Source organism: Brugia malayi (genome assembly GCF_000002995.4).
Source record: "Brugia malayi strain FR3 genome assembly, contig: Bm_v4_Chr4_scaffold_001, whole genome shotgun sequence".
Lineage (NCBI taxonomy): Eukaryota > Metazoa > Nematoda > Chromadorea > Rhabditida > Onchocercidae > Brugia > Brugia malayi.
The window spans coordinates 2,743,798-3,193,500 of NW_025062478.1; the positions used below are offsets into that span (position 1 = coordinate 2,743,798).

The window sequence follows — 449,703 nt, forward strand, 5'->3', positions numbered from 1 at the left end:
TTTATATTTTCTGTTTACGATATACACGTATAATTGAAGTATTCTATTAAGTATAAAATATATTACGGACGTCTAATTTATTTATGTTCAATTACACATATACACGTGGAATAAAGTATTAAGTTAGAAAACTTCACACTTAATTTCTACGTATATACGTACGTATATGTATAAATGTAATTAGGAATGAAATGTTAAGATGAAAATTAAATATTTAGTATACATATAAACGTAATATGTAATGTAAAATGGAATATTCAACAAAAAGATCTACCTGTATTGTATACTTACGTATACATATTACGTACGTTAACATATAATATGTAAAGTGTAAAAAAAAAAAAAAAAAAAACATAAAATTTTCAACAAATTTTTTCAATTTTTGTACGTGAAAGATAAATTAGAATCCAATTGCTTATTTTTCATTCTTATATATTTGCATTTAGCATTTAGTTTTTCCTTTTTCCTTTCATTCCTTTTTTTTTTTTTCTTTTTTTTAAAAAAAAAAACTGAAAAAAATTTAAAGTAGAAAAGCTATTAAAAGTCAATGTATTGATTCGATAAAATTATGCAAAATTACGACCACATGGGAATGATTTGTCAACGTTTTATAATTTGTCACAGACAAAAAAGTTAGTATTTGCTTTTGATGTAAAAATTTTTCTTTTTTTTTTTTTTTTTTGATTGTTTTTTCATTCATTTTTTTTTTTTGCTTTTACTTTTTTCTTTTGTTCGAAATAATTATTTCAATTTTGTTTCATTTTTGAAAATTTAATTCATCAAATTGTTCATTTTTCGTTTCTTTTTTTTTTTTTTTTTGCATTGAATGTATTATTCTGTTGAATACTTCCTAATAAGAACAGAACAAAAATATTGAATTAATTATTTTGAAGTTAAATTATTTGTTTACTGATCATATTTGATTATGTTTTCAAATTTTAAATAATTTTCATTACTTAAGTAATATATTATGTTGCATTTTTCAAGGTAAATTTCAGTATGCTTAACGGATGTAATTAAATGTGGAATACTTTTAATTAGTATCTGTTAAAATCTGCTATCTAATATAGTTAAAATTTGTATTCGTTTAATTTTTTAAGTATAGTTCATTTTAAATTCAACTACTAATAGGTAAAATGAAGCATGTTGAAATGCTAATTTTGAACTATACCACCTGAAATTGTTCATTTTAAATATACAAAAATGTGTTATCTGATATTTTTAAATTTAGAAATATTGGCCAATAAAATTAAATTCAAGTGTGCTACCCAATATAATTTCATTTTAAGTATATTTAAGCATTTTAAGTATTTGAGTATTTAGTGTTACATTTAATTTAATCAAATTTAACTACAATATTCGGTAAAATTTTAACTTTCAGCTGAATACGATATTCGATATAATTTTAATATAGGTCATTCGATGCAATCAATATTTGAATTTTTTCGTTCAACAAAATCTTTACAAAATTATTTCGTAAATTTATTAAAAAAGTTTTTTGTTTCCTTTTTATACGCATCAATGCTTTGATTTTAAATTTGTTGAATTAAATTTACAAACGATATTTCAATTTCAATTCTCAAAAGGAGAAAAAGGTAAAAGAGAGAAAGAGAAAAAGAAAGAGGAAGAAAGGTTGAAAAGATGCGCATATCTAAGCTAATTTTAAATGTTAATTAAAATTATGTAGTAAAAACTAATTTCATGCATAATTCATTTTAACAAAAAAATGTGACATTTCTTTTTCTACTTTCTAAACATTTTATCAATTTCATTTCATTGCTGCATTATTTCAAATACAAAAAAAAAAAAAAAAAAAAAAGAGAAAGAAAAGAAAAAAAGAAACAAAAAAAGATTGCATAAAAATTTATTTTAAATATTTTTTTTTTTTTTCATTCTTCCTAATAAAAAAAGAAAAAAATGATAAAAAGCAAAAATATAATTCAAATGCAATTTTCAACTGTGAATTTGAATTTCATCTAAAATTTAAAAAATTTTGCATAAAAAAGAGCTTTTGAAGTAGAAAAGAAAAATGCGAATATTTATTAGCAATTGAAATCGAATTAATTTGAAACTATTAATTAAAATGAATTAATGAAGCGATAACAGGAATGTTTCATGCACTAATTTATTCCTTGCATAATTAATTAATTGATCAGGTATTCCGGATAGAAATATAAAAAATGTTTCAAATGATTGCAAATGATCATTGCAAGTAATTAATATTATTTTTCTCTATATCTGTTGCATATCAATTTAAAAGATTAATTAAAATTAATGATTAAAATATATTGAAATCGCATATACATTCACAAACATCAATCGAACATTTATTGCAATTCTTTTTTCCAAAATGAAAATAAAAACAACAAAAATGTTGCAAAAAATCATTGAGTAAAACAAGCTAAATCAGCAAATTATAAAAACAAAGAATTAAATACTTAATAAATGAATAACCACAATTACTTATTTCAATTTTCAAAAAGAAACAGTTTATAAAAAATGATAGTATATGATCGTTGCAATTTGCAAGCATTGAACTCATTTTTTTTTTTTTAAATAAAATGAATGGAAAACTTTCTTTATATTTAATAATAAAGATTAATTTTAGTAATTTAGGAGAGTTTATTATTATTAAGTATAAAGTATAAAATTGAGTATAAATTAAGTATAAAATTATTTACTGTCAATATTTAAAAGATTAAGTTAACCTTAAAAATTATAATTGAGATTATTACAATTAGACTTACTTACTTTATCACTTACTAAAAATAACTTATGTAAAACATACTTATCTATATTGTTGAAATATACATTATTTTATACTTAACTGTTTTTCTTGCTTTAATATTTCAAATAAATGATTAATTAGCTGAAATTTTTTTTTTTTTTTAAAATAAATCATAGTATTTTTAATATAACTTTTATTGATTAAAACGAATAAACTAAGAAATACAAAAAAGTATTTTATAAATTGCACAAAAGAACGAAGAAGCAAAAAAAAAAAAAAAAAAAAAAATTGTTAGTAATTGCAAAAGAAAAGTTAAAATAAATTTTTACAAAATTAACAATTATTTTCATCATTTTTTGCTTGGAAATAAAACATTTTTAAAAAAGTTAAATTGCCAAATTTTTCTATTAAAAAAATTTTATAAAATTTAAAAAAAAAATGTAAAATTTTGCAATTACTAACTTTTTCATTTATTTGTTACATACAAAATTATGCATCAAAGCATATAAAAGCATTTGTCAATAATGCATTTATAATGCAAACTACTGAAATAACCGCGCAGTATGAATTACAAATGCCAGAAAATAAAAGTTTTTAAATCAATTGGAATCGATTATAAATTAATTGGTTTAAAAAATTTAAATTTTAAATTTTCCTCAAAAAATCATATTTAAGCAGTAAAACTATTTCTTTTTTTTTTGTTTTTTGCACCATAGATTAAATCTTTTTTATGCATTGATTATTCTTTTAAACTTTAACTTTCCATAAAATTTTAGCTTATGAAAAAGAAGTAACTTTTTTTTATAAGTTTAAAATTTCCTCTCAGATGCTAATTTGCATACCAGAAATCAATTTAGAATTTTGGAGAAGAGAAACAAATTTAAATTTAAGAATAAATAGTTGAATTAAACAGAAAAGTGAAAAAATTATGTTATCAAATTGCCAAATTTTTAAAAATTTTACAATTCCAAAATTTCATGCAAATATATATTCCATATGTATTCAATGAGATAAAACACTTATATAATAATTTGAAAATCAAACTTTATTCAATCAATAAAAACAGTAAATCTAATTAACGAAAAAAAAAATCACACAAAATTAATATTTCGTTTTTCTTCTTTAATTCATTTCTATATTATAATTCAATTCATTTTCAACGATTCAATTCCAGTACACTAATATATTAGCAAAATAAAAATTGCATTAAATTAAAAAAAAAAAAAACAGTACCAAAAATTAAAAAGTTAGAATTTTAATTCGTTTCATAAAATAATTTTAGAAAAAATGAATACTACTAGTGAAAAAAAAAATTGAATTAAATTTTAAATTTTAATTAAATTAAATAGAATAAATAAGACGATTAAATTTTTACGAAAATTTCATACCTTACAGTGAGAATGGTTAGTGTCATTTGCTTTTTTTTTTTTTCATTTTCGCTTCGATAATGCAAAATTTTTTATCTGAAAAAAAATGTATATAATATTTGAATAATTTGTTTAAACCTTATAAAACTTAATTAATTTGTATAAGAAAAAAAATAAAATAGAATCTTTTAAATAATTTAAAGTTTTTTTTTTCTTTTTTAGGAGAAAACCATTTTATTCAATTGTTATTGTTATTCGAATTTTAACATTTCCTATCAGAATTCAATTAAATTTTCTATTATTTATTCCTAATTAATGAGAGAAAAACAAAAAAGAAGAATTGCAATTTTTAATTTAACAATCCTAAAATTATAGTCATTACCTAATTAAAGCCAACAAAAAAATTTAAAATTAAATTCGATTTAATAAAGAAATTATTTAATGTATATTTAAATTAATAGAATAAGTACCTGAATAACTAATCATATTACAGAAAGCAATTTCATCGTCTAAATCAAATCTAACCACATTAAATCATCCTAAAATTTTTGTTAAATTATTCACATCAATAATTACATTAATCAATAATTAATTTTTGATTATTTTATTATCAAAAAAAAATAAAAAATTAATTTTTCATTTGCATCGTTTTTTTTTTTTTTTTCACTTTTTCAAAATTTTTTTCATTTATTTTTTCGCTTTTTTTTTTTGATGAAAGATTGGAAAAATTTTTACAAAAGCAAAATTTGCATTATATGTGATCAAATGAATAAAATATATGAGATTATTCCTTTTGTAGATGCTTTTTTCAATAGCTTTTTTAGTGCTATGTTTACTTCAAGTAAAATTTAAAAAAAAAAAAAAAAAAAAATGGAAAACAGTAAAGAGATCAGAGATGAAGAAGAAATAATTTGAAAAAGGAAAAAAGTAGACGAAGAAATGTATTCAATAAAATGCTTACAATTGTATAAATCATTGTTTATTCTTATAAAATGATGGAAAATTTTCCTCGTTACAATTCTAATTCGAAACTATTAAATTAATTTAACATGCAAATATATAATTTAATTGATTGAAATTGAAATTTGCATAAATGAATGATACGATACAGTTATGAAAATGGAACTCTGATATAAATACATTTCAAATAATTAAAAATGCTTTATAAATTTATAAATTTATAAAAAATTTTAAAAATTATAATTAATTTGTGATAAAAGTAATGCAATAGGATTGATCAATTTTTTCTTCTTATATCTTTTAGTTAAATAAATGATATTAGAGATATTATCAAAGCAAAGCAAAGATAAAATAAATCTATTAGATGGTTTTAAATCATTAATTAATTAATGAAGCAAAAAGTAAACCGGCTGACTTTTCAAATATCCGGTTTATGATGTAGAAATTTTTAAAACTATTTATTATTGATAAAAATTAACACAAAGATAGCATAACTCATTTATATTATGTTAACCTATCAACTGATAATGAAAATTGTTTGCGGAAAAAAAAATTCTGTAAACAATTCCCGTTTAATCATTGAATTCACTCAATCAACTATTTAAAAGTTATTATAAGAGATAGACAATTGAGAAATTAAAAGTTAGTGAAACAAAAGATTATTTTTTAATTTGAAAAAAAAAGTTCAAATATTTTTATTTTTTTCATAATTGAAAAATATTTAATGGTATACGGTAAAAGGCAGAGATTAAATAATTCTTGCTAAAAATATTTTCTTCAAATATTTCATTACAAATTCTCTAAAACTGTTAAAAAAAAAGTCCAATGAATGAGTGAATGTAGTAAAGATAATAAAATTAGAAAAATATAATTTTAGAAAAATAATTAGAAAAATAAAAAACTTATATAATTATTCAGAAAAGCAAAAGTTAAAAAAATTGCATAAATATGTGATAGTAATTAATTAATTAATTTTTTTTAAATAATAATTATTGAAGAAAAAAAAAAATTTAAAAAAAAATAAACCAAAGCAAATGAACAATGGAAATATATTATTGGAATATGAAAATAACAAATATTGGACATATAGTTTTATCATTCAATTCATAAACAAATAATTTTTGTTTTCTCTTTTTTTTTTTTTTTGTTGTAACCATAAAATTTGTATTTTTCCCAAAAAGTTTCATAACAATCCTTTCGTTTTTTGATTTCTATCATTAAATTTATCAATAGAATAACAAAAAAAAAAAAAAAAAAAAAAAAAAAAAAAAAGAGAGGGAAAAAGAAAGAGAGAAAGAGAGAGAGAGAAGTAGGAAAGTGAAGAAAGATGAACAAAAAAAAAAAAAAAGCTTTCTTTTCCTTTTTTCAAAACTGAATTGATTTTTGTACTTTGATAAATGATCCTAAAATATTGCAGTATGTTTATGATTACTATATGTAAATGTTACAGTATCAAAAATTATTTGCCAAAGAAAATAAAAATATAAAAAGATAGTTTTATAACAAACAATGAAAAACAAAAAAACAAAAATATTATATTAACTTTAAAAAAAAAAAAAAATAATAATGACGGAAAGACAAGGAAAAATGGACGTATTTTTTCTTTTTTGTTGTTTTTCTTTTCTGAAATTTTATTATTTTTTGTGCAACAAAAATATCATTATTATTGTTACTTTTTTTTTTTTTTTTTAAATTTGATTACATTATTACTGTTTATTAAAAAATAACTAAGAAATTAACTTATTCTATTAAATGTATTATTTACCACTACTGATATTACAGTACAACAGAAAAGAGGAAATTTTATGGTATATGAAAGTTTTCTAGTTGATAGAATATAACATTTAATAGTAAAATACAATATTTAATAATAAAATATAATATTTAATAATATGTTATAGTCACAGACAATTTTTTTTTTCCTCAAATTTAAATAAAAAATCATTCTTATTTCGTTAAAATGTGCATAATTTGAATGAAATGGAATTGCTTTTATGAAAGGACGAAATGATTAAATTGAGATGGAATAAGGTGTTGCATTCAGTGTCCGGCAAAGATGCAAAGACCGCATTTTTTTTGTTTTTGGACGCGTGGAATTAGTCGTTGTTGAGATTTGTGGGGATTTTTTTCTGGTAATTGAAGCTTTGAAGTATTATTTTTTTAAGTTGAAATGACATTTCCATTCCTGAAATGCGGACGACGTTTCTAGACCTAAAACTGAAGCACTAATTCGACAAATAAAGGTTAAAAAATATTTGAACTGAAACAACTTCTTAGCTAGAAATCTTTTAGCTAATGTGACATAAAAATGTTGTATGTAATACAAACGTATGGAAGTGTTATATGATTTGGTAATGATAAATGATCTCATGGTGATATATTTATCAGTATGCTCTTTAGGGGGTGATTAGTCGTTGTGTTTATGAGATATAAATAATTAAATTCTTCTGGAAACTTAATTTCTTAGTCAGTGTTCTTTTTTTTTTTTCTTTTTTAATTCAAAAAGAGGGAAATAAGAAGGGAATTCTCGAAGATTTTTGTTTTTTTTTTTTTGAAATTTAATTTTATTTTGTCCGTAAGCAAAACGCAGCTGGAGCTTAATTTTAATTTATAGTCAGAAATCTTCTGGCGCCTGACCTGACACAAGCGTATGGAAGCGTCAAATGGTTATAATGATAATGATCTCATAATGATACAATATGTTATTAGCATCCTTTTAACGGATCGTTTCTTAACCTATATCATGGTTATACAGTTCATTATGTTTTACAAATTTTTAGGCCAGTTGTACAATGACAGATCCAAGTTGGGGTTGGAATGATGATAGCAATTATAATACCGGCTACAATGCTAATCAGCATTGGCAGCAAAGGCAACAACCATGGAGTAATCAGGGAACTTACAGGTTTTATTTATACTTGGCTCCTTATTAAGCTGAGTTAGAAGTTTAAAATTCGTTGCTAATTCACTTTTCTATTTGTTTATTTTTAATGAGTTAATTTTTCCAATTTGTGGTTCATTTTTCTGGTATTTTGGGATCAATAATTTTGTGAGATAAAATTTTTACTTTATGTATAATATTTATATAATATTGTAGGGCAATAGAATGTGTCTTTAATCTTTCTTTTTATGTATTTATTTTTTCAAGGCAACCGAGCTGGATATGCTTGTTTGAATTTTCTTGGAAATGGAATTCAATATTTAGAGTTTTTCAAATTTTTTTCTGCAGTATCAACATTTTTAGCAGTCGGCCTACAGGAGCAATGCCATCTGATAAAGTCTATAATAACTATTATAACCAACAAGCAACCATTCCTTCAGTACCAATGACAGCTAATTATTCCCAAACAAATCAAATGCAGTCATTCGGAATGCCATCGCAGAGTTAGCCCTCGTTATAATTGTTTATCTTATCCGTCGAATTTCAAATGAATAATTTGAAATTAAATTATTTATTTCGAGACTTGAATGATTTGCATCTTTCTATTTTCCTTTTCATTTCCAAATTAGAAATAATGATTTGATATGAATTTTGGAGTATTAGACGTTTTAATATTTACTACATGTGCAAATATTCTCCAGCTTTTATATGCTAAATATGTTTTCAGATTCGTATGGTGTTGGAAATTTGTCATCATTTTCTGATCAATTTATGTCAGAGCCAATGCTAAATGCTGCAAAACAAATTGGTGGTCAGTTCGCTGTACAACAGAAAGAAAAGGTATGTTTTTTATTAATCCAATAACCCAATACATATATATATATAACCTACAGTAATTAATCTCGGACAAATATTTTTGTTGGAGCAATAAATATTTATACTTAACATTATTATACCTGAAATCAAAGTGGAATAGACTTCAAAAAAAGTTTTTAGGAAAAAGTTTTCTGGCCGAAGCTAACTATTTTACAACTAATTTCAGTTGACTAAATATTTGTCTGCATTCCATCTGAAATATTATTTTGCTGTGGACAATACATATGTTGGCAAGAAATTGGGTCTTATGCTGTTCCCTTTTTTACATCGAGTAAGTTTCTGCATTTCGGGGTAAGTTAAATCTACTTTCTTTTAATATGCTGTAAAATTTAGCTTATAATTTTAGGAATGGACTGCCAAGTATGATTCTTCGGATTCACCACTACCACCGCGATTGGATGTCAATGCACCCGACTTATATATTCCGCTAATGGCTTTCGTAACTTATATTCTTATCTCTGGATTTGTACTAGGAATACAAAAAAGGCAAATCAAATTAATTAATTAATTAATTGCAATGTTTATTTTGGTCTAAAAGCATCTGTTTAATACTTTCTTTTTTTAAGATTTACACCCGAGCAGTTGGGCATCATCACAACAAATGCATTAGCATATCTTATTTTCGAAAATTTGATAATAATTATAACGAGGTATATAATGAACATATCGGAATCGCTCACCTTCTGGCACTCACTTGCATATAGTAGCTATAAATTTGTTGGGTAAGATTTTTGAAAATTTATAACGAGATGGATAAACTATTAGTCTATTAAATATACTACTAAATCAAGTAATTGAACTAATCAAATCTGATTGATTTATCAAACCTATTGCTCTTTAGAATTGCGGTATTTATTTAAAACCATAATTATCGCTAAATTTTCATACCTGCTGATATTATATTTTTTTTAGGATGAATGTATGCTTACTGGTCTTTGTATTAGGTGGTAAATCATTCTATTATTGGGTTTTAGCCTATATATCCTTTTCAATTGTTTTCTTTTTGGTATGTTTCATGTATTTATTGTTATGAATGGAATTTGTTCCCCTTTCCGGTTTAAAATGCTTAATACCCTATTATTAGTCTCCTTCATGTGCAGTTTTTTAATGCAAAAATGTGAATAATTATTTGTTGCTCCATTTTTTTATGCTTTTATTTATCACAGTTTTTATTTGAAAATGATGTGTGATAGAAACCAGCTCAGTGAAAAGATCATTTCAATTCATTCAAATCAAGAATAAGCTTAAATAAGAGTGAGAGTAGTTTTTAAAATGATTACTTAGATTCTTATTAGGATTGTCAAGCTTCTTTCTTTTTTGGATTTTCTGTTTTTTTTTTTTTTTTTTACACTTTTTTTAGATTTATTTTTATTTAAGCTACGAACAGTGAAGACATTTTTAATGGATGTACAAAATACATATAATGAATACGGTGGAAAAAAGCGTAAAATATATTTAATGCTATTTATAGCATTCACACAACCATTTCTGATATGGTGGTTGACCAGGTTTGTTTCATCTTTTTTCAATAAAATTTTATTAGTTTTTTAATCATAAAGCTATTTTTTATCATAAAATTTTATTATAAGACTGATGAATAAATAAATATTCGTAGTTTTTTAAGTTCTTTTTACCTTAAATGGAAGAAAGCGTAACATACATTTGATTGAATACATTTGACTTTCAATAAACTTCTTAATGTTGTTACAGTTCTGTAACCAGCTACACACCTGGCAAAATGGATTTAGCTCAGTATGCTTTGTCGGGTATAGGATTCAGTGAAGCAGTAAATAAAGGACAGTTACCTATGTTGCCAAGTGGTGAAGTGGATTACGAAGCTTTATTGAAAATGCCTTAGTCTTTTTTTTTTTTTTTTTTTTTTTTTTCATGTACGAGTTATCGAATTTGTTGATTTTTTGGTGAGAGCGAAGCAGTTTTAAAAATCATATTAAATTATATGTTTTTGCAATAGCATTGATCATGAGACGCTGTTGTTTGAAAGTATTTAGCAAGATTTTATGCAAAATTTTCGATTCTTCGAAAATATCAAAATTCATTGTTGCAGTAAATTTTTAATTACTTTGCTTTCGATCATATTTCTAGAATGCATTTCTTTCGTTCGTTGGTTCATTAGTTCCAATGTATTTTTTATGCTTTCTAAATGCTTTTAAAACTTAGTTATTATTATGATTAAATAGAGAGTAGAGTTGTGTTTAATATGATTTTTCAATGTTATGATTTGTTTGTAGTAATAGCAAATGTCTTCCTGTCTTCTGAATTAGTTGATGTTTTTAATTTTGTGGTAGTGATAGTTTATTCTACAATTAAACTGTGCATTTTTTCTTATTTTTTATTTTTATTATAATTAAGGTTTTGATACTACAAGTTGGAATTTTGGCTATAAGAAAAAATAAATTATTCATGAATGAGAAAAGGATGATTGAAAACAAAGTTCAAGTTTTAAACCTTCAGAAAGCTAACTGTTTTTAGCTTTTTAGTATGTTTTAGTTAAAACCAACTTACTACTTGGACACTAAAGAGATTGAAGTTCAATATTTCATTAAAAATTTAGGAATAAAATGTGGAACTTTCTCGCTATTTTATTAAATGATAAGTACACTGTATTCCATCGGAAACTGCTTGACTTTATTTTCATCAATAAATTATTGCTGTAATTTATTTTTCTTTTTCACTTCTTTTGTTCCTAATGAGTATACATTTTTGTTTTTATAAAATGAGTAACACAATAAGGTGACATATATGTACATTATTATATTCATTAATAACATTCTTTTGTTAATTCTTTCATTATTTTAAATAAAATTTGTAAGTACAGTTATGTCTTCTTATCACACAGTGGAAAGTGGTTCAAGTAGCAAAGACTATTATATCTAATTTTTGAAACTCCTTCACTCAATATTTACTGCTATTCAGAGCAATTGCAGAATGCTGAAGACTTAATAACTAACTTTTAAAATTAAATGAATTCACTGATACACTATCAAATGGATAGATTTAGTCGAATCAGTTAATTCATTATTTGATTACATTGATTTGCTGGATTTTCTGACCTTTTACACTGATTTTCTGAATTTCTTGGCTCTTTTTTCCTTTAATAAAAATAAATTTATCACTACTTTTTCATAAATTATCTACTGTATATACTGTGGTTTTTTTTTTTTTTTTCGGTCAAGCTAACAATGATTTCTCTCTTTAATAATAATACATTATTTTCATTTCAATGGAGAGAATTTGTCATCATACATGACATTATCCAAAGTGTAACTATTCATGATAAATTAAATTTTTTTTTAAAAATTTTTCCGATAATTTGATTTATTACTTTTATTAACTTTCAGGTTACTTTATCTTTCTTTATTTATATTTTGTTGCATTTGGAAAAAGAAAAAAGTGGATTATCAGATTATCAATGAAAGAGCTAGAATCTTCTGCATCGTGTATCATCTGTCAACTATTAACTATTCTGTCAGTGTTTGCTATTTTGTTATATCTTTTATCACTAAATTTGAAATGTCTATATTTTATTAAAGTGGTTGGTATTTATTGTGCCATATTGCTTAATGCTGTGATCGTTTGTTTTGCCTGGCCGTTATACTTCTTTGGTGATGTAAGTGTATTTTTCTAAAAAAAAAAAATTTTTTTCTTTTTGAAAAAATCTCTCTCGCTTTTAAAGAAGATGAATATTTAAAGTTGGCGTATTTACGCTTATTAAATAATATTCCAAAATTTTGTTTTTAACATATTTTAGGATTTTTTAAATCTATTTATAGGTGCCAAAATTTGTTTTTGATTCTTTTAACGTTCTGTCAAGGTGGACAAATATCAAAGTTATCGTACGAAATGGTGAAATCTTACAGAAACCAGGACCATTTATATTTGTATGTAATCATCAGGTACTTTTATTTATGATATTTCGTTAGTTAATTATTACAAAATGCTCTAGTAATAGCTTCTATTCTATTATTTGCGAATATTGCTTAATAGAATGATATACTGATAGAGATGATAAGTGTCATTCATATCGCTATACTGCATTATGACATTTTCTATTGCTTTCTTTTTCTTTTTTCCTTTGCAAAGAATGAGTAAGACGTTAAAAAGAAGCGCTTTTATTGGAAAACTCAGTTGGCAACAATATTCGTCAAATTTTAATGGTAGATATTTTATTTTATGGGACATTTGTTTACATAGTGTTAGTCTCGTATGCTTGTACGTTTGTTTTATGTTGCATGCACAATTAATTCTTGTTTTTAATCAGTCTGTATTTATAAAAGCTCTATTTTTTTTCTAATTTTTTTCCTTTTTATAAACTATATTTATGAAAGCTAATCTAGCTTTTATCCTCAATTTCTGTTGTATAAAAGAAAAAAGAGGAAATCAAATACAAACAAAGAAAGAAAATAAGCAAACTCTATGAAAGAAAGAGAAAATAAGCAAACAAACATTTAGAGCATATGCGTTTATATGATGTAACTTTCAGATATTATGCAGAAATTTCATCCCAACAATTTTAGAGGTAATTTTATATGTATATGAATATTTATTAATAATCAAATATAATTTCCAGAGTTCGGTCGATATTGTTGTGCTATCGCATTTTTGGCCATCAAAATGTACAGTGATGATGAAAAAGTCATTGAAATACGTACCATTTTTCAATTTTGCATCATTACTCGTAAGTTGCTAATGAAAAATTAAGAGAAATATAAACAGTAATGATTATTATAAGGTTATTATGTATTTATGATTATTTCTGTTCTGATTTAATTGATGACTTTTTAAAGATTCATCTTAAAAGTGACTTGAAAAAAAAATAATTTGTGAATGATATGATTGCACTGATATGATTTGGTTTTGATTATGGGTAAATAAATAATTGTTTTGTGTAGTTGTTTATTTATTTATTTATTCTTTTTTTCAATTTTGTTTTTAAGGAAAGTATAATGTTCAAATGTAGTGCATAAAAAAAAAAAGAAAAAAAATTAAGAGCCGAGCAGTATTTGTGGATCGGTTCAATCGAGAAAGAGCCGTTCAATCGTTGGAAGAATGCTCAAAGAAGATTACTGAGCAGAAGCTAAGTGTTTTCATCTTTCCAGAAGGCACTAGAAATCATGGTGATGGAATGATTGAATTCAAAAAAGGCGCTTTTAATTTAGCAGTTTTTGTAAGTTTTTCATTTGTGTGTAAAAGAAATCATTGAAGTCTTCGATAATTCATAAAACATATCAGTGTTTAACTATTTATGTTGTTTAATTACATTATTAGTTGAAATAACACGTATTTATATTTTAAATGATCTATATATTGATTGCTTGTTGCTATGAATTAAAGATTTGTTCGTGTTAGATTGTAATTCTCTATGACATATTCTCAATAGCTTATGCTGCAATAGTAAGATTAGCTTTTTTTTGATATAAGCAAATGATTATTTTATAATTATGAGGTAAAAGTTATCAGACTTTATAAATTAATTTATTGACTTTTCAGGCTCAAATACCAATTATTCCGATAGTTATATCTTCTTACAAGCAGTTCTATAATAAGAATATGCGATATTTCGCAGATTCAGGCTACGTTATTGTGGAAATTATGGATCCGATACAGACTACCGGTGTATGTTGTAGATTTTTTGTATTTGTATGAAATAGAAATGATTATATTATATATATGTTTTTAAGATCATAATTATATTTATATATGCATAATTATAATTTATTCATATTTTAGATGACAATTCAGGATGTCCCTGCATTGACAGATACAGTTCGTGCTAAAATGATGGATAAATTTGCAAAAATTAGTGAAGAAGCAGGAGAAGAATTTAAGAATCGACAAAGACAAATTAATGAGACAAAAAAAGATTATTAAAATGATTGATGTTTGTTTGCAAGGAAAATCATTAATATCTACTTTGCATTATTTTCATTATCTTATATTAGTCTACTTAACTTCTTTTTCTCCTTCTTTTTTCACTACTAAATTTGGGCTTTTGTGTCTTTTTTTTTTTCTTTTTTTTTCTTGTATGTCTTATATCAGTTCTATTTCTCTTAAGCACGAATTTGTGATATTATGATATAAAGGTTTGTAAGCATTTAGTTTATGAATAGTCCTGCAAATGTTTATATCTTTATTTTTATTTTTTTCGAATTGAACTCGACTGATTGCTTAAAATGCTTGGAATCTCTTAACTCCATTATTGATTATTTTTATTCAAAACTGATATCAATCTTTTGTAATCAAATAATGCAGGTTTGAGAATTCACTTAAGTATTCCTATTTTTTATATGATCTATATAATTCATGGTATTCAGTATCATTCTTAACGTATGTGCCGTAATATTTTTATTAATTTTGAAATTTATCTCACTTTTACACACTTTTCTCCTAAAATATCATTTTGTTAATTTGCATTTAAATACTGGTAAAATATAAATTCCATTTCAGTTTGAATACCTCAGATGACATCATTTTTGCACTTAAAGCATTAATTAGTGTTGCTTATTTTATTCTGTTTCTCTTATTTTTTATTACAAAAAAAGGAATATTTTCATTTTATTATTTATTCCTAAATTACAATTGTTTCAGTTACAGATTAGATAATTTATTTGTGCTAAAATCTTTATCTTCTATATTCCCGTATGCTCTTTACTTAACCTTATTTAAATTTACTTAAATCACTTAAGTAAATTGCATGCATGTTTCACATGTCACTGAGAAAGCATGATTTTTTGCAACATAATTCCAATTGTTCAGATATTAATTTACTAATCATTTTCGAACTTGTCCAGTAGGAAAGTGTTAGCAGTTATTTTCCAAAAAAAAAGAAAAAAAAAACATAATTAATTACCGCAGCGACAATCTAAAATGAGTATTTCCGGAATTCAAAATAGTATGAGAATCATTTGTGCAATTATGTTATCAATTGAATTTTGATAATTTGGAAGGTGTCAACTCACAAAAATCAAGTTGTTCAAATTGTCAAAAATTAAATTATAAGTTTAAAATTCAATTTGTTGCGAATAGCATTCAGTTGCTAATTTTAATTGTCAAAGATTAAATCATAAATTCAAGCTGTCACCATGACTGATAAAAAGTGAGAAGAGGCACTTTATAATTATTTTCATTCTTTTCTTACCTATAATATCAATTCCTGTAATTGATATTCATATCATAGATCAAAAATCGATGTTATATTTGATAGAATCTTGCTGGCATATTTTTTAATAAATCGATAATTTAATAAAGCAAAGAATTAACTTTTCTCATTTCCATCCTATCAAGTTAATTTAATATAAAAAATTATTTCTATTTTGTAAAAAAAAAAAAAAAAAAAAAAAACGAAAATTATAACTGTTTTATTTTATTCCATTTGACATTTCATTTATTTTTGAATTAATTAATTTAAACCAAAAAAAATATATCACACATATTTTTATATGATGCATATATTTTTTTTTTTTTTTTTTAAGTATATTTTGCATTATTATGTAATACATAAAAATTTACATATTAATAAGGCAGTAATTAGATGAGATACAAAAATTTATACTATTAATATGCTAATTAGATGTTTAACTTTTTTCATTCACTTTTTTTCTTCTTCTTAAAAGTACTTATTTACTTTTAATTGTTAATAAAAAATGACAGTGATAATTAATGAAAATAAATGTGAATTACTATAGAATAAACAGCGAAATATTAAAAATTACTCTTAAATTTTAGTATAATTTAATTTTAACAACTTAATGACAAAAGTTTTTCGACTCTTTGTCGAAGTAAACATTAAATAATTCTTCCATTAATTTTCTTTTTTCCTTTTTTTTCAAAAAAAAAACAATTATTTAAAAAATGTTAAGAATAATAAATAAAAATGTACCTATATTCAAAAACATATTATTAAATTACAAACATTTAGTTTCAATATAATTCAATTTACCAATCCAACAATTTGATTGCAAATATTTTATTTTGTATGATTAAATTTTATCAAATTTTTTTTAATTTTTTTATTTAATTTTTAATTTTATTTAATTTTTCTTTCATAACTTATTAAATTTAAGTGTAATTTAAATTTAAACAAATGAGATCGAAATAACGAGAAGCATAGATGAAATGAATAAATTATTCGCAAAAATGACACACTTTGCGACATCTCAGTCTCATGCGTCGTGATATGCGACAAAATGCTCGTCGTCGCATGCATAATTCGAATGGATCAAAATCGATGCAAACTAAAAACAATAAATTAATTAATTTTATGATCAAATTTTCAAAATCAAAAAAAAAAAAAAGAAATCAGAAACTGATTACATTATCAAATATAATTTAATTAACTATATTAAATAATTAATTATATTAATAAATGATATAATTATGTATCATCCATTAATGTATTATAAATTAAAATGTAAACTATGATAAAGGTAGCATAAATTATTCGAAAATCATATGAAAAAAAAAGGAAAATCAATTCTTATTTTCATTTTTAAGTGATTTCTTAATCAGATTAATTTATTGATTATAGCAGTTCAAATAAATAATATTATATTGTAATCAGAAAAGCTGCTTTAATTTAATTTTAATTTAATAACTTACAAAAAGTTTCAAGATATTGTTAAGTAGAAAATTTTTTACAATAATATTATATTAATCTGAAGTGATATGTGATAAATAGCTGATAAATGATTACTGATATATGCAGTGATAACTGCTTGATAATAATTAAAAAATAATTTACCATTTGTTGTCATTGAAATGCCTTCTGATTTAATCAAATTTCTGGAGATATTTCGTTGAAAATTTATTGCTTGTCGCAGTGATGGAAATTGTTGTTGTTGTTGTTGTTGTGATATTGGTACTTTCCTAAAATTATTTTTGATAACCATAAATTTATTATTTACTTATCATACATATTTAATTAAATAATTAAATAAAAAATAGTAGTGATAAAAAAATATAAAGTGAATAAAATATACCGATGAGAATTTTGATTATTTGATAAAAGTTGAATAATTCGTCGCTGTTGAGCTATGCCTCTTTGATCTGCTTGTGATAATTTTGATGACTGAATTAAGAAGAAGGTCAAAAATACTGTCAAAAAAATTTTTGGTATATATCATTAATTAAAAAAAAAAAGTGTATTTTATTAATTATTATTAATCATAATTTTTAGTATATATTATTAATTACAAACAAAAAAAAAAAAGAAAATTATTAATTAAATAATAATCATTGCTAATTGTTTGCTATCACACAGAAATATTTTACAAATTTACCAGGAAAATTGTCATTTGATCATTAATAAATTAACACTTTTCTTATCTATTATTGAACAATATCAACGAGTAATCTTATCAGAAGTGTAGTACTTTAAAAATTTTATTAAGGGAATTTTGATAAACTTAACTGATAAATTCGCATTTCTCATTTATTACCAGTAATATCAAGCATTACTCACAATGATTTAAAAATTTATCAAGAAATTCTTGCTTAATTATTGATAAGCTAACATTTGTACTTCTATTATCAGTGATATCAAATGAATAAATAATTAATTTTTTATGGAAAATCTTACAATCGAATTTGACAATAGCAATTGTTGTCGTTGTGATAATGTTTGTTGTGCAATTTGTGATTGTAATTTTGATTGCAACATTGTTGACAAATTTTGCATTATTGCAGGATGAATTTGTGATATATCAGATTCAACTGCAACTTTTCCGGTTGAAGAAATTAAGGATGGCGGTAATTTCGTATTCAATTGATTTGATATTTGCATAACCTAAAAATTTTTAATAAATTATTCTTTTACATAAATACTTAAAATAATAATGAAAATTAATAAAGAATTTTAATTTAATTAAATTTTAATTAATTATGCATACATATTATAAATGATCAAATATTCATCTGATTTTATGCAATAAAAAATTGTAATAATTTGAAATAGTATTACCGAAAGTAAATTTATCAGAAAATTGTGAACAAATTTAAATATATAATTGAATTAAAAAAATTACTATTAATATTTTTTTTTGTCTTATTACATCAATGTAGAATTTAAAAAAAAAATCTTAAGTAATACTGTTAAAAATTTAAGAAAATTATAACTGATACATTTAAATTTTGAAAAATTTTAACTGAATTCACAAAAATTGAATTAACTAAGTCAATAAAAATCTTAATTAAATTAACAATTTTAATTAAATTTAACAAATTTTTATTAATTAAATTAATAATTTAATTTATTTCGCATAATTCATGCATACCTTAAGAAAATCTTGAAATCTTTGTGGTTTTGGTGTATGATCAGCATCGTTTGGAATTGCTGCTAATAAATTTTCTTGTAAATTCTTATCCAATGCATCAAATAATCGAAATGTATCCAATTTGAATTGATTTGCCTGAAATTGTTAACCTTTTATATGTATGACCTTTAACCCTAAAATTTTTTTGTATTAATTTTTGTATTAATGTTAAGAATGCGTTGAAAAATTAGAATTTCATTGTGGCAATTTTTTTAAAAAAAACAAAAGTAATAAAAATGTTTTAAAATTTTTGAATATTGATTAATTTTCATTACACATATATATGATTGTATGTATGTGTGTGTGTATGTGTATCTGTTTATTAATTGTGTGCGCATTTGTCGCATGTGTATTTATTGTAGCTGCATTTATTATATGTACACTTATTTGCTTGTTTATGTAACCATCAAACATCAAACAATTGAATCAAATATTTATTTGACACATTTGAAATACAACAATTCAATCATAACAATAATTTTTAATTTTTACAGTAATAATAAAATAATTTTCATGTAATGAATTCAATAATTTAATTGTTGCAGAACTATTTTATTTGATTAAGATGCATTTGCTAATAATAATACTATTTAAGTTTCTAATTAATTATCACTTGCTAATAATAATACTATTTAAGTTTCTAATTAATTATCACTTGCTAATAATAATACTATTTAAGTTTCTAATTAATTATCACTTGCTAATAATAATACTATTTAAGTTTCTAATTAATTATCACTTGCTAATAATAATACTATTTAAGTTTCTAATTAATTATCACTTGCTAATCATTAATGGAACAGAAAAAAAATAAATTGATGTGATTTCGTAAAAAAGTCCGTTGGATTTTTTAAACTTTTCAAACAATCATATTTAGTTATTTTCGAATAATTTAACTTTAATTAAATATTTAAAAAGAGAAAAAATTTGTTAAGAAATCAAATTAAAAAAGTGATATGAAATTTGTACAATTTTATATGCTAAAATAAATCACTACAAAATACTAATATACTTTTCTTTTTTTTATATCTTTTTTTAATTAATTAATTACGTTTTTGTTTTTTTTTATCTCTAATCATTATCAATTATCAATATCACATATTTTGTGCTATAATTTGCAAAAGTATTATTTTTATGAAAATTTAATTACTCCAATAATTAATGATATTGCATTAGAAAAAATAAGACAAAGAATTTTTTTACTTTTACAAATTAATTAAATTAATAGCATATTTCTAAAATATTTTTATTACTTCTCTTTCTTCTCATTTTCCTATTCTCACTCTCTCTCTCTCTTTCTCTCTTTCCCCTTCTCTCTCCCTCTCTCTTCCCTTGACATAATTTTTGTTACATAAAATTTTTTCAGTTGACAATTTGATGACAGCTATTTGTTAGATTCAGTTTACTTACTTATTTGTTGAATATTTTTATAGTATTTTTGATGAAAATAAACCTGCAATTTGTTGATAATTCCATCGAAACCTGTTTAGATTCTACCTGTTTTGTTATAAATTATTATTAATGTTATTGTTATTGTTATTGTAGCAATTGTTGTTGTTGTTGTTGTTGTTATTGTCGTTGTTATGTTGTTGATTTGATGAGAATTATTTGATGAAAGGAGACAGAGAGTGAGAGAGAGAAAGAGAAAGAGAGGAAGAAAAAGAAAAAAAATTATAAAATTAAACATTTTTGAATTTTGAAAGACACAAAAATTTTAAATTATTATAAAATTTTTTTGCAGCTTAACTTATTTCTTTTTTTTTGCTTTGATCTAATGTATAATTAAATGTAAAAATTTATGATTTCAAAGAAATTAATAAAAACTTATGGGTAACTAATCCTAATCATTTCAGTTTGTTTCACGTATTCAACGTGAAATTGCAAATTTTGCTTCCTGTTTATTTTTAGAATTTCAGTGAATACATGATTTTCTTAAATTTTAAATTTAAGTCCTGCAAGTTTTGTTGAGTCAATAATTTTAATTGTAGTGCATCAAATGAATAATAAGAAAATAATTAAAATATGCAAATTAATGATCAAATTAATAAAATAATAAGCTTGAAAAAGCAATTAATATGTATGATAGCTTAAATTTCTTTATTACGAAGTAATTTCATTATGCAAAATTACGATGAAATTTTCAGTCTAATATTCTTACCCATTCCTCATAATAACAATAATAATAATAATAATAATAATAATAATAATAATAATAATAATAATAATAATAATAATAATAATAATAATAATAATATCATTTGAATCAGTTGCATGTGCTAATTAATTAATTAATTAATTGCTTTCAGAATTAAAACGTGTTCATTATTTGTATTTTTTTTTTCTGAAACAATAAACATTCATTCTGTTTTTTGTTACAAATTAAGTTGGCATATAAAACAAAATTAAAAATAACCTTAGCAAGTTTTTTTGCCTTTTCGAAAAAATGCTTTTGCATTTTATTTGATCATAACCGTTCGTTATAATTAAAATGAATTAAATAATTCAAAAATTAGACTAATTGAAAATTTTATATAATTAGTGCTAATAAAATAATTTATCACTTTTTGTTTGAAAGTGGAAAAAGAGAAAATTTAAAATTATGGTGAAACATTAAGCAAACAAATTGTTTATTTAAGCATATAATAGTAAATATGCATAAATTTTGTGTTTCTTTTTTAAACCTTTTAAACAGCAAATTCTCGCACAAAATGACGAACCGGTGGTGGTGGTGTTATCGGATCCGGTACGTAATCCTGAACGCCATTCTTTTCGATACGACACGGTGGTATCGGTATTGACTTAACTGATTTCACCCAAAATTCTTTCTGTGCCTTAACTACGGTTGCCCTAAAAAATGATAATAAAGTTAATATTAATATAAATAACATTTTTATTAATTTCTTTCAATTTTTTACATTTGATAGAGTAATTTGAATGAAAAAGAAGAATTAATAAAATGAAAGAAAGTTTGGCAAAATGATAAAAATAATTAAAAAACACTGATAAAATGATAACAAAAAACATCATTGATAAAGCAAAAAAAGAATAATAAGAAGGTAATGTTAAAATTTTGATAAAATTTTGATTAAAAAAGTAATAAGATAACAAAAGAAAAAGAAATGAAGAAAACAAAAAAAAAAAATAATAAAATAATTAAAATTGCTAATAAAATTAACATTATCGTTTTACCTTTCTTTTAAAAGAATTATTAATTATTATTTAAATTGAATTTAATTTACACATTTGTCAAAATACTAAAACCAAATTAAATTAAATATTACACATAAAATTGATTAATTAATGCACTTAGTGTCTAATCAGTCAATTAACAAGCGATTAAGCATTCAATTAAACAATTCAGTCAAATTAATTGATTAATTAATATCTACTAATATTAACAATTAGAAGTAAATATGACTAAATTAAAATTATCCAAATTTAGTTTCAAAAAAAAAAAAAAAATCTTTTAATATTATTTAATTAAATGAAAATAATTTTGCTAACACGAATTGTACGTAATCATCATCGTTTAATTCATTTTTCCACCACAATTTAATTTGCTTCTTTTTTTCGTCATGCGAATGTGTCACCGAATTTTTGAATCGAAAACATTGCTGTTGCCAGGATCCATTATCGTCTAGTCGTAAAAATTGTCCAATTCTTTAAAATTAAAACGATAAATGAATAAAAATCATTTTGAATGGTTTTTTAAAAGAATGAAAATTAATTCTGAAAATAACAAAGAAAAAATTTTTTTAATTCTTTAAATTTTAAATACTACTGAGCGACAATTTTTAGTTTTCAGCAATAATTTACTATAGTTATTATTATTATTATTATTGTTAATAGCATTAATGACTATTGTCCTTACTGCTCTTATTGTTTCATATCACAATTTTATGGTTGCTTTTATTGCTATTGTCATTCCTTATCAAATATCATATACTAATTATTGTTAATTATTATTACAATCATTTATTAATTACTATTGTTATAAATAATCATCCTTGTTATTATTGTTAACAATACTAATAATTTTTACTTAAAAAAAGCATTTTGAATTTAATTGTAAAAACGAAATAATTGTCTTATCATATCTGAACTTAAAATATATATTTAAACTTAAAATGTTGCTGAATTTTTCAAAAACAATTATTTCGATCAAATCAATTATCTGACACAATTGTCTATGCAACGAAATAAAATTAATGTCACACTTAAAAAAAAAGATTTTTTTTTTTGTGTTATTTACCTTTTACCTCGATTTGGTCCTCTGTAAGAAATTGGTTGAATAGCAAAACCACGAAAGCGATCTGTGCTTGCATTTCCTTTCAGATTTACTGCAATTATTTATTGTCATTATCGTCATCATTATCATCATGATTATCATGGTCGTTATGGTTTTCACCAAAATAAATAATTACCATTATTATTATTTATCTCTTTTGTTGAATATTATTATCATTAATATTATTATATTTATGATATACCATTATTATTATTGTCTTATTATTATTAATAATTTTTTTCATTGCCATTGTTATCATTGTTATTATTATTGATCACCAATTGCTGTTATTATTATTGTTATTATTATTACTATTATTATTGATTACTGTAGTACTATTACTATTTATTATTATTATTATTCCCATTATTAATTTTTTGCATTATTATCATAAATTGAAAATTTTATGTCTAATCAAAATTATTGTTCCAGTACAATTTTTTTTTTTTTTTTTTTAAGATTAAAACAAACAAAACTTTTGATTTGTCAAATTTCTATTTTGCTATGTAATTTATTATTGTCACAAATTAAATAGAAAATTAATGAGACATACATTCAACAGGTTGATTTACCCAGTAGCACTTTTGACGAACTTCAATGTGATATGGTGGAACAGTGAGCTTAAAAGAAAAGAAATTAAATTAAAAATTAATAACTTTTATGTAATATTTCGAATTTTTCAAGCTAAAATAACAAAAATCAAAATTATTAAATGAAATTTTAAAAATTCCAATTATTTAAATTTTGTTTAATTTATAATTATCATTGTAAATTTAATTTGTTGTAATTTGAAACCACCTGTAAACCACCGTAGTGCTCTACTGCTTCAAGTGGATTCATTGAATCAAACACAGCATGTGTACATGGTGCACCATCTGGCCAACTTATCACCACTGTTATCAGTGATAACACACTAAGTAACACTTGTAAACAACACATTGCTTTTTGCATGTAAAATCTATTTCTAAAATAAGTGATAAAAAAAGAAAAATTAAGACGTATGGCTAAATTAAGATTGTCATATTCGTAGAAGTAATCAATCATTCACGTACGAAATATTTACGCAATATTTCGCTTACGTAAATTACAAAGATTATATCACAGTCACATTCTAATTGTTACGTAACAAATATGTGTAGATGAAAGATGTTTTTTTTAATATGTGATTGATAAGAGTGAATTTAAATTATAATTAAAATTTAATAAATCATTATCAGACCTAAAATATTTCTATCATAAAATCACACATAAAATTTTAACATTTCTAAATTATTGAAAAATAATATTATCAGTTATTATCTTAAATCAATTAAATTAGAGTATGATATATTGCTAATTATTAATTAATTAGCTAACATTTTCTTTTTTTTTTTTGAAATTATTTCTTTTTTTTTTTTAAATTTTTTTTTTTTTTTTTTTTTTTTTTTGAAATTATTTCTCTTTTTTTTTTTGAAATTATAAAATTTAATAGAGAATAATATTGAAGAATGAAATTAAATGAATTTCTACAAAAATAAATAAATAAAATCGAATGATATCAATGAAAAATTGATGTATGTGTAAAATGTGAAATTTTTTTTTAACAATTGAATTAAGACAAAAAAAAAAAAATATTTCAGCCGGTTTTATGGGTAAATGTTGATTGAAAGATACCTGGTTGATTGGTTGGGTAACCGATAATAGTTTGTTTCATGCAGCACCACCCATTTCTTTTGGGTACAATATTATTACACTTATTGCTATTAGAATGAATAAAATGTTTTCTTTTTTTTTTTTTTTTTTTAATTTTAAACTTTTAAAACTTTATAAAAAAAAAAACGAATGTTTAAGCAAATTAATCATAAATATATAAACTTTATGTTAATTTATTCATTATTTAATTGACATAAATTTGTCAACAATGAAAAAAAAAATGAAGAATTAATTAGCGTAGAAATTATTAATTATAATTAAAACATTAATTAGTCCACAAATAAATAAGAACTATTATTTATATTAATAAATATTTGATGTAATTTTGTTATCAAAATTTTAAATTTAATTAGAATAACAAAAAAAAGATGGAATTTTTTTTTTTTTTTGATGCGACGAATTTGATTTCAAACAAATATTTACACAATTAGTGAAAAAAAATTCTGCTATTGATCATTGCCAGAAGTGCTAAGAAATTTTCGAAAAAATTTTTTCTAATTTAAAAGAAAAAAAAAATTCTTTCTTTTCTATGTCTTTTTTTTTTGATATCAATGCAATAATAATTACTTTTGAATCATCAAAAAATCTTAATAAAAAGGAAGGAGGAAATTTTATTATTAATTTATCATTTATATTACGCATTAAGATTAGTAAATATTTATTAATTTATTAATTAAGTTAGATAAATATTATTATTTTATTAATTAAATTACATAAATATTATTAATTTATTAATTACATTGCATAAATATTATTAATTTATTAATTAAATCACATAAATATTATTAATTTATTAATTACATTGCATAAATATTAATAATTTATTAATTAAATTACATAAATATTATTAATTTATTAATTACATTGCATAAATATTATTAATTTATAATTTAAATTACATAAATATTATTAATTTATTAATAATATTATACATTTAAACTATTAATTGTTGTCAGTGATATGATTACTACATTAGAAGAAATTTTTTACAAAAAAAGACTGATAATTTATTATTTCTTTTCGATTTCAAACTAATTTAAATGATTATTTGAAATGCTTTACTTCTGATTTAAAGTAATAATACATAGAAATATGTGAACAATTAATTAGGAAAAAATAAATGTTAGTAAATAATAAGCAATCATTCATTACATCTATTTTGTTATTGTCGTTTTTGCTGTTGTCATTGTTGTTGTTGTTGTTGTTGTTGTTGTTGTTGTTGTTGTTGTTGTTGTTGTTATTGTTGTTGCTCTCGCTATTATTGATTGTTGTTGTTATCATAAAATAAACGAGTTATCATAAATTTAAAATTTCTCATTTTAAAACTAAATTTTGATACCCTAATCTACATTACAGAAATAATTAAATCTGAAATAGAAGACTGATTGCTAATCTAATATTTAAAAAAAAAAAAACAATCAATTATATAGTACTATGCTTTTTTTTTTTTTTTTTTTAATTTATATTATGTGGCAACAAAGAAAATTCAATCACTGAAATATTTGAAACAAAAAATTGTGAAAATTTATTTTAATTTAATATCCTTAACAAATAATAAACAAAATTTTACAATGAAATAAAGTGTTTGATAGAAAATAATTCATTAAATAATTTGCATTTGTTATTAATTTTCAGTACTTAATTAAATAAAATGATAGTGATAATGATGATTTTACTATTACTATTATCAATAATAGCAGTAATAATCGTCCATCCAAAAAATCATATTTTAATTATTTAAAAGTTCAATTTTTTGCTAAGCAAAAAAGATTATTTCGATTTTAAATCCAATTAATAAATTTTAATTTTTCACTAATTCATCTATCTATAACACAATTCAATAGCTTTGAAAGATTTTTGAAAATGAAATCACAATTGAATAAAATCAACTTCAGCTAATTTAATCAATAATTTTTTAAATTATATATGACATTGCACATGAATTAATTACCAAAAATTGATTTATAGAATAATAAAGAAAATAAATTAGATCAAATTTTAATAGATCAAATTTTAATGGATCAAATCCGAATTCTTATTATTAAATTAGGCATTTGTGTACCGTAAATTAAACACTATTTGTTTACTATTTTAATTTAATATTTTAAATTTTATATTATCAATCAAAAATTTAACCAAGGTAGTTTCTTAGCACATTAAATGAATTAAAACATAAATTAAAATGAATCAAGTATTATCAGTATTGTAAAATATTTTACTTTAATATCAGCTAAATGTTTTAAATTTTATACTACAAAAAAAAAGTTAAATTTAAATTTTGATAAGATTAAAAATTGTTAATTTGTCTTTTTTTGAGAAAATTTTTGATTTTGTTCGTTTCATTCATTTAAAAATGTTTGTTATATTGTCGTAAAACAGTTTCAGAAGTAGGAAACTTTGAAAGTTAATAAATAAATAAATAAATTTATGTTTAATTGGAAATAAAAATTTTTACAATGATAGAACTGGAAAATAAAAATGAAAAACTCACAAAAATTAACGAAAAGTTTTAAATTAAAGTTTTAATAAAATGAAAGAAAATATGGAAAGGAATGAGTTGAAAAAGAAAGAAAAAATTTCAATAGAATTTAAAAACAGGTTGAAATATTATTTATAGTAAAAAATTTTTACTTCACATTTGAAGTGGAAATTAAATTATTGAATGATTTTTTAAGTTATATTAAAAACGAATGAATAAAGTATGAAAAAAATATCTTTGTGCCTTAATTTGAATAAATATTAAAAAATTTGATAACAAAGAATTAAAATTGATTGAGCTTTTGCTAAATTTTGTGTTAGTTAATAAGAAATTAAAATGAAAAATAATTGGAAAATAATTAATAATTTATTCAATTCTCCTCTTATCAAATATCAATTATATTTTGAATTTATTTACCTAATAATTATTTAACAGTAAGAATTATTTGAAAAGCAATTTAATTTGTGTCTTTTGACGTTAAATTCATCCTAATTTTAATAATTTTGTTAAAAAGACTTTTTGAAACAAAATTTTTTTTTTTAAATTATGTGACGATAGCAAATTAAAATTTAATTTTTCAATAATTACGGAAAAGAACTTTTTCTTCGAGAATTTAAAAAAAAAAAAACGGATTTTATAAAAAGGTTAATTTATTCTTTACCTTGTTGGCATTTAAATATTCCATTTTATTTTTTGTTTAAATGAATAATATATTAAATAAATTGTATATATGCAAAAGCTTTACAAATTACCTTTGACAATTAATTAATTAATTAATTGTCAAAGGTAATTTGTGAAAATTAATTAATTGAAAATAATATTCTTCACTTATTGCATATTTTAATATTATTAATTATTAATCAATTTTAATATTAATCAATCATTTTATGCGTATTACTATTAAAATCAGCAAAAATACTTAAATCGTATTGAATACTTTTTTTTTCCTCAAATATAATTTATTAAAATTAACTTTTGCTTGGCTAATAGAAAATTTATTTATAAGCAAATTTCTGTATGAAATTTAATTAATCACATAATTTGTTCTAAATCAATCACCGAAGTGTTAAACTATTTTCGAAATTTCAAAATTGAAATACAAAATTATCAAGCACTCTTTGGTTTTACATTTTCATAAAAATATATATCAAAAATAAATTACCTAAAGAATTACTTAAAGTTAAAAGTTTTTGTCTAAAATTTAAAAGTTAAAATTGAAAATTTATACGGCAAATATATGATTATAAAAGAGGAAGTAGAAAGAAAAAAGAAAATTTAAATGATAAAAAAAAAAAAGGAATCAAATCAAATAAAATGCGATTCAAAAGAAAAAAAAAAAATGAAAATAAGTTTGCTTTTAAAGGAATATTTTTTTTTAAAAAAAAAATAATTGAAAATTTGCTTATTCATTTATATTAATTGAAAAAAAAAAAAAAAAAGAAATTGCTTTTCAAATTAAATCTCTAATTGAAATTGTTTGACGAAGTGTAACATTTTCAAACTTGTTTTTCTATTTCTTTTTTAAAATTTTTTTTTTTATTTACTTTTTTTTTTGATATTTTACAACGAAACAAACAAAATATTATTTAGCACTTTTTTTCTTTTTTTTTTTTCATCAAATGTTCCATTAACAAAAAGCAAAAAAAAGAACAAAAATCTAAGAAAAGCAAAACGCAGAATTTATGAAAAAGAAAAAAACAAATTTTTTTTTTTTTTTTGTCACATTAATTTTTCAATTATTACTTAAAATTTTTATTTAAATAATAAAACAAATATGATTGGAATTCTTTTTTTGCTTTTATTTTTCAATAAATATTAGTAATTATATTGACAATAATTTACAAATTGATATATGAACAAGTTTTTTTTTTTGGTTTTGATAAAAATTTTCAAAATGTAATTAAAATATTATTTCATTAAGTGTATGTTTATAAGAAGTTTTTAAGTATTTCTATAATAAAATCTTACTTTTTTCCAATTTTGCTTCAACAATTATTTCTATCATTTCATAAAAGCCATTTATAAAAAAAATTTTTTAAAAGAAAAATAAGAAAATATTTAATAGATGAATAAAAGTATCATTCAAACTAAAATAAATCACACTTAAAAGCTTAAGTAGTATATTTAAAATTTAATATTAAAAAAAAATTTTCCCAACAATTAGAAATTTAATTGTGCTGTATAATTGAGAATTATCTATGAATTGAACAGAACAATCATTAGATTTGATAGAAATGAAACAATTTTACAATTGCTCTTTAACCTTTAACCTTTTAAGCAGTGAAATGACCAATTGACTTGTTACTTCTTGACCTTATAAGGTGCTACTATTAGTGATTACTTTATAGCATGAAAATGAAAACAGTTTAAGTAATTTCTCTTGGTCATTTGATAAACTTTTATCTTATTGTTTCTGAAAAATATTTTCAAACTGTTTTGAAATTATTTAATTCTTAATTTTATTGTTTCTGAAAAATATTTTCAAACTGTTTTGAAATTATTTAATTTTTAATTCAATTATTATTCATTCTGCACAAGCTAATTATGCTGATTAGACTAATTAAAAAACAATATCAGCTCCAAATCTATCATTTCATATTTTTCCCCCCCTCCCCAAATATAGCATTTTAAATAAATTTTGTAAGCTTAGCATTTCAAGCTTACAACAGCTTTGAAACTGTTTAAATTTTGAAATGCTTAATTTTTGAAAAAAATTTGTTTCTAAGTAAAATTTGATTTTCACTGATACTTTAAAAAGAAATAAAAGCAACAATTGAATTATAAATAAAATTATTTGAAAAAAAAAGTCGCATTAGATGAGAATTTAGTGCTATTAAAGAATTAAAAAACAATTTCAAAATGGTTTAGAATATGCAGCAAATAAAACTGAAAAAGTTTTTCAGAAGAAATGAATGAAATAATTTCATAAAATTACTACTCAAATAAAAAATTGTTTACTGCTATAAAAATAATTTTTCGGTCATATACGATTCATTGTAAAATTAATAAATTATGATAAAAATTGTTAAAAAATTTAAAAAATAAATAATATATACTTTAGCAAAAAATTATATATGTAAAGAAAAGTATTTATTCCAAAAAAGTTTATTTATTGTAAACAAAGAGAGTTTTTGATTTAACTTTTTAAATATTTTAATTTTATCTGTTTAGATTGGAAAAGTTTTTAAATTTTTTTAAATGAAAGACCAATAATGACTCAAAAGAAAAAAAGAAAATAATGAATTGTCAAAGTCAGATCTAACTTATTTATTTTAAATTAATGAATGATAAGTGACATAAAATGTAAACAAAGAAAATGAAATTACATATTTGTTATGCTTATAATATTTAAACACAAAAAATACTTTCATATAATTTTAGTATTATCAATTTTTAAACAAAATAATTCCTGAAACTAATTTTTTATTACTATTAATGATTAATATATAATTGGTATATGCTACTTAATTTGATATAGTAATTTTCTAATTCAAAAAATTTTAATTGTTCATTTGTTAAAGTTATATAATTTTGATAAATGTTACTATCAAATATCTAATTATAAGTAAAATATCTCTTTTTAATTATTATTAAAATGGTTGAAAAAAAAAAATTATTTTAATTTTTCATTTATATAAAAATATTTGGTAATAAACAATTACAGGAAAGTTTTATATATTTATTCTTCTTATCAAATTACATTTTTTATCAATTTCTCAAATTTTTATCAATTTTCCAGCATTAATTCTTAAAATAAATTAATATTATTATTTATAAATTAAAATTAATGCAACAAAAATTTGAAATGACAATAATCAAAATTGAAACATTCAATAAAATTTGATTAGTTTATATCAAAATATTCATTGAGGAATAGAATAATTCAATGAAAATAGCAGCCATTGAAGGACTTGTTTAAATGTATTATATGAATTTAATTAAATTAATTTGAATGATTTATGTTCAAATAAAACTTGTTAGGATAATATTTGATATGATTATATCAACGGATCATATAAATATAATAAGTAGGATAAATTTATATTTGAAAATTAATTAAAAATAGATATGATAAGATATATTGCATAAGTGTTTTAAGATTATATCATTAATTTATTGCTTATTAAATTGCTATGACCTTTGAACCCCTTATTTTTTAATCTTATAATTTTTTTAAGTTTTTAAGTTTATAAATTTTTTTGTTACTTTTTCCATAATTTATCATCTATTATAATATTTTTTAATTGCTGTAATAAAGTTAATACTTTGATGAATTCTTTTTCTTCATTTTTTGATACTTGACCTTTTTTAATTGCTTAACCTTTCTCAGGTAAGCACTTATTACCTATTCCTCATAAATTCACACTCACAATTATGACAATAATTCATATTTAAATGATAACTAAATTGTCTTTTGGTAGTCTTTTCTGTTAGTTATAATTTTATTTCATTTATATATGAAAATTTTTTAGGTAAAAGTTTTTTAATTAGAATTTATATAAAATTATTATTGTTAATTAAATTTCGTTTCGTTCAATAATAATTTTTTAATGCTAAGAAATCTAAATAACATAATTATATTTTAAGACATACATTTGCTTAATTATTATGCTATCAGTGGTGGAGAATTAAACAAACATTTTTAGCTAATCTCTAAACTAAACAAATGTGAAATATAAACTTTAAGATCATAGATTAATAGAAATTAAATTTCATTTAAGGAAACGAGCAGCATTTCATATAAGTTACGTGATCATAGATCTATTCAAAAAATCATATGAAAATAAAACGTTTACTTATATAACGTTAGACGTTCAGACTTACGTGATTTCAATTCATATCTTTTATCTCTTTTTTTTTTTCTCCCTATTATTTTACACTTTTATCAAATGTTAACAAAAACTTTTAAAATTTTCCATCATAATATAAAAAATTGTAAAGTTAATATTTAACTGTTAGAATTAAGCGTAATGATTGTCCTAGAAATATATATATGCATGATTTACGTACGTCAAAACTACCATGCATGTGACAATATTTATCTCTTTGACGATGTTTCTGATAAAAAAGCACTTATCATTTATCTTATAAATTATATTTATAAATCTAACACTTTATTATAACATATTTCAACCGCTGAAATTGATATTAATGAAATGAAAGTTACGAACGATTAATTTGCATATTATAACCATCATACTTAATATTTTAATTTGCATATGCATTCCACACAAACGTGATGAGTGAATATGCAAATTAATTGCAGTGTGATTTTAAGTTCATTGTGTTATATATAAATTCATAAGATTGTTCTTACTCATTTCCACGTGTATAGCAATGTGCGTCACAAGCATTTTAAAAGTTATTTTTTTATTATCTAAGTTTGTTTATTTTATGTATAACAAAATTCATAATATATCGACGTATTACGTGCATACCAACATATTTTGCTTCTTTATATTTGTTGCATATATAATGATATCACGTTTTTTTCACGCATTATGCTTCAATAATTATTGGTTCCTTGTATATGTATACTTAATTAAAGTACTATCAAATACTTTAGAATGACAGATGCACCTTTTTGCCAATATTTTTTGCGCAAAATGACAAAACGAAAGAGCTATGTAATGAGAAAACAGGATGATAAATTTACTTAGAAATTTTGGAAACAATAAAATTTTAATGTAAATTTATTAAAAGATCCAATTTCTGCTTTTTCTTTATTATTAAAGGTCTTTTTCTTTCCAACTTGGCTTTTTTAAAAAATTATACAGAAATTTTAACAGTATACATCGTAAAATGAGCAATTTCATAATATTCACGTGAAGTTGAAAAAATTTTGCATTAATAAACTTTGGGTAATATTTCAGCGTAGCGCACGTTGAAGCAACAGATCAGTACGTGATGGATGAAGCACAGGATGATAAACATTGTTCTGTCATTTCAATGATAAAGAAAGCATGTGAAATTCTCAAACAATTCGTTATCAAAAAACCGATACAAGCAGATAATGATAACCTGGCTACATCTGATGGTAATATTCTTGATATAGATGATGATGATGATTATGATTAATATTGACTGATAATGATGATGATTGGTAATGGTAATGACGATAATGATAGATGATGGTGGTTGATGATGATGACTGATAATGATATGACGATTGATAGTGATGATGATTATGATTAATGATGACTGATAATGATGATGATTGGTAATGGTAATGACGATAATGATAGATGATGATGGTTGATGATGATGACTGATAATGATATGACGATTGATAGTGATGATGATGATGATGATAGATGATGACAGCAGTGATGATGATGATGATGATAGATGATGACAGCAGTGATGATGATGATGATGATGGATGATGACAGTAGTGATGATGATGGTTGATGATAATGATAGGTGATAACAATGATTAGTGATGATGGGTGATGTTGATAATAGATGAATATGATTGGTGATAATGGCTGATAATAGTAGTCGATATGAAGATTGATGCTGATGTAGTTGCTAATTTTAATTTAATAGTTGTCTTTAAATCTATGATAAATCAAATGATAATACTATGAATGCATTATTCACTTCTGATAATTAACAATATAAATTCAGTTAGAGGTAATGATTTACTAATTAACTTATTTACTGCTTTGATTATACAGCATATGTTATTATTATACATTTTATTGTTCAGTATCCAATTTTAACTTTAGAAAAAAGCTTAATTTTATGATTTGGTATATTAAATGGATCAAAATATAATTAAATTTATTAAATGCGTAAATATAATTGAACAGATCACTTTTTAATCATTTGAAATGTCAATCATGCTGTCAATTTTTCGTTTTATGCTAAAAATAGATTGTTTTGTTTAGAATTGCATTTCATGAAGAATGTTGATTCACAGTTGGATTTTATATTCGATATTCGATCGCCACGAACAAATTTCTCATCACAAAGTATCAATTATATTGATAATCAAGATGATGATGAGCTGATAATGACACCAGATATGGAAACAGGTTTGATTGGTTAAAATATTGCAATAATTCTGTAAATTATGCATTTAATTGCTAATGCACCGATTTAGAAGATCTAAGAATATGCGAAATGTTTGGATGGAATAGTATATGACAGATCATTATATTTTATTATCACCAAATTTACACTGAGATGATAACAAGAATAAAGGAATTGAAGTAATAATATTAACAACCGAAATGATAATAATACTGATAATAATGATAGTGGTAATGATAAATAAAAAGGACGGTAATGATTGCAATGAAGATAAGAATCGTCATTATCAAATGAGGTAGGTCTATCAAAAAAATATACGCAGACAGCGAAAGTATCTGAAAGGTTGAATTGAGGTCAATTGATACAAATAGAGATTATCATAAGATCGGACAAGATAAAAGTGGCAGGTGATAATTGATCAAGTGTGATGGAATTAGTGTAAATGATATGATTAATTAATAAATTAGAACGAAATTTTGATGGCAAAGATGAAACTGATAATTAATGATTGATAAAGTAAAGTGAAATTATATGTAGATGATAAAATGATAAAGTAATGTGAAATTAATATCACTTCTGATAAATACGACGTAATCACCATATAATTTTTATGTTAATAATGAATTAATAATGTCTATCAATTTCACAAATAATTAGTAAACAAAATTTTTTTCGATGTTCATTTCATTTATATTATATTATCACTTAAATAATTCAAATCGCCAAGCGTTCTTTTATATAATTTCATTTTTTAAAAATACTTTCATTACTTTCTTTAAACCAAATTTAAATATTTCAAAATAAATAAAAACTTATTTTTAGCTCAGTTTTTTATTAAAGTCAAAAAAAAATTTCTATATTCACTTAGCTACTTCTATTCTTTTTTTCATAAATTTTATTTCATTTTTTAACCAGTTGGAAGCTACATCTGATCGCTGCAAATCATTTTTCGTTCTTTCTTTTTTCCGGATTTCCGCATTTGCATTCTTTTCCTTCTTTTTTCTCATCCACCCCATTTCTCTTCCTTTTTCTTTTCTCACTCTTTCATGCTGTCAAATTTTTTTTTGATGTTTTCTTCCGTTAATTTTTTTCCGTACGATGGCGAAAAAGAATAAATATTAGCATATATAAATTGGCTAATTCTATTGTTAAATTAATGCTTTTTTCTTTAAATTTAATTTCGTTTGTTTTTTTTTTTTTTTTTTAAAAAAAAATCAAATGCATAGCATTTGATTTCTTTTAACTAATAAAATTTAATCTTTTTCGTTGCGAACATTTAAAAATTATAAAATGATATAGCATTTTGATAAAAAATGTAATTTAATCATAAATTTAGAAATGATTAATTAAACATTTGATCATTTCTAATTAATCAATTAGCCATTCGATATGATAAAAACGAGAGATTTAATATCGAATTATGATTTAAAATTAAAAAAACAATTTTTAAAATCAAATTGTCATAATGACAATGAAATCTTGAAAATGATAACGAGATAAGATTAAGATTATTATTAGGAAATGATGCATAATGAATTATATGCAAATAGGAGAAACTAACAAAAGTGATTTAAAACCAAAACTTAATAATGATATTAATAATAAGTGCTACTAAAAAATTAATATTAGTATTAATTATAATGATAACGATCTTTTCACCATAATTTCTTCATACAACAATCATTGTTATTGTTAACACTGCTATTACTTATCATACTTATCATCGTTCTTTCTTATCATTTCGTTTTTTTTTCTCATTATCAATCATATAGCTTCTTGTAACATAAGAATATGTTTTCAATGTAGGAAACAAAAGATAAAAACAATATAGGAAACAAAAGTTTTGTATCGTTTTACTTTAATGTCCTTAAATTGTACTAATTAATTACTATAACATATGACAACTGCGCTCAACAAAACACAACTTTTCTTTAAACATTTTGCAATCAGTGAATTAAGATGAAACGATTGTATGAGAATTAAATATGTACATATGTAAATATATTTTTTAATGCTATAAATGACATTCGCTTTTTATTTGCCTTTTTTTTTTCTCGAATTACTAATCACTTGGAAGCGGTAGGAAGAAAAAATCGCGGAATAAATTAATTCCATCTCGTCGTTTTACTATTTTTAACATCTATCTTCTCTTTGCTTATTAATTTCATTGATAATTTCTTCGTATTATTTTACCGTATTTTTAAATTTTAAAATAAATGATTTTTTATTTACATTATATAATATTAGTTTTCTTTAAAATTTTTTTTTTTTTACAATAATGGAATACACAGTAAGTCTACAGTTTTTTTTTTTTTATTTAATGTGTCATTAATTTGTCTTATTTTACTCATCGTTTTAAGGTTATACGGTAAATCACTTACCGTATCATTTTTTCATCAGGTTATACGGTATATATTATATCATTCAATCGTTAGCTTTTTAGTTACTGCAATAACTTATACGGTAAATCATTAATGCCTAATCTCTCGAGGCATATTTTATCATAAATTTTTTTCCTTGGCCATATTTTTCATCCATCCAAAGTTTTGTAATTACGGTATTATGTTTTACCGTAAATAATTTTTCTTGTTGTACCATTTAAAGTACTACAAAAAGCAATGAGAGAAAGAAATACATAAGAATGTTCAATTTTTTTCTACTTTTTAAATTTTTCTTTTTTACGATTTATTTTTTGATTTCTATTTAAAATTTTATTAAGTCTTCTTTTCTTTTATTTAGTACTATAAATTTCTATTAAATGTTTTTATTAGATGTTGTCAAGAGGTACTTCAGTACTTTCATATAATGATAAGAAGTACTTAAATTAATCCTAATAGAATGATAATCCATTAAAGTGGTATTCATCTCTTTTATCTTCTTCCTTTTTCTTTTAATTATTTCATTCTACCACTTTTATTCTTTGCATAATTCAACAAATCTCAGCATTCAAAGTAACAGCAAAAAATTGTATATGAAAAATTGTTTTTAAGAAAAGCAAAAAAAAACTTTTAAACTGCCTAAAAATCAATCGATGGATCAATTTAGAATGAACCTGATAAATTGATCACTTTTTATTTTTGTTCCTTTAAAAAAAAAAAAAAAAAAAGAAACACCAAATAGAAAAAATTTTTTCTCATTTAGCCCTCTTTTTCATTTATTTCAAACTTGACCTTTTTTCTTTCTTGATGTTTGAGTGTTTTAAAATTTTAAATTCACTTTTTTTTTTTTTTGAAAATCAGTATGAATAATTATGTTATCCATTTAAAATATATTATAAACAAATGTTTTTCTCATTTAAAATTATAACTCTTATTTACTTTGTTTGTTTATTTCTTTTACTTAAACTCATTTTATATTGTCCTTTGATGTTAATATATTATGTTGCATTATTGATAAGTTATTTCAAATTTTAAATATCGTTTGCCATGGACTATTTTTAAGTTCTATAATTAAAAATGGAGGAATAATATTCGCATAATTTCAAACAAATTTTATATTTGCATAAATTTAGAGTAATTCTGGACTATAAATATGTAATTGAATAATTTTCGTTTCATTTTTCTGCCTCAAAATTCAGGATAGCTTTTCTCCAAAAGAAAAGATGTAAAGATTTTTAATTATTTCGAAAATTAACAACTTAAATGTCCAATTAATCAAAAATACTGTGATAAAAATAATGCAATTAAATTGGATATTTTGTTTGCAAAATGAAAGACATACCAAGTTTTTGCTTTTTTTTTTTTGCTTTTGACTTTCTAATTAGTAAAACTTATACGATGGTTTTATCTATAATTTGGAATAATTTCTTCCATTTCATCCTTTCCGTGGATTTTTATTTCTTAGTAAAAATTTTATTAAGATAACAAATCTGAAAGTAAACTAAAAATTTCAAATTCATTTCTTTCCATTTCCCCTTTTCCTCTAAATTGCGTACGTCTTTCGCCTTTTTTCTTCTCTGTCTCTTTGATATTAATTTCAATGAAAAGTGTAAAATTGTTCCTTTGTCAAATTAGTTTAAAAAATTTGCACAATTTATTATTTAATTGAAAATTGGACGTATGCTTTAATTAAATGCTATGCGTTAATTTCATTTGAAGTTATTTATTTATTTGTTAACTTTTTACAAATTAAGAAAGAAAAAGTTATATTTTTTCAGTTTTATTTTTTTCTAAATTAAATTTAGAATGAAAATTTTTTTAAGCACTTACTTTACTATACTATTATAGTAACATTGAAAGAAAAACGCCCAGTATATTTTTACTATGTTTTTTTTAAAAAAAAAAACAATTCTGATAATATACGGTTATGAAGAATTAATGTGAATCAATTTTATATTTATGCACCTATGCGCAAATATATAACAATTAGTAGGATGTTTTCAAGAAGGCATTTAAAAAATCCTAAACAAAAACAGCAACAAAAACAACGTCAACATCAACAACAACAACAGGAGCGCCAACAACAGCAATCAACACGAGAACGAACAGAGCGTCAACAAAAACAACTAGAATATCAACAACAGCGACAAGAGCGCCAACAACAGAAACAACAACAACAGCAATCAACACGAGAACGAACAGAGCGTCAACAAAAACAACTAGAATATCAACAACAGCGACAAGAGCGCCAACAACAGAAACAACAAGAACAGCAATCAACACGAGAACGAACAGAGCGTCAACAAAAACAACTAGAATATCAACAACAGCGACAAGAGCGCCAACAACAGAAACAACAACAACAGCAATCAACACGAGAACGAACAGAGCGTCAACAAAAACAACTAGAATATCAACAACAGCGACAAGAGCGCCAACAACAGAAACAACAAGAACAGCAATCAACACGAGAACGAACAGAGCGTCAACAAAAACAACTAGAATATCAACAACGACAAGAGCGCCAACAACAAAAGCAACGATTACAATATCAACAGGAAAAATGTCAATCTCAACACTTGGAGCAACTGAAAACGACGAAAACGAAGAAGGATGAAATTAATACCAGTTCAGGACGAATAAGTGAACGTCTAATAATACGTACGTCTACGCCTACAGGTCAACGATTACGCTACGTTGTCACTCGACCATTTCTATCAGCTGAACCACGGCGACCATCATATCATTCAAAATGTTATCATAAATGTCACTGTAATGATCCTTCTACTTCTACAAATTTCAACAAAAATTGCTCAACAGCAGCTGATATTTTAACTAATCAGAAACCTTATCAATTATCATCATCCATCAATGATAACTCATATAATTTATTTAATCAAAACAATTACAAAATATTTATGGAAACATTATCACCAAAGAATACAAACACAAATAATGATAAAAGTAAAAGCGATGTAGAATTAATTACTTCAAATTATCATAATCAAAGAACTGATAAAAATAGCAAGAAAAATACAACTTTTTGCTCATTTGCGCGACAATTTCGTGAAACGCAATCGATGAATTATGATAATTCAAAATTAATATTTCAATCTCATTTAACCACTATTCTACCACAAATATCAACAATTAATTCTAAAATAACAACTACAAATTGTTTAAATAATATTGACAAAAGTTCATTGCCAGTAATCAACAAATCTCGACAAAAAGTTAAAAAGTGTGGCGTTTTCTACGAACAAACGCAATCGTTATCACCATTATCTGTAAGTGATAAAGGTATGTTTACTGATAACACTGTGCTTGTAAACTTGTAGAAATAATGAGAAAAAATTTTTTTGATCGCTTTTTTATTGATTATTACTTATTTGTCAGTAGTTTTATCAATGAAATATTATATTCTATTATAAGCGAATGCAAATTCATTTACTAAATTTAACAATTATTTCTCTTAAAATTCAAACTATAACATTTTAAATAATTTTTTTCAATTTTTTTTTTTTTTTTTTTTTACTTTTTATATTTGATCAATTCAATTGATCTTGCTATTATTTGAATTTGATTTAAAATTTGAGCAGATTTTTTTTCTTAATTCTTTTAATTCCTCAATGATTATATGTTTAAAGTTTGTTATCAGCTGGATCATTACTTTTTTTAATTTTCTTTTTTGCCAATTTAAATAGTTGAAAAATTTATTAATTACTAACTTATTAATTAACATAGTAATAATAGCTATACCTTTCCATCACCAGGTATTTATTTATTTTGAACTTTTTTTAACAAAAAAATTAACAATAATAATTACAGCAATAAATTTAATTCTTTGATCTATTCTATCTAATTTTTAATTTGCTCAATTTATTAAATCAACAGATGTTGGCATATTTTAAACATTGATTAATTAGCTATTGTTTAATTAACTTATTCATATTCCAAATCATCAAATTCATTAATTAATCTTTTCAGTTTATTCAAATTTTTAATTTAATTTTTATGACAAAGTAGATTGTCTATGAAGTGAATTTCATGTTTTTTCACTTTTATTTTCTCTCAACTTCAAATAAAACATAGATTTGTTGAATTATTTAAATTAATAAATAGTATATAAAATAGGAATTAAACTTAAATTCATATCAAAATATTGGAGCATTTTCTATTCAAATTATATTATTCATATTTGTCATTCATTTTTTTTTTTTTTTTTCATAATGTTCGCAATAATTATAATATCAAAATTATTTCAACAAATACGCAATTTTTTTTTTTTTTTTTAAATTTGAAAGGAATTTTAAAAAATGAATAAATTATGATAATAAATAGCTGCAATTCATGACAAATTTACCATTTTTAAGTTCATATATTTAAATTCATATAAAATTATTTTATTAATTTATTACATTACTTGAAAAATCATTTAATTTTGACCTAGCCATTAATTTTAACATTAATTAGTTACATTTTAATAATATTTCGAGTAAATTAAATCCTATTAATTAATTGTAGGTCAAATGATAGATGGCTAGAAATTATTATTTTTAGTATATAAAATGAAATTAATAGATAAATAATTTCATTTGTGCTTGAAATGAAAATTTCGAGGCACTTGAATATTCTTTATTTAATTAATTAATTAATTAACCGTATTAGTTTAAATTAAAGTAAAAGTTGTAAATTAAGTGTTGCTTTAAATTGTCATTTGTCAAACAACATTTCATTTCTTGTAACATTTGGAGGGATAAAATATTTTAATGTGTTAAATTGAAGAAAGATAGAGTAATGCATAATTAGTTTAAATTAGACCCATTAGAAAATTGTTGTAATTAAAATGCTGAAAATTCATTTCAAAACATTTTCATATTGCTTAATTAATTGACTAATTAGAATGATGCAAATTAGATAATATAATAAATTTCAATTCATCAATTATTGTTTCATTAGCAATTATAAAATATAATTAACTTTTCCCTTCATTGAAATATTAGTTAAATTATTCATAAAATGCATTTATTTTCCGTTTTTATTTCTTCTAAAAAATTAATTAAAGATTTAATAATTTTAAAAATAAAAAATAATTGAAAAGATTAACTTTTTTAGGTAAATTTAATTAATCAATTAATGTGAATATTGAAAGATAATACTAATTAAATAATAATAAAACACAATGCTAAAAAAAAAATCACATATTTTTTTAAATAATTATTTATTCTTTTAATTTCTATACTTTAATTTATAAAATTTTTATGATAATGAATTACATTATTTATTGCTATTAAAGTACTTAAAATTTATGATAAACAACTAATTGTTAATACTAAACTGAAACTGTTGTAATTGAATTAATGCATTAATTATTTGTACTCAATTCGTATATATAATTTATTTATATGTTTGCATATTTATTTAATTTAATGAATGGAAAAAAAAATGATAAATAGAAATGAAAAATAATTTTACAATTAAAAAATGAAATAAATTTATGCAAATTTTAGATAGAAAAAGTTCAGAATAAAATATTTTCGTCTGAAATATCAATCATTCATTTATTTTCTTTGTTCTTTTTGTTTGGAAAAAAATAAAAATTTTTTCTGTTTAGCACTGCAAAATAAAAGGAAAATAAAATTAACATTAATTTTTCTTCTTTTTTTTACTTTGAAACATAACTTACATTTATTTCATTTTTATTTTCAAGAATAGTTTGCTAATTTTTTAAAACTATTTTCATTATTAAATTAGCAGTATGTTTCTTATCATTAATAGTTTTTTAATTTAAAAAAAAAATAAATGATAAATCGTAAATGCATTAGTATTCAATTTTATCTTGCAATAGGTAAAAAAAGAAATTAAAAATTAAATTTATTTTATTTCAACAAAAGAATTGGTCGAAATATGAATGATATAAAATTGGCAGAAGAAGGATAACTTAATATTTATATGAGATATTAAGTAATTGAGTAATTGTTGAGTAAGATTGTTAGCATTGAATGACAATAATATTGGCAATGACAACAAATAAATACATTTACTTCAGGAAAAAGAAATGAAATCGATTGATACTGAAAATATAAGTTAAAAGATACCAACAATAAAAGTTAAATAGGAAATTTTTTAAAATAAATATATCCAATATTTTATAATTTAAATATCGATCGAAAAATCTAAAAATCGAAATGATTATTAAATTTTTGAAAAAATTTTTGCGCATGAAAAAGTTAAAAATTTTAGGAAAAAATTACTAAATATGCAAATTCTGCTAATTTGTTTTTTTTTCTAATAGTATTATTTATAAATAATATAGGAAGGAAATATAAATAATGTGGAAAAATTTTTCAAAATTTCTATTGAATTTTTTTTATATACATTTTTATATTTTTTTTATATAAAATTTTCAAAATTAATTATTTTATTATAAATAAAATTATCCTATTTTTTTTAAAATATTTTGAGCGCAAAAAATAATAAATAAAAGATAAAAAGGAGGAAAGAAATATTAAATCTTTTAAAATTTTATTTCCTTTTTTCACTTCTTTCTCATTCTCACATTATAATGTGGAAGAATTTTTTTAAAGAAAAAATTTATTGAAATAAATATTTTAAAATTAATACTAATTAACTCTTCACGAAATGATAATGACGAAAAGTGAATCAATTAGAAAACAAATTCAGTGATTTTAATTTTTTTTTTAAATGAATAATTTGAACGAACAAATTTGGATAATTTTTTTTTCTCATAAATTATTCAGAAGAAAAAAAAAATAATTTTCTTTAATTTTCTATTTTCCAATGGATTTTATTTTTTTATCGTTTGTTTTTTTTTATTATGCAATTAAATTAAATTAGGAAGTGAATAAATATTTTTCTCAAAAATTTCCAAAATTGGTAATTTTTTTCATTTCATTCAAATTTTTATGATATTTCGAAATATTTTAAAATGTATTATTTATTTTAAAAAATTCTTCGAAAATATCATTTTTCAGAAATTAGTTAAAATTGAAAACAAAAATGATGATAAAATATCACTGTAAAAATATATCTTTGAAAACAATTTTTTTAAATATTTTTTTTATAAATAATAAATTTTCTGCAGAATTCATTTTAAAATAATTTATTTTTCGTTTCATTTTTTTTTTTTTTTGTATAAAAAAAGAAAAGAAAAATTGTAAATACTTTAACAATTTTAACAAATAATCTAAAATTTATTTTTTTTTCTTATTTTACTGTTATATAATTTTTCTTATTATTAATAATTTCTCTCGAATATATCAGAAATAATATTTTTTTTTTTAATATAAAAATTAAAATGCTAAATGAAGATTTGAAATGAGATTAAAATAAATATTTTAGCAATGTGATCGTAATATGAATTTTGATTAGTTGCACAGATTTTTAAACTTAAAAATTAATTTTTGTGATAAAATAATTAAGTAATCGAGTAAATCGTTTCTTTTTTATTAAGAAACGATGTTATTTCTATTAAAAATTTGAAAATGCAATTATAAAATTTGTTTAAAACATTGGCCACTTATATTATTTTTATTATATAATATTTTTATTTAACAAACATTTATTTTATTCATAAAATTCCTGAAAAGCTTTTTTTTTTATTTATTGAAGTCTTTTTTCAATTTTTTATTACTTTTTTTTTGATTTCAAAAATTAATTGCTTTTTTATTTTAAAATTTATTACCAAAAAACAAAAAATTATTTTATGTGGAAAAATAAAATCAACAAATTAAAGTGAACAGTTTATTCATTTTATTATCGACAATTCAAACAAAACAATTTTATTGTTTGCTTTTTATTGAAAACCACAAGAAAACAAATTGGAATTACTGAAAATAGCAATTGTCATTGTAATAATATGTGGAAAAGAATTATATTATTATTCAATTTTAATTTTAATTTGATAATTAATTAACAATTAATTGTTAATTACACAATTAATAATGTTGAAATGAAAATAATGAATGAATGTTTATAATAATCATAATAAAATAATGAAAATAATTTCCTCATCATTATTATCATTTACATTAAGAATAATATTATCAATGATTTATCATTATTTTATTTCAAATATTCAGGGACTAAATATTTTTCTTTTTTAGTTGTCTCTTTTTTTTTTTTTTTTTTTTTTTAAATCAAAGTTTTTTTAAATTTAAGCTGTCTCTTCTCATTTTACGATTATTTTTGATGTAGAGATCATTTATCATCATCATTATCACTATTATTATCATTATAATGATAACATTAGGAGAATTTGGAGCATTTTGATGATTTGAAATTTAAATTGAATTCATCATAGATGCATTTCAGGTAATTTTTCCAAATAGATAACAAATTTTGTTCTTTTTCTTTTTTTTTTTTCATTTTTGTTTTTTTCATTGAATGATTTTTATACGAAAACATTTAAAATAATTATGCCATTGCATCAATTACAGGTAAATAAGCGTAATAATAATTTAGTAATTAAAAAATTGAATAATTAATTTCAAATTTCAGATATATCAGTAAATTAATTTTAATTGAATTATTACTTATCACATCATCCACATTCAAACTATTCACCATTATTTAATGGTATAATTATGCTATTATGATTAAATCAAATTGAGCTTAATCAGATTACATTTAAAGTATTATTCAAAATGCATTTTGATATGTTTGAAATAATCTCAATTAAGTATAATTAAATTATTTTTTTTTTAAATTTGAATAGTCGGAAATAATTATATGTGAGCAATTGTACGCGATCGATTTACTTTTAAATGAATTTAAAATATAATTGAATATGTTTAAATTTAATTTTACTTTAATATAGTTATGAGATTAGTTTAATTTTAATGCATAAGAATTAATTACCTACTGAATAATTTTGCTGGAATAATATTACTTAATTAACTTGAATATAATATAATGTCTTTGCAATTAATTTCATTTAAATATAAATGAATTGATTTAATTTAAAACTAATTAAATTAGAATAAATTGAATTCGTCGTGGCATATATCGAAATATATGTACATATTAATTAGGATAATAGTAGTAAAAATGCAAGCAAATCATGATGATTCATCATCATTTTATTAGTTTTATTTAAATTTCAATTTTATTCCTGCAAAATGCAAAAGTGAAAAACATTACTGATATTGAATTGCTGTAATGAGTTTGACCTAAATTTGAATTTCTAATTTAAAATGTATTAATTATTTAATTAGTTGGTATGAGAATTTTGTCAAACTTTTAAACTACCTAAAAATTTCAAATTAATTCAAATTTCTAATATTATTGTCAGAAAGAAGAAAACAAAATATTTTTTAACATTACTTTCTTAATAAATAATGCATATACTTTGTGGATAATTTGAAAATAATCAATAAATGAAATAGATTAATCAAATAATTAATCGATAACTGAATAACATTTTTTTCTTGATACTATCCTTAATTCTAAAATAAATAAAATTTATCAATCTACTTACTTAATAATTCAATTACATTCAAATTATGATACGTTAACTTTTATAAAATGTTCGATCGAAATAATTCATTTTTTCTTGTAAGTTTCAAATGATACTTTTCTTAAGCGATTATAGCATAAAATTTTTAGTTCTTATTATTTGCTATTTCTTTTTTACAGAAAATAAATAATATTACCTATAATTAATTGTTCACTTTATATTTCTATAATAATGATAATAATAATAATAAAATAATAATAAGTAATATTAATAATAACAAACAAAAATATAATAATAATATACAAATAATAATAATAATTAATCCCAGTAATTAAATAATTAAGCTGCTAACAACGAATAAATTAAATTTGAGTAAATTTTCTTATTTTCAATAGTTAAATAATTCAACTGAAAAAATTAAACGAAAGAAATAAAATATTTTGAATAGCAAATAATTAAATAGAAAAAAAATAAAAAAAATTAGTTCATAACAATATATATATATATATATATTAATAATTAATAACAAATAAAAAAAAGTAATAATTGATAATTGATGGTAATGTGCTCTATTTTGCCGCTTCAATAATACCTATGACAATTATGTAATCGTTATAACTATGATAAATATACGATTAAATCATTAATTAATCAATATTATTTATTTATTATTATTACTATTATTGCTATTTATTATTATTTTATTATTACTAATTCCTAATTATTATTATTAATCATTATTACCATTCTATTATTATTATTATTATTATTATTATTATTATTATTATTATTATTATTATTATTATTATTATTATTATTATTATTATTATTATTATTATTATTATTATTATTATTATTATTATTATTATTATTATTATTTATTATTATTATTATTATTGTTATTATTATTATTATTATCATTATTATTACTATTTTATTATTATTATTATTATGAATATTATTATCATTAGCATAATTATTAATTCTTTTCCAATTCCTATTTAATTTTCTTTCGTTTTGTTTTCCTCTATTCTCATCATTTCAAAACATATTTTATTCCTCCGTCTCTTCTTTTTCATCATTCCTCTTCACTTTTTATTATCTTTTCTATTTTTTCATCCCATTCGATCATCATCAATTCCGAACTCTTTTCATTAGTTTTATCTCCTCTTCCTCTTCATTTACTCGTCTATCTTTCTCATTTTGACACTCTCTCTGCTGTCTCATATCATTGACATGCTATTTTCATAATTTTTATTTTTGTAAAATGCGAAATGATCGAAAATTTTTGTAGTAATGAAATGTTTAACCTCGTTTATTCACTTTCATCACTTTCCTATTACTTTGTCTTTTTTTCTTTTTCTCTTTACTTATTCACATTTGTGCACTCTCTTTACTCGTTCTAGAAAAGAGAGGGAGAGAGAGAGAGAGAGAGAGAGGTAGGAAGAGAGAAAATAGGAGGGAAAGGATTGTTTAGTTTGAAATATACTGTTTACATAAAATGGACAGACGACATTTGGTGACATTTATTTGATAAGTTCAACTGTTACTGTTATTACTGTTTATTATTACTATTATTATAGTAATATAATATACGAAATATGGATTTATTCATATATTATTTAAGTACATTTAAAAATCTATAGAAATAATTTATTGTTTAAATATATGCATATGTTTAAATTAATGAAATGAATAATTTAAAAAATTTCGAAAATGTTTAAAATATATATTTAAAAGATATGAAATTTGAGAAGATAAATGAAATCGATCCAATCCATTCATCGTTTCGCCATCCCATTCATACTCATTCATAAAGCAAAGCAATTTGAAACATCTGCGCTGATTTCATTTCATTCATCTTCGTCTCATCTTCACTTGTTGCTCTTTCGCTCTTCTTTATATCAAAAATAAAAAAAAAATATATATATATAAAAATAATTTATTTATTTACTTTTTTTTTTTATTGCTCTGTTTTTATTCTCAGTGAATGCTGTGCTCATCTTGGCTTAGTGCCGCATTAAATAATGGTAAATTTAAATTTTTATTTCTATCTTTATTTTATTTTATTTTTTTTACATCAAAAATTTATTTTAATTATTTGAAAAAATAAAGAACTATGATAAAGCGATAAAAAAATATAAATAACAAAGTAGTTTAATATTATGAATGCTTAATTAAGATTTATTAATTATAATTTTGTTAATGTGAAATGACAAATGTAAATTATTTGCAACAATTTAATATTAAGAATGGTTAACATTAAAAAAAAAAAAAAAATTTAATTACTAATTTGCAGCATGTGATAAGCATTTAGTGATAAATGTTGAAAAATTTTTATATTTAATTGCTTAATGAGATGTAGGGAAGATTTCATATTAATTTAATTACTCTATAAGTGTTTCACTATTATTCACTTATTATTCTACTTACTATTTTAATGATCCTGAATAAATGGTATATGAATGTGATAATTATATTAATATATGTTTTGTTAATTTTTTCATTTATAAATCCTTTAATGAGGCAAATTGATTTAATTTTATTTCTTAATGAAATAGATACTAGTTAATGGCTCATTAACTATCTTAATTGGTCGATATAAAAAATTTGATTACGATAGGATTAGTTAACGACAGATTAATAAAATAATCCAATTAATTTATAGCAGTTTCATTCAATCAAGCAAGGTAAAACTTGAACCGGTTTAGTATCAGAATAACGTATCACTTCTCATTCTAATTTAATTTGTAATGATGAAAGAAATTAGATAGTATAGTTGACATTTCAAATTGTTTCTTCCTCTTTTTTTTTTCCTTTTTCTTTTTTTTTATCTTTCTCATCATATAGACGAATTAGTTAAAAATTTGTTAATTCTTTTATTTTAACAAAGAAAAAAAAAAAAAAAGAAGTTGAAAAGGTTAATTCATTATTTTAATAAAAAAAAAAAAGAAAAAGTTTCAGTTAAAACTAACAAAAATTTGCTCATTTGATTAATTTCATTACTCTCTTTTCTTCTATGCTATATTTTCATACTAAATTCAGTGATAATTATAGAAATGCACGAAATTTTATTATATTTGATTATAAATAAATTAAAATCTAAAATTAATAGTAATTGTTTAGAAATTTAGTGTTCGAGTTCTGCAATAGTAAACAAAAGTAGCAAAGAAACGCAAAAACATTGTATTTTGAAAAATTGGATAAAAATTCATTGTAATAAATACTATTAAATGAAATTTCAAGAATGTAATGAATTTTAATTATTGATTAATTGTTAGCATAAACAAAAAAATTGCAATTATCATCATATGAAGAGGGAATAAATTAATTGCAGTAAAGTTGTTTATTAAATAAAACATTAAAACTGAAATCAGTTTAAATCTTTGGTTAATTTTGATTTTTTTTTTTCAAACTTTTTCATTTTTTAACCCTTTTTATTTTAAGTAATTTTCATTTCAAGTACGATTTCGTCGACGTGAAAGTGAAAATAACAACAAAGAATTGAAATTTGGGATGCCATCACGATGTCTTTCCACTCCTCAATCATTAAATCGAAGCATTCCATCTACTTACGACAGTAATCAGCTTACTGCTACACGTTCCACGTCATATATTGATGGTTTACCTGAGCCTACATTATCCAGTAAGTAATTTTATATTTATTTCTTTTCTTTCTCCCTCTCTCTCCTCCACTCTCTCTCTCTCTCTCTCTCTCGTAGTATCTTTCTCAAAAAATTCAAGTAATTCATTGTAAGTGATTTATTGTAGTTTTAAAAAAACAATATCATTTTAATAGTTATGATATCAATATATTTATAAATTATTACGGCAGTAAATAACCTTTCCTGATAACCTTTTAACTTTAAATTATTGTTTATATTTATTAGGAAATCAATTCCATATTCTTTTATATCATTATTATTTTGTTATCTTATCTCAATTGTTAATTCGCTTATCATTTTTCACTTTGCAAATTATAAATTTGAATTGTTTTATGAATTTGTACAATTTATACATTATACTTTTGAGATGAGAATGGCTATAAATTTCTGTATTTTAGATAATATTTGAACTTAAATATTTTTTAGTTTTTTACCGATTATTTTCTAAATCTTCTTCTTCCATCATAGATAATAGTTTAACTTTATTTATAACAGTTCAACTTTTGTCTTGTTTTTTTTTTTTTTACAATTTTTCGAAATTATTGAATTAATAATTTCATTGTAAAAATGTTGTAAACAATAAATTAATTTCTTTCTTTAACGTTTAGGTGGTAGTCGAACAGCTATCGTTGGTCCTAATACAGTACATCGAAGTCGAGAAGGATCAGAATATGATTATGGTATAACTGATGAAAGAGGTTTTAATTTTTCTTTTTTCTTTAAAATTAAAATTTTTTGTCTTTTTCATTAAACGAAATTTAATTGCCAAAAAGTGATTTTTTTCACAAAAAGCATTCTTTGGTAGTCAATGAATGCTTAATTATTTTAAATATTAATCTTTTTTAAAGTCGAACAAAAAAGGAAAATATTTTTAGAGCTTTAATGATCTCTCAATGATTTGTATTGTAAAAAAGAAGTTTTAAAAGTAACTTATGTTTATTAAAAAAATGAAAAAAAAAAGGACAAAAACCTGATTTGTATTATTTTACTGTGAATTGTAATTTCTGTTATATTAATGTGATGTGTAATTTTTGTCATTTTCATATTGGATATAAACACTAAATGAATTTTATGGAAAAAAAAAAAAAATACATGAAATTAAAAAGAAAATACATTAACATTTAAGTGATTGAAAACGTTTAAATACCTTTCTCATTCTGAAGAAATATATTTGGTAAAACAAAAAAATTAAAAAAAGTTGATGAAGGGACTTTTTGAAGGGACTTGAAATTTAAGAATTATAATTTAATATATTTCGAGAATATTTCAACAGAATGAAATGTTATGAATTAAAAATAACAGTGGGAAATAAAAAATACTAATGGCTTTGAATATAAAAATGAAATATACAAGAAATAAATATAAAAAACTATTATCAAATAATATAATTCCTAACTGTATTTACTGCTTATAAAATAAAAAGAAAGAATATTTCATATAAATGATAAGGTGATATTCCTGTATTGTTCCATTTTCTTTTTCTTTTTTTATCTTCCAAATGTTTTAATTACGATTAACTTATTTATGTCAATTTTAATTGCTTTCATTTTGAAATCAAAAATTTAATGATTTGAATTTACGCTTCAATTGATGTAAATTTACTTTTATTTATTTTTTATTGTATTTATTGATGCTCAAAAATTCTCAGCTGAATATATACATATATAATATATCAATTATTTAAATATCATTTCAAAAAAACTAAAATGCAATAAACTAATAAAAAATAATAAAAGCTAAGTTATTAATTACTTCATGTAGTCCATAATTATTTCCTGTTATTAAATAACAATGGATATTAATACTAAAAAGCTAGATATCTCTTTAGTATTTATCTTTTTGCTTCTTCATTATACTTTTTAAATGTTTGAATTTAAATATTAATTTAATTTATTTATTCCAATTATTGTTATTTCTTTTTTAAATAATCAGTTTACTATATCCATTTATATTTTTCCCCTACATTCATATATTTATATATGTAATATTGTTCTTGATTGTTTAGATATTATTACATATTATGCATGTTTCTTTTCAAAATTTTTCAATTACAAAATATTTTATTTATTATTTATAATTGTTTAACTAGTTTTTTAAGCGAAAAAAAATTTTTGAAATCTGAAAATAAAAATTTATGCATTTTTAAAAGAGAATACAGAAATAAAAAAGAAAAAAAAAGTAATAAATCACAGGAAAAAAATAAAAAAATATATATAATTTTCAGAAGACTAACATTTATGCTATAATTTTCAATCAGACTTAATTATAGTGAAATTTTTAAATTTTTAAAAGAAGAAATTTTAGGTGATATACGAGCTTACTATAGCAGTGATATTACTCGAGCATATACATCACCTTCAACACCTCTCTCTCGATATGATTGTGGTGATCCGCCACCATATTATTGTCATAGGCGAAATACTCAACCAGAAGATGGTATTATATTCATTTCATTATATTTTTTTAAATTGAAATTAAACTTTCAAATTTGATTTTCTTCTTTCTCTATTTTAATTGTCTTTTGATTTAATATTATTCTTTTATACATTTTTTTTAAATTTACAATTGGTTAAACATCACTCATTTTGGCTAACGTAACATTATGTGAGATTTAATCATTGATTTTAATGCATAAGAAATGAATAATTTCCATTCTTAAACAAAATACGATTTATTACTCTTGAAATTTTTCAAGGAATTTGATTGAAAAAAAAAATTAAAGATGATGGGCTAATGATTGCTATTTTCTTGTAGTACTCTTTGATTCTTTCTTTTTAAATTTCATTTTTCCTTTTTTCTTTTTCTCATTATTTTTTTTTTATTTCATAAGTACTTTTTGGTTCTTTTTCAATACTTAAGTATATCTTGAAGTTTTATTCACCTTGTTACTAAAGTTTATTATGAAAGAATTTTTAAAAATTCCCATTTTATGCGTAAATTAAGTTTTACAAATATTAAAAGAAAGAAAAGGAATTCAGTGTGCAAATTATAAAATGTTGGTTAATTTAAAATTTATCGAAATTTAATTGCATTGTCAATTTACCAAATTTTATATTATCAAATTTCTCTTCATTCTTTTTAAAGAAGAAAAATCACCGATATATGAGGAAGAATTTCACATTATTAAATATCAAAGTAGAAGGTAAAAAGTATTAAAAGTTGAAATCAAAATTATTTCTTGACAATGTAATTTTTTTATCAAAAAAAAAAAAAAAAAAAATGGAGCTTTTATCATTCTTTCTTCTTTCATATTAATTCTAAAACATTTTTTAAGATAAACATTCGTAACATTTTCTTCTCTCCTTGTTCCTTTCTATCGCATTCTTCCCTTTTTTTTTTTTTTAAATAATTTAATATTTCCAATTTCAGCAGCTTTTTTTGCTCTTTTTTCAGTGATATGTATTATATTTTTAAATACATTTTTCAAATGATTTTCCAAAGAACTAAAATCATTTCATAGCAAATTTTCTTTAGTTATGAATCATTTATTCAATAAATAATTTTTCACATTTATAAAAAAAATAATCGAAATAAGATGAAATGAATTAGAGTAGAAGAAAAAAAGAGGAAAATTTTCTTTTTTAGTACTGCTCAATATCTCATATTTCTTTTCCTTCTCTCCCTCCCTCTCTCTCTCTCTCTCTCTTTAAACTGTTTACTATTCATTTTAATTGGTGAAAATTATTCGTTTGAAAAAAAGAAAAAAAAAAGAAGAAATAACATTGCTGAAAAGGAAAACAAAAAATGAATAAATAAATAAATAAATAAAACATAAAACATAAAGCATAATGATATTGAATGTAATTAGATTTAATCCAAATTAGATTAGCAGGAAATGATTTATTGTATAATAATATTAGGATTAATTTTAACACAATTATTTAATCCATGAGTAATTGAATTTGAGATTATTTTAAAATTTAGCGGAAAAAATAGGTTATTGTGCTTGGAAGATGTAATTTAATTTGTTTATAGTGAAATAACTTTTATATTTTTGACCTTTTTTTTTTCCTTCATTTGCATTTCTGACTTTTCTTTTTGTTGTTTTATTTGTTATTGTTTTCTTTTTTTTATTAAATTATAACCATAATTAACATTAGTTCTTATATTTCAATGAATACATAATTTTAAATGTATTGTATAATTCGTTATTATTTCGTCTACAAATCATTAGAAATTATTTTTATCTCATGCTAATAATCGATAAACGTATAGCCAGAATTGTCATCATTTTAAGCAAGATATATTATTGATTAAATTAAATGTCATTATATTTAAGGGGAAATATATGAAGAATATTTTACTTTAATTTTTAATTTAACTGTTTCTAATGGTTTTATCACACTATTTTCATTCAATGATTCACTTATCAATGTTAATGATTTCATTAATTTTTCAAATTTTTATCCCATTCAATTTATGTGAAAGAATTTTTATATTTCTGTTTTATTTTTTAAGAAACGATATCATCAAAGAAAATAATATAATTTAAGTGAAATTAAAAAATCTAATAAAATTTAAGTAATTTATCAAATATGTAACAATTGTACGCAGTTGTTCACATAATATTGTAGCTTGAATTCAAATAATGATAATAGCAGCAGAAACAACAATAAGACAGCGTTTATTGTAGTAGTAATTAAACTTAATGAATAAAAATAATAATTTCAGCAAGCTAAACTTATGATAATGATAATGATAGTGATAACAAGTGGAATAATAATGAATGAAGATAGTATTATAAGTTGAAGGATGAGATGTTTAGAAATAGTAATAGATAAAATAGTATGAAATGAATGTCAATTTTACAATATTGATATTAATAATTGATAACAGCAATTGTTATCAACTAATCATAGTTGATATCACTTATATGTATCAGTGTTATGATACTGATTTATGTGGTTAGCTGTATATCGAAGCAGTGATTTGACATTGTTCCAATTGATAAGAATATGATTATATATTTCAAGCGGTGTCTTAAATGAATAATGTGAACTTAGCTTTGATTTGAACAAAATTTCAACAAATTACATTCCATGGGGAAAGATGATTTTAAATTCGTGATATTTTGTTCAAAACTTTTTTTTTTTTATTCTCAATTTATCATATTTTGTATGGAATTTAGCATAGTTTATTTTGAGTTACATTGTTTATTTTGAATTAACTATATTTCTATTTTAAATTTATCACATTTTCTAATTTATTGTATTTCATTCTGAATTTATCATATTTTATTTTGAAATTTATTAGAAAAAAAAAAATAAAATTAAATTGTATGCTTTCATTTTTAATTCGATTTTTGTTTTGTTTTTTTTATTTTTACTTTATTATGCTAATTAAAATTGATAGCAGCTAACAGAACATCATTTAAATGTGCGAATACTTTTACATTGTCTACGTTTTTTAATTTTATTGTATACAACAAGCAAGTATAATATTGGATATATTATTCAATTTAAAATTTCAAATATATTCAATTTTTTTTTTTTTTAATTTATTTATTTACTATTAATCAAAATAGTTCTTGCTGTCTTTATGATTGATTTTTTTTTTTGTTATAATTGAAATGAATGTTGAAATATTAACGATTAGCTTTTATAAGAAGTAAAGGACCAAATAAGATTGTGTAGAGGAAGAACTGGAAGATGAGGACATGAAATTTCATTATCTTCTAGGCTTCTTTTTCATTTTGTTCTTCTTCCACTCTCTTATCGATCCTTTTAATTTCCTCAACTCAACTCATATATAAATAGACAACTCATCTCATCTATTTTTCCATCCTTTTCCATTGCAAATGATTGTTGATGACAACTGCTTCAATAAAACAGAGGGAGAGAGAGAGAGAGAGAGAGAGGGAAAGTGATTTGAATTATTGTTGAAAATCAGGCGAAAAATGCATTTTGATGAATGGTTAGTGATAGCTATAACATCTACCCTACCAAATTCCAACCCCAATAAGGCTCAGTTGCCTAATTTGTGCTCATATTTGATGAATTTTAATTCTTCTTTCTATTTACGCGCATATATTTCCTTTTCTCCTTTGCTTATTTGTTGCAATCATAAACCTTATTCATTGTTATTATCAATTTGTACGCCATTGTTGTTGCTATTATTGTTATTATTTATTGGCTTATATATGGCGCACATCTCTTCTTAGTACTAAACATTTGATGAATTTAATTGTTGTATATTTATATTCTATTCGTATTATAATTATTATTATTAATTATTGTTGTTAATTATTATTAATCACTTCATTAACTACTATTGTTATTAATTAATTATTATTACTATTGTTGAATTTATTAAATATTTAGTTCATATTAATCGTTAATCTAGTTTTTTTTTTTTTTTGGAACTATTAATTTAGTTTATCAAATGTTTTCATTTTTCTTTTCTTCACTATTTGTCATTGTTGCACAATCATTTTTCATGATTTGAATTTTAACATTTTAATTTTATATTTGGTGAATTAATTTTTGCAATTTAGAAATTTAATTGATCATTATCAATAATACTAATATGCATTATTTGATTACATTTTTTTCTTTTTTTTTAAGGTCTGGTATATCCACTCTGTTCAACACCATTATCTCGTAGTCCACGTTGTGAATTTTCACAAATAACTTCAACAATTGATGGTTCAATGTTACCTCGTACTAATCGACCACGTGAATTACGAATTACGCCATCGTCATCGTTAGTGATGCGTACAAATGATAGTAGTGGTAATGGTAGTAATACTGCAACATCGAAACAAACTGCTACTATGTATTCGACGTAAGTTTAATTTACTCAGTTCTTTTTTTCTTTTTTTGAATTCTCAAAAAAAGAAAGATGAAAACTTCATTCTATAGTTTGTCTTCATGAAAAAATTTATGATTTTTTTTTTTTTTTTAATTTTAATTATAAAATAAATCATCCTTCTTTTTTTTTTCGAATATGAACCTTTTTTTTTTTCAATAAAGCATTACTTTTTCTCCCAAATAATTTGACTTAATATCATACTGAATACTTATTTTATAATTATTGAATATTTTAAATTGTATTAAATAATAACTTTATAGTTAAAAAAAAATTAATTGCTTCTTTCTTCATTTATATTCCATCAATAATTTTCTTTTTCTTTTTTTTTTTTTGGTTTATTAATTTTTTTTTTTTTTTTTTTGCAAAATTGTTAACAATGTAAGTAAAAGGTGTAAAAAGAAAAAAGAATGATTCTTTTTAAAATACTTTATCAATCATTGCTTGTTTTCGTTTCTTTTTTTTTCTCTCTCCCTCTCTCTCCCTCCCTCTTCTTGCCTCTGTTACTCCCACTTCTTTTTTTTTTCAACTTATTTGAAAGCAATTGCTTTTTTGAATTTTTACTTTTTTTTTTCTTTTTCCCCTTCATATTAATCACTTTCTTTTTTTTTAGTTTAGTTTGGAAACAAAATAATATGTTTGTTCATTTCAATTCTTTCTTTGAGTTGTTTTTTTTTTTTTTTTTTTTTTAATTTTTAAAACTTTTTTATTAGTTTTTTCTTTTTCTCACATTTTTTCAATCTTTTCTTTCCTTTTATTTTGTATATTTGAAAAATATTTTTTTTTTTTTTAAAAAAAAAAAGGATAAATAAAATAGCATAAAATATAAAAACAGTTAATATAAAAAATATTTCCATTCTTATTTGTTTCCTTACAATAAATAAAAATGATTCATTGTTAAATAAAATGTTATTTGCAAACATATTTTTACACTGTAAGAAATAATGAAAAGCTTTTTTTCTCAAAAAAAAAAAGGAAGAAATGCCAAAAAAATTTTTTTTTTCTTTTTTGCTTAATTTTTAGTTTTTTTTTTTTTTTTTTTTTTTTTTTTGCTTTTATAATTTTTTAATTTTCTATGAAAATTTTAACTATTAATCTTATTGATTCAAAGTTTACAATAATTTATTGTTAGCTACTGATTAGCTTATATGATTGATCGTATTTCCATTCTTTTCTTCTTACACTTTATTATTGTTTAGCAGATTATTAAACTGACCATTAGCTATACCATTAGTACGTCACTAATGACCACTACTACTGACCGTTTGGTTTTTATCCTTCCTCACTTGACCTTTTTTTTTTTTTTGCAGATGACCCTTTTATTATTATTAACTTATTTCTCTCTTTTCCCTACTTTTGTTTATCCTATCTCATGTTAACTTAATATAAATTGTAATGTTTTTAAAATATTTTTTTTCCTAAAATTATCAGTGTTTTAAAATAGATTTATTAATTCAATTTTTAGATTGTTAGTTTGGGTTTTTTTTTTTTTTAATTTTATTAAAACGATTAGCTTACAGAGGAGTACGATATTTTTTCATAATAATTTAAATTCTAAAAAATTTTTTAAATTTAATTCAACTAATTTTTTTTTTTTAAAATTTTATAGCTCATTTCGTTCGCACGGTGCATCAGGAAATACAACGCCTGCTAGCAGTGGTGCAAGTACATCAGCTGTAGTTGATGAAATAGTACCAATGAATTCGACAACAAATTCTCGAAAGGTTAAGTAAATTCTTTTTAACATATTATCACATCATTGAATTATTATTATTGTTTGAAATATTCTAAGGAATGCATCAAAAATACATTTTAAAACAAAAAAAAGGAATTGTTTTCATTCATTCCAATTTGATTAATTCATCAATTTCTAATTTTTCTGATCTGAAATTTCTAATCTGAAATATTTAAAATTCAGCTATTGATAAAATTGTGATTGATGATTGATCAATTTTGGGTTAATGTAAATGATAACGTTTTGATGACAATAATTTGGAGTTCTTTTTCTTATTTAAGATAAAATATAACTTTGATACCTTATCGATAAGATATCATTGATCTTACCATCTTGTATCTTTTTTTAATTTTTCTTTTTTATTATGCTTTTTATCTGGAAAGACGTTCTATTGAGAGTTGAAAAGCTTACTTTAACAACTTTTCTACAATTTACATTTATTTTTATTTTAATTTGATCATTCATCATTTTAAACAAATGTTCAAGAAAATATTGTGCTGTCTCTCTTCCCCTCTTTCTTTCGCTCTGTCTTTCTCATATTTTAGATATTTCTTTAAGATTTTAGTTTGGAATATTTTTAATGAAACTATGCTTAAAGTGCATTATATATTTTAATAAATGTTCTTTTTTTTACATATATATTCATGCAGTGATAAATAAAATTAATGAATTTTTTTTATCTGAAGAAAAGTTTATAAAGTTTGCAAGTATTACTAAATTAAATTATATCATTAATTTTACTAATTTTGTAAACTTTTTAGTTAACGTTCATAAATTTTCGGACTTTATGCTATTACCTATCCATATTTATTTGCAACAGTTTATAGTGTTTTACTTCTCTTCATATTAATCATTGATATTTAGGTTAAAGTTAAAATTTTGTCATTGCAAAAAAAATGAGATCACTTTATCAATAATTATATCAATGTGTCATATTAATATCAATAAAGTTGTTTATTTTATTTTAATTTTTCTATCCTTTTTTCTTTTTTATAAATAAGATTAGATAATAGGGACTTATTGGGTAAATAATTTATATTTTTTTTTTTAAAATTTGCAATATGCTTTTAGTTTTATGTTATGTCTAACAACTTAATAACTAGAACTAATATCAAGGTTTATAATTTATAATGAAACATGCTAACCAAAACTTTTATCATCCAGAATATTCTTACTTCAAATTCAAATTGCAATGATTATTTTTTATTTATGTTGCTTATTTGATATGTGAAGTATCATTTTATATTTCAGATGATGGTAGCTCCACAACCACAGAATTCATATCATCGAGAGCGTGGTGATTCCAATCATAAAAGTTCACTTCATACGTAATCCTTTATTCACCAATTTTCTTTAAAAAAAAAAAAAAAATTAATTAATCAAGAAGTTCAAAAATGAAACAAAATTATTATTTTGTCAGTATTAATATTCAATATTTTGCATTTTATAAATTTACGGAAATGTTTTCTTTTTTGTTTCCATTTCTAAGTTTGCAGCTTAAATTTAATTCGGAATATAAATTGTAGCTTTATTTATTTTAGCCAACAGCGACGACAAAGTGGGGGTGCATTAATACCCGCATATCATATTTCATCGTTTGCTGATAATTGGCGATCTCGAGATCGTGATAATTCATCAGCTGATCAACAAATAATTGGCAAGTATTTCAACTCTTCATAAATAGAAGCAGTGAAGCAAATTTCATTCCAAATTAAATAGAAGCAATTTTATTCCAAGTCATTTCGTTATCTTTTTTTTTTTTTTTTTTTTTTTTTTTGAATTCATCATATTTGAATTAATCCATTAAATTTAATTTAGTACTCATATATTTTATTGTATGTATTACATTTTTCAACATTTCTTCCGGTTCTCATTTACCGATTGTAATATATTTATTTCGTAAAACAATTCAGTTTTCAAATTTAAATTTAACTTTCATATTCAGTTGATGATCGTCGTACAAAAAATAATAACGATATGCGGGTAGCAGTCTTAGAGCAACGTGTACGAGAATTAGAAGCTGCGGTTATTCCTGGTCAAGCACCATCAACATCATTATCTGCTACTTCCTTTATCATTCCTGTCGTAAATTCCAAAAGTAAGTTTTTTTTTTTTTTTTTTTTTTTTATAATGAGTACCAATTAATTTAATTAAATTAATTTTTTTTTTTTTTTGAATGGTATTTGGAAATGTTTAATTTTCGTATTAAATTAATGTTTTTCTTTTCTTTTACTTATATTTGAATAAAAATAATATTGTTTTTGCAATTCATTCTCAAATATTTTCTGTTTTTTTTTTTTTTATATGTACCATAAAGTACCATAGAAGGAGCACAATGAAATAAATCAATTTTATTCATAATTTTCTTACAGATTCATCACGTATTCTTCGTTCTGCTTCGGGTCAGTTCGTAGTTTCAGCTGCAACAACACCAGTAACTCAACAACTTATGGCACAAGAGGTGGTCGATAAAGAAATTGAAGTTGAAAGGTATGAAGATAAAATTTTAAACTTTAAAAAAAAAAAAAAGACATTTATTTTGAAGTTTTTTTTTTTGTCTTTGAAAAAAATCTTTGAAATTGAATCAGTTCTCAAGTTTTTCATTAAATTATGTTTTCAGTAAATTTATTTTTCATTACTTTATTGGTTCAGATTAATTAATTAATTATTTCATTGTTTTGTTTCATTAATATTCAATATTTAAGGCTACAATCACAGTTGCGCAAATGTTATTCACGAATGGAATTACGCCAAGTACAATACGATGAAGAAGTTTTTCTTTATCTTCCTTTTTTTTTTTTTTTTTATTATTTTTATAGCATTAGTAAATATAGCTTTTTTAACCTCTTGAAAAATTCTTTTGTGCTCTGATCTTTGATCCCATAACTTGTTTTCATATATTATCTTTTGTGCAGAAGCAAAAATGTTTATTTTTACTTTTGCTATTGTTTGTCACATTTACTGTCATCTTCGTAGACTTCTTCTTATAAATTTTAGCTGCTTTTTTCTTCTTTAGTTATACTCAATTTTATTCTTGCAATTAAAATAAAATTGACAGAATTATAACTTAATTTATCTGTATTTGTTAATTTTTAAAGGTAAATACATTTCGTCGTGAATCTGAAGAAGCTAAATTGCAATTAACAAAAGTGAAAGCTCGATTAGCTGAATTGGAAAAAGAATGTGTTGCATATCGTGAAAAAGCAATGGCTGTTGATGCTAATCGTAACAGTGCTGTTGCATCATCATTAGAAAAAATCTCTACACAGGTACCTCTTTTTTTACTGATAATTAGAAAATTATCAGTGAAAAAATAAGTTTGTTACAATGACGTTGGTAATAATTGATAAAATAAAAAAATAACGGTGATAATGATAATGACAATAGTTGTAATACTACTTTCATTCATGAAAAATTAATTGTGTTCAAATTTTTCATAAATTATCACTGGCAATAAAGTATTCATTTCAAGTTTTAGCGTGTTATTTTACATTAAAAGGATTTGATAAATTTGATAAAAATTGCTGCCATTTTATCATTTTAATAATTTGATGTATTGCTATTGAAAAAAATGAAGAAACAAATTGAAATGAAATGAAATGTATTTGTACTATTTTATTTAAAGCTTCTCATAACTTATTTTATTGTAGGAGCGAGAAATTGCAATGTTAAGGAGTGATTTGGAGCGACATATGCAATTAGTGAAAAATTTGGAACGAATTAAGAAGGAATATGAATTTTTGGAATTACAGAATGAAGCATTGAATGCAAAACTTGATTCGAAGGAAGCAACCATTCGAGATCTCGAGGATAGCATTCATGTTAGTTTTACTTTTTTTGGTACTTTGATTTTTCTTTCTATTTAGGTACTGGAAAATTTAAAAATAGCTAAATAAATAAATAAATAGTAAAGAATTAAATGGAATAATGAAATTAATGAAAATTTATATATCCTTGTTGATAATTTTGGTTTTAGAGTTTTTTTTTCTCGCTTTTGTTTTGTTTGATATTATAGGAAAATTTGTTTTGATCAAATGATTTTCCTTCCTAATTGCACTTTAGTAGTTCAATTTTGCTTCAAAAAATTCCACGATACTTTGAATTTTTGCAAAGAAAAAAATTAAAAAGAACAGTTGATGAGTTAGAAAAACCGATTCAAATACTAAAATAATATGAATTTGTGGCAAGATAGTAATTATGAGAAAATATACTTCGAAAATTTTTGATTCAAATTTTGAACCAAAAATTCAATAAAAATTTTCGATATTTTTTATAGACGATGAAAATGGATGCATCTCGTAAAATGGAAAGTGGTTCGGTGACACCAAAAGCAGATGCTTTCTCTGTATTTGATATTGAACCAACGAAATTTCTAAGCAATTCAAAGGATTCAAATACGGTATCTTTCTAATGTATTTTCATCGTAGCATATATCTTATCAATATTATTTGATAGAAAAAAGTTATATGATTTTGGTGATTTAATTTCAGCGAATTGTGAAATATAATTTAAAGCATAGAAAACTTTTCGTTTTCTTTTTCGTGCTTAAAAAAGAACATATAGAAATAATTTATTAACAATTTGAAAAAACTAACTTTGGAATAAAACGAGTAATTTAGTGAAGTCTTTTTCTCTTCTTAGTGAAAAAGTTAAGATATCAATGATATAATTAAATGTATGTTATCATTTATTATTGTTACTATTATTATTATTGTTATTAACATTAGTTATTATTATTATTTATTACTTACCATTTATTATTTTTTTTTCTTAACTCACTGCTATTTCCATCCTGTATTTTCTGAATTATTATTCCTTTTTGTTTATTATTACTTTTTTTTTTCAATAATTTTTTTTTCAAATATTTTTTGAATAATCTAAATATTTTTGGTCATGATTTCGAAAAATCTATTGCTTCATTTGCTAATTTTTGAAATTAATTATATATTTTTTGTTAAAAATGTTATTTCCCACTTAACTTTCTATATTACTAGACTTATTTTGATTGAATTATAATTATTCTTATATTAAATGATTATCATTATAGAAAAGCGATCGATCCTTGCATCCATCATCACCATCCGGTTTAGAATCATCAAAACGAGTGGACAAATCATCATCTGTAATATTATCTGATTCGGAAAATGATGACAAAATTCAACTTTCTGCATCAACGTCAAAATTACTTCGAATTCAGTTGAATAAAATATTGGAATGTCGATTACTGGCTAAATGTTTAAAGGATGTAGCTGCAAAAGCAATTAGCGGTGATGCACCAAGTGTTAATCGTTTACTAGGATGTCGAAGTAAGTTGTACTTTATAATAATAGTAATTTAATTACTTAAATAATAAATAATATAGTGTGATTAATTTCGTTGTAGAGTTAAATGTCAATTTTTTTTTTCTCTGATATCACTTGGTTATATGTTACTTAGATGATTTATGCTATATAATAGAGTAATGTTGCTCAACTTAATTACATAAATATTTAATGTGATTAATTATGGATAAAATAAAAGTATAAGCAAACTGTATTTTGTTATATTTGATGTGTTAGGGTTAAATAAAGTAAGCTAGTAAAAGAATATAAGATTTGATAATATGGAGATAAAAATTTATTGCGAGTTAATAATAGAATAATTTAAAACTTAATAACTTACAAGATAAATATTTATTTATGTTATTTATAAAGATTTTAGTAAATTTTTATGGCATATTTGTTATTTTCCACAAGTTATTAAACGAATCACATGCATGCAAATCATATTCCTTTTTTTTTTTTTTTTTTTTCTTTTCTTTTTGTTTATTTTTTTTAATTTCTAGGTGATTCGATGTCAGAATCAGAATCAGAACCAGTACTGAATGATGGAAATGTAATGTCATCAAATTGTGCTGAACGACATATTAGAAAGATTACGGATGATTTGGAGCGAATTGAGAAAGATTTAAATTCATTACGTGAATGTTTCGTGGAATATTATCAGAAGAAAATTGCAGATGAATTGAAAGAGGATGAATCATGTCGTATTCAATAATTGATTTTTATTTATGTAAGTATTTGTTAATTTGATTCAAGTGCAAATATCAGGAATAATCTCAATTTTATCATTTGATAATATATTATGCAATGAAATTGAAAATAAATGGAAAAGTTATTATTGTCCTTCTTTTTGTTTTAACTTTATCATTTATAATAATAAAATATTTCAAATCTGAACAAGAAAAAAGTTTTACTGTATCATCCTTTATTCATTTCTTTTTATCAAACGTCGTAGCATTTAATGTTCCATTATTAGGTTAAAAAGTTAAATATGAATTGTTTATTTAAAAAAAAAAATCAAAAAATTTAAAATACAAATTTATATTTGGAGTGAATATTTTACAGTGAGAAGCAAAAGATTATATATGTATGAGTTATTTTAAAGAGAAATTTGAAAATTAAGAAATTTTAATAAAATATGAAGTAAATTTGTTGCTAATTTGTGAATTATATGATGGATTTTAATATGAATCTACTTCTACATTTTTTTTTTCTTTTTCATTAATTTCGTTAGTCTTTTTTCTTTTTTGTTTTTTCGTTTTTTTTTTTTAAATTTATGGTCTTAAAATATTGCAATTTCGTTGTTTCGTTTAATTGAATATTGTGGTATCATAAAGGTCTCAATTAAAACAAAATTTATTTTCTTTACGATCAAATTTTATATATAAAATTTAAAAGTTAGCTTAATTCACATCGAGTTTTTCTTTTTTGACCGCATGTTTGTTCATTTGTTTAATTTTTAATTAATTAATTATTTCTAAATACTTAATGTGCTCAGAATATTTTCTTCCTTTTTTTTTTTTCCTCGGGTATATGTATTTTTTACCCGTTTAATATTTTTGGTTTAATTGGAAAAAAAAAATCCATAAATATGAAAAGAATTTTTGTGAAATTTCTAATGTTTTTATTTCCATTGATCATATATCACAAGAAAAAAGTACACATTTTATGCAAAATTAAAGTAATTTTTTTTTTTTGACAAATTTTTAAAAAGTAAAATTTCATATATAATGCAAAATCACTTTTACAAAGTTCAATACGGTTGTTAAACATATGCTCTTCCATTTTTTTTTTTTTTCTTTTTTTAATTTAAAAAAAATGTCTTTCTTTGCTTAAATTTTTTTTCTCGAATATTTGATGTTTATTGTGATGAATGATTACTGTCGTTTTGACCATTACTATTATTATTATTATTGTCGTTATCATTATCACTTATTCTATTTGATAAATATTTTCACTTATTTCTTTTCTGTTACAGATCTTAATATGAAGCCAAGCTATGCAGTAAAATTGGAAATTATAGTTGTAAAATTTAAATTTAATTATGTGGTTTTTATTTTAATGATTACTTTTTCCTTATTTAGTGGTAAATAATATATTTATATTACCTAATAACTCTATATGGAATATTTGAGTTTGAATTCTTTTTTTTTTTCTATTCTTAATTTAACAATTTAATATGCTGATGAAAACTGATGATGTGGGATGTAGGAAATATCATAATTAAAATTTTTCATTTTAAAATTGATTTAAAAACTTATAATTTGATTGATAATATGCAATTTATGAGCAACTGATACAAATATGCAAACGCAGTTCTTCATTCGTTCGTGAATTTCTTTAATCAGCAATTAATGAATTGAATTTTAATGAAATTGATGGATTTTAATTAATGAACGTTTTGATTAATTTCTGTCTTTGCAGCAGATACAGTGAGATAATTAATATATAATCGTAATTTATTTAGCATTTTATGATTAAAGTATTTTGTAAAAATGTTTTTAATGTAATTCCTTGCTTATTAATCAATAACTTGACATTATAAAGGAAATATTAGTTCATTAATTAAAATGATTAAAAAGTGATAATTTTGAAAATTAGTGAATAATTTTAATTCTGAAATATGAAATATGTTTTTGTTTATTCGATGGATATTAAATCACATTTAAAAAAGGAATATCATAATTAAATTTTATTTATATTTGCAGTACTATTTTAATTTAATTGATAACGGATAACATTTCGTGTATGATTATTTCAAAAATTTTTCTCATCACTTTTTGCTATTTAATTTTATCAAAATTGTCCTGTTTTTTTGTGTTTTAGCTTCTTGTCTCTTTTTATTTCAAACTTTCACACAGCCATAAATAAATTTTTATTATGAATGGTCATTAACTGATGGTTAACTTTTCTTCTTTTTAAATTTTTAAACTTTTTTTTTTAGCTCAACATTCAACTGCAATCTAATAAATTTAATCATTATTAAATTACAAAATTCGAAATAAATAATTTATTATTTTGAAAAAAAGAAAACAATGAAAATGTTTAAGAATAATCCATATGTTTCATGAATTTTAATAATGATTCGCAACAATCTTTCGTTGCTTTTTTTTAGATGTTAATTTATTAAATTAATGAAATAAAAAAGATTGTAATTTCGAATTTGCAATTTAAAGATATAACAATGATTTTCACTTTTTTGTAGCAATAGTAAAAAATATTTTATTTTCCTAAATTCTTTATTTTCTATGTTTATATTATTATTATTTATTATTGTTATTAATATTATTTATTGCTACTATCATTATTATTTAGTATTTATTTATTTATTATTATTATTATTATTACCATTATTAATATTATTATCATTATTATTATTATTATTATTATTATCATTATTATCATTATCATTACTATTATTATTACCATTATTAATTATCATTATTATTATTATGGTTATCATTATTATTATTATTAGTAGTGGTAGTATTATTAATTTATCATTTATTTTCTGAGTAATAAACAATTTTTCCAGATGCAGTAAAAATAAAACGAAAATTGGAAAAATTTATTTCGCATACAGAAGTGTTTATGCAATCATAAAATAATCATATATATGTATAAGATACTATGATTACAACTTCTGATGAAAATAATAATAATAACTTTTCATATGTTTACTTTCTTTCACGAAATCTCGTATAGTTTACAAGAAGAGAAAAAAAGAAAAGTAATTATTGTTGTTGTGTGACATCATCACCCAATAATAGATCATCGGTGACAATTTGTTTTGAATGATTGTCATCGTTGTTACCATTTCCATTGCAGCCAATTTTACCTTCACCAGGTTGTACTTTTGTAATTTCTTTTAGTACTGGTACTGGACCACTGCAATTTGTGAAATTTAATCGAAGGATTAAAATTTAATTTAAAAAAAGAAATTTTTTTTTTTTTTGAAACTAAGAAATAATTTTAGCAAAAGTATTATTTAATATATTTACATTCATTTCAAACTTTTTAATAGAAATGTTTGCTTATTTTTATACTTTAATAATAGTTTTCATTCTTCTTTTTTTAATTTCCTATAAATTTTATTCATTGTTTTAATAGTTTTATAAACTTTGAAGAACATATAGCATTATGAAATATTATTTGCTAATAAAAATAAATTCGAATAAAATTTTGAATGAAAAAAGGAATGAAAGATTTGTGATAAATTTCCAAACAAAAAAATTAAAAAAAAATTTTTTTTTTTAAAATTTCCATGAAAATTCATGAAAATCAAATTTTAAAAATTTCCATGGAAATTTTTCAATAAAAAAATGTAAAATTATTCGCAGAAAAAAAAAAAAAATTTTATAAGAAACATACGAATCAGATGTGATTTTTTCACGTTTATCATTGATATTATTGTTTATTTGACGATTCATTTCATTTTTACCGGAATTTGCCGGATAAAGACGAATCGGTGGCTCATTTGGTGTGCTATCTTCACTCATAAATGCTGCTAAATGTTTACTCTTGAATGAACCTACCAATGTTGGTGTTAGCAAACTTAATGCAAGCATTACAGCACCGGTAGCAAACGTACATAAACCTGAAATTTAATTAAGAAAATTTTTTTTCTTTTTTTAAGTATACATATTCTTAATTATTTTATGTTTATTTTTTGGTGAAATGAAACTTTTAAACTGAAATAAAATTTTTTTGGTAAAATTAAAATTTTGATATTAACATTTGAAATGTTATTTAAATCAGATTACTAAAATTAAACTAAAAGTAAGAAAAAAAAGTGACAACTTCTCTTATTAGAATTGAAAATTTTTTCCCACTGAAATTTGAAAGTTAGTTAAATCAGTGTTACTTTATGAAAGCAACAAAGCACAGATAAATTAAATTAATTTTAATTTTATATTAAAGTGTTATTTCAAGAAGAGCCTGAAAGTGACATGCATTATTTCCAGAACATTTTAAATTTTACTCTAATTTGTTATGAAAATAATAAAAAATGAATTTTAATTAAATTTTCCTTAAATATTTAAAGAATGAATAAAGAAATTAGATTTAACTATAATCAATTTTTAAACATTTCAATAAATGAACAATACATATTTGTTATTTTTGTGTAAATTATTCATATAGTAATATGTTTTAAATTTAATTAATGAATTTATTACGCTTTTAAAACTATATATTTATTCATTTTTCACTATTTTCTCAATTTTAAATGTAATTTTGAATTTATTGAAATGGATTTTTTTTTAGTTTTAGTCTAAATATTTCATTAAAAATTAGAATAAAATGTAATACATAAAATAATTTTTATTTATAAAAGCAACGATATTTTTCTATTTTTTAAAAAAAATTTTTTTTCATTAAAGTTAAAATTTAGTTTGTCAGAAAAAGGAAACGGATTTTTCATTTATTTTTAAAATATCATACCAAACATCTTCCAACGACGCATTGGATCTTTTAATATTTCGGCAAGTTTTTCCGGTGGAACATAAAAGCTTCCATCTTCATCCTTTAAATTTTCAAAAAAAAAAAAAATTCATAAACAATTATTAAATGACAAAAAATTATAAATTATTATTTGAAAAGAATGATGAAAAAATTAAAATAATTATATTATACTGAAAAAGCCAAAAATTAGGTAATTAGGTTATTCGTAACAATTAATCATTTTCAGGTGAAAGTTAAAAACAATCGTAACCAAGTGCTCTTATTATGTAAAGGTGACACTATCATCCTTTGGTGACATTATTATTCTTAGGTGACACTAACATTTTTAGGTGACACTATCACTGTTAGGTGACACTATCATTGTTAGGCTACACTATCATCCTTAGGTGACATTATTATTCTCAGGTGACACTATCATCCTTGGGTGACACTATTATAAGATAATATAATTATCATTAAATTATGCTATATTTATCGAATGGTGTTACTACCATCAGATAACAATATTCATAAATAGCTGATATGTTAAGCAGTTATCAGATATCATTATAAAACTGTCCAGTTACATTATCATTAACAAACGATATTATCAGTCTGTTATGATACTGCGACTGTTAAACAATGTTTTAACTATTCAAATTACAATATCATTATCAAATGATACTATTATTACTTCATTATCTTCATTACACTACAAAGTGATAAGATGATGAGGGCGTTATCAGTTTATCATTGTCAAATTGCATAATCTATCATTCAGTTGGTTTTAACATCAATGAATGATAATATTTCATTAATATAAATGATGAGAATAAATAAATGAAATTTTAATATTAAATGAAATGTAAACATTTTCTTTTTTTGTAAAACTATTGGCCATTTATAATTAAAATTTTTTCCATATTCATACTTTAGAATAAATTCAAAATTTTTTTTGAGATAAAAAAAAATTTTTTGTTGAATTATTTAGAAAAAAAATTTTGTTACTTGATAGATAGCAATTCGAGCAATCGATTCTTCAACTCCTTCATGAGGCCAAGTGTATCCAACAATAATAGCAACTGCTCCACCAATTAATAGAATTAAGCCAAGAACGGTTAGCATACGACAGAGCCAAAGTCCTGTTCGTTGTGCTGGTGGCGGTGGTAAAAGATACCTTAAATTAATTTTTTTTTTTTTTTTTTTTAAAAAGAATTAATTAAACTTTCTCAAAAATTTACTTTTATTTTTAATATTTCACTCCTAATAATAATTTGACTTTTTCTTTTTTTTTAATGAATCATTTTTATACATTCAAACAAAATAGGAATTAATATCTAAAAATTGCCACATTATTCTTCAAAGTTTAAAAGAATATTACTATATTTTTCTAATAAATCTTAGTGGAAAATCATTTTTCCGTTTTTTTTTTTTTTTATTTGTATATTTTTTTTACAAACTTTGATACTCAAGTAATAATTTAGTTTAAAGTTAAATTACATTTGTCTAAAAAATATTCATTTCATTCTTTTATGAAAAATATATTAGCCAATATTTTCACATTTATACAATTTGAACTTTTAAAATTAAAAATTATTTAAAAGAAAAAAAAAAGTTTTATTTTATAAAAAATCAAAGCTTAGAAATTTTTCCTTCTATCATACAATTAATTCCTAATAACTAATATAATTTCATATATAATGAATAAATAAATAATTGAACGATTATGTTGTCTAATAATTTTTTTATCATTAATTTTTGGTTTTTTTTTTAAAGTTATAAATTTATTTTTGAAATTTTTATTAATTGAATGTAAAAATTTGATCTATTAATTCTAACAATAATTGTTAGCAAAAAAAAAGGACAGTTTTTATTTATTATAATAAAATTTTACTTATTATGTTTATTGCAGGATGAATTTGATGGTTTTATATAAATGTTCAAGCTAATACTATGACAATAACTGGTCATTTATTTTATATAAATGTTGAAGCTATTACTATGACAATAGCTAGTTGTTGGTTCTATATAAATGTTCAAGCTAATACTATGACAATAACTGGTCATTTATTTTATATAAATGTTGAAGCTATTACTATGACAATAGCTAGTTGTTGGTTCTATATAAATGTTCAAGCTAATACTAGAACAATAACTAGTTATTGATTTTATATAAATGTTGAAGCTATTGCTACTACAATAAGTGATTATTTGTTCTATAAAAATGTTGAACGACTGGATTACATATACCAGGCTCCAGCAGATTCGATGTCCTCAACAGCTGGTGATTGATAAAATTGATGAAGGTATGAACGAATTCCAAAACCTGGTGCTGGTGTTGTCACCCCGTCGAGTAGTGCTGTAGGCTTTGAATTGCCTAAAATACAATTTTATTAAAATAATTTTAATCATTCAAAATTGTTGTTTTTTTTTTTTTTCAAATCATTTTTCTAAAAAAAAAAAAGAAAAGATTTCCGAACAATTTATTAAAGGTAATTTAATTTATTATTATTATTAACTGCATAATATTTTCTTATCATTTTTAAAAATTATTCATGAATTTTCATTTTATTTTTCAATCATTTTTATAAAATAATTTTTTTTAAAAAAAAAAAAAAAAAGGGAGGAAAAATTGTTAATTTATAAAGTTACCATTATCAATTGTATTATCCTTTTTGGAGGTTGACCCATGACCAAATATGGTCATTGCTGGCTGCTTTTATTGACTTCAGCCAACGTCAATTTGTGGGCCTACAACAATTATCAATTATTTGCTATTCTAAGGCTAAAAAATTTAGGCGAAAAAAAAAAAGAGCAACGATTAATTGAAGTGAAGCATCGTTGATTATTGTATGAAATATTTTCATTTAAAAATTAAAATATAGTAAATTAAAATTTTCATTCCAATAATAACACTGATGTGACTCTAATTAGTATTATATCTAATTAAATTATGGTTCATTTAAGAAATGTGCAACAATTGCATAAAAATTTAAATAATAATTAATTGTTTTTTACATCAAAATATTCATATTATTTTTGATCTAATTTTTTCTCTCTTCTTTTGCTGATTATATAATTCTATTGTATTTGTTATAATTTTAAATTTCGCATTTTATATTTGAAATTTCTTTTCATTTAATGATTACTTCAAATTTTTGAACAAAATTTTGCTATTATACGACAAATAATATATATACATTTAGCACTTAATCTTTTTATAAGACATTAAGTGCTAAAAATATGATCCAAATATTGCATTTGAAAAGTTAAACATTTCAAAAAATTAACTTAAATATTCATTTTTGTTAAAATTAATTACAACGGAATAATGCAAAAAAAGACGACAATAATTTTTCATTTTAATCAATTTCAAAAAAACAAATGAAGAAAATGCACAAAAGAAAGCAAAGATCAAAAAAATTATAGCAAAATAAAAATAAAAAAAAGATCTAATAAATGACAAATAAAATGATGTCATATAAATGAAATAATATAACATTATATCATATCTTTTATTAATACTAACATTTCAAATGTGAATTTATTTTGAGCTTTTCCATTAATTTAAATTTACAAACAAAATATTTATTATTTCTAATAGCAAATGAAGTACAAAAAATTGAAATGTGAAATTTTAAGAAAAATTAAATTATAATAAAATTGAAAATGTTTGTGATAAAATAGTTATTCGTAAATAACATATAGTAAGGAAATGCTAAGATAATAAATAATGGCTAACTTTTCTCATTTTGAAATGAAAAATGCTTAGGCGAGAAGAGTTAGGCACTTTAACATATCATTTATATCCAACTGACAAATGCGCATTTGCACAGCTATTGATTCCTTCCCATGAGGAAGACCTTTGGGACAAGTGAGTCTTTTGCTAGGCTCAATAATCTCACACACACATACACACACACACACATACACACACACACACATACACACACACACATACACACACACACACATACACACACACACACATACACACACACACACATACATACACCTACACACACATGCATACATACATATATACATATATAGCATCATTGAATGTTATTGAAATGTGTGTGGATTCTAAGGTATCCATCAAGGAATAAGCTATTTAATGCAATGTTAATTTTATAAACCAAAATATATTTAAATTAAAGAAAAAAAAAAAAAAAAAAAACTAAAAATAATTTATAACAAATTAAATTTTAAAAATATTTCATTTTTTCTTGTAAAATATTTCAAAAAATTTATTAAATATGAGAATTTTTTTTCAGCTTTTTTCATAAAATATTTGTGAAAAATTGTTAACTTCTTCACAAATATTTTAAAAAAATTCCAACTTTCGGCTTTTTTCAAATGTTACTTTTTCCTTTTGCTATAAATAATTTTACCATTCTTATGAATTATAAAATTATTTGTAAGTAAACAGAAATAGATAACAGAATAGATTTAAATATGAAATAATAAAATTTTGAAAATGAATTATTCGAGTATGTATGTTATGCAATGCTTAATGCATGTAACATACACATACACAAATTATTCCAGAAATAAACTAATTGAAATGTCATCAAATAGTAAAATCAATTGTTTTCCATTTCATATCATCTAAAACAATTTTTTATGAAATATTATTATTTTCAAATTTTTATCCAAATTCTTGTAAGACATTTGCATTTCTTTCTCTTTCCATTTCTAATCATAATAATTCATTAGATGAAATAATAACCAAAAAAAGATTTGCTGCATATTTAGTAGGACATTAATTGTTCTTCCACTTTATTTTGACTTAAAAAATAATTTAAAAAAAATTAACTATTAGACTCTTCACAGAGATTATCTGTACGTTATGAATGATAGTATTTCCTCGAGCTTCTTCATTTATAAATTTTTCTTTGCTAATATTCAAAGTTTATTTTGATATGATGATGACAATATGATTAATATTTATTGCAGTTGAAACTTAGCTAATAGTAAATTCTTTTTTTTTTTCTCGAGAGAAAATAATGGAGGGATAAGTAGAAATATACATATATAATAGATAAAGTTAGGCCTAGCACATTTATATGCACATATAACTTGTTAAGAATGTAATGTATAATTATAAATAGAAGTAATGATGGATGTAAGTAATGGGTAAATAAAGATATTTTCTAGCTATAAATAATTGCAATAAAACATTTCTAAGTTGCAATAAATGTTAAAGTTTAGAAAATTATGCAATAGCTGAATATATCAAAAGATCAAAGGATAAATTCAATAATAATCTCAAGTTATTACAGAAATATGTAAAATATTACTGTACTAGAACAATGTATTAAATTTTACCTTCGATAATCTATTAAATTTTACCTTCGATAATGCTTCGATAATGTATTAAATTTTACCGTAGTAAACAAACATTCTAAATAAAAAAAATATTCCCTAAAAAAGTAACAACAACAGAAATTTATTGTACTGGTATTACAGTATTACAGTATAATTTTAGCTGTAGTAAGCAAGTGTTACACATAAAAGTATTACTACAGTAGGAGAATACTACCATAATACACTGAGCGCCGCTCTAAAGGTGGAACAATTTTATAATAGATAAACACAGCTAGCAAAAATTTATAATAACATGAAAAAATGTTACTGTAGCGGTATATATTACGGTAATACTCAAAACGTTACCGTAGGAAGCGAATATTGCAATAAGAAAATTGGATGGAAATAAATTAAAATATATGGATTGTTAAATTGAATATAAGGGCAAATTCTCGAATAAACATACTAAGATGCATTTATTACATTATTTAAAGCTAATAGCGATGAAATGAAAATGTATGAAAGCAGGTAAATGCATAATCAATACTTACTTAATGATGCAGTGGAAGTCATGTGACGCACGTAATTAATTTTATAAGTGCGTATGCGTGCGGGGGTGTAGAAGAGTGTGTCCACGTACATTTGCGTATAAATGCTTGTATAGGAACTTTGGCTTTTTGATTTAATTTGGTTAATGAAGATAATAATTTTTTATTGATCATAGAATTATCAAGCATATGTGACATTTTCTTGTCTATTATTCGATTATGCTGAGCATTTGCTAGCTAATTAATTTATCAGATAATTATTATAATATGTCTTGATTAAATATGAAACACAGGAAGTATTGTACGTAGCAAAATTAGTTAATAATAATACAGCAATGAATAATACAAAAAAAAAAAAAATATCAAAAATTAAAACGAATAGAAGATTTTGCTTCATTTAATTTTAATTCACATTTGAAAACTTGAAAATAAGTTTGAATAAACATATAAGAGTCATCCTAAGAAAAGAAATTTAAGGAAAGACGAAAAACGGAAAAGCGCAAATGCTAATCGAAAAAAATGAAAAAAAACTATGCCATCGTTTTTCGTTTTTCTTTTTTTTTACTCATAAAGTGTAAGACTTAAAAAAAAAGATGCTGAGATTTTCAAAAAGCTGTCATGTCAAATTTTTAAATACAGACGAAGATTTCCTATCAAATATTAAGACGAAAATAGATGAGAAGAATAAAAGCTAGGAAAATAAAATGATACTGAGATAAAATAAAAAATATTATCATTTAAAATTTTAAAAAATCAAACTTATTTTATGAAATTCATTTCTCTCATTTCACTGAAAAAGTAATATTATTAGTCAACAAAAAAAAAAAAAAAAAAAAATGAAAGAAAATTTCGAAAAAAAAAGTTTTTTGAAAAATTTGAGAAATAAATTGCAGAATTCAGATTGTTCGGTTTTCTTCATAAATAAATACTTTTTGAGTTATTCTATCAAAATGCAAGATTAGTTTGTTTGGATGGATGATAAAAGTTAAAAATTTTAAATAAAATTTGATGGTCAGATTTTCAAAAGTTCAAAAATTGACCAAAAGATTTATTTTTTTCTTTGTCAATTTTCTTTTTTTATAAAAACAATTTTTTTTAATTGAAACTTTTTTTTTTTTGATCTAAAAAATTTTTTAATCTAAAATATAAAAAATTTTTGATTACTTTTTAATAAGTAAAGTTAATTATCTTAGCAATTATAAATTAATCACGTAGAGCATTTAATTGAATAAGTTGCATTATTCTATTAATGATTCGAAATTTTTCAAAATAAATTATCGTATCAAATTATTGACACGACAATAAATGGAATATAAATTAGATTTAAAAAATTTCGTAAACTATTGGAAAATTTTTACAACAAATACTCTTTGCTTTTATTACAAAATGAATGCCAACATATGCATGTAAAAGAAAAAATCTCATCAAACAACAATTTCAATTTGATATTTACAAAGACTTAATTATTTCCGAAAAAAAAAATTTTTTTTAAGCCTACGGTTTTCGAAACAAAAAAAAAAAATTTAATTTAAAGTTAATGAGTTTGTTGATAACAGGTGCTTTTTTTTTCAAATCCTTCTTAGTATATCATAAGTTAACTTAATATAAAATCTAATATATTATATGTCTAAGAAAAAAAAATAAAAATTAACTTTAACTCGCTGAAGACTTAAATAGGAAAATATAAAAGAAATTCAATCATTCCTTTCTTATCTCTTCCTTCAGCATAATGTTGTATTAAATTAAAAGTTTAAATTAAATTAAAAAGTTTAAGTACTTTTTTTTTTTTCAACTGCAAAACTTGGCTAAACATTATAGTAAATGATGATTTTTTTATTTTTTTTATAAAAGAAATTGAGACATTATTACTTCTTACCTTCTTGTTTTAATATATTTTACATTGAATTAAAATAATATTTTTTCTGATACATTTTCCAGTTTCTAGCAGTAACACATTACTAAATATAACATTAAATACAATGTACTATTATTCTTCTATTTATGTATTATATTTTGAATACTAATTTAAATGAAAATAAATTAAATTTTCAAGTTCTTCAAAGTTAATTAAAGAAAAAAAAAACCGACTTCAATTAATGTGAATTTCTGCATATAACGTATCTAAAACTACCAAATTTATTCGTAAAAGATCTTCAATGAATAATCTAATCTATACTATCTCATAGCATATAAAGTTAATGGTATAATGGATTTGCATTGCGATGCCCATGAGCTTATATCACAATGTATAGCAAATTGCACCAATTAAATGTTATTTGCTATTCTGCCCGGTGTATGGGGTGTCCGAGGTTGCGTTTACTGTCCCCCGTGGTGTCGCGGTCTTAGGGTAGTTTAGTTTGGTATAGTTCTCTTTCATATTAAATTAATTATATTTATTTGGACTAGTTATGCTAACTTACTTTCTTTTTTATTAGATGAAGATAATATGTGAAGGTAAGATCAAGCTAAACTTTTATTTAAATGGATTGTTGCAATATGAGAAGGTCATAGCTAGATGGGAATCTTTTCTCTTATGGCATTTCAATGTACTCAGCTAAGGATATTAGCCTGAATATGTTCAAATTGTAGTCTTCATGTTCAAGTAGGTTGTGCTAAGTAAAATTTTGAACTTTATTCTTGAATAATAAATAAGTTGCTTCTGATTGTAATAGTAACATCGATTATTGTCATTATAAGTATTGCGAAATTGGTTGTGCAAATGCGACAAGATTATTTTATTTGTAAAGTGGAAACTCATGAAATAATTGAGTGTGATTTAATGTGGAATATTTTAAGAATTTTCAAGAATTACTCGTTTTATTAATAAGGAATATTTCAGTACAAAGCCAATGTGGTATGAGCAAATTTATTCGAGTGTAATAACAGTTGCATGTGTAGTAATAACAATGCATATTATGTTACCGGTCAATTTGATCGAGACAGGTCATGTACATCGTCGAAATATGCATGGTTACATGTATGTATTTTGACCTTTTTTTCGAGAAATATTTCTACTGCTACCATTGCATACATATAATTAATTTCTCAACTTTGTAGCTAAGAATATGTGGAAGTAAGGAAGAAAGAATGAAGTCATTTTTATACTGGCTTATTGAATAATGCATACTCATCTATAGTAAATTGTAAGAAACTGGAAAAGAAAACAGTCTAATTAACGACTAATACTAGGAAGGTAATGCTGTAGTTTTGATATTGTGGTTTTCTTTCTTTAAGTAGTATCATTGCAGTGGGTTGCTACATGTAATATGGGCATATTAGGAAACACTCATACATAGATAAAGTAGTGAAATAGTGAAGATAGTCGTATTTGAGATTCGTTCAAGCTTCACTCATGACACTGTGCTATGGAAATTTTCACTAGATTTTTTATTAATTTATGTATCAAAATGAACATTGAATCTTTTAACTTGTGCAACGTATAAATATTTTGCTCCTTTCAATTTATGATTCGTGAAATTTGAGCGACAATTAATGTTTTCTGTTTCTTTTTTCTAAAAAACCTTATTATATGTTGTCTATTTTTTTCCGTTCTCAATGTGTTTATAAGAAGGCAAGATTTTTATGAAGTTTTATTTTCATGATCATTCGGCATATTTCGAGATTTGGTAGAGTGTTGCGTAAGGTGGTTGTTAGCGTTTATTATTAATAATTAGAGAATAAGTTATCAGGATAGCGAATAATAATTAGCGGATAAACTTTTTTTTTTTTTTAAGGATTTTCCAGAACAAACGAGATTGGAACTTAACAGGCAACATGTACAAAGTCCAAGGACTTGAATCGATTCCATCCGAATCATCGTCGTCATAGATTCTTTTTGACGATTATATTCTTTTTGAGTTTGTCTACCTATGCATTCTCTATGGTTCACCAATTCATAATGTATTTTGATTATTCTAGCGTAGAAATGTAATAAAGTTGGATTAGTATTGCTTCTTTGCAACACGTTGTTTTTCTCGAACAAATGTATTACTAAAGAAAATGTAACATAAACACATGCATTATTTAAAAAAATGTAAAATAAAAAATAAAGTGTAGTTTAAAAAATGCGAAAAAAAAACTTGAAACATCTTGAACTTACGGTATAATTCAGTAAACTTTTTTTATTTTTCGAGTAGTAGCTTCGTTTCAACTTATGCATCGAATAACGGGTGTAATTTATTAAATGTTTGTTTCTTCAGACTCAAATGTTGAAGTGAGCAAGGGATTTTTTGAAAGTTTTGGTATAAGTGTAAAAATTTTGGAATAATGTTTAATGTTCCATAAAAGACAGCCATTGTACGAACCATGAAAATTAAGACGAAGTAATATTTGTCTACTTAAAATTTATTATTACTGAGCATTTTGCAAGCGAATAGGTGGGAATTATTCATTTAAAAATAGCCTGGTATCTTGGTGACTGCATAATTCAGTTTTGTAGGACTCAATTTCTGGGATATTTCATATGATTTTTACGTCACATATTAACTTCATCTTTTTCGGGAGCGTTTGTTACTTCATTTTTGATTTTATGATTGACCGATAAAAAAATACAATGTTGCGTTGTTGTCACCTTTTACATTGTTTGCTTTATGCTAATGGTTATACTTAATTTTTTTAGTTAAAAATTTTTTATGTGCTATTAATTTGCATTAATTAAGGAAATTGTTTATAAATTCTCTCAGCATTACATCATGAAATTCATTGTTTCTTTATTAAAAAAAGAAAGAAGGAATTTATTGATATAAATTTTAGATTACTGATGGAATTATATGCTGCTGTGCGCTCAAAAATTGAATACTTAGAACCATTTGTAATATCTGAATGTATTAATGATTGGAAGGCTATGGGATGGACATATCAACGATTGGCGGAAATTGTAAAACCTACCGAAAATAACGGATCTTTGAGAATACGATTAGGACCGAAGGAGCACTTAAGAGGAAAAGTTGGTTTTTTTTTAGATTGTTTTATTCTATTTTAGATGTGGTAGTGATAAATTATCTAGATACTTATCAATTGAAATTAACATATCTGTTGCGTACTTGATGATTTCAGTAATAGTATGTTTAAGATATTATGTTTAGTGCTGAAAATAGAAGCTCATTTTTGGTATTCATATAAACTAAGTAAGATTGATTGGTTAAATTAGTATGGTTAGAACAATAGCAGTAAAGACGCAACGTATGACAGAAGTTTTAAAAAAAGTGAGGAATTTTAAAGAAACAGTAAGTAGGGTAATCCTATTAATGCAGATTATATTCGAAAATGAATCAAAAATGGCATACATCTCCAGTTTGGAACACTTCTTTAAATGGTTCAGTGGTGAAGCGACAATGATGGCAAATGATCAGAGGATAATAGATAGAGGAAATCATTGGGGATATTTCGATTATAATTATGTCTTTGATATTATGAATCCCGAAAACATTGCTGATATCGATTGGCGACATCTTGGTTTGGATGCTGATCCCGTTGATTCAACCATTTGGATTGGTATACTTTTGTGTTTAATTAATTTAAATAAATTGCACTGATTACAGGTTTATCACTTTGTTTTCGTTAATATGGAACAACTAAGAATCTTCAATAGATTATTGACATTAAGAATGATTATGATTTAAAATTTAATTACTTAATCAATCTTATTATAATTTTAATTAGTTTGAATATTTCTTAGTTTATTTATACAAATAGAGATTATGGATTAGATGTGAAATTTTATATTTTAGGAACACCAGGAGCATATACACCGTGTCATTATGATTCATATGGTTATAATGTGCATGCGCAACTTTCTGGATCAAAACGATGGATTCTGTTTGAGCCAAACGAAAATATGAAGCCGATTCGAATTCCATACGAAGAATCAACTGTTTTCAGGTTTGTAATTCTTCGTTTCCAATTTTCTTTCTTATTTTCATCTTGATAACATATAAAAAATCAGTCTAAATGAAATATGTTAGAAACTTTATTTTGGATTGAAATGAATAAAAACTATATTAATTCATCGATGGCCTACAGTGATAATATCATTTCAGTAGTTTGGATGTGGTTGGTGCTGATAATTCATTGCAAGGTAAAAAGATAAGAATGGTTACCTTAAGAAAGGGTGATGTGATATTTGTCCCTCCTGGATGGTGGCATTGTGTTCAATGCGTTAGTGTTAATAATAATGAAAATGATTTGAATAATATCAGTGTTTCGGTAAATACATGGATATCACTCGTTGACTACGACCGAATTTCTCGTTTACAAGAAGCTGCTGCATCTACTATGGTAATTTTATTATCTTTCTTTAAATACTAATTAAAATTTGTAGAATTTGACATTTTTAATTTACAGTTACGAAATGAATTTTTGTATTACTTATATATATATGTATATATTTGTGAATATTTAGGTAGCTATTCTTATTCGGTCCGGTTTAATAACTTCGAAGCAAATTTGTTTGTCAGAATCAATGACATGCTATGATGATGCATTGTGTGATTTTGAGAAATTATTGAACGAAGCAAAAAATGAGGTTAATATATCTTTTCTTCGAATGAGTATTGTATCAGTAAGTTGAAGATTAAGACTGTTTTATTTATTTGTTTTTTTCAAAATAACTCCCCTCTTATCAGTTCTATTTAACTTACCAATGTAACATTGTTAAAATTGTGAGCTTTAAAAAGTTTGACAATTGTGTGAAAGCCATAGAACACAGTTAAGTCCTGAAATGGATTGTTGACACTGTCATATGACAGTATTCTCAATTATATACAAATTTGGTCATTTCAGATGACAACTGATGGAAGTTTACATCGTTTGATGGATTTTATAGAAAAGCAGAAGAAAAATATGACAGTTTTACCCACTGTTTTGTTCGCTGATTTCCGTGCTGAAATAGAAAAAGGGCCTTTGAAAATTGTAGATTCATCAGTTGATCCGATGTATTGTACCAATTTGACTACTTCATCATCAAGTATTACCACGTTTCAAAAACGTTTCATCGATTCTCTGCTATCGGAAAAAGTTCTGACAACACTAATAATGCAACTGCAAGAATGGACTTAAAACAGTTACCTTTGATAGAAATACCTCATCGTTTTATTTAATAGTTTATTTAATTAATTGATAAATAGTATTTTCCATAAGATCCATCAAGTTTCTATTTTATTGCTTTGGTAACATTATCAGCATAATCATGATAAATTGTTACAGTTTAGGAAACCGTATTTTGGCCGTGAGAAATAGAAGACAAATCGGTATACTTTTTATTTTTGAATTTAATAATGTATTTACTATTCCTTTTTGTTTATCATTTACGCTGATCATATCAGTCGTATGAATAGTTGCAAGTTTTTTCCTGATATGTTAGGATTTAAAATTATTTTATATTTTAAAACGCGCATGTTTATATCTTAATTTTTGAATATATTTTTGCAGCCTTATTCTTTGTGATTATATTTTTTCATGTCTAACATTTTATTAATTAGCTGTCTCAATGCAATATTAGATTAGCGATTATTTGTTCACTTTTTATTTATTTACCTCTATCTGTATCCTTGAGCCTCACTTCTAATGCTCATTTAACTATAACATCAATTTTGGTTTGAATTATAAGCAACGGCCTCTAATTTTTTAACATTATATTTGTTGTGGAGAAATTTTAAAGTGAAATATTGGCCCCATTACTTTTACTTTTCCGCTATATTTTATTATAATTTACAGATATTTATTCTTTGGTATTTGATATAATAATTCAGTATATATTTTTATTTTTTTGGTATTATTTAAAAAGAAAATCCTTACATTCTAAAAATTTCTGTACAATTTTAATCTCATCCTTTTTATTCTTTATTCTTTATAATATACTTCTGACATTTTTTATACTTTTTATTAATTTATATCGTATAATTAAAGCTCAAACTATAAAGGGAGGTGGTCGACTCATAAGTCATGTATCCAGTAAGGATGGTGAACTAACTTCTATAAAATGTGCAAAGACTCTTTAGAAGCAAACTGTAAAGATTTGATTACTATTGCAGGTGGTGGTAAATATCTTAAATATTATTTTTATAGTATCTCTTAAAAAACCATTTGTAACAAAAAGCAATGATATATCTTATAAAGATTATGATTATATGAATTGTTGCTTTATCAATTAGACTATTGGATTATTTGTTTGAAACTAAAGAATTGATAAGAATGAATTCATCAAGGGTTTATTTGATAACAGTTTGTAAGAATTGAAGTATTTGTCTTCTTTTTGTATTCTTTTTTAATTCTGAACGAATAGTTTAGAAGTGTCTAGGATAGTACTAAATAATAAGTTGAGATACTTTTTGATAGTATTTATAGATAATATTATTAAAACTGTTATATTTATTATTAAAATTGCATGTGTCATTTATTTATATGGGATTATTTATTACTACCTGAGTAAATATTGATATCATTTTAGTTTTACTTGTTAATATTAAAACTTACATATGTATTGATTGATAAACTGTTCATTCCTTGTATATATTTGTCTTCATCTCTTTATTTTAGGTGGAAATTCTTCAAAATTGATAGAGGAATATTTATTAGCGATTTATTATGTATTAAAATAAATTGTACTTCAATTTATTAAAGCAATTGTACTAATTTGAGTGTAATCTTTCTTCACTCATGTTGATATACACATTTATTTTTATCTTTATTGAAATATCTCAAATATTTATTGGAAATGTTTTACAACATTTCGTAATTATTATTTGCTTTTCCTAAAATATTGCAATGCTTTCAGCAATTTCTGAGGAATTTCATTAACAATCAAATTTTGAGTTTTAAATGATAGCATTAACATTTAATAGTGCTCTATCTTAATTTGTGAAAGTAATGTACAATAGTATACAGTTGGTGATGTACTTATAGTAAATTTGAAATTTGTTTATTTCAGGAATGAAATCTATAAATACTTAATGAATACGATTTGGATATAACTGTGTTTTTCTTACTCTATCATAAATAATCATCATGTGGCTAAATAAATTATTGATTTGGCCACAAAGAAGTTTTATTACCTGTCAATTTCTACCTACCATTAGTCAGTTAGCCAGTAATATCAATGCTATACATAAATTTAACATTCATACGACACAATGCTTTAGTCGTGAGGAAATTTTACAGGTAATATATTTAAATTATTCCATATTTAGTTTTTTTTTTTTTTTTTTTTTTAAATTTATTTTTTATTATTTTTATTAATTGCCAGTTAGTTTTAATTCATGATTATCATTAAATTGTTATTCTTATGTTATTATATATCATATTTAATGAAATATCTCAAATATTTGTTTTTTCTTTTTTTTTTTTTTTAAAGATATATGAAATTGAGAATTTTTGAAGATATGTAAAAATATTTTAAGAAATAAGTTAATATCTATTCGATATATTCTAAATATTTCTTTGATTTTTGGGGTTTTTTTTTTTTAAGTCGTATATGTTAAATATTGATATTTAGAAGATCAAATTATGGAAATGTTTTTTTTTTTTTTTTTTGTTATAGCGTATGCACAGGATGGATGGACCACCTGAACGTCGTAGTCGTAGCAGAGATCATACAGCAATTCGTGGTTTCAATCATTTCAAAGGAATTGTTTTAAAAAGTATTTTTTTTTTTTATTGATTTTAAAATGAATTAGTTCATTTTCAAAATGGATAATAATTTATGCTTCCCTTATTTTACTAATATTTATATGTTTATATATGCTTATCGTTTTTCAAAATTGTTTATTAATATAATGTTTTATTTAAATTGATTGATAACTTTTTAAGATATTTGAAGGAAATGAATTAAACAAACTGTCAAATAATTGTTGTTTACAGCTTTAATAAGGCATCCGAAAAAACCAAATTCGGGAAATCGTAAGTGTGCATTGGTACGTTTAAGTAATGGTAAGGAAGTATGTGCTTATATCCCAGGTGTTGGTCATAATTTACAAGAACACTCACAGGTTTTTAATTTTTTTTTTTTTTGCTTTTGGAAAATTAATATTGTAATCAACGAATGGTTATGTTATCATTGTATTATTCTATTTCAAAGTTAGTTCAATTCTTACTGATATTTTAACATGATATGATACATTAGTAGAGATGAATTTTACTCTATTAAATTTTGAATCACTGACCATTAAACTGACAAAAGTAGATATAAATTTGGAGTTTAAAAATCTGAGGAAAATGGGAATGCTACTTTAATATTAACAATATTCCTATACATGAAGATTTTTTTGTCTTTTTTAATTCTACCTTATTTTGATTTTGAATTATGTTGCATGAAATATTTACAAAAAGTAAATTAACAAAATCGTTTTTATACGAAAAGTGCTTAATAAATATTCGTTACAGTGTGAAAATTAACTTCTTTTTGCTCACATTAAAGTTTTTTTACTCATTTATTCAACTTTTGTGAGATAAGTGCTCGGACAAATTTATTTTGAGATTGTAAAATTTCGTCTTTGAAAAGATTACAGGTGATGGTACGTGGCGGACGTCGGCGTGATCTTCAAGGTGTACGAGCCGAAATAATACGTGGTAAGCTTGATTGTGCTCCGTTACCGAAGAAAGCAAAGAAAGCAGCAATGAAATAAGCGGGAAATTTTGCCAGTTTTTCATCATTTAATACTTTTTTTTTCGAAATAATTCTTGATCTTCTTTTGCAATATTTTATCCATTATTTGTTGAGTAATTTAGAAATTATTATTATTACCAAAGTTATTTCATCCTCATTAATGTACATGTAATTATTGAATATTATCTGTTCTTCACCAATAATAATGTTACTGATTCATTTAATAATCATATCTTTATATTTGAGTTGTTATTAAAGTCAAATCAATCTGGCAGTTTCTGATATGTTGTTAATGTAAGCAAACAAATGCTAAAAGATGAGCAGATCAGAACTTCGGAAATAAAATAATTGAATTAAGTTTCAAATTTAATTTTCTTCTACGAATGTGCCATGAACTGACTGCATATAATATGATATCATTAATGACTGTCACTTTATTTCTACACTATCAAATAGAAGATTCATTAATGTTTAACAGGGCAGTACTATTTAAAGTTCTGCATTTCATGGCTATAATGACAACGAACATCACATACCGACATTGACGCCAATAACAATGGATATTAAAACTTCCAAATGTTTGCTCAAAGACTACAAGATAAAAGTTTAAATTATGAACGATTTTTTTCGTAACAGTTTTCACTATGCTATATTATGAGTGATAATACTACAACTTCCTCAATGTTTCACAGCAAAAATTTTTCGGAATTATTTCAATGCCCAAAACAAAAACTTTTAATACGTTAGTTGTAAATAAATTATAGTAAAAGTGGAAGAGATATAAATCATTTTGTTTTGGATGGTTTTTATCAAGAGTGAAATTCAATTCATTAATCTGAATAGTTTTCAAATAGATGTCTTATGTCAAAACGTCACCTTTCTCAAAAAACTGTCGAGTGAATGGTCCTAATTCAGCAATTAAAAAAAAATAGGAAGATGTCACAATACTAAATTATTTTCTTGCACATTTAGATAGAAAGTAAAGAAAATTCCTGAAAAAGAAAAAGTGGAGAGACTAAGCTTCTGAAATTATTGACATGACTGAAAAGATATTAATATTAAGCAACATTAAAGCTATTACGCTTTATATCTCCATTCGATAATTCCGAACTTCGTAGTTTATTCATGAATTCCGGTCGTATTGCTAACTTTTTCGATTTCTCCCAAGCAAACAGTGATTTACCAAAATGTCCATTACGTGCTGTCTCCTTGTAAATAGGCTTTAACAAATCCAGCTCACTAAAATATGCTTTTGGTAGTGATAAGTTATTTCCAAATTATATGGAATAATTAATTGTGGTATAATATTAATTACTGAATAATGAAACTGTCTTTTCCTTCCCCTACCCATAATTATTGCTCAAATCACAAATCAAATTTCAAACATCGAGCAAAGTTCATCCGCTTTTATAGCTTAACATCAAATTCTCTTAAAAAAAAAAAAGAAGAAAGATGGAAGTTTAATTACGATACCGAATGATGACACCCGGTCGAAGATCAAAATTATCATTCACTATAGTTAACAATTCATCTTCCGTTAAATTACTTGTTCCATAGTCGACAACTGTTATTGAAAGTGGTTCAGCGATGCCAATGGCATACGACACCTGGAAAAATTATTATTACCACTTTACCACCCCCTGATACAGAAATGATAAGAGTTGAATTCTGAATTTAAAATTGCTCAAAAAAAAAAAAAAAAAAAAAACTTCCTTATTTTTTCATTTTCACAATAAATAAACAGTACCTGAATTAAGCATCGTTTACAAATACCAGCATCTACAAGCGATTTGGCGACCCATCGAGCGCCGTAAGCTGCTGAACGATCCACCTAAACATTTGAAAATCAGCATAAAATGATAAACTTATATCTGAATTATTATAAAAAATATTGAAATAACTTATGCACATTAAATTTTTCGAAAGACTATTTACAATTAATTAAGGATTTAATGCAATAAATAGTCTAATATACCTTGCTTGGATCTTTACCAGAAAATGCGCCACCACCATGAGCACCCCAACCACCATATGTGTCCACAATTATTTTACGACCAGTCAGACCAGCATCACTTCTTGGTCCACCAACTGTAAAGTTACCACATGGATTCAAATAGAACTTCGTAGCTGTATCCATGAAATGTTGTGGAACCACTTCCTGAAAATTTAAATTTCCATGAAATTTAAAGACAAATAAAAAAAAATCACTGAACAAATAAACAAAATTACATTATTGGAAGGTATTGGTTTCACATAATTCACAGCAAAAAAGTAGCTAATATCAACAAATTTTCTCAAATAAAGTTGAAATTTAACAGTTACTAAATAATTACCGAGAAATTTAGCCAATCTATAATTTGGATAATCTCATAAAAGACATAAAATCTAAAATCCACATTCTCATATAATGATGGAAATTTTTCACCAATTTAAATGTAACAAAAAAAGGCTTACATTTATTACATGCTTGATTAGATCACCTCGAATTTTTTCCAGCGAAGCTGTAGGTTTATGCTGTGCCGATATGACAACTGTATGAACACGGACTGGTATACATGCACCATATTCAAATTTGTACTCCACTGTTACCTGAAATATGGTAGATTTAAAAAAAAAAAAATTATTTCAATTACAGATGAAGCATTAGTATATGAATAATTTCTTCTCAAGCATAACAAGCATTAGTGATCGTATGTTGATAAGTTAATGATCTTAGTCATCGAACCAGGAATTTATTAATCCTTAAATTCACTTCAGAAAAGTTTAAACTACAAGAACATTATTTATTTATACAACCCTTAGTCCTCCAAATTATTTCTAACGAACTGTATTTGGTTATATCATTTTTCAAGAATTTTTTTCTCACTTATTTTCAGCTATTTTTACTTCATTTCTTACATTAAAAAAAAAAGGAATTTGATAATGATATAAATACCTGAGACTTTGAGTCGGGTAAAGCCCATTCAAGAGTACCATTTCTCCGCAATTCATGAAGTCGTGCAAGCAGTTTATGAGCCAGTAACAAAGATAATGGCATGCGCTCTTCTGTTTCATCCGTTGCATAACCGAACATTAATCCCTGGAAAAAATAACCAAAAATTATTTTATTTAAATTAATCAAAAGTTGGAGATGAAAGACCATTTTACAATTAATTGTTAATTGGCAATAAAGTTAACTTGAGGTATAGAATAATCATTATGAATTCCAAAACAAAAAATTTTTCAACATATTTCATTTTTCATTTAACAAGAAATGAAAGTAAACAAAATGTCTTAATTACTCGTGATTTATGCCGATAATAATTTTGAGCAAAAAATGAAAATGATAAATGCTAACAAAACATAATTTATTTTTGCAAACTTTTAAATCTTGGCTCCAAGTTGTGGAAGAGATAATCTAATTAAGATTTGGTATCCCTTGCAGCTACCGCTTTATCTTGGATAACGAAAGGAACAATCCTTATTTCAAAAAAAAAAAAAAAAATTAGGAAAAAGAAAAAAATACCAACCTGATCACCAGCACCAATTTCTTCCATTTTTCGATTCAGATGTACTCCAGCTGCTATTTCAGGTGCTTGCTGTTCTAATGCAATTATCACATTACATGTTTTATAATCAAAACCTATAAAGGCAAGAAATTCTAAAACATACGACTAAAATATTTTTCAAAATTAATCTTTTTAAATGGAATACTATCCTTAATATAATGTGATTATCATCATAATGGTTATACGAATTAATAAAAGACAGTATAACCACATGTTGATGAAAACTATACCAAATCCCCTATAAATTTTCTAATAATAGACCCTTGGAGGAATCGTCGAATCCTATCTGTTGTACTGTATCCCTAACGATCTGATAATAATCAACATTTGCACTAGATGTAATTTCCCCACACAGCATTAACATGTCCGTTTTGGCTACCGTTTCTGTAAGAAAGTAACAACTTTAAACGGACGTTAGTTTTAGCTGTTTTGAGGAAATTAATTTAATGTGCGAAGTGAGTTTGCAAAACCGATCTGAAATAATAACTGTAATAAACAAAGAAAAATGCCACTTGAAAAATTACTATAAACTCATTCCTTGTTTAAGCCAGTAAATAATTTATAATCTATTTTTTTTCTTGTTCAATAGTTAACCTTTTGGTTGCCTTTCAAAATTAGCATAAAATTAGTCAGTAATTTTTTTTTAAATAATGTTTGAATAGTTTTTTTTTTTTTAGAAAAGAAAATGTATTTCGATTGCTCAGATACCGCAAGCAACTTTTGCATTTGGATCCTGAGCAAGATGAGCATCCAGAACAGCATCCGATATCATATCACACATTTTGTCCGGATGACCTTCGCTTACCGACTCCGAAGTAAACAGAAATCTCTGATTACGAAACAATTCTGAAAATATATACAACTCCAAAAATATCAAATTGAAATCAATTTCCAGTAAAAAAGATAAAAGTCAGATTATCTATATGTAAAATTATGATAATAAATTTCAGAATTATAACAATAAATGTTATAATAAAAATTCCACGAAAATGTTGCGGACAAAAAAATCGCAATGATCTTTTCTTTCATTTAAAGAAATTCGATAACCCGTTTTGCTATTTTTAGTAATATATATAAAATATTTGAACATGAAGCCATTCATTATTTTCTATCGTTATAATTATCATATCGTACAATACTAAATTAAATTCAAAGTTTATTTCTCCAACTAACCAGAACTATTTCGATGCATTCCAAATCCGTCATGTGCCATTTCTTCAAAATGTCTTTCTTTTGTTTTGTTTGTAGGAAAAAAAAGGAGAAAAGAACTTGATACAATGAAACAATTGACACAATGTCAGTTGATAGCCAAATCTGCCCTAAAAATTCAATGATAAATTGAAAAAAAAAAAACCTTGAAAAATCGGTGGAAAAAAAAAACACACAAATCTTCTTCATACTACATATGTGTTAGATAACAAATGGTAACACATTTAATAAAACCAAATGTCCTTTCATATCAATCAAAATCCATGTATTACGTATTGAGATGTATTTCATTCTTATATCTAACATTACTTCTTATCCCATCTATAATATTTATACTTTTTTTTTTTCTTTTGCATTCATATGTAAAATTGTTTCTTCCTATTCCATATTTTATACCAAAATTTGCTTCCCTCTTGTCCCATTTTCTACACATATTTCTACTTTTCTATTCATTTCAGTCACATCTTTTATACCAAACTTACTTCATCTTCTTGTCCCACCTCTTTCTACCTTCACCAATAAAATTTTCTTCCCTAAACACTTCTCTCCACCCTCTTCTCATTTCTTTTATTTTGAACGGAAATTTCTATCACTTATAACGGCATTTTTACAACCCTTATAATTACTTCCATAAAAATTTATTGGTTACGGTATATTTGCAAACTTCCAACAATATTCCCACTTTTCTATCTTTTACTATCAAAGTAAACATTTCACAAAATGCATCTGTTACCATCTGAAATATACACATAAGCTATACATCTCATAAAGCATATTTGAAACTTAATCAAAAAATCTGTAAATATAGCTAATTTATTAGAATGAAAAAGAGGTACAATATAAAAATATTGAAAGACAATGTTAAAAAAGGATAAAAATATAGAAATATGCTATAATTTTTTACAATATTATGTAAGAGAAGAAAAGAAGAAAAAATTTTTTAAATTATATTAGAAATTATAAAGAAAATCAAAAACAGATAAAGCAATAAATACTTAATTTAGATAATTATATATTGCATCAGAATTATTGAACGAACACAAAAATTAAACTTGTTGAAAAAAAAAAAAAAAAATAAGAAAGCTGAAAATTTTATAGTGCTCGCTATATAGATCGGATGAATCAGTGAACCAATGAAGCAACTGTTAATGAAAAACAGATCGATTACTATTGAATGATTGAAGTAAACCTCTTTAACGTAAAATGATTCAAATATACAAGAAAAAAAGAGGAGAGGAAAAAGAAATAACATAACAAAGATAAAATTAAAATAATAATTGTTAGAATAACATACAAGAAACAGTTGACACAGATCTAAAAGAAAATGTAATAATATAAATATCATAAAAATGTTAATTTAAATAATGATAAGAAATGCAAAGGTGACAAGAAATATAATAAACATAAATATAAATCGGAACATATACATTAAATATAAATATTAACAATTATATGACAGAACAGTAGTATAATAAACTGGGCATTACATGTAAAACTCAATTAAAAATTTAAAAAACGACAGAAAAAAATGTGAAAAAAACGAATTTGAAAAATAAGAAAGATCCTCCTGCATTCTCAGTGACACCTAATTATCTTCTTTAATAATCCTATTATTAATAATTAAGAAAAATCAAAGCTTCACTTTTACTTTAAATTCCAAACTACGGTTTAGTGACAGATTTTAATGATAAGTTGATTTTTCGACTCTAAAATATGTATATTACAAATCCTCCCTCCCTCTTCTCTGAAATGCAAAAATCAGCACTCTTAGAAGCATCAAACCTACAGACTAATTAGTGCAGTGTTTTGATGATAACAAATTATAAGTGCAAAATAAAACAATCAATAATGTCATCATTTTTATGTTATTACAAGAGAAACTGCATAATTTTAATTGTATATATTTCCGGATTTTTGCGACAAAAATGTCGATTGGAACCAAAAAGAATGGAACTGATGACGAAAAATGAAGTCAATTTCTCAAACAAATGTAACATTTAAAATTTTCAAACAAAAAAAAAAAGCAAAAGCTTAAAGTTATGAAGAATAACACGCTAAATATTAAATTAAGAGAACAAACGAACAAATCTTACCGAAGAAACTGATCAAACTGAAAACAGAAATTTGAAGATAATTAAAATGAATAAGAAAGAAAAAATATACCTCAATAATTGGTAGAATTTAAGCCTTCCTCAGAAATTAGAGAAAAAAGGAATAAAGATTAAGTGAAGAGAAACAATTACAATGAATAGTGTATTATTGAAAATAACATTTCACTATTTTTGACCACTGTAAAACGAATGTAAAATTCCGGTTCATAACGTTCAGTAAGTAGTAAAGAAAAAAAAAGGAACCATTTAATTATGAGAAAATGAGATAGTGATGAGCAAAAATTCGGAAAACAGAGGAATACAGATGTTTACGAACAGAAAAGAAATAAGATAGAACTCACACAGAATAATATTGAGGAAAAATTACACAAAACTGGAAGAACAGATAATGAGAAAAGAGGAAGAGAAAAGTACTAAAAATAAAAATCGAAGTGGATCCGGAAACTGGAGAAACCAGAGATATAATAACAATGCGAAGAAAACCGGATGGCACAGCAATTGCTTACTTTGTCGTTTCCTTTTCGTTCAACCCTAAAACTGAAGGTTTAGTGACAACTTGCGAATCCTGAAACAAAATTGGTTTCGAGAATAAATGTTAGTATATGAAAGAGTTAAAAAATAAATCGCATCATTTCCGGAAATGTCTAATGAAAACGAATGCCAAGGAATATCAATGATAAAAAATTAGAAAATATCAAATACCACTCATATAACGAAATTTTCAAGAAATATCAGTGATATATGAATTTAAAAGGAAAAGAATTAAAATCCATAATGATTATTCCGTTTATCGTTAATTGTGACAGAAATACAACGATTTGTTTCTTTTTATTTCCATAAATATGCGACACAACGGACTAATTTTTTCTTTTATTTATTTATAATAAATCAATCATTATATGATAAACTATACAATCATTATATTGATAAACTCTTATTATGATAAGTGATAATAATATGGTGGAGTGCATAATCTTTTGCATAATATCAACTGTTTGTAAAAAGAGTGAAGAACATAAAAGGAAAAGAATTACAGCACCTGCAATTTTATCATTTAATGATAAATGAAAATTTTTGAGGATTACATGATACTTATAGCAAAGATATGAATAACTAAGCATTCATATCATATTAAGTGATATGTTAGTATGATTATTCAAGTAAGCATTAAATGTAGATTTAAAGCGATCAAATATATATTTCAGACTAATTAAAATTGGACTTTTTAAGTTATAACAGATATTAGCAAATTTATAAGCAACATTCTGACTAATTAGACATTGCTAAATATATAAATATTAAAATCTATAGTCATATCACTAAATACTGAAGCCATTTAAATAATCAAGCTGCATTTGGAAGCTATCAAATGCATAGGTGACTGAGAATTTAAACTTATCAAGTGCACCAGTATTCAAGTTATTAAATAATTCAACTAATTAATTTTTATGTGATTAATTTAAGTTATTAGATGAATATGCATTTGAGTTAAAATTTCAAAAAAGTAATTGTATATTCAAGTTTTTAAATATGTAAATATTTCGGTAACTGAACTATCAAACATTTGCAATATTTGCGTTGTTAAATGCATAAGTGTTTAGGTATTTGTGTTATTACATATATAGTTGATTAGCTGTTTGAGTTATTAAATACATAAGTAATTAATACAGTATTAGCGAGTAAATAAATAAATAATGTGACAAACACCAAAAATCAACAAACACCTGCACAAAAGGATAAAATGACACAAAGTGACGAATATTGCTTTCGCAATTCATCTCCCAACCGATCGTTATAAATAGCAGCGCATTATTTCGGGTAGGTTGAGGGACGGATTAGTCGTTGACGACGGGCAGGGAAGAAATACGGGGAAGGATAGGTAGAGGAAAGTTAAGTTATGACTTCATCATATTATTATTCAATTCTTTCCCTTCTTGGATTGAGAATTTAACTTGTTAAATAACTAGCTGTTTGGATTATTAAATAAATAACATTTTTTTTTTTTCTATTTTCATATTTATATCATTCCATGCATAATTATTAGTCTCCAATTTAACTTCTACTTTTCATTTTTTCTTTTCAGTGTACTTCTCAAACTTGTTAAAATTTGTTGCAGTTTTAATTGTTTACTCAAAAATCTATGAATAATGAATAGCTAATCATAATATTTTTCGTTTATGTCTTTCGAAAATTAAAGTAATACTGACAGAAAAAATGTTTCAGATATATTATACAAATTATGGATGAAATAACTGAGGAATATATATCATCAGTTGAAAAAGAAGCTGTTGAAAATACGACAACATCAGAACGATTATGTGATATGTGTCATAATGAATCATGGAAATATCGTTGCCCACGATGCTCATTTCGTACTTGTTCATTACCATGCTCTAAAGAACATAAAGTAAAATATGATGTAAGTTTTTAAGTCTTAACTTTATTTCAGACTTGAGTTTTTTTTTTTTTTTTGGTATTGGTTGAAAGGAAGAATTTTATTTGTTTCAAATTTTAATATCATTTAGTAAGGAAAAAATCTTATTCTTTTTAAAATACTTCCTGTTCATATTACCAATTGATAATGTTTTTTATTGTTATCAATTGATAATGAATATCTTAATTTGTGTGAAATTATGCATGAATTGTTTTCATATTTTAGTGTTCTGGTGAACGTCAGAAATCATTTGATGTTATCAAAAGGCTTGTTGATTATTCATCATCGGTAGCTGTTGATGATGAAAAATTTCTCAATTCCGTTACAACATCACTGAACAGTGCTGCGAATCATTTGGCTCATATAAATACTCCTGATTCTACACAACAATCAAAAGAAAATGAAAGTAAGCTTGAAGTTCTTGCTGATATTGCAACAGAAGAGATTACTGAGACTCATCATGATGAACACTGCGCAAATGAATCAGATGATAATGGCGGTAGAAGTGTATTGGGTGGAACCAATGATGAGAAAGAAATGTCACCATCACAAGTACTTTTTTTTACACGATTTGGTGCATTGTATTGTAATTAAGGATTATTTAGTAATGATTTATATATTTGAAGTGGTCATTTCCAGTGTTTTCCTTACTGACTCAGTTGAAAGACTTTTTTAATTAACTTTTCTGTTCACCTTTTCTTCCTTTGCATTCCTTCTCCATATTAGAAAAAGAAAATGACAAAGAGAGTAATTATTATAAGGTATTTATTATAATTTTATTGTTTTTTAATTATAGTTGGATGGTGGGACTGAGTTAACAGTAGAGCATTTAGAACGGAAAGCTATGGCTATGAAACGTTACTTACTCAATAATGCTCATCGAAGGCGCATTTGGCTTACTGTCACTCCTGACAAAGGTTTCTTTTCATTTCTTTATTCCATTAACTTTTCTTTTTTCTCTTAATTTGTATTATTTTATACATTAGTTCTTTCTAAGTTCTTTGTTATATGTTTGATGGAAATGTTTTTTATTTTTCAATTTCTTTAAAAATTTTATGCAAAATTGTTTTGTGAAAAATTATGCTTGGTGAAATTTGAGAGGGTAACAGTTCTCGCCACGAGCAATTTTCGGATACTATATTCTGGACTATAAGGATAATTTTTCGTCGGGAAGAGCAGATTCAGGATGTAAAACAAATTATTGAGAATGAATACACAGTGAATAATATTCCGGAAAGTATATCCGTGACAACACTTGTGCGACAATTCATCAAACCCAAATTGGTTTCTTTTTAAGATATGATTTCTACAACATTTAGCTCTAAGTCTCTTCAATGAATTTTTATTTTATGATGAATTTAGATTGTTTTATTCTTTCAATCTTCTCAACTGAAAATTTTTTTCAGTCTTTGATTTATTCTTAACTATATTTAAAAGAGAGAGATTTGTTGAAGCTTATTAAAAGTAATGTCATTGTACTAAAATTTTGGTGTGTTAAATTGATTTTGCAGGTTGGACCAGTTGTTAGTAAGTCAGATCTTGATACCGAGAAGATGGCACCTTTTCAGGAAGCTGGTATGGATAAGCTGATGATTTATATGCCTGTGCCTATTGAGGGAAAAAAACGGTATATTATATTATGTAAGAAAAGATGATCTAACTCTAGTAATAACTTATGAAATGATATGAAATCATAATGATATGAACAGCTAATTATCGGGTGACTTAAGTTTTTTTACTGCATCACTGTATTATGCTAGCTTTTGTGTGATAAAAACTTCAGGATAATAAGTTGCATTTAAAATGAATTTTTATTTTAGGGGAAGTAAATTTTTTCGGTTTATTTTTATCAAGCAAAATGATGAATAAATTTGTGTTTTTCAGTTTTTATGTAATAGACATGTCAAAAACAATTCTGGATAATACACGAAATCGTTTTATTTTGGAGTATCCAACTTTCATCGTTACATTAGATAATCAATTTAATGATTATGTCATGCTCAGCGAGCAAGAAGCACGAGAACTTCGAGAATTACAAAGGCAAAAAAATCGCGAGGAAAATCAAAATAATGTACTTTTTTTTTTCTTTTGTTATTTGAACGTAAGCTTTTCTGTAACGGAAGAAAAAAATCGTTCATTTGACACGTCGTATTAAATAGTATTCGTTCTTTTTTCTGATAAAATGTATCAGTTTTTAAGTGATTGTATTTTGATATTTAGTTCCGCGGAAGAGGTCGCTTTGATAATGGGAGATTTATGTCTCGTGGCCGAGATATAAATCGAGGTGGACGAGGTGGCGGTAGACGGGGAGGATTTAAAAGGTCATATAATTCACCGGATAGTAGGGGTGGTCGAGGATCAGGAAGACCATGGAAGTGTGGTCGACCATTTCGAGGTGGCTATCATCAGAACCGTGATTTCCATGAAAGGTTGGTCATTTCAGTTGTAGACCACATTTTTAATTCACATCTGTTGTGTTTTGAGCAATATTATACTTAATATCTTAAAAAATTTTTTTTTTATCTTTTTCGATTTCATAATTTTGTATTTGCAGGAATAATGATGGACGAGGTACACTGGGCACTCCAAGTGATTATCGTTCATCAATTGCCCCACAAGCAGATCCAATTATGGATGCTTGGTCAAAAGCCCTTGAAAGCAAAACAAAAAAGGAAATTCCTTCAAATATCAACAATTCAAGCGAAGTTCAAGCCATTTCATGATATATCTTCTCTCTTTAGTCAAATTTTTTGCTATTTTTTTTTTTTTTTTTTTTTTTTTTTTTTGCACTCATTTTTGTGTACGTTGCAGGGTTTTGTTTTACTGTTTATATTATGTTTGTTTTTAATTTTTAAATTGTTACTTATGTAAAATTTCACTTTGATAGAATTGTCTGAAGTGTTGTTGACAGACATAGCTTTAAAAGTATGATCGACATGATCAAACAAATGCTATGCATTGATTTTATATTTGAGCTGTGCATATGATTGCAAAAAAGAATTTTTGACTCGGTTATATTTTGCTTTGCAAATTGAAAAAAAAAAAACGATTGTAATTTATCAGTTGGTAAATTATACAACAAACTTTAATAAATTTTTTTTTGCTTCTTTGCATCACGCAAAAAAAAAAAAAAAAAATACAACTCAAAACATTTGTCAAGTTACTCGCTGCATCTTCGAGGAGTAGTAAGTGTATTATACTACAAACTCCAATCACGGATCTGGAATTTAAGGCATGATTGCTTGAAAATACAAAAAGTTTACTATCCAAATGTAGGGATGTAAGTTGACAAACAAACAATTTGAAAATGAGAAAGTATCAGTATGCTAATAGCAGCAATAATAACTAATGACAATAGGCAGGTAATTGTTTGCAATAATTTCAGCTAGTACTAATTGTCTGGGGTAATATTAAAATATAAGGTAACTAATTAACCATTAATTTATTTCTACAGTTGCATATACTAATTTTTTGTAACGAAGAAAATATCTATTGCTACTTTTCTATTCATTTTTAACTTTTAAACATTCAAAAATAAAAGTTTAAATCTTTCAAATTTTAAACTTCTGAAGAATTAAAAGAAGGGAGTGTGTCTTTAAATTTCGAATTGCATATATTATGAATGACAATTTTCTGTTAAAAAACCACTTTTTATTTCCGATTAGCTATGAAATAAAAAAAAAAAAAAAAAAAGGAAAAACGCATAAGAATTCTTGAAATAGATCAAAAAAGAGTGAGGGAGAGAGAGAGAGAGAGAGGTGCAAAAGAAGAAAAATTAATTTAGTGATTTGATAAGAGAAAAATTGATTTAATCCAAAATTTTATTGCTTATGCTATTAAAGAAATAAATATTAATATTACATTCATTTTCAGTTAGACATATAAAAAATAATTTCTTCAAATATTAATTTCAAAAAATTTTTTTCCATTATCAAAAAGAGTAATCAATATTTTCTTGCCAAGATCACATGTAATTTAGTTCAAATTTGATAATTAATTATTCATAGATACACAATTAAAGATTGGTTCTATGAAGAATGAATTTTTTATTTAATTACTAAAATGCATTCAGCTCAATAATAAATACTGAAATTGAATAGCACAAAATTTAATTCTAATTTAACAATTCCACAATTTCTAGAAGAGCGTTTTTAACGGTTTAAGCGTAAAACGTGAAATTATAAAGATATAACATCATGTTGAAATTTTTTGCACATTTAATTCTTTATAATACATTCTACGTTATACTAAAATTATAGTAGCGTAATAAGTGATTTACACGCTTAATTACTTATTACGTAGCCGTGATTTTCATTTCCTACATATAAACTTTAATTTTTATTTAAACGTTTTCCTTTTTTTTTATACTTTACATTTTATACTTTAGGCCTTTTGTATTACTTAATTACATCATATATACTTAATTCTTGTAAACAATTCAAATGTATGAGCTTTGTTATTTATTTTTAATTTATTTTCCTATTATAGATTAATTAATCTAAAATTTAATTTAATTCAAAATGTAACTAATTCGAAGGTATTTTTTTCTTTTTTGTTAATCGATAATATGTGATTACTTTAATATATCATACTTTAACACAATAACACAGCCGTTTACTTAACACGCAAAAATTTGCATATGTCTTCTCTTTTTCTCTTTCCATAAAAAAAAAAAGAAAAGAAAAAAGAAAACCCAAAAAAAGAAGAAACAATCATTGTTTCAAGCATTTGCACGTCGATTAGGTCGTTTTTATGCACTTTTTTTTTCTTATTTTCTACTTATTTTCTATGTAACTAAATTTTATTTAATTATTTTATCTAAAAAAAGAAAGGAAAAGAAAAAAAAAGTGAAAAGATTAGAGTTAAAAAAAGAAATTAAACAAAGTAATTAAATGAAACAAATTTCAAATAAAATTTTTAAAAAAAAAAAATTTAAAAAATTATTTTTTTTTTATTCAACTACGCTTTCTTCGTTTAATTGATCTTTGGTCTGTTTTCACTTTTTTTTTTTTTGTTAAATTTACTATAAACAATAATTTCATATCGTATCACACATACATTAGATGTTGTAGTATTTTATTCATCAAACAATTTTCAGCTAAGTTTTATTGCTTGTTGCAGTACTTTGTAGTATAAGTAAAGCACTTGTTTATTACTTATTTATTTATTTTTAGTTTGAATTAATATAAATTTTAAAAAGGAACAAATCAGCTATACAAGTTGTAAACATATAGAATAAACATTTCACAGTATATTCAACATAATTCATTACATATTCATCGATACCTTATTTTCATACATGCTTAACTTCATTTTAGTAATGCTACTTCTTTTTTTAAACATATTTTTTGTAACATTAATTATTTTATTACTTTTGCTTACTTTGAGCTTATTTGCATATTAGCTTATTTTAGCTTATTTGCATTATTAAGTAATGAAATATGTAAATTTATGTAAAGAAATAGCCAAACTTATACACAACATTTCATTGTTAAACTATTTAATTAAGTAAAGAATTTACGTAAATATGTCAATAATAAGTAGCATTTATTAAGTAAACCATACAAATTGCTAACACTTAATTACGTAAGTGCAATTAATTGAAATTATTAATTTAAAAAAAATGAAAAAAAATTTAAGGGTAAAAAAATAATAATAATAATGGAAGAAGCACAACATGTTGAATCAACAGGAAAATCTGAAATTCAACATGCATACGAGAAACGTCGTAAGAAAAAAGGTGAACGAGAGAAGAAAGAAGTTAAAAAATACTCAAATATTTTATTTTCTTGTGTTACCGTAAGACAACTTCGTAATTTATTAAATAAGGTAAATTTTCCCTTTTTTAATTTTATCATTTTTTCTTTTCTCTTTTAAAAATAATATGCACTACACTTTTAAGAAAAATGTAAGGAAAAGTTATAATTGAAATTTAACTTATATTAATGTTAAAATTTTGAAATTTCTTTTCTATAATTTTATTTTAATTTTGTTCTACGACTTAGTTATATTGTTGCTGTAGTATTATAAAATTAAATTTAAAAGTAAATTATTCTTGTAATTCATTGCTAACCTTAATTTTAAATTGAAATTTAGGTTGAGAAGCAGAATGGTTCAAAAAATGATCATGGAAATGGTAATACAAAATTTAATGATCGAGAGACAATTCGACGATTGACTTCTAGCAGATCAAAACAACACAAAAGAATGAAAAGACCACGTCATAGTTAGCTTTTGGTTTTTTTTTTAAACTATAGTTTTGCTCTAAAAACTAATTTCAAATAAATTTCAAGATTTTATGAATTTTATAAACATTAAAATATTTGATTATTATTTTTTTTTTTTTTTTGTGATATGAAATCAACAAAGTAACAATTCATTTTAAATATTAGGTATAAATATTTTTTATAACTTTATCTAATTTTAATATATTAAATATGATTTGTTTTAAAGTACTCCTTTTTTTTTTTCAGAAATTAAACTTATTATTTAAATTTACTTAGTTTAATTTTTTCGAGAAAAAAAAAAAAAAAGGACAATTAATTAAGTAAATTTTGTTTTAGAATCACAACAAATAGTTGTGCAAAATACTGTTCAGATGAAAACATTTCCCGTCGCGGCAATATCAATGGGTTTATTCATTGTATGCTTCGTTTCGCTTCTTCTCAATTAATTCATAGATAGGATTTTTCCTATTACAATTTGGACTGATTTTTTTCTGCCAGTTTTACCCAAATCTGTTTGGTAATTAATTGTTACCTGGGTGAAATGAAATATCGGTGTGATTTTTTCCTTTTTTTTTTTTTGTAAAAATTCAAAATATATTATAAAATATTGAAAATTTATGATTTTTAAGACAATAATATATGTCTGCATAAATCTAGGAAACATCTCCCAAAAATTCAGAATTTTAAGAATTTCAAAATTTTTTTAAAATTACAATAATGTTATTTCTTAGTGGAGTTATTACTATTACTGGTATCATTATTAGGAAAGTGAAAATATTACTGAAATTAAGGAATTCGTAAAACTTGAATATATCTTTTGATACATTGTTAAATTTTTTGTTTTACTTTTACTATAAATTAATTTATTAGTATTTAATAAATTTCTTTTTATACGTAATGAAAATAATTGAACCATAATTTTTAGGCAAATAGTGGTAATATGGGAGATTCAAGTTGCAGTGTAACGTTTTGTTTTGTTTCTCGTCAACTGATTTACGATTTGTCATACAGTTCAGGTCTTCTCTCGTATAGAGCCGGTTATAAAGTTCCATTCAGTCACCTGGAAGCAATTAATTTTCAAGGATATTATGTGAATTTCAAGGTTTATCTTAATTCAAATTTTTTGCTATTTTAAAAGTTGAAAGGACAATAATAAATATAAGTAATTGAGTACTTCTAATGCTATACTGATAATAAATATATTTTAGCTAGTTTCTTCTTTTTTTTTTTTGTTTTTAAAAGATTCTTTGTTATAATCATTTAGAGTACTTGTTGATTTGTTCTTCTAATTTGATTACTTGTTGTAATTATTTAAAATGAATGAATATCGTATAACTTAGTTATCGAAACCGGCTGAGCAAGAATACTGTAATCGACGAAGTGTTTCGGATAGCAAACGTACCGTAGTACCATGCAATGATTTTGATGTCACATTGGGACAGTATAAAACATCACTTATTCATGTAGTTCGCTTGCATAGGTTCTTTTTTTTTTTTTGATTTCTTAAAAAAAATTTTTTTTCAAAGATTAACGATTATAAAGATAAAAAAGATTTACGATTATTTTTTTTTTTTTTTTTTATAATCTTAGATATATCAAATAGTTTTCTTTATTCATTTAAAAAAAATGCATATATTTAGCTAATTATTAGTACTTTTAATTAACAAGATAATATAAAATTATTTATTAAATTAATAACATTATATTAAAATAATCTAATAATAAAATTATAAATCTTTTTTTATGATATTTTTTTGTTTGTTTGTTTGTTTTTCTTTTTTTACAGTGATCAATCATCTCTATGGATTTATCACTTACTCAGTGCAGATCGACAATTCTTCAAACCACTAATACGACGAATAATGCTAATTGGCAATAGTAATTCTACCAGTAGCACAGCTAATTCAGAATCTCTTAAACATCCATCATCAGCATATACTGTTAATCCTACAACAGTATCGTTGTATACGAATGATTCTGATAATTCGTATAATTTTGCTACAACAAAACGTTTCAAATCGTTATCATCATATCTAGCAGAATTTGATGATACGAGTGATAATGATTTAGAAATAACAAATTACAATGAAACAACAACAAACACTTCTTCAATTATGACATATAGCATTACACAACCACAGGTTTATTTCTTAAACTTTTTCTTTTCATTAATTTTAAACCTTTATAGACTAATATAGTTTAAAAAAAAAAAAAAAAACGAAATTCTTCTTTAACTGAAATATAGAAGACTGAAAAATGAATTATTTATTTGGTATTGAAAATAAATTTATTTTAATTGAAATATTGCATTTTAATTAAATTTAGCTTATTTTGCTGTAGCAAACAAATTTGAAAAATTGCAAATTACATGGAAAAGTTTCATCATTGCATTTATTTATAATTTATTTTATATTATATTTTTATTAAACTATTTTGTTTGATGCGGTAAAAGTGGATATTATAGATAATATTACAGTGATTCAATGAAATTACATTTATTACTTTTAATTTAATTTTTACTATTATTTATTAAGCGGAATTTTTTTCTTTTTTTTTTTGCAGTCTGCTGGTGATTACAATGATAATTTGAAATGCAATGAAAATTTATGGCAATCTGAAATGCCTGAACTTATAACTGAAGAATCAAAAGATTGCTCGGCTGTTATGATAGATTCAACAATAACAAATGATGATGAATGTGTATTTGATCTAGCTGATGAATTGAACAATGATAATGGATTACAAATAATAGATTGTTACAATGACGGTAATGTTTTAGAACTTATCAGTAACTTTACTATCGTTTTTAGTTATAAGTAATAAGTTTCAATGACAAATATAAGTGATACTATGAGTTGAGATAATTTCTCCTTTTTTTTTAAAACATGTTTGTAATGATCTAATATGTTAATTTTTTAAATCAAAATTTAAAAAAAAAAAACTGTTTCAGTTTTTTTTTTTTTTTTTTTTTGCTTTTAGGTACAGCGGAAGAGAAAGGAACAAAAGTGGTCAACGATCCAAATACTATTAATTCCACATTTACTCTATCAGAATCGGAACAGGTAGATTCGGAATACGTTCCACAAAAGTCTGATTCGCAATATATTATCAGTGATTTGGATATGCTTTTTTAATTAGGATTTTTTTTTTTTTATATTCTCTTTTTAAAAATGTCTTTGTAATTATTTATTTTATTTAGTATTAATTCTTAAGAATGATTATCATAAATTAAATTTTTATTTGATAGGAAAATTCAATTTTAATTTATTTAGAAAGATATATAGTATTTCGCATCAAATAATGATAATAAATGATCAATTTGATATTTAAATTTCTAATAAGTGTTTCATTTTTATATTCAAAAAATTTTCTTCTCATCCTAGTCAATAAGATGTGATAAGTGATAAGATGATCAATATACATAAGATAAGCTTTGTTTTACTGATTTATCATTCTTTTTAAAACTTAATTTTTATTCTATTATATGTGTTCAATAATGATTCCATCTTACTGTTTTGATGAAATAAACTGTTTCTTTTTCAGTTGTTTTTAAACAATTTAATAAATTTTAATTTCATCTGAAAACTCTATCTAATCAAGGTTAGTATCAAATGAAAACACATTATTATTTGATCAATATGCAAAGAATATGTATAACACAAAATAAATGCTGCAGATAAAATTATGTAACTTAAATTTACAACTATTTTTTCAAATATAAGTTTGAAGAACGCATAGCAAATTGAGTAATTCTATCAGATAACTCACTTAATTTTAAATATTTATTCTATAATAAGAAAAAAAAGCGATAAAATTGTTGTTAATAAATTTTACAACTAAAAATTATATATTTTATTCACATCACTTATATTGCAGTGCATGCTTTTTTTATAAAACAATAAGAAAGTTTGTCACATTTTCTTATAATTAAATAATTTTACCTTTTTTTTTTGATATATTTTACTTCAAATTATATTTGCAATTATGATGAAATGATTGAAAATATTCCCAAAAATTATTGCAATAAAATTTATTAATATATTTCAAATTGTTTGGTTGAAGAGAATAAGTAATGCTTTACAATTATTGTATTACAATCTACTTTTTTGCAAATATTTAATTTGCTAAATAATTTATTTATTTATTTATTCATGTTGGAAGCTATCCTAAAGTAATTATTATCTCTGATCCAATCATTTATCGCTTCATTTCATTTATTAAAAGTTAATTTTAGATTGCAAACTAATGTTTACTGCATAAAAAGATAAAGCTAATATCTTTGATCAATCTCTCGGATAGTAAAATTCAATTCAATTCATTAAGGATTAGCAGTTATTCAATTAATTCAGAAAATAAGTTCAAAAAAACGAATCGATGCAGGAAACATTAAATAGAAAATTTAAATGAAAAGAAAAATTGAAAACAATAGTTTTTGTTTTTTCTTCTTCTTTCATTAATTTCATTTATTAATTATTTACCATTAGCATCAATTGGACCAGATGCAAAACGTACTGAACCATCGCTTGTTTTCTCACATCTGTAAAATAATTTTATTAATCTTTAACTAATTAGTTAGTCATTTTGTTTTGTTTTTTTAATGAAAAAATGATACAGAAAAACTTTTTTTTCTTATCAAATTTAAAAAAAAATTTGTTTATCTAAATCCTTTTGTTTAATTCAAAAAAGAAACTTTTTCGTTAGAAAGAATTATTAAAATATTACCACCAAAAAATAGCTAAACATGAAAATCATTGTCAAGAAACTGAATATTATTGAAATATTATTTTAACTCATGAATTAAATTTTATTATCATGAACTAAGAATTTTATTATGTTTAATATTATTATTAATAAAATCATTTGATTAACGAATTCATATATATATTTATTTATTCTTATTTGTTTATTTCTTTTTTTATTGATTCATTTATATATTCACGTATTTCATATTATATTTCTATTATTATAAATGCTTCAAATTAATTAAAACCTTATTTTGTGACATATTTTAAATTATTTAGATGCTGAAAAATATATATTAATTTATTTGCTGTAATTTTCTATTTCATATTATTATATTCATTAATAAATAATACCAATTAATTAAATTTATATTTCATAATTAATCTGCTCAAAATTAAAAAATCAATAAATGGAATTATTATAGCAGCAATTAACAAAGTTAAACGTACGTGTATTTCGTGTCACCAACGCTTATTTCATTATTCAATGGAATTTTAATGCCATCTTTTGAAATGCAATTTAATACTTCAATTTTGCCAGATGATAAACATGTCTTATTGAATCGTTGATCATCTATCCACCATGAATCTGCAAAATTTAATGATAACAATAATGTATTATAATTTAAATTTACTTACTCATCAAATAATCAAAATCAAATATTCTCTTGCCAATACATCGTATATCTTTTTTGCTTTTTACACATTTGGTATTGTAAACTTTTCTTGCAACATATGTGATTTCAAATTTTACAAAAGTAATAATCGTATCATTGTATTAATTAATAATCAAAAAACCGTAAAAAGTTTACGCAAAGTTCATTTTTTATATATTTATAGTGTGTGCTTGAAAATTAAAAAAAAAAAAAAAGTTTAAACAACTTAATTTTATACGCATTTATAATCACTTTACACTCATCAAATATGAACAGCAAAAAATTATTTTTTGTGCTAACATTTTTTCATATAATTAATTCTATTTAATTCTGAATTCTTTTGAAAGAAAAATTTGCAAAAATTTAAAATCATTTCGTTACAAAAAGAAAAGTGAGAACTTTCTTGAACTAATATTATGCAAATTCAAGCTTAATGCAAATTTGATTTTATTTTTTAAAAAAAAAAAATCAAAATCTGATTAAAATTAGAAATATTGCCAAATAGTAATGATGGAGTAGAAGTTTTCAAAAAATTGAGTACATAATTAAATGAAAATATAAAATGAAATAATTTGATAATTAAACAATTTATTATTTTTTATTTTCAAAAAAAAAAAAAAAAAGATTTTGCTTTTTTTATTTTTATCATACTGTAATATAAATTTGCATACTGTAACACACATTTGCATACTGTATACATACCTGCAACATGATGTTCACCTTTCGAATCTATGCATTCCACCTGAAATGTTGTTCCATTTTCGGTTCCTTTGCGTATGCCATGTACTATAACCGTTCCATTATCATATTTTTCGCATCTAAAAAAGAAAAAAATAAACAAATAAGCCAACTGCTAATAGTTACAGTAATTTTTAAGCCAAATTATGACATTTCTATCAGACTGTCCCTATTCATTTGCAATGCATTGTTTGAAGAAAATGTCATCACATCAGTGACGGAAAATTAAACTGTACATACGGTATTTGAAGTTGATTGCAGTACATATTCAATTATAATATATTATTTAAGAACAAACAAATAATAATATAGTATTTGAGTAGCGAAAATTATAATAAATATCATTTTGCACGGTGGTTTAAAGTCTTTCTTTTAATTTTTAGTTTTAAAAAAAAATTAGCTTTTTAAATTTGCTCCTAAAGAAAATATAATTTCATGGATTATATTTCGTTTTTTTTTTCGTTTTGTTTTGTTAATAAATATTTTCGTTATTTAATTTAATAAAAAATACACTGTATTACTGATTTAAGTAAGAAATGACAATTATCAATTTGTATTGTCTAATTTCTCTCGGTTCATCATTATTGTTACTGTCGATATTATTATTATTATTATTATTATTATTATTATTATTGTTACCATTATTACTATCATCATTACTGTCATTATTACAACTTCTGCTCTTATTACTATCATAATTAATATTTAATGTCATCATAATTATACTATGCTAACATTAGTATAGAAGTTGACAAATTAGATACTAAATTAAATTTAAAAAACAAAAAACAATAATTGACAAACTTCACAATATATCCACCAATTTCTTTTGATTCACCAACATTTATTTGTTCATTATCTTGACCAAAACAGGCTATCAATTTTTTCTGGCCACCTGCTCCACATTCATATAAAAATGATTTCTCACGCCACTGTTCACCTAAATATTATTTTCATTTCAAAAACAAAAATAAAAAAAAAATCATTGAGTATAATTTACTTTAATAAAAAGAAAACATTTTTTACAAAAAAAATTGAAATGCGATGAAAATTTATAGCAATTTGAAATATCTTAAGCAAAAAAAAAAAAAAAAAAATCATAGCTGTCATAAAAAATTTATGACAGCTATGATTTTTGCATAAATTTTTTTAAATGCACAAAATTTAAAAAATGCATAAATTTTTTTAATATCGGTGTGCTAAATTTATTATTAGAAATATTAAACAATAGGGATTAATTGTTACCACGCTGATGTTCATCACATTTTGCATTTGCATGTAAAGTTTTTTGCATTACAATTTGTCCATCATTATTTTTTGAACATTTCCATTCATAATCTCCATCAATTATACTTGAATTAATTGATATTGTTGCACCCGATGGTGTCTTACATCCTGTTATCTCAACCATCCAAGATGTCCCATCATCAGTCATGCGACATCGCATAACAAATGCATCTTTTTCAACCTATTAATTTATCCTAATCATTTTTTTTTTACACTTAAATCTAATAAATGATTGTTAATTTTGAAAAAATGCATACACTATGAGTAATCACTCATTTAGAAATTGATATGCTTAAATTAATGTAATCCAAATTATTGAACAATGATTTAATAGTATCTCTTTGCTAATTTCCATATTTATTTGTTGATTATTTATGTAAAATTCCTCAAATTTCTAAAGTTTATTTATACTTAATTTTCTTTCCCTAAACATACAGTTATTTTAAAATTGCTATATGAATTTTGTAAAATTGATGATATATCACTTTAAAATGCACATAATGCATAATTTCATTATCATTCATATTTTCAGTTAAATTTGTCATTCCTTATTTACCTGTTTTTATTATCTTTTCGATGTATAAAATTATGAAGACTTTCAAAATTAAAACATTGATGCAAAAAATTGATGAAAAAAATGCATATTTTAAATATTCTCTTAAATAATACTTTTATACTAACTTAAATTTCAAAATATTAATAAACCAGAATAAGCAAAAAGAAACAAAAGAAGTAGTATCAATTAAAAAGTAAATAAACAAATTATAAGAATTAATAGAAGTGATGAAAAAGTAAACAAACCCAAGTATCGCCATCCTTGTAATTATTACCATCATGTATGCATCCATTTAGTGGATTAATTAGAGAAAATAGGATTAAAAGAATTGATTTCATTTTGTTATTGCTTAAATTTGAAATTTAACTGAACCACTCTTATGACACACTCAGCTCAACAACTGACACAATTTGAACAAATTTCATTTATTCCCTTCCTCATTCCATCTCCTCCCTCTTTCTTCCCTCTTTTTATTTCCTTCTTCTTCAACTTCCTCCTCTCTTCCTCTTCCTTATTCCTTCTCTTCTTTCTATCTTCCTTTATTAATTCTTCGCAACTTTTAAACTTTATTTTTCATAACAAACATTTTTATGCTTCATGAAACAAACTTTAGTTTAACAAACTAATTAATTTAACAAAGCTAATCAATTCAATTCCGTCATTATTTGATACATTGCTAATCAATTTTTAATGCAACTAATTAGATACGACTTTTCAATTTAAATTATTGATAATAATTGATAATTTTACAAACTAATAATTATTAACAGACATTAATTATTATATTATTTTACTAATTTTCAAAAAATTTGAAGTTCATCTTGTAGCATCATTTTCCTTTTTTTTTTTCTTTTTTTTTTTGTCAACAACTGGCGTAGATTGCACTATTTGTCGATTTCTTCATTGTAAACATATTTTGTTTGTTTAGATGAAATTTAATCTAAATAATTTTTCTTCGGTTTTTGCAACTTTTCTTTTCATTCTTTTCCATTTATCAGTTGATAATGATTAATGTAATTAACCTTGCTAATAATTATTATTTGATTCATTATTATATAATTATCATTACAATCATTACTGATATATCTTTCCTTACATTTATATAAAAAATTGTTCTATAATTGATCAAATAATGTTTATTTAGTATTAATGATATGAAATATTTGTGATATAATAATACTTAAGTATTGAATATTACAATTAATTAATACTGATTTCAATTTTGTTATGGCATTTATTTCGCATATAGAAAGAATTAAATTTAATTAACAAATTGATGAATATCCATTCGATATATTACACAGTTGAATTTCGCTGAAATTTGTTGCTAAATATCAAGATTTACAATGAATAATCTTACTGATCTAAATGATCAGTAAGATTGTTTAATAATTTCATTTCTTTTTAAATCTATTTTAAATCATATTTTAACAATTTAAAATTTATTTTGCTATTCCAATAATATTTTCATTTATTTCATTTCGATGATCATTTTAATGTTTCATCTTGATTTTTATTAATTTCAAGCAGTTCAAATGGAAAAATTGAATTGAAAAAGTTGGTTGATGTATTCATTGCTTAAGAAGAATTATTTTATCTTTATTTGTCATCAAGTTATATCCAAATTTTAGTAAATCACTTTATATCACAGCATTTATCAATATTTTTCATCACTTTTTTTTACTATTTTCATCATATTTACTCAACAAATTGCATCTTAATATTTTCGGCATAAAAACAAAATTTCAAACCGATACGTGCAGCACGCCAAATACTAAAATAAAATAATATTGGATTAGAAATTCGTGGCTCCTTATTTTTTGATTTTTTTTAATATTTATTCATATATTTGTTCTCATCCATCCGCAGAGATGGATGAGAAATTAAAATCGACTAATCTAGACGAGAAAGTTTAATTTCACTAAATTTCTAATTTGTTAAAAATTCCTACAATAGAGTCGAGCATTTAAATCGATATAAAATAATATTGTAAAATTGAAATTTTTTCGTTTTTGGTTATTTTTTTCTTTTAAAAACTTAATGAGATAAAAAATTATCCATTTTTTTAGTGCATTTTTCTTTTTTGTGATCACAATACTGTAAATTTTTGTTGAAATAGTTGAAATCAATTGTTTGATTAATTAACACTTGTATTACTTTATAATATTATCAATAAAAAATATCATTCGATATAATATTTTTCTAACGTTTATCTTAAATAGTTCAACAAATTTGAATTCTTATTGAAATATTTTTTACAGTTTTTGTCAGCTATTACAAAGTACTCAAAGCATTAAACTTTTAGTGTGAAATATAAATTTAAAAATTAGTCGAAGTGCGTTACAGCAATTTGCACTTTCGAATATTTATAAAAATAGCAATGAATCATCCACATTTTTTGCAAAAATTTAAAACAAATCAGCCATACCTACCCATTTATGCTCAATTGATAAAAATATATGTTTGCAATTTTAAGATTTAAAAAAGGAACCAAATGAAAAAAGCAAAAAATGTTACAAATTTCCAATCATTTTTTGATGCTCGTTTCACTTTTCATTCTTGATTAATGCTAGTTGAAGTATTACATAACAGCAACATTTCGTTAAACTAACAAAAGCTAAGTTTTTAATTGCTGCAATAATATTTTCTCATTACAGTAACATCCCGTCATTCATACCTAAAAATCTTCAGCGATTACAGTAGTACCCTCACATTACGGTTATACCGTATCAATCATACAACTAATATATCTTTAATTATTGATTAATTGTGTGCTCCGATTTCATTTTTTTTTTCTTTTTTTTATAAATATAAATTTATTTCTCTTGCAGAAGTTTTTTCTGCTAGTCATAGAGAAAAAAAAAGACGAACTAATTGATAATTTTGAAGTCAGCGCTATTTGCCAATCGAAAACTGGTTTCATCCGCAAGCAAAAAAACGAAAAAATGTGAAAAAAATTATAATTAATAAAAAAAAACCTTCTGATCTAAACCTTTAAAGCTTCAAAATCAACAAAAGATGAAAGAATCAAAACTATTTTATATTTTTTAATGATGATAGCTAAATGATTTATGATATTTTCGCAAAAAAAAAAAAAACAAAATGGAATTCATTAATGAAATAATTAATGCAAAATTATCTTTCAAACAATGTTAATAGAAATATTAAGAGTTAAACAATTGTTTGCTCATCTGTTAGCTTTTAAAATGTTTCAACAATTGCCAGTTACTTTATTTTCTACTTCATTTTGATTTTTTAATTAATTAAGTTCAGAAAACTGAATTGTAAGCATACTCTTTAGCTGAAATTTTTGATAACAATTTTGATTTTGTTTTGCATTCTCAATTATTTAACTATCATTTTTTTCCTGCTATAATGAAGTAATTGAAAAAAGATTGCTGTTGAGTATTATGTAGTGACACAGGGAAATTTTTTTTAAACATATCCAAAGTGTCATGTTTAACATTCATCTAAAAAAAATTTTAAATTTTTTAAGTCTTCAATTACAACAAAATGTGATTTAATTTTTGATATCATATAATGATATAAATGGTACTATTGATAGGAAAATGATAATATAGTGATTAAAAAAAAATGTTATTAAGTATTAATATATTTAAAAATAAGTGCCATATTTGAAATGAACACATTAATTAATTAATAATACTTGATATAGAGTTAATTTATGTTTATGATTTATCTGTTTAACAGCTATCACATTTCTACTGTCAATTACACCATTCTTATCAGTACTTTATATCAGAAAAGAAACTTCATCATGATGTAATCATAAATAACATACTTATATTGTCACATACATGTAAAAACGATAAGCGACAAAATTAAAACCTTTGCCAAATACATTAATAAAATTTTTTCATATTAAATTGCAAACCACCACTTTTAGATTTTTATTTTCTATGCAATATTTATTTTCAAAACTGATCAATTATGCACTACTGAATTTTTGAATCATTTTAAATGGTTTTTTTTTTTTTTTTTTTTTTGAATTTCAGTGCAATCTAATATAAAATTTTATTATTTTAAAGAAATGGATATATATTATTTGAATTTCAAGGTGAAAATGTAAATTAAATGTACAGAAATAAAACATTTAATATGGCTGCAAGAAAAAAAAATTGATTAAGCAGAATAAAAATTCTTCCGAAATTCTGTTTTATGTCAATAAAATTTGATTCTTGAATTACAATAAATCATAATTAAAGAAATTAATTTGCAATTTTTTTTTACATTCTTTTTACTGATTAATCATAATACTATAAAATCATTTGTGAGTTAGCTGTAAGTTGAGAAATACTTTTTAAATGAAATTTTTTTATAAAACAAATAAATCGAATACTGAAATATGGAAAAATGATATACACGTTGATAAGTGTACTGAAACAACAAATAACTCAATTTATTTGTTAATTATAAAAGTTTGTAAATGTTTCAAATAGCATAAATATACTGCATTATGTTTGACTTGAATGAAATTTGAATGAAATTATTATATTTAAAATATAAAAATTTTTACATTAACAAAAGATTACAATTAAAATTATAAAATTAAAAATATTTTTCAAAAATTAATAGGTGGTCTAAAAATGACAACACGTGTTAATCGTTTCGTGACGACATCTAACATTTGCAACAATCTTGATGCTGGCATATCACCACGTGGTCGTGGCAAATTAAGCATAATTAAATCAGCATTTGCTGATTCACTTCTTATCAAACTATTTAATCCAACAGGTGGTTCATTCTGCAATTAATTCAACTGATCCATCAAATATTAGAGTCAAAAATTGAATCACTGCAAAAAATTCGTTAGGAAAATATCAAAAAATTTCATTCACTTCTAATTTTACTTATCTATTTTATGCAAATCACTTTTGACTTATGTTTTATAGATAATTACTGATTCACCTTATATATTCGCCGACCTTTTGACCCTTCGTTTTCTTGCATATTTTGATGTGTTGAAAGTTTAGCAGCTAAAATTATTATTACAAGTTTTCGAATTAGATTAATTGTTTTGGAGAAGAAAAAAAATGTCACCTGAATGAATTTGGGGAAAAAAAATTTTCAAAACCAGAATTAAACTTTGTTGTCACAAACTTTATGCAACTTTTTAATTGTTTGATCTTGCCGAAGCTAACAAAATATGCTTTAACATGGAAAATTTTCACAAATTGCGTTATAAGATAACAGAAAAAAAAAATAATTTTATGTTTAGAAATTGTTTAAAAATCAATTTACTATTATTGTTATTATATGAATTTATTCATTAATAGTTATAGAAATTGAAGAGAGTAAGAGGGAGAGAAAACATTAATTTTATGTTTTGTGCTTTCAATGTTAAATTTTTTTATAATTCTCAAACAATTTAAAATTTTGTAATTATTCAATTTTACCCAACCAAATAGAAAATGTTTTAACGTGAAAAATTTTTTCACAAATTTCATCGTATGATGGCTTAGAAATTGTTTGAGAAAAAGTAGTTAAACGGAATAATGAAATAATATAAAATAAAAAAAAAAAAAATTAGGCATGAATTATTACGAATATTATTACTATTAATTATTATTATTAGTATTATTATTGTTAATTATTATTATTGCTTTATTATTCTCATTACTATTGTTGTAATTATTAGGAATCATTATCGTAGTTACTATTATTGTCATTATTGCTGATTATTATTATTAATGCTATTGTTATTAAATCAATTATTATTATTATTAATAATACTATTATCATTCTTAATGATATTATATTCTCTGTTACTGTATTTTTAATTTGTACTTTTAATTATTATGTGCTCATAAAGTTAATATCTGTATATTATTTGAAATTTGAATTGAAATCATTGAAATTAATTAACATAAATATCATAAAATATAATTATATTAATAAATTACGATGAATGATACGAATAAAACATAAGTACATCCATATGCTGCAATATCATCGGCAGCAACTGATCGAATTTCTATACTATCAGCTTCAAGCGATGCCTGATGAATTCGTTTAGAAGTTTGATCTTTGACATCGTCAACTTCTGTCTCTTTAATCACCGCAAATATTCGAAGTCTGAATGAATTATAATTTTGTTAAATGCATTTCATATTACTAAAACATTTTTTATTTATCATATACTATTATCATTTTATATATTGTTAAAATTTACCATTAATTATTAAAAATTTTCATAATTTAAATACTGAAAAATGATTGAACGTATTAAGTAAAACTTACTAAAATTATAGTTATTCTATTCTTAATTTAATTACTCCTTTAAATTTTAAAAATAAATTTCTAATTACTTTGTAAATGTCCATCGATAATTTCTAGAAATAACATAAATAAAGGATAGCAAAAGATCATCACCTTCCACAACCCACCATAAATCCAATGTAGACTAAATTTTAATTATTGATTATGGTAAGTCAAATTTTAAAAAATTCATGAAATATTAGAATCTTTTAAAGTTTAAATATAATTGACTAGAATTTTGATTAAGAAAATTATTTATTGGGAACAAGCATTTAACTTTTTAAAGACAAATACTTGTTATCAATAATAATTATTACACACTTGCTATCAATAATAATAATCATAAGTTAAAATCTTGTTATCAACAATTATATCTATTTAAGTCACAAATCATCATTCACCAGTGATAACAGACTAATTATCAACTGATAGCATATTAATTATCCTATTCGACTAGCCAATTTTAACAAATAGCTAAGAGCAACAGAAAAATAATTGCGCAAAATCAATTATCATTAGATATCAGTAGTATCAGTAGATAATTTTATCAATTTAACAACCTTAACACTTAAACTATTAGCTACTATTGATAATGCATTGATTATTTAAAATTTTTTGATTACTAACTACTTGAATTGATAATTCAGGTAAATAAAAAATTAATCAAATAATTAGTTGTGTCAAGGAAGTATTTATTTTACAAAATAACTTTAAGTATTTCAAACTAACAGCCAAATTGAATGGCACAGGTTTCCACAAATCACCCTTACATATTAGCAAGCATTTGTCAACTGTCGCTGCAATTCGATTCCACAATTCACCTTGTCCAGGATATAAACTACAAAAAAATAAATAAACAAAATTTTCTCATTCAAATAATTAAATTAAATTTAATCAAGCTTATTAATTATTGGCTTATGTGAGACCTCAATGATTTTAACAGTACTGTTTTTTGAATAATTAGACTTATCTTTTGAATAATCTTTCCGATAATTTTAACAATCTTTGCTTGTTAAACCAAAACAAAAATACACTAAAGTGACTGGAAATTAAATTTTAGTGAATGACAAATTTATTTTTGAGAAAATTTAATAAATTTACTCATAATATCATTACAGTATTATATTATTCCTAGTTAAAATTTTCATTTTTTTTTTAAAAAAGTTTTTATCAGCAATGATTAAATTATTTGAACAATTTAGTGACAACAAAATATGCTAATTGATGAGAAAAAATAAGTTAAAAGATTAATTGTTTTTAATTTTTCCAATAAAAATTTGTTACCAATACTTCATTATTTTAAACTTCAATGTAAAGTTCGTCTTTTTTCATTCGGTAAAAAAAGTGAAAAATTAGAAAGTTGTAACCAATTAAGTTTTTCGTTTTTTTTAAAGTTGCACATTTTAAAGTAATCGTAAAATTTGAAATATGTGTGTCCTTAGGCAATTTTTTCTTTTTTTATTTAACGATATTTGTGATTGAATTTCAAACATTCGAATTTCAAACTTAATTTTTCTTCCAGCAAAGAAAATAAAAATGAAAATGTATTAGTATATTGAGTAAATTATATACCAATAGTGTAAATTTCAAATTTTATTTCTTCAATCAAATTTTTTTTCTGTTTTTTTTTTTTAAGATGAGAATGTATGAATTGATTTAAAATTTCAATTAATTCTATAGGAAAAAGAAAAAATATATGTCAATTAATTGTAATTCATTTAAAACTTTGGATTTTTATTTTTGAAATATGATTGTATGAATTGATTTAAAATTTTAATTTTGTTTTAAAAAATATACGTAAATTAATTGAGAATCTTTTTAAATTTCAATTATTATTTCATGGATCAAATTTTAGAAACATAAAAAGAATAAGAAAAAAGTTAAATCGGTTTTTTTGAAAATTCTCTTCCCCTTTCTTTCTTTAACCTATTTGTTTACTACTAAGCAAAAGAAAAAACAAGCAAAAGCGAAACAAAATGCTAACAAATTTGATGAAGAGACACATTTCGGAAAATCGATAATAATTGTATTTGGTTTCAGGATTCCTAATCCGGAACACTGAATTACAGCTGAAGCAGTTTCATTTAATTCACTTAAATTCTCATATGATACAACCAAATGATGAGCATTGAGGCATGATTCACCAATCTAAACCAAAAAATTAAAAAGTAGAAATAAAAAATTGAAACATAAATGCAAAAATTTTGGTAATAAAAATGAATTTGAAGAAGTTAAAAAAAAAATAAATAAATAATGAATAAACATAAAGTAATTAAATTTTAATTTTTCGGGAATTATTTAATATTTTGAAAAATTAATGATTAAAATTAAAAATTATTTGGCACAATTACTTCACAATTAAATATAATTTTAGCCATTAAGCATTTAACTCTTTTTTTTTTAATATAAAAAATTTAATTATAAAATTGACTAATAATTGTTTTCGTTTTTTTCTTTTTTCACTGATGAATTAAAGAAAAAAGAAAAGAAATTGCAAAAATATAAAAATATTTAAAAAAAAAAAAAAAAGAGCCAAAAATAAAGTTTGTCAATGATTTAAAAAAATATTGAAATTATGAAAAAATCAAACCAGTTGTGTTACAGCATCTTCCACTAAACGTAAATATTCACCGGTATCTGGATCCTGTGTATGTCCCTGAAAATTTTATTTCAATCTTTTTAGATAAATTTAAAAAAGTTGCTTAATTCTTGTTTCGTTTGTTTTTGATAAAAATGTAAACATAATTCCTAAATATTCATTTATAAATTATTAAAAATAAATTCTGTAAAGAAATATTCTTGTTTACAATATTTTCTACCTGAAATTTGTCCTAAATATTCATTTATAAATTATTAAAAATAAATTCTGTAAAGAAATATTCTTGTTTACAATATTTTCTACCGGAAATTTGTTATGAAATAAAACAGAAGTTTTTATTCAACAAATTATCTTTTTCTAAATCCTTTTTTTTTTTTTAATTTATGTATTTAGTCTAATTAAATGTATTATGTATAAAAAGAATAGAAATATGTGCTTAATATGATTTTTTATCTTTTTTAGTAAAATATTATGAAGTGTATTCAAGTTTTTAATAAATTTAAACTTATTTTCATTCATTTAATTTATTTATTTACACACATATATCTTTCAGTAATAAAAATAAATTTGTTAAAAGTATAAAATGTAAATTAATTAGCAAAAAAAAAAAGAAAATAAATAAACAAATAGGAAAAAAAAAAGTGTAAAAATATCGAAGAACAACAGCACTTCACATAATACAGCAACAATATTAGATGCTGCACCATCTTTAATCCATTCTGCTACAGCAATTAATTTTTGACAATTAACAAGCCATTCGGGATTTTCATCAATTTGCATAATTAAAATTTGTGGATACCATTGATGCTCAAAATCTTTATGACTATAAACACAACGTAGCAAACGATATGCTATATCAATACGCCATCGTTCAAAATATTCCCACCACCACCAAATCATTCCTTTTATTTTATTTAATGAAATAATGAATTTAAAAAACTCTGATTTATATGTAAAATTTAATTTTGAATTATTTTCTCTCTTTTTTTTTTTATGTAAATTATTTCTAAAGTGAAGAAGAGAATTTTTTTTTTTAAATTTATTCACAAAAAATTGAAGAAATATATGCTTAAAAAGAATATTGGTTTTTGTTTTATAATGAAATGTTTCATAAAATATATTATGGGTTTTAGTAAATTTAAATTTTATTTCTAGCAGTATTTGTTAATTGGAACTTTAATATTCTAATAAATATTCTTTTCTGTTATAAAGCGAATCAGGAATAATTGACGGATAATCATGCAAATTATACATGAAAATTTTATGCTAAATTTTTTATAAAATCAGACGAATTGAAATATTTTAGAAATATCTTGAAATAGTTAAAAGTATTGTTATATTATAAAAATTTAGTTTTATTTAAATAATTTGTCTAATTGATCCGTAAACTCTTTTAATTTATAATTTTTGAAAATTTATATGCATTTGGTGAATCGATTTAATTCAATTTTTATTAATATTTACCATAAAATGAAAAAATCGAAGAATATCATTTGTCGTTTATTTGTTATAAATATCTATAAATATTCAAATTGTTTATTCTAATTTTTTCTTTTTTTTTTTAATTTACTAAATTTAATTTAATAACTAATCAAATTTTTATCGATTATCTCTATCCTTGATATTATCCAATAATTATCTTAATATAAATTAACTGATTATTATATAATATTATGAGTAGAAGAGAACTAATTCGTACAAAAGTTTTAATAGAAATTATGTCACAATTTTCTTATAATATTTATTTGGAATAAATCCTTTATCAAATCAATAAATCTTTATCACAAATCTTTCTTCTATGTAAATCAACGCAAATGTTATCAAGTAATTAACACATTTTAAAAAAAAAAGAATTAAAAATAAGTTGTCATCAAGAAAAAAAATTTCATATCAATATAATATATGTATATGTTTCAGTAAAAATTTTTAAGATAAAATTAAATTTAATTTAACCCATTTAAAATGATAAATTCCCAATTTTCTTTGTTATCTTTTTTTTCTTTTTTTTTAAAGCAAAAATATTTCTTGAAATAATTTAATAGTTTGCAACACTTCTATATTTCTTCTATTTTCAGAGAAATATATGCGATGCAAAAATTTTCCATTAAATTAATTTAGTAATTTAAAAATTTCATATTTTACACTTACAGAATGCTAAAAAATATGTAACGTATGTAAGCCTAATTAAATTGCTAACAATTTAAAAAAAAATAATTAAATTCACTTTTATTCACTATGTTTTATCAATAATATATTATTACCGTTTGCAAAATTCAAACTATTTGTAAATAATATTTATAACTTTGTTTTTTTTTTTTTTTTAAATTTTGTTTGTCTAATTATTAATTTCTGAAATGAAATAATAAAAAGGAATTGAAAATAAATATTACAAAAAGTCATCAAATAATGAGTCATCAAATGATCGATCATATTGCATTCGTTGTTTTCATTCAACGATGGCCGTAAAAAATGAATCGATATTTTATCAACGAGTAATTAATTAAAATTAATTTTGTTGCAATATTCGATATGCGAATTGCTATACTTACAGGTATTTTCTTTTTTAGAAAAAATTAATTAATTAATTTGAAAAAAAAAATTAAATTTCAAATAATATCGATTGACAGATAAATTAGAATGGTGAAATGAGTAAAATAGCTATGATTGATTGATCGATCGATAAATATAAAATAGTTTTTAGTTAAATTATTATCAAATAGATTGTTGATTGGACAGGTACAATAGATAGATAATAAGCAACACGTGAAGGTGTGATTCTACTTTTTTTTCTATGTGAAAATAAATTTAAATTATAATAATATATTAGATGGAATTAAATACATTTCAAATAAAGAATTCCGGAAAAGAAATTATTAATGTTTATTTCGAATTTAGATTATAAACTTTTCTCAGTTTAGATTAATAAAAAAATGTAACCAATCTATGGTATATTTTGATGAGATTAATAAATATAAAATGAAATGAAAAAATTATTTATTGTAAATAAATCAAAAAAGTGTAGTGTGAGATTAATTTTATACTGATTAATTTGAATTGTAAATTTAGATTTAATTCATTTTATAATACTTTTTTCATATTTTTTATGTCATTTATAGTGAGTGATTCTTGTTGGAATGGCACAAGAGAGGATATTAGTGGTCCAGTTCTACGGCAATTAATAATTAATTCGAATATGTTAGTTTAAATTATTTTAAAATATGAACCAGAAATAATAAATCGAAATTTATTAATTTCAATCTTCTTAACTTTACATTTATATCTAATTTTAGTTTTTAAATAATATAAAATTATTCTTAAAAAAATTGAAATTAAACTTTGATAATTTAAAAAGTTTTTTCTTTTTTTTTTTGAAAAATATAGCTTATCTAATTCGGATGTGGAAAATTTCCTGGTATCAGATGAGAAAGAAGAAATTGCGCATATGCTAATTAATTTATGCAAAACTTTCGGTATGTTTCATGTCCTTTCAAAATAATTCTTCTTGATAATTATGCTATAAATTATTGTAGTAATACTAAGTAATGTCTTTGGGATGATAGTAACTCGGACATTTACTTATCAATTATCACCTTATTGCTTCTAAAGTTAGATAAATGCGAAAAAAAGAAGAGATAGTATGATTTCGTAAAGTTAGGCTTACTTTAATTTGTATTCAAAAGTTATCCTTTAGATGTGATTGTATCAACGGGTGGAACTGGTTTTTCACTACGAGATGTTACACCCGAAGTTAGTTTCTTACTCAATTCTACATCCTACTTAACTTTTATTTTTTATATTTTTATTCCTGAGAACAACTCAAATTGTAAGTTCTTTTTTTTTTTTTTAAATTCAATGTAATAAAAGTTCAATGGGAAACTTATAAAAAAGAAATTTTCCCCCTTTTTAATGAATTAAATTACTTTAGAAAAAAGGACAATTATCAGTATTATCATTTGGATTGATATCATTTTTCTTTCAGGCAACACAAAATGTTATTGAAAAAAAATGTGGCGGAATAGAAACAGCACTTCACATGCGCTCATTGCAAGCTACGCCACTTGCTGCACTATCACGGCTATGTGCGGGTATTCGTGGCTCTACGTTAATTGTTAACTTACCCGGAAGTCCAAAAGCTGTTAAGGTAAGCTTATTCCTGCTTAACTAATATATCATTTTACACTTCTCACTGTAATTCATAATAATGATTAAGAAATTAAAATATTATTAAGCCTAAATCCAAAAACTACAAATAATCAACTAAATAGGCATAAAACGTGAAAAAGGTATTTTAATTATTTTCAAGTATAAATGAAAATAAACATTATAGGAATGTTTCGAAGTGATAGAGAAGATATTACCACATGCGGTGGACCTTCTCACTGCAAAAGTAGTAAACCAGCATCATTTGTCAAATCACTGAAAATCCTGCACTTCGACATTACTATGTGAATACTTTTTTTTTTTTTTATTCCAAACTTTTATTCTGATGGCATTAACAAATTTGATTAGACTTATGGAAGAACATGATCAAAAAGAAAAAAGATTTTGAGAATAATTATATTTTAGACTTCCTATAAAGTCTTTTCAGCGATAAATTTCACTTCCAAATATATAATTTCACCATTAGATACCAATTTTTATTTTTGGGAATGATATTCAGAAACTTGCGTGAACTTATCAAACATATGGCTAATTCACTGAACTTCGGCGAATCTATTTCAACAATGCATGGAATTGCAATTGATTCAATAAATCCTGTCTATTTAGTGTAATAGTATTGCAGACAATGACTTACGTACTACTGATATAAAAAATGAAACCATATTTGGGGGAAAAAAGCGATATGTGAAGTATTTGCTCAGTCCATTCATTTATAAGCATCAAAACAGGTGCATATCATATCATACAAATACTTCAGTCCAATTTTCACAAATGATGAAATGTTCAAGAGAAAAAAAAATCATTATGATATCTCTCTTTTTTACTATTCCTGATCCGAATATTCTTTCAAAAGATGTATTCCCTGAAAGGAAATGAATTTATGAAAGTTGGAAATGTAACACTGCAGCCAAGTAAAAGAAATGTCATCTAGAAACAAAATTCCTTATGACTCCTTATAGTCATTCTGTTCTAATTCTTCCCTGTTCCTATCCTTGCATAAGATTAAAATTGCTATCCATCATTTTTCTCTTATTGTTTTTTAGTAGAAAAATGTGTAAAATTTTCGGAATCTTAAGCCATCTGGCAGAAGAAAAGACATAGTTTGAAACGATTAAAAGTTACCTCCTCGAGATCAAGATAAGCTTTTTCACATTCCATCTCATTCGTGAATTCCAACACTACTTGTTTACTCTGCGACTTTTCGTCCATGGCAACATACTTAATTTGATTCTTATTCTGTAAATCATATGTTTTACTTGAAACTCCAAAATTCTAAGACATGTTTAAAACACTGTAACTAGTTCTTTCAATAATTTTCCAGTCAACAAGCGAAATAACTTAACCTACCTGTCGGGAAAGACCATCTTCCAACTCGATTACATGCGACCATTGCATTTGTTCATCATCATTGTACAGATCAATTTTCATGTGTCCACTGCCCAACAATCCTAGTGCAATAAATCCAGTGAATTCAATTGGTTTGCTCTGAAAATTTTATGAAGTGAACATAGATTTCAAAACTCATTTAGCAAAAATAAACTTACAGGTTTCAGTGGCGATGCATACGCCTCGCTTATTGTAGCTTTCACTTTATGAGTGGAGAGCTCTTCATATTCATCATCATCATCACCATCATTTTCTCCATCATCATAGTCATTTTCGACATCAGCACTATCCTTTTTAGATTTATCGCCGGTGTGTTCACTACCTTTCCCAACATTTCGATTTTGCTTCTGCGAGGTATTATTCAAAGATGCCTCCAATTTCTTGCATGTACCAGAAATTTTTGGTGAAGTGCCATCCCCTTAAAGAAATATTTTTACTGCGATCGGATTTTTTTGAATAGCCTTTTAGAAGACAAACGATACATACAAGTATTCTTTCTAGGTCCACATTATTACCTCACAAATATGGTCACGTTCAAATAAAATCAACAACAGCTTACCTGCTGCAGAAGCGTTCTTCTGGTCTTGAAGAGGAAATTTACGTGCTGCAGCATTTTGAAATGCAAGGATAAATTCATCTGCTAAACTAGCATCCTTAAATTTAGCAACGAAATATTCATTTACACCTTCTTTTTCCTCCGAGTAATCCTAAAATGGATTTATACCAACGACATGATATTTAAAAAGCTTCGACTTAACAACTGGACAATCACTAGTTAATGTTAAAGAGTAGCATAAATGTCCATATGTATTAGCAAAACAGCAAACAATACATGTGACACTAATTAACAGTTGATATAATAAAACCATTATTACCCTGCACATCCACATACATGCATTGTCGGTATTCGGTTTCTTCTTAATGCTTGAGCTATCCGTTATAGGTGTATTGGCGCAGACTTTTAGCACTTGGTCTCGTCGCATAACAATACGGCATCGCTTTGTTTCGGGATTGAAGAGAATCTATCACAAAAATTTTCTTAATATTATTATTATTACTATACCACTTCACCCAATCATTAACAGTTTTTTTCTTTCAAGAATTTATACCAGGCAATTGCATTCTAGAATGCAACATTTAGAAATCATGAAAAATTTCCTGATATTTAGTTATATATTACAAATAAAACCTTCGTCTAACCACTAACCTATTTTGTAAACTTCTATAAGCAGCAAGGCAATAAAAGATGGTTTGGTATGTTAAGGTCTAACAATGAAATGAACCTTGATATCACCGACGCCGCGTTCTTTGTATTCCTTCGTTTCAGCTACATAACGATACAGTTTCGATCGAGCTTTGAACATCACCTGAAAACACAAGGAATTCATAATTATAAAAATTTTCATCATATCCAGCTATGATAGATAAGCTATTTCTGAATCAAAGTGAAAAATAAATAAGACGAAAAGAAAAACTGACCTGTTCACCTTCCTCACCGGTTTTCACTTCTATAAGTGACGGCAAAGGAACCACTGGTTCGTAATGTGCGTTTGGTTCAAACTCCTCGGCATCATCCGAATTATCCTCTGCTCCCTCTTCATTCTTCTCTTTGGGTGTATTTTGCTTAGCGTTGGAGGAGAAAATCTGAAACAACATTCGACACGAATCACAACTGAAATGAACGCATCTGAAAATGCTTCTCATTTGTTCCTCTAATTAGCTGTCATTATTATCCCTGCGTTCTTTCAATTTTTATTTTTAAAGATAACAAAATTACATGTAAAAATGATAAAGTTTTTTAGAAACTTACGGAATTCATAGACGTATCAAATTTGCCACCTCCAAATGGTGTTATAACTTTATTTCCTTCAGCAGACTTTGCCGATGTTTCAGATTTAGCTTTTGCTGCTAATGCAGCAAATCCGCCACTAGAAGATTTCCCAAAGACAGAGCCACCACCTGAATATGCAATATGCAAATTAATAGTAAGAGGAGAAGAATTAGGTTTAAATAATCTTCGGATTAACAATTTAATATTTTATAGCCCGTGTTAACAGCAAGTTTGATTATAGAAAGTAATAGCAGTATATTTTTTTTGTATTTTTCTTTTTGTATTATGTTTCAGATTTCGCTTTTAAAAATATTTGTGAAACAAGGAAAGAAGGGAATAAAAAAGCAAACTGCAGCTAAAAGCAGATAAAAATCAGGAACAATTCGAACTAAAATATTCGAAATATTGCAATCTATTGAAACTATATTGAAAGAATACTTACTAAATGCAGAACTACCAAAAAGGGATGATTTCGTATTTACGGTAGTGCTTTCGTTTGCTGAAATATCATATGTCATTGATCAAAGACAGTGAAAAAACTAGCATAAACGATAAGAATTCAAAAATCATTTTTCTTTCCAACAAATACAAATTTTATACTCATCCAATCCAATAAGCAAAATTAATAGTATGTAAATAAGTACTTTAAAAAGTTTTACTTCCTGCTGTGCTTGAAGTGGTTGAAGGTGATTTCGTCCCAAAACATGGTGGGCCACCGAATGCAGTAGAGTTGGATGGAGTAAATTTAAAACTGAAATTAGGCACACTTGGAGCTGACGAAGCATTTGTGGTTGCAGTAGTCGTTGTCGTAACCGACTGGAAAACAGAACTTGCAGTAGTTGTGGTTGTTGTCATAGGTCGAGAAACAAAGCTACTAAACAACGGTTGTGCAGCTGTTGTAGTAACATTTGCAGATGCAGTCGTAGTTGTCGCTGGCTTGAAGCTGAACGTAGGCAGTCCACTGTAAAGTTATCACTGATATATCAATGTATATACACAAATTTAAGAAATATGTAATAAATTACTAAAGAAAAAGGAAAATAAGTAATCTGTAAATACCTATTAAATGTTGTAGCTGTGGTAGTGACGCTTGCAGGTGAGCTATCACTGCGAAAACCAAATGTGATTCCACTGCTACCCTTAATCGGTGCAACTGTTGATGTCGGTTTGCTGAAATATATTATACTCAAATCTTCGATTTTAGGACAGCAATAACTACCTAGTAATAATTAAAGCATAAAGTACCTTCAAAAAAAAAAAAACTATAACTATAGATATCCAAAATTATATACCTTGAAAAGACTGAAGAAGCTGAAGTGGAATCACTACCGCCATCTTTAGCTGCCCCACAACATATACAGACAGTTGCATTTACTGTATTTGATATGTAGCAAGCGTTACATGACCAACTAAAAATGAGGAAAACTGAGGTTACAACTTCTAAAGTAAACATATATGCAAGAATAATATAATGTCGAAGTATTTGTTATTCTTAAAATTATAAACTAGAAAACATTCAAGAAAAAACAGCAAGAGTACCTTCCTGCTGGTGGTTTGAACGCATCACCAAAGCCTTTCATACTATCATTCTTTTCTCCTTCGCTTCCTTTCAGCTCTTTTCTCTCTCCCTTGTCACAGGATGTTGTCTTAACTGTTCCTCCTAAGATTTTGGAAATTTGATTAAAACAAGCATTTTGTTAATTGAAAGGAATATTTGTTTCTCGAATATATATCGATGCATATTTTCTATGAAAGAGAGAAGACAAATTGACAAAATCACCTTTATTATCTGCTGATGAGGCTGCATCTCGAGCAGCATTGAACATAGCTTCAAAATTCTTCGCAATTTCAACTGTTTTAAAACGAGCAGCAAATTTTTCCATCTTTTCTTCCTCTGCGAAATCTTGTGCAAGCCATACAAATGCTCGATCAGATTTTTGCAGTGGTGTTAAATTCATTGTTGCTTGAATTGTATGATTAGCACAAACCTAAATTGTTATAGAGGTAATAAAATATCAATAAAATTCACTAGTTTAATAATTTCGATGTTATGCAATTGAAATTAAACATCAAATTAGGATTTTCTACATCCCATTAGTGTTTTCTCCAATTAATCAGAACATGTATGCTGTAATATCTTGACTGTTGATTCACGATAGTCGACTTGGTGATCTCTCATAAAAACATCAAATTGGCATAGTAGAACTCAGAGAAATCAGGAATGAAAATTGGGTAAGAAAAATGGGAGAATATCTAAAGACAAAAGCAAAAAAAAGTATCTCGATTTTAATTATGGAAGAGTAGTGAGTATAAAAAAGTGCACAATTAAATAAAGCAATCACCTTGTGAACTTGATCACGGCGCATAACTATACGACATATTTTTGTTTTTGGATTTTCTAGAATTTTTAACATCCCGATGCCTCGCTCCTTGTATTCATTGTCAACAAAACGGAACAACCGACATCGTCCAGCAAATTTAACCTGCAGAATTTTTATGAAATCGTTGACATTTACATCGATTCTTCAAGCACATTAAAAGTGCCTTCCTTTGCCTTTTTCTATCCTATTTCGTAGAAATATGAAAATATAAAAAACTATAAAAAGTTTTTTTCTTCTTTTTTTTTATGCTAGATAGACGATTTAAATACAGAACAACTACAATGTTTATTCTGCAAGATTAAGGAATTACTGAAAAGATAACTTACTACTTCATTTTCCTCGCCTGTTGTTAGCTCAACAAGTTCTGGCAGTGGAACAATAGGCTCAAAATGAATAGATGGCTCAAAATGTTCCGGTGCTTCGTCATCATCACCTACAAGAAACTTTCCTCTTTTACAAGCATTCTTACTTTTTCCACAGAAATAGTTATCAAAAATACGAAACACGAAAATATAAAAAAATGTAACAAATCAGAACACAAGTTTTTAAAAGTCATCCACTAATTTTACCTGCTGATTCATTCTTTGTTAAAGCTTCACTACCAGCATTTTTCGGTAAACTATTCTCCCAGTCATCCTTCTTTTCAGCTTCTATCTGAGTAGCTTTGGGTGAAGAAAACAAATTTGCAAATGAGCCCGAAGAAGTATTGCTAGTTGTTATCGTTCCTGCAGAAAATGGTTTAGCCAGAACTGAAGTAGTTGTAACCGCAGTAGTTGCCACTGTTGAGACTCCTTCTGAAATTCTAGGCATATTAAGATAACAAATACACAAGAATATAATCAACACTTTAATTGGTACAAAATTGCAATAAAGATTGTTTAGTAACATAAAACACACACATAAAAGTACAAGCTTACGTTTGACGGAAGCTCCAAATGTGAAAGGCGCGCTCGTTTTTATTTGATTTCCCAAAACTGCTTGTGACTGTACTTGTTGCGATGGTACCTCTTTAGATGTAGCTATTGGAGTTGTAGCTGAAGCTGGTTTTGTCATAGCAGTTGATGTATTTGATACAGCTATAATATTATAGAATTAAAAAAAAAAAAAAGATGCGAAAGATTTTGCGACCAAAAAGAAATTGTTACTTCGATTGTTTATAATCCAATCAATGCATCAGTAAAATGGAAAGATATGTTTCTTTCTTTTTACAAACTATCGGCTGAGTAGATTGTAGTGCTAACTAATATCATATTAGAATTTCTTAAGTCATTTAATCCAACTGATGATTGTAATTCAAAGATTGTATCCATGATCAGTTTACCTATGCCATTAACTAAGAGGCTGAAAAAAAAGTTTAAGCCGAATGAGTATGTATATGGCAACAAACTGGATTAATGTTTAAATATTTTAATTTTACATTACATTTCTGCGTACCACAATTAATTTTATTTTTTCCATCTGATTTACTGATAAAATATTTTCATGATTGCAAACTGGAATTAGCTATTTCTAACTTTTTGTGCTGTCTATTACAACTGATGAAGTAACTGAGGATTGTAAAACAGGCTGTTGCTGCAAATGGGTTGCCATTGCATTTGGAAACATAGTTGTCTGTTGGAATGAAAAAGGTGCGCCGGTGCAAAACCTAAATAGGAAGTAAAAACAAAATAAGTATAGATTGGATCAATTTTCAAAATGTTGCAAGTGTGTATGATCTATTTCTGTAAACCGCACTTATTGCAAATTTACATCCTCAAAGAATAGTTCATTTCCCTCAATCTCAAGCAAATAACTAAGCCATAATTCCTTAACTGCAAGCATCTCAAGCAAATAATCCTCTGCCATCATTTGGCCAATTATTTTAGGCAAATGGTGGCAGAAGTATAGCTCACCCACTTAACTTTCATTATTAATTTCTTCGTACAAAAAAAAAAAAAAACAAATACCCTCCACCTTTCTCTCTCCCTAAAAATATCCTTCCCTTCTCAACCTTCTTCTTCTCGCCAATCACAAATTGTAAAAACTTCATACCCAGTTGAAGCCACAGGCATCTGAGGATGAGTGAACGCATTAGGAACTATTGCTGTCTGCTGTGACCCATACATTGAAGCCTCAAAAATTTTTATTTGTATTCATCCCGATATTTCGTACATATTTTCTAATAAATAAAACAAGAAAAAAATAGTTTAAAATATCCAACATGAAGAAGAAATGAATGACATTTTAGATTAACCGAGGAAATCAAAGTGGCGTCTCCCATTACAGAACTAGATTAACTATAAACAACTGAATCGAAATGATGAAAAGTCTAATTAGGAAAATAAAGAAATGACTCGGAAAATTTTTAAATTAACATCGTAACGCTACGCAGCTAATTCATATTAATTAAAAAATAAAAAGAAAATGAAATTACTACATAAAAGAATCATACCATAGCACGCTGTTGTTGTGCAGCAAACTGCAGTTGTTGTTCAAGAATATGATTAGAAAATTGTTGAGGAATGACTTGTTGTTGAGTATTATCCGCTGACGGAGTTACACCAAAAAATGAGCGAGGTGAAGTAGCTCGTGCAAATGTTGTTTGTGGTGATGCGTAACCAAGGGCCGATACAGATGATGCCATGGCTAAAAATTTAAGAATATTTAGGAAACAGTTGCACCGATAAGTGAAAAAGCTCACAGATTCTCTCACAGAATCAACTTATCACTTTATTACTGATTACCATTCTAGTATAAGCAAAAATAATCTGAAGATTTGGAAAAATTAAAAAAACTGAACGTATATTCAACAGGCTTGAACAAAGCTTTGTTAAAGTCAAAATAGACAAAGTGCAACGCCATGGTCACACATAACAGTATTATAACGACCATAAAATATAAATTAAACATTAGAATCCTGTATCTCATTTCCGGAAAACTTTAACCTTAGTAAAACACATCTAATTTTATAAAATGAAGATGAAATAAAATTCAATTTAAAATATAATTTTGCGACTAATAAAAGCATGTAGAAAAAAGAAAAATAGTTATTAGTTTAATTGATTACCATCCCAATATAAACCAAAACCAAAACATATGCAGAATATGCACTGAAAAACTTGCCTGGACGAAGGTCTGAGCGTTGCAAGTTTGCATATGAATCTCCTGTGTTTGATATTTTCAGCATGGCAACCATATTCATCAGACGATCAACCTCTTCCCTTTGACGCTAAAATTAAATTTCGAATCTATAAAAATCTTATCTCTAGCTCGACAGAACTAGATGATTCCTCGCTCAAAATATATGGGATATCAGTTTTTGCATTAAATAAGACAGTGAAAAAAAAAAAAAAAAATAGCAAAAAGAAATGTTCAAAAATACCTTATCCAGAATATCAATAAAACGTTCGTTTGCTTGAGCTTGACCTCGTCGCAACTCTTCCAAAATCATCTTCTGTATAGCCTATAATAACAGATTTTGTCGAAACTACAGCTATCAGAATTTCAATAACTACCTCTTCTCAAAATGATTTCGAAACTTTAGCACCCCAACAAAATTCATGTCTGTTATCGAAACTTGTAATAATGAAAAAGAAATTTATCAGGAATCACCACTAAGCTATGCGAAAAATGACTACATAAATATTCGGAATAAAACTCAACACAACTAGATCATCGATCTAGTAAATAAAATGGTAATCAAATTACCAAAAATGCTAACCAAATTATCTCAAACCAACCAAGCATGTAAATATTAATATTGAAAGCTTTATTAATTAGCTGTTGTTTAAAAAAATTCACTCTACCTCAACAGTATCTAGACGACGAAGAATATCACTCTGAATTCGTGTTGTATTCAAAATAGCCTGTACAATAACAGTATCCTCATCGGTTTCCACTTCACTACTATTTCCACCTCTACCACCTACATTACTTCCACCGGCAGCAGCGGCAGCAGCAGCAGCGTGACTATCTCTCATATTTGCAAAGCGATGAAATACGAATTTCTGCATGAAAATAAGGAAAAAAAAAATGCTTCAAGAAACATTCTTTTAAACCAAAAAGAAAAAAAAATTGAGAAATAATCTCCTCTATCAAAATCGTTGACTTTTGTTATGCTTCTAAACCTGAATAATAAGAAATTTGAAAAGTAAAACCCGAAAAAAAAAAAATTTGCAAGGCATCAAATACATCCATTTCACACTCTTTCGTAACTCCATTTATTCAAAAAAGTTAATAATTCTATGTATGAAAACATATACTAAAAAACAAACAACAAGATTACTAAACTGAGGGAAAAATCATGAAAAAAATCTCAATTCAAAATAAAGTTATTAAGAAAGAGTCATTCGATATCACTATAAATCTTAACCAAATTTAGATGATCTAAAATAATCACAGAGATCTTGTAACTTACAAACATAATGATAACTTCTACCGTGCTATCTACCTAAATATCACATTTTGCAATGAATTCACCTTTTTATGACCTTTGAACCAAACAATAACTTCTACAATGTGACCTTTTCAGTTACTATCATACTATAATCAATTCAAATAATCTTTAGCTAAATTCTCTCCACAACCATCTAATTTTCTCTACGAAATTCCTAAAACCTCCTTTCAATACCACACAAATACACTCCCGTTCTCTACACCTTCCAAGATACCACTTCCCGGTAACTCTCAGACTCTTAATTCAGTAAATTCCATAACCTGAAGCGAATCCTGAAACGACCGTACCACGGACAAACAGCGTTAAAACAATATCTAAAAGTGTCGTAGTTTCGTGATTAAACGTTTCTCGGACGTCTCAACGGTCCGTTATTTCTTGATTTGTCCCAATTTCATTTCATATTAAACAACAATTGGCCATTACAAGTAGTCATTTCAGTCTTGGCTAGAAGTAGAACTTGGCTTAAAGTAATTTTGCACAAATCATTTTAAAAAAATGAAAATAAAATTTCAATGATCTGAAAAAAATGAAATTAATTAATTTGAATATAAAATATAAACATGAATGATGTGTTTGTGAGAATATTTTAAAGTTTTTTTTTTTTCTTTTATTCTATTTATTTTATTTTTCCTTAATTGTTAATTTCAAATTAATTCCATTTTTCTAGGAAAAAAAAAAAGTGAATTTTATTAATTGTTAATAGTTTTCGTTTTTTCTTTCTTATTTTACTAATTTTAGATTATCTCTTCATGGCAATTATCATAAAATTCACCTTTTTTTTTTTTCTAAATTTTGGTTTAAGGATGGTTTTGATTTTTTTAATTTTCGTTTTGTTAGTTTATATTTTTCTTTTAACTTAAGTAATTCTAGAATTCTTGTTGAGATGGTAGTATAACTCTGACATTATTAATTAATTAATTAATTAGTTTGAACATAAAATATAAACATGGATGATAACAATGATATTATTATAATATTTTATCACAATTGTAATTGCCGAACTATGAGATTTTCAAACTTTTGAAATGTAATATTTATCAGATAAATAATGTAAATTAATTGAATTGTACTACATTTGAATAAGAAATTATATTTAATTGTTTATTCTCCAATAATTACTTTATTTTAAATTTATATCATTTCCGATTTTTGATTCAAGTGAGGATTATACCATTTCTGATTCTTTGTTTAGTTTAAAACTATTTCCGATTGTTGATTCAGTTTAGAATTACACCATTTCATGTGCTTCTCTTTTTTTTTTTTTTTTTGAAAAATATTATTTTTGAAAATGATATTCATAGATGAAAATGTTTTTTTGCGCCCTTTTTTACTTATGAATGATAAAATTTGATTCCGAAACTCGTACTAAATTTATATTTCAACAAGAACAATGACTATTTCTCAAACTTTATCCTAAATTTAGCTTTATTTTCTTTTAAGTATTAAAACAAATATATCTTCCATGTACTTTTACAATAATGTATCTTTACTTTGCAAAGTTTTCAGTTTATTTAACTTCAATATTTTTGATTTATATTTAATTCATATTTGTTTCCTGCAATTAAAATGAAAAGATCAGAATTTTTATAATTTCAGTGATCAACCAAATTTTTTTTTTGATTATGTTATCATAGTAATGCAACTATCAATAAAATTGTGAAATTTAGTATTAAAATATTTAATTGATACTCGACTATGTTAAATTAAATTTAAATTTAATTAATTGAACAAGATTAAACTAAATTGAAAATTAGATTAAATTAAAATCTATCGTTTTCATTTCTTTCTGTTATACAGAATTATGAAATATTTATCGCAATTAATGGATATTTATTTGTGAATTAAATATAATTATTGATTAGAAAGATAAGAATGAAATTTTGATTTATTTGTAAAAATTTTTTTAGTAAAATTGATAGAAGTATTGAGCGAACTGAATTTACTGATAATCGAATGATAATAGCATTTAACAGTTCTTATCTTTTTTGAATATTTATAGAAAAAGAAAGCTCTTTATTTAATTTTTTGCTTCATTTTTTATTTCTTTCTTTCGTTTTTTCTTTTTTTTTTCGCAAGTTTAATAATTATTCTCTTTTTACATCTGTCTTAATTATTAATTCCTCTTTCCTTGGTATTTTAATTAATTAATTAATTAATAATTTCAAAACTTTACTCTTCAAAAAGAAAAATCGCTATATTTTAAATTAAATAACTAATTATAAATAATAAAATTCTATTAGAATTCTATTAACTTATATTCACAATTTATTACTTTATATTTTATTATAACATAACAAAAAAGAAAGAAAGAAAAAAAAAATGCTAATGAATTTGACAAAACTAACAAATAAATAAAATTAATTTTATTTTCACAAAAAAAAAAAAAGAAAAGAAATTGTAAAAGTGCGTGAATATTTCTTTTTTTTTTTTTTTTTTCATTGCTCAGATATTTCGATATTTTTTTCTTTTCTTTTTCTTTTTTTTTTCAAATATAAATCAAATTAAGGTGGAGTATAGTAGTAAGTGAATTGAAGAGAATATGGGAATATAATAGAATTTGTAGTAATTAAAACATCAAAGATTACAATGAAAATATCGCACAGAAAAAAAAAAAATAGGAAAATGTCAATGTCACTTATTAAATCATTCACTTTTTATGTTCATTTTTCTTAAAAAAAAAAGAAAAGAAAGAAGAAATGTTCTTTCTTTTCTTTTTTTTTTTTTTTTTTTCTTAATTTTATTTTTTAATTATATCATTTTTGTGAATTGTTTTACATTGTTGAATTTTGGTTTTGTTTTTGTTTATATTAGATTGAGAACTTTTGTTTCTTTCTCTTTTTTTCAAATATGTTAATTTAAATATTTAACAAAATTTGAATTTTAAATTCAATGTATATTATTGAGTAATTAAACTGATGCAAAATTTAAATTTTAGTTTTTCTTTCAAATGATTAAAATTAAAGTTTGATAAAGTATTTCAATGTTTGTTAATTTTAATGTAATTGACAAAAATAAAAATCGTTTCATTTATGTTTTACTTTGGTTAGATTCTTTTTTTTCCTTCAATTTTTTAATATATGCTCCATCAAGTAATTAAAGTTGAAATTTCAAAATCTAGGTAAAAACGAAAATTTCTTAATAATTAAATTTTAAGTTCTAATCGATAATTTCGACATTTTTGAGTTAAAGTTAGTTTCAGTTAAAATTTTCACTTTTTTCAAATTATGGATGAGAAATGCATAATTTTCTTTTAAATTTTAAACTTTTCAAACACTTTAAGCAAAAAGTTTATAACCATATCACATCATTAGAAGAGTATCATAATTTTAGTAGAATTGAAAAATTTTTCTGCAAATACTCGAAAATTTTTTTCATTTAAAAAAAAATTCTAAAATGAATTTTTGTCTTTTTTTTTTTCAGATTATTTTATTGAATGAAAAATTAAGATTCTATGAAGGAATGGCCTTTAAAATTGATGATGAATTGATCAATATGATCGGTGATTTTGCAAATTTGAATCGTTCACCGGAATTCAAAGTAAAAACAAATGAAAATCCACCAAAAGTAGCAAAAGCACCAATTAACCGTCAATATTCTCTTAATTTAGCTGTTGGTGTTTCGGTAAGTTTGTTGAAATTCGTTACTTTATTAAATTAATAATTAATTATTTAAGTAATTTATGAAATTTTTTAGCATTTTGAATTAATAATTGATTTATTATTTTAGTTATGAAGTTTGTTATCTTATTAAATTAATTAACAATTGATTTTTCCTTTTTTTTTGATAGAAAGACAAAGTATATTGAAAAGATATAAATGATTGGTTAATTGATTAATGATGGATGAATTAAATGGAAGATAATTTTAATCTCTTAGTTTTTTTTTTTCTTCTTTTTTCATCGTCCATCTATTTGATTAAAAAAAGAGATTAATTAGTTAATTAATCAATTAATTAAAAAAAGAAAATTATATTTTACGAATCATTTTTTTTTTTAAAGGTATTGTTTGTTTATGTTAAATAATTAAATGAAGCATTTTTGAAAAAAACTCAAAGAGTTTTCTTTTTTTAAAGAAGAAAAAGAAAAGGAAAAAACTTGTTTTTTCCTTTTTCATCATTAAAAAAAGTGTTATTTAACAAAAAAATAAACAAAAAAGAGGAAGAAATGAATTGTTTTCTGTAATGACCTTTTTTTATTTTATTTTATTCTTTACTCTAACATATTGTAGTAATAAAATTAAATGGTAAATTTATATAAATCTAGAAAGGTTCAATTTGTTTTTCTTTTATTTTTTCTTTTAACTTCACCCTAATTCATTATAATTTCATACTCAACAGTAAATTTTTCTTTGTTTTCATTTTAAACCTTAAACAATTATAATAACATTATTTTTTCATCTATAGCTTTAATATTCTTTCTAACACCAAAGAATAAAAAAAAAAAAAAGAACAAAAAGAGATGAAAGGAAATAAAATTAAGAAACGTTATTGATTAATATCAGTTAAATTTCGAAAATGATTTATAAGCTAAATCAAAAACAAAAAATTTTCATATTATTAAATATCACACCTTTTAATGACTAATTTTAATAAAACTTTAATAAGCAAAAAAATAAAAAACATTGATGATTAATTTAATTATTAAACTTTAATGTGTCTTGAAGAATATATTAAAATTAAAATAAATTTCAGGAAGAAATACCACCTCTTAATGAGGTAAATAGTACAACAAGACGACAATCAACTGGTAAAATATCCAATCCAATACATTTAATTAATAAACGTACTTTCTCAGCTCCAATACAGATGAAAAATGATATTGAAAAAATACGAAAAAAACATGAAAAACATGGAAATTTTTCATTATTAAACAATAAAAATATTGGAAATAAAGAATTAAATTTTGAAATATTAGCAGAAGAAGAAACAGATTTGCTATTATCAACAAATAATAATGAAACAAAATGTGTAATAAGTCAGAATGAAGCATTAACAAATGATAATGTTGATAATACTAATGATAATCTATCTATAAATTCAACACTGTTACTACCACAATCATTTCATACTAAAATTATCAATAATGTGGGTCATCGAGGATCTATCATTCTAATTAATGATGATGATGATGATGTTGATGTTGATGTTGGTGTTGATATTGATGATAATAAGTCAATAAAAAAGTAAATAACTTGCAAAAAAAAAAAAAAACTTCAATAATTGTTTTAGTAATTATTGATAGAAGAATAATTAATGCTATTAATTAATTAAATTTATCAATTAGTTGGAGAAAAAGAAAAGAGAATATTAATTTATTAGTAACTAAGATATAATTTAACTTCATAAATAATGGATAGAGTAAAATTAATGCTTTTTGTAATTACCAAATATCAAGTGATTAGTGAATTTCAGTTGTTGATAATTCTTATCTTCATTATGCCATTTATTATTTTGTATATAGAAATAAAGTTACATATCAATTTTGTTTTACTTTTTTTTTGTTGTCAAAGTACAGCATCAGACATGGAATTCCATTTGTTATTTATTCAAAAATAATTAATTAATACTGATTCTACGAAAATACTCAACTTTACCGGAAAAAAATGTAAAATTAATGCAGTCCTAACTAATTAATTCTGGTCGGGAACAATATTTTCAACAATTAAAATCGTTGAATTCGCCTTTAAACATTTTAAATCCATAAAACTTTTGTAGAAAATAGCGTATATCAATTTTGTTAATGATGTAATACTTTTACTCTTGAAGTAATAACTTGTCACCTATGTTATTGTAATAATTTTCAAGAAATCCAACAAAGGGTACATTTAATAAGAAAAACCTAAAGAACTCATAAAATACTTCTCGTCTAATCTCTTCACTTGAATACTTCCTAACAACCTATCATAATTCATTATTGTTATCATTTTCATAATATATGGGAAATTACAACAATAAAGTAAAATGATTTCTTGTAACTTTGAATGAGATGCAGATGGAACAAATATCATTATTGAATTTTATTATTTACCAAGCTCTATATTTTTGCAACAAGCAAAAGAAATAGGAAAGAAAGGCAAAGCTACCAAAGTAACATTGACAATTGCTGGGTGATTACTCTGATAAGGAATATTTGATCACTCTATTAAAAAAAAAAAAAAACTTTTTAGTCTTCTCAAGAACCAAATTAAAATTTATGACATAGAAATGGAATTAAATACCAATTCTACCTCACAAACAATAACAAAATCAAAGTTAGCATCCTTTGAGCTGCTCGCACAATATTCAATGTTTGAAACAAAAACAAAAAAAAAAAAAAACCAGAGGAAATATCCAATATTTTCCAATCATATGCAATGATTACCCTTCATGACACGAATTTTTCAAAATAGAGATCAACTGAGGAAGAAATTGAAGCAGCTGCTGTCCATACGTGGAGTTTTTCGAAGTTGTTCACGAGAAATGGACAATAACCAATAATGTGATGCAGAAAGGAATGTTGCAAAGTAAGCCGCAATGTTACGTTGAATAAGCGTAGTTGGCAGCTTTATAATTATTAAAAAATCAAAATTACCATATTATCAACGAGAAAACAAAGAAGGATTTTCCATTCCTTCAACCTTCCCGTGTTGCTTCCTTAATCTTTAAGTATTCTTCTGTACCAGTTTTAATTTGCTCTATAGCAGCAATATATTCTGGTGTATTTTGTAATATCGCTTCATGCTCACTAATCACCTGAAATAGAAGCTAATTATTTGCATAAAGTATAGAAAATAATCTATTCAGAAAAGAAGAATAAACTGAAAAAATCACTAAAATGTTCAATGAAAATTATACACTCTACTTGTATGAGTTTTATTTAATGATATTATTATAGTTAATTACCTTTTACCTGCCACTGTGGATAATAAAAAATAAAGATTTCCCTATCAATAACCTAGCACATAAATCATGATGCAGCGAAATAAAATACCTAACCACACCTAATCATTACAAAGATGTAATTCATCAGTATCTTAAAGTAATTAAGACAAATCAATAATCAATTTTTGATTTCGTTGTTAATATCAATCAATTACTAGCTAAAGCTCTTTCAATAGAGGAAGTAAAGAAAAAAGGTCATCTTATGTCGGAAAAATTTTAATCCAAACCTTTTTCAAACTTTCAACCGAATTCATCAACCGTCGGGCACATTCTGGTATCATTTGTTTCGTTTCCTTAAAAAAGCTTAAGCACTTCTTTTCTCATACAATATTTTACTTCAACATAATCATGACTATCAGTTTAATGTAAACTTTAAGTACTTGGAAAAAAAATCGAAAATAATCCCAAAATATGACCTGAATTAATTCAATTTGTTTCTTAACAACATGTTCATCAGCATCGCTACTACCTTGCATTGCTTGCAATTTGATCACTGACTTTTCTTCTTCTTTCTCATAATAACATAATTCTTTTACCAGTCGTTTCACGACACCTGTCTTAATTGATATATCTCTTAAAACTGCAGGATCTGCCATTATCCTGCAAAAAAAGCAATTTTTCAAAATTGACAAAATTAAGTTTTCTAATTTTCATCACGGCATAATATAAATATTTTTCATGATGATTATTATTTTATCCATTGATGCATTATATGGACCCTGCTTAATTGTCATCTATTACTAGAGGAACATTCATTTTACATTTTATTCAGCTAACTTACATTACCAATTATTAACTAATTCACAATTTAGCTAATTAATAATGCTTATCATTACATCGTATCATAAATCAAATTTAGTCTTTTCATTTTTCAATAAAGGAATAATTACCAGATCATTTAATGAATGATTAGCTGATAAAATAAATGAATATTAATTTGCTGAGAAAAAATTGCCATAAAAAAAAAAATGTCAAAGTAATATTTGAAATGCGAAAAAAAATTGAAATTTATAATAAATTAACAAAAATATGCTAGCAAAATAATAGTTAAATATATAGGAATATTCATATTGAAAATTAATAAAATTTCTAGCAAATCACTAAGCGTTATCAGTAAACACCCTGCAAGCGCATGCCTGCACGCTTCTCGACTTTAACAAATATTCCTGCCGTAATTCACGTAAGTATTTGCGGCCCGTGAATCTCAGTAGGCAGGAATCATTTTAAACGTTATCAGCGTGACTAGCTTGAATTCGCATAAGTTTGTAGTATTTTGTTGTATACGTTGGAGGGAATACATAATATTTGATTTGTACTCAATTACTTAATAACTGAATTCTTAATTAACTAAAAATCGAAATTCAATTGTTTAATAATATGCAGCAATTTATTTGCTTAATAATTCATTTATTCAATTATTTGGTTAATTGATAAATGAATTAATTAATTGCATGAGCATTTGATAAAATTAATTAGTTATTTGATTGTTTGATATGTTTCAAAAATTAGCTGATTATCATGTACAAATTGATAAACATTTTATAATTGATTAAAATACAGAATTATTTGGATGGATTATTATTATTATTACTATTATTATTGTAATCTCTAAAGTATCAATATGTAATGAAAAAGAAAATGGCAATTTTTTAAAAAAAAAAAATGTTCGAAGCGTATGCGCAAACGGAGATAGCTACCAGACTAGAGAAATCAATTGATGTATCATCATTGGTTGCTCATGGTTAATTTATTTTATTGGTTGCTTTTTTTTTTTTTTTTATAATTTAAATAACCAAATGATAAGCTTAAAAGATTTGCATAGAAAAGAGTTGGAATAAAAATCCTCAGAATATTTTCTCCTATCACTTTAATTATTTAGTTGCAATTTAATATTATCTAAATTAAGCATTTTAGGTCATGCCGCTAAAGTTTATGTTGGAAGTAAAGCCGGTTATTTGTTGGCATTAAATGGAATTCGTGAAGGTTTGTTTATTTTTCATGTTTTTCTTATTCTTTTTTTGAAACAGAAATGTATTAAAATGTTTATTAATTGTAAATTGTAATGCATAATATAGCAGTATGTGATTTATACGGTACAGCAATAAATTTTTAAGAAAGTAAAAGTAATATTAGAATGTTTTTTTTTTTTTTTTTTTCGAATTGTTTTAAAGTATCACCGTTCTGTGAAAACTGTGTTGATTACAGGTAAGCGTGGATACGATTTGTCGATATGCCGTTCTTTCGAAAAGAAGGCAGTAAATGAATTATGTTGCATTGAAAGGCATGACATACTACTATGTTTAACTGATTCACAGCTTGCCGCGCATGGTCTTTCCCATCCATTTGCCCTAAAAGCACTTATTTCCGATGTTAGGCCCATATCTGCTTTTTGCGCCGGTGTATCAGAGGTATATTTTCTTTTCTCATTGTTCACTAAAAAATTATATCTTTGAAATTATAAAATTTGGTTGTAACATTTGGTTATTTTTAAAAAGTGAAACTAACCTTATTGAATATCACATAACAGGTTATATAGTTTAATAATTAAATGAAATATAATTTAGTATAATTAAATGGAACAGAAATGATTGATCGATATTTTGTCCTTTTCAATGAAGCAATTGTTGAAAAATTTACAGGTTGATGGAATGTTATATGTAGCTGTAAGTGCAAGGAAAAAAATATTCCTTTATAAATGGCTTGTTGATGAATTTATTAAGATGAATTTTGAAATGTCATTGGGTAATTTATTCTTCTTTGACTTTTATAACATTAAAGAAAACCTGCATCTTATATTTTCATTTGCATGTACTGATTTCATTTTGCAGCCTTTTTTCCGGATTCAGTGAACTATATGGTTTGGTGTGGTCCTATTATATCAGTAGCCGTACAAAACGAATATTACTATATGACTGTCTTTCCGATTAAGGTATGATTCAAGTTGCAATTGTTTGGAAAATATGAGACAATACTTATATTCAAGAATCTGCTATGATAAGTTGTAATAAAAATTTCACTCCCCAATTCGTTAAAGTTAAAATATTGTGAAAAAGCTTTTAGGAAGATGTAGTGAATGTGAAAAAATTATTTGATGTTGGTTCGAGAACAGAAAATCCAGTTATTGTTGGATTATCTGATTATAAACAGATTGCATATTGTCGTGATAATTTCTTATTCTTTCAAGAATATTATGGAACCGTTAGTCCGATATCAGAAATGAAATTTTCGGATGCACCACTTAATATTGGTATGTTTATTTATTCTTTTGAAACATCATTTTTTTTTTTTTTAATGCATCTTACTCTCTTTCCATTGATGTTACTTAATTTTACTAACAATAGAAAATATTTGGAAAATAAAGTAAGATAATAGAGGAGGTTTAATCTGGAATACTACTGAAATGTTTTCTCTCAAAATGGATATTTGCAGTATATGATTCTCCATATTTGTTGGCACTCTTAGGAAGTGGGAAAGTTGAGATACGATCAGTGAAACCAACAACACACATACAAACTATACAACTTAATAAAGCGATGTACATATCCACCGGTTTGAGGTAGATTATATACGTCTTCGATTATATACGTTGTTAGAATAGTAATTTTTTAATTGATCATTTAATTAATTTGTTCATCTATCAAATATTTATGTCTTTTATGACCTTATAACATAATTCATCTATGAATTGTAATTTAAATCAAATTTCTTACTGATGCTATTAACTTTAGTTATAAAATATGTTTTGCTAATGAAAACTTTCATCTTTTGTTACAGGGGGACAGTTTATGTGGGAAGTAGTAGTGATGTATGGCTTTTAGATTCTCGGCCACAAATGAAAAGTAATGTAGAAAAGTTGGTTAACGAAAAGCAATTCGAACTAGCTGTTCAACTAGCGGTAATTTATTTTTCTTTTATTCTTTAATATTTTTATTTTAAAATGATGCACAGATAAATCAAATTAGTTTCTTATATTTTCATAATTCTTCTCATAAGTATTTGCAAACTATTCCAGGAGAAATGTAATGAAATAGGTGATAAAGGTGTTGTGGAAATCAAGCGCAGAGCAGCGTTCAATTTATTCTGTCAGAGAAGATTCGATGAATGGTTGGAAATTCATGCTGAAATCAAAACTGGTAGGTTTATAGGCCATCGTAGTTTATGCTAAGACTAATACTTATATTGTGAGCTTGCTTTATTGTTTTGTAGATGTGATAACTGTGATAGCGCATTTCCCACGACTATTGGATTCCAGTTATCAAGAATCATTGAAGTCTTTACTTGATGGGCAACCACCAGATTTTCCTGAAAATGAATTTAGAAACGGATTGCAGTCTTTGGCTCCATATCTTGCTTCTGTATGTTTGCTCACAACTATTTCTGGTCTGTGTTACTTATTTTGGCTACTTTTATATAACATTTAGATACGTATGGAACATGCCAAAGCAGTTATTGAGCTTAAGAAACTTTATCAGACACATATGCGAGACGCTGATATTATAGAACGATTGAAAAGTCATGAAAATGTTCTACAAGTAGTGGATACCACATTACTTAAGTGTTATCTTCAGGTCTGTTATCTCATCATGCTTGTCATGATTTCATGTGCTTAAAGTGAGTATTAATTTAAAAATCAAAGGTAATATAAATTTGACTGGTTCCTGAAACCATTGGTAGATATTCAGGAACCAGAGTTCCTGAGACTATGTTTGGTTTCTTCGTTTAGTTGAATGTTAGTTCAGTTTTACGTTATTTGATATTTCTTTCCTTATTTTAATTTGATTTTAAGTTTTTTGTAAAATTTTTGTCAAAAAGAGCTTTTATCTTACAATTGTAAAAATGCATAAAAAGTAGGTAAGCTGAGATGATATTAGTGATATTTATGTGAGTTGGTTAAAAAAAAAAAAAACGATTAGGATTATTGGTTATTTTAATTAATTATTAAAACAAGAAAATATTACAACATGAATTTAGTGATTAGTACTTTGTCTTCCGTTAATCTCATAGCACATATCCTAGAGTAAATGACCAAATTCGATTTAAAAAAAAAAAAAAAAAAACTGCGTAGAGATTTTTTCAGAGTAATGAAAGCTTGGTAGCTTTGCTATTACGTCTTCCAGACAATATGTGTATAGTGGCTGATTCAGAAAAAGTGTTACTGGAATATGAAAAATATAATGAACTGTTTATACTATATGAAAGGAAAGGTTTGCATCGTAAAGGTGTGGTTTTTTTCTGTTTTATTTCAGTTTCTTTTTCAAGCCATTATAGCAATCATTTAAAAACTCCGTGCTAAATATCCATTAGTTATAACTGTATCATTTATTTATTGCTTTCTTGTAATTTGCTATTGTCTTACCTTTTACACTACAGAGGAAAGAAATCTCTTCTTTCTCTTTCATTCATTTGATAAGTTTGAAAAACTTTTGTCGTTTTGATCTCAAACATCCGATGAATCCGTAGAGTAATTTTTGCAAACTTTTGTTAGTTAATATATGTGAATTTTTTATTACAGCAGATGATTTGATCAGTCTTTGCAAATAAGCAAGCATATCATATGATAGTGTATGTTGACAGCCTGAATTAAACTGAAGAATAGGAATGAAAATGCTTAATATATCTGATGATAATCTGATAGATTTCGAATTATCTAAATATGCTATTTATAGCATTAACTTTGCTGATGGAGCAAGCTCATATAGAGGGAAGTCCACTACGAGGTTATAATATGACCGTCGAATATCTGCAGAAATTGGGAAACAAGCATTTGCATCTAATAATCGAGTTTGCTGCTTGGGTACTTCAAGAGAACCTCAATGCTGGTCTTTCGGTATATATCTTGATTTAAGTATTACCCATTAGTTTTTTCGAAAATCAAAACATAGATTCAAATTCTTTTTGTGAAAGATTCACATTTTCTATTTATATTGTTTCTTGACTTTTTCCAAACTCTTGACTAGGAAAAGAACGTCCTTGTTGATATTATAATAGTTTAGCATTGTTGTTTCTTTCTAGCTTCTCATTTACAGCTTAGAAATATATGAAACAATCGATCAATAGTTCACAATTAGGTATTAGCTAATATGGTCATAGAAACTAGAAAAAGAAATTTTCTATGATTTCAAATAATTGATTACTTATTCATAACTTTTCTTTACTTTCACTCCTTGTTTTCCTTTTTTATATTTATTGTAGTTCATATTTTTTCCTGTGTTATGCAAAAAATTTAATCGACATTGCTTAGATGATTATTATCGATTGCTGTTGAAACAAGTGATTGGTAATAACTGCCATAATTTTTTGACGTAAAATTAGTGCTGTTGTAAACCGAAATTCTATAGTACTACCTCTCTTAGTTGAATAAAGTTCAGATAAAGTTAGCAAAAATTAAATTAGATTTTTATTGAGCATAATTTCGACGATTTTCAGATTTTCACTTGCGATAGTGCAGAAATTCGTTCATTGGATCGAGGACAAGTCTTAACATTTTTAACACATGAATGTACTGCTGCAGTGGTTCCATATCTAGTTAGTTCTTTTCAACATAATTATTTAAGTACAGGAATTTTACAATCTGGCTATAATTTTTGTTTATAATATTTAAACATTTAGGAGCATATCATCTATAATTGGAATGAAGATGCGCCTAAATTTCATGAAGCATTGGGCCAGCATTACATTTCAAAGGTAAAACAATTGCAGCGAGATTATATCAGTATACTTGGAGAAGGTAAGAACTTGTTTCATTATTATTCAGGTTACGATTGGTGGAATTAAAACATAAAAATTTCTTTATAATACAAAAAAAAGAAATTATCACTGCATTTATTTTACTTTCTTCTTTGCATAATCTTTAAAAAAGTTTGATGGATTTTAAATTTGATCTTATTTTTGAGATGAGCATGTTGCACCAGCTGGAGAAGAAGAAGGTGAACTTGGTGAATATAGATGCAAACTTCAGCGTTTTTTGCAAACTTCAACTGCTTATAGTCCAGAAAAATTGCTTGTTCAATTGCGTCATAACTGTAAGTTTTACTGTTGCAATTCTTATTATTCATATTGCATTGAATCTTTTTTTTTTTTTTTTTTTTCATTATCTATTTGTTTAGACTGTTTAGCATTCGTAATTACATACTAAAACAAATACTCTTACATTTATTTCAAATTATCATGAAATGAAATGATGGTAATAATCTTTAACAGGTAATTTCTCTATGATATTTCAATTGTTATAAAATGAAGAAATACGTATTTACAGCGTTATATGAAGAAAGAGCATTGTTATTGGGACGATTAAAAAGGCATCAGCAAGCATTAGCTATTTATACGCAAATTTTAAAGAATTATAAAGCAGCTGAAAAATACTGCATGGATTGTTATGAACCAAATGATCCTGAACGTTCCAAGGTAATCATTATAAGATTTGAATTTTTTAATTTTTAAAAATATTTTGATGATATAAAAGGTATGTATCAATTTAATATTCTTTCGAAATATTTAACTAGTTTTTTGTTCGATGACTAATAGCTAATTTATTAAAAAATGGGTTTTTTTTTTTGTTTCTTTTTCTGAAAAAAAATAATGTCCAGTGTAATATTAATAAAGCTGTTGTAATAAATTATAAATGTTTATGTCCAATTTTTTAGATTTTTTTAATTTTACTTCAAATGTATACAAATCCACCGGATACATCTATTGTTGGATTAATGCACAGTGATCATTGTCAAGCTATACCGAATCCAAATGAAGCAGTTCGAATCCTGAAAGAACACAGTGATGTGTTTGATCCAAGTTAGTAAGATCAATAGTGATTTTTTTGTTAATTTCTTGTTTTTTTTTTTTCTTTTTTTGTGAATTAAAGAAAAGTGCCACTAAATGAAAATTAAGCTTAAATATGTTTTTTGATTTCGAATTCATTATTTGCAGTAGAAGCGTTAACTTCATTACCTCTCGATTATACATTAAAAAGTGTCTGGCCTGGTCTTGTTACTATTCTACAAACGGCACATAACAGGAAACATACCGTAAGTATATTCATCAAGTAATCAGTAGATGTTGTCAATTCTTCTTTATCTATTTGAAGTTATTAAAATTTTTGAATGAATAACTTTTATTCGTGATAATTTCTTTAGCTTTTAAACCTAATTTAATGAAATGTTAAAGTTCATTTTCTTATTTCACATCGATCGTAATAAGTTCGATGTGTAAGTTCAATTTGCATGAAGTAAAATTCTATGAAATATAAGGAAGCCTGAATGCTGTATGTTTCTTTTGTTCTGAATTATATTTGTTGCTATATTAAGCAATCATTTTGCGCTACTAAAAACGAAGATTCTTTTTTTTTTTTTTTTTTTTTTTTTTTTTTTTGTATGATGAAAATATTTCAATGAAAAGATTATGCTATTTTACAATGAACTTCTTTAATTTTTTGAATTTAATTTTTACCATTCCAGTTTGTCCCTTTCCTGAATGTTTTTTTTTTTTTTTTTTTTTGTTCACGAATATAATAGAGCGCATTACTTACTTCATTTAAAATGTTTTAGATATAATAATAATGATAAATTTATACGGTATTATAGCGAAATGAATTATTTGGAATGACTTTTTTTTTCTTTTTTTTTTTTGAAATATCAATAATATAGAATTTTTCACTGAAAATATTTTAAATCATTAGTTAATATCAGTTGTGAAAATTATCAGTATGAATATATATATAACAAATTAGTTTTTTTTTTTGAGAGAGAGAGAGAGAGATTTTCGATAAATAAATGAAGATATTACAGAGTATGATTCATAAATCAGTATGTGATGCAGCATTAAAACGTGCACTACGACGGAAAGCTCTATCACATTCTACGAAATTTGTTATAGACTATGAAATTGATTGTGCTGCATGTGGAAAAAGAATTGCTAACAGGTTTTTTTTTTTTTTTAACATTTTTTCTATTTATTTGTGGATTAAAAAAAGAAAATTTATAAGACAAGATGTAAAATTGATGATTTTAGGTAATTACTAGTTTTTATGTTTGTATTTTCACTCTTCAAAATTCTTTCAAAAATTCTATCACTCAATTAATTATCCATTGTTTGAATTTTTTCACTTGTTTGATTGTTATTGTATTTTTATTACCATCAGATTATTTTCTTCTGAAAAATTTTGTTAAAATTTGGTGATCTATTTTGCTTCAATCAGCTAGAGTGAAGTTATTGTTTCCAGTTATTTCCAAATACATTGTTTTATCAAACATATCCAAAACTCTTTAATCATTATACTTTATTTTACTAATTCTAAGAAAAAGACTACTTTTTTAAAAGTATATTTTATTATCAATATGAACTTTTGTAATGTAATTACTAATTGGGAAGAAATTACAATTCATTTTTTTCTTTCCTTAGCTTCTAATTTTCATAATACTGACGAAGGTTTTATCTTTATTGCGATTAACGCAAATTTTGGTTAGGTTTTGTTTTGATCAGTTTTAATTAGTTAATTTCTTTCTGTTTTAAAATTTGTTTACGTATTACGGTTTTCAATTTTGTAATTTATTTATTGTCATTATTATAATTTATTTCTTTTCTCTTCTAGATAATGTTTTTTTTTTTTTCTTCTTTAGTGCTTTCGCCCGATATCCGAATGGTCGTTTGGAACATTTTTATTGTTATCAAAGGAAGGATGAAAAATGAAGAAAATTTTCTTTTTTGTGATGATATTAAAGTTAATACACGGGAAAATCTGCATGCATTACCTTATTTTATATTGTATATTTTATTGATATTTTTCAACAAATTTCTTATTTTATTTCCTAAAGGTGATCAAATCTTTTTATCACTTGTGTTAGTGTTGTTTGCTTTTTTTTTCTGCTTATTTGAAGTAATTTTAGGAATATGTTTGGTTTTTTCAAGAATCATAAATTTGTTTTATCGGAATGGATGAATACACAAGAAAAAAAAAATAGAATTTATTCGAAACAAAAAATTAAAAAAAAAAGGAACAATAAAAGAGATATTTGTCACAAATATAAGAATCTACACGAAAACAATTTCTGCTCGTTTCCTGCAACTGCTATCTTCTATAATAAGAAACCGGAATTACGGTTAATTTCATTTTAATCTTGGAAAAATAAAAAACGAAAATCGGAAAACCATCCATAATTATTTACCAACAGAAAAGTGTATTTTAAATTCTCAAATATTGATGGTTTCTTTTTTTTTTTCGTTTTCGTAAAAAATTGAATAAAACATTCGAAAATTAATTGATAATAAGAATTCAGAGAGAAAGTGCAATTCAAATACGATCAATTCGAGGAAAACATTCACAATGACAAATTTGAAAATACAATAAATTTCAATGAATAACAACTGCAAACTTAAAAGCAATTACTATTTCACTTTTTTTTTTCCTTTTTATTTTTAATAAAAATGAAATTAACAATTAGTTAAATTATACTTTTAATTATATAGTAAGTTTTAAAAGTTCTTTTTTTAAAATACTACATTGTCGTTTATTAATTTTTTAATATCAAATTTAATCAATTTATTATTGATCGATTATTTTCTCAAAATTCAATTAAATTTATTATACGAATTTACAATGCCAATGTCTTCTTTTTTTTTACCATTTGTTTTAAAAATTAAAATCATATAAAAAGAGTTACTTATTCTGTTATTAACGGAAAGTAAAAAGAAAAAAGCAAATAGTTTATTGAAATATTAATTTACAATTTTTTAAATCTTTTATTTATTTTATTTCTAAAGAAATACTTGCGACTAAAATGTCATTACAATATTCATACATTTGCGCATCAAATAAACATTACATTAAAATAATTAAATAATTATATGATAATATATAATTATTTTAATATCAATTTATTCAGTTTGTTTTCTCGTTTCTTTTTTCTCTTTTATTTAATATATTTATCAAATATATCTTCGCATTTCATCAACCATTTTTATCTTTTATCATTATTTGATCAATTATTTTCAATTTCAATTCATAAATTGATCCAATGGTATAAGATATAATAATGCACATAATATAATTGTTAAATGCTGAAAATAATAATCAATTAATTAACCAATTAACAAATAAAAATTTATACAAAACTTTAAAGGAAAAAACTTCAATTTCTCAGAAAAAAAAAGAAAAGAAAAACCATTAATGACTGTTTTATTTAAAATTATACATAATCTGTAAACAAATTTATCAATTTTATTTTATGATATTGAAATGATTGAAAAATAAATTAGACAAATAACCTATATTTGATATGTGATAATATTATTATCAATTGATGTAATACGTAAAATATGTTCTCGCATGATAAATAATAGAAATAGAAATATGAAAAATGTCAGCAAATACAGTAAAATAGCTGCAAGAAGAATGAAAAGATTAAAATATGAAATTATTTCATTTGTAAGTATTATCGATTCATCCAATAACATTACAATCGCTTTTTTTTCATCTTTTCCATAACAAAATTGCAAGTTTATTTCTAAAAAAAAAAACAAATTTATTAAATTAAAGTCCATTTCTATTTTTAAAATTTCATGTAAATATTGAATTTTTTGTTTTATTTTATCTTATTTGATAACAAAAAAAGAAAAAGAAAAGTGTGAAATTTAAAAGTAGACTTTATAAAGTTAAAAAAATCTTTACACTGATTTACGACTTCATAAATTTGAAGTCTTTGTAAATTTTGTAGGATAGATTTTATTAAATTGCTGTAGAGATTTTTTGAAAGAAATTTAAGAACTTTTACTTTAAATTTGAAACTTTTCTTTTTTTTTGCAATCAAATGAAGTAATAATTTTTGATTTTGCAGTGAAATAATCTCATTTTTTTTTGTTTAATTATTTCATCTTAATCCTACAATTAGTTAAATTTATCATTCTATAAAAGTCAAAAGAAATTTATAACCTAAATAATAAAAATGGAACGAAATTGAATTTATAGCTGAATCATTAATTTTCATGAAAACGATGAAAATTTACCTTAGAGCATAATATGGACAGAGTCTATCAGTATATTTTAATTATACATAGCAGAAAGAAAGAGTAAACAACATATTTAATTATTTGTAAAAGCTAAAAAAAGAAAAAAAAAAACTAAGTAACGTATTTTTCAATTTTCCATTGCACTAAAAAAGTAAACAACATATAATATATTATTATTTGTTAATAATAATAATTATTATTCGTTGTGTTATTTACGAATAACAAATTAATTTAAAAACAATACACAATAAAATGAAACGATTACGAATTATTTGTATTTCATTTCCAGTACATATATTACATTCAAAAATGCACAAAATATTAATTAATAACGAATTAAATTGATGTTTAAGTTTTAATTGTTTGCCCATTAAGTAAAGCTTCCAAAAATACTTTGAAATTAAGTTATAATTAGAATTGTCTCTTAAATTTACCTCTGTAAATATGACAAATCGTTTCAAAACATTAATACAACTTCTAAACAAAATTTTATAACTCTAACAAATATACATATTTAACTTTTTAAATAAAATATTAAAGCCCAAAAAAAAAAAAAATAGTTGGAATTAGTAAAGCAGATATTAGTCTCTGAAGTATAAGTTTAGATTATTTCAACTCTTTAAATTATCTCAGAATGAATATCAACAATTTAACAACATTTCCAATATTTTAATCTCCCATTTCAAGTCATCTTTCATTATCATGATATTTCTCCTAATATATTAATTAAACCCCTCAATTAATAATGATTAACAATAATAATGGTTAACAACAATAAGTACAATGGTAATATTAATGATTAAAAATAGCGATAAACAGTATTAAAGTGTAGTGATAATAAAAATTAATAACAATGATAATAATTAATAATAATTCATTGGATCATTTTAAATCATTATTGCTTACCATTACCAATAAGTTTTTTGCCTTTTTTAATCTTTTATTTAAAATCATCCCTAATAATAGTAATATTAATAATAATAACAATAACAATAATAATAATAATAATAATAATAATAATAATAATAATAATAATAATAATAATAAACAATAATAACAGCGAATAATAATAGCAATAAAAAACAAAAAACAGCAAACAAAAATTCTTTCAGTTCTCTTTCATTCCTTTTCTCATTCTTTCATTTAAATGATATCATTTAATTAAAATTAATTTCCGTCTTTTCCTCTTTTGTCAATTATGAAAATCCCAAATAATATAATAGCATTATTGATTTGTTCATTTTCAAATTTTTTTTCGTTTGTTGTTGGGTTAACTTTTTCAATATTATTGTTATTATTATTTTTTATTATTGTTATTTATTATTATCAATGCTTTCGTCCTTTGTTTTTCTACTTTTTTCTTCATTTAATGATAAATATATGCAGTATTCAACATCAGTTTTTAATTATATGTTAAAATTTTTTATTCTACCTTTCCTTTTTTAATGAATAGAAAGGAAAAGGAAAGGAAAATTTGGTTTTTTTTCTTAATCCTCGTTATCATATCGATTGACTGATTAGCTGATTGATTGATTTATTGATTGATTGAAATGATTTGCAGAAAATGTGTAGTAATTAAAGGATTTTGGGAGGTGCTATAGTAATGTTAAAGGTAAGAGTGAAGTTTATATGATGTTGTTTATATGTGGAAGGAATAGATTAGAATCATTTTCAAGTGGGACTTTGCCAAATATTCAAAAGAGAAGAGAGAGGGAGAGAGAAGGACGAAGAGAGAGAGAGAAAAAGAGACAAAGTTTGATCAAGATAGGACGAAAGGAAATTTAACTTCCAATTAAATAGAAAAGCGGTACCAATAATCGATGAAACGGAATGAAAAATGAAAGGAATAGAAAGGGAAGAGGAAGTGGAAGAAGAAAGAAGAATGGAGGAGAGGATGAAGATGAGAAATTGCTGATCACCAATAGAGGACGATGGTGGTGATGGTGGTGGTGGTGGTTGTTGTAGGTGACCTTGGTATTTGTCAACCAATGTCATGGAATCAATCTATTCAGTCGCTTAATGTCATCAACATTATCATCATCACCATCATCATCATCATTATCATCTCAAGTCAACCAAAAATAAGATTAAACTGTACATTTAAATTTGAATTAAAAAAAAAAGAATAGAATAGAATAGGATAAAATGGAATGGAATAGAATAAATTAGAATGAAATAGAATAGGAATAGGAATAAAATTTAGCGGAATGGGATAAATAAAACAGAACACAACAGAATAGAATAGGACGAATAGAATAGAATAGAATAGAATAGAATAGAATAGAATAGAATAGAATAGAATAGAATAGAATTAGAATTAGAATTAGAATAGAATAGAATAGAATAGAATAGAATGAGGGAAAAAAAGAAAAAGTAGAGTGATAAAAGATTAATACATTGATCATAATCATAAGATCATATCATCTAGCAATAGTTGATTTCATTTATTGATTGGTCAACAAGGTAAACACTGAAGTTTGAAAGAGGAATAAATGAAATATTTGAAAAAGAAGCATACAAAGAGAATAATGATGATGAAGAAGAAATAACACTGGGAAAAACTGATGTGGAAATGTTAAAATCTTCCAAAAGTAAATTAAATTCAACCGAAGGGAATAGAAGACTAACTATTGCTAACATAACCAACTGACCAACGAAATAACCAATCAACCAAAGAACCGAGTAACCAAGCAACCAAACAACAAAACAGTCAACCAGATACAGTCATCAAATAATAACAACATTGAAAGTAACAGTGAAAAAATTTATTTTCTCTCTTTTTTTTCACCCAATTCAAAAAAAAAAGAAAAAAGAATTTCTCTCTCCTTTTCTGTGCTACTATCAGAATATATTTGATATAAAAGTTTTTTTCTTTTTTCAATTTAAAATTTTTTGAATTAATTAAGATTATATACTAAATTAGTTATTCTAATTTCTTTATGTTTCATTTCGTTGTGACATCTTAAAATTTTTGAGATGAATCGATTGATAAACAAATAAACGAACAAACGAATGGACGAATGAATGACTGGAACATACAGGAGGACAAAATGGACAGACAAACAGATTTTAACAGACCGACAGGTGTGTACAGACACACACACACACACATTTGTACACATACACACACACACACACATACATACACGCACGAGATTGCCGGTCTGTATTCTTGTAACCCATAAAAATATCATACCTGTTATTATCACTATAATATTTATCATCATCAATCGCTGATGAGTCATTCAATGGAGTATTAGCAATCTTTTTTTTTGCTATGAGATTATCAACTGATTGTATTTCTCTTCTGCAAGTGATATCTGATATATATTATTATCAGATTAATTAAGTAGTATTTATTAATTTTTGATTAATATTTAGTTAAATGTTTTATTGATATGATAAGTTTGTATTAGTATTATATGTTTGAATGGTATTTAATCGATTACTGTTATTAGCACTAGCAGTTGTAGTATTCCTTATTAAGTTCTGATTAGTATTTAATTAAATATTTTGTTGGATATTATATTGATGCAACTTTTTTATATTTATTTCATATTTATAGACTTATATATATATATATATATATATTTATATTTTTATATTAGTATTATTTGTTAAATTAGTATTTAACCGATCATAATTATTACTAAAATTTGTAATGATAATGTATGTTTTTTTTCCAATTAATATTTAATTAAATATTTAACGAATAACATATTAGCATAGTAATTTTATACTGGCATTAACTGTTGTATGCTTATTATTTAATTAATTAATTAATTAATTACTATTGCTACTGGTAATTACTCATTTTCTATATCTCATTTTAATTTTTTTTTTTTTTTTTATTGAATAGAAATTTTATTTGCTTATTGCTTATTAACACTAATAATAATAATTAAATAATATGTTACAGTAATGATAAAACATGATTTAAAATGGATAAAATTAAAATTGCAACAATATTATCACAATCATCATTTCTCTTATTGGCATATGACTACATTATCAACGATCAGCGATCAATTATTATCATTTATCAGTGTTAATGATATGATTATTGAAGTATTACTATCTTCATTTCGAATATTTTGCTATCACTTTTCCTCATTCATATTACAAATATTAATTTTCAACCTTATATTACAAACAGTTTTATTACCATATGCTAATGGTAAAACAGATATTTCTATTGCTAATTCTAATTCAAATAATTCCGGCAACATTATTTCTCAAACGGATTCGTCATTATCATCATTACCGGATGATATTTTTGACAGACATGAACCGATCAAAAATATTATTGGAGGTAATAAATAATATTTGAATTCTTTTTTTTTTTTTTTTTTTGTTTGATTTTAAAGTTAAATGGAAGAAAAAACACGTTTCAAATTTTCTACAAACAAATTTTGTTTTTTTGCTCTTTTTTTTAAAATTTCCTTTTTCTTTTTGAAAATGAAAAATGAAAAACAAAAAAGAAAAATTTGACAGAAATTTATTTTTCATTCTCATAGCTAACAGATATAATCAAATAACTATGATCAGATGTAAAATATAAAAGCTTTTTATCGTGCAAAAAAATGAAATGAATGTATTCAAAAAAAAAAAAAATGGTTTGAAAAAGTGGAGAGAGAGAGAGAGGGAGGGAGAGAGAGAGGGAAAAAGAAGAATTCATTAATTTATTCCTTCTTTTTCTTTTTAATTCTAAAAATTAATGTTTTCGATTAAATTATTGACTAAAAAACATATTTTGATTAAACTTTTCTAAAATTAATACCAAAATAGTATTTCGGTTATTTTCATTTAATACTATAAAGTAGTGTTTTGATTAAATTATCTCAAAGTTAGTAACATGGAATTGCATGCGATTAAATTATTTGAAAATTATCGCTGTGGAAGAAGAATTTTGATTAAATTATTTCTAAAATTAATGATAGAGAAATATTTCAATTAAATTAATCATTAATTTTTCAAAAGCATATTATTTTCCTATTTATTTATTTTTCGTAATTTTACTAAAATTTTTGGATGTTTTAAAAGATATTATCAAATAAGCTATGAAATTTCATACGATTATTTTTCTGACTTTCTTAAATTCAAAGATATTATTAAATCCTAAAAGTATTATTTAAGAATTAATAGCTTTAGAAAGAGAATTTAAGCTTAGTTATTGCTTGCAATCTTATTAAATAATAATTACTACGAAATGATATATAGTAATAACTAATAGAAAAAAGGAATTAAAAGGAATAAAAAATTTTTTAAAAAAACAAAATAACCATTTACTTATAATTATTCATACAGTGAATAAATTATTTGTAAATTTTTATAAATCTGAATGATTGCTTTTTTTTCTTAACTTAAAAATTTATTTTGTAATAATTTTTCAATATTTTACCGAAATTTTTTGTTGTTTCATCTAACTTTCAATATTATCTAATTAAAAGGAAATATATAGCAAATTATTGCAAAGTAATCATCCCATAATTGTATCTGAATTACAATTTTAAATTACCTAATATGATTTAAAGGTATTTTTAAAAGTGATAAATAAATGAATAAATGAAATTCAAAAATTAGAAAAAAATACCACACCTTTTCAATTATAAAAATAATTGTAATACAATTTAAAATTTAATTCTCTTTTCGAAATAATAGTCTTTCCAAAGGTAAATAAACACATATATCTTATTGACAGGTGTGTACTCAAGTAATATAACTTTATATTACCGTAATTCACCATATCATGTCCAAACCGATTTGACAATTGAGACGAATGCCGTTTTAACAATCGAAACTGGAGTACGAATTTATTTCGATAATGGTATTGGAATTAAAATTAAAGGAGCTATAAGGGCTATGGTTAGTATTATTATTGTGACTATCGCTGCTATTATTATTATTTATTATAATTATTATTATTATTTAATAGTAGTATTATTATAAATATTATTACTATGATTCTTACAGATAATGAAGTTTCGTTATAAAATAATGATTTTATATTTATAAGAAGTTCGCTTTTTTTTTTCTTTTTTTCGTTTTTTATTTATTTTCCTTTTTTTTTTCTTTTTTTATTTTTTGTAACATTTAGATTATATTTAAGTTAAATTTACATAAATAATAAAATAATATCGTATTTACATGTAACAATTAATAATAGAATATTTTATAAATATTTACGTGAAAATAGCACGTTTAATATAAAATTAGTTTTACGCACATCCGTTTTATTACACGTAATATAAGAAAAAGCAAAAAGCAAAAAAAAAAGCTAAGTAAATTTAAATTAGCTATTCATAACTTTTAATTTTCTTTTCAAATCTATATACTTCCTTCTTTTTTCTTTTTTACTTTTTAAGAATTCCAACATTTAAAATTTTTGAAGGAATTAAAATTTGAAGAAAATGATTGGTTCAAACTTATTTCATTTAATTGTATTTTTTTTCTTTCATTCTTTTGTTAAAGGTTGAAATGATACACAATGTAAATGATATATGACAGAACATTTCGAAAAAAAAAAAAAGAAAGTCATCGCTCTTCCTCAATAAAAATAGGAAATGATCGGATAATGTTTGCAAAAGGCTATTTGAAAAATTTTTCTTCATTCAATTTTTTTTTTTTTTTTATCTCTTTTTGTTCATTCAAATTTTTCACAAATTTGAAATTTTAATTTTAAATATTATTGCGTGAGAAACTAGCAAAAATTTTCTACAATTGAGTTTATTTCAATTTTTCTTCTTTCTTTTTGCATTATTTGAAAGAAAAAAATGAAAGAAATTCGAAATTTGTGATAACGAAGAATTAGAAGTAAAACGCTTTAATGTAAAAAAAAAAAAAAAAAAACGAAGCATTTAATATTGATGTATTATTTTAAAATGAATCATAAGAGAAAAAAAAAATTTGTGTAAAAACTAAAGAAGAAATTATTTAAATTCGAATTGCTAAAATTTGAATGAATAGTTTAGCATTACTAAAAATTGAATTGAATGAATAGTTGAGGATAAAACAAAAAAAGCAAATGAAACAATAAATAATAGTGGAAATTTCATTTTTTGACTTTTTGCTTTTTTTAAAAAAAAAAACTTTCAAAATTATATTTAAATAAAAAAAAATAAAATAAAAGCAAAAATTGATAATATGCGTTACATGAAATGCCCTAATAGGCATTTCATTTTTGTTTTTCCATTTTTTTTCTTTTGTTTTTTTTTTTTTCAAGAGAATATGAAAGCTTTTTTATTCTTTTATTTATTTATTTATTTACTTATTTATTTATTCATTTGCTTTCTTTCCCTTTTTTTTCATTTTCACTTTCTTTTCTTACTTTTCATTTCTAAAATGATTTTTCTCCTTTTTTTTTTTTTTGGAAAGAAAGAAAAGATTAAAAAATAGACAGCGACAAGGGACAAAAAAAGAAAAAAAAAAAGGAAGAAGGAAAAAAACGAAATCTGAAATGAAACTGAAATTTAATTAATGTAAAAAAAAAAGTGAAGACAAGAAATAAGCTTAGAATAATAAAACTGTAAAAGAAAATAAAATTATCGCCGATAATAAAAATTGTCATTTTCACGGTGCATTATGATTATTAATTAGTTTGCATGTAAAAAGAAAAAAAAAAAAAAGATTTCAAAATTTTCCAATTTTTCTTGTTTAAATTTTCTGAAATTGCATAAATAAGAATGACGCATAAATCGAAAAATTGTTGAAAGATTAATTAACCATTTTATCTGATTGTTTTCTTTTTTTTTAAAAAATTTTTAAAATGAATAAATGAGAATGAAACATAAATAAAAAAAAAAAAAAACTGATTAATAATACTTATCTTGTGCTTGCATAATTTTTTTTTTTTAAAGAAATATATATTTAATTCGAAATGCATATATTCATATTGCATTACTATAATACTAATCCTTGATTAATGAATAATTAAATTTTTGATAAAAGTATTTATCAGGGAAATGAGTTTGCTCATATTCAAATGTTACCATATCAACAAATTATCAATTATGATTTGCAAATGCCACAATTTCGTCTTATTGATGGGACATCCGTACGACAGGGACGATTACAAATTAAATTTCAAAATCGTTGGCGGTCAATTTGTACAAAGCTAACAAAGTTAGTTAAATATTTTAATATCAACTTTCCTACCTTTTATTTTTCTTCCTCTTTTTACAATTTATTCATTTCAAATAATAATTAAATCAGTAATTTATTTCCGTTTCTGATATTACACGTTGAGAGAGCGAAAAAAAAAAAACAATAAATTCATTAATACAATTGTTTGTTTCATTTCTAATATTATCGATTTTGATTGTTTTCATCGATAAATGAATTTAATAAAATAATTCTTCCATTTCTATTTCTAATATAATCCATTGAGTCATCCATTTTTCATTTTCTCATTGGAAATGATTTATAAGATTTTACTGTTAAAAGAAAAAACAAAAACGATTATTTTGTTTATTAATTTTAACTCTAATCAAATTATATTCGATATGGAAAGCTAATATATCGAATATATTTCATAAATAAATATTATTAATGAGTGAAATTAGTAGAAAATAATTATGATGATAAAAAAATGATCAACTGGAGTCTTTTTTAAAATAATTTAAAATTTGACAAATAAATAATTAACAGATGAAGTGTAATTATTCTAAACACGATTTCTTTTGCTTTTTTTTTTCCTGCTTTTTCCTTTTTTTTTTAATTAAAAACATCTTATTCATTATCATTGCATGATTGAATCTTTTTTCAAGAAACAAAAATTTTTTTTTTAAATTTCTTTACAAAAAAATAAAATTTTTCATTTCAAAAGGATTTTTTTACGTTTTTTTTTTTTTTTTTTTTTTTTTTGTTTCAATATAATAGTATTTTTTGATAAATAATAAAATTTCAAACTTTTTTAGATGAAAGATTTTTAAAATGTAAAAGTTTAAAAAATATGAAAAATATTGTAGCTGGACATCAACAGATATTAGCACAGCATGTCGATCGATGGGTTTCAATGATGGCGGTTTGTTTGTTTTTTTTTTTTAATACAGCTTCTTCTTTTTTTCAAAAAATTGTAAATTTCTTCATAAAAATTATGTATAATACAAAAAAAAAAAGAAAAATAAATTCTTGCTATGATAATTATAATTTATTCTAATTAATTAAAAGCAAACGAATTTTGATGAAGAAAATTTTAATAATTTTAAAAATTAAACTATCATAAAGAAATATTAGAAAACTGAAATATTTTTTTTACAAATTTAATTTCATTTATTTTACACATTTAAGGTTTCTGGAAATGGTATAAGCGAAACAACGATACATTTCCATTTGTGATGCCATATCCGAAATGTCCACCAAATGTTTCATCGTTGTGGAATTGCGAAGGATTCAGTAATCCTAATGCAATACCATTAAGTGAAAATCTTTGCCAAGGTGAAGATGATTTAGGAATTCATTGCTGGGGAATACCGGTATTTCTTGAATCGGAAAAACATTGGAAAGGTAAATATTTCTTTTTTTTCTTTGCTTCTAATAAAGTTAGCTAACTAATTATTGCTTTATTTTTGTTTAATTTCTTTTAGCAATAAATTAAAACTTAAAAAAAAGAAAAATGAGTAAAATTATTTGGAATTTACTTACACATTTTTTATATTTGAATTTTTTCATATTTCAAATTGTCATAATAAGAAGTGAAGGATAAATTTGGGTCTGAAAAATTTTTATGTAAAACTTTTTGTAAAAACTTTCTGACATTAACTCATTCCTGCTTTTTGCTATTATTATTATTGTTAATACTATTATTATTATTACTATTATTTTTATTATTATTGCCAAAATTGTTGTTTTTTATCAACATTTAATTATTTTTCGAATTTACCTGTAATTTCAATTATGTCCTTTTCTTCAATTCCAGCATTTCCAATATAATTAAGTACTTTAAATTACTACTAATTTAGGTTTGCAAATATTCTCATCATCATTACAGTATGTAAATTCCGATCCTGATATGGTTGCCTTACATCAGGAATCTACCAGTAAACTTGAATTTGTTGACATACTATATGCTGGATACGATGGGTAGTTATGCTTTATTAGTATTTCTTTTCTTTCACTTTTATTAAAATTAAACAAGACAAATACTAAATTATATCATTTAAAATTTTCTACAAAATAGGTCGTTTTATAGGAGTTATTATATGAAAATGATTTCTAAAAGAGACATTCAAAATTTTTCATTGTGAGCAAACATTCATAATACTATATAAAATAATTTTAAAAAAAGAAATAGAATGTTTTTTCAATATTTTTGTTAAATTTAATCTTTTATAATCTTTTCATTAGATTTAAAAAAAAAGCATCAGCTTGTTAATTAGCATATTATTGCTATTATTATATGCTATTAATTGAAGGTCAACCAAAAATACAACAGCATCGGTTTGGATTGAAGGTATTCCACCGATTATGAATGGCCTTCGGATTGAGAGAAGTGCCGGTGATGCTATTCATCTTGAACAACTCACCGGTCCTGTTGTCATTGCTAATTCAACCATCCGTAATAATAGGTATTATTCATTGGAATTGAATATTCATTCGAGCTGAAGCAAAAAAATGGGAAGAAAAGGGAAAAGAAAGAAAATCGATTATTGAAAAAAAAATTTTGTTTTTTTACGAATCTTAATTCAATAATGTAAATAAATTATTTACAATAGTAAAAAATACATTCATATCAAAAAAAGCGAAAATTTTATAATTATAAATATAAACCTTTTTTATTTTTTATATAATTATAATATTTATTTTATAATTGTAAATATTTTTTATAAATATATAATATATAGTATAATTATTATAAGTGTTTATTATAAAGATTATAAATGTTTTAAAATTTTATAATTATAAATATAAAAAATTATAAATACGGTAAAATATAAATCATTTTGGCTAATTTTTTTTCTAGAGGGATTTTTATGGTTTCACAGCTAGAGCTTAATTTTTTTTTTTTTCTTTTTTTTTGAGGATGAGACATTTTTATAATTTATTAATTTCATTGTTTGATTAAATTTTTATGGAGGAATTATTGTGGTTTCAATCATCTAGCTTGCTTTTTCGTTTTTTTTTTTTTTTTTTTTTGAGGAAGATTTTTATAATTATATTATTTGGCCAATTATTTCTTTTTGTTTTGAAGGATGAATGTTTCATTTCTAATTAGTTAGCTAACTTTTTTATCTTTTTCTATGTAAAACTGTTTGTTAAAATGAGCATAGACATATTTAGTATTTTCGCAACTTTGAATTTCATTGAAAATTAATTAATATTTTTCCAATAATTTTACTTGATTCTTTCTCAATCATATTAATTAATAATAATCTAATCTGAGACAGAAAAAGTGTTGAGGTGTTATTTTTTAAATTTATTGAAAAGGAATTAATTTATTGAAAAGGAATTCATCAAATTTTGCTTTCTTTACAATGTTTCATTTTTCACATAATTTCTCACTATTCATAGAATGCGATTTTTGTCAGTTAATTTTAGAGGTCATGGAATAGCGGTAATGAACACTACTGATGGCCGAGTTTTTATTAATATGACAACTATTACCGGGAATTACGGTGACGGTATACATTATCGTGAAGGATATGACACGTCTTGGTATTCTGCCGTATCTAGTAAGCGTGATACACTACCGTAGGCTTTCTCATTCTCTGCGTACGGTATTGCAATTACCGTATGTTTGGGTTAATGTTCAGTTGTAGCAGCAAAAAACAGTCGTCAATCAAATATACTGTATAGACTAATGTCAATTAAATTATTCTGTCAGATTAATATTGATTAAAGATAAATTGTACATTTAGCATGTACTGTACTGGTAAATTTCTAAGCGATTGCTTAAAAATTATTATTGAATTTTCTTATAAATTCAACTAATTGAAAATTGTTTTAATTTAGGTAATGGACTTGAAAATGATTTAGTGCAATTTCAAAATAATAAAAAGCCAAGATTGGATATGTGTATAGAACATAAAATACCGCATACTTTCTTTTTTCCACATTTAATTCAAGCAAAGCTTATCAATGGAACTGTAATTGATGGTAGCAATGCTTCACCTTGTTGGATGGTAATTTTTTCTTTTTATTTGTAATGAGTTTTTTAAATGACTTAACAAACTCTGTATAATTGATCACATAATATTGATTATTTGATGTTTATAGGAATTTTTATAATTTCATTCGTCAATTATTATTACTTCTTTCGTTTTTGCTTTTAGTTTATTTGAGGTTAACTTCAAAAATTAGTCTTCAGAGTAAAGTTTGTTAAAAATATGCCAAACATTTTCCATTTCCTTTCTACAGTATATGCATAACTTTATTTACTGTGTGCATTTAGATAGTATCACTACCAACCGAACTACCGTATACCTACAGTATACAATTTGTGGCAGTGAAAAATGAAAATGATGAAAATCTGGATTCGGAAACTAGATTAGTCATATGTAATGCAAATGTGAATTATGATGGCTGTGATAGTGAACGATATCGTATCCCAATTTTGAATAATATTCTTCCTCAAACAGTTTCATTCCGGTTATATTTAATTATTATTTCATTTTAAATTTCATTCTTAAATTGATCTTTTTTCTTCATCTTTTTATTCATTATGTGTGCAAATATTGAGATATTTTTAAATTGATAGCTAATTATATTAGTGCACCATAATCGGAGATTTAAAAATTTAGTGAAATTAATTAGCTTTTTATTTCTTAATTTTGGGAATAGTTGATAGTTCGGTAATAATTCAATATTTGCTAATATTTACTGCTAAGTTTCAATATTTTTCAATTTATCCACCTTAACGGTTGGATCATTTTTCCACTGAGGGTTGAAGTTGTCTTTACTTCAAATAAAATTAAATTACGACTGATATAAGTAATGAAAAGGGAAAATTTTTTACAGGACTACTGATCAACCAATATTTCTTTCGTTAGAGCATATACCAAGTGGGCTAAGTGGTCGAGTTGCTGGTGATATTAATTTAATTTTTCGAATTCATGCTTCTGTTACTGGTATGTTTAATAGTCTATCGAAATTCTCGAGAATGAAAACAATAAAAAAAAGTTGAAGATTAATAAGTATTTTAATCAAATAATACTAATTAGATTTCTCATTTTACAACAATTTTTAATTCATTGAGAATTTCTTTATTTTAATTTATTCATAATTTAAACTTTAGCAATACTATAGCACTCAAATGAGATTTCATTTAATTTACATCTTTTCATGATGAATGATTGCAAAAGTTCGACTTAAATATAACTCACATTTCCTTATATTCCTTTTCTTTTTATCTATTTAGTAATTAATTTGAAATTTTCATTTCCAATTTTAGATAAAGCATTTTACGGTTTGAATATAACGCATACGCTAATAGCAAATAATACGGGAAATGGCATTTTGGCGCAAGATATACGTGAAAGAACAGTGTTAACAAATGTAACAATAATGGAAAATGAGGGGAATGCGGGATTTTTGGTGCGTGATGGTGCGGCAGATATATGGATTAATGCATCACGAATCAGTGACAATTGGGGTGACGGTATTAATATTTCATATGCTGGTGGTTCGATTACAATTAATGGTACCATAATTAGTGGCAACAAATGGCGAGGTTTGTCTCCTACTTTCCTTTTTAATATTTGAAAGTTTTTAAATTTTTCTTTCCCAAATGTATTATATTTAGCTTAATTAGCATTTGCATGCCAATTAGATATGATCTCAAATAATATAAAATAATATGAAAAAAATATCTAAATTTCTTAGTTCCACATTTCACATTTTAATCAGTAATAATCAATAAATGCTAAAAAAAAACATTTGTTATGATATTAAAATTACAGAAAGATCAAATTCAAATGTAGCTGTTCATACTATATTAAATTGAACTAAATTAAAGGATTAATTGAACTGAAATGAATTAAATTAAACCTGGAATGGTGAATTATTATGTTTGCACACAACAATTAAAATGATTGAAAATATCTTTTAACCTATAATTTAGTTAGAAATGAATTAATGAAAATAATTTTAGGTTGTGCATTTCATCAAAATACCTCATCGCCATATTTACCTCTTCATCAAGAAATTATTATTAAAGGACGTCCATCGAATAATATTTTTTATTTACGTACACAAATTGTTGACAATGCATGGGGTGGTATTTTAATTGGAAATTTTTGTATACCATTATGGAAAAATATTCAACCAAAGGTAAAATTAATTTGAAATTCTTTCACATTTCAACTTCAGTTAGCTAATTTTTATAAATTCCAAGCTTTTTTATTTATTGCCATGATGACATCTACTATTACTTGTTCTTAATTCTAATTTTCGATTTTAAGTTCGTACTATATTCTTTTCACATAATTTTAAAATTTCTCACTAGTATTTTTTTATTTTGTGCAGAAAATGGGTAAATATATGCATCAATACTTTGGAATCGGTAGATATTTTTATATTTATTTAACTTTCTAAATAAAAGAAATGGAAGATGTTAAAATTTTTTTTAAACTTTTTTCTTATATAATTACTAAAGAAATTTAAATATATCGAAAGATTTAATTATTATCCCAGTTCTATATCTGAAATTTTCTATTTTCACTGATAATTATTTCTTTTACCAAATCAATAATTGAAATTTGAAATATTTATAAAAATAATTCATAAAATTTTTTTGTAAAATTTTATTAAAAAAATTTGATTTTAATTTAGGATTTTATCGTTATTATTGTTACGTTGGTTAATTTGTAAATTTCTTATATAACTTACAGGTGCTAATAAGTTGGACTGAGTTAATCGGAAATCGTTACCATGCATCTGTTGAGATATTCGCATGTCAGAAAGTTGGAATGGCTAATACCATTGTTGATTTTACCGGAAATAGAATTGAAGGTGGTCTAGGTGTAGGTTTCCGGATGGAACCAGCTGTAAATACCATAACGATTATATCAAGTAATCAATTTATTGCAAACAATAATACTGCCTTGATCATTCGAAATGCTCGTTATCCACAATTGTATAATTTACCTGCTCAGGTTTGCTCTCTCCTAATTATTTTTTATTTTTATTTTATTTACCAACTTTTTATTTCTTTTTATTTACCAACTTTCTTATGTCACTTTTTTTTTTGCTTATACATATATACAAAGAATAATTTTAAAAACATATTTCAATTTTTTTTATTTGTAAATCATAATTTTCCATTACATACTAATTCAACAGTAATTTTGATTATATAAACATTTAAATATTCATATTGAAGGACTTAATGAAATTTTAACTGAATGAAGCAATTTTAATTTCAATCAAATTTAATTCTGGTTCTTTTTCAGGTGATTATTTCAAAGAATTCATTCAAATTTAATATCGGCCAAAGTATCGTTTCTCTTGGCATGGTGGAAGGTTCCCAAATTCAAAATATTACATTTAATCAACAAAATGAAGTTCGAGAAAATCGTGTCATTAATCCATTTCCTTACCTTAATCCACGGTCTACTCCATATGCTGCTTTAGTGGTTTCTAGCAGGTATAACTTAACTCCCTTTGTTAATTTTATTGTTTCACTAAATTCTCACCTAACTAAACTATTTTTAACTAGTTATTTCTGTAAGTTATTATTACTTTTTATTTTTATTATTAATTAGTAAATTAAATTTTCAGCAATATAATAATCAATCGTAACTGTTTCAAAAATCCTCAAGCAACATATGAAATTGCTAGTGAACTTGCTGAACATGCTAAATGGATCGATGCTCGGGAAAATAATTGGGGCTACCCAAGGCCTGAGTTATTTATGCATCGAATTTTTGATCAATTCAATCGTTATACCTTAGCTGTTATTGAAGTATGTTGTTTTAGTAATATCAAAAAAAAAAAAACACTGTAATCACTTTTTTTGCTCATTATTAATGCATTTATTAAAACTATTTATTGATTATTTTATTTGTTTTTAAGCAAAAAAAAAAATTCAGTTTCGTCTTTTTTCTTTTTTTTTTTTTTGACAATTTTAAAAGGGAACACATTTTAGATTTATTATTTTATAATTATAATTTTTAATTTTTTTTTTCTTTTGCTTCTAAATCATTTGCCGATTGTTTTCTCACTAAAAATCCCAGAAAAAAAAGAATTATTATTGTCAGAAAATATTGAAAATAACTCCATTTTTTTCCAAAAGAAATTCCTTGTTTTTAAAAAAGCGCTCGAAAAAGTATATTGAAAATTAAGAAAAAAAGGGAAATAAAATGAATTAGAAAAGAAATTGAAACTTTTGTAATGACTAGTTTTTTTTTTTTTTTTTTTTTCTCAATAAAGTTATGGAGGAAAAAAAAAAAATAATTTTACAGGTAAATCCATTTGCTGCTGTATGCAATCAACGAAGGCCTCATATTACTACCGTACAGCAATACTATCGTTCATTTCGGAAAGATAGTGAACCATACATTTTAGGTGGTACAATTTGGGAAAATCAAGATTTAGGAAAGGGTTTGTATACAGTAGTAGATGATTTAAATATTGTACCTGGAGCTCGTCTTACATTATCACCAGATACTGTATTACAATTCAATAATGGTTTAGGGATGTTGATTCAGGTGATGATGCTTTTTTATTTATCATTATTACATGTTTGAAATTAATAGCTGTAAAACCGATGAAATTATAAAATAGCAAATTCATTAGTATTATTTAGACATGAAAGTCATTCATTGATTTAAGTTAATTTCAAATAAATCTTTCTTATACTCTATGCTTTGAAATTTACTTACTACAATTAATTTATAATGAATTTACTACTTCTTTTTTCAAATTGATAATTCTTTTTTAATTTATATTTAAAATTTATTGTAGGGTGAATTAGTGCGAGCGGAATTGCATTCCTCTGATGAAATGGTTAAATTCACAGGTGCACCGTTTACTCTGCCTCAGCTACCGAATATTCGTCTAGTGGATGAAAACAATAAAACTGATGTTAGTCTCTACTATTAGATTAAACCTATTACTGTATCAGATTACTGTACCTATTACCGTATCATATTACTGTATCTGATTGCTCTACAGATTACCGCATTGAATCAAAACAAAAAAAAGTTAATAAAAATACGGTATCAATAATAATTATAATACCGTGAAACAGTATAACTTACCACATATTTATCAACTAGAAGTTATTTCAATAATTTCTTCACCAATTACTGTATTAGATTGGAATTAATTCTGTACCGTATCCACCAGTAGCAAATTATTTCTGCCAAAATAATGAAAACTGCTTAAATAATTAATATATCCATTTTTTCTTTTCTTTTATTATTTAGGTTCTTTCTGGTCGTTTAGAAGTATTTGTTAACAATCAGTGGGGTACAATTTGCAATAGAAGTTGGACCAAAGAATTAGGATTACTGGCATGTAATCAACTTGGCCTTATAATGGATCCTGAATATTTTGAAAATTGGCAAATATTTCCATCTCCGGGTGAATTACCAATAGTAATGGATAATATTCGTTGTGAAGAAAATGAATATGATATTACAAATTGTCGACATGATGGTGTTGATCATAATATTGCAGCATCATGTTTACCAACAAATGTTGTCGGTTTGTTTATTTGTTCATCTCATTTTATTTTCAAATTATTATTTTCTCGTTGTTATTTTTGAATGAAAGTAAACAAATGAACAGAGCAAGTAACATATTAAATGATTTTTTTTTTTTTAACTTAAAATTTAACAACTTCAATTTTTGGGTTTTTCTGTTGCAAATTTGTTTGAGCTCTTTCATACTTTTTCTAGCTCAATTTTTTTTTTTTTCAATTTCTTGATAACTGTGACACATTATTTAATTTATCTCTGGCTTATATATTATCGTTTTTTTCATTAGCACTGTATTACTATTACTCTTACTATTATTTGTTGTTACTCTTATTATCTTGACTCCTTTAAAGAAATATTATATGAATCTTTTTACTGATTAAAGTGATAAGAAAGAGACAAAATAAAATCTGAATGTTAATTTTTGCAGGTTTACGATGTATGGAGCCTTGTTGGAGTGGTGTTCGATATTCTTTCCTTGCAAATCCACCATTAGTTACGGGTCAAAGTTCCATGGAAAAATGGATTATTGAAAAAGCGGGACTTTTCGACTTTCGTATACCAAAATTTAGTCCAGCATTACAGATTGATTGGAATTGTCATACGTTTCATAATTTGTACATTAGAAATAATTTTTGGAATGGTATTGATATAGTATACAATGATTTAACAAGAAAGCCAGCAATTCGAATGAGCCAATTTGAAAATAATCGTCGTCATGGCTTCAAAATACGTTCACAGGGAATTACAATTCATAAGGTTTGATAATTTTGTTAATGCTGAAATTCTTCTAAGTATCTAAATTGTATATTAATTACTGGCATAATAGTTTCAAAATTTAATAAAACTAAAAAAGTAACAAATCTGATTGGTATATCATTAATTAAATCAGTCGATTTTTTTCATTTTTTGCCAATTTTTTTATTGAAAAAATTTTTTTTTAATTCTTCAAATAACTTTGTTAATAATATTAACAGTATTAATCCTAATAATAATTAATATTAACAATAGCAATAAAAATATTAGTAATATTACTAGTAATATTAATATTCAATAATATCCAATAATTTTAATGCTATATATAATCTTTTTTTTTTTTTCATCAGCATATAGAGAAGGAATAATTTATCATTTTAGGTATCTCTAACCGGAAATGAACAATCCGGTTTTCGATATAATCCAATGATAACTAATGATTTACAACGTGATATAGTGACGTGGTTGGAGCGTAGAGAGCAACCGGAAATGGAAGCTAATAATGTTTTCATAATACCTAACGTAAATATCGATAAGTTAACGGTTCATGAATCACATCTTAATCAACGAAAATTTTTAATTGCTAAAGTAACATCGGACTGTCCACTTGGTTATTTCTTTCTTTTCTTCATTTCTTTAAAGCAGATTAACTAACAATAAAATGATAATTTTTCAAATTTTGGTAAAATTTTGATTAACTAATTTTCAAATTTTGATGCAAATTAAATTGTTTATAATAATTAAACAAAATATATTGGATGGTTTGAATTTAGATTTGAATTACTTATAATAATTGAACAAAATTCTGTTGTTAACGATAAAATTGGTTTTAGCAATTTTGCATTTTTTGGTAAAAAAAAAGTTTATCATTAAAAAATAAATTAATTGTAATAATTTTAAAGCAAAAAATTTACAGATAAATAAGAATACTTTTTTCTTTCTCTGTCCTTCACTCTCTCTCTCTCCCTCTTTCACAATTATGATAATTGAAATTTTGTCAAAAATTTATTTTTATTTTTAGCACTTCTTGATCCATGCATTTATGAAATGTCATTATTTGCAAGTGGCCATGAATATGGTTTGAATTCAAGATTAGCTATACAAGTAAGCATTTTATTTTAAATAACACAATTTTTACTTCGTCTTATTGCAAATAATAACACTTTGTTACTCAAATCAATCATCCAAAATTATATTATCAAATAAAATTTAGTAAAAAAAAAAGTGAAAAAAATGTAGAATTTGACGTTGATAATGCGTAAATAATAATTCTATCAATATATCATTAAATTATTTGTGATATAAAAATTAATTTTTTTAAAAAAAAATACATAAAACACCACATAACTTTTTAATATATCTTTTTATAACTTTTTTCTTCCTTAAAAAAAAAAAAATTTTTTTAAATTAATTATTTGTACATAAATAATTTAATGATAGATTGATCAAATTATAATTGACATATGGAGATTGTAAAATAGACTCATTTCTTTTTTTTTTTTCAGTGACAATTAGAAATGTAAATTATTTTTATTCAAAAATTTGTTACCATATAACAATAATTATGATTTAAATTTACAAAATTTAATAAAGCTATAATATAATTAATAATAATGGGTAGGTTATTAATTGGGTTAATGAGGAAAGCGATGAAGATATCCTTCTAATGGATAATATCGGGAAAAAAATTTGGAGTGTACGTAATGATCTCATTCATTTCCCCATTTTATCACTATCAAATACATTACAATTAAAATATACGCGAACATACGGGAAACCATCAGTAATCATTTTGGTACTTTTTCTTGATGGTAAGTTAAATTTATTCAAATTAATACATTTTTGTAATTAAAAAAACAAATTTTTTTTTTTTTTTTTTGAAAATTACTAAATGAGTAAGAAATAATATACTTTTTTTCTGATATATATCTTGGATATATCAGTTATTGATTATTTTATATGTTTCTAATCAGTAATCGAAATATTAATCAAATTTATTGCTTGTAATTTGAAAATGAAATCAAATTTAATTTAAATTTGCATTTTTTAGCTTTAGCATTTTAATTTCTTTTCATAGCACAAGAATATTTGAATCGATATGTGCATGTGTATCAATCAGAAATAATCAATAATCGATATGCTATATCATCAATTCATTATTCAAATTGGATAACACAAAATGATAATTTGTTGAATCGATTTGCAAATGAAAAACTTTGGTTTCAAAAAGTTGATTTTATTAATAATACGGATGCAATTATATGGATTCATTCACCACAACATATCATTTTTAATAATACACCAATTGCAAAGGTTTATTTTTGCATTTAAATTTGTAATATTTTAGAAAAAAGAAGGAAAACTGACCGAAAACAGTGTTTAATTAATTAATTAATTAGTTAATAAATTATTTTTTAGCTGAAAATTTCTTTCAATCATTGACGTTTTGCTGATTCAGTGAAAAAAAGAATGTGTTTAATATAATTTTTGAATTTATAAATTTTACTTTGAACACTTACTTAAAAGAACAAAGTAGAATAAATTTGTTTCTATTTAAAGTAAAAATGGTTGTTTTTCTACAGACAAATTTAAGATATAGTGAGGATATTTTAGAATTGATAAAGTAATTTGAACAATTGTTAAATTTTCATACCTAGAATAAGAAATATATGAAAGAAACTTTAAAATTAATAAGTAAATTATATCTTTCACAAAAAAAAAAAAAGTGATAAAATTTCTAAAATTTTTATTACATTAATTATTAAAATATTTTATATTAAAATTCAACTAAATATTTTTTATATAACTTATTGAAATTATTAAAACATTTCCCATAACTCATTGTAAATAATTGTTTTTTTTTTTCTTTTTACAAATAAAAATAAAATAAACAATAAATTTTGCTATTATAGATTGCTTATCATATTGATAACTGTTCGATAATTAACAATACTGGATCAATTATTGAATCACATTATGATCTTTACAATAGTGCTAATATATTTGAATGGTTTTTTTGGTCCAATACTTTTGAAAATAATGCAAATAGTACAATAATGATACATTTACCTGATACTATCAATTTATCAGCTCAGCAAATTCATTCTCTCAAAGTATTTATTTTATTTATTTTTTGCTATGTAAATAAAACAATAAGTATGCAATGATCGTATTTTTTCTGCGAACATTGCTATAGCAGTGATATTCTTCCTATGCTAATATAGTACAGTAATGATAATTTTTCTATGCAAATAATAAAATAGCGATAGTTTTTCTATGCAAGTAATAAAATAGCGATAATTTTTCTATGCAAATAATAAAATAGCGATAATTTTTCTGTGCAAATAATAAAATAGCGATAATTTTTCTATGCAAATAATAAAATAGCGATAATTTTTCTATACAAATAATAAAATAGCGATAGTTTTTCTCTGCAAATAATACAATAGCGATATTTTTTTTGTGCAAATATTATTTTCTTTTTTTTACAGATAGTACATTTATGAAGTAATAGCATTTTGTCTCCTCAACTTTTTAACTTTTTTTAAAATTTTTCTTCTTATTTACACTTATTAATGATTATTAAATAAAATTGTCATTAATGATTTTTGCAAGAAAAAAGATTTTTTGGCTTTTTATTATCGGTAACAAAATATTTTATTAATAATTTTTTCATAAATTGAATTAATCCGTTAATTAATCATTTTAAGTTTAATAAAAGAAATTTTTTATTCTTTTAAATAATACATCTTTTTTTTTAAAAAAAAAAAAAAGATGGAGGAATATGAATTAATTGATGATGAACATATACTTAATTATCAATCCTTCCTTTTTTTTTTCTAGTAATTTATTTAATTGTATATGATAATTTACTTTTTTTTAAAAAAATATACCACAAAATCGATGATCTTTAAAATATTAAAAATTTAAATTTACAGATGACAGAAAATCGCTTTGAAAATAATACAAATTTTGCAATATTTATTAATGGATATTATGCATTTATTAATATATCATCCAATAATTTCACAAACAATAATGCACCAAATGAAATTGGCTTAATTACATTAAATGGAATGGAAAAAACTTTATTCTTTGAACGAAATCGACTCATTTACAATTACGTATGTATGAATGAAAATTTTTTTTTTTCTTTTATTTACAGATAATTATTGCTAAAATTAAAAAAAAATTTTTTTAAATTTTCATGAAATAAGCATTTTTTTTCATTGTAATCTTAAATAATTATTAATTAGCAATAGTTTTTTTTTTTAATTTTTGTTTAATTTCACATTTTAATTTATATATTAGATATTATTTTATATTTTCTTGTCGGATATTTAAAAATATATATTTTATTCATCCAATTATGCAAATAGTTACATGATTTCAGAAATAGTTTCTACTAATAAAAAAAAATTTTTTTTCCTCTTTCAAATTTTGATTTTTTGCTTAAATTATCTTTTCATTCATTCAATTTGTAATTATTTTATAATATAATCATGACAAATGATAATTAATTAATTAATTAATTAATTCAGGGTTGTTGGATGTTAAAAATGAATATTCGATCTCATTCATTACGTAATAAAGCAACAGCTTGGATTCAATATAATTACTTTGTGCAAAATAGTTTTTTACATAATACGCAAGAATACGTGGATATGTGGCCACGATCATTTACTATTGGCATATTTGGATCACAATTAGCTAATATTCATTTTAATCGTTTATGGAATATTTTATTTGATTTCGAGCTTATTTCTGGCGCTAAGGTTTAATTATAACTATTCAATTACTTAAGTATTTAATTTCCTCTTCCTTTTTTGCTCGTATTTTTTATTTTACATTTTAGGTTGCTTTTCATCCTTTTAATTTTTTTGTTCATTTCATTGTTATTTTTAGGAAGAAATAAATTTTAATTAAAAGTTATCACTATTCAAGTAATTAATAAGAGTTAGAAATTTTTTTTTTTACAACTTAATCGTCTTTGTTTAAGTTAGCTTTTATAAATTTTCAATTTTTTCTTTTTTTCTTTTTTTTTTGAAAAAGCAATGTGTTAATTGTGATTTTAATGCGATGAATGCTTTTTTCATTGAAATGAAATTAATAAGAATTTGAAATATACATAAAATTTAAAACTGTTACTTGCTTCTTTGCTATATTTATTTTGCATTTTTTAATTTTTTTTCAAATTTAATAAATAAATTTAATTATTAGAAATTATTTTTTAATTTTTTTTTCTTCTTGCACAGAGCGCAAATGTGAAGGATACGATGAATGTGACCTATAATTGGTGGGGTGTCGCTAATGAAGCTGCAATTAATCAACGAATTTTTGATTTTGATGATTGGAATATTTTTACATTGGCATTATTTAGTCCATTTTATGTTACAAAGGAGAATTTCATTAGTTTTTGGTGGAAACCACAAAATGTTTGTCATAAATTATTAAAAAATTTTTTTAAAACTTTATTGTAAAAAATATTTTATGAAAATGCAATTTATCAACGTGTAGGAATTATGTAAAAATATTTAACTGAGAATATTTAACTAAATATTATCTTTTTTTTATCATTCAAAAAATCTCAAAGTTATATTTTAGTTTCTGCAATAAGAGAAATACTTTATTAAGTTTAATTTACAGCTAATAATATAATACACTATGAAATAATTTTATTATACTTTTTTTTTTTGAATTTAAAATTTGATCAAATTAAATATTGAAATATTTTATTATTAAGGTTTAATTTTCCTTCATCTTTCATTTTTTTGAAGAAAAAAAAATTATTTTTCTTTTTTTCTACTATTTTTTATTAATTTATTTTATTTATTGGCTTTCTTTCTGGTTTTTTTTTTCTCTGGACACTTTATGGCAGTTAATTTTCAATCAAATTTTTATTTTTTCAGGGACAATTAGCAAATGAAAAGCATTCAGAACCATCCATTTATAATTTAAATGGTCGTATTTACGAGTCTAAAATTCTCACTTATAATCGTGAACGTTGGCATGAATTTCCATTTCATTATAAGCCATTTGAACCGTATCGAATTATTAAAGATTTAACAATTATGCCTGGTGCAACACTTACTATTGAAAAAGGTGTCGAAGTCAGTTAAAATTTAGTTAAAATTTTTTCTTTTTCTCTCTTTGTTTATGTTTCTTTTCTTTTTTTTTTTTTTTTCATTTATGTTCTTATGAGGATTGTTGTGTTAATTTTTTGAAGTTAATGAAGTAAATTGATAAAAAAAAAGTTCCTTCCTTGAAACATTTTTCATTTAAATTTTTTGCTAGCATTTTGAAATTTAATAAGGTAACAAGTGCGAAGACAAAAAAAAATCAATAATAAGTTAGTAACTTTAGCAATAATTATTAATAAAATTGGTAATTAATTGTTAGGTATTTATTTATTTATTTATCAATTTATATAATTTATCATTTCTATATTAAATGCATTTTTTTATATAAAATTAAAAAAAAAAAGAATTGTTTGAAATGATATGGGTAAAAATGATATTTTAGGTACATGTTTGGCCAAATGTTCGTATCCTTGTTTTGGGTAATTTAAGAGCAGAAGGAACATACTGGGAGCCAATACGTTTTAAGCCAATTAACGTAACGGAATACGCAAAAGAACGTGATACAATCACGTCACGTCATAAACGCTCAAATCAACATTGTTCATTCATTCAATCCAATAATTTATGCCATTACCAAACAAAGCGACAAATTAAATGGTTAATTTTAATTTATTTTTTTCTCTCCCTCCCTGTCTCTCTCTTTCTTCTATTCTTCGTAGCTTTTTAAAAATAGTATGCAATTAAAATTATCATTTTGCTAATAATTTCAATAGCTAAATTTAAATATAAACAATAATTTTTCCTTTTTATTTCATTTTAATGATGTCCATTTTATTTTATTTTATCATTAAAATATTCAAATTAATATATAATTATGCAAAATTGATATATTATACAGGAATTACAAAAGTTTATCTTATTGTGAAGGAATTTAAATCATTTTAACAAATTCAGTTATCAATTAATTAAATTTTTTTTTGAATTTAATTATCAGATTAATATTTATTTCTAAAAAATTAGATTAATTTAAAATTAATTACTTTATTAGGTATGGAAAAGATACAATTAATCAATATTTTCCATCATTAAATCGATATAATTCATATTATCAACAATTTGGAATACGTTTGAATGGAACAAAGCCAACTAATGGATTTTTAGAATTTTATAATGCAACAACAAATGAATGGATACCATCGTGTGATCGAGCATTTACCATACGAAATGCACAGGTTTTTCTTTTTTTTTAATTGTTATTTATTTATTTGTTTATTTTTGAAATATATAATTAAAATTGTTAAATGATTGGTAATAAAAATGTTTGAAAGTTAAAAAAAAATTTATTGCGAAACGAACAAAAATGAATAATCAATAATTTGTTAATGGTTTAAATTAAATTAAAATATCATTTATTTTAAATGAAAGAAAAATTTTTTCAACTATTTATTATCAAAAAAAAAAAAAAAAAAAAAAAAGGATATTACATTGTTTTTAATTGAAGATCATATTTCCTTTATATTTTTATCAGCAAAAGTTTTTTTTTTTTTTTTTTAAGAAAAAGAAGACAAAAATTTTTAATTTAATATTAAAAAAGAAAAAATGAAATTTGTTAAAATTTCAGGTGGTATGTCGTGAACTTGGCTTTAAAAGTGCTAATGTTTATGAATGGTTAACACCACGATGGAATTATAATCCAAAAATAACAATTCGAAAAAATTATGTTACACCACGGCAATGTATTGGAGAAGAATTAAAGTTTGACCATTGTCCACTACGTATGAGTAATAATTTAAGTATGTGGCAATGTATTGATAATGAACATTTTAATTATATATATTGTGATGAAAAACCGACCCTAAACAGGTATAATTTTATTTTTCAATTATAATTTTTTGAAATTTTAAACTGAATTTAAGGAATTTTTGCTATTTTTAGTTTCATTTCTATTCTTTTTTTCTTTCTATACACTGATGAATTCATGATTGTTAATTTAATTTTTTTTTATTGAAAATATTGAAGAAAAAAATTTGAAAATATATATTGAAAAAATATATTGAAAAAAGAAAGAAAAGAATTATATGAAGGAGAAAGAGAAAGGAAGAGAAATTATTCAAAAATTATACAAGAGAATTATTAAAAATTATAGAGAACTATTAATGATTTCTACAAGATTTGTTAAAAAATTACATAATTATTGAAAAAATAATACGGAAAATTATACAGGTGAAAGAGAGGTATAGATAATAAATTTTTTATTAAATTAAGGAAGTGCGAAAGAATTTCTTGGAATTAAGATTAAATTATTTCAATAAATTTAAATCTAAAATAAAATTGAATGAATTGAACTATACGAAATTAATTAATGCTAAAATTATTCACAATTATTATTAGTGAAAAAATAGATTTAGAATTATAACTGTTGAAAAAAGATTATTATTTTTAAGAAATTGAAGAGAAAATTTGATTGAATAATTTCTTTCTCACAACAGTGTGATTAGATTATTTGAAAAAATCTAATTATTTTAATTCTTGTAATGAACCAAAATTTTTAAACATTATGTGAAAATAAATCATTTAAATTATTATAAATATTTCAGAAATTAAATGAATTTTAGAAGATCGATTTAATTAAATGAATAAATATTAATGCAAAAAGTTGAATAATAATTATCTGAACTATTTCATTGTTATATAAATAGAAAGAATTATACGAAACTAATTAATTATTTTTTAAACAAATCTGAATATAAAAATTGAATAACTGCATTATTTGCTTTCAGAAGTCAGAAATTATATGAAACTTGTTATTTCATTTAATTTGTATTTCAATTTTTCTAATTATAATGAATAAAAAAATAGTAAATAAAATGAAATAGAATATATTTTCAATAATTTTAAAAATGAAAGCGTAATTAATTATTCGGAATTTTATAGTAATTATATTGGTAATTGGGGTGGTATTACAATTACGCATGATAGCATTGATTATGCACAAAGTAATAATACAACGACAGGTTAAGTTTGTTCAATTATTTATTTCTTCTTTTTTTTTTCAGTCATTTTAATTCATTTCATTTCATTCTATTTTTATTCAATTCAATGCAATTTGCTGTCAATTCATATATTTTTAACTTTTACCAATTTCAATCAAAATGTAATTACCCAATAGATAATTCTTTTTTTAAAAAAAAAAGAAAAGCTTTGAATAAATAAATTGATGAATCAATAATTAATTCCATTTCGTTTTAATTTCAGTTAATTTAGCTTATTTTATATGCTTGTAATTTATCAATTTAAATTATAATTTACGTTTTCAAAAGCGAAATTTGAAACAAAAAAAATGTAAATTCTAAATTAAAAAGTAATAATTTTTAATTTTTTTCTAATTGTAGAACAATCAGTACTAAGAAATGTGGAAATTGTTGGTGGTGGATTAGGTCATAATGAAAGTATTGACGTAGCTACGTTACTATCAATTGGACGTAGTCCGATCTTCGATCACGTAAACATAACAAATTCATCAATGCATGGCTTACAGGTTTTTCGTTTTTTATTTTAAGTGATAAAATTTAAAAAATAAAAAAGTGCAGCTTAAAATTAACAGAATTAAAGTTTTAAATTTATAAATGATTTGTTATAACTAAATAGCAAAAACAAAATCATGATACTGCTTACATAATATAAAACCGAATTGCCGATGCATATATAATTAAATATAAATTTTAATTTCAAATTTCCTTGTAATCAATATTAACACCAAAAACTACCACTGATATTTTGATAAGAGACTCCAAATATAATTCTTTGTTTTCCTTCTTTTTTCTTTTTCATTTATCGCTTTTATGCCGTAAATATGAATCAATTTTGGATGTGATATGAATAAAATTTGCAGCTGATAATATTTTAAAATTGAGAAAGCAATAATTTCTTTTAAAAAATGAAAATAAAATCGATGATACAAGAAATATCAGTAAATACTAATGATTAACAAATAAAAAATAAAGATCAAAATTCATTGGAACCAACTAAAATTAATTCTAAAATTTATAGCTTTTTTAAATCATTTATTCATGAATTTACAGATTCTCATTCCATATAGAGATATAATTCTGAACAAACTTAATGTAACACAAAATCATGGCTATGGCATAAGCTTATGGTTATCAAATTTACAGGGATCAGGTGGTAATTCAGGTATTTTTACAATTACTAATTTTAATTTATAAGAAGTATTTTGGAGCACTTTGTAGGATAGTAAAAATTTAATACTATGAGATATATTGAAATATCTTTAATATGTTTACAAAAAGTGATTCATTTATTATATTTATTCGAATGTATGACATAACTTTTCTTTGAAGCAATTGTATTACGGTAGTTTGTATACAGTATGAATACAGTATGATAGTGATATTTTCAGCAAGTGTATTAGGAATGATGAATATTATACCGTATAATGCTCGTGGTTTATTAGATATTTGCTCAGCACAAAAAGAATTCGAAGTTTTAAATCGTATAATAATGTTTTACAAATATGATTCGCATACTGTTGATTGTGTTAAAATCTTTACATCACCGGAACGAAGCATTGGATTTCGATTTCTTTTGGTAAGGAAAAAAATAGAAAATTTTCTATTTCAAAAATAGTATGCATTAAATAGAATTATTTGCTTGAAATTGTTTTTAAATATCGTTTTGCAAGGAAAAGTCAAAAAATCTCATGAATACTTTTGTTAAATTCCAAATATTTATTAAATTTAAGTATCGCAAAATTTGTACTGAAGTTTGTATTAAATTTTACAACATAATTTAATTATTCTAGCGTTTTATGCTATATAATTTTGCAGAAATTTTATTAATTATACTATGAACAATTTGAGATTTGTTACTTTGACTGTTTGTTCAATCCCAATTATAGTTTAATTATACATAACAATCAATTACAGATTAATCCTTACGATGGTTCTCAAATGAATTATGGCCGTTTAGATTCAGTAACACTTTACAGTGATGCAAAATTTACTCAAATTATACATCAGTTTACTTCACAAACATCAGACTGGTCGTTAAATATCCAAGCACAATCGCTTTTGGCTATACATATGAGAGCTAATGCAGCCAATGGAATTTATGGATTTATTGCTGAAATTACTGTTGTTCCAACATTAACACAAACATGTCAGTGTGTCTTTACTGAAATTACTTAGTTAATTATATGAGTAAATTGAAATTAATTATTTTTATTACCAAAATAAATTGTTTTCTAAAAAAAGAAAAAATGAAATATCCTGTATTATTCATACAATATTATCCTAAATCGTACTTCAAGTTTACTATGTCTTATATATTTAAAATTTTCGTATACAAATTTTTACAGTTTTTTTCCAAATTAAATTTATTAAATAATAAATAAATTGCTTTAATTTCTCTCACTAATCTATTTAAAATGTGCTAGTTTTTTTCACTAAATTAATTATGTAGGTGTTTTTAAGGATATTATCTTGTATCCTTATAAAAATTATGTATCCTTATAAATATATAAGTCATATAATCTATTAGTGATCTAATTTATTTATATGATATGCAAGATAATTTTTCAATAATTTCTAACAGTTTGAAGTTTTTTTTCCTAATATGCTAAATTAAAGTTTTTTAAAAAAAAAAATATGACTTTTTTCATTATTTTTTGTTTTCTCTTTTCAGATGCTATAGATGAAGTTTTAATACGAAATAGCTACATCGAGAGGAATGACCGCGGTGCGATAATTTATCGTAATACAGGTGAATTAGGACCTAATCTTATAATTAGCAATTGTATGATTCGGAATAATGGCTATCATTTATTTGGTAATATCAGTACAACTACCTATGCCATTCAATTGCATTTTCATAATACATTGGTTGGTAATAAATTTTATTCATTGTTCATTTTATTGTTTACTATTTACATTTTATCGCTTCTCCTACAGCTATTACTACTGTAATTATTACCGTAATCATATATACCATAGTAAATAATCATATATATATACCTGATTATTATAAAAGTTTCAAAAGTTTGCCATACTTTCAATTATTTGGTATCATTTTTTTTTTTTAATTCAATGAATTTTTTGTTTACAATTTGTTTTTGTTAAATGATCAATTAGATCATCAATTTGATAAATATCATTCATAGCAATAATGTTATCTTTTTTTTATTTTTTTTATTGCTTAACTTTCATAAAATTACATCTTATTTTACATTTAATTTATGTATCAAATAGAGTTATCGTAATTTTTGTTAACAAAAACTCATTATGATATCATTTTTCTCATTTCTTTTCCTTTCTTTAATTTTAGTTCGCTCAATTCCATAACAATTTATTGATGGATAATATTGGTGGATTAGGGATGACTGCATTAACAACAAGTCCAATTGCTCGATTAAGTGTAATTATCCGTGAATGTGCTTTCATGCATAATTCAAATGGTACTATTCTTACTTTTGTAGGAAATGGTAATCAGGTTAGTTTCCTTTTTTTTTTTCTTTCTTTTTCTCTTTCTTACTCATCCTCTTCTATCTTTACCTTTTTATTCCTAATGCTACCAAAATTGCAACTATCTAATCATTTGCTTGAAATTAAGTCTTATGATTTGATTTAAATTAAATCATTACTTGGATTATATCATTTATATCAATAATATTTATCACTAACGAACGTGACTAAATGTCCATACGAGAAAAATTATGTTTAAGGAAGAGAAGAAAGAGATTTTTAAATTTTAAAATTAATAGATTTAATATACGGAATGTTTGAAAAAATGCTGATTATTATTTATTTTGAACTAACTGATTTTTGTTTCTTATTGTGACTTTTTTTTTTATTAATTTTCTTATTAATCAACTATTGAAATATCGGTGATAAAAAATGATTCATTGTAGAAATTATGGTTATTCAATAATCTGATCCGAAGTAATTATGCATTATATCACGATACAGTACTGCTAAGAGGTATTACGGCTAATTTAACACTTAATCTATTCGCTAACAACACGGGCTTACATAATCTCGACTTACGACCTAATTTACCTGATTCATTGGATTTATATGTATTGTATAAGAATTGGTTTTATGATAACGTTGCTGTTGGACATGGCTATCAGCGTCAGGTATCATTCATTTTTTATCTTTTTGAAATCAAAGCCTGTTTACTTTAATTAAATTTGTTTAATTTAAATGTTTTAATGTTTAATTTGTTTAATTTAATTAAATTTCTTTAATTAAAAAAAATAAAACAATAATTTAATTTGTGTCTTGTCATTATCTTTTTGTTCGCACTTAAAAAAGAAGTTTTGATTCTATCATTTTTTTTTTTCTTTTCTTTTAATTAGAATATTTCTAATAATTTGATTTTTCAATATAATTGTCATTTCACTATTTCGTCGCTTTCATATTGTAGAAAAACGATAAAACAAATAATCAATTATATTTTGATCAAGAAAAAAATCTCTTATTTTAGTAGCATAATTGTGTTTAGGAGCGATATGGATATCAACCGGATTATTTGGCTGATGAATTTATGTCTCGACCAAAACGACAACTAATAATGGAAGACGGTGTAAGTTTTGATTGGTGGACACATATTGGTACAGAATCGGAACGTTATCGAAGTACAGTATATGCAGGCATTTCGAATGTACTGTATCGTGCAAATGTATTCAATAATCCAATTAATCCGTATGAATTAGTTGCGGGAAAAGCAAATAGGTAAAATAATTATACCGTATCAATTAATTAATTCTAATGAACTAAATTAATTTAATTAATGATATTTGAATATAATTTTATCCATTATCATAAACAAATGCATCCACAATATCATTCTGCAATGATTAAGTTAGAAAAAAATTTTGATTATCATCACTTGTTATAGATTACTGAGATCAAACATCTTTTATAAACTTTTGAATTTGAAAATTTTGGCTTATTCCTAATCAACATAATCACAACAAATTTCATTATTTGGATAAGATCAAAGTGAAGTTTAATAGATTGAAAGTTCTTATTGTATCAGTTATTAGTTTTGATTATCGTTCGAGTGGGAATTTTTAATTTTAATTATTTTAAATTTGTTATAGCCTAGAAGGACATGCAATTGATGCAAGAGAAAATTACTGGGGTTATCCGGGAACAGTTAGTGTTGCAAGTGGAAAAATTCGTGATTATCATGATTATAAATATTTAATTCGAGTGGATTATGTGCCAGTGCTTGAATCCAATGCATCACTTGTTGAAGGTATGTGATTATTAATTAATGAATAATAAAGAAAAATTAAATTAAAAAATTTTTCCTTTAAATTGGATAAAATTTTTCACAATAAATTATCATAAAAAAGTTGCTTAGCATAAAATATATAACACAATTCATTAAAGCATAACTACAATTACAATTATAATAATTTTTATAAGATAATAATGAAGAAATTTTCTTAGTTCTGCACATTTTTTAAAATATTTTTGGAATTTTTCCTATTTGATGCTATTTTCATATTAATTATAATATTATAAGTGATATTGAATAATTTTTTTTTTTTTTTTACTGCGACACATAAATTATTCGCGATTTCCGGTTCTTGCCCAATCATATTAACATTTAGAATTATTAAACTGTAATTAATTTTTACAAATATTTTAAATCAGAAATTCACTGAAAACATAATCTTTTGGCTTTTCGATTGCTGTGTTAGGAAAAATAAAAGTAAAGTGCAATTTGTTTTCAGGTGACTGTCCAGCCGGATGGTTTCAGATCGGTAGAGATGAATTTAAATCTTGTTTTCTATACAGTGGTGCGGTAAGCACTTATATGGCTGCTGTCAAATTTTGTCAGGTATAAATATAAATACAAATGAATATATATTGTAACGTAGTAATAGTGATAATAATTATTATTTCTATTATAATTGATATTAGTGGTAGTGGTAATGTAATCAATATTTTTAAGTATGCTTAATTTGCTTTAACTGTAATATTTTTTTTGCTAAATTATGAAAATGTTAAAATTTTAATCAATTAGAGTAAATAATCGATTTTAATATTTTTCTTTTTTTTGTTTTATAAATGATTTCAGAGATAAAGTAAAATCATACATTTGTGGTATGAGGAATACCAAAATTAAAATAATTTTTTTCTATATGTGAAACGATCAAATGTAGCAAATGAAATTCAAACATAGTTTATAATTTTGAAAGCAAAATAAAAAAGACATATTTTTATTATTAAGTAATTTTTTTTTTGTTAAATAATCAAAATTGTATGAATTTATGAATAAAAGAAGAGAATGTTTAAGAGTGAAATTAACTTTTAGATTTATTAACTTTAATTAATTACATATATATATTCAGAAATGAATTTTAATTTCAGGAAATGGATGCATTTGTACCATATTTACGAGTTGATGATAACAGACAAAAACAACTTGCAAAACGAATCGATGATATCATACATATGCGAACAAACGATAATATCGATCGTTACAATACTTTTACAGTATTATCATTTTATATTTTCTTTATTACAAAATTGTTAAAATATTATTTCATTTTAAAAAGCTATTAATACAGCTATTGACACTTCGATTCTAATTTCAATTGAATTCAAATTAAAAAATTGCCTCTTTCAGTATCCACTTTTCAATAATTAAATAATTTCAATTCATATTTTAATTATATAACTTTCTAATTGTTTTGCATTAGTGTTTAATTTAATTGCACCACCATTAATAGCAATAATTATGCTAAAATTACAATTTGAGTAAATAAATTTCTGAAGGTTATTTGGAAAGGAAAAAGAAATGGAAACTAATTAATATTATAACTCTAATTTATGATATGTATATCTGCAAGCATATTTTATTAAATTAGTTCATTTTAATAAAGAGAAAAAGAAAAAACGAAGAAATGAGAAAAAAAGAATTGATAAAATTATTCTAATAATCAAGCATTGTCTTTTTAAAGTATTATTCTAATTTCATTAATCATTAAATTATAGGATGTATACGATAGACAGGTATGGATCTCAGGTGTAACAGTTCCATTAACACAATGCGGTTGGTTAAGCACACGCACTGGTAATATTGGTACTCAGAATTGCAATAATTTATTGTCATTTGTATGTGAAAAAGGTTAGAAATTATTAGAAATCAAATTATCTTAGTACTTATTAATTTGAATTAAATTGGATTGATTGCAATTTAAGTAAAAGAATGAAATTTCTATTAATGTATTGGATTTAAATAGGATTAACTTATTAGAAACGGTATTTAATAAGTTGAAATTTCTTGTAATTGTTATTCCTTTAATTATAAAAATATTAAGTAGTAAAAAATTCTTCTGAAATTGATTAAAAGTTATTCCAAAATTAGAAACACAAAAAAAGTGCATGAATAGTAAATTGGAATTGCAAAAAGAAAATTATTTCATTCAAATTAAAACTTTTAATGAATACAAGAAACAATTTGCAACTCAATTAATTATTTTAGGCGAGCAGTAATCATAATGAAAAATGAATAATACTAATTTTGATATAATTAATTGAAAGGACAACTAGTAATCATGAGTATATATAATTAGATATTGACCATAATAGAAAAAAATATTCATAACCATAATTAATTAATTAATTAATTACAGGAGTGTTATCATACGATGAGCCAACACTTTGGCGAGGTGGTATAATTATTGCTATAATTGCATTAAGTATACTTTTAGTCATCATTTTACTCCTAGCTGTTTGTTGGTACAGGAAATCAACAAAACGGAAAGAGGAAGAAGTAAGCCGGAAGGAATGCATCCGTGCTTCATTAAGACTTAGTAAATTAGCAAATGAATTACGGAAGAATAATGGTGACAACCGCCGAATTATTAACAATGTATAATATTTCATCAAATTTAATCTTTCTATCTTTTTTTTAAAAAATAATTTATGCAATTAGATGAAATTTCTGCTACAAGAATAATTGAATTTTATGCATAAACAACTTAACATTATTATTAATTATTATTATTATTGTTATTATTATCGTCATTATTATTGATTATTTCTGTTGTGCAATTTCATTATTCATATAATTTTATCACGATTATTATGATTGCTATTATTGAACATATTATTATTTCATTTTTAGATGCCAACAAATGAAATGTTAAATGGTGTTGATTTGCAAACAGATGATGCAATCATGAATGCACATCGTAATTTGGTTCACGGAAAGGATAATAATCCATGGTCAACAATAACAAAACCTGATTTATCTACCGGAATATATTCAGGAAATAATTCTGTTACTTCATTTCTTGATCAAAATATTAAATGTCGTCCATCTGCTGTAGAATTAAACAAAATAAATTCTACTATTGATTCATTATGTTCTCGAAATAGCTCGGAAAGTTTTACATATCATATGCCATCATCAGTATCCAGGTAAACATATAATTTATAATTTTTTCTTTAAATTATAAACAAAGTTCTTTTTTTTTCTTTTTATCTTATAATTATTCTTTAATCATACCTATTTATAATTTAAATTTAAACAAAATTCAACATGAATCTTATATTTTATTCAATAATTTTAGGAATTCGATATCACAAAAACCAAATCCATATGCTGAAGTATCATTAAGTGTTTTTAACGCTTATGGAACGATCAATAATCGTACAGGTAACAATAATAATCGATCAGTGATCGATCGACATAATACGGACACATCAACGTGTAGCACAAGTACGGACACTGTCACATGTTCAACATGTCAAGATTGTAATGAATCAACGCTTACAGAACGATCATCATGGAATGATACAAGTAGTGCTCAGTCATCAATCATTTCTGATCGAACTATCCAACATTTGGTATTTTTAAACTTTTTAATTAATCATTGTTATTTTTAATTATTACTATTTATACTTCCATAGTTTGCTCATTACTATTCATAGTTTTTTTATTATTTAAATTGTAAATTTTATGAAATAACTACAAATGTAAATAGAGGTTGTTGAAAATAATTAAATAAATCAATTTATGTTATAATCATTTCATTCATAATGATATCAATTATGTTTATACTTGAAATAATTGAAGTGTTAGTGATGAAAAATAAATTAATAAATTATAATTATTTAATTTCATTGCAATAACTAGTAGAATAAATAAATAAATAAATAATAAGAAATTGTCAATATGTTAACATTCTATTTATCGATGTTCATTTCTTTTTGTTTTCTTTCATTTCAAATAAAAATAGTGAAAAATTTTAGATTAAACCACTTCTTAATCGAACAGAACAATTGACAACAAAGGTGACAACAAGAGATGACATGTTACCTAAAACTTTTATTGATTCACATCCACGATCTCCATATAGTAAATTAGTAGATCTTCCACCACCGCCATTATTTAATCCAAAATTACTTGAGAGTAAGTTAATTTTTCACCTATTCATTTTAAAATAATAAAATGAAAAAATTATTATATAATTATGAAAATAAAGGGAAAAATGAAATTTCTCATTAATTTCTTTTTTTTTTTTTTAATTTTAAAAATTTGATAATTATTTTTTATAGCATTTTACATTTGTTTACTTTTATAATTTTTTGTTTCTTTTTAAATTTTAAGTTTATGGAACTTTATCTGTTGTATCAGATGAAAGAGATGGTGAAACATCACTTAAACCGATACGGACCGCACCACCACCGCCACAAACATTACCACAAACGCCACAATCACTATCACTATCAGCAACAATATTACCATCATTATCATCATCATTATCATCATCATCATCAACAACAACAATAACAACAACAACAACACCTTGTATTGCTGCTACCTCAATCAATGATCAATTTGATATTCCAACTATTTCATCGCCACCACGGCGTTCATTCTATGAAACTACAACAGAATTAGTTAAAAATAGACCTTATAGTAGTAGCTCATCTTCATATAAAACAAAAATTCGTCCTTCTATTCCACCACCAAATCCACCACCAAATTATGAATATATTCGAAATCCTCAATCAAGTCAATCACTTGTTGATCTCATTACACCAGCAGTACCTTATCAACGAAGTAATTCAACTGGTAAAGCATTACCTATCGAAACATCAATGTAATTTCATCTCCAAATTTTTGTATTTTCTTTCAAAAAAAGAAGCAAAAAAAAGATTACGGTTTTTCATATTTTTTATAATATGCAACTTTATTTATTTTACGGGTTTCTTTTTTCATTTTTCAAATTTATTTCTATGATTTCACTCATTTCCTCTTTTCTAATATCATCATTTGTTATTGTCTACTCTGAAATGATTTTGGATGATAATGATAATGATAATTAGCTTTTTTCTTTTCTCTGAAATTATTTTCAATGATAACGAGAATTAGTTTATTTTTCTCCCTGAAATGATTTCAATGATTTGTGAAATGATGTGTTTTTCTTTCTCTCTGAAATGATTTTGAGTGATAATAATTATCATAGTGATAGTGATAAGTACGCATATGTTACAATAGTACATTTATTAGGAATTAAATCAATCAAATGGAAGGAAATAGAAATTAATCATATGTTTAGGTGCTCTTATTCATCTTTCATTTAAACAAGCAATGTTTAGTATTGTTCATCCATAATACTTATAAAATCTTTAGGAAAATGTATTTTAAAAAATTTGATACTATTATATTTGCTAAAAATTCATTCCATTTTACTAATTTTTTTTTTTTTTTTACTTTACAATTTATATTTGTAAATTTACTTTTTTTCACGTACATATTTTTCTTGCTTGTTAAACTTGCATATAATATTTGTATTTGCACGTGATAATTTTTCTTTTTCATTGTTAAATTTTAATTGATTCTATATGTTATATTTCATTTTGCTCATTCATTTTTCATTTTAATATGAATTTTTCTGTGAATAGTAAACTTTCTCTGTAACAGCTCATTCATGCATTTTGCTTGCCTTTTTTTCATTTTTGCAATTAAATTTTATTTGAAATTGATAGCAATGTGCACAACTTCGCTCCTTTTGTAAATTACATCAAATTAGGCTAATTAATCTCATCTTGAGAGAGCTAAAAACAAGCACTTTGGGATTGAACATTTCATGTTGATCGCGCGTAGCGATATATCATGTTTCAAGGTGTGGTTTGCTGAGGATGCTACTGGTCGGTATTGTCGCAGGTCACTTGAAGGGGGCGGGAGGAGTTGAGAGGGCGGGTGTTGTCACCGGGATATTGTAGTATTAGAATTGTCATAGTTGAAGTTCTTGTTGAAAGAAGATGAGAGAAAGCTAAAAAGGAGTTATAAATGATGATAACTGCATGAAATATTCACGAACGAATTTAAAAATATTTCAACATTCCTTATTTTTGTTAAAGGAATTTCTGTTCTTATGATTTATGAGTCTTGATTGATAGTTCAAATAATTAAATTTGACATATTATTCATGCACTTAAAGTTTAGCATTTGTCAATGTTTTGCGTATTTTCCGATTCTACGCGTAACCTTTGTCATATTTACAAAATGCACTTTGTACTGTGTCCACTGAAATTGTTGACAAAACTTATTGTGACTTTCATTTTTCATTAGCAAAACAACAACAACAATAATAACAGCAGCATAGTTATTATTATTTATGACTTTTTTAGCGCATGGTCCGAACACTTATTATTGTCGATCTATTTCTGATTAATCAAAGAATCAGAAAACTGAAATGCTCAGATATGAGTGATACTCGACTATTACATTTCTGATATTCATCAGCACGAGCAACTAATTAACAGTTCTTGTGTTTTCCTTATTTTAAAAATATACTAACAGGAAGTACTTCCGGAAATTCATGCAATAACATGACGGTAAACTTGATTTGCTTGTACTGTTTAAATCATTCAGTAAAATCATTTTCTGATTAGTTGTTAGCATATTATTAAGAATAATTAATCATGAGAAATGTCCGAAAACTTAGGATTGAAAATCAGTAAAGCTTCGAATAAGCCTAAAATTACTTCAGTAATTCACTGTTTCATTTAGCAAAATCAAATGTGCACTTCAAAATTATCCTATATCTGAATAAGCAAGTAGATACATAAAAATTTCCGGAATAATAATTTAGCAAGCATGTTGGATTTTGATAGCCTCAAAATCCGAACAAACGCTTAATTTTTCAAACCAAAGTTTTCATTTAAGACAATTTTTTCCCTTCAAGTTCCTTATTTCAAGTGATATGACTTTATTGTTGTTTCGCCATGCTTCCTCCTTCCATCTCTCCATAATTTTATTTTCTGTTCCCCAATAAATTATTAATACAATAATAATTATGATAATGGATAAATTCTTCACGAATAATTTTCGATGCTGCAATAAGGAGTCCTGAATCATATTTTGAAATTTTCATCTTTTTTCCTTATATTTCTATACTGCTTTAAATTTGTTTAAAAAAATTACAGGCGAAATAAATTTTAAAATTATATATTAAGAAAGCTATCACCGATTAACTAATTAACAGCGATATCATTTAACTAAAAAAGAGAAAAAAGAACACTCGATCAATAGTGTGCATATATAAATTAATTTATTAAAAAAGTTGCAAATGAACATCGTAAAATTTATCTTTAGCAAAAAAAAAAAAAAGACTTTGTTTTTGTTGAAAAAAGTTTTAATAAAATTTCTTTTATAGTTAGTGTAATTTCCTCTTTCTGTTCATTTTCTTCTATTTTTCAAATTTGAAAATTATATTATTGTTAAAATGATTTTTGACAAATGTGCGAGTGATGTTTTGTTGTTAGAAAAAAAAGTTTTTTTTTCTAACTAAAGTTTTCTCATAGATTTCATATTATTTTTCTTTCCTATTATTAAACTGCTACTAATTGTTTTGTTTTGTTTGCTTTTATTTTTTCGTTTTTACACTTACATTTATCTGAAAAAAAATATTCGTAGGCTTTGTATTCTTCTCAACTACTACCACTGTTCTAAATTTTGAATCTTTTATTTTTCTTAAATATAATATCGTTTTTTTTTTTTTTTTTTCAAACAATATTATCACTGACAAATGTATTATCGTTAATATAACAAAATGTTTTTTTTTTTTTCTTTTTTTTCGTTTGTAGAGATTGATTAGAAAGATGAATAGATTAATTAGAAATGATTGATTGAATAAATAAGTGATAAGGTAGGAAAGAATGAAATTCTCAGAGCTAATTGGGTACTTTAATTACATTTTTTTTTTTATCTTCTCGAGAATGCTATACGTTGTCGTATTCGATGATATCATAATAAGAGATGATAATATTGTCCACATAACTTAGATGGAGAGAAAGAGGGAGAGAGATGCACTTTAATATATGTTATGTGATAAGAGGTGAAAAGATAAGATAGGATAGATATTAGAATGTTTATAAGATTATCAGTAGTTAGTTTGTGAAATGAGATGGATAAAGTTATGTTGTTGATTTTTGATTTAGAAAGAAATAGAGAAGTTGAAAAACAATAAGATTTATTATCATTTAATTTGATGAAATTAATAGCTGATAATGACTATTTATGATTTAATAATTAATCTATGATTTGATGAAGATAGGTGATAGTAAGTGATAGTAAATAGAATAAGTGAAATTTTATAAGATTGAAGATGATATTAAACATTGCGCTTTGTTTTTTTGAATAATGTATGAAATATGGAAACGAATAATTTGTGGAAAGTTGAGTAATACATTTATGAAATTTACTGGGTGAGAAATTTTGTTTTATTTTTTATTTTTTTCTTTAATATTTTTTAGTAATAAGTAAGACTGATAATATATTGCGTGAGAAATTGGATAATTTATAAAATGAAATTTAATAAGTGAAAATTTTTGTTTTATTTTTATCATAAATGAAAACAAAACAAAAGAAAATTTTTCATTCAATAAATAAGTGAAAAGTAATATTTTGACATTCGATTAATTAAATGATCATAAAACAATATGATCTTTTTCTTTCTAACTTATGATTCATAAATATAAAATTGTAAACTTTAGGTAGCTTAGCATTTTACAATCAAAGAAAATTTTATTGAATAATGTAAAATTTTGTTATTGTTACTAAAATTTCATTTTATTGTTTGCTATTTATTATTGTTCACTAATTTTAATTTAGAAAATTATATTTCAACAATAATCTAATTTTAGCAAATGTATTTTAATTCAATACTAGAAAATACAAAAAAAAAAAAAAAAGAAAATGGGAAAAAGAAATGAAAATTAAAATAGTAGTAAATGTGATAGAGAAGTGATAGTAAATGATTATTGATATTTAAAATGATAAGTAGTTACAATAATAGAATGATATAAGAAATTATGCGAAAAATTTTCCACTATATTATTCAATTTCTAATGTAATGATTTGAATTTAAATTCCACAAACACTAGCACTGATGAAAAAATAATATTAATCATTAAATTTAAGGTATCATTATTAAATTAATTAGATTAACATAATTTTCACTTCAGCATCTTACATTATGTAATTTGAGCTGATGAATGAATAATTTTAAACAAATTAAAATTTTATAAAGGAAATATAATGTAGTAATTTGTGTTATATTGTATGCATGCCGAACAATTTTCAATGATATCATTGATCATTGATTTTGTTTATGATGAATCTAATATGAGTTTTGTAACAGTTCAAACTGTTTCATATGAAATTAATTAAAAGATAAATCTTTGTTCTATTGTTTTATCAAAATTTGCGAAATTATTCGTTTCAATTCTCATATATTACATGTAAGAGATTGTCTGAAAACTTAATCATTTCTATTCCCTAAGATTTCTGTGCAGTAAGTGATAATCTTGGATTATTACTGATATCAATCAGAAATACAACAAAATGGAAATGATGGAAAGATAAGATGATAAGAGAAAAGTCATACAGTTTATGATAAGAAGAGAAATGAAAATAATGAAGGGAAAATGTACAGTTGATAAAAGAAGGAAAGAGAATCATAAGAGGGAAGGGAAAAGTATACGATTGATGATAAAAGAAGAAGTAAAGATGATAATGGGGAAAGTCTACTAGAATTGGTAATAAGAGTGCTAATGGTAAGGGGAAAGTTTATAATTGATGATAAAAGACTGAGAATGATAAGGGAAAAGAGCCAGAAGTATATATGGCCGATGATAAGGAAAGAAATGATGATAAGGATGAATGAGGATGATGAAGAAAAGCTTTATTGTTGTTGATTGTAAGAGGGAGAAAGAGATAGAGAGAGAGAGAGAAGTGAAATAAATAATTGTTATTTATATTCGATGTGATATTTTTCATTGTGGAACAATACTAATGAAAAAGCTGTTTATTTTTGAAATTTTTACTTTGATAATTTGAATTTAATAATTAGCAAAAAAATGGTACATTATAATATTAAAGTAATGCTAAAGTTTTTTAACGAATATTTTGGTGTTTCAATTTTACCAGTTAATTACCTAAAAAGTAACTCTTATTGTTTTTGAATTTGAATATCGAATGTTTCCGAACTTGAGTAACAATTATTATGAAGAGAGAATAGAAAGAAAAAAGAAAAAATTTTGGTTGATAAGAAAAGGATAACATCTTTGTATATATAATATTTGCAAATAGAAATTATTGATTAAAAGATGATTAATGTATAAAAATTTTTCTTTAAATTATATTTTTTAACATTTAATAATTAATAAATAATTGATAAAAATGTTAGATGAGGAGAGAAGGAATTTATTAATTGATATGTAATAAGCAGGTAAATAGGAATAAGTGATGTGTCTCGAAAATAAGAAAAGGAGTGAAAAAAGTGAAATTAATTAATTTATCAAATGGATGTGTGTAATGAAATTTTTGAAGAATTTCAAGATAACTTTCTTTGTAAGGATTGTGTTATACAAAAAAGATTTTCTGAATCTTTTTTTTAGTTAAATTTTCTCCAAATTCAAAATTATAATTGTAAAAAAATAAATCGTTTAAGTTTTCGAAATAGTTTAATAATTTCCTCACTTTTCTTTAATAAATCGAATGTTATCTAGAAGTTTTTTTTTTTTTTTTTTTTTTTTTGTTTATTTTTTTAAAGGAAATTATAAATTTTATTTGGATGTACTGCCATATTAAGCAATTTATTAATATTGTAATGAAGTAAGTATTTAGAAAATAATTGCTGTCAAAAATTTTATTTTTACATTGTAATTTAATGCAACAAATTGTCAAAACTAAGGCTGTTAATTTATTATTAATAAAATTAACTATTAATTGTTAATTAATTTATTAATAGTTAACTATTAATTTATTAATAAAATATGAAATGTAAAACATATTCAATAATTTTAATAAGAATTACTTTTAATGTTTCTTTAAATTGTTTTCTTTCTTCGTAAACTTTATTATATTTATCATTCATTTATTGCGCTATCAATAGTTATTAATAAATTTACTTAAACTATTTTCTCATTTTATTTTTTTCATTTATTTTTAGCATCAAAAATAATGGTACTTCGTGTTCTCGTAACCGGCGCAGCGGGTCAAATTGGATATTCTGTTGTTTTGCAAATTGCTAAGGGTGATGTTTTTGGTCCTGAAACGGTATATTTTTTTTTTGAATTATTTTTTCTTTAGTTTTAAACTTTTCAAAATTTTTTTTCGATAGGATTTTTTATTTTTTACTTTTTTAAGGCTGTGAAATTTTTGTTTGGAAATTGCAAACAATTTAATTATTAATGGTTTTTTGCATTTTTTCTTTCATTTTTTATATCAATTTTAAGAATTATAAGTATTAAGTTAGTTTCTTTTTTGTAGTATTTTTTTTTTTTATCACGTTTTCATGTGATAATTTTTTAAAGCAAAATTGCTGTAGTTTAGGCTTTATTTCTTGTAGCAATAAACTTTACATATATTGATTATTTTCTTTAAGAACTATTACTTATTGTAAGCTAATTAATTATTCTTAGATTTAAGAAATCTTTAATTTGCTTAAAAAAAAAAACTTTAGTTTGAGATTAAATATTATATAGAAAAAGGTATAAAATAAAGTGCACAATTATGATAAAATGACGGATATTTGATCAGTTGTCATAAAAGTGACAAAGGTTTGTTTGACCAGTTATGATAAAGTGACAATGTTTAAGTTTATTTGATCAGCTATGATAAAATAATCATATTTATTGTCAAGAAATGAACACATGTTGAATTCATTTAAAAAAAAAAATGATTTTTCTCAAAAATATGATATTCTTGTTATAAATTTTTGATTTAAGAAAAAATAATAGAGCAAAATAGAATAAATGAATGTTTCAGCCAATTGTTCTTGTACTATTCGATATACCTCCAATGCTACAAGCTCTTGAAGGTGTACAATTTGAGCTGCAAGATTGCTCTTTACCAACCTTACAAGGTTATTTCCATGCAGTCTATTTTAAAATCTATACTAAAATTTTCATTCATTTCCTTACTTTTTTTTTATTGCTAATATGTTATTTGTTTAGCTATTATTGGGTAACATTATAAATTTTTATTACAAAATTTATTTTAATATTTTATCCTTACCTATCTCTTATACTATTGATTAATTTGATAATAAGAAAGTTTTTATTTTTTATAGAAGTTGTTGTGACTGTAAAAGAGGAAGAAGCATTCAAAGGTATCGATTATGCTTTTCTTATCGGTGCAATGCCAAGAAAGCAAGGTATGGAGCGCAAAGATTTACTTTCTGCAAATGTCAAAATTTTCAAATCACAAGGAATAGCTCTTGCTAAATATGCTAAGCCAACAACTAAGGTAAGCATTTGGTTTATTTATTTACTCATTTATTTATATACTATTATTTTATTTATTTATTTATTTATTATTACTTTAGTCGCATATACAAGGTGATAAAAGTGATGCAACTTTGTAAAATTACAAAAATAAAGTTGTTAAAGTAGAATTTTTTCTGCAGGAATTGTATACGAAAAAGAAAATTGTCTTCAATCTCATTACTGTTTACAAATGATAAATAAGCCAGTGATCAATTATTGGTACCAGTAAAAGATAGTATTTGGAATTAAAATAGAAATCAAATTCATGATATATTTAGAATACGAAATTTCTCCTAAATATGCTAATTTACACCCGTTTCTTTACTTATTATTTACTTATTACAATCAACACTTTCTTATTTTGTAATGACTTATTGAATTTTGATGTTAATTTGTAGCACAGTTTATATTTAGATCATTGTCGTTGGTAATCCGGCAAACACAAATGCATTTATTGCTGCAAAATTTGCATCTCCGGCTATACCGGAAAAAAATTTCACATCGATGACACGTCTTGATCATAATCGTGCTACATCGCAAGTGGCAATGAAATGTGGTGTTGGGGTTTGTTTTTAGATTCGTTTCTTTCTATCGTGATAATGAAAGAAGTTTAGATTTAATATAAGTTATAAATTAGAATGTAGGATTCATTCAAGTGATTCATCAGAGTATTAGTAACTTCCAGAACAAAAATATTTTCGGATTCTTTTTTTTCTGGAACTTATCAGTTTCATTCCTGCAAGATTTCGCTTCTGATTGTATAATTAACAATTTTTACTGCTTTCTTTTGGATATATAAACTATATGCTTATATTGCATGTATAAATAGATTGCACATATGTAATTTGAATTTGTTTCAGATTCGAGATGTAAAAAATGTAATTATCTGGGGTAATCATTCAAGTACTCAATTCCCAGATGTTACCCATGCTAAAGTTGTCAAGAATGGTGCAACACTTGGTGCATATGAAGCGATTAATGATAAAGAATGGATTCAGGGACCATTTATCAGTGTATGGTTTCTACTTTTTTTTTTTTTTGCTTTCTATACTTTTCATATCTAAATATTGAAGAAGTAACATATTTAATTCATATAATAACGTTTTATTATGAAAGGAAAAGGAAAAATCACTCATAAATAAACTATTTAGCAAGAATTTTTTGCAGGTTGTACAAAAGCGTGGTGCGGTAATTATTGAAAAGAGAAAACTATCATCGGCAATGTCAGCAGCAAAAGCAGCTTGTGATCATATTCGTGATTGGCATTGTGGAACAAAACCGGTACAATCTTATGAGTTGTAATTTCTGAATTAAATAACAATCAATTGTTTCATTTTAGTCAAAATGTAAAAAGTTTTGATCATTATAAAAGATAATGTGATGAACAGAGGAAAAAAAAGAGGAAGTAGGATGATATTAAATTGATGATAGTTTCGTAATGTGAAAAAATTTGTAAATGTATGAAATTATTTGTAGAATGAATGGGTATCAATGGGTATTCCATCAGATGGTTCATATGGTATTCCCAAAGGATTAATATTTTCATTTCCTGTTACCATTGCTGGTGGCGAATACAAAATTGTCCAAGGCTTACATCTGGATGAATTTGCTAAAGGAAAAATTGCTATCACGCAAAAAGTATAATTTACAGCAAATTGTTATTTAATTAGTCACAGAGTTGTTGCAAATTTAAGCAATAAAGGAATAATTAATAAGAACATAAAAATATTTGTATATTATTTAATTCATTTATTAATTGTTAGACATTTTTTCTATTAATTTTCGTTTCGCAAGTGGTTTTTTTTTTTTTGTATATTGAACAATTTGAAAATTTAGAAGCTATAGACTGAAGTCTCACAGGAAGTTGTGTTCTCATGACAGACCATTAAATATCTCTAAAAATTTTTGACTTGATTAAATATTACAGTCTTTCTTTTTTATTCTTTAGTTCATTTGCCGGCTTATCCATAGTTTTTCACATATCACTAGTTGGATTATCCTGTCCTGCTCAAGTTATCTTAACCTTTTGATCAAGAATTTTGGTTTAATTTAGTGAATTTGCAATGGTGACTTGTTATGAGATAGACTTAAATAAATAGAAGCGAAATCTTTTAGTTGTGACTGTTACTGTGACTATATATAATATTTATTGCTTATTTACCTTCAAACTAATTCTCCCATCCATTTGTTATTTAAGCTCTTCAAATTTTAGCTATTTAACGGTATAAAAATATTTTTGCAGGAATTAGAGGAAGAACGTGATGAAGCTCTTCAAGCATGCGCTTAAAATATTATAAGTATCATTGATTAGTGATGCATATGGCATTTAATGAACAAATGAATCGTTTCAAAAAATTGGGACAAAATTAATGTCATTGTTTATCTGTGTCTACCATTTAGTATCTGATTTTTTATTATTTAGGTTTCATTGCAAATGATTAATTCTTGGAATTAATTTGTCAAATTTTAGTCTCACAACATATTTATTTACTATTTATTTGTATCTATTTATTATTTATGAAAAGAATAAAAATAAATTTTGTGATGCCATAAAAAAAAACGCAAGTCAATGTTCAGATCAGTCGAAAAAAGAAAAGCTGTATGGGATTTGAGATGGATAATTCAGAAGTATCCAACGATGCATTTTGATATGATTTTCAACATTAAAAAGGAAAAACAAAAAACTGTAGTTAATACATTTAAGTTAAAAAAAAAGTTGCTTTGTACTAAGCTATTATAAAATGTTACTTGTTTAAATAATCCAAATAGAAGAATTAACTGAGCCAGAGAAATTGTTACAGCTGGAGGAAATTTTAATAAAATATTCTTGTTGTCGACAATAACTTTGTCAACAATAACTTTATTCATTTTTTGTATAGTACTGCGTTTAAAGAATAATAAAGATGAAATGAATATGCAGTAAATATTAAATTATATCACCATTCTTCTGAGCGTTCACTAAATTGTCATTATTACATTTAATCATCATTATCGATCATTTGCGGAATTATTATTGCTTGCATTGTTGAATTGTCGAAGTGAAAAATACGCTGAATCGAATCTATCCAAAAAAAAAAAAAAGTTGAAATCTGATCCATTCTTTTTGAACCTTTCAAAGACCCTTCTTCTTCTTCTTCGTCTTCTGCTAATGAACTCCATCTCAAGGTCGGCTTCTTCTGTTATTTGTTTTGCTGATCAAAGTTGCACAATGCGACATTTTGATTAATGTGTAAATTTGAACGTATTTATTGTCTCTAAGCAATTCTATTTGTTTACAAATGGATCAAAACCTATTCACCATTAATATTTGTCATTTCCATTTGTTGACCTCTTTGAAATAATTTATCTTACTTGATTTTGCTACCATACCTACTCGTATGCAATTAATAATTCATTAATTTCGCTGACATTTATTCTAATTGATATATGTTAGTTAATTCTAAAAAGATATATGTAAATAATTAAGTGTAAATTAACACAAAATTTATAAAGGAAAATAGCACATCTCATCTAATGCTATATTTTGATTTGTTTTTGTTTATTTTAATCCATTATTGTTTCTACTCAAAAAATTTTCATCTCACATTTTGTCTTTTTCCATCCTTCAAAGATTTATTAGCAAAAATCTATCTTATGCTGTATTAGCAAATGTGAAACCGTAAGAATTGATATAAATGAATAGAACCCGAAAAAAATTATCAACTATGAAAAATATTCATATATAAATACTATGATCTAATCTTCCAACATTAATATTAATTAATATTTAATGGATAAAAGTTTGTCGTTTATTCTTGCAAATTCCATTTAGTATTATTATTATTATTATTATTATTATTATTATTATTATTATTATTATTATTATTATTGTTATTTATTATTGCTTCTACTATTATTACTATTATTATTACTCTTATTATCATTATTATTATTGGTATTATCATTATTATTACTGTTATTATTATTAATTATTAACTATTGTTGTTGTCACTAATTACAATTAATTATTGATTAATGAATTACTATTTATCATAGATCATTATATTAACATAATTTTTAAACTGAGCTGGTACTTACTTCACAGCTGGTAATTCTTTTTCGATATTATAAAAATTTTTCTTTCCGTAATCTTTTGTTTTATATTCACGACAAAGCATCGGAGTTTGAATGAAAAAGATGAAATAGTAAATGGGAAATAAATTTATCAGCTGTTGATTGCTAGGTAATCCTCTTGTATATATATGTATACGTAGAATGTTGTATATAGTAGATGGATGGTTTTTTTTTTTTGCAGTTTTCATTTTATTAGAGCGATCATTTTTTATTTTGTTGAAATATAATTCTTAAAATATATTATTGTTTTTTTCTTTAGGCATTGTTTTATTTTTAGTAAAATGGCTTGTTTTTTTTTTATTATTTCGTTTTGGTAAAAGAATTTTTCCTTTTTTTTATTGCTTCTCTTTTTCTAATGAAAGAATTTATATAATAGAGAAAATTTAAAGAGAAAAAACTTTTTTTTAAAACTAATAACAGTTTACTGGTAAACGATAACTGTCGTGTAATCTACGAGATTTTTCTGCTATATCTGCAATTTTTTACCTTCTTGTAAACATAGTTGTTGAAATCAAGAATTATTTTTTTAATCAATTTTTATCTTTTTTCCATTTTTTTTTTTAAAGAGAACAGGTAAAGAAAAGAAGAGAGAGAAAAGGACAAAAAGAAAGGACAGAAGGCAGAAGTTTGTAAATTTGATTTTCATTGATTGTAAAAAAATTTAGAGAATCCAGTTTTTTTTTTTTTTTTCTTAATAATATTATTTGATAGAACTGGTTAATTTAGCAATTATTTATTGTATAACATATTTCCATAGCGACAGTTCTTTTTTTTTTTTTTTTTCATTGTCAATTTGATAGGTGTTTACCATAATTGGATTTATTTTTTTTTTATGTTTTAGTATTTCGATACGATGTGTTAAAAACAATTACACTACTTATTACTGTTTAAGATCACTATACTATATATCACTGTTTAAGATCACTATACTATAACTACTATTTATGATCACGATTATTGGTGTCCAAGGTTATTTATGCGATATATTATCATTCAAGATCATTTATGTTGTATGCTTGATTGCTTCTTTATAGCAGTAAATTTCAAGTGTACTGGCAATGTGACATATTATAAAAATGTTATGAGACTGCATGACACATATATTTGTCATTTAAGTGATCAGTTCGTAAGCCTTTTAACTCATTTTATTAAGTACAATTAATTTATGATAATTATATTTCTGTAAGTCGTAACTTGCTTAATTTCATTTCTAGTTTTCTACTTGATTTGTTGATGCTAGTATTGTCAGGAGAATATCAAGTAAACCTTATTTTGTAATAATATTCAATTTAGCAATTGCATTAATATTGACAATTATAACGATAAAATCATTGCAAAGATTTGTATAATTGATAACTTTGATATTTTGATGCGATAGTATGATAATTTCAATTACTTGATTCGCTTTTTAATTTTTTTTTTTGGGATGAAAAAAGAAGAATTACTTCGTACAAATAAATAATTGCATATACTTTTAGATGGATTATTCGCCTTTTTTAACTTTCTGATATAAAGATAGTGATTTTATATAACTTTATGCAATGTAATGTACCGATTCCCAATATTTTATTTGTTTAATTTTTTTATTCGTTTCAAAGACGAAATACTAATAACTTCAATTGAGCAAATATTTATTCAGAACATACCATTTTCATTTATAAATGTAAAATCTTTTATGTCAAAATTTCTATTGCTTATGTGAAATTTTTGTCACGTTATTTACATATAGAATGTACTGATAACTCTGATTAATTGAATTATTTTGATAACTTCAATTAACTGAATTATTCGGATTAATCTCAATTATTAATTAGATCTAAATTATTTTAATAATAAATTAGATTTCACATTATTCACAATTCTAAAAAAAAATGATTCCAACTCAACTGGAAGTAATACAATCTTTTGTTAATATCTTTAATTCGTATAGAAATAGAACAATAGCAATAATTTGAGTGATAAAAATATTCGATTAATCTTTTCAATCTATTTATATATACTATCAGTAAAAGATTTTTATTACAAAAGTATTTGTGGAGTGGCAGTAATTAAAAGATGACAAATTTTCTTTCATTTAATTAGGACTGATCAGTTTCTTTAATGTATAGCAAACAATAAATATAATAAATAATACAAGTAATTGTTCTCTTTATTATTAGTGTTAATTAACAAATTACAATTATTAGATTAGGAATGTCTTCCTTTCTTATTAAAATAATTAATTCTACTCTATTAATTTGTAAATAATTTGCAGATGAATTTATAAATGTATAATGTATGTCATTAATTATCATATATGTTTCACATTTTTCATTATAAAAGAGGTCGTTTAGGTATGACTGGAACCACAACCGGTTAGAATTGAACTTCGATGACGATAGGATAGGAATTGATAAGAATTAATGATGAGCGTTATTTGTGAAGTTCGGTAACCTTCCTCATTTTCAAACATTCATTAATTAATTGTCTGTTACTCAACATCAACAATTTTCACATATTGTTAGATTGTATTCTGATCATAGAACATTATAATATATTTATTTATTTGTTTATTTACTCCGTTAGTTTATTTACTTGATTCTATGTCTCTTTGTCTGTTTTTTCGTCTAATTAACTAATTATTTATTTATTGCGCAATTTGTTATTAATTTATTTCCTCGTTTGTTTATTTAAACTCATTTATTTGCATATATATGTGATTGTAAATGGGTATTAAAAACGTTAAAAAAACATCAAAATTTTAAAAAAGTATGAAATTTTATCTTATACGTAAGTATAAATTGCTGTTCATAAGTATAGATCAATGTTGATAATATAATTGATAATTAATAATAAGTGTGAATCAATATTGACATTTAGTGATAAGTTTAAATCAATATTGATAGTATAATTGATACTTAGTGATAACTATGATTAATGGTATGATTGATACTTAGTGATAAGTGTGAATCAATAATGATGATATAACTGATAATTGTTGATAAGTATGAATCAATTTTGATAATGTAATTGATAATTATTGATAAGAATGAGTCAATATTTACTGTAATAGTAATTTCTATATAAGAAAAAAAAGAAGAAAGAGGAAATATGTAATATATTTAGGGAAATATACGGGTCGTTGTATGATATTAGTAGAAATACTTTCAAATATTTCAATGAAAAATGAAAGGAGAGAAGAAGGGAGAGAGAGAGGGAGGGAGAGGGAGAGAGAGAAAAGGAAGGCCACTGCTCTTATTGATAGGAGAAAAATCACTGAGGATACAGAGAGAGAGAGAGAGAAGATGACCTAAAAAAAAATTTCTTTTTTCTTTTTGACAGTATTTCTTATCATTCATTTTCCTCATTTATATTTTAAATTTTTAGTTGTACATATTTTATTTCATCTTTAATTTATTATTAATTTTCAATTAATTTATTTTTGTATTTATGTACAAACTAATTTTATTTCTAATTATATAATTTAATTCTACATACTTAGTGCTATGTATTTTAATTCTTTATATTCATTTTTATTTTTTTTTTTCTTCCCTTTTATTTTCCTTTTTTTTTCTCCCTTTCGTTTAATTAAATTTTTTCATTCGAATTTCTTCGATTAATTTTTTTTCCTCTTTAAAAAAATTTATATATATATATATATATATATATATATATATATATATCTTTTTTATACTTATTTTTCATACATTTATGCATGTATAAAACTTTATAGTTTTTCCTTTTTTTTTACCATTCAATAATTTTTTTTTTTTTTTGAATTAAAAAAAATTTTTTTCCAATTTTTTTATTTTTTCTTCTTACGTTTATTTTTAAATCTCATTAACATATCTTATACAAACTATTAAGAATGAACTTTAATAATTTTACTGTATTTCTAATTCGCAAATTATTAAATAAAAATTATTAAATTTTTTTCATGGTAACTTATCTCATTCAATCGTAGTATTATATATTATACTAAATCATATAGCATACTAAATTTAAAGCTAGCGATTTAATCACTGATAGTTTAATCAAAAATAAATTAAATAATAGTCAAATTAATTACGAATTAATTTAAGTTTTGAATTTGTCCGTCCAAATTTCACATTAATTTATTCATCTAACTCCCATCCATCCAATATATATCATCAAAAATTACAAACTTAAATTTGTGTTTGGAAAAAATTTTTGTTTTATTTAATTAAAATATTTTATTTTATTGTTGTATTTATTTAAAATATTTTATTTTATTTAATTAAAATATTTTATTTTGTTTATTTGAAACAAATTATATATTTTATATATTTGAAATATAAAAATATTTTAAAATATTTATTTATTATTCTCTAAAAAGTCATTTGATTCTCAATGTTATAAATAATTATTGCATTAATTAAAATTAATAAAACTTAATATCATATTATATTGTTTGAAGTGCTTATTAATATTATTTAAATGTTTTAATAATTGTGTTTGTAATAATTTTAATATTATTTATTCCTAAATATATATACTTCTAGTGCTAATATTATTTGCTTATTTAATAATTATCCTTATAATAATGTCAACATTATTTGTTTCCTAAATGCACAATTATGCTTATAATGTTAGCATTATTTGTTCCTAAGTGTATAGTACTTAAAATAAATATTTGAATTCAATTAAATCATTCAATTACAACAATCCAAATTTAACTTAGCTTACCAAAAAAAATCTAAAGGGATGGATGCATTTCGTAATGTACCATTTTTTTAGATTATGATGACACATAACATAATCTCATTTGGTGCTGTAGTTGATGTGTGTTTTGCTCAATCAATAAGGTTTTGTTTTGCTAGTAAGATTTGTTGTTCATGTAAAATTTACCGTTCAAGTAAAATTTTCTGTTTTAATAAAATCTACTAATCTAATAAGATTTGCTGCTTCTATATGATTTAATCATTTAAACAACCCAGTAAACTTTGAATAAGATCTTTTTTTTTTTTTTCAGTAAAAATTTTATTCTTATAATAGAATTCTTGTTTTGTAGAATTTTACTTCTCTAATAAAATTCAATTCTTTTTTTTTTTTTTTTTCGTTCGTAAAATTTGTTTTACATAATAGAATTGGCTAACTGGAATGAATGCATTAAATTCATGCAGTTTTTTTTTTTTTTTTTCATTACAATAATATCATTTAAATGCTTACATTCATTATTCATTCAAATAAAGTGCAACAATGGATAAGTATTACACAAATAGAGCCAATTTATTAGCATGCTAAATTATGATGCAAATAAGAATAAAGTAGAATAAGTATTTGTTTATTAGAGTTATAATAATATGATTCAGTCAGAATACTTTTGTTGCTCAAATAAAATAATGATTAGTTTCATATACAACTAATAATTTATAATGTATAAATATTTTTTTGATCCATTTTTATATATGAGTTTTTTCTTTTTTTCATTCCATCATTATTTAATTATTTTAAAAATTTATCACTTAAAGAAGAAGTATTCCAAAAAATCGTGGAAATCAAGTATTTTGTTCTTTATTATTCTTCATTACTGAATTTTACTTCTGATTATTGCTTCTCATATCCTAATAGTGCATTTGCTGTTGTGTAATACGGAAGTAATACTCAAAATGAAATTCATTAGTTGAGCTATATTATTGTCATCATTAGTTCTCATCCTAGTTGTACATTCATTTTTCCATTTCTTTTTCTTTTTTTTATTTCTCTGAGAATATATTATATTATTAATAATTTAACTATAAATGTAAGATTGCTGTCTCTTTCACTGCCATTTGATAATCATTTACAATTTATAGCTTTGGATAATTTTTGAAGTAATATTAGATTGTCGTGTACTGCAATTTAATTATCGCTTCTAAATTACATTCAATTATTGGAAAGGAAAAAAATTTTTTTTTTCTTCATCACATCCTTGGTTCACAAATCGATTGTTTCCTATATTCTTCCCCCCGATAAGTCTGTAATTTTTCTTTACCACATTTACTGCCACATCGGCATTAATTCAGATAATGATTTGAGAATTGTAATGATTAAATGAATCTAGACACTATAATTGTCAAGTCAGCATCTTTGTTCATCATTTGTCTTATCAAATGAATGATTATATTTTTCAGTAAGCATCAAATTGTCATTCATTTGTTATTTTTTGTATTTATACAAATTTCATTATCGTAATTTGAATGATGTGTGCTGTAGTTCTTGCCATTTCGTCATTGCAAAATGTGTTGCCATATCATTGAAAATTTAATTCGGTGGTAATGATATAATTATTTTTTTTTTTTTTTTATAGACTAAAATATGTTGATGAGAGCAATTTCGTTACTTGTTATTACCTTAATTTCGGTATGTCAGTCTGCAAACCGAAATTTGATTACATTAAACGAAGAAACATGGACCGAAATTTTGAGCGGTGAATGGATGGTTGAATTGTAAGTATTTTTTTCTCTTTTAATTGATGAATAATTTAAATTAAAAGTATATATGGTGAATTAAGTTTAACATTAGGTTAACAATCAAACTTATTATCCAATAATTTTGCAACATTTTCATTATGTTATTTGCTCGTTTCTATTTTCTTAAGTTATAAATTGATTGACTTATTTGAACTGTAAGCTTTCCGTTTGCAATTCCATAAATAATAAATGCTTACATTCATGGAAAAATATGGCGAAATAAAAAGCTGAATTGAATGGCTGCTGTGTTTTTATGAACATTTGCAGTAGTGGAAATAGTTGATTAAAGAACTTATGCAAAGAATGCAGTATCATTTGATTTAATTGTCCTATTTTTACAGCTGAATAAATTGGGAAATTTTCCATATTACTTTCATACTTGCATTATTTGTTTCACAATGTTCTTTCTTTTTTTTTGAAAATCATTTCAGTCATGCACCATGGTGTCCAGCTTGCAAAGATTTGCAAAAAGCATGGCATGCATTTGCTGACTGGAGCAAAGATCTTAATATTAATGTTGCTGAGGTTGATGTTACTGTAAATCCTGGTTTATCTGGACGTTTTCTTGTTACTGCACTTCCTACCATCTACCAGTAAGTAATATTTTGTTCTCTTCCATCATGCTCTTTTATAACTTTAGATATACCATCAGAACATAACAAACTTACAACTTGGTTGTTATCAAATATCCTTATATGTCGCTGATAGGATCTGATAAGGTTCTTTTGTACATTAAAAGTAAGTTGCAGTGGTGCAGGATTTTCAGATCCTGGAATATTTCCATTTGTTTCAAGAGAATAGAGAAGTGAAAGGAGGGGATGAAAGGGATATTGATTGTCTGTTGTTTGTGAAACTCTAATTAAATACTTTAAGATTCTGTTCAAAAGAATTCTTCGCAGTAATCGATAAATTGCAGTGTCAAGGATGGTGTATTTCGTGCTTATGTAGGACCTCGTGACAAAAACGATTTTATCAGTTATATCGAGGAAAAAAAATGGACCTTTTATGATCCAATCCCAAGCTATAAATATCCAAGCTCACCGCAGTAAGTCTTTTGCTTTCTTGCTTTCATTTTTGTTGATAATTTTAGAGGGTTTTTTTGAATAACTATTTGTTATGATAATTAGTAATTGATGGTAGCTTAACAATTTCTTCTCATTGATTCATTTTATTCATTTTGATTCATTTTTTAAATGGATGTAATGTTCTAGTCGGAAGACATCTAAATTCTGGTATGAACATAATTATTTTAGGATGTCGGTGGTGGCTTGGTTCTTCAAATTATCGATGTTTGTTCGTGATAAGCATAACTATTTAGTTGACGAGGGTTTGTTCTTTTTGTAATACTTTTCTATTATTTCTAAATCTCTCTTTTTTTAATAATTTCAGGTTTAATTGTGTATTATTTGTTCGTTTCAGTTATCGTTTTTGTTGATTTTTTTTTTTTTTAGTAACTAATCACTGTTATTATAGCAGGTCGTTATTAACTAATTCTTGGATAAATATCAATACATTGACGCAATTTTCAGTCACATTTTATTGAAGTTTCACAGAATCATGAGATAAAAAAAAAAAAATCATCCAAAGGAACAAGGAAATGAAGTCCCACTCAGTTCATATCTTAAAATATTATCAAAAAAAGTCATTATTTTTGAAGTGAATGAATCTTTCTTTAGTGGGTATACCATCATGGGCTTCATATTCCGTATTTGCTGGTATAACTTTGACTTTGGGCTGTATACTTGGATTTTTCATTGTTTGTATCATTGATCGAGTTTTCCCTACTGGTGAACAGCTCTGCAAACCAGAAAAGAAATCAAAAAAAGATCAGAAAAATAAAGCTAAGAAGGTATAATTTTATTATTTATTAAGCTATCTGTTTACAGTAGAAACCAGCTAGGAATCATGAATGATTTTTTAAAGAGGAAATATTAATTATGATAGGTTTTTTATAATTGTAGTGTTTAATTGTAATATAAATTTTATTATAATTTTTCTAGTTGGTTTCTTTAATGAAGAGCAAAATTGATTTATTGAGTGCCAGTAATTAAAAGTGTAAAAAAGTTAGCTTCGAAAATATGCTTTTAGTGAACGTGAACTGATCTCTCAAAGCATGATTGATTTTATTGTTGATTTTTTTTATAAGTTTAATAAGTTAACCTACTTGTAGGAATTTAATTGCTAGAATTTTTACTAATTCCTTGTAGTTTATTGTTTTAATAACGACCAATTTATAAGACCGTTTCTAATTTCAGTTTCCTCTGATTCTTATTTGATAGAGTGTAATTTCCAGTTGAAAAGTTGCGCTAAACTAATTTCGTTGTTTCACTGAGGGTGCAGCATTATTTTTCGTTTACATTTTTCTCCAATAATGTTAAACCATCCGTCACTCATTTTATCTACAGAACTTTTTTTTTTTTTGATTTGAACTAATCTTTTTAACGAGTTTTTTTCTTTTTAAGAATTTTGGTTTTATAGGATGAAGGAAAGAAAAAGGAGGACGACCAATCACAGAATGAAAGGAATTCTCAAGAAGGTCTGTGTTGCCTTTTCAATACTAGGACATTTATAAGATGAGCTTCAATTTAAAAAAAAAGAAAAAAATTGAGGTCTGTGTTAGCATAAAAAATGCTAGTGTCTTCTGTCATGATAATATTTTTTCAGATTAAATGTGGAAAATTTTTTAATTAAATTTTAGATATTATTGAATATTCAAATCGCATTATTTTTAGAAGAATCGGCAGATGAAAGTGTGCGAAACAGGAAAGGTGCAAAGAATGAAGTAAAGAAGAAGAAGTGATTTAACAGTTAATTCAAATATTTATAGAATATTATTTTGAACCATTTCGGTCATTATGCATTATGACAGTGGTCTTAAGGAAGATTAATGTGTTTGTTCGCTAAGTAATTTACGTTCGCTTACGATACTAAAGTTGTTGTTATTGTTGTGAATTTGCCGCCATCATTTTCTTTTGTTTAATTTCTGCTGGTCTTCTGATGGGATCTGTTAATTTTCTCCTTGCAAAGGTTTTATTTGTATTCAATTTCTCATTGATGATATTTTGTTCATTGTTACTAGAATATATAAATTGTTAATTATTCAAGTCTATTTTATTTTTCATTTTTCTATGAACTTGTTTGCTAAATTTATTATTAAAAAAATATGAGCATAATTTTAGTTAATTATCATTATATAACTTTCCATAAAAAATATATTCTATAAATTTTATTTTATTTTAGCTAACTATCACTCATTATATATATATAATGAGTGGAAGAATTCTTTTGTTAAAATTATAGCTTATTGATGTTTGGCATCATATGTTTTGTCTAAATTTATGTATGAAATAAATGAATATGAATAGAACATTCAATTATAGCTCTAGGTATATATTTATAGTTTATAATTAAATTGAAGCATAATAAGAAAAGTTTTTTAATCAAATTTTTATGATATAATTTATAATAGATCGGTCTAAGTAAGTTCATTTACCTAACACTTTTCATTCCATATTAAATGTATTTCTATGAATTACGTTGTATGAAAATATGGATTTTTCTTTTTTCTAATTGAATAGGCAAAATTTTGTGTCTCTTGCAGTGTTAATATTGCATCTTATATGTTATTAATTATTTCTAGGGAAAAATGATACTTTTTGTACCATTTTATAACTATAATGCAATTTCAGTTTTTCGCATATTTCTATTTTTTATCAGCTTACTTTCTTTTTTTCTCATTTATATGTTTTTGAATTCATGAATTAAAATTGTGAATTTTTTACCATTTGAACAATAAAAATAAACTTCTTTAGACTTTTCTATTAGAAATATGTTTTAGCTTTCGGTCATATTAAACCGTTGCTAACATTTTAACATTGCAAATTTCCTCTTAGAAAAAATAATAGAAGAATTGTTATTAATTTTTCTTTCAAATTCATTTCATCTCGAATAATAATAATTAATATAATTATCGTTACTATTACTATTGTTATTATGACTGCTATCATTTATTATTATTATTAATTATATATATATATGCTCGACATACGATCTTAATTAAATTTAATTAAGACATGCTACTGCTACTACTAATACTACTAAATGTTGAATTGAAAAGTATCAAATTTATATCAAATTATAATTCTCTGTTTATCCCGAAGAATATATCGAGAGTCATGCTTAATTTAACTAGACTTTTTTTTTTTGCTTTTATCTTCTTTAAGTTACCGAGTTAACTAGCACATTTTGCTATAATTTATATTTATGCAATAATAATTTTGTGAAGTAATAAACCTTCATAGTATAAACAGTGGAAAATTTTAAGCTATGAAATTTGTTGCGTTTCAGAATTGAACACAATGCCTGATCCTGTTCAATGGCTTCCATTAGAATCAAATCCGGAAGTGATCACAAATGTAAGAATTTTGTAGTTCAATAAGAATAAAAATTTAGTGGCTTTTTCTGGTATTTCATATGCTTCGTATTTGATTATAATAATATATTCTTGGAATATTGTGAGATTACTAAGGAAGTAGAATGAGGATAATTAGTACATAGTTGGGTATTACACATACACACATACATACATACATACACACACATACATACATACACACACATATATATAAATTATGTTTCTAATGTGACTTTATTGTTCTTATTGCACAGAGTGGAATGAGTAAGGCTTGAACAGTTGTAAATTTTCGGTATTATGATTGTTGATGTCAGGAACTATTTTTTTTTCTTGCATATTTGATTAGGATATAATATTCGAGAAATAAAAGGTGTTCTCCTGTTCATAGATATTGGAATTATTTTAGGGTCATTTAAAAATTGGATAAAATTTTAACATTTAATTCTTAAATTATAGTGATTATGAGTGGACATCTATCATGTATGACAAATATTTCTCATTGAAAACACATCTTTACTTATCAGCTACCAAAAAAGATCTCATGAAAATTAATGCTAGCTAGATATAATTTATTTGAAATGAAATTATATTTCCTAGTTTTTTCTTTTTTTTTTTTTTTTTTTCAAATCTTAGTTTATGCGTAAAATTGGCGTGGAGAAAGGAGTAGAATGTGTGGATGTATACGGTTTTGATGACGATATATTAGCTTTCATCCCACGTCCATGTTATGCTGTTATATTATGTTTCCCAATGGTTGATAAGGTATGTTCTTTTTTTTTTTTTTTTGCAAAGTATAAAGTAATTTGTATTATGATAGACAGTGTATAAGCTGATTTTTTAGAATTGATGAATTTAGCTTCCTACTTTTCTTTTTTAACTTTGAACATTTGATATATAAGAATTACATTTTCTATATTTTATTTAGTTCCATCTTCTTCAAATTCTCATATCTTTCATCAATAAATTGAGAGTTGTGTTTCAAAAATTAAAAAAAAAGGAAAAAGAAAAGAATGATGTTGCGATATGAGTGTGCTATTAAGGTTGATGAAATCATGAAACCTATCTATAAAAAAATGGAGGAGGAAGGAAGTGTGATACCGGATGGTGTCTTTTTTATGAAACAAAAAATATCAAATGCTTGTGGAACTTTTGCTCTCATTCATTCACTTGCCAATAATCATAACAAAATTGATCTTGGTTAGTTGATAATAATTTTACACTATAACAGAGAACTTTCACTTCTGAAGATTTGTCAGTTTTGTTAAGAAAATGGTAAAATTGCACAGCAATTAATTTCGTTTTCTTGCATATTCTGTTTATTTTCAAAATCATAAAGATTGAAATTAATCATTTCTTGCAATTGCATATCTAAAGATGTTTATTGAAGGCAATGGATCACTGAAGCAGTGGTTAGATAAAGCAGTAACGTTGGGTGTTGAAGAAAGATCTGATTCTTTGGCGGAAAACTCAACACTTGCTGAAGCTCATGATAATTGCGCTCGAGATGGTGAGACCGATTCGAGTACGCCTGTTGATCATCATTTCATTTGCTATCTTAACTACGGTGATAAACTTCTAGAACTTGGTGTGTTATTCGTTTGTTCATTTTTTAGAGTAAATGTTGAAACTACATTGTAGCTTTATTAATTCTTTCTAAATATATACATTTTTTTTTTTTCTCAATAAATTTTAGAATAGATTGGATAAAAAAAAAAAAAAAAAAAGTAGTCGAATGAATGAAATGTTTAAATTTGTAAACAAGAAAAATTTATTATTAAAGGTATGTTTTAATATAACAATTATACAAATTTTGCAGATTCTCGTGCTCCATCTCCTCGTATTTGTGGTCTGACCAGTGATGCAACATTCCTGAAAGATGTTGGAAATTCATGCAAAGCATTGATGAACAAACTGGAGAATGTGTCATTTAGCGCTCTTGCAATCGTTCGTGCGCCCCACTAAATGACACATTCATTGCTTTTTGGTGTCGCTAATTGTATGAGCTTATTTTATGATTGCTTTGCACATATCTTTAACATTTCCATTATGAATCGATTATATCATCTTTTTTCATTGTGTCGCTTATTTGTCGCTATTTGTCAATAATCAATAAATGTTATTTGGTGCAAAGATATTGATTACATTTGTTAATTAATGAACATAAAAGAAGAAAAAATGAACATAAAAGAAACTTAATCCGATCATATCACTAAAAAAACGATTAATTAATAATAAGTTAATATTAATTTAATATTAATTAATCCCAATTATTATTAATTAATTGGGGCTAATTAATATTAACTTATCACAATGATAATATATATATATAATTTTGGTAAACACTCATTTTACATAATTATTCGGAATTATTATCAATTCTTATCAATTTATTTAGATTATTAATTCATTTTACATAATTAGAATTACTGTCAAAAATAAAAAAAAAAAAAAAAAAAAGGTTAGCAATTTAAATTAATTAAGACTGCAAATTCTTTATAATATTTGACAAATATTAACCGATATAAGTATCATACTTTCTGATAATTTGTAACAAATAATACGTACTGTCATATTTTTTCACTTATTTTAACCAGCAAATATATGGAAGAATTTATTTGATAATTGTAAATAAATTCAATTTATATTTGATTTAAAGCTTTTTTTCTTTTTTCTCTCTCAAATTCAATTTTTTTTCTCCTTCACAAAATAAACTTATTTCATTAGGTTCACGTTATGATGAATATTCTCGAGATCCTTCATAAAAAGGATGAGAACATTCTTGATATATTCAAATATACAATCGTACGATTTTATATTTCAAATTTATATTTTATTTTTATTTTCATCCTATCATATGCAAACATATTTCCTATTAGAATGGATTACATAATAATTACAATTTTATTTTCCGTATATTTATGATAATTCGTATAAATTATTTTAGAGCGAAAAAAAAAAGAAAAAAATTAATGATTTTCAAATTTCATAAAAAGAAAACAATTATGATTATAGAATATGTTGATGTAAAGTTAAAATTCCATACGGATTCTCCTAATTAATCGTTTTTTTTCCTTTTTCTTTTTAATTAAAATTTGAGTCAAATCTTAGTTTTAAAAAAATTTATACTTCCTTCTTTCTGTTAATTACTCTTAGATTAAGCTAAATGAATTAGTCATTTTGTAGTTGGTTAATTAGACCATTTAAAAAATTCAAAAAAAAAAAAAGTAAATGAGACAAAAAGCATATAATTAAAATGAAATTAAAAAAAGAAAAGAAAAAATTGTTTTCTTTTTTTAAATGATTTTTGATTGTGTATGTTTGTCAGTGTAATTGTGGAACTAATAGTTAAACAAATTAAATTAGTAACTTAATGGCAAAAAAATTCAGTGCAAAAAAAAAAAAAAGAAAACAAATTTTTTCCCAATTCTTTTCTGATGGAATTTTTTTGTTCTTTTATCTTGAAGAAAAATCATTGAAATTTATATTTTTTTTTTTTTTTTTTGCTGAGAAATTTATGCAATTTTGAAATTCGAATTTAATGCATTGAAATTGAAATTTGAAATTGGAATTTAATGCATTCAGTTTATTTTATGCGTTTTCCTTCTTTTTTTTTTAATTTCATGCCAAATTTTAACTAATTAATTAATTCATTCAAAATATTTAATGCAATATTATTGCTACAATATCAAATTACTATATTTAATTGTTTCAGTATTTCAATAATTCCAATTTCAATAATAAAATGCTAAATATTTAAAGGTTTAGCATCCAATTTAATAATCAAAAAATCAATTAATTCGATTATCAATTATTTCCCAATATTTAAATTTAGCAAATTATTCAATACATTTAGGTTAGAAAAGCAGGGTTGTAATTTTATTAAAATTTAACGTTAAACTTTTTTCTTTATCAAAAAAAAAAAATAAATAATAAAAACAAATAATGAATGAATAATGACAAATAATTGATAATAAATAATTTTTAATCAATTTATTAAAACAGGCTAATGAGAAAGAGTACAATAGTAAATTGAATGATATAAATTTTCTATTGGTTGAAAAAAAAAAAAAAAAAAACAAATGTCAATAATATTAAATATTTTTGAAATGAATTTTAAAGTAGCAATCTGAATACTAACAAATTGTTAATAAACAATATTAAATTATACAGTATACAGTAACTATTTATTACAGTAATAAATACAGGCCATACCGTAATAATCCATTATTTAAGAGAAAATCAAATTAAAAAAATAGGACAGAAAAAAACGCCCAAATTTTTTTTAAAAAAAAAATGAAAGAATTATTATTCTATTTACAATCAATTCACTAACGTTTTTATGATTCGTCCAGTTTTTTTTTTCCTGCCAATTACGGTAATTAGTTTTGTTAAAGTGTACGGTTATTTAATTTGCTAAAACGATATTTATAAATATATCTTATTTAAATTGTAAATAAGAAAAATGAAATCTTTGAAATGAGAAAATATGCATCAAATTTGGGTAAATAATTCTTTATATTTGGGTAAATAATTCTTTATATTACTTATTGATTAAAAAAAATTTATGAAAAAAGTAAAATTCCAATCATAATTTATCTGCTTATCATTGTTTTACATTGGATATTCAATTTTTTAATTGTTTTTGGAAATTTATCTCTTTGCTTTTTCAAATATTATTTGAAGATTCTTTGATTAATTTCTGTAATCACTATTTAACATTTAGTGAAATTTATAATTAACATTTAATATTTAAAAGTATTTAGTTACACTTCTTCACTGATAGCTGGTGATTATGATGGTATCAGCACTGATAACTAGTGATTAGCAAATAGCCAGATTATGTCACACATTGATAATTAATTGATAATAGTAGTGGGTATGTTGAATAATGAAAAGTTTACTTATGCTTCTTCAGTGATAACTGATGATAACACCGATTATAGTGGAATGATAAAAGTAAGAAAAAAGTGCACAATTAGTTTATAAGCCATCTATTCATTATAATTTTCGATGATGATACAATGTCGAATTTCAATTTATCAAACTACAGTTCGTCCAGTTTTTCTTCTTTTTTCTTTTTTTTTTTTTTTTTTTTTTTTTGGTAATTTTCAATACTTAAAAATAATTGCATTTTAAAATTGCAAGAAAAAAAAAAGAAAATTAAATTAAATTGAACATTTTACTGGTTTTGATAGCGTTAATTTTCTCATTTTTCAATAGCAATTTGGTTTTATTGTAACGTATCAATGGCATACATCTAACAATGTCAAATGATTCATTCATTTCAATGAGATCAAGAAAAAATGGAACAAAATTTTTGAAAAAAGGAAAAAAAAAGATTTTTTTTTTTGCCTTTTTTGATAACATTTTTTATGGTTAGGGTTTTCCTTTCTATCAAAATATAAAATTTATACTTTATAGCAAATTAAATAATGCAAAATTAATTATTTTGTTTATTTTATTTTCATATTTGTTTATTTTTTCAGTTGTGTTCATTTATTTATTCACTTGTTTGTTTGTTTATTTGTCTAATTGTCTTGCTTGTGCCTTTTTGTTTGTTTATTTTTCGCTTATTTGTTTATTTATTTATTTATTTCACTTTTTTGTTTGTTTACTTGTTTTCTTGTTCATTTCTTCGTTTCTACATTTATTTATCCTTAGCTCTTACACTATTCGATCAGCATTAATACCTAAATTATCAATGATAGTTACAATTTTTTTAAAACTTCACCAAAAATTAATTAAATTGAATAATATCTGTAAATAAGCAAATAACAAATGAAGGATAATTAAAATTAATTTATGCAAACGAGCATATTGTTGTTTTATGCTTCTGTAATTTCTAAGTCTAATTTCTTCATTATTATATTTTTTTGACATACACATAAGCAAAAACATTTTATACATTGAAATTATTTTCGAAAATTATTTAATAAAGCATAAAATTTTGTTATGTTTACATTTCATTTGTAATAAACAATTTGAGTAATCGATATTCCTAAATTTGAAATTTTGAAATATAAATTTGAAATATACGTATATTCTACACGTATATTTCATAAATATATTTATCATATAATCATTATTTTACGTTCATTTATATAACTTTTAATTTTGTCAATTCATTTCTTTTTTTTTTTGATTAACAAATTACTAATTAATTTGCAAGTTTCTCAATAACTAATAAAAAAGAAGGTAAAGGTGAGAAAATAATAGAATAATATTTTTTATTTAAATACTCATTAACAATCATATGTATATTTTTCAGTTTTTATGACTATTATTGCATATACAAACTATAAATAAAATTAATTCTTGATGTTAATGTTATAAGTTTCCGAAATGAATAATGAAATAAATAATGGAAGTGGAAAAAATCGGAAGTTCCAGAAAATATTTAATTCATTTAACTAATTAAGAAATTTTCATCGTTACTATAAAAAATTTGGTATAGATTTGAAAATCTAAAAAGTTATCTAAGTTGCATCATTCTAATTAATGAATGAAAAAAGTGAATGAATCGACTAATTATTTATTAAGTAAAAATAAATTGATTAATCAATTGATTATTTTAATCATTCATCCATTGCATTTTAAATTAATAAATTAATCACAAGTCAATTAATTCATTTTATAATAGAAATAAACAGATTCTATGATTTCTTTAATATCTTATTCAATTGATAATTTGATAATATACTAAAACGGATAGTAAGAGATAAACAAAAGACAGAAAAAAGTACTATGGTATCTATTATTTCTCATAAACTTCATTATTCCATTACTTTATTAATAAATAGGGACAAATAGACAAATTATGGTGACAAGTTGAGGTGACAAATTAAGGTAAAGTTAAAAACATTGAAATGATTTAGAAAAGATAAAATAAATGGAAGAGAAAAGAAAAAGATGAAATGGGTAAAAATTTTTGAAGTAATTAAAAGGTAAAAAGAAGGAGAAAATGGGTAAGAATAGAAGAAAAGATCGAAGATTATTCATTCGTTCAGCAATTTCATTCATTCTTCCTAAATTTATAATTTTACCTCCCAAACAAAAATGAATTATTCAATTTTATCGTGGTGAAAAATTTTTTTTTTTTCTTTTTTCATCCTCTTTTTTTTCTACTACTTTTATCATTTTTATCTAATTTTTTTTTTTTCATTCTCATTTTATCCTAGCATTAATTAATTAATTAATTAATTAACTGGATGCTTTATAAAGGTTAATAAGCTTTTTTAAAAAAATCTAAGCGAAAAATCTAAACGAAATGTGTTCAATGAATATTTTGTTATCATTGAAATTTTAACAAGAAGTGTAGCATTCTAATAACTAATTCAAAAAATGAATATGACTAAAGGATATTTTAAAAAATAATTTCAATTGACAAGTCATTTTAAAGTATTAAAATCCTAATTTGTTTATTAATTGATTAATTGGATACTTAAAAAAAAAATTATCAATGTATTATTTTAAATGGCGAGAAAAAGATTATCTATTTGATAATATTTAAATACAATTTGGAAGGGAGAAGGAGAGAGAGAGAGAGGGAGGGAGACAAAAGGATTCAATTAAAATATGTTTTTCTTTAATAAACTGTCCTCCTACTAAGGAAGTAATTAATTGATGATAAGAGATACATCAATATTAAAAAAAGCAGAAATTTATTATCATTGAAATTTTGATAAATAATGTGAAATATTACTTAACTAGCTCATATCACGAATATATGACATAATTAATCAATAAATGATTAATTCATCCTTGATAGATCATTCTAAAATACCTAAGAATATGTAACTATGACTATTTATTAGTATCTAATCAAAATAAGAAAATCAAAGGTAACAAGTAAATCAGTTATTAAATACAATTATTGAAGTGCTAATTATGGATGCAATTATTAATTATATAATTAACTAATAAATATTAATTACACTTTGCTCTATTTCGATTATTTCAAAATAAAAAGCAGCAAAAAAGCTCAAAGTATCGAAATTTTAAAGTATAATTTCAAATTTTTGATTACTGAAATAATTTCAGCAAATAAAGATGAAACTTCGCAATTCTCTAATTAATATGTTGGGTGAATTTATTGGTCTTCATAAAACACCTGATTTCAAATTAAATGCTCAATCATCACAAGCTATCATTGAAGCAGTAGCTGCAGAAACACGACGTTATTCGTTATCAATGAATTATTCCACAACAGATAATAATGTTAATTTTTTTTTTTTCTTAAAATATAATTAAGAAAAAATTTTCAACTTAAATTTAAAATTTTATAATCATATTATTATTGTTATTTTATTATTGTTATTGTTATTATTAATTTAATTAATCTATGATTACTACAGGAATACCCAGTAGTGCATCAACGATCATTCTCGACAAACAGTGCACATGATGGAAACGATCTGGTAAGCATGGATCCATCATGTCGCCGTCTTTCAGAGCCTACGTCATTGCCGTCATTTACGCCACCCAGAAAACGTCATGTTGAGCAACGATTACTCTTACATTCTCGTTAGTTAGTATTGTATTCAATTTCATATTCATTAAACTATTAAATCTAAGATATCACTGATAATGATCAATCATTTAATTGCTAAATTTTTTAAGTTTTATAGATTATCATAATCATTAAAATTTTCATTGCTTTGTTTCTATAATAATAAATAAATAATTAAACTATAATAAAAATCCAAGGATAATTGTAATAGTTGTGTATTTCATAGAAAAAAAATATATCAATTAGTTGATACTAATGAAAATATTAAAAATCGTCTTTTTTTCTCAAAAAAAAAATGAATTTCTACAAAAAAATTAAAAAAATAAAAATTTTTATTAAGCAAAGAATTTAAAAATAAATGATTTAAAAAAAAAAAGAAAGGGAACAATTAATAATCAATCATTAATTACATGAATTTAAAAAGTTTTAACTCAATTTTGCCAGCAATTTTTTTCGAGAAAAAAATGAACTAAATTCCATTAATTTTTTAAAGTATTTTTAATTTAAAATATTTGAAAGTAAAAAGATTGGAATAGAAAGAGTTATCATTAAAAAAAAAAAAAAAAAATATCTTCTTTAGCAAAATTTTCCTTTCCTTCTACTATTTTCCTCTTTCCCCCCTCTTTCTTTTAATTATTAATGCTAATATAATAATTAAGTACAATAAATCCTTTACAATTATTTTATTAGCATACGCTATCTTTTACTTTATTTAAAATCATTGAAAATAAATTTGAAAAGGAATTGTTTAAAGTCATCAATATTTTTAAGTATTTCAATTCTTTCCTTTTTTTTGTTCTAGCATTTTCTCCCCTTCTTTTCTTTCTAATAAATTAGTTTTTCTAATTTTTTTTCTTTCTTCACATTCAATTCTTATAAAATTTTATTTCATACTTTTATTGTTTCCTCAACTTTTGACAAGAAATTTGATTAAGATTTCTTTTTTTTCCTAATTTTCCTAAAAGTTAAACTTGTTCCAGTTTTCTTTTTTTTTTTTTTTAAAGAAATTAATTTCAAGAAAATTTTGTTTCTCTTAAAGAAGGAAATGAAAGAGAAGGAAAGAGAGGAAAAAGAGAAAAATAAAAAAAAAAGATAGAATTTTGATCATTAATTCTTTTTTTTAAAAAAAAAAAAAAAACATTTAAAACTTAATATTAACTGACATTTATAATTGCAAATGAACATTAAATATTGTATCATTTTTAACCAATTAAAAATTAAAAAATTCCCACTTGTCAATTTCAATTATTAAATTTGTAAATTTGTTTGCTTAAAAAGAAATGAAAAAGCAATTTTACAGAGAAAAAGAAATCACGAAAGCAAAATACACTGAGTAGCTTTTTTGGACGAAGTGATAAGGAAGTAAACATTGATAATTGTTTCAATGATCGACAATCAAATCGATATAATCGACGAGGTTCTGAGACATTTTGTGGTTCAGTTGCAGCATATTCAAATAATTTGAGTACCATCAATACAAGACTGTAATCTTCAAATATCATTTTAAGTACCAAATGATTTTACAGCTTTTACTTCATTTGTTGATTAAAAAAAACAAAAGAAAAAAAAAAAATTTACAAAAAAAAAAAATTACAAACGTTTGGTATTTTAACTTAGAAATAAGTTTTAACTACTGTTAAATTTTCTTTTTACTTACTCTAATTAAATTTTTATTTATTCTATCAATTTACTTATTCTAATTAAGTTTAATCTTAAATAATATCATAAATAATGCCTTATTCTCTTATCATTGATCATATGTTGAAATATGATAAATGTCATTATCGATAATTTGATTGAAGAATATTGATAAAAATTGATTTTATATGTATAATAAATTTATCTCTGCCTGTTATTATTCGTGATTTAATAATGGCAATTTACATAAATCGATTAAAAAAAAAAATGTCGAAGTTAATTTGATATTGAATATATCGAATAATAAATTCAATATCAAATTCTCTTGTCATCATTTTATTACGTAGTTATTTTATAACATTTAATAGAAATGATCTATCAGTTAAAACTTATGTTTATAAGTAATACAGTTTATTGTCCAAAATGTTAATTAATTACCATCAATAATGACCTTCTTTATATTTATACATATGTGGTACAATAGTTATGGCACTTTACCACTTGTGGTACTTTATCATTTATGGTACTTTATCACCTATGGTGCTTTATCATTTATAGTACCTTATCACTTATGGCACTTTATATCAGTCACCTACACATAACGCACTATGTATTAATGTCATCCATGACATTACTGATATTTCATATCAGTTCTCCGTCTGAGATATCTGATACTATGGAACTAAGAAGTAGCCATGATATCTAACATCAATAAAGCATATCATTCAAAGCATTCAATTACTCACTCCAATGATCTTTATTCATGATATCACTAATGATATCACATACTGCTCAAAGGGCATTTCGCATTATCATATCGGTCACCTACCTATGATACCACATACCGGTAATTTATACACAGCATTTCATATCAGTTACTTATCAGTAGTGCTGTGTATCAGTAATTTATATACTCCACTTCTACTAGCTACCTATCAGTAATACTACATGTCAGTAAGTTGCTTATCAGTGGTACCACTCACCAGCCACCACATCACTTAATATCAAAGGAAGCACTGCAACAAAGTCTGATAAGAAGTCATCCCAAACGATAACACCTGAAATGGACGGATGGCACTTTACGGTTAGCTTTTAGATAAGCTGTGGGTTTAGATTTTTAAAATAGATTAAATGAGATTATATCAGGTTAGATTTCTAGGGTAGTGTTGCTTACTTAAATTACGCATATCAGGTTAGATTTCTAGGATAGTGTTACTTACTTAAGCTTGAAATATTATATTTGAAAGTTATTAATCTTTTTGCTATATACATTTTTTTATTATTTAATATATAAATTTGTAATTGGAAAAATTGCATTACTTCTTTTTTCTTTTTGAAATGTATTTTAATTGAATTGTTCGTCATTCCGTTTCAATGAATTCATTTTAATATTGAAGCAGCAATTTGAATTGTTAATGATAATATTATTATCATTGAATAGATGCAATATATAAGAAAAGCTTTGGGTTGTATGTATGGACAAGTCATCGGTGATTCATTAGGATCGCGATATGAATTTCAGTCTGCTTCAATTGTTCAACAAATGATAGCGGAAGATTTGGTAGAATCTTTTCTACCAATTATTGGTGGTGGACCATTTCACCTTCTGCCAGGACAGGTTTCTTTCTTTATTTTATTTCTTCATTATTATCTTTACTATTTTTATTATCATTAGCAATAGTAATAATATTATTATTACTTTCATTGTATTACTCTTCACTCATATAACCTCTATAAATTTATTATTACTATTACTATTATTACTTTATATTATTTTACTATTTTATTATTTATGCAATTTCTATTACACTACTATTAATTTCATTAATTACTACAACTATAGTAATAAAATTGAATTGTTCATTTCCAAATTATCATTTTTCAAAAATTTTTTCCTGAAATAGAAGGAGGAGAAAGAGAAAAAAATGAAAATTTTTGGAAGAATATTTGAATTATGAAATTATAGCAGGCAGTTAATGAAACATTTATAAAATTCTTGTATTTATGAATGACTAATCGATAGTTGTTGTTTTGTTGAAATTTGATGTAATATTAAGTGCTAATGTTAGTTTATTAAATAGTTTGGAATTCGAAAAGACAATTATGAATATGAAAAAGAAGCAAAAATCTTGCTAAAAAAAAACTTTAAACCTTATACAGTTTAATGAAAAAAAAAGAAAAAAAAAATTAGAAAGTTAGAAATAACATTTTCTAACGCTTAAAATTGGCCAAAAGGATTTCCGGTGACGGATGATTCCGAAATGGCTCTTTCATTGGCTTCTAGCTTAATCCGTTGTGGTAAATTTGATGCTGCTAATGTTGCTTGTAGCTATGTTTCCTGGTGTCAGTCTAAACCACCGGATATCGGGAATGCTACTCGAAATGCACTAACTATTGGTATTTGCATTTGAATACTTGAATTCATTTTGCTATTTAGCTATTATACCGTTAATTGAACCATTAATTAATGATTCATTGATTGAAATTTAAAAGATGATAAGTAATAAAATTTATAATTTTCAAAAATTAAATGAAAATATATGAAATTTTTGGCTGTAAAGTGAATGCTTCTACTATATTATTTTATAGAAATACTTGAAAATTGAAAAATGACATTTTTTTGCCATTGTTTTAGCTATGAAAACAGAAAAAAAAAAAAAAAGCTATGTGATTTACAGGTAAACAATTGTCACCTAATTGGCATCACGAATTGAATGATATCGAGAAAGAAGAAATACATCAAGAAGTATTAAATAATGTGAGGAATTATAATGTTGGCAGTTTAAGTAATGGATGTCTTATGCGAATATCATCTTTAGCTATTTATTCCATTAATGTTTTATCCATGCAACGGTAATTTTATTTTTCTTTCTGACCTGATTATCATCAATCAGTCGATTCTATCCAAGTTAGATATTGACAAAACATATTTCTTTTTGTTAAATATTTGATGGAAAGACACTAGAAATTCGAGACATAACTGACCTTATAGAAATTTTTACTTTTGGTTTTATGTTTTTCTCGTGAAATGCGAATTTGTAAGAATTTAAATTACTTCTGATGTTAATATATTTTCTAAATTTTTTTAATATTTTATTATCTGATTTTTTTAATATTTAAGTATCTGAAGTTATAAATTAATTATTGGAAATTTAAGAAATTATAGGAATAATTCTTTGTTAACAATTCATTTCTTCAATAATTTTTATTCCTTGACGTTTGTGGAAAGTAAAGTTTATTGAAATTTAGTATAGAAGAAATGGTTCGTGCAGATTGTTCACTTACACATTGTGAAGAAGACGCTAAACAAGCTGTATTTTCATACGTTATAGCGATGCGACATTTGCTTATTGGAAAAAGTAATAAGGTTATTTTACTGATACTTTATTAGAAAATCATGAATCGTGAAGCATTTCTTGAAGTGTGAGATGTTCGAAATGGTACCATAAATATAAATAAAATGAAATAAATAAAGAAACTAATTAATCAAATAAATTGATAAGTTATTTAATTAAATAGATAAATGAATATAAATACGTATGTATGGTTTGAATTTACTGATAAATAATAAAAATGCTTCGTCAAATATTGTCATTTTTTTCATACATTAGTCGCAATTATTTTCATATGATGAAATACGTTGCTAATGGTAAAGTTTAGAATATGAAAATTTTTGCGAAAATGTTTGTTGATTAACCTGGATTGCTTAAATTGCAAAATCTGATTGCATATTTGATAGGCTAGCTTCACTTGAGAAGTAAACACATTGACTTAATCTTTTCCAGTTAAAAAATTGTTTTTACAATTAAATGAGATTTTTATTTCAGTAATAAATTACTATATGATAATAATGAGAAAAATGAAATTTTCTCGTCATTAAAGTGGACAACTTTCTTAGAAAGATGAAAATCGATGTAATTTGCGTTTATATTTAAGTATGTTGTTGTATCTGATGCAAAAATTTCAAAATGATTTTATATAGGAAGCATTTGAAATAGCATTAAATGCTACTCAAAGTATGCGTATTCGTGAACACTTGTTAGCAGCTCAAGAAAAACCTGTACCTGTAAATATTGGAAATCAATTTGTGAATGGTGACGAGAAAGCAATAGGATATATTGGGGTAGCACTACAGGTTTACTTTTGTTTACTTTATAAGGAACTCTTTGATGCTCGTAAAATTATATAGCGTATAAATTTTTAATTGGGATTGTAAGAATGATAGTTATAAATTAAGATCAAAAATGGATAACAAAAGAAAAAATGTTCCAGAGTGCTTTTTATGAACTTCTTCATGGCACATCGTTTACGAAGTCAGTAATTGACGCAATATCACGTGGAGGTGATACTGATACAAATGCTGCTATCGTTGGAGCTTTAATTGGTAAGAGTTTCCTTTTTTTTTTTCTTGTTTTTTATAAATTTTATAAATTTAACTTTTATTTCCTGTTAGATGAGCAGCAATATAGAGTAAAAATTGAGCAAGTTAGAATGATATTGTATTATATGTCAGTTTACTACTTGGAAAATTCATAACTAATTTTTTACTTAATAATTCTTTATTATCTTATTTGGTTACATTGGCGAATATGGAAATTCGGCTAATCTGTGACTTGCACTTTTTTTCTTAAAATACTGAAATACTGCATTGTTTTAAAGCAGTACTAAATAATCATTGCTTTTTCTTTTATTTGAATTTTTTCAACTTTTTCCGTATTTTTTTGAAGTTTTCAGGTGCACGATATGGTATTGACGAAATTCCAGAGCAGTGGATTAAAACAGTTAGAGAAACTAAACCACGAGTTAATTTAACTACCATTGATTATAATGTTGAACAAATTGTCAATAAATTACTAATGTTGAATTAATTATTCTGTAATTTTCTCCTCTCTTACCCTTTTTTTAAAGGATTTATATATGTTTATATTTATTTATTTATTAATATTTTGTTGTGCAAACATAATACTTTTTATTATCACATTTTTATTTCATAATTATAATATTATTAAGCGGTGTTTTTTATTTTAGGAAATTCTTTGCATTAAAATGATTTTGAATGATTGTAAGACGGAATGATGTAATAATTGCAATTTTAAAAATCATCCTAGTGTAGGTATTAGTAAAGTGATAATTTTTAACTTTATTTATTTGTTTATTTTTTTTGCTGAACTTTAAATGAAAAATCCTTTGCAAGCTATCATATTATATGGCAGTAATAGAAATTGTCCTCAACTAATTTATTGAAGCTAGTTATTTTTTTGTTCTAGATTTATTTTAGCACATCAGGCAATATTATTTTATATTATTATGAATTACTCTTAATAATATAAATTAATTAATTATTAATTATTATTTGGAAAATGAAAAATAGATGAAAAGGGGAGAAATTTTTTATATAACACTCTATCTGTTAGATAAATGTTATATTAATGACTACAGTTTGTATATTTGTATTGTTTTGCTATTAATTGTAATTAATCTTTCGCACTTTAATTAATGTTTTGTTATTAAAGCCAAGTGTAGGACAAAAAAAAAAAAAAAAAAGGAAAATAATAATGAAAGAAATTTGATGACTATTATTTATTGTGTTATTATTATTTTTGTAATTAAGAATTTTTTAAATTTAGTCTACGTTAGACTTTTTAATTTTTGTGATGTTTACATTTATTTTCATTAAATGTTGTTTAACATCATGGTAATATGTAATTCTTGATCTACTAGATATATGAGAGAGAAAATGTCCTTCGTACAAGAAATCTGTTTATTTTAACAAAAAGAAAAAAAATGTTAAAGAAATAAATTTAACAAGTGCTTTTATTGACGCAAAAGGATCTTATCAATTTAATCAGTTATTTTGTCATTTTAGCAATTTTAATCAGTTCTCTCATCTTACAAATTACAAATATAGTATTCTTCTAGTGTCTATGAATTTTTAAATTAAAATTTTCCATAATCTGAAGGCGGAACTGATGAATGCATACTTCGAATATTGCTAACAGTAAATGGACGATTGGGTTTTAATTTTAATGAAAATTTTTATTTTATTAAAGTTATGTTAGACTAGAGCGGTTTGTTAAATAATGAACTGATAATTATCACTCCTTTATGTTTTCTTAATTAATTAGTTCTACTTACCAATGATTAACTATGTTATCAGTGGCCGTTGTATGTGTATGCTATGATATACTATAAAAATACATTCGAGTAATACTTAAAAATTATAATATTATCAGATAAATTTGCTAAACATACGTTAATAGTTTAATGAAGATTATCTTACAATTATTAAACTTTATGAGTTTTCTCTTTTTTTCTTTTTGTCAAAATTACAAAATTAAATTATAAATATTTCTGTTGATTGAAGTTTATTTTTGAATTTAGAACTGATTAGATTCATTTCATCAATATTTTATTTGCGCTAATTTAAAAAGCTTTTTTTTTGTTAAATGAAAATGTTATTGACCAATTATTGAGCGGCAGAAAAAAAAAAGAACAAATTAAATTTTTGGGTTAATTTTAATGTAAATCGATTTCAAAAGGATATTTTAGGGCAAAAATGGTTATTGATTAACAGAGCAGTTTTTATACAGAAATTTAAAAAATTTATGATAATAGTTGAAAAAGAGAAAAATTTATTTCATTTAGTAAAATTGCCAAATTTTACATTTGAATAAAAATTTCCTCTAAATTGTCACTTTATCTTATAAATAAAATTAGATTTGCTTTATGCATAAATAGCAAAAGTTATCGTTGACATTCATTATCATTTTTATTTTGTCGGCTAAATTAAACAACAAATTGTACATTTATATGATTTACAATTTACTTTATTTATTTAAAATCTCTCTCTTTTTTCTCTTCCTTACTTTTTCTTTTTCTTTTGGTATTATTATTATCATTAAAAAATAAGTTAAAGAATAATTATTAAAGTTTAGAAGAAATATGCAATAGTTTAGTAAATCGCTTTTTTTTTTCTTTTTTTTAAGTTTTTTAAATTAGTAAAATTTTATATAATTTGCTCAAACTTTTGTGTTTTATTTTGTTTTCTTCTTCACTTTATGCCTTATTTTTTTCATCAATTTTCATATCTTTTACAATTTATGTTATCTTAAAGAGTGAAATTTTTTAAATATTTTGTTAATTCAGAAATATTAAAATTATTTCTATGATATATTAATAATGAAATTGTGAGAAAAAAATTGATTCGTATTGATTCTATTCTTTTCGCAGTGAATTATTTAAGGAATCTTGAAATGAAGAATGAGATAGGTGCGAAATCCGGCAGTGCAGAATTATGTAGATGAGAAATGGAGGCTGAGGAGAATCATAAAATTTGGAAATCATGTCATCTAGAGTCATTTAAGGAGGGAATCATGTCATCTAGAGTCATGTAAGGAGGGAATGATGTCATCTAGAGTCATGTAAGGAAGGAATGATGTCATCTAGAGTCATGTAAGGAAGGAATGATGTCATCTAGAGTCATGTAAGGAAGGAATCATGTCATCTAGAGTCATTTAAGGAAGGAATCATGTCATCTAGAGTCATTTAAGGAGGGAATCATGTCATCTAGAGTCATTCATGTAAGGAAGGAATCATGTCATCTAGAGTCATTTAAGGAGGGAATGATGTCATCTAGAGTCATGTAAGGAGGGAATGATGTCATCTAGAGTCATGTAAGGAGGGAATGATGTCATCTAGAGTCATGTAAGGAGGGAATGATGTCATCTAGAGTCATTTAAGGAGGAATCATGTCATCTAGAGTCATGTAAGGAGGGAATGATGTCATCTAGAGTCATGTAAGGAGGGAATCATGTCATCTAGAGTCATGTAAGGAGGAATCATGTCATCTAGAGTCATGTAAGGAGGGAATGATGTCATCTAGAGTCATGTAAGGAGGGAATCATGTCATCTAGAGTCATTTAAGGAGGGAATCATGTCATCTAGAGTCATGTAAGGAGGGAATGATGTCATCTAGAGTCATGTAAGGAAGGAATCATGTCATCTAGAGTCATGTAAGGAGGGAATCATGTCATCTAGAGTCATGTAAGGAGGGAATGATGTCATCTAGAGTCATGTAAGGAGGGAATGCATGTCATCTAGAGTCATGTAAGGAGGGAATGATGTCATCTAGAGTCATGTAAGGAAGGAATCATGTCATCTAGAGTCATGTAAGGAGGGAATGATGTCATCTAGAGTCATGTAAGGAGGGAATGATGTCATCTAGAGTCATGTAAGGAGGGAATGATGTCATCTAGAGTCATGTAAGGAGGGAATGATGTCATCTAGAGTCATGTAAGGAAGGAATCATGTCATCTAGAGTCATTTAAGGAGGGAATCATGTCATCTAGAGTCATGTAAGGAGGGAATGATGTCATCTAGAGTCATGTAAGGAGGGAATCATGTCATCTAGAGTCATGTAAGGAGGGAATGATGTCATCTAGAGTCATGTAAGGAAGGAATCATGTCATCTAGAGTCATGTAAGGCATGTAAGGAGGGAATCATGTCATCTAGAGTCATGTAAGGAGGGAATGATGTCATCTAGAGTCATGTAAGGAGGGAATCATGTCATCTAGAGTCATTTAAGGAGGGAATCATGTCATCTAGAGTCATGTAAGGAGGGAATCATGTCATCTAGAGTCATGTAAGGAGGGAATGATGTCATCTAGAGTCATGTAAGGAGGGAATCATGTCATCTAGAGTCATGTAAGGAGGGAATCATGTCATCTAGAGTCATTTAAGGAGGGAATCATGTCATCTAGAGTCATTAAGGAGGGAATCATGTCATCTAGAGTCATGTAAGGAGGGAATGATGTCATCTAGAGTCATGTAAGGAGGGAATGATGTCATCTAGAGTCATGTAAGGAGGGAATCATGTCATCTAGAGTCATGTAAGGAGGGAATCATGTCATCTAGAGTCATGTAAGGAGGGAATCATGTCATCTAGAGTCATGTAAGGAGGAATCATGTCATCTAGAGTCATGTAAGGAGGGAATCATGTCATCTAGAGTCATGTAAGGAGGAATCATGTCATCTAGAGTCATGTAAGGAGGGAATCATGTCATCTAGAGTCATGTAAGGAGGGAATCATGTCATCTAGAGTCATGTAAGGAGGGAATGATGTCATCTAGAGTCATGTAAGGAGGGAATGATGTCATCTAGAGTCATGTAAGGAAGGAATCATGTCATCTAGAGTCATGTAAGGAGGGAATCATGTCATCTAGAGTCATGTAAGGAGGGAATCATGTCATCTAGAGTCATGTAAGGAGGGAATCATGTCATCTAGAGTCATGTAAGGAGGGAATGATGTCATCTAGAGTCATGTAAGGAAGGAATCATGTCATCTAGAGTCATGTAAGGAGGGAATCATGTCATCTAGAGTCATTTAAGGAGGGAATCATGTCATCTAGAGTCATGTAAGGAGGGAATCATGTCATCTAGAGTCATGTAAGGAGGGAATCATGTCATCTAGAGTCATGTAAGGAAGGAATCATGTCATCTAGAGTCATGTAAGGAGGGAATGATGTCATCTAGAGTCATGTAAGGAGGAATCATGTCATCTAGAGTCATGTAAGGAGGGAATCATGTCATCTAGAGTCATGTAAGGAGGGAATCATGTCATCTAGAGTCATGTAAGGAAGGAATCATGTCATCTAGAGTCATGTAAGGAGGGAATCATGTCATCTAGAGTCATGTAAGGAGGGAATCATGTCATCTAGAGTCATGTAAGGAGGGAATCATGTCATCTAGAGTCATGTAAGGAGGGAATGATGTCATCTAGAGTCATGTAAGGAAGGAATCATCTAATTTCTCATCTAATTTTAGCTCATTTTTGACAGCAATTAAGAATAATATTAGATTAAAAATATTAGATACGATGCCTTCTTATGCAAAACTATTATTAATACTGATAAAAGGAAAAAATGGGAGTAATTATATTTATGAACTTATCATCAAACTCTTCTTAATATTTAAAAAAGAATGAACAAAGAAAAAAATATTAATATTATTTTAGAAAACCGATAATTCATCATCTGTGAATTTTCTTAACATCAATCTCTTTTAAATCAAATGATATTTGATATTTTAAAAAACTGTTAATAGATACATCAGTAAATTAAACAAATATTGTCGTCCAAAAAATAAAGAGTTATTTATAATTATGGAGAAAAAAAACAACAATAAACAGTAATTGTAATTCTAAAATTTTGTTTATAAATTTCCATTTAAAAAAAAAAAAGTGAAAGAAAAGGAAGGAAACAAATTTTTAACTGTCTCTTTTGTTATTTTTCTCTATATATGGCGACATTTTCCAGTATCATCGATGATTTAAAAAAGAAAAAAAAAAACTTTTTTTACTGTCCTTTCGTTTCGTTCATCAGTTTTGGTAGAGTCTTTCTCGAGCATACCTGTATTGCTGATTAATTTTCATTTTCTTTCTTTTTTTTTTTTCCTTTTTATTTAAAAATATAATTGATTTAACAGAAAACAATTATCACATTACTACTCACTTCCTTCAGATTATTCCTTCTATAAACAATAATAGCAACAACAATAAACAACGAACAATAATAAATTACCAAGCATTTGTATTCAACAACAATAATGTATACTATTCCATTTTGGTAAGTTTTCAAATTTATTTTATTCAAAAAAAATTTCTTCATTCTATTAAATTTTTATAAAAATTTTAAAAATTGTCATTTTATTTTTTATTTTATTCTTCCTTTTTCCTTTTTCTTTTTTAATTTCTTTCAATTCAAATTCATATTAAGAAAATTTCTTTTTTTTTTTTTTTTTAACCAACAAAATTACGAAAAAACTTTTTAATTTGTTCGATTTTTTTGTTTATTGTAGCAATTATTATTGCTTATTGTTATGTGTAAAATTTATTGAAAATAAAAAATAAAAATATAACTCAAAAATTTTTAAATTGCTGGGATTATTTTATCATGTAATCAAAAGAATAATTAGAGCAATGATTGTTTTTTACAAATTGTTAACTTTTTCATTTATTTTGTTTAGTGAATTCCTAATAAATATAATATATATAAAAATAAATTAATATAATAATAATTACAATAATTCTTAAATAAATATAAAATTCATATCCATTTTACAAAATCAATGAAATTTATTATCACTGTATTCCTCCTCCTCAAATTAAGTATAAATTCTGAACAATTTTGAAATGTAAATTTTATTTATATAATCAATTTAATAAATGTAAATATTTTTAACACAATAAATTTGTTTACTTTTTGTAGGAAAAAAAACGAAAAAAAAAACATATTTGTATTATTTATTGTTGAAATTTAAAAATAATCATTGAAATATTTGACGAAGTAATTAAATAAAAAATAATAATTGAAACAATTTTTTTCTTTAAAATAAAGAAAAATAATTTATTTGCTCAATTTTTATTAATTTATTTTGTTGATATAAAAAAAATATATATAAAAATTCTGGCATATGAAAAATTTATTTTATGTTTTTTTTTTTTAATCAGTGTCATTGATAAGTTTATATATTTTTTCCATATCTTGGTCATTTTTAAGGCATTTTAATTTTTTGCTTTTTTATACTTTACAGATATAATAATTACACAAATTTTAATTTTATACTTTACAGATATAATAATTACACCAAATTTTAATTTTATATTTAACACTAAAATTTTAACATAATTTAATAATTGCGCATTGTTTTTTATTCATTCTTAATCAGCAACATTGATTTTTTATTAATTAATCAAATATATTTTACAGATATAATAATTTCGCTGAAATACAGAAAGTTATAATAATAATTTTGATAAAACTTAAAAATTCATTTTAGCAATCATTAAGATAAGATTTTAGAAAAAGTAATATTGGCAACAATTACCTTTTTTTAAGTGCAAATTGAATTTTAACTTAGTACTTTGGAAATTCCTCGCTGTTCAATGATTAAAAATGATCAGCGCAAATTGTCGTTTACTTAATTTTAGTTTTTTCTTTTCTTTCTCCTTCTCATACGTCACAATTCTTAATTTCAATGAATGATTCATTATTGTTGTTTAAAAAATAACGAAAAAAACATTTTTTAAATGACAAATTTTTTTGTTTGTCATTGATTATTGAACAATTTAAAGAACAATTAATTACATTTATTTATCGATCTTTTTCATTTTCTCATTAAATATCAAATATTTGAATTTATAGCACTGTTAGAATAATTTATATTCAATTATTTAAATAATTCATTCATTTAATTTAGTCTAATCTAATTAAAATTCAATCTAATCTAGTCCAGTATCAAGGTGAATAAGTCTAAATGATTGTTCTAGAATTATTCTCATTTTTTCGGATGATTACATTTTCAATATTTAATTTTTTTTTTTTTTAATTTCTATTGGTGAAATCAAAATTGAATTTTAACTTAAAAAAAAATAATATATATAATACCTTAGTTAACTTACTTTAGAAATTCCTCTCTGTTCCTTTAAAATTGTAATAACAATTCATTTATCATACAAATTGTTAATAATGAAAAATTTTCTCTATTAATTTATAAACTTATTTTTAAAAAGTTTAAAAAAAAAAAACTGCTCAGGAAATTATTTCATAGTTAATATTGCTTTATTAAAATTTAATTCAAATTAATAAAAATATAAATAAGGGAGAAAGAAGAAAAGGATTAAACGCTAACCTGTTATAACAGTATTTATTTTTTCACCATCTTATAGCATAGAAAAAGAAATAATACAGAATTCTATATTTGTTGTAAAAAAAAATTGATATTTTATAAAATTTAGCAAACCAGAAGAATAATTATATAATTTGTATTCATGTAATAATAATAATAATAATAATAATAATAATAATAATAATAATAATAATAATAATAATAATAATAATAATAATAATAGCAATAGTAATAATAATAATAAATAATATTATACAATTAAAAATAATATTAGAAATTACAAATTGAAGAGCTTTCATCCATTAAATTAGTTATAAATATAATTGTAAGTGTTAATTATATTTTCACTAATAAATTTCATAAATTCCAACAAAGAATAAACAATTAATAATTAATACAACTATTTTGCTAGCAATACTTGTTGATAATTTAAGAATATAAAAATATGTGATTGATCAAAAAAAAAAAAAACTTTTATTTACTTTTTTTTTTTTTTTTCAACAATTCTTTTATTTTCTTTTTTCAGGATTTCCCTTTTTGTGATAATACCGGGAAGAATCACATGTGCTGTTATCATTAATAGCTTCAATGGACTTACAGTGGGTTCTAATGAACTTAATGGTATCGGAAATGATAACACTGATATGATTAATGTCAATAATGTCTCTGGAGCTTCTCGTTCCTATCCACGTAGCAATTACGGACGATCAGCGCCGGTATCATATTCTTCTTCCGCTTCCTCTTCCGCCTCTTCCGTATCGATAAATTCATTTCAAGGTAATATTGGTGGTTCTAATTCATTTCAAAATAATGCTGGAATATCATTGATACCAACAAGAAATGCTGCTGCAACTTATCGCTCTTCGTGGGTATCGTTATCATATTTTTATTGTTTTTATCATTTTTTCTTTTTCTTTTGTAATTTGATTGAAATGAACTTATTTAATTTATAATATGAATAATTTTGAATATAAAATGATAATAAACATTTTTATTCTGTGTTCTTGTTTTTGCTTTTTTTTACTTTGTTTTCACAATGTTATATAGTTGATTGTTGCAATTTTTTATGTGTTTATTCGTTTACTCAAATTTAATAATAAATTTCCAAAAGAACATAGAATTTTTTGATTTATTTATTCGTTAATAAATAGCAATTATAATAAATAATGAAAATATTTCTAAAAATGGCTTTTACCAAATGTATATTATGGTTATTTATTGCTGTGTTTATTATTATTATTATTATTGTTATTATTATTATTATTATTATTATTATTATTATTATTATTATTATTATTATTATTATTATTATTGTTATCACTATCATTATTATTATTGTTACTATCGCCGTTATTACCATTATTGATATTTATTATTATTATTATTTATTTGTTATTATTATTATTAATTGTTATTATTATTATTGTCATTATTAATCATTAATTCTTGTCGCCATCATTCTGGCCCTGTTTTTGGTTTACTCTTATCTACGTTATCAGTAATTTTAACCGACTAAGTAACGTATGATATGATTCTTTATGATATTAACATTCTATCATATCAGTCTTTTCAGGTATTTTCAAATGTCGTGAAATGTGCCAAAATTAAGTTTAATTTTAGTAGAAATTTTAGACGTACAAAGAGGAAAACATATTAGGAAAGAAACAGAAAGACAAAGATATACATTTTAATGAGATTAATTGAGTTAATTAATTGACTCATTTAGTTCACAATTAACTAATAGAATGATTTCAAATTTCGATTTTTTCATGCCAAAAATAAGGAAATTAAAAATTTTTGGTGATTAATAATTATTAATAAAAAAATTATTTATTATTTAAACAAAAAAGTTTTTCCAATATTTTATTTTATTATTTTTTCATTTATACATGTATTAATATATGTTATTTGTCTAATTATTTACGACTAATTAATAATATTTTCATGTTCCGATATAAAAAATTGAAAATTTCATATTATATTTACAGAGTGCTACTACTGATCCATGGAAAGTATTTCGACGACGTATGCAAATTTGGGCAGCACAATTACGGGCAAGGTATCGATTGGTAAGTGTATTTTTAAGAGATAATACTGATAATATCATTTTAAAATAACAATTTAAAACTGATAATACTTTTTTGGTACTAATTTGACTAATATATTAATCAGAATAAAAAAATATATATATAACCAATAAATTAATAAATTAAAAAAAAAAATCCTTAGCAAAAGAAAGATGAATATTTTAAATTTGCTAATAATAATAAATAAAAGAGAATAAATGAAAAAAATTTATGAAAAAGAAAAATTCCTTTTTTTTTAAACCTTATTAAATACTTTTGTTTTAATTTAAAATTTTTTAAGACGAAAGAATGATAATAATAATTTTGTTATTGTTTCATATAATATATTAAAATATGTATGTATCAATTAAGGAAGAAATTAAATTAGTAGAAAATAGTAAAATTAAATTTCGACAATTTTGCTGTCGAAAATTTTTAGAAAATAATTTTGTTCCATTTCACATAAATTAAAACAACAAGAATTAGAAAATAGTAAAATTACTTATTGATAATTTAATTTTTTCTTTCTTTCACCAAAATAAAAAATCCTTAAAAAATCTAAAATGGAAATTTTTACAAAGTAATTTGATAACATTTCACAAATGCTAACTTCGAATTTATAGGAATTATGAAACTATAGAAAAAATATGTATAGGAATTATTTTTAAGACACAAAAAGAAATAAAAAGAAAAAAACAAGTAGAAAAGAAAAGTAATTAAGAGTAAATTATTAGTTGAAAGGTGTAAAATAAAGTTAATTTAAAAAAAAAAATATTACTACTATTATTAAACATTGATGAATCAAAATTGAAAGATATTAAAAAAATGAAATTTTGAATTTTTTTTTTTTGAAAGTTAGTAAAAAGTCAAAAAAAAGAAGAACTTGAATAATTTAAGGATAAATTAGAAAAAAGTGAAATTTTAGTAAAAATTTTTGCAAACATTCTAGACTTTTATTGAATCCACAATTAAGATGAGAAAACAAAGGCTTGAATTTTTAATTTTTTATTTACAACTAAAGAAGAAATATTTAAAGTGTATTCTAAAAATTTTGCCAAAAAAAGTGATAGATTTTATTATTTTTTTTTCAATAAATTCAGCTTTAAATTTAAAAATTGAGGAAATTTGAACGAATTAATCGATAATTTCTAATAAATCACAAAATACAAAATGAAAAAATATTGTATAATTCTTGTTAAATTGTTTAAAAAAAATAATTCATAATGCAAATTCTTATATTATAATGGCAAATTAAAATTCCAAAAAAAGACCATAAACAAAAAAAAAATGTTTAAATTGTTTAAAATTCCTATTTTAAATAAAATATATCTCACATAGTTTACAAACACTAATACCATTTATAATTCCTATATTTCTTTTTCATTCCTACTTTCTTTTTTAAGTGAAAATTAATTAATTAATTAATTAGTTAATATAATTAAATACATTTAGATATAATTTATTTATTTCAGTACTACTCGCTATATCCATATGCTTACATCTACTGGAACTATTAATAAAAATTCCCTCTGATGTGTTTGATTCAAAATTAACAACCTTTTAATGATTCATTTTATTCGATCTATATACTTTGTTCCTTATTTTAATTGTGATAACAACAATTTTAATTAAAATCTCATAATTTATTGGAAGAAAAAACGATTAAATTACTTTTCACCTTTGAAATGCAAAAAATTTAGAAATGTTTTATTAATTTTACTTGAATTAACTGAGAAATACAATTCATTGTGAAAGAAAAAATTTTTAATAATTTTTATTTCTAATAAATTTTGTAGTAATTATTACTTCGATGCTATCACTTCTATATTGTGCATTTCAGCCAACTTATTTCTTTCCCTTTTCGTCTATTATCAATTGTTTAAAGAGTTTAAATAATTGTTATCACTACTATCACATAGAAATTAAAACTAGAATTGAATGTAAGACTAAATCTCGAATAAATTGTAATCAGTTCTTCACAGCTTGATAAACATTCCAATATATATTCATTTTAATTTTTTAGCATTTTCATGATTAATCTTTACCATTAAAAAAAATAATAATAATAATGATAATATAGTAAAAGTAAGGATTAAAACTATTTACAGAAAGGTTGTAAATATTGTCCAAAATGAATTTTCTTTTTTTTTTTTTTTTTGTTAATATGATAAGCAGAATTAAATTGTCAAGTGAATACTACGTATTAGATCAACATTTTTTTTTAAACGATATTTCATGAATATACTTTTTTAACTTAATAATCAAATTTATTTTGTTTTTTAAAGTTTACAATTTTTGTCTTCATTTTATGCAAAAGTACTTTTCATCCATTTTTTTCTCATTTCATATGTCCAATTATCTAATTATGATAATCATGTAATTAATATTAAAGTTAGTGGGGTAACAATTTTATTGTAATGTCTTTATAAATTATTATAAGACAGATAAAAAAATCCTTCCAATGAGGGCGAATTAAATTCATTGAGATGATTGGATGAGTATTTAAACTGATGAGTACAAAATGATTTTAATTAGGGCTAATTTGTCACTTCTATTGTGAAAATCCTTTATATCAAAAAAAAAAAAAGAATTCATTTTTACAAATAATTAACTGAGATCATCACCAGAAATTTCACGAACAATTAACTAAGTAATCTTATAACTGTAATTTTTGTCGAAATAACATTGCTTCTTGCATAAGTCAGAATCACTTATCTGATATGTAAATTACCACTGTTCCTCACAAAGATAGAATAATAAAAAGAGAAGAAAGGGAATTAGTTGATGGAAGATACGAACCGGAAATTTACAAAAAGCTTTCAAGAAATAATATCATGCATAAAATGCAATAACTGGTATTTGACCGCCTTGAACACCCGTCCCATTTTTACTGTCAGCTGAGGGAGTGAAATAAAAATTCACAGTGCTATTTTCGTTTTCATCACTTTTCTGCTCCTTTTCAATGATAACTGTAACTTCAGTCATACCCTAAAATTTTAAATCGAAAAATTGAAAACATATCAGAAATGCAAAGGAATAAAAAAGTTTCTTACCGTTAGTAGTAATTGTTAAAATACAGATTTAAAACTCCGAAAAATCATTTAATCAGGATTGATAAATTATTTAAATCTTAATTTAACTTTTACATTATTATTAATTTTTAATGCTTTTATTGTAGTCAAAATAGAAATCCATAAGTACATGAGCCAAGTTTATTATGACAAGAAAAAAAACCCACTTCTTGGCCGAAAAAGCTCAAATCTCTGCCTTCCATTATAACTGATGCTGTATGTCTCACTTCCGGTTCAACCTGTAAAGAAAAAAAAAAAAGAAAATTATAAAATAGAAAATCAGATTTAATTGTTGTTCAGTTAAAAAAAAAAAAAGCTAACGTTACCTGAACAGGATGATTAAAATATAACAAAATTGGTTCTGAACTACCCGTTGAGGAAAGAATTGTCTTCTGACTTTCCAATACTTCATCACCTCTTTTTAATTCCATCTTAACCTGAAATTTAAACAAAATAACACTTTAAAAAAAATAAAATAATCTCCTCTAAAATGACGAATAAAATTCCAGAATTTATGTCAGTTTTTGATATTCTGGAATCTTGCAACAATATCTATGAGAAGGAAATAAAATCAAAAATGACTTTTTTTTTTAAAAGAAAAAAAAACCTCATATTGTGAGTTTTTTTTACTACTACCATATAAACCATAACCAGCAATATATATACGCTGATCAACTAGAAATTGAATACTATCACATCGTCCTCGATAACGCCATTGATTTGTTCTATAAATGATTTACAGATACAAATTTTGAAATATTCTATGAAATGCAAATTTTTTTTTTTTTTTTGTATTAATATTATTTCATATTACGAAAAAAAAAATTTGTAAAATAAATCTTCATATTTTCATATCAAATAAAATTCCAAAGAGAAAAATAAGCAAGTTTTGGTACCATATAAAAAGTATTTATAAAATATACAAACCCTTCCAAAGCTGTCTGAAATCGAAAACATGAAAGCAATGTTAAGCCATTGCGTTTATTTATTAAAAATGGTAATTGAGGCTTTTCTTCCGCAGCAAAATGTAAAAATATATCATTGATTTCCTAAAATAATTTAAATGATTTTTCTTTATCTTCGATATATAATTTCAATATATACATATTTATTTTATTAACTGATTCACTTATTTATACAAATTTATATTTATATATTATATCACTGGAAATAATAATAACTTTCCTGTTCTTCTATACAAATTTATATTTATATATTATATCACTGGAAATAATAATAACTTTCCTGTTCTTCTTTCAACAGGAAAAAAAACAGAAGTTATATACCTGACAAGTAAGCAAACCCATTTTAGCCGGACCATTAGCAAATTCATAAATCGTCATTGCAGGGAAGCGAATGTGATATAAAGCATTGCCTAGTACATTTCGCACATTTACCCGTGAAATAGGTAAATTCCGTCTGCAAAAAAAAAAAAAAAAAAAAAAAGGGAATAGAAGAAAGAAATCTGAATGAAATTCACAATAATCCTAAAAGGATAAATTCAAGATCCAATTAAAATATCGATGAAATTCTGCAATTTTAGAATTTTTAACCTTTTTTAATTGCAAGACGAAGAAAATTTTTTAAAAAAAAGTATAAATTACCTTCCACATTCAGCTTCTGCCCATTTTAAAGCTGCATCATAAACCAATTTTTCTTCGGTAAGAAGAGTATCACGAGATAAAATTTCCTCAAATAATGTAAAATCGATATCACAAAAGGCATCCGACATTAGAACTCTTTCAGCATCCACTTCCACCAATTTCCAGCATCTTAAAGATTGTAATAATTATGTTTGATCGATTATTGGAATTCAAATAAAGAAAAAAAAAATCAAAAAATGAGCATGCTTAGAGTTTTTTAAATACGTTATTTTGAAAGGATTACCTTCAAAATTTTTGATCAAATGTTATTGCAAGTACTTACCTATCCATTAATTCCTGTTCATCTTGGAAAAGTTGGCTCTGAGAAAGTAATAAACAAACATTTTCAGCTTTTAAATTAAAAGTAAGAAAATCAATGACTGCTTGTACCAGATGGGTTATCATATATTTTTTTGCTGCATAAAGTGTACAGAGCGCATTTGAGGAATCCAGTTCAATACTATCACAATAAAGATATCTGAAGAAATTTGATTTAAAAAAAAAACAATGATTAATTACATTACAATTAATTACAACTAGCTATATGTTATAGATTTTAAAAAATTTTAAAGTCGACATTGTAATTAATGCTAAGAAAGTATCAAATACAAGTAATAACAAACTTAAGTAAAATTTTAAATGCAACTGGTTCTACATCTGGTAACTTAATTTCATTATGCTTTTCGAATCCACCATTGAACATAGCATTAAATGGTGCTGATGCTATTGCCAAAACATATGAATGCGCAGGAATTCGCTCTGTATTCTAAAAATTGAACTTAAAATACTCATTAAATTTAAAAAAAAAAAAAAAAAACAAGAAATTAGAATTATAAAAAAGATACAAAATGAACAGAAAAAAAAAGTATTTTGATTATTTCCAAATGATAATACCAACTTCATCGATACCAACAATAAAATGAACATCAGCAAGCCATTCATTAAGATACATTGAAGCATTCCGTTCTCTTAATGTTGGTTTAAATCCATTTCCATCAGAATTTCGTTTTACTGTAAATTTCAAGTAATTCATAAAATTTTTATTGCTAAAATAGTAAGACAAAAATAATTCAATCCAACAAATTATTCTAATTTAATCAAAATTAATGAAATAAAGTAGAGGAAGAGGAAAAAAAACACCTTTGAATCGTTTGTATTTTAAAATTTTGAAACAATACTTAAAATTTGAGTGAAATAAAATTGAAATAGAATTTGAAATAATACCAACCAATTTTTTTTCGTGGAGCACGTGATAATGTGCCACCAACTGGTATGGTAATACTTACACTATTATAATTTTCTTTAACCATTGAAACGAATTGTGGTAGCTGAGATTGTGAAAGTTCCAAATTGTCCGCAAAATTCTTTAAATTACTTATTCGAAAATATCAATTAATTATTAAAACTTTTCTGATGAAAAAATAAATAAAGGAATAAAAAGAAAAAGAAAAAAAGAGAAATTAACCTGTTGATTATAACATTCACCACTGTGAAATGTTATACACTTGATAGATGTTACGAATTGCTGATTACTATTATCACTAGTGTTAGTTTCAAAATTTACGCACTGAAGATTTGATATATCGTCAGCAGATGATACATCTTGTATTCCATCTCCTTGTTGAAAACCTCAAAATATAAAAATTAATTTTTCGAATAATAAATGAATAAAGCAAAGGTCTGTGGTTACTATTTATCCTTCAATTCAATATTACTTAGCTATTTGATACTAACCATATATTTTAAAAGATTATTCTCACTACTGCAAATAAACGGAGCGTTAATTATTCCCTTCCTCAATTAATTTAGATATTATTTTGGAAAATAAAAGAAAAGAAGAAATAATAATTACCTGATCCACTTTGCACTGTATCCGACATTACCGCATATTAGTTTATTTCACTAAATCGACCCTTAAACATAAAGCTGTGAAATAATTCAACAGAAAAAAACTACATATCTTAAGTTATAAAAGAAGCACTTCAATAGCTAATTATCAAATTCTACTCAAATCAAACTTCAAATTATTTAAACATCTATAACCATACTATGCTATAGTTCGATAATTTTTTTATCTTAAGGGTTTTTAAATAGTTATAAAATCGACCTACATCTTACAGAAAATGTTAGTGCATATCATGATAATACGTTATTATATTAAAAAATAATATAACCAAGTAGCATTCAATTATTACTAAAAATTTTTAATTATGATATCTCGGAGAATACATATATATACATATATATTCTGAAAATTCAAATTATTATTTCATACAAACGACAAAATAAAAATCACAACCAATATAAAAAACCCAGAATACAACAAAGGCAAATTAATACACGCATAATGAGCATAATGATATGAAAGTACCATAAATATCAACCAACTAGAAAAGAAAAAAATTTTTTCACAAACTTAATACTTGCTTATTAGTTAATAAAATGAGTGAAATAACTAACATAGTAACTGTTTAAATTGATTGATAAATCATCAATAAACTGCAATAAAAACAAAAACATAAATAGGATATGACAATTAATTACATAAAATAAATAATGGAACAAAATAACTAATGAAAAGAAGATATGATGAATGGATAACAACAATAAAAGAAAAAATAAATATTGAGAGAATGTAATAATTAGAAAATAATGATTACTGATCATAAACAAAATAAGTTACAATTTAACAATAGAATAATTGATCCAGTTAAATTTATAAAATTGCCGTTATCGATTATCATTACCATGTAAGAGGTTATATATCACATTTTGCATTGTGATAAATAAATTATGCAAAGAAATTAGAACAATCAAAAATTTACATTACTATTTTACAAATTATAAATATATAGAATGAATTTTAAAAGATTTCAAAGAAAATGATAACTATGATTGTACAGATGAATTTTTAGCAAAACAATAAATTGTACGGATTCGTTCCTTTGCCGGTTGAAAATTGGATTGCATTGATAATGTTGAATAATAGAACATTAATGCATGCTGATACTTTTCCTGCAATTTAGTTGAAAAATTTTTTGAAATTCTGAAACATCATCTCCGTATTAATACTTCTTTTTTTTATAACTTTCACTTCCCTGATATAACTTTTACTCTCATTTTATACTAATAATTTTTAATCTAACTTTAAAATTCTTTTAAACTAAAAAAAAAAAAATTATGTGATGAGAGAAAGGATATTCATTGCTCTTCAAAACTACTAACTCTAACAAATATAATTCAAATACGAATAATAATAATGTCATAAAAAATAAAACTAAGCAATAACTAAGGATGAAAAACATAATTCACCACTATTAACAGAAAAACATATTTAAATTTATAACTAAACAACTAATATATAAAAAAAAAAATTATAATTTACCAATGAAGCATAAATGTTAGCAAGAGTAAAGTGTATAGCAACAAGTTTGGGTGAAATTTTTAGTGCAAAGCCACCAGCAATTAAAGCACTATGCAAAAGTCCTGCTTGTTGATATATATTAGCCATACTGACTAAAGCTACATCCTGAAAAAAAGGAAAAAAAAATGATCTACAATCTATAGATAAAAAAGAAAAACCTTTTTTTTTTTTTCTTTTCTTTTGTCTATAATTGCTTATTCATTGCAATTGATTTTTGGAATTATAAATATAGATAATTTTTGGAATTATAAATAAGATAATTAGAATTTAGATAATTTTTGAACTACTCCAATATTTTATTTATTTATATTTGCCTAAATTATTACTTTTGAATGCTAACTTTCACTTTGTTCATTGATTAAAAAGCCTATAGATTTTAAATTATTTCATATCATGTATAATAAAATATAAAAATATGAAGTAATTTTTAATCTGTATAAATAAAAAAAAAAACTACTCTCATATTCGGCGGTGCTGAATTCAATGACTGTCTAAGACAGTTAAGCGCATTCACAGCATCACCTTTTACACGCCAATATAAAGCTGAAGCAGTTGATAATGACCAATGTACACCATCTTTGTCTAGAAATAAAAATATCTGTAATATGTGATATTATCTTATGTTATTTCTTTCCAATTAAAATTACTTTCTATAATTTAAATCAATATTTTTTTTAACAATTTACTGAAAATATCATAATGTTGTATAACACAAATTATAGACATTACTAATAGAATAACATGATTGCTTAATTTTATAATTTATTTTAAAAGATAAGAAGGAAAGAAAAAAAATTTACTATGTGCAAATGATAATGCCATTGCATCTTTCAGCCTTTTAGCAACCACCTCAACTCGGTCTTTTTCTTTCCCCAATTTTAAAAATGCCTTAAAATTATTAAATCACAAGAAAAATTCATAAAGCAAATGATAATAGCAATATTATCAAATTTTGAGAAAAAAAAAACACGAATATGAATGGTAACATGACTATATTTGACATGTTGTAATTAGAGATGAATTTACAAGATATACATAGTTAATTAACATTTCATTATCAAAAATTTTGTCTTAAATATATTCTTCACTTTTTTCCTGATAGAAATTTAAAACATACATCTGTTAGTCCTTTTTCAGGCTTGTAATGAATAAATTGATGGCGAAGATGATAAGCTGGTAAATGATCAAGAGTGAGAAGCGGTGAAGATGATTGCAATTCCGGACAAACCGGTTCGAAATCCTCGCTTAAATCAACTGATGCTTGAAAATCAATGAATTCACTCAGATTTACACCTTTGGCTGTGACGGATAGCCAAGTTAGTGTGTTCTGCTCACGAACAACCGCTAAACTCTGAAAGTCAATAATATTCCATTTTCATAGAAGTATTTTAGATCTAAATTTTCGAATAAAAGTGACGAAAAAGAAAGCAAAAACAAACTTAGGTAAAGTTAGCATTGTAAATTAAGAAACAATAACAGCAGTTACCAATGCAATTTTAAATTTTGCTTTCAAAGATAAACCGAAACTCTTACTAAAATCCAAGATAGTTAATATGATTAGCAACATACAACTATTTATTTTCTCAATTCATATGCCTCAATCTTACTATCAAGTTGGCAATTTATTTTCAAGTTAACCTTACTGGCATCACTAAAATTATAAAATAATAGAGAAGAATGAAACGCTTCATTTCATGTAACACTTGTTAATTTTGTCATAAATCATTAAATTTGAAGTGCTTCTCATAACATTTAAATTACTAACCATTTTAGTGTTTGCACAAAAATTACTGTTTGGTGTACGTTTTGATGGCAATGGCATATGAGGGAAGCCACTCGTAATTTGATGTTTAAACGGCAGCGGTAATTGCTGTAATTATATGTTATAAAACCATATAATATTTGTTGGGAATAAATCATTATGACTTTATTTTTCTAAATTTTTAAAAATTTTTAGGTAACAAAAAAAAAATCGAATTGTTCATCCAATTTAATAAAAAGTTAACAAAATAGAAATTTTCATACTGATGGAAGTGGTATATCAAAAGCAATCATTTTTCGTCGTTCGGGAACACGTGCTAAAGTCAATCGACCCTTAAAAAACAAACTTCAAATTACGGAAAGGAAAAAGTAATAAAAATAATAAATAATAAGGGAATAAAAATAAAAAAGCGACAATTAAAAAAAGGAATAGGGAATTTAAAAAAGAATTTAACGGACTTTTGGTAGAGATAAATGTAAAATTATACAAGTACTCATTTACTGCATATAAAAACAGTTTACCTGTGGTATAATTATTTTGTCAACAGGTACATCTATCACCCAAGAATTACTCATTTCATTTTCCTTTTGTACATCATTTTCCGTAAATAGGATCTAAATTTCTCTTTTATTTCGTTTTATTTCTCCTTTTTCTCCTTTTCAAATTCTTTTATCACAAATTCTTTGAACCAGATTATATGTTTTGTTAATTTAGGTAAAAAAAGTGACAGAAATTCGTGTATAGCATAAGAAATATAAATTTGTTCTGCAAAAACTTCAATAAATTAAAATTTGAGTAAACCTCGCTTTGAAAAAAATTTTTTGTTGAAGGAGCAGTCATTTTTTGGATTTTTCGTAAGCTTTCTTCAGCTCCATAATCCAATGGAATCTGAAATATTCTTACTCAGAAATGCAATTCCATTTTTGGTTGAATATGTAAAAAGCAGAACATTCTACAATAAATTACAAACCAACAAAAAATGATAACAAAAGGTCAGTATTCAAAGTAAGGCAAACATAAGTTTGATATTAATTTTAATTCGGAGAGAGAAAAATTTGAGTTAATAATTCCTTATATTAATGTGTTCCTGATGAACATAAGTCTTATGAGGATGAAGAAACAGTACTTCATCAGAAACAGTCATATTTTTCTTCTGTTCAACAATCCTTGTTTGTTTGATCAATTGCTCCTGTACCTCTTTTTTAGTTTCTGTAAGAGAAAAAAAGCAAAAATAAGAAAATTGGAAAAAAAAATTTTTGTTTTGAGTTCAAAATGCACAAAAACCGTTTGTAAAATTAAATTATTTAACTTCAATATCATTTTTTTTCTACCTTTTCTAATTGTATTCTTTTAGCTATTTATTTTTTCTTTGCTAATTTAACCTAATAATTACCAGATCTATAAAATAACTTCTAAACATTCTATCATCCAATATTGGCCTCATTAAAAAGAAGTAACTGTTTGTTTAATGAGAAATCTCTTCAAATCTATTAGTTTAGCAGATTGAATTTGAAACAATAATAATATAGCAATACTGATATACCTTCACCATTTGCACTGCGTGGATTTAACAATAAAACAAAAGGTGCAAACGAAAAAGCACGCTTGCAAGAATCCTGAAATGAATTTTTAATAAATACCATTAAATTAAAGAAATCTCAAATCCAGATCTACACTTGTCGTTACTTTAGTTACTTATCAGTTGCATAGTAAAGTATAGCTTAAAAAAATCATCAAGCTATTTCATTTGATTTAAGTTTATTACTGCTCAAGTAAAAGAATTAAATCAAAGGAAATATTTCAATATTACTATTTTTAAATACATCTCACTCACATTAGTTTTAATATTTTAACTGCATAACACGTGAAGTTCACTTAGGGTATAAATCAAAGAAAATTTAGAAGACTAAGAATTAAGAAGAAAAAAGCAATATCACTAACTAATCACCTCTTTGTTTCTTTTATCTATGTCACAAGTTATTCCAATAAATGCACCTTCCTTGGACATTGTGAAACATCGATCGCTACGAGTACCAAGGCAATAAACATTTGGTTCCGCTTCAGAACAACAGCGCAAATGTAATCGTTCAGCAATTAATTTTTCTTCATTCTAAAAAGATACCATTCCTTTTTTGAATGCATTTATTTTATTTAATTTTACAGTTTTTAATTTAAAAAAATTTTCATAATTTTTAATCAGAAATTAAAAATTAGTCGACCACATATTTTATCTACAAAATTAATATTCAACTTTTTTTTCTATCTTTTAATTTTGTACGAAAAAAAAACCAAATAATTTCAAAAAATATCATGAAATGTCAAAGAAAAATTAGACTTTAATTAAGATACACTGCACAATAAAAAAAAAAGAAAATAAGGAAAGAAGTAATCATATTTCCTACTTTACTTAAACATTTCAGTGCATGAAGTACGGCAACAGCTGGTTCAAATAACGGATCCAGAATAACTGCAGCACGAATATGTGCCAATGCGATAATATGGTTCTTTTGAAGAATTTTTACAATTCCAATCAAAAAATGTGTTATGGGCTAAAAATTTTCTGCAATCAAATTAAAAAAAAAAAAAAAAAAAAAAGAAAGAAACCAACTTTCATGCTAATTTATAAAAACAATTTAATAGGAATTAAAATAAATGATAAAGAAATATTTAGCTTATATCACCAATTTCTTATACTGACCATTATTTCTTGCACGAATTTGCTACTGCACTAAATAAAAAAAAAGAAAAGAAAAGCGTGGAGTGAAGTTACAAGGTAGCCGTAATTGTAAAATAAGCCTAAACTTTTTCATTGTTTAGATTTAGAAATTAATATTGCCACTTTTGATTCCTTAAGTTATTTGAATTCAGCTTAAAATCAATGTATCTGATTAACATTAAAAGTATTTGCAATTGTAAAATTATTTTTTTTTTATACTAAAAATAGAATTTCAATTATAGGTAGAATGTTAAAATGGAAAATTATAAAAAAAGAGAACAAACCTCATTCGGATCAACATGAATAGCATTGTTCAATAGTACAGCAGCATCATTTAGATGATAATTATAATTGGAGCCAGAACGGATAACAATCTGTGCTAATTGCACCAATGCAATATCAGCGTATCGTTCTGACTAAATATAGTAAACGACAATGATAGGAAAGAAATAGAACATATTTTAGATCTGTTAATTTCATATAACAATTTAATTTTAGTCATAAAATTTAAATTCAAGTAATTAAAAGATAAGGGAAAAACACGATACAAAAGATAGTTACATACCTTTTGTATGAGAAATGATATAAAGAAGAATGAATAATAGGATAAGATGAACGGTACAATATAACAAAATGAGTACTACCAAATAACATTGAAATTTATAAGCAATTTAAAAAAAAAAAAAAAAAAAAAAAACAGAAGCAGAAAATTAAAATAAAGATTACAGAAAGATTGCGATGGAAAAAATCGAAGTGAAATACACTATAAAATAACTTACGAAACTCATTTATACTTGTGGAGCAAAAAATAAAAGAAAAAACAAATATAAAAATAAAATTATATTTGTAGAGTAAAAAAAAAATAGGAAAAAAAGAAAAATCTAACAAAAATATCATTCTTATTTAGCCTATCCTTAATTCTAGAAATCTGACAGAACAACATATGCAAGTCACATATGATTGCATGATGTTCAAGAAAAAGAAATTTTAACCTGCATCTGTAATGCTGCACGAAGACATGTGATTGCTTCACCCGGCGCACCAACAATCCGCCAATACAAAGCCGCTAAGTTGTAAACTAACCACTGTGGTCCAATTTCCTATAATTTAATTAGATTAAAATAAGAAAAAATAGAAGTATAAATAAAAAAAAAAGTCTAATAAGAACATAAATGTCATTTTTTTGAAATATGATAATATTTACCAAAATTAGTAACAAGATAAATTATTTAGTCCAAACTCAGCTAAATTCAGATTAAGCCAATTCTGTTCATGAAAATAAATAAATTTTCTGAGTAAAAAGAAAAAAAAAAAAGAAAAAAAACTAACATATCTCATAAGAGTACCGATACGTTGAGCAATATCCGCTTCAGTAATCTTATCATCCATAATTTTCAAAAATACCGCCTGAAGCTTATCTTCCGCAAGTTGTAACGAGGGACCGCGTGCTGCAGCTGCTTGAATACCAGGTAGCTGAAAAATCTTCTGCTAACACGATTGGTAGCATGATTTATTTATAAATTCCCGATTAGCTACGAATAGTTTAATTTTTTTGAATTTTTTGAATGATGATTCGTACTACAACCCTACAAATGGATTCAAAAAGCTAATGTAACACCTTCCCTAAGACCGGCATTAGCTTTGGAAAAAGAAGGATACGGAAAACACAAATTATCTAAAAATAGCTTTCAGCATGCTAAAATACTTTGAATCATTTCAGGATATTCAAAACTGCTGTGCCACTGCTATTAATTATTGCTAGCATTGGAATGAATTCTCCTCTCTCTCTCTCTTCTTTCAGATGAAATTAAACACAGTAAAGATGTCAAGTTACCTTAAGTATAGCTGGTAGCGGTTCCTCAGATACGTAGCTGTCACAAATAGGTGGTTCCCACGGTAATGGATGTTCCTCATCATCATTCAGGCCAAGATATTTGCCAAGTAAATCGGATGACCTAATTTAAAAGCATAATAAAACATAATTGATAATTATCATTTAAAAAAAAGTAAAAAACTCAACATTACAATTAGTATGGAAAGATTACTTGAATCCTTTGTTGTCAGGACTTAAGAACAGTTGCGGAAGCCGCTCCGATGTTGGTAATGGGAAATGCCAATAACTGCTTTCACATAATGTTTTATTAGGCCAACTGCCGCCCAAATAGTTTTCCAGAAGTTTATTGGTTGATGGTAATCTGAAAGAATCTCAACTACTAATATCAGGAATGCATGAAATTATAATTTCTAAAAAATAAACGTAACCAAAATATCCAATATTTTATTAAGGTAAATATTATTCGAATAAAGTCTAGTCTTCATATAAAAAATCTAAATTTCAATTCTATAAACCAATTTACAGCTTTCGTGGATAAATTGGCTTCTCAACTGGCTCATCCATATTCATTTCTTTCATTAGCTTCAATTTCTCCAAAAATATTGTTAGTTCGTAAGAATCATTCAAATTTTCCACAACAACTCGCGCATTATATTTTGGTGCCTGCAATGTGTTTTCTATTAATGCAACTTTATCTGCCTTTGCAATATTTTGAAGTTTAATATTTATCAATTTATTTTACTTAATCTTAACTAACTATTAAAAAGAAAAAACGAATTATGAAACATGAAATTTTTCTAACAAACGATGCGAAAAAACAAAAGAATTCAGCAGAATGATTTAAATATTTCCTTAGCATTGCTTGACTGACTATATCTATCATAAAAACTTTCCTGGTTATTATAATAAAAAGATAAAAGAACATTCCAGTACTCTAAAATCAGTACCACGGTAAAATGGAAATGTGAAATGCACATTAACAATTCTCAGCAACATCGATCATAAAATATTGATCAGTGTACAGAATACCACAGAAATAAGTTTAAATTATGCTAAAAAATTTTTGCTCAAAAATTCATGGCAAATAATTTGAATTTTAAGCTATTATGCAAAAAATTTTTCTAATTTAAAAAACATACATTCTTTGCTGCATTTCGTTTAACACTTGCCACAAGTTTACGATGCTTTTCTTCACGAACAGCTCGATAATTACGCCAATCACTTACACTACAATGCATTACTAAACGACCTGATACCAATACCGAACGGCAATTGGAATCTAGAATCATTGTACTTATTAATGTATGTTAGTATAGTTTGAAATAAAGAAATATATAAACTTATTTAGTAACCCACGAATCTAATTCCAATACAATTATTAAATATAGAAATTTAAATTTTACGAAGTGCTGTTGTATATATTAGAAAGACTTACAAGGCAGACTACCATATGTGAAATAATCATGAATTAAAGCAGCTTGTACTTTTTCTTCAAGGCCTACAACATTTTCTTTTGCGCTTTCTTTCAGCTTCTTTATTGCTTCATGTCTTAAAAACAAAATAAATAAATAATTTAAGAAAAAACTCTATTTTTAGATTAATTAATACTAATCATTAAACTGAAAATGAATAATCAACAATACTCTGCAAGAAAAAATATTGGAATTAGTTATAAAGCAAACATTCTCATACTTGTCATTATATAAATTCTTCTCTCTAATTGTATGAAGCAAATTTCTGTGCTGTTCTTCCATTGCACTGATTAATTTTTGATCGCATTTCAGTGCTGCTGCCTAAAAAATCAGGTGATATTTTTAAATAAATGGATTAAAATTATGAGCCCAATTCATTAATTCTTATAGATATCATAGAACGAACAGATATCAATATTGACAAGGTCCATTCCACTTTATCTTGACCACTGCAATTTAAATTCTTAATTATATTGATTTAAATCGATTTAGACAGAACAAAAATATCATAAGGAATATCATAAAACAAACCTTAACTTGGGCATTTTTCATTGATGGATCAATTGAAAAAGCAATATTGTACTGGTCAATTGCTTCCGATCGGTTTTGTACTAATGCATATGCATCAGCAAGGGCCATATGTATTACAGCATCATTGATTTTCAATAATGCTAACTAAAAAAATTGTAAATAACGATAAAGTTTATTTGGGACTGTATTTTTCATTTGACAGAAAGACAAGCCTGATAAAGAATAATCGCATCTGAGGGATAACCAGCACGATGCACCAAATTCCCAAAATCAAACTGAGTACGAGCTTGCATTTTTCTGCAGAATGTAAAAATTAAAAAAAAAAAAAAAAAACACTATCAAAGGGTTTTAAAATTAGCTGGAAAGCAAAAAATTTAGTAGCAAATAATGAAAAAAAAATTGTTTTTTCAGCTATTCATCCATTTTCTCCATTTTTTAAGGATTTTATTCCCTTTCCCAAAAAAGAAAAAAAAGAAAGAAAAAAAAAAAATGCAGGACGTATAGCTACGATTCCTTGGCACATTTAAATATAATTAAACTGATACAGAATATTTCAATATCAATAATTTTCAGCAAAAGATAGTGTCAGAATTTTTTTGCTCCTTTTCAAAAAAAAAAAAAGATAGAAAAAATGACTCGATTGTATAATTTACTTTGTTGTAAAGTGAAGAGCACGTCGAAAACATTCCATAGCTTTTGGAGCATCACCTTTAATTCTCCAATATAGAGCTGCTAGACGCAAAAACGAATCACTAGTTGGTTTCTAAAATTATTCTCTGTTGTTTATTCGTGAAATATTTTAAAAAAGCTAAAAAAAAGTCCTCTATTTTTCATGACAACAAAATGTTAAAAAGTTAAAAATGACCATTTCTAATGCTTTTGCAACATGGCTACCAAATTCAACGGTTGAATAAGTTGGAGGAAGTAACTTTTGAAATGCTGCTTCAGGAATGATTTTCAGTTTGTCACGCTGTTGCACAGACTGAAAAGGAATGTAAAAAAACCAAGGAAAGGTTTCAAGTAACAATTGATATATTTTTTTTTTTATATTCTGATAAAAAATTGATTCTTTATTCTGATTTTTTTCCTTAATTCTATTGGTTACCAACAGAAGCAATAAGGAAAACTAAGTGTAGAAAATATATTTTAATATAAAAACAGTTTTTTTTTTTTTTTGCTGTAATATTAATATCATACCGGGAAATGTTCGAAAGCATACATACTGAATTGTAAATCATACGTACAATGTGGTTCAACTCTTGGTTTTTGCTTATCATCACCAAATTCAACACTGGCTAAGATCTCCAAGCTGAAAATTTCATGCTGCAAGAAATTAAACGAAATCAAAATTTATGTAGAAACAAGCTTCAAACAACTTAATTTATGTTAATTGAACTAACATTAAGATTCACCATGCTCATTTACCCATATCAACATTAGTTAGCACTAGGAAGTATAAAGAATAAATTATAATAGCTTAAGACCATTCCTCATCAAATTCCTCTTTGAAAAGCAAGTTTGAACTTGCTTTTGCATAAGATCAAGCAAATATGCATTACCATAATAAATCATAATAAAGTTAACATAATATCTTATGTTTATTCAGCTTAACAAAAGAAAGGATGCAAATATAAATCAGAAAAAAAAAAAAAAAGAAAACATGAAATTATCAAAAAGTTTTGAAATACTTACTCCTCAACCAATTTCCCAAGAGAGTATGCTAATAAGAAAGCATCTTTGCTAGTAGACATAAGCCCACCCATTATACAATCTTTATCAGTTTTACGAATTTTCGTTTCTAACTCTGGATCATCGGCATTTTCGTGTACATGAATGTTCTCCTGCAAATAGTATTTCTTTTTAAACACGTAATAGTATCACTAATTAAACTTGAAACAATAATTTATGAAAAATATTACTAACCAAAATTTAAGATACTATCAAATATTTTGGTATTTTATCCATTTTACAGATAGTGTTTTCGTTTCAAACAGTAATAGAGCATAAACAAAACCTCATGTTTTTGAATAAAACTCCGCATATGTGCAATAGTATCCAATTTTCGCCCTTGGTCCAAAAATTGTACCAACGAATGTGGCTGTACCATATGAAATGGTGAATCAGGCTGAAAAGGAAAATTCTTAAACTAATAACTAATAAAAATTAATGAGTGAATTTCAATATGATTAACACGATTTCAGCATTTTTCACTCTAAAATTTCAAGAATAATTTCTTGCTTGAAGTATTTGGAAGTGAAAAAAAAATCGATATGAAAAAGAAACTGTACAAAAAATGAAATGATAAATACTTATACACATAAGATTTTATTTAAAAAACAAAAAAAAAAAAACAAAAACAAAAACAAAAAAACAGAAAACCATAATAATTCATCGGCCATTCAAAACTTTTACTAAAAGGCTTTCAGAAGTATCAAATGTAATTACTTCAACAAAAATGTTCGTGGCCAAGTTTCCACAATTTTTTCCTTTTTCAATATTTCAAATTGTATTATTTAACAGTTACTTTAGTACTTTAGCAAGCATAACTAACAACAGATTTTATTGTAAGTCCATCATCGGTAACCATCCAATGAGTAAAGCATAATCCATCATATAAAAACAGTGGTAGTATAAAGAGAAGGCAAGTCTCGGCAAATATTCCCAATATCATTTTACTTATTACTTCGTTAATGTCTGAAAAAATTTTAAGCAATTTAAATAAGACCGGAATTTTTCCAAATTACATCATTTTAAATACATATATCGTTTGATTGCATATTTCATGCCATTCAAATATAATATATACAAAAGGAAAAATTTTTAATAATTTAACATAAAGTCCGAAATTTTTACAACAAAAGAAACCATGAAATTATATCTTTGCATTCGTCATTTTAAAATTTTGAAATTCTCACTTAAAATCCATTTATTTTACTTTAATTATATGCTTGTATACTATATCATAATAATAAAACCACGGAATGAAATGCATTGATAAAATTTTGATCATTATTTGTTAACAGAATAGAATACTATTCTTTTCACATACTAAATATAACTTATAATATTTGTTATTAACAATGAAATAACAAATTACATAAAGTAGATATGAAATATTAATTAAAAAATGAAAAGTAAGTATGCCAACAAAATAGAAAATACAAATAAAAACGAAGGATAGAAAACCAGAAATAAAAACATAAAAAAAAAAAAAAAAAATTAAAAAAAAATTCAAACACAGAATAAGCAAAAAAAATATTGACAAGAGGAATAGAAGAAAGAAAAAGTATAAATAAAAATTGAGGACTGAGGACTAATGAGGGTAAAATACAAATAGAGAGGGAGAGAGAGAGAAAGAGACAGAGGGAATAACAAATGGAAAAAACTGAAATAAAAAAGTGGAAATAGAAAAATTTTAAGTAAAAAAAAAAACTGAAAATGGGCAAACTGAAGTAGAAAAACGGAAATAAAGAAGTAAGAAGCATAAATAGAGGATAAGAAAAATAGAAGCAAAATGACAGAGGCAGAAAAGCAAAAGCAGAAAAAATAGAAAAAATAGAAAAATAGAAAACATAAATACAAAATTGGAAACAAAAACAACAAGTAGAAAAAAAAGAAAAAGGAAAACAAAAAATGAAATTAAACAAAAGTTTAAAAAATGAAAAAATGCACGTCTCTCGTACTCAACACGTACGTACGCGACGGCCACTTACAGCGGGGTATTTTGTGACTCAGACCACGGGATTAGAAATGCCAAACTGTTATTATTTGGTTAAAATGTTTTGATTGTATTCTGTAAATATTATTATAACTTTTCTCAATATTTCTAGGTAAAAGAAAATTAATTTAATAATTCTAAAATTTTTTAAAATTGTAAAATGCACTGAAATGATACGTATCGTATTAAAAAACTTTATTAATTTTTTCATATGACAAATATAGAAATCGTTAGTACCGTTATTACGTAGAAGTGATAGCATTATATTATATTATACTGATTAATGTTATTATTTGAAAGTGGTTAATACGTGGACGTTGTGTCGTTACTTGATTAGTTGCATTTTTCTTGAAAACTACGCAACGTTAATGCGTCGCATCATGTGATTACGTGTTCACGTGATGAGTTGCATATAGTACTGTTAAGTGAAATTGAGTGGTACTATATATGGCGTACCATCCATTCCGACATGAGAGATTCGTCATGTGATAAAACAATTATTTCCTTGTAAGGAAGGTATAAATAGTAAGGAACATAAAAATCAATTTTTGGAAAGCAGTGAGTAAATATAAATAAATAAGTAGAAGCTTTATTCAGCTTGATTTTTAAATAATTTAAATCAAAGCTAAGAAATTAATAATTTAGGAATAATAAAGTAAATATAAGACCTAATTATTTGGATTGTGAAGTTTTTCGGTATTTCTGGTTTGCACTTTTTCTGTCAATTCAATTCCAGGTAAATTCGAACTTGTATAGGTAAAATAGCAACAATGTATGGACATCAGTCGATTCCACGATCGGTAAGTGCCGGACAGTTGAACGCGATGATGTCACATCCTGGAATGGTGATTACTTCGCAACAAATGATAAATACGGTTTGCTTTATTTATTGTTTTACGGTTACTTCTTGTTATATTTCATTTATTAATTAGCGAGCAGCTGCTATCCTCCTGCAATTACTATCTCTTTTTTAAATATTTTTTCTTATCTATAAGTAAGGAAGTAAACCAGTATGATTTTATATTTTTGAATTGAATTTTTAGTAATTTTAAACTTGGAGAAAATATTCAACATTTCTAAGCTTGCTTCTATCAATTTTTTTTTTAGACTGCTCATTTTTCTCTTTTGCTTTTATTTTTTGAAATTTCGAAGAGATTTAGCAAAAAAGATAAGAAATGGTCGTGACGTATAATGCTAATAAGAGGGTTATTATGGCATATTTTAGCAGTTTCGGGACTTTTCGGATGATGATATTGACTGATTGTTCACATGTAGGTGATGTTAATGATTTGCGTGTGTAGTTTGATACCACAAATTAATTATTTAGTTTAGATCACATATGGCTAACTACTTTAAATCAAAGCTCATCCTATTTTTTACTTTTCAATTACAGTAAGAAATGGAGTGAAATTTTCATTTTTTTAAATTTCAGCCTCAAGGTGTAATGGTTTCTCAGGCCGGCTATCCGCAAGGTATGATCAACACCGCTCAACCACCACAGATGATGCCATCACAGACTCATATAAGTCAACAAATGATAAATACACATATGGGTGTTGTACAAGGCCTAAATCAACAAGGACACATGAACGTACAACACCAGCAAATGCAACAGATGCAGCAAGTTCAGATGGCACCACAACAAGCATATATTCAGGTGAAATTCATATTTAATTAACGCTTTTTTAAAACCTTTTCGACATTATACTGGAAGCCGCAAATTAAAAGTGACCATATAACATGAAATGAATCATTTAATCAATGAATAATTCTTCGATTCCAAACAAATTCTTATGTAAGAATTTATTATATTTCGATCAGTTTTGTCTGGTGTTCTTTATTTTAAGTTGCGGACAAATGATTGGGGCTCTTCGTTGTTGGCAACATAATATTCCAATTCATTTCTTTTTTATTTATTACATAGTAGCTTTTGTTCTCCTGCATAGCTACAAAGTTGCGACAGTTTCTTCTTGTCCTCGTGAAAAATTTTCTTAATTTTTTAATTTTTTGCGATCTTTTTTTCATAAAAATTTATTTTCAAAAATTTTAAGCAACAAGGTATGTCGCATCCAAATTTCGTGAATGGACAAGCGCGGAGTCCAGCTGTTGGACCTGGTCCACAGGGGATTTCAGTAGGTTTTTTTTTTAGATTCAAATTTTAGGAAAAGTATTATGTAGAAAAAACGTTTTTAAAATCCTTATACTTCAGACGTTATTAGATACTTTTCGTTTTTACAGCAACAAGGAACACCAGGTAGACCATCTTCAACTAGTGGACCGCCATCAAATAACCCCCAAACACCCCTGAATGTTATGTCAACCTTAAATCCATCATCACAACAAGTTTCTACACCTGCAACTCCTCAACAAGCTCCGTCATCCGTACAGTCTACTACTACCCAGGATAACATATCAACACCTACCATAGTACCACCAGATCCGGTATCATTAGCCAGGAACCTATTACTGCGAGACCTTCGGTATTCGCTACAAGTAAGTCAACAGTATTACAACTAAATTTCACAAAATAATTTTTATTTGTCCAATCTGGGGATTTTTTTGAAATATTTGTGCTAAATTTGGCTTAAAAACTTGTCTCTTAATCTTTCCTTTAATTGTTTAATCGGATCATTCTTACCCAGTTTTCTATCTTATTTTCTACAAAAACTGCATTTTTCACTCCGTGTTTTAGTTCCTTGAATTTGATTTTAAATCTTTCAAAGGAATGGAGCAAAACAGCTGCTGAAGTGGTACGGCCTTCGACTTTACGGCAGGATGGATCCAGCAGTGCGATGCATAATCCAATGTCTGTGAATCCGCAGTCAGTGAATCCGCAGTCAGTGAATCCGCAGTCCGTGAATCCGCTCTCAGCAAATCCAAGTTCAGTAAAATCATTAGATGAGCCAAAGTCGGTCGAAAATTTGGAAAAAAAGATTTTAAGTCCAAGCGAAGCATATATCAATGCATTTGATTATTTCCTTGGAACATGTGATCAAATTGAAAATGATATTGTAAGTTTTATTAGTAATTTACGAATTCATTGCTTAATGGTTTGCACTGACCATAGATAAGACAGATGATTAAAATTCCAAGATAGAAAATATAAAGAAGGAGTAAGGACGAAAATTTAAAAGAAATGGAGGAGAACGGGAATAATTCATGATATAATTTTAATATTCTTAACAAAACCATACAGCTTTGTTGTGACTTCTTTTCTAATTACCCCTAAATAAAGTGGTGTTATTCTGTACCACACCTAGAAATTACAATTATGTTAAAATTAATTTATCTTGTTGCTTAATCCTCACAGATGGTTGTGCAAGAAGCTCAGAAGCAGAGCGTTAAATTTGATAAAATGTTTGCTGGTGAACTGAAAATAGTCGGTGAAATGGCGAATGTGAATTATTCGCAGTATGCCCAAGGTTACGTGGAATCAACGGCAAGGGTTCGGAATGCGATTACTCGTACTTTGAAGAATCTCAATGCCACAATGGAACGAATGAATGCTGCAAAAATTGTTGGTTTTTATGTTTAGTAATTTAGAAATTCATCTATATTATTTTGTTCGTAGGTTAATGTTTGTACACGAAATTCAATGGTTTATATTTGTTATTTCAAAATCATATTTTATTAACTGGGACTTCGAGCTCAAATCACTGGCTTATCAAATTAGCTACAAAAGATTAGGAGTTTTTGTTTCAATGTTTCAATTTAAATATACATAAAGCAAGCTGAAGTTTGTTCTGTTTTGCAGGTTCAAAAAGATATTGAAGAGAAGATGGCGATGTGAATTTTTTTCGAATATAAAGAAACTTGTATTAAAACATATGTGTTTTGTATTTTGTAAAATTTGACCTTTCGGTTTTAGCGAATATATTGAGCTAACAATTGGATGGTAATATCAAGTTATGCATTTGAATATTTCATTATGGACGCATGCAGTATTAGGAAAGTCTGTTGTGAAAAATTCTATTTCTTATTCATTACTTTGGATTGATTTCATCGGAATAAGAAAAGATATTGTAAGCAATTTACGAGCGATCTTATCCATTAATTTTAATCAGTTTTAATTTTCAATCTCTGTTATCATTTCACAGTGTTAGGTTTACTGCTTAAATTACAAAAGTGATTTTTTTTTTTTTCAACTTGTTAAGAGAGAAGACTTCTTTAATTTTTTTTATCATCTTCAAAACATCAATGATAAAATAAACAAAAATAATTTGCATTTATTTGTAGTAGTTGGCCTTCATCAATTACTTTCTTTATCTACGTGTCTTTATTTTATATTTATTTTATGCATAATTTAAAATATACATAAAATATTTGCATCGTTTTATTAGTAAAATGAATGAAATTTCTATCAAACCGTATCACTGTTCTTTCATACAATCCGTTTTTTTGTCCATCTGTTGCAGTGCTTTATATAGCCACAATAATCGTTCCATTATTTCCACTTCATTTTGATTTTTTCTTGGAATAGTTTGTTTTGTTGATATTGTTGTTTCTTCTGTGAGTATTTCTCGTGTATTTTCTGGAGTACTTTTTATATTTTTCTCCATGGATTTGCTTTCGTCGGTTATTATCGTATTTTCAAATCTGAATGCAAAAAAAAAAAAAAAAAAAATTATCTTGAAATTTTACATTATTAAAGATGAAATGGTTAAATATTGAGCTATTTGATAAAATATTAATATTTCTAAGATCTGAAAATTTGGAAAAATGTTTCTTACTTTTTTAAATTCTCTGCAGTAACAGTTTCATTAACTTTATTGCTTTTTACATTCGGGAATGGTTTAGCTTCAGTGATCATTTTATGTCGAAGTAAAAGTAATTGCCATATTGGTATTGGCGTTTTTGGCTCTATTTCTGGCAATCTCGTAATTTGCGATGTTTCTTGTTGGTTCTAAAATTTTTCATTTTAATTTAGAGCTTTTAATCATTTGCTAAATCATTTCTTTGATTTCATTAACAATGTGCCAATCTATTTCTAAATCTATTGAACATCAATCAAATCAAAAATCTTTTTACATCTTTGATAAATTAGCTTTTTATATATAATAGCTGCTAATTTAATCGATAAAGCATTATTTGCTTAGTGATTTTTTGCAATGGCTCATTAAATAAAACTACAAAATTCTATTGTAATCATTTAGATTTAATACATACAGTATGATTTGTAGCTAAATTTGAATTTGTTGTTACAGCATTATCACTTTCCCACTTATTATCTTCATCAATAATTGTTGTATTTAAAATTCCGTATTGTGTATCACATATTGCTGTCGCATAGCATCGTGAAATCATCTATGAAACAAAATTGATAACAAAAACTATGATGGTAAAAATATACTGCTAAAATTTCAATTATTTTAAATAATTCAATAATTTATTCTGCCATTTCATCCAAAATATTTACTACAGTGCAGCAATTATCATTAACTAAACCTAACTTTCATTTCTAAAAAAGAAAAGAAAAATGAAATTTCCAAATATTTACTACAATAAAACAATATAGCAATGTTAGCTGTATAAAATAAAAGTAAACAAAATTGATTGAATTTATCCCACTTATTGAGTTTTTGAAATTTTTTGAAAAATAACTTTTTCTTTTTTTTTGAAATAACTTTTTGAAAAATAACTTTTTCTTTTTTTTAAAAAAAAAAAGAAAGTAAAACCTGTCGAATGTAGCTTTTAGTTTTGTATGGATCATTTTGATATTGCATAAGGAATGAGTTAAATGCGGAATTATTTTTGCAGTAGGTTAAATCAGCTACATTTTCACATCGAAATTTTAGTATTTCACCTGAGAATTAATAATAATGAATTAATTGGTAGTGAAATAAATATTTTTAAATTATTTGTTAGCTACTAAAATTTACAGATTTATATTAGCATCAATTATAAATTAGTTTTTGTAATGCATGCATCCTAAATATTTTTCATCTAATTTTAGTAAATCAATTCAATTTCCATAATTATTTATTTATATTATTTGTATCGTATGAAAATGTATAAAAATAAAAAATCTATGTCAATTTCAATATCATATCATAATACTACTTTTGATAATAAAAAGATATAATAGTAATTCTTTCATTAATTAATTTTATTTTCGATCGTTTCGTTTATTTTATTTATATTACTAATTGCATCCATCTGAAATATGCAAAAATATTTTCCTCTATCTTAAATCACTAAATCAAAAATAAAATGAAAGAATTGATACCTTGTTCATAGCAATAATTAAAACACATTGTACCAAAACCAATTTGTTGACAAATATTTTTTTCGATTTGATAAATATTTGCGCATGTTTTTTTATACTAAAATAAAATTAAAAAGTAGGAAAAAGAAATTTTTTTTCTCTGATAATAGAAGAAAAAAGGTCAAAGGCAAAAGATATAATCTTGAAAAGTTTTTCATTTAAATGATTAACCTTAAAATTAGAGCCAACAGGTTCACTTGCACCAACTTGTGGTAGAATCCATGTTTTATCAATAGTTGAAATAAGTCTGTTCAATTTTTCAACATCCAAAGTTTTAGCATTTATTGGATTTAAATTTGAAAATGGTTCGTCAACATCAATGATTTGCTTCAGTGATTCCTCATTATTTTGATTAAACTGACCTGTAAAAAAAAAAAAAAAATCATTGAATTGACCTATAAAAATATCATAGTTTAACTGAAATGCTAAATAAATAAAAGTATTAAATTTTTTTAAGTTGAATAACAGCACTAATAATAATGATAACAATGAAGGTGACAATAATAATAATAATAATAATAATAATAATAATAATAATAATAATAATAATAATAATAATAATAATAATAATAATAATAATAATAATAATAATAATAATAATAATAATAACAGTAACAATAATAATGATACTAATGGTAATAATATGAATGTTAATAATAATAATAAAATATTAATAAATAAGAAAACTAACAATAAATACGACAAACCTTCAGCTAATTGAGATATAAAAAAGAATGAGCAAAATAAGTTCAGCAACACTGATAAAATAAGCTTCATAATCTAAATTTCATTAAATTTTTAAAAAAAAAATTGAAAAAAATATTCGAAATTTTATTTATATTTTGACATATTGATTTTTTTTTTCCAAGCGAATTAAAACGTTTAATTAATTACTCAAACACGGAATTATCTATTATTTAACTTGAAAATATGCTTTTCAAAATAGTCGAAAATAAACTTATTTAATTAATTAGCAACAATAATATATTGTACGATTACACTGAAAATTTTTTAAAAATTTAAAAAAATATTTTTTAAAAAATTATTTTAAAATAAAATATTCCATATTTATTTACTTATTAAAGCTGAATGTTGCATTTTCAATGTATTCTATAGTGTTAAAATTAATTTGTTTAGCATTAAAGCATAAATTTGTCAAAGATTTTTTGTTTTCATTGATAGAAAAGGAAAGTAAAACATTTTGAATAAAAAATTATGAATAAAAAATTATTTTTTAGATATAAATTAAAAAAATAAAAAATAAAAATTATTATAAGCAATTGAAATAATTGTAAACAATTTAACATATTTAAATTTTAGAAGCAAAGATAATTTTTTCTTTTTTTTAAAAAAAACGTTCAGAAAAAGTTTAAAAGAATAAATTTTGACATATTTATAATATAACCAAACTATTTTTAATAACTGTTTGTAATTATTAAAACTTATCATATTGATGATAACTGAAGTTTTTTAATTTTAATCAGATTTAAAATTTATTAATAAAATCAAAAAAAAAAAGTAAATAAAAATAAAAAACTATCAATTCAAAATTATTTTAAAGCAAAATATCTATTGCTATTTGGCAAATTGTGGAACAAAAAAATGAAATGAACAACAAAAAAAGTTTAATTTTTAATTCTAATTCTAATAAAATTAGTACCTTCTAAATCATTCTACGAAATTTGAAGCGGAATTAAATAAAAAAGAAACTTTTGATGGAAAAAAAAAATTTACTAATTTAAACAGAAATGTAAAATATAAAAATAATACCATTCTATCGTTTAGTTTGTTTAATTTAAATACAATTTGTGTTAAATGGTTATTTAGCTCATTGGAGAATTTCAATGTTTAAAGAGGAATAACTGTCACGATTAGCAAACTTAAAAATGAATTTAAAAACCTGTACAGAAATAATTCAAAAATTGTTTGAATTAACAAATTATACTATTATATAAAATTATATTACAAAAAAAAAAAATAACGAAAAAAATTCAATTTAACAATTTACAATTGTTAAATTAAAAAAAAAAAAAAAAAATTCTTTTTCCTTTATTCCTTTTCACCTAAAAAATTGAAAGTAACTTGAAAATGAGCAATAAATTATTTCCATATGAAAAAATTTTAATTTGGTCAAAAAATAAACGAAAATTTTATTTTTGTTTAATGAATTTCAAAATAAGAACAAACATTTTTTGCTTGCGAAATAAATTTTGATTTAATTTATTGTATTATTTAACAATTAGCTCTTAATAAATTATGCTAAATTTATTAAATAAATTTCAAATCAAACTGATTTTTTAAATTTGATTAGACAGTTTTGAAGATTTAATTCTTTTCATTTTTAATTTTTCAGATTATTTTGCAAACATCCAATTATGTCACATTGAATGTTAAAAAAATAGATGCATTTTTTTCTGATGCAAATGAAATTATTTAAATTTTAAGTTCCAATAAAAAATATTAATTCTTAAATTGTTTAATGAATTTTAAAACTTTTTATGACTTTTTACTTTTTTCGTTTTGTTTTTTTTATGACAAAAAATTTTCTTTTTCTTTTAATAATTTATTCTAATTAGTGACTCAATCTATTTAGAAATTAACAAAATTTTATAAACAATTTTCTAGAGCTCTCAGTTGCATTTTTTTTTTTTGAATAAATACTTTAATGCTTTCTTTTTTGTTATTTTTTTGCAAATTTTTTACAAAAGTTAAACAAAATAAATGGAAAAAATCAATTCTAATTCCATTTCGAATTATTTCAATCAATTTTTCAAAATTATTATTTTATTCTTTTTTTACATTTTTTAATTATATTATATTTGGTCTTTCAATAATTTATATTTTGTTATTTTTTTTTGCATCCTATCATTGTTATACTTAAATAACTATTTGACAGTTATCAATGAAATGAAATGAATGACCTAATTCATTTTGACCTAAATAACTATATAATTAGATGATATCAGATTTAACAGTTTAACCCTATTAAAACTGTTATCATTTCAAATTTCTTCTTTGCCTCGTCTCTTCTCTCTCCCTCTCTCTCTCTTAAATTTTATTTCATTTTGTTATTTATTGTTTTTTCTTTTCTTAGTTCTTCTCGATTATTTATTTGCTTATAATTTGCTAATAATGATTACTGCTGATAAGTATGATAATTCATTGTACAAATTTCTTGGCATCGCTTTACTTATCATTCAACAAACATGGTAAATTTTTTTTTAATATATTTTAAAAATTTGTATAAGTTTTGTTCAAAAAACAAAATTTGCATTTACAAAAAAAAAAATTCATTCATTAATTAATTTTTAATTTAAATTTTTTAAAAAAAAATTAACAGTAACAATAATAATAAATGGAAAGGTTGTTTGGCATTTATGAAATGATCTAATGAGTAAAACTTTAGCAATTAATTTAATAAACAATCAATTAAAATTATGCAATTTAATACAGGAAAGATAAATGATTAATAAGAAAATAGACTTAGTTGTTTGTTAATTGAATAAATAAATATTTCTTACAATTTAAATTTTGCACTGTTAAATTTAAAATAAATTAATTAATTTATTCATTCAACTGTTACAGTATACTATTGTTGACTATTACAGTATACCATTGTTGACTGTTACAGTATGCCATTGTTGACTATTACAGTATGCCATTGTTGTCATATTCAACACAGTATCGTATCACCGACGAAAGATTTCTTACAACAGTAACTGTACTTATTGGAGAAATAGTGAAATTTCTAATTGCTTCAGTTATAATTATTTTAAATGAAAAATCATTCAAGAAGTAATTATTTCCTTTAATCTTTTCTCTTTTTTCCATTGAATAAAAATTTAAATTTTAAAATTAATAAAAATTAACTTATGATGATTTTAAGAAATAATAGTTTATTCGTACTTGGAATTTTTTTGAATATATAATAAATTTATCCTATAATTTCTTCTAATCTTTATTTTTTTTTTAAATTTTAAATCTTAAAGTTAGCATAAATTGGTTTATATTAACGCGATGATAGTTTGCAATAGTTTATTCGTATTTTTTAAAAAAAAAATTTTCTTTTTATCATTCATCGAATATGCAAATTTATCAGTGATTTTCTTCAGGTACCTTTCATCTTGCTATAATATTATCATTGGTAATTATAGTGAAACGCTTAAAATATGTTTAATAGCTGTAATTTATGCAATTCAAAATAATTTATATTATATTGCATTTACACATTTGGAACCAACAACATACTGTGTATGACTTACAGTACATTCATTTTTTAATTTTCAAAATATTTCCAATTATTTACTATAATCCATTTAAAAGTGTTTTCAAAACAATTATGTATTAATTATTGGAAATTAATTATAAGAGCAGAAAAGAACAAAAAATTATACCTTTATAATTATTAATGTATTTACAGTGTATAGCAAAATTTTATTATTAATTGATTAAATAATTTCGATTTAATAGTATGAAAAAATTTAGCTCATAGAATGAAAAATAAAAAAATGAAATTCACTTAATTTTACTTTACAAATAAAATGATATATGCATAGTTTTTATAATTAGCGTAATAAGTTCAATTTTAAGCTATTATTAGTTTTTAAAATATAACTTGTTTGAATTTTTCAATTATTAGTTTCAAAAATGTAAAAATTATAGCTATAATTTGATTAATTATTTTAATGTAATTTCAAGCTCATTTATGAACTATGATTTCCTCTTTGCCAAAATTTGTCTCAAAAAGAATAAAACTAAAATAAAAACATTGTAAAGTAATTCTTTCTATTAAAACCAAAAAAAAAATCCCATTTTTTAAAAATAAAAACGAATGAACAGAAATGAAAAAATTTATAAAATAGTAATAAATAACTTATCTTAGTGATAAAAAATCATTAATAAATGGTAGATAGCATTAATTAGTAAAGAATAATTATTTCAATATATTATTATTATCATTATTTGTATTCATTACAAATCCAACATTAATTATTATTATTATTATTATTATTATTATTATTATTATTATTATTATTATTTTATTATTATTATTATTATTATCATTATCATTATTATTACTGTCGTAAAAAAAAAATTATTAATATCAATTTTTTAAATTTCAGTTAACACATCAAATTAAAATATTTATTACCGCTTTAATGCTTTGGATAATGCTTGGCCATCATTTTTCATGGCAACAATGGTTTGCACTGATTTTATTAGCTATTGGAATAGCTAATATTCAAATGCAGCATATTCCATCTAATCAAAATCCTAAAATTAATCAAAAGCCATTGCTTGGATTTATTATTGTTGTTACAATGTGTTTCACATCAGCTTTTGCTAGTATTTACTTCATTAATTAATTTTGAAATTTTTTTATTTACTATAAAAATTTTTGTTTATTTTTGTTTATCATAAAAAAAGAAAAGAAAACAAAACAAAACCAAAATTTATTAGTTACTAAATTTTATAATTCAATGAGTTAGCAATATTTTTGTTTTTTTGTTTTTTTATTAATCCAATAATACAATCATCAAAAGTAAAATTTAAGTAAAATTTGGAAAAGAAAAAAAAAAAAAAACAAACAATAAGTAATTTAAAATTATGAAAAATGTTAAACATTACATGTGTTTATTTGGAAAAAGTGTTAAAACGAAGTTCGATAAATATTTGGATGCAAAATATTCGCCTTGCAATTCTTGGCATACCAATTAGTTGCTTATTAATTTGTATTTCGGATTATGCTACTATTAAAAAAGGTTATCATATAATCATTTTTTCTTTCATTCTTTTCCCTCTCTTTCCCTCTCTCTCTCTCTCTCTCTCCATTTCATCTTTCATTCTGTTTATTTTTTACCTTAAGTATTATTAATTTTTGATATCACTGATTAAAATAAAATAATAATCATTGAATAACTCTTTAAAATGATATACAAATGAAATAAATTTTATTAATTTCAGTGTATAACAATTTATATTACTTAATTAATCATTAATTATTAAGTAACATCAGATATAAATTTATAAATTAATATAATGCAATTAAATTTTCCTTCTTTTTTTCTTGTATTCACAATGTAATACCAAATATATTCGATGGTAATAGTTAATTAATTATTTTCGAGTTAAAATGGTGCAAAAATTTATATAAATATTTATTAGATTTCTTTTTTTCGAAAAAAAGAGAAAATAATACGTTGATTGTAATTTATTACTTTTGAAAAAAAATTAAAATAAATTTAAAGATGGAATGTTTCATGGATTTGATATTCCTGTATGGATATTAATTTTGATGAATTCAACCGGTGGTTTATTAATTTCTATTGTTATCAAATATGCTGATAATATAGCAAAAACTTACGCTCAAGTAAATAATTTATTTTTTATTACAAATTTCAATTTGTTATTTTTTCTTTTTTTTTTTTTGTTTTCAAATAACAATTCAGTAATGTTTATCAATTTACAAAATAGCATTATATGATAACAATTAGAGAAATTCCATAATGTTTGCTTCTCCCTTTTTTTATTCATTGCTATTATCATAATTACTTTATCACTACTTATCACATTTATGATAAAAAAAAAAATTTACTTTCAGAGTGCATCAATACTTGGTGCATCATTTGGCTCCTGGATTCTATTCAACTTTACACCACCATCACTACTGTATTGTTTAGGTGGCATAGCAATTATCATATCAATTATCATATATAATTCATATCCTTATGAAAATCAGCAAACGATTAAGCCAAATAGTTGAATAACCTTGGATATTGGTAATTGAAGATTATACGATCATAAAAGATCATAAAAGCTAACCAAAAACAAGAAAGAAATTGCAGAAATTTAGAGCTTAACCGATTAATTAATTAATTAATTAATTAAGATAATATTAGTTATAATAACAGATTTAAAAGTGATCAATTAAGATGAGATAATATAAAAGATAGATAATAAATGATATAAGTAATATACATTTCCGTTCTATTATACTTAAATTATAAAATGATTTGTTGTAATAGTTATTTTGCTTTAATCATTTTAATATTGATTTTGAAAGAAATTAAAATAATAAATAAAATATAATAAAATATTGAAAATCATTAAAAATGAAACAAACATTATAGTAATTGGAAATTTAATTAAAAAATGAAAAAGCAAAAAAAAAAAAAAAAACTATAATTCTGTGATATTTATATTTGCATCATTTGATATCGTTTATCAGAGATCATTTTTTTTTCTTTTCTTTCTTTCTTTTTTTTTTCACCTGGAAATGGTATAGAATTCTTCGGAGATAAATCAATTATTTATTATCATTAAAAGATATTACTGATAAAAGATAAAATATTTCACATTTATTAAATCAAAAAAAAATATCAGCAATTAGTCTAATTTTCGAACATTCGCATCAAAATATCAAATAAGTTAATTTTTATAAGTAATTGATTTTTTATACAGTTTTTATAAGTTATTGATTACCGATTTTATAAGTTACTGATAATAAGAAACTTAACAATATAATAGAAAAAAGATATAACAAATGAATGAAATATAAATTCGATTAAAAAAATTTAAACTAAAAGTATTTCTTTGAGATTCTTTTTTAATTTCTCAACAAATATTCCATTACAATAGCTCAAAAAAAAAAAAGAAATAAATGCTTAGAATTTCTAAAAATTTACGATTCTATGGAAAAAAAAAAAAACGAAATGCGAGAGAGAGAGAGAGAGAGAGAGGGAAAGAGAAACAGACAGACAAAAAATATTTAATGTCAGAGAGATGAAATATATTTGTATAAGACATAAATTGTAAATTAAATAATTAAAAATTTGATATTTCGAAGTTACTAGTTAATAAGGAAAAAAGAAAAATGTGTTTATTTTAATTATCATTGTTAATATATGAATAATCATTATCATAATTTTAATATTTAATTCTTTTATTTTTTAATTTTTTTTCATTAAAAAAAAGCTGAAAAAATTTTTGTTTAGAATAAGAATATGTCTATTTACATGATAATTAGTGATATGCAATGATAAGTGATAACATATCAATTTAAAACTTTTTATCATTGATCATTTTTTACTATCGCAAAAATTGCATAATTGTCTGATAAATGCGTAACACAGTGTGAATCATTTATGTTCGTTCATTCTTCATTTTTTCTTAAAAATCAGAAAAAAAAAATTTTATCTTTGGAATATTTATTCTTCCTGAAATTAATTATTTTAAGTGTTATTATTGTTTATTGTTATTGCATATTAATTTTTTAAGTGTTATTATTGTTTATTGTTATTGTATATTAATTTTTTAAGTGTTATTATTGTTTATGTATTAATTAATAAATTGCAATTTATTTCCAGTTTTTTGTACTTAATTTTATGATCATTTAGTAATTTTAATTTCCATTCCAATATTTCATGATTTTATCAACTTACACTAATTGTACTAATTATTTGATCATTGCAGTTTTTTGTTTTTTGTTTTTTTGTAATTATAAATATTTGCCAGAAATAATTTTGTTTTATGGATCCATTACTTATGCTTGTAACGTTTAAGTTACGTGACGCAACGCTTAGCCGTACGCTTGATTTCAGAACAAAAAAGGTTGCATGTTGAAAATACTTTGTCGTCATTTACTGTTGAAATTTCACATCGCGATTAAATCAATGTGAAATACATCGAAATTGTTAGATTTACGTTACAACACGTTGACTACTCCAATATCACTGTTTATTGCTTATCTCAAATTATAATATTGCAAAATGTTTCTGTTAACCTGAGATTGAGACGTATATGTCTATGTGTGCATGTGTTTACGTGTACTTACGTGCACACGCGTATGTTTTCAGCTTGAAAATTAATTAAAATGATGATGAGGAATTAAACTTCAAATTATTAACTCCTAGATCTTAGAGTTTAGATATATTTCCTAGATCTTAGTAAATGTAAGAGTTTAGATGTATTTTACATTGATTTATTTTTTAGTTCGTTATTTTTGTTTTAAAATAATCTGAAATAAATTATAAATATGTCATCGTTAGCTTTAAAAAAAGACATAAAAACAGGCTGATGTAGCACAATTTGAGACATTCTGTTGTAGAAAATTCAAGATATTCTGATGTAACAGAGATGTTACAAATATTTTGATTAATGATAAGTAACAAAAAGGAAGTATATTGTGGTTGGAAGTTATACTGTTCTTTCTTTTTCAATTCACAGTTTTAATTTGATGACAATCTTTCTTATTTTTTTTCCCATATTTTTATATTTTGATTGAAATTTATCAAATTTCATTTTTTTTTCTTTTCTCAAATTAATACAACAAATTTTGTTCAGTATTTGTTCATAATTAAATGCATATATTCCACTATCTATGTGCAGCAATTATTTGTGAATAAAAAAACTACATTATTGAAGTCCCAGCATAATATATGATTAGCTAGAATGAATGATATTGCTAAAATGAATAGATCTTTATAGATATTGAATTTTAAAATTATTACTTATTATTGTGAATTTATTGAAATAAAAGAAATATTTGCAGGGATTTGCAGAATTGCATCTATCATCGATGGTATCCATGATATCAAGGATTTTTCCATTAACACGATGTTCGTACAGTTCAACAACATCAGCGATCGGTTCCTTCTACGATATCATCATAATTGGTGGTGGAATGGTTGGTAATGCGATGGCTTGCTCTTTAGGTTAGTTAAATTCCATTTTAGTGTAATTTAATCAAAAAATTTCTGACTATTCTCTTGATTTTCATTTCATTTTCATTGTTTCATATAATCGGTTCATTAGTTATCCCAAATTCAACATAAAAAGGAAAATCGAAGCATAAATTGATATGAAATATCTGTGAAGCATTGTTGCTCATAAAATGAAAAGTTGTTATTTATTTTGATCAGGATTGAACGATTATTTCAAGTCGAAAAAGATACTTGTACTAGATTCAGCAGAAATTAAAGCACCGACAAAAGATTCACCATATGGAAATCGAGTTACTGCAGTGTCACCTCCGTCTATATTACTTTTCCAAAGTATGATTAAACACATCTATATCTGTTTTACTTGATTATACTTTTAAATTGAATTTTCTTTCTTCATATAATAATTACTTGCAGAATTGGGAATTTGGAATGATCTTGTGAATTTGAGAGTGAAACGAGTCGATAGACTTCAGGTTTGCTACTTTAAGAATTACTAAACCGTAGCTAACTAAACCTCACAGATGTATTAATTAGGTCATAATTAAATTGGAAGTACATATTTATTAGAATCGACTAATTGATTTTATCTTTATAATCAGTCATTAGTTAACACTTGGTTATCATAAAGCCAGGATTTGAGAGCTAATTAATTTGCTAAGTGGAATTAATCATTCATGGGAACCTTACGATTTCTTTCTAAAGCTTCCCAACCGTAAGAGAGTTTTAATTATCACATTCAAAATTCATTTGTAAAGTAAAACTCATATGTAGAGTATGAAGAATTATATTATGCATATATCTAGGTTCTTGATAGCTGCTCGCAGTCATCGATACGATTTGCACAACCAGATCCAACTAACGAAGTCGCGTATATGATTGAAAACCATGCAATTGTCGGGTTTCTTTCAAATCGTATCAAAGCAAGCTGTCCAAATGTCACAGTTAGGACGAAAGCAAAAGTGATTGATTGTAGGTATGATGGTACTGAAGAAATTTTTCCTTGAACTATAAAGTTTTTAAATATTATGAAATGTTAATCGCACTTATGTGTTCGCAATATAAAGTTGCTTTCAGCACTCCTTCTGGTTTAGATGAATTTGCTACAGTTGTACTGGATGATGGAACTAAATTACAAACTTCTCTTATTGTTAGTATTTGCTAAAATTTTTAAACATTCCGAAAAATTATTCATTTCATTGCTAGTTACTAGTTGAGATTTTAAAAGGATGTGAAAATAGAGGTTGAATTAAGCGCTTTTTTTATCAAAAATTATATGAGAAGAAAAGTAATATTGAGTTAACATGAAATTTGTATCGTTAAATTACAAATATAGCTCATATCATTCCTTATTTAGTATGAGGAATAGAATGTTTTGTAGATTGGTGCCGATGGTGCTAGAAGTATGGTAAGAGATATGCTTAACTTCCAGTATACCTCATGGGGATATGGACAGTCAGCAGTGGTTGCAAATCTTCAAGTGGAAGCTGTAAGTTTTCCTATTAATTTGTTTGTATGACAGAATTTCAAACCATTGTACTTTTTACACGATTTCATTGCAATTAGCTCTTGATATTTATGCATAATCTTTTTTCTCTAATCAGTTATTATCACTTAAATTCATTCATGTACTAAGCTCTTCCCATTCTTTAATTTCATACTTTTATAATTTGCTTTTTTTCTGTTTTATAAGATAAATGACGAATTTTCGGTAATTTATCTGAGAGATTATTTTTTCTTTTCCTTCTTTTAAAAGTTTCATGTTATTTCCGTTATTTATAAATCATGAATATATAATGAAAATGACTTATTTTGTAGTGTGTTTTTTGAACATTTGATAAGCATGATTTTCTCTTTTTCTATCTGTAAAAAAAGGGAATTTTTTATAAACTGTGACATGTGCCAATAAACTAGCTCAAATTTTGAATTGAAAAAACCATATATATAATAACGATTATTTCCGATGGAAAATAATTGCGTTGCATGGGAAAGATTTACGCCAAGTGGTCCAGTAGCTCTTTTACCACTTACTGAAAATATGAGTTCGGTGACATGGTCGACAAGTGCGGAACATGCTGAAGAATTGCTTTCATTACCACCAGAAAAGTTTGTTGATGAACTCAATGAATTCTTAGTAAGTTTTTCTGTTTAAATTCCTGAAATATTTTGATATTTTTTGATTTTAATGCTATTTTGAGTTGCAGATTCGGCAATTTGTTACGTGTTATAATATTGTTAACTAAAATGAAGGAGAGAATAATTTGTGTTATTGATGTTTTAACTTTAGTAGAAATAAAAATTGATAACGCTTATGAAATGTATAACTAAATAATTGTTACTTTCATGGGAAATTACACACTGCGAAATATGTCGCATTTGAACTAAACAACTGAAATTTAAATAGTAAGTTTGTTTTGAAAAAAAATTTCAAGTTTTTTGTTTCAGACTACTGACATTCATCAAGATTCTGTAACAAACCAATTTTTATCACTAACAGAACAAATACTAAAAGGAGTATTTTCCGTAAGTGAGAAGCCAAGACTTACGTTTCCAACGGTCATATCTTTATATGAAGGTACTCGTGCCGGATTTCCGCTGGCTTTTGGGCATAGTTATAGTTATGTTATACCAAGAGCTGCACTAATTGGGTTAATTTTTATATGCTTCTTCACTAAGATAAGACATTATCGTTAACTGATCTTTAAAACAATGAAAATCTTTTTACTTGCAGTAATAAATAAATTGAATTTGATCGAAAAGTTAATGATTCATGAAATGTTTAAGATATGGAAATATTTAAGCATTTTTAGCGATGCAGCTCATCGTACTCATCCATTAGCTGGACAGGGAGTTAATCTTGGATGGAGTGATGTGAAAATATTGCTAGAATGCTTACAGCAATGTGTTGTTGAAGGCGCTGATTTAGGTTAGTCATTTTTTTTGGAATAGTTTTTCTTTTTTTTTTTCTTTTCTTTTCTTAGTAATTCTGATGAATATTTCAGGTTCGCTTACGTATTTATCTGATTATGATACACAAGCACAGCGACGAAATGTACCTGTGCAGGTAGCATGCGATTGGTTGAATAGACTTTATTTGACGACTAGTATGCCATTCATCCTTATGCGTTCGTTTGGTCTTAATATGGTCGATAGATTCACACCTTTAAAAGTATACTGTTTTTTTTTTTTTTTTTCTTTAAATTGTTTTGCTAACTTGTTATTTTTTGTTTTAAAAAGTACTCTTTTTTTGAGTTTATTGGGTTCAAACTTTTGCTTATATTTATATGTTCTTTTTTTTTTTTTCTATATATTTGGCGAAAATTCGTGAGTGTTATTATGTCAAGTAATATGAATGTAGTCTTGCAATAGAAAATGCTTAGGTAGATATCACTTCGATATTCTTTAGGAGTTATCTCTCATTACTTCAACCTCCACCAGAAAAACATTTGGGAGCACTTAGTTTTTATAATTTTTACAATTCTTTTTTCGAGCGGTTTTTTTTTATTTTATTTTGGAATGCTTTCGTAAAAGAATGATTACTTCGAAATAGTCATTTTATAATGATTACTTTTTTATCTCATTTTACCAAAAATTACAGGATCTTATTGTTTATCGAACATCAACGTAAACAATACGCTACTGATATAACAGCGACGTCAATAATAGCCGCATAAGCAATAACAATTGGAATAGTAATGGAGTAGTAAATAGCTAGGGATAAATTATATTATTTAATTGACATGGTAATTTTCAATAGGTTTTTTTTTTTTCTTTTTGTGATGTCGAATTGTTCATTGGAAATTTTCGCTGTAGATAAGTAGATAATTCCGACTTTAATTTGTTGTATGTTTTAGTTAATGATTCAGGTTATTTTTAATGTTTGATATGTTTTAGCTAGTGAGTGAGGTATTTTTAATATATGTCAGATAAGCATTGAATAGTTGACAGTCTCTTTTTTTCAACTTGTTATTGTGGAAATGCAGATATTGATTAATGTTACGATCTTGAAAGATGCGAGTCAAAGTAATCTTAACTGGTAGAGCAGTTGACAGTTGTGGAAATGTAATTCAAATTAAATTGAAATTAAACTTAAAAGCACTTTACATTTTACGGAAAAAATTACTTATTTTTTGTTGTCATTTCATTATGTCATTTGCTCATTTATTTGTTATATTATCAGTGTACTTATTGTTACTCATCAATTAATAGTTATTATAAATACAGTAACTAAAAATGATTCAGCAATAAAAAGTTAAAAATAAAATATTTTATCATAAATAACTGGCAAAAACAGCCCTTTTTGAACAGCAATGTTAGCATTACATGAAAATAAAATAAATTAATTGGTATCATACAGTCCTATAGAATAAAGCATTTTCTTGTATTTTTTGCGAATATTTGAATTAATTTAAGATAGATAGGTACAGTTCCATGATTATGAATTGAATTAATCTAAATTTAATTTGATCTATAATTTAAGCTATCTCATCTTTAAGTTAATTTCTATTATTTCTGGAGCAAAAAGGAAAAGAAAAAAGCTGTGTGCATGTGTAAATTTTACGAAAAAGTTTTGTTTTTTTTTTTTTTTTTTTTTCCTTTATATATTTAAATTTTCTTCTTCGTTTTTCCTATTTGTTTTTTATTTCTCTCAAATGATAAAATGTTTGATTTCAATCACATTGATTTAAAATAAAATGCGAATGAATAAATATGATGGTTACAGTTTTCTCTTCTTTCTTCTTTCTTTACACTTTTTTTCTTTTTTCTTTTTTTTTTTTTTTTATTTCTAACCTTTTTTTTCACCACAATTTTTTTCTTTCGTTTTTGCTTGTTTTTTTTTTTTTTTTTTTTCGCCAAAATAAGTAGGTAATATTTATTCTAGAATATTCTCTTCTCTACTTTAGCTAAAAATTTTGCTCACCGATAAAATGGGCGCTTTAAAAGTACAAATGATCATTTATTATTAATTAGTACTTATCAACTTGTTGTAGCAATATTTAATGCATATAGTAGTTATATAGTTGAAAATAATCTTTTTTCTTTTTTTTTTTTTATAGTATTTATTTAGTTTTTTTTTTTTTTTTGTTAGTTGAAAAAGTAATTCTTTACATAATTTGAATTCTTTAAAGGATTATTTAGTTTTTTTTTTTTTTTTTTTTAATATTTTTATAATGAATTGAAATTAATGATTTAGTATAGAAATATAGTAATGGATGAAAGTGAGATATCAATGGAAGAAGAATTTAGTGGTGGTGAATCATCACAAATTCGACGACAAAATGTCGAAGATGAAGATTCACCTTGGCCAGTAACAAGACAACAGTATAGACTAGAAGAAATTATTGGAAATGGTTCAACATCAATCGTTTATAGGGTTATTGAATTTAATCAAATATAATTACAATTAATTTATGTTTGTTATTTCGAATTATTGAATTTAATTTCTTGTTTTATTTGATATTTTAAATGTTTTAAGCTTAGCTAAATTGGAAAATTTTCGTTTCTTCTATCGTTCTCATTTTGTTAACATTTATTTAAATATTATATTAATTGAATAAATAAATATGAAAAGTTAACTTTTCATTTTTTATTTTTAAAAATAAATTTTTTTTCTTTTGTTGTGATAGATAATGAAACAATAAATAATGAATTTATATTAATATTAACAGCGCAAAAAAAAAAAAAAAAAAGAAAAAACTGGTGGATGAAATTAACAAAATATTAATTTGGCTTAATTTACTATCGTTTTTGTTCCAAAGATAATTTAATAGAAAGAAAGAAATCAAAAAATTAATTAATTAAAAAATGATAAAATAAATGGAATAAGTAGAATGATTGTTTCGTGTAATATTCGATTGTTTATTTCAATATAATTACTCAATTTTATATAATATCTCATTGCATTACTATTATTATTATTATCATTATTATTATTATTATTATTATTATTATTATTATTATTATTATTATTATTATTATTATTATTATTATTATTGTCAGTATCATTTATTATTATTATTTATTATTTATTATTATTAGTAAAAGTTCACAACAAATATTCGTTAAAAAATTTTCATACTATGCTATCATTTATTATTGTTATTATTATTATTATTACTATTATTATTTACTATTATTAGTAAAAGTTCACAACAAATATTAATCAAAAATTTTTCATACTATGCAAAGTAATTTGTTAGTTAATTTGATATAAATTTAAAATATTTAGCAATGAATTCCTTCAGCAATTTTCTCCGTTAAATTTCAATTTCTATAGAAAATTGTGTGCTAATAAACAAAAAAAAAAAAAAGGAGGAAAGGAAGGAAATGAAGCCATTTTCAGGGTATTTGCACAGAGCGAAATGAAATATGCGCAATTAAACGCGTCGATTTAGAAAATTATAGTTTATCGCAGTTAGGAAGAGAAATTAGGGTAATTCTTTCCACTTTGATTATTTAATTATATAAATAATAATTTCATTAAATTTGTTAATAATTCAAAATTTTGTTTGGGTAAAAATTTTTGCAATTTCTAAAATTTAAATCAGCAAAAAAAAATAAAATAAAATACAATTGGAGATACAGATATAATAATTATTAATTTAATTTAATTTGTTCGTTTTTTGCTTTAGGGATTAAAGGAATGTAGACATTCCAATATTGTCAGGTATTACACGTCTTTTTACGTGGGACAAAATTTATGGATAGTGATGCAATTGCTTGATCGTGGAAGTTTGCGTCAAATTATGGATCGTTTAATTATGGTGAATAAATTAGAGAGTTGTGCAAATTAAAATTTATATCATTGTTTAATGATTATGTACATATATAAATAATTTTACGTATGTAACTTACAAAATTATATATATATATATAAATTCAATATTTAAATAATTTTTAAATATACTGAAGTGAATGGAAAGCTATTAACGGATTAAAGGATGTTTTCTTTGTATTATTTTATAAAAATAATAAAATGTGAGTTAATTAAAACTTCATTTTATTTAATACATAATTTTATTCATCATTATTTACAAACCTTTGCTTGTTTGTTTGCTTGTTTTTAAAAGTGTTTAATTGATGACGATAAATTGGATTAATTTATATTGATACAGGAAAAAAAAAAGTGAATTCAAATGCATTTTTTTAATTTTAAATTTATGCCAATGGAAAAAAAAAAACATGTCTATGAATATATTATTGTTACTATTATCACTAATTTATTTTTGCTGCTATACGAAATTTTAATCTTTAATATTTAATATATATACTTCATTTAGTCATTGGGTGGACGTTTTGCGCTTAACAGAGGTTTGCTAACACAGCCTGTAATTGCTACAATATTAAAGGAAATTTTAGCTGGACTAGAATATATTCATGATAGTAAGCTTGTTCACGGTGATATTAAGGTATTAATTTTATATGAGCCTTCTTTAATACTAAATTATTTGATCACATTAATTAATTACCTTTATATCGTGTATTAATTTAAATAAGCATAACACATTGTTGGTATATTTTAATGTATGATTCATATTGATTTACAGTATTATACATATATATATATACACACAGACACACACACACATATATACGCACACACACACACACACACACACACACACACATACACATACATGCATACATACACGCACACTGAAGATACAGTTGTTTGTAAGATCGGTAACTGGATTAAATCTTAGGAACATTTATTCCAAAAAATTAAAAAGTCCATTTAATCTGTGCATAATTGAATAAGGAAAAAAGTAATAACTAATTCAAGCATTCTTATTTCCTTTGTTTTCGAACAAAAAACTTACAAAATACAAAATTTTCCAATTACGTTCATTCAAATTATTTTAAGGCTTCAAATATACTAATTTCATCCGAAGGAAATGTCCAACTTGCCGATTTCGGTCCTTCAATTTGGGTGGAAAATGAAGAGGTAAATATATATATGCATATGCTCATGTATGGATTATGGAAAAAAAATTTTATAATTTTGAAAAACTTAAATTTTTTCTTTTTTGTAAATTTAAACAACACTTACAAAAGGATAACTATCAAAAGTAAAAATTCAAAAAAAGTTTTTTGAAAAAATAAAATAAAATATATGATTATAAATACAAAAGAATAAAACTATTACTATGTGAATCATTAAAATTTTTTTTCTCGCTGAATAATTTAATATAATTTGTACTGTAAATGTATAATAAATGAATGTTAACTAATTTATTTTTTATTTCATACATTAAATTAATCCTATTTTTATTATAACTACATTCGTTTCTTTCAGAGGACAAGGAAAAATATGCCGGGAACAGTATGTTATTTAGCCCCTGAAATAGCTGTTTTAGAATCGAATGATGTGAAAAATGATGCTTACACACTTTATGTTGATATTTGGAGTTTAGGTATAACAACGTTAGAAATGGCAGCTGGTTATCCACCATATCATAACAAAGTAACTAGTATGGTTAGTTTTTCTTTTTCTTTAACTTGTAAAAAAAAATTGAAATTCTATGAAAAGAAAATTTCATCCAATTGGAAAAAAATTGAAAAAAAAAAATTTCTTTTAATAAAAATTTGAAAAGCTAAAACTGATATTTGAGCTAGTATAGAAATTTTGTCTGAAATATTTATTAACATATTCCCATGAAAATTTTTGCTATTGCCTTTTTTTTTTATTGTTATTTAACTAATTTGCAACACTATTATGGATTAGGTGATTTGGGATTTTGATTTTAATTTTGATTAAAAAAGTTAAAATTAAAACAATCAAAAAAAGATAGGAATAAGTTCCATTTGTACAGATTGATGAAAATGACAAAAAGAATGGATGAAATGAAAGTGAAAGATAATAAAAAGAAGGAAAAGAATATAAAATGAATATAATTAAAATTATAACATGATAAATGTGTGAACGAGAAAGCAAGAGAAGCGGAAGAAAAGACAAAATTTTCAACTATTAAAAAAACCTTCCAATATTTCATACCAAGATTTATTACTGCTTTAGCAGATACTACAAAAAATAAAAATAATCAAAAGGAATTCAGCTATTTCAGAAGAATTGAAATAATTATATCGTATGGTTAAAAAGAAAAAAAAAAAATAAGAATTATATAGTGAGAAATACAATTAAAAATTGCTATATTAGAAAAATATGATAAATAAAAATAGGCCTTTTTCTTTTCAGACATTAAAATGGATTCGAAAAAATGATCCACCAAATTTGGACACATATGAGGAGCGTGATTATAGTGAATATGGAAAAAAGTATCGTCACTTTGTTTCATCATGTTTAAAGGCATGTTTTATAATATCTAGAAAATGTGAAATTTTGCAGTATTTTATATTTCATACATATTTAAAAAATATTAATATGGGTAAAAAAAATAACTATAAATAGCATATGAAAGACGGTTCTTCATAACTTATAAAATCAAGCATGCAAAAGAAATATGTTAAATGATTTTCTCTAAATTTCATTTGTAATGAGATTAAAAATTAACTGGTTATCAGGAATTAAATCTTTTACAGTTATGAATTAAATTTAATTGTAGAAGAATGCAAAACAACGTTGGACAGCAAAAAAACTTATCACTCATCCATTTATCACTACTACAGCACAAAGCAGTGAATATCTTACACATACCTTTCTTGAAGGTTCTCAATCTCTTCCAACAACATCAGACGATAAACAAAGGGCAATCTCAAGACAACTTCCACCAATTGTTGATGTTAATGAAGCAAGTGATTTTCCATTTTTTTATTCAGCAACAACTTCATTAATTGCAAATAAACAAATATATTATAAAGAAAAAAAAAAAAAAAAATTGGAATTGCATTAACATTAATATGGAATGGATACTGAAAAAATATTGAATGGAAAATTGACGGTTGATTACAAATTTCGAATTCACAGTTGTTTCTGACGATTTTAAGAAGTTATCCAGTAATTAATATAGCAATAATAATATAAAACTTACAATAGTGAAAATGATAAGGTCTCCAACCAATGCTGAAATATTCATCTGTCAATTTGGGTAAAGTAATTAATCGACGGCTAGTTTAGAATAATTTCTGCGAATTAAAAAACAGGCTAAAATAGTTTTGCATATTAATAATCACTACTGCTATTGCCGATACACGTTAATATAACCTCGATTGATTCGAATATAAATAGAATAACACAATCATTCGGGAAATAATCAACCACCGTACTGATAATGATTCGTTCTCTAATTTATGCTGGGGTTTTGGAATCTTTCGTTGTTTTGAACATATTTTCCTGGAGTACAATGTTAAATATTTCATTATACTAAAAAATACATGTATCGTATCATTATTTTTTATTCAGACAATTCCCAATCCATCTTGGATTTCTTTTAAAAGTGAATTCAACACTGGTTTATTTTCTATGCTTATAACACGTCATCATGATTAAACTGATGTAAAATCTGCAGATTTATTTAGAATGTGGAAAACGTGCCAGTCGATGCTGGGTGGGATTATGACATTGAAGTAGAAGAGGAACCACGCATCAATCGGATAAACAAAACACCTAGTCACCCACCAGTAAGAATTCCACCAAGTGCAGAATTATCGATGGTATCCATCCATCTCTCTCACAATACGTAATGATAATAATCCCCCAATTACAAACTTTTAAATGAGCAACTGCAGTATTTTTATAATTTGGAAAAGAAAAAAAAAGTGGACGGTAAAGAAATTTAATTTTAATACCTTCTTCTTCTCTATTACCTTCATCATTCTTTTATAACGTAAAATTTGTCATTGAAGAAAAAAACAAAAAAAAAAAAACTTCCAACAAAATCCTCTCCTTTTTGAAAATCGGCATTCGATATTCATCTAATAATTAGTCATTGTTAAATAAGCATACAATCCATCTGGTTATCAACCTGTGCTCGCTGTATTATCTGCTACAGACGGGGAAACTCAGGTCAAAAAAGTGGTCAGACAATTGTCCTGAATCAACTGGAAACTAGGAAAGGCTTACAGTGCTATTAAATCTGATTAAACTTATTTGCAATGTATGAATTTAACAGTTGGCATTAAGAGTACAAAAGTCTCAAACTGCATCTTTTCAGACCGTAAGTATTATACGATATGAAGAAAAGGAAGATGAATCAGAGAGGGTTATAATGGCGACAGAATTATTGTACACCTGCAGAAATTCGATTGAAGAGCAAGTTTTCCAACTTGTTAAAGAGCGAAAACTGGAACCCAAATATTTGGTGCTTGTTGCGGCAAATCTCTGTAAAGTTACTACTGCTGCACAACGTCAGGATCTTGGAGGAAAACATTTCGCGTTTGTTATTGAGCAGAACAATCAATCTGTAACAGTTCTCGAAATCTGCATCACTGTTTGGTATTACACTACAGACCATCATCACCATCATCAACATTATCATCATTATCAACAACAACGTCTACGACAACGACAACGACAATGGCAAGAACAACAACAACAACAGCAACGACAACAACGACAACAGCAACAACAACAACAATTATTACTACTACAACAAGAGCAACAACAACAACAACAAGAGCAACAACAATAGTAACAACAATAACAGTGAAACTAAGTCCGATTTAAAAGCATTGCAGAGGACACGTAGGAAATAGTTCCAGAATTTCCACTGCTTCAGTGCAGTAACAATCTAAATTATCAATTTCTACTCTATATATTTAAAAATGATCATTCATCATATTTCAAAGTACAGAACTACCACTGCAATGATATCATATCTCACATTTATAACTACTTTCACAAGCCTAACTGTAACTAGATTTCTGTCTTTCCCAACGGATAATTGCCTGACATTCGTATTTCCATCTATTTATCAAGACAAAAGATTTAAGCAAATGACTACTTCAATCAACCCAATCTAATGGCAATGTATTAACCACTTATACGAAGTTTCGAGATGACTGCCAAGACACCGGAAATATATGTTTCAGTTTAAGCTGTTGTTGTCGTTCTTTTCCAGTGTGCTTCTAAGTTTTTCGAAACCTATTAAAACAATTATTATATGTAGTGGCTGTTCACTTTTAGAACCAATTTATACTTCAATAAAAACACAACTTTTGATCAGACTGGTCTATCGTTAGGGGTGAAAGAACTACGTCCATCAGTCACACACGAATTCTCGTATTTTTTGCCAATGGCTGCTAAGGTTTGGCATTTCATGGCCACTCCCGATATGATCTCTAAACACGTGCTAACAAAATACTGGCTCTTCATAATTTAGAATATGGAAACTCCACTGACTCCCATTCCTTGTAATTCAATATATTTAAATCATCTGAGGAGGATCTTCATTTCATTATGACCCGAAACTGTACCTACAAACACACTTTCACAAACCGGTATCAAACAATTATGAAGATATTCGGACATTTGATGAAAAAACCATGGCATAACGTGCATCGAAATGTCACAACCATCTTTTTCTCCCACATCCATACATTCATGTTTACCAAGCAACAGAAACTGATGGATTAGTCATTTCTCCGGGGCTTTTACAGTCTGCACAATTCTACTTTTCTAAAACAACCTTTAAAAGCTTGCCTAACATCATCGGCTTTACAGATACTTTCTACCACAAAATTTAATTCTCTAATCTGACAAAAAAAAAAAACTCATGTTATTGTACATGCAGCACATTTTACAACACAGTAAAAACTAGAACTACGAGAATCTTTCATGAAGTTTAACAGATTAAACTCTTTTGTTACAACCTACAAAAGAAACACCTTTTAGTACTAATGAAGCATTCTCCTATAATTAAAAATACCGTGTTGCAATGTCAGCAAACGTTACAACTCCAAGACTTCTTCGTAGGGTTCTTCAGAAAACATTCAAACTGAAAATAGCAAAAAAGCAACTTTGCCCTAATCCAAATCATATAGTCAATTTCTCTTCACACAATCAGAACCAACCCTACATTACCGGCACTGACTTCCCCCGACATTGATTATTGGCTTCTGTATCACTGGCGACTCATCGTCTCTTCCAAAATCCTAAATGTCTTTAGCACATTTAACGTGTAACCTTCTATTATGTAAAATTTTATGTGAGCAAGAAAATATACAATACAGTGAACACAAATTAATAGAAAAGAGGCAATAATCAATAAGTCGAGTGAAACCCAGACTATGAGGTCTTAGCAATGAAAGTCAACTTCAAACTTTCCTGACCGATCCCAAACTCAGTTTGCTCCATAACTCCAGAGACGCCACACTTTGCATCTTTAAATTACGACAATGAATCCTAAAAATAAAACAACAAGTTGAGCAAAATACGCATACACTCTGAGATCACTGAGGCTTGCATCTTTAAACCTTTTTCCAACTCCAATACATCGAGCAAATAATTGTCGAAATATTCGATTAGTTCTAATGTGGTGAAACAATGAGACTATGATTATCCAACTGAAATAGCTGTTTCATGTGCAACATTTCTCGTTTCCTGTTCATTGTCTTTATACCCTGAAAAATGAATTCACCGTACAATTCATTAATTTTGAACAATTAAAACTGGCAGAAAGAGAATTTCCACGAATTTCATGTCCTATCTAAAAAGCTCCGAAACATGTTCAAATGTAAAGCATTACTTGAAAGAAAAACAAGAGCTCCGAAAAAACTCTGATGCAAAATCAATGTTACTGTTAACAGAAGACACAGTATCCTGGACCAGAATGCTGGGCCTGGGCCACTTCGATCGCGTTTAGCATCACACATCGAAAGGTGTGTTTTTTTTTATTTTTGAACGCAAAACATTTGGAAACTGAAACAATATCACGAACCAAACAAACCCTAACACCATTTTACATAGCTCACCTAACATGTGCCACCTAACCATGCAAATTTCTGTCGAGTTTCGAGATTTCACAATCCGAAAAAACTATGACGTACAGGGCTTCTGAATTTGGTGATGTCAACATAGCAATACAACCAAAATATTAAAAAAAAAAGGTAGAAACCAACCTGACGCAACAACTGTTTTGCCATATAATTCATCGAATAATGCATCTAAGCCAAACGGATCCGCATCCGACTGACTATATCGCGCTTTCTTGAAACAGACCGGCGGCGGTGGTGGTGGTGCTTCAATCATTGTGCTCTCAGCTTCCATAACATTCGACAAAGGCAACTGAACACAGTTATCTTGTTGCAATAAACTGTATAAATTGTCGTTATAACCACCAAACTGTACTGTTCCACCGTCTCCACCTCCACCTCCATTTTCTGGCTCACTAGCAGGCAATTCCAAACATTCCGAGAAATCATCCACGATGATCTCAGGGTGGGATTTAACTCCAAAATTAGATTCCGACCCGCAGGACGACGACGAGTACTCACGTTTCCGACTTTCCCGACTGTTCCTCCTACGATGACGTTTGGCAGCACGTCGTTGTTGGTGTCGTTTCGCACGACGTTCACCAAGGTATTTACATAACGATTGAATGAAACTTGTATGCAGCAATTCTCGTCTTAGATCACGCTCTTTACTGTTGTAAATAATACGACGTCGTTGAATTGCCATTGTCAGTAATGTACGTGGTGAAAAATCACTATCGTATTCATCACCATCATACTCTGATGATGAACATGATGATGACGATGATGATGATGATGACGATGATGATGTTGTTGATGTTAACGTTAATTTTGACGTTGACGTTGATGATGTGTAATTATAACAATCATTTGGTGAGTATTTTTCATCCAAAAGCAATACCATATTGCAAATAGCTGAAATATTCATATATCATATCATGACTACTATTATTTTTCAACTTTTTTCCTTCTTCCCACCAAACATTCTTTCACTTCATGACGTTAAATTTCATTCATCCAAAAAAACAAATGCGCAAAGACCGAGAGAAAAAGAAGAAAGGAAATCAAAAAACAGAAGGAAGGAAAGGCATAACACACAGCTCATGTAAATCAATCAAAATTATTATAATGCACTCCCAGTTCCTAGTGACAAAAAATTATCCATCAGATAACTTCTTCCAACCTAAATCTCAAACGTCACGTAACGTAAGTAACGTCGTATCACGTGGACAACCCAACAAAGAGGAGAAAATAGCACTAAAACCCAACAAACAACCAACCACCAACAAACCAAACAACAACTAATTCGCTCAAATGACTTAAACCGTAAATAACTATTCCTAGCAAACCGCAACGCTTCATTATGCCGCGCGTCGCGCTGTGCATATAGTACCTGAGAAATAGTGCCAAATTAATTTAAATTTATTTTGCTGATAAAAAATTTTTGTGAAATATTTTGTTTTTATTTTTGTTGCATTTATTAACTTAATTACAGATTTACCTGAATGCCACTACTTACTTACCTATCATTTCATAGAATTCTTCTTAAATAAACACTCAATAGCGTATTATTGATTGATAGCATAACAATGAGATACACCTGATATGCTTGGGCAATTAGCCAAACGAAAAGATACATTGTCAATGTTTTCCAATTGAGACCTAATTATTCAAAGTTTTTATCCCTCTCCCCTTTTCTTGCATTTTAAATTTAGATGAAATTAAGTTTAAAATTTTTTCACAAATAAATTATCCCAAATTTTTAATTTAATTAGAATAAGCTAACTAATTAGGCTTAAGTTTTATAATTAGACCTAGTTAACTAATGGTTTGCCTCCCATAATAGCTTTTATAATGATTGAATAATTGAAACTAATTTAATATTATCTAATTAATCACACAATAAACATTGTTGTTAGGAATGAATGAATGGATGTATGTGTATTTAATGTCTAGAAAGAGATAGCAAATCTGATTTTACAAATTAATATTTTTCATTTAGGTTTGTTATTATTACTTCACTTGCGACCATTCACCATTTCATTTTATTTAAAATTCAAAAAATCTGAAATTTCTACTTCACCTCTCTTCTTAACTTGCAAAATATCGGTACATTTCCAGCTTTTTCTTCTCTTTTATTATATATGCATAAAATAACAAAGTGAGAGGATTGAATGTCAATTAATAATTTAATAGAAATGATTGGGGTAATTAGGGAAAATGTTTTCGGACAAAAGATAAACAAAATAAATCACTGCAGAGCATATAAGACAAAACTGAGCAAATATGTAGAATTTCTCTACCTTCAATTGATGTCACCTTAGCTGAATTACATATATCATCATCTGATGTTGCTAATGATAAAGAAACAAGGGTATATATGAAATAAAGTAGCTACATTTTAATATAAATAATTCACGCTAATTTTTTTTTTCTTTTTTGTAATATAAAAGGAAAATTTCCCATTTCTAATGCTCAATCATTTTTATCTTATTCTATCGTATATATCAGAAATATTACTTTATATTCTTTTCCACCAAATATATAATTTTCAAGAATATTAATAATGGGATACATTCTTAATGCTATCAAAGAGACTGTTCTAGAAAAGTAAATTTCTGATATTCATTTTTGCTTTGCACTTAAAAAAAAAGATTAATTGTGACATCATTGTGAAAGGCGATTATGGTGTAGAAACAAAAAAAAAAAGAAACCAAATATCATGACAACGTGATAAATTGAACATTACTGATTTAACATTTCACTAGTTATAATTTCATTTGTAAAAAAACAATGATTGCAAAATAAATACCATTCACAATCTTAAAAGATATTAATCGAACAGAGCTGCTGCGAATCAATTGAGTATTGCTAGAATGTTAACGATATAAAAATTGATAGAAATTATGGAAGCAGCAGATGAATCAATTAATAAATTCTATAATCGGAAAGAATTTGGGACAGATGACAACTTTTAATGAAAATTTAAAGGAAAAGCACATTTCTCAGCAGGCAGTAACTTGGTCACTAAATGAACTTTAGTAACATACTTCTTGAAAGGAGATGGTATGCAAACAATAGAGTCTGTAATTTCGGCTAATGTTCAAACTTGTTAATCTTTCAAATGCTAGAAAAGAAAAGGAAATTACAATTCGAAGAGTGTAATTACCATATTAACAATAGCAAATATCTTGGCCTATTTTATAATTGATAATTGAACAGAATCGTTGCTTCTGGTAACAGAATAGGTATGCTACCATAGTATAAAATATGCATCTGATTGGGACTAAAAATCGAACCGATGTAAAATGAATTAATTCATAATGACAATCTCTAGAAATTGAATCGGCAATGCAATGTTATGCTTGATTTAATCATACAAAAGAGACATTTTTGATTGGCAAATCGTTGAATCTGTGAATGATTTCTCAACAGTTCAGACGTACAATGAGAAAAATTGCTTCTAGCAAAATACGAATAATGTTCGATCTTACTTTTTCAATGCCAGTTTCAAGTAGATTCAGAACTGAGAATTAAACAAATCAGTGTTTCGAAATTAAAGACGCATTCTCGAATTTCTTCACATATATGTACTTAATTTTTCAATTTTCAACCAGACAAGTTGAAACTGACATTCAAAAAAGAAGTTATAACAGTTAAAAACCTAACATTAACTAACACTAGGAAAGCAGTTCATTTGATGTTCAAAATATGGAATCATAGAATATCTAATTGGTGAAAGAAACAAAAAAATAAAGAAAGGGAATCACAAAGACAAATACAAATCACTTCTACAATTGGTAGTCTGACCAGATTTGTCCCGAATCAGGAAAATAATGGAATAATTCAGTCAACTTGAGCATTACTGGAATCGATTAGTGATATTTGTGCGAAACCTATTAAAGCACGTTCATCCGGCATCTCTTGCGGTGGTACCGAACTTAGAGCAAAGGTTACAGACTTTTTGTCACTTTTCGATAATGCTGCATCTACAAGTTTTTTTAAATTTGCTGCCACAACTACCAGATCATGTCCATCGATTAGTTCAGCTGCAACTAGCTCATGTGCGATACCTTCAACAGTATCAACTGATGGAGTATAGTCAAATTTGATATCATTCAGCTCTTTCTGCGCATTCCTCACACGCAGCACCTGAATTTCGAAAAAAAATTATCCATCCAATAAAAGCGCTAACAAAAAAAAAAAAAACGAAATGACCAATCAAAAAACTGTTATTCATAATTGCAGATTAATTACCTAAAATGATCCTAAAAAATTAGCTGATATTTTTTCTACTAAACTTCATTTTTCAAACAAATAATAGAATAGTATTCTAGTTGGTGCTGAAGAATAAAAAAAATTAAAAAACAATTTTCACATGTAATATTAACAAAATTTCAGAAATATAACGAAGCGAAGTACCAAATTGATAGTTTCCGAAGCACTTGCTGCAGCAGCTGAAGTCGTTGGAAGGTCCATTTTTTCACCCTCTTCTTCTTCTGATTCAGTCTCTTCCGGTTCGAATTCCCAATTTCCTTCTGAATTCTTCTTTAGTTTACCCGATGCAACCTAAAACACAACATAACTTCCAAAAGAAAGAAACGCACATTCCAAAAAAGAAATGCACATGTACAGAATCTTGTAACGCTTTTCTATTTTAATAAATTATTCGACGCAGTTGATCAAATTTTATATCATGATTAAAAAAAAAAAAAACTTGAACACTGGACCTATACACCTTCTAGCTTAATTTCGCCAAGTCCTGTACCTCCTCTCCGCTGAAAAAGAGTCTATGAAAACAGTCTGAAAACTGAAATTACAAACCAACAAACAAACAAATAATTAAACTCTAAACTGCCCAATATTATTTCGAAGTAGAAGCAACAAAAGTGGTAGTACAGTATCTATGATCAAAATAAAGTATCATATTAGAAATATCATAATAGATTTTCAAGATTATTGAATTAGCAGATACATAGTATTTATTATTTTTAACGTACTGATTCTGCATGATACCTTTTTCGGTGCATCAGTTTGATGATGTGATGGAAGTGGCATAGATGCTAAATTTTCAATTAAGGCATGCACTAAATACTTCTTGTCTTTAGCCTTTTTGAAAAAGGAATACTTCAGAAGTTCGCTTGCAGTTGGTCGCTTCGATGGATCTTTCTGAAAATTTACCAAATTACTGCTTAATATTATTTTCACCTTCATGCAAGCTGGCTGATATAATATAACACTTTTTGAATCTGAAAAGTCACATTTATTTCCACTACTGTTTGCCTAAATATATATAAGTCACTTCAAACAAAAGAAAGCCAAGCAACGCATACAAATGCGCAAATGAGTAAAGTTAGTAAACAAATAAATCACCTGCAAGCAGTCCTTTATGACGTGACGAAAGCTTTTTCCATATGCTTTATACTGATCTTTTCTTTCCGCATTTGTATCCAAACTTGGCGGATCATTTTGTAGCGTTAACATTAAAACCTTAAAGTATTAGTATATATTTGTAGTGTATTTTTTATATATCCGGATAGCTAATCGAATATATAAAAAAAAAATAAGTAGTTGTCAAAATATAAAAAAGGAAACCAACCTTCATCGGTGGAAATTTATGATAAGGAGCTGTACCAGTTGCTAATTCAATAGCTAAAATACCAAAACTCCAAATATCAGCTTTGAAGTCATACCCTGAAACTTGCTCCATAACTTCGGGAGCCATCCAACACGGTGTTCCAACGAATGTATGCCGAACTTTCTGTAATAATACATAAAATTGTTTTATTTTAAGCAAAAAAATATGCTTTAAAAATTTAAATCAAATTCCTTAAAATTCCATTATTTTTCAACATCAAGGAACCTGTCTTGATAAGTCTCCTTGACTTGCAGACAGCCATCCAGAGACGCCGAAATCCGCAATTTGAACTGTGCCATCGTCAGCAATCAGTATATTACCAGCCTTAAATAATATCTATCAACTTTTGTCCTTTTATCCATATAAATTACGAAGGCTTGCAAGACTTGAGAAATGAAAATAGCAAAATTAATTGAGCAAACAAAAATTTTTCTACCATTTTTTTTTTAATTCTAAAAAACCTTTTAATAACTGAATTGTATTTGCAAAAATTAACAATTCTTCTACCTTGATATCACGATGTATTTGTCCACTGCTATGGAAATATTCCAGTCCTCGCAACACTTCCTTTAGGACGGTAGCAATAGTTACTTCATCTAAAACACCTGATGAAGCCGCTTCTTTTCCCATTGCCTAAAATGAAAATAATCAAAAAAAAAAAAAAATCTTTAAATTAAAATGTACAAAATCTGATTATACTAATCAACGAATTATATATGTATGTACTAAAAATTTATTACAAACTAAATTATCAATAACCTAAATTAATTAATGGAAATATTTAAATCAAATAATAACTGACATTCTATTTCTTCATAAGCATATCTATCTACCTTTATACGTCGTTTCAGAATATCAAGCATACTACCACAATTGAGAAGACGCATGACAACCCATAATTCTTCGCCAACAACAAATGATGTGTGATACATGACAACATTAGGATGCATACATAATGCCATCGCCTAAATAATAACGAAAAAAAGGATGAAACATAATATGATAAAATATGAATAACCAATGTACTACTATGGATGGATTTTATGGAAGTATCAATCAGATAAGTCTTCTTTTTCTTCTTTTCTTGTTTTATGCAATATCTAAACTTGCATAATTTCTTACACCTTAGTAGCCTGTTTACCCACCACTCCCAACAAGTTTCGTTTACATTTATTTCATGGAAGAGCTCGTCGACTGACGTTTGACATTTCTCGAGATTAATGCATTTAATAGCACATAACTCATTTCGTGGAATGCATAATGCCTGAAAATTACAACCTGTAAGTATATTTCATTAATACAATCAAAAGAAAATATTGCTTAAGGATAAGATTTAACTTTTAAAAATATATATATAAGCAGACACAAACATACACATACAATCCCTATAATTTCTAGTCTTTAACTCAGTTATATCTTTTTTTGACTATGTTTTAAAATAAAAAGAGAATTCTTTAAATATTGTTAAAGTTATTAAAAACATATTAAATCAAATAAAACGTTAAAAAAGAAAAAACAAACAAACTTTGTATACAGTAGCCGTTGCACCAATTCCAATAGAATCCTCTAATTTGTAATCTTCCTTTTTATTTGGCCAAATGGTACCACTGGCGCCCTCATCTGGTGGATGATTTGTACTCATCCAGAGTAGTTCTGAATCATTTCATTTGATAGAAAATAAAATTTGTTATTAATACTATAAAGAATTCATTTTCTTACGACAATATTAATCAATCATAGAGTGAAATATTTCATGCAAATAATTGAAGCTTTAAAATCTCACGGAAAAAAGAAACAGTCATTTTCCGCTTCTTAAAAATTCTCAGAAAAAAAAAGTAAACGGTTAAAGTAATCAAATTCAAATGATTATTTCAAAATGAGAATTTTGAATTTATCTTATTACAGCCTTCTGAAATGCTAGTCTGATTAAAGCAATTCACGTAGAAAAATATTTAATAGGTTCTAATATAACGATACATTTAAAGCTTTTAGCAGTTTTTAAATTAATTCAAGCATAAAATTTCTATATAACAAAAAAAAAAAAAGCATAAAAAAAAAACAAAAAAACTAATTCTGAGGTTCGAACTTCTTAAATTTTCTAATGTAAATAATCCATCTTTTATTTTCCTCGATTTTCTGCATTATTTTTCAAAACATTTAGATAACGAAAAAAAAAAAAAAAAAAACTTTTTTTTACATTTCCTAAAATTTATTATTAAGAAGTTAATATGTGTATATGGTAGATTAACCTTGTAACAAAATAATTATAAACAATTTTACGAATAATACCGAAATTTTCTTTATTACTTGATCACAGGACGAGCAAAAATAGCAATGACAGCTATGAGTGATAAAATAACTTGAAAAGTGATAAATTTTAACACAACGATAAGAAGGAGAAAAAAAGAAAAACACGTAAGGCTTAACACATAATAAAAGATATAAAATATTTATAGGAACAGAAACTTTATATACAATAGAAATTATCAAAAAATATTCCAAAAAAAAAAAAAGGAAGTAATATTCATATGCAACATAATGGAAGAAAAAAATAATAAAAGAAAACGATACAGTAGCAGAAAATATCATTGTATATGAGAGATAATTAATTATGATGAAAATAAAAATGGAAGAAAATCATTGCTATGACCTTGGCCGAAACATTATGACCGTTTTCATTAACAGTTAAGATCTGCCTAAAAGAATATCTGTCTCTCATCTCACTTCTCAATCATTAGTTGAAGATTCAATCAAGAATACTTTTTTTTTTCTTTTATCAGTATTCTTGATCAGAAAAAAAAAATTATATACTTATCAGTGTGATAAAACCCATAACTTTTTTTTTTTTTTTTTTGCTCATTTAAATTAATTTTTCCAATATATTAATTTAAAAACGTACATACAAAAATACCATTAACAAAAAGTAGAGAGAAAAAGAAAGAGAAAACTAAAAAAAAAGTATATATATATATAAATTAAAATATATAAAATGAAAAGCTTTTTTTTTTCTCCTCCGAAATAAACTTTCACAAATTTTATTTCTTTCCTTGAAAAGTTAGCCTTAAAAAAAAGAAGGAGAAAGTAGTTTAGCATAATAAAATTATATTCATAACTTCATAACTTAACAAATACCTTTCATAGAGAAAAAAAAAAAAAAAAAACCTTTTCAATACCGCTAATAATTACCACACTTTTCTCTCTTCTTTTTCTCTCTATACCCTTCTGCACTTCCCATATTCACCGGAAATAAGAGATGTGAAAACGGATCACCTGACTCGTTGCTACTCCACAAACTAATCAACAACTTTTTTTATTATCTCATAATATTTGTTTAGCTTTTTTTTCTTTACTTTATATTTTTGCTAATGTAAATTTTCAAAAATTATCTCAATTATCTCACTTTCCTCTTTCATTAATTCAAATCATTATTCCTTAACTAAGGACAACATTTTAAAATTAAATTATAATAACCACTTAACTAATCTCTGTTCATAAATTTAAACATTGCCATCAAACTAACAAACAGTGAACATCATTATCATCACCTATTATTATCATTATTATTCAGTATGAAAAAAAAAAAAAAAAAAATAACTAATTTGCATTTTATAATGATTCAACAAAAAAAAAATTCAAAAAAAAAAAAAAAAAAAAATGAATTCCACTTTTTTTTCTATTGTCATTTCAATGGAATGTACTTGACAATTTGTTAAAAATGCCTAAGAAAGATAGTTGTACCTCATAATATTATTCCACCATATCGAATGAAAGAAAAATTCATTATCACATTTCAAAAAAAAAAAAAAAAAATGGAAAAGATGCAAAAACTTTTTTGCATTATAAAATATGAAGAAAACAATTATTCAGTTAATGAGAGATAATTTTTTTTAAAAAAGGAAAGAAAAAATATGGAAAATAATGGTAAATAATTCTTGCATTTATATAATTAACTTATAGATAGACAAGAAAAGTGAATAAAAAGTAATTTTTGTGTTGTATCATCATTGAAAAAAGAAAAAAAAAAAAAGAAGACAACTTTCAGCTAGCTTTGTTTCATCTAATTTTTAATCTTATCTTTAAAGTCATTTCTGTTTTCTTTAAAATGATGATAAAACAACTTACAGCAAAACGTTATTTGCTTTCTTTGCTTTATTTTGAATAAAAATATAATCTCTAACTTTTAGCTGTAATTGAAATACTTATTTTTTTGCAGTAAATTCGACAACAAAACAGTTAGTTTCTCACTATCAAAACACTATTAAAATGAGCTAGTTTAAATGAGCATAAAAAAAAAATCTAAGGAATCTAACTACCATCGTTTAGACCAAGTTGATCCTAAAGTAAGTTAATTAAAAAAAATAAATAAATAAAAATCATGATAAATAAATTATCAGTGATTAATTAAATTGTTGTTGCATTTTCTACTGATAATGATGATATTATTGTTTTGGTTAAAATCATTGCGTATCCAATGCTTGTTCCAATAAAGCTATTTGTGCCTGAAAATAATTCATTTACTATCGAATGTTGTATTTAAACGATAACAATCGACAATTTCAATAATTAATCAAATAGAAGCAAAAAAAAAAAAAAAACACAGAGCACTACAACAATGATCTTTTTTGCAACCACATGAATGAATAATGGAAATACAAAAAATGATTAAATCTCAGTGAAATTGACATCATCAACGGCATTAATATGGGTTTGATAGATCATTATGAAGTGAATAAAAATAGAGCATAATAAATTCAAACAACTTCAGCACTCACTCGAAATTCAATTCAACAACGGTAATTCATTTTTGCAGGAAAAAAAAATGGAATCTACTAAAATGAAAATATTGTTGAATAATTTTCACATAAATGACATCAAAAAAATGAAATCAGTAAAAGAAATACCTAATATATGAACTTATGTGAGTGAAAATAAAATTAAAAAGAAAAAAAAAAGACAGAAAACTAAGCGATATGAGGATAAGGACAATACAATATAAATAACAATTACAGAAATACTTAAATAGCAGAGAAAATTACGATCCTTTTTTAAGTATTTCACTTCCTAAAGTTAAAAATACCATACTAAGACAACAGTAAAAAAAAAAAGTTAGCTTTAAAGAGATTTTGATTTATGATTGTTACCTTAGCATGTTTAATCTGAAGATCAGCCAGATCGGTTAAATTCTTCTTGAACGCAGTCAATCGTCTCTTCTTCAAATCCAACAATTCGCCTTTTGCAACTTCACTAATATCTTCAAATTTCTTGCAAGCTTCACTTTGCTCCGCTTCCGCCTAAACAATTTTGTTAACTTGATGTTTAAAAAAATACAATCAATCATTGTAAAACTCTGTGAGAAATTTCGAATCCATTTTAATCCATGTAATGAAAAAGACTTGTATTCGAATGGTTTCAAAGAAAAGTGGATTCGAAATTCATTGATTAATTTCAAACTTTAAGAATTAAAGAAGTATTAATGAAGAATTAAATCCCAGTATATTTTACTTACAACCAGTAAAAAATGCAACAGCATATTCAGTCACATCAAATATAGATTATTCAAATTCTATTCAAACAAAGGTACGCCTTAATAATTTCATAAATAAAATAGGCCTTAAAACAAATTCTTAATGATCTTTAATCATAATAAAACCAGATTATTTTGAAAACGTTGTTATTTGACTTAATGATTCAAAAATGTTAAAAGAATATGAAAAATACCCGTGGTATATCTTTATTGCGTCCCCTAGCACGCTCTAAAGTTTTGTTTGCTCCTTCATAGTTTGCCAAACAACGCATCCTACGATACAGAAGGTCCTACAGCAAAAACAAGTAGTTCGTAAAAAATTAAAAAACAAATAATCATTAAAAGTTTAAATCATAAACACGCATTAGAGTTCTTAGAAAAGCCAAATGACTAAGTAATAATTGTAACCCATCGATGCTATTAAAATCGTATTTTTACTACAAAAAAAAAAAAATTTTAACTTTTGCCCTTAGTTGTACAACAATAATTATATCATTACAGTCAAAAATGATGCAAAAGATCAGAATTTCAAGAGAACGAATTAAAATTTTAAGCAACTTTAAAAAAATTGAAATCCTTTCAATACATATAGTTTCAACATCTAAGATCTATTAATTTATTACCTTAGCTGCATCTGTATCTTTCATATAGTATTGAAGAGTATCACCCAATTTTAATTCCTCATCAGTCGCTACTCGACTCTAAAAATATTCAGAATATTTCAGTAACCAATGCCAAAACTACCGGAATCAACTCAATTATTTAAATGATTATTTCAATTTGCTTTAATCATGTAAAGTGGAGTAAATTAGGTTAATATAATTGGTTACAAAATATAAATATATAGTTGAATTTCATAATTAGAGAAACAAATATTACAAAACAACAAGAAATACTTTCATTAGTGCTAAAGATATATGAATGTTAAAACAAGAGGTCAATCATCTCACCTCATGTTTCTTTAGTTTTTCGAAAGTGAGTGACCTTCGTACCAAATCTTTTTGCAGGTCACGATCCAACTCCTGCAGCGCCATTTTTTCAAGACATGAACCAATTCGTGCATATGAATCAGCTATGTCTGGAAAAAAATTTCAACAAAAATTTATCAAACATTTAACAGTGTTGTTTCTTACAGAAAAAGGAAGAGAATTTTCATTTTTTTTTTTTTTTTTTTCTTTTTTAGATAAAATAAATTACATCTGCGGGTTGTTAGGATAAAATGATCACACTAGGATGATAATACGATATATAATATCGATTTCTTCATCAATTCTCAGCAGTATTAAATGAGAGAATTTTAAAAGCTTTTCCTCTTTTAAATAAGATTACTCTTCTCTTATAAATAGCAATGCAAAATATATGACTATAATTCAAGCTTCTTGTACAGCAATAAAAGTAGTTCGCTCACAAAAAAATTAAAAAAAAACTCCGAATAGTTTTGATTCTTTTTCTTTCTTTTTTTTTTTTTTTTGGGAAAAAAAAAACATAAAAATGTTATTCAAAATGCTTTTAAAAAATTACAAATACTTCAGTGCATTTAAGGCCTTCGAAATTGCTAAATGTAAATGTCCAATATATAATATAAAAGCATATTTGAGAATTAATTAATAGCAACATTCTATCATCTGCTTATCATCTTACAAATCTAATTTACAATTTAAAGAATAAAATCAACCAATAGAAAGTGTTTCGTACATTATTTAACAGATGATAATTTTATGAATAAATAAGTTCCAATTGTTGAATTGCCTATTTTATGCTTACTTATCAATGAAACTTATATGACATTTTTGCACTTTTTCCTCTCTGTTCGTTTATCTATAAAATGGTGCTTACGCATTATTTTGCGTCAATTCACCATTAAATAAATACTAGGATGATAAGATAAGGAAAAAAAAAAAAGAATTCTTCATTAGATGATAGTTAAATTGTTTGATAAATCTAAAAAATCTCCTCATTTTTATTTTTCTTTTACAAAGTACCTTAAAAAAATTAAGCGAATAATACTTCTCAGAGAATTATGTATAATGATAAAATAGAGAAAAAAAAAAGTGAATACACTAGAAATGAAAAAAAAGAAAAAGTATAGAAAAAATGTAAATCGTTAAGAAATAATTCAAAGATTGCATAATAAAATAGAAAAAAAAAAAATGAGAGGTAAAAAAAATTGATGAATTATTAATTTAATAATGATAATGATATATGATGATAAAAAAATATTTTAAAAAATAGAAAAAAAAAAAAAAGAAAAATGACACACAACATCACTTCGTTTCAAAAAAAGAAAAATGAGCTATAAAAAAGTAACATAAATTGATGCACCATTTTAGAGAATAGCAATTTAAATATTATCAAATATATAATTTCCCATATTTATAAGATCATCAGAACTATTTATTATTACACAATCAAAATGAAAATGATAAAAATGTTATTATAATATTATGAATTTAAATAATGACGAAAATAACATAAATCTGAAAGAGTAATCGAAATACTCAACAAATAATACTTTTCAGAGATGAATAGTTAAGATTAAAAGACTAAATGAGAGAGAGAGAGAGAGAGAGAGAGAGGGAGAAAGAAAAGAAGTAACTGAAAAGATTGATATTTGATATTTAAAAGGTTGAAATCAACAATTTACTTGATTTTTGAAACTAGAAAATCATAAAATAAAATAAATGAAATTGATAAAATTTAACTAACTCATAAATGCATACATCAAATATATCTACCATATACTTTTCTTTCTTTCGTTTTTTTCTTTTTTTTTCTTGAACCAAGCAAGATTAATGTTACCTCGTTCTTTAAATTAATGTGTTTCTCCTCTTTCTTTCAGACTTCAAATTTCCGCAATTATTTTCTCTCTTCCTCTCTCTCTCTCTCTCTTTCTTTTTACGATCTTTACAATGCAAATACATCAATTCTACTTACAACTTCGTTCATAAAAATTAAATCATAAAAAAAAAAGAAGCAAAAGCAATACCAAAAGAATAGATGAATGAAGAGAGAGGAAGAGAAAGCAAGAGAGAAGAAGAGAAATGTTACAAAAATAAAAAGTGTAGGAGAGAAAAAAATAAAATGGTCTCGAGCATCTTTACAAAATTTGGAATGCTATAAAAAAAAGTTTGAAAATGTTCTTTCATTCTTTGTAAGAAAAAAGAAAAAGGAAAAAAAAAAAACCTCAATAAAGATCAATAATCATTAGCAAATCTTTTTTCAAAATATAAGTGAATAAACAAATATTTGTAAAGTAAACAGTATTGTTAGAAATAAGGAAGTAATTGTACAGATAACATGAATATTATTAATAATATTATTTATTAAATTTGTAGATTTCTAAAATAAAATCTAATACAAAGTTATGTTTATATTAATGATGAAACAATGAAACATCATTACTCAAACTTAAAAACTTTGTAAACCCACAAAATTATTTGCTACTTTCAATTCTACCTTAAAAAAAAAAAAAAAAAAATCTTAAGCGACAAATATAATAAGATAAATTTGGTATTAATAATAAGATGAGCTAATGTCTCAGTAAAAATGATAATGAATTTGTTCGATGAACATAGGATAGATGAAACAATGAGAACATATTTAGTACAGTAATTGTGCCTCACAGATACGCAATAATTATTCGATTAATAATTGGTGACATAATAATAAATTCTTTTTTCAAGTTGAAAAATAAATAAGCAAAATTAATTGAAATGAAAAAAAAAAAAATTTCTGCAAAAATTTTAATACAATGGATAGGAATCCAAAATGTAGAAAATAATTTAAAATATTCATGTAACAAATATCATTGGTTGCGATAATTTAAAAGAAAAAAAATTTGCAAAATTACAATGATACAAAAGAAAAAGTAAAGAAAGAAAAACAAAATGGAGTAGAAAGATTAGGAGAGAGGAAGGAAACGAAAGTAAATGATTATCACGAAGTGCATATCTGAAAAGAATTTTAGTAAATTGTTACTGAAATGATATTTTGCAAAAAAACACAGATAAAAAAAGAAACGAATGGAAGAAGAAAGGAAAGTTTTGCAAACAAATTTTTTCAAAAATAAAATACACAATTTTGTAAAATATAACCGATACTCAAATTAAATCTTCTCTACAAAGCATAAGTGATATTCGATAAATCTATTTCATTACCATCATTTTCCTTCTTTATGAACCAAAGAAAAAAAAAAATTTTTTTTTTTTTTGAGGGAAAAGAAATAAAAACGAAAGTAAAGATGAAATCAGAGAACAAATGTATAATCATAGAAAGATGAAAAAAGTTAAAGTTGCAAGACAATAAGTCTTACTTAGCCATAATTAATTTCCAAGGATAAATCTTAAATCATTTTAGGAATTTCTTTTAATATTACTTCGGAAAAAAAGATGCACAGTACAGAATTACTTCATTTATCTACAATTAATAAATATTCCTAAGAACAAAAAAAGTAAACAAAGATAGAAAAAAAAAAAAAACAATGAATCACCTCCAACTCAAAAATTTTCCTATATAAGGCAAAAAGAATGTACTATCTTTGTTTTTCAATAAATTATTAATAATTGGTATGAAAAAGTTGAAAACATCAAAACAAGCAATGATAAGCACAGTGATTAAAAGATTAAAAATAAATCAAAAGATGAGATATTAAAAGTATTTTTTTTTTTTTTTGGATACGATAGAAGTTTAATCCATTCTCTCATCTGAAAATATAATCTAAAAAAAAGAATTTTACACGATGATTGGAAAAAAAGGAAGCTAGATAACTAATAGATCAATGAGCAAATTATTCGAAAAGAATGTAATAGAACAAATTATAAGCAATATTCTGAACAAACAATTCATTGCAAATCTAAAGAAAATAAGGCTCGTCACATACTTCACATGAATGTTTAACAAGGAATAAATTAAACATCAACGATTAAAATGAATTTAAACATCATTTTTTAAATTCTTCATGAAATCGTTTCTAAGATATCTATAATTTCATGAATTTATAATTTTGGATAAACAGAACTTAAAACGTCATAATAAACTGCAAATTTTTATTTTACACACAACTGTAAGTGATAAGCACTTATTTTTGTTTAAATAATCAAATATTAATGATAATGATAAGGCCTCGGCGGATAAAATATTTCACTTTTTGAAACTTTAGAGGTTGTGAATTAGATTTTCTTTTTTACAAGTAATTTAGTAAATCAAATCAGCAAAGAGGAAAAATTTCAAGATTACATAAGTGTTAAAACGACTAATAGATTACCATAATTATTGGAGCTAACCAGAATAAAAAATGAATTAGTCGGAGATTCTATGAAAAACAAACGAATAAAACTGGAAACTAACTTTTACGAAGTCGTGAAATTCTGTCACATCTTGATGAAGCTTCCTTAACATGAGTATAATACTCAACCAAATAGTTCCGCTCATGTTCAAAGAAATCATCGACATCTTTCTACAAAAAAGAAACTATAAAATTATAATTATTCAACCATCTTTTTCCCATTACTTATCAGGCATAAAAATCGGATAGATAAGATCTGAGAAAACTACGAATCTAAACAATAATTCACTATGCATTAATACTTTTGATATGTTGAGAACCATAACATAAAAGAAATAAAACATAATATTATGCATTTTCTCCTACCTGCCCTGACAGTAATACTTCGTCGGCAGATTGTGTTAATCGTTTCCAAAACGATCCAACAAGTTCCTTTTTATTTCTTGAACGAACCGAAAGCTAAAACAAGAATACAATATAATAAACCAGTTTGTCATGTGAGTTTAAAAAAAAAAAAAAAAAGAAACATACACATATAAAAAAGTTTTGTGAACGATTTATTATCTGTTAACTGCTATCAATCATAACAATTTTATTCTTTGTGTTTTTATGCTAAATCCATCTATTAAGCGATATAAAATGTCACAGATTGATGGGAAATGTAACAGATCTTTTTCCAGTCTCAATTATCAGATGATAACAAACATTTCATCAATTTCTCATTAAATGATAGCAATTTTTATAACAGTTGTGAAATAATGAAATAATCACAAATTCATTAGGTTGAAAAAGTTCAATATTTGTAAGAACACTTACATCTTGTTCATATTCTAAGAAGATTCGGAAATTAGGATCATTCCTTAAAACCGGATGTGCCGCAAGACGACAAAGAAACACCTCATGCATGGCAACCGTCTTCTTGAATGTTGCAAGATATTCTCTGAAGCTTTGATGACTCGAGTAATTTAATAACAACTAGTTATCTTGAAAAGTAAACATCAGGTAATCGACTACGAAAAAAAAAATCTCGAAATGATTTATTATTTCTTAAGCGGCATTTATAAAAAAGAAAAAAGTATTCACCAACAAAAAAAAAACCGAAATTTTTGGAAAGAAAACAGTCTAAGTATGAAGCTTTCTTCTTTCTTCTTCATCTTTCGCTACCACTATGAATTTTAAAAGTTATTGTCAATTACACTAATGACTAGCTTACTGCTCCAATTCTTGTTTCATTTTGAGAAATTCATCTTTAGTCATCGTTGATTCACCTTCACCTAATCTTTGAAGTTTTTCACGTGATGCATCGAAATCCGGTCGTGGTGGTGCTGGAGGAATCTGCAAACAATTTCAATCATAAATAGCTAAGAAACCGCAAATAATAATAAAAAGAATAGTACGTTTTTCACAAAATATTGCTACTGTAATTTCAAATAATTTGATACTGAAACATACAATAAAACCTGCATATGCTTCATTTTCTTCTAAACATGTATGCAACCAAATAAATTCCTCATGTTCTCGTACAACGCTGACTTCATTTTTTGAAAAATCCAAAAGTGTTGTCCTTGTATGAACAGTATATTTCACCTAAATTAGCATCATCCCAGAAAAAAAAAAAGCAAAAATATATACAAAAAAGTTGATTTCAAGACTGCATTAAAATATCTAAATTTGTTTAAAAAAAAAAAAAAAAAAAAACCCTTTTTGAACAAATTTTAACAAAATATAAACAAAACAACATGAATGGTGCTTAATATACTCTTTATTTCATATATATAAGTTTTGCATATACCTAATTATTATTATATTACTGTTCACTTAAATTAATTAGATATTTGGTTCACCAATTATTATTCACTTGGAAAAAAGACATAAAGTGACAAATATAAAATGAAAATAATAAGCATAACACCTACCTTATCTTTTTCAGAAAGTGCATCCGAAATATCAACAATTAGACTATTATCTTTCGACAGATCAACATTAATTTCTTCGGTACGATGCTATTAAAAAGAAAAAATTGTTTATTTCAACTTTTATCGTTACACTACATATCAATTATATATACAGTGATTAGCACAGATGATACATGTGCTATTTTGAAGTTTCACAAATGATTTCAAATGAAATTAAGGAAAATAATTAACGACAAAATCCAAATATCATATTTTGTTGAATAAATTAGTTAATTAAATAAACAAAGCAATTTTGCCCCCAAAAAAAAATTCAAAATTACAATTATCAAAGCTATGAAAAGTATTTGGAAAAAATTTTGTAAATTTATTTTGCAAACAAAGAAATTCCAATTCTTTGTTTATTAGACAAACTGCTCATCGATGAAATAAATCAAACTTACAGTTCTTTCGTCCAAAGCATCACCATCTTCCAATGAAGTTGATGTTTCATCATTTTTTCCAACATCTTCATCACTACTTAACAAATCTAATGGATTTGCGATTGTTGTTTCACCTTTTCCATTCATAATTTCAGCCATATTATTCACCTTGTCTTTCTCACTACCTTTACAATTACGATTTCTTTCAGCAAAATTAATTTTTAATCATATTATTCATATATAAACAAGAAACCCAAATAATTAAAACCTGGACCAAATTTAAATTCAAGAGTCGAATTACTTCAAATCAAAAGTTCTTTCATGCCATTCTCAATAAAACATATGCATGTGAAGATGGATAAATTAAAACTAAAACATCAAATAAATCGCATAACATGATCGTATGAATAAATTTACAGGAACCAAAAAGAAAAAAGTGAAATTAAATGCAGTAATCTCGATGAAGTAAATTAAGTAAAGAAGTAAATCGATTAAAAAAAACCAAATGTCACACTCCATAACTGACTTCTTCGATAACATCAATCATAAGCAACATGAAACATCAACTTAGCACACTAGAACCTATCTTTTCCATTTAAAAGTTTTTGATCTTTAATTTTTAAAATTTTGCCAATTAAAAAATTTGCTGAAAATTAATAAAACAAGGCTATATTTGTAAGCATACTATAATAGTATTCTGAATAGATCAAATAATAACAGTGGAATAATTAAAAGCCTTTTTCTATCTGTTTCGTTCTCTTAAAAGAATTTTATAATTTATCGTAGACTTTTCACATCATAAATAATTCCACTCCATTTATCATAACTACGCTGATAACATGTGAGAGAACTCAGATATACAATATTGCATAAATAAAATGTATTTACTCATCTTTAAGATGAATTTTAAACATTTTGGTATCGAACTTTGACAAAACATAAATATGCAATTACTTAATTAGCAGTTTATAATGTAATCACATAGTTTAGCATTAAATTTACTAAATTAACGCATTCATATATGTCAAACGTGTTACCAAGGACTGTAAAACAATCCTAATATTTCTAATCTGAAATATTTTTGGTTAACAAATGTGAAAATCAGATAAATCATTATATTATATAAGACAATAGAAATATGTAATCCTAATAATTCTAATTTGGAATATTTTTTGCTAGCGTACGTGAAAATCAAACATGCCGTTACATTACATAGGAAAATATAAAACATATAAATGACGACGGGACGCGACGTCATGTATTTGTGCCACATTGATTTGGTCGGAATAATATTTTCAAACCTTTCTATTAAATTTTCAAATGATAATTTGAAATGAAAACAATGCTTTGTGATACTTCCATTTATCTTCTCATTCTTTTTTCTTTTTTTGTTTCTTTTGAATATCTTTTGACCTTTCTAATTTATAACCTTTACATATCATATTTTGATTATATTTTTATTATTACCTTTTCCAATCTTTTTTGTTTCTTATTTCTTTACATTTTCCACATCTTTCTATTTTACTTTCATGATCTTTTTCTCTTTAATATTCTTGTTATATTTCATTATTTTTCAGAAGTAATTTTCATTTGGTTTTACAAATTTTTAGTTTTTCACTTTTTTCTTTGTTTTTTTTTTTTTTCTTAAAAAATATTGTTTGTGTTAGAAATGAAACGATACCATACTAAAACTTTGATGGCTTTCTTAAATTTCAAGCTTATTATTGTAGAAACATTAAAAACAGAAAAACGATTGCAGGCTAATGAACATAACTGATGATTCTGATACGGACGTATACGACAAACCTAAATTTAATAGTACTGTACTGGGATTGGATGAGCGATCATATATACGAGAAGAGAGCGAAAATACCCGACAGAATGGTAATTACTTCTAGTCTTCATTTTTTTTTTTTTTTTTTTCACAATTTTAAAGTTTTCTCAATTAGTGAAAGATGTCAGATTTTTATTGATTTAATCTTGATAATTTAAATTTTCATTCAAATTTCTTTTTTATTTACAAACACTTTCACAACGCATTGTTTTTTGAAGCATTTATAGCTCTGAAATTATCTCCGATTCCGAAAGATCAAGTGCAGTTCATAGGTTCCAATTGCAGTTTATTATCGGAGCAACAACGCTTTCCTAATTCCGAAGAATGCTCGGAGCTTCAAGATTCTGACACAAAGGTTCTTTTTATATGGAATTTCTTTTTTCCAGTTATTAAATTCCAAAAACAAATTTGAGAATCTTAAATGTTTATTTTGACTACATATATAGTACGGCGAAAGGAAAGCCAAAAACAATATTATTTCGCTGTTACTTTTATCAGAAACTGTGCTATTATTCACGAATGTTGTTTTTGACGTACTTATTAACAGCTTGGTAGATTTGAATTTCATTTAAGACTTTGAAAGTTAGATAGCTTAATACTAAAATTTTTTTGGCAATTCTGTGTATAATTTTGTTTCAGGACATCCGCTTGAGGATAAAGTAATTTTCAGGTTAAAAAAATAAAGCTTAGAGAGGATGCATCGCCATCATTTATAGAACCAAATTCTAAATCTTCTGAAGCTGGTAAAGAAAATATAGAAATAACTGCTTTGGAATCCAACATTCTTTCTGAAAGATCGATTCGACTGAAGTTGGTTAAAATTTATTCATTTAATTAAAGTGATATTTCAGCAGTATATAATTCATCAGGATTTTTTCAAATTTTATTGGACCATATTTCATTGATTTGTTTCATTTTTACTTAAGGAATAATAGTACTACACGTTCTCATATAACAAATCCATTCGATAGTGATATGGGAAGCCTTTGTGCAACCACATACAGTCCAAGTCTTTTTAATAACTCTAAGGTTAGCTTTTCTTTATTTATATGGTTATTGTTTTTAAATTTTCTAAATCTTTCAAATATTTTTTTAATATTTATCAACTTTTTATTTATTTTTTTTCAGAGAAATATAGAATGTGAAACTCCAGAAAAATCATTTCGTTGGTCAATTGGACAAATGGCAGATTTTCATCCGGCGGTTATTGATGAAGCTGAATCGATGTGTCAAACACCGTTGGTTTCGTTCGTTTTGCTTTCCAAATAACATCATTTCTTTAATAAACAAATAACTCAACGAGAATCAGAAAACTGCACAATGGCATTCTTTTCAGGGATCCAGTTGAAGACGCTCAAATGAATAAAGCTATTGATAAATTTTGGGCATCCCAAAAATATGTGTTGCCATCTCCTTATTTTGTACGTTTTCTTCATGATTAATATTAGTGGAAGTTTATTCTGTATCCTCGCATCAACCAAATAGCAATTTCGCGAAACATAATGATAATTGGCATCTGATTTTATCTCATTTCGATGTGCGTAAAGTCCTCTTAAAATAACTTGCAGAATATTTCAAATAAGAATTTTTGTATTTTTATTTTATACGAAAAGAAATCAAAATAATTTGAGAGAAATGTGAGGACTTTTACATGTTATGCCATCTAGGATTGGCTTAATAAAGTCTTCATTTAAGATGAAAGGATCAGCTAAATCAGAACAAGACAGTAGTCCAAGCATGATAAGGAGATCACGAGCTTTGGTATGTTGAATTCGTATTTGTAAACTGTACATGCTGAAATATGGTATTTCTATCTGGAACATGACGATTTTATGCATAATTTTTATCAGTTATATCAAAATATGGCATGTAAGACTGGCATGTTTTATTCACATTAATATTGTTTTGAATGCTTTTTTTAGCTGTTAAAGATTCTGTTGAATGTTAGGATTTTTACAGGTGCAGGAATCTCCGCTTGCTCGGCCTGTTCAATCAGGACGATCTGTTGAAGTGCAGACTATGTTTACGTTTCCACCAAACCTTGACTTAATAGGACTTCTAGGTTGTTTATTCACAAATATATGTTAATATCTTTGAAACGAAATAAGAAAAGGAGCGCAATAATAGAGCAAATATTAGTTTTGTTATATCAGTATCATTATTTTTTACTTTATATTTAAGATTATTTTAGCGTTGAACTGTCTAACTCAACATATAACATCAGTTAATGAATTTCTGTATTTTACTTTAGGTTTTTTTTAGGCAAATGCTTTCAGTATGAAGAAGGTGAGGTGCCGATTTTTGAAGCAAACTTATCACTGAATACATTGCGTCGTAAGCTTTTCCTCGATGCATTGTCGTCTGAAATAAACACCGAAAATGAAGATGAGAGTTCGATAGCAATGACTGCCGATGACAACTACAACGACCAAGAACCGTTTGGCCATGAACGTCCAGCATGGTATCATCCAGTAAGTCTGTTGTATATTTTGTGTGAATTAATATTAGAATTTAGTATTAATCAGTTGTTGTTCAGAATGATGAGATAATATCAACAAGGAAAGTTTCATCTGATGGTATTATAAATCCAAATCAAGAGGGCGAAATCAATAATCGTTTGCTTTCTCCAGACATTTCACCAATAAAAAATTAGTTAATTTTATATATTCACCCTTTTTTTGAAATACAAATTTAAAATATTCTAGTGTTAAGAAGTTTTTAACAGATTGCTTAGGAATGTTATTTTTGCATTGTTGAAAAAGTTAATAGTTACTAAACCATTTTGCATGAACTCAGCTTATAATAGTTAAACTTTGAAGAATGCTGTCAGGCCAGGTCTTGCTGATGAAAAAACCACCAAATGTAATGCTCCTATCAGCTAAGAAGAAATCAAATGTCATGAAAAAATTAAGTATGTTTTTTGTTGTACAATTCTCCGAGATCATGAGAAAAAAAGAATAAAATTTAGGGCACGCATAAATGTGTTACTTATTAAATTCTATTTATTAAATACAGATAACTTCATTATTACTTACCAAGCAATTTGTTAAAGATTTACAAATGTTCGCATAAATTACTACTGATACAGTTTAGGTGCAGTAATACCAGCAACATGTATCAGAAACCGTATGCTTACACATTAATTTTAAATTAGCTGGTCGATTACACTACTACTATATAAAATGAAATGCCTGCAATATACTTGAAAAATTAAAATCAACTCAGAACAATGTTGTAAATGAGAAAGTGATTAAACCGTAAAAATTACAAACCAAAATTGTTTAATGGGAAAATTCGAACTTATGTGATATAATAAAATCTATCTTTCGGTAACTGCAACTTATACATCTTTCATTTTACTTAGTATCCTGCAACAACTTCTCAAATTTCATATTAACCCGTGTAGACATTCTTGACTACCAGCTTGAAATAATTCAGAGAAATTTCTGAACTGGACTAAATAACATTAGATACGCGTATTCATCAAATAGCAACTTATAAAAGTACTTTAGAAAAACGTATTTATAAAACTTCCACATGGAAAGATAGAAAATGAAGCTGAACAACCGTAAAAGTATAAGCAGTACGAAAGATGATGCTTTTCCAATTCACTATTTTCATTAAAATCAAACTAACTTTAAAATTAGAACTGAAGGAAATAATGATGAACAAATAGTCTTAGCAATAGAATATGTGAAGCACCTTTAAAATCAATCAAATTTGCCTTGAAATGATATGTTCATTATCGTTCTCGTGATGCCCCGTACTGCACCAATAAATATCACAACACTACAAAATAAGAAATCACCGAGATGAACAGCTATTAAAAAAAAAAAATTGCTTTTCAAGTTTCCAGCATTACCTGACAAAAAAAGAACAAAGAAATAGGGAATTGGCTACTGCTGTATCCTTTCAATTCTAACATTAAAATTATTTAATAATGGGAACGATAAGCAAATTTGATGAAAGTTTTTCAAAATTATGAAATGATCGAATTTCTTATGTAAAATAGTAAAAGGCCAAATTGTTGGCATCTTGAAACAAAAGAGAAAACTTATGAAAGGATTGCAGTGACAAGCATAACATATTAATACGCAATTTATCCAAATGTTAGCCTCAATTTCTTGTAGCGGACAAACACATTACTACAAAAATTAAACAAACTATGACACAAAACTAATCAATTGATAACAGAAACAATACCAATACTTCTCTAGCAAAACCCGCTTCTTGAAGACTAGATATATTAATTCAAACTACAGTTCCACTGAGATTTACTGGGATCGGTGAATTCACTGAGTGTCGCTGCATCACTGCCTTAAATTTGATTATTTTAAAGTCCTTTAATTGGCATAATTCCTTATTTTTAAAATTGAAATAATTTCATTTTACTAGCCAAGAAAAATATATCTCATTTCATATATATGCCATCTGACTGCATGCAACTTAAGCTTCATAAACACCGAAAGGTTTGATATTTACTACGACAAATAAATAGTGTGAGAAATGTAATACACAAAATTTTCAAGGTAAGCGATTGTTGGGAAAACAATCGCTGATATTTTTCGTAAAATATTAGTGGAGAAAGAAAAAAAACTTTACGGTTCAGAAAGACATTTCATAGTACCTTGCCTGGTCGAGCCCAAGTTAATATGAAACCTTCTTGACATGCAGTTACCACGCAATCTTCACGAAATATTAATCCCGTTAATCGTTCATGAGCGATTTTCTTGCAAATCAGTGGTTCAATTATAGCTATTTCTTCCATTCGTGGACATACCGGTGTTCCCAAGAATTTCGCTGAATTTTCTTTATCTTTCTCATTTGCTACAGCAGTTGAATGATTTCTGTTCCACCTATAAGAAAGTTCAGAATTTAAAAAATTTTTCTTTGTGTTTCAATTAATTTTTTTCTTTTCATATGTATTTGATAATGTGAAAGTAGCGTGTCTCATATTCTCTCTTTTTTTCGCCTTCATACATATAATTTACCTCTCATGTGAACTACCAGTCAATTTCGCAGCAAAACTAAAACCGCGTTTGTGTTTTTTCTCTTTGCCATGTGGTCGTTCTCGAATGTCAACAGTCGCAGGTTTTGCCGATTCCAAGTTTGTACACATTACCATATTCTGTACATTAAATACAATAATCGTTCCAAAAAAGAAAGAAAAAAAAAAACAAATAATTCAAATATACCCTTCCATTTTGCTAAAATTTCACTAAAAGATTTAAAATTTAAAAAAAAAAAAAGTACCTGGTCAGTTCCAATTGAAATAACAGTTGATGTACGATGGGTGGGTGCTGTCTGTCTCAACACACTTTCCGTTAAATCCCATAAACATAGCTGCGTATCATGACCCACTGAACCAATTCTAAAAACATAAATATGGTATAAATTGTTAATACATATGAAAAACAATAAATATACGAAACTATTTAAAAACAAAAACCAAAAAAGAAACATTTGTGGAATCAATGAATCACTAATAAATTCACATTTTTTATAGATAAGTTGTAGGCTTTTTGGCATTCTGTCAATCAGTAAGATAGTTTTTACCTTACTTTTACTCTAACAAGATACCTGATTACAACAAATAATAAGCTATTGCAGTAAGCTTCTTAGAATCAAATCTCACATAATCCAATCAACTACGGATTAAGTAAAACATTTAAAAGATAAAGCCGAGTCTTTCGGGTTCTGTCCGGAATGAAAATGCATAGATGAACCTGTAAGTAACACCCATATTGGTATAAGCGCCACCGGTTACAGATAACAAAGAAAGAGAATCTTTCCGTGGTTGTGTTTGAACATTTGACTGCATTCCGCCTCGAACATTTGGCACCGAATTACCATCTGAAATATTCCTATTCATACCTAATTATTTTTACTATACACTGAATAAGCAACAGCAACTAAGCACATCGCTAAACTTGAAGTTAAACAATAACAAAACTGAAGTCAAAAAGTTCTAACAGAACTCTTCTGCAAAAAAAAAAAATCAATGCGCTAAAACTAAGAGTATTTATTAATACCACTGTATGTTTTATTACTCATAGCAATCATTGCAACTATTTTTTCAATTAATATTTTTTATCACACACTGATATTCTTCTTTCCGTTAAAATATTTAAAGTAATGTTTTAGGAAACAAATTCGTAATTAAAAACCGTTTGGAAAAACGAACTCGAATTTTTAAACGAAGATAATGGAACAGAGGTTGAAGTTGACTGCAGATCACCAAGAGATGATGGTCCATTGAACTGTACATTATTGATAAGTATACGATTTACTGACTGTGGAGCTGAACCTATTAAAACAGAATTTTTGGAATGTGTGATGAAGGATAATAGTGGTTAGACCTGTTGAAAAAGCAGTAATAAATATTTGTGAAACATTTAGAAAATATATTTTCATACAAAACTTGTAAAAGAGATGAACTTTTATGAAGAAGGTATCTTTTTTAACATCCAAAGCACTGATCCAATTAAAACCACATCAAGGATGCTTACTTCCAATATAATTTGCAAAATGTTTAAATCTCAGCACTTTTAAAGAAAGTAACAAACTTTTGAATAGCACATCATTGCTATTTAAATTTGATGGTTGCAAATCTTCTTCGGAACCAAGATCAACTGGAATACCTGAGTGACCGACGGTATCTGATCCACATGACGTATAAGGATCGAAAGCTACCTAAAATTAAAGTATTTAAAATCAAGCAAAATGTACTACAATCTCCTCTATGAGAACGTAATTTAAGTAACTAATCAAAAATCCGCAGTTCCATCACAGAATCAAAAACTTTCAGCTGGAGTTATTGATATTTCAAAAAAAAAAAAACTAAAAAAGAAAAATTATGGTGTATTTTTAAATGCTTAAAAACTTCAAAATATAGTTCTAACTTTAAAAGTTTCAAAATTACTTCATTTTCTTCAGTTATCAAAAACTCAGGAATTTTTCAGATAAAATTATGGCATTTTTTTCTTCTTTTTTACTGCTTCACATGTTTAAGATAAATGGAGAAAATGAGCAACCTACTTTAGAAATCCAACTTCTATGTCCTTGACCTCGACAAACAACTCGCTTCTCAACAACCGAGTAAACAGTTATCAAATCATCTTCACCGCCAGTAACAATGTATCGTGCATCGGGACTCCATGCTAGACAAAGTAATCCACCAAAATAGGATTTCATATAAGCCAGTAATTCCATTGTATGGTAATTGAAAATTCTCAAAAAACCATCCTAAAAAAATAAAATTAATGGAAAAATATTTTTTTTTATTAAATCTTAAAATTAGCGCACAATTATGAAGTGATCAGTGACATACAAATTCTAGGCTCGCATGTATAGTATCATATCAGTACGAAGATTTTACTGCGAAGATATATCAAATATTCATGATAGAATGTATACAGATCAAATACAATGCAGATAAAACAACTAAGCTCAAGTGAATGTGGTTCTAAATAAGTATATCATAACTTCTGACTTTGAGCTAATTTGTATGAATTATTAAATCCGGTCTTAAATAATAATTCCTTCTTCTTTTAACTAAGTGATTTTGTTTCGTAATGCAGATATGTTTTAAGTTCTTGGCTTTCACAGGTGAAGAAAATAACGGAAAAGACGAAGTAAATTAATACGATAGAAATATGAAAACAGCAAATGTGAATTAATTGCAATCTTTTTATTTAATAGTTACTGCTTACCTGACTGACTGTAGCAAGCAATTTGGTATCGTCACTGGGAGAGAATGCAAATTCATGAAGCGTACCACTTCCAACTGCCCAACGATAAACTGGATTTCTTGACGTTTTGGTTTTACAAGTATAAATTGTATATCCATCTCCCTAAAAGTGTAAAGTTAACGTATTTATTGAACTGCTTGATTCCATTGTCTATTGAAATTAGTTTCCACTCTGAGTGGGTTAAGTTTGAGAAAATATTGAAAATTTACCTGCTTGAAAATCTGATAAACAGGAGGTGATGGATTGCAAGGTAAATTCTCGTTGTACAAATATGCATTACCACTGGAATGCGATGCCAGAAAACATTGCTGTTGACCTGCAATTGTCTTTTGAATGCAAACATATGACATGGAGGTCTGAAATAGCTGGTTTTAAGAGCCGCAGCAACCATAAATTTAAAGACACATTTCCAAAAATTAACTAAGAAGTATAATCCTGGCAAAAATTTTTTTTCTTTTGAATTTCGATTTGAATAACAAAAATAGCTCACCGGGGATCCACTTCAAACAAGTTACTGCGGTTTTGTCAATTAATCTATCTTCATTATATAGCCGACTGATTTGTAAATCGTTCCGAAATGGATCAATAAGCTGAATTTGTCCAGCAGAGAAACCGATAATCAAGCTGATAATTATCATTGCTATTATTTCTTTTTTTTTTTTGCATCTTTTTACTTGTTAGTTATCCCAAGTCATTCAAAAAAAAAAAAAGAACGAAAGACAAATTATTTTATAAGAATGTAGAGAATAAAAGAAATTATTTATAATAGTTGCTATTTTTTTTTCTTAAATTATTTATAAGACCTCATCATTTCATTTTTCTAAGAAATAGCATGGATAAATCCAATACAAACACAGCAAGATTATCTTTACCCCATTACGGAATTTTTGCCTCCAAAATATGTTTCGTAATCCGAACTCGTAACCAATTTACTATGCTATTCTTGTGCTATTTCCAAAACAGAGTGAGGTACATAGGATATAAAAAAAATGATAATACTACCCGCTTATTATATTATATTTCGCTTATTATATAATAATGTATAATCGTTGGTTTTAAATAAGATTGTTGAAAACAACCTGAAATACATCGAATGTTGCTTAATTTAAAAGCAAGAGATATTAAAAGAACCTGCATGAAGTCGTGGTAGCGGTTTCTTGATTAAAATCATGCGATGTAGGATAAGTACCTTTATATACTCGCTTATCAATTGGCTTATTCAAATCGACAGCACTTTGAACACCTCTGAAATAATTAACCTATGTGTGGCTTATAATAACGATTATTCAGTACTCAATAAAATTTGGAATAATTTACGAAGTCAAGGAAATCAATGGATTTTCTTATAAGTCAAACCTCTAAATGCCTTCCCTAAGACAAGGTGTAAAGGAAATCCAATAGAATTTTTTGATAACCTTAACAATAAAAATATCGAAATTAAATTACTTAAAACGTACCGATAAACAAAAACATATAATTCACGGCCAACATTGAAGCATATCCGATCGTTACTGGTACTAACATCAGATTCCGAATAAGCAGGAGAATCACTTTCATCCAAATTATGTTCCAAATCCGTATCTAACACCAAATTGCGCAATGTTGGTATGCTACCGTTCAACATCATATTTTCAATAGATTCGTGTTGTTGTGAAGTAGATGCCGTCGGACGAATGGTTAGAAAGGATACCCGAACAGGTGCGTTACCAACATTATTACCACCCTGATGACAGAAATTATTGAATTTCGATTTTCCCAAAGTAACAGTTATAATGACTTATCTAACAATGTACATTCAGTCATAAGATCCTCAAGCAACCAATAATTGAAGAGTAATGTGATATGAAATTAAACATAATTAATGTTTCTCAATCTGTGGTATCATCACAAATGAAAAAAAAAAAAAATCCCATGTACGAAATGTATAACCAGTAAGAATCAAAAAATTTATCCAGTTATTTTTTTTAAAGAAAAACTGAAGCAAACTCATGCCCCGATGCTCCTATATGAGAAGTGTTAAAGTTAACAGAAAGGAAGCTAAAACTCCAGAAGTTTTCTTCCCAGAATTTTCTAACAACTCTATTTTTGCCCTTTTTAAATGTTCATATAAAATGAACATAGCTCTTACAGTGAATTTCCGTAATAAATTTCCATATCATTTATAACTCTTGAAATTCAATTTAGCAAAAAAAAAAAACCTGGTTTAACGCGACGCGATTTGGCCGTGAATATTCGGAAAGAGTCATTTGTCTATAAACACCTTCACGTGTGATGAAATGAGTTTTCAAATCCTCTTTGGTCGTACTCAATTGTTGAACGGATGATGAGTCAAGCGCGCTCCCGGCGGCTAACTGACTGCTCGTATTCATTGCATACATACATCAAATTTTTGCAATCTTTTGAGTCCTGTAATTAGAAATACTCAAATTAAAACATTAATGTGAATTTAATTTATTTAGAAAAATGTTTAAAAAACAGGACTATGTCTCAAGAGTTAGTATATACAATATTAGGATTTGATAAACTAATTTGGTACAGGAATGATAATTAATCAATAAGCATTAATTTGAAGCCCATACTAGCAAAAAATAAATGCAGAAGAGCTAAACAAACAAAAAAGATATTCAAAATATAGTAAACAAAGTACGCCGCTGAGTGGAACCAAAATATATTTTGAAATTTTTCTATAATTATTTTTTAATTTTTCCTATGAAAAATTTCAATTTTTACCCGCACTTGCCAAGCAAACATCAACAAAAATGGGTAACGAATAAAACTGATTTTTCTACCACCACTTTTTACAAAACATCAATTATAATTATAACAATAATAACGTTAACAACAATCATACTTATTAAATTTAATTATCCATTCAAGTTATCAGCAATCACTCTTATTCCATCCACTCTTTTGTTTCACCTCATGCAGTCATTCTAATTTAATTATGATTAAAAAAACAAAAAACAAAAATCTGAAAAAAGAAACAAATAAGAAAATGAAACTAACGATAAAATAACTGATATATAAGCGTTGTTGTTCATGAAGCACCATAACGATCCCGCATTTCATAGAAACATTCCACTGCTCTTCAAACAATTATCCATTTGATGCTGAGACCCTTCTTCTCTTCTCCTGTTTATGTTTTCTATTTGCTATCACAATGCTGCTGTACCATCAGTTGTTGCCTTTTAATACTTATAAATGTGCTATTTTCATCCCAGTCTAATTCCCTGTCTCGAAGTAGTCGTAGTTGCATCAAAAAGCTAAAACATACACACAAAAGACCATTAACGAACCTTATTCCAATTAAATTTAACCAATATTTCACCAATTCTATCGATGATTATTATATTATAATAATTTCAAACAGTTTGCTTTTCTTTCTCTATTTTCGTGTCCTCATTTTCATTTCACAATCAAATGTTGCAAAATTCGAAAAAAAAAAAAAAAAAAAGTAAAGGAGTGAAACAAAAATAGAAATTGACTATTTGAAAAGAGCTACACGAAATGAAGAATACTGTGATAAAGTTGAAAAATAATCTTCAAAAAATAGAATCAAGGACTCAATCGCACATTAAAAGTTTAAACAAATTTTTCATTTTTACATTTACGTCAACTAAAATATGCATGCATTTGAAAATAGAAATTCCATAAATATCGAAAAAATAATTTTAACTTAACATTCTTAACACGGCAATTTTTAGTTTTTGCATCTTTTTCATTTTAGTTTGATGAAACTTTCACACAGTAAATAAAAAAATAACTTCATTTATATTTCAAAAAATGGAAAAACTGTTCCAAATTTCCCAACATGTAAAATTAAAATTGACAATGAAAGAAAAAAGTATTTTTAAATTTCAGAAACTAAATTTTAGAAAGAAAAAAATATATTTTAACTATAAGTGTTTCAATAATTTGCAAATAAGCATGTTCCTCATAATTATGGATAAGAAACTTATTGACACTATCAATTTTGGTGTCTTTATCACAAAATATTTATGATATGACAATAGAAAAATAAGATAAGTTATTAACAAAAATTTACCCACGAATAATTTGCTACTAATAAGAATATAAATGATATCTGCCCATCAATAATTTGCCAATAAGAATATAAATGATATTTACCCGTGAATAAATTGACAATAATAAGGAGATAAATGCGATAACCCTAACATAAGAACGACCTTAATCAATAAACTGACTTCAAGTAAGTACCACCAATTAAGTCATCGCTACAAACATACAACAAACCAAAACAATTATGAAATTTGCAATCCCATTAAAGATTTATTTGCAGTTAAAAAGAGATTTGTTGTTCTTTTTTTTGTTGTTTACTTATTTTTAGGTAATATTTAACTTTGTCTAATTTAGCTATGAAAGCTGACTTCAAGTAAGTACCACCAATTTAATTATCTTTTATGCATTCCATACAACGTTTTGTTTTTTGATGTAAAGAGAAAGTCATATTTGCAAAGGTAAATTGAATTTAATTACTATTACGCGATATATCTTAAGTTGACTCATTGATTAATTATGCAAACAGATAAACGATGAATGCCCTTAACAGTCATTATTCTTTTATATTTACGTCATTTTTACTTGACGTACACGTCGATTTTGTGTAACAAAAAAATGATGCGTGTATCATTTATGCGGCCTAACAGTTACGAACGTCAATTTTGGGTAATAAATGAATGGTACGTGCACCATTTATGCTTGACGCAACAGTCACGCACGTCTATTTTGCGTAATAATTGAGTGGTCCGTGTATCGGTTGTGCTTAAAAAATAACTTATGATTGCGATATTTTGTGTGTAAAGGTTTGTATTAATTATATTTCATGTATAAAATGGCGTATTTAAACGCATTTAAGTAATTGTCAATGACGTATGCCAGTGATATTTTTACACATAAATAACGTACGTTAAAAAAATGCGTTATACCGATTAAAACGTAATATTTTTTCTCGACTATTTTAATCAAATTTCAGCGTATTAAGTGGAATAATTCAGCGATATAAATGATTTGTCACATTTCATTAATCAAAATGAAAAAAAAAAGTGGAAAATGTAATTGATAATAATTTTTATGCATTTTTCATTTTTCATTTTAAAACATAAAAAGTGAATTATCAAAAATAAAAAAAAAAAAAAAAAATTAATATCCTATAATCAATATAGCTATTAAAATTATGAAATTTAACATTTCAACAATATTTGCATATTATTTCTCTTCGTTTCCTTCAATCAAAAATTTTATTGAACAATTTTTTATTCAATAATTGCTTGCGATAATAATCTTTCATATTTATTTATTTATCTTTCATATCGATTTATTTATTTTTTTTTTTATTTTTTGTTCTAATCATATATTCTATCCACTTTACAATTAGTTAATTCTTTCCAAACTTAAATTTATTCTTTACCCTATGAAAATACTAATTATTGCAAATTATAGTTTCATCATTCATTACTGTGTATAGATTTTACTGAATATATAGAAAAAAGTGGGAAAAAAAAATTTGTTTCAAAATAAAAAAATGGAAAAAATAGAAAGTAAAAATTTATTGGCATAAATTTTTTTTTTTTTTTTCAAATCGATAATGTCTATCATTCATTTATCGGATTGAAATGAATACCAATGGAATAAAAACTGTGAATGTTTGTTTGAAATGGATAAAAAGTAAGATAAATTATTAAATTTTCTAAAATCTTTTCTTTATTTCTCTCTCCTTTTTTTTTTTGAATAAAAAATAATTCTTATCATTTATCATTTTTTTTTTTTTTTTTAATATCATAGTAATTAATAAATGAATATCTGTTGATTTATTCGAATCTTTTTTTTTTTTTTGTTTAAAATTTTAAAATACATTTCATTTTTTTTTTTTTTTAAACTAAATTATTTCTTCTTTCTTTCTTTCGCCTATTATCAAATGACAGTAACAGAAAATGTCACATAAAATATGAGCAAAAGATAGTTATATTTGTGAATTAAACAATTTTAAAATGAATGCAAAATAATATTTTTCAATACTGCTTCATTAATCTTTCATTAATCTTTTTTTTCTTTTCTTTTCTTTTTTTTGTTGGTTACAAACATTCCAATTAATTTTTTAAATTTTGATAAGAAAAAATTTATTTAAATGATTTTTAACAAAACGAATAAATAACACTTAAGGAAGAGAAACAAAAAAGAAAAAAACATTTAATTAATAACATAAATTACTATTATTTAATGCATATTACTTTCTCTCTTTTACATTCATTTATTGAGCACTTAAATTTATTAAAATATGCTAATTAATTTGGATAATTATTTCAAATGTAACATTAAGCATTAAATTATCAATATATTTTACTAATAAAAACTATGATTATAAAATCTAATTAATATTTCAATGTTTTTTATCATTTTATTTTTTTTTTTTTTTACTATCATTTTTATTTTTGAAGTATTAATTATTAAAAATTATATGAAAAGTTTTGATTTTTATTTGATAATTTCAATGTTTTTAATTTCAAAAATATTCATATTTATAAGTTTAAAAAAGGCATTGGAAATTGAATTTTCGTACTGAAAGAGAAAAAAAAAAAAAAAAAAAAAAACTATAAGAGAATGACAAATAAAAATAATAAACGCATGAACACAATTTTTAATTTTAAATTTAAAATTAAAATTTAAAATTCAGCAGCACTGTAGCGTTGAGCACGTTCGATCTGACTGATCAAAATAGCTAAACGACGACGTATTTTCTTCTGATCATCTGCTGTACACTCGATAACCTATAAATAATATTATATATGAAAAAAAAAAAAAAGTATAACAATCAATAATTTTAATTTTTATTTTTGCTAATTCTGAATGAAATTCAAAAATTTATTAATCTTTTTTTTTTTTTTTTTTTTTTTTTTTTTTTTCAAACCATTCATAATTTTATTTCTAAATTATAAAATTATAATATTTTTAAAATATTTTTTTAGCTCTTTTTACATTTATATTATTTATCAAAATTATTAAAAGCTATAAAAATTTTATAATCGTATGATTTAATATCAGTGACATTATATTTATATTTGTTTAATTAATTTCAATTATATTATTTTAAATGAAATTTTTTTTTTGTAAATTAAAATAATAAATTTAATAAGAATGGATGTGGAAAAAAGCAGGAATGTTTTATTGGATTAATATTTTAATTACAGACAATGTAAATTATTATACATTAAAAATTAAGGAATTAAAAAAATTTTTTAAAAATTAGGGAATTAAAAAAATTTTTTTAAAAATTAAGGAATTAAAAAAATTTTTTTAAAAATTAAGGAATTAAAAAAATTTACCTGAGTTTGAAATCGTTGATCAATTGGTCCATCAGGTAAATCAGGTGAGCAAGCATTGAGAAAGCGCTTCATTGCCTATAAAAAAACGAGTAAAAAAATCATAAAAAAAAATAAATTTATTTTTTTAAAAGAATTTTTTGTAACTTTTGCAAAAATATTTTGTGCTTAACTTTTAATATACATTTTATTAAAAACTAAAGGAAATAAAATTAATTAGAAATAACATAGAAACATTTTTTGTTAAGCGCAAAAAATGTTACTAACTGACAAACGGATAAAATTTTATAATAATAAATTTAATTATAAATAAGTTTAATTATGAATAAACAAAAATTAATAATTTTATTAATAGATGACAATAATTAATTATGAATGAATGAGAAAAAAAAATTAACTACAAATGAGATTAATCAATTAATTCGAATAACTTTAATTATTAAAAAAAAAAAAAAACAGTTAATTGTTAACTTAAATTTTAGGTACGAATAATTAATTGATGAGAATTCATTTCAATTTCAAATAAAAAAATAAGTTAATATGAAAAGGTTTAATTGTAAATACAAATAATTATTACAAGTTATTTCTTTTTTTTTTTTTTTTTCAGGCGCAAATTATCATTAAAAAAAAAGAAAAAAAAAAAATTAATAAAAATCTTTTTTGTATATTATACGTACATACCTCTTTTGCATTATTTAAATCATCTTTCATTTTATTCATTGCTGCTTCAATCAAATTATTAACATTTGTAAGCGCTTTTGTCTGTTCCGCATTACGCGGCGTATTTACCACTACTTCGACAGTCTTACAACGATTTAATAAGCGACTAGCTGTTGCGCTAATGTCATCACGATCACCCAAAATTTGCATAAATGATAATATGTTTGTAAGGATGAGAAGAAAAAATTTTTCCTTATTATTCATCAAAAATTATTTCAATTTTAATATTTAAATAAATGACTATTTTGATTTACTAAGACATATTTGATAAAAGTAGAATAGATGAATAAGAATTAATTAGAATTGAAATTATTATCTTTTCCAAATATTCTCTTTATATTAATCACTTTTAAAATTTTAATAATTTATTGTAAGAAAAAAAAGAAAGAAAAATTATAAAATTCTAATTTGCAATTTACAAATTTATTTCAATTAATTTATCGTTTTTTTTTTTTTTTTTCTAATTTTAATAGTTGTTAATTTATTCTAATTTATAATCTATTCATTAATTTGAATTAATTTTAGAGGAAAAAGAGGAAACAAATATTTTTTGTCATTTTTTTATACGAAAATAATAATTTTGTTTACCTTGTCCTAAGCGTAACAATTCAGAATCTAAATTAACATTTCCAAGCATATTAATTAATGATTCTTTTTCTTGTTCCAATTGTCCAGCTGATTCTCTGTAATAATTTTTGAAATTAATAAAAGGAAAAAAAAAAGAAATTTTTAATAAAAAACTAAATTTTCAAATTATTTTTGAAAAATTTTAAAACATCTCGTTTTTTTTAAATAATTAAAATTTATTAAATTAATAAAAAAATTTTTTTTTTCTTTACTATTATTCTCATTAATTTTTCACTGATGCAAAAAAAAAAAAAAAAAAAAAAAACGAAAACTCTTTTCAATTATTCTTCAATGATTTTTATATATTTCAATTAAATTTACATTTTAATTATTTTAATTCTATCTTTCAATTTTATGAAATAAAAAAGTATTCTTTTGTTTTGTTTTGTTTTATTTGATTGTTCTAATATAATGATTAAATACAAAATTAAACATATTAAATTTTATTCCCATAAACAAACAAATTTTATAGCATCAACCAATTAATTAATTAATTTAATTTTAAAAGTATTCTTGCCGATTTGTTAAACTTAAGTTAATTAATTAATTCCTACCACCAATTATAATTATTTAATTAATTAATGCCTATTTAAACATTAGACAAAAAAAAAAAAAAAGATGAAAAATGCTACCTTAGCTGTTCTACTCGCTTTTCCACTTGATCTAGCATTCCGATCATTCTTTCATTAAAATCATCAACGGATGTTTTCCGGATTAACTGTACCGGAACGGTACGTGAATTATTAGAATTCATTACTGTTTGATATGATTGATCAGTGTAATTGTCTTCCTCTACGTCAAAAAATTTACGATTAGCAGGCAGTGATGAATTTGTTGGTCGAACAATACGAAAATTTCTAAAAAAAAAAAAAAAAAAAGTAAAGTATAAAAATATAAACAAAATTTAAATTTAAATAATGAATAAACAAGAATTAATTATTCGAAATCAATATTTACAGTTCAAATAAAAATATTAACTGAAAAGCTAAGTAATACTGTTTAATAAAAATTAAAAACTTTTAACAAACAAGTAAAATGATTTCCGTTTTAAAAAAAAGGGCAAAAAAAAATCATTAATTACTTTAAAATATTATCAGAGAATGACATGTAATATTTTAAAATATAAGTAAATAATAGCAATAATTTAATATAATTAATTTTTGAGAAATTTTAGGAATTTTTTTCTAAATTTTTTTAATATCTCTGAAGAATTTAATTTAAAAATTGCAAGAATAATTAAATAAGTGTGTTATTAATTTGTAATAGCATAAAATTAGATATGTAAATATGAATTGAAAGTAAATATGATAATTTATCATTTTATCAGATAATGATAAGTTGATAATTGTGATAAAAAATGAAAGGAACAAATTTTTTCTTTGTTTGTAAAATAATGAAAAAAATTTTCTTAGTAAAATATTTTTGTTGGCACTAAAAAAGAAGTAAAATTAATATTAAATATTTTCATTGCTATTTGTAAAAATTGAATTTTGAAGAAAAAATTTTAATATTTTTTCGAAAAAAAAATTAATTCCTACTAGAATAAAACCAAATAAGTAAACATAAATGGAAATGAAAGAATAAATGATTGAATCAAAAAATTGTAATTGCAAAAAAAAAAAATAATTAATTGCTTATAACAATTGAATTGATGATTTATCTTAAATTCAAATTCATTTTTTTTTTCATTTTTTTAAAAATAATTTACAAAGGACTGAGGAATTTAAAAAAATAATCCAAAATTTCTATTAATTAAAAAAAATGTAAAAAAAAAAAAAAATGAAGAAAAATGAAAATAATTGAAATAATTTATGTTAGCAATAATTACTCTCAAAAATTTTTAGATTTATTCTTTTTTATAAATTTATTTGCTAATCAGTTAAAACTATTTGCAATGATAAGCAGTAATTAAAATTTAAATGAAAAACTTAATAAATAATAATTGACAAATTTTGATTTTTTTTTTTTTAAGGAAGACAGAATTGTATAAATTTGCAAAAGTTATTTAAATATTTCGCTCTTTCCTTTCTTAAAATAAATTTTATTAATTAAATCAAACAAATAATAAATAATAATTAAAAATACTAATTAAAAAAATTTTTTTCATAAAAAAAATTGCATTGTTCTTAAAATTAAATATGTATATTACATTTTTTAACACAAAAATTTTCTTTTTCTCTTTTGATTTTATCATTTTAGGATGAAAACTGAATAAAAATTCTTTTTAGGTGCGATTATTGTTAAATTTATTTCATTCATTCATTATAATTAAATATTATTTTCAATTCCATTTTTAAGTTATAATTTTATAATTTTTTTTCCGACTAATTGGAATAATTATTAATCATAATTTTATCATTTTTAATATTCTTTACAATTTTACTCGAATTTTTAATAATTTGTATATGTATATAATCTTTTCTGATAATTTCTTAATAATTTTTGAAATTTTCATCAATAATACTTTTCTGTAATATTTATTTTATTATTGAATTATAATTTAATTATAAATTTATCCTGATTACCTGATGTATTCCTTAATTAAAATTTTATCTTGAATATTTAAAATATTCCTTATCAGTTGTATTTACTGATCGTTTTTTGAAATCATTTTCACTATTTAAAATCATCAATTAAATTAAATTTCATTTTATTTTTTCAGATAAAAGATTTTTTTTCTAAAATAAAATGAATATGTTGAATGATAAAATAGTTGAAATTGTTGTAAAAAGTTAATGAAATTGGTAAATTTCAGAACTTAACAAATAACTTTTTTTTTTTCTTTTACTATAAACTTTTAATTTCAAATTATGTAAATTTTTTTTTTGCTTTCCTTTCTTGCTTTTTTCATGAATTTTTAAAAGTTTTGACTTTTATTATTTATTTTTTTTTTTTTTTTTAACGAAAAGCTTTGTTTTTCTTTTATTATTCAATTAATCTAATTTATCATCGATTCAATATTATATATTTCATGAATTGCATAAAATTAATTTATCAATTCTTCGCATTTATTACTAATTTACAAATTAAAAAAAAAAAACCAATTAAATTTATTAAAATTTGTAAAAACATTTGTCTTTTAAAAGTTTTTTTTTTTCAAGTTTAGTTTAATTTAATATTATTTTGAATGTTTTAATTTAGTTTAATTTAAATAGAGAAGAAGAAGTAAACCAATTCATTGAAATGAAAAGATTAAAAAAGAAAATAATAAAATGAAATATACTCTCTATCTTGCGGGAAAAAGAAAATCATTTTATGAAGAACAATAAAATGAATTTCATTGGGAAATATTTTCGGGCAAAAGAAGGGAAAAAAAAAAAAAAAAAGTGAAAAAGGGAAAATGAAAAAATTTAAAAGAACGAACTAGTTTTCAAGGTGAAGTACAATCATTTTGATAATATAAATGCAAGGACGGTTGGCTCATTTTTATTTCAAAAATTACAGCGTAAAATTCATTTTTTTTTTTCTTTTGAAAAGAACAAATAAAGAAAATATTAATTTTTAAATTTTATATTTTCCATTAATACCAGGTTAAAGGTTAAATTTCATTTGCTTATGATATATTGAAAATATTTAATTTAATATTTAATTCATTAATTAATTCATTTATTCATCTCATTTTATTTTCGTCTTATTTACTGGCAATTACTAATGTATTTGTTTAAGAGATGCAAAAATATAAAAAAAAAAAAAAAAAATATTTAAATTAAATATAATTAATAATTAAAATATAACATTTTTTGATGAATAATAATTTTATTTAACTAAATAAAACGATAATAATAATATAAAAGATAAATCAAAAAAAAATTTATAGTTTTAAATATTAATTAAAAAATTTCTCAAATTATGTGAAAAAAAAAAAAAAAAAACTACTTCAAATTATACGAATTTAAAGTTAAATTGTTTTGAAAATTGCAATATTTTAATATTGCACTAAACTTCATCGTTTATTTCATATCAAAAAAAAAAAAAAGAAAAGAAAAAAGATTTCAAAGTAAAAAAAACAAAAATAAAACAAAATAAAACTTAAAAAAAAATCAAAAACTGTAATAAAAGAAAAGTTAAAAAAAAAAAAATGTAGCGAAAGTAATGAAATGATCAAAAAAGTAATACCTAAAACAGTAAAATGATAAATTAATCGTTAATTAAGAATATTTTTACATTTTATGTGATAAAAAATTTAAATATAATTTCACTTAGCTTATCATCAAATCATATTATCATTGATAATGAAAGATATTGAAAATAAAAATTAAACAAATCGATAGAATTTTTTCATCTTTTTTTTAAAAAAGAAAAAGAAGAAGGAAAGAGTGAGAAGAAGTGGAACAGAAAAGTAAATGAAAAATGATAGTTGCATATAATTTTAAACGAACAGCTGTTATTGAGATAAAATTTGTTATTCATAAAATGAAATGAAAAAAAAAAGAGAGAGAGAGAGAATTTCATATTTTAAAAAGTAATAAAAGAAATAAATTTAATTTATTAAGAATGAAAGACATTTTGATAAATATGATAAATAAGAAAAAAAAAAAAGAGAGATTAAAGATAAAATGAAAATGATAAAATAAATTTTAAATCAAATGGAATGGAAAAAGTTTAGAAAAGTGTTAAAATGAAATGAAATGGCGCAATTTGTGCAGCTGTAACTAAATAGAAAACATTTGTCATGAAAAATGACTGAAAAGTAATAACAATAACAGTACATTGTTTACATTTTATAAAGCAAAGAAGAAGGAAGGAAGAAGGATGATGCGCAAAAGTTCAAATCTTTTCAATCAATCAATCAGTCAATCGATCGATCGATCGATCGATCAATCAATAATAATGATTCATTTCAAATGATTCAGCAATTAATGAATGGAATGGATGTAATAAAAGTAACAAACAATAAAAAAAAAAAAAGAACAGAAATAGAAAAGAATGAGTAAAGTGAACTGGAAAGATTTGAAATTTTTTTTTTTTTGAACAATTTTCAATTTTTTCTAAAAAAACTAAAAAAATAATAAAAACATGATGATTCATTGGGGAGGGGAGGGGGGGGGAGGGGGAGGAGGGGTGATTCATTGAAATTTCAATGAAAAAGGAAAAAGTGGAAAAAATTGTTGAATTGAAATTAGAATAAATGAATGAATAAGTAATTTAAATTTTATAACATTTAGTGCAATTGTTTATCATTTAATATTTTAATAAAAATTTGGTTGTTTTCTTTTTTTTTTATTTTTAAATTTCATTTCAAATTCTATAATAATATGCTATTGATATTTTAGGTATAATTATATATACCATTGAAAGCTATCAAAATAGCTAACTAAAATTATTTATCTTTTTTTTTTTTTCTTATTTTAAAAAAAAATAAATAAATTATTGAAATTAATAACTTTAATACACAATGCAATTTCTGTCAAAAAAATAATTGTATTTCATTAATAAAATTATTAAAATAAATTGCAAAGTCATAATTTTTTAACCATTTTTATTCATTGCTTTCTTTTTTTTTTTTTTTTTTTTGCACAAATTTAATGGTAAGATAATTGATTAAACAATTTTAAACTCTTAAATTTAAGCAAATTAAACGAAAAGATTTAATTTGGGTGTAAAACAATTAATTAATTAATAAATTAAACTATTAAACAGTCATTTTTTTTTTTGCATTCATTCACAGTACACTACAATCTCAAAAGAAATATGTCAAATATCTTTTTTCAGAAAAAAAATACTAAATTTTAAATTAATATTAAAAAATGGAAATAAGAGAAAAAGGAGGGAGAGAGAGAGAGAGAGAAGAAGAGAAAGAGATGAACGATTTATTTAGGTCACTTAAAGAAATAATTTTTAAGTTCCATCACCACAAATCAATAATATCAATTTTACCTATTTAGGATAACAGGTGATCAATACAAGAGTATATTATATACCTGACATAAATATATATTTTAGATTAATTAATTTAATTATAATATTAATTAATAACTTTACACTTTTTTATTTTTCACCTTCTTTTTTTCAAACAATTTTAAAATAAAACAATCAAAAATTGTAGAAAATATAGTTTAAGAAAAAAAAAAAAAAAAAAATTAATAATAACATTTGTTTTTTATAATTTTTTGCTTCTTATTATTCATTTACTGAAAGGCATAAAATCAAATTATAATTAAATTAAATAATTAAATGAAAATAACAAAATTGCATACCCATGAAATGCCATTAGTAATTGTTAAATTAAAATGATAATCCGTGATAATAATTAATTCAACAACTAATTAGTTCCAGTGATAATTTAATAGTAATTCGATTCGTTTGTTTCGTCTTTTCTTCTTTTATTTTTGCTGAGATATTAATCTGAAATAAGTAAATTATTTTAAAATATTTAACAATTCCATTTTTTTTTTTAAATCTTACTCTTTTTATTAATTTAAAATTAATAGATTTATAACTTTCTTATTTTCGATAATTAATTTTTGCAGCATCGTTCAAAATTATTTTTGTATCATTTGAAAGATTAAAAAATAATGAGAATGATATAACATGAATAGTTTTCTTTGTTTTTCTCCATTTCAACTTAATTAAATTATCTCATTTATTCCGCCTATTGATCAAATCATCAATAAATTCAATTTAATTTATTAAATTCGTTTATTAAAATTAGCACTAACAAAAAATAAAAAAAAAACATAGAAATAACTTAAATAATTATAACACTTTTTATTTATTTTTAAAAAATTCAAGAAACAATTTCAATTACATATTTAAATAATTGTTAAAAAAAGCAAAAAAAAATTTTTTTTTCCTTCTATCATTCTTATCAAAATTTTATTTCTTTTCAAATTTATGTACAAATATTTTTTATTTATTTTCTTTAATTAATTTATTCATTATTATCAATTCATAATAATGAAATTATAATCATTCCAAATATCTTTTTTCCCTTACTATCATTTCACTCTTACCTATATACCTGTAATAATCAATATTTCACAATGATAATAATTAGTGATAACAATAGCAGTAGTAGTAGTGATAATAGTAGTTGTAGCGATCACAATGATTTTGTCACCAATGTCAATCAGTGTAGAACTAATCGCTTAACAATGTTACCTCCTTCTTTCGGTCAATAATTACAGTTTGGTTGGTTGGTTGGATAGTAGAGAATGGATGATTGAAAATGTTGACAAATCCGAACAATTAATTCATTTCATTTATAAATTATGGCATAGAGAGATGACATTTGGAGATGACACACAGATTGAAATTTGAAAGAAACTATGGAAAGAGAAATAATTTTTATAAATAAATAATAAAAAAATAAGAAAAGTATGGTAATTGATATTCACAGTATAAATAACAACAATAACAGGAGCAGAACAATATACTTTTTATAAGTAAACAATAACAATAACATCAACAATAACAGAAGCAGAACAATATGCTTTTTATAAGTAAACAATAACAATAACATCAACAATAACAGAAGCAGAACAATATGCTTTTTATAAGTAAACAACACAATAACAAATAACGGCGATGACATCAACAATAACAGGTGCAAAATAATATAATTTTCATAAGTAAACAACAGCAGTAACAACAAAAACAGAACGATTATTTTTTTAAGTAAGGAACTACGACAATAAGAAAAGTAAAATAATAGATGTTCGTAATGTAAAAACAACAACAGAAGCAGAACAATATGTTTTTTTTTTTAATAAGTAAACAACAATAGCAACAAAAACGATTAAAATAATGGATATTTGCAGAGCAAATAATGGATATTTACAGAGCAAATAACAACAAATAACAACAAAATTACAATTTAATATTAAAATAGCAAAAATGATAAAAAAACAAATAAAAACTTTTTCACATATTTCTTCTACAATGTTATTTGTTAATTAAATTATTATTTAACATTCATTCGTTAACTAATTTTTGAAATTAATTAATGCATTATCATTTACTTATTACTATTCCAAACAAATGAAATAGTAAAAGAGATAAAATGAAGCATAAATAAAAATTATTTTATTCTAAATTTTCTTCTTTCACATACATTAAAGTAAAGTAAACTTGTCACAATAACATTTAATTCTTACTTTTATTTTTTCTCGCAGAAATTGTAAAATGCAAAAAACAGAAATTATCATTAAATCAGCAACTAAAATACAATATTTGTGATCAATCAATTAATAAATGTATTAAAATTCCCACCAAGAAAAATTGATCTTTTTGATTATTACTGGCAATTAATTAAAAATGTTTTTTTTTTTCTTTTTTTAAATCACTAATAGAATAAATTCTTAAAACTATATTTGATATAATTAGAACATTTCTTGTTTTCGTTTTCTAAACAAAAAATTATATAATTCCATTGAAAAAAAGGGAAAAAAAAAAACTGTAACAAAATTTTTTTCTTGAAAGTTTACTTAAAAGTAAAAAAAAAAAGTAATTGAGGAAGGAATGGCAATAAATTTGTACATTTAATAATTTATTGAATTTGCTAATTTATTTCTTATATATATATATGTATTTTTAATTTATGATAGATAAGTTTATTAATTTATATTTAATAATTTATGATAGATAAGTTTATTAATTTATATTTAATAATTTATGATAGATAAGTTTATTAATTTATATTTAATAATTTATGATAGATAAGTTTATTAATTTATATTTAATAATTTATGATAGATAAGTTTATTAATTTATATTTAATAATTTATGATAGATAAGTTTATTAATTTATATTTAATAATTTATGATAGATAAGTTTATTAATTTATATTTAATAATTTATGATAGATAAGTTTATTAATTTATATTTAATAATTTATGATAGATAAGTTTATTAATTTATATTTAATAATTTATGATAGATAAGTTTATTAATTTATATTTAATAATTTATGATAGATAAGTTTATCTTTTCAATCATTCATAATTGCAACAATTAATTAACGATTACTGCATGCAACAAATATAGTAAAACTATAATCATTTATTGAGATCGGTAGTTTTATTGATAATTGCTGATATCGTGGTGATATGACACTACTGATAATAGATGATATGATAACGTTTACTGATAACATAATGATACCTTATCGTCACCCATTACTTTACCTCGCATACAACTATTCCCCCAGAAACATCTCTTTGTATCAAAGCATTTGGGATTTTCCGCTGCTGTAGCGAAATAATTTGGCGGTTATGGCCTGCTTTGAGTGGCGGTAATGGTTGAAAGGGAAAGGGAGAGGCGGTGAGGTGAAACAGTTGCTGAAAGTATGGGATCTGATGATAACTGATAAGTGCTGATAGTAATCACTAGCAATTCATACGTTGAGTGATTATTGTATGCAATGATAGATATCTGTTAATGATATAATGTTACTGATAACGAATTAATGTACCATTTTGCAACTGATAACCTAATGATATCTTATTGTATCATATTTATTATACTGTATAATTTTATAGAACTAATAATAGTTAATGGAATGATAACTTAAACGTTGTTTCATTTCAGTTTTAATAAACAACTCAAACAATTCAAGAATTTCACATCATCCGTATTCTTATCAGATTTTATCAATGGTAACTAATGATGATAAACAGCATAAAGAGCAGCAAAAATTATGGAACAGATTATTTAAAACGGATAAGTTTAGCACCGTAATACAATTACCACGGAAATATCGTCATAATCGTTGGAATGCTATTCGTACATTAGGTGATGGTAAGTTTGTACTTTCAAATTTGTTGCTTTCAAAGTAAGTTGGCAATTTCAAATTTATCTTTTATTTTTTCAATTTTTACTAGATTTCTGTATTGGAATTACTTGTTTTTTCCTTACTTTTTGAATTTTTATAAGAATTTTATTTGAGTTTACTGACGTTTATAATAATAATCAAATTAGTCGATTATTTTATTAGGACATCTTGTTCAAAGTTTGAGTATTTTGTTACGAAAAATTTTCAATTTTAGATATTTTGAAGTATTTTATAAACTTTAAATTATTTTCAAGGTGCCTTTGGTGAAGTTCGTTTATTGGTAGATTCGGAAAATCCAGAAATAGTGGTAGCTGCAAAATGCATGAATACAAATGCATCAGGAAAAGAACAAGAATTCTTCAAAAAACTGCGTCGTGAGGTTATCATAGTGATTTTGATCTAGAAGAATAACAAAAATATTTGAAAAGTATTTAATCAACAGTTAGACTTGCTACTTTTCATTAGGAAACCGTAATGAATAGGAATATAAAAACAATTAGAGGAAGTTAGAAGTCTGGTTTGAACTGCTAGTAAACAAATCCCTTATCCTTGAAGGTTTTTTTAATTGCAACCCTTTCCTCCCAAATCTGCCTCGAGATGACCTTTCATTAGGAAATAAGTTCAGAAAATGCTGGAAAAATATTCAAAAATCAAGTGAAATTGCATTTTCTTCCTTTGTTTTACTTTTTTTTTTTGTTTAGTATGGCAAAATTATTTTTCTCCAGTTTATTTAATTTTATGAGTTTTAATGTTTTCAGGTAATATAATCCAAGAATTTTCAAATATTCATTTTTAGATGATACATTTATAATTAGAAATTTTTGCAGGCTTTGATTATGCGTATATTTCACAATTCTGAACATGTCATTCATTACATTGGAATGCGTTATGATGCGGGACGTATTGAAATGTTTCTCGAATATGCTGATGGAGGAGAATTGTTCGATCATATCGGTAAAGTTTGATTCATGTTTAAGAAAATTTTTACAGATCTTAATTTTCATCTTTAATAAGGTGTCATTTGATTTTCTTTTATTAAATTTCTGAGTCTTTTTAAAAATTATAACAGGAGCTTCAGTTACGGATACGTCTTCGATAATTTTTTTTTTTTTTTTTTACGTCTTACATTTCTTAATTGTACTAAATGGTATAATATAATGTTTGCAATTTTCATCAAAATATAAAATATTTTGAGAACCGGACAGTGGCATGCCAGCTCGGAAAGCGCAGAATTTTTTCCGGCAGATCATTGCTGGATTGAAGCATATTCATTCAATGGGTATAGTACATCGTGATATCAAACCAGAAAATCTGTTACTTATGAAAAATGGTATCTTACAGAAGAGTATTAAATTTTAATCAGTCTTTATAAGTTGTGATCTGTGACTAAATCAAATGATATATAAATTATTTGATTCTGAGATTTAATATACTTATATTTATTGCAGGTCAGCTAAGAATTTGCGATTTTGGTTTAGCAACAATATTTCGTCATAAAGGAGTGGAAAGAAAGTTGAAATCGAAATGTGGCACAGTACAGTATCTTTCGCCTCAGGTGTTATCATCCGACTACAGGTTTATCTATTAAAATAGTTGGTGCATAATTTATTCTTCATTAGCTATTGATGTAAACTAAGAAATATATTATTATAATGTTTAGGAAATACATTGTTTATTGAATTATGCAGAAATATTTCTTAAATAATTCTTTATACACTTGTGAAGGAAAATTTTTCAAATTTTCATATCAAAAGCTAATCAAACTTAAAAAAATATGCGATAGTGAAGTCTATTATGCTTTATCTGTTAAAATAGTCAAAGTATTCAGAGGCGAACCATCCGATATATGGTCCTGTGGAATTGTGCTCATTGCATTGCTTACTGGTGAATTACCCTGGGATGAAGCGGTCAAGTATGCTTTTGAAATAATTAATGTCCAATTGCCTTATCCATTTTTTAGCAGTTATTTATCACTATATATGAATAATTGTTTTTTAGAACTTCAGCAGCTTTCAAACTTTGGCTTACACAGTATGATTGGAGGCGTCAGCCACCTTGGGATAGACTTTTTGGACCAATAACAAGTATATCCTTGTTATTATTTTAAACTTAAGTTCTTTGCTCGGAAATCAATTACTGTTGCAATGAACTTTTCTTCACTCTTTCTAACATCGGTTTTTTCTTATTTATTCTTTCTACTTTTTTTATTCTTTTTAGTATGTATGAAATTCAGATGTATTAACGATTGGATATTATTTCTCTACAACTAAACATCAGTGTCTTAATTGGCCGAACCAACAATGGAAATTAACAATACTGTCGTTTATTACTCTTTTCCTCTACTGCAACTATCATAACTTAATTGTCGTATTTTTAGTTTCTTTAGGCATTCACTATCATTTATTTATAAATGTTAACTAAGTTTCAGATTTGTTACGAAAGATGCTGGATGTATGTGAGAAAAAACGAATCAAAATTCCAGAAATTGAGCAACATGAATTTTTTGTCAGCGAAATAAGTAAGTCTGTGTGTTATAAATCTTGTTATAAATTGTTACAATAGAAGCATTAATAGTAATTGATGATGGATGATATTTTACTTAATAAATTATTCGTAAATTCTTTAAGAATATGAAATACCGAGTGCGAAAAGGATGAGAGGTTTTAAGGCACAAGGTAAGAATGTTGCAACCATCCCACCGAAAACTGCAAATGAACCAGTTGGTGAAAATCCAGTAACTTTGAAAGAAAACAACGAAGCTGAAGGACCACCAAGTTCTTTACAAAAAGTGATTGTTGAAAATCAAAAAGAACCTGATCTAAAACAAGTCAAAGAACCTGATCTAAAGCAAATCAAAGAACCTGATCTAAAACAAGTCAAAATTTCAGCTCCCAAAAATATTAAAGAAAGGTTACAGTTTTTTTTTTCCGGCTTCAGTTTTCTATTCTTTATTTAAGTTGGTCATTTAATAAGCTTCGGATTTTTATTTATTGAGGATTATTTCACAGCTTCTTTAATATCAAAAAAACTGAAATTCTAAAAACTGTTGGATGATCTTTTATTCTTTAATTAATTCACTTAATTTATAATTTAATATCTTTTGTATGTGAAATTTATGCATAGTTGCCAAAGTTTCTGACTAAATTTCAATAATGGTTGCATTTTAAGATTAGAATTACCAGACGATGCAATTTCCCAGCCTATTCCACCATGTGGCAGTTCAGAGTTAATAAGGTATATATATTATAACTTTCTAAGAAAAGTAAGCAAAACCAGTTGGCCTATAATTATGAGTGCTACTGGTAAATTTTATTATTAATTTTGAAAGTTTTTTTTTAAAAAAAAAATGTTTTGAAATAGTTTTCTTCAGGTTAACGAATCTTACCTAACTTTGCTGCTGCTCATAAATTTTACTACCGATTTTACCAATAAATCCTCGATGCACGTTTAGCATCAAATTTCCAATGGCATTTTTAGCTAGTTTTGTGAATATTTCAAAACTAGACATTCAAAATTTTTAAAAATTTAAATCATGGATCTTTTCTGTATATCGACACTAAGTTTCAGAGAATTACGATTAGACGCATTTGCTGGTAATTTCTTTTCACAGCCTGTTGGTGTAGAACTATTAACACAGATCGATTACAGTGTCAATCAGGCAAGTTACAATTTTATAATGGATGCATTCTGCACGTCAAAATCCAAAAGCTTTAGAACTAGATTTCATCGGAGATGTCAGTTTAATTTTAATTACTACATTATATTAATGGTTGATTTATATAAAAAACATATAGAGAAAAATTTTGCAAATATTTGAGCATACATGGAAAGCTTAACTAATTGATAGTGAAGCCTATGGTTGATGGTTGATGACAAAGACTGTACAATAATCTTGGCAAACCTACACACACATCAATCCTGATCCATTTTTATATTCAAATTTAAAACTTATTACAGCATCCATTGGCACTCCTGGCGCGCCGTATGACACGTTTTTGTGTGACGAAGCGAACATACGAAATGATGTCGATTATCAAAGAAAGAGTAGATCTCAAATTTACCTGTGTACAACGTACACCCAATATGGTAATTTTAATTTTTTCATTAAAAAATAGCATAAATATCGAAGAACAGAGCAGTCAGTTGTTTCATTTAATGCAAAATGAAATAATTGATATTTGGTTTCTCTCTTTGACAAGATTTGAAATTGTGCAATTGCAGTAAATTGAGAAGTTTAACAAAAGTGCTATTTATAATGTAGAATTTGTACTTTTATAGTTTTACTATTTATAATGTTAATAATTTCTTACTATTAGTGCCGTACGAGTTACTAAATTGTTATAGCAGAAGAGAAAAACATTCCCAGTCATAGTTGATTGTATCAGTAGTTTTAAGTTGGATCTCAAGATGCATAAGTGCTTTCTTCTTAGCTGAAAAACTATTGTTTTCGTTTTAGATGTCAATTAGTGGTCCTCGAAATCGAATGTGTTATGTTGTAACAATTTACGAAATGATGGGAGAAGATGGCAGAAAAGTAAGATTTGCAAGCGAAATATAATATATAGTGATGATTGATATGTGAAAGAATCTCTAATAAAATTATTCATTTATTGCTAAATTCATTTAATGTCAATTAGAGCATTTTTTTTTAATATTTACATGCACTTCTTTTGTTGGTTCTCTAAGGTTTGCAAGCAGACAGATAGAAAGTTTTCGAATATCTGAAACAAAAAAAAAAAAACTGATATACTGAAATATTAGATGGATTTTGATTCTTTAGCTGAGCTATTGTTGTTTCTATGTGTTATTCGACATCACTGATTATATCACATGTGAAAGCTTATTTTATCAGTTGTGTTGCAGGTGATGGTAGATTGTCGACGGTCGCGTGGTGATGGAATTGAATTTAAACGAGCATTTTTAGATTTCAAACATAAATTGCGTGATGTAATATGTGAGTCAGGCAATACATGGTTACAAAGACAGGGTTTAGTGGTAATATCATAATCATATATTTGATGTTAATTTTAATTAGTGAATATTGATTTTGTGTTGATTTCCAAAATTAAACATATGAATGTTTGAGTTTTTTAGAAACGTTTCAAAAAATATTCAATGACTGGTATAGTGTTTGAGGTTTTTTTTTTGTTATATATGTTTGAATTTTCATATCTGTTTTGCTTCACTTTTTATTTGGAAAAAGTTGATTCAGCAAGAAATTATTGTATATGTATTATTCGAAATATTGCGATTTTACACTTCCACTTCTGAGTGACACGTATTAAAGTTTGATTCAAATTTGTCTCAGTGGTACGCTTTCATCTTTTCAACATTTTTTCTTTTAGTGTTTTATTTAAAATTTCATTTTTCTATTTTATTTTTCTGTTTGTTAGATTGTAGTTCAAAAAGAAAAAGTTCGGAAGTTGTGTCGAGAAAGGTCAAGATTTAACAAGTTAAACTCAAATCAAACCATTTGGGTAATGTAAGTAATGAAACATCATATTCAAACATTTAACATTATGATTTGAATTACTGCCATTTGTCGAACATAATTTTAATTTTATTCAATAAGATTGTAAAACTTAATAATAAAAACAAATCGACAGATTCTAGTCATACTTCAAAGCAAAATAGAATTTCTAAAAATTGAAATATATGCTTCCTTGTTTCTCCTGCATTTTTGATTAGCTACTTAGCAACACGTATTTTACTTCATTAATGTGTTTCAATTTCAATTATAGCATTAATCCGATTTCAATTTGGAATGATTGCACGATATTATTTATAAAGATTTTTTTTTTTTTTAATTTTCAGTAGATTAAATTAATCCCTTACACTGTCATATTTTTCATATAAAATATAATTTATAAGGATTGAAATGAAGTATAAGGAAAAGGAAAAGGAAGAAATTTGAATATTTCTATATGAAATTTTAGAAGCTAAATAACATTTTGAAGAGCTAATAAGTAATAGAAATCTCAAAATTTCACATTTCCTTATTTGAATACTTTTGGATCAGATTATCTTTTCCTAATTAATAGAAATATACTATCGTTTTTCTCTTATCGATTTCTTTCTTTTTTTTTTTAAAAGATTAAAAATTAAGAAATAGACGAATGGAAATCTCTATTCCTATCATCATTCCTAATTTTTCTTCTGTAATATTATGCAGTTTTAGTGAATTTAAATAAAATTTACTTCAAAATATTTAAGCTAAATCAATTAGACCAGTATGCAGCAGTTAATTACTATTAACCATTTCAGTCAAAGAAAGTTTTTTTCTTTTTTTTTTTTTTGTTCAAATAGCTTTTGTCGTAAATAGCTTATTGGTTTATTAGCAGTTCTTAAATTGTTTAAAATCATTTAATTATTTGTGTACAGGAATTGAAGTCTTTAAATAATTTGAACAAATAACTTATTAGCTTCTTCTTAAGAACAGAAATTAATTAAAATTATCGAGGAAACTCTGTTGTTATAGTTAATTAAAATTATTTTTTTTTTCTTTTTTATATTCCTGCATCGGAATCTTCAAGGAAAGTCTGTTGTGACAATTGCGCGAAAACTATTCCAATTTTTTTTATTCTATGAAGTAATTATTTTCCGCATTTATTAACTGAATAGTAGTAGAAGAATGGATCAATAGAAAATAAGTAAAGAAGAAATGATATAAATGATAAGGATAAAACTGGGTTAAAACTATCTGATTATTTGATTATTTCTTAGATAATCAGTTATCAGTAATTTTTTCTTTTTTTATTTCAAACATTTTAAAAATAACTTCTCTCTCTCTCTCTTTCTTTCCTTGAAATATCTAAATTTCTTTTCTCTGAAATTTTTGTGATCCAAGTTTTTGACAGTCAATGCGTTAAATTCTTCTTTAAATTAAGATATCTTAATTTTGATGTTATGAAAATTTTGTTTTTAATGCTATTTACAAACTTTGCTGAAACTTTACTGTGAAATTTAAAACAAAATTCACTACGAAAAGTTATAAATTTCATGAATGGAAATTATAGTTGGTGCATTTTTTGCATTAATAGTTGAAAAATTTTACTAAAAAAAAAGAGAGAAAATAATTTATAATATAATATATCTTTTTGAATTCCCTATTTTGTTGATAGTTTTATTTAAAATATAAAGAAAGTAGGAATACAAAATAAAATAAAAGGAATTGAAAAAAATAAAAAAAAAAAAACGATGCAAATTAAACAAAAAAACAAACATTCAAAAATTTAATTTTCTGCAATAATTTATTGACAATTTTTAATATAGCACAAATTTAAATTCATTCTTCAAAAGTTCATCATTATACTGAAATTCTTAAATATGATAAAAACATTTTCAATTTAATATGATAAAATATAATTTGCTAATTTTTTAGAATGCAATATTTGTTATAAATAAAAATTGCACTTTAATTATATTTCGTTTTATTTTTTCTATCTACCAGTAAAGCTAATCGGAAAATAGCTAAAATTCAATTGCTAAAATTGATAAATTGATAATTTAAAATAAATTTTTCTTTTTTCACAACATAAAAAGAAAAATTCAATAATGGATTAATTCATTTTGATAATATATTACCATTTTTTTTTTCTGTTGTAATTGTAATAAGGAAATAAATGTTTTAATCAAATGTTTGCAAATAAAAGAAATCAAAAAATATATATTCAATTAATTTATTTCCATTATCAGTATTACGCGCTGATTTTTCCAATTGATAAAAATGTTTTTTTTTTAAGGATTTAAAAAAAATAAATAAATGTAAATCACTAATAATAAATGAAACATTCAATTATATCGAATTCCAAGAAATGAAATAATTCAGAAAAAAAGAAAATTTAATTTACAAGTTTCAAGCTATTTTTAAATTGAATAGTGAAAATTACAAAAATAACTATTCAATAGCTTTTATACAAAAGTTTCATATATGTGAAAAAAATAGTAAAGCCGTTGGCTATTGAATTCTGTTTTATTAATGGCTAATTATATTTTACTTATTTACTTAATTATATTTACTTAATTAATTGATTAAAAGAAAAAATTATCCTAACCATTACTAATCATTTCAATCAAAATTTGATACAAAGATATTTTCGAGAGTTATTGATTACATAAGACCATTAGCTAAACAATTTAATTAATATCAGAATACTTTAAGTTGAAATAAAAAAAAAAAGATAGATTAATTGTTGTTAATTTTAGAATTTCTAACTATTATAAAATATTGCTTTCACTTCTGAAAAAAAAAAAAACGAAATAAAGATGAGAAACTGTCCGATTTACTTTTTCTTTTTAAAGCCAGCATTTCGCTACATAATTAATTAGTCAACTCTATTTAACACTTTGTTAATAATGGAACAATAAATATGTATGAGAATTTAATTTTACAACTTATTACAAATTAATAGTTTTTATTTCTGAATATTCAATTATACAAGTAAAACATATTTTCAAAATATTTTGTAACATAGCAGCAAAAAGAATTGTTATAGTTGCTCACAAATTCATTTTAGATCAGTGAATGAGGATGAAAATGAACTAATTTTGAATTCAATCCTTATTCTTATATCGTTAACATATTGTAACAGAAAAAAAAAATTGCAGTTTTATTACCCAAATTACTGTACAGCACTTCTAAACATACGAATTAAATTCATTACAAATCTCAAAAAAAAAAAAATTATTGAAATAAAGAAAAAAACATAATTATTGAAGACATTAGCAGCTATTCACTGCCAATCTTTTGAAAAGTAATGTATAATCCTGCAGTATAATGACTTAAAATTCATACTAAACATTACTGCATGAATCACTGACCAGAGGAATACAAATACTTTGATAAAAAAAAAAACAACCACCGAATAATCACTGGATATTCACCTGATAAAGATTTTATAAGAATAAGGAAGGAGAATGAATCAAATATATATTTTATAATTTGTTTGATTTTTCATCAACTGATTTGTCTCGCTCAATCGATTTCCCATTCTTTTCTTCATTAATACTGATGTTATCAATTGTTGTAACAGTAGACTTGATATTTTTCTCATCTTTTTCCTCCTTTTCATTGATTTTTTTCAATTCTGTCTCTATTAATTTGTTCAACTCTGTCTTCCATCCCAATAATTCGGCTAATTTCCAAGCACCATCATCTGTTGTGCCTTGCCAAAATACATCTCTAAATAACAGTTATAGAAGAAAATTATATTAATTGTAGTAAATGAAAAAAAGAAAGATAAATTGCAATTTTATTGAAAATTTCTGATAAAAATGTATAATTTTTGTTGGCTATCACACTTCTAACTTCAATTTTCATCTTAAATTGACTAACATTCATTTCACTGTTATCACTCTTTGCTATTATTACTATCATTCAAAAGCAAACCTGTAATTATCTTTATCATGATAACATAAGCCAGAACTACCACCATATGGAAATAATGAGCTTGTACTATGTCCAGCTTCTGTTAAATTGATCAATAATCGTGGCACATCATCGTTTACTTCATCAACTAATCCTGCGAAAGGATGTACGACGAGAGATGTTCCCATAATAATCAGAAGATCACATTTGGGAAAATCCTGGAAATATTTCATTTATTGACTTTTCGAATAATAAGGATGAAAATGTTTATGATCAACTAATTCCGGCCTTTTCTAACTACATTTGGTATCAAGTGGACAGCAACTTTTACACAACCTGTCTACTTCATACTTTCTAAAAGATACTCTGATTGAGTAATTGAAAAATCGTGCAGGAAGATTTTCGCCAAAAAATACGATATCTGGCTTAACGATTCCACCACACTTATCGCAGTGTGCTACTTTGACATGTTCCACAAATACTTTATCTGAAAAAGTTACGGAAATGGATTTTTCATTCAGTTCTACCGTTCCGGAAATACTTGCAAAGTATATTATACTTCAGTGATATCTCTTGCAACCGAAACTTTCAATGACAATTGAGACTAAATGGCCGGAACTAAATAACACCTCTACTCCTCAGTATAATTGTATTTTAACTTTAAATCCTACTTCCAATTATTATCCCTTTATAGTCATCATATCAAACGATTTGCAGATATGCAACATTTATGTAGAAGTACTCACTCATTATCCAATTCAGATCAAATTTTGCACGACATGATAAACAAGTGCTTGTGTGATGACATCCATGCGCTGTCACCAACTTATCTTCATTGATGCCTGTCACAAATTCTAAGGAATCAATATTCTGAAAACACATATAATTCTTTGAATAAATAAATGAGAACAAAAAATGGTATATTTCCTTGATTCTTCTTGGAATATTGGCTTTATTCCTCTGCTTAAAAATGAGCAGTTATCCGTAAGAAAAAATCCTCACAAGCATCGTAAGATCCAAAGATCAAGTCAATAAGCGTGCTAATTGCGCTTATGTGTTCGTTTGTGAAGAAAGCCGAAAGCAGAAGAAACATAATAAGTAATGAAGACAAACACATATGCTTGCCATTTGGTGAATCTCATTAATTAAAACGAAAGAATTAAGACAAAAGTTTACTTAAGAATACAAAGCACAGGATTTTTTTATTAATTTCATGCTAGTTGCAATGTAACATACCTGCGTGTACCACCTTAACAGCAAACCTTTTTCATCCATTAGACGAATCAAATAATGACAAGGAGTAGGCTGAAAACATAGAAATTACTTTAGTGTGGTAAATTTTTTCCAAAATTTCGCTTGTTATACGCCCAAAACATCATTTTATGACAAATAATAATGACAAATGATATTTCTTTGAATCAATGATTAAGCAAACAAAAATTTCGATTCCTTAGCGTTCATAATAGAAATGAAAATTCCTGATTTCTTCTTGTTTTTTTAGATTTGCAAAAGCTTCACCTTCAAATGTGATGGGAACAAATCTTTTGCTAATTTGTAAAATGGTTCAGGATGTTTCTTGAAATAGGAAATATCAAAAATAGCCATTGGGTCCGGCAAATTGTACTGTGATAGATTATCATATAAGCCAGTACCTGAATTTCAAAAAATTTTAAATTTGAAACATGTACAATCCATAAATTGTCACTCTTTTCTAAGACGTTTAGTGATAGAAATAATAACTGCTTAGTAAATGAACGCAATACAGAAAACTATAAAGTGGCACTATCAAATAAACTTAAGATATCCTTTGTAAAATATTAAACTAATGGTGATAACACAGCAGTTTCTGAAAAGAAAAATGTAAAAGTAATGCATTCCATATCTAAAAAAAAAAAAAAAAAAAAAACAATGATAAGATGAAACCAAACCTGGACTTCGAAAATCCGGAACGCCAGCGGATGTTGATATGCCTGCTCCTGTTAAAACAATTATATTTTTAACTTCACCACTGCGAATATATTCAGCAATACCCTCAATTGTCAATGATGATAACTTTTGCTTCGTATCTGAAATATATATTTTTTATACTCCTATATTTCAACTGACTCTTATCGTGTTCAAGATGTATGGCCTTTACCGACGTAGCGGATATAATTTATAGGAAAACGAGCAAATGGTAAAAAAAAGGAAAACCATATTGAAGATGCTGGAATATTTCGACAAATAAAAAAAACGGCCGAACTCATAGAACTCTTCATACATACAAATACTAGAAACGAAGGAAATATAATCATTGTAACCTTCATTAGTACCATTTTTAATTTATGGTTCAAGAAATATATATATATACAAGTTCATAACTGGTTAAATATAATAAGTTCCATATAATCAATGATAATACATATATTCATTTTTGAAAAAAATCAGAATAGCATATCACTAAATAGCATACTCCATTCATTTCATTCTTTATATCCTTATCCTTATCCAAAATGTTTTCATTCCAAATCAACATTGCTAAATACCTTCTTCATTTCAGTGCTCCTATTCCTACCTTATTAGTTAAGACTTTTGGTGAGATAACTTGGATTAATACAACAAACTACGTTCATCAACTTCAAATCATACCTTTTTCTTTTTCTTTGGTCGTCAGTTTTTCTAACTTCGTCATCAGCATCTCAAGAGCACTCGGACTAATTGGATTTTTATTGTCCGTTGGCTTCGATGATTCCATTAATGGTGAACTTCTATGCTTATTCTTTTTCGACGAATTGCCAGTTAATTCCTCTTCGGACATTTTGTCGCCTATCGTATTATTCTGAACAGCAATCCGCTAATAATATTACTTCGATGAAATTTTACTCCGTTTGTGACTCAAAAATTCCGAGAGCAAATTTATATGATTGAAGAAAACCACACACTTTAATTACCTATGCAACAATGGATGTATGCCAATACTACGTAACGAAGAATTTATAATATACTAAAATTCCTCTTAGCACTCCAAACTTTTCTTAAAAATCTGAGTGTTAGAAACTTCTCTTAACAAAGCAAAAACTTCCTTTAAACCAAATAAACCTTCTTCAGGAGTATTTCTTTTTCCGTTTCATATCTTTGTCAATATTTCGAAAAAGTGTCGTACAGACATCAAAAATTATTCGAATATAAATGGTAAAGGTACCTGTTTGGTTGATGAAAATAAAGAAGAAAAACGAAAAAACCGTCGAAAATTTAGCAAACCAATGCTGCAAACTCTGTAAAAATTGCAGTTATATTATCCGGCAAAAAGAAATGAATGATCTAATTTGAAGGTATAATAAAAAATAACGAAGAAAGTAACCAATAAGTAATAAAATTGATAAAATTTTTAAATTAGTTTAAACAACATTAAAATATGTAATTTTTGATAAGCTAAAATTTTAAACATTAAGGAAAAAAAATAATAACGCTTTGTCAATATAATTCTTAATAGATTTAATTAGCATTCATGCCCTTACAACTTATCATTAAATACTTGAAGATTTGTTTTTTTCTTTTCTTTCCAATTTAGTTTTAAAGTGAATATGATACAGATAACATTCAGTAGTATAATAAAGTATTATGTTTTGAAAAAAAAAAAAAACAAAATTTAAAAAGACCTAGATTAAAAAACAATTCATTTAAAAAAATTATTTTAGGTAATTTATGCATAAAAATTCCGGAAGAAAAAAAAAATCAGCTAAAAAGAGAAGAAGAGTAAAATGATTTTTTTTTTAAAAAAAGGAAGAAAAAGAAATGCTTACGACAGCGCTGATGACCTATTGATAAAAGTTATAGTTCGTAAAATTGTTAGACTAATTTTATATGATAGCATATACATGAATTGTAAAGAGATATAAAAATGGAAAATGTAAATTAAAACTTTCTGAAAAGAAAACCTTTTCTATTATGCGTGTGCGCACTATATTAGGTTTCAATTTTCATTCTTTTTTTATTGAAAAATTAAATTATTATTCAGTTTAGAAGGGTGAATTTCTTTTTTTCCTTTGATTCAAAATGATATGAAAAAAAAAAAAAAAAAAAAAAAAAATGTATTATATTCAAAAATTAAACATTACACAAAGAAATTGCTCTCTGATCATTATGAATTCAATAGCTCATAAATATTGAATTTAATTCATTGAAACAAGAAGGAAAGAGGGGAAATAAAAAAAAAAATAAGTTTGTGATTTTAATTCAAGCATAAAGATTAATTAAGTTAATGGATGTAGAAAGAAATCAAAGGATTAAAACCTTTTTCCTGTTTTTTGTTCCCTCTTTTTCACCTTGAAATTAATTGTAAAAATAACATTTGCATCGCTAAATACTTCGACTGCTTCATTTCATAAATGGGAAGGTATAAAATATGTAATGTTTTAAAATTAGATTTGAGATATGCAATTTTATTTTTTGAAAATACTGGAAAATTTTGCAACATCGTTAACAAGAACAGTATAAATCAAATATTATAAAATCATTGCCATTGTGAATGAATTACGTATGATTTGAACGTGTATGATAGATTTGTTTGTAGGATTCCTAATTGATACATCAGATTTATCTCGAAAAGTGTTCTTTTATATAGCTGAATAATACAATGTTCTATTCACTCATGCAAATGATTCCATAATTCACAGGTTTAATACAGCAATAATGATGATAAATGAATAACATGAATCGATATCTAATATGAATAATATAATAATCTTTTTTTTTTTTCGTTTTTTAAAAATATTTTGAAATATTTAAATAAAAATTTGACATACGTTTCACTACAGATAATCAAAACAATACACGTATTTTCATTCATTCGTTAATTCTCTAATTTTATGTAACGTATAAAAAACCGTTCAACTGTGGAAATAATGACGTGAAAATGGTTTAACTTACTGAATAAATAAGTAAAACAAGCACACAATTCTACTCTTTCAATTTTATAAAAAAAAAAAAAACTCTTAATTCAAATTTCTGAAAAAAATTTTCGGCAAACTTTAAGACTTTTGCACTTTGGTATTTATAATTTTCTTTTTGAATTAAAGAAACTTTCTTATATTGAAAACTTTTGAGACAACTTTAAGAACTCAGTGTTTGCATGAGATCATACAGAACAGTACACGCGATTTCTAATCAAACGACGTCAGTTTCTCGAAATAAGTTGCTTCTTGAACACTTAGTAGTTTGGATCTGAAAAAAAAAAAAAAAACGCCAAACTAATATGTGGAATCAATCTTTCTAAATGAAATACTACAAAAAAAAAAATGCTACTGACGAATCGAGTTTAAGAAATACATACATTGAACCTTCAGGAAATGTGAAGCGCATACGACTCAATGCCATGGTAATTGAAGTGAGAAGAGGTGAACAGGTTTTGTTTTGCCATTCTTTGTCCTAAAAAAAAAAAAAAAAAAAAAAAATCACAAACATTAATTATTGTAGTTAACCACCAAATGCCGGCATTCTTAAAGTATATATTTTTAATAATTTTTTAAATAATGATTTAGAAAAAGAATTAAATATAAAGCTGGTACCGCCTAGCTCTATATTTACTTCTTCATTTAAATCCTAGTATATCCTCATTATCTTACGCTTATGATGAGAAAAAGTGATGAATACAGGAAATATGCAACAAAACAATGTAAAGTTCTTGCTCATAAATGATATCAATAAAAAAAGAAATATCACAATTCTCAAAAAAATGTAAAAAAAAAAAAAAAAAAACAAACCTTTACAAAATTGTTACAAAAAAACCCATACAATTAATCAATTACTTAAAAAAGATTTGACAAAAACAGAAAACAAACATTAACCTTTTTAACGGATCGCATATATCTTTCGAGATGACTACAAAACTGAAGCAATACCAATACTATTTCGTGTAAATCTTTTTGTACCACACCGAAACGATCCTCATTTAATGATACGCAAATAAGTGCCGAAACACCTGAAGAGAAGGTAATTTTCAAGTTATTTATTGCAATACAAATTAAATTGGAATTCAAGGTAATTATCACAGACAAACTTAAAAACTTGTCACAACTTAAAAAAAAACAAAAACTTCAGACAATTTCACAATGTTAAAACTAACTTTAAAAATGTGCGCATTTTGTTCAAAAAGGATAATGCTGGGTCCCAACGCTAATTAGATAAAGGGAGAATACGTGGTCTAGAAATTACCAGAAAAATCTTATTAATCGAGAATTTGATAAGAATGGCATTACAACTAGACAATAACAGTTTCGTTCCACAGAACTACAATACCACTACAATATAAGCCACTATCAAAAGATGGTATAAGGGAATTATAATTCATGAAACCAAATTATTAATGCCTAGCTATAATCTCATTTTAATCAGTAGCTAGACTATAATAGAACTGATAAGTTATTATGAGTCTCAAAATAAAGTTAGCTATAATCCCTTTTAATAAATTGGCAAACAAAACAAGACAAAAAAAAAAAAGAATTTCCACTAACTGACTTTCTATAGCAAGAATACCAATATAGACATCGAAGAATGAAACAATATGATGACTGATATGAATGAGAGACTTAAATTTATCCAGAAAATATGAGAATGTATTAGCATGAAAAGGATCTTTGCTTTCTTTCCGCAAATTTATAGGCACTAAACGTTGACGAAGACCATCTGAAAAATGACATTTATCGAGTTAATAGTAAAAAAAAAAAATCAACATATCCTATAATTTTTTGTCCAGGAGCAATGAACACTGCATCTCAGAAAATCTTAAATGCAAAATTGGAAGCATCAAATACCTTTTTGCCATGCCATTTGACCTAAAATAGCTGGGCGATTATGGCCAGATGATGGTAATAAGGGAGCAGTCTAAACAGAAAATTCATTATTTTAATGATAACGACGTTGCATAATTTTTTTTTTTTTTTGAAAAAAAGAAAAAAAAAACCTGAAATATGATAAAGAAATATAAGATCTGATAAACACAGCAAGGTCAAACCTCAAACAACATCATTCAACTAATTACAGTTTCAGTAAAATCGTAGCTAATTTTACTTAATGTACAAATAATGTCACTCTGAACTGCTGCAAGATAATAGTATGAAATATTAACAATAATAAAACTAAAAAAAAAAAAAACAAAATAAACAAAGGAAGCATACCACACTTGCAAATGTTTCAGATCGGATTCGGTCATTTTCATTTTCAAACAGCAAACTAAGACGCTCTATGTGTCGCAGACAAGACAGTTTTATAGCTCTCCAGTTCCGAGGATGACCACCTATAATTTTCTGGAGTTCTGTTAGAGAACTTGAAATTAATTGTAAAAGTTTAAAATTCCTCCTTCTTAATATACAATGCATAGATAAAACACATCGATCTATTTTTCATCCATCCTTTGAAAACAGCAGTTTAAGATTTTATCGTTAAATAATCAAAAATTCCTAGTCTTTAATGAAATTAAACTGTGTTATCAACTGATTACAGTTACCTGGCTGACTTAATGAAAAAATAATTTGACGGCGACGATGACATGCAGCACTTAATGAACGCAAATCCCAAAATGCAAAAGCCTGAAGAATAAGAAAATAAAAATTCCAAAGCTAAAGCATCATTCGACAAAAAAATTTATCTGCTCAATAAAATTTAAAAAAAAAACCTTTATAATGCCATTAGATTCAAGAGCATTCATCAATGTCCTCTGTTCCTCTGGTGTCGGATTTAATACAGCATGAGGTGGTGGCATGGAGAATTCATAATTCTAAAAAATAAAATAAACGCTAGAATACGATTTTATTCATAATAATGGAATGTTATTGATTGGCTTAACACTTAGGATAACCGAAAAATTGCGAAAGAACTACCTGAAGGATGAAAACTTTGATCAATCCTATAGCAATATGATGCAGGAAGAAGTGAACTAATAACAGTACCAAAGCGTTAAAGTATAAAGAGATGCCGAAAAGATTACGTAGCAATGAAAAACCAAATAATGGTAAGCCTGAAAGTACAACACAATTTCAGCACCAAATGAATCAAAGTAAAAAACTTCATTTCTCCTTATTTTCATGCCAAATACATTTTGGATTTAAGTGACGTCAGCAATGCTAAGAAAAATTCCTAATATTATATATATAGAAGAGATAGACATAATTAACACAGTAAATAAAAATAATAAAAGAAGATAAAAAACGAAAATAGATTACCACAAGCTAATATAAAAAATGCAGTCCATTTCAGGATTTGAGAAAACTTTGTGTCCAAAATATTTTTAATTGCTGGTGTTAAAACGAAATTGAATTGCATATACGGTCGCATCTGAAAATTGAATTATGAGTATTAGAAAATGCTTATTAAAACAAATATTTGAAGTAATTTCCTAAAGTAAAAAGTCTTAATGATAACCTTAATGTTTTTCTAAATCAGAATTTTAAAAAGAACTTGTAAAACCCACGAAATATTAACAAATATGTAACATTAAAAAAAAAAAAAAAAAAAAAGTAAATATCAGATATACTCATTTTAAACAAGTTATAATCATAATTTTTTGCTGCCCCTTCATGTTTATTTGTTCATAACTTCTTCAAAATAGCTAAAACACAAAAAAAAAAAAAAATGAATTAAAAGAAAAAAAGAAATGAATGTGACATGTAAGTTAATATATAGCTCGTGAGTGATTTTCATTTTCCCACACTTTATCGAACAACGCAAACGCATCACAATAAAATGATGTTACGACGAATTATAGATGAGGATATAATAAAACTTAGGAATACCTTAAAAAGGTTTACCTCAATAAGTGGAAATACTAATCGATAATTTCTATGAAAAACTTCATGAAAGGTAATAACGGCCTGTGCAGTAACCAGTGAATAGATGAAAAACCTGAAGCATTTTTGATTACACTAAATTTTTTGGTGTTTATTTATTTCAATTTCATTTTTTTTTTTTTTTGAAAAAAAAAATAAAATTCATGTCCATGTATTAAAAAACAAATGCATGAAAATACCTCGTAATTTCAGGAGAACTGGAACCAACTGAGAGGCAAATAATTTGTGAGAGCGCAGTATTCAACGATCCAAAATAAATCAGCCATGCTCTTAAGGATTTATAAGATAGCCTATAAAACAAAAAAATAAAAAAAAAATAGAAATATAACCATCTGAAATTATAATAGATCTTTTCTCTAACATTTAGAATGTAAATATATATATATATATATATTTTATTTAAAATAATGCTTCTATTAAAGTAATAACTGAACTTTATTTCTCAGTATCAAAAAATTATAAAAAACTTTGATGTAAAATTTTATCTGGCAAAGACACAATATTTCACTAAAAAATTTCAAAAAACTCCAAAATCCAAACAATTGAATAACCTGTCTTCGCTATCAAAACGTAACACGAAGAATGCAAACAAGGCAGCATGAATTGCACCAAAAATAGTAAAGAGGAATGAATATAGAATACTTCGAAATGAAAATAACAACGAGAAACAATCTGCAAATATTTTAAACATATTAATTAACATATTACTTAATTGATCAATAAGGATGGAAACTACTACAATTTGTCTAATCAATAAAGATATTAAAAATAGACATTTAAGATCATAAATACATCTTTAACATCTCAATGCGTTTAGCATAAAAGCTTCATGGTATGATTAAATGTACCACTTATAAATGGTTTGCTGGTAAAATAAATTAACCAAACTTTTCAAAGAATTCTAACACTAATAAGCAAAATCATTTATAAAAAATTTTGGAAGGAAAAAATTCAAAATCTAAGCAATTCAATAATCTGTCCCTAATTTTCTTATAACAAATTCAATTAATCGAAACTAATAAGAAATTCTGAAATAAAAAATTTCATATATCCGATAACTCAAAAACCTAAGAATTTTTGAAACAAAACAAAGAAAAAAATTAAAACTTCATAAAATTCATTTACCTAAAGCTGCTTGGAAAGGATGCAAAAGAGAGATCTGCAAAATGCATGCAGCAATAAAATATACTGGAATGCAATATAGTCCAAGGCAAATAATAGCCTTCAAAATCCGTAGGAAAATCTGAAATTATTACTCTATAAATTAACATACACGTATATCATAAATGTTGCAATATTAATACAGCTAATATGCTTACCAATTTATGAATTTTGTTAACAATTTTGTGGTGTGCAAATTCAATAAAAAAATTTCCATTAAATTTTAAAAATACAAGAAAAAAACTAGAATGTAAAATGATGAGAACAAAATAGTAATAATATGCTTACAATATGTTGAAACCACTGTGTTATGGATTCAGATGAGGTCTGATATTTCCGATGTAATTGTTCCAGTGGTTCCGCATTGAAAGAGCTTAATTGTTGTTGTTTTTGATTATCAATTGTGGGTGATAGCACAGATGGTGATAATGGATCAAAACTGTGAAATCGTCCAGCCATTGATACAACTCCAATATCATCTAACAGCTGGACATAACTGATAAGTTCATATAGTTCATGCAATAATAAATTAGAAACAAAACAAAGCAAAAAAAAAACAACAATTATTAGTAGTTATAACCTGAAACATCCTTCACAATTGATAAATCTGAGATAAATGTAAAAGTAATATTTGAGAAGCATACTTTGTTTAATTTCCCTACCACATAAAATCTTTCAGAGCTGATGACAATCATTTAAACTAGTGCGAACTATATCCATGAAATAATTTGTTGGATATTTAGAGAAAAATAATAACTATCAATTACTAAAGGATTTTCTTCCCAATGTTTCTGCACTTTTCTTCATTTATTTTCAACCACTTGCAACTAGTTCCAATGGTTACTTGATAACTTACTTGAAACTAAATTATTACAAGCAGAGGAAACATTAGATGCAATGGCATTCGAAAAAGAAACCCACCAGCTCCGGAAAGGTCCATAATTAAATATTTCTTCTGTTGGTAAACAAAACTAATTCTACATATATAATTAGAAGAAAATGGGAATAAACTACCGCAAATATTACCTATTGTAAATAAAAAGTTGATGATAATCGAGTTAAACAACAGTGATTCGGCACTGGTCTGCGAAAAACAGGTTGAATACTTTTGGACGAAAAATGTGATTTTTCAATAGATTTATGCAAATAAGTATAGCATCTGCCAATTGGAGCACAAAATTTGCAAAATATCTGACATGAATTTGAGTACATTTACCAATTGGGTTTTAAATTGCTTTTGATGAATGTTTAAGCACAGTTAAGTTTTAAAAGATATGATTGACATAACACTGAATAATTTTTCAAGAATTTTCAAAAAATCATATAACAAATTCTCACATTCCTCATTTCATCGTATGATACTTTAAAAAAATTGATTACATCCAAATAATATAAAATAACTGAAGTTGACAAAGCTTACCAATCAGCTTTCTCATCATTTTAGGCATTACAATTATCTTTGGAAAAAATGAGTGAGCATGAGAAAAAAACCAACACAAAACAAAACATAAACTGAATAAAATGAGACCAATGGATCATCCTCGGAACTGAGGTCGAGGCATCCCCCCTGGACCACGTTGATTGCCACGTGGGCCACCACGTCCCCGAAATGCAGTGCCACGTCCTCAAAGTGAATAAAACGAATATTTTCAAAAAAAAGTAGCATAAGAGATTATAAATGCAACCTTAGCTTTATGTCCTCATTAAAATTAGAACAATTCCTGAAATTCTTATCTCGGAAATTTCATATTCAAATGATAAAACTAAAACTCTCTAAAATCGTTTACCTCGAAGGCCACGTCCATCACGATTATCTCCCATTCCCATACCAACAGCTCCTTTTTGGGCTCGTCCAATATTCTTGAACATTGGTGCGTTCTTCAACATGTCTGGCAAAATCATAAACCGAATCTTTGATCCACGAATAAAAACATTATCCAAATGATGAGTCCTTCCATCTCGATAAGTTACCGTGACTTCGCTCATTTGACAGTTCATGTTATCCTCTGCCTGAAATGACAAAGTAGTGACATCTCGCAATCCGATTTTCGGCTGAATCAAATTATCAGCTGTAAATCTATTCAGGTGAACAAGAAATAAAATACATCTATCCTGATTATTTGGTCATTTCATGCAATGAATTCCTTAGGTAGAAACAACAATTCAACAAGTCCAGATAATTAAAATTGCAGTTTACCTCATTCAATTTACCGCGATATACTTCGCCAATTGTCGTCTCAAGTGTAATAACATGACCTTCAGCTTCATGTAAAATTTTAATCGGAACACCAATTGCAGTCATTGTGCACCTATCAAACAAACTGGAAAAAGTAAAGATAAAAAAATTACTGAGAATAAATAATAATAATGCTACCAACGACCTAATTTCAAAAGTTTCGTTAGAATTTAACTTGATTGGGGTCTTGAAATTAAAGACTAACTTGAAAATAGAAAAATATGTATAAATAGCAATAGCATCAAACATTAATCATATGCATAATCCCCCAACTGCAAAATATTTTATAGTCTTTTATCATAAATATATGATAACGATGCCATACAAATGAGATCGTTAATAAAATTATGTAAACGCAGCAAAAACTTAATGAATACGATAAGTCAGTAACATAGAAATGAATTCCGATGTCACCTTTGGTATACTCTTAAAAGCAATCACAAAATTACCACCTCAAAACAAAGAAAAAATGCATTTTGCATCCTTTCATCGTTCTTTTCAAATTATAAATTTTAGAAGAAAATATCAGAAAGGAGAAAAAATTACTGCAATATGCAAATGCAAATAACGTTACATAAACAAATTTGTACACATGTTATTTTTCTATATTATTTTATGCGAAGTACTGAGAGAAAAGTCAATCTAATCAACGGATTCTTTTAGGTGACAGATGAATTAGATAGTTCTATTCAAATGAGAATTCAAAGATAAATTAACGTCCAGACAGACCAAGATGATACATATCCAAGGCAATCTTAACTCATAATCACAGAATCTCTGCCTCCTAAACAATATAAATCCAACTACTGAAAGGGAAACTTCACTTTAAGCAGCAATTTGATTTAAATAAATACAGAATAATAGTAAAGCAACAGAGTATTTAAAGACTAACTACAATTGGAACACGTAAGTTCAGTAAGTAAATTTGTCCAGTTACTAGTACAGATCGTGAGTAAACAGAGAAGATCTCGAATGCCAGCAAAAATGCAAACGCATTAACATTTACACTCGTAGTTTTATAAGCAATAAAAAATCATGCTAAACATGCATACAATACCTAACGAGTAGAAAATGCTTTTTTATTATAAAGTTCTACAGAGCTTCCAAGCTAGCAAATTATAATATAAGATCTAGAAATGCTCGGGAATCTCGCTAGTACGGATTCGGCCAATTAGCCGTTTCATTCCCTGGACAACATTCCGCGTCTGTGGAGTTAATTCGTCATCTCTTGCATGAAGCAGCTGAAAACTAAGGAAGTGCAGATTGGAAAACACTAATCGCATGTCTAAAATAATAAACCTGTAAAATTTCCTAAAAGATTTGACTTTTCAAAAAATTTCGAAAAATCAATTTCAGAAACAAAAACCTCGTTTACAAGGAAGATATTTTCATCGCTTTCTGTCTCGTTTCCTGCAACTACTGGTGTACCGGCAACAGAGAATGCCACTTCCTCTCGACGCAAAGTCCGAAACTTGATATCATCACTGGAAAATTCAAATTACCCAATCCACTTTTTTTTTTTTTTTTTAAAGGAAAAGAAACAAGAAAAACTCTACCTTAGCGCAAAAAAAGAGGAATTTAAAATGATTTTTCTCTTACCCATTTTGGACTTTCGGCGTTATAGCTCCCGGCACGCGAACATTCCCAGCAGGCGTTTTTAGAACAATAGGTTTCAAATTCCTGTACCTAAAACAGCAACTCATGAAGAGAAAATGAGGTTTTTTTTTCACAAAAAAAAAATCATTATCTTCTACTTCCTGAAACTTCCTATAAACAATAAACAAGCACTCCAGTTAACATTAAAGAAATTCAGAACCAAACTTACGCTGGAGTCCTCATGTTTGTAGAAGATGGTTCAGGTACCAATTTCCGCGCCCCTCGAAGCCGATTTGCCCAGGCGTTTGATTTTTGTCCCATTCTGGATTCACTTTCAGTTTGCTGACTAACACTCGGCTCATCAGACAGCTCAACAATAGGATCTAAAATATTACTTGAGGAAGATTCCAACATTCCAACAGTTTATTTGGGAACAACATAAATTAATATATTTATATTAACAGATTTAAGTAATGATATATTAAAATCTGCCAATTTCACAAAAAAAAAATTAGATTTGCAAAAATTACCAGCAGTCTCACATGATGACATGAATTCAAAAAGATTGCTTTTGCGGAGTTCCTAAAAATTGATAATAACAGTTCGCACCATCATTATTTCCAACATTCAAAACCTACAACGTTACATTCAGAAAACCTATCTTCATTCACAAATCCTGTCCTGTCTGTCATGTTCTAGGAATGACGATGATCTATACTTACTAGGGATGATTTTTTGTCAGAAATTCCAGATTAATCTAATAAAATTAGTTGATGTCCATCAACGTTATGTGTAAAGTGTGTAAAGTCTACTCATCCTCACCTTCAAGAAATTGACTTATTAACATGATTTAGAAAAAAATGAATTGATGTTGCCCAACTCAACAATATAAACTCACTTCTGGCAGTTGATCAATTTCTTGGAAATATGCCTCAAGAATATCATTTGCATTAATAAGTTGTTGAATTTCCGCTAATTTTGCTTCGCCTATAAAAATAACAGGGATGAATCAAATATTTTTGATAATATTTATAAAACTATCAATTGAAATCTAACCAATCAATCTTTCACGCTTATCTACATGGATTGGTGGTAAAATCTATTTTTAATCGACAATTGTGGATTAAACAGTGTTACAAAGTAGAAGAGTTTCACTTGAACTGCTTACTAATTACTATCAATATAATAATTGGACAAAATTTCATCTAGTCATCTGGAAAAATCATTTATCCAGTTTCAGTTCTATCCAAGCAGTCACCAGAAAGACAAAAATAATCATTCGTTCATCTTATTTTATCCACAAACCTTGTTTCTCAAAGTTCGTCTTCCACTCTTGAATTCGTTCGAGTACATGATTACTTTGCGCCATGTAATAGGTAAATTTCCGCAAATGAGATAAACCGAATCCTTCCAAAGAAAATGGTCTAAGCTAAATTGAATTATATTGACTTGAGAGTATATGATGAAGTTCACATTTATGAAAATACAAACTTTACAAAAGTGTAATATGCCTACACTTTCGTATTTTTTCCCCGCAGCATAACAATACGAGTATACGTCAGTCTATCCATACCCATTTAACCAACATATATGTCAAACAAACATAAGTCTATCCACATATTTTATTGTTATATTATGTAGGAAGAAATTCATAGTAAAAGAAATGATTTTTATTTCTTTCCATTTCCATTTTGCAATTCCATTTTCTCACTATATAACATACAATACAATAACCGAAAGTGAAATACATAAAACTGTATGACTACATTATAAATTGATTATATTACAATTAAATGAATGGATGCGGTATCAAGAGAATTCATAATACCTCAACAATGTTAAGTAATTCAAGATTAAATTTTATAGCAAGAAACTTATATAAATAAAATCTCACCTTTAATAGTTGCCAATGTTGACAATTTCACACTACAACTTTATCTAGCTTCTTCCATATAATGAAAACCTGCAATGCTCACAACAAATCTCCCAGATATCCCGAGAAATCCCGCCAGGAAAAGTCTCCAACCAGCCACTCAAAACAATTTCGAAAATCAATGAACCAATTCAAAACCATAACGTACGCTCGAACATTCGTCCCCATATCAGCCTACAGCTAAACTTCGGACATAGGCACCATCCGTACGATACCAATAAGTTCATTTCGATTTTTGGGCTGAGGATTGGAGGTAGCGTGTGAGGTGTATGTGACGATAAGGGTAAATTATCGGGTAGAAGTCCTGATTAACCGGATCCTGAAAAGAAATCGATAATTAGACGTAACCCAGAAGAAGTAGGATACAATACGGATTAGTCCGAAAATGAGTGATATGTTTGTATATTAAAACGTTAGCATTAATTTCGAAGTGATGAAGTGAGAATGAAAAGTTGAGGTAATCGCTTGTGACAAAGTTTGAATTGGTTATTCTTTGATAATTATGATTAGAATGTTCGGGCAGTTTCGTAATTATATTTTATTGCATGTTTGATATTTTATCTGTAATTTAGAAATTATTTTTTGTCTTCCATTTCACAATGATATATTTGCTTATCTTTTTCCTTTTCCTTTCAGGATTTTCCGAAATGCCTCGGCAAATAACAGAAATCAAGGAGTTTCTGATGACTGCTCGAAGGAAGGATGCCAAATCGGTAAAAATTAAGAAAAATCCGGATAATGTGAAATTCAAGGTGCGATGTAGCAAATATCTCTACACACTCGTCATTCAGGTAAGCAGTATTTTAGTTATAATTTTGCTAATTTTGAAAGTTATAGCCTTTTTTCCTTTCCATGAGATGCAATTTATTTAAGACCAGTTATTCTGCTTACCACTTCTTGATTCTAGTATTGTTAAATGTTAACCCTACATCTAAATATTCTGCTTTTGACTTCTTTTGTTGACTTTTATATCTTGATAGTAACTGGCTTGTTTATGCTATAGCCTTTTTATGCAATGCTTGCTTGTGGTTTTGATTTTGTATTGGTTTTATGTCGGAAATGCAATCAGAAGGGTGCAGACAGATTTAATTGTTCTATTAGCCATGCACTATTTTTAAATTCATGAAAATAGACAATGATTGTGGAATTTTGGTCGGAAAATTTGTTCAGAATGTTTCTTAGACAGTCGAAAGAAATACTATACCCAAGAAACGTTCAGAATGTTTTGCTTAGTATGATTTCATTTCAACTGATCCATTTTTCAATGTATATGAAGTTTTTGTTCTTGAGCAGAACCGGAATTTTAACTTTCAGGATAAAGAAAAGGCTGAAAAATTGAAGCAATCGTTGCCACCTGGCCTTCAAGTAAAAGAATTGAAATAATAGATGTTATTCCAATTACGATATCTGCCATTGATTTTGGTTGCATGTGGTGTGTTAATTTCGATTGCTATATGGTTTACATTGGAAGTCTAAATAAACAGATCTTTTGAATCAGTTATAGTTCTCAAACAAGTTAGAACTGGTTTTCCTTAATTACAAATGAGTAATCTCACTTGTAAGCTGCATAATCCATATGCGGTAAGAATGTTATATGTTGCATAGAATCAACAAATTTGTTGGTTTGATAGAAATTTTGTCATTTAAAACAAGTATTTGAGCACGTTATCACATATTACAGTGGTGGAAAATCAATTCTGTTTTTATTGTGAACATTTTTATTTTTGAACAGGTTTTTTTTGAAGAATTTTAAACAGGTTTAGCCTGGAATAGTACTGAGCATCAGATATGTTACTATCGAAGGAATGAGTTAGTCTCCAGAAACATCTATCCTAAAATTATCTAGTGGACGTAGAGAAACTTATTAGTCAATGATTTAGAAACCAAAAACCTCAAAAACATGTCTGATGTGTTGGCGTAGTTTTCATCCATGGGCACTTAAGATTAGCTTGGCCACATGGGCTATGTCCAATTGCACAGTACCAATCATGATAAAAGAAAAGAAATACAGTTACAGCAATTAATAAAACATAAAATGAGAGTGAAATTATTTCGAGACGTCGAATCACTCGTTGCCATCTGGTTTGCAAATTGTCTTGTGGCAAAAGATTCATCATTTCCGCACTGTAATTTTACATATATAATTCCATCATTTAAGTATTTTGCATAGATTATATAAATTTTCAGCATAGATGTTCGAACTTGTTATTTCCGAAAATTAAAAAGAGAAAAACAAAACTTTTGAGAAGTCATGGATTAATTTGAAATGTTTAGATTACTCAGAAACCTAAAAATAGTGGTGTAAACTATGTTAAATATATTTGCATTGCATTTGATAATTTAATCTGAATAAGAATTTAAATGGAAAATGATATACTTTCCCATTTAACATTTGGCTAATCGTAGAAATCGGAAAACTTTTTCTCCACATACATTTAAATAATGGATTTATCCACTATTTAAAGCTATTTAAATGATTAAATTTGTTAATTCAAGCACTAATGTGTAGCTTTGTAAAATTTAAATTCTTTTTCTTTTTCAGTACTCTCTTGCTACTACTGTTTATTATTATTTTCAAATGAAAATTTATGAACAAACCGTATTGCATTAACGGATGTTTCGATATTTCTTATTGTATCGATCAAATATTCCCACGACTGATTGCATACCTGTTCGATGTCATCGTAATCTGTCATCAAATTGGGTGTCATAGCAAATCGCCCCCTGAGTACAGCTGGTGGAGAAAGCCTTGCTGAATCATTCTATAATGCTAATTTAACATTTTAAATTATATGCGATTATTGAAAGTAAGTAAATGATAGAATTTATAAATTATAATTATTGATAATGAAAAATTTGTCATAATTTATGTTATCAAAAAATACATTTGTCATCTAATTAAAAAGAAAATCAAGCCAAAATTTCAGGATCAAAGTATTAAATATTAAATTGTTGCAAAAAAAAAAAAAGACAATAAGAGATTCAATTTGCATTTAAAGGTTCTATATATTTGAAAACGATTAAAATAAATCAACTTACACGTACGATAAGTCGTTTATTGATATCATTGGAAGGAATAGGACTAAAAATAAATATAAACATTACAAGTTAACATTTATATAAATGTCATAATATTTAGTTCTATTCAAACTGAAATTCATTCATCAATAAAATGCTATTTAATTAAGTTTAACTAAGAGTAAAACATTTTACAATATTAATGAAAGTTTTTTTATTGGATTAATTAGATTAATTCTTGCATAATATTTGATTTTCTTATTTTAAATTTTAAAAAATTATTACCGTAAAAATCGTATATTTATATCGAATGAAAGCCAATGTAAATACCATGGAATATGATTACTACGTCTTAAATCTTTCTCCAAAAAAACAAACATTGATGTGGTAACCGTTGAAGAGCCAATTATTGCCAATAAAATAAAATAATATAAACCTATAAAATTTTCTTTTTTTAAAAAAAAGATCGATTTTCAATTTTAAATTTAACTTCAAATTCATACATTTATTATCCAAATTGTTTAAAATAAAAAATAAAAAAAACATAATTGAAATGATATAACATAGTATGTTTTTCTCATCTTCTTTTTTTTTAAAGTAAAAATAATTCCTGATCCGGAATTTCACTAAGATAGCAATTATTTATTGATAAATTAAAAGTACTAGTACAGTGTTGGTACATATTAAATAATTTTTAACATAGAAGGAATTTTTTAAAATTATTTTAGATAACTTAAAATGAATTTGTACTTTATTTTATTTTTTCTTTTCTAAAGAATCAAAAAAAGACAAAAGAAAAAACAAAAACATCTGTTTATAAAATTCGATGTTATTATCATCGCTTTTCATTTTTAATTTTGTTTTTTCTTTTTAACATTTTTTTGTCGTTTTTCATTTAATGCAATGGAATTATATGCACAATTATATTTGTGGAAAATTTTTTATTAAATTTGAACTGCTAAAATTTAATTTACGCATAAAGCAAAAAAATTTTTTCTCACAAAAAGTATTTGCAGAAATTTATGTAAAACGGAATTTTCTCATTCTTTTACTATTATCATTAATGTGAACATTCATTCTTTTATTTAAAAAATTTTTCATTATTGCACATTCGTTCTTCTTTTATTTAAAAATTTCACACATTTAAAAACAATTTTCATTGTTAAGTAAATACTATTTATATAAATAATAGAATAATAATGACAAAAGGAAAAAAAAAGGATTGGATTCTTTCTATTATAATAATACTAATTATTAATAATAATTATAGTAGTCAGTAAATAAGTAAGTAAGTAAGTAACAACAATAATAATAATAAGTAATGTATTAATAGTAAATAATAATAACAATAATAGTGACAATAAATAATAATAAGTAATGATAATAATAATAATAAATAATAATAATAATAATGATAATAATAACAATAAAAATAATAATAAATAATAATAATAATAAATAATGACAATAAATAATAATAATAATGAATAATAATAATAAATAATGATAATAAATAATAATAATAATAAATAATAATAATAGCAATAATGATAATAATAATAATAACCAAAATAATAATAATAATTAAAATTCTAACCAATTAATGGAATACCAGAAAATGAACCACGTCCTTTACGTGAACTTGACATACTAAATTTTGGCATATCTTCAACAATTGCAAGTAATATGACACTCATACTCATTAATGTCATTATACCAAGTCGAAATTTTGCATCCCTTAAATTTAATTTAAAAATTTAATTAAATCTAATTTTTAACTTTTCATTTTCCTTTCATTAACAATAACAAAATGAAATTTTTTTCTTAAATAATTTATATAATTCATAACTTAATTAAAATAATAAATTACCTCATTTTACCGCTTGTGCTCGGCGTATGAAATCCAATTACAGCTACTAATGTGATTATTGTGCTCGGTATAACTAAGTTAAATACTAAAAGAAAAAAATGAAAGTAAGAATTTTCATAAAACAAAAGTAAAAAAAAAATTTTTTACTTTAGCTTTTTTTTCATGAAAATTTTTTTTTTGAATTTAAAAATTGAATAAAATGTCAAATATTAATAAAATAGTACCATAATAAAAACTTTGTCGAATTAATACAAGATCCATAATAATCATTTCCCAGAATAATGGTGGATCCAAGTAATCATAGAGAAAACTATCGGATATGATATTACTATGACTCTTTAAAATTGAAATTAATAATTTGAATAAATTATGCAAGTGAAATTTTAATTTGTTATTTCAAAATGAATTTAAAAAAAAAAAAGCAAATCGAACAATTTGAATTTTCAAAGTATTTATGAAAACTAAATTATAAAAATTTAAGAATATGATAAACTTTAAAGTAAGTTTTGAAATTGTAATAGAACTACAGAAATTTTATTTAAAAAATAGGAATAAAGATACAGTAAAGTTAGTTAAATTTATGAAACACTAAATTGAAAGAAAAAAAAAATAAAAATTTTTAAATACTTTAAAATTTTCAGTTTCAAAAAAAAATCCTTAAAAATATTTTAAAATTAATTTTCAATTTCATTTTTTACATTTATTTTTTTTTTTTTTTTTTTTTGCACTAAATTATAGATTTCAAAGATAATTGCATTAAAATATACATTTCTTATTCAACATGATAAAAATATTTGTTATATATTATAAACAAATTATTAATTTTAGCATTGTTCGTTTGTAATATTATAAAATAGTAAAATTAAATTTCTAAAATATTAAATTTAAATTTCTAAAATATTAAATTTAAATTTATAAAACATTTGAATTTAAAAAGAAAAAGAAAAGAAAGTATCATGAAAAGTATTTTAATTTTTTAATCAAACATTAATTATAAAGCATTCATAAATTCAACTAAAAATTTATTTCAGAATAGCACCAACCGAATCAAGTTGCCATTCTTGATTGTCATAGAAATCGATCAAACTGAGATGATCGGAATACAAAGCATATTTGATCGAATCATTAGAGTGTGCCCAGGAACCAAACAATAAGGTGCATTGTTGACTGGAAAAAAAAGAGAAGAATAAAATTAATTTAAAGAATGTTAAATTTAAAATTAATTTAAAGAATGTTAAATTTAAAATTAATTTAAAGAATGTTAAATTTAAAATTAATTTAAAGAATGTTAAATTTAAAATTAATTTAAAGAATGTTAAATTTAAAATTGAGAAGAAAAAAAAAGACAATTTGGTAATTTTAAAAAAAGGAAAAAAAAACTAATAAACTAATAATAATAAACAAATAAAAATGTAAAATCTACATTTTCAATATGTATTTGAATAAATTACATTTTTGTATTAAACAATTTTGATAGTTAATTTTTTTAAATTAAGAACAGTTAAATTATTTCTATTTATATTTTAAACAGATATTTTAGAAAAGATAAAAATAAAACTTTACAAACATATGATATGATATGAGTTGAAATTTATTAAATTTGAATTTAATAGAAAATAAAATTGCAAAAATCCTTTGTGTTTCTTTCTTTTCTTTTTTTTTTTTTTCTAATATTTTAAAATAATAATTAAATGTAACTAACATATCAAATGGGAAAAATTTAACATCCAATTTGCATAATGATTCGGTTGAATAAGGCAAATAATAGCGAACATTTCCGGTATAATTAACACGGACATCATTATTGCTCAATAATTTTACTGCTTGATTAAAATGATGGCTGCAATTTTAATTTAAAACTAATTTTTCTTTCTTTTTTTTTTTTGCTAATTTCAAGTTGTAGAATTAGTTAAAAAATTTTAATTTAATTTGACAATATATTTGAAATTCTGATACTAATATATGATCAGAATTGTATGAATACATATTATAAACTTGTGATAAATGATTATAACTCATAGTGAATAATTATATTTGTATGTGTTTTTTGTATTAATTAAAATCAATAATTAAAATTAATTTTGATTGAGCAAAAAAAGTAATCAAAATGTAATCAATTCTTTGTTGTGAATATTAATATTTATGAATTATACTGATAGCAGTATATATCGTTGGTGAAATCTATCAAATCAGATAACTCTTAATTGAAAGATTAGACAAAGTGTGCTGATAAGAAGAATGAAATTATTAGCTTTGTGATGACCTTTAGAGTTAGCAAAGGGACAACTTTGACCTTTAAAGGTGATCAGATGAAGCTTATAAGTTCGTTATTATCATTCAAGTTTGTTAGGATATCAGGAATGCGACTAAGGATAAAGTGTGACATTTGCAAAGCTTTTTAGCAACAGGAAAGGTTGAAAAAGCTGAAACGGTTGACATGATAAGATGCAATTGGAAATTAAAGATTCAGTCGTACATGAAAGAAATATTTGATAATTTTATGATAAATGATGAACTTTGAACTTTGATATATGCGAAGTGCTTTTAGTGTTTTCAAAGAGTTTCATAGGATTCTGTGATCACATAGAATTTCCAGCATATTATAAAAACTTTCAATCCGAATTTCCAATTTCAAACTTTCTTCAATGCTAACCAGTTCAAAGTTCAAAGATTAGCAATTCAGCATCCTGCACATTAGTCAGTAAAAAATTAATTTAAACATAGTTTAATACTATGGAACTAATAACATTAATAGTTTTCCATCTGAAATCTTAAAAATAGAGAGAGAGGTCAGAAAGGTCAAGTAAAATTTTATGCCAAATTTCATGAATTTCCGTACTAAGCTATGAACAATAAAATGAACTGTCATTAGATCCAGGTGTGACAACTTGTATACAAGAAAAAAAGATTAAAGTGTAATTCTGCTCTTTATTGCTGCAAGAATATTTTTGAATAGATTAATATTTGCTATAATATACACCTATATATTAATTAATATGCACAGGTAATTTGATTCTTGTGCTATCATTAATTCATTAATTAATTAATACTAATATTTAATTTAAGAAATGATTTGTAATTTAGCAAAGATAAAAAAAAAATGAGTAAAAATTAATCAATTTATTTGGAAATTTTGCAATTAGTATATAATAAATAAGTTCATTTCAAACTATAACTGAATATTTTGATTGATATTTGAATTAAATTTAAAATTGAATTTTTTTACTTATTTATTTTTTTGCAATATATTTTACCTGTAATAAAGGGAAAATTCTGGAATCCAAATATCATTTGAAGAAAGGAAAATTTCGGTAGCACCATCATAATCATTTGGATTCCATTGCAAGAAATCATCTTTCCAGTACTAAAATTTTGAAATAATTTCAAAAAACATTAAATAATAATAATATTTAAACATTTTTCATTTTCAAATATTAATAATCCTTTGTTTGATCTAAAATATTATCATTAGACTGATAATTTTGATATCATTAATTAAATGATGGAAATAATAAATAAACAAAAGAAAAAAGTTTTTTTTTTTTTTCAAACAAACTGAAATTTAAAAAATAAAAATCAATAATTCAAATGCCTAAGGGAAATTTCTTGACAAATTTTGTCAAATAACAGACAAAATCAGATAGTACGGAGAATTAAATTGTAAAAAAATGAAAAGAAAAAAACTTATTTTGCAATTGTTTTTTTTTTAAAAAGAAAAAAAATATTATTCATTAATTTATAATTTCCATTTTTCAATTAATGAAAATGTTTTGAGAAAAAGTATTTGTTATATTCTTTAGAGCTTTTTTTTTTAATTATTTTATAATTTTTGATAAGAAAAAACAAAGACAGAATTAAGCAAAATGTTATGCAAATTGAATTTTTTGTTGAATTTTGAAAAATTAAAAAGGAGGAAAAATTAACAAAGCGTTTTATCAATGCTAACAATAATTATGAAAAGCAAAAATTGTACAAAAAAATCAAAAACAAAAACAATGAGATAAAATTAGATAAAAAATTTTTTAAGTAAAATTATCAAAAATAAAAAAAAAAAAAGTTATGTTAAAGTTAATAGTAAGCTTTTTTAACTGAATTATGACGAATTAATTAATAATATTATTATATAAAAATTAATTAATAATGTGGTATAAAATGTTCATTAATTTTATTAAATATTATTTTATTTATTAGTTTCAAAATTTTTTATACAATTTAAATTAATGATTTTCGTAATAAATTTTTGCTTCAAATTCTTTTCATTTGACTGATTTTTTTTCTTCTTTTTTGCTATGTTTGCAATTTTATGTGCACAAATAAAATTAATTACTATTTCAATATTTCAACAGTTTGAAGTATTTTCTTTTTAATTTAACAAAAAAAAAAAAAAAAGTGGAAAAAGAAAAGCAAAAATTAGAAAAATATTATTAAAAATATAATACAATTTTATATTTAAAATTTAAAAAAAAGAAAAAAGAATTTCAAATTAAAATTAAATTAAACAATTATTGTTGTCATTGATAGCGGAAAGATAAATTAATTATTCTTTGCCATTTTCAGATTTCTTATCGATAAATATCACCGAGGAACTATTTCCCTCTCCCTGCCATCTTCTTCCTTCTCGTTTCATCTTTCCTCTTCTCTCATTCCCTCTCTCTCTCTCTCTCTCTCTCTCTCTCTCTCTCTCTCTCTCTCTCTCTCTCTCTCTCTCTCTCTCTCTCTCTCTCTCTCTCTCTCTCTCTCTCTTCGAATCCCCCTTTCCGCTCACTTTCCCGAACAACAATTGTCATCCGTTTTGCACATGTCATCCATTTCATTGTCTGTTATTTTTATCAGTTCTTTTCGTATATCATTTAAAAATCATCATGTTTTAATGAAGTCGAGAATAATTATGATAATCTAAATCTTATCATCTTGAATAATCACGATAAATTGAAATCTTATCGATTTTAAGCTAAACTCATGATAATATAAATCTTATCGTACATTAGAATAGCTATGGCTAATTTTAATTAATTATTGAATAATGATGATAATAATTCAAGTCTTATGAATGATGAAATAATCATGATAATTTGTATTTTACAAATTTTTAGTACAATCATTATATTTTAATTGTTATTAATCTTATCAGTGATAAAATAATCATGATAATCTAAGTGTTATCAATTTTTTTTCTCTTCATAATATAGTGAAAATGCATGATGTATGCATTAATCTTAAATAATAATTGTTGATAACAAATGAATTTATCACTTTTAAATTATCACTATTAAATGAAGTAAAATGTTTATTCATATGACAAATTATATGTTACATTAATGAATTTTATAACTACCACTTTATACTGTTAAAGAATAAATTACAGTTTACATTAGTTATGCAATGTTTATGATAATTTTTAATTAATTATATTTAGGAATAATCGTTATTCGTGATAATCATCATTTCAACAATTATATTGTATATTAATCACAATTTATGTTATTTTAATTTGAACTGTAAATCATAGCAATATTTCTAATTCGATGCAATCATAATTAAGTCAATTGATAATGATAATTTGGTGATAATGGCATTGCTAATTAGCATTTTAAATAAATCGATTAATTTTAAAAATTTTTTTTTCCATTTTTCAAACCTTATTGATAAAGTGATATGCAAATTGATGCTTAAATTTGTTATCAAACAATAATTTTTTCTTTTCGGAAGAAAAAAAAAACTAATTAAATCAATAAAAGTAGTGGAAAAATGTTTCCATTCATTTGCAATTATTTTAAATTTGATATAAATTATAAAAATAAATTTAATATTTTGATTTTACTTTTTTTTTTAATTTAAAAAAAAAAACCTTTATATTATACAATTTATTCCAATTCATTATTAATCAAAAATTTTCATTTTCAAAATGTAGCGTTCGTCATGGTGGGACCATGAAATGATGATGGCATGTACCACTAAAAAAGAATTTAATTTAAAAAAAAAAAAAAAAGAAAGAAAAACATATCTCTTTAAACTTACAATATGCAGTGCACTTTTTAGTTTGAAAATTTTTAAAAATGTAATTAAATTTTCCTAAATAATTTGCTAAATATTTTTATTTTGCATTTTATGAAACTTTGAAGAAAAACTTTTTTTTTTCATAAATAATTGGCGGAATTAAAAAGTTCTGATAAAAATAAGTTTTTCCTTTTTATTTATCAAATTTCAATCGTTTTTAAATTTCGTCAAAAAAATGATTTCATATAAATTTTGTAAAATAAAAAACCCAAAAATACATTGCTTTTTTTTTAATTTCACTTTTTTTTTCATATTCAAATTTAATACTTTACATTTAATTAATGCTTTCTTTGACTTAACAAAGTTTACTTTAAAATCTTTTGATTATCAAAAGTTGTCACTCACAAAAAAAAAAAAAGAATAAATAATTTTAAAATTCTAACGATCAAATTTTTTATTGGAAATTAAATAATTATCAAACGCATTCAATTTTAATGTATTTCAAATGAAAGAGAAAACTTTCCATTTATGCAAATTTCTATTTATAATTTAATATTTCATAAAATTCATCTATAATCAATAAAATGAAATAATATTATTTGATTTTATTTGCTTTTTTTTTTGATTAAAATAATAAACATATTGTTGAGAATTAAAATTTGAAATTGTAATTAATTTCAACAATTGAAATTATTTTAAGTAATATTGCAGATTTAAGAAGTTAATGTATCAAACATTTCTTATTATAATTACAATCAATTATTTCGATCAAATATTAGCACAACCAACACAATTAGAACAAGAAGGTAAGTAAGTTATTAAATTATAAAGTAAATTCTTCACATAAATTTATAAGTATTTCAATCAATCATCTAAAGTAATCTTTTCCAATTAATTATGTTTCATCAATTTTCTATTAATTAATATTAATTATTGTTTTCTTTTTCATAGAAAAAGAAAAGTAAATAAAATAATTTAAAATGTAAATTTCCACATTTTTGAGAGTAATAAAACCAAATATTGCATTTATTGAATTATAATCAAAAAAAAAAAAAAAAAAAAAAGAAAAAACAGCCAACGATCAAATGACAATCAAATATAACAAAATTTTAATGACTGAAAAAAAAAAAAAAAAGAAAACATTTTATACTAACAATGCAAAATATTTTTATTTATAAATTATAAAAATTATTGGTTAAAATTTTAGAAAAATTACTTTACTCTCCAAACTAATATTTTAATTCGTTGTAATTTTTTAACTTTTTTATTTATGAATAATTTCATTTCATAAAAAGTTATAATCATTCAATTTTTTTTTTTTGTGAGTTTTTATGTTTTTATTAAGTTTTAAAATGTTTAATTAATAAATTGTTGAAATGTTTTACGGTATGAAATTTTCGTCTATTTTTAATATTAAATTATAAGAAATTTGTCATATTTGATTGCATTTATCAAAATTTTTGCATTGATAAATTTCATTCATTACTCAAATATAAATTATTTGAGTTTGCTTAAAATTTTAAAAGCAAATTTTTTTAATTTCTTTTCTTTTTTTTTTTTTTTTTCTAGTAGTACATTTTTGTGATCCATCAATACCAAATGCTTGCGGTTTGGAAGGAAAATGCATGCGACATTTAACCGGTAATCGGTGTCGTTGTCAAACCGGTCGTATGGGTATTATGTGCCGCAGTAAGTGGAATTTGAACTGTTTTGTACAATGTTTAAAGCATATTTAATACTTAGAACAAACTTTCCAATTCAATTTCAAATAAATTTACAACTTTCAGAAATGAATGTATCATAAAAGAAATAAGTTAAAATTGCATGGAAATATAACAAAATAAAAAACAAAACAAAAAAAGAATATCAGAACTCAAATTAAATTTTTCATCCAAAAAAAAAAAAAAATTAATTTCTAATTTGAAAAAAGAATTTTTAAATTTTTAGGACCCTGTCAAGATATTTATAAGTCATGTAAACGTTGGAAAGAAGAAGAACGATGTCATTGGGCTAAGCCAATTTTGCCATTTTTTGAAGATAATTGCGCGGAAAGTTGTGGCTTATGCCAAAATAATGGCCAATGTTAGTTTCATTTTTTTTAAAAAAAAAAAACTTTAGTTTCATCTCTTTTTAATAACATTTCACTAATTTCTTTTTCGTTTTTTTCGTTTTTTTTTTTTTTTTTTTTTTTTTTTGTAATAATATTTAGTAATATAATAATATCTAACATTCCTGAAATTCTGTTTAACATTTTTTTTTTTTTTTTTTTTTTTTGTAGATTTATTAAAAAATGAATAATTTAAATAAACTATTGAAAGAACCGAAGTTCTTATTTAAATTTTTATTAAAATATGTTAAAGTAGGAAAAACTTTTATAAATTGTTTACTTAAACGATATCACTTATAAAAGAAGAAAAAAAAAATTATTCTCGATGTTTACCAACTTTTGAATCAGAAAGTTTAGCAGTATTTATCATCTGATTGCCTTTTCTTTCTTTTTAATATCATTTTAAAATGAATTTATTTATTTAATCAAATTTTGATATGAATATTTTATATTTTGTTACATACTATAAAATCATCATTTAGTCATTATACTTAAAAAGAATTATTATTATTGTTTTAAACTATGATTACTAGTTGAGAAATACTATTATCATTTATGAATTGAAATTTATCAACCTGTAAATAGCTGTAAAATGATTTCTTATTATCATATGGAATCAGAAATTCGAAGTACTATGACTACTTGTGTTATAATTACCATTTTAAACTATATAAGTAAAGAAATTTATGTTAATTAATTAAATTTATAACTTCTAGCACTAAAAATATTCATTTTTCGATTCAGTAATAAATATAAATAAGAATTTATGTTTTATATTTTTAGAATAATACATTACTATTTTTTCTATCGATTTTTTTCTTTTTTTTTTTTTTTGCAAATTTATTTAGCAACTTTCAAATATCTGAAGAAGAAGAAAAAAGGAAAAGTAGACACAACAGGAAATTTAATAAAAAATATTTGAGAAAAGAAAGAAAAAAAGAACGTCGTTTTTTTATACGATCCATTATTACTTAACACATTTTGACCTAATTTGTAATGAAATCAGCAGAATGTTCAAAACAATGTCAACTCAATACCTTCCATCAATTATTAATGTATTTTATATTATCATATATTTTTATAATGTTAAATTGTTTTAAAAAATTTCATATTTTCCATAACTTTATTTACGGAAGATGCGAGATGAAATGTTACTAAGTAATTGACATTAAATTATTGTTTTTTCTATAAAAAGAACAGACAAATTTGGATTATATATCTATTTAATATTAAAATTTAAAAGACAAAATAAGCATAATAAAATTTGATTTATATATATTCTCATAATTATTTATTTGAAATAATTGAAAATCTTATTGAATAATTTTTAGTACATTCGACCTAAACATTATTTTATTTTCAAACATACTTTGAATGTTTATCAAATATTATTAGTTACTAATGATTTGGCACCATCAATAAATAATATTAACTTCACATTTTTTTTTTTTTTAAGGAAATATTTTGCAAGGAAAAAAAAAAGTTATTCAATTTAAAGCTTTGACATTACAGTGTCCACTCTTATTGACATTAATTAATAAATTTGCTTGAAACTATATGATAATTTTAGCATTGAAGATACCATTACCGCCTATTCTTGAACCAATATCATGGATAATTGGTCGATGGGAAACGGAAACGTTAGCCGGTGACCGATTCCCGATATCATTTGAGCATCCATACAAGGAAATCTTGGATATTTCACTTACCGATGTACCAATGTTCGATCGTCCACCAGTTAATGTTTTGTTGGTGTTTTTTTTTGAAATATTTTGTGCATATGTTTTTCTTAATTGAAAGGAAAAAAAAAACATTCATTTTTATAAAATTTTTATGAAAAAAAAACCCATATAAAACGTTTGCACTACGGTATAACATTTTTCTTTCTAAAACATTACAGTATCTCTACTTCATTACAGTACTAACTTTTTAATTTATAGCTTTCGCATTACAAAATTTTATGAAGATTGAAATTTTTTTCTAGTTACTATTTAACACCTATAAGAAACTATGAAAAAAAAAAATAAAAAAAAAAATTACTTGCATTTTGAAATATAAAACTTCCATTACAGTATCTCATTTTCGCTACAGTAACCAACCCTCAATTTATAGCTTTCGCATTACAGTATCTAATCAAAAAAATTTTGTTTCTATTAGCTATTAGGCATTTACAGGAAACTACAAAAAAAAAAAAAAGACGAAAATTTGTTTAGCATTCGAGCATATACTAAGGAAGGATCAGAATACAATGAAGTTGGCTTCATGACTGGAAAACCATTCCGTGAATTAACTGGATTTCAAGAATACAATAAGTCATTAAACGGAAATGATCAAATTGCTATTGAAATGGTCAGTAACACAGGTACTGGTCATTGCTCCAAAATAATTTTCAACATAAAAACTTTATATGATATGAATTTCTACTTTTTCATTTCTTATATAACATCTGCAATTTGAACAGTTTTCCGTCTCCTACAATGTATTTATAATTTAGAAATAATTTTTTCATTTTCTTTATCATATTTAAAAACTTAAATGCTCTTTCATTTCTTATATTATATTTATAATTCATGAAAATAAGCAATTATTATTTTATGCAAAGTAAACTTATATTCGTTTTTTAGATTTGTGCTTTTTATTATTTTTTTTTTATACCATATTTGAAATATTTACAAAAAATATGGAATTGCTTATAAAGCAAAAACAATGTTTTCAAAATGTAAAACTAACTTTATCCCATGGGATATAAAAGAAATTGAATTTCAACTGAATTATGAAAAAGGATACAACAAAATATTTTAAAAGCAAAAAAAGAGAGGGAGAAAGGAAAAAATTTTTAATTTCTTATGTCAAATTAAAGTCTAAATAATATTATTTTTAAATAATTTCGCTAAATAAAATGGAATTGATAATTGTGTTTACAATTTTGATTGCTAAATTTGCAAAAATAAGGTTATAATTTTTAGTTATATATCAATTTGTAATCATTGTAATTTTTATTAAATTTAGATAATAGATGAAAAGGGAAATCAGAAAGTCAAGAAAGTAAACATTGTAATAAGAATAAGAAAAGGAATAATTTACTCATTGACAATTTTTGAATCGAAAATTCACTCTATTCTTCTGTTATTATATTTAGTGAATGAAGTGATTGAATTGAATTGAGCTATTCGATCATTTAAAGCCATTAATATAAAAAATATAATTCTGGTAATAATTCCTTTTGAATTCACTAATAAAACTTAATTTCAGCTTTGATATTACTCTTCTAACTAAATTATAAATTCAGTTAAGGGTATCTATGGCTACTTTAGTTAATGTTTAAATCCATTAATAATACTTTGTTTTTTTCATTAACTTTAATTATTTCCATATTAAAATTTCTATTTACTTAATACTAATACTTAATATTCGTTACCTTAAACAAAAAAATTATAATTGAATAAATTTTCTGTTGTTTTCACTAGTTTTTATTCAATATTACATTTAAATTGAAACTAATATTTTTATGCATCTTTCCATCTACCATTTATTATTATTACTATTACTATTATTATTATTATTATTACCAACCCTACCAACAATAGTTATCATCATTATTACCAACAATGGTTATCAATATTATTACTATTATTAATTATTACTACTACCATTATTATTAATTATTACTATTATTATTATTATTATTATCATTATTATCATTGAAGGCATAATAACAATTGAAGAAGGAATGCTACGAAATGGTGAAATTTTGCTCACTTTAAAATATAAGCGTGCAACTCCGGCAGCTATTCATTATCTCTTAAAAAACGTAACAATTTTATCTTTTTTTTTTCCTTTTTATTTTGACATCTCTTTTCCACCTTAAATTCAAAAATTTTTGTTCCGCAAAAAGTACCAATTTCATTTCTTTTTTTTTTGCCTATTTTGAAATTGCTTGCATATTTTATGCTAGCATGAATTTGCGTTAAAAAAAAAAAAAAATAATTGAAAAAGATAGTAGCATATTTAAATATGCAAATGTTTATTTTATATGCGTATAGATGCTTTCTGATATATTCCCGAGAGCTTTAAAACAATGAAAAAAAATTTTTGAACTACTGCTAAAATTAACTAATGTAGTAATTGAAAGTTAGTTTTTTTTTTGAAAAATGTTTAGCTTATGCTCAATTAAAATATTTTGTTCGATAAGAAAAGATTCGTTTAAAATATTTTTTAAAAATTTTCAATTGCTAATACCATTAGATTTTAATACAAAAATTTAGAATTGTAATGAAAAAAAATTTATTCGTATGGAATAAATCGATAGTTATATAAAATGAAAAAATTTTTTAAATATTTTGAAAGAAAATCTAATTTTAAAACATAAAAAGACAAATAATTTTTTTTTTTTTTTTTTTCATGTAGTCACGACGACTTTTCAAACTAAAAAATTGGAATATATTAGTGGAAAAAACATATATGGAATATTCAAATGGTACTATCCGGAAATGGATCAAACGATATCGAAGGACAAAAGATTATTTAATGGAATATTGAAAAAAAAAAAAAGTGAAATGGAAAGAAAATAATAAAAGTTAATAAATCCTACTTACCATTTCGAAACTACCTGATAAACTGATGGTATTCTTCACAGCATCCTAAAATGTATTTACTTTTTTTCTTTTACCTGACAAGAAAAAATTTTAAATTTTATGAAAAATTTCTGGATGATCCAAAAAAAAAATAAACAGGAATTAAGATTTAATAATGTTATTATCATTTATGGAATTCAAAAAACTGATATTGTAAAATTAATGATTAATAATTTTATGATTAATAATAATATCTATTTTAACAATGATATAATTTTAATTTGAAAATAGCTTTAATGAAATAAGCTATTATATTCTAAGCAAAATAAGTGTTTGTTTTTCTTTTCTTCTTTTTTTTTTTTGAATATAAACAAAAAAATATTTTTTAATAAATTTGTAAATTTAAAAAAAAAAAGGTTTTTGTCATAATTTCATTTTCTTATTTTCTTTTTTGCTTGCTTATTTATGTAAATAAAATAAATCATTTTTTTCACTTTTTTTTTCTTCTTTTAAAATTTAAAAATTATATCAATTTTTTTCTTTATTTCTTTGTAAAGTTTGATTTGATTATAAACAAATTTAAAATTTGAATATATATATACATATATTTTTTAATTTTGGAAGAAAGAAAGTTAATTAAAAAGAAAAAAATTGAATTAATTAATAAATTGAAATAATTACCAATTTAATAATTTGATATAAGAAAACACTCATTGTAACACTGATAATTTTATTTGGATGTATCACCGGTCGTGTACCTTTCTTATAATACTTTAACAAATCGCTATGTAATCGATAGGTCAAAGGTACATCGCGTCGTTCCAATGGTTCATTATATTTTGTTTCATAGATTGTTGAATTGTTACAATTTGATGATAGTATTAGAGATGTTAGCAAAAATAAGAAATAAGCAAAATGCATCGAAATTATTGTCAGATTTTTGATAATTTATGATAAATTATAAATTTTGATTTGATTATTTGAATAATAGAAATCCAACAAAACCAAATGTGAAATATCATTTTTCGATTAATAGCTGAAAAAAAAAAAAAAAAAAAAGAAAAGAAAAAACGAAAACGAAAAGAAATGAGAAATGAATTGGAAATTTTTGAATAAATTGAGCAAATTAATCAATGAAAAATAATGAATAAACGAAATGCATCAAAAATACTATCATAATTTGAGTGATTTTTGATAAATTACAAATTTTTCAATTAATAATTTTTCTAACTGAATGATAGCAATTAGAAAAAAAAATCCATATATGAAATATCAATTTTTAATTAAAAGCAGCAAAAAAAAAAAAAAGAAAAGAAATTAGACAAATCAAAAAGAAAATTTTAGTAATTAAATTTTATAGTTTTTTAGGTTTTTTTCTTTTATTTTTAGAAAAATAAAAAAACAAAACACAAAAAAGTTTGTATTTTTTGAACAAAAAATAAGCAAAAAAAAGAAGAATGAAAAAAAAAAAAAAAAAAATTGAAGAAAAACAACTGAATAATGCGTTTTGTTTTAGAATTTATGAATGATATGAGCAATTGATGCGAAAAAGAAAAACAAACAAAAAATAAAACTTTTTATATTTCTTTTGTTTTCTTTGAAAGAAAATTATTATGAACAAAAGGTAATAAAAGAGTGTTTGTTATTTTCGTTCAATCATTTTTTTTTTTTTTCTCTTTTTTTTTTGAAAAAGTTTTGTTTTGATTTTTTGAAAAGTTTTTGATAAAAAGATAGATCTGATGATGAGTGAGAAACGGTTTGAGGTAACGAACTGACTGACGGATTAATGGATGGATGGACAAATTGGTAGACGGATAAGCGGATTTGTGGACGGATGGATGATGGAGGGTTGGTAGGTGGACGGAAGGTATGGATAAACGGATAGACAGATGGATGGATGAACGGATAGGTAAATTGCTAGACGGGCGGACATACGGAATGGTGGACGGATAGATGAATGCAGAATGGATGGACCGGCGGATGAAATGGGAAGATGGACGGAGTGGTGTGACGGCGGATGGACGGGGATGGATTGGTAAGCGAATGAATGGATGCAAGGGTGGACGGATGGACGAACGAATAAATGCAAGAATGGACAGACAACGGATGGACGGTCGGACGGACGGATGGACGAACGGTCAGATGCAAGAGTGGACGGACGGATGGACGGATAAATGGATAGATGGATGGATGAATGAATGAATAATGGATAGATGGATGGTTGGTTGGGTGGATGAAATAAATGGAGGATGGATGGATAAGGATAAATAACGCAGCGGAATGAGAATATGGGTAGTACTAGAAGGGATCAGTATTGAAAAGAGAGGTGGAAAGGGAAAAAGGGAGAGAGAGAGAGAGAGAGGACAAAAAAAAAGACAAACAAAATCAAAAATTGGTGAAATTGGAATAGTTGTGGGCCAGTTAAAAGCATTGATTCATTAAAAGACAAACAAAATGTTTTGAGTGTTATGTAAATATAAATATGTGAGAGAGGAAGAGAGGGAAGGAGAGAGAGAGAGAGAGATTTGCTTGGAAGATGAAAAAAGTTTTTAAAAATGCTCAAATATTTATTGCTTTTTCATTTTCTTTTCTTTCTTTCTTTCCTTTTATTTTCTTATCTTTTCATACATTTCATTTCATTTCAATTGTTATTTTCAATTTTTAAAAAAAATTTTTTTTTTCTAAAATACGAAAAATATTCTCACATCATTTCATTTATCATTTAACTTTATCATAATATTTATTTATCAAACTTTCCATCATAATATTTGTTTTTTTTTTTTTGAAACTTAATATTTATTAAAAATTAAAGTTATTTTACTATACATACAATAAAATGTTTTTATATATGTTTGTATTTGAATGTGAAAAAAATGATATGAGTTTTATTAATTTAAAACTTATAGCAGTAAAAGGAAAGTTTTTTCTTTCAATGCAGCAAAAAGAACAAAAAAATTAATTTGTAAAAAGCAAAAAAAAAAAATTTTAATTTTTTATTTAATTTTAGCAAAATTTTATCACAAAAATTTTCAAATTTATGCTAAAATTTACTTATCAAATTTTCAAATTTAAATTTGAAAGGTAAATTGATGGGATTTAAAAATATGCCATTGGAAAAAGTCGCTTCAAAATTCAGTTCAAAAATTATTAAACAGCAATTATATCTAAATAAAAGCTACAAATACAGACAAAAGTTTTAAAAAAAGAAATCTTTTTTTTTTTTCTTTTCTTATAAAGTATAGAGAAAAAGTAAATTAATATTTACTAATTATTATTGAAATTTAATACTTACAATAACACAAAACAGTGCATTGCAATAAAGAAAAAAGTAAAAACGTAGAAAAAAAAAATGTGTAAAAAATGAAATCTTTCAATAATTTTATCATAATTTATTAACACATAATTCATTCATTAATAATAAGTAATTAAATTTTTATTTTGTATTAAAACATTCAAATCAATAAAAACTGAGCATATTTGCACTGTTATTTATTTTCATTAACACATACGTACATTTTACAAATTATCATAATTAATTACTGTATTAATTTAATCTAAACAAGATGGATAAGAACTCATAAATTAATACTAATTGCAAATTGGAATCAATTAATTAAAAAATTAATTTTAAGAGTTGAAAATTTGAAAATAACATGTTTTTCCAATTAAAATAAACGATGGATTACACTGAATGCAAATGAATTTAATTAATTAAAAAAAATTTATTTGAAAGTTAAAAATTTGAAAATCTCATATTTTCATCATTGTCAATTTATTTGTACATATGTATTTTTGTTTATCAGATCAAAATCACCGAAAGTATCGGATGAGATCATGCCAAAAACATGATTTCATATTTTCAAAACGGTCGAAGCATGGAAGAAATGATATATCCAATTGTGTTATTTGACCTAAAACAAACAATTAAAATTAAAAAGTAAATAAAAAGAACTGATCGATAGAGCACTTTGATTGCTGTAACTTTTAAGGTAAAAGAAAAAAACTAAATTATAAAATGATATAAAATTATTAAAAAATATATAAAAAACAAAATTTGCAACAAGTTTTTAAAATTATTTAAAAATAATATTTTGTTCTACCAATCTAATAAATTTGCTACAGTGGTAAACAAATAAGATACACTTAGATTATTTAATAAAAAATATAAATAATCTTTTTTTGTTATTTTCAGCAATTTATACTTATATATTTGATAATTAAAAACAAAATATTAACTTTATTAAAAATGTTATATTGAAAATTTTCAAATCTTCAATTTATTTATTATATTTCATTTTTTTTTTTTTTTTTTGAAATGAAATTTCAAAGCAGATTAATTTGATATATTGCGAAAAATCTTCAAATTAGATAGGCAATTTTTGCTTTAATTTAAATTTAAATTACTCGATCATCCATTAGCATTTTCATTCATTTCTAATATGCTTTATATATTAATTTAATAATTAATTAATAAGTCTTTTTTTTTTTTTTTGGTTTTTACAAGTGATTTGAATGCTGAAAGTATTAATGTATGAAATAAAAATAATTAAAAATTTAGTAATGAAAAATTAAAAGGAGCAAAAAAATTTTTACTGTATAATTAAGTTGAATATTTTCAATTTATTCACTTTAAAAATTTATGCTTAAAAAAAAAGAAAAAAAAAAACTAGTGCTTTACCAGGCCTTTGATCACAAAATGTGAGACATTTTGCGCCAGCTAATGTTGTCGTTATGCCGTTCCGCAAGCAGCATGGTCGATGATCACGACCTTGCGCAGCGCAAAATTGCATCTCTCTCATTGCTTTTATGGGACATGAATCTTGATGCAAATACATTAACATTAACTGAAATATATAAAAATTTACAATCATTAATTTTATTCTTTAAATGCTATAGCAATTGTCATTTTATAATAAATAAATATATTTATATAATAGAGATTAAATATTTGTTAAATATAAATTTTTGAATTTTTAAATTTTGTTGGTAAGAAGAAAAAAGAAGAGAAGGACAGAAAGTGGATTTATGTCAAATGAAGCATCTCATATCGGCGCATTTGTAATATCTTTTCAAAACATGACAATTACATCATCATTAAAGTCTTAAAGATTGTCAACGATTACCAAATGATTCTATCAAATAATACTATTTTACAAAATAAAAATTAAAAAAAAAAATTTGTTTTTTTTTTGGCTAAAATATGAATAAAAAGAAAGAAAATAAAATTGTTTGAATTTTTAAAAATTTCTATTTTTAATCTTTTTTTCAAAAGAAAAAAAAAGAACAAAAATTTTTACTCAATTGTAGTTTTATAAAATTTCTAGTTTTTTTTTCCTCTTTTTTGTTTGATTATAATATAATAAAAATATTTCGCAAAATAAATGAAAAAAAAATTTTTTTTTCTATTTTTTGTTTTTTAAGTTTTTTTTTTTTTTTTTAAAAAAAAAAAAGTTAAATGAAAATATGAAAAGATACAGATTGTTGATTGTAATAATTAAAATTGCATTTATTAAGACAAGCATCTGGCAATTTCCGATCCATGCAACACTCCAAAAATGCTTCATTTGGATCCTGAAATTTTTATTTTTATTTTTTTTTTGAAAAAAGAAAAAGTTTGAAATTTATATTTAAATTAAAAATTTACAAACTTGTTTATGCGAATTTATAAAGTATAATTATGATGTATTATATGCACACAAATATGTTTTCATGTATAATTAATTAATTCTTTATGCTAATTATTGCATTTGTTGTAAACAGTATTTGAAATTAAAATCCTCTACAGTCATAATAAATAGTTTTAAAAGTTGAAAATGCTTGAAATTATTTAAATTTTAAGTAATTTTTAATAATTATAAAATTTGCTTCCTTTTAAAACAACAAAATTGCATATTTTACATTTAACAATTAATACTATAAAATTTTACAATTCTTAATTTTGTCTGATTTTTTTCTAAAAAAAAAGAAAAATGTTGTTTATTTTATTTTTTAAATTTATTTTCGTACTTAAATTAGTAATAATGTAAAATAATGATTGAAATTTGGATTATACATTGATTTACTATTCATGATTATAAGTTAATTTTACATAAATTAGTGATAAATTTTAAAAATTTAAATTATTCTCTTTTAAAATGCTATATGCATGCTAAAAATGAAATTAGAAAAAAATTTTTAAAACATAAACACAATATTATTTTTATCAAAATTAAAGTGATTTTTTCTTTAAATATAAAAGAAAAATTAAGCATAATTTATGATTCAAATAATATCAAATCTTTTGCATTTTAAAAACAAAAAAAAAAAAAATCATTGAAATAATCTATTAAAATTTAAATTAATTTAGATATCTAAATAAGAAGTGAAAAATAATTAATCTGAAGTGTTCAAATTTAAATTAATTTAAATAAGAAATGAAAATAATTAACCTGAAATGTTCTAATTTAAAATATTTTAAATAAGAAATGAAAAATAATTAATCTGAAATGTTCCAATTTAAATTAATTTAAATAAGAAATGAAAATAATTAACCTGGAATGTTCTAATTTAAATTAATTTAAATAAAAAATGAAAAATAATCAACCTGAAATGTTCGTCCTTTAATTGGTAATTCAGCAGCTGTTGGCGATGCCATTGCAAGCACACGTCGCTCATCTAATGCTCTTAATGGTTTGCTATTTCTAAAAATTAATTTATTCATTAAGTTACTTTTAAAAAAAAAAAAAAATTCATTTAAATATTTTTGAATAAAATATTTTTAAAAAAAAATAAAATTTCATAAAATTATTTTTTTCTTAAAATAATATTTTCAAAAAAACAAAAAGAAAAATAAATTTTAGGATGAAAAAAATATTTAAAAAGAAATATTACTATCATACCTATATTTAAATTGATTAAATGGTATGAGTAATGGCGATGAGTCATGCATTTTACTCTCTAACATTGATTGTGGTCTTTTTGACCATTGATTATCATTATCAAGCATTGATAACATTAAATTTTTTGACGCACGTGCACGTAACTTATAGCAGCCGTACTGTCCGCAATCATATGACGGCGGACAATTGCAAATTACTGATTGCGCCATTTGTACCGGTTGACAGTACGCCATTCCACCGCATATTCCATTTGCATAGCACTGCGACAATTATAATTAATAATTCTTTCTTTGCTTTTTTTTTTTTTTTTTTTTTTTTTTCAAAAAATATTTTTTTATCAAAAATATTTTAAATAGAAATGAAAAATTTTTTCAAATTTTATAATTTAAAATTTTTATTTTAAATAATTAAAAAGAAAAAAAAAAGCGCACCGAATTAAAAGTTAAATTATGAAAAAAAAAAAGTAACATTAAAACATATTTGTCATTTTTTTTTTTGAGAATAGTGTTTAAAGATTTTTACATTTTATTTTTATATATTTTTCGTTTTAATTTTATTCTAAAAGTTTTTTTTTCTTGCTTTTCATTCATTATAATATAAATTTAATTAATATGCTACTAGTTCAGAGATTTTTAAATCATTTATTAAAAGTGAAAATATTTTAAATATAAAAATTTGAACTTTAAAAAAAAGAAAACAAACGAAAATTTTACCGCAAAAATAATGGATGGTAATGAAAATGTAAGTGCAATTATAAATGTAAATTTCATGATATTTGTTTTCATTTCAAATATGTTCAACATTGTTTGTTAACTGAAAATAGAAAGAGAAAAAGAAAATTAAAATTAATATTTTTAAAAATTAAAAAAAAAAAAACGAAAACGAAAACGTCGTTCAATTTTTTCAATGTATAAATTATTTTAATACATAATTGCTATGCTAACAATTACTTATTTTACTACTACAATAATTATTTATTTTAGTACTAAAATATATTCTTATTATCAGTTTTAATTTTTTAATTTTTGCATTAAAAGGAAATAATAAACATTTCACATGAAAATTTTAATTATTAAAAAGCGTCAATTAATCTTTTCAACGTACAAATTATTTTCATACGTAATCGATACGCTAACAATTACTTATTTTACTGTTGCAATAAGAATAGTAAAAAAAATTGTAGTGGCAAAGTATATTGTAATAATAAAATAAATAATTGTTAACATACCAATTACGCTATTATTACGTTTCGTTATTTGTAATTTTTACGTCAAAAAAAAAAATAGTATTTCACGTAAACATTATAAATATTAAAAAACGTCAGTTAATATTTCCTAAAGTAAATAAATTTTTAACATAATTTTTTTTTTTTCAAAAAAATTGGAAGAATGAAAAAGTTAAATAAATGTAATAAAATTTGAGGGAAATTTAAATCTGTAATAAATGATATGAAGTAAATATAATTTATTAAAAGTGTATAATAAATAAAAATATTAATGGCTTATCATAACTTATCAATAATATATTTAATTATTTAATTATATATTTAATTACATATTAATACCACAGGTGAAATAAATTAATTATAAATTAATTAGAAATAAAGAATTAATTTAAAAATCAGTACTATTATATAACATATTATTTCAGTTATATTAAGAAAAAACGAATAAGTAATAATAAATAACAGAAGCTAATTTGTAAAATTCAACTTAATAAATTTAAAACTTTAATTAAAATATTTAAAATTTTCAAAAATATATACATGACAAACATATCTAACAAAAGTGAAAGAAAAGAAAAATAATTTATCTATAGAAATTATAAAATATCAAATAAGAAATAAATGAACAATGTTTTTAATTATTAATTGTAATTTAAATTTTTCTTCTGAAATAAAAATTAAAATAAAAATAAATTAAATTGAAAAAATAATATTATAAAAATGATGAAAGTTCACAAAATTGATTATTGTACTGCAAAGAAAATAAAATTGTTGCAAAGTATATAATTAAAAAGTTTAATTAAAATCAAATCAATTATAAATTTAAGCAAAATAATGAAACAAAAATTTTTCTTTTTTATTTATGCAAAACAAATAAAAATTAAATCTTTTAAAAAATAATTAATTGAGATTAAATTAACCATAATTTAAGTACGATTATAACATTACGAATGATACAAAAAGTATTTTCCTTAATTTACATAAAACAAAAAGAATAAATTTTTTTTAAAAAGAAGAAGAAAACAATTTTATCATTTTCAATTATAATCTAAAATATCTATCATATTTCACATTTTTAATTTAACATTTTAATTTTTTTAATTTCTATTTTTTAGTTTTATTTTTGAATTATTACAAATATCAAAGTAAAAAAATTTTTGTGCGAAATTTATATTCGTATGCGCAATCATATTCAAATTTAACTAAAAAAAATTTTTTTTCAAAATAATATTTTAGTTTTTTTTTTTTTTCTTTTTAAGCTCAATAAACATTATTTTAACATTTAATTAAAAAGTTGCTTATTTCAATTTTTTTTATCTTTTTTAACATAATATTTTAGACAACAAAATAAGCATACAATTGATATTTAATTAAAAATTAAATTAATGAATTAAAAATAAAAATTACTAAAAATGAGTTCAATAAATTGCTGTAACAATTATTATTGTTATTAGTACATAAAGTTGACATGTGACATTAGTGGCATTTTAGTTTGACTTACAAAAGAGAGAGATTCAGGTCAATCTGATATGGCCATTTGACGATGGATGGATGAGGAAATGGGCGGAGGGATGAATTGTTCATCGACCAGTTCTCTCATTAACCGGACCGGTTTTACGGATTACAATCAATGATTGGAATGGGTCAAGTTTGCATTGAAGCAAATGAAATGAAATGTAAAAGTGGTTGTTGAAATTTGCATAAAATATAAGTGAAAATATTTGATAATATAAAATTTTTCATATAAATATGAACTGCTTAAATATTATTAATATTTAATTAACAATTTATTATTCAAAAAAAAAAAAACAAGGAAGTAAACAAATAAACAAACAAACAAATAAATAAAGTGTAAAGAACTTAGCTTTTGTATGTTTTTCTCTTCTGTATTTTTTATTAAAACTAATAAAAATTAAACCAATTAATAATTTTATTATTTGCAAAAAGAAAAGTGCAATGGAATTTATTTTTTTATAATAATTGAGACAAATAAGCAGTTAATAATTTTAAAAAGTAATATTATAAGAAATATAAAGGAATAAAATAATTATTAAAAACAATTAAAAAGCAAAAAAAAAAAAAAAGTTGAAATGAGATTATCAAAATTATAAAAAAGAAAAAAATATATAAAACAATGTTTTTTGAAAAGTTTTTACTTTCTAAATATAATTAAAAACAGTTAAAAATTATTTATTAATCGATTTTGTATTTTTTTAATTTCTGAATTATTTCATTAGCAATAGACTAAAGTAATTAATTAATATTAGTTCTATATAATAATACACTTTAACAAAAAAAAAAAAAGGGAATAGAAAAAAAGTTAATTAGGGATATTATTAATTAGTATAACAAATATAATTAGAAATAAATGTTCTCCAATAATTTTCCAAGAATTATTCATTTTTTTAAATTTAATTCGAATAAATGATGCAATAAACATTTCCGATTAACAATTCTATGAATTATTATTGTTTATTTAATTATTCAAAGAAAATATTTGAATGTTTATAATTTAATCATTAGTTTACATTGTTTTTAAAATTAGTTACTTAATTATTACTTTTAAAAAAATTAGTATTTTCATCAAAAATCTTTTACCCACAGCTTGGGGAAAAAAAAGAAGATAGAATATAACGCTAAAATTTGCAATATAAATAAATAAAACAAATAAATAATAACATATAACATAATATAATAAAAAAAAAATAATAATGACATAAGATGATAGTAAATTAAGACTCTGATAAATTAATTAATTAATTAATTAGATACACAGACAATAGCACTAATAATTAAATAAATGGGTTAAACTTTTATCAATTTAATCATTCTCAATTTTTCATACTAATAATATTTACTGCTACGTATATTTGTCAATAACAATAATTACTCTAACAAAAATTTGCTGCAACATTAACATAATAGTAGTAGCAAATAATTAATAAGCAAATATGTCAGACGTAAAAGTTAAGCATTTTATTAATACATTAAAATTATTGTATAATCAACAAGCAATTACGCATTACATTTGAAATTCTCAACAAATAACATTCCCATTCTCTTTTTTTCTTCTTTTCTCTCTCCCTCTCCCTCTCTCTCTCTCTCTTCTTGAAATAAAAAAGTTTCTTTCTGTCCACTTTTTCTCATTCTCATAAATATTTAAAAATGCATGTAAAATAAACAAAATTTTACTTAAATGACAACAATGCAAAAAAAAAAAGGTGGAAATTGATAAATGTAAACAAAATATTGGATTGAAATTCGTGACAATTTTATTTGTTGTTTGTTCCAAATTTTTTTTTGCCTTTTTTTTTGAAAAAAAAAAAGTAAAAATAAATCGATTTGATGAATTATTCCCATTAGAATAAAATTCTTTGCCAAAAAGAAATAAAAAAAAAAAAAAAACAAAAACAAAAACGAAAAAAAAAAGTTAAGAAAACATTTTTATTGGTTGTAAATCTTTGAAAAAAAAAAAAGAAAAAAGGAAATAGAAAATAATTCGATTGTAAATTTTTTGTGAATTGCAAAAAAAAGAAAAGTAAAATGTGTAAATTTAAAAAAATTAAAAAAATAAGAATAAATTACTAATTTTTCAATACTTTTTTTTTCAGCATTATGCATTGAAGAAGCTAATTTTAAGCGTAAAATTGATGAAAATTTTCAATTTTGTGATATTTGAAAAAAAGTTAATTTTACATCAAAAATTAGAATTGGAATTTTTATTTATCATTTATTTGTTCATTAATTTTGTTTATTTATTTATTGGATTTTATTTATCATTAAAGTTAGAATTTCTACTCTGATTATTCGATTTTTTTTTTTGCATTATTTTAAATTGAAGTCTAAATTCTACAGTTATCCAGCGATATCTAATATTTAATAGAAACTCAAAAAAAAAAAAAAAAATAATAAATCAATACAAACATTAATTTTTTACATTAATTTCAAACTTTTTCAATCACATTTTAACGTTTTAATAAAGTGTATTAATTTCTTATATAAATTAATGTGTAATCTAACTTTTTAAAATAATTTAGAAAGGAATTATCACTAAGTACTGAAATACTAAGGAATTTGAATCAATTGCTAAAATTATATTTTTTGGAAGTTCACAAAAAAAGCAAACACAATTATTTAAATCATTTTCAGAGGCCGTTGAATAGTAATAGCAATGGTTTATAAATGTAATAAGGTAATACAATACTAATATTAATAATAATAGTAATAATAGTAATAATGATAATGAGAGTAACAATGATGATAAAAATAGAAATAATAATAATAATAACAGCAATATCAGTAACAACAATAATAATAATAATAAAAATAATAATAATGATAATAATAACAATACTAATAACAAGAATGATAATAATAATAATAATAATAATAGTAATAACAGCAATATCAGTAACAATCAATGGTAATAACAATGTTAGTATTGAAACAATCAAAATTACTGACAATAATAATGGCAATAAAATAATTAATAATAATTAATAAAACTAACAATTATTTCATTTTAGTTCTAAGAAATACTTTGATTTTTTCATTTTCAAATCGCATTAAAATTTGAATAAAACGAAATAAAATTCACTTAAAGTGATTAATTTAATATTCCTGGGAACAAAATAAATGGATGGATTAAATAATAAAAATAAAAATTCAGTTAACACTCAAAAATATGAGAAATTCGAAAAAGTATTTAAGAATTAGGTTACAACTAAGAAAATAATTGATAGCAAAAGTAAATTTAAATAATACTTTAAGATAATAAAAATGTATGAAATTGAAATTTCATTCATAGTTGATGTTATTTAGTAATAAATATGAATAAATTGAAATTAGTTTACTGCCAGTTTAGTTGCATTTTTTCCCTTTGAAATAATTTTTATAAAAATTTAAAAATGCAGATATTTTATTCACTTTTTTTTTTCCTTTTTATTTTGATTGTAAATTATGCGTAAAAATTGCTATTAAATTTTGTATCATTTTCAAAAAATGAAAAAAAAAAAAAAAGAAAAATGAATTACATTTTCATTTTCTTTCTATCATTCATATAAAACTTAGTTTCCTTTTTTTTTTTTTGAAAAAAAATTTTATTGTTAAAAATCCAGTTTACAATCATACAATTTCGAATTAAAAAAAAAAAAAAAAAAATAAAATGAAAATGAAAGAGAGAAAAAAAAAAAGGCAAATTATATTTTATTTTATTTTTATGGAATTTAATTTTCTTTTTTTTTAATTTCCTTTTTTTTTTTTTTTCTAACTTTAATCATATGCAATGTGATGTTTATTTAGTGAAATTAATCATTTTATCAATTTATTTTATTAAATTTTTTTTTATTTTTTTTTTTTTGCTTTTATTTATTTTTCAACAAAAATTTTTTTTAGCCAAAAAAAAAAAAATTAAAATTGTAAAATAATTTAAATTCTTGTTTTTGTTATTTGTTGTTGTTAATGCTATCTTAAATTTAAGAATGTTTTCTTTTTTTTTTTTTTTTGCCTCTTTTCTATCAAATAATTATAGCAATTTTGAGTAAAAATTTTTTTAATTCCTTTTTTTTTTTTTTGAAAATTTTGAGCTAAAGAAAAAAAAAATACAAATTTCAAAAACTATGAATCATTGTAAAATTTGCTAAATAATCTAATACATATAATATAGTAAAAGGAGGAAAATAGAGAAAGAGAGAGAGAGAGAGAGAGGGAGAGAGAAAAAAATGATAAGGTAAAATAGTTGGAGGAAAAAACGAGTGAAATGGAATAATTTGAAAAAAAAAAAAAGGTAAAAAAGGAATTTTTCAGTAATTTAACTTTAACTGATATGAAAAGTCATTTGAAAAAAATAATAATAATAAAAGAAAATATAATCATTAAATAATTAATTAACAAATAAATCAAACAAAAGGTAACTAAGAAATTAATTGCTAATATTTTTTTTTAAACATTAAAATTTATATAATCTTCAAAAAAAAATAAAAGAAAAAAATCTTTTTTTAGGTTTTGTAACAATTGTTACATCATCAAATGGCTTATTAAAATAAATTTAATGATTTAATTTTATTTTTAAAATTTACAAGCAAATAATCGTTATTGACTAATATGACAAGATTAATTTAAATTTTAAATTTTAATTTTATGCCAACAAATTTTACTTTCAAATTATACATAGCTGATAATAAATTATGTTCCATATCAGATTAATATAATATTTATCACAATTAATAGGATTACATTGTTATTAAAATAGCTATGCCACCTTCAAATCAATAATTAATTATTCAATTTTGATAGAATTGCAAAATTATACATTTGTTTACATTTGATTAGTTTAAATTTTTGATGTTACTATTAATATATTATAATACAATTTATTATTTTAATTATTTTGTAAGTATTTCTCATTTTTAATTGATCAAAATTTTTTGAAAAAAGAAAGAATAGCAAAGAATTCAATCTGTAAAAAGAAAAAACAAATATTTTTAATGTTTAACGTGGATTTGCTATGCAATTAAATTTAAAAATTTCCATAAAATATTACATTTACGCATTTTGTGATAAACCAAAAAGTTTTTTTTTTTTTTTTTTTGTATTTCATTTCAAATACAGTTTTTGATATGCAAAAAAATTTTGTGTATAATTCATTTTAGATAAAAATTGCAGAAAATATAATTAAAAAAAAGTTTTACTTATGTTTTATTTAACAGTATAAATTGTAAAAACATTAAAGCTAATTTATGGTTCATTTCAAAAATAAAATACCCAAATATCTAATTAATTCTTATCATTGAAGTAAACTTTCAATGTAGAAAATTATTAAATTTGCAATTATAAATGATTTCAATTATTTTTTAATATTAAAATTAAATTTGATCACAGTTCTAGACACGGATCTTTAAGAAATTCCGATAATTCCTAATATTTTTTATGAATTCAATACCAAAAAAAGAAAACTCTAATTTTTTCTAAATTCTTTTTTAAGTGTTAAAGACGTGAGAAAAATATAATTCATTTAAAAATAAATAAATTTTGAACTTAATTGAAAAAAATGTAATCAAATATAAAGTGAGAGATTCAAGCTGTAAATCCAGAATTTAATCGTTTAATAAATTCCATATAATTGGGTCTAATAAAGTTTTACTTCTGCAGTAGCAATAACCGTATTTAATGACTGCAACTTCCGCAACAGATTTTTTTCGAATCCGGATAACTGATTCATTCACTTTTAACTTCTACTCATAGGTTTCAATTCTAAAGCCGGCTTATCATGCATTGCTTCAACTTGAAGCTTCATTATATGGTCCAGAAAATTGAAACTTATCTCAAGTCAGAAAAATGTTAAATTAAATTAGATCATTTATAGATTCTCTTATTCCACATCTAACCTTATGGAACTTCGACACACCATCTCAAAAGATTGAGAACTTGACCATATGTTAAATATTTGAAATACTCCAAACATTTAAGTACAAAATGGCCTCTATAATACAGATGGGATGAAGCATCCTAATATTTTATTATTCCTTTATTTCATTTATTATATTATGAATAAGACTTATGGTTGCATTACAGGTTTAAGTTTACATTGTTGACTTTACTAAAATGAATATCAATGATATATTTTTGTATCGCATACTGGGAATTTAAGCAGCGCTTCCAAAAAAAAAATAAAATAAAATAAAATAAAATAAAAAAACAACACAAATGCACACAGTGACGGACAATACGTCCTCTACAGCCAAAAAAGTATTTCCATATGAGCATAAAAAAATTACTTAAAACTAATGCATATAAAAAGACAAGTAAATGCATATAAAAAAGACACTTTGTTAAGGCAAGAAAAAGGTAGCAAAAATAACGCAGTACTTGATGGAAAGGAAAAGAAGTAGAATAATATTATAAATAAATTTAAAAAATAAAAAAAAAAAAAAATATGAAAAAGAGGTAAAAATCGAAATCAGACATATGAGTATACAGAATAACAATTGGAAATATCAAAATGCTTGTAGTATAAAACAGTTTGGGAATATAATTCACGGAAAGACGAGAAATAGAATGCTTAAGAAAAGAGCAATATAAATTATAAACATAAGTGACTTCATATTACAAATAAAAACTTTTCTACTTAATATTTTAATTGATTAACGAATGAAAAATCAAAAAATAAATTAGTAATTAATCGAGTAGGATAATACTATAAATATATCAGAAAAAATATAATATGAAATAGATCAAAAATTAATTCAGACCAATCACTGTTCAAGCCTTATAAAGAGGGCATAAAACAGAGAATTTACATTAGATCTCATCAAATGTCGTTTGTACACATGACTCTAAAATACTGATTAAAAAAACAATTGGACATTGATGTGCAAACTCATATATTTTTTTTATTGATAAACAAGAAATCTTCATGATATAAATTACCTAATGCTTTGTCTTTTTTCTTTCCTTTTTCTTGGAGAAATATATCATTAGAAAGAATCCTATGCTTGCTTTTTCAAAATAAATCACGTAATATTGACTAAGTTTTGAAGTCTGTAAAATTTATGAATCGGTTACATATTATACAAAAAAAAAATTCACCTTATGACTAGAATGAAAAGGAAGAAAAAAACTACGTTATTCTTTCCACGTGAACTATACAGTTTCGAGATTTCTAGTGATATTCATCATTGAACATATTACTGATGGATCGCAAGCTTTCTTCAAGAATTCATGATTTAATAGTTGGGATGCTGTAGCACGCTGTTTCACATCACGAACCAACATTTGCGAAATAAATGAAGCTAATTCAGGTGAAACCTATGAAAAAATGCGAAATGAACAGTAAACAGCATTATTTGAGTCACCACTAATTTGTTGTTTCCTGCAGAATTTACAAACCATTTTACATTAAATTTAGAATTCAAAACGCAAAAAAAGCACAATACTTACGTTCACAGGTTCATTAATTTTTGGCGGTCCATTATCACGAATCATTTTCATTGCTTGTAAAGGTTGAACATTAAAAAGTGGCGGTTCTCCCTGAACCATTTCGATGACCATTATGCCTAATGACCAAATGTCAGCTTCGGTACCGTATGGCAACCTACTTATTACCTGAACGAAAATTCTTTTTTGCTTAAGCGATGCAACTATTTTTATAATTTTAAAACAAATGAATCAAACAAAGAAAAAGAACGACTGTTAATTATATATTCTTACTACTAAAATTTGAATAGTTTTTGCTTACAAAGTACCACTGAAATAAAAAGTAAGTACAAATTGCTGCGTAAACAAGTAAAATAACCTCCGGTGACATCCAATATGGCGTTCCAACAAGGCTACGCCGCTGTGGTATATCAACCGATAACTGACCACAGAAACCAAAATCAGAAATCTTTGCTACACCGTCTTTTGTGAGTAATATGGAATCACTTTTAATATCACGATGTACGACGCCTTTGGAGTGTAAATATTCTAGCGCTTTCAAGCATTGCACACAAATGGTTGCTATTGCTGGTTCATCGATTCTGAAATAAAGAGTAAAAATGGTTAGAATGCAAGTGATTAAAGATACTCCTCCTGCTTTAGAAAATTCATGACATATCAAACCATGCTTACTGAATATACAGAAAAATAAATGCCATTAAATTTTTACCAAATATTTACTGAAATTTTGTTACAAAACCAGTTATGCAAACCTCATTTGGGTAATAATGTCAGTTAGTGCACCGCCTTCCATATATTCCATCAGTACCCACAATTCATCACCTACCAAATAGGAACCATACATTTCAACAACGTTAGGATGCTCGTAATCACGCATAATTAAAACCTTAAAAATATTTTTCTTTCAAAAAAGAAATGCAGAGAAATCATGAAATTGTGGAAAGTAAGTTTAATTTAAATAGTTCCAATCTTTTACCTCATTAAATAACAACTCTCTTCGCTGCTGTTTCAAAATATTCATCTTTTTTATAGCAATTTTCCTTCCAGTTGATATCTAAAATGCAAGAACTATTTAAAATTAAATGCAATAATTTGATAATAATGTTACGAATGTAAAACAGCAAAGATATGAAGCATGAAATAATGCTTGTTTTTGTTCTACTAAATCATTTCATCCAGAAACTACGCCACACAAAAAGTAATAAATATGAAATACGAAGGAACAAACGATGATGAATTCAAATTAAGAATAAACAAAAAGAAAAGAAAACTGAATTAATTTATTTACTTGATGTGCAGTTACTACAGTACCGGTAGAGCCTTCACCAATTTGTGTATAATTCGTCAAGTCCGCTCGAGGGTCTCCTGGTAATACAACCAACTTCAGTGCAGCACGGAACTAAATTAATAATCGTTTTAAGTATTTTTATGAAATAGAAAGCTAAATGATGACTATTTGAGCAATGATGATTATACACTCATATGCTATCCTCGTCTCAATTACATTCATATCCCTTCTATTCCGAGTCCATGTTACTCACAATCAAACAAGAATGACAAATCTTTTATTAAAAACGAAAATTTTGTTAAGCAAGACTTCTGAAAGCTAGTTATTTGGCTAATGAAATTATCCATTTTTAAGAAGTTGGAAGAAACCAAAACTAATGAAAAAAAAAAAAAGAAAGTAAATAAAATGAATTTCAAAAAACCTCATCATGAGATAATCGATTATGAGACTGATCTCGTTTCTGCCGTATATTATTATGCATCGTTGAATTATTAGGCCTATATGCTGACGCTTCATTATGTGTTAATGTCGATGGCCGAGGATTCATTTCAACTTGTAGCTAAAAAATTCAAAAAGTGAAATATAAAATCCAAAGAAAATTCATCAGTAATATTTCAGTTCCGATAATAAAAACTATGAAAATATGGAACACACACACAAAAAGAAAAAAGAAGAAATTGTTCACCCAAGAAATTTAGTATGTGAACATCAGAAATTATTTCGAAACTATAAAAAAAGAACAAAATCAAATAGGCTTAAATGAAACAAGATTCCGCAGTTAATTATGACTAGTATTTTACAAAAAATATTAAGATGTGATAATTATTCATATCTTGCTATGTTCCATTTACGGTGAGTAAAAAACTGCTCATGAAAAAAAAAAAAAAAAATGCGTTAAGGAACCCACTCCACTACTGTAGAGGAGATTCGACTGCTGCAATAAAGCATAATTTTCCGGATATACTTCGACGGCATTTGCCAGATCACACTGTGTAGAATACGAAGAGTTCTGTTTCAAATGCACAGACTGTAGTAAGCCTTCAATGCAAAAAGCAACATAAAACATTGCTGAGAAGATTAAGAGCTAAATGAAAAGATACAACAGCCTACAAATATTTATATTCTTTCGAGTATGTAAGTATTTATTTAAAAGTCAGTTTCTTTCCTTTCTCCACCAATAATATTTGAAATCTCAAAGCTTTTGTCCCAACGTCTTACCATTGTGCCATGTTGAGGTACGAGGTAAGTTCATTTCTACTGGATTAGGTCTTTGAAAATTAACAGATAAATGCTGCTGAGCGTGACGCCTTGGTTGCATACTAAACAACGATTTAAATTAAGAAATTAGAACGCAAAATTAATACATATCATTTAGAAATGTAATAATTTGGATAATTACATTATATAAAACTACATATTTAATCACCATAGCTTCTTGAAGAACCGAACGAAACCTACGGCTGGTGAAGACTTGTCCATGCATCTGAGATAGGTAACGTCCGTGTGAAATCATTCCGCACACCATCTTGCAAATTATTACGATCTTTTCGTAATTTACTACTCATTGGCATACCACCGAAATTGATTTCTCTGAAGTACAGGCATTGCATAACACCAACTGTAATTATTTGTGTACAGTTATTTGCGTGTCATACGTACATATTGGCATACATGAAAATACTAGCATTTTAAAATCTAAATACTAAGCAAATGAATAGTGAGACTCACTCAAAAAAAGAAACTTGATTAATGAAATTCTGAATTTCATTTATTCTTGTATATAGCAAAAGTATTAAAAATTAGAGAACTGAAATCAATAAAATCTCCTAGGACAATTTTTTTCCTTCTATTCTTCAGCTTTCACTTTGTTTTCCTTTATGAAATACTTCGAACTTTAAATTCAAGTTAAAATTAAAATACTTATGATACGACTGTGGCACATCTCCACGAACAACTGTCTTAATTTCTGCTATTTCCATCGGTGTTATACAACTGGGATCAACCATCGGTCGTGGACGACCACGTCTATTTGGAGTTATACCTATTATTGCTTGCCACTGCTAAAAAAAAGTTCAATTTTGCTACGAAAATAATAAACTAGGAAAAAGATATAGTTAAGAGAACTCTGATTATATATGTCCTTACCGAATTACTTTGCTGACAAAATTATAAGAAACCAAGGCTTTTACACTTATCTTTTTCAAATCGTCCAGCAAAATTATAAACATTTAACTTCATTGTTTGCCATAAATTATTATATGAAAATGTACTAGATACACAAACAAAAACTGCAGAAGAAAATGCCTTAATAAGATTACAAAATTGGATTTGCTCCAACATGTTTCAAAAAATTTCCAAAGAAACCTTCGGTAAACCATGATATTGGCCGGTAACCGGATCAAATCCTGCATGATAACGGTGCTCAAAATTAGTTGGCATCGAAATATCCACTTTCTTTGTACGTCTTCGAATAGACATCGTCTGAAAAATGAAAATAAAACTGAAATCTAGCATTATACAATTCACTAAAACCTTTCAAAAATAAGAAAATCATGTAAATAATGACTTAACATACCAATACAATTTATCATTTATTTATGAAGAGTTTTCGAAATAGATTTTTTTTTTTATATTCGTGCTTATCCTTTCTTTTCGCTGATGCAATACACCTGTCCTCCAGTAAAATCTCTTCGTTCACAATTATTTAAACTAAATCGATCATTTTATACCTGAAACTAGTAAAATAAAACTCAATGACTTATTACGTAGGAAGTTAATTTTAACAATTAAAAACAAAATGACAATAATAACCGTACTAGTTAACCCGCAATATGAAACATCTGGTAAGATGTATGAAGCGACACGTTTTACCGTAATATTTTCATATACGTCTTTCTTGCGAGAAAAAAAAGAAAAAAAAAAGATATTATCGTTATGATTCCAGCAAATGATTCCATATTTTATTCACACCTAATTAATACGCGGAAACCCCGGGAACTCCCAGACTTGAAACCGTTAATCGCTAAATTTCCCAATGAAGACTGCGCGGAGCGATATGAAATACGCTGATCTCAATGACTATGATTTTTCAGATAAACTTTGCAGTCCTCGCTTATAAGAGTACTTAGGAACTATCATCTAATTAATAAATAATTTTCTTTTTCCATCATTATTTGGGTCAATTTATAGCATTTTATTAAGAATAAATAAAGTTTAACTTTAAAAAAATTTTTGTTTCGTTACAATTTTAAATTATTTTTTCATTTCTTACTTTTAATTTTTCATCAATGAAAAAGTATATAGCAGTAGTTTTCTTTTTATTTTTTCCAAAATCTTTTTTAGTTTTCTTTGTCCTTCGTTTTTTTCCCTTCTTTTTTGATTTAGAATTTAGTTTTAAATTTCAAAATGTTTCGTTTCGTTTTTTGAACTTTCATTTGTTGATAAAATTGCCTTTAAAAACCAAAAAAAACCTTTTCTTACTGATAAAATTATCATTGTTTATTTCAGTTAATATGAAAATGAAAAATTAATGTTTTATATTTGTTTGCTGCTGATAAAATCAATAAAATCAATCAGTTATCATTGAGGAATATTTTAATATTAGCAACTGAAAAGGTATTGAAAAATGAAATTATTTCATATGACAAGAAAAAAGTAAATTGATTCGTTGACAAAGTTTTTTTCGTTTATTTTTAAAAAAATTAGTTGGCAAATTTGTTTTTATTCATAGGAATGACGGCTGCATATTTTGTTTTATTTCATTTCTCAGAGCTATTTAAAAATGCTAAAAAAAAAAAAGGAAAAAAAAGTAGAGGAAATATTTCAATTACGTCAATGATATTAATGTAAAATTTAAATTTGAAATGCTTTTCGATATTAATGAGTTTGTTTTGATTGAAATTTATGCAAAAGACTATTGCTGGAACCTTTCTTTGTTTTAATATATGAAAAAATAAAATAGTAATTTAATAAAAATTGCAATAAACATTAAATTTAATAGACATAACATCAAATAACTTAGATCATAAAAATATAAAAAGCAATTAACTTAAAGTAAAATTTTAAAAATAATCTTTTTTTTTTTATTGGAATATACAAATTCATTCTGTCCGACAATAAAATTAATGAAAAAACAATTGGGTTTTTTTCCTTTTTTTCAAAAAGAAAATGAAATGAATAGTAGTAATACATTTGAAGCAAATATAAATTTTCATTTCGAAAAGAAAAAATAAAAAACGAAAATTTTTTTATGCATAATAAACTTTTATTAATATTAATGATTAATGCAAAGAATTATAGTATCATATAGCAAAAGTTAATGGAAAAATATTAGAAACAACAAAAAAAAATTTTTTTTTTTTAAATGTATTAAGAAAAAGAAAGAGAAAGTAATATTAGTAATTGTTAGTGATTATTAGATGGAATGGAAAATTAATTATTAATAATTAATGATTGAAAATCAGCTATTAATAATTGATAATATTATTGATAGATTAATAACGATGTCTAGAAAGAAAAATTTTGTAGCTTATTCGCATTAATGGTTTTGTTTAAAGTTCGATTTTTTAAAATTCGGTTCACAAAAAAAAAAAAAAAAACAATTTCAAATTTTTATCTGTTTGATTACATTGATAATCAATTAAAATAAGCAAAGATTACAATAAACGGTATATAATATATCAAAAATGATTAATCTATAAATTTTGATAACTAGAAAATCGATTATCAAAAAATAAAAAATTTATAAATAGAATGTAATATTTTCAAAATTTAATTCTATTATTTAATGCACTGAAAATGATAGTTTGAGGAATTAAAGAATAAATTGGTGCGCAATTTAATCAAACAAAAACAAAAAAAAAAAAGAAACGATTTTATTTTAAAATTTTGCTTGGATGTAACCCTAAGGTTGCTTACCTTGGGGCTAAACAACCATCTAATGATTTTCATCACAGAAGTTGACAAAGAAAAGTTTTCAAGGAAGTTGACAACACACCTTTTTAACTTTTTTTTTTAGATAGTTGAAACTTCAAAACAATTGTTGAATTGCTAATGAAACGAGAAATCGAGAACAATTTTTGATCAGCAATTTGTATGTTTTTAAATAAAAGAAATGGGTTATTACCCATTTATTCTTTCACTTAACTTTATTGTTGGGTAAAACCGAATTTGTATATTGCAATAAAAAACGATAATGGTAGCAATAGGTGATAAAATGTCAGTAAAGTATGATATTGAAATTTTAAAATTAAAAAGTTTTGGCACCAAAGCTTTTGCAAAACGAAATATATAAGTCAATTTCAAAAGAGAAGTAAAGTAGAAAAGAGCAATTGATAAATATGAAAAAAAAAAAAAAAAAAAAATGATAAATTCTTATATCATTGTTATCATAACTTTAAATTGTAAAGTTGAAACGATCAATGAATATTTTTGAAAAGTGAAGAAAGTACAAGGAAAAATAAACTGTATTCCCTTACAATGCAAGAAACAAAAATTAAGAAAAAAAAAGATGTTCGTATTATACAAATGAAAAAATACCGCCACTTCAACTATCCTTTTACCGCCACTTCAGCTATCCTTTTACCGCCACTTAACTATCCTTTTACCGCCACCTCAACTAAGCTTTTACCGCCAATCCGTGCAACTTTTCAGAGAAATTCTTCTTTCCGAATGAATAATAATGCATAATTTTCCGGATATTCGCTATTAATTGAGAAAAATTTATAAGAAACCACCGACAAGCTCAAATTTCACGCAAAATCGATAGCAAATGACAAGGATTTGTTAATATATTAACTGCTAATGCAAGAGAAATAGCCAGATTAAATCTATACTCTATGATTTGAAATCCATAGCTTTAGTTTAAATGCTTCTAAAGTTTAGCTCACAACTCAAATTGATTAATTTACAACCAAAGGCAAATTTAGGTAGTAGAGTTAAATATTAATTAAGGATTAATAAATGAAAGAGTTAAAGTTAATGTGAAATATTTTAATTATTGAAAATAATATCTGATTTCAGAATTGCAATTATGCAATAAATTTATTCAAAGCAAAGAATAAATTCTGCATTGGAAAGAATAACAATTGTTACAATGAAATGATAAAATAAAGGAAAGACAAAAATTTTGTTAAAACATTGATACTTTTTCTTAGATTAATTAAATATGAATTAATGATCGAACATTTGAAAAATTTTACAATTTAGTGCGCAAACACTACTAAAAATCAAATATTTTCAACTGTTAAAAAAATTTTTTTTTTCTTTTTTTTTCTGAAAAATTTGCTGAAAAAAAAATCATTTGCGAATTTCTTTTTCCCACATTTGCTCGATAATTTCGATATGTTGTCGACCTGACAATGGCTGGTTCATCTGTTTGTCACCCACTTTGTTAGACGAACAACATCCACAATGAAATAATCGTTTAATTGTCTTATCATGCATCTGTTCCACTCTGACAATGAATAAAATTGATATGGCATTGATAAATATTGTCAATGCAAAGCTTGTCATTTCCTGTAATTACGTGACAGTGTGACAGTGTGCTGCAATGCGATGACAAATATTCTAAAGTTCAAATTAAATTTAGTGAAAATAACATTTATTACATTAAAATTATTTTTTGTAACCTATGTTTTACTTTTTAGCTTCGCAAAAAAACAATTCTTTTTAATATCATTTTTTTTCTTTTTAGTATAAGTAACCATTGTCAATAACACGAAATATTATAATCCTCTAAACATTAGTGTAGAATATTTTATGAAATTTATACAAATGATAGGAACAATTTTTTTTTTTTTTTTTTTTTTAAACTCTAACTGTAATTTGCAGTAAAATTATTTACTTTGAAAATTGCAAAATTCAAGAAATTAGGTGGTGGAAAATATATCAACAATAGCGTTCCAGACAGATTGAAGAAGGAACTTATGATAAACATTATTGTTGCGATAAACATTGTCTTCGATGTTTTCATATTTTCCCAGATTTGATATCGTGATGATAACGTATCAACTGATGCTCGCATTTGAAGACTAAATTAAAAGATATTATTTGAAGAGAAGATATAACCCACTAAGTTACAAATTCATAATTATAAGCAAACTTGTATAATTATAAGTAAAAAATCAAATTTTTTACTAATGTAAAATTCTTTCTTTCTTATATCGATTAGGTAATAGTTTAGATTACAATTATTTCAATTCTTTTTTTTTTTTTTTAAATTTCAATTTTAGTAAAAATAATTCTAACATCATTTTTCTCTTGCTGATAATACGTGTTATGAGAAGTAGAAAGAATACTCCAATTAAAATTGGTATTTCGAGTATCAATTTTAAGTATGGAATACTGTTGACAGTAATCGATGAGCAATAACTTTTATACGTCTTCTGACTTTCATAGTGTGTCATTAGTTCGTGAAATTTTGAAATTATATTTTTCATTTGCATTACAAATTCGAACCACTGAAAAAAAAAAAAAAAAAAAGAAAAAAAACGATTAATTTTTTTTAAATTCATTTCAATATCTATTCTAGGATTTCATTTATTTTCCATTTCATTGACACATTTTATAATCTTTTTTTTTTTTCTGAAATGCAATTCATTCCTTTATACTATTTTTTTTATCACAGAATTTATGCATAATTTATCAACTTAAATAATTCAACTTAATTTAAATTTAAAAGTTCAAAAAAAAAACTTTACAAATTTTAGTATGAATGTTTGAAAAAATATACCGTAAGTGGTATAAATGCAAGAGCAATTGGATATTTCCATTTTTCATAGCGTTGATAGAAGCACATAGCAAGAAATCGTTCAATTGTAATTGCAGTAAATGCATGTGCAAGACATTTGACAGGTGCTGAACCAAAACTGGTTAGAATAGTGCACTTGAGAGAGTCCATTAGAAAGAGACATGGATCCTAAAAATGGTAGATTTAACTAATCGATTACTCTCGCTTGCAACTTATTGAAATTTGTTTACAGAATTAATTTATCATAGAATCTCAAAGTAATAAAATAAAGTAATAAAATTATCTAATCGATTACTCTCGCTTGCAACTTATTGAAATTTGTTTACAGAATTAATTTATCATAGAATCATAAAGTAATAATAAAGTAATAAAATTATCTAATCGATTACTCTCGCTTGCAACTTATTGAAATTTGTTTACAGAATTAATTTATCATAGAATCTCAAAGTAATAAAATAAAGTAATAAAATAAATCTCAAGGTAATTGAAGAAGGCATAAATGCAAAATTTGGTTCGTTTTAATTTCGAGATAAATGCAACCTTGTAAGCCAACATACGGTAGATAAAAGATGAAGATCGAAAAATGGTTACAAACGATCGGAAAAGCAATAAAGCCAGCAAATTTATCAGTAAAATTCTCATATTTATATGAAATATCTGAAAAAAAAAAAAAAAAAAAGGAAGAAATGAAAACCTCAATTTAAAACTTTTAAATTGCTGATTTTCTCTTTTTTTTTTCTTTTTATGCTAAAATCAATTGGTAATGAAATGATAGTTTCAAAAAAAATGAAAATCTAATAAATTATTAATCAAAAGTTATAAAGTCATAATTAATGAGAAAAGGAATGAATCATAAATTAACAAAATGCAAAAAAAATTTATTTAAAAATTTGAAGAATTCTAATCAAATGAGTAACTATTATCTAAAGTTTGACCTTCTTTGTGATCATATTGATGGAAACATATAACATAAGAATAATTCCAGTAATATTGGAAATGACGAAGAGAAATTGAATCGATTGAAAAAGAAAATTTGTTTGTAAATGATATGCTTCAGCACAAAGTTCTTCAAACGTTTTATTCATTCTCGGCAAAACCAAAAACAAAAAAAAAAGAAAAGAAAATTCTCAATGAATTGAGCAAAATTTGAAATACTGCAAGTCACAGAATAAAATATACAGGTAAATACAGGTAAATACTTGCAGTGTGTTAGGAGAATTTTCAGATTCTGAAATTACATGAAAGTGTAAAAGCGTAAAAATAAGCAAATAACGCTTTTATTGTATTAAAAGTAAAATTGTATATTGAAAAAAAAAAAAAAAAATCTGTAAATTCGAAAGAGTTATCACAATGTAAACATTTTGAATAAAATAAGTCAAATTTTCGAAAAAAAATGGTCAGTTTCCTTTCAATTTTATATATCAGATTTAAAACTTAAATTTTTAAGTAAAAATATCGAAAAAGATTGAATTTGTTTATCATCGAGATTCAGTTATTTAAAAATGACATTCCGTTCCTCAATGTCTCGTTGCTCAGTAAAAGTGATATGACAAAATGATCTTAGCTATCAGATTATAAGTTAATTTTTAATGAATCTGAAATAGAAATTGCACAAATATTGCTGTCTACTGATTTTAATATGGTTGCCACAGAAACAAACACTTTCAAATGACATTTAGCTCTGTGATAAGAGCATTCAAATTCTCATCATCGATATCAAATTAAAATTATATCATTGCTTATAAGAATTATGATGAAAAGTAACTTCTATTTACTTTGTTTGCATGCAAATTTATTTATAAATTTGTATCTTTTGCAATTTCATTTTATGCATATTAATTTATTTGATATATTTATTTTGCCATTCGAAATGATGACAATTTCTTAGATTTAAAGAAGAATTATTTTTTTTTTTTTTAAAGTTCAATGCACAATTTTTGAAACAAATAAATTTAACCTTTATAAAGTGATAATAACAAGTGATATTAATTGAGCGTTTAAATTTCTTAGTAAATTACTTTCATTGGATGATAGTTTCTACCGTTACCTAACAACAATTTCTTTAGAAGCGATTACTTTCTAAACTTGTTGATAACTGAAAATTACAAGAAACAATTTAAATTAGAAACATTTGTGAAGAGACTATTGGACTATCTTTTTGATTCATTTGGCATTTTCGATTTATTGTTAATTATAAAATTCTTACGTGAAAATTCATATAGATTTCAGATAAACTTGAATAATAATCACTTCCGGTTTCAAAACGGAAGTGATTTGCGTTAGAGAAGTACGAGCGTAATTAACGCAGCTATTGAATTAGTTCCTCTATTCACAACGATCGCAATACATTTTAATAATAATAATAATATATCGATTATTATTATTATTGTTATTATCATCATTATCACTATTATTATCACTTCCTCATTTTATTCGTTATGCCATAAATCTAAATAATCTAAATTTCTCAAAATGATCAGTGAATTAGTAAGTTAAAGAAAGAATTATTACTTTTTAAAATTTAACACTCAGTTTTTGAAATAATTTTAATCTCTGTTAGGTAGTAATAACAAGTAACATTAATTGAACTTGATCTAAATTACATAGCAAATGATATGCAAATTATACCACTAACAATAAATTCTTTGAAATCGATTACTTTCTAAGGCTATGTTGACAAATGACAATTATGGAGCATAAAAACATTTTCGAATCATTTGAAGATTATAAGTTTCTCTAAGTATGAAAATTTATCTGGTCATTACCTATTGTATATTATGTGCACGCTAAGTTATTAATCGTAAGAAACAACTAAGTTATCATATGAACTTATGATAATCGTAATACAGTATAATAATAATGATAATAACATGTTGATTATTATTATGTATTACGATTAGTCATCATTTTTTTCTGCTAAAATGACTATTTTTCAAAATTAGAAATTAATTCTGCGAGAAAGAAAAGCGATAATAGTTGAACAATGATCTGAATAAAATTATAAGCTTATAATGCTACCATCGGTTAAATCATCAATTGGTCAATTGAAATTCTCATAATTTTGTTTTATTTATTTATTTATTTATTTTTTTTTTAACAAATTCACACTTTAAAAAAAAATTAAACCTTCTCATTATCTATTTTTTTAATTCTAATTTTCGTTTGAGAAAAGATAAAATTGTAGGTTGGTTAAAGTGAACAGCCATGATTAAAAGATTGAAAGCAGTAACGAGCAAAAATTTCTCTCTGTATTTAAAATTTTCCATCTTTACTCTTAAAAAAAAAAAAAAAAACTGAATTATCATCTTCCATCTGTTTTTTTTTTGAAAATTCAACTATGTGTGACATCACAGATGAAAGCAATGGAGATAATAGTAGTTCAGTACGGCTAGGAGAATTAGTGCAAAAGTTTTATTATAGTATGAAATTGGAATAGAAATGATTTACTTTAACTAATTAAAATCTAAAAATGATTTACTTTAATTTGGCATATTGTAAAATAAACAGTTAAATTACAACTGAACGATGAAAATAAAGGTAAGGATAATGCAGCTTACTACTAAAATTCAAGAATTATCTGGAAAATAAGTTCTTAAGCACAAATTAGCACAAATTATTGCTAGCAGCTAAATTGATTTATCGATGTAATACTTAATGACGTGAGAGATTGATTATCACATTTGCAGCAGAGTGATAATAGCACGAATTTATATGCTTATTACATGAGCAGAGATAATGGAAGGAAATTTTATAACAATTCATCACGATAATATAAACTAATACTTTCGCTGAGATCAGTAAGTTATTAAAGCTAAAAAAAATATCGATTAGAATATAGTGAGCTATTTAGGAAGAATAAAATTCAATCTACACAACTTCAACCATTTTAATTCTAAAATTACTCATGGCTTGGCTTCATGAAGATCCATACTGAATTACTGTTAAAACGTTCTTCTATGGAATACAACCTTTTGCATATGTTCTCAAATCCAATAGTAACGCATTGGATGATATTACCACCACGTCTTTCGATTGTCAACCACTGATGGCAGTTACTGTGTCCTAGACAAAAAAGATTGTTTCAGGAATTCCTTGTACCTCTTTTTTTTTTTTTTTTTTTTTTTTTTGGGATATTTTATATACTGCGATGGCTAATAAATCACGGAGCAAAATTTTAAGAAGCTATAATCTTCCATCCTAAAATATGACCCGTCTAGCATCTTAAGTTTAAGTAAGATAACCTTTATACTTGTGGTCCTTCTTTGTTCAACGACAGTAATATTGGTCATTGATCAGTGTAGTGGATTTAGAATGATTTAAAGACAACGTTAATGGGACAGTTTAAAGTGACGATAGATTGTCCATGATTCTTCTGATCCTTCCGTACAGAAGAGTAGATAGTATGATGGCTCTGTAGATATTAAAGATATTAAGTTTTTTCTTTAGATACTTGTTATTCCATAGAGTATTTCTAATGATTTATGTATATTTCTTAGCCTATATCCAATCTCATTTTCGATCCAAGAAATGATGCTGAACTGATTTAAGTTTAATTAAATTTATGTGATATAAGGAGGATAATAATCGATCTAACGTGATGTGTCCGTCAAACTAAAATTTAATTTAAAAAGCTCTGTAATTTCTGAGATCACCGGTACGATATAAAATATACTTGTTTACGCGTTGATTACTGGGAAAGATTCAGAGCGCAAATTTTCATAAATGAGCTGACTGCGCTCACTGATCGTCATGCAACAGTGTAATCATTTTGATGAACTTACATCGCTGCAAGATCTACCGTAACCGTTTTCTGCTTACGGTATTAAATGCTTTGATTATACCAATGATGTCAAATCCTTTTTTTTGAAATAAATTGATAAGACTGTGGCGGTCCTTTTCTCGAATTAAACTTTTCTTATCACTGACTGATATAAGTCAAATGTAATTTGTAATGAATGACAATGCTAACGTATTACTTAGTGATTATAATTTAAGAGATGGAGAAAAGCTTGCATGCTCTTGTGAAAGTGTTAGCTATGTTGGCATGAAATAGGTGAAAGGTCACACAAAGTACGTCTATGATGAGATGAGTTTAATTAGTTTTAGAGAAGTTACCCTAAGAGAAAGACCAGATGAAGTTCGTCAGTCTTGCAAAGGCATCACTTTTGCGGGAAGGATATTCCAAACAAACATATGACACAAAGATTTAGAACCATCGTCCAAGTTTGCTAAGTTTAACAGATGAATTCCAGGATGAGAACATTTCTTCAAATACTGCTACCTTTCAAAGTTGTAATTTAAAACAGCGGTTAGTGGTTAAAGAGAAGAGATGCACTTAACGAATAATTGACAATATGTGTGACACTCAGAGAAATTAAGCACAAACAAAATGCATTACTGTGAAGAGAAGAAAATAGAAATAAGTTAGTAAAACTTATAAAACGAATCTAAATTGATGTAATTTTCAATTTATGAACTTGTGAAAGTTATTTTCGAATTTTTTCCATCTCTAAGGATACTTTTACATGATAAAACTTACTTTCTAAAGTCTCAGAGATTTTGGCAATCACTGAAAACTAATGAACTGAATATTTTCAGTTATCGAAACTAAAAATCTTTAATGATTGCAAAACTGATGTCCCAAAAGAACTGTGACAGTTCAATTCTATAATTGAAGCAATCGATTTGTCCTTTAATCTTTTGCCAAGCAGTGATGTTTTGGTCACATACATTAAAAAAATTTGTGATAAGCACAAGCATTGCTGATAAGATTCGTTTTCTTCTTATATTGGTAACTTTTTTTTGTCTTTCTCAGTATTTTATGTCTTTCTGTCATTTATTATTGTTCTTTTCATAACTTTTATTCTGAACATAATTCAAAAAATTTGCGTATTTCTATTTAAGAATGAATTTGTCATTGTGCATTCGTTGACATTTTTTTTTTTGAAATATTTGAATAAACTGATTTTTGACAAGTGGGAAAGATCTGTTAACCATTGGTCATTTCAGATCAAAAAATGAGGTCGTTCGAGTTGTCCATAATCAATTTCTTATTATTGCCTTTAGTTGCTTCAGAAATCGATAGATACAGGATGAAATATTTTGGTTCAATTTCAAATAATACTCTTAGGTTACAGGAAAAATACCTGAAAACAAGTGTTAGTCTTATTTCAATTTAAGCTCAGGTGTAAATTTGAAATGTATTTAATTAAATGAAAGATAACTTATCTTATCAGTAAAAACTATCATTTACTTTAACTATTAATATCACTGCAATCAATAATAAATTGTGCATTAGCAAAATTTCTTTCATTCTTAGAATACACAATTATTTCTATCGTTGCATGGGATATTGCCTAATTTTGCAATGGAAAATTTAATTAGACTAATGGATAGCAAAATGGATCAGTTGATGAATTATATCGATGAACTTGATATCACTGAAGGTTTTTGATTAAACTTTGCACACAAATTAATTTTTTTTTTAAAGTCCAAAAGACTGAAAAATTCAAATTTGAAAAAAAATGAAACATTTTGGTATCACTTTGGAAATGATTCGTTACTTTTTATTGAAAGAATGAATAGTTTAAAAAGTGAAATATTTTCAGATTGCAAAGTGGACGTGAAACTATCACTACAAACTGTTGCAAATTTCATAAATGACAGCAAAATATCAGAATGGCAAAAATCCTATTTACAGAATGCATTACTTCCGAGTTGATTTTAGCATTTCAATAATATAATTAATTATTATAAAGGATAGAATATGTGTTAGTAAAGTCATAAAAGTAAAGAAAAGAGAAAAGTAACTTTTGGAGAGTAATAAGTTGGACTAAGTTGGACATATCTGATAGTGCTGACACCAAAATTGCAGGAGCTGATAATATGATAATCATGAAAGTCAGAAAAAGTTGAGTAGATATAATAAGCTGATTGATCTTTTCTGTAGTACAGCCTATTTGAGCTTTCTCCTGCTAATATTTTACTTTGATTTTTTACCTTAACTTAGATTGTCACTATGTTTAATCTATTTATTTACCTTTTAGTGTTGTCTAATTGCATTACTCTACCTTATTATCGAGTGTCTTATCTCTAATAGAATATCTTATCAACGAATAATTCATTGTTATGACAAATATCTGTAATATGACATGACATTAAACGATGAAATTTCAAAATTTGCAAAGTGCTCAAAGTTACGTAAGTTTCAAAAGTCAAAGTGGTAGACGTCAAGTGTGCTTCACTACTTGCAGTGATTGATGCTAGTGCAAAATTACCGCCTTCGGGAATTCTTCGTGGTCATGTTAATATATTTGGGCAGTATGAAGAGTGTATGTTAGCCAGACAGCAATTGCCGAATTCCACACGTACCATTACTGGCAGTTACGTAAGGTAAGTCACGTAAGTTACCTTTTATAGTATCACTTAGGGATTTACTTCTCCGTGTGAAGTTATAAACTTCCTTATGAAATGAAATTTTTATGTGCTTTTGCACTTTCAGCTTGTAATTCCTTCTTTCCTCTATCATTTAACTTTCAGTAATTGTAAATAAAATCGACTTAATATTGAGTGAAAAGCATTTTTAGGATCTTTGTTGATAAAAAGTTAAGAAATTACAATGCAAAAGGCGCTTGCGAATTAAATCAATACAATATCGGTGATCCATCATTTGACGTATGCCTGCCTTCCTCATGTGACAACTACGACACGCTAATGACGCTAAGTCGTTCACGTATGTTTTGACTTGTTTTTTCTTTTTTCTTTGTAAATATTCAAAACTCCTTCCATTATGATGTTAAAGTCATTCCAATAATTAAAATGCTAAAATACAATTCACATTACTTATTTTATGAAATGCCTAATAAAATTTGGTTTCGTAACAAGAAAATAAGAGATTTATGTACTTTAATAAAAATAAAATAGGTTATAAAAAAAACTTTTCAAGAAGCTATCACAAATGTCAAAGCTTCAAGTTCTAAAATTTTGAGCTATTTAACAATGATAGCTCAATAACTTTTTGAAAAACATACTGCAAGATGGAAAGAAAGTAAGATGAAATTTTCAGGGTTTTTTTTTTCAAAATTTATTTCAGTGATTAAATTCAACGGTTCTACTCCTGTGTGTACTGTAAAACAGGCATCTGTTCGATTGAGACCTATCGACTACAAAACATGGATCGTATTGTATGTTTCTTAAAAAAATCTGCAATTATTTTAAAAGCCATCACTTCTAACTGTCAGAAATAACGTGAAACAAACGTAGCAAGATGTATTCTCGAAGCGTAAGCAAATTATGCAAGTGCCAAAAGCCACGAATCAAACCATATGATTTTAATCATCGATAGATCTAATTAATGAGTGGTTTATAAGTGTCATTGATCAAAAACCATATGATTTAAATCAAAATTTAAATTTAAAGATTTAAATCATCGATAAATCTAACTAAATGATTGGTTTAAATGTGATATTATGATCACTTTTATAAATTGCATATCATTGTCGAAAAATTCTGTTATTTTGAATGTCAGATTGCCTAATTTTAGTTATTTATGACTGTAAAATATGAACAAACATTTCAAAACTTTTTTTGTTTCTTATAATTTAAATGCTGATTTATTTTAAGAGCAATAATAGCATTTATTGGAGTAATAGCTATATTGGCAACTGCATGGGATTTGTTTACAAACTATTTTAATTCTGATTACTATAAGTTGGCTTCAATCGAAACAAGTAATTCTGTTCATGTGACGATTGGATGAGTGTTTTCTTCATATATTAATGCAACTTAATCATATATTTTTTGAATTATATCGTCATCAAGGGTTGTTATCAATGAAATAAAAACATATTCTGAATATTAGTAGAACTTAGCTAACAGGTGTTTATGAAATTAAATTCAAATGTAGCTCAAAGTTTATTTACAGCATGCTGGTTCCACTGCTTAATGGCATTTTCGGTGATCCGAAATACCAAGGATATATTCAACATCGAATCTACCAATAAACCAGGCCAAATAGGACCAATTCATTTTATGCGTTTCATTAGTATGGCATGGGTGATCTTTGGACATGCGACAAGTGGTTATATGATGCTAAGTTGTGAGTATAGCTTAACTCTGATCTACTTATAATAGTTATTTCTTACTGAACTTATTAAATATCGATTTTCAGCAAACATCTTAGACTGTAAGGAAACATTTAAAAATTTGTGGACGCAGTTTATGACTAACGCATTCTTTTCCGTTGATACATTCTTCTTCATGTCTGGTTTATTAGTATCGTATACTTGGTTCAAAGAATACCGAAAAGACAAGAAGAAAGCAATGTCATCTACCACTTGGCTTATATTTTACATCCATCGAATAGTTCGGTATTCATTACTATATTTGTACAACAATGTCGTTTTTACTATTAATTAATTTGATTGACTACGAGTGAAATGTAATGAATAAATCACAATAAGCTAAAATTAAAAATTCAGTCCTAACTGTTATATTTTCGAATACTTTTTTTTAAACTAATCAACTAGCTTTAAGTTCATTTTAATGGAGAAGACAATTAGCAAATTAATAATTTTTAGACTTTCGCCACCTTATTATATTGTGATAGCATTTTATTCGTTTGTATTTAAATCATTTTTGGTTAATATGCCAGTTATTTTAATGACACTTAATGATTATTGCGAGGAAAGTTGGTGGACCAATTTCTTATATCTCAACAATTTTATTTATTACAATCGTCAAGTAAGTTCATTTGCTTCATGTGGTTCTGAGTATGGTAAGATTAACCTAAAATACCGATCAGGATTAAACGGATATTTGATAAGTGAAGAGAAGTATTTATTGATCGGATGAATAAATAATTGTGTATAAAACTATTTAGTGCTATTTGGTGACATGGTATCTGGCGACTGATTTTCAAATTCACATTTTTGCACCAGCATTACTGATACCGTTAGCTCTGAAACCTATGCTTGGTTTCATTATAGCTGGTCTACTCTTACTACTTTCAACTGTTGCAAATTTGGTGACAGTGTACATGGAGTACTTTCCACCAACAGATTTCTATATAGGTGTCATGGATCCTAGAATGGGTCCATACAGGTTTACTTTCAATTTGAAAATAATGGAATAAAAAATATCCAAAAGTTTCCTAATTTTTACTTAGAATCTTTGATTCGAAGTAATGATGTACTAATTGTAATTCAAATATTCAGTGATTGCTTTTTTTTTTTGTCGGAAATATCATTGCAAACTAAAAATGACATTCAATTAAAAATAGAGAAATTAAATTTATGAGTAATTCTAATAAATTAATCGCTGCTTTACTCGCTGCATACTTATTATTTTAGACGTTACTCACTTCTGATATATCAAGCACCTTGGATCCGATGCCAAGTTTATATTATAGGTATTCTAGTTGGCTACTTATTCCAGACTATAAAAACTCTCCACATATCAAAGGTTTAGAAAAATTTATAAAATTTATCATGTTTAAGTAGCACACAATATGATCAATTTCAACCATACAATGATTATTATTTCTAATTTTAATTACTTTAGTCATTTTAGTTAATTTCAAATTTTCAGCTAACAAATATTATTTGTTGGATCATTTCATTAACACTCGGTCTACTAGTGATAATGTCATTAAAAGATTGGATGGGCTATGATATCATGATGGATTTATCTGTGAGAGCCTTCTATTCTGCATTTAGCAAGCTTTTGTGGAGTTTATCTTTAGCTTATATTACAATCGCATGTTTTTACGGTTACGGAGGTAAGCATATCATATGATAAGTTTTTTTTTTTTTATTTATTACTCGTCAGGTTGTTCCTTAAAATGATTTCAGCTAACAAATATTATTTCTTGGATCAATTTAAAAAAAAAAAAAAAAAGAGAGCAAACCACTTTGTGTTTTATTCGTTTCATCAGAATTAAATTTATCGATTATAAAATTAATTGTCTTATCTCTTCCACTTACAATTATATGAAATTATAATTAATCAGGGTTCAATTACAGGACCCATAAATGATTTCATGTCATTATCAGTATGGAAACCATTGGGTAGACTTACTTACTGCACTTATCTAACTCATTTAATTGTATTGATATATATGCTATGTATAGGTGTTAATGCATTTAGCTTCTCGAGTATTACTCATACGGTATGTGATTACTTTATAACTTTTGAAAAGTTATCAACTTTGAAGAAGTTTATCGATTGATTTGCTACATGAGAGATTCTTTTTTATTTTCTGTATTATTTGTCACTGACATTTTGCAATGGGAATTTTTTTTCAGTTCATTGTCTTTGCACTACCATGTTGTATCATTTCATGGTTCTTTGCATATTGGCTAAGTATTTTGTTTGAACTACCGATAAGTAAGTTGGAGATGATACTACTGGGCAGAATTCATGATAAAACAGTGCAAAGACAAACGATACGAGAAATACAAGCTGTGGAGCAAAATCATCCAATTATCAGTTGCTGGAAAAAATCGGAAGAATTATGAAAAATGAATATTCTAAGATTCCTTTTGCTTTCTTCAATTCAGTACTAAAATAAAAAATATCCAATATTTATAGACTGATTATTATTGCATAACTCCGAATGATAAAACCGTATCAGAAACGAAAAACATCAAAATGATAAAATAGTGTTTAAATCAATAAACTTCTAACTATCATTTAGGAAATTGATATTTCATTTCTAAACAGTTGAGAGTTAATTTTGCAATGCATTGCTTATTTTGTTACTGTTAAATCATACAAATATTCAAAACTCTTTGAAATTCTTTCTCGTACTATTTGTTAGAAATCTCTGATACACACTCTTGTGCCATTTTTCGAGTCTGCTCCTTCTGACTTGTTTTTTCCATGAATAGCTAATATTCTGAGCTTGTTTTGAGTTTATGACTGTCGCGCTGATATCGCGAGTAGCAAACAAGAAAAACAAGAAAGCAGTACTTTATTTTAAATCCCTTTTTTAAAACCAGACATCATCACTGTTTTAAGTTTTATTTCACATTGCGCTAACAAAGAACGCTGAACCGATAGTGAACATACCAAAGACGCCATTTCTTGTGATCTTATAGCGTACAGTTCGATCCATCACATTCATTTATCTAAAATCCTTTAGATTAAATTTTTCTAAAATCCTTTGGAGTTGCAATATCTGATGTAGTCTCTGTATTTCCCTTCCTGTTACTGATATCGTCATTAAAATTGCCATTTAAATTGAGCTCGAGCTCGTTATTTTTGTTAAGCATTTCATGAATAAAGTTAGATATCCAAGTTTGAGACATCAAGAAAACAGCCCTCTGTATTTTTTTTTTTTTGTTGTCAAAAAGAAATTGGTGACAATAGTTCTTCTATGCTAACTCTTGTTGATTTTTTGATCATTTTTGTATCGATGATAAAAACATCGTTCATTAGGTATGGGTTAACAATTTAACATTTCATCGTAGTATTGTTTTGTTTTTTTTTTTTTTTTTTTTTTTTTTTTTGTTAAAAACAAGTGCTATTCGGACTATTTCCATTCTTTATTTAAGTTTTCAGACATCGGTGATAATATATAGCGTTGATTTATGCTGTCTTTGAAATAAAATATATTTCCTTGGTTTTTAGATGTGACAAAAGTTGATGAACTGCATGAAGAAATAACCTATTCAATTGATTTTATAAAATGTCTTTGAAATAAATTATATTTCTTCGGTTTTCTTCAATCTTTTGCTATATGGCTTATTTGACAGACAACTTAGGGATGTTTTGACTTTTCTCAGGCATTTAATCTGCTACTTCAAGATGGAGTAAATTTGACTTCGTCATCCCAATGATCTTTGCTGCAAAACAAATGAGCCTTCTCTTGACTGAAAGCTCGTCTGAACTTCCTTTCTTAATTTCTTTCGGAAGTCTGTTGTCATTTGATCCTTGCGGTTTTATTGTAACTAGAAGCCGAGGTTTCTGTTTTATTTTATCTGCTAGGATCTTTGATTTATGTTTGACTTGAATTCTGATTTTCTTCCTTTCCTGTGATTAGTTTTTCGAGGAGCTGTCGAAATTTGATCGGAATTTGATTCCTCCTTTTGTTTATATACTTCATCAACATCCGAACAGGCAATCTCCTTTCAATAATAACTTTGATGCTCTTCTGCTTTAGATTCTCGTCTATCCCTTTTAACTACCCAAGTATTCTCTCGATTGCTTCGACAGTTAGTTTCTTAGCTTTTTTTGTTGGTAGAATGCAGTTTTTTTTTTCTTCCTAGTGGCAAGTGATTTTCCAAATTTCTCTTTCACAACTTTTTTTATAAGTTTTAGTTTTCTGGAGCATTATCATATTTCTTGCATCTTCTCTTAGTCAAAAACATTAGATACTTCAGGAAATGCACTGCAATACAAAAAATTGCTCCAAAATTCTCTCTCTCTCTCTCTCTTTCTCTCTATAAATCCTATGTATCACTAGTGATAATTGAGATAAATTTAATGCTATGTGGGTAGCTAATTAGGATAGTTCTTGTTGACGGGTCAGCTTTTACTTCGTATTCCAGGATTGACCGTTGAGAGTTAACCTGATATTATTCCTATACACAGAATTATTTTAGCTTCTATACCGTCATTCATTTATCAAATTAAAAGTACCTTTGTCACTATCGATTATCTATGCGAATTTCTCCTTCTCTCCAAGAAGTCGTTATCATCCTGATATATATTCTCCCAATCGATTCCCATATATAATTCGAAGCAGCTAATACTCTCCTCTTGTTATATACAGTCGGCATCTTCTGACAACTTTTGATCTGGTTGCTCTAGAAAATTTGTGATAAATAGTTTCATTTCCTTAATTTCATCCAGAAATTTCTTCAATTTCTTCTTTGCCAATTGCGCGCTTCTGACTATAGTGGCAGACAACTCTGCTCGTGACAGCAATATTTTTTCGAGAATTTGTTTGGCTAATGATGAACTCCTTTTAATGCAAACGAGTAGAGTGGAATAAAAACTTATTGCTTGACGTTATAAGAATTAATAAGTAGTATCAAATTCACAGATAGTTTGTAGCAGAGAAATTGGTTGAAATTTGGCGTAGATCAAAGATTGCTTCGGTGGAGCGGAACTACTGGAACGAATGAAATCGAATGCTGATGTCGTGAATTTCTAATATCGTAAAACTCTAAAATATTATGAAGATATTATGATGCGATGATTCTTTTGCAAACGAATTATATGGAAATGTTTGAATTCACATTTTCATTCGTAATCGCTCAAATATTTACATTTTAAATCCTTAAATCCTATGCTTCCAATCTGATTTTTGTCACATTAGATTGTTTCCGATTTGATGTTCGTCACCTTAAATTATCCATCTCTTTTTTTCCTTTTTTATATCAAATTAACATTATTTGCTGTATGATAATTCCTGAAATTTAACAAATGATTCAGCATGACCACTCTCATTTTAACTATATATACTTATGCAAACATTAAGTTAATACTAGTAGTAACCTATTTATCAAAAAATTTTCTACTATTCGTGTTTTAACTTTTTTAGCCAACTCATTTATTTTCTATTATAAGAAACTTAATTTTTTCATTCTGCTCTATCTGTTTCTATTTGTTAATAAAGACTTTGCAATATTTCTGCATTACTGCATGCTATCAATGTATACAACAAATTATCCATCTCAAAATCAAGCAATAAAGAAACCTCTTCTAAACTAATTGACTCTTACAAAAAACAAAAAAAAAAAAAAATCAACAGTGCCAAATCTCCGAAATAAATTCTCTGCAAAATATTTTATTTTTTTTTTTTTTTTGTCTTTCAAAATTAACTAACGTCAGACAGTAGGAATTACTTCTCATATAGTGATCGTTAATTTCCAACGGAATGAAATTTTAAATGAGTGGAAGAGATTATCAAATACAATATTTTATAGCACTGCGTTTCGACGGTACGCATTTAATTGCAATTTGGAAGTTTTTTGTTAATTGTAATAATACAATTTTAACTGAAATAATTGTCGATCTTAAGAATATTCAAATATAACAATCTTTAGTCTATAGATTTCTGTCTTGATAGATTTGAGCAAATTTTTTCCACATATAAAATCTCTTCTACTTTTCTGAAAGTATGTACTAATTTTTTATGCAGGATATTTTGAGTTATGCAGAATTATTTAAGAGAAATGCTAGTATTTATTTATTTATTTAAAGAAATTTTGCATTTAAAAAAAAAAAAAAATTTCAGCTATTATTAATTGTTTGTTGCCTTGAAGAAGCAAACAAATTTTGCATTTCTACTACTGAAAATGATCTTTTAAAGGGTTTTATATAAAAAGTTTTATGTTTTGTGGGCAAAACTATAGCTGTAGCATATTTTCATTTTTTCTAATATTACAATAAAGTGATTCTTAATTGGTCAAACATTCCCATCAGTTATATGAGCCTGGAGATAATGTGATAACCATTGTTGAAAAGTTTGATTCAGACTAATGATATTGAGAAAATTGCGAAAATAAAACCTTAACTTGACAGTTGTACGTGTAAAAATTTTGGTTACTGTTAATTTTTGCAATATAATTTATTGCTCAATTTCAGTTTAATAAGCATAAATTTAAAATTAAAGCAACATATATGAAAAATATACTCTAATGCAATTTATTTGGCGTTCATAAAAATCTACATATCGAAAAAAATTCTGTGCAGATATTTTTCATAATTTTGCAATTATAATAAAAGTTCATTGTAAAACATAATTGCTGTTATAGAGAAGTTGATGATTATTTAGATCAAATACTTTGATCAGGAATTACTGAAGCGAGAAATCATTGAAGAAGTTTATGTGAAAATTTTGAAAAAGAAATAAATAATGTGGCGTGTTGATATGTAATCGAATTTAGAGAAAATGAATATATAAAAATCAGATATCCCATAAGAAAAAGAAATCACTTATTGTTGATGCTGTAATTGTTTGAGAAATGGTTATTGGATATAAAACAAAAGGGGCAATTGCTGTTGTAACTTTTGGAGAAGACTTTGTTTGCTTTTCAGAAGTTCTCCAACGACAGGCTGTTGTCGTTGGAGAAGTTGCTGAAGTGAAGGTTGCTTTTGCAGGAGTTGTTGAAGAAGTTGTTGTTGTTGTTGCATAAGTTGTTGGAATTGGACTTGTAGCTGGAGAAGTTGTTGAAGGAGATTAGGTATTTGCTGAGGTTGCTGGAGCATTTGTAGAAGCAGTTGCTGTTGTTGTTGTACAAGCTGCACAAGAAGTTGTTGTTGTTGGAGGAGCTGCTGAATAAGTGGTTGCTGTTGTTGGAATTGCTGAAGAAGAAGTTGTTGTAGCTGTAGAAGTTGTTGAAGAAGAGATTGTTGTTCTTGGAATAATCTCTGGAGAGAAGGCCGTTGCTGTTGCAATTGCTGAAGCAGTTGCACTTGATGTTGAAGCTGCTGAAGAAGTAATTGTTTTTGTTGTTGAAGTTGCTTTAATACAGTTTGGTGTTGTTGAAGCAGTTGAATAAGTTGTTGTTGCTGTTGAATTTGATGATCATGATGATTATGATGTTGAAGTTGCTGGAGATTTTGTTGCATTTGTTGTTGAAGAACAGATGGTTGTTGTTGGAGAACCAATAGCTGCTGTTGCGTCTGCTGAAGAGCAAGCAATTGCTGTTGCAAAAATTGTTGAAGAATAGGTTGTTGTTTTTGAAATAATTGTTGTTGATGAGGTAGTTGCTGCAGTAGATATTGGACAGTCTGTTGTCGCTGAAGAAGTTGCTGAAGAATGACACGTTGTTGGTGCTGAAGTTGATTCAGAAATGGTTGATGATGCTGAAGTTGTTGAAGGATACTATGCTGTTGTTGAAGAAGACTTTGTATTTGATGTTTACAGTTATGCTTATGTTGGTGTTGTATAAGTTGCTGAAGAAGTTGTTGTTGTTGTTGGAGAAGATGCTGAAGGTGCGGCTGCTTATGTTGTAGTTTCTGAAGAAGCTGTTGTAGTTGTAGAAGTTGCTGAAGCAAAGGATTTTGTTGTTGCAAAAGTTTATAGATATAAGGATATTCCTCTTGTAATTTCCGGATCAGAAGTTGCTGCTGTATAAGAAGTAGTTGAGGAGCAGTTTTTTTCTTGTGTTGCGGTTTTGGCTTCTTAGTTGTCAGAATTTTTGTTGCTGTAGAAGTTGTTAAAGCAGTGAATTTTGATATTGGAATTGATGTAGAAAAAGCTGTTGTTGTAGAAGAAATTGAAGTGGATGTTTTAAGTGTAGTTGTTGTTGTAGAAACTGTTGAAGATGTTGTTATTGTAGTTGGAGTTGATGTGGAAAAGGTTGCTATTCTAGAAGAAATTGTCGAAGGAGAAGTTGGTCTTGTTGTAGTTGGAGTTGATGTGGAAAGGGTTGTTGTAGAAACTGTTGAAGATGTTCTTGTTGTAGTTGGAGTTGATGTGGAAAGGGTTGTTGTAGAAACTGTTGAAGATGTTCTTGTTGTAGTTGGAGTTGATGTGGAAAGGGTTGTTGTAGAAACTGTTGAAGATGTTCTTGTTGTAGTTGGAGTTGATGTGGAAAGGGTTGTTGTAGAAACTGTTGAAGATGTTGTTATTGTAGTTGGAGTTGATGTGGAAAGGGTTGTTGTAGAAACTGTTGAAGATGTTCTTGTTGTAGTTGGAGTTGATGTGGAAAGGGTCGTTGTTGTTGTAGAAACTGTTGAAGATGTTCTTGTCGTAGTTGGAGTTGATGTGGAAAGGGTTGTTGTTGTTGTAGAAACTGTTGAAGATGTTCTTGTTGTAGTTGGAGTTGATGTGGAAAGGGTTGTTGTTGTAGAAACTGTTGAAGATGTTGTTATTGTAGTTGGAGTTGATGTGGAAAGGGTTGTTGTTGTTGTAGAAACTGTTGAAGATGTTCTTGTTGTAGTTGGAGTTGATGTGGAAAGGGTTGTTGTTGTAGAAACTGTTGAAGATGTTGTTATTGTAGTTGGAGTTGATGTGGAAAGGGTCGTTGTTGTTGTAGAAACTGTTGAAGATGTTCTTGTCGTAGTTGGAGTTGATGTGGAAAGGGTTGTTGTTGTAGAAACTGTTGAAGATGTTGTTATTGTAGTTGGAGTTGATGTGGAAAGGGTCGTTGTTGTTGTAGAAACTGTTGAAGATGTTCTTGTTGTAGTTGGTGTTGATGTGGAAAGGGTTGTTGTTGTAGAAACTGTTGAAGATGTTCTTGTCGTAGTTGGAGTTGATGTGGAAAGGGTTGTTGTAGAAACTGTTGAAGATGTTCTTGTTGTAGTTGGAGTTGATGTGGAAAGGGTTGTTGTAGAAACTGTTGAAGATGTTGTTATTGTAGTTGGAGTTGATGTGGAAAGGGTTGTTGTAGAAACTGTTGAAGATGTTCTTGTTGTAGTTGGAGTTGATGTGGAAAGGGTCGTTGTTGTTGTAGAAACTGTTGAAGATGTTCTTGTTGTAGTTGGAGTTGATGTGGAAAGGGTTGTTGTAGAAACTGTTGAAGATGTTGTTATTGTAGTTGGTGTTGATGTGGAAAGGGTCGTTGTTGTTGTAGAAACTGTTGAAGATGTTCTTGTTGTAGTTGGAGTTGATGTGGAAAGGGTTGTTGTTGTAGAAACTGTTGAAGATGTTGTTATTGTAGTTGGAGTTGATGTGGAAAGGGTCGTTGTTGTTGTAGAAACTGTTGAAGATGTTCTTGTTGTAGTTGGAGTTGATGTGGAAAGGGTTGTTGTAGAAACTGTTGAAGATGTTCTTGTTGTAGTTGGAGTTGATGTAGAAAGGGTTGTTGTTGTAGAAACTGTTGAAGATGTTGTTATTGTAGTTGGAGTTGATGTGGAAAGGGTCGTTGTTGTTGTAGAAACTGTTGAAGATGTTCTTGTTGTAGTTGGAGTTGATGTGGAAAGGGTTGTTGTAGAAACTGTTGAAGATGTTCTTGTCGTAGTTGGAGTTGATGTAGAAAGGGTTGTTGTTGTAGAAACTGTTGAAGATGTTGTTATTGTAGTTGGAGTTGATGTGGAAAGGGTCGTTGTTGTTGTAGAAACTGTTGAAGATGTTCTTGTTGTAGTTGGAGTTGATGTGGAAAGGGTTGTTGTAGAAACTGTTGAAGATGTTGTTATTGTAGTTGGTGTTGATGTGGAAAGGGTCGTTGTTGTTGTAGAAACTGTTGAAGATGTTCTTGTTGTAGTTGGAGTTGATGTGGAAAGGGTTGTTGTAGAAACTGTTGAAGATGTTCTTGTTGTAGTTGGAGTTGATGTGGAAAGGGTTGTTGTTGTAGAAACTGTTGAAGATGTTCTTGTTGTAGTTGGAGTTGATGTGGAAAGGGTCGTTGTTGTTGTAGAAACTGTTGAAGATGTTGTTATTGTAGTTGGTGTTGATGTGGAAAGGGTCGTTGTTGTTGTAGAAACTGTTGAAGATGTTCTTGTTGTAGTTGGAGTTGATGTGGAAAGGGTTGTTGTAGAAACTGTTGAAGATGTTCTTGTTGTAGTTGGAGTTGATGTGGAAAGGGTTGTTGTAGAAACTGTTGAAGATGTTCTTGTTGTAGTTGGAGTTGATGTGGAAAGGGTCGTTGTTGTTGTAGAAACTGTTGAAGATGTTCTTGTTGTAGTTGGAGTTGATGTGGAAAGGGTCGTTGTTGTTGTAGAAACTGTTGAAGATGTTCTTGTTGTAGTTGGTGTTGATGTGGAAAGGGTCGTTGTTGTTGTAGAAACTGTTGAAGATGTTCTTGTTGTAGTTGGAGTTGATGTGGAAAGGGTCGTTGTTGTTGTAGAAACTGTTGAAGATGTTCTTGTTGTAGTTGGTGTTGATGTGGAAAGGGTCGTTGTTGTTGTAGAAACTGTTGAAGATGTTCTTGTCGTAGTTGGAGTTGATGTGGAAAGGGTTGTTGTTGTTGTAGAAACTGTTGAAGATGTTCTTGTCGTAGTTGGAGTTGATGTGGAAAGGGTTGTTGTTGTTGTAGAAACTGTTGAAGATGTTCTTGTTGTAGTTGGTGTTGATGTGGAAAAGGTTGCTATTCTAGAAGAAATTGTCGAAGGAGAAGTTGGTCTTACTGCAATTATTGGAGTTGGTGTGAAAAACGCTATTGTTGTAGAAGAAATTGCTGAAGAGGAGGATGTCCTAATTGTAGTTGTTGTTGATGTAGAAAAGGTTGTTGTAGTAACTGTTGAAGATGTTCTTGTCGTAGTTGGAGTTGATGTGGAAAGGGTTGTTGTTGTTGTAGAAACTGTTGAAGATGTTGTTATTGTAGTTGGTGTTGATGTGGAAAGGGTCGTTGTTGTTGTAGAAACTGTTGAAGATGTTCTTGTTGTAGTTGGTGTTGATGTGGAAAGGGTCGTTGTTGTTGTTGTAGAAACTGTTGAAGATGTTGTTATTGTAGTTGGAGTTGATGTGGAAAATGCAGTCGATGTAAAAGAAGTTGAAGAAGTTGCTGTTGTTGTTATTATAGAGGTTAACGCGAAAAAGGCTGTTGTTGTTGTTGTACTTCCCGAAGTTGTTGCCTTAAAAAAACTAGAAAATAAAAATTACAAAATTTGTGATAGTGAAAATGCTAATTTACTCACAAAAAGACAGTTTGATCTCTTAATGGAACGACTGAAACTAGAGCTGTCACCGCAATGGCGAAGCTATGACGTAATGAACAAAGACTATTGTTTTAAGTGATTTTAATCCACTTGGTAACCTTAACATCCATAACATCCCTCCCAATTTTCTTCCTTACAAAGCCATTCATTGTAGTTCTTTGTTTGGTATGGCTCGGTTGCGAGGTGTCTAGCTTGCTTATATCTTTAAATGTTTTATAATTAAGTTACATTTGTGTGTTATGTATCAATTCATTATTGTATGTGGTATAATTTTTAATGTTAATCTTTGGTTTAATTAGCCAAATTTGAGGTTTGAATAATAAAATATTTCACGAAGACTCCAACAGTAACATACACAGAACGGAACCAATGCAGATCTGAGATTCTACCAGTATCGAGGACAAAGAAGTCAACGATCTGAACTATCAAGAAAGGAAACCTACTTTGTTCCACAAGGAAACAGGACAATTTTCAAAAAATTGAAACAAATTTGATACCTTCGTACAAGATGAAAAAGCAATGATAAGAAGGAAAATGATTTCTTTCTTCATTTTCACCATCTCGATTAATCAAATTTGAACTAAAAGTAATTGACTGCGAATCAAAACAGTAAATGCTTGCATTTTTAAAGTTTTCAGTTGAGTATAGAACTTTAAACACTATTTAACAATTATTCAAATCAACAATACAAGTGTACTCTATGAATTAGCCAAGCATCAAGCAGTTTATGATTCGAGAAATCTCGGTCAAATTCTTTTCTTATTTTCTATGGCAGTGAAAACCACCCTCCAGAATCGCATAATATTTCTAAAAAGGTTTCTTTTTAGCAAAAGAACCTTCTCCTTATGCAACCTTTGAGAAAGTATGAAGAAACATTAAGTTTTCTAATTTTTGCCCAGTTCTCGAATTGTTGATAGACCGAATAGTTTGAGTTGTGCTGCAAAATTTAAAGACATTTATATGCTATTTGTTTCATTCTGCTTTTGCAGAAATTTCCAGTTGAAATTAGTTGAATTGAATTGAAAGCATTGTGTTCCGAAATTGTATTTTTCATCCAAAACTTGGGGACAACATGCATTGCTTTCAGAATATTCACCGTATTATTGTTCTTTCTATTTAAATGGATGAATTTTGATACAATAAAATAAATTAAAAGAATGGTTTGTTTTGTTATTTTGTAAAATTAAAAAAGCATACTGATTAATAGAAACTTTGCTGATATTAAAGAAACAGCTTTTTGTCTTTATTCAACACTTTTGCTTCTTTCTTTTCTCTGAAGAAAGACATTACCAAAAAAAAAAAAAAAAAACTAATTATACAAGTTGCTTACCAGTCTGAGCATTTCAACAATAGTAATCGGTTATGTTCGATTATTGATGGTGGATGCTAATTTTGAAGGAAAGTGCAGTGTGCATATATAGCATTATTAGCATTACTAAAGTTTTTATTTTTTAATTATTAAATTAATTATTTGCAAAAATATTAATGACTTCCATGAAGTTGAAGAATATTTGATAAACAGTTGAAATTTGTCAGTAGTGGTTTGTAAATGCAATGAATGAAGTACTCTACATAAATTGAAATTTGAAATAAAAATTATTTGTCATCTTCAGAAGCTTTAACTGTCAGTTCTGTTATCAGTAGATGAAATAAACTTTTTTCTTGCTCAATGTACTACTATTCAAAATATTCCTTCCGGTTTATTTACTGCAACAATGCGACGTTTACGTAACTTATTAAATTATCTATTGAGCAAATCATCGTATATTTGTTTTCTGATAATGAAAATGAAAATAATGATATTGATTTGCTGATAGTAAAGGAGATGAATTAATAATTTATTTAAATATTTAGATTCCATAAGTTAATACTCGTATATATGTTTAACTTCTCGTAAGAATCCGAATAGAATGATTGCAAAATTTGCATATAATCAATTAATCAGTTGAATAGTTATTTTTGATATTTTATTTGAAGTTCCAACTTTTACCAAGCAATTCTTCCGGATGAATTCTAAACTTTTACTATAGTGTTTACTGAGTGAGCTATTGCAAATAATCATTGTGTTAAATCAAATCAGTTCAGTTTATCAGAAGAATAAATTATTTAATGCACGAATATATTTTTAAAATTATTCTAACATAGAAATTTATATTTTAAAATAAAATTTCCACTGCAATTTCTTTTTTTTTTGCACTTTTCAATATGAATTAAATTTTTAATTAATTAATTAATTGGTATATAACTTATAAAACGGTAACCTTATAAAGTTATATGCTAGAATAAATTAAAGCTTAATTTTATCAGTAATGCAATAAATGCAAAAATTAAAAAAAACCACATGCAATAATCGAATTTACAGATTATAATTGTACTTTATGAAATGCAAATTATTGCACCAAGAAATTCTTTCAAATATAAATTTTAGAAAAATCCAAAAACAAAAAATTTTTTATCATTTATAAGCATTTGAAATTAGATATATTTGTGAGTGAGAATGATCAAATCTTACACATTTTCATCATTTTATCCGTACATCATCAGCAAAGTATATAATTATTTTAACTTATCTTTTTATCATTACTCTTATCAAGTCTGAATTACTAATCTTTTATAGGTAAGACTATAGGTAAAGCCGTTGCACTTATACAACTAATCCAAGATAAAAGCATCATTTATTTCAATTTCAAAAAAATGATCTTTCAGTTTAGTGAAAGATCATTTTCTGTGGTTTCATGGTAAATTGAAAATTTATTTATTGGATATGGAAGTAAATACAAAGTGAAAAATTAGCTCTTTAAAATAATAAGTAAACAAAAGAGAAAATACAGAGTATTGCGAATAATTTCAAAGAGGAAAAAAAAAAGACATTTCGATAAATTTTGAGAGTTTCTAAGAATACAAAAAACTTGAAATAAGAAATTTATACAAATAGAATAAATTGTGTGATTATTAAATTGAATATTAAAATAATTTGTTAAAAAACTTATTATCTCTTGATAGTGAAGTAAATAAGTATAAATTAATATTTAGCAATTTAAATATATATTAAATATATAGCGGAAATTTGATATAGAAATAATTTAAATATGGTATTTATTAATTGAAATATTATGATACATCTATGTTCAAAAAAAAAAAAAAGACTTTTAATTTTAAGCAAAAAATCTTCGCAATTTTTTTCATTGCTTTTTAAATGGTTATCATTGGTCTTTTTAAAATTTAAATTATATTATTTTTTTTGGGGAGGAAATTTTCATTTTTAGTTTAGCTTAGTCTTTTATTTGCTTCCTGTTCTATAATAACTTTATTTTTAATATATATTTGAGTTTAAAATTTTAACTTTTTTAGTAATAAATAATTAACTACAAGTAGTTATTAAGTAATTACCATATAAGAATGTAATTGAATCTTACTTGGTAGCATTTCCAATTGATTGCTAAGGTAAATAGTTGAAATTTTGAAAATTTTTCTGTTAAACTTTATGCTATTTTAAAATCTCTATCAAAAAAAGAAAAATTTATTTTAACAATTATTTTGGAATTGCTGTCAAAGTGATTAAATGTTCATTTGATTTATTTTTCTTTCTTTTGCAGCATCTTTTCTTTTTGCTAAGATCATTTTGAATTTTTGATACCATTTAAATTAAGCATAGTGGAATTTAGTAAAATTAAAATAGCAAAAGAAATTTTATAGTCTTTTAAGAAATGAAAATTGTTCAATTCTTTATGGGAGATTATAAAATTTCTTTACAAACTTAAAACTTTAACATACAATAACTAACTGTTTGCTTTTTTATTTAAATTATATTTTAAAATTACACATTTTACAATTTAACTTTGCAACATTTTTCTTTGACACATTTTTGTGTTTTTTTTTTAAAAGAATTTGAATATCAGGTGAACAATTTCATTTTTATTTATATGATTCTAGAAAATGCTAGTAATAAATTGGATAGCAAATGAGATAGAAGGTAGAACAAAAAAAAAAAAAAAAAAAAGAATTATATTTTTTGCATTATTATTTTTAAATATATTCAAAACAAATGAATTTTCTTTTTTTGAAAAAAAAAAACGAAGAGAAGTATGTTTCAATTTATAAAATCAATTGAATAGACTATTCTTCATGCAGTTCATCAACGTTTTGTCACATCTAAAAAGCACAAATTAGTTCAAAAATTCATTGAAAGGATAAAATTGACCAAACTTCAGTTTAATTAAAAAATTTTTTAAATGATTCATTTTTTTTTTAATTCGGTTTTTTGCTCAGTTTTAATTTCAATTATTTCTTAATTATTTTATTAACTTTATTCATCTTTTGAAGCTATTTTTAAAAATTGCCATTTAATTTCAATTTATTCAGTTTTTCAATTGATTTTCGAGCGTTAATTTCTTTCAATTGCATGCATTCTATGTATTATCTAATACTTTAATACTTGGTGGCTAAAGATAATTAATTAGTAAAATTATTTTCATCCATAATTATCGATACTTACTTAATAAAATTACTTTTACTCATTACTAGTACTACGTTGAAGAAAAAAACGAAGAAAAATTTTTTTGAAATAAATTTCAAAACTGCTTTTTTATTAATTTCTAGTAAAAGTTCAATGTAAAATGTGTTGGAAAAAAAGTTGTGAAAATTTTTGAATATTTTGTAAGATAAAATTTATCAAATTCAGAGAGATGTTTAAAGATAAGATTTTAAGGCTTAACTTTACTCAATTACAATTGAGTAAATGAAAATAACAATCGTCCATTTATTGAAATTTAAGGAAAAAGTAAAAATAAAAAATTTTGATTAAATATGATAGAATTTTTGCCAATTTATGGTTGCATTCTTAACAGACAACCATTATTATTAAAATTAATGTAAAATAAATTTTCTGACTTACGCTTTGCAAACACATTTTGCTCCACGTAATACTGTCACAGTACGAATCATCGGATCAGCCTCATCGTCACATTCTGTCAACGTTATACTTTCAAATTTGCCACCTTCCGGAACGCATACTTCACTTTTTTGATTTCGATGAGGAAATTCATGAGTTCCGTACTGAAATTTTGATTGAGAATTATTTCTGGTAATACACTTACAAAGGATAATTTTAAACAATGTTTACAGTGATAAGTTAAGGAAATTAAAAGTTATCAGCATTTAAAGTTTTTTTTTTTTTTTTTAAGTACTATAATGTATTATCTTATAATAAAAAAAAAAAAGACACAGAGAAATAAACTACAAACTTCATAGGTTGGACAAAATCCTCGACAAACTGGAATTGTTAAGTTAATCCGGCAAGTTTTTCCGTTTTTATCTGTTCGAATTAATGGATTCATCCCTGGCGCATGTATCATCTTCAGAAAACATACATTTTGCTTCTTTTTTTCTGCTCCTTGTACTCTTTTATAATGCTGAATTGGAGAAAAAATAAATAAAAAATATATGAAATGAAATGATCCTCGGGGAGAATTAATTCATTACTTAATTCAGAATTAATTTATTACTTAATTCATTACTTAATTCAGAATTAATTCATCACTTAATTCATTACTTAATTCAGAATTAATTTATTACTTCATTCATTACTTAATTCAGAATTAATTCTATACTTAATTCACTACTTAACTCAGAATTAATTTGTTACTTTATTCATTATTTTTCGTTCGAATAATAAATAGATTCTAACATCGTATAATTTAGTTTCCTTTACTTACATTCAAACTTTATACAATTTAACAGCTATTTAGATTCCAAACTTAGATAAATCATTGTTAATTTAAATTTTAAATTTGCATAATTCCATATCTATTTCACATTCATTAATATAACTTTTTCAATCACAAATTTAATTCATTTTTTTTTCAATGAAAAGGAAAGAAAACGAAAAACGTACAATTGAAGATGAGAAAGCAGTTGGTGTTAAAATAATTACTAGCAAGCAAATGATACTTCGAGATGAGATCATTATTCAATGGTGTAATTAGTTAGTTAGAAGAAAAGCAAAGTAAATTAAAACATCAGTTTAAATAATGATTTGAAAATTTCTTGAACATTCATTAATCATCAATTTCAAATGTTTTTAATTCATTGATTTAAAAAAAAAAAATTAACTTTCCCACTTTATCATTTCCTTTTTTTTTTGTTGTGTTGTTGTTATTGTCATTAAATTTAAAAAAACTTTTTATACCAGAAAACATTGAAATCTATTTAATCATACTTATTTTATCAATTATTGCAAAAATAAATTAGTTTTAAATTGTCAGCAATAAAAGCATAGTAATAATAATAACAGTAATAATAATAATAATAATAATAATAATAATAATAATAATAATAATAATAATAATAACTTGATAAAAAACTTGATGAATTATTTTATGAATAATTTTGAATTATCATAATTTCATCAATTTTTTTTACTTTCAAATATTATAATTTAACTTATGTATTATTAAATTTAATGTAAAAATTTTAACGAACTGATATTAAAATTTATTTATGAACCGATTTTGTCAATATTTTTGGTAATAAATATTTCAAATTATTCAATAAAAAAATGTTTTACAATCATACTAATAATAAAAAGTTGTTGAAGGAATTTCAGAAAATTTTTGTTTCAATTTTGAAAAAGAAATATGTTAAATATTTAAAAAGAAAATCAAACATATATTTTTCCCAATAATTTTTTTTTTTTTTTTCATTAATTAATTGGTCTTTTTTAATGAATAATACATATTCCAATTAATACTTTCACAAACAACAATTTAATTTCAAATGTAATTTTTTTTTTTTTTGAAATGCTTAAATAAACATAAATTATTTCTTTTTCAAGTTTTATTTAATTATCAAAAAAATAATTTTAACTTGATTAGATAAAAAAAAAAAATTATATGAATAATATAAATAAATGATTCGTACTTCATTATTATCATTTTATTAATCATTCTTGTTTATATAATTTTTACATTTTTATGGTATTTTATAAGAAAAATATGATAAACCTTTAAAAAAAAAAAAAGAAAAAAATGATTTGAAATGTTATAATAAAAAATTAGTTTTTCAGCTTTTCATCCGAAAAAAAAAAAACAAAAAAAATGAAACAAATTTTAAAATTTTATTCCTTTGATGAGAAATGATTAATTCTATAATAACTGAAAGCACATTTCACAATTATAACTAAAGGTAAATAAAAATAAATTAAGCATAACTGCTATGAAATCCAAATCGATGAATGTAAACAATATCATCATGATCTCAGAAATTGAAAAATTCTAGAAATAAAGATTCAAAAGAGAAAAATTCTGGAAAAATGAAATATTCGAGAACGATCTAATAGAGCAAATTATGATAACGATTAACAGTTAACGTATTTCAAAGGAACAATCATTAAACAAAATAGAAAAGATATCAAGTATCTTGGCCCAGGAAAAGTTCAAAGATTTGTCTAAATGATAAATATGATAAACCTTCAAAAAAAAAAAATGATATGAAATGTTATAATCAAAAATGACCTTTTCAGTTTTTCATCTGAAAAAAAAGGAAAAAATGAAACAAATTTGACCTTTGAAAAAAAAAATGAAACAATGACCTTTGATCGAAAGATTAAAAACCATTAATTAGATGTCTTCATAGTGATAAATTAATTATTTCTCAATCGTTACAATAAAATTTATTCAAGAACAAATGGAATTTAATATAATTGAAGAAGTAACCTCAGTAATGAATCCGGCTGACTTTGTACATAAGTCATTTCCGGTCTGATTGCATTCCCAGATTTAGAAATAAGTTTGATATTTTATTTCGTATCAAACTTAGCAAATATTTGAATTGAACTTAAAACGATAAAGAATACAATAATAACATTTTACAATTGAAAAAGCATTTCTACAATTGGAATTATTTCTATCAGAAAAAATTTCTTCCATTCAACAAAATCATTCCTGAACAGGTGTGTATGCCAGTTGAAGAAAATTTTTGAAGTTAATTGGAATTCCAGAAAGGGATATCCATCAAATCAGCCCTAAAATCTTGAAATAATAGAGACCAAACAAAAAAGAACAATTTTACATTTCCTAAAATTTCAATACGATCCATTATTACCTCAGAATTTTTGGAAAAAAAAAAGACATTTAATTAGCTTATAAATGAAGAAAATAAAGAAAAATAAGAATGAATAGTAGATGCAAACGAGTTACTTTGAAAGAAATTCAACTTTATGTCTTCATGGATGCATTCAAACGTGGCATATTCTGATGCCATATATTCTCAGTCAAGAATCTCGAGAAATCAAAACGTTCTTGATGATTTGCTAGATCTCGAATTAAAGCTATTTTCTTGGAAATCTATTGGTTTGATATTTTATTTTGTAGTGGTCATAAAAAGCTAATTGCATTTGGCTAGCATTATCGCTTATCACTAATTTAAGATAACTTTCGGCAACTAAATTTTCTAAATTTCAAGTGAAATATAAGCAAAGCAAGCTAGCTACCCATCTTTAGGGTTTCTGGAAGATAGGTAAAACCGATAACTTGAATGATTTTAATTTTTATTTTTTTACAAGGCATATATTTCGATTCTACCTTTCGATGAGCAGAATTTCATCTGCTATTTGAGCCCAGGATAAGTTTGCGACATTCATTAGCCCAATAGTCCTTGTTCATGCGCAAAATGTCCGTGGTCTTTTATTCTCGTTATTTTTGATAATTCTTTGAAACACCTCTCTTAGTGGCATATTTAGCTTAAATTCTATCAGTTTTCTCTTACAAACGAATTAACGTTTAGCTGTTTCATCTTTTGAATATGCTAATTTTTGAATTGTAATTCTGAATTCAAAAATTAAATTGCTAATTCATAATCATTTTTATATAATTCTAAAGTTGCTTTTATTTCTTTTCCTTGAAATCATTTCTTCTTCTTCATCGATCATTTCCATACAAATTTCATCTTTCAGCTTTTTTTTTGACGTATTCGTAGTTTTTTTTTAAACATTCATATTCAAATTTTACGTAATGAATTACTTCAGTGAGAAATATTTTCACAACAAAATAAATTTTAATTATTTAGACGTATATTATTTATATTATAATAATGCAAATTATATTTAAGTGATGACAATTTAATGACGTTACGTACGTACAATGTGACAGGAACATATATTGTAATAAGTAGTAATTACGTCAAATGGACAGAAATGATATTCTTCTTCAAATTTAAATATCACATTTTTCCACTCAGATAGTCGATGATAACACGTGTCAACAACTTAGCAACAGGAAACATATAATTTTGTAAATAAATTATTAGCTTAAAATCATTTTGTTTGAAAAACCAAAATACCAACAAATTTTATCAGATTTAAAAGGATGATTTAATTTTACAGAAATTACTAAATTTTACAAATCAGTAGTTGATGTTAAGAGTTGAACGAGTTAAACAGACAAACATTAAATATATGACAAAAAAATAAAAACAAACAAACAAATAAACAAGCAAAATTTGGTTCTTTTCAAATAAGAAAATAAGTAATAAGTAACATTTTATTTATAAACGATACGTGTTCATGCATTTATCTCAAAACTAAGTGACATTAGCGCACAAATAAAAAACAATAAACAATAAACAAAATCTTTACTCTATCTTAAATTAATGCACCAAGTATTAATTTTTATGAAAATTTTGTTTTGTGATCGTTCGTTGTTATCACTAACGAATATTTGTCTCATAAAGATTTTGTTGACTAATAAAATTATTAGAAAATATTTGATCGCTAGATTGATCAATCGTTAGACTAATTTTCTTCGAGAAAAAATTAGATTTGACAAAGATTATGAATTTGAAATATTAATTTGAACCGAATTTAAGTGAGCTTTTTTGCAGCAAAATTGATAAATTTAAGTGTTATTAGCAAATTAATTTAGTTTCATATATAGTAGAAATTGGTTTACAACAAAGTTTTTTTCTTTTTTTTAAATTCTTTTGTGAAACTGAGAGTGTCACAAAGAAGGAAAAAAATATTTTAACATTTAATGAAAAGTGAAAAATTATTTTGTTGGATTTTATTTGGTAATTATTTTATTAAATATTCACAATATTTGAACTATAGACATTCATTTATTATATTTCACATCGAAATAATTATTTTATATTCATTTTCTGTAATGAATATCAAAAAGTTAAATAAAACAGTTATTTTAGTATAAATTTTGGAAAATATTTTATCATTAATTATTTTAATTATTTGGAAATTATTTTATCATTAATTATATTAATTATTTTAAAATATTTTATCACAAATTTTATTATAATAAATTTATTTTCATTATTTCAAAATTTTCATTTTATTAAAATATTTCAATTTTGATGAGATAAACGTTGAAATAGGAATTAAAGAAAAGAAATTCATTTTGCTCTATCGTTGTTCTATTCGTTTCTACAATTTCTGCTGTCTTATTAATAATAATTAAAATTATTTTGACCTAAATATTGCAAATGCTATCGAACTAATCATCTGATTAATATGTGCAAATGTAAGAACTATTTTTGAAATTATATTCGTCGTTTCAAAAACTGATATCTTCTTATTAAGTTACTTTTTTTTTTTTACTTTTACTAAATTAGTAAGTTCAGTTACTGATAATATGATAATGTGAGATTCTTTGATATTGATAATTTCATCCAATTAAGTGAAACATGGATTTTCATCTTCTCATTGCTTCCTTTTTTAATAATTTGTGAAAAAGAACTGATTTTGAAATAATTTTGAAATTTCAAATAAGATTTATAAATTTTCAACTGTAGTATTCCATATCAAATTAATTATTTAATTATTCATTCCGTGTGATAAATTTCATTCAATTGCAAATTGTTCTTTTCAAACTGAACTTTTTGAAATATACGCAAAAGAAATTACCGATAAGAAAATTTCCTTTTTGATAAATTGAAAAAAAAAACAATGAAATATTTCAATCAGAGAGCAACAGAACACATTTCGATGTCTAATGAAAACATTAGCTAAATGAAATAAGTTTTTTTTTTGAAATGCTTTGATCAATTTCGAATGATACTTTGACCTTTAGCATTTTGACCTTCATTGTCTTTTTATATGTACTACAATCTTGCCTTTCAAGCTTTATTTTAATTTTATTTTTTTTATTTTTGATATCTATCTATTCATCCATCGACTAATCATCCAACTATTCATTGATTCAGTTGGAGATTTCTGAGTACTGTCGCATTCGAGACTTCCTTCCACTGAAGCGAATCATTTGCGAATGCTTGCGAATTATACTTTTTAGTAGAAAATGTCAAATTGATAAACTGTTTAATTTTCCAGGTTACTGTCTCTTGAAATAACAATTTTTTTCACACATTGCTCAATGAGAATTTACCAACATCAGAGTGCGACGCTGCTTGCGATATGGATAGCTTGTAAGTTGAAGTTCGCTTGAACTCTTCACAAGATTTGCGACATGGATAGCTTGTAAGTTGAAGTTCGCTTGAACTCTTCACAAGATTTGCGACATGGATAGCTTGTAAGTTGAAGTTCGCTTGAACTCTTCACAAGATTTGCGACATGGATAGCTTGTAAGTTGAAGTTCGCTTGAACTCTTCACAAGATTTGCGACATGGATAGCTTGTAAGTTGAAGTTCGCTTGAACTCTTCACAAGATTTGCGACATGGATAGCTTGTAAGTTGAAGTTCGCTTGAACTCTTCACAAGATTTGCGACATGGATAGCTTGTAAGTTGAAGTTCGCTTGAACTCTTCATAAGATTTGCGACATGGATAGCTTGTAAGTTGAAGTTCGCTTGAACTCTTTATAAGATTTGCGACATGGATAGCTTGTAAGTTGAAGTTCGCTTGAACTCTTCACAAGATTTGCGACATGTATTCTGATGACATACGTTATTATGATGATAGCCGTGTACCTACTTCATCCATCCACCTATTAAGGCATCATCGTTGGACCGGTTTCAAGTTCTATCCAATACACGCGAGAAACAATGCCAGGTGCACAATATTATGATGGTAAAAAGTTAAATATTCCAATTTCAAAAGAGGCTGCAGTTGAACTCATTGAACGATGGATTCATCAGGGAATAAGCAGTATGATGGCTTGTATTGCCACCCAACGGTTAGTTCGTTCTTGTCATCTGTACTCTCATGTGTGACATGCATGAATTTAAACATAAATTGGCTTTTTGTAGATCAGGAAATTCTCTCTGAACGGAAAAAAGAGACAGGAGGAGCACAAAAAGAAATATAAAACTCAGTTGTTGATCTCGATGTCACATCCAAATATTATTTTCATTTTGAAATTAACATTCTTTAGCAGAAAAATGTTTACTTCAGCCTAAGCAAATTAAACGAATATGAACGGAATCGAGTGCAAAAGTGTTCACAAGCCGCTCAGGACATTTACGAACAGGCAAGATGTGTAGTCCGAGCCATTGATGCAAAACCGAAACAGATGGATCCTACAAGAAGTATCGTTTCACGTCTTAAAACACACTTACGTCAACTATTAGTGCAACTGTTCACACTTCTGATGGAAGATATAATCACTTCAATATTTAAAAATCAATAGAAATACTTGTATTGGATGGATAGTGCAGGTAGTTATTACTTAAATTGATGTTAATTTAATTAATTAATATTAATTAGCATTCTTCTCCTCGTACAGTTTCACATATGCAAAAGCTGCAAAAATTAATGGATGGAAAACAGAAGATAGTCGGTGCTATAATCCAATCTGAATCACATCACATCGATTTCAATCGAAGCAGAAAAAGGGAACAGGTGGAATTCCGAACACGGCGAAGTGTAATCAATCGACACAGTTATAAGTTACACACTGAATACGACCATTTGACACCCTTTGGTATTCTCGGCAAACACTTATCGAAGATGACAAGAATTATCAAAAATAAGGAGCCGAATTCATCGTTAGTTTTGAGTTTTGCAGTAATTTTCTTTGAACTTATCACTATGAAAAATGAAATTGTCGTTGTGGCAAAAAAGAAAAAAGTATTATTTGAGAGAGATTTGCTTCTTGTATATATGTACGATAAAATTTACAAAGTCGAGGAGATCATTTTTTTGGTTCTAAAATTGTTTTAGCATAACATATGTGTGTATTATTGAATTGGAAGTTCTTTATTAGACTTCATGGATAGTCATATATAAACAAAGAAATGTAAACAAAGAAAGGAAAAGGTAAAAATTAAGTGGGAAAAGTAATGTATGAAAGATTCACGGTAGAAACATAGAATTGGAAATAAAACATTTCAACTGTAAACATATTTACAGTATTGCATGCTTAAAACAAAAAGCTTATGTATAAGCATTATTTGTTTTTTACGTTCATTTATTTTTTTGTTTAAATATTTTAGAGTTTGGCGACACTAAAATTTTGCGACAATTTATGTCAAATGAGACTGAAATGAACTAAGCAATATAAAATCATTTTTAGTTCCATTTCAAAAGAACAGTAATTTAGATGGAAGAAAACGATGTATGAAATCGAAAGTTTAAAACGACGAGAACAAGAAAAAAATGATTTCGCTGAGAAATTAAAGAAACGATTTCCATTCAGTTTCAAAAATACGGAACCTAAACTAACACCGGTGAGCACTTTTAAGCAAATTGTCGGATTAAATTCAATAATTTTGATAAATAAATTGTGTATCCTTAATCGATTCCTATTTCAATAGATTATTTATGATACAAAACGGATTGTTCAATCTCGAAATGTAAAACTTTTTAATTTTATTCTTTCAGGAAGAAAAACTCTTAGCGAAAGAATTACATATATCGAATCATCTTCTGCAAGGTTTGGATAAAAACAGTATGAAAACAAAAAAAACTTTGGAAATTATTCAACTCTTTAAACGAGCAATTAAACTTGCGATGGTGCTTAATGGTGCCAATGGTACCAAATTAGAAAATAAGACACTCAGATTTGGTTCACCGCGTCTGTTATCATTGGTACCTGACAATGTTAATGATCAGGTATGCTTGCTGAACATTGAATTATTCCGGATGTTTCGCTTTTTGCACCGTTAACCATCTGAAGTCTTACGTCTCAGCGATCTGAGAGCAAAATAAAAAGTTTCTTTTCAGATTAACATCTTATCTCCGTCACTGCTCAGCATGCATGATAAAGGCAAAGGCTTAGAAGCACTAACTAGTGTTCCGGAATTACTGAAAGCTGCCGGTAACAGGGATTACGAAGAATGGCTAAGCTTCATTATAGAAGCATCCGGTACAACTGATGCAATTCATAAACTGAAGGTCTGATTTATCAGAACTCTTCAATTAATACCTCTTACTATACCTTATTAGGAGTTTTCAATTAAGTATTCAGTATGAGTTAATAATTTTCTGAAAAACATTCAGGAAAAGAATGAATTGGATTGGCTACCACCCGGTTATAAATCAATGCCACGTGGAATAGACGGTCAACCGATGTTTTTTACGAAGGAAAACGTGACAGAATTTGATCCTGAATTAGCTAGAGAAGTGGAACTTTTCGAAAATTTGACACATTCACTTACGCCAAAACAGGTTGAATTGTTTTCCTCGCAATAAATCTTTTGGAAAAAGTGCAAAATCAAATTTTCAAATTACTTTCATATTTGAAAAACTATTATTTTTTGATTTCGACGTCATTACCGGATGAGTTGTCGATGAATGAAAATTATTAATATTCTTAATTCGAGAAAACTCTTTGTTCACCTCAGTCAATAATAATACAAACACTACAGTTAACGGACTTCAATACAACCGGATTCTCGATGATGACTCCAAAGCAGTTGACAATGTTCTATGGCCCACAGTCACCTTTAAACGACAGCAAAGCGTTGAATTTCTTTCTGTCACTAAGTGAAGATGACATGCACCGTCACATTCTCAGTGATATCCGTGATATGGCGAAGATGAATTCTTCCTTAAAAATACGTCGAAAACGACGGAAAAACATACTTACTCCATTATCTTTCGATAACAAAACATTTTATCCAACAACAAAGCCATCCTTCTTATCACCTGTAGCATTCGCACCAATACTTTTCTCTCCGTCAGTTTTTGGTGCCACTCTATTAAGTCCAGGTGTATTCTTACCCATTCTTCTCTCTCCAGCTCTCTTAAGTCCAACTATCTTGTCACCAATTGCACTTTCTCCCATTATCCTATCACCACTAGTTATCAGTCCTGGTATTTTAAGTCCTGGTGCTTTGGTACCGGCTATTTTATCACCCAGTGCATTATCACCAGGTATTTTATCACCATCAATACTTTCACCCGCTATTATGAGCCCATTTGTTCTAAACCCTTTCATCCTTTCACCAACATCACTTACCGCTCTAGTTGCAAGTCCATTTGCTTTGTCACCATCTTTTTTCTCGCCATCTTACGGTGCTGCACTAATCTTCTCACCATACGCATTCTCACCGCTCTTTAATTCGACCGGTAAAGCAGTCACTTTACTATTTTCACCGAGTGTAGGTAGTTGAATGTAACTTTAAATGTCCATACACTTTTTTTTTTTAAATTAATTTAAAACAGTACTTTAACTCTTATATCTTTCATTGTTTTCTTTCAAAATATTCGTTTTCTTCATAAATTACTACATGTATTGCTGTAATTTGCTGGAACGATAATTAATTATCTGACAAAGTTAGTATTTACTTTTCTTTTCTGATTCACAATGAATGTACAACTATTCAAAGTTATCTGAGGTAAGAAGAAGAAAGTCGAGATTAATCTTTGTGAAGGGAGAGTTCAAGATTTTTTTGTTTGCACTTGAAATTTTTTCAAATTAAATGCAGAATTAGCTGCGAATCATCAATTCCACCAATCGTTTAGCATTGCTGACTTCCAAAAATTATAATTAAATTTTTTTTTTTGCTATTTCTTTTCATAGATATAAGGAAAATGGAATGCTGAAAAGGAGAAATTATAATTAAAAATTTTACATTTGTCAATTGCACATAGTATTTTTATTTAATTTCGATTAAACCAATGTCATTTTAATGAAATCGATGAAATTGAAAAATTATAAATGAAAATGGGCGTAAAGTTCGGGATAATTCTCGAGATCAAATTATTACTATTATCAAATCATTGATGTTATCGTATTCATATGTAGCAATTCTATTTCATAAAATAAAATTTACACATTTGGAAATTTGTTATTTCTCAAAAGTTTAAAAATAGAACTATAAGATTAATTTTTTAATGTCCTTTAATTTTAACTTACAATATAAATGTTTGTTGAGTGTAATATTCCGTTTAGTAAAAGATACTTATTACCATTAATTTAATTTCTATTTCATTTATGTATATAATTTTAGAATTTTTAAAGTAGCATCATTTGAGTATTTTTAGAAAGTTAACTCTTCAAAGTAGTATCATTTCGAGAATTTTATAAAGTTAGTGAAGCTCTTACATAAAAGTAGCATTGTTTAAATTATTGCATAATTCCATTAGCTAATTAAGATGAAATGAAAATGTGAGAAATAATGAAATGTATCGATATTTTATGCTTAAATCCTCAAAGGAGTTAACAGTTGAACGGATATACTGAAAATTGGTTGACGGGTAAGTGAGACAGCCCATGCGATGGTGTGTTTACCCTGACATTAACAGAATAGAGTAATCTTTGCTCATTACTTTAAATATGGGCAAACTATGAAAGTCTGAAGTGTGGATTAAATTATAGGCTAACATTCTTTTACTTATCTCTCATTCAAATTTTTTAAGCACATTTAAGTGTTAGCTGAAATAAGGCGATTTGCTGACTGATAATCACAATGATATGAGCAATTAGTGATAACAAAGTGAAATGTGAGCTTTGTTTTTCTTTTTAAATCATTTAAAAAATATTAACGCTGATCATATGACAATTTTACATATGACAAATGCTTGAATTTAGTGATAATTTTAAAAGCTTTATTTTAATTTTTTTTTAACAGTATTTATTAACATTTCAAATAGTACTATTATAATGCTGTTAAGAGATATGATAATGATATGATATCATTTTGCTTTCAGTTAACTCAGAAATGTGACAATTTCACCAAAATAACTAAATGCATCGCATTAAAATAGATTAGAAAAAAGAAAAAATCTTTTCATTTTAATTTGAATATTTTGAAATAATCATTTTAACATTTTTTAAACTATTTTTTAAAAATTTTACTCCGTTTTAGTTATTTAAGTTCATTTCAAAATTTATCAAATATCATTTTTATAGTTTTTTAATACATTTTTCATTAGGAGTTTTTCTAATTAATTCAATTAATTTCCGGAACCTAATTTTAATCGTTTAGTGATTTCTTTAATTCATTTAAAAATTTATTCATCTTGTGATAGATTCTTTTTTCGTTAAAATTCAAATTAATATTTAATAACTGAATGGAACTACTATACATAAATTATTTGTTTATCACAAATATTATTATTTATTGCTATTTGAGTAAATTAATTCGAATAATTAAAAATTGTTAAACACAAAAGAGAACTTTGTACAATTATCATTTTATTATTAAAAATCTATTTGAGTTTAGCTAACTCAAATAGTTAAATTTTATTACTGAAATTTCGATTTTTTAATCTTTCATTAAAAATTTCTCAAATTAATATCCAAGCAAATTGAATTATTCAATCATTCAGTTTATAAATAAAATATATATATATTGAATTGATTTTACGAAACGTAAAAAATTAGAAAATAGATTACAAAAAATAATAATATAATACTTATAAAATTATATAATACTGCTAAACACTTTGTTCAAATTATTTATTAAAATGCAATAAATATAAGAAATCTTTTTAACTTCTTATCAAATATTCAAAGTTATTCTTTTTAATTTTGAAATAACAAGCAGAATTAAATAAGAAAAGAAAAAAGCTAATATTTTTATTTTTTATTTTTCTCTTCCTATTAAATTTTTCCTTTTTCATCCATTTTAACTTGCGGTAATTTTGCTTAAATTTAACTCTGAATTCTCAATCTTTTAAAATTTGAAAATTATTTCATTCACTTAGTTTTTCAATCTTTTTTTTTTTGTCAATTTGTTCAATCAAAGTAACAAATAATTTCACAAAAATTTTACAAAATCTAAATGTAATTCAAAAAAAAAAGGAGAAATGATTGAATTATTTTGAATATATATGTTTATCGATTGTTTTTCTTTTTTTTTTAAATTCCATATTTGCATTCTTTTTTGAATTACCAAATTATGAATACATTTGATATACGTACGTAAGACGTGAAAATATATTTATATTATTTCATTTGATATCATAATTATTAACAATTTCTATTAAAATTCATCATTTTAAAATTTTTCGGATGCATTGTTTTCGATCTCGAGATTAAATTTCACTTTCTACTTGATCTAAAAATAATGTTCCGAAATGTTTATTTAGTTTAGTACTGGTTGTAGTTCTTTTTTTTAAAAAAAAAATATTTCAATTTAATTGAATTCAATTAATTGAATAAATATTTCAATCAATTGCTATTTTCATTTCATCAATGATTGCATAATTTTTTTTCTTTTTTTTTTTTGCACTTATTTAAAATTATATATTAAAATTCAGCTATTTTACTGATAACAATTTTTGATAATAGAATCTTTTCTGATAATAGAATAATATTTCTGTGGTGAATTAATTATGCAAAACCAGCATGTCTCTTCCATTTATTCAGATTTCAAATTTTGAACAAAACTATAGTACCAAGAGCTCTGACTGTGAATTTATAATACTTTTAAAAAAATTTTTCTTTTTTTCAATTTTGCACCTAAAAATAAAAGAAATAAGTAATATAGCAATTATTTATTATTTATATTAAAAAATGTTTATTCATTTTTTTGCTAATCCTATTTATTTTTTTTATATTTATTTATTTTATTTTTTATTATAAATATAATGCCTATTTATTTATTTATTTTTTTCTCACAAATATTGTTGTAAATATAAATATTTCCATTTATTTGTGTGAATGTTTTGAAAATTAAAAAAAATCACTTACAGAAACAATTCAAACTAATGCAATTTGAAATTAATATTTCAGATAATTTGAGTAAATTTTTGAAATATTAAATATTCTTATAGCTATAAAAACTTTATTAGATATTCTTATAGTTATAAAAAAAATTTTTTTTTTTTTTGCTTTTATATTCATACTTTAAGCTTATTTCATAATCATTTCAAAACTATGAAAATTTATTATCAAATAAATTGAAATTTAATAAATGCAAAATTTTCGTATATTTTAGATGAATTAAAGTAATTCGTTGACATTCTTCATATTACTTTATTTCTTCATATTACTTTATAAGTAAGTTAAATTAAGTTACGCACCATTGAAGCTTGCATTTAACATTTTTTTTTAATATATAAAAAAAGAACAAAGTTAACATTGAGTAATCGTTTGCTTACGAATGTGAATGTGTGGAGGAGTGGAAGAGATCATTTTACAAAATATATAAAAAAAAAAAATATAAAATTTCATTTTCATTCATCTTAAAATACTATACTTAATTTTCAGTTTCTAAGCAAACAAATGCTAAAAACTAGAACTTATAATACTATATTTGGTAATTAAAATTAATTTGATATATTTGTAATGAAATTGATATATTTATTTTATCTACAAACCTATAAAATATGAATGATATTTAATAAATATAATTTTTAAAATTATTCATTTAAAAGAAAACTTTCATTTCTTGTCTATGAATTTATAATTGCAATTATCAGTTCATTTATTTTTTTCTTTTTTCATTGTACTCATTAATTGATTTCACGTAAAATTAAGTGTTAAATGATAAGAATATCAATTATCAATGAACATTGATAGTATACTTATTATTATTATTATTTTTTATTAATTTTTTAATTTGATAATAATTTTATTTTGATATTATATAAACTTCCTTATTATTTTATAATTGCAAATTGTTAAAAACAATTGATTGTAAGTGCCAAAATTATCTTTATTTCATCTTTTAACAAATTAATTCGTTGTATTCTTTCATTGATTTTTCTAAAATGACATTTCAATTTTTAATTTTAATATTTCAAAAGCTAAAAGATATTCTCTTAGAATTTAGGAACTACTTTTTCCCAAAACTTTTATCACATTTTTTTCTGAGATTTTTAAAGATAAAAAGCAAAATTATTTCTGTCATAATTTTTGTCTATTTCAAATGAATATTTCTTTTATTAATTAAATTCATATAAAAATGATACATTAATAACTAATATTTACTTATAATTTTTACTTTGCTTATAATTAAATTATGGAATAAAGAATTATTAATTTTTCTGCTTAATGTTACCTAATTTTTTTTTTAATTGATGATTATTTTGTTTAATTAACTAACTGAATATGATATCAAATGATATTGAAAAGTTAATCAAATTAAACAAATCGATAGATTAATGATTAATTGATAACTAATTGATAAAATCAATATGAATGATTAAATAGTATTATTTGTTGATGTTTATATTTTATTCAATGAGAAAATAAAATTTTACTTTTACTTATATATTTGAATTTATCTTTAATTAATTCCTTATCTTCTAGAGTAATCGATCATTTCCACTCAAAGCATTTTTTTCAGATTTTAATATTTTTTGAGTGAGAAAAATAATAAATAATTAATTTTTGGATGAAAATAATTTATTAATGTTTTTTTGTTTTTGATAAGAAGAAAGATAAACAATGATAAGAAGAAGTTATAAATTTAAGTAATGAAAAGTGAAATTTGTAATAGAGAAATAATTATTGATTTTAATGTTGAAAGTTCAACTAATAGCATTTTAAAATTTTAGTCTAATTTATCAAATGTAAATTGACAAGTGAAAATGCATACCACTAAACTTCAAATGAAATGAACAATTGAAAGTGCGTTGAATTTGCACTTAGTAATTTGATTAATTACTCGTTTCTATCGTAGTGAGTAAGTTAAAATTATTTCAAATAATACATTAACTTCTCGTCGATTTTTAAATTCTAATCAATTTTTAGTTTCAATCAATAATTATTATCATAGCTAATCGATTTCTAAATTCTAATCAATCTCTAATCGATTTTTAAATTCTAATCAAATTTTTAGTCTCAATCAATAATTATTATCATAGCTAATCGATTTCTAAATTCTAATCAAATTTTCAGTTTCAATCAATAATTATTATCATAGCTAATCGATTTCTAAATTCCAATCAATCTCTAATCGATTTTTAAATTCTAATCAAATTTTTAGTCTCAATCAATAATTATTATCATAGCTAATCGATTTCTAAATTCTAATCAAATTTTCAGTTTCAATCAATAATTATTATCATAGCTAATCGATTTCTAAATTCTAATCAAATTTTCAGTTTCAATCAATAATTATTATCACAGCTAATCGATTTCTAAATTCTAATCAAATTTTCAGTTTCAATCAATAATTATTATCATAGCTAATCGATTTCTAAATTCCAATCAATCTCTAATCGATTTTTAAATTCTAATCAAATTTTTAGTCTCAATCAATAATTATTATCATAGCTAATCGATTTCTAAATTCTAATCAAATTTTCAGTTTCAATCAATAATTATTATCACAGCTAATCGATTTCTAAATTCTAATCAATCTCTAATCGATTTTTAAATTCTAATCAAATTTTTAGTCTCAATCAATAATTATTATCATAGCTAATCGATTTTTAAATTCTAATCAAATTTTTAGTCTCAATCAATAATTATTATCATAGCTAATCGATTTCTAAATTCTAATCAAATTTTCAGTTTCAATCAATAATTATTATCACAGCTAATCGATTTCTAAATTCTAATCAATCTCTAATCGATTTTTAAATTCTAATCAAATTTTTAGTCTCAATCAATAATTATTATCATAGCTAATCGATTTCTAAATTCTAATCAAATTTTCAGTTTCAATCAATAATTATTATCATAGCTAATCGATTTCTAAATTCTAATCAAATTTTCAGTTTCAATCAATAATTATTATCATAGCTAATCGATTTCTAAATTCCAATCAATCTCTAATCGATTTTTAAATTCTAATCAAATTTTTAGTCTCAATCAATAATTATTATCATAGCTAATCGATTTTTAAATTCTAATCAAATTTTTAGTCTCAATCAATAATTATTATCATAGCTAATCGATTTCTAAATTCTAATCAAATTTTTAGTCTCAATCAATAATTATTATCATAGCTAATCGATTTCTAAATTCTAATCAATCTCTAATCGATTTTTAAATTCTAATCAATTTTTAATTTCAATCAATTTATCATCATGCCATTGATTAAACAATCATCGATATTTAAATTTAACCATTCTTTTTATGATTCAATTTAGAAAAATTAATCATCGAAATAATCAATTACTAAATTTTTATAGACAAAACATTTATACTGAAATTATTTTTCTTATTTTTAATAATTATAGCACTTTTTTTTCTTTCTTTTTGTATTCAAACATTACTAATGATTCATCAATAAATTTAATATTTTATCAATGATATGATAATAATTAATTAAAAAGTTTATTATACTCAAATGACTCTAACTAAATATTTGTATTGAAATAATAAATTCGATAATAGTGCAAAAGTATTATTTAATTTTATTATTGATTATTAATTCCTTTTTATGTATTAATTAATAAAGTAAACAATACAAATTTATTCATTCATTTATTTTATAATTTATTAAAATATATAAAATTATGCCAATTGTTTCAACAAATAATGCATTTCTTTTTTTCAAAATAAACTATGAAATGTTGGCAAATTTATTCAAATTGAAATTTCAAATTATAATATTTTTAATATTTATCCCTCATACCTTCCTCTAATTAAATAAAATAATTTTGAATTTTTTAAATAAAATAATAATTTTAAATAAAATAATTTTAAAATAATTTTTTTTTTCTTCTTTTATTAGCATCTTTATTTTCAATCATCCATTGGTATATTAAAATTTTTGAAAAATTAATTAAAACGTTAGATAAAAAATGATTTAATAATTCATTTTTTATTGATAATTTTAAATATATTAAACGAGGAAAAAAAAAATTTTTACAAATTATTTAATAAGTAAGTTATTATGCTATAAGTAATTTATACTTTACTTACTTATTTTTCATAACATTTATTACTTATTATCTCAAAATTAATTGTGATACTTAAGAGTTAAATGTTGAAATAACAATTTTTAATTTATTTAATTGCATCCATATAACTATTTCAGAAAAAAAAAACGAAAACAGATAAATTTAATTAAAATTTATTTCTTTTATAAAATAGAATAAATCATTTAAAGAATTTACTATCGTAAAGTAATAACTAAACAAATTCAATATTTAATAATTCGAAAGAAATTGAAATTGAAAGGAAATGAAAAAAATTCTTTTTTCCTGGTAACAAATATTTTGTTTGCATAAGAAAGATTATTTATAGTTTTACTTAGATAAAATTATACTTTAACAAATTTTTGCAATAATTAAATATTTTTTTTTTCTATCAAAAGTTTTGAATATAAAAATGAAATATTTTTTAGTATCATAAACTATTTATTTTTTAAAAATAATTTTAAAAAAAAACTGTTAATAATAGCTAAAATGTCAATTAATGAAATTTATTTTTGTTTTTAAATTTAAGGAAAGATTTACTAATTTCATTAAGTTAGCATTTTAGATTGTTTACAATTTACATTCATAGATAATTTCATTTTTTTTTTTCATTTCAACCTATTTTCCAAATTTTTATAATTATTTTATTACGACAAAGCAAAAAAAGATTTTTACTTTTTTTTTTTCCAATCAAAGAAAAATTTTTCTTAAAAAAGGAAATAATTTTTATGACAATTAACTTTACTCTTATTGATTTGTTACTTTTGTTTTGCTTTAAATATTATTCGTGAAAAATGCCAACGACAAATTTATTTTTAACTTTTATTTTTTTTTTTGTTTCCCTAACGACCAACAATAATTTTTGATGTCAGTGCCTATGTTTTATCCTTTTTTTTTTTCGTTTTATTCTCATTTATTACATTTTAATATTTTCAGCCAAAATTTCAATTTGCTAAAATTTATAAAAAATAAAAATTTAAAAGAAAAAAAATGCTTTACAATTTCAATTCTTTATCACTTATATGATGCAAATTTTCAGTGATTATTTTATCTTTCATCAATAAAATTTTCTTTTTCTTTTATTTTTTCTAATTCTCATTGATTTCATTAAGTTAGTATTTCTGATTTTACATAAAAATTAAAGTTTATATTTCACATTCATAAATATTTTTCTTTTTTTTTTTTTTTAAATTTATATTTTAGCTATCATTTTAATTTTGTGCTATAATTTTTGCATGCATTCATCAATTAAACAATAAAATATTTCAAATGATTATACTAATTAATATTGGATTAATTGTTTTCAAAAATTTGGACAAATTAAATGAAAATAAAAATTGATAGTTATAAAAGATTTTTTTTTAAATAAAAAAGAAAAGCAAAATCGTAGATGAAATATTTTATATGTTAGATAGAAAATTGATAATAATTAAATTAGTGACAAAGATTTTTAGAAAGATTAATTAAATTAAATGAGAAAGAAGCACAGATGATAGTATGAATGAATGCAACTTCAAATAAAATTTAAAATTTTTTGGTTCATAAATCAAATATTATTGTTTTCGTTTTCGTTTTCTTTCCTTTCTAAACATTTCAATTTTGTTTTTATTTCATTTTCTTTTTTTAATTATAAATAATATATGCAATTTAATTTCATTGTTAATCTTTCATTTCGTTAAATGTTTGAAAAAATAAATAAAATAAAATAAAAATATGGCAAGCAACCAAATGGATGACAGGAAATAGGATAAGCTGAAGTGTGACAAATAGTTGAATTTATAGTTTAGAGAGAGAGAAACAAACAAAAAAAAAAAAAACTTTTTAGGAATCAAAAAAAAAAGAAAAAAGAAAAGAGAAATGAGAAGAAAAAGGATGGACAATTTCAGGTGGTACTTAAATTTAGCAAATTGACTTTACTCCTACTAATAGCTCTATTTTCAATTGCTTTTTGCAAAAAGATAAATCTAACTAAAATTCTATGTTAACATTATTTACAAATGCATTGTGAAATTTAATCGGAAATTTTGACACTTTGCAAAAATTTTGCTTTTATATAAAATTTAAAAGCTATTTTTCATTCATTATTACTCGCTAAAATTTGATAGAAAATATATTAACAATACAAAAATTAGCAATAAAGTAAGTTGTTTTTATTCTTGTTTTATGTGAAAGTTAAATTTAACTTTTAATTTTAAATGTTAAAGAAAAAAGAATTAAATTTAAAATTTAACTTTTATATCAATTATTTTTTTTTTCCTTTCCTCTATTGAATGAAATGTACTATTTCGTTTATAATTGATAAGTATTTTCAAAATTTTTTAAAAAAAAATGAATTATAATTTGTATAAAAAGAATGCCATATGACTTTTTTGAAAATAAATCATATGATTTAATTTCTTTGCTACTACTGGATAAATGTTAGCTTTGCTATGTTTGTCACCAAACGATTGTCAACGATTCGTCGCGTCCTTAATGCAATATAAATGTTTAACACTAAATTGCTAACTAACATTAATGTTAAATTTTCTTCTTTGCAAATAAATTTTTTTCATTCTTAATCCATTTTTTATTTTTTTTATTTTTTATTTGTTTTTTTGTTTTTTTTGTCATTTTAAAATTGCTTTTAACACATTCTTTAGAATCGGTCAAATATATTTTTGCATCCAATAATATATGATAATTGCATGCTTTATTGCTCATCAATATTTACTTTTAAAATTTATTACCTTTATAATACACAGGTAAGCTTAATAATAGACTATAAAGTATTCAGCTATTAAAAGCATATATACTTATACTTATATATAAGTAATTACTTGTCCATTTATATATGTCTTTTTTCCTTTTTCTCAAAATTTTATAAGTAATATAGAAGTGAAATGCCGCATACTTTTTAAATAATTAATTTGTTAAATGTGTTCTTTCTTTTTTCTTTCTTTTTCTTTCAACTTAATAACAATTTTCATTTATTTTTATTTGCGTCATCTGAAACAAAAAAAATGAAATTTTCTCAGTAATTTCACTGATGTTTCATTCATTCATTCATTCACTTTAAAATGTCAACAATCAATTCATATGAATTATATGTATTTTTTTTATAAGCTTATATTCTTATATTAAACAATTATTGTTTACTTGCTTACTCTTATCGCATCATTCGTTGTTTACATGCAAGTACAAAAAAATTTGATGAAATAATTCCTTCACATTTGTACAGTCTTATTTAATTTTTTTTTATAAGCTTATATTCTTATATTAAGCAGTCATTGTTTACTTGTTTACTCTTATCTTTCATTGTTTACATATAAGTACAAAAAAAAAAATTAATGAAATAATTCTTTCACATTTGTATACTCTCTGTCGTGAAACCTCAAACTTGGGTAATTAAACCGACAAATCAATATTATAACAATGCGTAACGAAAGATATAAATTATAAAATATTAAAATGATATCAAAACCACCCAAAATGCAGAATGAACAACCGTATGGAGGACGATTGTTTATATGCAGAACTGAACTGACCAGATATCCGGCAGAGGATATTTAACTGATGTGAAACAAAGACTGCTAATAAAGGGTTTTGCTAACGAAGGGTTTGCTAACAAAGGGTTTTTGTTGTGTGAGGAAAAGGAATTAGATAAGAGGAATTTGTTAGTTTTGGATATAATAATTTAAATATTTCGTCTTTCACGACACTCTCATATTTGATTTAAAATACAAATTAAAAATATATACTGTTTAATTTATATGATTAACTCCCACTTAAATACATCCACTAATTGTCAT

General features: G+C 24.7%; 57 protein-coding genes and 1 non-coding gene across 64 annotated transcripts; 32 read left to right on the top strand and 26 right to left on the bottom strand.

Moving 5' to 3' along the window:
• Window positions 1–7,847: 7,847 nt before the first annotated feature.
• Bma-yif-1 (Uncharacterized protein) lies at window positions 7,848–10,670 on the top strand (the record flags this gene model as incomplete). The annotated part of the gene is made up of 9 exons (XM_043081416.1): window positions 7,848–7,960; window positions 8,300–8,439; window positions 8,664–8,776; window positions 8,979–9,083; window positions 9,159–9,298; window positions 9,379–9,534; window positions 9,725–9,818; window positions 10,190–10,320; window positions 10,523–10,670. The coding sequence occupies 9 exons, from the start codon at window positions 7,848–7,850 to the stop codon at window positions 10,668–10,670; spliced, it is 1,140 nt and encodes a 379-aa protein (XP_042937350.1).
• A 1,572-nt stretch (window positions 10,671–12,242) lies between these two features.
• Bma-acl-2 (Uncharacterized protein) lies at window positions 12,243–14,701 on the top strand (the record flags this gene model as incomplete). Its single annotated transcript, XM_043081417.1, has 6 exons — window positions 12,243–12,440; window positions 12,604–12,726; window positions 13,401–13,508; window positions 13,821–13,997; window positions 14,321–14,446; window positions 14,561–14,701. 6 exons carry the CDS (start codon window positions 12,243–12,245, stop codon window positions 14,699–14,701), a joined length of 873 nt encoding a protein of 290 aa, XP_042937351.1.
• Window positions 14,702–21,824: 7,123 nt separating this feature from the next.
• Bm3535 (Uncharacterized protein) lies at window positions 21,825–24,379 on the bottom strand (the record flags this gene model as incomplete). Its single annotated transcript, XM_043081418.1, has 5 exons — window positions 21,825–21,987; window positions 22,645–22,800; window positions 23,393–23,480; window positions 23,982–24,048; window positions 24,227–24,379. The coding sequence occupies 5 exons, from the start codon at window positions 24,377–24,379 to the stop codon at window positions 21,825–21,827; spliced, it is 627 nt and encodes a 208-aa protein (XP_042937352.1).
• Window positions 24,380–32,936: 8,557 nt separating this feature from the next.
• On the top strand, window positions 32,937–34,653 carry Bm12373 (Uncharacterized protein; the record flags this gene model as incomplete). The annotated part of the gene is made up of 3 exons (XM_043081419.1): window positions 32,937–32,980; window positions 33,473–33,636; window positions 34,493–34,653. 3 exons carry the CDS (start codon window positions 32,937–32,939, stop codon window positions 34,651–34,653), a joined length of 369 nt encoding a protein of 122 aa, XP_042937353.1.
• On the bottom strand, window positions 33,930–33,977 carry Bm16830. Its single transcript, XR_006228116.1, has one exon. It is a non-coding gene; the product is annotated as a small nucleolar RNA Bm16830 (small nucleolar RNA).
• A 4,356-nt stretch (window positions 34,654–39,009) lies between the features above and the next one.
• Window positions 39,010–64,736, top strand: Bma-noca-1 (uncharacterized protein; the record flags this gene model as incomplete). The annotated part of the gene is made up of 16 exons (XM_043081420.1): window positions 39,010–40,315; window positions 49,957–50,139; window positions 50,767–50,856; window positions 52,463–52,594; window positions 56,722–56,941; window positions 58,575–58,689; window positions 59,952–60,028; window positions 60,242–60,357; window positions 60,646–60,798; window positions 61,073–61,190; window positions 61,406–61,472; window positions 61,799–61,969; window positions 62,351–62,521; window positions 62,977–63,099; window positions 63,748–64,006; window positions 64,525–64,736. The coding sequence occupies 16 exons, from the start codon at window positions 39,010–39,012 to the stop codon at window positions 64,734–64,736; spliced, it is 3,513 nt and encodes a 1,170-aa protein (XP_042937354.1).
• A 3,019-nt stretch (window positions 64,737–67,755) lies between these two features.
• On the bottom strand, window positions 67,756–72,170 carry Bm6040 (Uncharacterized protein; the record flags this gene model as incomplete). Its single annotated transcript, XM_043081421.1, has 6 exons — window positions 67,756–67,909; window positions 68,393–68,618; window positions 69,464–69,545; window positions 70,472–70,640; window positions 71,714–71,840; window positions 72,116–72,170. The coding sequence occupies 6 exons, from the start codon at window positions 72,168–72,170 to the stop codon at window positions 67,756–67,758; spliced, it is 813 nt and encodes a 270-aa protein (XP_042937355.1).
• Window positions 72,171–78,170: 6,000 nt separating this feature from the next.
• Bm3728 (RH49308p, putative) lies at window positions 78,171–79,149 on the top strand (the record flags this gene model as incomplete). The annotated part of the gene is made up of 2 exons (XM_001893286.2): window positions 78,171–78,298; window positions 79,056–79,149. 2 exons carry the CDS (start codon window positions 78,171–78,173, stop codon window positions 79,147–79,149), a joined length of 222 nt encoding a protein of 73 aa, XP_001893321.1.
• Window positions 79,150–80,080: 931 nt separating this feature from the next.
• Window positions 80,081–82,377, top strand: Bm9277 (jmjC domain containing protein; the record flags this gene model as incomplete). The annotated part of the gene is made up of 6 exons (XM_001893285.2): window positions 80,081–80,266; window positions 80,574–80,814; window positions 81,051–81,201; window positions 81,360–81,597; window positions 81,722–81,844; window positions 82,102–82,377. The coding sequence occupies 6 exons, from the start codon at window positions 80,081–80,083 to the stop codon at window positions 82,375–82,377; spliced, it is 1,215 nt and encodes a 404-aa protein (XP_001893320.2).
• A 1,947-nt stretch (window positions 82,378–84,324) lies between these two features.
• On the top strand, window positions 84,325–85,940 carry Bma-mrps-12 (30S ribosomal protein S12, putative; the record flags this gene model as incomplete). Its single annotated transcript, XM_043081422.1, has 4 exons — window positions 84,325–84,477; window positions 84,857–84,956; window positions 85,177–85,304; window positions 85,824–85,940. 4 exons carry the CDS (start codon window positions 84,325–84,327, stop codon window positions 85,938–85,940), a joined length of 498 nt encoding a protein of 165 aa, XP_042937356.1.
• Window positions 85,941–86,979: 1,039 nt separating this feature from the next.
• Window positions 86,980–90,682, bottom strand: Bm13857 (S-adenosylmethionine synthetase, putative; the record flags this gene model as incomplete). Its single annotated transcript, XM_001893283.1, has 10 exons — window positions 86,980–87,160; window positions 87,395–87,528; window positions 87,669–87,752; window positions 87,897–88,079; window positions 88,376–88,510; window positions 88,857–89,000; window positions 89,431–89,543; window positions 89,731–89,853; window positions 90,178–90,315; window positions 90,643–90,682. 10 exons carry the CDS (start codon window positions 90,680–90,682, stop codon window positions 86,980–86,982), a joined length of 1,275 nt encoding a protein of 424 aa, XP_001893318.1.
• A 4,346-nt stretch (window positions 90,683–95,028) lies between these two features.
• On the top strand, window positions 95,029–97,946 carry Bma-zhit-3 (HIT zinc finger family protein; the record flags this gene model as incomplete). The annotated part of the gene is made up of 8 exons (XM_001893282.2): window positions 95,029–95,208; window positions 95,449–95,775; window positions 96,020–96,140; window positions 96,323–96,507; window positions 96,735–96,850; window positions 97,108–97,294; window positions 97,444–97,652; window positions 97,778–97,946. The coding sequence occupies 8 exons, from the start codon at window positions 95,029–95,031 to the stop codon at window positions 97,944–97,946; spliced, it is 1,494 nt and encodes a 497-aa protein (XP_001893317.2).
• Window positions 97,947–100,884: 2,938 nt separating this feature from the next.
• On the top strand, window positions 100,885–104,584 carry Bm9276 (Uncharacterized protein; the record flags this gene model as incomplete). The annotated part of the gene is made up of 8 exons (XM_043081423.1): window positions 100,885–101,052; window positions 101,320–101,449; window positions 101,787–101,866; window positions 102,376–102,552; window positions 102,791–102,930; window positions 103,237–103,591; window positions 104,013–104,217; window positions 104,430–104,584. 8 exons carry the CDS (start codon window positions 100,885–100,887, stop codon window positions 104,582–104,584), a joined length of 1,410 nt encoding a protein of 469 aa, XP_042937357.1.
• A 1,336-nt stretch (window positions 104,585–105,920) lies between these two features.
• Window positions 105,921–109,767, bottom strand: Bm7385 (Uncharacterized protein; the record flags this gene model as incomplete). The annotated part of the gene is made up of 6 exons (XM_043081424.1): window positions 105,921–105,987; window positions 106,643–106,781; window positions 107,551–107,666; window positions 108,391–108,526; window positions 108,832–109,054; window positions 109,675–109,767. 6 exons carry the CDS (start codon window positions 109,765–109,767, stop codon window positions 105,921–105,923), a joined length of 774 nt encoding a protein of 257 aa, XP_042937358.1.
• Window positions 109,768–114,011: 4,244 nt separating this feature from the next.
• Window positions 114,012–119,207, bottom strand: Bm9275 (Uncharacterized protein; the record flags this gene model as incomplete). Its single annotated transcript, XM_043081425.1, has 8 exons — window positions 114,012–114,194; window positions 114,359–114,426; window positions 115,383–115,525; window positions 115,759–115,853; window positions 116,438–116,546; window positions 117,693–117,856; window positions 118,299–118,364; window positions 118,977–119,207. 8 exons carry the CDS (start codon window positions 119,205–119,207, stop codon window positions 114,012–114,014), a joined length of 1,059 nt encoding a protein of 352 aa, XP_042937359.1.
• A 1,629-nt stretch (window positions 119,208–120,836) lies between these two features.
• On the top strand, window positions 120,837–122,727 carry Bma-moc-2 (putative molybdopterin binding domain containing protein; the record flags this gene model as incomplete). Its single annotated transcript, XM_001893379.2, has 6 exons — window positions 120,837–120,858; window positions 121,424–121,502; window positions 121,689–121,777; window positions 121,999–122,054; window positions 122,287–122,448; window positions 122,635–122,727. 6 exons carry the CDS (start codon window positions 120,837–120,839, stop codon window positions 122,725–122,727), a joined length of 501 nt encoding a protein of 166 aa, XP_001893414.1.
• Window positions 122,728–123,291: 564 nt separating this feature from the next.
• Bma-npp-9 (RanBP1 domain containing protein) lies at window positions 123,292–133,743 on the bottom strand (the record flags this gene model as incomplete). 4 transcript variants are annotated; one of them, XM_043081426.1, is made up of 27 exons in its annotated part: window positions 123,292–123,330; window positions 123,591–123,704; window positions 123,816–123,953; window positions 124,013–124,272; window positions 124,414–124,561; window positions 124,730–124,876; window positions 125,138–125,221; window positions 125,334–125,498; window positions 125,665–125,813; window positions 126,128–126,184; window positions 126,345–126,646; window positions 126,745–126,855; window positions 126,978–127,094; window positions 127,225–127,345; window positions 127,466–127,673; window positions 128,028–128,168; window positions 128,393–128,499; window positions 128,636–128,860; window positions 128,984–129,142; window positions 129,581–129,711; window positions 130,098–130,177; window positions 130,498–130,691; window positions 131,175–131,274; window positions 131,428–131,508; window positions 131,852–132,052; window positions 132,762–132,773; window positions 133,702–133,743. In XM_043081426.1, 27 exons carry the CDS (start codon window positions 133,741–133,743, stop codon window positions 123,292–123,294), a joined length of 3,633 nt encoding a protein of 1,210 aa, XP_042937360.1. The 4 variants fall into 4 exon arrangements, with proteins under 4 accessions (XP_042937360.1, XP_042937361.1, XP_042937362.1 ...); XM_043081427.1 differs by lacking the exons at window positions 132,762–132,773; window positions 133,702–133,743 and having other exon boundaries at window positions 131,852–132,025; XM_043081428.1 differs by lacking the exons at window positions 129,581–129,711; window positions 130,098–130,177; window positions 130,498–130,691; ... (3 more) ...; window positions 132,762–132,773; window positions 133,702–133,743 and having other exon boundaries at window positions 128,984–129,119.
• A 2,217-nt stretch (window positions 133,744–135,960) lies between these two features.
• Bm9274 (Uncharacterized protein) lies at window positions 135,961–137,685 on the top strand (the record flags this gene model as incomplete). Its single annotated transcript, XM_043081430.1, has 2 exons — window positions 135,961–136,122; window positions 137,191–137,685. 2 exons carry the CDS (start codon window positions 135,961–135,963, stop codon window positions 137,683–137,685), a joined length of 657 nt encoding a protein of 218 aa, XP_042937364.1.
• Window positions 137,686–139,110: 1,425 nt separating this feature from the next.
• Window positions 139,111–140,015, bottom strand: Bm6492 (Tubulin binding cofactor A family protein; the record flags this gene model as incomplete). The annotated part of the gene is made up of 3 exons (XM_001891681.1): window positions 139,111–139,230; window positions 139,647–139,712; window positions 139,836–140,015. The coding sequence occupies 3 exons, from the start codon at window positions 140,013–140,015 to the stop codon at window positions 139,111–139,113; spliced, it is 366 nt and encodes a 121-aa protein (XP_001891716.1).
• Window positions 140,016–141,081: 1,066 nt separating this feature from the next.
• On the top strand, window positions 141,082–149,100 carry Bma-vps-39 (Uncharacterized protein; the record flags this gene model as incomplete). Its single annotated transcript, XM_043081431.1, has 21 exons — window positions 141,082–141,160; window positions 141,334–141,402; window positions 141,625–141,827; window positions 142,059–142,161; window positions 142,248–142,348; window positions 142,480–142,666; window positions 142,849–142,975; window positions 143,194–143,314; window positions 143,432–143,552; window positions 143,626–143,774; window positions 143,841–143,987; window positions 144,497–144,638; window positions 145,086–145,246; window positions 145,846–145,944; window positions 146,029–146,146; window positions 146,313–146,441; window positions 146,675–146,823; window positions 147,063–147,207; window positions 147,343–147,440; window positions 148,200–148,333; window positions 149,031–149,100. 21 exons carry the CDS (start codon window positions 141,082–141,084, stop codon window positions 149,098–149,100), a joined length of 2,652 nt encoding a protein of 883 aa, XP_042937365.1.
• A 6,237-nt stretch (window positions 149,101–155,337) lies between these two features.
• On the top strand, window positions 155,338–189,042 carry Bm8308 (CG3921-PA, putative; the record flags this gene model as incomplete). Of its 2 annotated transcripts, none has more annotated exons than XM_043081432.1 (50): window positions 155,338–155,728; window positions 157,118–157,281; window positions 159,374–159,537; window positions 160,383–160,438; window positions 160,705–160,920; window positions 161,376–161,496; window positions 161,829–161,981; window positions 162,952–163,085; window positions 163,366–163,535; window positions 163,805–164,001; window positions 164,371–164,480; window positions 164,804–165,082; window positions 165,503–165,681; window positions 166,242–166,505; window positions 166,803–166,996; window positions 167,131–167,314; window positions 167,814–168,059; window positions 168,316–168,435; window positions 168,780–169,059; window positions 169,483–169,811; window positions 170,190–170,418; window positions 170,830–170,912; window positions 171,430–171,619; window positions 171,886–172,121; window positions 172,721–172,921; window positions 173,747–173,932; window positions 174,350–174,583; window positions 175,064–175,243; window positions 175,718–175,918; window positions 176,331–176,545; window positions 176,937–177,120; window positions 177,510–177,751; window positions 178,823–178,902; window positions 179,281–179,426; window positions 179,971–180,082; window positions 180,309–180,496; window positions 180,835–181,066; window positions 181,592–181,788; window positions 182,231–182,395; window positions 182,814–183,041; window positions 183,410–183,639; window positions 184,011–184,168; window positions 184,653–184,759; window positions 185,293–185,418; window positions 185,920–186,052; window positions 186,561–186,799; window positions 187,055–187,350; window positions 187,503–187,779; window positions 188,185–188,344; window positions 188,543–189,042. In XM_043081432.1, 50 exons carry the CDS (start codon window positions 155,338–155,340, stop codon window positions 189,040–189,042), a joined length of 9,906 nt encoding a protein of 3,301 aa, XP_042937366.1. The 2 variants fall into 2 exon arrangements, with proteins under 2 accessions (XP_042937366.1, XP_042937367.1); XM_043081433.1 differs by having other exon boundaries at window positions 188,570–189,042.
• A 6,367-nt stretch (window positions 189,043–195,409) lies between these two features.
• Bma-mdh-1 (Malate dehydrogenase, cytoplasmic, putative) lies at window positions 195,410–199,003 on the top strand (the record flags this gene model as incomplete). Its single annotated transcript, XM_043081434.1, has 8 exons — window positions 195,410–195,505; window positions 196,217–196,313; window positions 196,521–196,696; window positions 197,131–197,280; window positions 197,577–197,729; window positions 197,884–197,997; window positions 198,193–198,354; window positions 198,959–199,003. 8 exons carry the CDS (start codon window positions 195,410–195,412, stop codon window positions 199,001–199,003), a joined length of 993 nt encoding a protein of 330 aa, XP_042937368.1.
• Window positions 199,004–207,126: 8,123 nt separating this feature from the next.
• Window positions 207,127–210,081, top strand: Bma-dpy-11 (Uncharacterized protein; the record flags this gene model as incomplete). The annotated part of the gene is made up of 7 exons (XM_043081435.1): window positions 207,127–207,257; window positions 207,713–207,874; window positions 208,198–208,326; window positions 208,535–208,608; window positions 208,958–209,130; window positions 209,760–209,817; window positions 210,014–210,081. The coding sequence occupies 7 exons, from the start codon at window positions 207,127–207,129 to the stop codon at window positions 210,079–210,081; spliced, it is 795 nt and encodes a 264-aa protein (XP_042937369.1).
• Window positions 210,082–211,639: 1,558 nt separating this feature from the next.
• Window positions 211,640–213,657, top strand: Bm13846 (Ubiquitin carboxyl-terminal hydrolase, family 1 protein; the record flags this gene model as incomplete). The annotated part of the gene is made up of 5 exons (XM_043081436.1): window positions 211,640–211,696; window positions 212,329–212,457; window positions 212,736–212,892; window positions 213,083–213,280; window positions 213,512–213,657. The coding sequence occupies 5 exons, from the start codon at window positions 211,640–211,642 to the stop codon at window positions 213,655–213,657; spliced, it is 687 nt and encodes a 228-aa protein (XP_042937370.1).
• Window positions 213,658–219,744: 6,087 nt separating this feature from the next.
• Bm6099 (Uncharacterized protein) lies at window positions 219,745–221,692 on the top strand (the record flags this gene model as incomplete). Its single annotated transcript, XM_001892777.2, has 3 exons — window positions 219,745–219,912; window positions 220,050–220,218; window positions 221,505–221,692. 3 exons carry the CDS (start codon window positions 219,745–219,747, stop codon window positions 221,690–221,692), a joined length of 525 nt encoding a protein of 174 aa, XP_001892812.1.
• A 2,411-nt stretch (window positions 221,693–224,103) lies between these two features.
• Bm10458 (putative ribosylglycoyhdrolase, putative) lies at window positions 224,104–226,710 on the top strand (the record flags this gene model as incomplete). Its single annotated transcript, XM_043081437.1, has 6 exons — window positions 224,104–224,239; window positions 224,521–224,695; window positions 225,092–225,209; window positions 225,825–225,977; window positions 226,115–226,226; window positions 226,577–226,710. The coding sequence occupies 6 exons, from the start codon at window positions 224,104–224,106 to the stop codon at window positions 226,708–226,710; spliced, it is 828 nt and encodes a 275-aa protein (XP_042937371.1).
• Window positions 226,711–232,445: 5,735 nt separating this feature from the next.
• On the top strand, window positions 232,446–238,110 carry Bm578 (Uncharacterized protein; the record flags this gene model as incomplete). Of its 2 annotated transcripts, XM_043081438.1 has the most annotated exons (4): window positions 232,446–232,465; window positions 235,054–235,396; window positions 236,516–236,596; window positions 238,066–238,110. In XM_043081438.1, 4 exons carry the CDS (start codon window positions 232,446–232,448, stop codon window positions 238,108–238,110), a joined length of 489 nt encoding a protein of 162 aa, XP_042937372.1. The 2 variants fall into 2 exon arrangements, with proteins under 2 accessions (XP_042937372.1, XP_042937373.1); XM_043081439.1 differs by lacking the exon at window positions 232,446–232,465 and having other exon boundaries at window positions 235,172–235,396.
• A 1,315-nt stretch (window positions 238,111–239,425) lies between these two features.
• Bm10457 (Uncharacterized protein) lies at window positions 239,426–243,187 on the bottom strand (the record flags this gene model as incomplete). Its single annotated transcript, XM_043081440.1, has 13 exons — window positions 239,426–239,581; window positions 239,832–239,903; window positions 239,991–240,101; window positions 240,272–240,389; window positions 240,592–240,713; window positions 240,951–241,083; window positions 241,269–241,436; window positions 241,591–241,785; window positions 241,931–242,073; window positions 242,206–242,318; window positions 242,536–242,671; window positions 242,773–242,936; window positions 243,160–243,187. 13 exons carry the CDS (start codon window positions 243,185–243,187, stop codon window positions 239,426–239,428), a joined length of 1,659 nt encoding a protein of 552 aa, XP_042937374.1.
• A 1,009-nt stretch (window positions 243,188–244,196) lies between these two features.
• On the bottom strand, window positions 244,197–255,717 carry Bm12250 (TPR Domain containing protein; the record flags this gene model as incomplete). The annotated part of the gene is made up of 30 exons (XM_043081441.1): window positions 244,197–244,322; window positions 244,693–244,836; window positions 245,189–245,313; window positions 245,532–245,619; window positions 245,849–246,082; window positions 246,497–246,601; window positions 246,757–246,825; window positions 247,015–247,107; window positions 247,295–247,381; window positions 247,620–247,702; window positions 248,037–248,109; window positions 248,442–248,603; window positions 248,896–249,042; window positions 249,494–249,625; window positions 250,202–250,309; window positions 250,539–250,682; window positions 251,044–251,164; window positions 251,255–251,404; window positions 251,567–251,706; window positions 252,183–252,322; window positions 252,479–252,591; window positions 252,736–252,836; window positions 253,047–253,190; window positions 253,259–253,343; window positions 253,700–253,809; window positions 253,912–254,028; window positions 254,244–254,355; window positions 254,739–254,887; window positions 255,061–255,171; window positions 255,598–255,717. The coding sequence occupies 30 exons, from the start codon at window positions 255,715–255,717 to the stop codon at window positions 244,197–244,199; spliced, it is 3,633 nt and encodes a 1,210-aa protein (XP_042937375.1).
• Window positions 255,718–257,534: 1,817 nt separating this feature from the next.
• Bm10456 (uncharacterized protein) lies at window positions 257,535–260,554 on the top strand (the record flags this gene model as incomplete). Its single annotated transcript, XM_001896110.1, has 7 exons — window positions 257,535–257,639; window positions 258,197–258,421; window positions 258,816–258,896; window positions 259,003–259,257; window positions 259,488–259,775; window positions 260,075–260,281; window positions 260,519–260,554. 7 exons carry the CDS (start codon window positions 257,535–257,537, stop codon window positions 260,552–260,554), a joined length of 1,197 nt encoding a protein of 398 aa, XP_001896145.1.
• A 580-nt stretch (window positions 260,555–261,134) lies between these two features.
• On the bottom strand, window positions 261,135–263,806 carry Bma-cyn-17 (uncharacterized protein; the record flags this gene model as incomplete). The annotated part of the gene is made up of 7 exons (XM_001896109.2): window positions 261,135–261,360; window positions 261,495–261,667; window positions 261,931–262,068; window positions 262,440–262,567; window positions 262,991–263,087; window positions 263,201–263,391; window positions 263,737–263,806. The coding sequence occupies 7 exons, from the start codon at window positions 263,804–263,806 to the stop codon at window positions 261,135–261,137; spliced, it is 1,023 nt and encodes a 340-aa protein (XP_001896144.2).
• Window positions 263,807–266,161: 2,355 nt separating this feature from the next.
• On the top strand, window positions 266,162–266,828 carry Bm17732 (Uncharacterized protein; the record flags this gene model as incomplete). The annotated part of the gene is made up of 2 exons (XM_043081442.1): window positions 266,162–266,238; window positions 266,684–266,828. The coding sequence occupies 2 exons, from the start codon at window positions 266,162–266,164 to the stop codon at window positions 266,826–266,828; spliced, it is 222 nt and encodes a 73-aa protein (XP_042937376.1).
• Window positions 266,829–269,282: 2,454 nt separating this feature from the next.
• Window positions 269,283–269,792, top strand: Bma-nstp-3 (Uncharacterized protein; the record flags this gene model as incomplete). Its single annotated transcript, XM_043081443.1, has 2 exons — window positions 269,283–269,399; window positions 269,631–269,792. The coding sequence occupies 2 exons, from the start codon at window positions 269,283–269,285 to the stop codon at window positions 269,790–269,792; spliced, it is 279 nt and encodes a 92-aa protein (XP_042937377.1).
• Window positions 269,793–272,606: 2,814 nt separating this feature from the next.
• On the top strand, window positions 272,607–274,267 carry Bma-coq-6.1 (Uncharacterized protein; the record flags this gene model as incomplete). The annotated part of the gene is made up of 6 exons (XM_043081444.1): window positions 272,607–272,742; window positions 272,950–273,081; window positions 273,166–273,224; window positions 273,555–273,724; window positions 273,826–273,898; window positions 274,130–274,267. The coding sequence occupies 6 exons, from the start codon at window positions 272,607–272,609 to the stop codon at window positions 274,265–274,267; spliced, it is 708 nt and encodes a 235-aa protein (XP_042937378.1).
• Window positions 274,268–274,711: 444 nt separating this feature from the next.
• On the top strand, window positions 274,712–276,376 carry Bma-coq-6.2 (Uncharacterized protein; the record flags this gene model as incomplete). The annotated part of the gene is made up of 5 exons (XM_043081445.1): window positions 274,712–274,882; window positions 275,194–275,396; window positions 275,559–275,674; window positions 275,751–275,917; window positions 276,347–276,376. 5 exons carry the CDS (start codon window positions 274,712–274,714, stop codon window positions 276,374–276,376), a joined length of 687 nt encoding a protein of 228 aa, XP_042937379.1.
• A 1,581-nt stretch (window positions 276,377–277,957) lies between these two features.
• Bm10455 (Protein kinase domain containing protein) lies at window positions 277,958–284,336 on the top strand (the record flags this gene model as incomplete). Its single annotated transcript, XM_043081446.1, has 10 exons — window positions 277,958–278,122; window positions 279,092–279,181; window positions 279,381–279,512; window positions 280,029–280,157; window positions 280,613–280,693; window positions 281,045–281,224; window positions 281,945–282,055; window positions 282,312–282,497; window positions 283,225–283,359; window positions 283,860–284,336. 10 exons carry the CDS (start codon window positions 277,958–277,960, stop codon window positions 284,334–284,336), a joined length of 1,686 nt encoding a protein of 561 aa, XP_042937380.1.
• Window positions 284,337–286,201: 1,865 nt separating this feature from the next.
• Window positions 286,202–287,521, bottom strand: Bma-tos-1 (Uncharacterized protein; the record flags this gene model as incomplete). The annotated part of the gene is made up of 2 exons (XM_043081447.1): window positions 286,202–286,266; window positions 286,765–287,521. 2 exons carry the CDS (start codon window positions 287,519–287,521, stop codon window positions 286,202–286,204), a joined length of 822 nt encoding a protein of 273 aa, XP_042937381.1.
• A 2,942-nt stretch (window positions 287,522–290,463) lies between these two features.
• Bma-gck-3 (oxidative-stress responsive 1, putative) lies at window positions 290,464–293,897 on the bottom strand (the record flags this gene model as incomplete). Its single annotated transcript, XM_043081448.1, has 10 exons — window positions 290,464–290,769; window positions 291,040–291,186; window positions 291,634–291,786; window positions 291,991–292,107; window positions 292,217–292,378; window positions 292,481–292,579; window positions 292,763–292,888; window positions 293,089–293,220; window positions 293,424–293,519; window positions 293,781–293,897. 10 exons carry the CDS (start codon window positions 293,895–293,897, stop codon window positions 290,464–290,466), a joined length of 1,455 nt encoding a protein of 484 aa, XP_042937382.1.
• A 2,815-nt stretch (window positions 293,898–296,712) lies between these two features.
• On the bottom strand, window positions 296,713–305,557 carry Bma-snx-6 (TRAF4-associated factor 2, putative; the record flags this gene model as incomplete). Its single annotated transcript, XM_043081449.1, has 12 exons — window positions 296,713–296,754; window positions 297,397–297,546; window positions 297,974–298,069; window positions 298,403–298,480; window positions 298,730–298,857; window positions 303,126–303,234; window positions 303,430–303,522; window positions 303,880–304,003; window positions 304,277–304,398; window positions 304,516–304,650; window positions 304,980–305,066; window positions 305,420–305,557. 12 exons carry the CDS (start codon window positions 305,555–305,557, stop codon window positions 296,713–296,715), a joined length of 1,302 nt encoding a protein of 433 aa, XP_042937383.1.
• Window positions 305,558–307,161: 1,604 nt separating this feature from the next.
• On the top strand, window positions 307,162–309,885 carry Bm10454 (uncharacterized protein; the record flags this gene model as incomplete). Its single annotated transcript, XM_001893806.2, has 10 exons — window positions 307,162–307,282; window positions 307,460–307,587; window positions 307,903–308,042; window positions 308,159–308,261; window positions 308,361–308,470; window positions 308,569–308,653; window positions 308,928–308,993; window positions 309,192–309,294; window positions 309,495–309,703; window positions 309,769–309,885. 10 exons carry the CDS (start codon window positions 307,162–307,164, stop codon window positions 309,883–309,885), a joined length of 1,182 nt encoding a protein of 393 aa, XP_001893841.2.
• Window positions 309,886–311,483: 1,598 nt separating this feature from the next.
• On the bottom strand, window positions 311,484–317,361 carry Bma-wdr-20 (uncharacterized protein; the record flags this gene model as incomplete). The annotated part of the gene is made up of 14 exons (XM_043081450.1): window positions 311,484–311,549; window positions 311,860–312,088; window positions 312,224–312,360; window positions 312,486–312,603; window positions 312,959–313,085; window positions 313,417–313,539; window positions 313,799–313,921; window positions 314,267–314,477; window positions 314,945–315,085; window positions 315,193–315,299; window positions 315,474–315,607; window positions 316,115–316,228; window positions 316,441–316,706; window positions 317,182–317,361. The coding sequence occupies 14 exons, from the start codon at window positions 317,359–317,361 to the stop codon at window positions 311,484–311,486; spliced, it is 2,076 nt and encodes a 691-aa protein (XP_042937384.1).
• Window positions 317,362–321,663: 4,302 nt separating this feature from the next.
• On the bottom strand, window positions 321,664–324,421 carry Bma-unc-23 (Uncharacterized protein; the record flags this gene model as incomplete). Its single annotated transcript, XM_043081451.1, has 5 exons — window positions 321,664–321,768; window positions 322,324–322,398; window positions 323,002–323,150; window positions 323,629–323,723; window positions 324,300–324,421. 5 exons carry the CDS (start codon window positions 324,419–324,421, stop codon window positions 321,664–321,666), a joined length of 546 nt encoding a protein of 181 aa, XP_042937385.1.
• An 8,840-nt stretch (window positions 324,422–333,261) lies between these two features.
• Bm8631 (Uncharacterized protein) lies at window positions 333,262–338,447 on the top strand (the record flags this gene model as incomplete). Its single annotated transcript, XM_043081452.1, has 14 exons — window positions 333,262–333,406; window positions 333,695–333,819; window positions 334,268–334,394; window positions 334,636–334,770; window positions 334,889–335,015; window positions 335,269–335,352; window positions 335,439–335,524; window positions 335,869–335,958; window positions 336,068–336,350; window positions 336,609–336,674; window positions 337,008–337,098; window positions 337,398–337,526; window positions 337,897–337,974; window positions 338,304–338,447. 14 exons carry the CDS (start codon window positions 333,262–333,264, stop codon window positions 338,445–338,447), a joined length of 1,710 nt encoding a protein of 569 aa, XP_042937386.1.
• A 3,927-nt stretch (window positions 338,448–342,374) lies between these two features.
• Window positions 342,375–345,604, bottom strand: Bm10453 (transcriptional regulator, Sir2 family protein; the record flags this gene model as incomplete). The annotated part of the gene is made up of 8 exons (XM_001897499.2): window positions 342,375–342,621; window positions 342,829–343,025; window positions 343,173–343,294; window positions 343,554–343,677; window positions 344,044–344,112; window positions 344,326–344,459; window positions 344,736–344,873; window positions 345,436–345,604. The coding sequence occupies 8 exons, from the start codon at window positions 345,602–345,604 to the stop codon at window positions 342,375–342,377; spliced, it is 1,200 nt and encodes a 399-aa protein (XP_001897534.2).
• A 2,344-nt stretch (window positions 345,605–347,948) lies between these two features.
• Bma-npp-22 (Uncharacterized protein) lies at window positions 347,949–353,249 on the bottom strand (the record flags this gene model as incomplete). The annotated part of the gene is made up of 15 exons (XM_001897500.2): window positions 347,949–348,009; window positions 348,119–348,213; window positions 348,633–348,766; window positions 349,303–349,470; window positions 349,599–349,668; window positions 349,962–350,080; window positions 350,291–350,372; window positions 350,459–350,560; window positions 350,664–350,800; window positions 351,006–351,117; window positions 351,591–351,684; window positions 351,809–351,919; window positions 352,181–352,301; window positions 352,755–352,872; window positions 353,079–353,249. 15 exons carry the CDS (start codon window positions 353,247–353,249, stop codon window positions 347,949–347,951), a joined length of 1,695 nt encoding a protein of 564 aa, XP_001897535.2.
• Window positions 353,250–354,325: 1,076 nt separating this feature from the next.
• Bma-snr-1 (small nuclear ribonucleoprotein Sm D3, putative) lies at window positions 354,326–355,092 on the bottom strand (the record flags this gene model as incomplete). Its single annotated transcript, XM_001895026.1, has 3 exons — window positions 354,326–354,414; window positions 354,578–354,800; window positions 354,988–355,092. 3 exons carry the CDS (start codon window positions 355,090–355,092, stop codon window positions 354,326–354,328), a joined length of 417 nt encoding a protein of 138 aa, XP_001895061.1.
• Window positions 355,093–356,156: 1,064 nt separating this feature from the next.
• Bm10451 (Uncharacterized protein) lies at window positions 356,157–357,991 on the bottom strand (the record flags this gene model as incomplete). The annotated part of the gene is made up of 7 exons (XM_001897503.1): window positions 356,157–356,267; window positions 356,393–356,510; window positions 356,626–356,712; window positions 356,852–357,005; window positions 357,153–357,204; window positions 357,521–357,609; window positions 357,928–357,991. 7 exons carry the CDS (start codon window positions 357,989–357,991, stop codon window positions 356,157–356,159), a joined length of 675 nt encoding a protein of 224 aa, XP_001897538.1.
• A 1,211-nt stretch (window positions 357,992–359,202) lies between these two features.
• On the top strand, window positions 359,203–359,938 carry Bma-rpl-38 (60S ribosomal protein L38, putative; the record flags this gene model as incomplete). The annotated part of the gene is made up of 2 exons (XM_001897504.2): window positions 359,203–359,346; window positions 359,870–359,938. The coding sequence occupies 2 exons, from the start codon at window positions 359,203–359,205 to the stop codon at window positions 359,936–359,938; spliced, it is 213 nt and encodes a 70-aa protein (XP_001897539.1).
• A 509-nt stretch (window positions 359,939–360,447) lies between these two features.
• On the bottom strand, window positions 360,448–377,042 carry Bma-lgc-31 (Neurotransmitter-gated ion-channel transmembrane region family protein; the record flags this gene model as incomplete). Its single annotated transcript, XM_043081453.1, has 12 exons — window positions 360,448–360,679; window positions 361,154–361,317; window positions 361,595–361,637; window positions 361,859–362,009; window positions 363,171–363,310; window positions 363,444–363,528; window positions 363,668–363,779; window positions 364,487–364,610; window positions 365,146–365,283; window positions 366,698–366,807; window positions 376,143–376,187; window positions 376,803–377,042. The coding sequence occupies 12 exons, from the start codon at window positions 377,040–377,042 to the stop codon at window positions 360,448–360,450; spliced, it is 1,584 nt and encodes a 527-aa protein (XP_042937387.1).
• On the top strand, window positions 370,165–376,086 carry Bm3475 (Uncharacterized protein; the record flags this gene model as incomplete). Its single annotated transcript, XM_043081454.1, has 7 exons — window positions 370,165–370,246; window positions 371,010–371,129; window positions 371,388–371,522; window positions 373,118–373,295; window positions 373,761–373,909; window positions 375,255–375,358; window positions 375,955–376,086. The coding sequence occupies 7 exons, from the start codon at window positions 370,165–370,167 to the stop codon at window positions 376,084–376,086; spliced, it is 900 nt and encodes a 299-aa protein (XP_042937388.1).
• Window positions 377,043–377,911: 869 nt separating the features above from the next.
• Window positions 377,912–378,323, top strand: Bm17733 (Uncharacterized protein; the record flags this gene model as incomplete). The annotated part of the gene is made up of 2 exons (XM_001902098.2): window positions 377,912–377,969; window positions 378,085–378,323. 2 exons carry the CDS (start codon window positions 377,912–377,914, stop codon window positions 378,321–378,323), a joined length of 297 nt encoding a protein of 98 aa, XP_001902133.2.
• A 1,608-nt stretch (window positions 378,324–379,931) lies between these two features.
• Bm12761 (DB module family protein) lies at window positions 379,932–383,802 on the bottom strand (the record flags this gene model as incomplete). The annotated part of the gene is made up of 6 exons (XM_001902099.2): window positions 379,932–380,032; window positions 380,800–380,965; window positions 381,597–381,692; window positions 382,705–382,801; window positions 383,000–383,259; window positions 383,713–383,802. 6 exons carry the CDS (start codon window positions 383,800–383,802, stop codon window positions 379,932–379,934), a joined length of 810 nt encoding a protein of 269 aa, XP_001902134.2.
• A 9,062-nt stretch (window positions 383,803–392,864) lies between these two features.
• On the bottom strand, window positions 392,865–396,924 carry Bma-pak-2 (serine/threonine-protein kinase PAK 7, putative; the record flags this gene model as incomplete). Its single annotated transcript, XM_043081455.1, has 12 exons — window positions 392,865–393,029; window positions 393,162–393,326; window positions 393,517–393,739; window positions 393,911–394,044; window positions 394,135–394,212; window positions 394,447–394,557; window positions 394,868–395,005; window positions 395,354–395,484; window positions 395,665–395,765; window positions 395,905–396,036; window positions 396,367–396,506; window positions 396,811–396,924. The coding sequence occupies 12 exons, from the start codon at window positions 396,922–396,924 to the stop codon at window positions 392,865–392,867; spliced, it is 1,632 nt and encodes a 543-aa protein (XP_042937389.1).
• A 3,819-nt stretch (window positions 396,925–400,743) lies between these two features.
• Window positions 400,744–403,146, bottom strand: Bm635 (Uncharacterized protein; the record flags this gene model as incomplete). Of its 2 annotated transcripts, XM_043081456.1 has the most annotated exons (6): window positions 400,744–400,962; window positions 401,291–401,477; window positions 401,695–401,906; window positions 402,179–402,364; window positions 402,737–402,853; window positions 403,132–403,146. In XM_043081456.1, the coding sequence occupies 6 exons, from the start codon at window positions 403,144–403,146 to the stop codon at window positions 400,744–400,746; spliced, it is 936 nt and encodes a 311-aa protein (XP_042937390.1). The 2 variants fall into 2 exon arrangements, with proteins under 2 accessions (XP_042937390.1, XP_001894555.2); XM_001894520.2 differs by lacking the exon at window positions 403,132–403,146 and having other exon boundaries at window positions 402,737–402,838.
• Window positions 403,147–408,213: 5,067 nt separating this feature from the next.
• Window positions 408,214–413,712, top strand: Bm7833 (Acyltransferase family protein; the record flags this gene model as incomplete). The annotated part of the gene is made up of 15 exons (XM_043081457.1): window positions 408,214–408,354; window positions 408,516–408,642; window positions 408,805–408,912; window positions 409,450–409,588; window positions 409,783–409,928; window positions 410,289–410,379; window positions 410,819–410,925; window positions 411,120–411,293; window positions 411,366–411,564; window positions 411,775–411,937; window positions 412,077–412,297; window positions 412,546–412,657; window positions 412,784–412,973; window positions 413,218–413,363; window positions 413,500–413,712. The coding sequence occupies 15 exons, from the start codon at window positions 408,214–408,216 to the stop codon at window positions 413,710–413,712; spliced, it is 2,277 nt and encodes a 758-aa protein (XP_042937391.1).
• Window positions 413,713–418,999: 5,287 nt separating this feature from the next.
• Window positions 419,000–423,309, bottom strand: Bm17735 (Uncharacterized protein; the record flags this gene model as incomplete). The annotated part of the gene is made up of 2 exons (XM_043081458.1): window positions 419,000–422,665; window positions 423,247–423,309. Coding segments are annotated over 2 exons (3,729 nt in total), but the record flags the coding sequence as incomplete, so codon positions are not given.
• A 3,543-nt stretch (window positions 423,310–426,852) lies between these two features.
• Bm5943 (Uncharacterized protein) lies at window positions 426,853–428,714 on the bottom strand (the record flags this gene model as incomplete). Its single annotated transcript, XM_043081459.1, has 4 exons — window positions 426,853–426,901; window positions 427,644–427,804; window positions 427,993–428,160; window positions 428,643–428,714. 4 exons carry the CDS (start codon window positions 428,712–428,714, stop codon window positions 426,853–426,855), a joined length of 450 nt encoding a protein of 149 aa, XP_042937393.1.
• A 5,410-nt stretch (window positions 428,715–434,124) lies between these two features.
• Bm2099 (uncharacterized protein) lies at window positions 434,125–438,261 on the top strand (the record flags this gene model as incomplete). The annotated part of the gene is made up of 9 exons (XM_001895915.2): window positions 434,125–434,176; window positions 434,702–434,882; window positions 435,101–435,234; window positions 435,432–435,693; window positions 436,248–436,374; window positions 436,529–436,759; window positions 436,871–437,041; window positions 437,147–437,314; window positions 437,515–438,261. 9 exons carry the CDS (start codon window positions 434,125–434,127, stop codon window positions 438,259–438,261), a joined length of 2,073 nt encoding a protein of 690 aa, XP_001895950.2.
• Window positions 438,262–449,703: the final 11,442 nt, after the last annotated feature.